At 41.5% G+C, this 576,716-nt stretch overlaps 2 protein-coding genes and 3 long non-coding RNA genes across 13 annotated transcripts; 3 read left to right on the forward strand and 2 right to left on the reverse strand.

Moving 5' to 3' along the window:
* The first annotated feature begins 16,471 nt into the window (after positions 1 to 16,471).
* Positions 16,472 to 189,361, forward strand: CYP7B1 (cytochrome P450 family 7 subfamily B member 1). 8 transcript variants are annotated; one of them, XM_089776244.1, is made up of 9 exons: positions 16,474 to 16,882; positions 25,942 to 26,060; positions 30,864 to 31,030; positions 161,053 to 161,189; positions 168,001 to 168,591; positions 169,035 to 169,241; positions 175,222 to 175,400; positions 180,267 to 187,659; positions 188,098 to 189,361. In XM_089776244.1, exons 5-8 carry the CDS (start codon positions 168,021 to 168,023, stop codon positions 180,561 to 180,563), a joined length of 1,254 nt encoding a protein of 417 aa, XP_089632370.1. In that variant the 5' UTR covers positions 16,474 to 16,882; positions 25,942 to 26,060; positions 30,864 to 31,030; positions 161,053 to 161,189; positions 168,001 to 168,020; the 3' UTR covers positions 180,564 to 187,659; positions 188,098 to 189,361. The 8 variants fall into 8 exon arrangements, with proteins under 8 accessions (XP_025035803.1, XP_025035801.1, XP_089632370.1 ...); XM_025180016.3 differs by lacking the exons at positions 25,942 to 26,060; positions 30,864 to 31,030 and adding an exon at positions 74,292 to 74,402 and having other exon boundaries at positions 16,473 to 16,882; XM_089776243.1 differs by lacking the exon at positions 25,942 to 26,060.
* A 6,822-nt stretch (positions 189,362 to 196,183) lies between these two features.
* Positions 196,184 to 198,799, reverse strand: BHLHE22 (basic helix-loop-helix family member e22). The gene has a single exon (XM_075920618.2). It carries the CDS (start codon positions 198,262 to 198,264, stop codon positions 197,377 to 197,379), a length of 888 nt encoding a protein of 295 aa, XP_075776733.1. The 5' UTR covers positions 198,265 to 198,799; the 3' UTR covers positions 196,184 to 197,376.
* A 2,484-nt stretch (positions 198,800 to 201,283) lies between these two features.
* LOC142827053 (uncharacterized) lies at positions 201,284 to 279,997 on the forward strand. Of its 2 annotated transcripts, none has more exons than XR_012901426.2 (3): positions 201,284 to 201,704; positions 228,830 to 228,894; positions 279,912 to 279,997. It is a non-coding gene; the product is annotated as an uncharacterized LOC142827053 (long non-coding RNA). The 2 variants fall into 2 exon arrangements; XR_012901425.1 differs by lacking the exon at positions 279,912 to 279,997 and adding an exon at positions 239,998 to 240,130 and having other exon boundaries at positions 201,285 to 201,704.
* A 4,186-nt stretch (positions 279,998 to 284,183) lies between these two features.
* Positions 284,184 to 303,940, forward strand: LOC142827052 (uncharacterized). Its single transcript, XR_012901422.2, has 3 exons — positions 284,184 to 284,345; positions 302,230 to 302,342; positions 303,517 to 303,940. It is a non-coding gene; the product is annotated as an uncharacterized LOC142827052 (long non-coding RNA).
* LOC112544222 (uncharacterized) lies at positions 300,779 to 339,711 on the reverse strand. The gene is made up of 6 exons (XR_012901423.2): positions 339,435 to 339,711; positions 329,353 to 333,821; positions 324,159 to 324,226; positions 322,945 to 323,063; positions 321,627 to 321,781; positions 300,779 to 301,176 (listed from the first exon to the last, which is right to left on the reverse strand). It is a non-coding gene; the product is annotated as an uncharacterized LOC112544222 (long non-coding RNA).
* Positions 339,712 to 576,716: the final 237,005 nt, after the last annotated feature.

A 576,716-nucleotide genomic window follows, 5' to 3' on the forward strand; every position in this document is an offset into this window, starting at 1 on the left:
CAACTACTGTCTCTTTTCCTATGTAAATTAAGCATGGTGAAATCAAAACAGTAGAAGCCCCTTTTATATACAAATCGGCTTGGGGTGGCAAGTCAACAGGAAAGGAAGAACAGCATGAGGTCATTCTGACACTGGGAACAAACCAGTGACTTTGGGAAGATGTAAGCTGAGAGAAAAGGCCATCTTAGCATCCATCAGTGGACAGACATAAGGGCTTGAGCACTTGCAAGCTGGGAAGGATGGTGTTGTGAGCAACCAAGGGGGTTGAAATTTCAGGACTGGAATATAGATGAGATAAATGTTTAGGCAAAGATTTTTCACTTAGGCTGTGTCCAGACTCAGGGGTTTTTTCGAAAAAAGTAGCCTTTTTTCGAAAAAACCTCACCTGCGTCTAGACTGCAGCCGCGTTCTTTCGAAATTAAATCGAAAGAACGCGGCTTTTCTTTCGATGGCGGTAAACCTCATTTCACGAGGAAGAACGCCTTCTTTCGAAAGTTCCTCTTTCGAAAGAAGGCGTTCTTCAATGTAAATAGGGCTTCTTCGAAAGAGAGCATCCAGACTCACTGGATGCTTTCTTTCGAAAAAGCAAGCCGCTTTTTCGAAAGTTCAACATGCAGTCTAGACGCTCTCTTTCGAAAAAGGCTCTTTCGAAAGTATCTTTCGAAAGAGCCTCTTTCGAAAGAAGCCTGCAGTCTAGACATAGCCTTAGAAAGACAAGGGAAACCAGAATTTTATACTTCTGTGGAAGTCCGGACTGAAAGTCAGCAGTGGCTGGAACAAGAAAAAGTTTTATAAGACATCTATCTTGAACCAAGGCTACTATAGCTGAATTCTTGGATGCTAGAAGGCAAATTTTACTTTTATTTGCTTACAACAGTTTTATCTTTATTCCTTGTGCTTGAAGTCACTTAAAGCCTGTCTTTCTTTGTTAATGAACTTGTTTTACTTTTAATCTAAATCAATGGTCTTCAACCCTTTTATGACCAAGATCACTTTTTAAATTTTAGGTCAACTCAGGATCTACCCTGTCCCTTCCTTCCTCTCTCCATCACTGATGCTCCCCTCCCCTCTCACTTTCACTGGGCTGGGCCAGGGGATGCAAGGTCTGGGCCAGGGCTTAAGGGTTTGTGTAGAGGAGGGGGTCTGCAATGTTGAGATGCATGGGGGTGCTGGCTCTGGAAGGGGAATCAAGGCTGGGACAGGCCAGGAGAGAGTGTGAAGTGCAGACTCCGGATGGGAGGCACTTAGCACTGGTGATTCTTGGCCAGCAGTGCAGCAGGGCTCAGACAGGCTATCTGCCTGTCATGTCCTCATGCCAATCCCCGAAGCAGCTAACTGCAGGCTTGTCTCTGCTCCCTTTGTGGAGTGGGGGAAACAGCATGTCGCCATGCATTGCCTCTACCCCCAGCACTGTCCTCACAGCTCCCATTGACCAGGAACCAGCCAATGTGAACTGCTGGCATGGGAAGCTTACAGAGACAAGTGGTCCTCACCTCCTCCCCGGCCCAAGGGGACCACAGAGATGAGCCTGCACCTACCTGCTTCTAGGAGTGGAATGGAACTATGGCAGGCAGCCTGTCTGAGCCATGAAGTATTGCTGGACATTTAGAGGCCTGGAGATCATGATCAACTGGCTGAGGTGCCAAGACTGACCAGTCAATTGTGATCAATGGTGGGTGACTACGGATCTAAATCAACCCAGTGTGGTGTTGAAGTGATTGTTATCTCTAGTTAACACAACAAGCTGCTGTGCTTTTGTCTCTTTACAGGAGTTGTGGACTTATTACACCTCTGGATGTTCCAGGAGATGGCTAGACATTTCAGAGGCAGATGATTTGGGGGAAATTTGGGATTTGGGGTGTGTTAGGGTCTCCAGGAAGTAGTAACTAGAACTGATGGAGATCAGGATGGGTCTGTTGTGTTGTATGCACATAGGTGGCTGAGGTCAAAGTACTGAACTAGGTTAGGGTTAAGTCTCATTTAGGGATCTTAGTGCTTGTCTGCTGGCTGTTGGTGTCTATGCTGTGAGCCAGAGTAGCAGAGCATTAATGCACCTAGAATGACAAGATGTGCAGTGGCACAACTTCTCAACCCAAATTGTGACATGGTCATCTGAGTAAGAAAGAAGCAGAAAAATACCCACAGTGTATTAGTTCTGTACCTTTACGAACAAATCCTGTAAGATGCTGAGAAACCTCAAATACCATTGACTTCATTTATTACATAGTAACTCCACCCCTAAGCCACTTTCTGAACTGTACATTAAAATTTCAGAATTTGCAAAGTTATGATGCTCCACTTCTGTATTTCACAGGTGTATATATAATTTAAAATTTTGAAAAACCTGCAAATGAACATTTTAAATCATATGAAATTTTAAAGTGTCCAATAAAAACTATGTGACAAGGGAGATCCAAACTATTGCTATCAGAATAATTATCAGATCAATAAACAAGGTTCATAAAGCCACATTAAATAGAATTTCTCTCCTCCACATTAACTCTTTACAGAAGTGTTTTAAATAGTTATTCACTGAGGATGTCTCTAGACTACAGGGATTTTTTGAAAAAAAAAAGGCCTTTTTTTTAAAAAATCTTTACCTGCATCTAGACTACTGCCACGTTCTTTCGAAATTAAATTGAAAGAATGTAGCAATTTTTTCGACTGCAGAAAACCTCGTTTTACGAGGAATAATGCCTTTTTTCAAAGTGCTCTTTCGGAAAAAGGCGCTATGTAATGCAAACTGTGCTTTTTCGAAAGAGAGCATCCAGACTGCCTGGGTGCTCTCTTTCGAAAAAGCAGCTTGCTTTTTCGAAAGTACTGATTGTAGACTAGATGCTCTTTTTTGAAAGAGGCTTTTCTAAAGTATCTAGATGTAGCCTGAGGGTATATCTACACAGCAGTGTTATTTCAGAATAATTGACATTCTGAAAGTCTACACTACAAGCCTTTATTTTGAAATAATGTTGAGATGGAAGACTTCTTACTCTCACTCTTGTAACCCTCATTTTATGAGGAGTAAGGGAAGTTGAAGGAAGAGTGTTCTTCCTTCGACTTCCTGCTGAGTTGACAGCGCTAAAAGCCAAATTAAGCTATTTCAACTTAAGCTACCCAATTGACATAGCTGAAGTTGTGTAGCTTAATTTGATGTTAGCCATGCTGTGTAGATGTACCCTAACAAAATATTGCTAGATTATGAGCAAATTAACAACATATGATTCATTTTATGGAAGAAATGAACTGGCATAGAAATACAACTGCTGGTGACCCTGCCAACAATTCAAGATCATAAACCATGAGGATCGTTACAGAAAACAGAGCTGACAGCATCCTCAGAGTGTTATTTTATGTTTTCTGAATGTATGAAGAAATACACCCAAACCTTCAGATGCATTCAGCTGAGTTTTCTGTAATGATCCTCATGGTTTATGATCTTGAATTGTTGGCAGGGTCACCAGTAGTTTTGTTTCTAATTATTTTCCACTAATGCAAAAACACAGAGTGTCACTATTTTTAACATTTTCTTTGCACTCTGATCAATCTTGTTTGAAATTTTCTTCACCCATTTCTCCTAGCTTCCTGTTTCCAAGATATTTCCCAATACTCAGTATACTACTGATCTTATTCTATAAGGGTACATCTACACTAGCTCATTAGTTCGAGCTAGGTAGGGTAATTAGGGCAAGCGGAGTTGCAAATGAAGCCCGGGATTTAAATATCCCGGGCTTCATTTGCGTGTTCCCGGGCGCTGCCATTTTTAAATCCCCCTTAGTCCGAACTCCGTGCCTGTGGCTGCACGCGACATGGAGTAGGTAGTTTGAAATGAAGATCCTAATTCGAACTACCGTTACTCCTCATGGAATGAGGAGCAATGGTAGTTCGAACTAACGAGCTAGTGTACACATACCCTCAGAGCTCTTTTTTGTTTGTTACACTCTCATTTTTCTCTCTTTCTACTGTCCACTTGTCCTGTAATTGCTAATATTCCAGACATGATTTATCTAGCTTTTTCTGGAGTTTAGTACTTATTTCCTTTTAAAAAGTCTAATAATGATTGTATTTACACATGGCCAAAAAATTGTGTGTGAAATCCTATCCTCATCAAAGTTAATATTAATTTTGCCTGTGACTACAATAGGCCAGAATTTTACCTTCATTATATACACAAAGATGGATTTTCGTGCTTTAGCTTCTACTTTCTAAGAATTTCTCCCACAAAGTAGCTTTGGTCCCAGGCTTATCTATAATTTGTTTTGCTTGTTTTTTGTTTTAATTCTGTAACAATGACTTATTTCAATCAGATAACTGTTCAGTGTAGGGACTTTCTTGTGGATTTTCTAGTTATAAATCAGGCTGCCACACTCCTTACTCAATTACTCATCTGAGTTATTTTATATGGAACAAGATCTCCAGGATCTGGAGTTTCCCTCTTAATTAGGTTAACAGTATCAACTCTTAGGTGTTAGGATATCTACTTACTGTCTCTTTTGTGCTTTTTTGTTTTGTTTTGTTTTTTGTTTCCTTCAGTCACCTTTCCTCTAACACTTATTATAGCTGTGTTCAGTACTTGGGAGAAAAGAAACTGTCCAGATGTTGTTTATGTGTACATCTGACACTTAATGAGTTAATACATGCTATTTGTTGTACAGTAGTAGAAACAGATTCTTTAGTTATTCAAAATATTTGTTGCTACTGTTGTTAACAAAGAATGAAATAACTATTATTCCCAAGGCACATCCAAGAAACAAAACAAACAACCCACCAACAAAAAACAAAAAACACCACATCACATCACACACACACAGATAAAAGAACATGTTAAAGCTAAAAAATTCAAGCATGAAAAAGCTGGAAAAGCCAGAATTAAGGTTGTAAATGAAGTCCCCTTGTATATATGCTTTATGATATAGCTACATTACATCATCATATGCTCCCCCCCCCCCCCGCCCCCCGGACTCCTACTTACCTCATTCAATGCTCAGGAAGGACAGTGCTCACATTATAAGCAACTATGCAATTTTCATTTTCTCATGATTGTTCAATGTGTGGCCTATTTAATGCAAACTATTTAAACCCTGTTCTGCATACAGAATTATTAATTTTTCCTGAGCATTTATATCATGCTCATCACTTAAGTATCTGGGAGCCTCAGACCTGATTTTTCATAGCACTTAGCTTTACATAGCACTTTATACATTCCAAGCACAGCACACGTTGACTTCAGTTCCAGCAAGGAGTGCTGGTTACTGCTGAAAATCAGACCCACAGAATTCAGGTTAGGCACCCATGAAATGAGGAAGACACATTTATTGACAACCAAGGCTGACCTTACCATGAGGCAAACTGAGGTGGCTACCTCAGGTGCCAGACCGTGGGGGGGCACCACTGGGACAGAGTGTAGAAAATTGTGTCTGCTGCTTGTGCATATGTATTCTCTGCTCTAGATTCACAGAGATGGTGGAGTGCCATGAGAGGAGTAGAACAGGAAGAAGGCAGAATTGAAACCTTTCAATGTTTTGGCCCAAGCAAGGGGGCATAGAGGCGTCATTTGAGCTCCCCGTCTCAGGTGCCAAAATGTTGTGGGCGGCCCTGTTGACAACCTGTTAAAAGTTTGATTTGTCTCTTGTTGCCCAGCACACCCAGGAATGTTATTACAAAAGCAAGGACAGAATCCTTTTCATAGGTACCAGAAGCACAGCAAGGCCAAGCAACTAAACATCTAGAAAATCTATTGACATGTGCAAATTTGTTGGTTTGTTTTACTATACAGTAGTAAAACCACATATGACTGTAAGCCTGAACAGTGATGAAAAAAGAAAGTAGAGGGCAGACAGGAAGTCTCAATGTAAACAATTTAAATGGCTGTACTGGGCCTGTTTATTTTATAATTATTACTACATGGGTGAGCATTCACATCACATTTCCAATAAGTATCTGGTCCAAGCAGGGGAACCTATTGATCCAACCCGTGGAGCAAATTCGGTGATGAATCCTGGTCACGTGCCACTTGAGGCACATAATGCATACACTAAGAAGTCTACATAGCTTAACACTTAAAGAGAAATACCGATACACCTGAATACTTTCAGCGACATCAACAAACTTCAGAAACAAAACTCCAGTGAGAGTGGATAAAATTTTATCTTCAGAGACTAGAATCTTGTGGATTGACTGTAAAGGATATGTGCTTACTCACCCATCATGTAGATGGTGATAGCTGGTAAAAAGATTTCATGGAAAAAAGTAAATTGAGGAACTACGCTCAGACTCAAGAGGCGCTTAACTAGTTTTCTCAGCACTAGATTTATATTTCAGAGATCAGAAGGGTAGCCATAAATACATGAAACATCATGATGGCAGCCAGCTGTAGCTTTAGAGAAGGTATTTTGAACTCTGATTTAGAGAAAGAGGAAATTACTTGAGAACATTACATTTTGAACACAATACAGAGGCTTATACTTTGGTCGCGAACTAGATCATGCAGTTTTTAGTAAAACAAGCACTTGAAGTGAATGGGTGTTTTTCTTGAGTGAGGAATTAGTTTTTAAAAACCTAAAAATATTGAGATTTGACTCCTAGATCTTAACACATGGTTTGATAGGAAGGATAGTGGTAAAGTGGAATAGCATGTGTTCCTTCAGAAGTAAAGGCCAAGGGAGAATCTAGGGAATAAGAAGGATTGATCTAAAAGTCTAGTCCACAAAACTAGGAAAAATAGAGGAGGGAATCTTACTATATGTTTTAGAAATGTGCGTCCGTCTGTTTGTCCATCTAGGAGTCCATTTGTTCAAGAACTCCTTCTAAACGGTAAGAGCTAGGGCCACCGCATTTGGTATTCAGCTTTCTATTATCGTAACTTAAAGCTAGGTAAGGATTTGGTTGCACCAAGGCAATGGGATGTGTAGCCATGGAGAGGTGCTTCTCACCTGGCCCCAAGCTGCCGTGGTGAGAGAGGACTGGAGTTGTCCTATCTTCCTGGGGCAGCCTGCATCTAAACCACTCACTCCATCCCCATTCCAGAGCAATTATTTCAATGGAAAAAAAACTTATATGAGTTAAGGACCTGAGTTATGCTGGGTAAATATTCTAGAGTCCAATGAATATTTGGTTTCTTAACTGAATCTGCCTAAAATGTAAGATAAACCATATATATAAGGTCCCCACCTATTAAACTTTGTCCTCCACTAATCCATTTTATCCTAATGCTTGACATTTTGTCACAGGTGGAAATGGCATGATGTATCAACCTAGTATGAGGATGTAACCCCAAAGATATTTAAGGGAATGTTTAAAATCCTACAGACCTTCAGGATGCAGGACAGTACTATCATATACACATCATCAAAATTTGGATCGCTTATAACACTAACTATAAAGGAGACTCATATGGAGATCCTGGACTTTTCCTAGATCAGTTCAGTACTCCCTATAACAAACCCAGCTGGAAGATGCTACATTCTTATTGTGTCCTATGGCACCAAAGTGATGTGGCAATAGAGACAGTTCCCCCACCCCACTCGCCATTTAAATGACGAGCAAGTTTGGCACTTGCCCAACCTGCTGGCAAAGGTGAAAATTAAAGACTGCCCTTTAATATCCTCTTATAGCTACCCACAATGCAAGTGATAGCATAAGCAAGGAAAGCAGCTGTCCTAGTACTCCTATTCTCTTTCAATGCAGGAAGGCAGAAGTAGAGGATGAGTATAACCCTTGACTTTATCCACCAGTGTGTCATCTGCATAGCCAATGTGACATGGAGAAGTAATCTGCACCTAGTTAAATGTTGGCACAGATTACTTCCCTTATAGTTCAAGGGGAGAAGCAGGGACTGAATTATGACTTCTGGAGTCACAATTAATTCTCTGGTCTACCCCTAGAACAGCAAAGGACAGACTGTATTATTACAATCTAGCTAAGCATTTGGGATATTTGTAGCTTTGCCTATTTATTTTTATCTTTTATTATCTATCTGGATTCTTATACTTGCAGGAGATTGTGAGTGCCATTTGAAGCTCATTGCCATAAATTTCCCTAATTTCTTCCCACTATACCTGGGTTCAAAAGAGAATTAGGTAAGTGCCAACAGTGGCTATTATCCAAGATGGTCAGGGACAGTACCCCATACTCCAGGTATTTCTAAATCTGGGAATGCGAGAAGCTGGGATAGGATGACAGGAGGATGGATCATTCACAAATTGCTCTGTTCTGTTCATTTCCTCTGAAGCATCTGGCACTGGCAACTATCAGGAGACAGGAGTAGGTGGACCATTGCTCAGATCCAATATAGGGTGTTCTTCTGTACTCCCTTTTTCTCCTCTTTCATATATTTATTTATTCATATATCTGTCTTTCTCTCTCTCACACACACTCGTGTGTGTGCACACACACACTCCTGTGAACACTGGAAATTGTTACAGTGCTTCTTGGAAACCTATCATAGTCACAATTTTATCATAAAAGCAACACAGAAGATTAAAATCTGATAGATACTGCTCATAAAAGTTTCATGATTTTATTGCACAGTCAAGTGCTTGGTTGAAAAAAGAACATCACATGTAATAAAAATAAGTGTAAAATGGTTGAAATTGTTTCATTTATTGTTTCATTTTAAAAAAGGTATTAAATGAGCAATATTTGAAGTAGCAAAAAATCAAACTACTTTAAACAGCAGATGAACAGTAATATGATTTTGTAACCCTCACAGAGAAGATATTTATCATTTGTAAATCAGTGATTATAAGTTTCCCTGATTTAACTGAACTGATATAAAATAATATTAAAATGACACAAAACGTTCTATGATACCAATGCAAAAAACATAATTAGTGCTGTGTAAATCCATCTAAACTGATCATAGATGTATGCAATGTTCCTTGATAAGAAGATATGTCAGTTACTCATTTCACTTATTCCATATAGTGGGAGATACACTGCTGCCTCATTGTCTCAAAATTTCATTTTGCCAAAGTGCGGCCAGTAGAATTTCCCTGAGCCTCTTCTCCCACATCCAGCCTGGCAACTTGCAGCCCCTAAGCTACCACCCTCCTCCGCCCATGCCATGAGAGCAACTTCCCTGGAGCCCCTGCTTCCCCTGCCCTTATCTTACCTTCCCTGCTGGCAAGCCTGAAACCCTCAGTTTATGAATCCAGATCATCCTGTTTCCCAGACCCAGTTTATCCCTGTTGCCAAGAAGAGTTGCTACTGTGGTTTCAGCAGTTGGTGGCAGATGAGGGCCCAACTGCCAGAACTGGACCCATGAAGTGGGATCTGGTTGGAATGTGGCTATGATGATGGGCTTAAGTGGTGGCCAGGCCACCAATGTGCTCTCTTTCTCTGCTGTGTTCAGAGTGAACTTCAGAAGTTTTCAGGTTTTAAACAATGTATGTATGTGGGTGGGCGAGTGGGGCTTTGAACCTCCTACTTAATGGCACTTTGTGCCTCCTACTTAATTTCCAATGTCTATGATCTATTTCTCCATAGCAGTATTTAACTGACTTAACTAGGAGAGCCTTCTTTCTCTTCTTGCAAGCCCCTGCCTCATTCACTATATCCTGTGACATTCTATACCTTAAAGGTGTGTCCTGTAAAGCCCATATGCCTAATTTTTTATATAATTGCAGACTTATATACATACCTATAAAGCAAACCTTGTAAGGTATCAGGAAAAGCTATGATCTGCAAAAGTAATTTCTCTAAGGCTTCATCTTCACTGCAAGTTTTTTTTTGCAAAAAACATGTTAAGGGACTCATTAGCATGAGTTGTGACCTCATTAGCATATTTTCTGCCATTTCTTTTTGTGCAAGGGGTTTTTCCGCAAAAAAGAAGCAATGTGGATGGGTTTTTTTTCCCGTTAGCATATTTTCTGCCAAAAAAGCTGCAGTGAAGATGTAGCCTAACTGTATATGTATATCATCAAAGCATATGAAGTTATGTGAATGTTTTATATGGTTGTCACTAAAACATACTATAAGTCAGGAAATCAGCCAAATGTTACCTTCCCATAGTCAATAGCAAAGAGCGTAATCCATGCCCAGACAGGATACCAACAGCTATTGTCCAGCAAAGAAGCTACAACTCAATGACTCACCTGCATGAGACCACACTAGGGGAATTGCTCAACTTTGTATGGGGACTCAGCAATGCCCATCAAACATTCCTGGACTTGTATTCTCCAGGCACATGGCACTGAAGGTGTAAGAGACCCCAGGAGCCCCTTGATTGGCCTTTGTCCTGCCCCCAACCTATTCTGGAAGCAACAATGACACTCAGAAGACTGAAGACTCTAACAGAGGAGTCTGGCATATGTTTAAGGGAAAAACCTGTATATTAAGGACTACAATATCCAGTGAGGTGAGAACAACTGATTAGGCTCTTGTCCTTCTGCTTTTAATCAGATAGTTTCTTCTTTTCCAGGCCCAGTGGAGGTAGGATTGAGGGCTGTCTCTAGACTGGCAAGTTTTTCCGGAAAATCATCTGCTTTTGTGGAAAAACTTGCCAGCTGTCTACACTGGCCGCTTGAATTTCCGCAAAAGCACTGATGATCTCATGTAAGATTGTCAGTGCTTTTCCGGAAATACTACGCTGCTCCCATTCCGGCAAAAGTCTTTTTCCGAAAAACTTTTGCGCAAAAGGGACAGTGTAGACAGCAGAGAGTTGTTTTCCGCAAAAAAGCCCCGATCACGAAAATGGCAATCAGGGCTTTTTTGCGGAAAACCGCGTCTACATTGGCCACGGACGCTTTTCTGCAAAAAGTGCTTTTGTGGAAAAGCATCCTGCCAATCTAGACGTGCTTTTCTGAAAATGCTTTTAACGGAAAACTTTTCCGTTAAAAGCATTTTCGGAAAATCACGCCAGTGTAGACATAGCCTCACTGTTTTGTATTCCCAGACCAGACATGGCTTGCAGTATTCCAGAATTGCAACTGTAGGGTAAGTCCTGATCTGCCCTGGTCTGGACCATGCCCAGTGCAAATGTACTGGGGGATTTAGTTTCAAAGCTCTAGCAAGTCTGTACTAAGCATGTGTAAACTGAAATTTTTAAGTGTGGAAAATTGCCAGATTTGGGCACAAGGCACATTCCTGGCATAAAGCCCATTCCCTGTCAAATTTCAAGTCCCTGCTGAGATGCTAGAGGTTCTCTAGAAAATGTCACCAGAATTATTTAACATGGGCAAAACAATGTATTTTTCCCCAGCTTCATTCTCAAAAACAGCTGGACTGTTTTGGCTGAAATTTCTAAGTAAATTCAGCTTGAGACAAACAACTGAGATAAAGAATGTCTGGCCAAACAGTCGACATTTGACAAAGCTATAGATAAATGAAAACAGTCTTATTATGAGAAATGTTCAGGCAACTTTAACTATAGGCAATGCTATCTCACTGATATATTATTGATATGGACCTGATTGTCTGTATACCACATAACAAGGGTCCTTACACTTTAATTCCAGTGCACAAGGAGACCAGCCGGTGGAGTAGTGGCTACTCCATGTACTACACTGAGTATGGGCAATGGATATTTGAGGGAGGGGACAAAAAGGCAAATGTGAATGGTAAGCAGATAGACGACTGGCTGGTGAGTGGGCGGGAGAGATCCTACGGGGAGAGGGGAAAGAGATATGAGCAGAGTGTGGGGAGGTCTCAGAGGAAGAGAGGCAACAGGTGGGTAGGGGGGCTTTGGAGAAGGGGATGAGCAGGGGGAGGCCTTAGGGTGAGGCCATGGTCTGGGTGCACCCAAACTAAAGAGTTATATGCCACCCATAGCATATAACATATGTCACCCATGCTATCTGCAGTGACATTGATTACTATATTTAATTAAAATATTCCACAGATTAATCACCCTGTGAAAAGTTACATACTATAGAGATTATGGTACATTATGTACTAAGTTGATTTTAAATATTCTACAGTCTCATAAGACAAAAAATATGATCAATATCATTTTACAACATTGGCAATAGGAAATATACACACCGTATGCATTGTGAATGGAAGCATATGTACAAAAGAGTCACAGTTTAAACAGGAGAAATTTAACTGAACATCTATTTATTTATCTTATGCTGCTCCCTGACATGATATAAGAACACTTACATATAATATTACATTTATATAAGTGACTTTCAACCTGAAGGATTTAAAAATATTTTATAAAGTATATATATGGACAAATCTCTTCATTGTATTGTTTTCTAGGGATCTGTTCTGTATTCAGTGGAGTTTTAGTATTTATTTAAGACCCAATCCTACTGCACTTTCCTAGCATACGTTAGCACTACCAACAATTTAGGTGATGTCAACACTACTATATGAAAGTGGAATTGTATTAGTAATCTTTAATAATCTTTTACTATCGTGAGGACAGGAGTGGCTGGTGCTTGAGGGAGGAGGGGATACAAGGAGGTCCATCCAGAGGGACAGGGTGGGTCATCAGGGACATAGTGGGGGTGGTGAACCTCACGAGTGCTACTACGAGTCATCTGTGAGTATTCCCAGTTGTCTACATTTCATGATTATGATGAATTAGGAGCTCTATAATAGTCTCATGACATCCTGTACCTAAAACAAAAGAGTTTGCAGGTCTTGAAAGAATGTTTTTAGAGTAAGTTCAAATACTGCTGAGTCTTACACTGAAAGAAACATGATTATCTAAAATTATATGATGGGAAAATGCATTTATTCTGCAAAAGCATCAAATAATCAGACTTCACAAAGAAAAAGAAGAGGAAAGCTGGGGAGGAGTTCAGAGGATCAGAGTTCAGGGTTTCATTTCGGCCTCCCCAGTATAGCTGCTTCAGTTTTATTGGGCAACTCTGACGCACTTTCGAGGTCAGGGGGGTTAAGTTTCTTGCGAATTCACCTGTCCAAGTAGTGTGTCAATGGCTACATCAACACTGGCATGATTTTCTGGACATGCTTTTAACGGAAAAGTTTTCCGTTAAAAGCATTTTCAGAAAAGTGCGTCTAGATTGGCAGGACGCTTTTCCGCAAAAGCACTTTTTGCGGAAAAGCGTCCATGGCCAATCTAGACGAGCTTTTCCGCAAAAAAGCCCCGATCGCCATTTTCGCGATCGGGGCTTTTTTGCGGAAAACAACTCTCTGCTGTCTACACTGGCCCTTTTGCGCAAAAGTTTTTCGGAAAAAGACTTTTGCCCGAACTGGAGCAGCATAGTATTTCCGCAAAAGCACTGACAATCTTACATGAGATCATCAGAGCTTTTGCGGAAATTCAAGCGGCCAGTGTAGACAGCTGGCAAGTTTTTCCGCAAAAGCAGATGATTTTCCGGAAAAACTTGCCAGTCTAGACACAGCCAATATGTACATCTCTGGTGCTACATGAATAATTGTAACAGTGCTTTTTATGTGAAACTTCCATCCAGTAGGAATTGAGATGGCTCATTTTGTGTATAGCCACCAAACAGCAATTAGGTATGTCTACACTACCCCGCTAGTTCGAACTAGCGGGGTAATGTATGCATACCGAACGTGCTAATGAAGCCCGGGATTTGAATTTCCCGGGCTTCATTAGCATAAAGCCGGCTCCGCCATTTTTAAAAGCCGGCTTGTTCGAACCCCGTGCCGCGCGGCTACACGCGGCACGGGCTAGATAGTTCGAACTACGTAGTTGTTCCGAACTATCTGTACGCCTCACGGAACAACTACGTAGTTCGAACTATCTAGCCCGTGCCGCGTGTAGCCGCGCGGCACGGGGTTCGAACAAGCCGGCTTTTAAAAATGGCGGAGCCGGCTTTATGCTAATGAAGCCCGGGAAATTCAAATCCCGGGCTTCATTAGCACGTTCGGTATGCATACATTACCCCGCTAGTTCGAACTAGCGGGGTAGTGTAGACATACCCTCTGATAGTAACAATATAACCAGTGCCTTAGAGTTAAAAGAATCTGTGCTATTAGGCATTTTGTAAGGTTTGATTGTGTAAAGTTCTGGGCACTGTTGTCCAATGAAATTTGATGGCACTTGGCATCTAGTAGTATCAAACCCTTGGTACTGCAAAAATAAGACCTGATTTGTGTTTTATTCTGGCTAGTAAATAAGAACAAAGTTAATAATTACAAAACACTGTTGTAACCCTCTTTATTGCCTAACCCATGTCCAGTAATCTGTCCCATGTTTGGTATTTCAAATCACGTCTTACTTTAGCTTTTATAGGCTATGTGCACAGTTACCCAGCGCTGCCTGGGTCATTAAGGAGGGGCTCAGGGCAGGGGGCTGGAGGTGTGTGTGGGGGTGCTGGACTCAGGCTTGAGGGATGAGGAAGGGCTCAGGGTACGGGGGTGGAGGTGCAGGAGTCAGGGCAGGGGGGTGGGAAGTGTGTGGGGACTCAGGAAAGAGGGTGGGAGGTGCAGGAGGTTGGCCAATCACTTAGGGGGAGGTTAGTGACATCCTGGGGCTGGCCAGGATGATGGGAGCATGGTGCCTTGACAATAGATCTTCAGGGCTGGCCAGGGCAAGTGGGGCCATGTTGCCCGGCTTGCGGCTCACCAGCACAGGAACTTTATCCGTGTATGGTGGCCAGCAACATCCATAGCCTCACCCCCACCTTGCCACTCTTTTACTGGTGCATCCACCCCCCCTGTGGTCATTCTGCAGCATAACTGTGCTGCTAACAGACCCCTCCCTCTGTGTTTTTTGAGAAACAATCACATTCCAGGCACATCCCATTGTCCTGGCACAACCAAATCCTGACCTTGCTTTAAATTAGGATAAGAGAAAGCTCATACCAAATTTGGTGCTCCTAGCTCTTGCCTTTTAGAAGGACTTCTGAGCAAACAGACTCATAGACAGACAGGCACATAGGGCACTTTTAGAAACATAATAGATTAAAAATTGTATGTAGATTATGAATTCTCCCAGTAAGGTTGTTGCACAATACTGGAGTTTTACAACAGAGATCATTTGTGCAATGAAGGGCATGTAATAGTCTGTAATGTCTTTCAATACAGTGCTTTTCAGTGCTGATTTGCTGCATTCACCGTGGATTAGCTCAACGCCACAATGAGCTAATGATTCTTGTAAATCTAAGATTTCCAAAAGAATAATTTAAAGTCCAGACTCCGGTAGAAAAAAGCAGAAGAGGAAGAAAGTTTAAACTCTGATTCTCAGGATGACAGGAAAACATCAGTTTTTCTTTCAGTAAGAAGGTTGGCCTGATCCTTGCACATCATAGTATTGCTTTCTGTCCCTTGACTTTGGTGGGATTACAACCAATTATGGACATCCCCTTGGATTGAAGTGTTTTCCATAATATACAGACTGGGTGCGTCTAGATTGTCAAGATTAGCTGTCTACACTGGCCGCTTGACTTTGCGCAAGAGCACTGACTTTGTAATGTACAAAATCAGTGCTTCTTGCGCAAATACTTTCCCGTGCCCGCTCGGGAAAAAGCCCTCTTGCGCAGTGTAGACAGGGAAGAGGGCCAGTGTAGACAGGGAAGAACTGTTTTGCGCAAAAAAGCCCTGATAGCTAAAATAGTGATCGGGGCTTTCTTGCACAAAATTGTGTCTAGACTGGCCATGGATGCTTTTGTGCACAAGCACTTTTTGCACAAAAGCATCCGTGCCAATCTAGATGCTCTTTTGCGGAAATACTTTTAATGGAAAAACTTTTCCATTAAAAGTATTTCCGCAAAATCATGCCAGTCTAGACGCAGCCACTTTGTTTGGTTCAATGGCTCTCAACACCCCCACACAGGATACAAATTGCTCCAAATCCAGCTGGTTTAGCCTATTTTATGGGACTGAAAGATACCAATTTAAACTCCATCTAGCCTGTAATTGGGGCAGGGGTACACTACGGTCACCATGGAGGGGACAAATCCCAGAGGGGTGGCAGTGTTAGTCTGCACCTTTAAAAAAAAGCAGTGGTTCTGTGGCACCTTAGGCTGTGTCCAGACTCAGGGGTTTTTTCGAAAAAAGTAGCCTTTTTCCAAAAAAACTTCACCTGCGTCTAGACTGCAGCCACGTTCTTTCGAAATTAAATCGAAAGAACGCGGCTTTTCTTTCGACGGCGGTAAACCTAATTCCACGAGGAAGAACGCCTTTTTTCAAAAGTGCTCTTTCGAAAGAAGGCGTTCTTGAAAGCAAACAGGGCTTTTCAGAAAGAGAGCACCCAGACTCACTCGCTGCTTTCTTTCGAAAAAGCGGCTTGCTTTTTCGAAAGTTCCGCGTGCAGTCTAGACGCTCTCTTTCGAAAGAGGCTTGCAGTCTAGACATAGCCTCAGAGACTAATCCAAATATATGGACTCAGGAGCTTTCGTGGGGAAACCCCCCGCTTCATCAGCTGAGCAGGGACGTTCCTTTTAATTGTGGGTCACTCTTGGGTGGGCGGGTGATTTCTACAAGGTACATTCCCCAGCTCGCTGACTCAGCGCAGGGAACTTTTTAGGGCAGCAACGCATAGTTCACCCATTTCCCCTTCCTCGACACGTCTGTGCGGGGCCACTTCCCACTCCACCTCCTGCCCGGGCCTCCGGAGAACAAATAACTGCTCCCGGGGGCGGAGTGCAGCGCCTGCCCCCCTCCAGGTCTGTCTGCCTCTCCCGTGGGCAGCAGGCGGGACAATCCCGGCTGGGGGAGGGGAGGAGAGCGGGCGGTTCGCCCAGCGGGTAGCCGAAGTCCCATGCCAAACCCAGCCCCTGGCCGGGGGAGGATCGGGAGGGGAGCTGCAGGCAGGGATCTGCAACAGACACAAACTTTCCCCTCAGAGGGCGAAGCAGCTTTTGCAGCAGCGGCGGGAGCAGGAGACGCGCTCGCTCTTCCTTAGCATGGGCCCCTGGGAGCTGCAGCTCTGCACCTACGGCCTAGCCCTCGCCACAGCGCTGCTCCTCTGGGCGGCGTGCGCCTGCGGCTGGAGGAGGAGGAGGTAAGGGGGCGGGGAGGCAATGGCTGCGCAGTGTTTGGACGAGCCCGGAGGGCTGCTTTTCCCTGGCCGGCTTGGCGGAGGCTTTGTGCGAATGGGGGCAGGAGGGGGGGGGGCGAGGGGTAAGTACCCCCATTCCCCGCCGGGCGCTGGGGCAGCGGGACGGTGAGTAGAAAGGCGGCGGCTCGGCTCCCCAGCCCAGGTCACGAGCCGTTCTCCGCGCGCCCTGCAAGCGGAGCTGCAAGATGCTGAGTTGCTGCTTTGGGACTGCCCTGAGCCTGTCACGTACTCCGCATAGAGCCAGGGGCTTTCGGGGCGTCTTCAAAGGCACCTGTGAAATGCACAAGGTAAGTAACAAAGACTAGGGGCGCCTCTCACACTCCCAGAGTGACATGAACCTCTATTCCCCTCGTCCACTCGCAGGGATAACAGCAGCGACTGTTTTCTTAGCCGAGGATGTTGTCTGAAGATCCCATGTCCTGAGGCGAGGCAGCATCCAAATACAAGTTTGAAACTTGGCCCGTTTTTGAGATTTGCATATACCCCGTGATCTCTGCAGGGCTGGGAGAAGTTGGAAGCCTGTGATTTCCAAGTGAAGTGTTTGTGCAACATGCAGACACATGCATCGTGTACAAGAATGTGGTGGGCTGATGATTAACTCAAGAGGGATGATTTCTTGTGCTCTCAAATCAAAACCAGTGAGGATTTAAGATGTAATAGGTGTGCAGGGTCAGGCCTGTGGCATGTTTACATGTAAAGTTCAATTACTAGGTATGGGAGGAACACTTCATCATTCCCCGGGTAAGAAAAACTGAGTGTTGAATACCACACATAGTATCAAATAAACAACTTACACTTTTCCTGCCCTGTCACTGTCAGCTTAAGGTGAAGTTGTATGTCATTTTTTGATGGGGGGCACTCCAAGTTTTTGAAAAGTGGTCAGGAGTGCACTTTTCTGTGGAGGAGATGTGGGGTCTAGAATGGAGATTGAGTGCAGAAGGGCATATGGGGTAAGGGACTGGGTACAGGAGACTGTGTAAGGTCTAAGAGGAAATGTGGGTAAAGGAGAGGTTTGGGGAGTGGAGTCAGGGAGGGAGTATAGGTGTAGGAGAAGATTCTGGCCTGGGGAGAGGTGTAGGTAGGGATACAGAGTCTGGGAAGGAGTTGTGACCTGGGCTAGGGGGATGCAGAGGGTTTGAATGGTGATCTGGGGGAGAGATTTGGGCTGTGGGAGGGGCCGGGGTGCCAGAGGAAGGCTTTAGCTGGGAGGTGCTTACCCTAAGCATCTCCTGACCAGCAGCCCTGCAGCACTCCCAAGGCAGGTTGGGCTCCCTGTCTGCTGCAGCTCCAGACTGCTTGAAAATACAGGCTGCTCTCCCCATGTGACTCTCAGCTCCAGGAGTAGGGAAAGCTTGCTGCCCCAACCCCCAGGTGAAAGCTTGGTTTCTGGAACAGAAGTGTATGACTGTTGTGCTAAAAGAGAGTTACATTATAAATGAGACCTGGCAAATTCACTATCATGTCCAGCAAATCAAATGACTGTTTACTCAACTAAAATTCTATGAACTGAAACCAATATTCTTGACATTGAAAAGAACAAATAAAACATCATCCAGCTAGAATACTACAGATTTCTACATAGAGCTTTCATACTAGCACACTACCTGTCTACAATAAAATGTGCAAAACTAAGGCAAATGCACAGATTTTTTTTTATAAAAAAAAATGATGAGGAGAAACCAATCCATACTGAGAGGAAAGAGAAACATGGCGAAAATGGCATCAGACTATATAGCTGCTGACAAATAGACAAACCCAGTATGTAGCTCCAGCCCTTGGTAACACCTGTATAGCTTGTCATGGCTGTGAAGCCTTGTTGAATTAAATTATTGAACAATTATTCATATTTTGTGAACTCTTTTAATTTACCATTTTTATTTTTATTGCATTTCAGACCACATAAAAGGAGTTTAAATGTCCTAATGATTTAGAGAATTTTCTTTAATTCCTATGGATACGTCTACACAGCAGGGCTAATGTTGAATTAAGCTACGCAAGTTCTGCCACGTCAATTGCGTAGCTGAAGTCGAAATACCTTAAGTCGGCTTTTGGTGCTATCTATGCAGCAGGAAGTTGAAGGAAAAGCCTTTTTCCTTCGACTTCCCTTATTTTTCATGAAATGAGGGTTTCAGGAGTCGGAGAAAGAAGTCCTCCAACTTTACATTATTTTGAAATAAAGGTTTGTAATGTAGATGTGCACTATGTTATTTTGGAATATGTCAGTTATTCCAAAATAACGCTGCTCTGTAGGTGTACCTTATAAGTTTCATGAGGCGTTGCGAGGATGACTTTCTTTAGAAGCTGTTCAAAGGTGAGGGAAGCACTAGCTCTAGTTTGGCTTCAGCACATGCTAAGTGCTTTGGTTTGCTGGTTAGGTATGGCTTGCAGAATTGGGGTCCTTTATTTGGAGTGGCTTATTTAAAACAGCTGCAGTGTGTAAGATTTTGTTCTTAAGTATTACTGAATTTAATATTTTTGCTGTTTCTTGCATAGTGATATAAGTGTGCATTAATCATAATCAGGTTTCAGGATGAGGTAAAGGCAGCCTCTTTGCTAAATTACTTAAATACATTATTGCAAAGGATTGCAAAGGAAGGAGTTTCCCTTTTTATAAACATTTATTTGTTGAATTGTGGTAGTAGTAATAATAATAATAATAATAAAGAATAAAGAATACAAAGGAAAGGCTAATTTCTAACAATCTTTACCAAAGTTTAACATCAAGGATAGTGAAGAAACATAATTAAGAACAAAAGTTTTCTCGATTACTGCAAATATTATTTTGGGTTAAACTTCAGTATCTCTTATTGCATGAAGAATAAAGGCTGCTCTGGAGGGACTGGTAGCCAAAACTAGGCTTTAGAGTTAATACTCTGAGATGAATAAAAAAAAGTATATCCCATGTAACTTATGTGAACTTTACCATATAGCAATGCAAGTATTGCCATAAGGGAGTAGACCAATGGTCCTTCCAGTTCAACATCCAGTCTCTAATGATGGTCAGAACCAATGCTTCAAAGAACCCTGAAGTGGGGAATTATGGAATATATATACCTTAAGGCAGGGTGGGGAACCTAAGGCATGGGGGTCAGATGCAGCCAAGGGTGCCATTTCGGGAGGGTAATAGGGGCAGCAGCCGTGCATTCTGGGAGTGAGGGGAAAGAGCTCTCTTTACCACCCAGGTGTGAGAGGCATGCATGGACTGCAAGCATTTTCCCCTCACTCCCTTAGCGTCCGGGGAACGGGATGAAAAGGAAGTTGTGTCCCAGAGGGCACAGCTGTTGCCCCTCCCCCACACCCTCCTGAAATGGCTCCCTTGGATACAGTCCCTGGGTTGCCTGGATCTGGGCCCTGAGGCTTAGGGCCTACTCCAGCAGTTGGGAGCCTGCGCTGGCATGCTAGCCCCTCTGCCTCCTCCCTTTGGCCCCTGGCCCACAACTGATTTTTCTGTGGGTCAGCGGCCTCTACCCAAAAGTTCCCCACCCCTTCCCTAAGGGACATTTCTTACTACCCCCCTCAGTTACAGCTTGATTGTGCCCTGAATCATGCTTGTGTTCAAACTTCTTTCTCCTCATTAGTTCAGACTCCCTCACACACACACAAAAAAAAGACTAAAATCCTTCTCCAAGAGATTACCCTCCTGAGCCCAGACAGATACTTCTGAAAGGAAGATAGATTTCATCTTGGTCTCCAGAACATCTTGTCCTTCCTTGTGACAAGTTGTGAGCCTGTTAACAGCTTTCTTACCAAGTGAATAGTAGTTCACGAGATGTCATCAGCTTGTCTTTTTCACCACTCTGCTAATTTAGGCAATATGTTAAGGTAGTTTTCTGTTTGAGGAAACATTAGGAAGGACAAAGAGGATACCAGAAAATCTAACCTATGCTGTTATCTCTTTCACCTAAGAACTTGTTTTAGTGTGCTATGTGTTGCAAGGGCATTGAATGCATAAAAAACAACAAATAGTCCAGTAGCACCTTAAAGACTAACAAAACATGTAGATCTGTGGTCACCAACCCGTCGATCGCGAGGCCTCGACCAGTCGATCGCGAGGCGTTCGGGCACCCTCACCCCCCATTTTTCCTTCACCCCCAAGAAGCCCCACTACCTAACTCTGTTTTAGTGCCGGCTTCCCGCGGGGTGGACGGAAGTCCTGTCTGAAGCCCGTGTCACATCCGGGGGTTCCGGAAGTGCGCGGGCTGCTCCCCTCCCACAGCTCTGTTGTGTGCTGGGGGAAGGAGTATCGGCCCTGGGGGAGGAGTGCAGTGGCTTCCCTGCGCCGCCGGTGCTGGAGGGATGAGTCGAACGCAGGGGTTTCCCTGCGCCGCGGGAGCGGGGGTCGGCCCCGGGGTTTGGCCACGCTGCGGGAGAGGAGGGGGTTGGCTGGGCTGTGCCGCGGGAGGGGGATTTGGCCCCAAGGCAGGAGCCCGCAGGGGTTGGCCGCGCTGTGGGAGGGCAGGGGAGACAAGGGGAGGGGAGGGGAGGGGGGAGTTGGCCTGGCTTGGCAAGGCCGGGCCGCGCCGTGAGAGGGGGGTTTGGCTCCGGAGCAGGCGCCTGTGAGGGTTGGTCGTGCTGCGAAGGGGGGGGGTTAGCCCCGGGGCAGGCGCCCGCGGGAGTTTGGCCCTGCTGCGGGAGGGTGGGGTTTGCCCCGGTGCAGGCTCCAGCAGGGGTTTGCCCCCACCGCGGGAGGGAGGGGTTGGCCCTGGGGCAGGCATGTGCGGGGTTTCCCTGCGCTGCGGGGGGGGGGGGGGGAGTTGGGCCCGGAGGAGGCAGGTGCTGGCTTCCCTCTGGGGAAGGGGGGGGGGGGAGAATCCTGGGAGGAAGCAGATGCAGGGAACTCTCTGCTGCCACTGGCACCCCGCCCCCTGTCCGCTCTCCCCACTCCCCAAACCCCACTCCCCCATCCCCAGCTACAGAAATCTGTCCCCATGCCCATCCCCACTCCCCTGTCCCCAGCTACAGAGCTCTGTCCCCACTGGCATTCTGTCCCCTGCTGCAGAACCCTGTCCTCTGCCCTCCCAGCAGCCTGTTCCCTCTCCTCTGCCCCCAGCCGCAGAACTGTCCCCACAAAATGTATAATTATAAATGCTTCATTTTAGATTTAAATAGCATGAATAAAAAACAGACCATTTATTTCATAACTATTAACATGTGATTTTAATTTTATATATTGCATAATTTAAAAATAAACTTTATCAGAGTGTGTAAGTAAGGGTTGGGGATAGCAAATGATGGACAGGAGGAGAACAGAGAGGGTGGGGCTTCGAGGAAGGGGTGGGGCTTCAAGGAAGGAGCGGGGCAGTAGATCTTTGCCTGTTCTGATATTTAAAAAGTGATCTTGGGTGTAAAAAGGTTGGAGACCACTGATGTAGATGGTATCATGAGCTTTCATGGGCACAACCCCCTTCTTCAGATGATAGGAGTGTTAGAAGTCCAAATCCAAGAATAAATAAGGGAAGAAGGGAGGAGGGGGGGAGGGAGCGGAGGGAAAAAAAGAGAGGGGGAAAAAGGAAGGGAGGTAAGAAAAAAACCAAAGACCTGAAACAAGATTGCGATTTGCAGATCCATTAATGAGTGTCCAGGAAGATTAAGCAAAATGCAGGACAATGTAGCACTTTAAAGACTAACAAGATGGTTTATTAGATGATGAGCTTTCGTGGGCCAGACCCACTTCCTCAGATCAAATAGTGGAAGAAAGTAGTCACAACCATATATACCAAAGGAGAAGATTAAATCTTTAATTTTAATCTTTAATCTTTAACACTTTATCTTCCTGGTCACTCATTAATGCCAAGTTGCCATTTTGTTTCAGACCAATTCCACAAGCCTAATACACAGAGAAGGGTTGGAACTTAACTCCATTCACAAGTTTAATTCTTATGCAAATAGTATGAATCAAGATATGGCTCAGGCATTACCTCCACATCTTAATGACTTAAGCAGCCAAACAATGAAAGTGCTAATGGTTCTTATCAGACTCTTGTAACTGTTTAGTCTTTAAGGTGCTACTAGACTATTTGTTGTTTTTTAAAGTTTTTCCTGTTCCAGACTAACTTGGCTACCCCTCTGAAGCTATTGAATACATAGATATTTTCATGACCTGCGTATTAGTTTTGTCCTCTGCACTTTTTATTGTCTTAGCCATCTTCACCCTAAAATTAATAGGCTAATGACTAATTAACTCTGTTTTAAGCAGGGAAGAGAAACATTTTAATTATTAAAGTAACTACAAAATAATTTGTTGTTTTAGTGCTTGTATTATGTTTTTCAACAACCTAGATTCATTATTATGCTGAAAAATGGTAAGTAGTGGTTAAAATTTATTTATCTGCATTTTTCTTCTGTTAGAGCTCAGCAAGGGTTGGATGAAGGGAAATAAGCAAATACCTGATATTTTCAAGCTGTACAATCACAGTTCACTAGGTTTTCCGTTCTCAAGCAACTAGAAAAGGACTGTGGAGCTGTTATCTTGAGGATATTGCATAATGGTCTGTCTCAAACAGTTATTCAGGGCTGATTCTCAGTCTGCTCAAAAAAAGATCTGTGCCTAATGTATATCTAAGTTTATGTTTTTCATCCAGGTGTGGAGGATGGATTTTGGGCAAAAGTAAAATACATCTTAGTAAGTAACATACTTCACAAGAATCTATGATTTGCAATATTCTTTGCTTAAGGTACACTGCCACCTAGCAACAGTTATTTTTCCCCTCCAACTTAATTTGACCTATTTTCTGCTTAATTTCTACTTAGTCTTGTCATTATTAACCTCAAGAAGTCATCCACATATGTTTTACCAACTTTTGCACAGGAAATGTCAAGGAAACAAAATCTATTGTAGCAATTTTAGGGCAAATAAAATTACAAAGAATTATTAGCTTCTCACCGTTAAACATTTTTTTCGCTTACAAATCAATATTCTGATTTTGTCTTTCCAAAAATTTTATAAGAAACTCTGGCCATCTTTCTCCTTTAGGAAGTGCTAATGGAACTTTGTGTTGCTTTAATCTTTTATCACTTATAAGAGAAAATGAACAAAAGAAAAGGATAATTGTTGTAATTTATTAGTTCTGTACAAAATCAATTCAGCCTTAACTACGCAGCTGTGATTGGTGTCTCCATCCTATGTATAGCACACCATATATACAGCTTGTAGAATTTGTGGAGCAAATAAATGTCCCTACTCCAACATATTGGCATTCCTAAAGCATGAACTAGGATAAACATATGGTAAAGGATAGAATGCCTCATAGAATAGATTGGTCTTCATTAATTTTTTGAAGGAAGAGATGGAGAGTATTTGACAAACTAATTGGGTGACTGGTTGAAGTGTAAGGGATGGTATGGAAGAAGACACAGAGGAGAAAATCTTAATCCTGGAGGTCCTGGGCAGATACAGTGAGACAAATTAACCACCCCTTCTGAAGGCATAATGGTGGAAATGGTCATTTCAGCTTCTTCAGCTCTGGTGTCATGACTTGGTTGTTCATTGTCTGAGGCACCAGGAAGTGACATCTCCTGACATCTCCTGTTGTTCTCCTTCTTGGTATGGTCTACAAAGAATTGTCTTGCAGTTGGTCAAGGCATTGGAAGATCTAGATTTGCTGCTGGTTCTATCATATATATTCTGTATCATCTTAGGAAAGTCATTTAGTCTCTCTGTGCCTCAGATCCCCATCTGTAACACGAGGATAATACTTCTTTCCTACATGATGATTCATGTTCTGAATACTCACAATTGCAGGAATAGCCCCATGCTGTGTCTACATTGGCATCCCTTTCCGGAAAAGGGATGCTAATGAGACACTTCAGAATTGCAAATCCGCGGGGGATTTAAATATCCCCCGCGGCATTTGCATTTACATGGCTGCCGCTTTTTTCCGGCTCGGGGTTTTTGCTGGAGAAAAGCGCCAGTGTAGATGCGATTTTCCGGAAAATAGGCCCTTTTCCGGAAGATCCCTTATTCCTACTTGAAAGCACACACTTGAAATCGCATCTACACTGGCGCTTTTCTCCAGCAAAAACCCTGAGCCGGAAAAAAGCGGCAGCCATGTAAATGCAAATGCCGCTGGGGATATTTAAATCCCCCGCGGATTTGCAATTCCGAAGTGTCTCATTAGCATCCCTTTTCCGGAAAGGGATGCCAATGTAGACACAGCCCATATGTCCCACCTCTCATGGGAATGGGAGGACAAGAAGATGTGCATAATGGCAGATGCCTGACTCTGCATTATATTACAGTTAATTCATAATCATTTATTTCTGGGGAAAACCCATTATAGAGTTGGTATGATATGAGGTTTCCCCCCCAGAAATAAATGATTGTTTATAGTAAAACTGAATCAGGCTACATGATGTTAAGTACTTTACCTTGTGATATAGTTTAACTTCTTTTCCCCCCATGTGTGCGCACTGTTTCTTGATAAATATACTTTTTTTGACTAATAAATACCCCTTTGCACTTCTGGGAAATTTTTGGCTGACCGCAAGTCCTGCATTACAAACATCTCTGTTTTCTAAACCACATGGAGCTTGGCTTTATATATTCAGTTCCTTTCTCCACAAACTGGCTTTTTGAATGTTGCCAAGTTCTTCTGTTTTGTTTGGCATATGTCTGGAAAAAATAAAATCTTGGCTCCCTTTTAGAACATATCTTGTTTCTTCTTAACTGCTTGTACTTTCTCTCTTTTTGTAATTCAAATCAGAAAAAAATACTGTGGCTGTGCTTCTAACATTTCAATTTTGGTGCAGTTTTCTGAGCCATATTCTGATATTCTGAAAAATTGTCACTCTTTGTGGGCCTGATTATTGCCCACTGAATTTAATGGGACCATCTCCACTGGCTTCAGTGAACAGTAGATCAGGCCATGATCAAATGGTCAGTTCCACTCCTCTGCTTGGAACAAAGAAGACTAAAGTGGGGCTAAAAAGGGAACATAAAGATTGACACCCCCCCCCTTTGTTATATGCTCCTTCATTGTTGGTAACAAAATGCAACTTTGCAGGATCAGGTTTCTTGGGAGAAGCTGGATCCGTGAGCAGATATGCTGTCTACATGTGCTGTCCTGGGGATCTGTCAGAGATTCAAGTGAATATTTGTCAGAAGATGAGGGTATTCCTTGAGGTACTACCGTGTACTCCATGTCTATAGTCCCTCTCAAAGACATGTCTACATTACAGCTGAGAGTGCACTTCCCTTTACAGATAGACAAAGATGCTAGGTCTGCTCAAGCTGGCCCACTAAAAATATTAATTTAGCTGGGGATAGTATGGGAGCAACTTAGACTAGCTTTTTGAATACAAGCTTGCTTGGACTCCCCCCTGCCCTCTGAATGTAGTACTTGGGTGATTGGTCCAAGCTGCTGCTCTGCTACACTGCTATTTTTAGTGTAATAACTTGAATTGAGCTCTCAGTTGTAATGTAGACATAGTCATAGATAATCAGTGGCATGATGGCTTCTGAGAATGGGCCCGGCAGCACCACAGAGGGTCAACCCTGCTTTGTGCAGGTAGAAATCATGTTCCTTATGGAGTTTCAAGTCTGCATCTCCTGCCTTTGCGGTAGCTCACTAAATCCTGCCTCTCTTACATGAGCCGTCATCAAACCTTTCCTAAGTGACTGTTACAGAATTTTCTTGGGTCTCCTCTTTCCACCTTCAAGGTTTAGTAAAGGAGAGTGCAATGCAAAAAAAGTCTTATTAAATAAACATTGGGTAAAACTTTATCATTTTAATTGGTACTAAAAATACACAAAATAGGGAATGGAGATCTTTAAAATATCATATGCAAAAAATTGGGAAGCTGGAGTTAAGGTTGATAGTGCATTAGTTAATGGGTCAAAAGCTTTATTGTTAAAGCTTACTGAAATTTTGGGAACTAATTGTTTTTTATTGAAAACAAACTTTTGACCATAATTGGTTCACATTTGGCAAATAAAAAATTTGAACAAACTTTACTTTTCTAAATCTTCATTTAAAAATATCAAAAATGGTTATCAACAATTTTTCATTTACCAGAAACTCCAGGTTTTAGTAAATTAATATTGTCAGTGCTTTTTATAATTAATTTTAAATAGTGGAAAAATTTACAAAATACGATAAATGACTACTTTTCAACACCTTGAATGAGATTATGTTCACAATTTTTATTTTTTGTTATATGCTTTTGTAATATTAAATAATGATAATAATTATCACTAATAATAAGTAATAATACTATTTTATTATATATTTACAAGCTCTACTTGTAGTTAGTAAAAAAATATTATAATTAGAAACTCCTGAAATACAATTAAACCAAAACATAAATAGCATGGATAACTCTTAATTGCAACAGTCAAATACCTCAACTTCTGCCTATCTAGCAATGCTCTGAGGAAAACCACGATCTCTGAGGCAGCCTTATCTATCTGTCCTCACCTGTAGAATAATGGAGGACAAGTGGTGATTCTACCATCTGCCCTCATTTAATGTGTCTGGAGCTGTATTTTTTGCTAGGGATCCTACCAGTAGATGCCGAAGTAGAAATGCACTGAATTAGTATCTCCCCTGCTGTCTTCACTGTGCTCTTCCTGGTCAGTGCTGCCTATTTCTGAATTTCATTAGCTCCCTGAAGGCCCTGTCTGGTGGAGGTGTAGATTGTAAGCATAATGAATTGCTGTTCCTTCTCTGCAACAATTTCTCCACTACAAAGTACAGAACATCAGTAATCTTCTTGAAAACACCATCCTGGTCACTATGGATGTAGAAGTTCTTTACACCAACATTCCACATGAAGATGGACTACTGTTTGTCAGGAGCTCTATCCCTGATGGTGCCACTGCACACCTGGTTACAGAGCTCTATGACTTTGTCCTAACCCACAACTATTTCCAATTTGGGGACAATTTATATCTTCAAGTCAGCGGCACAGCCATTACAATATGCCAACATCTTTATGGCTGACCTCGAACAACGTTTCCTCAGCTCTCGCCCTGTCACACCTTTACTCTAATTATGCTACATTGATGACATTTTTATCATATGGACCCATAGGAAGGAGACCCTTGAAAAATTCCACAGGGATTGAACAACTTTCACCTCACCATCAACCTCAGCCTAGATAAGAGATCCACTTTCTTGACACCACAATATATTACATGACGGTCACATTTCCACCCCCTTATATTAGAAACTTACCAACTGTTACGCTTACCTACATGCCTCTAGCTTCTATCCAAGACATATTTCACAGTCAGTTGTTTACATCCAGGCCCTAAGATACAACTGGATTTGCTTCAGTCCCACAGACAGAGACAAACACCTACAAAATCTCTATCAGGCATTCTTAAAATTTAAATATCCGCCCAGAGAAATGGAAAAAAAAAACAGATTGAGAGAGCCAGATGAGTACCCAGGCATCAGATTCTTCAAATTAGGCCCAACAGAAAAACCAACAGGACACCACCTGTAGCCCCCAACTTAAACCCTGCTAGTGCATTATTAACAATCTTAAACCTATCCTGGAAAATGACTCCTCACTCTCACAGGCCTTGGGGGACAGGCCAGTCCTCACCTACAGATCACCTCCTAACCATAAACAAATTCTTTCCAGCAACCACGCAACACACCTCCATCATACTTATCCAGGAGCCCACCCCTGCAATCATCTCTGGTGCCAGCTCTGTCCACACATCTATACAAACGACATCATCACAGGACCTAACCACTTAAGCCACAACATCAGAGGCTCATATAACTGCACATCCACCAATGTGATCTATGCCATCAAGTGCCAGCAATGCCCCACTGCCATGTATATTAGCCAAACTGGACAGTCTCTATGACAAAGGATTAATGGACACAAATCAGATATTCAAAAAGGTAACTCTCAGAAACCTGTTGGAAAACATTTCCGTTTGCCTGGGCATTCACTAATGGGTTTAAAAGTGTCTGTATTATTTCAAAAGTCCCTTGGAGAGAGAAACTACAGAACTAGGTTTCATTTACAAGTTTGACACCTTGAATAAAGGTTTAAATAAAGACCTGTCTTGGATAGGCTGCTACTTTCCACATCCTAATTACATAAAATCCTAAGCACCGGGTACTTAGAATACGTATAGCCCACTCTATTAGCCTTATTTAGCATGGACACACTACTTGGCAACATTTTTTTTTTCTCCATTTTTTCCTTTCTCCTTCCCCATTCCCTCACTTTCTCTATTTGCAGCCTGGACCCCTTTACTCCATTCATCTGAAGAAGTCGGTTGCGCCCACGAAAGCTCATGATATCATTTACATTTTTTGTTAGTCTCTGAGGTGCTGCAGGACTATTTGTTGTTGTTTTTTTTCAATTCCAGATTAACATGGCTATCCCTCTGAAACTTTTCCACTGCATGTTAGATTGAAGCTAACTTCGCCAAGTAATTTTGCAGTTTGAATGCAAAAATGCAAGTCTTACATGTATTTTGAAGTCCTGGGGGTCAATCCTCCTGACTACACTGACGTCAATGACAAAAATCACATTAACTTAGTGGTTCAGTATTTCACTCCTGATTTTTCAGCTAGTTCCAAGCGGGGGACACAGTTTTGCACCCACAAATGATTGTATTAGTATTTTGATAGATGCCTAACTAATAACTGCACTAATTCGTTCTGGATGCAAAGAAAGGGCTTAGTAATTTGTGAATGCAGTTTCACTAATAAAATGGAATCCATGAATTCAATAGGCCCCTAAAATAGACATGTACTGGTTCAACTTGTAAGACAGATATAGAATAGCATCCATGAGAAGGCTTGATTTGGTTTCTGTGAGCTGGGAATATCTATGTTGAATTTCCAGTGGGCCTTGTATTGCTTCTGTACTCCTTCAAATAGTTGTGTTTGTATTCCGTATGATGGGAATTTTTGTTGTTGTTCTATTTGATTGGATTGTTTTTCCTTTTAAAAAAAAATCAGTTTCAGGGTTAGTTTTTAGTAGTGATGATATGTGAAGGCTGCTTTTCCAGGAAGCAAGTTTAATAGCTTTTGATGACTGAGTGTAATGGCCTATTACCACATACTGCATGCCTCTTCTTCTACGAACCTTCTTTTAGGAAAGTGGATATAAAAATATGGAGAAATTGAAGTGTATTGCCAACATTTCTAATTCAGGCATCATAGATGAGTCACAAGTGGGGTTTTGGTGACCTAAAATATCTTAATTATCATGAACAAATGGATCTGCAACATAGTAAAATGGGGCATAGGGATGAAATTTCTGGGCTGAGAGACTTATATTTGGGGTCAATATTAGTTTCCACAACAGTTTGTAACATGTTATGCTAATCTGATTGAACTAGGATGTAAATGTCCATATTATAGAGAGGAGCTTATTTTATAGTACATGACTGTACGAAAATGATGTATGTGTTTTTGAACAGCTAATGTCTTCAGAGTATGTATGACTTACACACAAGAATTCCTGGGCACTCAAGTGCAGCAAACTGGGTTCAGAATTAGAACTCATTTGAAGGTTCAAATGAAGATAATTGAGATAATGTCATAGTTTGTGACATATAATATTCTGGAGGGCTGGGTTAAGGTAACTGTCAATGCTCAGGAGTGTCAGAATTGTTAACAGTAGAGTTGGATAATTTCACACCAACAGCTGCATCCTCAGTAACTGGCTTGTGGTTAATAGAAAACTGTACTTTTGTTATTACCACTTCATCATCAAAACTAAGATTCACTTTCAAGGAAGATAATGAGTAGATTAGTCAGCATTTTTTATTTCTACACTCAGTAAAGATATAGTTTGTCCTACTCTGGGTAGTGGGAACTGTACTTACATGAGGCAAATACTCTGAAATTAGGCCAAGACTGTACGCTATATATAATACAATATGGAAAAAGCATGATTCTTTTGAACTGCCTTTGCCTCTGATGTTATTCTGTACAATGTATTTTAGGCTTTAACACCGACTTTGGTACTATCAAAATCCTAAGCAAAAGAAGTGCATCTCTCCTGTTTGGGCTGAGGGGATAACAACCCAAAAAAGAGTGCTGAGAATCTGCTGAACCTTCCCCTGCTGGCCACTGCTGTCCAATTTCTTGGTACAGTTTAAAGAAACAGGAGGTAAAGTCAACCTTTAGGTGTAAATGGGTACATCTTTGCTAAAGGGACTTAATTAAAAAAAAAAGATACTTTTGGATTCTACTATATGCTAACGGCCATATTCCATGTTCGCTTTCCCTCATCAAGTACATAAGCTTGGATCGATATGGGTTTTTTTATTCTCTCATTCTTTGTGTAAGGCAGAGCTCTTCTCTGTTTGTTTTTTGGGGATTTGCCAGTTTTTTAACTGAGGCCATGCAGAGAGAGATACTTAAGGTTGTGTGAGGATGAACCACTACCTCATTTTCATTTAGTGAAGACATTTAGAAATACTGCTTAGTTTATTTCATACAGTTTTTAGAGAATGCATGGGTTATTGTAAATAGCTCTGAGACTCCTGTTCAGGAGCCAGGAACAGTTGTGCTTTCTTGCCTTTGAGTAGTGCTTAACACTTATAGAAACTCAAATGTACAATTTACAGTAGGAACATGAATGTTAGATGATTTTAATCAAAATGAAAACTGCAGGAAGATTTTTTGCAATTGGAAATGTAAACCAAAAAAAAAGACAATGAACTGATTTGACGTGTCAGTTTGTTTCTATTACCATTCCATGTAAAAGGAATCTAATGCACTTCTTAGTGCTAGATTATTGGTGAAAGTAGTGCTCTTCAGGAATAAGATTTTAGTCATTGGCACTAAGGTTGGTGAATAAAAACTGCGTGCATGGCTGTGGTTCAAATCAGTGGTTTTCAAGCTTTTTTTCTCTGCGCCCGGTTGAAGAAAATTGTTGATGTCAGCAACACAACATAATTTGACTAGTGTGGGCTCTGGAGTGGGGCTGAGGACAACAGCTTCTCGATGTATGAGGGGGGCTCTGGCATTGGGGGAAGGATCAGGGCTGTGGCAGAAGGGGCTTACGGTCAGCAGAGCTGTGGGGGTGCCAAGGCAGGTTTCCTGCCTCTTCTAGCATCACAGACCATGCTGCCCCCAGTAGCAGCCAGCAGCAGATTCCCGCCAATGGGAGTGTGGAGCTAGTGCTCAGGGCAGGGACAGTGCATGAAGCCCTATGTGCTCACTCCCCTCCCCCCACACTTAGGAGTTTGGGCGCTGCTGGCTCCTTCTGGGGCACAGTGTAGTCTGCAGTGTCAGGACAGGCAGGTAGTCTGCCTTAGACCTCATCACCCTGCAGCAACAAGACCCAGTGCCTAACATTCCACGGCCCAGTACTGGGTTGCGACCCCTAGTTTGAAAACCAGTGATTTAAATGAATAGCTGCAACATTGTATATTGTGGGTAACTGGAAATCCTAATACTTGTTAATTGGTAATAACATTACTTTGGAATGGGTACCTCCTCAAACAATAGCTGTAGCAGTTCCCAAACCAGAATAGTGCCCTTAACTCTCAGCTGAAATATCTCAACCAGCCCTTTCCTCATGAGAAAGGCAGGCCAGGGACAAAAGGTCTTTAATGAGTGTTTGATAGCAGAATCCGTCCCATTGACCTGTGTCTGTCTTACTTCAGCCTTGTATTCAGGTAGAGGATGAGTTATAGCCTCAATAAGCACTAATACAACAGGGCTTCTTTTTCCATAAACTTGTGACAAATACCAAATTAATGCTAAGAGAGCAACAAGGTATTGGAATGCCTTCCCCATTCTTTTGGAGACCAGTGTGTCCTACACAGGGGAAGTATGGTAGTTGGAATTTCCCCTTCTAGGCCTAATAATAGAACTTGCTGCCTAGCTACTTCTACTTCTCACCCCCCAAGTAAAAATTTCTTTGCATTCTGAATTTCTCTAATATAATCTGAGTCTGTGTTTGTACAGTGCCTCGCATGACTTCCTATCCTTACTTAGGCCTTTGGATGCTACTGTAAGTCAAATGATAATGATATTGTACTATAGAGTTCATATGCTGTTAATTTTTTAAATTTTTACTGAAAAAAGTTATTTATCAATGATTGATTTTTCAGCAAGTTCCATATTTTACATCATCTTTTTTTCTATTAGCTGTTCAGAAGTGCTTTCTTTCTGTTCTATGAGTAAGTGACTCTCCTTTTTGAGATCTTTACTGTTCATCAAATTCACTGCAATATATGAGAACTGTCCTTATCATTCCCATATTTCTGCTCGGCAGATAGGCGGGTCTCATCAGTCTAGCCTGTGCTTCATTTCAGTGCTTTCTTGATAACCGCTTCTATCACTGAAACCTGTAAGGGGACTTTCTAAAGACACAATGACAATAAAAATTAAGTTCCTTTGTTGCTGACCCACCTGGCAATTCCACCAGGATCTTAACATATCTGTCAAAAGGTATGAGTGACTCATTAATGGTCATCATTTGTAATATCCCTCTGTTCCCATTTGGTCTTCTAATACCGGATGTCTCAGCTGTCCCATCAAATGAGAAAACAAAATGAAATTAGCAGATGTTTAGGCCAAGGAAGAGCCAGTGCAGAAGAATGAGTGGATGGGTTCATTTTGCAACTTTCTCCTCTTTCCTGCTGCAACCTCTTTTCTGCCTATTCTCCTTTCTTTTCCATATTCTCATATCTTCACTTTTGTTATTCCCTCTGTGCCTTAACAGCAGTTGGGCTCACAGGAGAGGAAGTGATGTTCCAAGAAGCTGTGATGTGGAGCTACATTTTTTTTTCTTAAAACAGCTCTGTGCAGGATTAGGGGAAGGAAAGGCGTGAGGAGAAACCTTCAACACCACAACTCTTGTGAAACCTTCCACTGCTGAGCAGCACCCAGCTGTACAACTCCCAATCTGTACCATCTCCCCCAATTAACCTGCTCACTTAACACCTCAGTTATCCACCCAGAGGTTTTTATTTGATCCTTACCTCACAGACTTTATCAGATACAAGGGATTATGGGGTTTGAGTAGTACTAACAAGAAACCACAAGTGAATATTGGACCACAAAAGAGGGATGTTGGGAACCTCTGGTTTAGTGTATCTAGCAGCATATGTTTGGGAGTGTGCTTCCATCATAGCTCAGTTTGTTCAAGAGCGGTGCATCTAGTTGTCCATACTCTTTTGGACCATATCATAATGGATCTGCTTTCAACAATTTTTTTCATATCTGCAAATATTTATGAATTGCTCTATGCTGGTACTAAAAAATAACGATTTTTGTTTTGTGAGGTTTATTTTTGTGTGGGGGGCAAGAATTAGTGCTTCCAGGTTCCCCATGATCACTTTTTAATCATTCTGAGTTCATTAAGATTAGCTTCAAAATCCCCCACCTTTTCTAGAAGACCTAACTATTGTATGGCTTCCACTCTTCCATCCTTTGCACCATTGATTTCTCCAATCGTGACCCACAATTCTTGACATCAGTTAAATCTTATTGAATAGCTGATCAGAGAAATTTTTAACAGTTTTAGACACTGATTTTTTTTCTCTGTTTAAGATTTCCTGGATCTTTTGGTGAGCTTCCTTGTCATTCACTCTTACGATTTCTTTGTTTATCACCAGTTTATGTGGGGAGCATACTTCTCCTGATTGCTACAAACTTATGTGGTTCTGGTAGAAATGACATTTCCTAATATTTAGGCCTCTTGCTTTCTTCATTTACATTTTAAAATGTGTTCATTGCTAAGAATGCCTCATCAGTCACTGCAGTATCACAGATACAGTATACAGGTAAAATCTTGGTCCATTTGAAATCTGTGGGAGTTTGGCCATATACTTCTGTGGGGCCAAAACTTTCCCCAAGATCCATGTTCTAGGTTTTATACAGAGAACTTGGAAAAATAATACAGTGCAATACTTACTTCTGAATATTGTTTTACTAGATATAGAAAAAGAAGGTGAACGAGAGATCTTTTATTAGATCACATTTTTATTTTACTAAACCTGTCAGTTTTATAAAACTTTGACAAATAACATATTTTTTTGTTTTGAATAAAGTTTTTTGGTTTTTCAAAAGAGACATGGGGAACTCCAGAGAGCATGAGTCTCTCTAGAGGTCACATGCCTTGAAAGAATAACAACATCTCTGGCTGCCCAGAACTTCAGAGTTCTACTATTCCTCAGCTTTAATAATACTTTTGTAATAGAAAGATATTTCATATTCATGGGAAAAAAAAGTATACAGGATTTAAAAATTCTACCACCACATATATTGAGAAGTTAAAAAACTTGCTTGCAAGTCATTGTCTTGTGGGTTTAGGTGTGAACAGAAAGAAAAATCTTGCATCTGACACTGACTCAATGTCTAGGGTTGCCAGGTGTATTGACCCAGACAGTCCGGTATTTGCGGGCTCCATCCGGTTTAAAAAAAAAAACACAGGAAATACCGGACATGCGAAATGTCCAGTATTTCCTGTTTTCATTGGATGGAAGCCCGACGGGGACAATTTTCCCCTGCCGTGTCTGGCAGGGGAGTAAGGAGTGTGGCAGAGTCATAGTGAAGGGAGGCAGAAGGGGGCACTTGCCGGGCACCACGCTAGAGGGGTGCCAGGCTGGGGTGGGAGCAGAGTGCATGCTGCTCTTGTCCATGTGACCAGCAGAGACCTGGGAGTTGGCCACGTGATGCCTCCCTCAACACCAGCCGTGGCCTACCCGCAGTTCTCGAAACCGCTCCTGCGATCCCCCCCCAAATGGCCCCCGCTCCCCGCCGGCTTCTTCCTGACCCCCGGCTTCCCTAGGGTTGCCAGATGAATCCCTCACCCCCCCCCCCCAAAACACCAGGGAAAAAATTCTGTTGAGGGAGGGGAAAAAAGGGGGGGGAGACCAAAGTTTTTGAGAGAGAGAGAGAGGAAAAAAAAAAGGACTCCAAGAGTTAAGCAAAAAAACCAAAACAACCCCAGCATTAAAACAGCATGGCCCCTTTCAGTCAGAGTAGGGATAGAAACAGGGAAGAGGTTGAGCACTAAGACCCAAGGAAGGCATTGCTTCCCCTTGATCTTTAGGCTTTTTGCTGGAGGCTATTTTGTTTTCTTGATCAAGCCAGAACGCAGCTTCCCTGCAGAACCAGGTAAGCAGGGAATCTGGGGGCAGTGGGAGGAGGCTGGACCCGGTTGCTGAGTGTGTCGTAGGGTTGCCAGGTGTCCGGTATTTTTGCCTCCTGGCACAGGAAAAAAACAGAAAATACCTGACATTTTAGATGTCTGGTATTTTCTGAATTTTTTTACCAGACAGGAGACAAAAATACTGGATTGTCCAGGTCAGTACCGGACACCTGGCAACCCTGGGTTTCCCTGTGCTTACTGTATTGGAGCTGCGGGGTTTTAAAAATGGTACCCAAGATGGTGGCCATCTTAAAGGGGAAGCCTCCTTTTTTTAAAAAAAATATTTTTTATTTTTTTGTATTTGTTCCACAATTCTGTCCTGGGGGGCTTTGTTTGTTTGTTTGTTTGTTTGTTTGTTTGACAACTTTGGTCTCCCCCTCAACAGAATTTTTTAAAATTCTCCTTAACATAATTTTTTTCCGGTGTTTTATTTTGGAGGGGAGTGTGACGGTATTTTTTGCTAAACCATCTGGCAACCCTCTCAATGTCACCATGAGAAAACTATTTCCACTGTCTGAATCTCATTTTCATCATCTGTAAAATGTGAGTTTATTTGCCTGCTTGATAGAGAAACTATTAACCCTACCTGAATATGTTTTTACAATGCTTTGTAAGACCTTGATCCATCTTAAGCAACTGCTTAATTTTAAGCTCTAGAATAGACTGAGTTCAGCCAGGCTACTCATCCATTTAAAGTTAAGCAGATGCTTAAGAGATTTGCCGGATCGTGTCATTTTTGTCAAAGCTAATGGGAACTTCTAATTTAATTATCCAATACAAGAAAATAGCAAAGTGTTATCTGATATTCTTTAGCAGTTACTAGTTCTTAAAAAAAAAGTCCAGTACTAATCTTATGGTATATATGATTTCCAGAACCTCCTCATTTTGGTTATAGTAAAGTTCTTCATCAAGTTTCTGAAGTGCTTGGATTTTATACTTTGTAATACACTTCCAGTTACATCCGATTTAGTGTGTTGATTTCACCTCTTCTTAGTGTGTAGTTGAAAAGTTTCCAGTAATTAGAGCTTAAAGTTCTATATGAGTACTGTGTATTTACCAGTAAAGAGAGACTGTGTAAACTAACCAGCTTGATTTCTCTTCAGAGACTGATTATAGAATGATTGATTATCAACGGTGGTAAGTTACCCTACCATACATCTCGTTATAAGCAAGTTTATTTTATTCTTAAGATAAAAAGCATTATAGACAAAACATTTAAAACAATAAAAGCACATGCTGATAAGCTCATAAGGTACCACCCCACCCGATGGGTTTCTTTGTGATTACAGATTCATCAGAGCTTCAGGTCAGAACAAACAACAGTCTTTCAAGGCCTCAGTAGACCAAATACTTCCAAACCTCTCTAAGGACTGGGACCCTCTATGAACCAGGTGACCAGTCCATTTGCTGGATCAGGAAGGCTGCTCAGAAACGGCTTAAAACCCAGACTTGTATCCAAAAGGCTTTTCTTTGTTTGTTGGTCTCTGAAGAATCCATACTGAACTAGTGGTGTATGTGTATCTCCCCTGAGGTGTACTGTGTACTCCATCTGATGGAGTAGATGAAAAACTGATGTCTGTTTACAAATAGCTCACTATTTGACTCTTATCTAATGTAAATAGTTTTTTCACTGATGTAACTCCATTAACTTGAATGGAGATAGTTCTGATTTGTACTGATGCGAGGGAGACTAGAATAATGCTCAAGGTATGTTTTACACCTAATTTTTAGATATTTTTTTAATTGAACATTAAAAGGAATATTTGTACTATTCCCTCATTCTGCACTGGTAGAGTTTCACAAAATGTCTTGGTAAACATATATAGGAATGCATGTATTCCTATTTCTTCTTTTGTCCAGTTGAAGCAATGGGCTTTCTGGAGTATTCCTGAATATCTGCTCTACTGGGACAGTAAATACGTACCATTACTTTACAATGGTTAGAACCTTTTTATCTATAGCTATGGCTTCTGTGATATAGTAAGAGTTAATTTTTTTCTTTTACTTTCTAGCCTGCTCTCAAACAAGACGACACCACCAGCTGGCTTCTTAGACTGGCTAGGCTAGTACAGGTTACAAACCAGAACATAGTCAAGCTTTCATAACTTTTGACAAATTGGTTGTGATTCATAAAGCATGTGATTTTTTTTCTGTGAAGTCATGGTGACAAAACCAATGACCTAATAATAAACTCCATGATGCTTGAGGAAAAGTTCATGTGACATTGTAATGACATGCTCCATCTTCCCAGATAACTGTTCTGCAAGAGGACTGATGTGTTAGCTTTGTCATTTTAGTTCATCCTGTTTCCCCGATCCACATTTTCTTACATAGGCATCACCCGAGAAGTTCTCCAGAAGACTTCTCATAGACACAACTCATACATGTTATTGTTAAATTGTTTATTTAATGGGTATAAAAGGCAATAAGAGGCAGCTCCATGAATACATAGGAGCTAGAGAAATATGAAGGAAAGCGTAGGCCCACTTGTTAGGACAGAAGAAGAGCTAATAATGGATGACATCAAGATGGCAGAAGTGTTTAATGCTTAATTTGCTTTAATCTTCACTATGAAGGCTAATTGTGACCAGATCCTTAACATAATATTAATAGCGGGTGGGAGGGAGGGGGGAAGAACAAAGCCTCATTAGGGAAAAAATAGGTTAAAGAATATTTAGATAAGTTAGATATATTCAAGTTGGCAGGGCCTGATGAAATTCAGCCTACAATACTGAAAAGTAGCTGAAGCAATCTTGGAAGCATTAGTGATTATCTTCAGGAAAGTAACAGAGAGGTAACCGTGTTAGTCTGATCATGGTAAAACAAAAAAAGCAGTCATGTAGCACTTTAAAGACTAACAAGATGGTTTATTAGGTGATGGGCTTTCGTGGGACAGACCCATTTCTTCAGATCATATTCTGAAAATGAATTGGCATGATAATGGTCGTGCCAATTCACTTTCAGAATATGATCTGAAGAAGTGGGTCTGCCCCACGAAAGCCCATCACCTAATAAATCATCTTGTTAGTCTTTAAAGTGCTACATAACTGCTTTTTTTGTTTTATCTTTAGGAACTCATGGAGGATGTGTAAGGTCCCCTAAGGGCTGAAAAAGGGAAAAATAGTACCTATCTTTAAAAATGGGTACAAAGAGGACCTGAGGAACCCAGTCAACCTAAATTATTGGAACAAATTATTAAATAACTTGTAAGCATCTACAACAGGGGTTTTCAAGCTGTGGGTCGCATCTTGTAAGGGCAAGCTGCTAGCTGGCTGTGACACGCTGTGTTTACCTGTGCCCCCACAGGTATGGGCAATTGCAGCTCCCATTGGCCCCAGATTGCCGTTCCTGCCAATGGGAGCTGCGGGAACCGGTGTCCCGGTTTACACCTCTTCCCACAGCTCCTATTGACTGAAAATGGCGATCCACAGGCAACAGGAACTGTGGAAGCACAGACAAACAAAGTGTCTCGCAGCTAGCTAGTGGCTTGCCCTCATAAGCCACAACTCAAAGTTTGAAAACCCCTGACCTAGAGGATAATTGGATGATAAGTAATAGTCATCATGGATTTGTCAAGAACAAATCACTCCAAGCTAAGCTAATTTCCTCCTTTGACAAGGTGACTGTCTTAACGAACAAGAGAGAAGCAGGAGACATGGTCTTTCTTGATTTTAATAAGGCTTTGAGCACATCCCCATGTGACAGTCTCCTAAGCAAACTAGGGAAATGCAGTCTAGATGAAATTGCTGTAAGGGTGGTGCATAAGTGGTGAATGACTGTACTCAAAAGAGTAGTTATCAATGATTCACTCTCAAGGTGGTAGTATGTATCTAGTGGGGTCCCACTGGGCTCAATGCTTTTTAATTTTTTCAATAATGATTATGATAGTGGAGTAGAAAATACGCTTATAAAATTTGCAGATGACACAAAGCTGGGAAGGGTTGCAAGCACTTTGAAGGACAGTGTTAGAATTCAAAAAGACCTTGAAAAATGGGAGAATTAGTTTGAATTCAACAAGGTGAAATCCAATAAAGACAAGCGCAAAGTGCTTAATTTAGGAAGGAAAAATCAAAAAGCATAAATACAAAATTGAGAATAACTGGCTAGGCACTAGAATTGCAGAAAGAATATGGGCTTGACAGTGGATCACAAATAAAAATGTGTCAACTATGTGATATAATTGCAAAAGGGCTAAAGGAGTGCTGTATGTAAAACATTATGAAAATGTAGTTCCCAAAAGAAGGATAAGATAAAATTGTAGTAAAGAAACTGGCTGAACCTTTACTTGGAATATATATATTGTTAAAAAAATCATGTAGACATTTTTTGAAAAGCTCCTCTTTCTTTACTACTATGAGAAACAGATTTTTTTTTCTTCTCAACAGAAAAGGCTACCAACTATTACTGATAGGCAGCCAGAGTGATGGAGAAATCCTCATCTTTCACTTTTTCTCTATACTTTGCTCTTTAACCGGTCCTCATTTTGTAGTATAACAATCTGAAATGTACTCCTTAAATCAGTTTGTAGTTTTACTTTCTAATCTAAACTTCAGATAAACTGCCCAGCTAAAAAATGAGAGGTGCTGCCAAATTGAAAGGTGGCTGCACAGTTCTAGCAGCTGAAATTCAGGCTGGAAAGTTGAAGTAGGATCTAATTTAAGGACTGAAATTTAGTTTCTTATACTTTAAAATTTGAAGATCTGGAGACCAAAGGGAGACTAGCTGAGGAGACAAGATGAAATAAAATGACTTGGGTTACTCCCAGACCCGTGTTTTATATGTGATGGGAACATATTGAACTATAAAGGCTCCATCAGGGAAGTTCATAAACAAGGCCCTAGAAATATATCTGTGAAAAAGTGTCACAAACAATGAAATAAGCCTTTTGCTGTGAAATCTATGCTCCCGCTTGCTGCTGGGAGCATTTCAGCCAGCGGGCTCCTAGTTGCAAGTCTTGCTGGGCTGGAAAAGGACAGGACTTGCCCTTCTCTTGCATGACAGCTCTCAAGAGGAGATCAGATTCATTTCTGAGTGCCTCCCCCTGCTGTAGGAAGCTCCAGTACAACACTTGAGGTTCCTGCAGCTGAAGACGGTTTAGGGAGGAGAGTCTGATCTCTCCCTGCTGCTGGAAGGGCCCTCAGCAACGGGATTCCCAGATGTGAGTGCCCACTGAGCTGGGGAGAAACAGGACTTGTCCTTCTTATCTAAGAGTAGGTTAGATAAATGTCTATCAGGGATGGTCTAGACAGTATTTGGTCCTGCCATGAGGGCAGGAGACTGGACTCTATGACCTCTCGAGGTCCCTTCCAGTCCTAGTATTCTGTGATTCTATGATTCCTCTGCAGGGCTAATGGGATGGAGGGAGGTCAGACTTACCTCTGGGGCCCCCCTGTGAAATTGCATATGTAAACATCTGAAAGGTGAAATTGACCAATTAAAAACCCTCTGGCCATGAAATTGATCAAAATGGAATGTGACTTTGTAGGGCCCAACTCATAAAAGGGAGAAAAGGAAGGAGCCTTAATTTCGGGCTGACTAGTGAGGAGGCAGGAGCTTGGTTTGGTGGTCTGCAGGCCTGAACCACAGCCTGTCCACCCAGCAGCCAGGAGAACAAGTTAAGCCCAACCCCAACCCCTGTGGGCAAAAAGGCAGCAGAACCTATTGAGAAATCCCAATTAAGGGAGATGGACAAGTTGAGGCTTGGAGTTCCTGGGTCAGGAGCATGCAGGAAAAAGGAGCCACTGTGAGGAGTGCTGTGGAGACAAAAAGCCTGGTTCTGATTTCACTTACAAAAGTTATAACCTTGCTTGTACCTCCATCAACTTCAGCTCCTCCATTGACTTAGCAAAGTAACTAGCATCAGGCCCAGCATGTAAATATCCTATGCCAGGAGTAAGCAAACTTTTTTGGCTTGAGGGCCACACCAGGGTGTGGAAATTGTATGGAAGAGCCATGCATGCTCACAAAATTGGGTTTGGGGTTGAAAAAGGGGTGAGGGCCCCATGAGGGGGTGAAAGGCTCTGCAGTGAGCTTGGGACTGAGGGGTTTGGAGGGAAGCAGGGGATTCCAGGCTGGGGCAAAGAGGTGAAGTGCAGGAGGGGGAACTTCCAGCTGGGGGTGTGGGCTCTGGGGTGAGGCTGGGGATAAGAGGCTTGGGATGCATGAGGAGTCTCCTTTTGGAGGGTGCAAAGGGGATCAGGGCTGAGACAGTGAATTGGGGGGCTCGGGTGCAGGCTTCAGGTGGGGCTTACCACAAGCAGCTCCTGGATGCAATGGCATGCAAACACCAGCCCCTATGCAGAGTCTCTGACAGGCAGCTCTGCAAGCTACCCTGTCTGCAAGCGTAACCACCACCAGGTGGATTTGAACCTGGGAAACTTAGTATAGGAACCTCTACCCGTTGAGCTAAAAGCCAGCTGGTTCTCAGCCCATGCTGTAGAGGTCTCTTGTTCTAATCTGTTGCTGTGGTCTAGGTGCCACTGCATGGGACAGTGAACCACACTAGGTGTGTGGGTTACACAGGCACCAACCCTGCAGCTGCCAGTGGGAACTGAGTGATGACACTTGAGGTGAGGTTAATGTGTAGAGCTCACTGGCTGCCCCTACCTGTAGGAGCCTGGGGGATGTGCTTCTGGAAACCACACAGAGCATGGTAAGTCTGTGATGCCATTCCACAGTGGGACCTTGTGGGCCAGATTAAAATGGCTGGTGAGCCAAATGTGGCCTATGGGCTATAGTTTGCCCCTCTCTGTTATATAGTATAGGGAACATCTTACTTTGCTTAAGCATGATTTCCTCTCTGGCTGGTTAAGGAAACTTTTCCTTAGTGAGGAGGAGTGATACTTACCTCAAAGCTGAGCAGAGTGTTGGTGTAGGAAGTGTGATGGAATCTTTAGGACTTTGTCAGGAGTGAAAATAAAGGACTTCTAAGGAGCAGGGAAAATAGAGGGTTGTTGACATGGTTAGTCTTCTTGTGCAGTGTTTCTCAGTCAGGGTACGTCTACACTACAGCGCTAGTTCGAACTAACTTAGTTCGAATTAGTTAATTCGAACTAAGCTAGTTCGAACTAACGCGTCTAGAACTAAAAACTAGTTCGAACTAGCGTTTTGCTAGTTCGAACTAGCAAGTCCACATTGAGTGGACTCTGAACAGGGCTTAAGGATGGCCGGAAGCAGTGCCGGCAGGGCATAAAAGGAGGACTTAGAGCATGGAGATGCTGTCTCAGGCTAGCCGAGGGCTGCGCTTAAAGGGTCCCGACCCCCACCCCGGACACACAGTTCTAAGGGGTGCCCCGCTTCCAAAGAAGTTCTGGCTTGGAGTGCCCTGAGTGCCCACACTGGGCACATCACACCACTCGGCCATCAGCCCGGCTGCACTTGCCGCAGGCTGCCATCTGGGGAGAGGGAGTAATTGGGGGGCTGCAGGAGAGCTTCCACCCCCAGAAGCCCGCAGAGCCAGCCCAGTCCTCCCCATCGGGGGCTCGTACCCCATTCCTCCCTCACCTCCTTCCACTTACCCTTCCCTAGCCCCTCTTCTTATTGATGTACAAAATAAAGATAACGTTTCTTCCAACATTGACTCTGTCTTTATTGAACAAAACTGGGGGACACTGGGAAAAGGAGGTGGGAGAGGGGAAGAGAAAGGCTGGGAGAGGGGAGGGCAACTAACATGATCAGGGGTTGGGAACAGGTCCCAGATGAAGAAAGGCTACAGAGACTGGGACTGTTCAGCTTAGAAAAGAGGAGACGGAGGGGGGACAGGATAGAGGTCTCTAAAAGCAGGGGTTGGGTGGAGAGGGTGCATTCAGAAAAGTTCTTCCTGAGTTCCCATAAAGAAGGACTAGAGGACACCAAAGGAAAGGAATGGGTAGCAGGCTTGAAACTAGTAAGAGAAAGTTGTTGTTCTTGACAAAGCAAATAGTTAACCTGTGGAACTCCTTGCTGCAGGAGGCTGTGAAGGCTAGAACTAGAACAGAGTTTAAAGGGAAGTGAGATAAAGTGATGGAGGTTGGGTCCATGGAGTCCTATTAGCCAGAGGGTAGGAGTGGTGTCCCTGCCCAAAGTTTGTGGAAGGCTGGAGAGGGATGGCACGAGACAAATGGCTTGGTCATTGTCTTCGGTCCATCCCCTCCAGGGTCCCTAGGGTTGGCCGCTGTTGGCAGACAGGCTACTGGGCTAGATGGACCTTTGGTCTGACCCAGTACGGCCATTGTAAGCTCAGGGCTCAGTGTCGGGGGTCTCAGTGGACCCCCTTGATTTTCATGCACACCTGGTCCTGGGTGGCCAGGCTGGCAGCTCTCCTGCCCTAGACAGCCACTTTCCTGTGCCTAGTGCGGAGATCGTGGACGAGGACCACGATGTCCGCACTAGCCCAGGAAGGTGCCCGCCTCTTGCGGTCCAGGGCAAGCTCCCGGGAGCCGCCAGCCTGGTCCCGGCAAGAGGGGGTGGGCTGGGGGGCATCGGGTGGGTGGCTCTGTGCCGTGCCAGGTGCAGGGTCTGCTAGCTGGGTGCTGGCAGGCTTGCACCTGGCACGGGCACCGTAGCCAGCCCGTGCCCCTTTAAGGGGTCCGGGGCCGGGAGGGGGGCATAGAGTTTCCCTGGTGTTGGCCAGAGTGGCCACCAGGGAAACCTGGGGAGGGCTAGCCTCCCACTAGTTCGAACTAAAGGGCTACACAGCCCTTAGTTCGAACTAGCTAGTTCGAACTAGGCGTTAGTCCTCGTAAAATGAGGTTTACCTAGTTCGAACTAAGCGCTCCGCTAGTTCGATTCAAATTCGAACTAGCGGAGCGCTAGTGTAGCACCTATTAAAGTTAGTTCGAACTAACGTCCGTTAGTTCGAACTAACTTTGTAGTGTAGACATACCCTCAGGGATCAGGGGCCCCTTGTTAGGCTGCTCCTCCAAACATGACCTGCATTAGATTTGCTGGGGCTCAGGACAGAAATCTGAAGCCCCAATGCATGGGGCTGAAGCCTGTGGCCCTGAGCCTTGCCACCCAGAGCTGAAGCCAAATCCTGAGCAACTTAGCTTTGCTCTTGCCCCAGTCCTGGCCTTTATATGTAGAAAACCAGTTGATGTGGCATAGTTGGACTGTAGTGTTTTTATAGCATGTTAGATAGCCTCAGAGAGAAAATGGTGCATCAAAATAAAAGGTTTCAATGCACAAATATTAAAGTAATTTGTTTTCAAAGGTATTTAAAATGGTTTGCTATAATTGCTGCCAAACTTATTCAAAATGAGTACAAATTTGGAACAAAAGTTTAGTAGAGCTTAGATTGTCATACCTTCTTTTTCTCATAATTCTTTTTGCTGGACATATATTACTGTAAGATATAAATAAATCTAGTGTGTGAGCCCCATAACATCTAAATAAATTAGATTAGTTTATTACTCCTTATTCCAGCTTGCTACTTCTTCAGTTTACTATTTTCTCTATGGACATGCCACTTCATGGTTCTCTTTCTGTGTTCTACCATGCACAACACATGATGGTGGGAACAATATGGTGCAAAACGTGTCCTTGACCTCAAGCTTTTATGAAACGCCATAAGTTATAAACCATTATTTCTTCCTCTCCCAGCTCCCTTTAAGGAGTAGCATTGCTTGATGGGGTGGCTGGACTTTTTTTTCCTCTGGTATAGGAACATTTTTCTCTCTACATTCATTGCTTGTTACCTGTATATCGACAGAGTTAGAAAGGATGTCTTAAGGACAACCTTCCGAAGGTTGATTTAATAACCTGGCCAATCCGCAAGGGATGGTACTTAAGGTAACGACCCTCTACTCCGTATCTAATCACCGGAGAATGTCAAATCATAGCTTATAAGGCGCGTAAAATAAAACGTAAGTCTGTTTTAAAACTGAAAACCACAGGACTATATTGTTACAAATAAACTTAACAAAACAATACCTCAAATGAACACACACAAGGGGGCAGTCCCCTTTATACAAAAACCTAAAGGATAAGAAGGGGAAGTCCCCTCAAACCCTTGAATACTACCAGAGTCTACGACGATGGTGGAGCTGCGGAAGCTGGTGACCTCAAGCCTTTGGCTGATTTGGAGCCTCGGGCGAGGAACGACCAGGCGATCCCTCGTCGGGCGATTCGAGACCGGATAGTCCCACGAAGGCAGGAATTGGGAACGACGACCGGCGATTCGTCTTCCACAAATCGTTCTCTCGTCAGCCCTTTTCACGCTCTTCGGTAGCGTCTCGAACCGGCGATGGTAGACCCTGTACTACACTAACCTTATCCTAAAGACAAAACCCTATCTAGATCCCGACGCGCCCGCCGGACAAACTCGATGACGGCCGATATGCATCCACCGACGCAGCCTGCCGGACAAACACGATGACGGTATCTAATCTATCTAAGGTACTAATCTAACTAAACCTAATCTAAGAAAGAGGAGGTCTGACCTTCCGTTAGCCTACCTCTAAAAGGGACTAAATTAGTTTAAAGGTGGGAATCATGACCTTCCGTCATATAACCCGATGAGGAGAACTAGAACACCATAAAGATGTCCGGTATCACAAGGATACCTAGTACCATTAAGATACTAAGAGATGCTGTACAGGACAAATACCATTGAGGTATTCTTTCTAGAAAAGAGCCCAGGCTAGGATGCTCTAACCCGACGAACCCACGACGCTGCAGGCCCCAGCTAGGTCCGGGAACCAGCACGAACTGACGTTCGGTCACAACTTATATAAGGGAGGTTCATACATATTCATTAACCAGATGGTTTAAATTGATTGGATATAACAAAGATGCTCTTGCAGCGTGGTATGATTTTATTGGCTGATATGAATGCTCATGCATATTCATACTTATGCAAAGTTAACTGTCAGGTAGCTTAAGGTTTAAACTCAAACATTCTACCTGCACATTTGATGCCATACTCAACTGTAAAAGCAACTCTGCAAAGTTCTAAATACAAAATGGAGTTTTGGACTCCATCTTGGAAAACCACAATTTAAACAGTTTCTCCTTCATTAATGGTCTTTACAAACATTTCTTATAATTTGCAATTCCTCCCAGCATTGACAAAAGTACACAGTGCTAGATTATATCACTTGGATTCATTACAAGTAGTAGGCCTTAAAATTTACACAGTTCTTTCTCTGTTCAGCATTACTGCCTTACAGCTAAAATGTCATCATTGTTGTGTAAGTATTAATCTGTATCGTATACATAATCTGTGATGTATCTGACTTTATGGAAGGGAAAACAAGAAAGTGCAACTATAAAATGTAATTACCATTCAAATAAACTACTGTGTGTTTATTTAGCTAGCATTCTTTATTGCTATGTTTTTGACTTTGTTAGAAATTAGAGGGAATTTTTTTGGTGGAACTAATATAACCCTAAATTTCAAAACATTGCATCGTATTCCTCATTGACTCTTATGCATGGCTAGAACCCCACAATACTGAATGAAATCAGTGGAAGTTTCAACAGTTGCGAAATCAAGGCAAGAAGAGATGAACAACTAAATGAGGATTTAAGTAGCGGAGAAGTTGAAACATTGGCACACATGCACAATTGTACAAGAGATAGTGGTACATTTTCAGACAAGGAACATGTGGAAGAAAAAAGTTCAAAGCTGACAAGGATACAAATATTAGAAACTCCGAGGGAAAATAGGAGGTCTGAGTCTAGAGAGAGGAGATAAACACAGTTCTTTCAGTAGGGTATTTTTATACAACTTTGTGTCTACTTGATTAAGGTGGAGGAGATGGATAGGAAAGAATCATAAGGTTTAAAAAATATATACAACATAAAATGCCTAAAGTGGGTAGTTATTAAGGGTAAATCGAGCAATTGCAGTAGTAGATATCATACCATCCAATGTGTGAAACAAGTGTTATTCCAGTCCTGGTAGCATAATACAGAATTTAGAAGCATAGACTTATGCTTTCCATCTTAGGATGCTAAATGCTTTTCCAGATGTGACAGATGACCAAGGAAGAATAATATCTAATGGTGGTGGTGGTGATATAATTATTCATTTAATTATATGTTATACTTGCTGGCTCACTAAATGTATTTTGGAATACCTCACTTTTGTACATCACAAATACTGTACGCAAAGTGCTTGGGTTGCATTGAGGCTTGCTAGTATTTATGATGTCACATTCTAAGATATATTGAACCAGGAAGTAGCAAGAAGATTTCCCAGAAAGAAAAGAGAATTTTGAAAATATTAATTAAATCAGTTTCCTGTGCTAAATATCCCCTGTAGCCTGGTTGGTTGGGGAATTCTGCACAAAAAATCTGTGTCTAACTCGGTTTTCAGTTTCACTTGGCAGTTCACCTTTAAAATGTTCACTTTTCCCATGTCAAAAGAGAACAACACTCCTCTCTATCTTGAGAGTGAATGTGTCATAGCCCTTTAATTAAATATCCAACACACTGCTTCATTCTGTTAAAGTCATGTAACCCGAAATAGTGAAAAATAAACGAAAAATTATTCTTCATGTGCAAAATGACTACATACTTCTTTTCTTAAAGAAAGCAATGGGCTGTGACCTTCATAAGGCTAAAAATAATAGAGATATTGATCTACCTGCCCAACAAAGAACCATTAAATGTGACTGTCATGGCCCCCATGCTTTATACAAATTAACATATGAATATGCATAGCTAGAAGATGCTGTAGGCAAAATGCATCATGTGACACATCATTTTTAAAGTTACAATCTGCTGAATATGTATATTCTATTTCTGTGAAATTATTATTCTTGTATGTGAAATTAGAAATATGAAGTGTAAACCTGTTTTATTAATAAAGCCATTAGTGAATCTTAAGGAAGCTTATTGGCCTGGTGCTCAAGACAGTGATTTGTAAATGTGAGCAGGGGAATGGTTCAGCTATTGTGAGGAACTTTCCTGGCTTCTATACTACTCTGGTGAAATGGACCAGTGAAAGGATCTGAATCCCTGCTCCCACTTCTTTTACCCAAAGGCCTCCCTGATTCTGAGGGCTCCCCTTCCACTTTCCTGAGTAGCTGAGTCCTCAAAATCCCAACAAGGCTGTGCCCAGGTTTTCTGGGGCTTAATCTCCGACCTTGTAGTCACTTGGGGCAGGAGCTAGGGTGTCCCCACTCCGGGGTGCTCTCTTCACACTGGATGCTTTCTTGACCCAGTATCATTACATACGGTTCAAAGCAAATACAATGTATTAAACAGCAACTGATTAAAAAAAAGAATAAGGAAAAATGAGAGGTGTTAAATGAGAACACACAGCCCTGCTCTGTAGCACGGGGACATCACAAACAGCAGTTTGCAGAGTGTAAGGACAGTTCACAGTCTGTTCCTTATAGTTCCCGGGGTGCTCTCTCAGGCTCTAGCTGTGCTGCAGGGGGGGACTGTAGGTTGGACAAGCTTGCTCTGGCAGTGACCACATGACTTCAGGCTCTAAGTGGCAGGATCCCTCTCCCAGTTGGAGTTACAATCCCTCTCCAAGTCTGACCTGCAAGGCCTCTTGGCTGGTGGCTTCTCCCTGTCCAGAGGTTCTTTCCTGCCTTTGCTGGTCCCAGCTGCTCACCACACCCAGCTGCAGACTATGTTGCTTTGCCAGCTTCCAGCTCCTTGTATTGCTCCTCTGACCCCTTTGGCTCTGGTCACTATAGGTCTGCCTCTCGGGGCAGTTTGCATTCCTTGGGCTGTATGTGTCTGGCTCTGTCACTGCAGGTCTGCTTCTTAGCACAGGGTCTGCACTCTGTGGGCTGTATGGGTCTCTGGCTCTTGTCACTGCAGGTCTGTTCCTCAGTACAGCCTGGACCCCTTGCTACTCTTCTTAGCTCTCTTCGTCTTTGACTCAGACCTAGAAAATCCCAGCACACACGGAGGATGGGACCTGGCCTCCTAATTCCCCCATTGGCCTGTCCAACCTGTCAATCAGCCTGGGGTCTATCAGTCTCAAGGCCCTGATTTCATAGAATCATAGAATCATAGAATAATAGGACTGGAAGGGACCTCGAGAGGTCATCGAGTCCAGCCCCCCGCCCTCAAGGCAGGATCAAGCTCCGTCTACACCATCCCTGACAGATGTCTATCTAACCTGTTCTTAAATATCTCCAGAGAGGGAGATTCCACCACCTCCCTTGGCAATTTATTCCAATATTTGACCACCCTGACAGTTAGGAATTTTTTCCTAATGTCCAATCTAAACCTCCCCTGCTGCACTTTAAGCCCATTACTCCTTGTCCTGTCCTCAGAAACCAAGAGGAACAAATTTTCTCCTTCCTCCTTGTGACACCCTTTTAGATATTTGAAAACCGCTATCATGTCCCCCCTTAATCTTCTTTTTTCCAAACTAAACAAGCCCAGTTCATGAAGCCTGGCTTCATAGGTCATGTTCTCTAAACCTTTAATCATTCTTGTCGCTCTTCTCTGTACCCTTTCCAATTTCTCCACATCTTTCTTGAAATGTGGCGCCCAGAACTGGACACAGTACTCCAGCTGAGGCCTAACTAGTGCAGAGTAGAGCGGCAGAATGACTTCACGAGTCTTGCTTACAACACACCTGTTGATACAACCTAGAATCATATTTGCTTTTTTTGCAACAGCATCACACTGTTGGCTCATATTCAACTTGTGGTCCACTATGACCCCTAGATCCCTTTCCGCCATGCTCCTTCCTAGACAGTCGCTTCCCATCTTGTATGTATGGAACTGATTGTTCCTTCCTAAGTGGAGCACTTTGCATTTCTCCTTATTAAACCTCATCCTGTTTACCTCTGACCATTTCTCTAACTTGCTAAGGTCATTTTGAATTATGTCCCTATCCTCCAAAGAAGTTGCAACCCCACCCAGTTTGGTATCATCTGCAAACTTAATAAGCGTACTCTCTATCCCAATATCTACATCATTGATGAAGATATTGAACAGTACGGGTCCCAAAACAGACCCTTGAGGAACTCCACTTGTTATCCCTTTCCAGCAGGATTTAGAACCGTTAACAACAACTCTCTGACTACGGTTATCCAGCCAATTATGCACCCACCTTATCGTGGCCCTATCTAAGTTATATTTGCCTAGTTTATCAATAAGAATATCATGCGAGACCGTATCAAATGCCTTACTAAAGTCTAGGTATATGACATCCACTGCTTCTCCCTTATCCACAAGGCTTGTTATCTTATCAAAGAAAGCTATCAGATTAGTTTGGCATGACTTGTTCTTCATGGACCCTTCCCCTTTTGGTATGGGGAGCTGACCAACCAAAAACTCCCACTGAGTTTTAATAAGGGGCTAACAGTCCCCTTACATAAATGGGTGTGTTGTTCCTGTATGCCTAAACCGCAGGGGGGGCGGGGAGTGCACAGCACCCTTACCTCAAAATAAGGCACTATTCCAAAACATCCCTTATCCCTCATGCAATGTGGTTTACAGAGATGTTGGAATAGCGAGTCTGTTATATTTCGATATAACGGACTTGCTCTTATGATATAGAATAGAATAGATCCAGAATACATCTCCATAGTGTAGATGTAGCCTAGTTTGCCCTAGAAAGACATGTGACGATGCCACCTAGCCCTGGAGTCCATCCGGAATCTGGTATTTTTCCATGGGGACTGGGTGATAAAGGATTCCCGCCATAGGGAAAATCTATTTAAGGGATGGAAAGCAATCAGTCTTTTGTCTTCAGCTGGCCTTTAAAATGGCCTGCCCACCCTAAGAGGATAAACGTGAAGAAACCTGAAATCAAAAAACTCTAAAAACACAAGGAGCTGTAGACTGAGGCGAGAGGAAAAAAAATTAACTCTGTCTTGAAGCATTTTACCTGAAACAAGGACAAGATGAATAATATACTTTGAAACAGAGGTGAGGAGCCCTGTGGTACCTTATAGACTAACTGAAGTAAGTCTCGCCACTTTTGCAGATTCAGACTAACACAGTGTTAGTCTTTCAGTGCTTGTCTGAAAGAGTAGTACTTTGCCAGTTTTTGAACAATTTGTCCAGTAAAGTGGGTACCTCTATCACTGGAGATCACAAGGTGTATTCCCCATGATGGTTTACCCACGTTGTGGGCTTGGCAGACAGGGCAAGCTAAACAGTAATCTTTGGCTGCTTGGGAGAATTTGGGAGCAAACCAATTTTGTTTTAGGGTTGCTACCATCCCCCCTTTGCCAACGTGCGACAATCCATGGAGCACGGAGGCAAGGTGAGGTAGCAAGACCACTGGGGCAACAATGCGGCTGTCAGAACTGCACCACAAGTGGTCTGGGTGCAAGGTGTACCCTGCCAGTTTCCACTCCTGCTTTCCCGATTCTGGGGCTTGGTCTCGCAGGAGGGCCAGTTCTGACAGAGATGGCAAAGGAACTGGCGGTGGTGGGAGAGAAGGGGACAATGCTTCAGCCCGAGGAGGACATAGGGCGGCTGCCTTAGCAGCCCGATCAGCCATGTCATTTCCTAATGCAACTTCATTAGAGGAAGAGGAATGAGCTTCACACTTAACAATAGCAAGAGTCGAAGGTAAAAAACTGCATCAAGTAAAGCAGCTACATAAGGTCCATTCTTTCTACAGTGGCTAGGGGAAGTAAGGAAACCTCATTGTTTCCAAAGCATACCAAAATCATGAACTGCGCCAAAGGCATACCAGGAGTCAGTGTAGATAGTAGCAGATGCTCCTGCAGCAATAGGACAAGCCCTTGTGAGAGCCATTAATTCCGCTACCTGTGCAGAAGAAACAGCAGATAAAGGGGGAGATTCTACTACATCCCAGACAGTACAACCTGCATAGCCTGCTACTAAAACTCCACTAGAATTATAAAAGCAAGAACCATTTGTGTAAAGCACAAAGTTAAGATTATTCAAAGGACTTAAATTATTCTTTCATTAAAACAATATTGTACACACAACAATGTTTGAAATACATATATCAAAATCAAGACCCACAAGACAAATCTGGACAGAACACAAACTTATGTCATGACACAGAACCATGTTTTTTTCTTCAGTTAATTTTCAGCTGATATTAGCGCTTTTTGATGATCTGAAAGACAAAGAAAACACTTGTACTCTCATTGGGGTGGTCTGTTATAACTTAAAATACTGCCTAAGATCTGTTAGGGGAACCGGTTACAGCTAGTGCTTTACCACTTCTATGGGCGAGTGAGTTGCAACTTTCTGAGAACAAGGGCGCTTCATCGGTACTCGTGACCTTCCACTCCCTCGAATTACCTCAGAGATGCTAGCCCTCTCCAACAGTGGCATGCCTCAGTTTCCCTCTTGTACTGCAGACGAGGCTTTTTTTTATTAATGTGAAGCTTCAAATGATTTACTGCCATAGAAACTTTTTCTTAGGACACGGTGCTTGCTAGTTACTATTTTAGTAAGCAAAAAGGTTTTCTTTTCCTGAAAAGAATCACATGCAATGTTACAGACTTACTTATGGGGGACAGTGTCCCCCCCCCCTTCCAGAACAGATAGGCAGTTTGCAGACACACACAACCTTGGATCTGAAAGCAAGCCAAAAGTGCTATCAACTCAGCCTTGAACAGAAACACGGTGAAGTTTCTGGGCTTGGATTTTTTTAAACAATAATTAGCTTCCTTGGAAGACACATTTAACCCTTAGGGTGCAGGTTTTACAAATTTACAATGTATAGATTCTATTCGTTTATGCGGTTAACCAATTAAGTTTCAGTAGACTTCCTTATTTTTCCTTTAATAGATTTAACAAAGTGTCTGTAGCCAAATGTTTAACTTGACTGTTTCTTTGCTGAGATGACCAAAAGAGACAAGAAACAAGGAGTCATTTCTTAAAGCAGTTTTTTTTCCTTACACGTTACTATATTGCTTAATTTTTTTTCTCCCTTAGGATTTGGAGGAACACTTCCCTTAAACTGTTAAACTTATTTTAAACTTGGTGTTTTGCTTTGAATTGGGCAGGTTTGTTACAGGAGTCCGTGTTTTTTAAAGGGAAGAGCTAATTCTTTTCAGTTATTTTTCATGTTTCCTCTTTATCTGTGTATGCGTTATAAAGAGGGGTAGAGGGGTGGAGATGTGCCAAATTTCCCCCCCAATCTTGGTTGATACGGGTGTGCCAACTGAGAAATCTCTTTTTTTTTCCTTCCACTTCTTGTGCATTATTTTGGCACAGAGGCGCTGCAGCAACTTTTAAGTTACATATCTTACTGCAGGGAGGATTTTTGCTTTTCTGAGCTTTACTTTTATCCCTCAGGGCTTTAATTTTTTCCTCTTTTCCAATTTGTTAAATGCTTACAGGTCCTTGGACCATTATGCACATACATGTAGTACACAGGGGTGCCTTTTGGCAGAGTGGGGGGGTGTTTAGACTAACCCCCACCTAAGCTAACTTTACACACTCCAAAGAAAGAGTCTGCCGGGTCTAGAGTGTCAGACCTTAGCAGCTCATGAAATAAGGGGAGTCGTCACTCCCTCACATATTCGTTGAGTCTCGAGGTTCAGCTGACACCCCCCTCCCCCCTTTGCATTCAGAGCTTCCTCGTGGGAGAGCCCTGGTGCAGCTGTGATCAGCTCAAGTCTCAGAGTTATGCAGCGGCATTCATTCTTCACTCATTACATTCATGCTCATTTTCCACACACACAACATTTTTTTCTCCTTTTTCATATTTTTCCTACAGTTTCCACATTTAAATGCATCTTTCTTTATTGTCTAATTCCCATGGGTTTCTATTAAGTGGCACTGCCCTAAGACACCCAGCACTTAATATCAGACTTCATTAGGATCCTATACCAGAAGGCACTTATCATAAAGGCACTGGAATTCCTGTAGACTGACCTACCCCCATTTTCTGCGCGCGCTTAAACAGATTCTGTAAGGCACTGAACCAAAAGTCTACCTGCTTACACTATTTTCTTCTGCGAGTCACCGAATTAAGAATTCACCTGCTCGCACTGATCCCCCCCCCCTTTTTGGTTGCGAGGCACTGGACTCAAAGCCCACCTGGCTTGCAGGGGTTTCCGGCACCTGCCCCAGCCCAGCAGAACACTACGTTCTGGCGCCTGGAGACAGCCTGGCAGAATGGGGAAATACTATGGCCTGGGGTTAGCCTCAGAGGTCAGTACTACGTCTGCAAATAAGAGAGAGAGACAACAAAGCTTTCCCACAGTTCCGTGTGCCGAGAGAGAATGATGGCACCACACCAGCTTTTAGCGTCCGAACACAGAGGGTCCAGCGCACGGCTGCCTCACTAGAGACACCAGTGTGCCCTTTTGGAACTGTGACACATAAGACGGGCCTAGTAGACAAAGACAGACACAGACAGACAAAAATGTTAGCCGCTCCACAAAATTGAATTCCGTAGCTTCCCTTACCCTAATGGCCGGCTGTCACTCCAAATCCCAAGCCCTTGCCAGGAGATTTCATAACAGGTATCCCCTTACCTTCTATTGAGCGCTCATGAGGGGTTTGGAAGTGAAGTGCCGGTCCGTCCATATGGGCAAGTGGCGCATTAGGAATCTCGGTGGAACCTCCAAATTGTTGAAGCAAAAGCCTCACTCAGTTTACGTGGCTAAACAGACAGTTTTATTGGCCAATAAAAGCAAAGTGAGCCAAACGTGGTCCTAGCAAAGCCGGGCCCAGTAAGTCTGGCTAAAACAATCAATTCTAGTATTTTATACCCTTAACCAAACAAGTCTGACGTCAGGGCAAGAAATCAAAGCGAACTTCAAAGAGGAATTTCTATCAGCAGAGAAAGAAACAGGTTTAGAGGGAGTTTGAGCTTCAGCTCAAAATAGTTCATTAGCACATCCTTCTGGCCTCTCCCCACCTCGGTGAAGGCCAGTTCACTCCCTCTAGTATATGTGAAGACACAAGAAACTGAAATGGCTTTTGTTATACAGAATGGCTTCTAGCTAACTATGAAATAGTTTCTACAATGGCTACCCCTCTGATACTTTGAAACAGTTTCTCTTACTGTGTTTCTTAGTGTGTTAGGCTTAATTGGTGTGTTTTTTTATTTTTGCTTAGTAACTTACTTTGATCTGTTTGTTTTCTCTTGCAACCACTTAAATTCTACTTTTTATACTTAATAAAAACACTTATTTATTATCAAACCCAGTGTAATTAATTGTTACATGGGGGGCACATCTCCCTTTCATGGACAGCGAGCAAATATTAGGAGTTTTCTATGTTTAAAACTTTTTATACAGAGTAAGACAGATTTATTTGGGATTTTGATCCCCTTTTGGGTTGACTTCTTGGGTAATTTCAAAGCCTTGTAGCTGAGCCCTTCCAGAGCTGAGTTGAGCTCTGCTTGAGAGCTGTTATCCCAACTCTGCCTAGGCTGAGGGAGACCAGATCTTCTGGCCAAGCAGCACAGGTTGGGGGGGAGAGGGGCGAGAGGGCAGGTAGGTGGACTCAGTGGCATAAGCAGTCTCATCAGGGGGAACTCTGTGATCCAACCCATCACCGTGACTATCTGAATTAATTCCAGACAGTTTGATACATCTGCCATTTTAACTACCCACTCTAAAGCATGAGATTCACCCAGTCCTGCAGGCCAAAACAGGGGCCTCTGCCACTTGAGTTCTGTGAGATACTTATCCACATGATGGCACAGGCAAAATTGTTGCATAAGGGAACTTTGTATCACTGTGCTATGGGGAAGACAACAGAGAAACTTTGTGTCAGTTCCAGGGGTGGCCCCTAGACTACTAGCTGCCAGCAACTGCGGCCCCTAGACTACTAGCTGCCAGCAACTGGTGCCCTAGGCAAGCCAGGCAATCAGTGCCTCCACCTCCAAACCCCTCAATGATATTGTGCCACCATTTGGCACCCCCATTTAACTTGGCACCCTAGGGGACCGCCTAGATCAGAATATGGATGGGCCGCCTCTGCCCAGTTCTGTTTAGATTGCCATGGAGAAATAGGGCCCAATTCATGCAATCCAGGCACTGTAGTTCACCTCTCTAAAGGCCCCTTACTCTGTTCCTAGGGCAGTCTTGGGGAGGCAAGCCTCAGCCCTGCCCATTCCTCCCAGGACCCTGCTCCTTCTGAGCCCAACAGATCCCAGCTTCTCCTGTTATGGGCTCTGCCGCTGCCCAAGGCTGGTGCCTCCTTCCTTGCCGTGCAGCTGCACTGCCCCAATACCCCTGGAGCAGCTGGACAGCTACCAGAACACTGACTGGGCAGCTGTTCCATGGGCCCAGTCTTTCCAGCTGCTATCATATCGACTACACAGCTTGTAGATAAGCCGGAGAAAAGCGCCAGTCTGGACGCAATCCTCCGGAAAATAAGCTCTTTTCCGGAGGATCTCTTATTCCTACTTTCAAGTAGGAATAAGAGATCCTCCGGAATAGGGCTTTATTCTGGAGGATCGCGCCAGTCTGGACGCTTTTCTCCGGCTTATCTACAAGCTGGAAAAAAGCGGCGGCCATGAAAATGCAAATGCCGCGGGGGATATTTAAATCCCCCGCACATTTGCCTTTTCCAAAGTTCTACATTTGCATCCCTATTTCGTAATAGGCGGCCAGTGTAGACGTAGCCTAGGTGTGTGGGTTACACTTGCATTACACCACCATGCCTGTTCCCATGCTATAGCCCCATTATAGCCTGAAGTGATAATGGCAGGGGAAGAAGCCACTTGACGGGGGCCCGCCATTACTCCATTTTGGGCATGCTAGAGCTTCCTGGCTCCCCCAGTCATGGCTTTCTGATATTAAGTGAGCTGCGGTTTATCCCAGAAGAGTAGACTCAGCTCTCACCTATCCTCAGTGCTATAGTGGCAGCCAGGGTTGCACATGCATGAACAGTTCTCTACTGTGATGGTGTTAGTAGTTTGGGTCAGAGTTAATGTGAATGGTTCTTCACCTCTCAGATGTTATTTTGGGCTTTCTGCAGACACTCCAGTGCCAGTTACAGAAGGGTCATGTTTTCAAACATTTCACAACCTGGAGCACTAGTTTTTTAAAAATTTAAAGGTGAGATTCTTATATCATCACTGGACTCCAGAAGCCAGAGCCCTGCACTCAAGCCTGTAATGCATATACCTTGATCTGGAACTTTTGAAGAAGGGGATGCTTGACTTGTGCTTATGTGATTGTAATGAGAATGGGCGAGGGGTATGGATCACATGGGATATGTCTAGACAGCCCTGCTATTTTGGGACACTTCAGGTATCCTGAAACAGCTATTCTGCGTCTTTTAAGCAAGCCTCTTATTTCAAAATATAATGGGCTCGCTATTCCGATGTCCCTATAAACCTCATTCCACAAGGATTTAAGGGACGTTTCGGAATAGCGGTTTATTTCTAAATTTGGCTCTGTATAAACAGTGCCAGATTATGAAATAAGCTATTTCAAAATTGACTTGAAATAAGCTACGCAGTGTGCGTAACTCAAATTGTGTAGCTTATGTCAAGATAAGGGTGCAGTGTAGACACACCCTTGTTGATTATCTGTTCTGTTCATTCCCTCTGGGGCACCTGTCTTTGACCAGTGTCAGAAGACAGGATACTGGGCTAGATAGACTATTGGTCTGACCTAGTATGGCTGTTCTTATGTTCACTGAAATTTCCCAAAGGGGTGGTGTCTGTGATTACTGTTCCAACCCAAAAGCAGGAATAGTAAATTCAAAGGCACTGTCCCCAGATTGGTGGTAGATTTCATCATTGTCAGTTCTCTACAGGCCTGCCAACAGGGACAGACAAATAGGGCAGTTACCCTGGGGGCCAGCGATTCAAATGTGCCTGGGGCTACTGGCCACCACCACTGCTCCTAAGGCAGTGCCTGGAACCCCATGTCCTTTAAATCGTCATGGCTGCATGACACCTCTTGCTCCATACAGCTCTGAGGGCTGGGACAGGCCCAGCACCATGCTCTGGGCATCGCTGAAAGCTGCCTACCGCTGAACCCTTTCCTTTTACCAGAGGCCCTGCCCCTTCTGTGAGTGTGAAGATGGGCCTATTTCCCCTTGCCCAGAGGCCCGCGGAAGCTGTGAGCTCCACTGGTTTCCTATGGAGTTTCCTGCACAAAACCCAATTATTCTTCCTTTGTCCAGGGACAGTTTAATATGCACTATTGCAGGGCTTAGTGAAAGGAGTGCTAAATAGTGAGTGAGAAAGAAAGTGTTATATTCAATTCTAATTCCTCCCAAGATATTATCTCTTGTTTTTGTAATGTTTTATTTCAAATGGGCTCAACATACTTACCTTTTCCAATTGTCTCCTTCTACTATAATAGTTACAGAATGTGTGCCTATGTCTTCATTCTTATATAGAAGTATAACATTTTTAAATATACATATGTATTTAAAACTAGTCCTCTTTCACTTGTCAGTGTGTTGTGCCATATGGTGCTGAGCAGCATGCCAGATGATAAAAGTATTTCTAGAACATATGATATCATCAGTCAATTCAAGAAGGGTGAAGCTTCTTGACCAAAGCATTTGTTGCTTTGATACATTTTCACATGTGTAAAGTGTATATTTTGAAATGATGAAATATGTCCAAGAGGTCTCTTGTCTGATACTATTTCTAAAATATTTATTTTGAGCATTTGTTTTTCAAAAATGTAAAAATTTGAAATATGTTAAAGGAATTCATTATAAATGAGCAATTCTTTTCATAGCAAAAATGATCAATTTCCCTCTCTGAGATATATAACTAGTTAGAGTTTTTGAAGTAGGGGCTGAGCCATCAATGTGATATTCTTCCATGCATCTCTTCTGCACTGGAGAGGTCTGTCTGATCAGGACATGCTTTGGCCCACTATGAATAGTCATCTACACAGCTTTGGAATAAGATCACTTTAAGCAGCAGTGGGCAGTCTGTGGCTCCTGGACCCTCTGTCTGCCTCCCTCTCCTATACGTGTCTTGCATCCTGGAGCATTGGAGTGCCACATTTCCGACTCCTTCGCCTCCCTCCCAGCACTTTCCACGCTCTGTCCCCACTTTCCCACTTCTTCCCTTCCTCCCTCTTAGGGCAAGAATGCTGCAAATCAACTGGTCAAGCTCTGGGAGGGAGGCGGAGGAGCAGTAACAGAGTGTGTAGTATAAAGTCACAGTAAGAGACAGTCTCTGCACTGAAGCTTATTGTTTGAATTAACAGAGTTAATGAGTTACATGTGTGTTAACAAAAATGAACAAAAAACAAAATTTAGAAGAACCTTGCCCTCCCTTAACTGTTCATATTTCTGAGTCTCGTGGAACTATAACCTCACTAGTACTCCGTTCATCCATAATCCTGCTGTTTCTCCCACAAAAACATTAGAATGATCATACTGGGTTAGACCAATAGTCCATCTAGCCCAGTATCCTGTCTCCTGACAATGGTCAATGCCAGGTGCCCCAAGGGGAATGAACAGAACAGATACATATCCAATAATCCATCCCTGTTTCTCATTCTCAGCTTCGGGGAAGCAGGCCACTTCAGAGCATGTTTCTGCATCCCTGTAAATCCTGGCTAATAGCCGTTGATAGACCTATCCTCCATGAATGTATCTAGTTCTTTCTTGAACTATGTTACAGTTTTGGCCTTCAGCATCCTCTGGAAAGGAGTTCCACAGGTTCATTGTGATTGAGTGAAGAAGTACCTCCTTTTGTTTGTTTTAAATTGCTGCCTATTAATTTCATTCGGTAACGCCTAGTTCTTGTGCAAGGCCCAAGTGTAATTTTTTTGGGTCTGGTACAAACTTGTAACAAGGACCCTCTCCCACATACATACCACAATTTGCAGCCTGGGCTAGGCCCCAAGAGCCTCTGGGCCCCAGTACAGTAATCATTAGGAAAGGGAAAAATAACATATGATATCCTTTCCCCACATGTGAGGGCCCTGTGCTTCTGTTATGTGGGTAAATAATACTTCCTTATTTATCCACACCAGTCATGATTTTTATTGACCTCTATCAATCCCCCTTCTTATCATCTCTTTTCTAAGATTAACAGTCTCAGTCCTCTTAATGTCATAGACTCATAGACTTTAAGATCAGAAGGGACCATTATGATCATCTAGTCTGACCCCCTGCACAGTGCAGGCCACAGAATCTCACCCACCCACTCCTGGAATAATCTTCTCACCTTTATCTCAGATATTGAAGTCTTCAAATAGTTTAAAGACCCCAAGATGCAGAGAATCCTCCAGCTGTGATCTGTGCCCCATGCTACAGAGGAAGGTGAAAAAATCTCTCTTCATGTGAAAGCTGTTCCATACCCCTAATAATTTTTGTTGCCCTTTTCTGTACCTTTTACATTCCACTATATATTTTTGACATGGAGTAAGGTGATGAGATCATAACAGTAAAATATCAGGATACACTGGGCGCCATCAGCCCTGCTCATACTCTGTCCCCGCTGCGCCCCCCATTCCTTCTCACTCTCTGACTGCTGCTGGCTTGCTGTATCCCTCCTCCTTTTCCCTCCTGCCACTAACCTCTTCTCACCCCTCGCTGCCCACTTCCTCACTCCCTTGCCAGACACCTTTCTGTACCCCACAAGAAGACCCACCCCCACTACTGGCTTACTGCTTGCCTCAAACTCTCCACCCCACCGGCTGACTAGCCACTTGCCATGAATATTGGTACAAATGGTATCCTGATAGTACATCAGTTGGGATATGAGACAAAGGGTTAAATACGGGGACATCTGGGGTGACCAGATCAACATGCAGGAATGAAGGTGTGGGTACACCATGAATTTATATAGTAGCAATATTATATTTTCTGTCTTGTTATTTATCCTTTTCTTAATGATTCCCACCTCTCTGTTAGCTACTTATCTGTAGAGATCTAGGGTGGATAGGACATTAATTTTTAATTTAAAAATTGGTGGGTGTGAATTAAACACACCCGTCAAAAGAAACAAACTTTTTTCCCCCTTTGTCTACAACATAAAGGGAAGAAAAGAGTGGCTGTGGGTGATAAACCTTTATAAAACCATGAACATGATGAAAATGCTCTCATAACTTAACATCTATGTAGCAGTGTGAATGGTGCAACTATAATGAAAAAGATCTAGTTTATGCTTTCAGTCCATAACTGGCTATTGCTATTCTCTTTTGCATTTAATGACCCTTCATAAGAGTCTCATTCAACCCATGAACCGATCAGCAATTTGTTTTTACAGGTTAATATTCTTACAAATGATTTTCTAATAGAATATCCTCATCAGAGGACAGATTTATTATTCCTCCTCCTCCTCCTCTTCTGATTTGTCTTTTTGAATCCTAACTACATATATAATTTACCTCTTCTATAGTGAACTCTTCATATGAAGGAGGCTGCTTTGCCTTGTGGTTAAATTCTTTAGCTGCTTGAGGGTTGACCAATGTTACCTCACCCCATGTATGTTTTAAGAACTAATTATTATTTATTTGTTCTTATGGGTTTAATGTAGAACAGAAGAGTTAAGACAAAGACCTCATTGGACTAAGTAGTTTTCAGCGAACTTCTTCGTCCTTTGTGAATAGATGTATGAATGAAATATTTTTGGCTAGTGATATTTACCATGGCTTTTATCTATTTGTAGTTGAGTGCAAAGGGATATTTCAAGTCCTCAGCCATCACTGCTGTCATAAAAATTAGAAGATGATCCTCAGATCACTTCTTCTTTTCCAAAGCATAACACAGTTTTTACATTTCAAGAGTTGATAATATGGAAGGGATATGTAATGTATGCAGATTTTTCAAATGCAAAGTCAGACATCCATCCAGCACTCTGTCCACCTGTCCCATAAATTAAAAATCATAATATGAATCATCACTAACGTATGGACTATCAGTAGGGAACATAATCTCTGTTTTCTTGTTGTCCATCTGTATTTTGGATTCAGTTGGCAATGTCCAGTGATGGATTAAGACTAAATTGAGTACAGATCCAACTTTACTAGATCCCTAATACATCAGAATTTACTTCTTCTCCTTGTTAGAGTACATGAGGCACCCGACTCTATGCTCTGCCAATATTGCTTCCTCGTTTCCTTGATTCTAAGATTCAAACTTTGAGTGTTCATGGGCCTCCTTCTGACTCAGGGCCCAAGATCATGAATCCTGCCACAGGATGCAATTCATCCCTCCTTTTAAACTTGTGAATAGTTCCACTGAAGTCTTTACTATAACTCGACTCTATGTGCTTTAAAGTTAGGCATGTGTTCAAGTACTTGGATGCATTAGGGCTTTAATCCACTCTCATGTGCATCAGCAATACCATATTTAAGCATTTTTTTTTGTAGTGGCTGGTAATTTACTTAAAGGAGTGGTGAGTCCTACTAGTCTTACAGAATGTTAACTTTAGAATTGAATCATGGCCAGGGTAATATAAGCAAGTGAAGGAAACAAATGGCTATGCACTGTGGGGGTCACTGTAGCATTTAAAGTTAAAACTTCATATGCAAACAAGGGAAGAATGTAGATATGTAGGTTGTAATACCAATGCTTTATAATACCTTACATTTATCTAGCTCCTTATATCTGATGGTTGTATCACTGTTTTCAAATATTAATTTGGGATCAGTGAGTATTATTGTTTCTACCTCTCAGAGAAGGAAATTAAGGCACAGATATATACATATATTTTTAATATTTCTTAATGGAGCCAAGTAAAGGGAGAGTCATATTTTAACCAAGTTCCCTGACATTTGTATTGATTGTGTAGATAGGAATTTGTTTCTTGGCCAAAGTTAGAGTGAAGGCTATGGCAGAGTCAGGAATTCAAAATCCATGCCTTCTGACTGAGGGTATGTCTACACTACCCCGCTAGTTCGAACTAGCGGGGTAATGTATGCATACCGCACTTGCTAATGAAGCCCGGGATTTGAATTTCCCGGGCTTCATTAGCATAAGCGGGGAGCCGCCATTTTTAAATCCCCGCTGCTTCGAACCCCGTGTAGCGCGGCTACACGGGGCTCGAACTAGGTAGTTCGGACTAGGGTGCCTATTCCGAACTACCGGTACACCTCGTTTCACGAGGAGTAACGGTAGTTCGGAATAGGACCCTAGTCCGAACTACCTAGTTCGAGCCCCGTGTAGCCGCGCTACACGGGGTTCGAAGCAGCGGGGATTTAAAAATGGCGGCTCCCCGCTTATGCTAATGAAGCCCGGGAAATTCAAATCCCGGGCTTCATTAGCAAGTGCGGTATGCATACATTACCCCGCTAGTTCGAACTAGCGGGGTAGTGTAGACATACCCTGAGTCTTGTGTTTTAACAACAAGACAATTCTATAAATGTATACTAATAAGACAGGATGAAAGTAGATTAATTGCTGACTTAATTACATTGGCGATATCCATCTGTAACCAAACAAAAACTATAAAAGTAGAAACTCTTTACATTTTATAAAATACTAGAGATTTTATGTGGTGTTTCTCAGGTCCTTGCATGAAATAATTCTTGTTTTTCTTAATTTAAATCATTGTTCTGGGGTACGGCTGCAGATGAGAGGTTCAGAACGCAGGCTGTCCCAGGGAGAGAGGACAACCCCAGCCCTCTCTCACTGCAGCAGCTTGGAGCCAGATGAAAAGTGACTGTTTATGTCTGTTGCAGCGGGCACAGCTTGAGAAGGGGTGCATGTCCACCGTTTAGGGGACAAACAGATATACAAATAGAGACAAACTCTCTCAAATATATAGTAGATATATACTCTGTTTCTCCACTGCTGCCTCTTGCTACCCCAGTGGGGTTATAGCTGTCCAGGTCCCCATCTATGGCCACTTGCTGCCCCCCGTGGTCATTATAACTGTCTCTACTAGAAGATCCCTCCCTTTCCATTTTATGAGAAACAATCATATTCCAGGCACATCCCATTGTCCTGTCATAACCAAACCTTATCTTGGTTTAACTTACGGTAAGAGGAAGTTTCATTCAAAATTTTGGTGGTCCTAGTTCTTACCATTTAGGCAGGGGCAGATGACCATTTTGCGGTGCCCAGGGCAGCCCAATTTCACGGGGCCCGCCTTTGCTACGGCGCATGTACAGTGGTGCCACGGCGCATGCATAGAGCTTCTTGAAGCGCGGGGCCCGGGGCGGCCGCCCCGCTCGCCCTGCCCTATATCCACCCTTGCACTTAGGAGTAGTTCTTGAACAGAGGGACACACCAACAGATGGACAGACAGACAGACACAAACTCTCTCAAATATATAACAGATCAAATAATTGAAGGATTTTGACCCATTTGCACAAATATGTAGCAGCCTATTTTTGTTGTAAAGCATTAGAAATAAGAACACAAAGCAAGAAACAAAAAGTGTAGTTTGTTAGATTGTTATTGTTTAAATACTTCTATTAGTCTTTTTACCCCACTAGAAATATTTTCATAGGAATTCTTTGTTTTCATTTTAACTGAGGAATGATAACTAGATAAGACAAGGCATAGAACTAGGAAAAAGTTTAAGAGAATGTGTTCTATAACCCTCAGCATATGCATCAAGCATGAGAAACCACATTTTCAGAAGGTAGAGAGACTTGTCAGCACAGAGAGTTAGTACATTTATCACAAGTGTTAGTGCAGTTTGGGTAATTGTGCAAACAGATGAGTAGTTAAGCATCTAATTATCCATTCTGAAGAGTTGTTATCCTGGTTGTGTGCACAGTTACTGTAAACCTGCCTGAAGATATCATTGCAGCTGAGCATACATAAGCATACACAGATGTCTACCTCTCTTAAGAAAATGAATCTCATAATGTCAGTATATGAAGGTCTTCCTTACAAGATTTTAAGAAAAATAACAAATGGTTTGGTAGCACTTTATAGACTAACAAAACAAGTTAGTCTTAACAGAATGCAAATCGTTTCAGAATACCGAAGCAAAGAAGCAAAATAAAAAAATGAGAAATTTTAACATGAAAATATAATGTATAATATTAAAATAAAGTCATCATGATAGATAAGTTATGATAACAGGAAGCAGTATCCAGAATTTAGTGACCCTAACTCTTACCATTTAGGAAGAGTTATTAAATAAACAGACAGATAAACTCTCTCGAATACACAGTAGACAAGGTCAGTCTAAAGACATTTTCATGTTAGTCAGATACATGTTCTAGACCCAACCACTAATACAATTTTCATACTTAAATAGACCTTATAGCACCCAGTATGTTCTGTCACCTTAGTTGTTTTATTTTTTTCCATGTCTCTGAGGTTTGATTGCTGCAGACCTGAATAATCTAGATAGTCTGAAACTCCTGCATCTTGGAGTGCTGTACTTGTATGTCAGTCACCCATTAGTGGTATTTGCCATGTAAGGGATCCCAGATGCTTCAGTGATGTATGTGTTTAAAATCCATGGATTAGCTGGGAGAGAGTTAATTTAAAATGATGTAGAATCATAGAATAATAGGACTGGAAGGGACCTCGAGAGGTCATCGAGTCCAGCCCCCCGCCCTCAAGGCAGGACCAAGCTCCGTCTACACCATCCCTGACAGATGTCTATTTTTTCTATGTAGTCTTCCAAATGTACTCCGAAGTATGTGATTTTGTTTTGAGGATACTCGGTTCCTGACATTAGCTAGGAAAGGTTTGCTGTCTCCCCCTCCCCCCCTTTTAGTAAGCTGTAATAAGATGCTTTAATTTTGTAGCCATCATTGGGTCTCATTACAGTACAGGCATTAGGCAGTCATCTAGCATCAGCATTACATGCCTCCATAATTGTTGCTATTTAAAATTATCATGAGAACAAATATCTATATCCCAGCAGGAAGGAAAGGGCAACCTATCCCACATGGCTTATTAAAATATTTGTCATTATCTACTTTGTTGCTTTTCTTCCAGATTATTTACAGAACTATAGCGTGACAGGATTTATCAAAAATTTAGACAAACTGTACTCTAAGAAGTTAGCAAAATAAACTACACTTAAACCTCAGTAATCTGGGAGTCCCTACTGCAGGAACAGCCATGGTTCAATTCCTGGTATGGGGAGGAGGAAGCAGCTGTGTGCCCTGTTGCTCCTCTCTCCACAATTTGGAGGGAACAACAGTTCAGTGAAGCACTTCTCTGGAGGCTTTTTTCCCACCACATCAGTAGCAATGAGGAGCAGTACCTGGGGGCGATGGGAAGTGCAGAGCCATGTACTTTTCAAAATGTTTTTATTTTCACCTTAAAAAAATTATTCGTGGTCTGGAGAATTTCATAATCCAACACAGCCTATTTCCAAAGGTTGCCAGATTAAAGAGGTTCAAGTCAATTTCATTTTCAGAATTTATATTCATTTTCCTTTCAGAACTAAATCAGTCATAATAGTGATAATTTTTTTTTTTTTTTAGTATCCTGTATTTAAATTCACTCCAGAGTTTTTGAAGGCACTAATCTTTGTCTATGCTTCAGTGTCAAATCCTGATGAAACTGAGAGGCATCTCAAAACAAGTTAAAAAAGGAGCCCATACTATGATGCTCCATTCAGGACTTAATTTGACTGAGAATCTGCACTGTTTGATGACAGTATCAGTATACTGGAAACGAAGATTCCATTTACAGTGGGTTTTCAAAAGCATTCAGAGTCGATCTAATTGACTTCTGTTAAAGTCAGTTGTAGAAAGAGCTTTAATGGAACAGAGCCACATTAAACGCTTTTCAAAATCCCACTTTTAGGCCCTTGCACTTTTAGGCATGGAGGCTATGCAGGGTTTCTTCTGGCACAGAAGAAACAATGGAAAGAATTGTAACTTGGAAAGCCCATTCTCCCCTAAATTTGTACAGTGAAATTATGGCTCCATTGAAGTCAATGATAACACTTCTCTTGGCTTTAATAGAGCTGGAATTTCACCCCTTAGTGAACATTTTACTATCCCTTTGGGTGTTCTGGCCAACTCACTGTAGTGTGTGCGCCTGGTCCACTCTGCAGGCTGGTAAGTGGTTAGTAGGACCATGACTCCTCCTTGTGTTTGGGGAATTTTGGGTCTCTGGAGTTGCTAGCAGAGCCATCCCATTCATAGGATGGCTTGGGGAGGCTGCTCTGGGCTCCAGACTTTGGAGGAGCCTCATGTGGCTGCCTCAACCATTCTATGGCAGGGCCCAGGGCAACCTTGGAGATTAACTTGAGACCTGGCATGGGGCAGTAGCAGGAGTCATCCCTGCACACACACCACAGTGGTGGGAGGAGAAGAGACCTGGCAGACTGCTCCTCTCCACCCCCACCTTACCCTAGCATCTCTTCCAGCCCATGGCACTCTGCTTCACCTCCACAGCAAGAAGCAGAGCACTCCAGCCCCATACTGCTCTGCTCGTTACCAACATGGTGAAGCAGAGCATAGTGGGCAGGGAGAGGGCAGTAGGGGGTGGGGTTGGTGCAGAGCAGGTTGCTCTGGCTCCCTCCGCTGTGGTAAGTGTGAGAGGAAGGGCTGATCCTTGCTGTCACTCTGCATCAGGTTCCCCAGTAATTCCCTGATTCATGTTGCTTGGGGGAGGGGGCTTTGGGCAAAGAGGTGGAACAGAGGTGGGGTGGGGCCTGTGGCATTGTTCTGGGACATTGGGAGGTTGCCTCAGCCCCTCTCCACCCCTACGGGGCAGCCCTGGTTGCTAGTAAGGCATAGTCCTCATATCCTCCCTCCCTTTTGTACATATCCTTTGTGTGTGGTGGGGTGGGAGAAAGGCTGCCTGTGCCTTTCTCACAAAACTACTTGGATATGCTTAAGATGAACACAATGTCCTCATAAGCACGGGAACTTCATTTCTTTGTGTTTTTTCTCAGCACTAATCATGCTAACATCACATGCATGTTTTGAATTGGATGAAAAAATATCCTTGGAATCTTCGTTTCCAGTATATTTTGGAACAACACACTTCTGTTTTTGTAAACTCTTGTTTAGATGAAAATATTTCTGTGTGACACTCTGAAATATATTGCCTTTTGATTTGTAACAGCCACTATAAACAAAAGAAACTTTCACATTAACAGTCCTGGGCAGGCAATCAGATTTTTGAACTCTGGAACACACCAGTCTTTTTCCCAATGGACCAGCATAGCAAGGAATGATTTGGAAACATACAAGTACAAGGGCCTGTGAAATGTTTTGGGGATCCAACAAGTAAGTTACTAGAAATCTCATTTGAAGATTAATCGTGTGACAATACAAATGTCAAATATTACATATTTTCCAATCTGAGACCCTCTTTAAAAAATAGTACAAAATAAATATTGTGAAGATATTTTTTTACCTGGTCAGCAGAGAGAAGACCTATTTTATTTCTGCCTGCTATTTCTGTGTGCTAGGAAGACTTGTTCTAGCTCCAGATTTGAAAACTTTGAAAAGTCTATTTTGTCATATTACAGTGATATAGATCAGTAGTTATAATTTAAAAAGACATTGTCAACCCCTTTGAGGAGCTAAATGTCTATTTTAAAGCAATTGGAGGATGAGTTATGACTGCAGGTATTTAATTTCTGTTTAGACTGTAAAAATGCAGCATAAAAACCCTGAAATACTGCTGCTACTGAGTGCTAGAGAAGAATCATCTCTCTGCTGAATTCTGTGAGGTGCAATAGTTCTTCCTGATGTGAACTCCTGTGCTACTAATGGGTAAAATTACATTCTTAAAAGTCATGATTGTTTTTGAAGATTTGGATCTCCAGTCAATATATATAGTAATTATTAAAAAGTGCGATAAAATGTAAAGGAGATTCAGCAATGTTTCTTTTAATCTTTACCTGCTTGTCTCAGTAACTGAAACAGTGTTTGTAAGTTAGTTGGACAGAATACCTAACAGGTTCTGAATACAGAATAAAATCAATGTCATGTCTGATTAACTCAGTAGGAGAAACTGAAGTGGATTTAAGGGAGCATTATTCTGAACTTCCTCATTTCCTCTCTCCCCCAACTATATTTTAGCATTGAAACAAAATGCTGACATAACCCCTCCAGGAAACTCCACTCATTTCATGTAAACATATTACCAGAAGTTCTTGGGCTAAAGTAAATGATTTTGTAAGGGACTTGAAGTGAGATTTGTTCTTTTTTGCTACTTGAAGAATATTAACAGTAGAAATGGAGTTCTCATTTATGTAACTGTTACTCATGTCGGTAAGTCCTTACGTGAGTAGCCATCATGAGTTTGACTTCAGTGGAACTACTCGTCTAAGTAACTGCTCACTGCCAGGGGTAGGAGAAACATAATATAATCCTTGTAGTGCGCTGCTTGATAGGTTTATATGTCATATTTTCCTTACTTTATTTGGTTTACCTCCACATCTCAAGGTTCATGTCCAAAATTTAATTTAAAATCCTCCAGTATTTTACATCTTTAGAAGAAGCCAAAGGACTTCAAAATCTATAGTTTCTACCCCCCATCCCATCCCATCCCATCCCATCCCATCCCATCCTACCTTTTGAAGCAAGCTGTTGAGAAAAGAGATGTGTTGTACTATACTGTAAAATTCAACAGACTCTAGCTGGGTTGGGTCATTAGAGGAAGCAGATTTTTGAAATGTGGACTTTGAGAATACCTGACCACCAGCTCCAGATTTTTAGACGTAGGGATTCTTAGTTAAAATGCTTCAGCTGTCCTCAGCTGCAACAATGGCTCTTTTGGGGTACTCTAGACTGCGGTGCTCTCTTGGGGTATCGGAGGTATCCCGAAATAGCTATTCTGCATCTTTTGAACCAGCCTGTTATTTTGAAATAGATTTTGAAATAACTCACTATTCTGAGGATTAAGGGATGTTTCAGAATACCAGTTTTGAAACAAACTATTTTAAAATTAGATCAAAAATAAGATAATGCAATTTGTGTAGCTCAAATTGCGTATCTTATTTCGACCTATGGGTGCAGTGTAGATGCACCTTGGATATAGATCATGGCTCAAATAGCTATGACTAAGCTATATAGATCTTTATAGTTTGAAATAAACTCCTTAAATAGCATTTGGAAATGAATTTGGTGATCATAACTGTTCCCTGAGATGTTCAATATTATGTTTCCTGTCAGTGATATGGTTAGTTTACCAGAAGCCGAATTATGCATCACCTGTGTTGTCTTAGTTCTTGTCAAATGTTGTTGCATGTTACATTGTAGTAATTCATTATAGAAATCGCATAGAATCACATGGAGAGAGGTCCATATTTTATTTGTTTATGTATGTATATGAAGTTTTGTAAGAAGTTCAGTGAAGAGACTCAAATGATAATAATTATAAATATTTTTAATCAAACCTGACCTTGATGTTATTGGTATCGTGTGTGTTTATGGTACTAAATTAGTTGTAATATTATCAGCTTATATCTTTATGCTAGTTATCATAGCCAGGTGGAACAGCTATCCATAGGATATACTTCAGTCTAAATCCTACACTTAACCTCTGAGTAGCTGAATTCTAAACTTCCTATTATGTTGATTTTGCACAACATAATTCACTGATGAATTTTGATGCTTTGGGTCTGTTGGATTTCATAGCATTTCACTGGAGATGAGTAAAACCTAAAACTGTACAATATATTATTCTCTTGTTTTACTAAAATTTTTTGGCACTATAGAAAACATTTGTAACCATAGTGGTTCTCAAAAAAAGTAAATGTTTTTGTAAATAATGTGACGCTTTTCATCTGGCCAGCAAATAATTCACAAGTATTTATGTGAAACATTCCAGAAATGAACTTTTTGATCCCAAATATATGCCACTGACTTATTGTAGTTATAGTTTGTGCAGTGTAAATTTAGGGTAACTGTATGCCATCATCAGCTTGAAATCTAGTAAATTTAAAAAATAAATTTGAAGTGATTTTAGGAATTATCCCTGCCTCTGTGTCATCCTTGCAAATTTTTGTAATTTTACAGTTCTATTTTCCTCCTTTAAGTGCTTTTCTCATCCCTCTTGTGTTGTAAGAGCCCCACAAACAACAGGGGAGAAATCTGCTTACCAGGGAGAACACTGAAACTGAGTTCCTGTTAGTGCTGCCAAATGCACACAGTAAACAAAATGAAAAGCAAGAGAAACATTTATACTTTTCTAATCTGTTTACAAACATAGTAATCTTAACTCTTATTGGTAATTTAAATTTATTTATTAGCATTATGGTAGTGCCTAAAAGTCTCACGTAGACCAGGGCCTCATGGTGATACATGCATATTACAAACACATGTTAAAGACAGTTCCATCCCCAAAAATTTACCATTCAGATTAGGGATGTTATCAAATGTTAGCAGTTACACAACTATTTAATAGTCTTTGGGGGCAGGGCTGGCATTCTTGAGGAGCCCCCTGCCACTGCATACTGCTGCCTCTCTATCAGGGTGGCAAGCGGGAGCCATCCGTGAGGGGAGTCCATTGAAAACCCCACTCCCCATGCAGACTGGCTTCGTCTGCCACCCTGTGCTGCTGCCTCTGATACAGAGGCAGCAGCGTTAGATGGCAGCAACTCCTGTCTGTGGGGACCCAAGCTCCCTATGAACATAGGTTGCTCCAGCTTCAGGCCTGCCGCAGACAGAGGCTGCTTTGTGGCAGCGGCCCCTGCCTCCCCCCTCCCATGCTGCTGCCTTTGAAAGAGGCAGCAATGCAGGGTTGGAGGGCAGGCAACTCCTATTAATTTGTTTTACAATAGCACTCCAAACCTGAGTTAGGATCAGGGTTCTGAGGAGTAGCATCTATATAAATAACAGATACAGTTCCTGTTTCAGGGCCTGATTCAAAGTGTGTTGAATGAAGTTAATGAAAAAGCTTTTACTAACTTCAGAGAACTTTGGTTCAGACCTTGAAAGAGCTGACTAATTTATGGAATTGCACAAATATATGCAACAAATTAGTGGAAGGAAGGAAGATGCACCACACTAATAAAATCACACAGTTACATAAATTATGTAGATGCATAGTTTTGGTAGTTCCACAATCATTTGAAGGATTTTGGGAGTACTTTTGATTGTTTTTGTATTTAACATAAAGAAATATATTAAATCAGTATCCATGCCTTCCCTTAACTAAGCCGTGATTAATTGGCTGACTTCTTGTAGGTATCACAGGAGAAACAGGCATTAATGAGGGATTTGAAGAAAGAGACAGGATGACTTAGGCTAGGTCTACACTACAGCTTTTTCCAATTTTTTTTTCAGAAGAGGCTTTTCCAAAATTTGGCCAAAATTTGGCCAATCTACACTGGGCCAAATTTCAGAAAATCCCCCTCTTTCGGAAGATCCCTTCTTCCTTATGGAATGAGGAAGACAGGGCTTCTGAAAGAGTGTGATTGCACTTCTGCAAAAAAAAAAAAAAAAAAAGGCGGAAGAGCAAACACATTCCCTGGATGTAGCTGAGTTTTTCCAGGATACCTCTCCCTCTTTCTTTTTTCTGGGCACATGCTCAGCAATTATGCAATTACAAATATAGTCAGCTGATTAAATTGCACATGCTCTGCCTCAAGCTCCTTATTTCCACATTGAGGTTTGTGGCTAGAGGATATGCATAGCATAGTCATACTCTTTCGTGGTGATAGAGACTAAGGTTTTGTCTACACTACGTTATGTCAATATAATTTAGGTCGCTTGGAATGTGAATAAGCCACTTCCCTCCCCCAAGTGATATAAGTTACAATGATCTAAGTGCTGGTGTGCACAATGCTGTGTTGGCAGGAGAACTTCTCTTGCTGACATAGCTACATCTTCTTGGAGAAGTGGTTTTATTATGCTAAAAGGAAAGCTCTCCCCCATCTTCATCAGATTCGCTACAGTGGTGCAGCTGTATCAGTGAGGCTGCTTTCTTGTAATGCTTCTTGTGTAGACTAGCCCTTAGCCATCGCAAAGCAATGCTTAGTGCAATACATAGCACAGAATCCCTATTTGTGGGCTCTCCACATGTTCACCTGTCTCCATTGCACAGCAGAACCTCAATAGTCTTACGCTTTTAGGCCCTTATGCACTTTGGGTGTAGGAAGGAGAAGGATTTGATTGATTGAAAATAGGCATTCACAAATTCAGTATGACCAGGACTTTTCATGCCTTTTCTAATGTGGTTTTATGAAAACATTTTATCTGTAGCATTAAAAAAACAAAATAAAAACATCAAATACAAATTCACATGCAATAATAGTAGGTTAGGAACAGGTTTAATCCACAGCAGAAACTGGAAAGTTCAAGGTTGAGGCTAGTTTTCAGTTATTAACTTTCCTCTTTTGTGTCTAGGTATTCCATTACATATGCTATGTGAGAACACCCACTGCTTGGCATTTCCCATAGTGGAATATCCATGGTATAGACTAGAGTGCATTAAAGAAGTTTCATCCTTCCCTCTGAATTTCCAATCTGTAGTTTGTTTAAATCAGATCCCTGCTGTTATGAAAAGTATGAAATTTAGTGTGTGAGGATATTTGAATTAATAGGATTTTTAAGTGTATTTTTAATTTTTATCATCACAGAATGCTCCATTATCAAATAGATGATAACATGTCCTGAATCGTTGACTCTGGGGCTTTCACTAAACTACCCATGAATGCTGAAACCATCTGTTTTTCTGGACGTTTGTCAGGGTGAGTGTGGCAGAGGCAGCTGTTTGAAAAGGGACGCTTTGGATGATGAACCAGCCCATTGTTTCTAAGCAATTCACTTGCATTCAGAGGCTCTACCCAAGCGTACTATAGAGCAATCAAAATCAAACTATTGTTTGTACCAATCATATTGATCTGAAAAGAAGGTGGTGGGATGACCCCATTGTAGATGCAAATAGTTATTTAGAGCAGCTGTATGCTGGCCAATATGTACCACAGTAGGAAACACACTTGGAAGCTAGAGGGCTCTCTGCACCCTATTAGGGGAAAAAGAAGAGACTATGCCAGATTGAACTTTAGAGCAAAAGTGAAGACACGGGTCTGTTGATATTGCTAGTAAGCTGCTTTTACAAAAATTGTTGACATTAACATGATGGTGGCAAAGTTATTAATCAGTTACAACTGACTGGTTTTGCTATATGAAAACTATAACCTAACAGAGTTCATAGGCAAAATCAATACTAAAACTACAGCAGTTAAAACACATTGCATAGACTTCAAATGTCAATTGGTCTACAAAAGTTAACCAGTCTGATTTATTTGGTTTATTAAGAATAATTCATGCATAAATTTAAAATTTTCATAATTTATGATGCAAATATAGCAATTGAATCAAAACATACTGTTGTGTTCATTTCTGTGTTAAAAATAACTGCATTATCTATGCAGAACGTAGAGGAAAGGATAATCTTTAGTGCATGTAATGAAGATTATTGCTTTTAGTTTGGAGTAACTGAGAAAACTACACTTCATCCATTAACATTTTAAGCTTTTTAGTTGTCCTTGTCACTTCATTGCATGCATGCTAATATCTCCTTGTATAAAATTTAATCTGTTGAACTAAATGAAGGAATTAGTATCTGAAAGACATCTTTCATTAGGCAATTAACGAATCTTTCTAACAAATCTACAAAAGCATATGTGTTTATATTTAATAAATGTTTGTATGATCAGCCAATTACTGCACATATCTACATCTTTTATTTATTTTAATAGTATAAAATATAAACTTAAGTGTTATTGCAGCTTCACTTTTAGTGAATTTCCTCTGATTAGTGGATTTATGTTTACAGGCTTATTGTCTTTCACAATTATTGTATGGGTCCTGAGGAAATACAGTTATAATTCCCTGACAGACTTTTTTCTGTATCTCCATAAAATTCACAGACAGAGATTATTAGGTTTCACAATACAGCATGAAAATACATTTTCAAATGTTTTCTTTTCTTGTAGGAAAATAATCATTCTTTGTAGCTCGGTTTTGCATTACTCTTCCTTTTCTTACACATCAGCTTAAACCATTTTCTATCAATTTGTGCTTGCTTTTATTTCTGTCCTTCAGCATAAGTGGAAAGTTTTGATGTAAAAAAATAGTAGCTTCTGTTGCAATCAAAGTCTGCCCCATTACTGACTAGCATGCTCCCAGTTTTGGAGGAGTTAAGTTGATCAATACTGTTCTATTCACAGCAGATATGAATGCTTTTTTGTTTTCCTTCACTCTCATCTCACATGGTTCAGTCTACATCAGACCATTTCATCAGGGGTGTAGATGCTAGCTAGTTGGATGATAACTATCTCATGGATTCATTTTAATACTTTTGAGATGGTTCAAATATTTGAAAAACATCAAGCCTCTTGGATACTGTCAGATATTTTCCCTTTATTAAGTATTAAAGGATATGATTCTTTAGAAACTTTTTTATAAGCTGATAAGTACACACCTATAGAGAAGAGTCCTATAGAAAAGAAAGTAAAGAATATAAAGGCTGCAGAGAAATAAAAAGAGAAAAAAGGAAAAACAAAGTCATTCCAAAACAGAACATTATTCTACACACACAGTTCTCTTCCTGGGGAGAGGATGAGAGAGAGAAGGAACCACAGATGACAAACGTTAGTTACATCACTCTTAAAAGGTGATGCTGCATCATTACTGCACTCTTAAAAGGTGTTTGGATACTGCAGTGATGAGGTAGCATAAAACCTAAATAGAGAAGTCTGGCCAGTAGAACTTAGCCTTCTTTGTGCTCACAATCAGCAACATTAAGGAAGATAATAGCACATAATATTTGACTCTTTTTTTATTCGTCAAAAACATATTTTAAAAAAATCTATTTGTTGACTGTTTTATAGCACAGTCTTTTTAATCTTAAAACTGTTTATGAGTTTGACAGCTAGGATGAAGGCTTGAAAGATTTATCAGTCACCTGCTAGCTGGAGGGTTAAGCCTATTAGCAAGAGGTAGATACACAAGTCAAGGGCAGAGGCTCCCACCAGCAAGGTCCGGGGATGATGAGAAGTCACAACTCCTGCCAATATCAGCAGATGGGAAGAGGGAGGATACTGGGATTCTACCAGCTTGCTGTCCCTGAATCCTGCTTAGGGCTCCTTCATTTGTACCAGCCTCTGTCTAGCACTTGCCTTACTAGTGTCTGCAGATATTGATCAGGATCAGGTTCCCACTGTGTTGTGAGCTATACACACATGGGCTATGTCTACACTGGCGTGATCTTGCGCCAGAGCTATGCAAATGAGGCTAAGTGTGGAATATCGCGGAGCCTCATTTGCATACATAATGAGCCGCCATTTTGTGGAAGAGGCTCTTGCGCAAGAAGGAGCTGTCTACACTGCCCCTTCTTACACAAGAAAACCCTCTTGCGCAATGCCGTTACGCTGATTATTTTCAGGATTAACGGCATTGCGCAAGAGGGTTTTTCTTCAAGAATATACTAAAGGCTAAGCTAACACCAGGTTTATCTGAAGCAGTTCATGGATTCACTTATCCCTATAGGCCTTTTTAATTTAAATTACTTAAGCAGAAATCATATAAAGGCATTTTGATGCCACAGTGACTAAATACTTCATTCACTCATTAGTTTCTCTCTTTTCTTATATGATCACCTTTCTTTAAAGGATTCCCTGAAATTTAGGTTATTGTAACAATGTAGAATGCTTCTTATCAGACAAGTCTTGCTTCTTAGATGAAAGTTGAATTGAACTCATTTAACATCTCTGTCAGCTTTTTACGATAGTAGCATACAGAGGAACATCGGTATGTGGGTTCAGAGCTAGCTAAGTGTTGTGGATCCCTAATAACCCAGCTCTGCAGTGTGCTGCAGTTCATCTCTATACTTCTCTATTTGAGCTGGTAACTGGGTGTCTCCAAATCCAGCATCCAGTTTATAATTTATGCAGGTGGCTGTATCAAAGGCAGCTGCCAGCCAGAATATGGGAAGAACTTTAATAGTGTATTTGTATGCTTGGTTGTCTGTGTCTTCACTAGTAAACAATAGTAATAAAACATATAGCACTTCATCAGTAGGTATCAGAATATTCACTGTCTGTCATTGTCTTATCCTCATGGCACATCTGTGAGATATTATCATTTCCATTTTACAGATGCGGAGCCAAGGCACAGAGAAGCAAATTGGCGTATACACAGTAAATCTATGGCAGAAAAGAGTATTAAGCACAGATATTTAAAATCATAGGCCAGTTCCTTTACCATAGATCATTTATCCTCCCAAGGTATCTTGAGTTAGCTATCTCATTCTAAAATCCTAGTGGAGACAAAAGACCAGGATAATTATACTTCAATATAGCTAGTGTTTACCTTGGACAACTATACTGAGATAAAATCTCCCCATGCCTTATCTCCACTAGGCTTTTGCAACAAGATACCTATCTCAAATTAGATATCTTACTGGAAAAAACAAATACATAAAAGAAAAAACTCATTTCCCCCTCATAATGAACACAAGCCCTTTAAAGGGTTTGAGCCATTTCCCCTTTTTAGTTGGTTTTTGATCTCCCACCCCCTCACATGCTCCCCCACAAAAAAGCAAAGTAAAATTTTGAAAAATGGGACCGAATTTAACAGAGCAGACAATAAGCTAGGCATATTATAGAAAATTTAAGCCAAACAGGACCAAGTACAAAATTGTCAAATTTTAGGCATCTAAAGATAGGTATTTAAATCTGCAGGTAACCCCTCTCCTCCCCCTCCATTTTTTTTCTGTTTGCCTGGATTTCAGAGTTCATGAGTTCACAGATCCCACGGTCTTCATTGAGAGTAACAGCTATCTATGAAGCCTATTATTACTTCAAATTAGTACCTAAGGCAGGGGTGGGCAAATTGCAAAGTTAGTCCCTGGCGCACCCCAGCCTCTATATTTTCTTGTGCCTCTACAGGTATTGGGTGATTATAGCTCTCATTGGCTGCACATTGATGTTTGCGGCCATTGGGAGCTGCAGGAAGTGGTGAGCTGTTTCCGACTCCATTTGGCTGCAAACAGTGATACAAAGTCAATGAGAGTTGCGATCGCCTTATACTGAAGGTGCAGGTAAATAGAGTGGAAGCAGCCCGCCAAGGACTGACCCTGGCAGTCCGTCATTTTTTATTGCTGATTCCAACCTTGTCTTGTCTATAAGAACGCATTGTTTGCTGTAAGCTGAGATATACATATAGCCTGCAGTGCACTAAGAGTCTGTGAATCCTGTTGCCACACAGAGTTCCATAGTGTGCTTTTTTCTACCTCGGTTTTTGAAACAGGATTAGATTAATTGATAACATTGAGATGCATCAGATGTATCCATTTCAGGGGATAGGAAGAGGTTAAAGCACACCAGCAACTTTTAGTGAGTGGCAGCAGGGTCCACAAAGACCTTCAGTGAGTGGCAGGATAGATTTCTATCCCAGCATGGAGCAAGTGTTTGTATAGACCAGTCCTTAGTTTTAAAATTTATATGGTCACCTAACTTCTAGGCACAAAAATTTTGAAAAATTAGGCTTAACAATCTACTTTGGTAGAGCAATTATTTTAACAGCTGATTCCATATATTTGTATTTTCATTGTTGGCAATTCTCATTGTAGTATCATGAATATCATGCTATTGGTTGTTTGCAAAAGCCCTAAGAGTACATCTGCACTGTGCAGCTATTTCAAAATAAGTTATTCTGGAATAGTTATTCCGAAATAGCTTATTTCAAAATAGTATGTTTACACTGCAAGGAAGCCTCAAAATTAGTCCGAGGCAGGCTTCCCTAATGTTGACATGCTATATCAGTTTAGAGCCCTACGAGGCACAGGGGAGGAATAACTTAGAATGGTCCCGGTGAGGGACTATTTCGAAATAGCTATTTCAGAAGAGGCATTATTCCTCGTAGAATGAGGTTTACAGATTTCAGAATAAGCTGTCCATTATTTCAAATTTATTTCAAAATAATAGAATAGCTGTGTAGACGTTCACATTGTTATTTCAAAATAACACTAGTTATCTTGAAATAACAATAAAGTGTAGATGCACCCTAAATTCTAAAGTTAGGGGGTTGCATAGGAATATCACTGTTAATTTAAAAGTACCCTAAAATGATTTTGTCGCATATATGAAGAAAATGAGTGACAATCCCTCCCCCAAAAAAGACTGAGAAACCAAAAGGTAATAAAATTAATTCAAATTTGATAATTTAAAAAATATCTCATGATCTGTAAGCCAATATGATGATGGGGGAAGAGCTAGGAATTGCTGAGTCATGATTTTTGAAGATGTGGGATTGGTAAACCTTGGTGATTTTTGGAGTGCATGGGACATTGTCCTCCCAATCTGCAAACCTAGGGCTGGTGAAAAATATGGCCCCCACTGTGTGTGTGGCCCCATTGGTTTGACTGGAGCTGCCTCCAAATATAGAGTCAAATTACAACTATGTTGGCAGTACTGCATTTTAAATGTTGGTAAAGCATTTAGAGTTCAGGATGGCCACAATGGGAGAGATTTTAAATAACTGAACATAAATAATTAGATTTAGCCCAGCAGTAGATATTTCACTATAGAAATGGTCATTAGTACTGTGTTTTAAGATCTGTTCGTTGTGGGAATGATGTTTAGGCTACAACTAGTATTTTATTGACCCTCTAGTGGTTGGTATGTGGATCTTTGTAAGAAGACAATCATATGAATGACTCAGTGAAATGCTGGAAGAAAGCGCTTGTTCAGGATTCCTGGAAAAATAAATGTAATCATAAATCATAGAAGTTAGTGTATAGAAGTGCGTTTGTGACAGCAGTAGGATTTAGTTTAACTCAGATCAGATACAATATTAATTTAATACTATATCTGCTTTAAATGTTCTCTCTATATAAGGCTTTTAATTGAAGTTTAAGTTGATAGCTATGTGAAGTTGCTGATCAGAGCCAAAAATATGATAGAGATAAAAAGAATATTGTAGCATTCAAGCCTGTGTTTACAGTAGTGTGACATATGGCCTTTATGTATTGTTCACTGGAGCAGAGGTTGGAAGAATTAAAGCAGAGACAACAGAAATTCTGTACACAGGGAATTTTTGCTCCAAGTCTTGTGCAGGTATGATGGAATTTCTGTGGAGATTTCTTTTGTTTCTTTGTCATTTGTCTATATTAATGTCAGATACAAGGAGAAGCAAGTGTTCATTAGCTTATTACACTGAAACTCTTTGCTGTTGCTTCTTGAAGGTAAATTTTCTGGCTGCCATTTCCCATGAACACTGTGATATTTTGAAGCTGGAGGGAGTTTACCCCTTTGCATCAGGCTAGTACAAAGGCCTTTATGCTACTTGCATCCTATTTAATTTTGCTTGTGTTAATTTTGATGTTTATCTTACATTTGGTGGTGTTATTTTAAATCTAAGAAACAGAGCTTTCAGTTGGGTCTGGACTTCAACTAAAATGCCATCTAGATTTGGAAATAACAGCAATTAATATTTTATTTAAAATATATATTCTGACTGCTTTAACTTAAGATTTTGTAAGTCGGGAAGGTAAGTGATTGTATTTCCATAAAACTCAGAATAGGTGGCAGTAGTGGGATATCTTCTGAACATATTGAAAAGTAGTCAGATTAAAAATCATGGTTTTTTCAACAAAAATATAAACAATGCTTGTTTTAGTCCAGATATCCCTCCTTGAATTTTGATCTTCTCCATTGCTGGAAGGTAAGCCAAGTCAGACCTTATGCTTGTGGATGTTATAAAAGGAAATCTTAATGGAAGCTATGTTACAGAAAGTTGCCTTGTGCAGTAGTTTATCGTGTAGCAGTCTTATTTCTGAGACAGTTCTGAACCTGTTTATAAGCCTGGCAGTAAGCTGCATTGTGCTCATTTTGCACAGTTAGCATTGTGCTGCTAAATTCTCCACTGGTGTAAGCCATTGGAATTGGCCTCTTTTATATTAATGTTAAATTTGTCCCATGTGCTTTTTCATGAAGATTTAAAATAGCTTACGACCATTAAAGGTCCCACATAGATTTCTGCAAAAAAAGGCTGTTCACCCCAGTGTACTCATCGAATGCCAGTTTGACTGCCTATGTGCACAGATCACTAGTTTCAGGAAATATCCTTCCCCCACTGTTTAAAGTTCTCCCATGTGGATTTAATTTAATGTAATGTTTTTTCATTTCCTGTCCTAAACTATGTGTGGTATAAGTGTGAGGGATGGAAACAACTTCTGTGTTTCTCATATTTGTTGGTGCCTATACATTGTTAAAACTACTCTAAGGTTTCAGATATAGTTCATTTAGGAGAAAGAAAGAGCTTGAAACATAGGCCTGGAGTAAGGCTTGAGCCCTGAACCAAAGTGAGCAAGAGTTATATTATGAAGCACTGTCAAAAGCAGGTGTTTGCCTGCAAGTCAGTGTGTGGGACACATACTTTGCACTAGTACTGCTTGCACTGTCAAACACATGGTACATTTTAATATGTTCCACGAGGAATGTATAAGGACACCCTGACCTAGCACATGGTAATAGTTTAACAGAAGTGATAAATGGTTATATTTTGCCTGAAACATCAGGAGTGAAATCAAAATAACAGGTGGTGAATAAAAATACGTTGTCTAAAATATCACGAGGAAAGTACAAGGGGCGGTGACAAACATGTCATGAAACGCATAACATGACACATAAGGTGTGTATCACAGTTTGTTTGTCTCAGTCTATAAATATTGGGATACCTTGCCTTAATTCTTTGCCCAGCCAAGGGGACAGTGAAACATCCCACTGACTGAGCTGGGTCCATTGTACTGAGCATATGTGTGTGAGCTTAACTGTAGTCAGCTGGTCTGGAGAAACTAGAACCATGCTGCTTTAACAATAAACCTGACTCAGATGCCTTCATACCTTATCTAATTCTATGGTCTTCAAGGGGCTCTCTCGAAGTCTGCTGTGCTGTCTACCTGAGCAGAGCTAGTGTAACACATATGATTAGCTGCTTCAGTATGTGCATTCATAGAAGTATTCCCTCTTCTTGATGTGGATGCTCAGTGACCATCAGTATGAAGTGGAAACTTTGTACTGTACCCCCAATTTAAAGCTAAAGATTGTCTCATTTGTTTTCACATGTGTAAATGCCCTCATTCGAGCAATGAATGAGGGAATCAAAGCATAATGACAGCAGTAAAAGAAGGCTAATTTAACTGAGTTTATGCATGGAATAAATATGATATGTTATAAATTACAAATCAGTATCCAGAATCTTAAAATGCTGTAGGTCAAATAACACTCATCTGTTATCCTCTTCTTTTGGAGGGGTGATTTCCTTCTTCCACCCCCTCACACATATTACCATTGTCTAAAAGCCAATTTCTTTCCAATGATGAACTAGAAGGGATTTTTCTCTGGCTATGTCTACACTGCACTGCTCTTCTGGAAAAAGCTACACAAATTGCGAACCACAATTTGCATAGCTTTTTCTGCTTATTTTTTTGGAAGAGACTTTTCTGACATTTGGCCATCTACCCTGGGCCAAATATTGGGAAAAAAACCCTTTTTCAGAACATCCCTTCTTCCTTGTAAAATGGGGTTTACAGGAATGCCAAAAAAGCACATCTGCTCTTCCAAATTTTTTTTCAGACGAACAGACACATACCCTGGACACAGCAGTTTTTCCAGGATACGTCTGCTATCCCGGAAAAACTCTGCAGTGTAGACATAGCCTCTATGTATATTCAGTAGCTCAGATTTCTCATTTGAAGGTGTTCATTGGCTGGTTTATTTGCCTTTTTGGATTGGCTTTAAGCAGCTATTGTAGCACAGTGCATCTCAGTGGGTCCTGCAGGTCACTAGACTGTCTTGCTTTGATTAGCAAATGGGATATATAACAACAGAAGCATCATCCCTGTGTAATCTTTATTATGGTGAATTTGCTTCTAAATTTAGATAATGCAGATAATTTATTCCCATAAATGTTAATGTAATTTCTTGTTTTTGAATGAGCATCTGTGGTATGTGGGGAAAAGGAGTGTTCCAAATTAAAACAAGTCAGTGTAAGTTCAGTGGGGTTGGAGGAGAACAAAATTTCTCCCCCAGATTCTGTGTTCAGAAAGCAATTTCCAGCACAGATTTCCCTCTTCTGGTACACTGAGTTTTGCAGGCACCTATCCACATTATGGAAACTTCCCTTAAGATTCATAGGCAGTACAGTAGATGACCAGTTTTTGGGTACAGTGTCTTCATGCAGACGGCTCTGAGCTGCTATCAGAGTCTCTAAACTATTCAGATGTTTATACTACTAATGTATTGGAGTACTCAAAATTTATGAGGTAACCACACCCGCCCTCTCACAATTGAATGGTTTTTAGGAACAATTGCCCAGTGAGTGAATGTTGCAGAGGTTTTCTTCCCTTGGGGCTCTACCTGAACAATTCTCCCTTCTCCCTTCTTTTTCCCACCTGCCTGTTCTTCCCCCCCCCCCCTAAGTTAGACCTCAAAGGAAAATTTCTTAAAAAGAGATAGCTAATTCAGTTTAGCTGAACAATTTTTCAATACCTTACAATCCGAGACAAGAATGATAACAGGGAAAACACAGTGATAGGTGAACTAGCATATTAATTATTAAAATACAAATATAATGGAAAGACACTGCATTTGAAAGGAAAAGCTGGAAAGAAATCTTACTTTTTTTAGAGCCCTGCTTTTGTTCAGCCTTGATTATAGAGTTACCTATTTGTGAATCATATGAGAAAGTTAAATGAGGGTTAAATCCAGTGGGTTTATTTGAAAGCTTACTGTTGGTCCTAGTGGGAAGATTCCAAAGCTAACAGTTATACAGATTCATTGCAAAGCAGAATAGATCCATGTTCTTCTAGATGAGATAAAACCCCGGAGAAATCACAAGTCTATAGGAAAAAGCCCTCCATTGCTGTGTGGGACAGAGCTTGGCCAGAGTTTGTGTTAAGCCGTGCCTCATGCTGGCATCTCTCTGAGTTAGCATCTTGTTCTTTAGAATCTCAGCTTATAAAAAATAAGTTTCTAGCTGTTGAAGCTAGAAAGTAAACTTCAGTAATTTGAAGTGAGTGTAACTGATGCAGGGATACCTGTATACGTGTACATCTCATCTGGAACAACATTTCTGATGTGTATGAACAGTTCCATTTATCTCACAGTGCTATGAACCCCATGTCCAATGGTGATCATTTAAATGTAAGCATAAACTGTTTCCTTCCTCATGCAAAAAGAATAGAGACGATCACTTAGCTGCACAGTTGACTATGAGTTACTCGCATTTTGGTGACTCTCATACATGGTTGAATGGCATTTGGGTGAATTCAGTCACAATTTCTACCCCAGCCAAGGAGCCAAGCCCAAGGAGCCCATATGACTGTGTGTATTCCTATGTTCACCTGTTTCACAAAATTACAGGGATTCTGTACAAACTGTGCCCTGTGAGATATCATTTGAAAATTCATAATGTTCTGATAATTATTGTCTTGGTAAACATGTGGCAACAATGTATGCTAAGTTTTAAGAGTGTAGAGTATCATATTACTGTACTGAGACATATTCCAAGTTTATAAAAGCGGACCTAGTTCCTTGAAGATAGAAGACAAATTAATACCTCAGCTAGGGTATGTCTACACTACAAAGTTAGTTCGAACTAATGGACGTTAGTTCGAACTAACTTCCATAGGCGCTACACTAGCGCTCCGTTAGTTCGAATTTAATTCGAACAAACGGATCGCTTAGTTCGAACTAGGAAAACCTCATTTTACGAGGACTAAGCCTAGTTCAAACTTCCTAGTTCGAATTAAGGGGTGTGTAGCCCCTTAATTCGAACTAGTGGGAAACTCTTCTGCCCCCCTCCCGGCCCCAGACCCCTTAAAGGGGCACGGACTGGCTACGGTGCCCGTGCCAGGTGCAAGCCTGCCAGCACCCAGCCAGCAGACCCTGCACCTGACAGGGATTGAGCCACCCACCCGATGCCCCCCAGCCCTCCCCCTCTTCCCGGGACCAGGCTGGTGGCTTCCGGGAGCTTGCCCGGGACCGCAAGAGGCGGGCGCCCGCCTGGGCTAGTGCAGACATCGTGGACCTCTTTCACGATCTCCGCACTAGGCACAGGAAAGTGGCCGTCTAGGGCAGGAGAGCTGCCAGCCTGGCCACCCAGGAGCAGGTGTGCAAGAGAATCAAGGGGGTCCAGTGAGACCCCCGACCCTGAGCCCTGAGCTTACAATGTCCATCCTGGGTCAGACCAAAGGTCTATCTAGCCCAGTAGCCTGTCTGCCGACAGCGGCCAGCCCTAGGGACCCTAGAGGGGATGGACCGAAGACAGTGACCAAGCCATTTGTCTCGTGCCATCCATCTCCAGCCTTCCACAAACCTTGGGCAGGGACACCACTCCTACCCCCTGGCTAATACCACTCCATGGACCCAGCCTCCATGACTTGATCTCACTTCCCTTTAAACTCTGTTCTAGTTCTAGCCTTCACAGCCTCCTGCAGCAAGGAGTTCCACAGGTTGACTCTTTGCTTTGTGAAGAAGAACTTTCTGTTACTAGTTTGAAGCCTGCTACCCGTTCCTTTCCTTTGGTGTCCTCTAGTCCTTCTTTATGGGAACTAATGAAGAACTTTTCTGTATGCACCCTCTCCACCCCACTCATGCTTTTAGAGACCTCTATCCTGTCCCCCCTCCGTCTCCTCTTTTCTAAGCTGAAAAGTCCCAGTCTCTTTAGCCTCTCTTCATATGGGACCTGTTTCCAACCCCAGATCATTTTAGTTGCCCTCCCCTCTCCCAGCCTCTCTCTTCCCCTCTCCCACCTCCTTTTCCCAGTCTCCCCCAGTTTTGTTCAATAAAGACAGATTCCATTTTGGAAGACACATTTTCTTTATTTTGTACATCAAGAAGAGGGGCTAGGGAAGGGTAAGTGGAAGGAGGTGAGGGAGGAATGGGGTACGCGTCCCCGATGGGGAGGACTGGGCTGGCTCTGTGGGCTTCTGGGGGTGGAAGCTCTCCTGCAGCCCCCCAATTGCCCCCTCTCCCCAGATGGCAGCCTGCGGTAAGTGCAGCCGGGCTGATGGCCGAGTGCTGTGGTGTACCCAGTGTGGGTACTCCGGGCAATCCAAGCCAGGACTGCTTTGCAAGCGGGGCACCCCTGAGAACTGTCTGTCCGGGGTGAGGGTCGGGACCCTTTAAGCACAGCCCTCGGCTAGCCTGAGACAGCATCTCCACGCTCTAAGTCCTCCTCTGATGCCCTGCCGGCACTGCTTCCGGCCATCCTTAAGCCCGGTTCAGGGTCCACTTAATGTGGACATGCTAGTTCGAATTAGCAAAACGCTAATTCGAACTAGTTTTTTAGTCTGGATCCGTTAGTTTGAATTAGCTTAGTTCAAATTAACTAATTCGAACTAAATTAGTTCGAATTAACGTTGTAGTGTAGACATACCCCTAGGTATCAACAAAATGAAATGGACTATCACCTAGTTAAGTGACCATCCTTTTGCAGGAAAAAGGGTGTGAGCAAGAATAAAGATCTTTTGAATTTCCAGCTGCCTCTTTAATATCTCCCTAGACTTTTTGTTTCCTGAACCCCAGCTGGAGATGATTCTCAAACAAGAGGAATAGTATAAAAATGGGGAACCTTAGTGCCTCTCTTCCTTAACTTCTACTCACGGTAGGCACATCACCTGAAGAATAAAGAAAAGAGCTTGGGAATGGAGGAAATATCCTGTTTGAAAGAGTAAGACTGCTCGAACAAGTGATGAGAGAGATTTTCACTTTGAATTTGCTTAGCTTGAGAAGTTAGGTATTAGTTTGCATTTTATTATTTTTTGTAACCAATTCTGATTTTTATGCCTCATTACTTGCAATTGTTAAAATCTTTCAGTGGGGAAGGGAAGGGAGGGGAGTGTTCCTTGTTATGTAATTAATGAGTGACAGGTTATAGCATTCATACAATATAGCTGGGAGTGACTTAACATGCTTGAGGCTGTAAGAACAGGCCAGGAATGGTTGTTCTCATAGCGAACCAGAGTAAGAGGCACCACTGACTGGAGAACTGAAGGGGCACAGCTGTTCAATAGTCCAGATTGTAGCCTGGGGAAAGTCACAGTATAGGCATACAGAAGTCCTACCGAGATGACACCAAGTTCAGGGAGGGAACTGAGTCATCAGAATATGCTGTCATGTTCTGAATATCTGCACAAGCACAGTGAATAGCATCTTATTTGGTAAGTCACATGGTCAGAGATTATTTGTCGATGGAACTTGGAAGAATGTTATATCTTTTTTTATTCCTTTCTCTAACTCCTAAGAGGAAAGAGGAAGGCCACGATCCTGGTACACTATTCAGTAAGGGTATGTCTACACTGCATTCCTCTTTTGAGAGAGGAATGCAAATGCAGCTGAGTGAAATTGCAAATGAAGCACAGATTTGAATTTCCCGTGCTTCATTTGCATAATCATGTCTGGCCGCTATTTCGAAATACCCTATTTTGAAATAAAAAATGCTGTGTAGACACAGTTATTTTGAAAGAAACCCCTTCTTTCGAAATAACCCTTACTCCTAAAAAAAATGAGGTTTAATGGTTATTTCAAAAGAAGGTTTTTTTTTTTTTTTTTTCAAAATAACCATGTCTACACAGTGTTTTTTTATTTCAAAATAGCTGCCAGATGTGATTATGCAAATGAAGCGCGGGAAATTCAAATCCGTGCTTCATTTGCAATTTTGCTTGGCTGCATTTGCATTCCTCTCCCGAAAGAGGAATGTAGTGTAGACATACCCTAAGGCCCCCATCAGCAGGAGCAATGCGTTTGTGTGCTCCCTTTGTTCCTTTCTTTATAATGTATTTCAAATTCAGGTTCAGTGATGCCTATTGACATAGAATCTAGTTTCCTGCCTGTCTTTTCCATGACTACATGCTGGTCTCATTACTAGAAAATATTTATTTGGAGTCCAGGGGGTATCAAAAACCTCCACCTTTGACTACTGGCCAGTTTCAACCTGTTCACTTGCTTTTTTAAATATCTAATAATAAAAGCCGAGAGCAGTGTCAAGCAGTCTCCATGTGCATCAGTGGTCGAAATATGCGCTGCCATTCATAGTAACTCATGTGTGACTAAACAGTGGATTGTTCATTTAGGGCAGTGGTTCTCAAACTTTTTTGCTCATGGCCTACCCCCTCAATGTAGACCTTTCTGTGAACCACCAGCCAAACATTCATGATGACAAAATGCAGGAGGGTGTAGAGGAAGAAGTGGGGGCCTGGGTGCAAGATTGGGTACAGGATCAGGCTGGAGGGTGGAGGTCTGGCTGGCAGATTGGGTGCAAGAGTGAGATGGGGGGTAAGGGAGAGAGAGTGTGTGTGAGTGAAGACAATGGAGGTGCATGAGAGACATGGGGGCACTTACCTGGCTCTGGGAGCAGCAGGAGGCATAGGCACCATCCCTTGCTGCTCCCATTGGCTGTGATTCCAGCCAATGGGAGCAGCGAGATCAGCTTCCAGGCAAGCTGTTTCCTGCTCTGTTGATCCCCCAGACGGAGGAAGAGGGAGGAGCAGTAGGCAGAGCCACTTCCTTCCCTCACAAGCTGGATCTGGCCTGCAAGATTCGCCCTCACTTGTAGCAGGAAACTGGCACTGGTGTTCTAACGTCGGGGCAGGGGGAGTGTAGAGCTGGCACGCCAGTGCAGGCTTCCTACTGCAGTGGCGGACAAGCCCGGAGGTCACAGCCCACCTGCAAGACATTCGCAAACCACCAGTGGTCTGCGGATCACACTTTAAGAACCATTGATTTAGGGCAAAAGCTTGATCCATTGCTCCTCAGCAGGCAGTTTTTGGATTTTCTTTTGAGGCAACAGAATTAGCTCCTTGAGGAAGGTGGGACTGTGTATCTCTCTGGAGCAACATCTGTGACTGATGTTTTTGGATGGTCTCTGAAGGGGGTCATATCTAGTCCATCTCAAAGGGAGATGGGAATAAAGAAGGAAAAGTCTGAAGGATGGTAGGAGTGAAGGGGCATTCTGATCTGGAAGTGGGACTCAGAGAAAGTATGGGTCAATTTTCAATTGAAAAATAGCAAGTCAACTTTATCTTAATTGATTGACATTTATACATTTATTTCTTTAATGCATGATTGGAAATATTTTAAAGCGATTAACAATACACTTTGCTGTAAAAACTTTTCAATAGCTTTGTCACAAACATGCAGTTTGCTAAGTTTCTGTTTCAGAATATTGAATTATGTCCTACAAGCTTTATAGTCTGTAGGAAAGAGCCCCCTCCACTTTTTTCTTAAAGCTTTGCTTTGTAAATGTTTTTCAAAACAGTTTCACAACTAAAGAAGCTGGGACATTTAAATTTACTTTAAAGACCACTGGTTCAGGGGTAATGCATGTATGGTTTATTAATCAAATGTATGTAGCTGAAAGAAGCCAACTACAATTCACATACAATTGAGATTTTACCCTATTTTAACGTTATTTTAATGAGCTACAGATTTGAATGTGGGCTTTGTTCATCTGTTGCTTCCACTCAATTGCAGTTTCACCCTAAGAAGACACGAGACAGATTGATCAGGCTTCCAGTCATTGTGAGACTTAAATGAAGTGAACGGGGCCTTATGTTTCAAAACCAAATGAGAGGATTATAGGGGAAAAAAGGCAGCTCCTAAGTTATCTGTCTGTTTTTCTTAAATTTGATTAAGCTACTTGCCACTAACACGTTTGGTTTTACTGTAAATACAGACTAGAAATAAATTTTTTATGACTACAGGCATCAATCAGCAAGTGACACCGTGAATAATTAGCACTTAGAAACACTTGTTTGCATTGGAAATTTTCTTTTGATTGCCATTTCTTAAAACACATTCGGATAATAGAACTGTACAAATTTTCTTCAAGGTCTAATTGGGATGTGTCTTCTTGCCAGCAACTACAGTAATAGTATGAGCAAACTTTCCAAATTAACTGATTATTTTTAAGTGCTGATTAGTGGGGTTTTTTTTTTGTGAAAGTAGGAAAATATTTGGAATGAGATTTGGTCAGTAAATTGTATTCATTGTGATTTATGCAGTGTGTGTTTATTTTAAACCCTGGAGTCCAACTTTGTGTTATATAGAAAATCTGTGTAAACTTGTGAAAAGTAAATTTGCTAAAAGATCACTTATCTTTGCCTAATACGGAGAAGATTATAATCACACATCTTTGTAATGTAGCGGTGAAGCCTGTGAAGACTATACAACCAAGTATTTGGTAATTCTTATTCAGATCAGCCTCTGTTTGGATTAAGATTGTACAATGCGGAGTGTTAATCTCAGTGGACTAAAATTCAAATAAAACTGAAGAAAGCCCTTAGCTGCATTGCTAAACTCTCTAGTCCAGTGTTTCTCAACAACCAGTCCATGGACTGGCACCGGTCCCTGAAGTCTCCCTGACACAGTTTAGGAGGGTAGCAAGCCAGTTCCTGCTATAAAAAATGCTAAGAAACACTATTCTGGGCCATACTTCCCACTGTGGGCTTATTTTAGCCATAAAGCATCTAAATGGCTTGAGCCTTCTTGTAGATAGAGAAGTGTTGTGAGGTTGCAAAGCATCCTAATGTTGATAAAGATGTATTCTCTATGATGTTTTGACTTTCTATTTAGCAACTTACAATAAGGCCTATTAAAATTTGCTATTCTGACATGTAATATCTTTGTTCTTTTTAAACCTGGAGGCTGTGTCTAGACTGGCCACTTTTTCCGGAAAATCATCCGCTTTTCTGGAAAAACTTGCCAGCTGTTTACACTGGCCGCTTGAATTTCTGCAAAAGCATTGATTTCCTACTGTAAGAAAATCAGTGCTTTTTGCGGAAATACTATGCTGCTCCCATTCGGGCAAAAGTCCCTTTTGCGCAAAAGTTTTGTGCAAAAGGGCCAGTGTAGACAGCTGAGATTTGTTTTGCGCAAAAAAGCCCCAATCGCGAAAATGGCGATCGGGGCTTTTTTGCGCAAAAGCGCGTCTAGATTGGCCAGGGAAGCTTTTCTGCAAAAAGTGCTTTTGCGGAAAAGCGTCCGTGCCAATCTAGACGCTCTTTTCCGAAAATGCTTTTAACTGAAAACTTTTCCGTTAAAAGCATTTGTGGAAAATCATGCCAGTCTAGACGTAGCCGGAATGTAGAATTTGATACGAGAACTGAAGTAGCAAAATGATTTGCCATTTCCAACCTTAAGCCTTCATTGCTTGCATACTCAGAACTTCCCTGCACTTGGATGGTGACTTTAGGTAGGAAAGTAATGTATGACACTACATTTATAGATTTTGTTGGACTGAGTAGTTTGTAAAATGTCATCTCATGTGGCTGTTTAAACTGAGAGTTTAAATATCTAAATAAGCAGTGGGTATTTTTAATATGGATATTTGTAGCAGAAAGCAAGTTTTAGAATTGAAGTCTATATGTGAAATGCTGTAAAATGAATAATAATGGTCTTTGAATACAAAACATACATTTAAAGCACTGTACACACATTAATTCTCACAAGATCCTTATAAAGTAGATACGTTTTAGTATATCCATTTTACAAATGGGTAAGCTGTGACAGAGATGTTAAGGGGCTGATTTTCAGATCTGGTGAGCTTCCCTGGCATTTATTATCTTCACTTAGAGTTGTGTGTATTTGTGTGAAAATCAAGCCCTAAATCACTTGCCTAAGTCCATACAGTCAGTCAATAGCAGAGCCATGATTAGAATTTGGAGGTGTTAGATGCCGAACACTTAACTTACTCATTTAGAGCATATGCTATCTTATTGTCTTATTTAGACAATGGCTATTAACGTTAAAAACATGCTCATTCTCATTCAAGTTTGTTAAAGAAAATGGAATTGCAACCAAACACTGAGTTGTCTTGCCAAAAATTTAGAGCAATGTTATTTCATAGTGTATATTTTATCAATAGTGTGACACACACAAAGCAACATGTCTTGCTGGTTTTGGTGGTGGGCACTAGGCACTGGAAGACCTGTTTCTTTACCATCCTTTTTTGTGGTTTTATGTAAACTTTAAAGGCCAGGTCCAACTTTTGTGCCTGTCTGTTCATGAATGCACACTTCCATGTCCCCCACTGAAGTCAATGGCAATAATGTGATTTTATCCAAAGACAGAATTTGGCCCTAAAAATTAATTGGGACATTTCTTTATAATGTTACACAAATTTCAGTTCATGATATCTATTTTTTCTCAGGTACATAACAATATATTTGCATTACTTGTGTGCCAATATAATTTAGAAAGAAGGCGTTAATAGCAAATATTTAAATAGATTTTACTAACATAAGCAGTCACTGTTTCATCTGCAGTGTGAAACATGGAAGGATGTGTAAAGACAAAAGCATGTGGTATAATGAAATTTCATAAAGCATTTTGCTTTGTTTGTTTTTACAGTGGCAGGGTGTTCTGCAGCAGAAGCAGTGGGTATTTCTGTATAGAATCACTGTGTTAAACAAATTTATCTTGACATTCAGTATATGTACGTTAACTGAGAATATAGTTCATTTCATTTAGTGTTCAGTCATCTAAAATCAAAGCATTTAGAATATTATTACTTAGCTTTGATAATATATGGTAGATTATTCATTGATAGACATGCTCTGTTTAAACTAAAGTTTCTATGTAGTTCAGGTTACCAACTGTGTTTGTTAAATTATTATTGCCCTCATAATAAGTTCAAGGTGAGGTTTTCTGGCAGTAAGCTGCAAGTCAGTTTTCATAATAAACACTTTAGGAAAGCTATCTTGACATCAGTAGCTTATGCAGTCTTTCATCTATAATGTAAATGACTACACCTGCTTTATTTTTTATCTCTATTCATTATTTAATGGATATTAATTTAACTTCTCTGTAAATACATGTGAAAAGAGGACAATTGTTTGTTCAATAAAGACCACAAAAGTTTAAGAAACAAACAAAATTAACAACAATAAAGATACAAAAGAGATTACATTAAAATAATACACAGAAAGGTCTAAGAAGAATCATTATGAGGTTCACAGATACCGTGTTTCAATCAGGCACAATAAGGGCTGAATTCCTATTATGTTTCTCAAGCCTACAAAAAGACATGGGAAGGAACCAAAAGTTTAAGTCAAATAAAAAGCACTGAAGCCAAGAACGCATGAATGTATAGCTGGGTAATGGACCTTTCATCTCCTAAATAAAAACAGTTACATTCAATTGGAGCTGAAGTTTCCCCCTTTGAAAAAGTTTAATTTAATGAGTTTCCATTTTATGCGTGGGCTGCTCTTTAATCGATGCTGCTCCATTGAAGTTTTACCCAGTGAAGACACAAGACAGATTGTCCAAGCTTGCGGCTATTGTTAGGAGTTGATGAAGTGTATGGGCCCTTATGGTTGATAACAGAAGTAGATGGTCAAAGCCAATAAATAAAACTTTAACTCTGATTGTGTTGGGTGCTTTATGCTGAAAAGCATTCTATTAGCATGAATCTTTGGTTTTGAAGGACTTGTGAACCCAAAGGCAGCTCATAGCTCTGTCACACAAACTAAGTCAGTCAGACAAGCAGCAATCTGTCCTATCTGATAAACCCAGATTTGTCTTTAAAATTCTAGACTTCACTTCAGGAGTCAGCATTGTTAATATCTTGACAGACCATTAACTTCCTAATACATGTATCTGCTGCACTATTGATTTATCATAAAAATGTGGTGCTTAAAGAAGTTAAATTGTACTATCCTTGATGGTGTCTTAATGATATAACTACTAGAATGAGCAATTTAGTAATTGTAATCCTGTTAGTATTTGGAGAAAATTAGTAAAATATTTTTAGTGACAGCACTTATATGAGTCACAAGTGCAAAGGACCCATTTAAAAACTGGATGCATTCTCATAACAAGAAATCATAATATTAACCTAATTTTTCAGTGACAGATGAGGTTTAATCAGTAGATACAGCAACGCTAGAGTTAGTCTGACTCACTTGTCACTTAAATTGAATAGATCACTAGGAAGAGCCGAGAAAGTATAAATGCAGATAAGGTATTCTATATGTTTAATAAAGTACTGTTATCTCACTGATTTTTATTATGTAGTAAATCAAGTCCTTAAATATCTGCTTTACTCCCAGTTATTTTGTGCCACAATAGTTGCAGCTTGATTGCAGCAGTTAGTTGCTGCCCTGCACTGTGGGGTGGCATGCAGCTGTGCTGGAAGACATACAGCCTAAGGGAAGCATTCACCACACATCCTGGAGTTCCCTAGCTCATGTGAGACAGGGTGTACAACAGTCCAAGAGCTGTCCCTAAGGATGGTGCAGTATGTGATGTTTTCTGTTTCTGCCTCCTCAGTGAAATGCAGGGGATGTAAATGTGTCTGTGGCTATGTCTAGACTGCAAGCTTCTTTTGGAAGAAACTTTTCCAGAAGAGAGAGTCCGGAAAAGCTTATTTCAAAAGAGCATCCACACACCAAAAGCGCAAGGAAAAAGTGATGTGCTTTTTCGAAAGATAGTGCCCACATTGATTGGATGCTATCTCGTAAATTGTGATTAGTATGGACAGAGTGGCCCCTATGTTATTTCCTGGGGTATGTCTAGACTGCATCCCTCTGTTGGCAGAGGGATGCAGATTAGGCAGGTTGACATTGCCATGCCTAATTTGCATAAAAATGTCCACTGTGTTTGCCGACTCAGCACTTTGTTTTTTGTTTGTTTCTTTGTTTCTTTGTAAAATGCACAAATTTCTCTGTGTTTATGTTAGAGATAACAGGTTGGAGAAGTGTGCCTTGTACTTGGCGTGAAAGCCGGTAAGGTTTGTGATGGTCCATAAATTCTGGGGGAGCTGATTCCAAGGTCTCAGACCAGTCCCAGAGAAAGCTGCCCCCTGCATAAATGGGATTTATTCTTAAATTGAAAATGTAAGTAAAGTAAGACTCAACTCGGTAATGGTGGGTGAAACATTTACTAGTACAATCATTGTGTAGTGACAATGTTTGAGATAAGTACTCCAAGATCAGAATAGCACAGTAGGGCTACCTGAAAAAATGAGGAAGAACAGCTCTTGCGCAAGAGGGGGTTTTGTGCAAAAAGGAGCCATCTACACAGCTCCTTTTTGCGCAAAAGCCTCTTGTGCAAAAACGGCCCCTAATTAATTATGGAAATGAAGCACAGCAATATTCTACTCCGTGCTTAATTTGCATAAGAAGGGTGCAGTATAGACGTAGCCTAGGTTATTAACTGGTGTTGCACTGGGCAACCTGAGTGCCTCTTTACTTGCTGATGTTGGTGGAAACAAATATTTTTTTCCATTAACAGAGTTAAACTATCTGCTTTCAGTACAGGTGGGCTAGTGAGGACAGATGATTTAAGGAAAATGAGGATTAGGGTTCAACTGATTGATTTTTTCAGTGTATGTTTTCCTAATAACCTTCTCTGCCTGTCCCAACCTCCCTCCCCCTACAGTCCTAACAAGTGCTCCTTCACAGGAAGTAGCTCTAATATGGAGAAGCACAGACTCATCTTATCTCTCTCCCTTCTCCCTACAGTACATATAGCCACAAAACCTAGAAAGCATGTGGAGAGGAATTTTTTTTATACACACAAATCACACATTAGTATGAATGGAAAATATCTATTTGTTTATTATTTCACTCCTTGTTTGTTGAATACTAATACAGGAAATCCTTGCCATTCGCAGTGGATGCATTCCTGCATCCATTGCCAATGATGAAATTCACGAATACTGGGAGCCATGGTTCCTGGTTGAGGTCCTTTGACTGCCGTGGATACAGACCCTAGCATAGAATAACCAGCATTTAAAAATGCCCCCATAGGTTGTAGGGGTGCAAATAACTACAACCATTGCTCTCCAGCTAAGCTGCAGCACACCAGTGTGTCTCCCAAACGGATGGTGCTAACATATGAAGGGAATGTTGCCAGGGCTTCCAGGGAATGCAGTGACTCAGAGCATCCTTCATGCACTCTCTCCTTGTGGGACACCAATGGAGATCTCAAAGAACAATGATTAAAGAAGACTTCCCCAAGTAAAAGTTTCAAAGTAGAGTGCTGGAAACTGCCTAGCCTCCCCCAGGGATGAATTAACTCCTGAGTATGGTGGCTCCCTGGCACAGGGATGTGCAGTTTACACCTTCCTAGGAGAGAAATCTGTTTGTAAATTGAGAGAACAGGCTCTTCTCACTCTCCTCTTCTCAGCTCCCATGTGTGAGGGTCCTATGTGATAGCTTCCTGTAGCTGAATAAAATTTAAAAACAACAAATAGTCTTGCAGCACCTTAGAGACTTATAAAAATGTAGATGGTATCATGAGCTTTTGTGGGCACAACCCACTTCTTCAGATGAATGGAGTTAAGGGTTCAGGGGACAAATAAATAGCAGAGAAAGAGAGGGGATGTGGGGGGGGGGAGAAGGAAATATATATCTATATTAGAGTGTCCATTGTAAATAAGACTGATAGAGTGGGTTCTAAGTACTCTAAGTATCCAGTGCTTGTCTTTTTATGACATTTTGGCCATCTAGTTAAGGTCTTTGTTTAAACCTCTATTGCAGGTGTCAAACTTGTAACTGAAATCAAGTTCTGCAGCTTCTCTCTCCAGCTGGTATTTGAAATTGCCTTGTTATAATATTGTCATTTTAAGATCCATTAATGAGTGCCCAGGCAAGTTAAAACGTTCCCCAACAGATATACTCATATTCAGGATCTATTGCCCCAGGGGTTTAAGAATCACTCAATGTCACCTGATAATGGTTCACTGGTGTAACAGGAAATCGTGACAGGCCTAACAAACTCACTATACCCAATAGTAATAGAGATGTAGCCGTGTTAATCTGGTCTTGCTGAAACAAAAGACAGGACTATACAGCACTTTAAAGACTAACAAGATGGTTTATTAGGTGATGAGCTTTCGTGGGCCAGTCCCACTTCCTCAGATCAAGTTGTGGAAGAAAATTGGCATGACCATATATACCAAAGGGATACAATAAAAAAAAAGTGAACACATATGTATCCCTTTGGTATATATGGTCGTGCCAATTTTCTTCCACAATATGATCTGAGGAAGTGGGTCTGGCCCACAAAAGCTCATCACCTAATAAACCATCTTGTTAGTCTTTAAAGTGCTGCATAGTCCTGTCTTTTGTTTCACTATACCCAATTCATTGCTTTCATAGTTGTTGTCCAAGGAGGGTCAATTGGGTATCGAATAAAAACGTGATCTCACGCTGTTTCCCATAATCATTGCAAAATGTATATGTGGATGATATTTAAGGACTTGTGTATATGTACTAAAACATGTTTTAAAATCTGTGTTGGAGGCAAAGCTGACAAACAGGTTTTGGGTTAGACAAAGGATATTGATTCACCCTGTCTCTCTTGTAGATTAAGCACTTTTGGCTAACACAATGAAAGCACCATTTACTGACAAGTGACCAATGTGATGGGAAGTCAACAGGAGACAAGATACTAGAGAATAAACTCTGGGGAGACATCCTCATGCTAGGGACAAAAGAGTGAACTTTGGGAGTATAAGAAGAAGGCAAAAGGGCAGGTGCTTTTACATTCAGGAAAGGGAAATCCCAGCCATATTGCATGTAAATATGAGGAGATTGCTTCAGATGAAATAAGCTGTTTTAGACAAAGATTTCTGAATGGGACACATCCGGCCTACCTAATTAGCTTTGTTAACAAGGGTCCTAGAATTGACAGGTAACTGTTTTTGCTGGTGTATATATCTTGTATTTTGTATTTCCACTCATCATCCAATACCTTTGTTAGTCTCTAAGGTGCCACAGGACTACTCTTTGTTTTTAAAGCTACAGACTAACATAGCTACCCCTCTGAGACTTCTCACCTGTTACAATTAAGTTTAGAGCATGTTATACTTCTTGTTTTATATGTTGTAGCTACTTCTATTTTCATCATTATCCTTGTTCACTAGTCTTAAAACTTAATCTTTGGTAATACATTTATGATTGTTTTCACTATAAATATATCTCAGTGCTATGATGTTATATTGTAGCTAATCCTCTGTTGAATTAAACAAGATGGTGTGTACACTGTTCTTTGAGAATGACTTATCTGGTAATTTCTTTGAGTAATCAGTGGTTCAGGATTGGACAATGCTTGGGAACTCTCAGATGACTCGGGAGGTGGCATGTGCCTTTCCCTAACTGGCACAGAGAGAGTGAGGTCTATGAATAACTGGAAGGCAGTGCTTTTGTAGCCAGAGATGATTGATTTTAATTAGCTGAGTGCAACAGACACAGACAAGCATGATTCTGTAGGGGCAGGTAAAGGAAGCATCACAGCCCCTGTAAGCTCCCCTTTGATGAAGTACAGAGCACACCAGCCCACCTTATTAAGATGCCTCTCTATGTGGCCAGAGAAGTGAGGTTCCATATTCTGTTTCTGGGTGTCATTCTAGGGCCTTCTGCCCCTTTAGGCAGTTCTGCATAGTTCTTTGCCATGGAATCTGGTTTTGGCCTTAAAACCAATCACAACCCTAACTTGCTACAATCTGTTTCTTCAGTGATTTTCTTTAAACTGAGTAGGAATCATAGAGCTTGGATGCAGCTCTAAGAGATGGAATAAGGAGGCTGTGTTATGCAGTTGTCTATCAGTCCTTTGAATGAGCTGATTTAATAAAATAAAGTAAGTTATTAGAATAGAATTAGATAATAAGAAATGTACCTGCTAAGTAATGGGTGGGCAATAATTTTTTGATGGGAGGGCCACGCCTAGATTTTGGAAAGTGGTTGAGGGCTGCACTCTTCGTGATATTAATGGAGGAGGTGTGGGGTCTGGGGTGGAGGTTGGGTGCAGATGGGAGCTTGGGGTAAGGGACTGAGGTGCAAGAGGAAGACTGGAGTTTGGGAGGGAGTTTGGGTGAAGGAGGTGGTTGTGACCTAGGACAGGGGGCTGGAGTGCAGGGGTTTGGAATGTGACCTAGGGTAGAAATAGATTATGATCTGGGGCAGGAGATTGGGGTGCCAGATCTGGGAGGGGGCATGGGTGCAAGATGGGGACAGAGGGTTTGGGTATGTTGAGTGGGCAGGTAGAGGGATGGGGCAGGGAGGGTCTGGGTTGCCAGAGGCAGGCTGTGTCCAGGAGACTTACCAACCAGCAGACAAACCAGCCTGCCTGCCTGCCTGCAGAGCTAAAGCTTGCAGAGCTTAAAACATTTCCCAAGCAACCAGCCTGCTTGCCTGGTCATGTGCGTCAGTAAATAACTGAATCGAGGAGAGGGGGCATAGTTCTTCTTGGCTGCCTGTTATTCAAACAAGCAGCTCCCATTGGCCAATGGGATTGGGCTGGTGGTGGGGCGGTCCCTGGAGCTTCCCCACTGCCCTCCAGTTTTGAAACAGAAACTGAGCCCAGTAGTTTCTGCATGGCATGTGGGACTGCAGGCCAAGCAGGGAAGCCTGCCTGGGACTCCCTGCTGCCTCCATGGGCCAGATTCAGTGGCTTGGTGGGCCGGATCTGGCCTGCTGGCCATATTTTGCCCAGGACTGTGCAAAATGAAGGGAAACTCTTATTGGCTGCATGTAAACAAGTCTGTAGCTGTAGGTCCTGTTCATCACTCTCCAGCAGACACATGAGGACCCTGGAGAAGACATCATCCCTGACTGCAAAGTTTGGTGGCTATAGGCATTCCTTTAGCACTCAATATGATTTCAACCCACTGCAACTTTTAAAAATGTAATTTAATTTGAGCTATTATGCAGTCAAAACCAATGCCAGTTCACAAATCTTAGGTTTGCATTTTTTCTTGTCTAGACATTTTGCCATCTAAATTTCATTACTACTTCTGTTCTATGTATATTAGATATTTGGAGAGCATCCAGTTACCTCCTCTAGATTTTCAACTTTGCAAAATGCCATTTGTATTTAGAAGTGTAATTATTACGAGTTCAATCCTGCAGACATTATTTAGTCACAACCTCATTCCCTTCAAGATTGGGCTCTGTATGCTTGCAAACTGTACTTATTCACATTTCTTGTTTTAATAAGGTGTAAATATTTATTTTGTAATGAACTGGCTGGCTGGTGTATGTATGTACCATTGCCATCTACTGGAGAGTATCAGAAGTCTCAGTTTGTCATATGCACTGTATTGCAAACATGAAGTATAGGCTTGCTGTTAGCTCATATGGTAGGACCCTGTGATTTTGGATGAGGTGGATCTGTGTTGCTACTTGATGGTTGACTAGAAATGCTGATGTGGTGTGCAGCATAGTGACAACTATGAAGTTCCAGGTGGCCCCAAGCTTGTTGAAATATCTAAAAGACACCGTGCTGGTAGGGGGAAATTAACCCCTCCTTGTGCAGTGCCTGAGGAATTAAGCTTTATGTGTTTATGTATTAGGCTGAAATCTGCCTCCCCAGGCTCTGTATGGCTACTCTTCCAGTCAGAAAGACACTTCTACCTTTCACACCCAGGACTGCATGAACTTGGAGTGCTAGAGTGTAGGAGCACCCTCTGACTTAAAGTGGTTTCCATTATATACAGAGCGTACAGTTTCGTTCAAGGGTTCTCAGCATGCCCAGTATTAAAATTGTTCCAATACCACTATTCGCATTTCTTTGGGAGGAGCCGTGGGGGATGGTTCACACGGGATGTGTCCCTTTTCCAGCTCACTCCTCCCTCCACACTAGCATATTTGGTGCTATTGTGGGGCACACTTCTGCAGTATGCAGGAACATAGATGGTGGCCACTTACTTACGTTGCTATACTATGCCTTGGGTGGGCCTCCTTTACCAATGTGAATTTCACTTATCATCATTCCTAGATCTGAACTTTAAAATTAAAGTATTAAATGACTAATTTTAATTCATTGGACTATACAGGCATCCTGCTAGGAAAACAATATTTGACAAGGAAATCTGGTGTTATGTTGACCCTTTTGCTAGAAGGTAACATTCCAATTTTATTTGCATGATAAACTGACTGATTTGAAAATATGTTGTTTACTTTCCTATATTAAAAACTCACTATTGCCAGATATGGGTCAGAAAGGTAAGACATACTCTTTTGTACTCAAGCGGTGGAGTAATGAGGACATCTGTTTTCATATGGTACTTGACACACAGTACCAGAAATTTGATGTCATGCTGTCCAAACTTGTACATCATTGCAGAATAGCATTAGATTTGCTGATTGATTCTGACAAGTCACTGACAGTTTTTGAGGTGAAACACATACATGACAAAGGGCAAGCAGAGGCTGCATATGTCAGCTGGAACACTCTCTTGTTGACTTGAAGGGGTGAAATTACTGACAGTCTGTCTTTATATGCCCCAATTGCTGTTTAGCTCCTCATGTCTACCAAAAGGGTACACCTTTTCATCTTAAATAGTTACTGTGGTAGGGCCTTTGATTATTATCTGGAGAGAAGTTGAGTGCTGTAGAACAAATTCTTTTGGTATATTAATTATTGTGCCCCATAGTTTTAAAAGATATATTGAGTAATGTGTTCATAGTGATTCATTCAATTCTTATTTCATTTATGATATTGTGTTTACAATATGAAATTAGTTTGTTTCTTTTGCTTCTGCCGCATGTATCCTCAAAATATCAGCAAGTTCCTGATTTCCCACCAGAAACAATCTATACCATTATATTAACACTGAGTGTTAAATCTCAGTTCTTGGCGGCAAAGGCCTAAGTGAGTTTCAGTATTATTTTGTGTTAGTAAAATAAGGAAAAATTTCACATCTGTGATTATTTAAATAGCATTACAATTCCTGAAACAATGTAGAATTCACTCAGGTGCTCCTGTCAGTGAGGTCAAATGCATTATTTGTTTTCATTTTTTCCTGCCACATGCTAGCAAAAGACCAAGTGCTGTGCTAGAATGCAAGAGATTGTTGTTAAAATTTGTTTTGTCAAAATGTAGGTCTGCATTTATTAAAACAACTTGTATTCTGCTGTTTCTTTCTTTCAGGGATGTTAAACCATTTTTACCTAGATCCTGCCACCCAGCCGGCTGCCCAGCCCACCACCCAACCCCTCTCTGTCTGTGGGTTCCCAATGCCTAGCCTGCCAGCCTCACCTCAACCATGGCTGCTCTGGCCTGGCGTGGCTTGCCATGACTGGTGTTAACTGGTTAACTGGTAAGCCTCATGCTTAACAATAGGATTATCAGTTAACTGGTTAATATCCTTGATATCTTTCACTGTGTTCACTTTCCACTATGATTGGTTATGATATGAGGATCTACAGTAAATGGAGCACATGGTATGTGTAATACACACGGGGGTATGTCTACACTAGCTCATTAATTCAAGCTAGGTAGGGTAATTAGGGCAACCGGAGTGGCAAATGAAGCCTGGGATTTAAACATCCCGGGCTTCATTTGAATGTTCCCGGGCACCGCCATTTTAAAATCCCCCTTAGTCCGAACTCCGTGCCCGCAGCTACACGCGGCATGGAGTAGGTAGTCGTATTTAGAGATCCTAATTTCAAACTACCATTACTCCTCATTCCACGGAGTTCGGACTAAGGGGGATTTAAAAATGGCGGCGCTCGGGAACATGCAAATGAAGCCTGGGATATTTAAATCCCGGGCTTCATTTGCAACTCTGGTTGCCCTAATTACCTTACCTAGCTCGAACTAACAAGCTAGTGTAGACATACCCTAAGAGAGTAAATTAAATGTAAGTAGCAAGTGTGCAGAAACAAAGATATAGGGGCCAATTTCCCAAGGACTTTATAGTTCCCATTTAGGTACCTTCTGCCTAGTTAGATTTTCAGAATGTGTCTTCTCATTGAGTACTGGTCTTTTTTAAGAATCTGACCTTGTCTTAGTGGGAGCTGCTGGGTATTGAGTATTTAAGAAAAATCTGGGCTTATGTAGTTGCCTTAATGGGATCTGAGATCTTTGTAAAGTCTGGGCCAACTGTGGGTACTGAGCTCTTGAAAATGTGCCCTATGATGACATGACATGATGTTTCTCTTCATTTTGTTTGATATTTTGTTAGAGTGTTAGTAGAAATGGCCAAGTTAGATGAGGGCCACAAGTTATGCCACTCCTTCACTTTCCATCCTTCTGATGAAAAAATTGTAACACTTGCAAATGTGTAAGGAAAAAGGAAATTGAAACATATGATTGATTTTAAAATCCTGAAGGAAATTTTAAAATCAATGTGATGAATAGCTGGTAGTCAGTGAAAAGACTCCAAGATAAGAATAATACAGGTTGAATCTTTCTAGTCCAGCACCCTCAGACCAGAGAATTTGCCAAGCCCCGGGAAGTCAATATTGTCTAGCAGCATTACCAATACTTCCACTGCTTACTGGGCTCTTAGAAGACATTTAGGGGTAAATTAGAGCTAAATAACAGCACAGAACACTGAGAGCCAGGGCTGGTGGTTGCAAACAAACTTTATGGGACCTCGGGAAACTTGGCCACCACCATGATAAGTGGACATGCGGATAACTAAAATCATGCCAGACTATAGATGTTGCTGGACCAGAGAGTGCCGGACAAGAGAGGTTTAACCTTTATGTTGTTCAAATTTGCCTTGTACATATAGGTTTAGGGTTGCCAGGTGTCCGGTTTTGAACCAGACAGTCCATATTTGAGCTTTCTGTTTGGGAAACAAATTGAGAAAATATAAATGAGAAAATATAAATGTCCGGTATTCTCTTAGGCCATGTCTACACTATAGGGAAGATCGAAGCTTCTGAGGTCAATTTTCCGGGGTTCAAATTAGCGGCTGTAATGAAGACACACTAATTCAAACTGAGAGAGTGCCCCCCCTCAGCACCATTTGTCCTGCTCAGGCAGAGTAAGGGAAGACAAAGGAAAAGTGTGCTTCTGTCAACCTCCTGCTATGTGGATGGTGCCAAAACATGATTTAAGATATTTTGACTTCAGCTACATAATTAACATAGTTGGAGTTGTGTATCTTAAGTTGACTCTCCCCATTACTGTAGACTAGCCCTTAGAAACTAACGAAAACATATGTATAATGTCCTGAGCTTTTGTGGGCAAAACATACTTCTTCAGATAAGATGAAGATGAGTCTATGCAGCATTAGCAACCAACCTTCCTGGAAAGAAATCATATACAGTGGAAAGAGACAAGCTTCCCAGCTTTCACTAGATAGAATAAGTTTAAAGTTTAAAGAAATTATCTCTGTCTTAACAGAAAATATGAAATGTAGATGGCATTTGGAAACCAAAGGCATCTTATTTAACAGACAATCTGAGCTACCAAAGTGCACAGATAATGGTGGTTAATGTAATAGTTTTGTTGCTGTTTTAATTGCAATAATTAGGAGAGTCATACATATACCTACATATGTTGCTTTTTGCTGCTTGCACTTCAAGGTTTAACTGGCTGAGTTCAAATTTGCAATGTGGGCAGCCTGAGTGAATCTGTAGATGCACCTTTTGCATTTGTTGACTTGAAACAGATACACGTTTGTATTTGCTGTTTTGGGTTCTGGGTACCTTTGGGCACAATTTGCTTTTACCAGCTATATTTGTTTGTTTTGTTCTTGTAATGTTCAGGCATTACAGAGAAAAGTGCAAGAATCTGGTTTCCATTTCAGAACAGATCTCTCATGAATTTCATATAGATACCCACAGACAAGACCACAGCGAATAGGCATAACAGAGTGAAGGAATACTTGCATGCATATTGGTGGGGGTACAAATCAATCTATCCATTGATTTGTTGTGGAATTGTACATATTCATTCTATCATAGCACATATTATAGATACAATCACTTACTCGTATGAAATTTCTGGAGCAATTAGAATGAGTGTGAGTTAAAGATGATATTGCAGCTTAATTTCTTCATTATACATCTTTGCTTTTAAAGTTTTTAGTAGAGACTTAATGGACTTTAATTTCTCATTGTGTTTTTTGGCTGTATTTAAGCAATTCTTCTATGAGAATATACTAACTTATGACCAGAGTCTGCCTTTGGGTATTACCATGGATTTCAATGAGAGTTGCAGTTGCACATATGTAGATGAAGGCAGAATTTGACTTTCAATTGTTCAACTTAACTATACTGCTCATTATGTCGACCTGTGTTCTTAGTGCTTCTGGTTCGAGTTGTATCAAAATATTGTTTTGGAGAGTTAAGACAAAACATGGGATAATTCCAAGCCCATTCCTGTAAGTGTGTAGCTTTTTCCTGAGGAGGTTCAGGTAACCTAAAAACAGGGTGAACTTTATTAAATGAGAAGTTGAACACTGAAGGATGAATAAAGCAATCATCTGGTGGCAATAAACATCTGTATGTTATTTCAATCTATACAACATAAAATAGGCCAGTTTTTTTCAATATAACATTTATTTTATCTCTGGGGTATGTACTAATCATGAAAGACAGCACAAATACTGAAAACGCCTGCTATCAGCCTCAAAAACTAGGGAGATATTAATACAAAAGCATCAACTGAGCTGAGCTGTCACAATAATACGTGAGGAGAGAGTCAGTTTCTTAGGACTCAAACCATGTGATAATACTTTAAAGCTCACTCAGACCTTAGATAAATACTCCCAGGGAATATTTTACAGCCATGGTGTATTCCCCTGAAAGTAGGCACCATAATGGAAATTCTGGCAGACTTTCAGTTATATCATCATTAGCAGGCATCTGTATAATTATTCACAATGACAGGTTGTAATACCTACAGCAGTCTTTCCCATGGCAGCATGCTTCTGCAGTCTTTGTCTTAACCTGTAATATAAACACTCTTGATGGGTCTTGTTTATTTGTTTGTTTGTATAGGTATCATTCCTGCCTGTCAACTTAAAATTCATGAGGCAAATTTAGGCCACTTCTGCGTACAAAGGGAAATGGAGAGCCACGTAGGATACTGCTATTAGAGTTGCTCCAGGTTCCCTCAGAAGCCGCTGAATGGGCATCCCACAGGTCATCTGACACTACTTAGGGGCATTGCAGGGTATCTTTAGGGGGGGTGCTTTTTGTCAACGGAACCCATAACTGCTTGGTGTGGTGCTCTGTCCCCCTCTAGTGGCACCTAGCCCACCTAGAGATTGAGTCTGCTACAGCCTTGATTAAGTGGCATGTACTTTTTTAGCTCATGCAGTAGAGGCTTAGGCACTAAACTTCAAAGATCCCAGGTTCAGTTTTGCCTGCTGATGACCACAGTCTGAATTTGGTCCAGTATTTTGGATTGTCTTATTTTTATTCCGTATTAATTGGCTTCATGCCTATGTTATATACCTGTATTATGTAACTGAAATCTAACATGCACCATATATTGCATTTTATAGTGATAATTACTAATTCAGATTATGCTAGAATTTTTATAGGCCTTGTTTATGACACCAACTGTTACGTACTGAACTTCACATGTATTTGTCCTGTTCAGACTATTGATGTTATCTTGACTGATAGCCTGTTAAGGCGTATCTTAATTATAGTGTCTGAATATTACTAGGCTTAATATATTGGCAAAAATAAAATAGCTCATTTTCCCCACTACTGTAATGTGCAAAAAAAGAAATTGTTTTCTATCAGGATCTGGATAGCATTGCAAGCTATTGTGGAAACAAAAACTAATATACTGTAACATTATAAAACCATTACAGCATATTCATTATACTGTTTTTAGTGTGGCGAGACTATTCCAGAATTAAGTTAATTGTAAGAAAACTGCTCTTGAGCTTGCCAGCTTGTTTTCTATACTGAGATCCAGATTGCAAAAACTTGCTGATTTATACCCTTTTGTATCCAAATGTTTTATAGTAATAAATGATTTGTAGGTTCACCTATGATTTTTGAATGTGTTATTTTAAGATGTTCTCATTCACAGAATCAATTTCATTAGTGTACCAGGGAAAATATAGCAATATTTCCCTTGAAAGAATATCCCAATTACTTTTTTGCCTCAGAACAATTTTTGAGAGGCCTGACAGGTTTAGGGGAGAAGGAAATATGCTGTGATAAGCCATAAGGAGATTCAAGACAGGTAAAGGTATGAGATTATGATAGACAGAAGTACCCAAGGATATAAAATGTAGTTATTCGTGAAAGTTCAGAATTTATATAATCTCTCTAGAATTCTTATTTCTGGAGTAATACATTACTTAGAGGTAAGATTTAGTCCTTTGCATGGGCATCATGAGTCATAAGTATTATATCCTATGATAAACGTATTCATCCTGTTATAAAAAGAAAGAAAAAGTAACACCAAAAGGAGTTATGCTTTGTTTATTTTCCAGAAACAAGCCAAGAGCATTAACATCATGTAAACCTTAATTTCCTCTAAGCAGTAGTTCATTTCAGAGAGTGACAGGTAAAGAGATTGGCATCAGGCAGGCAGCTTTTTCTTGGCACCTGACATTGTTCTTAGTTCCACAAGTCATCCCTTCACACAGGGCATTGCATTTACAGTTGATCTACAGTGATTTGTTACATGAGTACTGTAGGCATGTGTACAGGAATCTGGGCAGTGGATTTATAGAGTGTAGAGTAAAACCATTTCTAATGAGTGATCAAGTGAGGCACAATGGTCATACGATGCACATGCCGTGATTTCAAAAATGCTTGGAAGTCTGTGGTACAGCAATTACTCTAAGCAGTGTTGAAGCTAAGGGTTCAAAATATTGTATTGTTACTACAATTGAGTTTTGTCAACAGTTCTGTTGAAACCTCTACATTCAGGGGGATTATAACTATGGCAATGAAAACCCCTTTGAAGTAAAATGTAGTATATCCCTCATCTACAATCAGTTAAGGTGTTTTGCATTTTAAAGGCAGCAAAGAAAAACTTAATAAAATAATCTTAGTAGATATTTATTCTGTGCTGGGCAGATGCTTGATGAGTTTTTTTAAATAAATCTATTTTAATATACATAAAAATACTTAAAATGTAGCTCTGTGCATAAATTGAGATCTTATAAAGCCGTTGGTTTAGTCTTTGCATCTCACAAAGTGGCAGGAACTCTCCCTTAACCTCTTATAAAGATCCCCAGGGGACCTTTTTCCCCAGGCTTAGGTATCCCTGCCATTTCACAGCAATAAACTTCATGATGTTTATCAGTACACAGCTGATTTAGCCACAGAGGCATGTGCAGCAAATTGCTCTTTAACTACTTACTTTGAGCCTGATCCAAAGCTTGGTGAAGCCAATGGAAAGACTCCCTTTGACTCTAGCAGACTTTGAATTGTGCTTTTTAGGAGTGCAGTGAAAAGATTGTACTGTACATGCTCAGTACATTTATTTCCCAAGGCTCATCCTGTTGAATCAAAGCTGGTTTTCTCTGGAGCAAGCGAAGGTATTTCTTCTCAGTAAGAGGCATTTTCCAAATATGAGCTTTAAAACCTCATCCGTTTTTGCTGTAGAACTGTCCAAAACAAGCATGAGTATTTTTTTGCATTATGATATTTTTTCAGGTCACTCCTCTTCCTCCTCAATTATAGCTGATATGGTGATTTTCTAACTTTTAAAAACATTAATATTCAGGAACAGACTACATATGGGAGATTTCAGCAGGCTGGTGAAAGTTGTGAGCAATTGAAATCAGTAAAAGTAAAAACAGTTATGACAGCTTAAAATAGAGACTGAAGCTTCTAAAGAAATAATTATTACCAGAGGTGAAAGTAAACAGTTGTGCCCTGGTGCATAGCTCTGGCAAGAACTGGCTGAGCTGTGGCAAAAGCCAGCAGGGAGCTATTTTAAAGAGCTGGCAGGGACCTGAGTTGCGATAGGACAGTACCTGTAGGAAATTTAAGTTCCTTTCACCCCTGATTATTACTAATAATTTTCCAGTTTATTCTATTCAGACCCTAACTCAAAACATAGCCGTACCATCCTATCTGTGTATGCAGTTTAATTTAAATTGATTGATTATACCTTGCCTGACTTTAAAGATTGCAAATTAAGTTTTACTTTCAACAAAGGGAAAGAGGAGTCAGGGGGGTGATGCTGAAACTGTGAGAGTCCCAGTTTAGATAACTTTTATTGCCTGAGATGGGAAAGTATCTCTTTGATGCTTTAGACAGAAAAATTGATGACGTTTCATGTAAAGCATATAATGTATGGTACAAAAATTTGAGAGCAGTCATTATGTTTAATGTTTCCAAACCTCTCAATGTTCGACTAATAGAGTTAAAAAAGAGTGTAAAGTCAATAAGCAAGGATCTGAGAGAGAGAGAATATATTAGGCAGCTATTTTAGCTTGTGAGTTCCACACCAATGCTGCTTGTTATTTCATTAAATTGGTAGCCAAGGGAATAGCCAACAATATAATGGCCTATAACTCATTTAGGAGGAGTCTAGGGGCTAAATTCTTGGACATACACACATGCCTCTTGTTGATGTGATGTAATAAAGCCAACTGTCTCTGAAGTCACTGTAGTATTCATGTACTACAGTGTACATCTAGTGATTTTTGGCCCACTGTGAGAGATGTCCCCTTAGATACACTTTTCCCATTCCACTTCCCGTACAAATTGGATATCTCCTCTGAGAGACACTTGATCAAATAATTGAAGAATCAGATGTGTTCAGTCATGGCTTATCCCATCCAAAGAAGGATGGTAGAAATTTTATGTTCATAAATGTTTTACTAGCAAAATTTGAGCAAGCCACTGTTCACTTGTGAATGCAAGTCAAAATCAAATCCTGGGTATTTTCGGGATGAATATTTCACACAAGTCTATCAGGGTACAGCTAGACTACGTTCTTTTTTTCAAAAGGAGATATGCAAATTTGGCGCTAATTTGCCTGTCTTCTTCCGATCACTTTTTCTAAAGCGCTTTTTTTTCTAAAGTGAAAGCAATTTAGACGAGGGTTTTTTTCCCCGAAAGATCCCCCCTTTTTCAAAAGAACCCTGTACACCTAATTTTTTAAGGAAGAAGGGTTCTTTCAAAAAAGGGGGGGTTCTTCCCAAAAAACCCTATATAAACTGCTTTTGTTTAAAAAAAATGCTTTCGAAAAGTAATCGGAACAAGATATGCAAATTAGCACTGAATTTGCATATCTCCTTTTGAAAAAAGAACAGTCTAGATGAACCCTTAGTGAGTTTAAGAAGCACCTTTATGAAAACTAAAACTATAAAACTAACTGCCACAGGCCATTGTGCAGTTCCCCTGCATAATTATCACTTCCTTATTTGATTAAAGGTGGAAATGTAGCCGTGTTAGTCTGGTGCAGCTGAAACAAAACAGGACTGTGTAGCATTTAAAAGACTAACAAGATGGTTTAATAGGTGATGAGCTTTCGTGGGCCAGATCCACTTCCTCAGATCAAATAGTGGAAGAAAATTGTCAAAACCATATATACCAAAGGATACAAAAAAAAAAAAAGGAACACATATGAAAAGGACAAATCAAATTTCAGAATAGAAGGAGGATGGAAGGGGGGGGGGAGGTAAATGCCTGTGAGCTAATGATATTAGAGGTGATAATTGCATATTGTAATGGGTAAGATAATTAGCGTCTTTATTCAAATTTAAGTGTAAAGTGTCGAATTTAAGCATGAATGACAGTTCAGAGGATTCTCTTTGAAGTGAAGTCTTAAAAGGTCTTTGAAGCAGGATGCAGGTAATCAAGTCGTTGAGACAATGTCCTTTCTGGTTGAAATGGCAAGAAACTGTTTTTTCTTTGTGATCCTGTCTGATATCTGTTTTGTGGGCATTGATCCTTTGGCGAAGTGTCTGAGACGTTTGTCCAATGTACGTAGCAGATGGACACTTTCGGCACATGATTGCATAAATGATATTTCTGGATGCGCTGGAATATGTGTTCTTGTGTTCTTGATCTTATAACTCACTTGGTTGGGTCCAGTAATGGTATCAGCAGAGTGAATATGTGGACAAAGCTGGCAACGGGGTTTGTTACAAGACCAGAAACTTCAGGATCTCTACCAAGCATTTATAAACCTCAACTACGCACCCAGAGAAATAAAAAAGCAAATTGAAAGAGCCAGACGAATACCTAGAAACCAACTACTTCAAGACAGACCCAAGAAAACCAACAATAGAACACCACTTGTCATCACCTACAACCCCCAACTTAAACCTGTCCAACACATTATCAATAAACTACAGCCTATACTGGAACAGGATACCATACTCCAAGAGGCTCTGGGAGACAGACCCATAGTCTCCTAGGGTATGTCTACACTACCCCGCTAGTTCGAACTAGCGGGGTAATGTAGGCATACCGCACTTGCAAATGAAGCCCGGGATTTGAATTTCCCGGGCTTCATTTGCATAAGCGGGGAGCCGCCATTTTTAAAACTGTGGAATGAGGTGTACCGGTAGTTCGGAATAGGAAGCCTAGTCCAAACTACCTAGTTCGAGCCCCGTGTAGCCACGCACGGGGTTCAAACCAGCGGGGTTTTAAAAATGGCGGCTCCCCGCTTATGCAAATGAAGCCCGGGAAATTCAAATCCCGGGCTTCATTTGCAAGTGCGGTATGCCTACATTACCCCGCTAGTTTGAACTAGCGGGGTAGTGTAGACATACCCCTATAGACAACCACCTAACCTCAAGATGATTCTTACCAACAACCACAGGACATACCACACTAATACCAACCCTGGTACCTTCCCTTGCAACAAACCCTGTTGCCAGCTTTGCTACTTCCAAATGTATTTGAGAAGATAGACATCACTGAGCTAGATTCCCCGCCCCCTCAAATAACTGTGTGTGAAACATAATATAGTTCTGACTGTTTTTGGTGTTATTGCATTGAATAGGTGACATAGGTGGCACCCTGCTAGCCACAGGCAAATTGTAATCTGTCAGATACACAAGGCCCTAAAGATGTCAGAGCAGCTGAACAGAAAGGGTCATATATCTCATTTTAAAGCTTTATGCCCCCAGCTTGTCTGGATCCAGCCCCTGAGGCTCAGGCCCCATGTGCATTGGGGAGCTTGTTCTGGCACTCCAGCCCTCCTGCTGCCAGACCAAGGGTACTAGAGCACTCAAAATATTCTAAGCTGGGCCTCCGTAGACTCTGTGTGTAAAAGGAATGTAGGGAGTGTCTCTCTCCTTCTCATGTTGGTGAGGGGTGTTTGTATGTAGTCCTCAATTGATTTTTCTGTGGGTCAGTGGCCCCCACCCCTGCTTTATGCAGTAGTTTCAAATCCTTGCTCCTCTGAGGATTTGTATGTTGAAAAGATACAGCTCATGACACAGCAACAAAGAGAGAAGGACTAGGTGGCCTCTATCCCTTACACTAGATACCTCATCTCTTTCCTTGGTGTTTCAAAGTTCTTGATAAGAGTGACACGTCATACAGTTTTTCACCTGTCTTACATGTTGAAACTACTTAATGGATACATTTGAACTTCCAGTTGACTGCTGATAAAGCATTGTTCCTCTCAAAACTCATGCCATTGGACCTAGTGTAAGCTGAGTTTAGGCCACACATAGCACTTGTCCTGATATCTTGAACCTTTTTCTGATGTTCCACGTACTTATTCTCCAACCTTTCCAAATGCAGTTTATAGGTACACTTCTTATAACATGTGAGGCCACTGTGCATTGTGTTTAAGCAGGCCTTTTGCAATGGCATTCTCCAAGATTCAGCTACTAGTTGGTGTTCTTTGTCTCCCCATAGATGCCTGGGGTCTCTCATGCAGGGCCACTGCTGAATAGAAAAGAGGTGAGGCTGACAAAATCTAGTCAGTATCTTTCCACCTTTCCATTACTCTGGGTCCTTCCTTAACAGCAAATTGGCGTTCTCTAAAGCCAGTTTCCATTGTGGAGAGCCAGTCCGTTGTGGTCCATCTCCCCTACTGCCTACAGGATGGGTCCACATCACCTTTTCAGTCTGGGTCTGGCTGGGTTACATGGGTGGCCCGACTATCTGTCACTCCTCTGACATCACTCGCAGGCCTAGCTCCAGGGATAGGTCCTGATATCCCTAGACGGGGCATGATTTGCTTGGTCATTTTGGAGCTTTCATGAAGGTCTTAAGGTAACGTGGAACCTCCTCCAGACTTGTTCCTATAGGCATCAGGCACTGTAGCTATGGAATTTTTCAGAACACACGGGCCCCTCCACCACAATAAGGTAACAATCCTTGGAGGAGTAGCTACACCATTTATTGTCTATTCATATGTAAAGACCAACAAGTTAAATGTTGTTGTTCTGAAGAAGCAAGCTATTATGAAAACCATGTGTCAGAGCACACAAGCCTCATCCTTAGGCATTTATTGTTTCAGATGAGCATTGCGGTCATGAGTAGCCGGCATGTAAAGGAAGAAACACAGCTTGTTAGGTATTCTGGGCAAGCTCACAGAGGATTGTGAAAATAAGGAATGAGGCTGAGGCCCAGATCCTCCAAAGTATTTGGGCACCAAATCCTTTTAAATTTGAAGTAATGGGGAGTTAGCTATCTAAACTGAGGATCTGAGCCCAAATTCTTGAATTGGGCTGTGTGTTTAATAGGGAGCCAGAAGAGTGAGCAGCATTCAGGGATGATGTGCTCTGTATAACCTGCTGTTTTCTGCATCAGATACAGATATAGAGAATCAAATAAACATGTTAATCTCAAAGGGACAGTGTTAATGCTGATATCCATAGGAACCAAGTACATTTTGTTTTCAGAGAGGTGGACCAGGAACAGAAGTCTTAACTATGTCTTAACTTGGATGCTATGCCAGACATCCAGGCTATGTCTAGACGGCAAGCCTCTTTTGAAAGAGGATTTTTCGAAAGATACTTTTGAAAAAAGCTTCTTTCGAAAAAGAGCATCTAGACTACAATCAGTACCTTTGAAAAAGCAAGCTGCTTTTTTGAAAGAGAGCACCCAGGCAGTCTGGATGCTCTCTTTCAAAAAAGCACAGTTTGCATTACATAGCACCTTTTTCCAAAAGAACACTTTCGAAAAAAGGCGTTATTCCTTGTGAAATGAGGAGTACCGCCATCGAAAGAAAAGCCTTGTTTTTTCGATTTAATTTCGAAAGAACACAGCTGTAGTCTAGATGCAGGTGCAGTTTTTCAGAAAAAGCTACTTTTTTTCGAAAAAAACCCTGCAGGCTAAACACAGTCCCAGAGAGGAGCTATCCAAAGACAGATTTAAACTAATTTGGAGTAAAATAGGGGATTGGGGCTTTATAAGTGGGTTGGTGAGTAAATGCATCACTTCTAGCCACTAGCCTCAGTCAAACTAATCTTCAGATTGCACGTTAATGTGAACTAGGTCAGAGGTGGGCAACAATTTTTGATGGGAAACCACTCCAAGAATTTAGTAAGTGGTCAAAGGCTGCACTCTTTCAGGGGTTGTACCATTTGACGGGAGAATTGCTAATATAGTTCCTATTTTTAAGAAAGGGAAAAAAAGTGACCCGGGTAACTACAGGCCGGTTAGTTTGACATCTGTAGTATGCAAGGTCTTGGAAAAAATTTTGAAGGAGAAAGTAGTTAGGGACATTGAGATTAATGGCAATTGGGACAAATTACAACATGGTTTTACAAAAGGTAGATCATGCCAAACCAACCAGATCTCCTTCTTTGAGAAAGTAAGGGTATGTCTACACTAGCCCCCTAGTTCGAACTAGGGAGGCTAATGTAGGCAATCGAAGTTGCAAAAGAAGCCCGGGATTTAAATATCCCAGGCTTTATTTGCATCTTCCCGTCCGGGTGCCATTTTTAAATCCCCTTAGTCCGAACTAGCTGCCCACGGCTACACGCGGCAGTCAAACGTTAAGTCCTTAGTTCGAGTTAACTGTTACACCTCGTTCCACATTCCACGAGGTGTAACAGTTAACTTGAACTAAGGACTTAGTTCGAGTTAACATTTGACTGCCGTGTGTAGCCGTGGGCAGTTAGTTCGGACTAAGGGGATTTAAAAATGGCGCCAGGATGGGAAGATGCAAATAAAGCCCGGGATATTTAAATCCCGGGCTTCATTTGCAACTTCAAATGCCTACATTAGCCTCCCTGGTTCGAACTAGGGGGCTAGTGTAGACATACCCTGACAGATATTTTAGATAAAGGAAATACAGTGGATCTAATCTACCTCGATTTTAGTAAGGCATTTGATACAGTACCACATGGGGAATTATTGGTTAAATTGAAAAAGATGGGAATCAATACAAAAATTGAGAGGTGGATAAGCAACTGGGGAGACTACAGCGGGTCATACTGAAAGGTGAACTGTCAGGTTGGAATGAGGTTACTAGTGGAGTTCCTGAGGGATCAGTTTTGGGACCAGTCTTATTTAATCTTTTTATTACTGACCTCGGCACCAAAAGTGGGTGTGTGCTAATAAAGTTTGTGGATGACACAAAGTTGGGAGGTATTGCCAATTCAGTAAAGGATTGGGATATCATGCAGGAAAATCTGGATGATCTTGTAAATTGGAGTAATAGCAATAGGATGAAATTTAATAGTGAGAAATGTAAGGTTATGCATTTAGGGATTAATAACAAGAAATTTAGTTATAAGCTGGGGGCACATCAGTTGGAAGTGACGGAAGAGGAGAAGGACCTTGGAGTCCTGGTTGATCACAGGATGACTATGAGCCGCCAATGTGACATGGCCGTGAAAAAGGCTAATACGGTCTTGGGATGCGTTAGGCGAGGTATTTCCAGTAGAGATAAGAAGGTGTTAGTGCCGATATACAAGGCATTGGTGAGGCCTCATTTGTAATACTGTGTGCAGTTCTGGTCTCCCATGTTTAAGAAGGATGAATTCAACTGGAACAGGTACAAAGAAGGGCCATTAGGATGATTCGAGGAATGGAAAACCCGTCTTATGAAAGGAGACTCAAGGAGCTTGGCTTGTTTACCTTAACCAAAAGAAGGCTGAGGGGAGACATGATTGCTCTCTTTAAATATATTAGAGGGATAAATATTAGGGAGGGAGAGGAATTATTTAATCTCAATATCAATGTGGACACAAGAAAAAATGGATATAAACTGGCTAGTTTAGACTCGAAATTAGACGAAGGTTTCTAACTATTAGAGGAGTGAAGTTCTGGAACAGCCTTCCAGGGGAAGTAGTGGGGGCAAAAGACCTACCTGGCTTTAAGATTAGGCTAGAGGGGCTTATGAAGGGGATGGTTTGATGGGATAACATGATCTTGGCAACTAATTGACCTTTCACTATCGGTGGTAAATAGGCCAATGGAGGGATGATAGGAGTTACAATAGAGAACTTTCTGGGTGTCTGACTGGTGAGTCTTGCCCACATGCTCAGGATTCAGCTGATCGCCATATTTGGGGTCAGGAAAGCATTTTCCTCCAGAGTAGATTGGCTGAGGCCCTGGAGGTTTTTCGCCTTCCTCTGTAGCATGGGGCACGGATCACTTGCTGGAAGATTCTCTGCATCTTGAGGTCTTTAAACCATCATTTGAGGACTATATCTGAGATATAGGATTATTTCAAGAGTGGGTGGGTGAGATTGTGCAGGGGGTCAGACTAGATTATCATAATGGTCCCTTCTGACCTTAAAGTTTATGAGTCTATATTAATGGAGGAGGTACAGGATCTGAGATGGAGGTTGAATGCAGAAAGGAGATTGGGGTACAGGCAGAGCCGACCCAAGATACGGGCCAGCCAGGCTACCGCCCGGAGTGCCCCATTGTAGGGGGCGCCGCGTGGGGCTGCCGAGCCGGGCGGGGGCGGCACCGCACATGCTCCATGTGCCCGGGGGCGGGGCCATGCATGTGCCGGGGGTAGGGGGTGCTGCCCGCCGAGGGGCGGGGCCGTGCATGCGTTGCACTCCCAGGGTCGGCGCAGCGCTCCCAGGGCCCGGGACACGTGAATGGCTCGGGCCGGTCCTGAGTACAGGAGGGGGTGTGGATTTGGGAGGGAGTTTGGGTGAAGGGGGGGTTGTGATCTGGGGCAGGAGATTGGGGTACAGGGTTTGGGGAGGGGTATGGGTGGAGGAGGGGGAGCAGAAGGTTTGTGTTACATGGGGTGGGAACTGAAGGTTGGGGGGAAGGGAGGGGTTGGGGTGATAGAAGCAGGCTGGCACCAGGAGATGCTTACCTGGGTGACTCCTGGCCAGAAGCCCAGCAGGCCAGCCAGCTATGGGGCCATGTGCATCTATGAATAGCTGCAAACCCAAGGGGAGGGCAGGGAAGGATGCTTTGTATGCTGCCTGTTCTTCAAATGTGCTGTACTTTGAATAATCCTAAAGTGGGTGGTATAATCTTGGTATAGTATTGTGCACAGATGAAACTACTACAGTTTTCATTAGTTTTATTTTGTGTGTTTGTTTTTTGGAAGGGAGAGGAATCTGCACACGAATCTTTCAAATGGAAATGATCTAATTTCAGAATGTGAGCTATATTGCTGAGATTGGATATGAAACTAATTAATTGTCACCGTTAATTAGGGCTTTTTCTACTACATTCATTTTTGTACCAATTTAAATATATTGGTTTAGTAAGTTATGGTGAAATTGGTGCCATTTCTAGTGGGGATGAAGTTGTACCTCTGCTATAAATAAAAGCTACTAGTATCTTGGGATAGCTTATTTCAGTGTGTTACCTGTGGCTGGCTACTTCCCATAAATAGCAAAGATGGTTGTGTTTACAAATCTAGCTTTGAAACTCCATCTACTTGCTGAATGTACACGTTTTAGACCAATTTAAAACTAATATTATTATGTAAATAACTAATGTAAACAGACATTTATATTAATCATGGTAAGAAAGCACAAATCAGCAAAGACTTAAGCATGTGATTAACTTTAAGCATGTTTTTGCTTTGTCTTTAAAGCTGTAACACAATTAACTCAGGACTGTTAAGCAGGAATTTTTGTGGGAGGGGGTGAGCTGTGGGAGGGGCTGATGGCCGCTCCCCCATAATCCAGCCCCACCCCTGACCTCACCTCTGGGTGAGGAAGGGGGGAATCAGCTCCAGCCTTCCCCGGATGGCCAGAGCACGGGGGAGGGAGGCCGGAGCAGCATGCCTCCCTGCTTTCCCCCACCGACTGGAGCATGAGGGAGGGAGGCTGGCAATATGCTTCCCTGCTTTCCTGTGGTCAGCCAGAGCATGGGGGAGAGATGCTGGGGCAATGTGCCACCCCTGGCTTCTCTAGATCGGCCAGAATCTGCCCATGGTGGACCATGAAGGACCTTTGCACCCTCCTGTGTATGGGCTTGTAACCTGTAAAGCTAATTCTCTACTGTGCTGATGAGACCAAATAAAAAGGAATATGGGACCTTAACAGCCTATATCACATCTGATAATTAAAGAACATGGGTGATGTCTTCTACATGAGTGAATAGAGTCAGTTAGTCATATGAGTAGTCCTGTTTGCTTCAATAGTAAACAATACTCAGCTGTAAAAGGCTTCAGGAGAAAGTAGTTGGTGAGGAGGTACCAATTTGCAATTTCTCAAATGATTGATATGTGAGGACGGTTAATGCACGTTTTGAACATTGTAATCGGTAAAGAGTCACCCAGGATATGTAACACTGCTTAGGGTTATTGTGTGAAGGCTTGTCTCAGATTTCAGATTATTTGCATGTTTATGTTTTTTGTGTTTACTTCAGATACATATTTTACATAATATTATAGCCTGGCATCCTTACACTAGCTTAGAGCTTCTCTTTAAAATGTCCTTGACTTTGAAAAAGTATATAGCCAGAACAGGCATGTTCTTGGCTTCAGTTTAATTTGCCTTAGTCTATTCTCAGACAAGACTGTTAGAAAGGAGGATTCCAGTGATTTCCAGTTAGTAAATTTGTACAATGGGAAATTCCTTTGTGTACAGGAGCTCTTGAAAAATAATATAGAAGAAATATTAGACAGTAATAAGGCCTCCAGTCCAATGAGATCCCCATTTTGAATTGGGCTTTTGGGTACTACTGCAGTAACAAATAATAAATAACTACTGATAATAATTGAGTATGAATAACAATATTAATTTGAACATCGTTAGATCTGACTAAGTGATGTGTTGCCATTATTTTAATGAGGGCCTCTTACAATACACTTAGGCTCTGATAACACTGTATACCAAGGGAGCACATGGTCATAAAGAGGAGCAACAAGGGACTGTGGAATCTACTTCTTTAATTTACCATTTAAACAGAATATTTTCTCAGAACAAGAGACAGATATTGTGCTGAATACAGGTTGAACCTCTAAAATTCATGACTCTCTTTGGTCTGGCAACATCTGTGATCCAGAGCACTGCCCTGATTGGGCTGGAGGCAGTGGGGCTAGCTGTGGCCGGGTGATAGAGAGTGCATCCCCATCTGGGCCAGCAGCCAGTAGTACAGCCCTGGCCAGGGCCAGTGTGGTTGGGAGCACAGTCTTGGCAGGGCTGGAAGCAGTAGGGCTGGCGGTAGGGAGCATAGCACCCACCAGGAGCAGAGCCAAGTAGCTGGGGCTGGCACTGGGGAGCAAGGCCAATAGCCAAGGAGAGAAACTCTGACCTCCCCTGGTCTGGCATACTCTGTGGTTGAATGCCAGACCAGGGAGGTCTCATCTGTATTAGAAAAGGAGCCTCACACCTGTCCCGTTTTGCCCAGGAAGTTTATAGAATATGTGTCTTTTGGGCTTGAAGACAATGTCTGGAACTGTGTCACTATTCTGTGTTATGGAAGAAGAACAGAACTGGAAGCATCTATAGATTGGCTCCACCTGTACATATTTTTTAAAGTCCAAGATCCAAAACACCTATGTCTGAGGACTTTTTAGAACATTTATTCCCTCTCTCTTTGTTCCCTCCAAGATGACCACTGCTGGATCCTCAGTCATTATCTCTCTTGGATAGATACCTGCATCTCTCTCCTAGCTGGCAGGAATTTTTCCGTGTGACATAGTTTCCTGACTACACACAGATGTGTAATTGCCTGCAGTTACAAGTTACCACACAGCTCTTTATAAGCAAGCAATTTATTCTATGGCGAAAGCATTGTAGTGAAAACATTAAAATAGTAAAATAACCTACACACACATGTTAAAGAGCTTACCTAAGGTCACTCCAGCTCCAGCCTCAGATCGGTGTCAGCTGTGTTTTCCCTATGGTTATAAGTTCATAACTGTCTCAGATTCAGAACCAGAACTACCATGAGTACTTCAGTCTTTCCTTCATAGGGCTTGGACCTTTAATCTTGGCCTCATGTAACAGGGGATCAGCAGACAGTGACTCACTCCTCAGGGTAGCTACAAAAAGCTGGGGTTTTTTTTGTTTGGTTTTTTTGGCATAACTGCAAGTGGGGAATTTGCATTTACCTCTCCCTAGATATTGCCCAGAAAAAAAATACTTAACACTTTTTGTTCCAATTGTCCAGTCTTGTTGGGCACATTGTTCAATACAGATTTTTTTTAATGACAAATCTCACATCTACCACTTCTCCCCCTTGAGAGGTTACATACAGGTCAACCCACAACTATTCATTTAATTTGGTCTTTTAAGGATGTTGCAAAAAATTGCCATATCTGTCTTGCAATTTTGTTCCAAAAATAATCAGATTGGGTTATTTCCTTTGCTACATTGGAACAGAATCTGAAAATAGAAAGGGGGTCTCTCTCTATATATATTGCATACAAAAAACTATATGGCGTAAGTAACTTAGCTTACAAAGTCAAGTTCTTGAAAGTTAGAAAATGCCCAAATTTGGTTTGTTTATGCAGCCTTAATAAGGCTCCCTTGTGCATATGGACTATGACACAATTTAAAATAGGTGATGACGTTTTTGTTTTTTGCACAGAATCTCTCCTTCATGAACAGGGTGGCTAGTGCTCAGGGAATGAGGCAGCTGCTCAATATTCCATTATATCTTCATCATTCAGTATGTGCCCTGTGCCTTATTTGCTGCAACATTTCCAACCCATACTGAATACAGAATTATTCATTTCCTCATGGTGTTGTTTTTGGTGATTATCAGTATAACATCTGAGAGTCTAACAAACATTAATTAATCTTCAGAATTCCCCTGCAAAACATTATTATCCCCATTTTAAAAGTGGGAGAGCTGAGACAAAGGCAGTGACACACTCGAAGCTATAAAGAAGGGGCAGAGCCAAGTTTAGAGAAGAGAACCTCCTGGCTCCCGATCCTGTGCTCATTCTTCCAGACTACACTGCTTTACTACCAGAACTGACAGATAGCCAAGTGTAGCTTCAGTGACAATGGAGCACTCACTTTTTTTCTAAAGAGTTGGGCCCTCAGTGTCTCAAACTGAACATCCAGAAGATGAAGTGCACACAGTTAGAGGCTACCATACCTGTCAATATTTTGATTTAAGTGATTTGCCCAGGATCATACAGGAAATCTGTGATAGAGGTTGGGATAGAACAGCTTTTCTGTTTGGCATTTACCTGCCTCAGCCAGCCTTTCTCCTGTGGTTCCATGGCTCATTCCCTCATTCGCAAACCTTCCAGCTTCTGAAGCAATTTTGGCTGCAGTCTTACGGACAACAGCCCATGCACTCTGCAGCCTTAATTAATGCCCTGAAGACTGTTATTCCCAAACACTGAATAAGGCAGACACCCTGTGGAAAATAATAGGGTGGAAAATAATAATGTAACTAACGGCTGCACCAGAAAAAGTACATGAGGAAGTTGAATTAAGGTTACATGAACAATCTCAATTTTGACATAAATAACTTTATTTTTACTTAGATTTTTATTTCAGTGATTTTCCAGTTTACTAAAAATAAAAAATCATTTATTTAATTAATTTCCCAGTTTTCAAATCCTATTATATACCATTGCAACAGTCTCCTCCACAGATATCATCATCAGTATTTGAACTCTGGACATTCATCATGACAGTACGGACAGCTGTTTCCTGAGTTAGAGGACTAACAGCATAGTTAGCAGTGGAAGGAAGCTTTTGTCCTCTACGCAATAGTTACTGAAGGAGTATGCATAACATGATGGAACAGTACTTTATTTAACCTCAGACTGAAGAATCAGATCTATGGAAAGGTATGTAGTTAGGCCCATTGATCAATACTTCCTTAACGATTCTGGAGTTCATGTGCTACAAAGAGTAGGCTGTGCAGAGGCACTCGTTGAAGAAGTATGCCTCTTCGTGTGTTTAAGCAGCATTTCCTTTTTAACATGAGAATGTCCATACTGGGTCAGACAAAAAGGCCCAATATCCCATCTTCCAATAGTGGCCAATGCCAGGTGCTTCCAAGAGACTAAACAGAACAGGTAATAATCAAGCAATCGATCCCCTGTCACCCATTCACAGCTTTTGACAAACAGAGGCTACGAACACCATACTTTTGTGCATCCTGGCCACTAACCGTTGATGGGCCTATTTTCCATTAACTTATCTAGTTCCTTTTTGACCCATGTTATAGACTTGGTCTTCACAACATCTTGTGGCAATTAGTTTCCCCAATTGACGGGTGTATTGTGTGAAGAAATGCTTGTATGAAGAAGTGCTTCCCTTTTTTTGTTTAAACCTGCTGCCTATTAATTTCATTTGGTGACCCCTAGTTCTTGTATTAGGAGAAGAATTAGGATTAATTAGGATTAATTAAAAAAATGAGGAGTAACGTTAGTTCGGACTAAGGGCTTTAGTCCAAACTAATGCATCCCGGCGCGCACTTCCTGGTTCGAATCAGCTGTGATTCGAACTAGCGCGCTGGTGAGATCATGTTAATGAAGCGTGGGATATTTAAATCCCCGCTTCATTAACTACTTTGGTCGTCTCCATTTGCATCCCTAGTCCGAATTCGGGATGCAGTGTAGACGTACTCTAGGTGCTACAGGACTAATCGTTGTTTGTTTAGCCATAGTGATGGTTTTAATTCTGTTACTGTTTTGTTTTGTTTTTTAATTTGGGGGTATGCATTTAGTCTGAGTCTCTGTTATAGTGTTTTAAAGAAGTTTCCATACAGCTTCCAGGCATTTTACTTTTGTGACAGTTTCTTTTAATCTCCATTTAATTAGCTTCCTAATTTTTTATTTATCACTTCTTTTTTAAGTTAAATGCTACTGAGGTGCATTTCTGTGGTATTTCCCCTACAAGGATTTTATATTTAATTACATGATGGTTGCTATTAGTGAATGGTTCAGTTATATTTACCTCTTGGATCAAATCCTGTGAGCCATTTAGGATTAAATAAAAAATTGCCTCTCCTCTTGTGAGTTTCAAAACTAACTACTCCAAGAAGCACTTATTAACAGTGTCTGTAAATTTTATCTCTGCATCCTAGCCTGATGCCAGATGCACTCAGACAATATGGAGATAGTTGAAGTCCTCTGTTATTATTGAGTTTTCAGGTTTTGTAGCCTTTCTCATCTCACTGAACATTTCAATCACCATCACCATTCTTCTCAGGTGGTTGATAATATATTTTTACCGCTATATTCTTATTATTCAAGCCTGGAATTTCTATCCATAAAGATTTGATGGTACTGTTTGATTCATTTAAGATTTTTATTATATTTGACTCTATGCTTTGACATATCAAGAAAGACCTACTCTATCATATTTTTTTTATTTTGCACTCTGGTATTATGATGTCCCATTGATTATAATCATCAAGCTGCTCTGATGCCCATTATATCAATATCTTCATTTAAGACCAGGCACTTAAGTTCACCTGTTTCAATATTTAAACTTCTAGCATTTTTATATAAGAACTTTTAAAATTTGTTAATATTTAGTTGTCTGCCTTCATGTGATGTAATTGAATTTGAATCTTTTTCATTTGACTGTTTCTCCTCAGTTCTTACCTGTACTTTATTGACTTCTACCCTCTACTTTTTAAATAAATCCTTCCTTAAGAATGTCTCTATCTGAATCATGTGCACCCCCTCACCTATCAGCTTTTCCAGAGCCCTAGTCTAAAAACTGAAATTTAGGTTTGGGTTGAGTCCATCCTTCCTGTATAGGCTCCTCCTTTCCCTAAAGGTTTCCCAATTCCTAATAAACCTGAATCCCTCCTCTGAACACCATCGTTTGGTCCATGCTTTGAGACCCTGCAATTCTGTTTGTCTATCTGGTTCTGCATATGGGACTGGACACATTTGTTGGTGCAATTACTGCTGTTATGTGCCAAACTGGTTTGAAAACCTGTCTTGTGTGCATGTGTCCATGGTATTTTTATACCCTCTATGAAATGTATTGCTATTAATGTTATGTTTTAAATCTTCTATGACTCTACCTAGTTTTAATTTAACAAGGAAAATCAAAGATCTATTTCCTGAATGTATTGCTTAACACAGTTTTTACTTTGACTTTACCCTGGCAAAACTCACAAATTTCAGTGGGAGTTTTGCCTTGCACCGATTTTATCCATTTGAACAATTGGGTGTAACATTATGTGAAACACAGTTAATGTTTCTGAAGGCTTGCCATGGTCCCAACAGAGAATCTGAGATAATGTTATCTGAGAGATCATGTTAGGAAACAAGTAGCAAAATGTCACATACTGTGAGAAGGCCAAACACCATAGAACTCCAATGCTGGACTCTCTCATCTAGCAGTTGAGTTCCAAATAGAAAGCAGTGAGGACTATACTGTGGTGTCATGTAAATGTTAGTAAAGTGAAAAGGAAAGCCACATGCCAAAAAATACTGCAACTTCCTCTTGCATTTTGTATAAGTAATTTTCCAGGCTGTTGTCTTCTGTCATATGCGATATTCTGAAACATTTAAATATAATAAATATTACTGTTGAATTATATTTGGAGCTATGTGAAACTTCCATAATGAAACTCCCAGCCAGATAAAAATGCTTGTTTTCAGGTTTGTATATAATCTCACTCTTAGTCCAGGTTTGCCAAATATGTCAAATAGGTTCCTGAACTTGTCAATAAAACTGGGCTGAGTGCCAACAAATATGGTGATGACTTCAGGTAGAAAGAAACACACAACTCCTATGATTTTGCAGGTATGCTATCCAAAATCAGGCAAAACTGAGCGGTTTCATGTGAGTTTTGATTTGAAATTGTGGCTGTCTTTGAACCTGAAAGTCAAAGTGCAAATTATATGAATAGATACAGGTTGAAACTAGGGATGTTAAAATGTGTTTATGTAATTGTGTGACTGCTGAAAACTTCAGAGGTTACATGTGCAGGGGCAGGCGACTCCTGGCTCCTTGCATGCACCAGCTCTCCCTTCGCTCCCCCTACTCTCCCGCGTGTAGCCCCTGAAATTTTGTATCAGAGGCAGCAGTGCAGGGATGGGGGCAGGCAGCTCTCAGAACCCAGTATGCATTAGGACTAGTTTAAAAGCTGGCTCCATGCATGCACCGCCTCCACTAATACAGAGGCAACAACACGGGAGGGGGGGCTATGTGTAACCATGTATGTTAACTCATTGGTTAACCATGTAAACCATTACACTTTCACATCCCTAGCTGAAAAAGGAACAAAGGTTACCACCAACTCCTGTGCATGGAAATCACTGAGTGTTGCACAGATCTGCCTACATAATATATGTGGATTACTTATTAAATGAGGAATGTTATCAATATAATGAATCATAACAGCTAGTTCAGACGGGTGACACTGAGAGTAAGCAGGTGAAATCAATGTGTAAAGGTGCATCAGAGTCAATTTACAGGAGCATGTAGAGAACACACTGTAGCATCCATACAGAATAATCAATGCCAAGTTGACTACTCTGAGGAGCCTCCAGTGAAACATCTACATTCAGTCTTCACGAATCCAGTGCCCTCTGAAGTGGGGACAGATCCCTAAGGGTGGGTCTGTATGAGAAGAGTGAATAAACCATTTAGTGGATTTGTGCATCCCAGTTTCCCTCAGGGAGTATAAGTAGTATCCCCGAGTGCTAGATTTTTGCCTCTAGATCTCCTGGTTAGTTGAGAGGTATGTAATACTTCATAGATTCAACCAGTTGCCTCTTGGCTACAAATCCTGAGGAGAGTTATGAGTGGAATACTCAAATACCATGTTTTTGATCCTTTCAGTTGACTATTGGATATGAGTAACTGGTGAATAGGAACCTCTGACTTGTGTTCAAATTTGACCCCATGTGAGGATCCTTTATCATAGGTGAGTTACACATGGATATCTATCCCCCACTACAGAGATTTCCACCAGTGCACATAGTATTCTACTTTTCCATGCTGCTACAGTGCAGGTCTGGGATCAAACCATAAATAAACTGCATATCTTTTGATTGCATAATGATTGCTGCATTATGAATTTATTTCCACGTTTTACTGTAGAATGTTTTTTAAACACTCAATGCTCATAAAGATATAGTGAATAAGCTTTGGGTTTTAAAAAAGGAAACAAAAAAAAATAAATTAGTGAAGAAATGGACAGAGTTGTTTATAACAGTAGGGGTCTAGTTGTTAAAGTTATGTAATAAAAATAGGACCATACCCAGTTTGCATGTGTATTTTTTCCCAATAGGAACCTTCTTTTGTTTTGGTAAAAGTTAACTTGTTTGAAAATATATTAGGAAGGGGAACAGAAATCTTTTTTCTCCAGAGGGCTGAATTCTATTGTGAGATATGATAGACAAAGCTGGCATCGCTTTTACAAGATATGTAAAGCCCTGTCTCCAGACATTGTGACATTGCTACAGACAGAGTTTGTCATCCATAAATTTACAGCTTATTCCAGTCTATTCATAAATTGACTAAAATTTTTTTGAAAGAAAAAAATATATATAGGTGTATAAAATACCCACTTACAGGTTGTGTTCTATTTAGTCCTTGATTGAAACGTATTGCTCCTCAGTATCTTTTAGCTATGAAAATTATAATATGGAACAGAGATTAGAATGAAATTATCATGGCTAGAAGGCATTTACTCAGTGGTGGCAGCCACATAAACCTGGGCCCTGAGAATGATGATAATACATTAGGTTCTGCATGCCCGATATTATTGCTGTACATTATGTATGTTTCATTTATACTATTTCGCACACACCAGCAACGCTGACAGATAGGTAATTACTCTCTGCGCCAATGAACACTTATCAGCACCGCCGCTGTTTATTGCTGGAATGAAGTGCGCTTGTCAGTCAAGGTCACTTGTTTGTGTGTCCTTTTTAATAGTTCTTTCACAGTTGTTGAACTTTGCCTACAGTTCTTATGGCAGGGTTTCTGGAGGTTATTTTACTACATAATGTGTTGCTTGTGTTATCAAAGTCTCTTGTATTTATCACTTTAATTGATAAACAACCATGTTGCAGGAAGCAGAACTGAAGATGTGAAAAAGCATATTTTGCTAGTCAGCTGATCCCAGCAGGTATTCAGTAATGAATGACCTCAAGAAGAAGCATTCAGCTTCTTAGACCTTTTTAGATTATGACATGCCGCTAGCATTAGCTAGTGAAATTTCTTGTTATAAAGATAAATCTTAATTTAATGGTGGTGAATACTAACACAATTTTCAAACTGCCATAGGGTTAACATTTGTGCTCTAGGCAGATTATTTGCCATTTCTGAATGGAGCTTTTGTTTTGTTTTGTTTTCATCCTTAGTATGTTTGTGATAGAAAAAACCCACTTTATTTGACTTCAGATCTCTAATGTTTGCTTTCTAACTGTGAACTGTAAGAAACTCTCACCAAAAAACCCTCATTATTCTGGGAAAGAGTATTATTTTTGTGCTACCTCAATGGTTCTTTTTCAAAACAAAAAAATTATTCAAAAATAAAAGTGAAGTCAAAACCATTGTGACAAACCTAATTTCATCAGTTACAAAGGAAAAGAAAATATTCAAGCTCCCCCCCCCCCCCCCCCCCGCCACTGGAGCTTTACTAGAAAAAAATAGAATAACCTCTAGGATGTAATAATTTATCCAGTCAAGATAACAGTAGCTATTTCCTTAAGCCTGTAATCAGCCTGAGTTTGTGTGTTGTGAGATTTATACTGCAGTTGCTTATTACCAAAGAAACAGTTAAAAAGGATTTATGTAGTGTATGTTATGTGTGTCTGGAATTTTTGTATATTTGTCTAACTTCTTGGCTCTGGTATCTCTTCATTCCTTTTTAGCAGAGGGCATTATTCTGAAGTGGAGACTGAACATGCACCTACAATTAAATGCAAATTTTATACAGGCATTAAAGCAGAATCACATTCATTCATTAAATCAAATGATGCTTTTATTTAGAAAAATATATCAGCACATGGCAACAGCGCATGCTGCTTATAAATAACTATGGTGATCTGGTTGTGCAAAAGTATATAATTTCATTATTAAAGGATTTCAACTACTGACAAGGTGCATGGTGTCCATGAATGTTTCAGTTAATTTGATTACATCCATAGAAAAAGAATTTCACTAACATTGGAAGCAGTGGGTTTCATATTTTATGGTGCAGTTTTAATGCATTATGATCCTGAGCTCAAACTTGAAAGTGCTGATTTGCTGGATGGATTTAATATTTCTGATAAATGGATGCAGATTTGAACAAATCGGTTAATTTCTGAATCTAGTTTACTATGCTTCCACATTTTCAAACCACTTCCTTTTCTTAGTTCTTAGTTACCAGAGTGCTACAAAGAAAGGGTTTTGATCTCATGTAGATAGCATAGCATTAATTACCCTGACACTAATTAAACTGCATCAAACAAATACCACCGTGTTCCTCAGGGGGACAACAGAAGGCAGTTTAAAATAATTACTGGAGCTTCATGCATGTGTGAAGTTTTCATTACTCCTAGGACCTAGCAAAAGAGATTTGATATCATTAAATTCCCCCCCTTTAGTGTTTGCAAAAAAATGACTAAAATTTCCTTAGAGCATATTGATGTCTGAATAGTAGTGATTTCAATTCTTGCAAATAGTAACTTTTCTTTAAAAATTATGTCTGTGAAACAGGAACAGGTGTTCCAGTCCACATTCTGGTATGATTATGTATTAGCTTATGTTTGTCAGACCATTTCATTAACCACCCACTGCTATCACATATACATATACTTTGTTCTTTCTGAACCATGAAATGAAATGCATATATCTTCACTAATGCTTGCTATCAGTGTAAATGAGAAAAGGAGGCTTATTACCAATCACTGCTGCTGTGAAGCACACACCTCTGTACAGTTACAGGTAATAAACATCTTTTTGTAAGTAGGAAGCAAGATATATTGAGTTCTGCCTACAATAAAAAACAGAGATCTCTTCTACCAAACTTCAGTATTAATGGATTATAATTCCCATGCATATTTACACATTCAACAGGATATCCGAAAGCATGTTTCCAATTTCTGAACCAGAAGGTGTTTAGTCCTTTTCATGCTCATTTATATCTTGCAAATGTTTTGAAGCTAACACAACTTTTCTGGCCAACGGTTAATGGACCAGTTTCTCAGATGAAAATTAGAGCATATTTGCGCCATTGAGCAAGTGCTAATTTCTGGACCAGTGGCCACTATTGTCAGGGTCTACAGCCTGCAGCATCAGCTTTATGGTCTCTTTTAAGCAGTGGGTGTCAGAGTGGACTAGTGCAAAGGAGTCAATCACTGGCAAAAAAAGAATGACTTCAGGGAAAATAAATGGGAAAACTTGTAGCTACTAGAATTTATAAAATATACAAATGCCATAGTTTTGTATTGCATATTTTGTTACAAGTCAAACATTATCTTTTGCATGCCCAGATTTTTGGTTTTCAGTTTCCCAGGCCAGTATAAGCTACATCATATATTGTATAACCTCACTTACGTTATTTCTGTGCATGGTCTCAACAAACTTGCTTAGAGTTTAGCATCATTGTCAATCACATATAATGAAAGGCATTCATGATAGAAAGCCGGGGGGAGGGACATTCCTAGATATATGCAGGTCATAATTTTTCTATATTTATATTTAATAATACTTATCATGTATGCAAAGCCATATATCATAAAGCATTTATTTTATGTCTTATTGGGAGAACAGTTTAGAAGAATTGTCTATACTGAATATTTCCAGGGTTATTGTTCTGTTTTGTTTTATTTTGTTTTTCAGTTACAATAATGCCTGATATTACTAAGCTAGTTAAGAAATATAGCATTGAATTATTATAGTGCAACTGTCACACTAAGCAGAAATGGATCAAAACTGATTGTAGAGGAAATGCAAAATTAATCCAGTTGTAGGGATTCTGCAAGTTCAAGTAACACACAGAGAAGAGTACTTTTATTCCTTTTGAAGCCAGATGGTTTGTCCTATTTTAAGCTGATAGAAACTTCATACATTTATTTTGGATGTCATTGGTTTTAACTGCCAGACAGTATCTACTGTTAGAACTTTCCTTATTCCTAGATGATTTCAAGTGTATTTTTGGCACATTTGGAAGATCATACTGTACACTAAGTTAATTTTTCCTTACACTTAGCTCATACTTGAAAAAAGTGTTTATATAATAATAAAAAACTCCAAACCCTCTAAAATGAACAGTTCTTTTTTTCCTTCTTTTGACATGATGTTGACAGAAGTCGCTTTGATGTAGTTTAGAGTCATGAATTTTCTATCTGTTCTGTTTTTCCTGGGGCTCCATCTATTCAGACATCCTGAACTGTCATTTTGCAACACTTTGTGAAGTGCTTGACAGATAGCGGTTTTGACAAGTGCTGGACATCAGCAGCAATTCAGAATAAGCAGTGTATATTTCTCCAGGTAAAGTGACAAAATGTCTAAAATCGTAAGAAGAACTGTACAGTCTTCAATCACATTTAATGTTACAAAACAAGACTTTTTCTGCTTTCTGTGTTTGTTCTATGCATTATGTAGTAGTTCATACTTGAATATCCATCAGAATTTTGTTTGGAAATCTTTTTCCTTGTAGATATCTCAATAAAAACTATTTTACTGTAGTGAAAGCTGAAAAGGCTTGATGACATATTTATTATCCAGAAATGTATAGTACAACTATTTTCATGTAATTGTGGTTTCTAGTGTTTCTCAGGAAAGGTGTTTGTTTGACCTGAGCAATATGTATGTGATTCATTATCCTTGATTTTTAAAATTATATTTGATGTCACCAATTGATCATGCAAAAAGTCTACTTTACAGAAACCTCCATTACTGGTAGATACCTATCCATTAGTCATTCTGTTTGCTTCTACATGTATCAATTTCTTTTCTAATGACAATCTATGTTATGTCACATATATGCACAATTAGAATCTATATTTACATTGTGTAGTATATTGAAAATGTAAAACATTTCATATAATTATTTTGCATCTGTATTCACTCAAGAAACAGCTGTTGAAAGTTGAGGGGGATGCAAAATGGCACAGCCTGAAGATGTTCTTGTTCATTCAACTAACTCCATTTTGATGTGATACCTACTGGCAGGGTTGTGTGGTGAATTCAAGTTCTTTGACAGCCATCAGCCCCACTGACCAGTAGTTTCAGGTTTTGTAGTTAGGGGAGAGATGAGAAAAAATATTTCCATAATTTAGATTTTTTTTCAGCTGCTGGATCGAAAGCTCCTGCCAACAACTATCTAAATCAACACCATGCCAACATGTTCTGTAGTCCGAAGGTCACTCAAACATCTGGCCCCACAGTCTTGTTCTTTAAGGTTTGTCACTGGGCAGCATCTGTTTATAGATTCTTTCTCGACCTCCCTTTGATCACTTTGACAGCAAAAAGAAGTTTCCATCACCCTTGATGTGTTAAGATAAAAATATCAGAAACATAGACCATTGTAAAACTGGTGTGATTTCATAGAATGTTATATCTGTGCTTTTAGTTTCCCAACTTGAACATTTTTCTTGACTGAGTAAGATGGTATTCTCTGCTGGTGAGATGAAAAAAATTATATATATTGTCAAAGTGGATAAGTGCAGAGGGGATGTGAAAATGACTAAGCTAAGCAGGTCTTGCCCAGTTGAGCTTTGTCAGCATTTAAAAAAAAATTGGAAAATGAGTACAGCATGCATGTTCAGCCTTTGTTTATTTTCAGTACCGTGTTATCTAACACTCTCTCTTCCCCCTTCTCTCTCGCCGCCTGCCTCTTATAACTGCATAAAGAGACACTAGCACTTCCTGAAAGTTAGTTTCTGCTGTGGCATATTTAGCCATTTCCCTTATTATGTATATAATGTGAAAGTGGAAAGTGCACCACTGAAAGTTTACATATTTCCTTCAGTAACTTCTGTAAACTTACTGAGGGTATGTCTACACTACCAACCTAGTTCGAACTAGGGTGGTAATGTAGGCAACCAGAGTTGCAAATATAGCCTGGGATTTGAATTTCCCGGGCTTCATTTGCATAAAGCCGTGCGCCGCCATTTTTAAATGTCCGCTAGTGCGGACTCCGTGCCGCGCGGCTACACGCAGCACGAACTAGGTAGTTCGGAATAGGCTTCCTAGTGAAACAAGGAGTAACGGTAGTTCGGCCTAGGAAGCCTAGTCCAAACTACCTAGTCGGTGCCACGTGTAGCCGCGCGGCACGGAGTCCGCACTAGTGGACATTTAAAACTGGCGGCACCCGGCTTTATAAAAATGAAGCCCGGGAAATTCAAATCCCGGGCTTCATTTGCAACGCTGGTTGCCTACATTACCACCCTAGTTCGAACTAGGGTGGTAGTGTAGACATACCCCAAGAGATCTACTGCCTCTAATGAATGAGGAATGTTATCACACCTTGTTTTAAGGCTCTTTTTACCAGGAATAGAGCAGAATCAAAATTCTGGATCTGTACATCCCTTCCTTACTCGTATAACATGGAACTACCAGATTTCTCAAAATTCTTGAGGGCTAGACTGTACACTCATCCAAATTGGAGTGGTGAGGAAGATATTGGAGGCACCATGCTATAATCTTAGATTTGAGTGAGGGCCACTGACCTTTACCTGTTTGAAGAAATGTGATTTAGAACTAGTCAAGTTATAGTATCAGTGTGAAAAATCACAGATAACACAACTATTATGTGTGTTTAGGCTTTATGAAAGGAGCTGAATTGACAGTTCTGGAGAAGAAGTCCTTGTATTTATCCACAGTGCCGGTCCAAAACAGGCCTCAGCCACTCAAGGTTCTTCATCTTCAAGGACTTGAGTCTTGGGACCTTCTTCTGGAGCTGTTCACAAAGTGGCCAGCTTTGATGGTGGCTTTAGGATATGAACACCTTTGTCCACTAGGGGTACGTCTAGACTACATGCCTCTGTCGACGGAGGCATGTAGATTAGCCAGATTGGCAGAGGGAAATGAAGCCACGATTAAAATAATCGCGGCTTCATTTAAATTTAAATGGCTGCCCCGCTCTGCCGATCAGCTGTTTGTCGGCAGATCGGGGCAGTCTGGACGCGCCGTGTCGACAAAGAAGCCTTTCTTGATCGGCACAGGTAAACCTGGTTTCACGAGGCATACCTGTGCCGATCAAGAAAGGCTTCTTTGTCGACGCGGCGCGTCCAGACTGCCCCGATCTGCCGACAAACAGCTGATCGGCAGAGCGGGGCAGCCATTTAAATTTAAATGAAGCCACGATTATTTTAATCGCGGCTTCATTTCCCTCTGCCGATCTGGCTAATCTACATGCCTCCGTCGACGGAGACATGTAGTCTAGACACACCCTAGGAGATGGACTGATTCCACAACTCACTTCTCACAGGCAATTCAACAGCCAATTGATGGCAAACACTTCTGACCTTTGATACTGTCCTTAGCTGGATTTGACCCACTGAACAGATATTAAAGACTATATTCAGCCACTGAGCTGTCCAGTTTCATCCATTCATCTTTTAACAATTAGTGTGATGTGTAGAGCTCCTGATATACCCGGAGGTGTTAGGTGTTGCTTTATACATGGAGTCAGAATGCAAACAAGTTAACATTGATCAGTCAGCTTTGGCTCAATTAATTCCTCATGAACTGCTTGCAGTACACTTTGCATGTCAAAAGCATTTTGATTCCATATATTTTTTCATGGTTAATACAGATGTTGTAATATGTTGTAAAGCCATTGGGTTGAATCAACATATGAACCAGTAGAGGGAGCAGGCAACACAGAAAGACAATACTGCAGCAAGATGCAAGACATTTTAAAGATCACTGGGACACTTACTTTTTAAAACTTATTTTTTGAAAATAGACTTTGTAGCACTTCTATTATTGAAACATCAGATGGAGACTTTAGACAGAAAACTCTGTACTGCTATAAGCTTGATTTTCAGGTGTTTGGTCATAAGTAACAATAAACTTTGATCTGCATATCAGTAAAACTACCACACAAGTTAACATGGATGGTGATCTCTGTTCTAGAGACACCTAGGATTGCAATAATAGATGTTGCATGTAGGGCTGTGAAGAACTAGTCGACGTGCTAGTCAACTAGTTGCTTCCCCCTCCCCTTGATGCCTCTATCAGAAAGAGGCAGCAAGGGGGGGAAAGAGGAGGAGGTACTTCAAAGCGGCAGTGCCTCTTGAAGCTTGGGACCAGATCCTGAGCTCCACGCAGCGCTGCTGCTTTGAAACGCCACACACAGTCCGGGGCCAGTTGGGGTGTCCCTAGGCTTCATGTGGTGTTTCAAAGCAGCAGCCCTCATGGAGCCCAGGGTCAACTTTGAAATGCTGAGGGAAAGCTGGCATAAGGCTGCACATGGCATTTCAAAGCGACAGCACTGCGTGGACCCGAGGATCAGCTGGAGTCCCCAGCTGATCCCTGGCTCAAGGCTGTGCTTTTACCTTTAAAGTGTAGCAACAGCCCTAGGTGGAATCGCCCTATCAACTAATCGAATAGTCGATGCAAAATGCATCGACTATTCAATTAATAAATTAGTCGCTATTTAACATCCTTAGTTCCATATCATAACTTAGTTTCAGTGATAGAAATGTTGGGAGGGGAAGTTGGCAAAGCATTAACCAGAGTTTCTGGTCTGTCTTTTACAAACAGCAAATTCACTCAAGATTTAAAAAAAATAACATAATTGACCATGAAATATAAGGAGCTGGAAAAAGAAAGAACTGTGCAAGTCCTAATCCGTGTATAGGAATCAGATACGGGAACTGCACATTTTAAATTATGTAAAAACCTAGTTCTCGGTTCATCTCCCACTTACTCTACTACAGTTCAAGAGTAATTTTATTTATGTTCACCAAAATTCATGCTGGTGTAAAGTCAGTGCAAGTGAGAGGAGACCCAGACACTTTATTCTCAATATTTTTTTTTCCACCTGGGCTTTATCATTTTCATGTAAAACAAGAAATCATCCTATCTGTCATTAACTGTGACACCAGTTCTTCTGCTATTTCCCCCATTGTCTCTTGTGCTGAAACTCTTGTCCATACCTGATTATCTCTTTTGAGCATGGTAATCTTCCCCTTTCTAGTTTCCTGTCAGCTCTCCTCCAGAGATCCACCATTCTTCTCCAAAAAGCCTCTGATAAATTTGTTACCCTCCACTTCACAGAGAAAGAGAGTGGTAAGCACATGCATGTGTAAACACACATACACTTACTATCTCTCTGCATAAAATTCAAGCTTCTTGTCTTCTCACCTACAAGACTATATAATTTTGTCTCTTACATGAATCTCTTCTGTAATTTCTCCCTATACTTTTTTCTCCTTTCTGTGTTCTTCACAAACCTCTTACCTCATTTCTTTCTTTTTTCCCCCCATTCTGAGTTTATGCCTTCTGTCCCTTCTTTATATGGAATTATCTCCCTCTCCTCACTTACATTGGATGGTGATTGACCAAGCATTACTGAAGAGGGAGCTCCTGCAGAAATTCTAGTTGAATTAAAATCTGATCTATAAATAGATTCAGCCAGAATTACTGCTGAGGTGTTGGTGAAGTACACACTTGATTAACACCCTCCACAACTCAGTTTTGTTAGTCACTGTGGAGGAATTGGTGGGATTATGGCTGCCTGCTTTATGAAGGCTCATGAACTATATCAAGCTGGCCTCTCTGAAGGGGAACAGGGATGTATTAGAGGCCTGCATCCTCTTCAGGCCCACTTGACTTACCTGTGTAGGACTAATCATAAACTAGCAGTTTTTTACATTCATGGTATTAACTGTTCACATTTGTGGTCTTTGAGGTAGAGCAAAAATATCTGATCTACTAGAACATATCAGCTGGCTCTTTATAACAAGATGCTGCTATTGTTAGGACTCTTGAATTGAGAAACCCCTAACAACAAATCTTTGACAGAGTGTAAGGCAGAGGTGATGAGCATTGCTCTTTTTCAATGATGAAACATCTCACTGATGATCTCTTAGGATGAAGAGCCTGTTCAGAAGCAGGTTGGGATACTTTATACAAATAAATGACTGAACTCTGAATGGTGTATAAAATGGCATGTCTCTGATTATTGAGGCTGAAAGTATTCTGTCATATTCCTCACACTAAAAACCAACCCTGCAACCATTTGTGCCACATGTAGTTAAAAATCATTCAAGGCTTTTGAAATTGCTGTGATTACCTCATTAACATCCATTTTCTATTTGCTTTCTTAATTGTATCATTAATTTTCTTAGTTTTTCAATATTTACTTTTGGTTCAGAGGATAATGTTGTATTGTGTCTAAAAGCGTCATTTCAACTAATTGTGTGAATATTGCAACCAGCTAACCTGATTGGCAGAAAGGTGATGCCCTGGGACATTACTTCCCACACATTAGACTGAAATAAACAAAAGTATTCTCTTCATCACTACAATGAAGGAAATGACTTAGCTTACAAAGATTTCCAAAGCAGTCCTGGAGGTTTGAATGCACTTCCATAGGAATGAATGGAAGACAGTTCTCCTAAACTGCATTTAAAGTTTCAGCTTTAGATTTTAGGTTTTCATTTTAAGTTTTACTTTATGTAGATTCATATGGCATTAATTTTTAGCTAAAATATGTACATGTGCCAGTTGGTGAGTCGTTGCTGGAGATGTTTTTAAACAAGCCTACACAAACAGGAATGAGAAATTAACAACACTCTGCTCGTGCCTTCCATGTTCACTCCTATATCTTCAGTACAGTATCAATTGTTGTGCAACTTCAAACTGAACAATGTACTTAATAGGGTCTTCATTAGTAATAGACACCATTATTTTTCAAATTTAGTCTTATTTCAAAAAACAATTTAAACTCAGGGAATAATTAACATAAAACCTAAATACTTAGTGTAAATCAAGTGTAAAAATGTAATAAGAAAAGCAAAAAAAGATTTTGAGGAACAGCTAGCCAAAAACACAAAAAGAAATAACAAAATGTTTTTTAAGTACATTAGAAGCAGGAAGCCTGCTAAAAAACCTGTGGGTCCCCTAAATGATCGAGCTATAAAAGGAGCAATCAAGGACGATTAAAGCCATTGCGGAGAAACTAAATGATTTCTTTGCTTCAGTCTTCACGGCTGAGGACGTTGGGGAGATTCCCGAATCTGCACCGTCCTTTGTGGGTGATGAATCTGAGGAACTGTCCCGGATTGAAGTGTCATTAGAGGAGGTTTTGGAACAAATAGAAAAACTTAATGTTAACAAATCTCCGGGACCGGATGACATTCATCCAAGGGTTCTAAAAGAACTCAAATGGGAAATTGCTGAGCTATTATCTGTGGTTTGTAACCTATCCTTTAAATCGGCTTCCATACCTAATGACTGGAAGGTAGCCAACGTGACATCAATATTTAAAAAGGGCTCTAGAGGAGATCCTGGCAATTACAGACCGGTAAGTCTAACTTCAGTACCGGGCAAATTAGTCGAAACAATAGTAAAGAATAAAATTGTGAAGCATGTAGAAGAACATAATTTGTTGGACAAAAGTCAACAAAGGCAAATAGGATGCTAGGAATTATTAGGAAAGGGATAGAAAATAAGATCCAGAATATCTTACTGCCCCTGTATAAAACTATGGTACGCCCACATCTTGAATACTGTGTACAGATGTGGTTTCCTCACCTCAAAAAAGATATTTTGGCCTTGGAAAGGGTTCAGAAAAGGGCAACTAAAATGGTTAGGGGTTTGGAACGGGTCCCATATGAGGAGAGGTTAAAGCGACTGGGACTTTTCAGTTTAGAAAAGAGGAGACTGAGGGGGGATATGATAGAGGTATATAAAATCATGAGTGGTGTGGAGAGGGCCGATAAAGAAAAGTTATTTATTAGTTCCCTAAATAGAAGAACTAGAGGATACCAAATGAAATTAATGGGGAGCAGGTTTAAAACTAATAAAAGAAAGTTCTTCTTCACACAGCGTGTAGTCAACCTGTAGAACTCCTTGCCAGAGGAGGCTGTGAAGGCTAGGACTATAATAGAGTTTAAAGAGAAGCTAGATAATTTCATGGAGGTTAGGTCCATAAAAGGCTATTAGCCAGGGGATAAAATGGTGTCCTTGGCCTCTGTTTGTCAGAGGCTGGAGAGGGATGGCAGGAGACAAATCGCTTGATCATTGTCTTCAGTCCACCCTCTCTGGGGCACCTGGTGCTGGCCACTGTCGGTAGACAGGATACTGGGCTAGATGGACCTTTGGTCTAACCCAGTACGGCCGTTCTTATGTTCTTATGTTCTAAAAATGCAAATTTATAAGCAAATAAATAGGGAATATTGTTGCTAGTAACTGTAGAAAGTGAACACTGAATTACCTTAAGATGTATTCCTGTATATTCATGGGAACAACTGTAAATTCTAACCAATTAAATATATGGTTATAATTTAGCTGAGGCATTTTGCTGATATTACAGATGGCAGTAGAAACTCAGGATTAAATTACTCATTTTCTATTCAATTAGACTTCTCTGTGTTTATAATACAAAGAGAAAATTAACATTTAAAATTGCATCATTTTTAATGTAAAAGTGATAATTTGCAAGGAGGAAGTTCATTGTTCGCATGATGTAGAGAGAGAGTTTAGAGAAAATTGCAGGAGCTAAATTAACTCTGTCTCTGTGTAAAAATGTATATGCATATCTGTCTAGTGTTGTGCATGTGATAGTGTGCACATTCAAAAAGAAAAGCTTATAAAATAATCAGAAGCATATGGAAGTAATTAGAAGAAGAAAAGAAAAATAAGCTATATTTCAAGTACAAATGAAGATACTTTCAAATATATTTGTGATAGAAGTTAAAGGGGAAAATGTTCTGCCTAAAATACAGATGTGGAAAAGTACCAGTCTAGTCTATATGGGTATGTCTACACTACAGCGTTATTTTGAAATATCTTATTTCAAAATAGTTAATTCGAAATAAGTTATTTTGAAATAAGGCATCCACACACAAAATGCATTTCGAAATAGCGTTTTGCTATTTCAAAATAGTGCATCCACACTGAGTGGACACTGAATCGCATTTAAGGCTGGCCGGAACCAGTTCCGGCAGGACACCAGGTCAGGACTTACTGTGTGGGGCTGCTGCCTGAAGCTATCTGAGGTCTGTGCTTAAAGGGACCCTCCCCAACCCCCCAAGACAGCCAGTTCTCAGGTTTCCCTGCTTGCTTACCTACCTCAGTGAGGGACAGCAAAGCTTTTTGTCTCTGCGTGCTCTGGTTGCCCTCACTTGGGACACCACAGCACTCTGCAATATAGAGCCAGAGCTGCCCCATGGCACTCTGGTGCTTCTCTTGGACACGTTGCTGCGAGCCTGGCTGCACTTTCTGCAGGCTGCCATCTGGGAGGTCCATAGAGGGGCTGTCAGTATCCAGGAGGTCCTGTGGGAGAGCTTCCACCCTAAGGAGCACTAAGAGCCTCTCTGGTGTGCCCCACTGGGGGCTTGTGCCTCATTCCTCCCTCACCTCCTTCCACTTACCCCTCCCTAACCCCCCTTCCTGATGTCAAATAAAATACATGTATTTTCATGAACACAAACTCTCTTTATTTAACAAAAATGCTATTTTGAAATACATTTTGTGTGTAGACGCGTTATTTCGAAGTAAGATATTTTGACAAAACTATTTTGAAATAAGATATTTTGAAATAACACTGTATGTAGACATACCCTATGAGGTTAACTTTTGTTCATCAGTGTAGTATCCGAGTACTATCCAGTAGTGCATTAAGAGTCTCTGGGCTGCCCCATTGCAGTAAGAGGGCATTGGTTCCCGTAACAGTTACTGGCAAAGTGGCATGAGCTTGGTGTTAGGGTTAAAGATAGTTGTGAGAACATTGGACTGTTGGATGTTCTGTTAACCCATAATCTTCCCAATGGTGCTCTGGCGAGAGGGCCGAGTCACGGGAAGAGAGACCACCACAGTGACAGAGCTACTGTCAGCAGGGGACACCAGGCTGAAAGATAGCTGCTACACAATGCCTGGTCTCAAGGAGGTACCCCTTCACTCTCCCACACAGGTTAGCCTCACCTTATTATAGAATTCCACTGAGCCAGAAGAGCGGAATTGTCAGCCTTTGTCTTCATCTCAGAGCCTTAGGTCATCGTTTATATATCGCGGGCCCAGGCCATTGAGCATCTTGCAGATAAGGACTGAGATTTTGAACATGACTTGATATTTTGTGGGAAGCCAATGTAGAGAGAACAGGACAGGTTTCACATTTTAGCAGTATCCCATGTTTGTGAGAGGTACTATGGTAGTAGCAATATGCTAAGTACAAGGCAGTATTGAAAAATGGCAGATTTATTCCTCAGCTACTTTCCCATTTTTGTGCCATTTGAAGCTTGAGCTTCATTTTAATAGAATTTTCTGTCGTGCTCCTCACTATATTATTGGAGCGTCTTGCCTACATTAATTAACTTGCTTTCACAACAACTCTGTGAGATAGGAAAGTATGTTGATGGTAGATTGTTATAGTTTTATTGTAGTAGTAGTTATAAATACTGGGCAGCTAGAAATAGCTTTCTAAAGTTCTTTTGGAGGAGAAACTGGAGTCTTGCCTCTTTCAGGCTCATTTGTTTTTCTAGAGACTGCTGGCAATGCTAAAACTGAGCAGAGTACCCAGATAATCTCTATACATTTTAATCATGTGTCATTGCATTTCAGAATGATGCCTTAAACCCATGGTGTCCAATACGCTAGCCACTAGACATGTGTCTATTTGGCCGGTTGAGTGTGGCTAGTTCACTATAGCAGTAGCTACTGTAGAACTGGTTAGACCAGGCCTTAAACCCTGATCCTCCGTAGGTTTCCATGTGTATCAACTCTTGCATATCTTCCAATGGGTCCTCACAAAGCTATTTTCCTTTTGAAGGACTGACGTCTTTAGGGTTCCAAATGATGAATGCGTCCAAATCTACCAATGGCTTGGGGTTAATGTGTGAAATAATTGACAAGATGGTGAATGAATACTGCTGTTCTCTTATAAACTAGAATCATAGGAAGGTAGAGTCTGTTTCACAACAACTTAATAGACTTCAAGTGCAGGCAACAGACTTTGAATGTAATCCCTTGGAATGATTAATTTGGGATTTTTATAGGAGTGAAAGATACTAAGGCACTGAGGAGGAAAGCTGTCAGAGTATAGCACTAATGTCTGGACTTTCACCCTGCAGAACACAGAAAATGACAATCTGGCTGTCTCTTGGGTTTTTGTTTTGATTTTTTTTAATCCAATTGGCTATTTGAAGTTTTGGGTTCTGCTGTTTCTTCTAATATACTACCAATGGCCTCGACGTAGCCCTTTTCCTGCCAAAATAATTTGTGCCATCAGCAATTATTTTAATGGTTCTTGTAGTTTGCAATACAGTAGAAGTCAACAAAATACTAGATAAAATAGAATGATTAAATACAATATACTTAGACTTTCAAAAACCTTTAATATAATCCTTAACAGAAGGCTGTTAAGAGGACTCAAAGGTCACTGAGTGAAAGGTGATGATCTGTCATGCAGAAGAAACTATTTGAGATGAAAGCCAATTAGGATTTAACTGAAATGTTTTAAAGAAAGGATATCTATTTACATAAACAATAAGAATATCATCCATAGCTACACTAGTGAGGGTACAACTCAGCAACAGCTATCAAAGAGCAAATTGAAAATGGAGATGCCAAAGGTTTGCAATCATAGAAGATTAAGGTTGGCCGAGACCTCAGGAGGTCCTCTAGTCCAACCCTCTGCTCAAAGCAGGACCAACCCCAATTAAAGTCCAGAATGGCACTTTTTCTTTCATCATTTATACTGTCCTCTCGAGGCATCTACTTTTCTAATTAGGTACTTATGTGACATCTCGCCCGTCATTCATCCCAGATTGTGAATATAACCTATACTAATGAAGTATAACTCTTTGTTCTTTTTTAATGGCAGTAGATAGGTGGCTGAATTTCTGACTGCCTGGGAGCTATTGGACCTACAGCTAGATCCTGACTGTTCAACACACCATTGTTGGACTTCAGTGAAGCTATTACAGTTTTACATGAGCCAGTATCTGGCTCAAGTCCATTAGCCACACACAATAGCAGACTCATGCTTTTCAGTCCAGAGGCCCAGATTCACTCCTTGCACGTGACTAGGGCCCTACCAAATACACGGTCCATTTTGGTCAATTTCATGGTCATAGTATGTGTAAAATATACATTTCATTTTTCAAATATTTAAATCTGAAATGTCATGCTGTTTTAGCTGTAGGGATCCTGACCCAAATAGGATTCCAAAATCTACACATAGATGGAAAAGATTAGAGGACTGTTTGGTAGGGAGGTCATAGTATTGCCACCCTTACTTCTGCACTGCTGTAGCAGGGTGCTGGTGCAAGAGTCCCCAATTAGTCGTGTACTCCCACCCCCAGTCAAGAAGAATAGATTGGGGCTAGTGGAAAAGCCTGATGCATGCCTGAAGATTGGCAACACCTGCTGGCCTGAGGAGCCAGAGGCTGCAATGGCTGGGAGGAAGCCAGAATGCAGGGAGAAGTCAGGCAGGGAGAGGGCTGGTAACTGGCTGCCTGGGAGTGGAGAAAAACCCTGTAAAGTCTGTATCTAGCTGGACACTGGGGAGTAATAAAGGACTTGAATGTTGCACTATAATGAAGCTTTCCAAGCCATATTTGGGAGGGCAAGTGGGCCCCAGGAAAGGGGGGGCTGGTTGTGCACCATATTACAGTTGCTTCAAGAGCTGGGCAGCCAGAGAGCAGCAAGAGCATCCTAAACCTAGTCAACGAACATCACAAACCTGAAATATAAATATGCATTGTTTACATATAGGCCCTGAACGTGCAAATGATTACTGGGATGTATTAGTTAATGTATTTAACCATTTCCAGGAGTCGGGGTCTTAAATTATGCAGTATTTATATTTGTTACTAGAATGTTAAGTCCACAAAATTATCGTGTAAGTGTCCTGCATTATTTAATACCACTGAGCGCCCTTTCTGACGTTCTTAATGCTGTGAGTCATTCAGCTTCTGGGCATTAGTTAGCTTGTTACACAGATGATTTCCTTCATAATTGTGGACAGTTTTGCTGCCTTGCTTTTCTCTTTTCCTTGGTAAACAGCACTACTTTAGTAGTGTTAATGGAGTTGCCTGTTGCTATTACACATTTAGCTAGCTGAGGCTGCAGTTGCATTTCTTACTGCCATGCACTCAGTTATGATAGGCAGTCCATTAACTACTTCACTAATATAAGCTAATTGTCCATGCAGTTACTGGGCCACATCCAAAGAGATGCAGCACCCTTGCTGCTTTGAAGTTCATTGACTTCACCAGGAGTGGAGAGGGGAGTTTGTGCATATTTATATAATTTTCCCCCTTTCTATTGTAGCAGGAAGAGGCATTTTTCTTCCAGGTATTTCACTCCATATTTCTGAAAATGTTTGATGAATTAGAGTCTAAATTTAGGAATTATTATGACTTTGGGTCTCATTTATTTCTCGTGTGAAGTTGTAGTTGAGCATTCTGTGGCTCTTCTGGCTGGCAACTACGAGATGGAAGCTATACAGTTCTTCTGAATCATCCAACAGCCTTACACAATTATAGGTCATTTGTAAGTAGACAAATATAAAGGCTTTGGGGTATTTGACCTATAGTCTATCAACTGAACAAGCCAATGTATTTGACATCATAGTTCCATCTTCACTTTTCCTTCCGATCTAATTGGTATTGCAGCGGGATCATGGTGATGTTATGTATATTGTTGTAACTTTGATTTTCAAAATGCTCCCTGATTCAAGAATTCTGGTTTTGCAGTTTAAAAACAAAACAATATTAGAGATATGAATTAGGGATGTAAATTAACCTTAATGAGCGAGGCTTATTAGCTCTGGTTAATTGGTAGGGACTGGAACAGCTCCCTGCTCACCCCAGGTAAGGGGGCTGCTCCAGCTTGACAGGGCCCATCTCAGGCAGCTGACTGGAGCAGGCCTTGTCTGTGGCTGGCCAGGCCACCACACCGCAGGTTACACACTAGCTCACCAGGAGCCAGTTTTGGTGCAGGCTGGAACAGCTGAATAAAGGTGCAGTATAAAGTAGGGATGTTAAAATGCATTTAATTTTGTAAACATGTAACCACTGGAAAATTCAGCATTTATACATGGGGGAGCAAGTGGGAGCTGGTGCTTGTGGGGACCCAGCTTTTAAGCCAGCTCCCCATGAGCACCAGCTCCTGCCTGATCTTCCCCCACCTCCTGCACTGCTGTCTCTTTAGCAGAGGCAGTTCTGCGGGAGCCGGCACATGCAGGGGAGCTTAAAAGCCAGGTCCCCTAGCGCACCAGCTCCCACTTGCTCCCCTCTGCTCTTGCATTGTTGCCTCTGTGGGAGGCAGCTGCCCAGGGTGGGGGAGGTAGCTCCTTGGAAGCTAGTCCGGGGCGGGAGGGAGAGGATGGAGCTGGCTTTTAAGGCAGCTCCCCGCATGTACTGGCTTCCATCTGCCCTTCCTACTGCTGCCTCTGATACAGAAGCCTAGGCTTATCAGTTAATTGTGTTAATGGCACATGTTCAGATCCCTAGTATAAAGCTTATATATTACATTTTTATTTCTTTTTTCCATCCCTAAGCAAGATAGACATACATTTTTTGTTACCAAATCCACTAGTTACCCCTCAAAGCTGTTGCTGTCACTCAGAGGGTTAGGAGGGAGAGCACTGTCCACGCTGAGAAACAGAGATACTTTTCTTCTGACTAACATGGAAATAAAATACACTTGAAAAGAGACACATATTGTAAAGTAGAGCAAAAACAAATTTCATAAAGGAAAATGAAAGGGTCATGCCAAGAAACCATCTAATCAAGGTGCAGTCAGAGGAAATGATAACTAAAATTCTGGCTTTCAATGGAATGTAAAATACTGGTGGCAATAGGAGCACAGGATACAATTTAATAAATGGGATTCTTTCTTTAAAAACAATTAAATGTAATAAAGATTATGGCATTGCAAAAAGGGAGAAACGGGTTAAGTGTGCAGAGTATAAAATGAAGAGCATTAAATGAAAGAAAAATGTCAAATGAAAAAAGGAAGAGAAAACAGAATAATATGTAATGACTGCCTGAATGTTAAAGAATACATGTTGTTACTTGATGCTCTCTGCACACTAACAAGTCAGACTTTTGGCATATGACTTCCAATATATGTTTTCCCCTGTTGAGCAGAAAGCTTTCTCTGTGAATAATGAGGCTAATAAATCAATCTAACCCATCACTTAAAAACAACATGTTTCTAACTCTTATGGGTGTGGAGATAACTGTTTGAATATGAGCCATTGTAGTGCTGTCTTTCCGAATCTGTAGTTTGAAAACTCCAGTTGCCTCTGTGACGTATCATCATTTTCCCAAGAAATGGAAGACTGAAATGCATAAGACTGAATCACCCCAGTTGCTCTATACTGATGTTTGAGGGAATCTATGGGCAGCGGCAGAAGGCAGCACATGAGCTATACACAAGACACAAATAACAGGAGGCCCAGAGAAAGATGGGTGTAAATTCTTCATTGCTGTAGTCAGGAGACTGAAATATGTAATTTGGGACCTGAGATCATGGGATGGTTATAAGATCCCTCTATGCTGAGCAGCCGCCCAGCCACACAGCTGCTTATCAAGCCCTGCACAGGGACTTAAGGTGGCCCCACAGAGCACCACCACTGCTCACAGGCCACAGGACAGCCATACTTACCTGTACTCACCTTGTTGCATTGGGGGACCAATCCAGAGAAGGTTCTGTAAGGAATCCCATTTGACAGCCCCCTCCCTTTCTCAAGCTGGAGTTGAATGCCTTGGACCTCAGCTAAAATGTGCTCCTTGGTCATCTTCAGACCCAGGGGATGGACCCTGGAGGATGTGACATTACACATAAATGTCAAGGAGCTCAGAGCAGTTCACTTGGCCTGTGAGTCTACCTGCCACTCCTGTCAGGCAAGGTGATGCGAGTCTGGACAGTCAACATGGCTTCAATGTTCTACATCAACAGGCAAGGAGGAGCATGCTCATCAGCCCTCTGCCAAGAGGCACACCATCATTCAGAGTTTGGCATCAGCCAGGACATTCATCTGGAAGCTGGTCACCTCCTTAGCATCAGGAATGCCCCAGCAAACCACCTCAACAGGGATTTCTGCTCTCACGATGAGTGTACCCATTGGGAGGAGGTCCAGCACACCATTCTGGGAAGCAGGAAGCTATCCACAAAACTGGCCAACCTGGCCAAATGGATGAGGTTTTCCCACTGGGTTTCAGAGCACAGCATCTCTCTATTGTATTCTTTGATGCAGTCCATCTTAAGCTGCTTAATGCAGCTCAGGAACTACAATCTAGTGCATTCTTCTAACAGAGCTCACCTTCCAGCCATCTCTGTGTGCCACCAGCTGATACAGGATCAGACAATGTTTTCTCATTACATGACAGTTAGATTCCTGAGGGGCCTCGAGAGACTTTATCCTCACGGATAGCTTCCTGTTCCACAGTGAGACTTTAACCTGATCTACTGCAGGCTCACTGGGCTACTCTTTGAGCCACTGGGTTCCTGCTCCCTATCCAACTTAACAAAGAAGGTTGCTTTCCTACTTCCAGTAATGTCAGCAAGACAAGTCTCTGAGATCAAGGCCTTAACCTCAGAATTGCCTTACGTGGTCTTTTACAAGAACAAGGTCCAGCTGCAGCCCCATTTAGCCTTCCTGCCAAAAGAGGTGTCTTCCTTCCATGTGAATCAGGATATATTCCTGTGTTCAGTGCCAAACAACACAACATGGCGAAGGAGAGGCATCTGCATGCCCTGGACATCCATTTTACTTGGAGTGTGCCAAACCTTTCCACAGATAGACCCAGCTCTTCATTGCTACAGTGGATAGGGTAAAGGGCCTCCCAGTTTCCTTGCAGAAGACCTCCAATTGGATCACATCTTGCATGAGGCCCTGCTATGAGCTAGCAAAGGTCCCACATTGCCAATTGTGTGAGCTCATTTGGCTAGAGGGAAAGCATTTTTGAGACCTTCCTGACACACAGCCGGTTCTAGGACATCAGTAGAGCTGTGACATGGTCCTCTGTCTACATGCTCATGTTTTACTATGCCGTCATTCAGCAGGCTAGAAATAATGCTGTGTTTGGCAGAGCTCTGTTACAGTTTACACAACCATGGACTTCTACCCATCTCCACAAGTATTGCTTGGAGTCACCTAATATGGAATGGATATGAGCAAACACTCGAGAAAAAAACAGTTACCTGTTCCATACCTGTATTCTTCTAGATGTGTGATTCATGTCCATTCCATGACCCACCCTCTTTCCCCAGCAAAACTTCCAGCAAAAAGGAACTCAGAATGTGGAAAGTGGACAGCACCCCTTATTCTGAACTAGGTGGACACCACTTCAGAGGGTACTAGACACTACTCAGGGAAAAATTTCTGCCACTGGTGCAAGTGACAAGCACACACTCCTAATGTGGAATGAACATAAGCAACACATCTCAAAAAATACCGGTTGAGGAACAGGTAACTGAGACTATGTCTAGACTACAGAGTTTTTCCGGGATACCAGAGGTATCCCGGAAAAACTCTGCTGTGTCCAGGGAACGCATCTGCTCTTCTGACATTTTTTGCAGAAGAGCAGATGTGCTGTTTCAGAAGCCCTGTTTTCCTCATGCCATGAGGAAGAATGGCTCTTCTGAAAGAGGAGGTGTTTCTAAAATTTGGCCCAGTGTAGATGGGCCAAATTTCGGAAAAGCCTCTTCTGACAACACTATTGGAAAAAGGTACGCAAATTGTGGAGTGCAATTTGCGTACCTTTTGTCCAAAAAAAAGCATCAGTCTAGAAATAGCCTGACTTTTGTCACTGTTTCTATGTGGTAATCAGGGAGCATAGATGAATTTGCTGAGACCCGTGATGGAAAACTACATATTGTTGACACTGTAGTTCATGTTTTACAACCTCTTCTAATTGTTTCATGTAATAGTTTATAAGACTGGGAATAAAAAGATTGAATAGTATTGGACCCAGCAACTGAACTGAAGTCAATAGAGCTATGCTGATCTGTATTAGCAGAGTATCTGGCCTTGAAGAGTACTTGGTTATGAAAAGCAATGATGCAACACCACTCTCAAGATTCTTTCTGAAAGAAGTGAGCAGAATCAATTGAAAGCAATTCCAGCTACCATTGGTAGGACCTTCTGTTGCAGTACAGGGTACTTCATGATCAGTGGTATCAAATAATCTAGTAGTTTAGACAAAGACTATGTCAATTGGCTTTTAATACATTTTAAACCATTGAAACTGGCATTTTTGTGATAGTGAAATTTCAAGTCTTACTGTTGGGTTCTAAAAATTGAAGATCTGATGTTGTTGACGGTGGATTGCCACCATCTTTGCCATGATGTTTTTACTTAAAACAGGGGCTAAAGCATCAATATGCACAAATAAGAATCTCCTAGGATGAACCATTATTACAAGCCCTCATTATCAGGAGAGCTGAGGAACCCGTATCTCAGAAGGAGATGGTATTCAGATCACAGAAGAGACATGTTCATTAAATCATACTTAATATCTCAGCTAGTGCTGAAATCATATTCAGACTGTCTTCATCTGCATACCAGAGTCTACTCGGCATGTATCTGATTAAAGAGCATAGTGATGGACTCATATCCTTATATGTAAGCATTCCCTGAGGACTGACAATTCAGGGGATACTTATAGGGATGTAAGTGACTAGTCAACAGTCCGATAAGCATAAACTTATTGGATAGTCAAGAAGTCACTCAGCTAGTCACTTAAATACCCCCTCCTTGTTGCCTCTATCAGAAAGAGGCAGCAAGGTGGGAACAGGAGCCAGTGGTAGAGAGATCCTGCTTAAAAACTGGTTCTCCCCAACACCGTCTCCACAGGGAGGCAGGGGAGGCAGAGGCATCCTTGCTGCTACACCTCTCCCTTTGAAATGTACAAGACCTGCCCATGACTCTTGTACATTTCAAAGGGAGAGGCGCTGGGGTTCTGATTACTGCATCTCTCCCTTTGAAATGTACAAGAGCCTCCACAGCTCTTGTACATTTCCAGGGGAGAGGCACAGTAGAATAGCAAGCGCCCCCTTATCAACTAATTTCCATCGACTGCTCAATTAGTTGATTAATCAAAATTTAACATCCCTAGAGGCTAACTATTTGCTTTAGTTTGAGGAGAGTCACATCATAAACATGTATTTCAGTTAGATATAGTAGAGATGATTCTTGCATTGCTTGTTTTCAATGCTAGGAATTAATATTTAATGTAATATCTTCCTTTATCTCATTGTATATGCACATGTGCCTTTTTTATGAATAAGGTTGAACCTGTTTTAATTTATCCATGATATATTTTATCTCAGGTTTTTCAGTTAAAATTCCCATATTTTTGTTTCAGCATAACAATAGTCGTGCTTCTTGCCTTTTACATTAGAACAAAAGCACTTGGATGTCAGTTTATAGATTGACTTAACTAGCTTTGTCTCTTAATTAGAAAAGAGAATAAAGCTGCATAGAGATGTCAATAAAATGACAGATGTATCATTAACAGAAGGCTACATTGGATCAGTACTATGCAAATGCTTGCAATGGAAATGTTAGGAATAGATACTAATATCTTTAAATTCTTATTACCATATTGTAACATACTTTTTAATTGAAAAATTATAAAACTAAAGGTACACAGTATAACATATGAACAGAACAGTTGTTAGTACTGGAGAACACCAACATTTTACATGAAGAGAAGCTTATATATGAAGTATTTTTAATTAACTGGAAGGTTAATTAACACGTCATCAGAGTGAAATGAGGAGTAACAGTAGTTCGGACTAGGAAGCCTAATCTGAACTACCTAGTCCGTGCCGCATGTAGCCGCGGGCACGGAGACCGCACTAGCGGACATTTAAAAATGGTGGCGCCCAGCTTTGTGCAAATGAAGACTGGGAAATTCAAATCCCGGGCTTCATTTGCAACTCTGGTTGCCTACATTACCACCCTAGTTCGAACTAGGGTGGTAGTGTAGACATACCCTTACATCCCTAATCCTTTCCCCTCAAAGAAACTCCTCAACATATAGATTGTTCCAGCAAGATGAGAATTTAGATGCATCCACACCTTTGTACAAATGTAATACCAGTAATTGTGTAAACATTAAGGTTTGTGTGCATAAAAATATGTTTTTGTAAATTAAGAGCAATGACCATTAAGAGCGTTGGATGGGAGTTGACTGAATAGTTGAATGAAAGAACCATGCTTTTTTGGCTGGGGAGGGGAGAGAAAGAGGTCAAACTGCTGCAGAAGGGGATAAGGAGTGACACAGCTTCATCCCTTGGAACTGGATGGGTAAAAGGTGAAGCCCCCTTTCACGTGGAGTAAGCTGTGGCAGCACCCACCCTCCCTCTGCATCAGATGGTGAAATACCAGGTTTGGTCAAGACCGGCTGTAGTTATTGCATTAGCTGCACCTTTTTAAGGGAGCTGGAAAGGAATTTTTCCTTTATCAGCAAATTAGCCTCAGTGGATTTGGGTTTTTTTCACCTTCCCCATATCCGGTTTGGTGAGGGCTTTTTTGACACGTGGCATGAAGGGAATTAAGCTATATGTTGCAACTCATTATGTAAGTGTGGGGTGGATGTCCAATGCATGTACTCCATAGAGAAGAGATACAGTGACTGTATAAATAGCTTGGTAAAGGACTTAAAAAGGACATGTTGGTTAAAGGAATAAAATGAGTGGGAGTGGGGGCGGGGGCTGGGCCTGGGGACTCCTGTGATTGGTGTGGCAGGGAGCCAACCTCTCTTTCTTTTAGCCTACATTAGCCCTCCTATGAAGGAGGGGTAGATGGTAAGGTCCCAAGAATTTAGACTGTGGGGACCTGGGTAGAAAAAGAGGGATGGTAACATTTTTATCATTTTTTACTATTTGATTTATAATGAAAAGTTAACTCTTTTTAGTGGATTTCAGATTCTTCGTGTAAACATCACTTCACCCACCTCTGGCATTCAGCCACTTAAATGGAACATGGAAGCCACTTTAAAGGTGCCCAGAAGAGTTGATTGAAAAATGTTGACTTTTTTTATTAACATGTCAGTATTTAGCCAGTCCACTGCCCAGCAGCATTAAGCAGTATGTTAGGGACAGGAAATAGAGGCTACTTTGCCCACTTAAACTGAGGGAGGTTGACAAAATGTCATTTTGAGAAATGGATCAGAGTCAGAAAATTTGAATTAGGAAATAGATTGCTGACCCCTGCAATAGAGCCTACTTTTAAGTATCTGGAAAAGATCAGCTAAAGGAATACGTTTTTCAATCATCAAATCTATTTTTATGGGACTACTCAAAGAAATTTTTCACCTTGTGCAGTAATGAAGGTTCTTCGAGATGTGGCCACCTACAGGTGCTTCACAACCCCACCTTCCTTCCCTCTACTTCAGAATTCTTGTTAATGACTTTGTGGTAGGGAAGGAACTGAGGGGGGTAAGCCTGTGTTTGCTAATTAGCCTCATGGTGGGGCCTGAGGAGAGACATTCCAAGTGTGGGCCTAGCAAACACTGCTTCCAAAGTTCTTCAATCAGCAACATAGGGACACAAGCACGCTTACAATAGCGCACCTATAGAGGCACACATCTTGAGAAACTATTGTTTTTGCAGAAGGTGAGTAATTTCTTCTCTCTGGTAACCAGAACATAGAAGGTGTGTGATATCTTATGGGGTTGTCCCCATCAGCAGCACTAAAGGTAAATTGTTATGTCATACCTAATATCACGTTATTTAATTTTGCTGCAGACTAATCTACCCTCACCAGTTGTTGTGAAACTTTTTATAAATTCTCCAGATTCCTTAAGGGAATCTTCTGCTGCCAATGAGGCTAGGCCAAGGGGGTTTTGGCAGTGCTGTGGTGGAGTATGTGTTTTTTTAAAGCTGCCAAAATGATTTCCCAGGGTACAGTTTGCATGGAGGGTCAGGTCCAACCCAACAGGTGGATAATGTCCCATCTGGACATATCAAATATAGAATTTGAAAAAGTCAACTCATGGACAGCTACCACTGCTCACTAATGGAAATTTTGAAAGAGAAAGGGGTGAAGTGGGGGATTATATGGCTAATATTATCTCTTTCTCTACCTATCTGGTTGTATAGTACTTGAGGAGCTCCTAAAAGAGAGAGAGATGGTGCTTGGGATCTTATGGAAGGATTGCCAGATCCTGAAGTTTCCTTGGTAATTTGGAATTATGTGTTTGGGTACACTTGAATCTCCATAATCCAGGTGTCTCTAAACTGTGAACAGCTATGGTTCAGAGGAAGAATTAGCTTTGCATGTTGCCATTCCCCCTCCTCCCAGCCTGGGAAATGGCAGTGCAGCAGCACACTTCCACTGTAGCATCAGGGGGCAGTTTCTGGGATAGAGATATAAGCGAATAGTAGACTGCCTGATAAGCCTAGGTTTATCGGGTAGTTGCGTTATCTACCCAACTATTTGCATTTCCCCACCCACCCTTTCTGCCTCCGATACAGAGGCAGCAAGAGGGGGAACAGGAGCCGAAGGTGGGGGCAGCTGACTTTTAAGCCAGCTCCCCCCAGCACCATATCCATGGTGCCACCTCCCCACCCCTGCACTGTTGCCTCTTATCAGAGGCAGCAGCGATGGGGGAAGGGGGTTAACCGAGCTAATCCGCATTCCGCGGACTTAGGCTGCTGCTAGAGCAGCCTGTTTTCGTGGCCAGCCCAGCTCAGTCCCAACTCGTGCCAGGTCTGGGAGCTACCCCTGCTGCAGGCTCTATATTTTAAATGTAGTAAGAGCTGGCCCGAGTAGGGGTAGCTCCCAGACCTGGCGCTAGCCAGGACTGAGCGTCTTCCCTTATCAACTAATCGTGTAGTCGATAGAAATTGTATTGACTATTGATTAGTCAATTACCCACCTCTTAACATCCTTAGCCCAGAAGCAGTGTGGGATGCAAAGCCATCCCCTTCGCACTCAAATCCCACAGCACCTTCCCTTGTCTGGCAAAATCTTCAAACCAGCATATCCTGTTTCCCAGGGTCACGAGATTAAAGTTGAAATGTATTAGGAAAGAAAATAAATCTGCGAAGGAAAGAAGTAAGGAACCTATTATGATGAACTCCTCCAATTAATACTGCTATGACTTGCAGAGCACTGTGGGAAAGATTCTCAACTTATGTAACTCGGTTTCAGTCAACAGAGCAATACCAATTTACTCCCTCAGAGGATCTGGCCCTGTACATACACTGTCAAAATCTTTCTTATCTAGCAATGAGTGAATTAGAATCAGTCATAGTACCAATGACTATAATTTCTAAGTGTTATTAGGTAAATATTATGAAGTAGGGCTGTTAGAGAAATGTCCATTAAAACTGTTTCTCAACAGAAAATTGAGGCAAATCATTTTCCAGAAAGAATCACTGGAAAATTTTGTCTTGGTGTAAAAAATATATATGCTTCAGCTGAAAATTTACAGTTTTTAGGAAGTGTCCAAAATTTTCCAAACCAAATTTTAATTAAACAAATTTCATTTTGTCAACGTTTTCCACTGAAGAAAGAAACATTTTTCCTGTCCACTCTGGAATCTACTGTCATACATTTTTCTTTAAGCTTACATAAACCATCCTCCGTTTAGAGTACCAGAAGAGTCTGTTCACTTCTCATTCATGTGTCTGCTTATTGACTCTTGGGTAGAAAAGGGTACTGTACTTATTTTAGACCTAAGGCTAAGATTTTTCAGAGATATTTTTAGTAAAAATCACGGACAAGTTATGGGCAATACTCAACAATTCATGGAAGCCCATGGCCTGTCCCTGACTTTCACTAAAAATATCCCTAACATAATGGGGAGGGAGGCAGATTCAGCACCCATTGCTGCTGGGACTCCGGGGTCCCCCCATTGCTGTGGTGAGTGGGAACTCCAGACTCCTCTCCATGGCGGCTGAGCAGCTCTGGTGATTCAAAGTAAAAGCTTGCTGTGACCAATAGGACAACTTCCTGCAATATCTTCAGAGACCATATTGTATTAAGTGTCTGAAATGTTAATGGAACATTGTGGGCCAGAGATTTTATGTGCTTCACTGAGGAAAATTACCACAGCTCCTTCAGTAAGTGGTAAGGGAATAATTAAAGCACATCATGTTATTACACCTCTAGAGGAGGATTGCATGTTCTTTTTCAAATTGAACTCTTCAGAGAGCAAAAGACAAAAGAAATTATTTTTGGATAAATAGCCTGAGTTTAAACTGACTCAGGCCTTTGTACTGGTTCCTGATGTAAAGACAGATGTGAACTCTCGTAACAACTGGGAATATCCAACTGAGGGATTTGAAGGACTGACACTTAGCAGAACCCTTGGCTGGAGTTAGGGCTGACCTCTGATAAAGTCTGTTTTTTTGTTGGTAGTGGTGGTGGCTTTTGTTTTTGTTTAAGTATGTGAGCAGGTTCTTTTCTTGTGTTATATGCTTTCACAGTAATGCTTTTCCCTTCTAAATAAAGGTGCTTGCTTAGAAAGAGCTGTGTGGTAATTTGTAATTGTTGGCAGTACATTGGTCATAGCCCTCTGACAGAAAGCAAAGCACAGACGCTGGCACTTTAGGCAGACTGGCTTGCTGGGGATATCACAGGGTAAATCATAAACTTTACAGTCAGAAAGAAGTGAGATGCTGATCTCCTCCCAGGAGAGGTGTTGGGTGGGAGCCAGAAACCTTTAAGTTGGTGCCCTCATGAACCACAGAGGGGAAAATATGGGTCAGTTACCTTGAAACTGTGATATTGCCATACTAAAGCTCTCATCTATTCAGTTTCTCAATTAATAATTTTTAATTCAGTATGGGTTTAGCATGGGAAATTCCTGGCTACATGAAATCATCAAGATAAATAATTTAGTGGGCTATTTTAAAGGAAGCCTTAAGAACACTTAATTGTATAAGCCTTAAGAACATTTGCAATTTTGCATACTATATCAGCATTTTTAAAAAAATTAAAACTCTTGTATTGGAGCGAAGTCTTATCTATATGCATCTTGTATTTATACCAGTCATCTCAGGTAGCAAGTAACCTGAGTGCCTACGAGAGTCAAATGTTTGTCATAGTTCCGTTGGATACATGATTTATAGGTTTGGGGCTGGGTTATTGCTGGTGGTGATGGTGCTTTTGTGTATTTCTAAAAACTCAACTATCATCCCTAGTTAGAATGTTAAAAAAATAGACGTACCAGATATCTGTTCCAGTAAGACACTTTTTTCTGTAATTTCCTAGCTAATATGTGAAATAAAACCATCGTTGGGAGCCAGAAAACTAATTGCTGGTAATGTAGGCACTTTTGAGACATATGAACAAATAATTTCAAGACAATAATATTTTTTCTATCCATTTACTTATGGAGTACCTAACATTATGGAATCCAGATATGAATATGGTAGGGTTCTGTAACTGCTAAATCAAAAGAGCAGTCAGTTAAAATACATAGATGTGCTAGCCCCACACTGTCCTAAATGTCCTGTGTTCTCTTTTTCCTAATGCAATAAGACACTACAGGCACCACATTTATGAGAATTACCTTTCTGGGGAATGAAGCCTGTGGCCTCATTTTTCACGTCTCAGTCAAAGTATTCATAAGCCCCCAGAAACACACTGCCTGTCGTGTCTTGTTGTTTAAATATTATGATAGAGCCTATGAATAACCAAACACTGTTTTGACATGTTCATAATAGCTTTTGTTTTACATCTGTACCAATGCATAGCCTTTTCTAAAAATTCAGCATCGCTTGCCTTTTACTTTGTTGTTACAGTTAATACTTTGATCGAAGTACTAGAACAGAGAATTGACATCTCTACCAAAAAATCAAATTGAACTTGAAATGAGTAACTTTACATTTTTGGCAATGATGTTTTGCAAAATGAAAAGGTCTTTCTCCATGACAGAAATATTATTAGGTCTTTATCAGATACTTATTTTCCTTCAATGAAAGTTGTTCAGAAGTATTCAGCTAAATCACTGGTAGCCCACAGAGTGACACTTTCATGTGGAACTTTTTTCAGTTGTTGTTTGTGCAGTGGATGTTGTGTTAACACCAGATGTCAATCACACAGAACCAGTAGATTTGCAAGATTATAGGACAGGAAAAAAGATGAAGGTTAAACACAGGGCACAATAGAGATTACTTATGGTAATGAATTGTATAATTTTTCTAGACAGATCTGGATTAATGTTTATCCCAGGCAAGAGATTACTATATGTCTGATTCTGGTTGTAAACACATATTATTAAACAGAAGGTTTATGTTCATGAAATACAACTATGAGTGTTACCACACTTATGATTTATTATGTGCAAAGAGAAAAATTAACCTGTTCATCTGCTATACCAATAGATACACTGTGGATTTTTGCATAAATTGGAGATGAATTGTAGGCATCTGCTGTCTTTTAGAAAACAAATAACTCCTGAAATGGCAAAATTTCTTCTCTCAGTTACAGCCAAGGAATAGCCTTATACATTTTATAAGGAAAAATAACTTTTTCATACTGGAGATGTCTACTGGCAACATATAATAATACTACAAACTTTTGGATCTATTTTTTTTCAGTGAAAAAGTCTGTTCATTTTCACAGAATATAATGAACAATGTCCCAAATTAGATTTCCCAAATAATTCCATTATATTAATGGTAAGAAAATAATAATTTAAAGATTTGGCACTTTACATTTTTTTAATTAATTTGTATTTTTATTGAATTTTAGCTGTACTGCACATCTTTTGCTTTTCAAGTCCATTATCAGCCTCTGTTTTATAGACTCTGCTGGTGATCATGACTGCAACAAAAGTGTGATCTTCACATTTTTTTAAATAATGTGTTACCTTAGTAGTTTAATAATCACAGAGCATTCAATTATTGAATTTTTTTGGTGACCAAAGCGGACAGGAATCTGTTAAAGATAGTCAACAAATTCAAACACTTTTCTGCTTGCATTGAATAGATACAATAACAATTTTGTAATCTGGTAATGAGGAACTATATTGACTTTCAAATAAAAATCATTTTTATAAACTCTGTATACTGTTTACAAACAGCATATGATAGCTAAAAAACTTTGTATTAGTGCTGTTTTAAATTCCCTCTCCTTTAAATAATTGTTGATAGTATTAATAGCATGGTTTTCACTCCCACTCATAACTAGTCCAATTATAGATTACAATAAATGTTTCTCATGTTTTATTTTAAAACTTCACTTTGATATGTGATAAACTTTACTTGCCTGATTAGTCCAGTTGATTTCAGTGATACTTCTCAGATAAGTAAAGTTACCTAGGAACACAGGTCACAAGATGATGATCCCTTAAAAAGCTATAATAGGAATGTTGTAAAGGTCTGAGAATTAAACTATTATAACAATTAGGCTAAATCTGACTTGTCATGTACATTATAATGCAGAAATCACATCAGTGCTAGTACGTAGCTCTGAAATCTTGAATACAACTTGGTTTTACTGATAAACTGCAATCTAAACAGTTCAAAATAAGGTTTTGGGTTTTTTAAAAAAAAAAAAAAAGTCAGAGCAAAGTACTTTTATTCTCTAAATGCCGAGAAGAAAGTGTTTAAAACCATTGATATTTCTTATATATGTACATTAACAGCTCATTTCAATCAACCTAACTTTGGCCTTTGTAATATTTTATAATGGCTGAAAAAAGTGAAGTATGAGTTAAGAGAAGGAAGGAAGAAAGGAATGTTTCTAGAGGCTTGTTTTATGGCTCTTCCAACTAGTCTTAAAACCAGCCTATCATTTCTAGTCAATATGCACTCTCAGATATATACCTGAAATCTTTATTGCAGATGAGAATGGTGTAGGAAGCCCAAATCAGGTATATTATACTGCTTTAAAGTTTGTGCAGTGAAGCATTATATTTTGGAAGCAATAAATATATATAGTGCTCTCTATTCCCTTTACTGTGTGGTGGCAGACATCTATAAGTCATTAAAGTGACCTCCATCTTCTTAAGATAAGTAAAGGTAAAAATGAAGACTCATTTCAGTTATCAGTCTACTATGGGTCGTAAGTTGAACTAACGTTATATTTTCCTCTGAAATACGCATAGCCTTGACACAGTGTTTAACAGTGTTAAGCTTATTGCTGCTGAGCTAAACATGTCTGAAGCAAACGATGACCCTCACGTCTTTGTGATAGTAAAATGTCTCCCTGATGTGATCCCACAGACTTGGAGCATTAAGTTAATTTTCCCCTGGATTTCTGAGCTGCGTCCTTTTTACCCCGCGGAAACCTTGTGAGGAATACAGCTTTTGACCGAATGACAGAGCATGGAGGGTGAAATTAGATGCATTAAATTAAAATATGACAAAAAGCCTATCTAAATATTTGTCACAATGTTACTTATGCGGAGTAAGGTCCAACCCAGGAAGTGAAAGCAGGCTATTGCTGGAACTTAATAGTCTGAAAAAATTGGTAAACCATCCAGATTCCTTACAAGCTTTGAGAGGATAATTGAGGGAATGGTATAAGATGTCATAGTTGCAGGTTTGGTGATCTCTTTGTCTAATCTCAGATTAGTTCTTCCTGTTTTTATTTTAAATAGAATTAACCATTAAAAAGTTCTCTTTCTCCATGACCATTTTTGTGCCACTTGAACAAATAATGCTGGTATTATCCACTAGAGTTTGCATGATGTGTTTATTTGGGTAAGTAAAGTATAAAAGAGAAATACCCTGCAACTATCCCTCCACCCCAGTCATAGTATCCAATGAATATTTTTAGGCTGCAAAAATATTTTCCAGTTCGTAGGATAGCACTTATAAAAGAAAAAGATATTATCCGAAGCTACTGTATAAATAATTTTTTAGGAACTGGAGTGTGTTCAGTGTATATTAAATGTAGGAAGAGATTAAGTCATTTGGTTTATTTATTTAATGTGCATTCATCAAAACAAGAAGTTTTATTTTTTTTAAAAGAGCTGAATACCAATATGGCACATTTACCTTTTCTTTTTGATTTTCTGTGACTGGTTGAACCTCTGAAATCCTGCATTCTCTGGTCTGGCAATATCTGTGGTGCAGTAATACTCCAGATATTGCTGAACAAGAGAGCCTAGCTGGGAGCAGGGGCTGGCCAGACATGTATGTGGAGTTCCCTGGCCTGGGCTAGTGCTCAGACTGAGGCTGATGGCTGGGATGGAAGCCTTGACCTCTCCTAGTCTGGCAAATTCCCTGGCTTGAGACCAGTCAGGTCCCAAGCGTGTCAGACTAGGGAGGTCCAAACTGTGTAACAGTTTAAGGAAAAATAGGAGACTACGATAGGGTTAACCCAGCTACACAAAAATCCATGCTATGTATGACAGTAGTAAAGCTTGTGATCCCTTGATCTTTGATTAGATCCAAGCTAGTAAATATCTTGTGATTAATCTGAATGAGTTGTTCTGCATGTAGTATAAGTCACCTTCGCAGATGGATTGTAGAATCACTTGTTTGTGAATATTTGTGTTCATCCTTTCTAAAATAGTCTTTCTGTGTATATGCAAATCATATTCAAGAAACTAAAAATCAGTAATAAGAGAGGAAGCTTGCAGTTATGACTAGAACAGTAGGTTAGCATTAAAAAAGGGAAAAGAGTTATAACTTAAAATGTCACTTTACTATTGTGGACATATAAAGTGATACACAGTTGTGCTTCTCATAAGTTACTGTACATAATTATATGGTAAAGCAGTTATTTGCCTGAATGTCTATTTACAGGTAGAAGAACTGTAGATACACACATACTAAACTATCAATAATTTAGTCCTTATTTTTTATTTTTTTTTAAATGCTTAGTTTGGATTCTAGCCTTTTGGGGTATAGATCAGAGTTTAAAGTATCTGTATTACCCTTTTCTATGATCTGTTGGCCTCCTAATTACTTAAATCCTTTATAATTGCTTTCTGATAAAGTTTATATTCACATGCAATGTGAACATGCAATGTGAGAGAGCTCTTGCCATGAAACTTTCATTGCACATATCTAAAGATTTTGTATGGAATGTAGATTTCCATAGTTCACATATATATAACATTATGAGGTTGATAGGAGGATATTGTGCTGGGTAGTAAAAGCACCACAATTTCTGTCTTATTTCTCAGAATCGCTACAGTGAGCCTTCTCTGCACAGAGGTGTATGATGAGATTTAACCTGCCAACATAGATGAAGAACTTTCTCTACAGTACATTTTATATTGAAAGAATATAAGAGAGAGAGTGTAAATGTAATCAAGTATATATGAGTTGCTATCATAGCAAAATTAATCCCCTTTTCTCTAATGTTAACAGGAGGACTGGGGAACCCCCATTAATAAATGGTTGGATTCCTTTCATTGGGAAGGCCTTGACTTTTAAGAAAGATGCTTTCAACTTCTTGATAGCTCAGCAACGAAAATTTGGAGATGTTTTCACTGTACACATTGCTGGTGAGAAGCATTTTACTATTTCTCTTGAATTTTTGGTCAATTAAATTGACATTTTTATATTTTATTTAGAATTTTATTTGTTTAAAAGTCTTTATACTCACTGTAGTTCTAAGTTTTAGAGCCACATGACCAACAAAAATGTCTTTGGAAATGAAATATTTCAATATATATTATATATAATAAAAACTATAATGTGTATTTGCATATTCATGTCTATCTATCTACTTCTACACACATCCATATACAATGTGAGTGTTTATATATATGCATACATTATGCCAGCACACACAATATAGGTAGATAGGCTATTTACTGTAGATTGTGTTCTCTATAGAAATGAGAACTACTATCATCTTGACACTGCACAGGAAAACCTTAGATCAAATTTAGAAAACACTCATAAAAATTGTATAGAATATATTTTTACACAGTTCTGCATCTGGGTTGACAGGAGCACTCGGATGTGAGTGACACATTGACTCATTGATAAAATCAGGATTAGAACATGGAAACTTCCTGTCTAAGATACAATGGCATAATAATAGCTTCTAAGAGAATTATCTGATGAAGTAACTTCTATGCTTTATATTTTCTTAATTTTTGGCATAATTCTGCCCTGTTTTACAAAAATCACCTTGATTTAATTTGGAAACTTTGGGATACAGGAATCAGGGTGGCCCCTAATGCTTTTTTTGTGACTTTAAAAATATGTAGGTAGATGGACTCAATTATTTAATAATTTCTTTTCTTCTCTAACTTCTTTGATCCTAGTTCAAATTACCAGTTTTATAATGAATTAACATTGCTATAATGAATAAATTGGGGGCGGGGGAGTTAATCTACCAATCTCATATTGTTTCAGACCAAAATGTGAACTTAAATGGAGTCTGCTCTATGATCTCCCAGCAGCAGGGAAGGTTTCTCTAGATAGATAGATAGATAGATAGATAGATAGATAGATAGATAGATAGATAGATAGATAGATTTTAAAATTTTAAATAAAATAACCAAACCACTTTCAACCAATTTCAAGTTTTCAGATTATAAACAGGATGCTCATTTTTAAAAATGTTTATCCCTGTAACCAAAAATTGATTAATTTTTAGATGTGCATCTTTACTAGTAGTTAGTTTTATTATCATAATTCATTCATTTTGTTGTTTTGAAACATACAATAAATTCTTTAATTTAGAAAGTGACTACAGCACATGCACAAAAATTACTTTTAGTGAAATGCAAACTGTACTATTGTTAATATATGCTCATAGTCTATAAAATAATGGCTCCTTCTGAATGCAGATTAATAATAACTCAAAGTAAGTCAGCCTTAATGAATATACCAATACAATTGGGTACAGATGCACTTCAGAACTTTTGTGTAAATGGGACATTTCTTTCTCCCTTTTTTATATTTTAATATAAGAAAAAGGTTTATGATTTGTTAAAGTAAATCTGTGACTGAGACTTAAATTAACAAATACATCAGTGAGATGGAAAAAAAATCTGCTTTTAATCTTTCTTTTTATCCCTAGATATTGTACAGTGGAATTAATTGATCAGTGCATTATGTGCTTAAAGTAGTAAGACCAATGAAGTGAGTTATGCAACTAAATTTGTCTTTATTTTGGAATATCCCAAGTTTTGTAAATTTATGTCACACCCATAATATTACTTTAACCTCATTTTCTATAATTCAGTATTGGAAATGTTGAATGCTGAGAGTTCACTAAAAAGATAAGTCTCATATTGATGGGAAGGTTGTTTCATTTTGCTTTGTTTTTTTAAAGCTTAGTACTTCATATCATAATCTTAGATACTGAGACACACCGGATTTCATGATGTCTCAGTGATTTGACAAAGATGATGTTTGTGTGTGCAAACAGAACTTCCCCTGTTGTATATGGACTATCATTACTTTACCCCCCTGATGGGTGAATAAAGGTCTTGTCAAAAAATTGTATCAATATATATTGTTCTAATTATCAGTTTTCAAAGTAGTTCATTTGGAAAATGTGGTACGATGCTTGGAGTTTCTGGCATTGCCCCGTACCGGTAATGCGATTTCACTGATTGTACTTTCCCATGTGATGAGCAAATGATTGTCATTCCGAAAAGTCGCAAGGGACATGGATGTCATCTTAATAAAGAAATTAAAAAGCACATCTTTCTATGAGAAACAATGTAAATTCCTGACCTGTCGCAGAAAATAGTTCTCTAATTGGTTTTGTGTGGTGGTGCAGCAGAATCGTTTTCCCCAAACGTCATCCTGGCGAAGCACTACTGTACATCATTGTCAACAGTTCAACAAAATCTTCCTAATAAGAGGACGATTACATAAATGTGATAGTCTTTAAAAAAAATAGTTGTTTCTATATGATAGTACTTTGAAACCCAACCTTTTTACTTAATAAGGCTCAAGAACAAAAAAGACAGCCAACTAGGTAAGAACTTTAAGTCCCTCGAAAAGTCTTTTCATTGTTTTTCATGATACGTCTTCGTCTACTTATACTGATATGTGATTAGGAACCATATTGGATGTTGTAGGAGTATATTTTTACTAACCAATCTCAATTTTAAAAAAGACAATCTACATCTTATACTTGTTATACTAAGTGTGTCTAGCCTTTTTAATAGTACTTGTAGTACATTTTAAAAAATAATATACATAAATGCCATTAATAATCTTTCAATCCAAAAATAGATGAAAAGTAATTTATCTTAACTATTTAAGCACTGAAGACTATTGCAAACATTATTTTAATAACTTGCACCATTATATACCATATGGAATGCTTGTCATTTATAATTAGCATTTAAAAGGGCCCAGCATGCATTATTAGAATAATTTCTTAGCTATCATACAAATACAGATTTCTGTTCTAGGATTCACCAGCAGTTGACAATTTTCATATCTTTTACATCAGTCTTTTGTTCTGAGGAGATGGTGAAAGCTGAACAGAGATGTCTTAGGCATTCTCTGTAGTGGCTGTAATAAAAGCTGAAGGATTGGAAAGAGAAATAAGTCCTGTTCAGAGATGGATAACGAATTTGAGGACTTTTACAGGAACACATTAAATATTCAGCTATTTTTACTTGTTTTTATGCTGTTAAATAGAAGAGTTGACTCAGTTTAAGCTAGAAGGAATTTGAGCATTACTTTACTGTATAGATATGTCTTCTCAAAAGGTCGTGAAAAAGGATTTTTAGAGTCCACAAATACTATTGAACAGCTGCCAAGGACTTTTAAATTGTCACAGTAGATTCAGAATAAATTGATCCAATATTTAAAGCCCACTATTTAAAGAGTGTGTGATCGTTTTAGCGAAGTTGGGAAGTAGCTCCTATAGCTCAGATGGAAGCTGTGGTGAACACAAACATTTTGGTTTCTTTGTCCGGTTCACTTCTAAGAGGTAGCTCTTGAGGGTAACTGAAGTTGAAGGGTATTTGGGGGGCATGTCTATTAAAGTGCTGAATAATTATTTGAATAATTATATAGGAAGGCCTATATTTAGTGCCTATTACTACTAATACGTAGACATTGCCCTGTAGAAATGAGAACGGAGCCAAATGTGGAAAATTAAATTATTTAAAATGTAAAAAAGAGAGAAAAAAACTTAACTACCCCATTCAGAAGGGTTTTTTTCCAATTCTAATATTGTTTACATTAACTAGTAGAAATCAGCAAGCTTTGGTGATTGGTTTCACCAAATGCTGCTGAGGGCTTGTGTGTAGACAGACAGGATGTTAGTACATTATTATACTAGGTAATTGACAATACGTTGCAAACAAAAGGTGGATCAGGTTATGTCTTTTTACGGACGTTAATCCAGTTTAAGTTATTACTTCACCTACTTTGTGTGGGACCAACAAAGCTTTGACACTGCATACAAATATGTTACAGTTTGCAGAACATGCTGTTAAACAGATATAGCCATGTACTTCTGTGTGCAGGTAAGACTGAAATCATTAAAGGTTCCAGTTGCTAGTCACACTTCAACAGTATTTTAGCCAGAACCGGTGATCTGTAGGTTTTGGTCTTTATTTAGAAAAAGAAATACTATCTTAGATTTTGGGTGTAGGTTCTACTGGAAATACCTCAACAATTTGCACAAATTTTTGAAAACAAGCAAATTTTACCTTTTTTATATATGGGTTAAATATCACTCATTAGAATTTTGTAAATATTATAACAGAGTTTTTTAGTCATGTATTTATAGAATTTGTTGACCTTTTGGCAGTGATGTGGATGAATTTGACTTTGTAAAAATATAATTTATTTTAGCTTTTTTTTTATCAACTGGAAAATGATGTATCTTATAGAAATGTTAATCTGTAGAACACCCTTAATCATAGAAAATTCTGAGTAAAGTTTTTTCTTTACAAAAGTTTGTAATTACACTAACATTGAGTGAATGTTGTTTTAAGTTTATGTATTAAAATGATGTTGTTTGTTTGAGGAATCATTTGCTTAAAATCATGTTACTTATTTAAAAAAAAATATCAGAATTGATGTGCGTTTTGCTAAATGTCTGAATAAAGATCACAAAGAAACTTGTATTTTGCATGTGATATAAGCAGATGGTGCACAGATGGTTTAAATTAATATTAATTAAAAATCTTAACTTAAATTGTTTACCCTGTAAACTCAAAGTTGGAAAGCTAGCTAACATATTTAGGGTTAATAGTGCTCCAGTCTACTTATTAAAAATCATTCCAAAGGTTTTTATTTCCAGCCCTTGGTCTGAAAGATAGTGGCCTCAGTGTAAGGGCCTTCAGAAAGAAAAGGTATAACAGCTGGAGTGGGGAGAGTACTTGAAGGTTGACAACACTCAGATCTCCAACAAAGATCTTGGGCTAGTTAAAAGGTTAAAAGAAGCACTTTGAGAATGAAAGTGCATTCATGGCTGGCAGTCTAGTAAAGGAGATCTTTTTTTCTACTAGTTGGAGTCAAGTCAAGAAGCCTTAGTTCTGCTCCTGATTCTGCTACCAGCCTGTCATAGTTATTTTTAGTAAAAGCCAGAAAGTAACTCTAAGATCCTAATGCCACATTGTTTAATTAGTAAATTACATTATAGTAAAACAAAGAGAAACTTAAAGACACTCGGAAGTGTTTCTTTGACAAGACCTTAGACTCAATTCTGCCTTGATATGTGCTTTGTGTAACCCCCCTTGATTTCAACAGAAATGTAAAAGTCCGATATGTACTTATAATTACCACACCATACTATATGTATCCGCAGTGAGAACATGAAACAACTATGGAATTTCACTAAATGGTACCGAGGGGTAATTGCTGACTTTTTAAATAATGGCTAATTTATGTAAACAGAGTCACATTCTGTCCTCTGTTACACATGCGCAGCTCCCATTAAAGTCAAAAGGAGTTTCACTCATTCAGCAGACAAAAATTAGGCCTCACAACCTTGTAAAATTTGTTCCTTTTCTTCTTTGATAGTGTTGATATTTCACAGAACATGTACAAGACTCACAAATCCTTACTGTGAATTTGAACTTAACGTGGGCCCAGCTATATTAATTTCAGATTTAATTTTACTTTGGGAGGTGTGTTTTCTTTTCATCCCTGACAAACTACCAGTAGTTTGATTTACAGGATATGCTTTACTAATACTTGATCTTCAGGAAGAAAGAAGCTACAAAATTAACTTTTAAATAAACCCTAAAAAATCTCACAAACAAATAAAAAGAACATTTTTAAAAGAAGTAGAAATTAATGCCAATTCTCTCTCTAATGTTGCTATCAGCTCAGCACTATCTCTTTTGATTACATATGTAAGAAAGGTTGATATGTTGTTAGTGCATTCTGAGGTGATTTTTTGGGGGTTCTCTTTTGGGGGGGATTAGTTTAGAGTCAAGATAAAATAGCATACTCCACAAAATACTTTTCCATTGTTTTGAAATGATGGTATATTGCACAGCAAACTATTTTCCTAAATAAACCACAAGTTTATAATTTATTGCTACTATAATAAAGCTGCATCATTCTGATAATCTTAAGGCAGTAAAATATGGAAGAAGAAAGTATTTTGGTTGACATGTTTTCTTTGGGTTATGGGAAACAATGCAGGCCCTGATCCTGCAATGGGTCTTCATGCAGGTGGCCCCCGGGGCTCATGATAGCCCCCATTGATTTCAGTGGATTCTGTAGGATCATAGAAATGTAGATCATCAAGTCCAGAGTCCATCTAGTACAGCCCATTATGTTGAGGCAGGACCAAGTATATCCCATAAAGTATGCAGAGCTCATTGTATAATTGAAGCCTTGGTTGTTGCAACTAACCTGGTCTAACTAATTTAGTCTCTTCTGCTTGCTGATATGTTAGCATATTTTCCACTTCATCCCCTCTCATACTACTAATGTATTGCCCTTTCATATGGAATGATTTGTTTGGAAAAATTTGTTTAATTTTGCAATTAAAAGATATCTAACAATGTTTAGTTTTCAGTGCTTTTGGAAAACATAATGAAGCTATATTGTATTTTTCATGAATTATGCTAGTTTAGTATATGATTCCAAAGTACCATGATAAGTCACCCAGCACTGTTATCAAAACAATAACTTGATCTACACTTGACCTCTCATTTTAGTCTACTACAAAAACAAGGTTTCTGGCTTATGTATATAGTAATTTCTCTCTTTAAAACTAAGTTTGAAACTTTCTATGTGCTTCTCACATGAAACACTAGAAGAAGAAATGGTTTAAATTGATAGCGAATATTATTATGCTACCATATTAATGGTAGTATCACAAAAGAACTAATCTGTATTTGTGCTTCTTTTTCTTCTGTTCAGGTAGATATATTACCTTTATCATGGACCCATTCCAGTATGTTTATGTGATCAGAAATAGCAAGCAACTGGATTTTTTTGAATTTGCTAATAAAATGGCATCAAAAAGTTTTAGCTATCCCTCTTTGTTAGATTTCCCAAACCTTAAGGAAAGAATACAACGAAATTACAAATACCTGCAAGGCGAAGCTTTAGGCATAATTTCAGACCACATGATGAAAAATCTCCAGCATATATTTGAATGGAAATACTCTCAAGCAACAGATTGGAAAACAGAAAAAATGTACAAGTTCTGCAGCTTTCTAATGTTTGAAGCCAGTTTTATAACACTATATGGAAGAGATCCTGCTGCAGATGGCTACAATGTTATTAGTGAAATCAGAGACAAATTTACCAAGTTTGATGCCAACTTTCCCTATTTAGTTGCAAACATACCAATTCAGTTGCTAGGAGCTACCAAGAAGGTTCGGAAGGAGCTTATACATCATTTTTTACCTTGGAACATGGCAAAATGGATGGGAGGGTCAGAAGTGATACAAGACAGAAAAGATATATTAGAGAAATATGAGCTGCTCCAAGATTCTGACAAAGCAGGTAGGAAACTTATGAATGATTGCTTGTCTAAAATAAAATAATTTACTATAGACCTTTGAAATAAAAAGGCAAAATGGCGACCTTGAAATTTTTTATGTTCTTTCTAATTGGCTAATGATAAAATGTTTTACTCTGAAACAACCATCTATGATAATTGATTTTTTTTTGGCTGAGGTGGTAAAACAAGATACTTAATGGTGATAATGAGAGAGATTATAACTGAGCTGCATTTACTTCCCTTCTTCCTTCCCTCCCCCCCCCACCATTACATTTCAAACTATTCTCATTAAGCAGAAAATTAGACTTCAGAAGCCTATTGGTCCTCATTAGCATTCACTGATCCTTGGCTGGGTCTGTGTCCTAACATCTTTTAATTAGCACACTGCAAATCTAATCAGTGTAATAAACGCTATTAATCTTCCTTTTCACTTATTTTCTCCCAGCACATCATTTTGCCTTCCTTTGGGCCTCTGTGGGAAACACGATTCCAGCTACATTCTGGGCCACATATTATGTTCTACGGCACCCAGAAGCTCTTGCAGCGGTGCGTGACGAAATTGACCATTTGCTACAGTCAACAGGTCAAAAGAAAGGGTCTGGATATAACATCCACCTCACCAGAGAACAATTGGACAACCTGGTCTACCTAGGTAATTTATTTTTATCTGTTGTGAAGAAAAGAGGGTATCTTTCTGCAAACTCCGTTTATCACTCATTTCTGTTTACTGAGAAGGTGGAGGACACAGCTGCTTAATTGACATAATAACACCCATTTACATCAATTATAAATTATGTAGTTTATAGCTGTAGATACTCTCGTTGCATGTAAACATTAAAGCCTAGGTAATTAACTATGCAAAGTATGCAAAAGGCTAAATCGAAGCTTTGCAATTATTTGAAAAAAAGTTTATATGCCTATTAAGTTGTTTGATTCTGAGCATCTGCCGAAGTGCTAATGCATTTCAGATACCTCTGTAGTGTGTTGCCAAGAAGGGCCTTCTCTTGAACTGAATAATAGTAGTTAGGAAACTCAATTTGTGCTCAAAATGTAATTTACTATTTCCAAAAACAGTTTTATTCTTTCAGTCCTTTAAAAAAAAAACTGGTTTCTGTTTGTTTTATTTTAAAGCAGGTGTATGATTCCTAAGCAAACACAAACAGAAAACATCAGTGCAAATGTGAACCAATATTTTTAATAATAACTATGAATGACACTTTGAAATTATATGGAGAATCTTAGCGGATAGATAAGAAATTTCTGAGTTTTTTGCGTCACTGATACAAAAGTGAACCTTGTTGGTAGACCTAGAAAGTTGTTTCCATCCAGTGCCTGCATTGCATTTGTAATGAGTTGATGGTCTCACTTCATTTCCTAATGCACAAACATCTGATCACAAAAGCTAATGAGGTTGATATTCAGAAGGACAAATGTCAGTCAGGCATGTAACTCTTAGGCCTCTGAAAATTTCCACCATCTCCTTTGACATAATGCTCCTTTGTCACTAGTTGGTTATAGAATGGACGACCTCTGAAGAACAACATAGAGACCGAGGTTCCATTGACAATAATAGACTCACTTACATTTGAAGCTGAGCATGTGCTTTTCTACCTCTTGTTGCAAAAATCTCTGAGGCAGAATCTGGTTTTCCACCTAAATTGCTTTTCCACCTCTTGAGAAAATCCCTTCAGATTAACATTGAGACATGTTAGCAGAGCAGCATGGGAAAAAATTTCTTTTTTTTACTCAAACTGTACTTGTTTTGCAAATAATAAAAGCCTCTTTTCTCCAGCACTGTCTTAACTGGCAAGTGTCACAAACTTCTCAAAACTGAGTTGATCATCATAGAACAAATGTAAAACTTGGTTTGTTTTTAATCCATCTTTTTGGTACAGACTGATCCTGTGACCATACTATATATTAATTTACAAAGTTGGCTTCATTCCAACGTCACTGAACTATGTTAGTGAAGATATACGTTTATACATTGATAAAGAACTTTATTTATGTAGAGGAGATGGACAGTGTTACTCTGTAAGAATGTCTATGACTTTCCAAGCATTTAATCTGCTTGATTGGGAACTTGAGTACAACTACTTCATACCAAAGTTAATAGTTGCATGGAAAAAGTTCCCAATGAAAGAATGAAAAAAATTAAATTAGGTCAAAAAAACAACTTATTGTGTGTTTGGAGGATGAGACTGGATGGTCTAGTGAAAAAACAGGCCGATTGTATGAAGGAAAATTAAGAGGATAAGTATGTTGGGCTAGGTGGCCTTTTCCTGGACTTAAAATGTATGTCGTATTGTATATTGTTTAGCTTTTTAAAAACTAAACAGTGTTCACTGGGGCTGAGGTTTCTTGAAGTAACTATTTCATTATTTGTATCCAGTGCTGTTATCAAATAAATGTAAGTACCTGACTAAAACCATCTGAGGCAAAATGTATAATGAACAGTTAAAAAACATTAAATATATCATCCAGATTGATGATCCCTGAAACCTTACAGTATGTTAGTACCACTGAATTTTTTCTATTTGGGTGCGAGTGAGGGCACCAGATTTTGCCTCAGAGATTTTTGTAACAAGGTTGTTAAAAATTTTTATCAGAATAAGTTGAATGTTGTATGAATAGAAACCGCTTTCAGTTCTTCTTGCACCTCAGTCATAAAGAAATAGACGCTGTCCCACAAAACAATAAAAAGAGTGACGTCCACATACAGCTGGGTGCATTAAATAAATGCTTGAATGAAAAGTGTCCCTAGGCTAGTCATATATATGGGAAGAATGTGGGGCTGAGACAGCACTGCTTGCGCACCCAAAATTCTCAGCTGCTACGCTAACAGTTTTGAGTACATAAAGAAAGCAGGATCAAGCCCCATCTGTACATTTAAAGAATTCTAACCATAGCATCTGAGAACAAGCTTGATTCTTCAGAATATGGAGAAAGGTCATCTAGACTTGTCAAAAGAAACATTGTCTTTGTTGTGGACACATTTTCTAGTCTAGGGAGCGGTATGGACTGACTTAGGTACTTCTGAATCCTTCATTTAGCTGTTTGTGTCACCAAATCACAGGCCTAATTTTTTCCAGGTATTTCTGGAATAGCACAGTTTCCTCTTTTTCTCCTAATTTCTCCAGGAACCAGAATGTGCTTATTTGTGTATGCAGAGTAAAATACATTACTAGTCATTATGACTCACAATGGAGCTCTAATATAGTAAACAATACACACGAATGGCACTGAACACACATTTTGTTCCAGCATGTTTTCTTTATTTAATTTTATAATTTTACATTAATTCATATTGTGAAATATTCTTGCCCCAGGACATTGCTGAATTCCAGATATTTGTTTCTAAAGGAGCATTGCTTGAAAAATAATTGTATGTATATGAAAAGGTAGAAAAATTAAAAGTAGCCATATACAGGAGCCATATCTGCAAATCAAGTGTTAGGCATAAAAAAGGTTACTGGGATTTGAAAAAATAAATATATTCCCTAGCATGTGTTGGTCAGTGCAGCTCAGTTCTTAGTAAGCCTCAGATATACTTGTTTCAGATATTATAATTTATGTTAGTTCACTGTAGTGCATGATGTAAATTATCACCAAAAATATTTGCATACTCAATAGCTATTTTTCTATAATACACTCTAATAATTATATTGCCCTATTACCTGCTAAATGTTGGTATAAAATTAACAATCCATTATGCACAATAAGTTTTATAAAACATTTACAGATAGAGATCATGTTTAATTAAAATTAACTTGCATATGAAAGCCAAATGTACTAATGATTCGCAATGACCTTTTATTACCTGCAGTCCCTTGTTTTGGCTGCATGATTGACAGCTTGCTGTTTGGCTACCATGTTGCATTTCAGCTGACAAGACTTTTCATTTTAACTCAATTTGCCTGCCTATCACAAGCTGGTGGCAGGCCAGGCTCAAGTCACCCAGCTTTGCCTCAGCAGCTTGCTCTATTTCTCATTAGTACGCATTTATTCAGTGGAAATTGGAAGACAAATGCTTGAAGGCATGTGAACTAAGTATAGCAAATTAGGTTTAAAGACTGAATATTTATAAGTATATTGAAACAGGTTTTTTTTTTAATCTAGACTGAATTGAGAGCTGAGTGCTAGCTTTGGTATAAGAGAAATGAAGACAGAAGTAGGCGGGTTCTAAAAATAACAATACTATGAGATATCTCTCTCTTTATAAGAAATATGTAAAATTGCTCTGACAATACCTTATCAACTAACAGCCTGGTTTCCTCTTTAGATAGCACTTGTATAACAAAGTTTAGCATCTTGTGTGTGTAAGAAGAGAAAAAAATGAGGGTCATGTTCATTTGCTGCTTGGTTATCCCTTGGTATGCTTTAAATTGCCTTGTTTGTTCGGCACTAGCACAGAAACAGATGTTGCTCTACCGTGCTGGATAATTTACTGTACCTCATGGTGCAGAATGGAAGGTCTCCCAAGCTACCCAGCTGGTCTGTCTGCAACACTGGCTGGTGTCTGCTGAACTATGACAACTGCAAGTGAAGGCTGCAGTTTTATTGTGCAGTTGTCATTCTTCTCAATGTATAGCTCCAGCATTCATACAGGGTTTGTGGAAGGCTGAGTGTCTATTTTTTAATGTTAGACTGCAAACCCATATAAGCTCCATTCTCCTTTGGTGATCATAATGTGACTCATTACTTTTGTCATCTAATGATTATCGGCATGATCGCTCAGAGCTGCAGCCAAGCTCGCCTTCCACACATAACTGGTACTGGAAGGTAAAACAGATTTGTCATTTACGATCTGACCGCTAAGCCACACTTTGTGCTCCATTATTGTGATTAACTTCTGCATAAGATATGCTTGCCCAATTGTCATTTGTGATACCGCAGTGGGCACAGACTGCCATGCATCCTGGGAGAATGTCAGCCAATAGGATGTGACTGTGTAGCTCATGTTGTTAAATGTAAACCTGCTATTTCACAGCAGCAGGTCCATAATTATTTTGCTTCTCTTTTTTTTCTTACTTGTTTGATTTCTGGGGTGAACCATGTTGCTGCATATGTCAGCTACCATTTTCAAACTGTAGACTAAAATGGTGTTATCGGCTTCATTTTCCAAGGCTGGAGACTGCAGAAGAGTGGAGGGTGGACCTTTTCTTTGTACCGTGTAAAGTTTTGTTGCCAGTGCGCTGCCAGTTGAAATCTATCGTGTCAGCTGCCTTGTGGCTATCCGCAGTAGAGGCCATATTCTGGAACCAGAGTTCTTTTCTGGCTTCGTCACCAACAAGCCGATTTGACTCTGCCTGATTATAGTAACGAAGGCAGTCCAAAAGAATATGCACAGACTCACTGTGCGTCACATTGAATCACAGCGCTGGCCACACAAAGCTGACCGCAGCCTCATTTCTTTAGACAAATGCACGCTTAAGGAAAAACCTCCTGCGAGAAAGCATCCAAGGCCGCTTTATTTGCTATGCATGCTACACCAGATTTAATTTTTAGTGAAAGAACGTTTGTTGTTATCATTTTCAGATGTATCTATGCTGTGTAGATACTGCCTGTAATAAACTAACCTTTGGGTGCAGGGATTGTGGTGCCATGCTGAACACTTTGTGGGGAGTTATTTTATAATACAAAGCATTAATACAGTCACAAATGTATTATCATGTGAAACTGAAACTCTATTTTAGGCTATTTTTCACACTGATGATTAGAAGAAATCAAGTCACATATTACAGCACCCATACATGCTGGTGGAAAAATAGTCAGTTTTGATTACAAAGTGAGAGATGCAGCCTTAGACAGGAGCTACACGCTGATATGCATGCTATCAGAATGATTTATGCAAATTATGCATATTATTCCCAAAGGAATTCCTCCTCAAACTGCCAGGATAAATTGCCGGAAATTAGCCATAAAATCTGTCGTGCTAGGAGCAAAAGGTGAAGGCCACTGGGAAAGCAAGGACATTCAGCTTCTGGAGCCTTCTAGGCTAGGATGATGTTAGAAATCTTGTTTGCCATAATACTGAGAAGAAGGTTTTTCCTCAGGAGTCAATAAAAGTATTTTTTTTCTTTTAAAATTGCTAGGCAAAATATTTATAATTATTCTGCAAATAACCAACATTACAATTTGGCGGCATATCTGGTTTCACATTTTTTTTAAATCTCAAAATACTCCTAAATGATTGCATGATTAATGAAGTAAATGATTTTTCTAGCAGTGTTTCTGTTACAACCCACAGCTTTTGAAAGGCAAGCCTAATAGTCCTTTCAGTGCTTTGACTGGTATTTGCTCCAAAATACATGTAAATGCATCTCTTTCAATTGTGGTGTTTTCAGCATGATGCCTAAATAATGGCTTTCCATCCAAAATTTTCTATTGCCTAAAGCTTGCAAGATTCCACAGAACCATCAGTGAGAATTAATCTAAAGGTTCAGAATTCAGCAGCTTTTTCCTAGCCCCTCCGGGATAGTTTATTACCTCCTCATAGTGTCTAGTATGGTTGTTGTTGGGCTTTTTTTAGCCTGCCCTACTGAACTTGTAGAGATCCAGCAGCTGTAGCCATGCATAACTTCCAATCATCTTCCATATTTTAATGCTCCCTCCCCTTTGTTTAAATGCAGAGAGTGCTTTAAATGAGAGTTTACGCATGTGCTCATCTTCTATGAACATTCGGATCAGCCAGGAGGATTATATTCTCAAGCTTGAAGGAAATCGGGAAGTCAGTTTGAGGAAAGGAGACTGGATAGCTCTTTACCCTCAAATTTTGCACATGGACCCTGAGGTCTATGAAGATCCTAAGGTAAAACATTCAGCTGGTGCTACTCATTGTACTTTAGGCACATTGCAGCAGCAGTGCTTTTTGTGATCGTTATATATATTTTTACTGCTGTTCCTTCTTGTGGAACAAATCTTCTTGCTTTCAGATGTATTTTCTCGGGCCCGGTAGGTCAAAGGATTCATGGCCTGAAGAGAGAAATATGGTGATGAGACTGACTGCTACTGCTTTCAAAGGAATTGACAATTGCACGTTAACTGCCATAAACTGTAGACCAAATGTGGGTTTTGTTTGGCAGTGGATCATTTGATACCCAAGGAGGGCTGAATAATAGAAGATGCTTTAAATAGCAAATAGTGTGAGCCATTTAGCTAAGTGCCCCCCAAAGCACCATTGATTCTCCAAAGAAGTGTCTTACTTGAGCCGTATGTTTTTCCCCTCTCTTCATAGGGATTCACCTCTTTCTGGTCAATTAGTATGATGTTGTGAACTTGAGATTATAAAGCTGTTGCTCTGTGATGAAGCTCTGAGGGTAATTGTGTCATCTCCTTATATTTTTTTCTGATGCTAGCGTTAATGAATATCAAAGACGGGAAATTAATCCACCCTGGCTCAGTCTTAATACGACTTCAGAAGTTCATCACCTGCATGCAAATTAGCCATACTCATCCATAGATTTTACTGTTGTTGCTAGTCTGATGTGCTGTACAGAAAGTAAGATTTTACAAAGTGAGACCAGTCAATGCCACCTGTATCTTACAGAGATGGCAGTTTAAAAATAAATCATTTCTCCTCACCTGCCCCATCATTTTCTAAGCCAGGGATTGTTTATCAATCCTTAAAACACTTAAGATAATTGCAGATATATTCCAAGTCATAGTTCAGCTTCAGGAGGGAAACTAGATTTGTTTACACATTTTTATGCCATCGCTTAGATAAAACGCAACCAGTTTTAGAAGTGCTGCTTCCTGAAGTTTTGCTTCCAGAAGAATTTAAAAATAATAATGTGTTCATCAAGTTTCAGGAAAAGGGACAGATTCTGACATCCTTGTTCAAATATTATTCTGCTCTACAAGTAGTCCTATTGAAGTCAATGGGACTAATTTTGAAGTGTAAAGTGCTACTCAACATAAGCAAGGATGCTGAGAGGCTAGCCAGAAGTAGAAATGGAAGTGCTGCTACAGATATAAACACAATATCTATTTTTTTAGTTAAAAAAAAATCTGTCTGTACATATACAAAAAAGGAAAATTCTGTGTATAAAATTAGTAGCTGAGCATTTCTTGAAGTCTTCCTTAATAAGTAATTGTCAGAATGTGTTGTGTCTCCATAGATGGAGTGAATTTTCTCAATATCAGATCTGTTCAGCCTTCAAGATATCACTTTAGTTCATATACTTTATCGTTTTGATGGTGAATGAGTTATCAGTATTTTGCAGAGCACATTGATTTCAAAACAGAGACTCTCTCAAAGGTGGGGGAAATAACTTCTGTTGTGTTCTTGAATTTGTAGTGTGCACATCTATTGAATATGAGATGCAGACTGAATTTTATGGAAGAGCAATCTTGGTTTGATCCAATATTTTGGGATTATATTGGGTGAGGAAAAAATGCTGGGGAAACAGGTAGCATAGTATCAGCAATTCACCTCTGCAGAATTTAAATATTAAATTTAGGCCAAAGATTAAATTAATGTCTTATTGTTAGGTATCATAGTACACAAGAGTACATAAGAACAGCCATGCTAGGTCAGACCAAGTAGGGAGTGAACAGAACAGGTAATCATCATGTGATCCCTCTCCTGTCATCCATTTCCAGCCTCTGACAAATGGAGGGTAGGGATATACCATTCCTACCCATTCTGGCTAATAGCCATTGATTAACCTAACCTCCATGAATGTATCTAGTTCTTTTTTGAACCCTGTTAAAGTCCTGGTCTTCACAATATCCTCTGGCAAGGAGTTCCACAGGTTGACTGTGCACTGTGTGAAGAAAAACTTCCTTTTGTTTGTTTTAAACCTGCTACCTATTAATTTCTTTGGTGACCCCTAGTTCTTATATTATGGGAACTAGTAAATAACTTTTCTTTATTCACTTTTTCCACATCAGTCATGATTTTATAGATCTCTATTATATCCCCCCTTAGTCTTCTCTTTTATAAGCTGAAAAGTACCAGTTCTTTTTTTTAACTGTTAGTGACCTCTTTCCTCACTCCTCAAAGCCTAAGTAAATGAACAGCAATATTAAATCAGGCTTCCATAATGTAGTCAAGTGACCCTCTGATGTCTACATAAATTAGCCTAAACTTCAGTGAGTGATATGGTGACCCTGTAAATCCTGAACAATAGAAAATCAATATAGGAAGTCCTGTATAGCTCTCAAACTGAGCAATATGTATTCTGTGATAAAGATGGATTTAAATTCAGAGGGTATGTCTACACTACCCCGCTAGTTCGAACTAGCGGGGCAATGTATGCATACCGCACTTGCTAATGAAGCCCGGGATTTGAATTTCCCGGGCTTCATTAGCATAAGCGGGGAGCCGCCATTTTTAAATCCCCGCTGCTTCGAACCCCGTGTAGCGCGGCTACACGGGGCTCGAACTAGGTAGTTCGGACTAGGGTGCCTATTCCGAACTACCGGTACACCTCGTTTCACGAGGAGTAACGGTAGTTCGGAATAGGACCCTAGTCCGAACTACCTAGTTTGAGCCCCGTGTAGCCGCGCTACACGGGGTTCGAAGCAGCGGGGATTTAAAAATGGCGGCTCCCCGCTTATGCTAATGAAGCCCGGGAAATTCAAATCCCGGGCTTCATTAGCAAGTGCGGTATGCATACATTACCCCGCTAGTTCGAACTAGCGGGGTAGTGTAGACATACCCAGATATATTAATTTGCTCAGTTTCCATCATGATTAAAATTAATGCTATCAAGTCTCACAGACGTTCAGCTGGAATTTTACCTCTTGTTTCCGACTTCTGGGTTTTTAGATCGGAAACGAGGTAAAATTCCAGCTGAAGGTCTGTGAAACTTGAAGTGGTCTCTCTTAACATAAGAACATAAGAACAGAAGAACGGCCGTACTGGGTCAGACCAAAAGTCCATCTAGCCCAGTATCCTGTCTGCTGACAGTTGCCAGCACCGGGTGCCCCAGAAAGGGTGGATCTAAGACAATGATCAAGCGATTTGTCTCCTGCCATCTCTCTCCAGCCTCTGACAAACAGAGGCCAAGGACACCATTTTATCCCCTGGCTAATAGCCTTTTATGGACCTAACCTCCATGAAATTATCTAGCTTCTCTTTAAAATCTATTATAGTCCTAGCCTTCACAGCCTCCTCTGGCAAGGAGTTCCACAGGTTGACTACACGCTTTTATTAAAATTAATATATTGCAGTGTCTTTGTATTTCTGTCTAAGAGATAATCAGTCCACTTTTTCCTCTGGGGTATGGCACCACCAAGAACCAGCCTGGCAAACTTTCTATGACTTTTTTACTGTCATATGAGATGGTTTCTGTCTGAATTGCTTGTTCACGTGTAACTTTCAAAAGCCTGTGCTAAGTTAGATGTGTGTTAATGAGCAACTGTAGGCAGAAAGTGCTTTGCTGTTTTCTTACAAAACATACATGACCATTTTAAGTGGTTTAATTTACCGTGGACTGAGCTAGGATTGCCATATCTTCATTTACAAACCCCAGTTAGTCCTAAATGATGACCCTGATATTAAAGAGCTTCGAAAAGGTGCAAAATTATGGGACCTAAGATAATAGCTAAGTACTCTAGTAAATTCTAGAGTACTCACGCTAGAAAAACACTTCCTACTATGGTCATGTATTCTCATGTGGCCTGCTTTGCACACATCTTCCATAGCAAAGCATTGAAAGTCAGGTGTGAACAAGTGAGACAGATAGAAACTAGCTTCAACCAACAGGAAAACTGATTGTAAGTTATCCAGGCTAGTACCTGAACAATCCACACTGGGAGAGGGTAAGTGGTGGTTCCAGTAGATCAATTTTCTCCTTTCCAGAAAGAGCAAAATCAGTATACCAATGGGATTTTGCTAACTTTTCATACACTCATCGAATCAGAAACAAAGGATTGGAAAAGACCTTGAGAGGTCATCTGTCTAGTCCCCTGCTCTCGTGGCAGGACTAAATATTACCTATTATTATTATTATTATTATTTATTATCTTAATGTATTTAGCCACCTAGGTGTGCAGGATGCTTCACAAACAGAAATTGTCCTCTTTCTGAGGATCGTTGTCCCTACCTAAAAATTAGAACAAATACAGTAAAATAAATAAATAAATCCTGCACTGGAATGGGCATACATTGTCTTTTCTCCTTTCTGGTCATCTGTTGGGAATGGGACCCCATAATGACCTACTGTGAAACTGCCATAGCAACTAGCACTCTGTCTAAAAGAGGCGGCACACCTTTTCCAACAACCCAGACAATAGCCCCTGCCACTTAGGCTTTCAATACCTTTTAGCAGTTTAAAGCGCAGCCGCGGCAGTGCTTTAAACTGAACGTGGGGCCACAGCAGGAGCACTGGGAGAGAAATCACCCAGTGCTCTATGTAAATTGCCTCTGCAAGGGGAGTACCTTACTGTGCTGGAAGTGTGACTGTAAGACAACTTGTTGTAACTTGCTGCGCTGGGAGGGGTGTTACAGTGCTGCAGAGTGCCAGTGTAGACTTGGCCTTAATGTGCAGTGAAGTTATTTGAGGGTAGATAAAACTCATTTTAAGTGAACAGAGTAAAAAGAGGAAGCTGTCAGTTATTTGCCTTAGCTCTTAACTTATTTCAGGGTCTAGAAGCACCCTCTGTCTTGCAAATGAAATCACTCTTGTAAGTGCTCTGTTAATTGTCCCCATCTCTCTTCTATTTTCAGGAGTATAAGTTTGATCGTTTTATAGAAAATGGCAAGAAGAAAAACACCTTCTACAAAGGGGGAAGAAAACTGAAATACTTTCTGATGCCTTTTGGCTCTGGAATCAGCATGTGTCCTGGCAGGTTCTTTGCAATGAATGAAATAAAGCTGTTTCTGATTGTACTCTTGGCTCACTTTGACATAGAACTAGTGGAAAAGAAGCCCATAGGACTCGACAACAGTCGTTTCGGCCTTGGTATCCTCTTTCCAGACTCTGATATTGTCTTTCGTTACAAGATAAGGTCTCTAGAAGAGTAAGTTGCCTGATGCAGATTTCCCACTAATCTCACTTTTTTTTTTTTTTTTTTGCTGTTTTCTTTGTAGAGATGTTTGCTTTTCCTGTTTTGCTTTCATCTCTCTCCTATTGTGTATGTTTTAAGTGAAAAAAGAATAATGCTAATGCCTTAGGATTGGAGGATCACCCTCACATATACAAAAGCGGGAATGGCAGAAAATTGGGCAAGAAGTGGGGGCATGGAAGAAAGCAGCAGCTCTGAGACATTCACCTTGCACAGTATCCTGAGCCAACGGAAAGAATTACCTTCCACACTACATCCTCTCTGCTGAGGACGGAGTATTGCAATTGGAATAGCCAGTTGCCACATGACTTTGTAATCCACATTAACTCAATGTGGGCCTCTGTCCCCCTCTAGAGAGACTTTTGTCTAGAGAGACTTTTGTCTCCTCTGCTGCCCTTGTCTTACCATGTCTTTTCCTTTAAAACAACTCATAGAGGCACAGAGTTTTAGATGGAAAAGTCTTAGGTTCAATCCCACAGACAGTTGACCAGTCTGGAGGTGCCATTACACTTGCTCAAGGAAACATGACATCCAAGGATGAAGAAGTCCTACACAGCAGGGTGCAAGGGCAGCCTCACTAGAGAAAGACAATATTTTTTATTCCCACCATCCCCAAGCCTCTCTGCCCTCGGCACAGCATTCACTAGAAACTGCATAAAATCTGTCTGGGTGGTTTCCTGAGGCCACCTTTCTTCTCTGGTAGTTTTACTTGAGGAAGGCCCCAGGTGATCTTTGATGACCCCAAAATTGATGATGAGTATTCCATTGACCCCTCTTCCCTTCAGGCATCCTTGCACTAAAGAAAGGCCTCGGAGAAAAATACTAGGCTGTGTCTACACTGGCATGAATTTCCGGAACTGCTTAAAACGGAATACTATTCCGTTTTAAGTTTTTCCGGAAAAGGAGCATCTACATTGGCAGGCTTCTTTTCCGGAAAAGCCCTTTTTCCGGAAAAGCATCTGTGGCCAATGTCGTCATTTTCGCAATCAGGGCTTTTTTCCGGAAAAGACTACTGGGCTGTCTACACTGGCCCTTTTCCGGAACAGTGTTCCGGAATAAGGACTTATGCCCAAGCGGGAGCAGAATAGTTTTTCCGGAATAGCGGCTGATTTTGTACAGTACAGCGCCGTTGCTTTTCCGGAAATTCAAGGGCCAGTGTAGACAGCTCGCAGCTTATTCCAGAAAAGTGGCTGATTTTCCGGAATAAGTGGCCCAGTGTAGACACAGCCCTAGTGTTTTTGTTTAGGAGACATATCCAATGAAGTGCTGGATGAGGATCTTGGGAGCTTCTGGAAGTCCCTGCTTAAATTATACCGCCAAATGGAAAGGAGAATGAATTGCTATAAATAGAGCTAACATTTTTTTAAATTCCCATGGAGGTTTTCTCCTTGGGCCTTTTTCCTCTCTCCCTCTCCACCAGAAAAAAATTAAGTAACTGCCATGCCATTTCAAATTACACAGATTTAACACTGTTCTACGTTATCAATATATTCTATCTATTTTTAGAAACAAAAATATAAACAATTCCATCAAATGCATTTACTGGTAAATTGTTCACTTAATGATGCTGCCCCTGTCTTGGTTATGGCTATTTTCTTGTCAACGGAAAAACAAATGAATAGGTCCTTCTGTCTTCCCCCTCCCTGAGAGATCCACCTTCTAATACATGGGGCTTAGCACAGGGGGATATGATGTGTAGGAGTGTTGTGTTTATTGTCTTGGCAGCATTTCACTGGCTTTAGAGTGCATTTTGAAATTCAACAGTTTGTTAACATTGTGCCATGACTCAGTAACCTGAATTTACTAATGTTACAGGGCCTGATTCAAGCTCTGTGAAAGACAACAAGAAGCTTTTGACGACTTGAATAGGGTTTGAATCAGGCCCATACTTCCTACTGATTTATCTGAGCCACAATACTACATTATGTCATGTTTAATGTGAGACACTCTGAAAGAACACCATCCTATAAAAAATGAGACCTCTGTTTTGCCTACTCGCATAACCATTAACATTTTGGATGATTATAACTGAAAGAAATTAGAGAATAGTTTGTCTTGTTTACTGTGTACATTTGACAGCACTTTGTGTTTGCCAGTTCTTCCTGTTGTTTTTCTTACAACCAGAAAAGAAGAAATTTGTCAAAAACTAGAAAAATATTATTGTAAACCCACAAGATTGATAGGTGGATTCAAAGACAAAAATAGCATCTAAAACTACATTTAAGCTTTAACTTGTTTTTTGAAAAGATGACTAATTTTCAAGTTGATGGTGTCTTTTAATCTGTGTTGAGAACTAGAAAACTATGCCTACAAATTGTGAAATAGTCTGCATCTCTGGTTTCTGTTTAAAATAACTCTGTAACTCGCATTTCTGGTGCTTCAAAAGACAGTTAAAGTGCTAAGAATTTGAGTAAAACTGTGTGCTTAAGACAATTTTAGAAATCTAACAAAACTGTGGCCTAAGTAATGTTCTGCTACTTAAAGAATATTTATAATTGTACAAGAAGCTAACAACTTTAGCTTCACACATATCCTACAGACTCTGGAAATTGTCCCCATATCAGTTGCACGCAGTTTCTTACTGGTGCTACGTTCCTCCTTAACATACAAACTTCCTCTTTTGGGGTCAAATCCTGAGCCGACTTTGTGCCCTCAGCCTTTATGTGGTAACCCTATACAAACATATAAATTAGCCGTGGACTCACTTAGGGAGAGCTGACAGCTAGTTGTACATGACACACAAGGGTTCTGCTTCATAAGTAAGCTCCTCATTCCCCTTTTCTCTGTCGTCAGCTGGAGACAGGGCCAGGGACACAGAGGACACTTCAGGGATTGATGGGGACTCTTCCCCATCCATTTCCAGCTTGCCAAGATGATGGTTTTAGGGAGACAATCTTCAGCCCAGTAGGTCTTGCACTGTCTTCTTCAAAAAAGCTCTTTTTCAATCTGTCAGCCAAGGGAGGGCAGTCTCTGGACTACATAGGGTTGAAAGAGATCTCAGGAGGTCATTGAGTCCAAACTCCTGCCCAAAGCAGGACCAACCCTAACTAAATCATCCCAGCCAGGGCTTTGTCAAGCCAGGGCTTCAAAACCTATAGAGAAGGAGATTCTATCACCTCCCTAGGTAACCTGTTGCAGTGCTTCACCACCCTCCTAGTGAAATAGTTTTTTTCTAATATCCAATGTAGACCTCCCACACTGTAACATGAGACCATTGCTCCTTGTTTTGCCATCTGTCACTACTGAGAGAAGTCTCTCTCCATCCTCTTTGGAACCCTCCTTTAGGTAGTTAAAGGCTTCTATCAAATCCTCCATCATTCTTTGGCAGACTAAATAAGCCCAAATCCCTCAGTCTCTTCTTGTAGGTCATGTGCAACAGCCCCCTAATCATGGGTGTCGGGTCCCAAACCGCCAGGCATAGCTCCACCCACACTTCACCCCCATAACGCCTGCTATAGGAATTCTGGGGTGGAGTATTGCTACCCCCAGCACCCGCCCCTCCCAGTGCTCTGAGGTAGGGGAGGGCAGGCCTGGCCACGTGGCACACCCTCCTCCCTCCCCCTGTGGTCCGGGGCTAGAGAGCCTGGGCCAGGCCATGCGGCACAGCACACCCTGCCTCTTCGTTCCACAGCGCTCAAGAGGCTGAGCTGGGTTTGGTTGAGCCGTGCTGCACGGTGTACCTTCCACCAAGGTTGGGGAGGCTGCAGCCAGTGTGCGCCCACTTCCTTCTCCTTCCCTCCCCTCCCCATGGTTGGAAGGGGGGAGCAGGCGCATGGCATGTCGTTCAGCCTCCCAGGAATGGGGAAGGGGCAGGGCCTAGCAGAAAGGACATGGCTGGAGGTCTTGCCTCCCCCAGCCCTACCTTCAACAACTGCCCATGCCCCTAATCATTTCTGTTGCCCTCTGCTGGACTTTCTCCAGTGCATCCACATCTTTTCTATAATGAGGGGCCCAGAATTGGACACAGTACTCTAGATGTGGCCTCACCAGTGCCAAATAAAGGGGAATAGTCACTTCCCTGGTTCTGCTGACAGTGCTCCTACTAATTCACCCTAATATGCCATTAGCCTTCTTGGCTACAAGAGCACATTTTTGACTCATATCCAGCTTCTCATCCCAGGTCCTTTTCTGATGAACTGCTGCTTAGCCAGTCGGTCCCCAGCCTGTCGTGTAGCATACCCTGCTGAGTCTCTTCCTGGTTGTCCAGTCTCCCAAATGCTAGGATGTGACACTGTAAATGAACAATGCCTGCCCTGAAGATGTGCTCTGGCATACAGTTATCATTTATACAAGTTAGACTAGAAAGAGTTTGGAGAGACATGTCAGCATTTAGATGCTAGTTTGGGGAACCTTTGTATTTGTCTCTGTAGTTGCAAAGATAATTTGTTTCAAGGCTACATTAGCTACATGGGTGTGAGCCAAGACAAAATTTGTCCCATAAACATTTGTGAGCACTCTCTTGAGTTGTAATTATTGACACATGTGGAGTCAATGAACCCAAAAGAAATTGTGGGAAGCTACCTCAGTGTTTTTGAGCAAGTCATTTAGAACTAAATACTCAAGCCTTCATTCCTTTTTAGTGCCTCCTTTTTAAAGTGCCCTATATTGACAGCAGCCAAGTGTTAGTGTTGATAGGTGCTGGCACCCACAAACTCTGCTTGACCTCAGTGGAATTTGTAGCTGCTCTGAGAAATCTGAAAAGTAGGCCAAAGGTGTCTGCACCCAATTGAGCACCAAAGTTAGTGAACTTTTTTTTAAGTAAGTCTTGATCTCCGTGTGCCTCAGTCTTCCTCATCTTCAAAATCAGGAAAATCTTATCCTTCTTTGTAGAACACTTGCAGACAAATGGATGAAAAGTGTTATGTAAATACTACAGAGTCTTATTATTTGTTGTCTATGCGTGAGGCCATTTAATTATTCACATAAAATATATACCCCATATCAATATCACTAGAAAGACTTTCTGGATTGACACATCTAAGCTCCCAGGCCTCTGAGAAGAAAATTGTTTTTGTGAGATATATTAGATGAACATTTTCTCTTCATATGTAATATCAATAATAACTACGGTATTGGAGTATACTTATGTTAAATGGGCTTTGCAGTTGATTAAATGCCTGAACTTTACTTCAGTATTTAATCAACTGCAAAAGCTGTTTATTGCTTGTATACCCTAGCTCAATAGAATAACATTTGTTTTTATATACAGCCTTTCATATTCAGGTTAGTTACTAGTGTAGTGACTCTGTGGGCAAACACCACAGCTATTATATATGGAGTCATACCTCGCAATCCAGCTTGGACGTTCAAACCTGTTTTACTGAGAGCGCGAAAATGTTGACATCATTACAATGTTGACTATAGATATTATTGCTTAAATGTAAGCAGTAAAATGTCTCATGACATAGTTATGATAAATCTTTCATTGGCATTCCATTTTGAAACAAATGTGAAGCAACTGTGAAAATAAAAGTAGGTATTTGTTTTAAACATAAGACCTTCTTTGACTCATACTGTGCTTTTAGGATTTTGAATTAGAGTATAACATGCTGCAGCATAATTTAATAGAACGTGCTGGGGCAGTGCCAAAAGTGAATAAAAAACATTACTACTTTCAGATTAATCACGGATCAGTCGGTATAAATATCTATTCAGAAATAAAACAACAGAGTATGTGCAGAGTATGTGCAGACAGGTAAATAAAAACCTATATCCCCCAACTGTTCTTTCCAATGTCACGTCACAAGTAAGAGGTTGAGATCCAGTTCTCCAAGGTGCTGAGCACCCTCTACATAGTTACTCACTTTAATAGGCGTAGAGAATGCTCTGCATCTCATAGGAATGAACACTTGATTGGAGGTAAAAATGGCCATCGCTTTTGTTAAATAACCAAACTTAAGCCAGGTCAAGAACGTCCCAGCCAAATAGATTTCAGGTCTGCACAGGCTGTATCAAGAATCTAGACAATGTCTTGGTTTGCACCCAAGCAAGATGTCTAACACTGATTGTCCAGAGCTGGCATCCCCTAATGAGAACCCACCGTGGGACTTTCTATCCATGGCTAGCAATGGTGCAATCTAGTACAGGCAGTCCCCGAGTTACGCGGATCCGACTTATGTCGGATCCGCAGATACCAAGGGGGATTTTCTCACCCCGGAGGACTGGAGCGGAGGGACGCCTGGTCCTGCCGCCCGCCTCCTCCGGGGCGAGAAAAGCTGCTCCCCGTCTCCCTGGTCTGCTGCGGGAGCCAGCAGACCAGGGAGACGGGGAGCAAAGCGGCGCAGGACCCGGGGCCGGACCCACGGCCGCTTCCAGATCAGCTGGAAGCGCCGCGGGTCTGGCCCCGGGTCCTGTGCCGCTTTGCTCAGCGTCTCTCTGGTCTGCAGACCAGGGAGACGCTGAGCAAAGCTGCGCAGGACCTGGGGCCGGACCCGCGGCGCTTCCAGCTGATCTGGAAGCGCCGTGGGTCCGGTCCAGGTCCTCCACGGCTTTGCTCAGCGTCTCCCTGGTCTGTAGACCAGGGAGACGCTGAGCAAAGCCGTGCAGGACCCGGCCGGACCCAGCACTTCCAGCTGATCTGGAAGCGCCGCGGGTCCGGCCCGGGTCCTCCACCGCTTTGCTCCGCGTCTCTCTGGTCTGCTGGGGGGGACGCAGCTAGTGCCCGCCTCAGCAGACCAGGGAGATGTGGAGCAAAGCCCGGGGCCTGTGGTAGAGCAGGTGGGGCACTGCCGGTGGGGCACTTCCTGGAATCAGCTGCTGATCAGTTTCAGCAGCAGCTGACTTGGGGACGCCTGGGGTTCTTAAGTTGAATCTGTATGTAAGTCAGAACTGGTGTCCAGATTCAGCGGCTGAATCTGGATGCCAGTTCCGACTTCCATACAGATTCAACTTAAGAACAAACCTACAGTCCCTATCTTGTACGTAACCCGGGGACTGCCTGTATTGTTAGCCCTTCTCATAAGAGTGCCTCACGTATTCCAATCCATTGCAAAGAGCAAACCTCATCTTGCATATGTTAAGAGGGTTAAGCCCTGCTAAGAAGTGTGTGAGGGTATGTCTACACTACCCCGCTAGTTCGAACTAGCGGGGTAATGTATGCATACCGCACTTGCTAATGAAGCCCGGGATTTGAATTTCCCAGGCTTCATTAGCATAAGCGGGGAGCCGCCATTTTTAAATCCCCGCTGCTTCGAACCCCGTGCAGCGCGGCTACACGGGGCTCAAACTAGGTAGTTCGGACTAGGGTGCCTATTCCGAACTACCGGTACACCTCGTTTCACGAGGAGGAGTAACGGTAGTTCGGAATAGGAACCTACTCCGAACTACCTAGTTCGAGCCCGGTGTAGCCGCGCTGCACGGGGTTCGAAGCAGCGGGGATTTAAAAATGGCGGCTCCCCGCTTATGCTAATGAAGCCCGGGAAATTCAAATCCCGGGCTTCATTAGCAAGTGTGGTATGCATACATTACCCCGCTAGTTCGAACTAGCGGGGTAGTGTAGACATACCCTGAGAGAGTTGAGGAGAGGGGGCATTTCATTCAGCTGTTCCTTCGGATCATGCTTTGTTAGGAAGACTGACTGGACATAGAACTATGGAATCCCAGGGCTGGAATAGACCTCAGGAGTCCAGCCCCCAGTGAATGGTTTCATACTGACTGTGACCATAGATGCATAGGCTGTACATAAATGACCAGATATTTAATTGTGTACAGTGTGAAACTACCATTAACCCTTCTTTTTAGAAGTCATGATTTCTGCTCTCTTTTCCACCCTACTTATTACTTTCCTGAAAGGCCTTGCAATATCATGAACATGTCCCCCAAAGATCTAGTAGGACTGGATTGGCCTCTTCTTTACATATGTCCAGCAGGAGGTTGGGAGCTATTCTTGTGCCACTCAAGCCACTGGAATCTCAGTTTTTCTCCCTTTTATGTTAGAAAGGTGCAGAGCCTGATCCTTTTAAAAAGTGAAACTGCTAATCAGTACCAGCCCCTTGCAGGAAATACCTGCCCATGGTTGTGCCAACTGTCAAAACCGACTGTCCCATGGGCTAGCACTTGACCTTTTTAAAGATAAAATGAAAGTTGAGTTCCAGCACAGCCACTTGTAGGATCTGCTGGAAGACTCAGTCTGACTTCAGAAGTTAAAAAAAAATTATATGTTAAGTGACCTCCTTGAGAATCACTGTAAACACTAACATGTGAGCCTTATTTGTATGTATTGTTAGTCTGTTCTTTTTTTTGTTCAGTACTGAGCAACCTTATAAGCAAATACACTGTCCTGTTTGAAAGGACTAGAGTGCTTCCATGTATGAGTATATGAATTATGTGTAACTATTTGCATATTAGATTTGGCTACATTGCCATGTCGCTAGCAATGTGCTCTGATGTACTAAAAATGATAACATAAGAAATGTGCTATTGTATTACACTACTCTCAGAATTTCTTTTTTGCTAGTAATTACTGATCTTTTTATTTCATTGGTAGGGACAGAAATTATGTTTTATTTTAGTATTGTTGAAAATGTTGATTTTTAAAAGTTTGTAAATTGTTTTAATGCCATAAATGGGCATGTTGGAGATAGATTAGGATCTCCTATAATAGTTAATGTCTATCATTAAGGCACTTAGATTGTATAAAGTACATCTGTGAATTTCTGAGAAGAAAAGTGAAACATCATGTACTTTACTAATCTGACCTTTATGTGAGTTTTGTATTTTAAAGATGCAATAAAATTGAAAGTATGTTTGCATATTGAATGACTTTCCTTGTCCATCCCCTCGCCCCCACACACACACCTGAACATAATATTCTTTATGCAAGATCACAGCTCTTACTTTCATTTTAAAAATATTGATTTTTAAAGGGAAAAAGGTGAGTCAATGTTAGATTATGATGACAGTGCATTTGTTAAAATACTCAGTCCAGTTAATCTTGCCAGGTTTGAACCATCCCTGAAATGACAGTAAAGGAAGAAGATATTTCTGTAATGCTTAGAGCAAACTTCCAAGGTAGTGCAAGAGGGTACAATCCACTGTTAAAGCCATTTCTAATGTGGTCCCCAGTCTTTGACTTCTATATACCTCAGAGTAGACCAAGATGCATGACAAATTAAGGAAAACAATGTAAAATGTTCCAACCTTAACAGGTCATGAATAAAAACTTTAAAAAATGAAATGTGATAGTTGATGTACATTTTGCAACACATGCCCTCATACTAGGAATCTTAGCTTTTTAAAGAGTCATTTTAATTATTGGAATTCTTCTAATAGCTCTCTTATATGAAAGTCAAACATTGACTAGGGCATTGTCTTTTGATTCTTAATGCATAAATATTTTTATCAGTTAGGTATGCTAGTAAGGTTTCTTTCTTTCTTTTTCTAAGTGAAATTTAGGGAAAAGCAAAGTTCCATAGCTTTGCTGTATTTAACAAGTAAGTCTGCATAACCTAATGTTTTCAAAACATTTACCTAGCTTTGTAAAGAAAAAAGGCAATATTGGTTGGGACTTTGCTAAATGAATATTTCTGAGTGAAGTGAAGTATCCTCACCATTCCAGAAGCCAGCTGTGAGTGGAAAGACTAATTGCTGATCGTACTGTATTTTATCTACTATTGGCCTTGACACAATATACTTAAAGTTATTTCAATTTATGATATTTTAAAATTACTCAGCATACCAGTTTTACACTCGATATATGCTCAATTCATATGAATAAAGTTATTTTTCACTGCGACAATAGAGAAGCTTAAGGTTAAGAAGAAAATGAGTAAAACTGAAGTATTTTTCTGCCAGCACTTTTATTCTGCTTATCTACAATTTGTGTTTATAAGGACTCTAGTGCCAATTTAAGAAAATAGTAGAATTACCAGTAAAAGTATCACTTCTAAAAAAGTTGGATTCTTTAAAGAAAAATATATATTTACATATACAGTACAATTAACAAGTAGCAAGAAACTTTTATTGCATCTATAGAAGAATTCTCCACTCAAGTATGTATTTTTCATTTGCAAGAACTGAATTAAATGTTGAATGCAATGTGATCTTTATCAGCTAATCCTAAAACAGTTCTGCGTATTAAATTGCTCTTGCTATACAGCATGTTTTAGTGTAACCTCGACTTTATGATTATTTATAGTAATAGAAATACTCTTGCTTCCAAACATTACTGTACAACAAAATAAAAAGTTCAAACAAATTTATGATTCACCCATATTAATAAACTATTCCTGTGAAAATTTAATAGAAGTTTTAATAATGGTTTGCTGTAATTTTTATTAGTTAACCTACATTGTTCACAATACACGTAATTTTCTTACATAAACAGTAATGATTGAGAGTACAGCAGAGTTGAGAAAGTACAAGTCAAGAGACACAGTAAGTGTATATAGTGTAAATCAGTGATAATTTATTTTTGATCAGTTAGTCTCACTTAATGCATCTTTTCTCAAATAGTTTAGTTGTTAATATCATTCTGTAAAGAAAGTCTTTCCAGTTCTATTCTGTTGCTTTGTACTTTCTCAAAACCATCTAATTCACTTTTCGGTATGTAAATATTTGTTGGTGACTTTCTAAAAATGAAATATTTACAACAATGTAACTAGAGCCTCAAAAGGAGAAATGTGTAACTGTACCTCATTTAAGTGTCAAGATATTAAAGACTTGTACATGAAAAGTGGTTGAGCATTGATTGAGCAATAGATTAGAAGATTATCCTAGGAAGAGGAATTCTATGAAAGGCAGAAGCACTGATTGCCTCCCGATGTCTCGATTTTGCAAGGGAACACTTTTTTACTTTTAATGCAGCAACATACTTTAAAACTGTACTCTAAGAGCAGGGCTACATGCCCATGAACACCACTAATTTTAATTAAGATTTTTCAATGCCCAAATTAAGCATTACACTTGTTATCTGAATAGATTTAAATGCAGTAAGAGGAGCAGTAATTTGCACTCACTTATTTCCGTTTGTGAGTTATGATTTACTACTTCCTGGAATTAAAATATTACACATCTCCAATGACTTTTTAGTCATCTGACTTCCGAATGAGAGAGAGAGACCAGACAGTCCTAAAAACACCGCCTTCTTCAGTAACTGAGTGGGATAAAATGAATGAGGTATCTTAATTAGCCAGTCTGCCAGCGCGTTGTGTCTGAATTCCTGGACCTCAATGTGTATATTGATATAAAAGAAAAGCAGATAACCATAAAACACGCTAATTGGAGATTAGGAAACGTTTGCAAAATATGAAGATTTGTTTTAAAAAATAGCGGTGAACTTTCTTCTGAAACTTCTTACACCAAATAATAGCTGCTTTCATAACCACTGCTACCGTTCTAAAGGGCGCTGAAGAGGTTAATTTATGATTGTCTAGCAGTTTGAGTGTCATGTTTCAGTTTTGCCGCTATTTGTAATGTATTTCTGTTCTATTTTAACCTGTGATCATTACATAAGGAGATGGTGATTGTATCTAAAATGCATCATCTTGCTATAGCTTTCAACGTTTCACAGATCGCCGTTCTTATGGGTGCATATATGAATTTAAAAATCCAGCAATAAAAAATGCTTAAAACAGACCAGAAATTTGTTTCACAGTTTATGACCTTCCAGTCAGGTTGAAAAGACAAGGGCGAGTCCGGGCTTTGGAAACGTTGAACTCGAGAAGTCTGCGTGCGGGCAGCCCGGGCAAACCAGAGCGAAGCCAGGAGAAAGCACTTCCATGAGCACGTGGAAACGGAGCTGATTATTCTGTGGAGCCAAGGGGCTGGGCTGTAGTAGCCCTACGGGCTTTTGCTCATTTAACAAACGTATCGCAGTGGGTTTTTTCCGCAGCAGCTTTGACTCCGCTACTAAGCCAAGCGAGCGACCCAAGCGCAGCCCTGAGACCTGAGCCGCTTAACCCTGGCTACACCAGACTGGCCGAGAAGCGGTGTTTCCTAGACGAGGGGCGAGCCCGTACAGAAATCCCCAGGAACTTTGCTAGACTCGAGCACCCTGGGGTCTGTGGGAAGGAGGTCGGCAGGATCGGGCCAAGCGAAGATCCAGAGGAAGGAAATACCCGGGGGGGGGGGGTAAATATTCTCCCTCCAGCTTCTGCCTCTGTCTTGCCTGGCCCGGCCCGGATGGGCGTGAAGGGGGAAGTACCGTGAAACAACCTTCCCGCTTGTCTGCACTAGCAAACCAAACGCCAGCAGGCAGGAGCTGGAAACCCCCTCCCCCCTCCACCGCTAGAGGCGGAGAGGGAGGCCCAGCGGGGCATTTCCAGCGGCCCGCTAGAGAGGAGGAGGAGAATGAGCCCGGGAGCTCCCGTCCCAGGACCCGAGCAAGAGGGCTGCGAGCCGGGGCGGGCTGTAGAGCGGTGCCGCTACGGGAGCGAAGCTCCAGCGTGAAAAGCGAAGCAGCTTCGCTTCCCCGCGGCCAGCTGCTCAGTTAGCGAGTGTTTCTGTGCAGCGGGCGACCGTGCTGTGAAAGGGGGAGCGACAGCCCCTCCATGCAGCCGCCCCCAGGGCCGGGCCTTGCTGCCTGTCACTACCCCGCCGGCAGCGACTCGCTCTGCTGACAAGCCCGCGGTTACTCGGCCCTGAGGGCAGCGGGCGACACGAAAGCGCCCCAGGAGCCAGGCGGCAGGACGCGCAATAGCGGCCCCTGTAGTTCCTCGACATGCCACTTTCCAAACAAACCCCGCGCTCCTCGCGGCAAACTTTCCCGCCACGTGGCTCCTGCGCCTTGACGGCTGCTTTTTAATCAACACGCGCACTTATTTATGCGGCTGGCGGGTCTATTGCGCGATTTAATTACGTGGAGAAGCAGCGCCGCCCCCCCCTCCCCCCGTCCTTAAATCACATTTTCATTAAAAGGCTTTAATAAGGAAACTCGCTTGCCCGCTCTTCATTATCCCTTCCCCCGCCCGCTCACCCCTCCAGGGGGCCACCTCCTCCCTCCAGCCCGGCCGGCACCGCTCCTCCTTATTTGTCAAAGTCCAGAAGGCGTGTTCGCCCCTTGCCTGGCGGTGATTGGTTGCCATAGCGTCTGCCGCGGGAATGCGCCCCGAGCGGGCCAGGCGCGCTTACACCGGGCGTTCAATGTAGCGCGCGATTAGCTCGACCCTAAGTCAGCGCGCTGGGACCGTCCATGTCACTGGCGCCGGGAGGAGATGCCTGTCTGCGCAGCCGAAGCGAGGGCTGGCTTGGGGCAAGGCCGGGCGGGCCGTGGGGATGGAAGAAAAGCTCTGCCCGGGCAGAGTCGCTCCGGGGACGTGATCCCCACCTCCGCCGTGTCGGTGCCTCCGCAGGAGGGCCGCAATGGGAACAGCTGCAAAGCCCAGCGTTGGTGGACAGCACCTACTTGCGCGCAGTTAGGGAGCGCTAGCGGCCTGCGAGGCTCCGAGCATGCTTAGAGCGCCCTAGCCCCGGCGCTTGCACGGCCCATTTCAGACCACTTCAGTGAGCGCCTGGCAAGAGTCCCTCCTTTTGGGGGGGGTGGGAAGCCGCTACTTGCTAGCAAACCTCTGGGCTCTCCTCAGGCACTTCATCATCTCAAGTGTCCCAGGGCTGGAGCTCCGACTCAGTTAAAGACAGGAGCCAAGATCCCTGCAGCGCAGGCTGTTTAAGGGGGGGAGGGGAGGGAGGAGTTCAGCTGTTTCCCAGCCTAGGAGGGGCTGGGTTTGAATGGAAGCAGAGGAACAAGCCAGACTGATTGAAAAAAGTTTGGTCCCACCCCGAGTGCTCTGATTGATAAACCACCTCCCAGCTTTCCCTGGCAAAGATCCGCAGGGCATTTCGGAGTTAGTAAAACAGCAGGGATATCTCCTTTGCCATCCCAGAAAGTGTTCCGCAGTGCTAGTTCTAGCAAGCTTGAAAGCCAGCCGCCATACGCCGGGAGTAGGTCAAGGAAGGCGCCTTTGCAATGAGAAATATGAAGCAGTAAGTCTTGAAGCAAATGCGTCTTGCCCTGTTAATATGCAAACACACACACACACACAGTGAGGCGGGTGGCTGTGGTTAATTCCTAATCAGAATGATGGACAGCAGAGACAGAACAATACAAACTAATGGCTGTGGTACTGATCACTTTACCCCTTGATTAAAGACACCCAATTATGGCGCAGAACAGTGTCGTAATTATGTTCCTTAATCACATCCAGGAGGTTTAATTGCCTTAACGATGTGTTTCATTAAATGAATTTAGGTATTATAGGCGACAGTTTTCATACACAGTTGTTTTCAAATTAACATAATATTAGACATCGTCATGGAAATTGTTTTAATAATCATAATTAGGCGCACCCGGCCTTTGTCTGGGAAATGCTGAGAGACGGCTCGCCCGGCGCCTGGGGGCCGAGCCGCCCACCCTGCTTGGGCTGCCTTCCCACGGCTCCGTGGCACTTTACAGTTATGGTTCCTGAAAAGTTACCGGGTCTGATTAATCCCTTTGCTGGGAAGTGGAGCGGAAAATATTTATCCCTTTCTACCGCGCTGGGTTCCATGTAGGGCTCAGCCCACCTCCAGCCAGGCACTAGAGCAAACTGTATGCGGTGGGCACATAGAAACCACCCCCACGGAAACCTCGCCGGAGTTATGGGCTCCACAGGCCCAGCGCCGCCCTCCCTGGAGACCTCCGCCCAGCCTGCGCACTTGTGAAACGCTCACACCCCAGCGCCGCGCAAGTTCCGCACTTGGGTTGGTTTGTATTTACAAGCGAGCCTGTCCGGGAGCTCGAGGAAGTGCAGCAAGGACCAAACGGCCAGACCAAAGCTCTATCCAGACCAGCATGCTGTCTGCTGACAGGGGCCAAAAACGTCTATAGCCAACTTTGCTCCCCCTCCCCCGTGCAAGTAATTGTGGGCTGTTACTCCTGTTCGGACTGCCATCCATGTGTGAACACAGCAAAATCCCTCACAGCTCCCCTCTGATCCAGCCTGAGGTACCATGCGGAGGCGAGGGACATGGAACTCGCCGTCAGTTATCCTACAAGCAAACTTAGGGGCCCTGCTGGGGTCTCACTCCTGCTCTGCTGGGGTCTCACTCCTGCTGTCAGGTCTCGTTCCTGCGATGAGTCAACTCATCGAACAGGTGATTCACAAAACAGCTGTGTCAAGAGCTGGCATGCCACGGGCCCCGCACCACTCTACTGTCGTTTGAGGCAGGCACCCAGCAGGGTACAAAGCACAGCATAATAAATACATTGTTGAAAATAGTTTAATAAAGACTCTTTCCGACACAAATGCACATACAAACGTTCGTATATTGCTGGCAGAAGCTGATTGACCTATTTAACGTATCATTCTTTACACATCCATGACCTGCCAACAGACCCATCATGGCTCCTATTTTGCCATCCAACCTGACAGTCCGAATTTGTATTATCTGGAGTAGTGGAAAATAGCAGGGCTTGTTTCTGAAGGGGGGGGGGGGGGGAAGAGAAAAAAAAATCTTGATTTGCAAGTAGCAGAGAGACAGCCAGCCAACCAACCATGCAAACCTCAGTCTGAAAGCTCACTTTGGGTAAATAGAGCCACTTTTCGCTCTTCTCTTATTTTCCTTTAAAAAAAAAATCTAAGTTCAGACTTTCTGTAAATCAGACTAGAGTATTTCAATTTAAGTAGTCATCCATCGATTAAATTTACACCCACAAGGAGAGAAATTAAATTACACCTCTGAGAAAACGTGAGCTTCTCATATTTCCCCCTCGCCTAATAGGGCTATTGCTCTGATGTCTCGTAAAAGTAAAAAGCGATCACCCTTTACAATGCAAATAATTCCCTCCCCCCTTAAAAAGTCAGTTAATTCAGAATTAAGAATACACATCTCCTGTAATTTTTGGACTGAAGCAATTTATTAAAGCTCAATTTAAATACAGGGATGATGCAACTTAAAATCCAGTTGACCTTTCATAAACCTATGCAGCTTCGATACAGCAATAGTTCCATGTATACGAGGTTGGCAAAGAAACCCTTTTGAACACTTGGCACACAGTTTAAGTTAAATCCATAAAAAAAAAAACAATCTTAGAAGCATCTTTTTAAAAAAAAAACTGCACATCAGACCCGTGACCTTAACACATGATAAATATTGTTGGCGTGGAAGGGTCCTTGAAAGAATAACAAATAAATATCATGTCCCGTTTACACAGCATTGCAACGTGGAAAGAAACAAGGTGCACATAAATATTTGTTTTAAAAATGCAATACTTTCAGCCACACGGAGTAGGGTGCTTTTTCCTTTCTGAATCACTCTCGCCAAAACTTCGCGCATTTTCACAGAATCAAAGTTCAGAGACAATAAAAAATACAAGTGAGTCTTTCATCGCAATGGTCCAGTCTCTTGGTTTCGTTTAAATAAGAAGTTCTGCCATTCAAGTTGGGTTGTCGCCTGGCTCAGCAGCGAAACATTGGTTGCAAACGCCCCTTCGGAAGAGGCTGCCGGGCCGCCAGCCCCTGAGCCCCCGCCCCACAGCCGAGATCTGGTTTTCCCCCTTACGCGGGAACTAAACACATCAGCTGGGCAGGGGGGCTTCCCTTTTCTCCCCCAGCTGCTACTTCGCAGCCTCTGTGTCCACACACACACGCGCGCGTTCATACACACAAATTGCGATTTTTTACTTCGCTGAGGTCTTGGTTGCGATCAAGTCACCACTTCCACGAGGAAAGCCCCCCAGCCCACCCCCGGCCCATTCCCCCTAAAGAAACCCCCCAGCCGCTCAAGAAGCACGCGAGGAGGCGGGTTTCGCCCAAGTCTTGACCCCGAGGGCCCCTGGCCGGGTGGGAGCGCGGACTTTAAGGCTTCTCCGTGCACTGTTTGCAGAGGCTGGAGGAGACGCTGTTGAAGAGGGCGCACTTCTCCGGGCAGGAGCCGGCCGGGGGCAGGCCGGCGCTGAAGGGGTAGCCGGCCGCCTGCTCGTAGGCGCCCAGCGCGGGGTGCAAGGCAGCCGCCGCGGCCGCGGCCGCCGCCGCCGAGCTGGGCAGGGAGGCGGCGGAGATGGCCTGGCCCTGGTTGAGATAAGCCACCAGGCGCCGCATCTCCTCCAGGGCCTGCGCCTGCATGAGGATGTAGTTCTTGGCCAGCAGCAGCGTGGCGATCTTGGAGAGCTTGCGCACCGAGGGGCTGTGCGCGTAGGGGATCACCGCCCGCAGCTCGTCCAGCGCGTCGTTCAGGTCGTGCATCCGCCGCCGCTCCCGCGCGTTGATGTTGAGCCGCAGCGCCTTCTGCTCCTTCGACTTCTTGCCGCCGCCCAGGCCCGGGCCGCCGCCGGCCCCGCCGCCCTCGGCCGCCTTCAGGCCGCCCCCCAGGCCGGGCGAGGCGGCGCGCGGGTCCCCCCCGCGCAGCACCAGCTCGCAGCGCCCGTCGCTGTCGTCGTCGGGGCTCTGCTCGCCGCCGCTGCTCTCCGCCACCGAGCTGCGGCTCGTGCTCTCGCCGTACTTGCCGCACACCGAGCCGGCCGGCAGCGAGAGGGGCTCGCCCGCGCCCAGCGCCGCCCCGGGCTGCAGTAGCCCCTCCGCCTCGCCCGGCTCGAAGCAGCCGAGCGGCGAGGGCTGGCGCTCGCGCGGGTGGGTCAGGTCGAGCCCCGGGGGCGCGCGGAAAGCGGCCTCCATCCTCTTGGCCGAGGCGCCCAGGCTCTTGTGGAACAAGCCGTCCTCGGCGGCCAGGCTCAGCGCCCGCTCCATGCCGCCCGGCTCCTCCTCCGCCGCCGCCTCCTGCCCCTCGGCGCTGCCCCGCGCGCGCCGCTGCAGCCGCCGCCGCCGCCGCCGCTCCTGCCCGCCAGCCGGCTCTCAGCGGGGGCTGCGCTCGGGCATGGCGAGCCGCGAGCAGCCCCCTCGTCCGCCGCCTGGCTCGGCTTCCCCTGCCAGCGCTTCCCGGCCCCAGCAGCCGGGGGAGGCTTTTACCTCATTAGCGCGCCGAGGAGGTTATTATGAGGCAGGCTCGCCTGTTGGGACAGAGCTTGCCACCCAATCAGGTGAACGTTTTAATTAATCGGATTAAAGCGGCAACAAACAAGCCCCGGCGCGCGCTGGCCCTGAGTCGGGCGCGTTTCATTGCCCGGCTCTGAAGACAGGCAGCAGCAAGAGCTTTATAAAAGGCGCCTGCTCCATTCTTCTCCCCGCCATCTGTAGGCGCAGCTCAGCGCATATGTTTGCAAGGCGCGGGGTCCTGTGAGGAGCCCGACAACTGCCTCTAGCCTGACATGTGTGGCGACTTTCACTCCTCAATGAGCACGCTAAAAGCCCCGCTCCCAGCCGGACGTGGGCTCGGCCTCCCTCCCTCAGCGCATGACACTGCGCAAGGGCCCCCTGCCCGCCCAGCGGTGCCAAGCAGACTTCCGCGAACTTCGCCACGGGGAGGCGAGGACACACTCCACCCCTCTTCTCGTGAACTTACTTCTCTGGCCCAGGGGAAGGGGATCGCGAGGGATAACGCAAGCCAGGCTGCTCCTCGCTCCCTCGCCAGCAAAGCTCACCTGGGCTCCAGACAAGACTATCTCTTTCAAAACAACTCGAGAACAAACTGCAAGGTGCTGCTTTTGGCCCCCCCCATCAACTTTCCCCCTCCCCCCCGCCAGATTTGCTACTTCAGAGTAACCACGGTTCAATAACAAATAAAAGCACCAGCTTTAAAATAAACTATTTGCGGGGGGGGGGGGGGGGCGGTGGCCGGGAAATAACAGTAATTCATAATCAACTTTTCGATTTTTTTCTTGTCATACAGGCACTTGGAAAGGACGATCCTGGGTCACTCACTAAATGTGTGGTAGTTTGTGCCTCTGCATGTATCTGATCAACTTGAGATTATGTAATTCATTAATATGAGCCGTCATGCATTTATCTTTCCTGGGCTTCCGCTAAAACTCATCCCCTAAAGGGCCACTTTTCTTACAGTCAGGGTCTCACACGAAAGTGTAAACACAAGGACTTGTCTAAACCGTGTCCTGCTGATCCTCTAATAATAGAAGCAAGCAGCCCTTTGTGGTTTTATTGTAATCGTATTGAAAGCACATGGCATTTAGTGGCAAGGTTTTCATTCTTACGACATCAGTAAAAACAATATTTCCCAACACCGCCAGCGAATCATTCGGATGTGGCAGAATCACTGAAGGCTATGAAATTTTTGGTTTCTCTGGTTTCATTAAAAACCTTTTAATTGTGTCGTTCCGAGTTGGCCCCAGGTGTTGGACTCTTTTCATTACATTTTGCTCTAATGTGATGAAATTCTAATTCTCTCCTTACCATATGGTTAAATTTGCCCACTGAGAATTAGTTGAAAAAGGAGAAATAATCTATTAATCTCTGTAATAGATTCACAAATGAGGTTCGCCACAGAACCTGGTTTGGAATGGTAATAGCAGAACAGTTGGGCGCCTTGTTTCAGGAAAGAAAGGACCAGGCTACAACAACAGAGACGTCTGAATTTTCACCTGTAAAGAATAAAAAGCCAAGCTGCAGATTTTCAAAGTGATTGACTGAGATTTCATCTAGCAAGGACGTGGCTCCAGTACAGCCTTCAGTCACCTGGTGTCTTTATATTTAAAAAGAATAAATAAACCCAGCCCCACACTCCACTCAGTCCCCTCTCCTCAGTGTAACATTTAGCTTGTGCCTGGTTGAAACCCAAGATACATATTCAGATCCACAATTTCTTTCTTATAGCCACTTCTCTTAACCTCTAGCAGTATTAATCCAAACAGATCTTTGATTTCCCTGACCTGAGGAAGAGCTACAAAGCTTGTCTCTTTCCCCCAGAGGAAGTTGGTCCAATAAAAGACATTATCTCACCCACCTTGTCTCTCCATAAATTCAAAAGCATTTCAGGTTTATTGTTTTCCTATTAGCAACTTCATTTTCACTGGGCTCATAAACAAAGAGCTTTATAATCACAAACGGGTATTATCTGTTTAATATCAACTTGTAAAACTCATTTGATCACTTAAGGATGACGAATACTATTCTTGTAATTTGATGGTTTAAGGAGAACATTTTACTGCTCCCAGTTTATTTCTTCGGAGAGAGGTTTCTTGCGAAATCTCTCCGGATGATAGATGGCTTCATTAATCCTGCCTTTCCCTTTGGCTTGAAACTTTGCGGATGGTGATTTCACCTGCTCTGCAAGCAGTTTGGAAGCGGAAAGATTGAAGGGCTCTGGTGTTGCTACAGCGTTTAAAGCCATTTCAGCAGCAGCAGAGTCCTGGTCACACAACAAGGGGAGGGTTATCGGAGTGATTCATGCTCTGTCACGCTCTGGACAGGTGCAACACGCCACAATGGGCAGGTGCACCTGGTGTAAGGCCACGTTATGCGCAGTGATGTTGAATACACCTAGGTTTGTAATTTCCGAGTGGGCCATAACTGTCTGGACCATTTTCTGCCATCATTCGGGCTGCCAGTGCTCGCCTGATTAAACACAGTATCTATCTACCTATCTACCTATCTATCATCTTCCTTTGTTTCCTTTCCTTCCTCTGCCTACTGTAGCTCTGTTTCTGATATGTATCCACCACCTTTCGGTTCATTCACCCCTCATCTCCCATATTTAAGCGTTCAAACGCTCTATCAAGCTTCAGCTTATATTTACTACCCCTCCCAAGCCCCCATCTTCTTCCAGTGGCATTTGCTGCGAGCCATCCCTGGCCCACACTCCTCCAGGCTCCCTGCAGAAAATGGCTGTTTAATAGTCACCAGTAACTTTGGTTTGGAAGCAGGCAGAAGAATTTATAGAAGCTTTAAATGCGGGGCTTATAAAAAAATACCCGAGGAATGGTCTTTGAGGTTTATGCACTCGTAAACTTGTGCTGATTGCTTCTGGGAAGTTGTCAGGCATTTAACACTGCATTTATCTTACGGGGCAATGAAAACACATCTGCCCAGTGTCTCGTTACCTGGTTTAATTGTGACACAGCCCTATGTCACTGACTAGCCCTCCAGCTCCCTCATTATTTCGGTAGCAAGCAGCCGGGAGCAGAGGCGCAGAAGGGAAGGAGACGAAAGACCCTAACAAATCAAACTACTTCGCCATTATGCCCAGGCAGCATAAACTGCGGGGGAACTTTCCTAGACTGCGGGGCGGTGCTGCAATTTGCGAGAGTGGGGAAAGAATTATGCCCCCTTCATTTCAGGTAGGGAGCGTGCGTTCGGCGAGTGTATGTCTATGAACTCCGGCAGGCTGAAGTTTGCCTGGCTGGCAGCACAGCGTCTCTGCCAGGCAGCTCACCCCAAACATGAAGCTGCGGCGCCCTTTAATGAACCAGCCCTAACACAAGAAACGCTCTAAGTGTTAATGGCCTCGGAGACTCCACAGGAAACACCCGTTATTACTGAAAAAGGGAACGCAGGTTTAGACGCACTGGAGTATGAAACTAACTAGATCTACACCCAATGATCAGTTTTTAAAGCCCGTGGTCCTACATTTCGGGCGTGGGAAGGGGGAATGAGAAAGCCCCGCCACTAAACAGGTCGCCAAGCAGCGCGTCAAGTTGTGGATTCCGTTTGCGATACAACTCTCAAGAAAGGCAGACTTGCCCATTTGTATCTAGACAGACCCAGAAGTTTAATGAGAGCGGGGCGTATTTTATAAAGAGTAAGACAGTTTCATTACAGCTGGAGGGAATACAGTAACTCCCCAGAGCCTTGAGAAATAGTCAGCACTTCTCTAGGGCCAGAAGAATAACTCTCCGACCAAACTAATATTAACGCTTCTTTCAAGTTGCCTCCCCTCTGACCGTACTGAAGACTTCATCTGGGTGGCCCCACATTTGCATTTGACACAGAACCTACATGGAAGCAAAGCCGAAGAGCAAGTTTAAATATTTAGTTGTAACCCTTCCCACCCCCAGGATACAGCATTGTCTTCTTTTCCAGCGTTTGTTCCCTTCTCGAGATGCTTGTAGGAGCGTCTTGTCAATATCGAGTAAACGTTGTATTGACTCCGTCAGTCAAGTCGGGAGTAAAATAATGATTCCAAAAAACTACCAGGTTGCATCAGCTTCTCCTACAAATTCTTCTCCTGGGAGTGTGTGCATCTGTCTGAAAATGACACTGCTGTACCTGAGCGTGCGGTCCCTGACAAAGCACACAACTCTGGGTTGTGTCCCGACAAGTGGGGTAGAGACCTGCGTGTTGTCAAGAGCGCAGAGGGTAAACTCTCCTGACAACATCATCCCACCCTCTGAAATGTCCGCACCTGCCTGGTAGCTAAAAGCCAACTTTACAGGGGAGTATCTTCGGTTAGAATTGGGCCCTACAATCCCCCCAAAGGAATGTCATGCGTTTCATGGGACTTGCTTATGGTTTAGCGGCTTACAAAACTCCCAACAACTCAGACAGCAAGTATTCTAATAGAAGGACAAGAACAGACTAGAAGTTTTGCTACTAGAGGGGAAAAGTCCTATTTTGTGACTCAGCTCTACCTCTTTACTTACCTCGATCTCCCCTTCCTCCCCCCCAGCTGGAGCTAAGCAAACACTGGCCAAACCACTCCTTTTACAATTAAAGCGATACAACTAGCTGTTCATTTAGCAGCTTCAAGGCGCAACAGGAGGGTTATCAAAGAAACCACAGAGAAGGAAGCTTCCCCACTCAGACTGAGAATCCTTTTTGAAAGTCAGGGGTCATGGCTCACCGCCCGAGACTTTGAAAAGTGGTGTTAAAGCACCTTGGGTATTCAAAGTTTCCGCGCCCGTTGTAGAGAAAGAGGGGGGGGGGGACGCTCAAAAGGGTCTTCTTAAAGAGCTGATAAGGCGTGTGTATTTCTGCTGGGTATCCCCTGCGCTGCGGAATGGGATTTGTAGACGGATACAGCTACTTATTTATTACTGCTTGTAATTAATTACTTGTAATTACTGCTGTTAGTTTCACTGCAAATGCTCCGCCGAAAAGACACTGTCCTAAAGGACATTTCTCCCCACAATGTTAGTTTTTCCACTCGAAGACGATCAGAATCTTCTGCGCAGACTACAGATAACGGAGGTAGTGTCGAGACCAAATAAACTGGGATTAGTAAAATAACGAGCATTTTTGTGTGCTTGATACTTAACCTTTACAACACAAATACCTAATCTCTTTTAGCTGTGCACTAATAACAACTGTGCAGCGGGGAAGGCTGGGAATTTATTTCCTTACATTTGGGACGGAAAAAAATGTCCTCACATTACACTAGCGTTTTTAGTTTATAAACAGAAAACACTAGTGTAATGTGGTGGCATTGTTTTTAAAATGCAACGGTACTTAATAATACTTCACTCTGGCATGGTTGGATGTAGGGAAGAAATATTCTGTGTCCTTTATTCACTAAATAGCAATTACTTCTTCCGTAATGGTCTGGTTTGACTCACACCGCAGACCTTCCCCTCATAAAGTTGTGGGATGCTGCAGGTTTTCTTTCGCTTCTGTTTACATTTTAAAAGAAACTCTGAAGAAGAACACAGTAGTCTAGTAAAGAGTTTGAGTCTGCGATTTAAAATCTACAGCACCATCTCCTGGCAAATGGGAGAATAGTTTTATTTAAAGCAAGTAATTCAGTTGAGGGTATTCCATAGGAAATTCATGAAGTTGAAATAAAGATGACTAGTGTTGATCTGCAACTATTGAGAATTTAGTTAAATAACTTCTTTCTACAGAAGGACTCTAAGATTTTTCTTTGGTATGGATACTGGAAACATTACTACTTCTGTTTTACATGAAACATTGAAGGGTTTTTTTTTTTTGGATGAATGGATATTATTGAAAGACAATCACAAGCCTTTCCAGAGATTTTACAGAAATATAATATGTATAATATATATAAAATGTAAAAGATACCTTACATGGAGAAAGATGATACCACTGCTTTTGTGACAGCATACAAACACCTTATATATGCGGTGCAATAAACCTCTCCAGTCTTTTGGGTGAGATTTTCTAGCCAGACTAAAATAATTAGTAGCCAGATCCAACTGAAATTCAGTAAACTTTATTGTCCTTTTGAGTAATTAAAGATATTCCCACCTTCATTCATGTGATGCATATTCAGTAGTTCAATAGTGATAAATTATGTCTTTTTCCAAAATACATTAAAAAAAAAGAGAAAATCCTATTTAATCCATATAGTCTACTACCCTTTAAATAACTGCTGATTGAACTTCCATTAGCAGACTGTTCCACCCTGTGATTGATCTTACAGTTAGGATATTTTTCTTGATATTCAGCCTAAATTGTGCTTTGCCTAATTCCATCCACTTCCTCCTATCTTACTTGTAGCGTCTTTAAGACTCGGGCAATTAATTCCTCAACCTCCTTCTTGTCTGATCCTTTTATACACATGTGGGGCAGACCCTCAGCTGATGTAAATTAGTATAGGTCCATTGAAATCAATAGACAATGACAGTTCACCCATTTGACAATTTGCCCTATCGTCTGTTTTCAAGATCTCACTATTGGACATAATCCCATTCCTGTATTTCAGACATGACTCTTACTGAGAGTGGAGAGTTTCCAGGGTAAGAAATGAGCGATTGGTCCTTTATAGTCTTTTTGTGGCCAGGTTACATATATTTAGTTTTTAAATATTTAATTGCAAGTCAACTCATTTAATATTTGTAATTCTTTTCTTAAGCTCTCTCCAGTTGGCAACCCCTAGAAGCAATATTTTAAATGCCTTCTCATCTGTGCAGTACCTAAAGAGGAGGACTTCCCTTATACATGGTGTCTGTAATACACCATAATCTCCTATCTAATTTTACAGAAACCCCTACATCCCTATGTATATCCTGATGTGTGCATAAGCATAACTGTATAATACATCTACTTTAGTCTCCTCAGACACCATTTTGTAATTCTATCTTCATGTGCAAGGTGTTGGCCTCTTTATATAATCCATGCTGCTAACTGGCCACGATTCTACTCTCTCTTAAGAGGTGAAAGAATTGTTTTCCCTTTTAATACTATTTCCACTAATTTACCACAGATTGAAATCAGATTTATCAGAGGGTATGTAACAGAATCATTCTTTCTCTTCTTTCCTTTTTTAAAAGATCAGTCATGCTCCCTTCTTAAATCTTTCAGACACCTTAGTTCTTTGTGAATGTTTAAAAATAATTGTTTGTGGTTAAGTAAGTTCATTCAATAATTCCTTTTCCACCACGGAATACTCCTCATCCAGACTTGCTCAGTTTTCTGTATTACATTGTTTCCAGCATCTTCTTACCTATTTTTTATCAACAATTATAATAACTACCAGGTCTCTATTCCTAGTTGTTTTTACCCCCTTTCTTTATTTTTCTAGAAAATGCAATTCAGTAGTTCTGCTATTTTGAAATCATAATATCATTAATCTTCCTCATAGATCTATTTTTCTTTAGTAATTCTCCCTTACTCTTTACATTTGCTATAATTAAAAGCTGATTTAAAATATATCTTAAATAGGAAAGCCAGTCACTGAACTGAAAAATTCACAAATGAATCCTAGGGACTCAGTTATACTCTATAAATAAGGCAATTTTATATGTTTAATAACTTCCCGTGGGCATAAAAGTGTGTTGAAGAAATACAGTTCTCTAAAAGAGACACAATCCATATATTTAACAAAGAAGATATAGTTCTGTGTTTTAAGGTTACTTTTGACATTTCAATTATTTGTGAATTTAAATTGTAGATCATTTCTCCTTTATATCACCCCAACCACCAGACTAAGTAACAAAAAGAACAATGGTTATTCCTCGGATGACTTTACTAAATTCATACTTTCATCTCGCGGTAGATGTTGTTTTTCAGGCACACTCAGATGTCTGATTGTCAGCTTTATATCCCAGGAAGTATTCCCAGCAATTCAGGCACAGTAAAGTATCTATCTCTAGCAAGTCTCTCTGCACTATATAACTTTTATAGTTATTATAAAAAGTAATTTATTGAAAAAACTTAAACCTTTTCCAACTCAACTGACTTTTGATTTAAATGTATGTGCTCCTGGTTATGGTAATCAGTTGTGCTGGATGCTTTTTGCAGAATTAGGTTTGCTGTTTATATCACAAACTTTAGATGACATGAGAGTAACATCCTCTAAAAGATAGCATGTTTGTGGAAACAGAGACCTCTCAACCCATGTTTCACTGTTACACTGCCTGAAATTACACTTAATACAAAGTATGGGAACTTTTCCTTGCTGTATTTCATGTTTTTCACTTGTGTGCTGTTTCAGTTTGCGTTCACTGTAGTATAAAGACTGGAACCCAGTAAACCTGACTACCTGCAGACTGGACCAAAATAAATGTCACATGACAGTAATGGGTTGGTAACGTTCATTATTTGGCATAATCTTTTTTCCTTCTCTGTTATCATTTTCAAATTTTATTTTTATACACAGCATATCCCATATGGGCCTGTTTCACTGAGAGGTGGAATGACGGAGTTAACCCTTATTCTCTTCAAATGTGTCACAAGATCTTTACATTATAGCAGAATCACAACAAAGAGAAAAGCTCCTTATAACAGTGCCCGGCCTTTTTAATACTGCACTAATGTGTAGTGTCCTTTTTAAGCTAAACTGTTGAGGGTTGAACTTATTCCATACTCCAGAGTGTTGCCAACTAAGCCCCCAGTCTTACAGCTGGTTCTGGATGGTCATAGCCCTGCTGGTGACAATCAAAAGACATCACACTGTTCCTTCTTCCTCTCTGGAACAATCTCCACAAACAGTCATGCTGCCACACTGTGGTGACCTCTCAATGATAGGATATTATATCTCGGTGTAATTTTGAGCAGCCGTTGGACTGCTGTAAGTTGCGATGGGGGGTGAATTGGCTCCTTGACTAACCCCAGGATAAAAATAACTAAGAGTTGGTGTACTGACCCCTGCCCTATCCCTTGCTCACCAAGTGCATCATGGACTGACCTGATGAGTAAGACTAAATAATGTATGTGATAAAATGCAACACCTGACTTTCCGCAGAAACTGATATTTTTCCATTTGTTGTCAAGCGTTTGTGTAACAAAGCCACAGTTCTTTCCCTCCCCTCAGCACACTGTATTTCAGTTACCAAATACCTTTCGCACAACTTCCTTTGTGAGAATAAGAAACAGTGAGCAGAAAATGCCTGAGGGCTGACAAAAGCATTTAAGATTCCATAGTTCTTAACCAGGCTGTCACAGAGACTTACCAATGCCCTCCCTGCAATATTTATTTGACTGCTCCTGTGGAAGGAGGGAGGGGGAGGGCTGGGTGGATTCACGGATGGAATCCAGGAATCATGTAAAGTTCAAGGGAGTACTAACATCTAAGATAATTATTTCTAACTGAAGGCCCCCCCACCCCCCTACCCCCTCCAGATGATCCTATTTGGACAATGGATTTCTTGGCTGGGTTTGAGATATATAAAGTACATTTCAGACAAATGTTGCTGCTTGAATCAGGGTTGGATATTGTACTCTGCCGGCTTAAAAGTATGTGTAGAAGGCAGCATTCAAATAACAATCTGTGTGCCGCTGATGACAGGGTAGAGAGCCTCTTCCCATTCCTGCTCCCTTATATATACACACACCTGCATAGCAGCAAGGCAAGGTATAGGAGAAGAAGGGGCTGATTAATGTATTAGTTAGTATGCATTTGCCAATTGTGCCCTACAGGTCTCACACAACCCTGGACCTGTAGGGTTCCTAAGGGTTGTCACTCTCCAATCCTTCACCCAATGGCTTACTAGTATTAGCTGGGACCAGAGCACCTTGAACCTCAGCTCAGATAAATGGCTCCAGTCCTGGGTCCCCATTGGTGGAACACTGGAACTCTTGATTGGCCTGCTCCCCTATTCAAGCCAGAAGGAAGAAATGGAAGTCATCTGTATTATGGGTCTCCATTCTACTTTGCACTGCTCACCCAGTGTCACCAGTTCTTGGTTCCTGACCTTAGTTTACTGACTCAGCCTGGTTCCTGGCATCTGACTTCTAGCTCCTGACCTCTTTATCCCAAATGTTGGTTTGTGTGGGGACGTGGCCCCCGAGCCTATATCCACACTAAGCCTTGCTGCCTATGTCTTGGTCTTGACAAAACCGGAAAAGTGTACAGACAGTCCCCGGGTTACGTACAAGATAGGGACTGTAGGTTTGTTCTTAAGTTGAATTTGTATGTAAGTCGGAACTGGTACATATTGTAGGGGAAACTCTAGCCAAACATTTCTCCAGAGCTTAGTTTTATTCTCCCACACCTCACTTCCCTCAGTCCTTTATTCTCAAGCTGAGGTGTCTGCTGAGAAAAGCCGCTCTGTGTCTCCCTGGTCTGCTGGGGGGGGGGCGGGCGGGGAGAGGCTAGCTTCGCGTCTCCCTGGTCTGCTGGGGGGAAGCAGCTAGTGTGGGGTTGCCTCACCCCGTTTGTAAGTAGGGATCCGATGTAAGTCGGATCCATGTGACCCGGGGACTGCCTGTATATTTAGGATCCAGCCCTTGCAGTCCCGCTGTTTTAAGTGCAGATACTCAGCCCCTCCAGGTGTGGCCCTGCATTTTTGGAGTGTGTGAGGTCACACTGTGTGAACGAGGCTATTTTGCTCTATATAAAACATTCTTCATGTGGACCTTGCACGTACAATACCACAGCATCATTCTGGCCTGTTCTGGCCTCTCTATATCAGCTGGAGCCCCTGTATCAGATGGATGTAAACTGCTTCGTTCTAAGGGCCCAAACTCCCCACTGTGTCCCCACTTGTGAGGTTTCCATAGCATTGATTCTGAGCAGAGGATCTGGATCCACAACAAGATGTAGGCATTGCAGCACTGAGCTTTTAGGCACCTTGAAAACCATTGGAATCCACAGACCCATGTGTGGGTTAGGCACCAGAGCTCCTATACTGTGCATGGGAAGAAACGGGCATCTGAGAATGGGATCCACAAAAGCCACCATTCAAGGCAAGGGCAGGGAGGAAGCTGCCAAAACTAGCCAAGAGCAGATGCCAATGAGAGGGGTGTGTCCTAAGCTCTGCCCCAGCACTGCCTTCCAAATTCATCACCTAACTTTGGCTTAGAGAGAGGCATCTGTCTTTGGGGACCACAGCAAGGAACCCCTTTCTCAGAGTCATGCACCTAAGCTGCTTTTGCCAAGAGCAGTAGCAGTGCATATGTGACTCCACACATAACAGCTAGTCTCCCTTACATCTCTGAGCCCAGTGGTTGGAGCACTCACCTGGGATGGGGGAAACCCCTTTTCAACTCTCCCTCCCCCTGATGTGGGAAAGAAATTTGAAGAGGCATTTCCCACCTCTCAGGTAAGCGTCCTACCTCTCTGACCAGTACAGCCACACACTCGGTCACTGGCCCAATGCAAATTTAATTATTTTTGCAAAGTGGAACAGCTTCAACGGGAGAGATTCCCACATCAGAAGAGCCCACTGGATAGGGCCCTGTCCAGAGAGGTGGGAAACCCCTCTGCACCTCTCACCTCATTGTGGAAAGGCAAGAATTGAACCAGCATCCCCCCAGCCCTCTGACACACACAATTGCCTAGTACTCCAGCCAGACTTAGTAGGTCAGGACCAACGAGAGATCACAGAAGGAGCTACTAGTCATTGCTGTTGTGGGCAGCACTTTCAGCAGTGATTGGTCTCCCATGGTGGGTGGTGCATTAACTCTGCTAAGGCTGCCTGGTGGGGTGGGAGAACAGACTACCTGCAGCTCTGCAGATTTGGGTTTAAGTGTCACAGATCCTCCTGCTATTTCTATATGTGTTCATCACAGTGAGGCTACACTCAGTGGCTTTTGAGTGATGGGAATAAGGTCACAGGATTTGCCGCCAAGGTCCCCTGCAAAATGGAGGCTCTAGGGTGGGAGTTGTAATCTACTCCAGCTTGCCTGTGGGATGGTTTTGCTCCCACTTCATGGTGTGCTAGTGAAGGATTCCTCTCTCTCTAACGCCCACAGAGATGAGTTACTCATGCTAAGTACCCAGGACAAGTTTTGTGGTAAAGTGCAGAGAACTACAATGAACTGGGAAATCACATTGAACCACACCACGTAGACAGCTCCTTATCCAGCAACAAGCGGCTGTTACTGGACGAGCCCCATGCATGTGTAGGGTTGTGTGGCAATCACAGAAGGAAGATGAGTTGAAAGGCTACTCCAGAGCAAACAGGTCAAGCAGAGACTGACCCCCATCCCCTACATGCCTGGACTATCTCAATTACACTCACAAGAGGGGACCTGGTTACAATGTGGTTGCTTCCTGAAATCATCACAAGACAGGGTTTTTGAAAATGCTCAGCTTTGGATCATCAGTGCTCCCACTGAAGATGGTGGGAGCAGAGCTAGGCTAATGGGGGCACTTTTGAAAGTCCTGCCCATAGGGTTCTTCCAATTTGTTCTGTAGATGTGAGTTTAAATGTGTTCGGTACCTAACATTTTGGCCACTGACATTGCCAGAATAGATGCTTGACAGGGAATCATAGAATACAAGAACTGGGAGGGACCTCGAGAGGTCATCAAGTCCAGTCTCCTGCCCTCACAGCAGGACCATGCACCATCTCTATCATCCCTGATAGATGTCTATCCAACCTGCTCTTAAATATCTCCAGTGATGGAGATTCCACAGTCTTCCTAGACAATTTATTCCAGTGTTTAACCACCCTGGCAGTCAGCAAGTTTTTCCTAATGTCCAACCTAAATCTCCCTTGCTGCAGTTTAAGCCCATTACTTCTTGTCCTAGAGGAGCTATTTCTTACTATACTGTACATTGTATGCCACTGGACATCTCTTGTCCCAGAAAATCATTCCCCCTAGATAAAGGCCTCTGAGATTTTACTACTGGTGTTTGAACTAACTGTGTGTACACAGACGAGTCTCTAGTATTTCACCAGCTATTGAAGGAAGTACTTTGCTCCTAACTTATAAGAAACATTCCTTTGTCCAAGCTGTCAAGCCACAAGGGCAGGGCCCAACAGGGTTGTGGATTCACTTCAAGACAGAGTCGATTAGGGATAGATAGTTGCTTTTATTAATCTCACTACGTCACTACTATTACAGGCTTAATACTGTCAAATGGTTGCACAGCTACTGCGAAGTAATACAAATCTCACTACAGGCAAAACAATGCATATAAAAGTAACAGGCACTTAGAAATGCTTACGCCCTTTCAGGTCTGCAGGGAGTCCCATTCCAGTTACCTTGCACCCAACTGCAGCGAATGTGGCTCCAGCTAGGGGAATTCAGGGCACCCTTCGAGGTCTATGTCTCTGTTGAGACTCAATAGGCACGGGCTTGCTACACTAGTTATACTACAGTTGTTTACTGGGTGTGCGCGTTCCTGGCTCAACGCCATTCTTATCACTCTTATGGGCTGAGACCGAGGTCAAACTTGTTTACTGCTCAGTAGTTTCCCAGCTCAAAGCACGGGTTAGAGCTGATAAAGCCCAGCTGCTGTTTGGGCTTGCAGCGTCGCACACTATGCTAAGCTGGGTACAGCAGGGATGGAAACTTCCATCCTAGGCCTGCTAAGCTGCAGAACCCACGTATGATTTTCATGTGACACAAGCTACTTAGTGCTTTTTCTCCTACAACCTCCTCTGTGTCTGTGGGTGGGTATGCACATTATGCCACACAGCATGTGTACCATTTCATCCTTATAATTTTTGCATGTGTATACACACACGTGTACTTCATTTACATTCTTAGGCCACTTTTGGGGGGCTTTCAGTCTCTACATGTGTAATTGCTGGCTCATGGCCAAAGTTTCAAGGAAAGCACTATGGGAACAGTCACTTACATGGGTGTGCTGAACCAGTGAAAACCTGCATGTACACCCTATACTTGTGAAAATGTGGATTGACACATGAAATCTGCATTGCCAGTTAAATAACTGCCATTCATAGGTTCACAGATTTTAAGGTCAGAAGGGGGCTATTATGATAATCTAGTGTGACCTGCTGCGTAATTCAGATCTGAGAAGTTTATCCAGTAATTCTGGAAGCTTCTGGTTGAGCTAGAGCTTATCTTATAGAAAGACATGCAGTCTTTATTTAAAGGCTACAGCTGATGGAGAATCCACCTCAGTCCTTGGTAAATTGTTCCAATGGTTAATTGCCCTTACTTAAAATCGCCCCCAACTTCTAATCTGAATTTGTCTAGCTTCAGCCACTGGAACTTGTTATACGTTATATGCTAGATTAAATAGCTCTCTACTGTCAGAAAACTTTTCACCATGTAAGTATTTATAGGTGATGATCACCATAACCTTTCCTTGGATAAGCTAGAATAAGCCCACAGTAAGGCAGGTATTTCAGATCTTGAACGATTAGTGTAACTATTTTTGGATCCCTTCCCAATTTGTTAACATCCATTTTAAAGTACAGACACCAGAACTGGACACCATATTCCAATAATGAATGCTATATAGACTAGTAATTACCCCTTCCCTGTTTCTATGCTGTATCCCTCTCTATCCATCCAAGAATCATACTAGCGCTGTTAAGGTCTGTCCATGATTACGGCAGTGTGGAGAAGATGGATACTGAATACAGGTATGACTGGCAGTGTAGACGGTGAGGCACAGTCTAGGCGAGTAGAGTGGTGGTGATGCCCTACAGGCCTGAACATGGCTCTCTACTGCCCTAGCCATGCCTCCCACGCCTACACTGCTATCTGAGCACTGTAGTGTCCCATTGCCAGACCGTCCCCCCCCAGAATGAAAGGCTTGGGCAGGAAAGGCATCAAGAAAAGGCCCCAGCAGCAGAGAACAGCTCTCACAGGTCACCCACAATGCCTTTCACTGCTGTTTATGGTTATACCCTGACAAGTATGGACATGGAGTTCTTTCAGTGTGGCATGTGTAGCTACATGAGTAGTGGCTGTACTTACCATCACACAGTAAGTGTAGACAGAGCCTTAGTCACTGCATCCACTGGGAGCCTATGTCCCCTTCCTTATTCATCATGACCCCTAAGCAGAGGCAGTGAATACCAGAGGTATCCTGAAATAGCTATTCCAGGTCTTTTGAGCGCACCCATGTTTTTGAAATATAACAGGATTGCTGCTCCAATGTTGATATAGTAGACTGGTGCGGAGCTAGTCTACAGAAACTAAGCCACTTCGCACTGGACAGGAAAAGATGGAAGGAAATAGTGAGGGAGGCATCGGACACCAATGGGCATTGAGCCAATGGTTGTTGATGATGATGAGGATGATGTTCTAATATCCCTGTAAACCTCATTCCATGAGGAGTAAGGGATGTTTCGGAATAGTTATTTATTTAGAAATAAGTGCTGTGTAGACAGCACCAAATTTTGAAATAAGCCATTTTGAAATTAACTTGAAATAAGCTATGCAATTTGCATAGCTCAATTTGCGTAGCTTATTTCGAGCTGTGGGTACAGTGTAGATGCACCCCAAGGAAAGGAGGAGTTATTATTTCAAAATAACCAGCCCGATATTTCAAAATAATGGGCTTAGTAGTGTGGACGCTCTGCTTGATATTTCAAAATAAGGGAAATTATTGCAGAATGACTCTATAGTATAGACCAGGCTAAGTGGTGATCACCTTTGTGCTGCTTCTCTGCAGATCGGTGAATTACACATGCAATTCCAAAGGGAGAAAAGTGGAGGACAGAGGGAGTAATGGGATAGAGAGAAAATGGTTCTGCTTTTGAACACCCATATGAATCACCATTGTCTGATTTGAAATGAAATAAAAGCATTGTTCCACTTCATTAAGAAAACTGGAAAGTTCCGTGAGAAAAAAATGGTTTTGTTTTGTTTGAAATGTTGCATGGAAAACACTTGCCATTTCTTGGACCAGCTTCACTGTACCGTGTTTGCTTTCACAAATCAGGAACTCCCATACATATCTACTTGTATATGCAAACAGCCATTTGTGTAGCTCATCCCCAGCACGTAAATGCAGGTACATGTGCACTCACCTCTGTGATACGAAATTGGCTACTGTTTTTAAGGAATAATGTGACCTAAATTAGCTGTTTATTGGCAGTCTCAGCAGAGAGACAAAGGAAAGAACTACAGGTTTTATGACACTGCATTGCTCAAATGGGGCGGCTTCTTTGGAAGTTCTAAGTTACTAGATTTGATGAAGTACACCAATGGGGGTCCGTTTTTTTGTAAAACGAATGTAGGTCAGGTGGCCACAGTCAGGAAATGAAGTTCCTCTCTTACCAGTCCTCCCCTGCATCTTATTATTGCATACAGTGTAAGAAAACTCACATTGCCAGTGACTATGCTGTAGATGTAGGTGGATAAATAGACTTTTTCCTCTTCAGACATCCTCTTATTTTTTTAAAAGTACTAAATTCACTTGTGATAGAAATTATTTAATTTAAAATGTTAGAAAAAAAGGCAGGAAATATATATCCATGAGAGAGTGGTCATTTTGGTGTCTGTGAGAGAGAAGAATTCTATAATCACACATTACAGACCCTACTATGTTTAAAAGAAAACCAATGAGGTATTGTCTTTAGCTGCCCATGAAATTCAAAGCGAGGTTAGACCCTTTGTCCTCATTTCCAAACATTGTGGTTGTTTGTTTTGGGGTTTTTTTTTGTCAGCAACTTAAGAGTCATGGATTTTATAGCTTTGATTTCTGTACGTTGTGGTTCCTTTTTTTGGAAAGGAACAGTTGACAATCTAGTTTATATGCAGCATGCATAGCACATAAATAGTGTTCAAATTAAATTCTGCACCAGCTGTACATAGCCAATATATGTGGCTTGCAAATGTTGCTGACTGCAAATGGTGCATATTTTGATTTTCAGTTGATATCTAAAACTGTGAATTATCTTTTTTAATATATTTTGTTTTGCTTTCAATTGCTTCATTACATTTATATTAAACAAAATAAATACAACTGTCTGATCATTACAACCTAGGTTTCTTTAGTTTAGGTAAAGGTTAGCTTCAGAGTAGATGTTTAAAGTTTGTAAATTACAATTAGAAGTAAAGCTAATAACATTTTATTACTACTAACCCTAATTTTCCAAGATAACTTGAAGCTGCCTAAATATAGGCCCAATCTTGCTCTTATTAAAGCCTATGGGAAAATTCATAGAGAGTTCGGTGTGTCTTTATTACAATAAGGTTTGGTCATCTAGGATTAGATTTTCGGGTACACTCATACACCTGGCATTTATTTAAGATTAACAAAAACTCCCACAAATCTCATCCACCACCTGATGAACTTAGAAGGACTTTTCAGATGTGGACTCTATTGGCTTTTTTCAGTGTTCTGGTCAGGAATGCGGAAAAGAGCTATCTAAAAAAAGTGTAAGTAATCTGATAACACAAGTATAGCGTAGCATTGTGCACTGTTGCTTTGGCATTTTTCTCTAGCTAGATTTTTGATATTACAAACAAAGAGGGTTGGTTTGGTTTTTGCCTTTTTCTTTTGAGGTAGCTTGTGGACAAAGATAGCACCTAAGTGAGGTTCATAGAAGTGTGGTGGTGACTTGTTCACCATTGTGACTTTCCTGATTTTCTTTCTCCTGTCCATTTCTAATGTTAATTGTTGGAGGAAATTTACTTAGTGTAAATGAGGATATTGTCTGGTTCTTGCATTCCTTTCTCATGCAGCGTTTCCATTGGTTTCAGTGTAAGTCATATGCTTGAATTTACATGCAGGATTGGTATATTGTTCCATCAATGTATCAGTGTTGCAGCTGCATCAGGGCATCAAAGTTAAGATTATAATAATCAGGATTTACTATTTACTGTTTCTTAATTTCTCACTGAGGTTGGGAAATGGCCTCCCTCACTAGCAGTTTCACAAAGAGGTCACTTGTCCAGAAAAACAGTGGTAGTTAGGAAAAGACGTGAACATTTCAGGAGTAATTGAAAGGATATACATTTTCAATATAATTTACCAGTTATACATGGTGGCTGCGTCTAGACTGGCATGATTTTCCACAAATGCTTTTAATGGAAAAGTTTTTCCATTAAAAGCATTTGTGGAAAAGAGTGTCTAGATTGGCACGGATGCTTTTGTACAAAAAGTGCTTTTGCGCAAAAGCATCCGTGGCCAATATAGACGCGGTTTTGCGCAAGAAAGCTTTGGTGGCCATTTTTGCCATCAGGGCTTTTTGCGCAAAACAGTTCTTACCTGTCTACACTGGCCCTCTTGCGCAAAAGCATTTGCGCAAGAGGGCTTTTTCCCAAGCAGGAGCGTCAGTGTATTTGCGCAAGAACACTGACAATCATACATTAGATCATCAGTGTTCTTGCGCAAATTCAAGTGGCCGGTGTAAACAGCTGGCAAGTTTTTTGTGCAAAAGCATCTGCTTTTGCGCAAAAACTTGCCAGTCTAGACACACCCGATGTGTTATAAAATCCCTCTTTAAAACTTACTCCTGTCTCCAAAGCCTTTCAATCACAACAGAGATGGAAAAAATAAGGGGATAACTGCATTAGCAAGAGATGGGTCTCTTTCTCTCACTCTGTGTATCTGAACTTTCTGGTCTCTCTTTTGAAGACTGATTCTGACTGGTGGTTCTCCAAAAGCTCCCACTGATGGGAACTCCTGCATCAAAGAGTTAGTAGAAAACTCTTTGATACACTGTGCATAATGCTGACACTATTGAAAAGAAGAAGGTGGTAAAGGAAAGTGGCAATAATACAATACCCTCCAACAACTGTGAAAATGAACACAGGACTCATGGCAGTTTATTCTTGACACTCTTAAAAGCACAGAAGGAGAGGAGCTTCCAAGGAATGCTGTTTCAATGTTTTATCTTCTAGAGATTTCACTTTAAGAGAAAAATATTTCTTTGGTTTCTGTTTCTTTTAGTCAGCATTTTTATTGAAGATTTCCAGTCATAGACACGTGATTTATTAAAAACCCCACATCAACAGCCTCTTCTTAAAAATAGTATGAAGAAGCAAGGAATTACCATACAGACTCTCTACATTCATGGAAAAACCCAAACCAAAAAAACCCCACTGTCAAGATAGAGAGGGTTTTCAAGATCAAGATGTTCAATGACACTGAAAGATGACAATTTGAAAATTGTTAAAAAGAAAACCTACAATAGAACACCACTTGTCATCACCTACAGCCCCCAACTTAAACCTGTCCAACACATTATCAATAAATTACAGCCTATACTGGAACAGGATACTAAACTCCAAGAAGCTCTGGGAGACAGACCCATAGTCTCCTATAGACAACCACCTAACCTCAAGATGATTCTTACCAACAACCACAGGACATACCACACTAATACCAACCCTGGTACTTTCCCTTGCAACAAACCCTGTTGCCAGCTTTGTCCACATATTCACTCTGCTGATACCATTATTGGGCCTAACCAAGGGTATGTCTACACTACCACCCTAGTTCGAACTAGGGTGGTTAATGTAGGCAACCGGAGTTGCAAATGAAGCCCGGGATTTGAATTTCCTGGGCTTCATTTGCATGTTGCCGGGCGCCGCCATTTTTAAATGTCCGCTAGTTCGGACTCCGTGCCCGCGGCTACACGCGGCACGAACTAGGTAGTTCGGATTAGGCTTCCTATTCCGAACTACCGTTACTCCTCGTGGAACGAGGTGTACAGATAGTTCAGAATAGGAAGCCTAGTCCGAACTACCTAGTTCGTGCCGCGTGTAGCCACGGGCACGGAGTCCGAACTAGCGGACATTTAAAAATGGCGGTGCCCGGCAACATGCAAATGAAGCCCGGGAAATTCAAATCCCGGGCTTCATTTGCAACTCCGGTTGCCTACATTAACCACCCTAGTTCGAACTAGGGTGGTAGTGTAGACATACTCCAAGTGAGTTATAAGACCAAGAATACATATTCCTGCGCATCCAGAAGTATAATTTATATTATCATGTGCCGAAAGTGTCCGTCTGCTATGTACATTGGACAAACGTCTCAGACACTTCGCCAAAGGATTAATGCCCACAAAACAGATATTAGACAGGATCACAAAGAAAAAACAGTTTCTTGCCATTTCAACCAGAAAGGACACTGTCTCAACGACCTAATTACCTGCATCCTACTCCAGAAGACTTTCAAATCTGCACTTGAAAGGGAATCCTCTGAACTGTCATTCATGCTAAAATTCGACACTCTTCGTGGGGGGCTCAACAAAGACACCAACTACCTTACCCATTACAAAGATAGCTTCCCCAATTATCACCTCTAATACCATTAGCTCACATTTACCTTTCTCCCCCTATCATTAACTCATAGACATTTACCTCCCCCCCCTCGCATCCCTCTTCTGTTCTGAAATGTGATTTGTCCTTTTCATATGTGTTCACTTTTTTTTAATTGTATCCTTTGGTATATATGGTTGTGACTATTTTCTTCCACTATTTGATCTGAGGAAGTGGGTCTGGCCCATGAAAGCTCATCACCTATTAAACCATCTTGTTAGTCTTTAAAGTGCTACATAATCCTGTATTTTGTTTCAGCTACACCAGACTAACACAGCTACATTTCTATCCCTGTGGAATTAGATAGTGTTCATTGTCACAGGATGCTGTTAAAGCCAGGAATATGGCAAGATTCAAAGAGGGTATGGCTGATTATGGCTAACATGAATGTTAATGCTAACAAAAAGAGATAAAACCTTATGTTACTGATTTTAAATCACAATCTCTAGCTAGTTGTAATTAGTATGAGACCTTTATGGGGATCAAATTACCTACATCTGCCTGCTGTGGGATTCTTGCTGTTTTCTCGGAATGCTCTGGTGTTGGCCACTGTCAGACTGTGTCCCAGACTAGATGGATCAGGGGTTGAATCCAGGATGACAGTTCTGTGTTTGTAAATTACAAATATAACCCAGTGCTCAGTGAGTGTTACAGGTCTCCCCACTCCCCAGAGCATATGGGTTTTTACAGCTCCTTATACAGAGCCTCGGCTTCATAACTAGAGCTGTAGCAGGCCATTCTCTTAACTCTAGAGATTCCCAGATAAGTTGCTCTTTCTTTCTCCTACATGGTCTAAGAGCACAGTTATCAACCTAAGACTGAATCTAACCTTTCCCAAAGTTAAGGATTGTTTGCTTGCAGGATTTTGTTCAAAACTATTTCTACTCTAAACATCTTGGCCAAATTCATAATTATTGAAGTCAGTAGAGCCAAGAATTAATTTGGCCCCAGAGACCAAATAGCTATCTTAAAATTAATCTGAATCCTCACAGGAGAAAGCCATTTTGAAACTTAGACATACAGCATTGGATGGTATTGTTCTTATGCTGGTCTTTCACACAATAAACAGTTATATTATTATAGTAGCAATAATCAGCACTCCTATAAAATCTTCCCTGCATGAGCTTCAAAGTGCTCCACAGACATTAATTGATTAAATCTCACAACCTCCCTAGGAGGTAGCTAGGGAAGATTTATTACCCCATGTTAAAGACGAGGAAGTTTGCTAGGTCTGGCAGCTTGTTATTCACCACTTGGCTGGTTTGTTAAACACCTTTCTAGGGTTCATGCTTTTGTTCCCCAAATTCACAAAGCTCCCACTGACATTTTGGCTGATTTTAGCGCAATCTTTCAACTTTACCGGAAACAAAATTTAAGCCACCCTTACAAGTGTAGCAGTCCTACAAGGTCTCTGGCCAGCACGGCAGACATGAAAGAATATTTAGTTGGAGCTGGTAATAAAATGGCTTCATGTTGTCTTATTCTAATGTTTTATTTTAAATGGAGATAGAAACTCTGGAATACACAAGGTGCAACTAAAAAAGTGTTATTTGAGATGGGTTCTTAGCTACAGTATTTACTATTGCTATTGCTATTATTATTACTATTACTGTGGCCCTTAGGACTCTTGTTGTGGACCAGGACCCCATCATAGTAAGTACTGACCAAACATAGAACAAAATGTATGTGCCTACCCCCACGGTAAGACAGTCTCTAGGGGGATGCGGGCCTGGGAAAACTCCCCCAGGTCATGTCATTTATGATGTACATGGAGAAATCTGACTTTTAAACATGTAATTTTGCTTCATACAGGAGCATCAATTGCTGTGATAAGAGAAGCATAGAGACTGTGGAACGGGGAAACCCCATATTCTGTTTTCTAACATACTAGGAAGTTCAAACTAGGGTGGCAGTGTAGACATACCCTAAGGCAGAGAATTATTAACAGGAAAGGGGAAAAGAAACAGAAGATGAAACTGAAACACAAAGCCATATTCTCACCTCTATTAACACTTTAAAGTAGTAAGAATGTGGCAGTCTTCTCTGCCAAATCCATTGGTGTTCCACAGATATGTAAGTAATGTTCCTGTCTTCTAGCACATGCAACAGTCACTGTGCAGTGAGAGTTTATGCCAACCCACCACTCGGAGCCAACTGAAGGGCTTCCTCCCTGCACCTGGGCCACTGGACTCCCAGCTCCTTGACCAGCCCTGGGGTTGCTTGGGCTCCACTGCCCCAAGGCTGCCAGACTCAGCCACTCCTGGATGTCGGGTTTCTGCTGCTCTAGGTCTTTGTGACTCCGCTGTCCCAGGGCCTGGTGGAGCTGCACGGCCAGCCATGGGCTGCCAGCACTCCATAGCCCCCAGCTTTCTCCAAGGCACCAGGACTCTGCTGCCCTGAGCGGGGGCGCCCTGGTCTAGGGTTTCTCTTGTCCAGCAACATCCATAGTCTTGCCGGATGACAGAAGTTGCCGGACCAGAGAGTCACAGACCAGAGAGGTCCAAACTATAGATTAGTGGAAAAAATGTAGAACTAGTGTTTTATGCCTCTTTTAATCTCCAATGATCCTGCTTGGGAAACTCTGAGGTTGCAATCAAAGCCCAATGCTGATTCCACTGAAATTAACAAGAAAACTTCCATCCATTCAAAATGATTGGTGCAGGAGTGGAAGGCAAGTGTGTTGTCAACATGAATTGTAAACAACATGAGAAGTAAACAAAGCCATATATAAGTCCTTCTGCAGGTGGTGGTAGATGGGCTCTGTGGTAGGGTTTTGGCTCTTCCTTGTCAATGGTAGTAGCAAATTTCACAGATGAGGGCCCTTCATGTAGGCTACGTCTAGACTGCATGCTTCTTTTGGAAGGTGCTTTTCCAAAAGAGATCTTCTGAAAAAACTTCTTGCGCACGAGTGTGTCCACACTAGCCAAGCCCATTGAAAAAGCGATCTGCTTTTTTGAAAGAGAGCATCCAGACTGATTGAACATTATCTTGCATAAAAGGAACCACTTCAGGCAGGGCTTTAGGTCACCAGTTGCTTCCAGTGCTCTGCCAGGGACTTGGCCATGCACCCAAAAATATCGGCATTCTGACACTTGGAGGGGAGATCCTGCAATGTCTCCTCCTCATCCCACAGCTCGAGGAGAGGACAGGATCTCTGCTCTGGACCAGGAGGGTGCCTGCCACTTGGTACCCTGGGTGGGTCCTGGGACCCCTGGGGCTGCTTCCTGTGAGGGCCAGGTATTCTAGGGGGGCTTGAGGCTGGGCAATGGGTGTCAATACCTGTGGCAGGGAGAGCTGTGTGGTCAGGGTGCTGCTCTCAGGCCAGCTTCCTGCCACAAAGCTTGTTCAGGGTGCTTGCAGCTTTAAGAGGGGTCAAGAGACAGGAACTATAGAGTTGTGATTACTTTGGATGGAATGGCCACTAGGGCACCTGTGTTATTTCCTGGAGGTCTCTTCTTTCGAAAGAAAATCCTCTTCCCCGTCCATACATGCCTTTTCGGAAAAAGGCTTCTTCCTCATAGAAAGAGGATTACCAATGCCAGAAAAAGCCCTCTGTTCTTTCGATTTTCTTTCGAAAGAATGTGATTGCAGTGTGGATGGAATTGAAGTTTTTTTCAGAAAAAACATCTGTTTTTCTGAAAAAACTCTGTTGTGTAGCCATACCCCTAGAAGGCCCTGCCCAGTTCTTCTGAATTTCACTTCAGCCACCTCTAGCATCAGTGTCTGACTGCAGCTACATAAAATAAAGTTGTTTTGTGAGATAAGTAGAACCTTCCCTGCTAAGAGTGCTAATATAAAGGACCATGACCTTGAAACTGATCTGGAAATGGATGGGGAGCCAGAACAGGATATAAAATAACTGCGTAATGTGCTCCAGTCACTCTGCCAAATCTAGAGAGCAGAATACTGCACGATAAATGCACCTAATTCTGTTTTCACTTCAGTGTAAATCAGAGGTAACTCCACTGACATCACTGGACTCATGCTAGTGTAAAATTGGAGCAAGGGAGAAGAGAAACAGGCCCACCTCCATTTACATTGTATTCCTCTCAGTGGTTTTAGTGTCAGTTCAGAACAGAGCTCTCCCAGCTGATGGTAAATTGTGGCCACTAACTATAATCAGAAAGTTTAAATAAAGCAATAATGCATTTTTTCCACTAAGCACGTGATAAAGTAAGTGATTTTATAACTGATTTTATTACTTAAAGTTCAAACATTATTTTTACTAGTCTTTGTCTGATATAAATTAAGATGAAAGAAGTTGGACAATGGAAAAGCAGAGTACTGCAGAATGCTTCAGGGATCACGTCTTTAAGGGTTATTAAGCACAATTTGTTTTTGTCAGAGTCCAATTTATCTGTATTTTAGCAAATCCTAGGAATTTGAGTTCTGACATCTTGTATAGACTTATTAATTATTCATTCTTGAGAGTCTGTACTTGTTTGACCTTAAGGATGATGGGCTATTTACCTCACAGAAGATCCAGCTCCATTCTTCATGTTTCAAAAGAGTAGACCTTCTTTTTCTCCAAAGATAAGAATATGCTGAGGTCCGCTCATGGCATAAGAGAGAGCTGACCACAACAAGCTTTTAGCACTCTGCAAAGATGTCATTTCAGGAGTCTGCAAATATTGCTGCATCTGCACTTCTAGGGAGAACTTAGGGACTCATTCTGTCCCATTTCCATTAGCTGACATTCATGTTATGCAGAGGGCCAGCACAGGATCTATGCATTGCCTATGTCCTCCTGTAGTCCTCAGAAATGGGACCTAAGGGGGATTTAAAGCACTACACAGGGATTGTGAGAATTGTTTGAGCAGTGTATGAATTTCAGCCAGTAACAGTAGACTGTAACCCTCGCATTATGATCTGACCTTACTGAAGCAACTCCTGGTAAACTCTGTGTGATATGAATTTGCTCCCTTTCCTGAAATCTAAGGACTTGAGAATGTGGCCCCCAGACTGGAAAATCCCATTTCCCAGATAAAATTAACAATTTAAAACAGGCCAGAGCATTATTTATAAAAGAAAAGTTATCTGTTGTTTATGTGGTGGTGGTAAGGAAAAGTAAAGTAGCTTCCAGGTTTCTCTCCTCTATTCTTTGGCCTCAGGTATGAACACACAGCCCTTACCGACTTCTACAGTCTATGCATCAGAACTCTGACTGGTAGAAATCAACATAATTCCACTGAAATTAATGGAGCTATGCCAAATTATAGTAGATCACATTCTTTCTCCATTGACAGGAGGTCACATAATCAGTCTGCCTCAGATATGAAAATGCAACTTCTACTGACTTTAGTCAGAAATATAGTCATTTACAATGAGTATTCCAAGCCCATTCTACTGGGAGGTTGCTCAGTCAGACCTAGTCTACACTATACTTTCTCTCCATCGATCTAACCTACACAACTTTAACTACAGGAATAGCTTAAGGTGACATACTTACCGTGATGTTGTTCATGTGGTAAAGTCAGCAGGGCCTGTCTCCTATTGAGTCTGGCTACTCTTCTTGACCTGGTGGAGTTTCAGAGTCAATGGGAGAGTGCTAGAATGTTGTTTTATCATGTCTAAGCGGACACAACAAATCAACTGCCGGTGGATGAATCACTGCAGCATTGATCCACCATCTAGTGTAGAGAAACCCTCAGAAACAACTTTCAATACGACAAGACTCCTGAAGATAACAGAGAAACTGCATAGAACAAGAAGAAAGCAAGGTGAATGACCTGGAAAAATGTGTATTAGTTGTTCTCTCTCTCTCTCTCTCTCTCTCTTCTTCTTCTTCTTCTTCTTCTGTTCTCTCTCTCTCTCTCTCTTCTTCTTCTTCTTCTTCTTCTTCTTCTTCTTCTTCCCAAATGAATCATTTGGCTTTAAATTTTAAAGCTTTAATCACTGAGTAATTCCAGAGGGAAAAGATTCTGTTTGCAGCCTCCAGTACTAATTTGTTTGAGAAAAGAAGGAAAAGTAATTACCAAGTTACATACAATGGTGTGGCACTTGGCTAAGGAGCAGTAAACAATGGAGTAATGAAGCTCCTATGGTTTTCAGTAGGTGCTGAGCCTGGCCCCTGATGTTTAACTAGAAATGAGCATGCAAGCAGGAGGCACAGGAAGAAAAGTAAGAACATGAAAAGCAATGTTGCAATGTTTGTTGAGGTATCACTTGGAGGGCTGCTGGGCAGAGTGATGTGATGTGATACCTGAGAGTGACAAAGGGACAAGAGACACCACAGAACAAAACAGTAACCAAGGGTGATATATAAGATGGTTACTGTTTTGTTCCCTGCGGTGTCTCTAGTCCTACACAGGAGATCATAAGGAGTTCCATGCTTTGGCTCTGGATTGCAGAGCAATCCATCGCGACACAGCTGCTACTCCTATGGGCTAGAGTGGTGTCTACACAGCTTCTATACCACTTCCCTAGTTTGTTAGGGCAATTGAATCTACATACATTCCTTCCTTGTGAGCCTGCTCCTAGCTAACAGCAGCACTTCCTTCTCTGCTTGCTTATTGGGGCCTGGAGACCCTCTTCACCTCCTGCATGCCAAATACTTCATTAGGACCTCCTTCAGATCCCCAATAGAAATTTGTAATGGTGTGAAAAACCTAACAGTGACTTTCAGCATAAAGGGGAATTTCACTGGACAGAGTAACATGAATCAGTTCTTATCATGGGCAAGCTCTGTACCTCCATTACCATGAGTACAATGAGAATGATAGTAACCCCCTTTGTAAAAGTTTTACAGATGAACATTTCTCTGGATGAGCAAGGTATTATATTATTAGAAGTAGTAGCAGCAGCAGCAGGATTCTGGTTGTGCCCGAATATGTTAGGAGCAGTACAGATATACAAGAAGAAAGACACAATCGTTGTCCTGAGGAATTTGAAGCTATAACCCTGAGTTGGAATTTGTCATCTCCTCTTGAAACTCTGGACTGAACCTCTAGGGGTACAACAACGACTATGAGAATCCTCGTGTACCATTTCCCAGGATGCCTGGAATTGGGGCCAGGACTAAATGGATTAAAATTATTGTTGAAGCCAATGAAATGGACAAGCAGTTTGCTGGGCCAGTGATGAGCCAGGGCTGCTTCCTCCCCACCTATAAGTGGGAGGGAAAATACTGACTCAGAGATAAGGAGGAAGAGATCAGGGTTAGTTTCCATTTTGAGCTAAAAGAGAAACAGAACAGCTCCGGGAATCGCAAATTAACTCCCCTCCCTACACAGGAGATCTTTGAACTACTGTGGGATCCAGTGAGGCAGGCAGCACCAACTCTGTAGAGATCAGTGTCCAAAGTGGAAGAGATCCGATCTGGTACCTGCCACCAAGAGCCATCTGACACAGCCTTGGACTCCAGGGGAGGACTCAGCCCCACCTAGGGGTAAAGGCACAATAACAGGACCCATTTTTTTAAAAGCTGTCTAATGTTCACAGCACTGGAATACTGGCCTATGGACAGAACTTAATTTGCTGATGAATGTACCATGGGGTTGGAAAGAGTTGTGAGTCTTGGGAGGCTGGGAAATCTTTGATTTGTTGATATTGATTACTTGTTAATTAGACCTAATCTTGTCTTTTCCCAGAGCCTATATTTCTGCTCCCAGTAAAGTCCCCTTTGGTTATATTGTAATTTTTGGATGTGTCATTTCTGTGCTGGGCTTTGTGTTGAGGTCCTTTATTGTTTCTTGTGTTCTGTGTTTTATATTCCTTGCCAACAGTGGCAGCACCCTTCATTTCCATAAGGATCCTGAGCTGCCAACTGCCCTTCTGTTCCAGGCACCGTGAGGAGTCACCTTGGGTGGAGGCACTTCTTGTCCCAAAAAAAAGAACCTGGGACCTAATCCATACAAGAATTGGGGAGAAGCTACTCCAAGCATCAGAGAGGAGACTTGAGCCACATTTTGAGGAAGGGACTACGTGGTCTGTAAAAACAGAGAGACGGAGAAGTGGGCAATGGATACAGTATGCAAGCATCATGGTCAGGATGATGTTTGGATTGTGTCTTTTTGGTTCCATTAAAAAAAAAGTTGCCGAGGAGCTATCCCAGATTGCCCCTTTATTTAGCCACTGTTGGTTCCTATTTTATTCTGTTAATTTTTATTCTGCTCTTTTTATTGCCAACTGGATTTTAGTCTGTGTCCATTACACTTTTAACAATGAAAAGTTGCCTCAGCACTTTTAAACATCTGCCTGTTTAATAAATCTTTGTAAAATCATCTCCCTCCATTACTCCGTATTCCTGGCTATCCGTGAATCCTAGTTGTCCTTGCCATGGTAGATGTGCCTCCTTCCACCCTAATTCTCCATGGCAGTGGGTGGGACCAAAACCAGAACAAATTAAGAACTGCCAATCAGACGGGCCCCATGTTAGGGAAAGATTATTTATTTTAGTGGCATACAGGACCACAGACTTTGTCCCAAAGAGCTTGCAATCTAAGCAGTGGCGGCCCTAGACCAGCTGCCAGCAACTGATGCCCTAGGTGAACCATGCAATCGGTGCCCCCAACTCCAAATGCCTCAATGATATCTCGCTTGAACTTGGCGCCCCATTCAACTTGGCGCCCTAGGTGACCACCTAGTTTGCCTATACGGACAGGCCGCCCCTGAATCTAAGGTACTCATCCTGCAGAGACTTATGAACATGCTTTAGTTACACACACTGTAAATAGTCCCAGTAGAGACAACTGCTTTTGCCCTGCACTGAGCAGCACTGTAGTCAATGGAGCTCTTCCCAGGCACAGGCCCAACAACGTGAATCAAGATTGGAGCCTAAGAAAATATGACACATCATAACTTTCCCTTTCTCTGAAATGAAAACAATACCAAATATTAATGTCCTCCTATGGAAGCCATTAAGTTTTAAAACCACAGCTGGCGATTGGAGACTCTGCTGCCTTGAATGGCCATGCGTGTTTTAGAAATGGAATATTCAATACATATGTGAACAATAATCTATCCCATGAGCCTGGTGAAGTACTGAGCTGTTGTAAGTACTTCTTACTAGGGGACAGACTGAGCTAGGCTGCAACTGACCCATCTTCAACTGACCGACACATTCCTCACAGTACCAGTGAGCAACAGCCCTGAGGTGGCTGAGTTTGCACACACTGGGCATGGTTTTGAGGCAAAGTAACTGGGGCAACTCACCTGGAGCAGCTGCTAGATTTGTTGAAAGGAAGAGAGTGTTGTTGCAGTGTTTCTGTAGTAATTGTGGCCACCTGGTATGTGGTAGGAAAGCAGCTGTTTGTATTGTGACTGTTCATTGTTTTTCTGGTCCCTGCCTGGGAGGTCCCATGTGAGTATCTGCATTGCTCCCAGTTAGTGATTTTCTGCTTTATTCATTCCTGACATGTGGGTTTGCTTGTATTATTGTAGGAGCTATGTCTATCCATACCTCTGAGTACCTAAGTTATACTGTGTCAGTTCCATGGATTCTTCAAAATACAGTCTCTTTTTAGAGACAGCTGATTTCTAGCAGTCCAAGCTGCTCTGGTTTGTTTAGTCTATTTTTCTGCACTTAACAAGAACCCATTCCTTGCAGACCTCAAACTCCCAGGGTATGTCTACACTACCCCCCTAGTTCGAACTAGGGGGGGTAATGTAGTCATACGGAGTTGCAAATGAAGCCCGGGATTTGAATTTCCCGGGCTTCATTTGCATATTTTTAAATGCCGGCTAGTTTGGACTGCATGCCGCGCGGCTACATGCGGCACGAACTAGCTATACACCTCGTTCCACGAGGCGTACAGCTAGTTCGGATTAGGAAGCCTAATCCCAACTAGCTAGTTCATGCCGCATGTAGCCGCGCGACACGCAGTCCGAACTAGCCGGCATTTAAAAATGGCGCCGGCCGGCTTTATGCAAATGAAGCCCGGGAAATTCAAATCCCGGGCTTCATTTGCAACTCTGTATGACTACATTACCCCCCCTAGTTTGAACTAGGGCTGTGTCCAGACTCCATGCCTCCGTCGACGGAGGCATGTAGTGTAGACATACCCCCATTTACTCCAAGCTGACTCCAGCTTAACAGGAGACTCCTGGAGGCTGCTAGGATCTGTCCATATGCAGGCACCCAACCCTGCTCTTCTGAGTAGCATAGAAGGGTTGTGCTGATGTTAATTTCTTTTTCTTATAGTGGGGTCTTCCACATTTGACTGAGCTACCGGCTCCTGGAGGCTGCTAGTATCTGCCCATATGCAGGTAAATGAGAATTTAGTGCGGTGAGCAGGTCTGGGTTTAATGTGAGTCATGTTCATTATACCATTTTTTATTTTACCAGGCCAATATAACAGGTCATTGTTCAGGTGTCTGCTGATGCCTCACTGAAATTAGACATTGGCTTGATAAGAGAGGAGCTTTACTTTTTATGAATTCTGATTTATGAAAATGCTTGCTACCAAGAAACTGCTAACAGTTGCACTCTTAGGGTATGTCTAGACTGCATGCCTCTGCCGACAGAGGCATGTAGATTAGGCTACCTGACATAGTCAATGAAGCAGGGATTTAAATAATCCACGCTTCATTAAAATAAACATGGCCGCCGTGCTGTGCCGACGAACAGCTGATCCTGCACAGTGCGGCAGTCTAGATGCAGATCTGTTGGCTGGGGAAGCCTTTGCCGACGATCCCTTATGCCTCGTGAAATGAGGTTTACAGGATCGGTCGGCAAAGGTTTCCTCAGCTGACAGATCCGCGTCTAGACTGCCGCGCTGTGCCGGATCAGCTGATCGTCGGCACAGCATGGCGGCCATGTTTATTTTAATGAAGCGGAGATTATTTAAATCCCCACTTCATTGACTATGTTGGGTAGCCTAATCTACATGCCTCTGTCGGCAGAGGCATGTAGTCTAGACATACCCTCATTGATGTCTGTTTTTGGCAGGAAACAAAAGAAAAAAGCCAAAGCTGCCTCCAATATGTAAGGATGATGGTTCATGGTAGTGTGGTAACTAAGGGGACCAATCCTGTGCTCTTTGAATTCCAGGAGAGCAGAACCAGGCCCCAAATCATATAACTGAGCATATTTCATAATATTACTTCCAAAATAGACCTAACAGTAAAAGTGATACAGATGTCTCTGCCCTTTCGCTCTATTTGTATTTTAATGCTGAACATTATATTTACATTAATCAGCAAGGGCTGCTTAAACTTAACTTTCCCTACATCTTGTGTATGCTGTGCAAAGTGGCTGTAAAATGCTACCACATCAGAAAGGTTGAGAACCACTGGCTTAGGGGATGTGGTGGAGCACCATTGTGCTCTTGCGCTCGCTGGTCTCTGAAACCGTCCTTTGGCACTGTAGGCAGCAGGTGCAACTTGGAGTTTGTAATGCTGCTCTGCATTGTGCTTTTGGACCAGACTGGCCAGTGGCTGGCAGGAGTTGCAGAAGTGGCCAGATGTAGCTCAAGATGCAACAGGACTAACACCCCAATTCTTCTTGGACTTGGGCTTTCCATCTTGCAGCACTGTTCCTAGGAAATGTTATATTTAGATGTGCATAGGGAGCCACTATTGCAGTTTTTCCTTTTAAAAAAAGTGTAGCAGAGTGAATCAATAGATCAAGAACAGGACTAAAAGCTGAGGGACCTGAATTTCTGTTCCTTGCATATTGTCCTTGCTAGCAAAATGGGGATAGTGATTCTCAATTACTTTTGCTAAAGTGATCTGAGATCTTATATAACACTTTGCATCAAACCAAATCTATTATTATTTATTATCTCCCCACAAAACCTGCCTTAGTATTGGCAATCTTGAGTATTAAACCATGAGTCAGGTTGTAGAATATCATGAGACTGGTTTAAAACTTTAAATAATAATAAGCTCTGGGTTCTGTTTTTGAACAAGTAAGCTTTTGTTCTTAAGCTCTGCTACCATAAAGGCTAGAAATATATGTAACCCTTCCCCTCACAATTCCCCCTGCAGCTCTAATGTGATAATATGACTCCAAGAGCTGAAGTTTTAATAGAAAAAAAAATTTCATAGGATTCAGAGTAAAGCTGAGAATACGGGGTAGAGTTGACAAAGCTATTAGCTAATATCATTTTTATTTTTTTGAAATTCCAGAAATAGAAGTATAGTTTCAGATTACTGTCATTTATAAAATACTAATCTGGAAGCTTTGTCACAAAACTGAATAGCATTGACATAATATAAAAGAACACAATGATATTCTCAAGAATGTGTCATGTTCAATAGTGAAAGCTGTGTGAGGTCTGACAAAGATTAAGTATATATTAGTTTCTGGCGGCATTGTATAGTAAGTACTAAATAAATATTAAGTGCTCTAACTTTTTATACTTTTAATTATTGCTAGTAATAAATTATGAAATAATATGATAGCATATCATCATTAAAAAAAGGGAAAATTTTCCATTTTTTTCAAATAATATTTTCCAAACTGCAGTTTTATAGAGCACTTTATGAAGAGCTTGCTGGCCTCTAGAGTTGGTCAAAATATGAGAGTGAGGATTTTGTGGATAATTTTGAAACTTTTAATTTTTTGTTGTGAAGTGCTAGAAAATAGGCCCAATTTGTGTTTAATGACTATTTGATGCAACTTTTGGAAAAAAAGGAATGACATTTTTCAATAAAAATATTGACAGTTTAAAGCAACAATAAAATCCCTGAACAGTTTTTGAAATTGGGGGATTTTTGGTCAAAAATGGCCTAACTTCTTGTAGCTTTACTGGTCATATATTATATTTTCTTGTTGGAGCAGGAAACATTACCTTAAAGAGAATTAAGAATACATAATCCTTCCCTAGTATTTCTCTGCAATGTGTATAAATTGCTATAGTTTCTACAGGGATATTATGAATCACATATAAGTAGCTATTCCATACAATTGCTATTGGGACAAGAGGTCCTCCGTGAAAAAAAGGTACTCCATCGGGAAAAATCCTTTAAGATATGGATTACACCGTGGAAATATTTCAGATGCCAGACATGGAAAATGTACCTTTTAACATTTTCTTCCCCGGTCATCACTGTAACCGTATGACTTTCCGTTACCCAATGAGTCCCTCTCTTGGCTACATATGACCCTGGGCTTCTGGCTGCAACTTGTTCGCTGCTTAATGCTTCCTCCTCTTCTGCAGTGGTGAATGAGGTGGGACTGGAGTACTGTCCATACTTCAACACATGATGTAGAGACTTCTCTGTGTTAATACTGAGTGCCAGTGCTAATGCTCTGGCTCACTGAACTTTCAACATCCTCCAGGATTGACCCAATGTTCCTATTGAAACTTACCTAAAATCAGTACTTTAAGTGAAACGCTTTTCCCACTAAAATGATTAGGTGTCAGTTTTTCCCCTGTTACTATTCACTTCATTCTGCTATTTAGCCAATAAGGCTAAACCTCATCAACAACAAAACAACAGTGTAGTGGTGCTAACATAAGGTAGTATGCATGCTGTACCACCTGCTGCCACCAGAAGTCCCCATGTAGATTTGGTCTGCTTTAAGGTTTGGAGAATGGAGCACCCCTCCATGTCAGTGGGAGTTCCAGGTGGGATTGGAGTTGTAGGACATAGGCTGAAAGTAGCAGAAGGAAATGCTGGGAAAATAGAGTTTTGTAGGGTTAATAAGCACTGGCCAATCAGGGCATAATAAAATGCTGTCTGTACATACTCCCTGCAACTTCTCATCCTTGAAGTCCAAGGGCTACAGCTGGTAGAGAAAATGCAGTCTTCTGTGGGGCTAATCTGAATGTAGGTCTCTCTTCTCCTACTCCTAGAGGGGGTTTCAAGGAAGAAGGACTGGGCTTCTGTAATTAGTAGTGAGGGGAGAGGGTCTGGTTCAGAGCCTGGGGATGAGTTTTCTGAGACCAGAGATGCATGAGTGACTGGAAGGGATGTTCTGAGCATAGTTGCATCAGGGTTCAGAGTCCGGTGGCAGTTTTGAGCTGTTGAGAGGGTAGGTACCAAAAGTGGAGTTTTTTGGCACAAAACAAAGGAGAATGTGCGCAGGGGTCTGCGCATATGCATGCAGGAGTATGAAGTAGATTGATTAGTTAGTGGGCCTGAGTCTATTTCTGACTTTGACATTAGCTTACTTTATGATCCTAAGATAATTGTCTTAACCTTTCCTTTCCTCAGTTTTCCCATCTGTAAAATGTGGATGGTGATATCATTAAAAGTGGTTTGAGATCCTTGGATAAAAAGTGCAATATAAATGCATGGTACTATTATATCCACACTACTATGGATTTCATTTAGCTACTGCAGAGAAATCATATTAAATAGCTAATTTGAAAGCCTTTTCATAAATCTGAATGTCATTGGGGTGCGTCTATGCAGCAGGGCTTAACTCAAAATAAGCTACTCAGATTGAGCTATGTCATTTGCGTAGCTTATTTCGAAATTGGGAGCATCTTCACAGCACTTATTTCAAAATACAGCACTCTTCCTCCGACTTCCCTTACTCTTCATACAATGAGTGTTACAGGAGTCGGAGTAAGAAGGCCTCTGCTTGACAGTATTTCAACATTAATTCAAAATAACTGGCTGCTGTGTAGATGTGGACTACGTTATTTCGAAATAACTCTAGTTATTTTGAAATAATGTTGCTGTGTAGACGTACCCTGACAGAATAAGAATGAAGGGATTTTTTTTCTGCAGGGTGCATCATGTTAGCTGAAGAAAGATGTCTACAGTCTGATATAAGAATTAGTTTAGATGTGTAGTAATACTAAGTCATTTTGATGTAGTTATTGAACAGAAGCAAAAAGCATTTATATTTGTATTCCCCTAATGTATTTTCTCTAGAATGTGAAACGCACATTTGTGTTGTGGCTTTGGAGATGTAGGTGACTCAGAAATTGTTTTTGTTGGTCAAAGTTGATGAGCTATATGAGAGAGATTTGTCCTAGAGGACAGCAAAAAGATTTGCCACTGTAAGAGTTATTACTGTGAATGTAAAATGGAGTAACATCTGGGAGATGAATGAAATGTCCTTGGTCAGCTTCCTCTTTTCTTTCTCTGATTAAACACAGCGGAGGAAAAAAACCCCCACTATCCTTTCAAAACATGTTGCATTAATTTTAGTGTAGTCTTTATTTAACATATACAACTGTTGTTAATATTCACCTACACTTTTCCACTTGATTCTACTATTTAATAGTGTATCACAGAGCAACTCCTTTGGATTTAAAGGTTAAAGGGCAAAGCAATTCCTTTTTGAATAGGTGAATTGTGATTCAGATTTCTGTGTTTAGATATATAATTGTTATGGCATTACATTATCATATTGACTGAAACACAATGTTTATAAGTAGAATGAACACATGAATAATGGTATATAGCTGTTGGCCCGTATGCTGATACATTCACTGCTGCCATATACATGCAATCTACTTATGGTTAAGGTTGCCAGGCCAAGTAATTGCCAGAATGGAGTGCTAAGCAAGCAGTCCCTGTATCAAAGAATCTGACCTTGTGAAGATAATGAGACAAGGAGAATTCAGAACAGATGAAAGCCAAGAGCACCTACTTTATCTACTGACAGCCAGGGAACACCTTCATGCTCAATCAGTTCCTGCTAATGAGACAAGATGGGGCAAGATGGTAAAACAGCAGTAACAGGCAAACTTTTTTTCAGCTTAATGATCTATAACTTAGTTAGATAAAAATTGTCTTTTAAACCAGACAGTAACATAAGTATGAACAGAGAAACACAAATAGTGTACCTAATATATTTTGGTTTTGTTTATATGAGGATTAATGGTATAGATCAGTATTTAGCAGATTATGAAGATCCAGCATTTTTGTAGATTATATCTTCTGATCATAATTCTTGTTTAGGCAGTTTAACATGTTTACAGTGTAGCCAGTAAACTGTTCAAGTCACATTGTTTTTATAAATGTGTCACCTACCATTTTAGAACTACCCAGGAATTATAATATGTACATGACCGTTTCAGCCAGTCATATCCATAGTCTTTCTAGACTATATTTAGTTAAGTCATTGATAAAATGCTGCATTTATTCTATAGATAGCATAGGTATGTGGGTTAGCACTGCCTGTTCTCTGTCTGTAGCCTTCAATCTGTGCTCACAACTTCAGGCTAAATGATTGTTTAGCCTAAAAATAACTACTGATGCTGACTATAGATGGTGGGCTGTGTCCCCTGGGTAGGGAAGGGATGTAAACTCCATGTCCTTCCTTGTCCTTCTTTAGGCTCTTACTTTCATGCACAGTGTATTGTTTATTTAAAAAAACACACACACAAACCCACCTGAGAAATACTGTTTTCAATCTCCAGAGGCTTTTTCCTACTTCAGTCAGCAAGGAGAAAAGAGGACACCTACTTCTCCTGAGAAGGTCTTGGGCCCACCTTCTTGTTTCCTATATGACTCACTCTATAATCTTTCCAGGTTGTTGCTTTATTAGGTCATAGTGTCCAGTGATGTCTGTATAAGGGCCAACACCCAAATGAAGCTGCTAATACCTCTGGGCAAAATTTTGCTCTGATAGTTTCAGTTTCTTCACCAGTGTAAGCCCAGAGATGAGTAGATTATAAGGACAGAAGGAGCCATTGTGATCACATAGCCTATCCTACTGTAGTGTTGGCCATAGAATTTCACTCAGGGTATGTCTATACTACAGAGTTTTGTTGGGAAAAACATTTTTCTGACAAAACTTGAGGAACGTCCACACTGCTATTGTGTTCTTCTGCAAGAAAATCGAAAGAACAGCGGGGGTTTTCCAGCATTGGTAATCCTCATTCTACGAGGAAGAAGCCTTTTTGCGAAAGACCTCTTTAACAAAAAGGTGTGCATAGATGGGGAAGAGGGAGTTCTTTTGGAAGAAGAGGAAAAAGCACAGGTGCACTGGTGCCCATTCCATCCATATCAATCACAGCTTACATGTGAGAGAGTGCCCATTCAGTCTGGATACTCTCTTTCAAAAAAGATCGCTTTTTGGATCCACTTTGTAGTATGGACACTCTCTTTCAGAAGAAGTTTTTTTGGAGGATCTCTTCTGAAAAAAGGTTCTTCCAAAAGAAGTCTGTAGTCTAGACATAACCTCAGTAACTTCCGTATCAAGCCTAATGACCCACGACTGAGCTACACCATATTTTTGTAGATATCTTTTTTTTTAATTTAACAACTGATTGTTAGAGGCTACATAGGCTTGGTTCTTTCTTAACCAGAGGGGAAAATGGTGGTTTCTCCAAATCTATTTGTGGTGCTAAAATAAAAACACTTGCAGTAGGTTTGTGCTGATCTGTGATGCACCCTCTCCTTTCTTGCATAGTTTAATAAGCAATGAAATTGACAGTGTTCATATTTAACCTCAATGGCAACACCTCATTGAGATATATGGGTGGATCACATCTCTTGAAGCTATCATTCTAGACCACAGCTGGTTGAAAAACTTTTGAATTTTGAAATATTTTGGTGAGGTGGGAGGAAAAGTAGATGATTAATTTTTCCAAAAAATATCTGTTTTTTTAAAAATCAGCTTTATTCAAGACTTGCTAAACATTGCTGCATTGGTTACAGTTGGTTAATATACTCAAAGTTTTCTTCTTGTCTCTAACAGAAAGAGATTTAACTTAAAATTAAAGATGAGTTCCCAGAACACAAAATGGCTGTTTGGGAGATGTACTGGTACACCTTGCAGCCTCATAAGGGCCCAGTATGATTCCTGTTTATAGGTTATAAGCAAGTCTCCTCTTAAACTTCAGTTTGATAAATGAAGCAGACTTAACTCCTTAAGTGTCTCATTATAAGGGAGCATTTTGGACCATGAATTGTTTTCATCATTCTTTCCCAAATCTTCTCACTTCAGAAAATATGTTGGAAACTGCAGGATTCCAGAGCCAGACACACAGTAATGATCTCCCCAATTTCACCCATCTAGATTTTACACCTCCTTACCTCTCTGTGTTCTGCATTTACACATCCAAGCATTGTGTTAGGGTACGTGTGTGTTTGTGTTTTCCTATGGCATTGGACTAGGAGCTCCTCTTCAGCCGAATGTATACAATGACCATAAGTTCTTCTTTAGGGACTTTGTTTTTTGGGATCTAGTTCTCTATCCTGTAAGCTCATCCCATATCTTTGTTCCTTTTATGTATTAATAGGGTATTTGTTAATTGTACCCCCTCTACCAGGAAATCCAGATCAGTCTGTGTCAGGGTATGTCTACACTACCACCCTAGTTCGAACTAGGGTGGTACGAGGAGTACAGGTAGTTTGGAATAGGAAGCCTAGTCCGAACTACCTAGTTCGTGCCATGTGTAGCTGCGGGGCACAGAGTCCGAACTAGCGGACATTTAAAAATGACGGCGCCCGGCAACATGCAAATGAAGCCCGGGAAATTCAAATCCCGGGCTTCATTTGCAACTCCGGTTGACTACATTATCACCCTAGTTCGAACTAGGGTGGTAGTGTAGACATACCCTCAGTGACTTCCCCTCATCGTTATTTGCAGATGGCACAAAGATAAGTGGGACAGTAAATTGTATAAGAAATTAATTGTGTATATTCTTTTATATTACTGATTAAAAATATTGAGGTATAGTGGGCTGAGAACTGATCATTAATTGAAGGATTCCACGATTCCAAGTTAATTGAAGGATTCCACGATTAACCCCCCACTTACTGATGATTTCCTGTGAACAGTTACATTTTGAACCCTGTCCATTGGCAAGTATAGTGTTTGTCGTCATGGTTTTCTATTATGATTATTTTTTAATCAGAATGTTGTGTGGTATGAAGTCAAACATTTAACAGAAGTGTAATAATATTATGGCAAAACAGTCATTTTTATCAGCCAGATTTACAATCTTGTCGAAGAATGATTTTTTTTTTATATAAGATCTGTTTTTCATGAAACCATGTTGATTTGCATTAATTATATGCTGGCCCTTTAATTCTTTGTTATGATATTCTGTTATTTTCCCCAGAATTGATATCAGGCTAACCAGCCTGTAAGAACCCAGGTTCATTCCATTAATCCTTTAAAAACATTTAAATAGCTTAAACTAGTCCATTAATTTTACAAGTTACATGGGATTTACATCAGTGTAATAGAGAACAGAATTTGGTTTGTTGCTTTGTCTTCTCCCAGACTCAGTACATCTCTATACTCTAGGAAAGTAACATTTTTGGCAATGAGTGATGAAATCCTGTAGTCCTCCCTTCAAATTGCCTTGCTAAATTAAATAGAATTGAACACTAGTGTGGCCTGGTATCTAAGCTCAAGAGTGGACTCCCTCCAGAAGATATGGGCTCCAGTCCTAGATCTTCTATTGCTTTACTGGGTGATGTAGAGCCAATTGCTTTAGTTCCGTTTGGCTCAGTTCCCTCCTGCCTTCCCTCCTACCTGTCCCCTCCCCCCCCCCCCCGCTTCCATGATAATTATAGTCCCCTAATTTTGTAACAAAGGTTTGAAATCTAGTGACGACAAGAGCTGTATGAAAGGTGGATGCATGAGGGATGTTTCGACTAATTTGCCCGGTACTGAAGTTAGACTTACCCACATCTTGAATACTGTGTACAGATGTGGTCTCCTCACCTCAAAAAAGATATTTTGGCCTTGGAAAGGGTTCAGAAAAGGGCAACTAAAATGATTAGGAGTTTGGAACGGGTCCCATATGAGGAGAGGTTAAAGCGACTGGGACTCTTCAGTTTAGAAAAGAGGAGACTGAGGGGGGATATGATAGAGGTCTATATCAGCCCTCTCCACACCACTCATGATTTTAAAGAAAAGTTATGTATTAGTTCCCATAATAGAAGAACTAGAGGACACCAAATGAAATTAATGGGTAGCAGGTTTAAAACTAATAAAAGGAAGTTCTTCTTCACACAGCGTGTTGTCAACCTGTGGAACTCCTTGCCAGAGGAGGCAGTGAAGGCTAGGACTATAATAGAGTTTAAAGAGAAGCTGGATAAATTCATGGAGGTTAGGTCCATAAAAGGCTATTAGCCAGGGGATAAAATGGTGTCCTTGGCCTCTGTTTGTCAGAGGCTGGAGAGGGATGGCAGGAGACAAATCGCTTGATCATTGTCTTTGGTCAACCCTCTCTGGGGTACCTGGTGGTGGCCACTGTCGGTAGACAGGATACTGGGCTAGATGGACCTTTGGTCTGACCCAGTACGGCCGTTCTTATGTTCTTATGTTCCTCCAGTTCTGCCACCCTGTCCTCCAAAGCCCAAACTCGGTCTCTGAGGGTCAGGAGCTCCTTGCCACGGGTGCACACATATGCCACCCGCCCACAGGGCAGGTAATCATACATGTTACACTCAACGCAATAAACAGGATAGCCCCCACTCTGCTGCTGGGCTTCTGTCTCCATTTTTCTAATGAATAAGTTTAAGTATAAACTGGGATTCTTTTTAAACCTCTGGAGTATAGACTATTCTAAGAGTTATGTTTTAAAGAAGGTCAGAAGTCACTAGTGCCCTCTAAACTCCCTCTCCAAACTCTCCTGTTAGCTGTTCCTGGTCGCTGAGTCACAGGCTTATATAGCTCTGGTAGCCCCTCCCCCTGACTGAGGCTCAGCCAATTAACAGAGGCTTCTAGATTTCAAACCTTTTAGGAGCTCCTTCAAACAAACAAAGCAAACAAACAAACAAACACAAGCTCAGCACACTGCAAATAACTCCCCCACACACAAACACACACTCCAGATAGCCACTTACCACAAGGGTCCTGTTTTTACTCCTCCACTGGTGGAGAAGATAATGAAAGTCCCAGAACATCTACTGCTACATGAAACGAGACAAACAAAAAAAAGTAGCAAGAAAATATAACACATCCTTGAAGTTTGAATTCTCTTTTATCCATCTGGATGAGTATCTGTTGCCTCTGTGTGTGATGTAATTTCTTTATATTTTGATTTACTATGTGATTCTTTTCTAATGAGTAGAATGTAGGATTGGGTGTTTACTTACACAGCACAGACTTTCAGATTTTAGATTTTAAAAAATTGAAATCACAATATGGCGTTCAAAGTTTTAAAATTAATATGCATTTTAAACAATATTATTAACATTGTGTTTTACTCATTTTTATACATTATAAATTGCATTTTCCTTGTTTTAAATACCACATTTCTTTCAACTTTTTTTAAGTTTAGATCTACTAAAACTCATCACTTTCAAAGATCTTGTAGCATTTCTTTTAGCGAATATTGTTAGGGATTTCTATTATTACAACTGCTTATGTTAAAATGAAAAGGATATGTACATTGTCTACAAGTATGTAATCTTTTCCCTCAAGAAGTGTTACTAGTGAGCCACAGTGCCTATTGCAAATGAGAGATTAATTCTTCATTTTCTTTTGTGTGACAGTTTCCACTAGGAAGCCCCAGGAGGATTACCAAAGGATCGTTTACAGTGGGGGTTCTCACTCTCTGGGTCCCTGGGGAACCAGGCCAGCCCACCTCACTATTTCTCCAGGTGCCAGTCTTCATGTGGGAGTTAGGTAGGCCTGAATTGATAAGAGTCTGGGTCCCTCTTACCAATGCCGCTTATTAGTCCTGGCCCCAATGCCAGTGTGTGGTAGCACAATTGTTACGTCAGTTGAGCCCACTCCAAGTTGGGCTGCACTTAGGTTATTAGCCCAAGCACAAGAGGAACAGCTGGAGCTAAGGAGTCCAAGCCTATGCTCTGGGGGAGCAGCAATTAGACTCTAAGCCCAAGCTCTGGGTTCAGAGCAGGGCAGCACCAACATCAACTGCTGCCGTTACTCAAAGGGAACTGTAATTACTTCCACAGCCCAGGTTTTTGGTTCAGAGCAGGGCAGCACAGAAAATTAGCTCTTGGCTCACATCCCACTGGGGAGGGATGGAGCAGGCCACCACACAGGAGGTGGATGGCTGGGGGGGGGGGGGGGGGATGCAGATCCACCCACTTCAGTGTGTCCTCACCCAGGGCCCTAATAAGGCAGAGGGGCCTGTGGCTGAGCAGCAGGGTGCCAGGCCACAACACACTGACTCACCCTGTCAGTGTTGCTTCCACACAGGTCTTCACTACTCCTGAACCACTTCCACACTCCCCCTCCAAGTATGCCTGTTGGTCCAGAGAGGTAAGCTGATCACTGGAAGCCTCCAGTAGCTGCTCATCATGGGTTGTATCAGTTAGTGGTCTGGGCTGGTGCTTCCTCTGGGGTCAGGTCAGCCAGATGTCTGGGCCAGTCTGCTTCCTGTGGGCCCACTGCAACCTCCCAGCATGTGAGCTCAGGGGAAATGTTTTTCCCCTCTGGTGGCCGGGCCCCAATGAGCTTCTGTTCACCCCTTTATGTTTTTGATCCTGCCGCTTAGCTTCAGGGAGGTGGGGTGAGAGTTCTGGGGCCATTAATCCAGGTGTAAGGACACACTCCTCCTCTGCCAGCTCACCTCACTACACAGGTGCACAAGTGGGCCCTAAGGGGAAAAAGTTTGAGACTCCCCATCCTAACTGACCATGCCATTGCTTATATTAAAGTTAGATTTCTGTGTAAAACAGGTTTTCTAGAAAGTTGAGAAACCTAGTGCCTGACTTGAAAGTACCGCTATCAGGGGAAAGTGGGCCAAATAAAATTAGTTTTGATCTCTAAATACATTAGAAAAATGTATTTACTGAGTGGCTGTGTGATTAGCTCTCCCAATCATTTGAAGCTCTCCGGTTCATGATTTAGATTAAGATCTAGATTATTTGTAATGGCTGTCATGGGTCATGGAAAAGTCCCAGAGGCAAAATTAGTTCTATCTCCAATCTACAGTGACCACCAGATCCCTTTCTGCAGTACTCCTTCCTAGGCAGTCATTTCCTATTTTGTACGTATGTACGGTTAAGTGGAGTACATTACATTTGTCTGTGCTGAATTTTATCCTATTTATTTCAGATCATTTCTCCATGATATCCAGGTCCTTTTGAATTTTAATCATATCTTCCAAAGCACTGGAAACCCCTGTCAGCTTGGTATCATCTGCAAATTTTATAACTGTACTCTCCATACCATTATCTAAATCACTGATAATGAGTATCAGACCCAGAACGGATCCCGGAGGGACTCCATTTATTATATGCCCTTGCAACATGACTTGAGCCACACTACTCTCTGGGAGTGGTATTCCAACTAGTTATGCATCTACCTTATAGAAACTCCATCTTGGTTGTATTTCCCTAGTTTGTTTATGAGACGGTCATGTGAGACAGTATCAAAAGCCTTACTAAAGTCAAGATAATACACCTACCCCTTTCACCTATCCTAAAGGCTTGTTACCCTGTCAAAGAAAGCTATTAGGTTGATTTGCCACTATTTGTTTTTGACAAATCCATGGTGACTGTTACTTATCACCTTATTGTCTTCTAGATGCTTGCAAATTGATTGCTTAATTATTTGCTCCATTGTCTTTCCAGGTAAAGACGTTAAGCTGACTGGGTCTGTAATTCTCTGCATTGTCCTTATTTCCCTTTTTATAGATTAGTACTAAATTTGCTCTTTTCTAGTCTTCTGGAATCTTTTCTGTCTTCCATGACTTCTCAGAGAAAATCACTAGTGGCTCAGATATATCATCAGTCAACTCCTTGAGTATTCTAGGATATATTTTATCAGGTGTCTCGCAGATACGTAATTTGTCTAATTAATTTTAACTTGTTCTTTCCCTTTTCCTTCAGATCCTTAATGGGTCTATACAAAATAACTGCTCTCACTCTTGGTCTGTTCTTGTTCCATATAAACTGTAACAACATCTTCTGTATTCTACTAGAGTTTTATCTGGGATAACCACAGATGGATTTTTAAATAAGGAAACTATCCTTGGCAAAATATTCATTTTGACTGTGGCTATTTTTTTTCATCAAGAGATTGCACATTTCTTGCAGCATTACAGGTCCATTTACTGAAGTACTGGTTTGGCATTTAACTCTCAGTGCTCTTGTAGGGTTGTACTGAAATTTTAATTCTTAAGTATCTTCTAAAATGTATTGACCATTTGTACCCAAATATTTTCTAGAGCAGTGACTTTTCAGAAAATGTATAGCTAACATTTCAGAACCAGCATAATTTACTTTAAATCCAGATGCTTTCCCAAGGTCTTTAGAGACTAATTTGAGGGAAGTGTTTGGTTTTGATAAAAATATTTCATCTTCTGCATATTGCTGCTTTTTTGTTTGTGCCTGCAAGTTTCATTGCTGCAGTGGATCCATTGTTCCTTATCCTTGTGTAGGAGTCTCCATAGCTGATGCAGTATAATGGAGAACATGAGCACCTGTACCTAGTCCCTTTAAAGGGAACCTTAACCCCATTAACTCACATGGTTGTTTTGGGGATCAGGGGAAGGGCAGATAGTTCTTTAAATAGCTGGGGGCCAATGTCTATATAGAATAGGACTTGAAATAGAAAGTTCTACTCTGTTCTGTCAGGCTTTCTGTGCATCTCGTGATAACAAGAGAATTGGATCTTTTTTTGAATTGGCATTATGGATGATTCCAAGTGTTCTTCAGATATTGTCTGACATTTATCTATCCTCAATGAATTCAGTTTGATTTGGATTTATAATAAGCCAAGAGCATCGACTGCAATTAGCTACATAGTATTTTTGCTAAAATCATAGTCATCATTCAACAAAGATATGGGCCCATGGGAACTGCAAACTATAAGGTTGCTGCCATCTTTAGGGAGAACAACCACAGTAGCTTCTTTCATAGGTTGTGGAAGTTCCTCCCCTAACAGACTGGCAATGCCACCTGTCTCTAATTGGGCGGGGCAGTCCCAAAATGTACATTTCAAGTTGCAGGCTGAATGACTATGGGACAGCATTTGTCCTGGATTTCCTTTGGCATCACTCTGCACCTCCCCAAGGCTCCGGGGCGGCCCTAGCTTCTTCCAAGTGGTGGTGGGGAGGCTGAGGTTGGCCTTAGCTCCCTACTTGCTCCACCTCCTGTTCCTCCTGAGGCCTTGCCTCTGGCTAGGCCGGAATCTTGAATACTGGTTTAGAGCCATCCAGGGAGCCCAGGCTGCTATGGAGAATCCTGGACCCTCCACCTGCCAGAGGCAGCATGCCCTGCAGGTGAGGCCATAAGCTGCTCTTGGGCACACAGACCTTCTGCCTATGGCAGGTGCACAGTCCAAGGCTCCCCAGGCAGGACTGGTTTCCTTGGAAGGTTCTCACTACTGCCCAGCTCCAGCTTCTGGCCTGGCTGGGTAGTGGGGCCTCCGAGGGAAGAGTGGGGGTGCGGCTATGGAATGGGTGGGGATTCCTTTTTGCATTTTGAAAAGATGGTCACCATGAATGGCACTGAAGGTGCCTCTTGAAGGACCCATTAAAACCTTCATAAACATCATCTTTAGTTCTTCTCACTGTTCATACTTGCTATTTCCTCTTGGAGTTCTCTGATTTCTCAGCTAAAGTTTCTTTATCAATTGCTTTCATCTTTTGCAAGCCTGCTACTTCCAGATATTTTTTGAATAATTTCAGCATTTGGAATATCTGTGATATAAAAAAAAATCTGTACAATAAGCAGCAAAAGAAGCACACGATTTATATTTTGCTGACTGTTCTTAATTGATGGAACAATACATTAATCTTGAATCTAGTTAAGCTTTTGAACCAATAGCCAATCACTTTTATTTCCTTTTTACAGAAAACATCTGCTTTGTATACCTCAAGGCATTTTTAGTGATCTCTCATTTCAACTTATTCATTATTTTTGAACCGATCTTTTTGTTATTGGTTTGCAACCTAGCTCCTGTTCTAGTTTCTGTTTTTTCTGTATGGAAAGCTACAAATGGGGACTTTCTTATAGACCAGAAGATTTCAGTGAGAAATGCTGAAATGCCCATTTGTTGGGAGACTCTTTATACTCCTTATTCTAGCCGTGGCTCATGAACCTTACATGGGAAACCTGGACAGCAGTAATGAAATGACATGAGATGAACAGCTGGATGACAGTGGAAAGTGGTTTTGGTAAATTAAAGGTGTGCTGATGATACCTTTATGACAGTTAGACCTCACTTAAATTATTACCATGGTCAACATAGCCACATCTTTTATGTTTCATAATCTTTGTGGAGCGACGGGTAAAAGGCTTGTTCAGAAGTGGAGTGTTGAAGCAGATCGCTTGGCTACTGATTTTGAGCAGTCAGATACCAGGGATATCAGAGAGGCGTGGGAGGTGGAGGAACTCGAATCCGAGAGGCTTTGTGGCCACACTCTGAAAATGAAAACTAGTAATGTATATCTCTGATTGGTGCTGCAATGTTACATTACATGTAGTTTTCCTAGGAAGCAATGGTGACATTTTTTGGCTCTGCATTCTAGTAAGCAAATGATTAAACTGCCTGTATATGTACTGATATTGCCTGCTATCTCAATCTGTAGGAAGCAAAGATGAATTACCATTCAAAAATTCTACTTTTTATTGTTCAAGAAACAACTCTCTCTCTCTCTCTCTCTCTCTCTCTCTCTTTCACACACACACACACACACACACACACACACACACACACACACACACACACACTCCTGGACATAGTAAACTCATCTAGACCACTTTTCTCTAGTTTGTTTATGAGGCTATCGTATGGGACGGTGTCAAAAAGCTTACTGAAATCTAAGTGATTCATATCTATTACTTCCTCTTCTATCCCCCAGGCTAGTTACCCTGTCAAAGAAGGAAATTAAATTGGGTTGGCATGGTCTGTTTCTGACAATTACTATTTGTTATGACCCTATTATCTCCTATGTGTTTGCAAACTGTTTGATAATTTGTTCTACTATCCCTCTGGAAACTGAAGTTTGGGTGAGTAGTGTATAATTTCAAAGATCCTCCTTTTCCACTTTTTTAAAGATAGGTACAGGTTGAACCTCTCTAGTCCGGCACCTTTGGGACCTGACTGGTGCCGAACCAGAGAATTTGACAGACCATGGGAGGTCAATATTGTCTAGCAGCTTTACTAACACTTACACTGCTTACTGAGCTTTTAGAAGACATTTAGGGGATAAATTAGGGAACGTCTACACTGCATCCCTAGTTCAGACTAGAGATACAAATGGAGATGACTGAAGTAGTTAACGAAGTGGGGATTTAAATAACCCGCGCTTCATTAACATGATCTCACCGGCGCGCTAGTTCGAATCACAGCTGATTCGAACCAGGAAGTGTGCGCCGGGATGCGTTAGTGTGGACTAAAGCCCTTAGTCCGAACTAACGTTACTCCTCATTTTTTGGTTGTCTCCATTTGCATCCCTGAACTAGGGATGCAGTGTAGACGTACCCTTAGATATAAATAACAGCACAGAAGACTGAGAGCCAGGACTGGTGGCTATGAACACACTTTATGGGACTACAGGAAACTCGGCCATGCCCATGATAAGTGGATGTTGTGGGATGAGAGAGTGATGGACTAGAGAGGTTCAACATGTACTATGTTTGCCTTTCTCCAGTCCTTGGACACCTCCCCTGTCCCCCAGGAGTTCTTGAATATAATTGCTTATGGTTCTAAGATAGCTTCAGCTAGTTTCTCAAGTATACTAGGGGGAATTTCATGGGACTTTGCTGACTTGAACACATCTAATTTATCAAAATATTATTTATCCTGTTCTTTCCATATTCTGTCTTGTTTTGTTTTTATATTGTTTTAAACCTCTGATCACAATTAACTTTTTGTAGTGAAAACTAAAGCAAAATAGACATTAAACACCTCCCCCTTCTTGATGTTATCTGTTATCTCTCCTCTGCTTAGTAGACCTATGCTTTCCGTCATCTTTCTATTGCTCCTGATGTATTTATGGACCCTCTTCCTATTGTTTTTATGGTCACTGCATTTTCTCCTATTTTATTTATTAATATCTATCATCCCATGCATTTATAGGGCTCCAATCATCATGATAACGTAGCCTAATTAATATTGGGTCAATTAAAATTTTGAAATAAAAGAAGCAAATACACCATATGAAGCATGAAGAAAGAGCTGACCGATCAGGCAATTGCCTGGAATTTTATATTTCACAGTTATTTGAAATATTGGGCAAAGAAATATATCTCGCATCTCTCATTCTAAATATGATTGCTTCGATCTTATGTGTGTTCCATCTAGGAGAAAATGCCTGTCATGGTCCTATTAACACTGACAATCATTTCTTTGTTTAGGCTCCAATGCTAGAAAAAAAGGAGAGTGCTAGCTCTCCTTTGGCCATGAAGTTCTTGCCCACAGAGTTTGAAGATTGGTATATTTGCATTGTTGATTTGTTAAATCTCATCCATATTTTAAATGTAAAGACAATTGGTGGTATTTACAGTGTAGAAGGATTTTCCTTTCATTTGTTTCTAATGTGTTTTTAAGGGTGACACAAAACAATCTCCCAGCCTCTCCGCTGCTGTGTAATACACAATATATCTAGTAGGCTTTGATTTCCACTCCTCTCCCATTAGAGGAATAGTAAATGTGTCTCTTAAAAAGCATTAGGATCATTACCATCAAATCTCTTTGGATAGATTCAAAGGTCAGACAGGACCACTGCAATCATCTAATTTGACCTGCTGTAGAACAAAGGGCATAAAACTCCCCACAAATAATACCTGTTTGAGCAAGAGCGCCTTTTTTTTTTACCAACCGGCTGACTGACCAACCAACCAACTAATCATTTTTTATTTAAAAATTGCCAAAGATGGATAATTATTTTGGAGAAGTTCTGTGGCCTCTATTATACAGGAGGCTACACTGGATGATCACAATGGTTGCTTCTGGCCTCTGAATCAAAGGATACAGGGATATCTGGGTAATATTTAATGGCCTGCAATATGTGGGAGGTGAGACTAGATTATCTAATGATCTCTTCTGGCCTTGGACCCTGTGAAACCAAGTCCTCCATAACTACTGGTAATTTTTTCCCCAGTGGTGAATGATGCTCACATTTAAAAGTGTATGCTTTATTTCCAGTCTGAATTTGTCTAGTTTCAACTTCCAATCCTTGGATCTCATTGTACTTGTGTCTACTAGATGGAAGAGCCCATTGTCAAATACAGTAGAACCTTACCGTTATAAAGACCACTGGAAAGGAGGTTGCTCTTAATGCTGAAAAAAATTCCATGTTTATTCTTTCAAACATTTATAACTGAACCTTGACTTAAAAAGGCTTTGAGACATTACTATGTGGAAGAAAAATGCATCTTTTAACCATCATAATTTAAATTAATCAAGCACAGAAATAGTTTCCTTACCTTAGCAATTTTTAAATCAAACTTTCCCTTTATATTTTTAGTAGTTTCTGTTTAACACAGTACTGTACTGCATTTTCTTGTCTCTGCTGTTGTCTGATGTGTAATTCCAGTTCCAATGAGGGGTGTGGTTGATGCATCAGTTCATAACTCTGAGGTTCTATAGTAAGTACTTAATGGGTAATCAGTATGCAGCATGGCATTTGAGACCATTTGGGTAGCAGAAGTTTTCATTGTGTAAACTGCTCCTGCACATCTAGAATAAACATCAAATGCAATTGGTATGTTGGGTTTGCACTTTTCTGCCAACATACATATATTCGGAGGCCTGGAGATAGTGAGCAGCTAGATGCTAGTGTCCCAAAGTAGCAATGTTTGTAGGTAACAAAGCAAAAATGTCCAAAGATCTAGAAGAACCAATATTTGAAGGTGCCAAAGCTCAGAGTGGTGGCTGAAACAGTCATTCCTGCTTGTAAGCATCAGCACAGCTGAGTTTCAAGACCCCTCCCTGTTCTGAGGAAATGTCATGTCAGTTCCTCTTACTTGTACTGAGCTGGAGAAAGGTCCACAGATCTCTCCCTTGTTGTTTGTGGTTCCAGACCTGCTATCTGTTGTCCAGGTACTGTGGGTTAAGATAATTGTAAGGAAGCATCTTAATACACTCTGCTGTTTGACCTACAAAGAAGCCCTGTAAGGAGGAGACAGGGACCACATACGAGAAATTTGAGACTAGGTAAAGGACCGTTGCCACTGGTGCCCATTCCTGTGGTGATGTTCTGCATTGCAGCTCTGCTCTGCGGTCAGCAAAAAGCTGGGAGCCAATATTTCCCATTGCCTTGTGATATGAAGGGAAAGGTTCCTTAAAACACCTCAGGGGTGAAATCACTCAGTGATCTGGAGGCAGATAATTTCTGGCAGGGTACTGTGCCAATCACATTCACATACCACAGGAAACCTGTCAATTGAGGGCTTGGTGATGAGGCACTGAGGGAGCAGAGTTCAGACTCATGACAGTTTGATGATGAACTGACAGCTCTGAAAGAGACACACAGGGTAATTGTTAGGTTCAAATATCAATAGAAGTAAGTAGGAAAAAATGACATAAGTCTGAGTGTGGCACCAACTGCCATACAGAGCACACCATCAACTTTCCTTTTCTGCCTCTCTTCCTAAAAACTTTTTAAATTGACAGAATTTGAGGCAGAGAAATCTGATTCCTGAGGGTAAACCCCAGGGAAATCTGAGTTTATCAGCTCTAGGCTGATCTTAAATGACAGCCGAAGGAGCAGCAGTCCCTAAGTGATGTGCTACAGGGAGGGTAGAAAAGAAACTGAGAACCACCCATTTATGCTGCTACCCATTCAATTGGGGCACAGCAACCTGCTTAGGTGTATCCATGGTGGGACAGCAGCCCACTCCTTACAACTTCTTAGCTGTGGGAGTTCTGGTCATGACCTGGGAGCGTGAACACAAGTGTGGCCATCGCTTACACTGGATTTTTTAAAACCAGAAATAGGCAGGTGTGAGTACAGAATAATTAATCATTTTCAGAGTTGACAGGGTATATGAAATTGTGTTTAAAATATTAGATATGTAAAAAGGAACAAGCAATCTTCTCTTAATTGTAACCATGGTTCTTCCTTTTCTCTGCCCTTTCTTTGGGCCACATTTGTTATTTGTAACACTGGGCCAGGTCCCCTGCTAGGTAAATCAGCAGAGTTCAGTTGACTTCAATAGAACGACACCAACTGAGCATTGGGCAAAAGAGGTCTTAACTGCTGGCTCTATCTCCCGATGGGCCAATCTCAGCACTCTCAAGGAGCCACACTTGTCTTCAGTGGAGCTTGGATCAGAGGCCTGCCTTCATGGACCTCATTGCAGGGTCTGGGTTTTACATTGAAAGCCCTGTCGGACCAGGGCCATTTCTCTGTTACATTTCTGTAAAGTCCCTAGCACGCTTCACCAGGGGTGGGGGTGGGATACTGGTACTGGGCTGTGTAGGGTACCAGCACTGGTAGGATAGGCCTGGCTGTTGCTACTTGGGTAGTGCCTGAAGTGTGCTAGAGACTTCAGTGAGGAAAGGGGTTGCCAACTCCCTCAGACCGGACACCACTTACTGTAAAAGCGACGAGGAGTCCTGTGGCACCTTATAGACTAACAGGACTCCTCGTCGCTTTTGCAGATTCAGACTAACACGGCTACCCCTCTGATACTTGACACTTACTGTAGTGACATCCAGACTGTTTGGTCTGAGAGACTTGGAAGCCTGGAGCAGGGTTGGGAGGGAGGCATGGGCCGGAGGAGCAGCAGGCAGCTGTGCAGCAAGCTGGAGAGAAGAGGTGCTTTTAAGGGGAATATGCTGCTTCTCTCTAGCTACCCACTGTGTGGCTGCCCCCTGCTCAGTCCTCCTGCCTGTGAGGATTGCCTGCCTCCGCCTCATGAGTGGGAGCTGGGTGCTGAGCCCTGGGTGCTGAGCCCTGGAGTTCAAGGTGGTCAGACCAGTGCTGAACTGGGGGTGGGCAGCCTGGGGATGAGAGTGGCCGGAGCCCGTAGGCAGCACACAGCTGTATAAGACACCATGAAACTTGGGACAATTTGGTGTCCCAGATTCCATGGTGTCCTATGCAGCTGTGTTTTTCCTGTTGGTAGGGATGGATTTTAATCCCAACTCTTCCAACCTTCACAGTTAGGTTTGGGTTTGGATTTGTTTTAGTAAGAGAGTGAAGACTGATCCTTAACTTTACTCTTCAGATCTGCAATCCTGGTTCAGGCAGCCATGCTAATGTGTATGTTCGATTTATTTTTCCTTGACTTGTTGGTTGTAGGGATAGAGCACAAAAATTACAGCACGCAGCACTGTCTGTTAGGAATGTGCCAGATCGCTGGGGCAATTGATCATTTGAATTTTACTGCCATCTAAAAATAGAAGTAGGCATAATTATGATGTAGTGATCAACCCATACAGAGGTGTAGTTCTCAAAACTTGAAGTGAGAAGTAGATGTAGAAATCCCCTCAACAAATGACATGATTTGTATACAGCTCTTCACTCATCCTCCTTTGACAATTTACTATCACCACTACTCCACAGCTGCAACTGTATTTATCTTGTTGTTAAGAACACATGATGATCAAGAACTTTGGAAGTGATAGCCTTTTGTATTCAAGAAATCTGCATGCTTTGTCTTACCCAAAGAGCACTTAATCACTATATCTGGTTGTCAAAGGATGCATCTACATAGGAACTAAAGACCCACAGCTCTGCTGGCCTGGTCGGTTGACTTGGGTTTAGACTCTGACTTGAGACTGAAAATCACTGTGTAGATGTTTGGGCTTGAGCTGGAGCTAGATAACCAGATAGTAAGTGTGAAAAATCAGGAGTGGGTGGTGTGGGTAATAGGCACCTATATGACAAAGCCTCAAATATCAGGAATATCACTTTAAAATCAGGACATCTGGTCACTCTAACTGGAGCCCAAACATCTACACGGGAATGGGTAAAAAGTGGCCCCAGGCCAGATGCGGTTCACCAGGGTTCACCTCTGGTGGGCTGCCAGATCTTTATATATCTGAACATCTGTGGGTCTGGCTGCTCACAGCTCCCATTGGCCACGGTTCACTGTTCCTGGCCAATGGGAGATGTGGAAAGTGGTGTGAGCCAGCCCATGGCTTCCGACAGATCCCATTGGCCTGGAATGGTGAACCGTGGCCAACAGGAGCTGCGAGTGGCTGTACTTGTGGACATTCAGGTAAGCATCTGGTGGCCTGCCAGCAGCAAACCCTGGCAAACTGCACCTGGCCATTGAGCTGCTTATTGCCCACCCCTCATCTAGTGAATGTCTCAGCTGCCAAACCTCATGAGCCTGACTCAGCTCACCTGGGCCAGCTATGTCTTTTTCATCCCTGAGGAGACTTGCCCATACACTTTTCAGTACAGCACTCACTTGCATGATGTAGTCAGCAGCTCTAAGGGATACTTGAAACAGAGACTCAGTTGTATAGTCCTGGAATGCGACAGTGCTAAGCTCTGTGGTATGCCTTTAAAAAAATGTCTGCAAAGGACTATTTCTCTTTTAAGAGAGGTGTTCTAAGAAGATTCAGCCTGACAGCAGTGCAAAATAGAAGATTCAGTTTTCATTGCATCTCAGTGACTTTCATCTACAACTTGCACATCTCACAAGCAAAATGGGTCACTCTTCTAACTGCCACTCCTGAAAATTCAACCTTCCGTTTGTGGCTTTTCATTGGCCTGTCTTTGTGATAAGATCCAAGTACCTCATAAGGTTTTAACGTATTCATCCTTACAACGCCCCTGTGACTTAGGGTAATATTTTTATCCCCATTTTACAGGTGGGAACCTTAAGCCGAAAAAGAGAAGTGACTTGCCCAAAGTGACACACGAAATCTGTGGCAAGAACTGAGCCCAGTTTTCCCAAGCTTGTGCCCTAATAATCCTGCCTTGGGGCAAGCCTATGTTCTGTTTCACATTAGTAACGAAGAATCTGCAAGCAGAATGTAGTTAGCTATTATGTTAACAATGCATGTGAAAGAATAGAATTCACCTCACTCTTCCATTGCTGTATTAATTCTACTGATGTCTCTAAGGTTCTTTGCTTCTTTCTTTGTTTATATTATTTTCTTTTCCTAGTTAGCTTGTGGCCTTCTACTAAGATCTGAATTTGGCTACTAGGACCAGGCTCTGATACAGAGTATTTGCTCATGCCCTGTGCTTGTTTATACCTTGGTGTCCTACAAGGATTTTGGATAGCATCTTTCTAGAGTACCTTAGTGAAATATGTGTCATCCTTTCAGAAGCAGGCCACCAGTCACATGAAGGTCATTTGAACCTGTCAATATGGTAGTAGGTCTGCTGGAAGCAGATTCCTTTGACGTTAGCCTCTTTGTTAGAATTAAATCAATTTCTGGCAAGTCTAATTGTTTGGACTTTCATCTCTAATTTGCTGATGTTGGCTGGCAGAAGCTGGAATTACTGACAGGGCAAGGTCAATATAGACCATTGGTTCTTAACCTCTTCAGCACTGTTACCCCTTAAACTTAACCAATAAACCAAAGTTACCCTACCCCTTTTTTAAATGTCAATAGACAAAAAGAAAATTACAATTAATCATTTTTATTGTATTTCATTTTCTCATATATTATATTGAACACCTATTGTATTTTAAACTTCTTATATATTAGGTTCGTTATTCAGAAAATGAAAACACATCACAAATAGCATTTCTCTGATGAAATTCTCAGTGTGAAGGTTGATACTGCTTCTGCTTGACTAGCTTAGAGATACAAGGCTTTGTCACAGTTAATGCACATCTCAAGACATGACTAAGATCCAATCTATTCCTTGCCTTCGTTTTAATGTTGACCATTGTAGAAAAGCCGACCTCACAGTGATACGTAGTGGCAAGTGGGATTAGAAGTTGGGTATGTCTACACTACAGCGCTAATTCAAATTAGTTTAGTTTGAATTAGTTAATTCGAACTAAGCTAATTCGAACTAACGGATCCAGACTAAAAAACTAGTTCGAATTAGCGTTTTGCTAATTTGAACTAGCATGTCCACATTAAGTGGACCCTGAACCGGGGTTAAGGATGGCCGGAATCAGTGCCAGCAGAGCATCAGATGAGGACTTAGAGCGTGGAGCTGCTGCCTCAGGCTAGCCGAGGGCTGTGCTTAAAGGGACCCGATCTCCACCCCGGACAGACAGTTCTCAGGGGTGCCCCGCTTGCAAAGCAGTCCTGGCTTGGAGTGCCCTGAGTGCCCACACTGGGCACATCACAGCACTCGGCCATCAGACCGGCTGCACTTGCCGCCGGCTGCCATCTGGGGAGAGGGGGCAATTGGGGGGCTGCAGGAGAGCTTCCACCCCCAGAAGCCCGCAGAGCCAGCCCAGTCCTCTCCATCGGGGGCTTGTACCCCATTCCTCCCTCACCTCCTTCCACTTACCCTTCCATAGCCCCCCTTCCTGATGTACAAAATAAAGAAAATGTGAGGTCAAAAATAGAATCTCTCTTTATTGAACAAAACTCGGGGAGACTGGGAAAAGGAGGTGGGAGAGGGGAAGAGAGAGGGTGGAAGAGGGGAGGGCAACTAAAATGATCAGAGGTTTGGAACAGGTCCCATATGAAGAGAGACTAAAGAGACTGGGACTTTTCAGTTTAGAAAAGAGGAGACTGAAGGGGGATAGGATAGAGGTCTATAAGAGCATGAGTGGGGTGGAGAGGGTGCATAAAGAAAAGTTCTTCATTAGTTCCCATAATAGGAGGACTAGAGGACACCAAATGAAATGAATAGGTAACAGGCTTCAAACTAGTAACAGAAAGTTGTTCTTCACAAAGCAAAGAGTCAACCTGTGGAACTCCTTGCTGCAGGAGGCTGTGAAGGCTAGAACTAGAACAGAGTTTAAAGAGAAGTGAGATAAAGTCATGGAGGTTGGGTCCATGGATTGGTATTAGCCAGGGGGTAGGAGTGGTGTCCCTGCCCAAAGTTTGTGGAAGGCTGGAGAGGGATGGCACGAGACAAATGGCTTGGTCACTGTCTTCGGTCCATCCCCTCCAGTGTCCCTAGGGTTGGCCGTTGTCGGCAGACAGGCTACTGGGCTAGATGGACCTTTGGTCTGACCCAGTACGGCCATTCTAAGCTCAGGGCTCAGGGTCTGGGGTCTCAGTGGACCACCTTGATTTTCATGCACACCTGTTCCTGGGTTGCCAGGCTGGCAGATCTCCTGCCCGACGGCCACTTTCCTGTGCCTAGTGCGGAGGTCGTGGACGAGGTCCACGATGTTCGCACTAGCCCAGGCGGGTGCCCGCCTCTTGCGGTCCTGGGCAAGCTCCCGGGAGCCGCCAGCCTGGTCCCGGGAAGAGGGGGAGGGCTGGGGGGCATCGGGTGGCTGGCTCGAGCCGTGCCAGGTGCAGGGTCTGCTGGCTGGGTGCTGGCAGGCTTGCACCTGGCACGGGCACCGTAGCCAGCCCATGCCCCTTTAAGGAATCCGGGGCCGGGAGGGGGGCAATAGAGTTTCCCTGGTGTTGGACAGAGTGGCCACCAGGGAAAGCTGGGGAGGGCTAGCTTCCCACTAGTTCGAACTAAGGGGCTACACACCCCTTAATTCGAACTAGTAAGTTTGAACTAGGCTTAGTCCTTGTACAATGAGGTTTACCTAGTTCGAACTAAGCGCTCCGTTAGTTCGAATTAAGTTCGAACTAACGGAACGCTAGTGTAGCGCCTATCAAAGTTAATTCGAACTAACGTCCGTTAGTTCTAATTAACTTTGTAGTGTAGACATACTCTTAGAGAGCACTGTCAGAGAGAATCGGATATTCTAAACCAGCTTTTCACCAAAAAGTTGCCAGATCAGAATCCTGAAAATCTGCTTTCAATGTGTTATCTTCTTGCAGGCCAAGGAATTCTGCTTTCACTTGGATATCCTTGTCTTTAATTACTTTTTCTTCCACTGTAAATTATCTTACGATCCATGCATTCATGTGATGCTGTTCTATAGCCGAGGAGTATCCACTGATAGAGTTTATTACTGACAGTAAGTATCCTATGATATAATTAGCAAATGAACATTTCTGCTTGGTTGCCTCAAGCAGAGTTGCCAATTCTAACCACATGGGTATATCTTCAGCTTCAACCCTATGTTGGTAAAGCTGGAACTTACTGAGGAAGCTAGCAACCTTGTCTTGAGCTGTGAGAATATTCACCATATTTCCTTGTAGTGAGAAGTTTAGCTTATTAATTTCAGTAAAAAAAATCTGCAAAGTATGTCAATTTTTAGAATGAATGTATGGTCTGTTATTTCCCCCAAATAATTCTTGCTCTTTAGCAGATCTCTCTCTTTCAAAGAACATTGATATTTCTTCTCTTAGTTGCAACACTCGATTTAAGACTTTTCTGTGCAATAACCAGCAAACTTCTGTATTAAGCAGAAGTGCACTAAATTCAGCACCAGCCTCTTCTCATCATATTTTAAACATTCTGGAATTTGTGGCACACTCTTCAGTATGATTAACAATTTTAACAACTGCACATAACACTTTGCTAAGATATGATGGTAGTATCTTCACAGCCAAAGTGTATCTGTGAAGTACTCAGTGGGTGAATGTGGCAAGAGGGGTGACCTGCTTTATGTGAGCCTTAAACCCAGGATGAATTCCCATCATTGATGGTGTTCTATCAGTGCACATACCAACTAATTTTGTCCATTGTATCCCTTTATCGATGAGAAATTCTGCAACGTTCTAAACACATCTTCCCCATGTGCAGTAGTGGACAGTGATTCAGAGAATAGGAATTCCTCCTTTACAAAGTCACCTTTTATGTACCAAGCCTACACAAGTAATTGTTCACAGAAGGCGACATCTGCTGATTCAGCCAACTGAAGTGCAAAGTTAGGGACTAGCTTTCATCTCTGCATCTCCTTGATCCAAAATGTCTTTGCTTGTCTCAGAAATGTGCCCTTTCACCGTGCAATTTGAAAGTGATATCTGATCCACCTTTTTCTCATGTTGCTTCCCAAGAACAAGACTCGTTGTTTCAACCAAACATGGTTTGATGAGATCCTCTCTGACTGCATTAGATTTTTTTACATTCAGCAATTCAGAGAGCTATATGATAGGATGCTTCAAGAACAGCTTCATTTTTCTTTGCAAACTGACCCATTGAATCCATCAATCGAAATCCTGGAGTCCCACCCCCAGGGGCCACTTCACCATGGATGGCAGTGGAAACTGGCCAAGGGGAGCGGACCCAAGATTCCGCAACAACAGATGCTACCCCCAGAAGATGCACCACAGCCAGGCCTGGCCTTGGGGAGAGGAGGGAGGGAGGCCAGGCAGCTGAGGGCAGAGGCAGGCGGCAGGACGCAGAGTGACACAGGAAAATGTTGCGTGTGTGTGTATATATATAATTTAAAATATTTTTACCCCGCCTCTCTATTTAAAATATTTGAGGTGGTTTACAAACATTTTTTAAGACGCAATACAAATATATATATAAAAATTGAAAATATGAGATCCCAGAGGGACATAAAACTTGCTAAAAACATCTCGAGAGGAGGAACACACACATACAGACTCAAACACCAATAAAAGCTTAAGTAAAAAGGGTGGCTTTAGCCTAATGCCAAACCAATGCTAACGTTGGCACCATGCGAATTTCCTGAGGAAGAGAATTCCACAGCTTGAGAGCAAAAGCTGAGAAAGCCCTGTTACGTGTATATGTTAATCTTATCTCCATAAGTGGGGGAACACTGAGCAGAGCCTCTCCAGCTGACCTCAATCCCTGGGCATGTTTACATGGGAGAAGACAGTCCTTCAGATACCCCGGACCCAACCTATTTAGGGCTTTATAGGTCATAACTAAAACCTTAAATTGTGCCCAGAAACATACTGGATGCCAATGCAGCTGCCGGAGCACGGGCATAATGTACTCCGTATAACGAGTATTAGTTAAGACTCGAGCAGCCACTTTCTGGACCTGTTGAAGTTTCCAAAGGCGCTTCAGAGGCAGTCCCACATAAAGAGCATTACAGTAATCCAGTCGGGATGTAACAAGAGCATGGATCACTGTAGCCAAGTCATGCTTGTTCAGGAAGGGTCACAGCTGGCAGCTCAGCTGAAGCTGCCCAAAAGCACTACTGGCCACCGAATATACATTTCACTACCAAGGCTGAATTGAAAATGATCTTTCATTGGGATTGCCATTGGTTTTATAGGAGCTGACCAGTAACAGGATTGAACATGTCTCTGCAAGTCAGATCAAGTTGTGCTGCAATTCACACTGTTACTGCATGACTCATACTACATCACCTTGCAAGGAACAATAATAAAATATTGTTGAATAAAGTAAATTAAAGAATGTACTGATGTGGCCGTTACTTTGTGTTCAATTTAATAATATAATTAGTAAATAATTTTCTGCGCTTATATTACACTATCAGAAATGTGTATAGCTGACCAACTCATTACCCCCTGAAATATGCCAAATTACCCCTTGAGGGGTAATTACCCCAAGGTTAAGAACCACTGATAGAGACTTTGACATTTTTCAGAAAAGCCTCTTCTGTTGGTGACTGCTTAATCAAGGTTCTAGAAAGTGCGTACTGTAAGGAGTGTTTTCCCTGGCATATAGTCAATATTGAAAGAAAATTGCATCAGCTGAAGTTGAAATCTTTGAATCCTAGGTGGATGGTCTTTCAGCGTCTCTGAAACCAATAATGCCAAGGTGGTCTTTTTTATGTATTTCAATTCAGACTAAACCAGCACTGAACCATTCACAGGCCCAAGTGACTACTAGAGTGTTCTTTTCCATTTGAGCAATACTGCTGCATGGTTTCTGTGAAGGTTCTTGACATGAATTAAACTGGTCTCTGGTTTCCCTCCAGCTGCTTTTGTGTGAGCTCTGTTCCTAAACCAAGGGAAGAGACATCTGTGGCTACAGTATACAAACTATGGTGCCAAACAGTAGGGATGGCTGTAGTTTTTATTAAGTAAGTTTTGTTTGTGGACTACCACTCGTCTTCATTTTTGTGACATTTAAGGAGATCACTTGAGGACTTTTTTTTTTAGATGAGACAAACTTGGTAAGAATTTCCCAAAATTATTTGTCATGCCTAGGAATCTTCTTACTGCAAAAAACATCTCTGAGTTATGTAAAATTAGTAATGCCTTCAGTTTGCTTGAATCTAGCTGAATTCCCTGCTTGCTAATTATGTATCCTAGAAATTTTGTCTGCTCCTTTCTAAATTCACTTTTCTCATTCAGAATGAGGCTGGCTTGTTGGAAGAATCTCAGAACTGCATATAGTTGCTCATTATGTTCATCTTTATCTCTGCTACATGCCAACAAAATATCTACATGACAAAGGATGCCAGGCAAACCTGACATGAAAGATTCTCTTTTGGAAATGTTCCGATGCTGAAAGCATGCCAAATAGGAGACAACTGAAACATTTAAATGGAGGGTGATGAATGCAGTTAATAGTATAGATTCTTTAGCGAGGGGGATTTATGAGAAGATTCCTGTAAAAGACCTTGGATTCTGAAAACTGAAGTAATGTCCTCACAAACTCTGGGAAGCATCTATTTTTCCTCTGTACCTGCTTTAATGAAGGATTAGGAGGTTCTGAAGTTCTGAAGCATGCCCACTATACTTTATAAAAATTGGGTTATGAATATACATAACTCAAAGATGCTTTAGGCTACATTCATCATATGACATATCATTTTTGAAGTTACAATCTGCCAAATGTGTATATTTTATCTCTGCATGTATCGTTCTGCTATGTGAAGTTAGAAATAAAAAGTGAATCTGTTTATAATTCTAAATGAGGGTCATGTGCTAATGAGGGTCATGACTGATACCCTGGAAACATAATGGCTCGGTACTCAAGATAACAATCTGTAAATGGTTTTGTTTTTCCGGTAAGCCCAAATTGTACTTGGTCCTAGAAAGACATGTGACCATGCCACCTGGTGCTGGAATCCATCTTAACTCTGGTATTTTTCCATGGTGATGCAGAGTATAAAACAAAGATTTCCCACCCTGGGGAAAGTCTATTTAAGTAATGGAAAGCAATCCGCCTTTTGTCTTCATGTGGCCTTTGAAATGGCCTCCTCATCCCAAGAAGATAAAGATGAAGAAAACTGAAAATAAAGAACTCTAAGGACACAGGGAGCTATAAACCTAGGCTAGATAAAAATATCAACTCTGTCTTGAAGGATTTTACCGGAAATAAGGAAAGGTTGAGGAATATAGTTTGCAACAATTTCTTTTAGGCATAGTGTACACTTGTGACGGGGCGGACAGGCCCCGCACTAACGAGCAGGAGATAGCTCAGGCCCAGCTGGCAGAGAAGGCCCCGCCCCTCCGACCCTGCTGGGCATGCTCCCAACAGCGGCCGGGTATAAAGGCAGGAGGAGCCCAGCAGGCGGAGAGGCCCCAGGGAGAAGGAGGAGACCAGGCTGGACCGGAGTTCTTGCAGTTGCTGGGTCCAGAGTCGTCGCCCGCGCTGAACCGGGACACGGAGAAAGCAGCCGCCGGCCCAGAGTGGCAGGAGCGCGCCCTCAACCCCGACAGGTACTGCCTGAGAGGCGAAGGGGCCCGGGGGGAACCAGGGCGTGGTAGGAAGCAGCCCAGGGCAAGGGACACAAAGTTTGGCTCGGCGTGTATCGGCCGGATCCCCCGCCAAGCCGGCAGGAGCCATAGACCCTGCCTAAAGGGCCCTGGGCTGGGACCCGGTGGAGAGGGAGGGCCCGGGTCCCCCTACCACCCATTTTCCCCTTCCCTGGACAAACAAACCCCGGGCCAGGGGAGGCTTCGCAGAGCAACTAGGCCTCTGCTACCGTATATGCCCTGATAGAAGGGCCGAGACTTTTGTGGTGGGACTTTGCTACCGTATATGCCCTGATAGAAGGGCCGAGACTGTGGTGTTGGGACTTTGTTACCATATATGCCCTGATAGAAGGGCCGAGACTTTCGTGTTGAGACTCTGCTACCGTGCATACCCTAATAGAAGGGCCGGGGCCTGGGCCTAGGGACTCTGGAGTACCGTATAGGCCCGGTCGGAGGGGGCCGAGCCCCTGGACGGGGGCGTACCCCTTGACAACATGGTGGAGAATGTGGGTATGCCACCCCTGAACCTAGGGGAGGAACGGTGGGGTGAATGCCCCAACCGGGCGGAGAGCGAAACGGAGGTGGTGAGATGGATAGAAAAGGCGGCTGAGAGGCAGAGGGGGCAACTCCTGCAGCTGAGCCGGGCGTTGCAGCAGTGGGTAGCGCAACAACTGGAGCAACAAGGGCAGCTGCTCCAGGAGCTAAAGGAAGGGTTACTAGCCTCCCAGGCGCGGAGGCTGCAGGCGGAGACAACCGAGGACAGTGGATACGCCCAGGTACCGACTGTAGGGCACAGGGCCCGGGAAAATGGGCCGGCAAAGGCCGTAGTGGAGGTACGGGTAGAAGGGACTCTCGTCAGAGCCCTGATAGACTCCGGGTGTAGCCAGACCATGGTACAGGAGAGCCTGGTAAAGAGCCCCGAACCCGCAGGGGGGCCAGTCCTGCTACAGTGTGTGCACGGGGATATAAAGGCCTACCCGACGGCCTGGGTGAGGGTTGCGGATGCCTGCGAGGAGAGGATTTGTCGGGTAGGGTTGGCCCCACAGCTGGCGTATCCGGTAATATTGGGGCGAGATTGGCCTGGTCTCCGCAGGTTGGTCCAAGAGTGGGCCCAGCAGGACCCTCCCGAAACCGGAAGAAGGCCTCGCACAGGGACGGTGGTGGCCCAAGGTGAGAACCCCGAACCCGAGGACGAACCGGGAGTTAGGGCCGGGACGTCGGGCTCAGCAGAAACCCCAACCCCGCCCATAGAGGAGGGAGAGACGGAGTGGCTAGACGCCCGGGGAGACTTTATGCGAGACCAGAGAGAGGACTTAACGTTGAGCCGAGCCTGGGAACAAATCCAGGAGGCTGAGGACAAAGAGTTCGGAGGCGAACGGGGTCAGCAAGGACCGAGGTTTGAGGTCCGGAACGACAGGCTTTACCGAGTGGCCCTAGACCCGCAGACGGGCGAGGAATCCGTGCAGCTCCTCGTCCCCGCCAGGTACCGAAAGGGGGTACTGCGATTGGGCCATGCCAGTCCCTGGGCAGGACATCTGGGCCGTGAGAAAACGCTGCAGCGGGTGGCCCAGAGGTTCTTTTGGCCCGGGATCCATCGGGAGGTGAGGGAGTTCTGCGAATCCTGCCCCGAATGTCAGCGCACCAACCCAAAGGGGGTACCCAAGGCCCCCCTGGTGGCTCTACCAGTGGTAGGGGTCCCCTTTGAGCGGATCGGGTTGGACTTGGTGGGGCCCCTCGAGAAGGCTAGCTCGGGGTGCCAATATATCCTCGTTATAGTGGACTATGCCACCCGGTATCCCGAGGCAGTGCCCTTACGGAACACCACCGCCGCTACTATAGCCGCGGAACTCCTGGAGGTATTCTCTAGAGTGGGAATACCGAAAGAGATACTGACTGATCAGGGCACCAATGTCTCGTCCAAACTGATGGCCGAGCTGTGCCGGTTGTTAAACATCCACGCACTACGGACGACCGTATACCATCCCCAAACAGACGGACTGGTGGAACGTTTTAATCGGACATTGAAATCAATGCTCCGCAAATTTGTAGAAGAGGACCCCCGGGGGTGGGACAAGATGTTGCCAGCCTTACTCTTCGCGGTGCGGGAGGTACCGCAGGCCTCTACGGGGTTCTCCCCTTTTGAACTCCTATATGGGCGACAACCTCGGGGGATCCTTGACCTCCTGAGAGAGGATTGGGAGGGGCAGGAGTCCCGGGTGATGGGAACGGTCCCCTACGTGCTGCAATTGAGGGAGCGCTTGCAGAAGTTAGGCGAGTTCGCTCGAACTAACCTTTTACAGGCTCAAGAAACTCAAGCCAGATACTACGACCGAGGGACAAAACTACGGACGTTTGAGCCGGGCGACCGGGTGCTCCTACTTTTACCCTTGCAAGAGTCCAAGTTACTAGCCAAATGGCAGGGGCCGTTTGAGGTGGTACGCCGAGTGGGGCCTGTCGATTACGAGGTGAGGTTAACGGGGAGGAAAAAGGGACTACAGATATACCATGTAAACTTACTAAAAAAATGGAAAGTGCAGGAAGGACTCGTGATCAATCCCTCCCCACCTGATGAAGACTTGGGGCCTTCGGCCGCCGACCCACCCCCGGATCAACCAACCACTCTGGGGGAAGAACTGAGCCCGGGCCAAAAAGACGAGCTATCCCGCTTGGTCCAGAAATACGCCCACGTCTTATCTTCCCAGCCAGGCCGGACCAGAGGGATAAGCCATCATATAAGCACCCTACCAGGACAACGGGTTCGGGACCAACACCGTCCGCTACCTCGGAAGATGTGGGGGCTGGTGGAAAGAGAACTCCAGGCGATGCTGGAGATGGGAGTGATTGAGGAATCTCGCAGCGAGTGGCGCAGCCCCATCGTGCTGGTCCCAAAACCCGACGGGACGATGCGCTTCTGTATTGATTTCCGGAAGGTCAATGCCATCTCAAGATTTGATGCTTACCCCATGCCACGCGTGGATGAGTTACTCGAGAGGCTGGGAAAAGCTCGGTACCTCTCCACCCTAGACCTAACCAAGGGTTATTGGCAAATCCCGTTGACCCCGACCTCCAAGGAAAAGACTGCCTTCCCCACCCCGTTCGGGCTGTACCAGTTCATCACAATGCCCTTCGGCCTCCACGGGGCGGCCGCCACCTTCCAGCGTTTAGTAGACCGGTTATTACGCCCTCACCAGCTATACGCCACCGCGTACATAGATGATATAGTCATCTACAGCCAAACGTGGCCGGAGCACCTTCAACATCTGGAAGCAGTATTAAAAGCCCTCGAGGACGCGAACCTCACGGCAAACCCCGGGAAATGCCACTTGGGACGAAGGGAGGTGACTTATCTGGGATACACGGTGGGGAGGGGGACGTTGAGACCCTTAGTCGACAAGGTACAAGCCCTCCAGGAGTGGAAGAGGCCGACAACGAAGAAGCAGATTCGGCAATTTCTGGGACTGGCAGGGTACTACCGCCGATTCATACCTGACTTCTCAACATTGGCGACACCACTGTCAGACCTGACTCGGAATTCCATGCCGACAAAGGTACAATGGACACCAGAATGTGAAGAGGCTTTCCACACATTGAAACAACGACTAGTAAAAGAACCCGTGTTGTTCCCCCCAGACTTTGCTAAAGACTTTATCCTCCAGACGGACGCCTCTGAGAGAGGACTAGGAGCCGTGCTAGCCCAAGAAGTGGACGGCGAAGAGCATCCGGTGCTCTATATGAGCCGGAAGCTTTTTCCCCGGGAGCAGAGATATTCCACGATTGAAAAAGAGGCGCTGGCCGTAAAGTGGGCCACAGATGCACTCCGGTATTACCTGTTAGGTAGCCACTTCCGACTGGTCACGGACCACGCCCCTCTGAGATGGCTACATAGTATGAAAGACACGAATCCTCGGATAATGCGATGGTATTTGTCACTGCAACCATATGATTTTGAAGTGGCCCACCGCCCGGGTAAGACTCATATGAATGCCGATTTCTTTTCCCGATTAGGAGAAGAAGAAACCTGGGCAAAACAGACGGTAACTACCCATTTAAGGGGGGAGGTGTGTGACGGGGCGGACAGGCCCCGCACTAACGAGCAGGAGATAGCTCAGGCCCAGCTGGCAGAGAAGGCCCCGCCCCTCCGACCCTGCTGGGCATGCTCCCAACAGCGGCCGGGTATAAAGGCAGGAGGAGCCCAGCAGGCGGAGAGGCCCCAGGGAGAAGGAGGAGACCAGGCTGGACCGGACCGCTTGCAGTCGCTGGGTCCAGAGTCGTCGCCCGCGCTGAACCGGGACACGGAGAAAGCAGCCGCCGGCCCAGAGTGGCAGGAGCGCGCCCTCAACCCCGACAGGTACTGCCTGAGAGGCGAAGGGGCCCGGGGGGAACCAGGGCGTGGTAGGAAGCAGCCCAGGGCAAGGGACACAAAGTTTGGCTCGGCGTGTATCGGCCGGATCCCCCGCCAAGCCGGCAGGAGCCATAGACCCTGCCTAAAGGGCCCTGGGCTGGGACCCGGTGGAGAGGGAGGGCCCGGGTCCCCCTACCACCCATTTTCCCCTTCCCTGGACAAACAAACCCCGGGCCAGGGGAGGCTTCGCAGAGCAACTAGGCCTCTGCTACCGTATATGCCCTGATAGAAGGGCCGAGACTTTTGTGGTGGGACTTTGCTACCGTATATGCCCTGATAGAAGGGCCGAGACTTTTGTGGTGGGACTTTGCTACCGTATATGCCCTGATAGAAGGGCCGAGACTGTGGTGTTGGGACTTTGTTACCATATATGCCCTGATAGAAGGGCCGAGACTTTCGTGTTGAGACTCTGCTACCGTGCATACCCTAATAGAAGGGCCGGGGCCTGGGCCTAGGGACTCTGGAGTACCGTATAGGCCCGGTCGGAGGGGGCCGAGCCCCTGGACGGGGGCGTACCCCTTGACAACACTGCAGGGTTTTTGTGCAAGAAGCCTTTTGCGGAAGAGATCTTCTTCAAAAACTTCTTGCGCAAAAGGCATCCACACCTCAAAAGCACATGGCAAAAGCAATGTGCTTTTGCACACGACAGCATCCACACTGCATGGACACTCTTGTGCAAGAAAGTTCTGATTACCATTCACAATCAGAACTTTTTGTGATAGGCTCTTTTTGCACAAGAAACCCCTGTTGAGCGTCCACACACACCTTTTTACGCAAGAACTCTTGCAGAAAAAGCAGTTATGCCTCATAGAAGGTGTGACGGACCGGGCCGTGTCTGGGCACAGCTAAGGGCGTCCGCTCAGGGCGAATTGCTCAAATCCGGGGCTCTTTACAGTCCCCCTGACTGGCGACCTCTCCAAACAGGCCACAAACCAGTCTCACAGAGCGCTTCAGCAGCCTGCCTGAAGCCTCCCGAGCAAAACCCCTCTGACACCCCAGCAATATCCGTGCCCCAGATGGCCCCGGGCCGATACACGGGTGGGGGGTCCTAGCACCCAATCCCACCTACCCCGAACAAGTTCTGTCCGGTTCCAAGAAACCAGCCACAGATCCCTGGTCAATTTACCCTCTGGACCTTACCCACAAATCACGCTGGGCCAATCCTTTAGAATCTATATCTAAAGGTTTATTATTACAAGAAAGAAAAGCATGAGAGTAAGGTTATTAAAGTACAGTACGTTACATGCACCGAATCTCCCAGTTCTCGATGCAGGCTCTAGCAGAGATGTTGCAGCTGCTGGTTTAAAAGTTCTTATTGCACATCCTACGATCAGGATGGGTTCACAGGTCTTCCGGGCTCTTCAATCCCTGCAGTGCTGCCTCTGGGATGAAGTGCTGAGCTGAGAACAAAATGGCATCGACCACATGGCCTCTTTATACTCCTTCCTGGCCTCTTCTTGTATGTAGCAAGTCACCTGGTCAGAGGCCAATCTCTATGTTTCCTGCTGGCTGCCCTCAGGTGACAAATCCCATTCTTTGGGTGTGTCCATAGCCTATTGAGAGCCATTGTTCCACAGGGCTTTGCTACTCAGCCTGTCCATAGCCATGCTTAACCACATTCACAGAAATATTCAGCTTCCACACAGATTACAGATTCCTACCTACACACACAGACATTATACACTCACATAAATAGCGTACATAAGATCAACAAACAATAATCTCCCATTCAATACCCCACATGGCTCCCCCCACACCAATTTCTGGGGCCAACACCCCCACCTAGGGGTGCAGCAGCGATCTGGCTGCTTCCCTCCAATTCAGCAACGTGACAGAAGGAGGTATACCTACCCTGCAAAAAGCCCTCTGTTCTGTTGACTAGATTTTCTTGCACAAAAACGCACTTGAGGTGTGGATGCTTTGCAGGTTATTGAGCAAAAAACAACTGTTTTTACACAAAAGCCTTGTAGTATAGACATAGCCTTAGAGGCTATGTCTACTCTATGGGGTTTTTCTGCCGTGTCCAGGGAACATATCTGCTCTTCCGCTTTATTTTTGTGGAAGAGCAGACACACTCTTTCGGAAGCCTTGTCTTCCTCCTTCCATGAGGAAGAAGGGCTCTTCTGAAAGAGGATTTTCTGAAATTTGGCCCAGTGTAGATGGGCCAAATTTTGGAAAAGCCTCTTCTGACAAAACTATCAGAAAAAGGTATTCAAATTGCAGAGCACAATTTGTGTACCTTTTTCCCAACAGATCAGTATTAGAGCACCCAGTGGGACCTTTGTGATGCAACCCATGACTCACACAAATACGGATTTTGCCGTTGGGTTTTGGTACTACAATTGTCCCTGCACACCAGACAGACGGTTCTTCTATCTAGAAAATACCTCCCATATTTTCAGTTCTTTTAAATTGTTCTTTGACTTTCTCTAACAAGGGTGTAGAAATGCAGTGTGGGGCTTTGAAACCAAAGGAAGTTTCTAATGGCACCAGTTTTATTCAGTAATTTCCTGATTGCTTACCTAGCCCAGTGAACACATATGGATACATCTGTACAGTTTACTTTGTCTGACATTAATCCATGCCAATTTCTCTACTAGACATGATTCTTGTATTACTGGCAAACCTATTAGGGGAGCTGCAAGTCCTTGTGTTATGTACATTATTTCATGAAGAACTTTCTGTCATTTCTCCAGTTTCCCAAGAAGCTGGCCACAAACATCCAGTACAATGTTTGTGATCATGTGTAAAATTTTATTTTGGCCTTTGCATATTTCCAGCCCACAACTGAGTATAATCTTGTTGTATTTGATATTCTAGTGAAGCTGTCCCAGTATTAATCTTCAATTTAAGGTTTAAATTGCTTAGATTGTTGCCTTTCCATTGCTTTCCAAGTGACAGCAAACGTCACTGTGGTGTCATTAATAACAACTTCTTCATTCAACATTCATGTTCATATTTTATGTGTTGAGTGACCAGTGAACAGTGAGGCATGGACACCAAAAGGGAAATCCTGGTCCTTACTGAAGTAATGAGAATTATTCCGTTGACTTCAGTGGGGAGCGAAAACAACCTCCTATGCAGAAGTGCAGTGAGCGTGTTATGTGCCTGGGGGCAAAGGCAAAATTTGTGCCCCACCCCCACCACGCAGCAGGGTCCCGAACCTAGCGCATGGCTGAGCCCTACCCTGAGAGGAGGGGGGAGGAGCTTATACCGCATCTTCTCTCTCCCCCTCCAGTTTGGGGCTGGGCCCCCACATACCAGTGAAGATAGAGGAGGGTTGGACTGGGGGCAGAGAGGCAGCAGAGGAGGAGCAGGTGAGCCAAGGGATGATGGGGGAGTGGAAGGGGACTAAATTGGTGCCCCCCCCCAGTATGGTGCCCAGGGGCAACTGCCTCTCTGCCCCTCCCTCACTATGCCACTGCTCCTATGCAGAATTTCCTTGTTTTACTAAGTCTTCTGTACTATGCTTCATCCTCTTTGTGAACTGCAGAACCAAGAACTTCATGATTTTCACTGAACTCCATAGTATGAGTCACTTTTTAAGAAGTGTTGACCTCTACTTCAAACACATTTTCTCTCAACTAGAACATGTGGAATGAGATTAATTCAGAATAACTTTTATCCTGAAGAAAGCAGATTTAACCATTTCCATTTAGAAATGCTCCAAAATTATTTATTTTTCTAATTGGAAAGAACCAGCTGAAATGGGAGAAAGGTTAGTTTTTGTTTGGCAATAAGTTGAAAGTCAAACAAAAAATGTTATTCTCTTCCTTCTGTGGCTTTCAGACATCATCTCTTCGGGTATGTCTACACTACAGCACTAATTTCAACTAACTTAATTCGAATTAGTTAATTCAAACTAAGCTAATTTGAACTAGTGCATCTAGACCTAAAAACTAGTTCGAATTAGCGTTTTGCTAATTCGAACTAGCATGTCCACATTGAGTGGACCCTGAACCGAGGTTAAGGATGGCCGGAAGCAGTGCCGGCAGTTGCATCAGATTAGGACTTAAAGCGTGGAGCTGCTGTCTCAGGCTAGCCGAGGGCTGTGCTTAAAGGGTCCCAACCTCCACCCCGGACAGACAGTTCTCAGGGTGGGAGAGGGGAGGGCAACTAAAATGATCAGGGGTTTGGAACAGGTCCCATATGAAGAGAGGCTAAAGAGACTGGGACTTTTCAGCTTAGAAAAGAGGAGACGGAGGAGGGATATGATAGAGGTCTATAAAAGCATGAGTGGTGTGGAGAGGGTGCATACGGAAAAGTTCTTCATTAGTTCCCATAATAGAAGGACTAGAGGACACCAAATGAAATGAATGGGTAGCAGGCTTCAAACTAATAACAGAAAGTTCTTCTTCACAAAGCAAATAGTCAACCTGTGGAACTCCTTGCTGCAGGAGGCTGTGAAGGCTAGAACTAGAACAGAATTTAAAGAGAAGTTAGATAAATTCATGGAGGCTGGGTCCATGGAGTGCTATTAGCCAGGGGATAGAAATGGTGTCCCTGGCCTCTGTTTTGGAAGGCTGGAGATGGATGGCACGAGACAAATGGCTTGGTCATTGTCTTCGGTCCATCCCCTCCGGGGTAGCTGGTGTTGGCCGCTGTCGGCAGACAGGCTACTGGGCTAGATGGACCTTTGGTCTGACCCAGTACGGCCATTCTAAGCTCAGGGCTCAGGGTCAGGGGTCTCACTGGACCACCTTGATTTTCATGGACACCTGCTCCTGAGTGGCCAAGCTGGCAGCTATCCTGCCCTAGACGGCCACTTTCCTGTGCCTAGTGTGGAGGTCGTGGATGAGGTCCACGATGTCCACACTAGACCAGGCGGGCGCCCGCCTCTTGCAGCCCCGGGCAGGCTCGTGGGAGCCGCCAGCCTGGTCCCGGGAAGAGGCAGAGGGCTGGGTGGCAGTGGGTGGCTGGCTTGTGCTGTGTTAGGTGCAGGGTCTGCTGGCTGGGTGCTGGCAGGCTTGCACCTGGCACGGGCACCGTAGCCAGCCTGTGCCCCTTTAAGGGGTCCAGGGCCAGGAGGGGGGCAGACAAGTTTCCCTGGTGTTGGCCAGAGTGGCCACCAGGGCAAGCTGGGAAGGGCTAGCCTCCCACTAGTTCGAATTAAGTGGCTACACAGCCCTTAATTCGAACTAGTTAATTCAAACTAGGCATTAGTCCTCGTAGAATGAGGTTTACCTAGTTCAAATTAAGCGCTCCGCTAGTTTGAATTAAGTTCGAACTAGCAGTTTGCATGTGTAGCGCCTATCAAAGTTAATTCGAACTAACTTTTGTTAGTTCGAATTAACTTTGTAGTGTAGACATACCCTTCCTGTGTATTTTCCAGACTTGATAGATCATCAGAATGACATATAACATCTGCTTATGTCTTGCACATCCTGTTAACTTGCAGATGTACCCAAGGAGAATGTATCCTCCTAAAGGTGGGTAAAGCTTGAGAAATTGAAATACCTGGGCTGAAAATTTTAAATTATATACATTGTTTAAAAAAAACAAAACTATAACTATTTTTCTTTCTAATTATGTACTTTGGAGTTTCTTGGAATGAATGGATATGCTTCTGGCCACAGAGTTAATACCATTTATTACTTCCTCTACCCCTTAGAATAAGTGATTTCTAACCTCTACTCCTTTTAATTGAAACTACAAACAAGATGAGCACTGAGGTCACAACAAATCTCTATCCACTTAATGAGAGTAACTTCAGTACTAGAGATATTGAATCATGATAGAACTATTAGTAGGTCATATTCTGTCAAGATGAATGATTGGTTCATATCAGCCATCTTCCTCCACAATTATAAGAATGCATACAAGAAACTGTTTCCAATGTGAATAAAATTAATCTTTTATTACTCAGCATAACACATGCTATTGATTTGTTATAGGCACCACTCCTGAACATGAATCCACTAGCACAGACACCTGCAAGTATGCAAAGTCCTTTTAAGTCAAGGGGACTCTCCACAAGGGGAGGGCTTTATCCTGTTGGTGCTGTAGGACAGGGATTCTTAGTCTTTTTCTTTCTGAGCCCCCCCTTCCCCACATACTATAAAAACTTCATGGCCCAGCTGTTTCATAGCAACTGCTTTTCTGAATATAAAAGCCAGGGCCAGCATTAAGGGGTAGTGAGCAGAACAGTTGACCGAGGCCACATGTTATAGGAAACGTTACAAAGCTAAGATGCTTGGGCTTGGACTTCAGCCCTGTGTGATGGTACTTGGAGCCCCAGGCTTCAGTCCTGTGCAGTGAGGCTATGGCTTTCTGCCCTGGGCCCAAGTGAGTCTAATGTTGGTCATGCTTGGTGAACCTCCTCAAACCAATTCTTGGACCCCTGTTTGAGAACTACTGATCTAGGCCATGATATATCATTACACATTTGTCAAAAATATTGAGATTTAAAACCCAGACTTTTTTTTTGGTAGCCAAAAATGTTGTTCTGATGACCCAAGCTAGTACCCAAAAATTCTGGGTAGTGGCTTCACTACTCATAATATTTCTTTATGCAATTGTTGCTTTGTACGTATAACTGCTACTCTCCTATTATATCTCGGCAAATCTCAAAAAATTCAGATAGGTATCCGAAAGATCATCCAGGTTGGAGCTGATCAAATATTCACTGCCTGGTAATATTTGTTGAAACTTAGCCTTTTTCTCTATTCATGAGCTGTTTGCAAATTGATCTCAATTCCTACTGTATATGCTGTTCATAAATAGTCATTCAATAGTTTGTACAAATTCCAGTGTTTTTCCAAACTCTTCATTTTGACTGATTATTTATATGGTAGGATTGATCACCTAAATTACAAGGTATTGTTTGTACCCCCTGATTGGATTATTGTAATTTTCAAGTGGGAGAATAACAAAATTAGGCAGGCTGCTATAACAAACGTTCAGAAAGATAGTTCAAATTGTAATTAATGAAAATAGCATATCTCAGACAATGTTTTTCTAGCTCCAGCTTCCACCCAGTGGATTGTGTTACATCTTACTCAGATAGATGGAAGAGCCTATTCTCCCCATTGAAACACATATTTGACTCTTCAGTTTAGCAGACAAAGGTATAACAAGATCAAATGGCTAGAAGTAGAAACTAAAATTCAGACTGGAAATTCTGTGTAAATTTTTAAAAGTGAAGGTAATTAACCATTGGAACAATTTACCAAGAGTCATGATAGAGTCTCCATTGTTAGCAATTTTAAAATCAAGATTGGCTGTTTCTAAAAGATAAGTTCCAGGACAATATATGCTCTAGGCCACGGTCTCCAACATTTTTAACCACAAGATCACTTTTTCAATTTAAGTACAATGTAAGATCTACCTTAAACCCAAATACCCTTGCCCTGCTTCCTTCATGCCCCTTCTTTGAGGCCCTGTCCCTGCTCCACCCTTCTCCAAGGCCTCACCTTTCTCACTCCATCCCTCTTCCTCCCCCACCATTATTCACTGTCACCAGGCTGGGGTAGGGATTGGGATGCAGTTTCTGGTTTTGGCCCAAGGGATTTGGGATGTGGGAGGGACTCGAGGCTTAGCCTAGGTTGGCGGATTGGAGTCCAGGAGGGCTTTTGGAGTGCAAACTCTGGGAAGGAGTTTGGGTGCAGGGGGACTCACCTCTGGGGCAGGAGGCTGGGTGTAAGAGGAGGTTCAGGAAGCAGGCGCTGGCTGGCCACTGTTTAACTTAGATGGCTTCTGGGTGGTGGAGCAGTGGGGTTAAGGCAGGCTTACTCCTGCCTTGGCTCTACACCACTCCTGAAAGCAGCTGGCATGTACAGCAATGGCTCCACAGTGCCATGTGCTTCCCCCTCATCTACAGGCACTGAGCCCACAGCTTCTACTGGCCATGGCTCCCCATTATTGATCCATGGGAACTGCAGGAGTGGTGTCTGCAGGCAAGGACAGCATGTGGAGACCCCCTGTTCTGCCTTTCTCAGGGACTGCAGGGACATGCCAGCCACTTCCAGGAACAGCACTTACCACAGGGATAATTACTGCAGCCACGACAGGTTTGGCATTTTAGAAATCAATACTCAAAGAATTAAAATTAAGCATAAAAGAGAAATGAAAATGATGAACTGCACACACCCGTCAAAAACCAAAACTAACCCACTTTGCAAGCTGTGACAGAAGTAACGATCCCTCCACCCCCATATGTGTTGGGTCGGGAGAGAAGAGTGAAGGACAGTGGGTGTTTGTGAGAGTGAAAGAGACACACACAGTGTTGTGAGAGTGACAGAGATTTGCATTGCCAAGCTCCCTCCATCCCCTTCTCTGAGTGAAGATAGGGTACAGAAATGGGGGGAAGACAGACACTCTGACATCAGCACCCACTCTTCTCCCTCTCACAGCCTGCAAAGCAAGCAGGAGACTCCAGGGGAGCAGCTCCAAGGCAGAGGGCAGGAGCAGCATGACAGTGGGTGGAAGAGCAACTGAAGTGCCAGTGCTTGATAGCTTCCCAGCCAAACCAGTCAGGATCACTCGAGAGAGGCTCCAAGATCTACTGGTAGATCCCGATCTACTGGTTGGTGACCACTGCACTAGGGGAAAGCCTATGCAGGGCCAGATTATCCAATAGGCACAGTACCCAGGGCCTACGAAAAAGTCTAGAGCCTATAAAAATCATAATTGACTAAAAAATAAGAAAAGAAAACTGCTGAATCAAACTTAATAATTTGCTATCTTAAGTCAACAAACAACATACAGGTGCAATGTTATATGATACCTGATGTTCTAAGTACCTTCAGTGTATGTTCAATGCTTTGTGTTACCCACTGGGATGCTTTGGGATTCAACCTATCTCCAAAAGGGGTAGTGTCATCGCCTGTCCTAAAACTCTGGGGCTACGTCTACATTGGCACCCCTTTCGGAAAAGGGATGCTAATGTAGCACGTTGGAATAGGCAAATCCGTGGGGGATTTAAATATCCCCCGCGGCATTTGCATTAACATGGCTGCCGCTTTTTTCCGGCTTGGGGAAAAGCCGGAGAAAAGCGCCAGTCTAGACGTTATTCTCCGGAAAATAAAGCCTTTTCCGGAGGAAATAAGAATAAGTAGGAATAAGAAATCCTCCGGAAAAGGCTTTATTTTCCGGAGAATAGCGTCTAGACTGGCGCTTTTCTCCGGCTTTTCCCCAAGCCGGAAAAAAGCGGCAGCCATGTTAATGCAAATGCCGCGGGGGATATTTAAATCCCCCGCGGATTTGCCTATTCCAACGTGCTACATTAGCATCCCTTTTCCGAAAGGGGTGCCAATGTAGACGTAGCCTGGGTTTCTTAAATGCTATGCTGCTGTGGCTCCCAGCCCTGGCACCAACAGACAAACATGCAGGCATACCCCAACAAACAACATACAGGTGCAATGTTATACGTTACAGAAGCTTAAATTGTTGAATGAAGGAATGAAGGAAGGACAGCTGTTACATCAGGGGTGGGCAAATACCGGCCCACAGGCTGGTTCTGATCCATCAGGGTTAGTCCCTGGTGGGCTGCCACTGCTATGTTTATTTGCACCTCCGCAGATATCAGGCGATCACAGCTCTTTTTGGCCATGGATCACTGTTTGTGGGCAATGGGAGTGGTGGGAAGCAGCATGGACTGGGACACCACTTCCTGCTGTTCCCATTGGCTATGCACAGCAAGTCACATCCAATGAAAGCTGGTATTTGCCCACCCCGGTGTACCAGCTTCTGGATAGAATGAGATAACTGAAACAGCAAGACTCATCACCCAAATACAGGCCACATGCAGTGCTGATCAGAAATCAAAGCTACATAGAATGCAAATGCAAGAGGGACCTTAGTATTGTTGGTAGGGATTTTTTTGTTTGTTTGTTTTGTGTGTGCATGAAGACCAGCCTAGGAAGCCTAGGAACATGAGAACATAGGAGTAGACATACTCCTAAGATAAAGCCAAGAGCTAAGTGTTGTCTGAAAGAGTCTTAGAAATGTGAGCAAAGAAACTGACTCCTGCTGTTTGATTTTCACCATGATCAGGGAAAAACATAGCTTGATGTACATTCTTTGTAAATAGACAGGCTTGTTACAGAACTGAAACCATCCAATGCCACTCCTGATGGAAACAACCCACAAGATCCTGAATATTGGCTAAGGGGACCAAAGGGATAAAAATATTTTAGTATTCTGCTTCCGGACCTGGCTAAAATCAAGAATTGCAGAAGAACCCAGAGATGATAAATAAAGTTAATTAAATGGTTTTTGAATCTCCCAAGATCTTTAAGTTCTTGGCAAAGATTCCCATATTTGTTGTTTTATCTCCCCCAGTTCACCCACCTTTGCATAACACTATCAAACTGACTTAAATCCCATGGCATCCAAAGGAAACAAGTGTATAATATAACAACTCTACTCTGACTTAAAATTGTTCTTCAAGTCTCAGGCAGTCAACCCATTTTCCTTTGATTTTTGTCTTTAACAAAAAAAGAGCTTCATTTCAGGCTCATATAGGGAGTGGATAGAGGTGGGGGTGTCTCCTGATTAAGCTATTAGAAGTCACTAGCAATCCGTAGAGAACTTGAGAAAAAGCTGTAGAGATTTTGTTTTACAAATTCTCCAGAACATTGATTTCACATCCTGTTCTTTAAAATGTGTTCCCTTTTGTGGTGGTAATTATTGAGGATGTGAGTGAAACAGAGTTTGAATCATTTAAGACCTCGACATCCATGAATAATGCTCAGCCGAAGACTATTCCTAAGCTGCAGATTTATGCAGTAATTCAAATAATGAAGTCCTGTTGTGCTTCAAGAAAATAAATATTAAAGTTAACAGCTTGTACTGTGTTTAGATGAAGAGGGAGGATAGTCAATGAAGACTAAACTTCTCTTAGTCCAGTTAGGAGACTGTTATTACCCAAAACTGGTGCAATAGTATTATTTAAATAGATTTAGGCTTTTCAGCTTTCATTGGAGTTTAAGCCAATCATTACCATAGTAACAAGTTATTTGTGGAATTAATATGACAAAAGTGTCTTCTGCCCAGTAGTCTTGCTTATGATAGTTTCAGAACTTGCCTAGAACACAGAGCATATTTTGAGACCTAAATCTTGTGCACCTTAGGTAGGGTGACCAGATATCCTGTTTTTAAAGGGACATAAGCCCTCCTGCAGGTGTGCCTATTATTAGAATATATAGGACGGTTGGACTATTTTTTTAAGTCTCTGCTCTCCCATCAGTACTGGTGGGTCCTGCTGCTGACTAGATCCTTGCTCACCAGCTGTCCACCCACTAGCAGTCCAGGGGGATCCAGTGACTGATAAAATTGAGTGCAAAGCTGGTGGTTGGGCACAGTGGCAGTGTGCAGGGCCAGCCGGTTCCTCCGTGCAGTCCCTGCTGTGTGACTCCTCTTGGCCAGCAGCCCTTTCCTCCCTGTCCCATTTCCAGACAGCACAGACTACTTGCTGTGATGGTTGGTGAGTGTGGGCTGGTGGTGGCCAGCTAGATCTTGCATGATCTAAAAATAAAAAAGGAGTCATATAAAAAATGGAAAATAGGACAAATTACAAAGGATGAGTATACGCAAACAACACAGGAATGCAGGGGCAAGATTAGAAAGGCAAAGGCGCAAAATGAGTTCAACTATGTACAGGAATAAAGGGAAACAAGAAGACTTTTTATAAATACATTGGAAGCAAGAGGAAGACCAAGGACAAGGTAGGCCCACTGGTCAGTGAGGAGGGAGAAACAGTAATAGGAAACTTGGAAAGGGCAGAGATGCTTATTGACTTCTTTGTTTCGGTCTTCACCGAGAAGTCTGAAGGAATGCCTAACATGGTGAATGCTAGTGGGAAGTAGGTAGGTTTAGAAGATAAAATAAAAAAAGAACAAGTTAAAAATCACCTAGAAAAGTTAGATGCCTGCAAGTCACCAGGGCCTGATTAAATGCATCATATAATATTCAAGGAGCTGATAGAGGAGGTATCTGAACCTCTAGCTATCATCTTTGAAAAATCATGGGAGACAGGAGAGATTTTAGAAGGCTGGGAAAGGGCAAATATAGTGCCCATTTATAAAAAGGGAAATAAGAACAACCCAGGAAACTACAGACCATTTAACTTCTGAGCCAGGGAAGATAATGGAGCAAGTAATTAAGGAAATCATCTGTAAACACTTGGAAGGTGGCAAGGTGATAGGGAACAGCCAACATGGATTTGTAAAGAACAAATCATGTCAAACCCATCTGATTGCTTTCTTTGATAGGATAACGAGTCTTGTGGATAAGGGAGAAGCGGTGGATATGGTATACCTAGACTTTAGTAAGGCCTTTGATACGGTCTTGCATGATATTCTTATCAATAAACTAGGCAAATACGACATAGATGGGGCTACTATAAGGTGGGTGCATAACTGGCTGGATAACCGTACTCAGAGAGTCGTTATTAATGGTTCACAATCCTGCTGGAAAGGTATAACAAGTGGGGTCCTACAGGGATCTGTTTTGGGATCGGCTCTGTTCAATATCTTCATCAACAATTTAGATATTGGCATAGAAAGTACACTTATTGGCTACGTCTAGACTGGCATGATTTTCTGCAAATGCTTTTAACAGAAAAGTTTTTCCGTTAAAAGCATTTGCGGAAAAGAGCGTCTAGATTGGCACAGACAATTTTCCGCAAAAGCACTTTTTGTGGAAAGCGTCCATGCCAATCTAAACACGATTTTGCACAAGAAGGCCCTGATCACCATTTTCACCATCGGGGCTTTTTTGCGCAAAACAGTTTTCAGCTGTCTACACTGGCCCTTTTGCCCAAAAGCATTTCTGGAAAAGGCCTTTTGCCAGAACGGGAGCAGCATTGTATTTGCACAAGAAGCACTGATTTCAGACAGTAGAAAGCCAGTGCTTTTGCACAAAATCAAGTGGCCAGTGTAGACAGCTGGCAAGTTTTTCCGCAAAAGCGGAAAAGCTTGTCAGTCTAGACACAGCCATTAAGTTTGCAGATGATACCAAGCTGGGAGGGGTTGCGACTGCTCTGGAGGGTAGGGTCATAATTCAAAATGATCTGGACAAATTGGAGAAATGGCTTGAGGTAAACAGGATGAGGTTTAAGAAAGACAAATGCAAAGTTCTCCACTTAGGAAGGAACAATCAGTTTCACACATACAGAATGGGAATGGGAAGCGACTGTCTAGGAAGGAGTACAGCAGAAAGGGATCTAGGGGTTATAGTGGACCACAAGCTAAATATGAGTCAACAGTGTGATGCTGTTGCAAAAAAAGCAAACATGATTCTGGAATGCATTAACAAGTATGTTGTGAGCAAGACATGAGAAGTCATTCTTCCGTTCTACTCTGCGTTGGTTAGGCCTCAGTTGGAGTATTGTGTCCAGTTCTGGGCACCACATTTCAAGAAAGATGTGGAGAAATTGGAGAGGGTCCAGAGAAGAGCAGCAAGAATGATTAAAGGTCTAGAGAACATGACCTATGAAGGAAGGCTGAAAGAATTGGGTTTGTTTAGTTTAGAAAAGAAAAGATTGAGGGGGGACATGATAGCAGTTTTCAGGTATCTAAAAGGATGTCATAAGGAGGAAGGAGAAAACTTGTTCATCTTGGCTTCTGAGGATAGAACAAGAAGCAATGGGCTTAAAGTGCAGCAAGGGAGGTTTAGGTTGGATATTAGGAAAAAGTTCCTAACTGTCAGGGTAGTCAAACACTGGAATAAATTGCCCAGGGAGGTTGTGGAATCTCCATCTGTGGAGATATTTAAGAGTAGGTTAGATAAACGTCTATCGGGATGGTCTAGACAGTATTTGTTCCTGCCATGAGGGCAGAGGACTAGACTCAATGACCTCTCAAGGTCCCTTCCAGTCCTAGTATTCTATGATTCGTAAAAGAAAGAAAAGGTTGAGAGTAAGGTTGTTAAGGAGAATACATCACATACATCAGTCACCAAGTTCTTGATGCAGGCTTTTAGCAGAGATGCTACAAACTACCACCTTAAAAGTCTCTGGTTCACATCCTGTATCAGGTTGAGTCAGCAATCCTTCCCAGCTCTCTGTCCCTAGCAAGGCTGCATCTGGAATCAGGAGCAAGATTGAAGACAAGATGGAGATAGCCTCATGGGATTTTTATATTCCTGGTGTCTCCCAAACTGGATATAGTCACATGATCAAGTGTCTCACATGCAAGTAGCCATTATGCACTGACTGGTCTGCAGGCTTCCAGACTCATTCCTCAGGTCACTCTGAGAGAAAAGGGCTTTATTCCGTAGGATCGCGCCAGTCTAGACGCTTTTTTCCGGCTTTTCCCCAAGCCGGAAAAAAAGCGGCGGCCATGTTTATTTAAATCCCGCGGGGGATATTTAAATCCCCCGCGGATTTCTCTATTCCCAAGTTCAAAATTAGCATGCCCCTTCCAAAGAAGGGGCCAGTGTAGACGTAGCCCATGAGGGAAAATTAAATGTCAATTATTTTGCAGGATGGAAACCCATTTCCTCCTTCCTTCTCGTTATGAAAATAACCCTGAAAGGAAGCAAAGAAGCAGAGCTTCTTGGACACAGAGCGTGCTGGAGTATAACTTTAAGGTTTCTGGGCAAGGAAACATTTGCTATTGTTTATGTCAACTGTGTTCAGGGAAACAGGACTTTGTGTGTGTTCTTATATGTTTTAGAGAGTTTGTTTGATAAAGAACTCCTCCAAATCCGTAAGAACAAGGACCACCAAATTTAGGATGCACCTTCATATCATGACTTAAAGCAAGGTAAGGGTTCGGTTGTGCCAGAAAAATGGGATGTGCCTGGAATGGGATTGCTTCTCATAAAACCAAACAGAAAAGTGACCGAATCACCAAATCAAGTATGTTCCTCAAAACTGACATAACTGAGTGAATGTTGAAAGAGACTGAACCAAGATGAACCAGAAAAATAGGATTGCTTCTCAACAAACCTTACAGAAAAGAGATAAAATGGAGAAGTTTGAAGTACAGTAGTGCTCTAGGTTTGAAAACTAGAAGACAATGTTATTGAAAAACATATTGACTATAGACCTTTTTTGTTAAAACATAGCAAATGATAAGTGTATAAGGAGAAAGAAAAATACACTTGATGGAATTCCCATTTTAAAAAATACTGTAAAAATTACATGGACAAATTTTAACACTTTTTAAAAAGAAATCTGAAATAAAATCTTCATAAAAATAACACTGTATTTTTTAAAAAATACAATCATTTAAATAAAACATGTACATTTTCTAAAATAAATCCCTTCATTGAGTTAAGGACCTGAACAACACAAGATAAATCTGCTAGTTATAAACAAATAAGGTTACATCAAGTACTTACCTGACTCCATATCATCCATTGTTCATCCTAATGAGTAAAACCTTGCAAAACTACAAATATTGGCTAACTGCTAAGGCCAAAAGGGGCAACATATGATATGTACTGACACATTATGAAAGAGAGCAAGAAAGGAAAATGAGATTTCAATATGGATGATAAAATTGGGAGTATTAAAATATATTATTTCAGTATTGGCTACTATGCTACACTAATACATTATTATATATTTGATTATACCTGTAGATCAACTATGGAAAATGGGGATCCAGGAAGAAGAATGTACCACATGATTTTGAATGTTTTTGTCCATAAAATCAAATGATGGTAAATGCTGTACATCTCTAACTATGACTTACAGATGAGCATCCCCTGTATCTGTATTGTACTTTTCACTGTGCATAGTATTTTATATATTGGACATGTTCTACCTTCTAAGCCAGGGGTGGGCAAATACTCACCTGTGGGCCAGATCCAGTCCTTTAGAGTTAGCCACTGGTGGGACCCACCACTATATGTACCTGCAACTTCTCAGGTAAGGCCAACCACAGCTCCCATTGGCCGCAGATCATCATTCCTGACCAATCAGAATGGTGGGAAGCAGTTTCTCAGTCCACACTGCTTCCCACTGCTCCCATTGGCTGGGAATCGTGATTTGCAGCTAACAGGAGCTGCAATTGTCCATACCTGTGGAGATACAGGTAAATATAGTGGCAGAGGCCTACCAGGGGCTAACCCTGGAGAACTGCTGCCATTGTATTGCCCACCCTTGTTCCAAGCAGAAAGATTCCTGTATTTCTTTGCCCCAGATGGCTGCATTTATTCACAAGCTATTTTTTATTTCCATTCTTCTATTTTCTGTGATTTATATACCAGGACTGAAATCTGATCCTGCAAGTTACTGAACACCTCTTTCTTGGTTCAGAATACACCACACAATTTATAGAAGCCAATAGGATTTGAGGTCTCTTAGGATTTGAAGGATTGGGCCTTGGTATTAAAATGAAGAATATTCTTGGTAGACTGCATTTCACTGCTTACTTTAAGGTAATTGATGCTCTGCCCTTCTAATTTCTCTTGGACTGATTTCAAGGTATAACTTGATTTTTATTGGTAATTCTTACTTTAATTTATTTAATTCTCCACTGATTTTTTAAATTAAGTTCTCTTTAAGCTTCTGGGTGGTTTTAAAAATAGGGAAGAAATAACTTATTTGCTAGTCACTTTTTCTCAGATTCCCAAATATATTGATCATAAAAAAACATGTTTAAACGTCATTGTGGAAAGTATTAAGTGCCAACAGTGTACTTGGAGCTCTCCAGTACACAAAAATGTGAAGGCCGTCCCTGCCCTTAAGTTCTTATATCAAATACAAGTGATTTTTATTGTCGATGATTAGTTTAAAATAAATGTTAAATACCTTGATTTCTTACATCTCAGTTCTAGTACAGTTGATTGAAGCCCTAGTTTTTCTTATTCCTAATGTGTTAATAATGTAGCTTTAGAATACATTTGAAGAGTGACAGATTAAAAAAAATATATCTTCCACTTTATTGAACTGAGAAAGTCATCCAGGTATCCGTCTTGTTTACTATAGCCTCAGATTTAAAGACTGCAATACCTAATGCCTACCACTAAGTGTCAGACACTGAATAGTCTTTTGACATACATAGTTGTACCTTTTCATGGCTTCCTTTTTCCTATTGCAATCGTCCAAAGAAAAAAATTAAATCAGGTACAAAAGGAATTTCCATAACATGAGAGAGAGACAAAGAGAGAGAAAGATGCAATGAAATATCAGTTTCATGACCACAAGTCTAAAGCATGCTAAAAAACACACTTTAAAAACAAAAATGGTCCTGTAGCACCTTAGGGTGTGTCTACACAGCACAGTTGTTTAGAAATAACTGATGTTATTTTGAAATAATAATGTGAGTGTCTATACAACAATTCCGTTATTTCAAAATAAATTTGAAATAACGGACGGCTTATTCCAACTTCTATAAACCTCATTCCACAAGGAATAATGCCTATTCCAAAACAGCTATTTTGAAATAGCTGTAGTATGGAAGCTCTACTGCTGCTATTTCGAAATAGCTCCTCCCCAGGGCCATTCAAACTAATTACTCACCAGTGCCTCCTGGGGCTCTAAATTGAGGTAGCATATTCACATTAGGAAAGCCTGCCTCAGACTAATTTTGAGGCTTCCCTGTAGTGTAGATGTGCTATTTCAGAATAAGCTATTTTGGAGTATTTTTTCCATAATAGTTTATTTCAAAGTAAGTGTACAGTGTAGACGGACCCTCAGAGACGAACCAAAAATATACAGATAGTATCATGAGCTTTTGTGAGCCAAACCCACTTCCTCAGATGACAAAAATGGGGCAAGAGGCAGAGCTTCTAATAAAAAGCAGAAAAAGAGGGAAGAGGGGGAGGGGAAAACCTCTCAATTAAAGTGCCCATGCTGAATGAGGCTAATAGGGAGGGCTGTAAGTGCCCAATACTTAAATTTTGATGTCATTAGGGTGTTGAATATAATGACCCATCCAGTTGATATCTTTGTTCAAGCCATGAGAGAAAGTGTCAAATTTGCATATGAAGGCCAGTTGCTCAGATTCTCTCTCTAATTGATTCCTGAAATTACTTTGAAAGAGAAGAGCCACCTTTAAATCCATTAGGAGTTCCCACAGAAGTTAAAATGTTCTCCAACAGATTTCTCTTTGTTACCATTTTGAATATCTGATTTGTGTCCATTGATCCTTTGTTGTGGAGACAGTCCAGTTTGGCTAATACACATGGCAGAGGGCCATTATATTCGACACCCAGATGACATCAAAAGCTAAGTTTCAGGCACTTACAGCCCACTCTATTATCCTTATTTAGTATGGACACTTTGACAGATTTTTTCCCCTCCCCTCTTTTTCTGCTTTTTATTTGAAGCTTTGTGCCTCTTACTCCATCCACATTTGTCATCTGAAGAAGTGGTTTGTGCCCACAAAAGCTCATCTATATATTTACTATACTATCTATTTTTTTATTTAGTCTCTCAGGGCATGTCTACATTAGGAAATTATTCTGAAATAAACTTTTCAAAACAATAACTCCCCAAATAATGATTTTGAAATAGCGTGTCCACACTATAGGGAAGCCGCGAAATTAGTCTGAGGCAGGCTCCCTTAATGTGGGTGTGCTATCTCGACTTAGAGCTCCAGGAAGCATTAAGGAGTAATTACGTTGAATGATTCTGGGAAGTACTTATTTCAAAATAGCAGCAATGGAGTGTCCATACTACTGCTTTTTTGAAATAAGTGTTATTCCTTGTGGAAAGCAGAAGTTGTTTTGAAATAACTAGCCCCTTCTTTCGAAATAATGGATTTGATAGTGTTGACGCTCCACTTGTTATTTTGAAATAATGGGAGAAATAATTTAGACCAGGGCTCAGGTACTACAGGACTATTGTTATTTTAAAGTTTTATTTAAACTAACATGGCTTCCTGTCTGAGACCACTAAAGCATGCTGTTACTTTGCTCTTATCTTTTTTAAATGGATTTTGACCTGGTTTTTAAAAATAAACATTTAAGAATCCCGATCCCACTGTGAAATCAATGCCAAAATTTCTATGGACTTCATGGAGGGGCAGGATCTCACCCATGCATACAACTTTGCTGTGAGAGAAAACTGACTGATTTACTGTTGTAAATATACAGAAAATATTGTGTCTATTTTCTCTCTCTCCCCCTCTCTGTCTGTGTATAGACTATAAACACATACATGATTATTGTGTATTAGAGGCATCACATGTGACATTTCGTGGAATGCTGTGCATAGGTCTGGTCATTTCATCTTCAAATAAATAAATAAATACAATTAAATAAAGGTGTCCAAACACAGATAATGCAAATGGCTTGAGGCATCTGAGGCTGACTAGTTTAGTTTAAAGACAAAGCAAATAAAAGGCAAATAAAAGGAGAGGCATTGATAGGGGGCTGCCAGATGGGTGCTAAGCACCCACCATATTTTTTTCCATGGTTGGGTTACTCCAGCCTGGAGTCACTGCCTATGACTGCTGCTGTTGGAAACTGAGTCCAAGCCCTGCAGGACACATGCACACTGAAGTACGGTTGCCCTCCCTCCGCCCCCTCCCCCAGAACAAGGGGCCCAGAGTAGTCACTGTGATTCACCATACTCAAGGAATGGCTCTGGGTAGGGGAAACACTATTTACTGGAACATCAAGTGATGCTGCAGTTGGATTTTAGCTTGAAACCTCTGATGCTTTGACCAGGATATTTTTCAAACTGTCCTCTGAACACACCTTGAGCTCTGGGTGGCCCTCTGGCTCAAGAAACTTAATTCAAAGGGGAAAATCAGCAGGATTCAGGAGTGAAACCTCCATCAAGAGTTCAGCAAGTTCAGACCAGGAAGTTATCCCATTGAGTTACCTGGTTGCTAGGGAAACTCCCCCCTCCTCCCCCCAGCCTCTTTGTGATGTCAGGTTGGTGAAGGACCCATAGCCGGGGCAAGCTGAAGTGCACAGGAGAGGAAAAGGGGACATGTTGGGGCTGCCTGCCTCTCCTTGTGAGATGAAATTTTAAGCAATACTTTCAAAAACATTCCTCTTTATAGCTGGACATTAAACTCTCCTCCTTGTGACAGTGGAAGGAAGGCTGAAGCATGGAAGGTGAGATAGTCTTATTGCAAGAAAGAATATTTTCAGCTGTGCTTTGAAGCAAGTTTAAGGGGACAGTAAGAGCTAGTTTGTGCTTTAGAAAAAATTCAGGTCGGTGAGAGTGAAAAATAAAGAGAAGGGTAAAGTATAGAACATGGTTTTTTCTTGGGCTTTGGGGGGTGTGGGGAGAAGAAGGAATCTGTTTCCTCCTTGTTCTTTTCATTTAATCTACAGCAAAAAGTTGGTGAAACTGCTCCCCCATAAAAATGAGATGTAATCACTTTCCTTTATTTCTTTGCACTTTTATCACCATTAACAGGAGGTTTGGGCTCTGCTGAATCTGCATCCAAATGTCACAGCCCTTTGTCTGGGAGACGTTTCTCTGCTTCTGACAAAGGGCTTAGTTTGCCCTGGGCATTTTAGTCTGCTTGTTAAGTTGGCTCTCTGTATCTTCACTTGGGATGTAAAATCCCATGTAAATGGTTAACTGATTAAATGTGATGTTTAACTGGTTAAGGGGAGGGAGGAGGGAGCAAGGAGGCTGGTGCACCCTTATCCCTCACTAATTAACCAGAACCAGTAAGCATCACCTATTAAGGGTGATGCTTACTAGTTAACCTTTCACATCCCTAATCTTCACACTGAAATTTTGGAAATAATTAACATGCCCGGGAGCTCCTGAGGTGTAAAGATAAAACTCTTGAGTTTTACTAATTTACTAATATGCAGCAAGTAAAGCACAGAGCTTTTCTTGTCTCAAGAGGTCTAAGATTAAAGATTCCCATAGAACACGCTGCAGTTTCTTGTTTCAAGAAACAGTCCAGTTTTGCATCTGTCTTTATTTTACCTTCCAAACAGTGTCAAGTGTTTTCCATTCCCCTGCTCCTCCCCCCCCCAAACACACACACTTTCTCTTAAAAAATAATTACAGACAATGGGTAGTTTTCATTTTTTTAAAAATGTTTGAACCTAGAATAGGCTTTTACTGGTTGGTACTGTAGAAACCATTTCATATTTAGCTAGAAGCCATTCTGTATAACAAAAGCCATTTCAGTTTCTTGTGTCTGCACGTATACTAGGGGGAATGAACTGGCCTTCACCGAGGTGGGGAGAGGCCAGAAGGATGCGCTGTTGGAATGTGTTAATGAACTATTTTGAGCTGAAGCTCGAACTCCCTCTAAACCTGTTTCTTTCTTTGCTGATAATAATTCCTCTTTGAAGTTCGCTTTGATTTCTTGCCCTGATGTCAGACTTGTTTGGTTAAGGGTATAAAATACTAGGATTGATTGTATTAGCAAGCCTCACTGGGCCCGGCTCTGCTGGGACCACGTTTGGCTCACTTTGCTTTTATTGGCCAATAAAACTGTCTGTTTAGCCGCGTAAACTGAGTGAGGCTTTTGCTTCGACAGTACAGTGGGCTGTCCTTGTAATAATAGTCCGACTGTCAAAGCCAGCAAAACCCAGACTTTGTGCTGGCCCCAGTTATGTAATCTAGATAACTGTGACAAAGGGGTCAGTCACATGGCAGGGGCCACTAATACTAGTCGCTGATTGCAGTGTAATTTTTAGGCTTGCTAGGTATCCAGTTTTTTACTGGAACGTCCAATCAAAAAGGGAAACTGGCAGCACTGGTCAGCTCCACTGACCAGGCCGTTAAAAGTCTGGTTGGCTGGAGCTGGCAGGCTTCCTCTTTATCTACACATGGATCCCATCAAGTGGCCAAATGTCCCTTAGCTCATAGATGGAAGGATGGCCATGAGGGCTCCATGCACTATCCCCACCCCAGTGCTGGCTTTTCAGCTCCCATTGGTTGACTAGCTGGGAATCCTAGCTAATCGGAGCTGCAGGGGTAGCGCTTGTGGGCAGAGGTAGGGTGCAGCACTACCTGGCCACCCATGTGCCTACGATCTGAGAGATGTGTTGCTGCTTGTGAGGAGCCACTGGAGTTGAGCATCATCCAGAGCCTCTACCCTGCACCCCCAGAGCCCATGTTCCTTCCCATACTCCTTCCCATAGGTAAGGGTGTTTGGCTTTGTGAGATTAGAAAGTTGGCAATGCTAGTAATGTTACAAAACAGAACTGGCCCAAGCCCCCAAGAAATCTGGAAAAACTGACCACCATCCCGGACAAGGAAATACTTCCCCAGTCTCTGTATAACAATCAAATTCTTTATAAGGGTGAAGGAACTCAGCATAATTTAGGAAAAACATCACAGCAAGCATTTAAAAGTGTACAAACCATCAGTGAACACTAACTTCATAATATATTGGGCACTGTGCTTTGCCTTAGTGTCCCACTTTGTAGTGTGAAAGTCCAACAGGGGAAATGTCTCTTTAACATGCCAGTCCCCTTTCCCTCTTTTGCACTCCACTCATAGTTGGCTAATGTCAGCAAAATCCCAGTCCCATGTTCACCTCCCACCCCTGAAGGAGGGAGGGTACATCAAGCAGTGCATGTGCTGTTCACCACTGTTGTATCTGCTCACTGCTGCCTTTTCTGTTGTTCATCATCACCTCTGCCTCTAGCTTCAACCAGGTTGTGGAGAACCTTGCTGCTACTGTACCTCTGTGTTGCCTTTTACCACAGCATGGTCCCCATGCCCGATCTAAAGGTTCACCTCTCTAAATCAGCTTGTCTGCAATTTCAGCTGCAGTGATTAGTGAGCAGAAACAGGAACTCTGAATTGAGTCTGATCAGCTGTTTTGATCACTGGTAACAAGCATAAAATAGCATTTAAGACTCTGTTCACGGAGTCTACACAACCAGAGAGGAACATCTGTCACCATCCACTCTGATTTTCACTTGGATTGGCATCATTACCTCCTGCTGAGTGAGTGAGGTTAAATTTAGGGTGACCCTTTCAATTAAGGCATGTCAAATGCAGTGCTGCTAGTTTTTAGTTATATAGTAAGGATATTAACATTTCATTATCCCCTTGTCCAAGCCTAACATGAATTTTAACCCAAAAGAGCTAAAATTGATGCCTTTGGCAAGGCAAGTTGTCTGTCTGATCATATAAACAAAGTGGGTGACGATGCAAATACAATCTGGTCCTGTGGTCTTTTCCCCCATTTCCTCAATATAGAGGAGGAAGAACTAATTCTGACCTTGCTTCACCATTTGTACTAATTTGGCACTCAATGTAAGGCAATTTACACATGAACTCACCTATTTGCTTATTGGTACTCATCTCAAAATCTCATGCTTCTGGTGCAGAAAAGAAGCTTCATTCTCTCAACGTCAGACAGACCTTGGCTTTCTATCTGCCCAGGACAAACTAGACAACAAGGCTATTTATTGTTCTAGGTGAATGATTGCAAGGACTAGCTTTATTGGCCCAGTAGGTCTTTGGATGCATCATTCAGTGTTATCAGTTGACATATTCTGCTCCCAGACAGGGTGAGGATCTAGTCTGTGAGAGCACAAGGTACTCTTAGAGATGCATTAATCCTGGACATATGTAAGGTGGCTACTTGGAGACCTGTCCACACCTTTACAAAGTCTATTGCAGCCTTCTTCAGCAGATGCAGCTGTGGATCAACAGCATGGGTTTGTTTTATTTAGACAAGAGAAGACTGAGGGGACACAATAGCAGTTTTCAAGAACCTAAAAGGGTGTTACAAGGAGGAGGGAGAAAAACTGTTCTCCTTGACCTCTAATGATAGGACAAGAAGCAATAGGTTTAAAATGCAGCAAGGGAGGTTTAGGTTGGACATTAGGAAAAACTGTCAGGGTGGTTAAACGTTGGAATAAATTGCCTAGGGAGGTTGTGGAATCTCCATCATTGGAGATATTTAAGAGCAGGATGGATAGACATTTATCTAGTTCGAACTAGGGTGGCTAATGTAGTCATTCTAACTTGCAAATGAAGCCCGGGATTAAAATATCCCAGGCTTTATTTGCATGTTCCCGGGCGCCGCCATTTTTAAATGCCCGGTAGTTCGAACTCCGTGTCCGCGGCTACACACAGCATGGGCTAGGTTGTTCGAACTAAAGCCCCTAATTCAGACTACCGTTACTCCTCATTACAGGAGGAGTAACGGTAGTCCGAATTAGGGGCTTTAGTTCGAACTACCTAGCCCATGCTGTGTGTAGCCACGGGCACGGAGTTCGAACTACCGGGCATTTAAAAATGGCGGTGCCCGGGAACATGCAAATAAAGCCTGGGATATTTTAATCCCGGGCTTCATTTGCAAGTTAGAATGACTACATTAGCCAACCTAGTTCGAACTAGGGTGGTTAGTGTAGACATACCCAGAGGGAACTGGAGAGATATCAGTCTGTGTCACCTTTTATGCCCTCGATTTGGAGCATGAGGTAAGCAACTGCAATGTGCAGACAAACAGACCCTTCTTATCAGAGGCAGCCCTAGACTGGCTGCCAGCAACTGGTGCCCTAAGTGTACCATGTAATCGGCACCCCCCACCTCCAAACCCCTCAATGATTTGGCGCCCCATTTAACTTGGTGCCCTAGGTAACCACCTAGTTCGCCTATATGGACGGGCTGCCCCTGCTTCTTGTTATAAATCTCTGGTCTCAGGCATGTGCATAGCATGTGTATTCATGTGTTGAATATAGATAGCAACCACATATCTTGAAGAACCTCCAGTTACAGATAAGTAACCTCCATTACGCTGGTCAACTAAAATTAATGAGACCATTTGCAGAGTAAAGTGATACTGTAAGTGACAGAGTATGATTTTGGTTATTAATTCAGAACCTGACATGTCCATTTTCTTTTCAATCCACTGTGCAGACTCAGGTGCAATCCAGAGGATGTAAGTTAAGTATAAAAGTAACTTAGCTATGAATTTAGGTGGTCTATAGACATCGGCAGACTTTTCCTGTTATTCCAAACTGTTATAATCAATCTGTAACATGTTGTTTAAGTATTGTTAACCGTGAGTTTTTTGTAGTCAAAAGCAGCTGAATTGATATGCTCAAATATTATCAAAGAAATTGCACGTTTGGGCAGAGACAAAAGATGAAAATTTTCCCTTGAAAGGGAAAAGCTAAAGAATTCACAGTGAAAACAGTTATCAGTGAAAACAGAGAATTAGAATGGAAAATGGGGGATATGCAGCCTTGAGCCTGGTGTTTTCGATTGGTGTACTCTAAAATGTATTTCCTGGTAAAAATTAAATATGCATTTTGCAAAGATTAGAACTAGAGTGCTTCCATAATTCTGAATTACTGTATTTCTGGTGGGAGAGTGTCATAGACATGAGCATCTCTAAAGCACACATATATCTTGCCTGAAGTGGATATGAGGAGAGATTAAAAAGACTTGGACTTTTCAGCTTAGAAAAAGAGGAGACTAAGGGGGGATGTGATAGAGGTCTATAAAATCATGACTGGTGTAGAAAAAGTGAATAAGGAAAAGTTATTTACTTATTCCCACAATATAAGAACTAGGGGTCACCAAATGAAATTAATAGGCAGCAGGTTTAAAACCAACAAAAGGAAGATTTTCTTCACTCAGTTCATAATCAACCTGTGGAACTCCTTGCCAGAGGATGTTGTGAAGACTAGGACTTTAACAGGGTTCAAAAAAAGAGTTCAATAGATTCATGGAGGTTAGGTCCATCAACAGGTATTAGCCAGGATAGGTAGGAATGGTGTCCCTAGCCTCTGTTTATCTGGAAGTGGATGACAGGAGAGGGATCACGTGATGATTACCTGATGTGTTCCCTCCCTCTGGAGCATCTGGCATTGGCTACTGTCGGCAGACAGGATATTGGGCTAGATGGACCTTTGGTTTGACCCAGTACAGCCATTCTTATGTTCTTATGTAACTGAAGATAATTTTAAAATTATTAGTAGTCTGAAAGCTGCTAGATTTCATCCAGTTACTATGAAAAAAAAGTGAGGTTTAATGGAAATCATCATAGGTTTTAAGCCTAAAGATCACTCAGTTAACAAATAAACAGAACACTCAAAATTAAAAGTGAGGGACCTTTAGTTAATTGTCTGAAAGTAGCAAACATCTTGAAGAAATAAGCTCCCTATCAAATGTCCATGTGACACTTGTTCAGTTGAAATAATTAGTTCTGTGTTATGTTGTAACTTGTAAGTAAAACCTTAACCTCAGTAGATGGCATTTATGACATCCATCATCTGGATTTACACTTTGGGCTCATCTAGACTAGGCTAGAGTGTTGAGAGAGGATATGCAAATTCTGCGGGATTCTTCCTCAAAAAATGAGGTTATACGGCTTTTCGACCGGGGGTGGGAGAGGAGGTCTCCAAAAAGGCCGCGTCTAAACTACTTTCGCTTTCGAAAGTGAGATCGGAAGAAGATCTCTTTGGAAGAAGTCCTCTTTCAACACTCTAGCGTAGTCTAGATGAGCCCATAAATACTAGAAGAATTACTCTTAACTGGTAAATTAATTGTCTGCTTGAGGTACAATGATGGAAAATATGTAGCAAAGGAAACTCCAGGAGTTTGGTGTCAGAAATTTGTCATACTCAATCCCTATGGAATATTTGTGTACGGATGTACATACCAGGAGAGGATACATGATGATGGTATGGTTTGGAGTGGAGGATTTATCTGCATAAGTCTGGGATGGCTGTGTTATTCACAAGTACTTGTTTCTTATGAAACAACTGATTTTTACAATTCTGCTGCTTAGGTATAGACCTTGGTTATACTTTTGGTCATACCTTTGTCATCTCTTCTACATTGCACACATTTGGATCTGTTTCAGATAAGAGTGAAAGTAGCTTAAATTGTTTACAGGTACTGTTCTATTGCTCCTGCCCCAGGGAGTTTAAGGGAGAGGGCTGGGGGGCATGATATCACAGTACCTGTAAGAAATGTAAGTGTGGAGTGGAGTGCAGGGGGCTCAGGGCAAGGGTTTAGTGTAAGTGTGAGAGGACTCAGTGCAAGAAGTGGGGATGTGGTAGGTTTAGGAGTTAGGACTCGGTGTGGTGGGGTTCAGGAGTCAGTGTTGGGAGGGTAAGGAGAGGATCAGGGCACAGGGTTGAGGTGGTAGAGTGCAGGAATCAGGGCAGGGGGCTGGAGCCATGGGGGGCTCAGAGTAGGAGGTTGAATTGTGTGGCGGGAGTGCAGGTGGCAAAGGTGCCCTTTAGGGAGGATAGGCCCCCTCCATGCCTACCGACAGTGCTTGTGACTTGCTGTTCCCCTTCCATCACTGTCAGGGAGCGAGAGGGAAGTGCACAGCATGGGTCACTCACTCCTCTGTCCCCTCCCTGCACTAGGCATGTGGGGGAGGAATGCAGGAACTCTGAGTGCTTTTCTCTCACTCCCTGACAGGTGCAGAAGGGGAACAGCAAGCAACAAGCAGCATTGGTAGGAAGGGGGGAGGCTTCAGTCCCTCTTCCCTCCCTACTGGACACCTGGGGGACCGGCTCAGGCTGTGTCATTGACAGCCAGCCCCTTTTACCTGCCTGCTGCTTAGCATGGCAGCCTGCAAGACAAACCTGGTAGCCCAGCGGGAAGCGCCCCAGCCAGCTCTTACTAGAACAGCGCAGTGGGATGCACCACCTTAGTTGTGCTTCTGGGTTCAGATTTGTTTATGTGTTTTTCAAAATAAGATTTCTGTGTACTTGCATTCCTTGTTAGTTCCATGGGCTGTGTCCAGACTCAGGGGTTTTTTCAAAAAAAGTAGCCTTTTTTTGAAAAAACTTCACCTGCGTCTAGACTGCAGCCGCGTTCTTTCGAAATTAAATAGAAAGAACAAGGCTTTTCTTTCGACGGCGGTAAACCTAATTCCACGAGGAAGAACGCCTTTTTTTGAAAGTGCTCTTTCGAAAAAAGGCGTTCTTGAAAGCATACAGGGCTTTTTAGAAAGAGAGCATCCAGACTCACTTGCTGCTTTCTTTTGAAAAAGCGGCTTGCTTTTTCGAAAGTTCCGCGTGCAGTCTAGACGCTCTCTTTCAAAAGAGGCTTTTTCGAAAGATACTTTCGAAAAAGCCTCTTTCGAAAGAGGCTTGCAGTCTAGACATAGCCATGGTTACTAATTTAAGGGAACTAGGTGCATAGTGATTCTGGCATCAGTTAATTCCCAGTTCCATCAATGATTTATATACAAAGGGAGCCTTTTCCCTCTACTCTCTCTCTAACCTCAGAGACAAGAGCTGGGAGTGTGATGTAGCAACAGCAGGCCCCAGTGATTAGAGGAGTAGTGGGGATAAGGACCCTGGAATATTACCTCTCCACAGTGAAAGATCTCCCTGCTTGGGTTAATGTTGGAAGGGAAAAGAGAAGTGAAATGTGAGATGCTGCTGTAACACCTACTACAGCGTGATGGGACATGAGTCCCCAGGCAGAAAGGTTTAAAAGCCTCCAATTTAAAATGTCTTTTTGGTTTGTGGCATACTCTTCCCTCTGAGATCTTTTTAAAAGTGGGTTGTGTAGTTGTACATAAGGGCACGTTGTTAGCTCACAATTTGCTTGTTATGGGGTATAACCACCACACTAGTTCTGAAAGCTCAATTAACCCACCTACTGGCACCTGCTAACTAGGTCAGTTAACAGGCCCACATGGAAAGAGGTCAAGGTTCCTTGGAAGGATGGAGAAAGTTCAGTTGGAGAGAGAGAGACTCAGAAGAGAGGCATTTGAGAGCACCAGTTCTCTGAGAACAGAAGAGAAGTGGGAATGGGAGTTAGCAACTGTGGTCCTCAAAACAGGGCAAGACCCCAGGAAGAGTTCCCTGGGGTATTGTCATGGCCAGCTGAGGAAATGGGAAGCTTGTGAAGGACTAAAATTCAAGCTCAAGAAAGGAGCAAGTGATATAAGTTTGCTCTTTTGGTTTGGGACCTGTTGGAGAATTCCAGGGGAGATCCTGTGAGCTGGAGCCCAGAAGAAAGGAAGAACCCTTGAGGCCTCGAAAAGCGTGAGTGCGCATTTACACAGCACACTTACCCTGAAATAAGCTACACAATTTGCATAACTTATTTCAAGGCTATTTCAAAAGAGCTTATTTTGAAATTTGGCGCTATCTACACAGTGCCAGATTTTGAAATAAATTGCTATTCCAACAAGTCTCTTAACCCTCATGGAACGAGAGTTACAGGGATGCTGGAATATCATGCCCATTATTTCGAAATATATTTTGAAATACCGGGCGCGTTTAGAGATACAGAATTGCTATTTTGGGATACTTCCAAAATAGCCCTGTGGACTAGACATAGCCTGAGAGGAGCACAGGTACATGGTGTGCCCAGCAAAGGGCTAATGGGAAAGGATAGGCTCAGACAGGAAGAAAACTAGGAAACAAGCAGGGCCTTGACATGACATGACAGACTTTTCCTGCCTATTGCAGGGTACGTGGGCTGGAAACCAGAGAAGCAGGGTGTGAGGGGGGAGGAGGAAAGGACTGTGTTCCTCTGTAGTCAGTGAAAAGGTGGTGCAAAGACCCTGAAGATCAGGGCTGGAAGGACTACTGAGTCAGGACTCGGGCCATAGACTCAGCTGGATGCCATGGGACTATTGGTTGTTGGAGGTTTAGTGTCCCTGCAATACAAGGGATTTCAAAGTGACCAGACTGGGAGGGCTGAGTCACAGAAAAAGCTAGACCATTGCAGGGCCAGAATGAGTGTCAGTACGCAAGGAAAGTTTGAGGGGTCAAGCAGGCCAGTGAGTCATTCTTCTACAGTACATGTGGAGAGTGCAGTCATAGCAACAAAAGGTATATAGGCTAGAGAAGCCTCAATGTACAGTACCAATTAATAACCATGGTTTATAGATGGAGTAAGAAAAGGAGACAGAACCTGCTTCCTCAGCTTCTTGTAGTGAGCCCCCTGTGAGCTGAGTTAAATTAACTTCCTTTGTAAGCTTAGCTAGAAGACTCTAGATCTTTATCTCATTTACACTAAGACCCCTTTATACTAACAGAGAGGTTTTAAATGGCCAATAGTGTAAATGAGAATCAGGCCCTCTAGTCATACGTCCCTGAAAACTCCTTCAGATATGCTGTGGTAAGTGGGGCAGTATCATTGTCAAACAAGAATTTGGGTAAATGTGCCTTTGGAACTTTTGGGGAGAGGAAGCGAGACCATCTGCTTTACTTGTCACAATTCTTGTTTGTTTAAGACATGTATTGCCAGAAATGTGGAAAGATGGTGTACAACGACAAGTGAGAGAGTAATTTTCACACTGGACTTATCAGAAGCATGTGTTGCCCATCTGTGTAATTCTCATTTTATGCAAATTTAGGAAATATAGACTTACTGTCCCAGGGTAGTTCTGAACATAAGGTAGTGGAACGCCCCATCATACCATATCACCAGAAGGCCTTCCTTTGGCTGTGTAATATGCCAGTAAAGAATGCTGCTTTCCTGAAGATATACATTATAATAAGTGTTTATATTTGGGACCAAAGTAAGATGCTTTTTCAGAGCACCATCAAACACTTCAAATCTATGCTTATGTTTTACTAGAAGTGCAACCGGATGCCAGAGTTCTTTTGAGCCACTCTAACAGTTGATATAGCCCTACATAGAGCTGCACACTGGTTCCTGTTAATTCATTGTGGTAGATGGTTTGCTAACTTCCCCCTCAATATAAAAGAAGTGGGAATGACTTTGTCAGAGAATATGGGCATATGAGTCTTTTGAGAAAATGGCCAAGTCTCTTGGAGAAGGTTTGGGTTGGAGTTCATGCTGTCTTTTACCTTGTTAATAAAGTCAGGCTCCAGGGAGGGATGAGTTTGGGCTTTTACACAGTGTTTTCTCTTTTACACAGCAGGATGAAAATGCTACTGGTTTGCAGAAATTTTCCCTGGTGATGTCTGCCATCGGTATTTTGGCTTAAGAAGTAATTATTAGAGGGAAGTGAAAAGTTGCCAACACATTGTTTTCGGTTAACTTTGTCATTTCCCTATTCAGGTCTTGTCTGTGTACTGCAAATAGATTTTTAAAAAAATCATTGCATCTATTATTTGTTCATAAACTTGCCCAACAAATAATTGTTAATCTATATCATTTCCCAGCAGGTCACTGCAAATTTAGCTGTGTAACTTAAAGTGTCCTGTGTGTGAATAATCAGTCTCCTTTGACTACCTTAAGGCTTACGTGCTGCAATGTTTGTGGGAATGAGAAAGACAAAAGGTTCCAAATGTATTGAAACTAAGGACTTGTCTGCACTGGTACATTTTGTTGCAAAAAACTGCTTTTTGGTGAGAGTTAATTGTGAGAGTGTTTGCACTGCAATGTGACTTCTGTTGGGAAAAACACCCAGTTTTGGTGACGACAAACTTTCACCCCGTGAGAGACTTTTGTATTTTCCCCTCCCTTTATTATCAGCAAAGAGCCAGTGTGGGCTCTGCTGTTTGTTTTGTCCAGAGAACTGGCTTCTGCCAGTACCCCACAATACTTATCCTGATGAATACTGAGTGTTTTGTGATCTCTGCTGTCCTGCAGGCATGCACCCCTTCCCTTTCAAAGCTTCAGGAAGGATCTGACAATTGAGTAAGCTACTCTATTGGGGAATAAAGGGCAAATCATTAGAATGCTTCTGTTCTGCCCTACTAGGAACACAGCAGCAGGTAGTCTGCTGCTGCAGGGGGAAGGCTGGAGAGACTGCTGTGCTGCTTTGACATTCTTCAGCACATTGAGCTCGCAGAGATGCAACGGAATCCCAAGAAGCACAGGCCTTCCCACAACACTGCACTGTGGGATACCTACCCATATTGCTTTGCTCTATCTGTGGACAGGTACTAGCAATGTGGCCATGAAATGTCAACAATGGGAGGAAGAAAAACCGTTTTGATCAGATTTCACTTTTGGTGGCTTTTGCATTAAGGATGTTAAGTGACGATTAATTTACTAGTGGAGTAGTCAATGGAATTTCCATTGACTACTTGACTAATCAATAGGCACTTCCGCAGTCCTCCTTTGAAATGTACAAGAGCCCCCGCTGGGGCTTTGGTACATTTCAAAGGAGAAATGTGGAACTCCGCATGCAGCTCAGGGCCAGTGGGAAGTTCCACTGACTCTGGGCAGCACATGGCGTACCAGCTTTGAAATATACAAGCGTCCCCAGTGGCAGCAAGGAGGGGGAATTAGTCCTTAACATCCCTATTTTGCATATCAACAACACTTTTGTCACCCAACCTTCCCAGTGTGCGCATAGCCTGAGATGTACTTTGGAACTGGGAACAAACATTCACAGAAATTTATAATCCCAGCTTTCCCTGTTGTGTAAAAGACTTTGAGGAGCTCCCTTTTGTGCTTTTGAAAATCTTCCCTTGGAGGGGAGGTGTCAGGAAGAGACAGAGGGTGGCGTTTTGGGGAAGAGGTGGAGTGGGGGCAGGGCCTGAGGCAAAGTGAGGGATCAAGCACCCCTGGGAAATCAGGAATTCAGTGCCTCTCGTATGAGTACAAGACAACAGAGCTGTACTTAGCATGCCTTGATTGAGAGGAAAAACTTAAAAAACAACAAATAGTTTAGTAGCACCTTAAAGATCAATAAAACATGTAGATAGTATCATGAGCTTTCGTGGGCACAACCCACTTCTTCAGATGACCAGAGTGTTGGAAGAAGAATGGTCATCTGAAGAAGTGGGTTGTGCCCACAAAAGCTCATGATACCATCTACATGTTTTGTTAGTCTTTAAGGTGCTATTTGTTGTTTTTATAGTTTTTCGTGTTATAGACTAACTCGGCTACCCCTCTGAAGCTTTTGATTGAGAGGGTCACCCTACACTGAAGCTCACTTATTAAACAGCAGTAGGGACAATAAATCCCAGTGAAAGATGGGGTGTGTGTTTATGGTCCTACCTGATGACCACACAGAGTCTACCCTGAGTCCTACATCCCATGTGGCTCTCCCCTCTCTAGTGTTTAAAATGGAGCTGACTGGACACATTTGAGAGTCTTTGTTTCTATTCATCAATTACTAGAGCTGAAAACACGGATGAGTAGGTCTAGTAGTGACTTAAGCCTTAGACCTGGTGACAATATGGCAGTAAAAGACCACAAAGAGGTAGTAGCACAAAGATTCTTCACTGCTCACTGAAATCAGTAAGAGCTGGGCTAAGTTGCAGAACCCAAGAATATGGACCACAGACATGGCAGTGACTGACAGCAGAGATGAGTGGTGACAGAGGTAGCAAACCTAACACAGCAGCGAGCCAGTGCAGAGGCAGCCATGGAGGCATAGCTCCATAATCTCCCAATGCTTTCCCAGTGTGAGAGATGGTCCCATCTGAATGTATTTTTGAACACTGGATCTTTGCAGATTAAGAACACCCAACTTAGAAGGAAAGGAGAGTGGTGTGTTAAAAGGAGTATTTATTCATTGGACTTTCACACTGCAAGATGGGAAACTGAATCAAAGGACACTGCCCCCAAGGTACTGTGAGGTGTTTGCTTTTGGATCAAGGTTGTGGGGTTTTCCCAAATGAATGTTGCATTCTATTCCTCTTTTAATAAAGGCTTTCTTTTGTTATGCACAGGCTCAGTGCGGGTAAGCGAGGATGTATCACCCCTTAGGGGTGCCCAGCAGGCATGACTGGTTATCCCACTATTACTGAGCAGAGGCTTGAGCTGGATCTGTTTTGTACTGTTAAGAGGAACCCCTAGGGTACGTCTACACTTGCTGCCTAGTTCGAACGAGGGATGCAAATGTAGCCGACCGAAATTGCTAATGAAATGGGGATTTAAATATCCTACGCTTCATTAGCATAATCTCGCCCGCTATTCCACTCGCCAGCTGATTCGAACCAGAAAGCGCGCTCCAGAATCGTTAGTTCAAATTTAAATCCCCGCTTCATTAGCAATTTGAGTTGGCTACATTTGCATCTCTAGTTCGAACTAGGCAGCAAGTGTAGACGTACCCCTAGATATTGAACCCAAGCATTTTGAGGGGGGGCTCATCTCTATAGTGGATTCAGTTGAGCCCACATAGAATGCCTCAGGTATCCCTGTTATTAGAAGAGAGTTCTTAGGGTCAATATTAATTCATTCCCTTGCACTAAACCTCTAATACAGGGGTCTCAAATTCCCATCCTAGGGGCCATCCCCATCTACAGCAATTGCACAATCTAGCCCAGTCCCAACAGGCTGGAGAAGCTTGTCCCTTACCATTCCCTAAATATTTCCCTTTCCTGCCACCACTTTGGCCTCTCTCCCCATGGCACCCCATTCCCTGAGGATGTGGACTCAAGGATTATCAGGGGGACCTGGCACAGCATAGCAGCAGCAGGCAGGCCCCATCACACTCCCTGAGGTGGCAGGAGCCACAGGGAAGCAGTGCACACTGGGCGGGTGCACTCGCTCCACTAAGATTTGCTTCTGTCACCATGGGCTCCTGTCACCATAGGGAGTGCGGTGGGGGCCCAACTGCTCCGCCACGCTACACCAAGCCCCTGGTAATCCTCAAGATCGTGTCCTTGGGGGATGGGGTTCCATGAGGAGAGAGGCAGTGGTGGTGCGGCTGGGGCTTCGGGAATGGTAAGACACAGGCCCCCCTGCTGTGTTGGGACTCCTGGGTTGGATTGTGCAATTGCTCCAGCCGGGATCGGCCAATAGGCTGGGAGTTTGAGACCTCTCTTCTAATATGTATGCTTCCATCATACACACTGCAGTTTCCTAAAAATATAACAAAATGATTCCCCAAATTAATGGTTTATCAAGATGTGCTTGTGAGTTGAACTGACCCAGGCATCCCAGATCAGCCCTCCAAAATACAAGGCTTCTGCCAGGTGGAGCCAGCAGAAACAAGGGTTGGGCCCAATATATAAGGCCCTCTTTATAATACAAAACAGACTCCCAGTGTGACCTCAGTTAAGTGTGGTTCTGTGCCTCAGTTTTCATCTGTAAATTAGAAAGAATAGCACTCCACCACCTCATAAGGTTGTTGTGAAGATAAACTCACTAAAGACTCTGTGATGCTCAGATACTACAGTAATTAGAGCCATAAAAGCACGCTAGATAGCATGCAAGCAAGTAAATAAAAATAACTAATGGGGCAGTGAAGCATATTTTGCATAAAGGGAATATGTAATGTGCCTGGTGGAAGTAACATCTCTGCATACCGGGTTCCCAGAGATTTTCTATTATCTATTGGTGTGAAACATATGAAATGCAACCACACCAAATAAAATGCTATTTTCTATAGCATCTCATGTATTTCCAGTTTCCTAAAGTGCTTCCCTAAGTAATGATAGAAATGTAGCCGTGTTAGTCTGGTGTAGCTGGAACCAAAAACAGGACTATGTAGCACTTTAAAGACTAACAAGATGGTTTGTTAGGTGATAAGCTTTCGTGGGCCAGACCCACTTCCTCAGATCAAATAGTGGAAGAAGTGGGTCTGGCCCACGAAAGCTCATCACCTAATAAACCATCTTGTTAGTTTTAAAGTGCTACATAGTCCTGTTTTTTGTTCCTAAGTAATGGTAATGATGTCTATATGCAAATGTGTCAGTCATTCTGCACTCAGAAATAGCTTTAAAAAAAAAAGCCTTGGATATTCAAACTTCTGTTAGGAGTCTGTGAACTAGGAACATGGTTTAGTTCTTTGGGTCTGCTCTGTACTCTTTTCACATAAGAATGGCCATACTGAGTTAGACCAAAGGTCCATGTAGCCCAGTATCTTGTCTTCTGACAGTGGCCAATGCCAGGTGCTCCAGAGGGAATAAACAAAACAAGTAATAATCAAGTGATCCATGCAGTCCCTGTTGCCCATTCCCAGACTTATTAATCTCTCCTTATATGGCAGCCATTCCATACCACTAATCATTTTTGGAGCACTTGTCTGAATTTTTTCCAATGCCAATATATCATTTTTGAGATGAGTCAACCACATCTGTACACTGTATTTAAGATGTGGACATACCATGGATTTATATAGAAGCAATAAATATTCTCTGTCTTATTCTCCCTTTTTAATGATTCCTAACCTTCTGTTTGTTTTTTTGACTGCCACTGCACATTGAGTGGATGTTTTCAGAGAAGTATCCACAGTGACTCCAAGATCTCTCTCTTTTGAGTAGTAGCAACTAATTTAGGCGCCATCATTTTGTGTGTGTAGTTAGAATTATGTTTTCCAATGTGCGTTACTTTGCATTTAGCAACATTAAAATTCATTTGGTATTTTGTTGTCCAATCATTTAGTTTTGGAAGTAACTGGTGAGAATTACTTCACAAAGTACATGGGGAAGAGCTGTGCAAAGAACCAACTTCCGTTTCAGGTTGACCTGATCATGAATGGGAGCTGTAAAGGAGAGCCTGACTTACCTGGAAAATGAGGAAAGGGTTAAACTAACCTTAAGCTATTCTGTTCCTGAGGGAGGAGGCTGGGCATTAAGCCAATGAAATGCAGATAAAGAATTTCAAACTGGGGGAAGCAGTCTCCTCTGTCTGAGAGAGGGAAATCTTCTCCAGGCACAGAGGAAAGAAATGAACTGCCCCCAAAACAGATCTCCTGGATTCATCAGAATGTGCGAGTAGGAAAAAATTTAGGTAATCTGTCAGGTTTATTGTTTTTCTTGTTTGGCATTGGGAAATTATGTCTGAGCTGGTTACATGCCTTTTGTTTTTCTCTCTTGTACCCATGAATCAATCTCAGGAGAATCCCTGAGTTTTGTTTCAATTCATGGCTTTTTAATACCAAATTATTTACTATGCTTGCAATAATAGTCTTGTTTTAATAATAAAAGTATTTCCTCTTTGTTGTTGTTGTTGTTCTGTTAACTGGTATTGGTTGTTCTTTTGTGTCCTTAAACTTAAATGCTTGGCTGCAGACACGTTACCAGAGAAAGCACAGGTTCATTATTCTCTGCAACAGTGTTCTTGCTTCTTTTTTCTCAACTTCTTGGGGAAAGGAGGTTGAGGGTTTTGCTCTTAGGGAAGAGATTCCAAGTGATTTCTTTCCTGGAAAAAAGGGGGTACAATTTGTATGCTTGGTGGTGGCAATACTGAATGGATTTCAGGGGAAACTGAAATCAGGAAAACTTTTTTTTTTGGGGGGGGGGGGAAGGTGGGAACTGCAGAGATAGGATCTGATAGTGGTTTTATTCTACTAACCGGCCCCCCTTACCTACACTCGAAATACCAGGTTGGGGAATTCAGCTGTGACAGACCCAAACTGAAAAGTTCTTGGATTTTCTGTCAAACCAAAAAGGTAGCTGTGGTGCTGGCAGACCTCTTTTTTTCCAAAACAATTTGGAAAAATTTACAAAATGTTCTGGTTGACCCAAATCTACATTTTTCAGAGGAAAAATTTTCCGATGAAAACATTCATGAGATCTAATAATGGAATTTTTGAATTGTAGCTCAATAGTAGCCAGAAATCTTCTGAAATAACTTGGCTTTCCTCTGAAATTCTAATCATGCAGCAGAATTCATATTACTAGGAGACAGAAGTAGAATTCAGTGTATTGGCATTTAACAACTGGCATTTATCTACATTCTCTGGTTGCATGTTTTAATCAAAAAATCCTCTATGTACAAGACCTTAAAATATCTTTGCTTCCTTTTGCAAGGATATAGATAGGTCCCATAACCATCTACCCCACACCTGAAATATGAAAACTATATACTACAACAACTCTAGAATTCTTACACATTGCTTGAGGTAGGTAACAGCTTTCACACTAGAAGTACTTTAATTTGAGCACTTAAAAACAAAACAAAAAAATTTCCAACATATTGCTGTCATGAAAAAATTCCATGTGTGCCGGGGGAAAAAAAAACAACAGCAGCATATGGTTGGGTGAGGTGTGACCAAACTGAACATGTTTATCACATTTTAAACTTTTCTTTTTACAGACTTATTTTTTTCCCCCAAAAGTGTTCTGGGACAAAACCTGGAATCATCTAAAATTCTGCATTTACAGAAATGTGACTCTGGTGTGGGTAACTGCAAAGTTCCTCTTGTATAAACTACAGCTTAAAATAAGAGACTGACATTTCATCTTTACACAGAGATCATGCACAAAAGAAACCAAAAGGACAAATGGTAAAGAGAGAGGCAAGCTGTCCCAGAGCTGTGCTTTTGGATGGAAATGGTGCTGAGCTCAGAAAATAGGTGAACAAAGGTACTTGAACTTTTTGTGATTACTGCTGAGAGAGCAGGTATCAGAGCCACTTACATGACAGAACCAATTTAAAATAGACTAGCATGGGAGAACTGTGTTTCATAGTGAAAAGTAGCCTCTGGTTTTGCAAGCATAGTTTGGCCTGCAGTTAACTGTGGATGCAAATGCTGGAATGTCTGGCCTAAATGTTCACAAGTGACTAGTGATTATGGATGCTTCTGTTTTTGAGTGCCTAACCTGAGCTGGTCTGATTTTCAGATAATGTTCAGAACACCAATATCAGAACCCATATGGTATCCTTCCAGAGATATCTAAAAACTGAAGCACACAAAATTGCTAGTCACTTATGAAAATGTAGGCCTCTGTGTCTAGCTACATGACTTATGTTTACACATCCACACTTCAACACTGGAGGTTGGGTGAAAACTCTTTAATTTTAAAAAAATGTCTGGACAAACACGAGACAGAATGCCAGATCGCTCAGTAACTTCTAGGTGGCACCAGTAGCATCATCTCTTATTAGAGTTAGGACTGGGATATGGGCACTTGTGGATAGTGATTGGTGCACTCCGGAGCAAAACTGAAATCAGGAATTGAAGCTGAATGTTTGAACTGGCTGGGTTCCCTGGACAGGGGGCAAGGCTTGGTCCAAAGCAGGAGCAGGAGCAATCTCAGCCATGTGCTTTGAGCAGACACTGAACTGCTGCTGCTAAGCGAGCCACTTTACTGACTCTCCCATGTAGCCAATCAGGCTGGCTATGGTCGGCAGGTTGCCTGGAGATTGGCTCTGCTGCAGGCCCGTTTCTACGGTTTCTGATAACTTTTGTCAAACATTCACCCTTTGGGTTGCAGTTCTCCATGCTGGGGGGGTCTACCACAGTCTGACTTTTGGAAACGTTCATCCAAAGCGATTCTACCACTTCCAAGAATGAGCTTAGAGAAAAATACCTTGTTTTGCCAGTGTCACGTTATTGGATTTTAAAGGTCATTGCTGCACCCATGGGGGGGAGGGGTGCCCCCAAAGTCTATACAAAGAGGGCCATGTGGGGTGTCACATGAAAGCTTGTGTTCTACTGATTCTGTATATGCTATTCATGTACTTGTGTGATATCTTTATGTGAAGTTATAAATATGTACTCTGTGTTGATGCTGGAAAATTCTCTGTCTGAGGCAGAACAATGTGCCAGGAATGTTTGTTCAACGGCTATGCTGATGAGCGAGGCTCCAGGGACAATAGATCTCTAAATGACAAAGACACACCTGGGGAATGAATATGGATGCCTGCAGACCAGCCAGAAGAATGATTGCTGGCTTGGGACACAAAGATAGACCACTGACCATGTGACCTGCGACAGCTTGGAAGATGCCAGGAGAAGTATATAAGTGCCATGTGGCACCCTCCAGCCTTGCAAGGAACAATGAGCCAGGAAGAACCATGGACCCGTCCTGACATAGGATGTACACCAGAGACTTTTAAGATAGCAGTTTATAACATCTCTGCTAAAAGCCTGTATCAAGAACTGGGAGACTCGATGCATGTAATGTATTCTCCTTAACATTACTCTCATGCTTTTCTTTCTTTTATTAATAAACCTTTAGATTTTAGATTATAAAGGATTGGCTCAGCATGATCTTGTGGGTAAGATCCAGAGTGTAAATTGACCTGGGAACTGTGGCTGGTTTCTTGGGACCAGAAGAACCCGTTCGGGGTAGGTGAGATTGGGGTCTGATTGGGGCACAGGAAGAGCTGGAGTGTCAGAGGGGTTTTGCTCGTGAGGCTTCTGGCTGGCCAGATTGGCAACTGAAGTGCTCGGTGTGACTGGTTTGTGGCCTGTTTGGAAAAGTCTTCAGTCTGGGGCTGTAAGGAGCCCCGAGTTTGAGCAATTTACCCTCAGCAGACACCCTCAGCTGTGCCCCGACCCGGCCCAGTCTGTCACAGCCAGGTTTTAAAAAAATCTGGTGACCTTTTATTTGAGAATTCTAGAGTCCCTGTGCTTTGGAGCAAGGACTTGGAGCATGGCCTTTATGTCAATGGTCAATCTTTTGCCCTCTCTCTGTGAAAATCCAGCCAAATATGACCAAGTTATAAGCCTTTGAAAAATCACAGTTAGCATATGCTTAACAGAGACTTACTAGAGTGTGGCTCAATTTCCTGAAGAAGCTTTTCATGCTGAGCATGCTCAATACCAGGCAGCATAGACTGACCAGGACTTTCCCAGCAGCTGTGGATGAGAACTGGGCACCAGAATGGAAAGCAACGAGCTTCAACCTGGGCGCCTCCCTTCAAGCTCTTTGCAGGTTCCTACCAGAGTGATCAGGGAAGGCTTGGACGAGAAATCTGAGGATTGGAAATGGCTAGATGAGAATGGAACTAGGATGAGTGGCTAGTACGAAAGGGTCGTATTAAAGGGGATGTGGCATAAGGGATCAAGTTGTAGGGGAACAAGCAGAGGAGTCTGTGCTCCCTAGCACATACTTTGCTCCAGAACCTGTAACAAAATCTAAGATTTTTGAGTCTCAGAATCCCTTTGCTGTCAGTAAAGATTTATAAAACTCAGTAGCAAAGATTGTGTGTGCCCTTCTAGCAGGAGTCCACCAAGAGGATAACAACCTGGTGTCAGTTACTCAGAACAAATAACAGAGCTCTGTGTGATGGATATAAAGGTTCTAATGCAGCTGATGATCCACACGGGTGTAAACATGATGCCACAGGATGGCCCTTTTTTCAATTTGCTTTTAAATACCTAGGAATTCACCGCTCTTCTCCCTCTTCCTCCACAACAAACTCCAAACACCATGCTCCTCCACACACACACACACACACACACACACATACAGTGTTAAAAGACTATTACTAAGTTTGCAAAGTCAAGTAGGAAGATCTAGAATAGTTAGGAAAAAGTTAGGAAATCTAGAATAACATGTGATCATGCCATAAAGGACTGTATCATAATATGTATGCACAAGGACAGCTTAAGGTTGCACAAGCAACTTTCCTTCTAGCATTGCCCAAATGTTTAGTGCTTGCATTTGGAACAGCCGTGCTCTTTTAACATAGCTGTTTTGTGTGCAATTCAAATATAAGCTAGTAAAACTCGCTGTGCACGGAAGTAAAGAGATGTGAACAGAACCTCTTGCATCCTTATATGGTCACTTGAATAGTTTGGGATATGGATGTGTAATGGTTTCAGTCTGGCATTTGGCTCAGGATTCTGAATGGATTGCAATTCACTCTTTTTCAAGCTGTTCTATACAGCTGCTAAGAAGTACCAAAGATGTCCCTTGAGCCTTCCCAGTGCCCAATCCTAGCCCAGCAACCTGTCAGACAGCCCAATCCCAGGCTGCCAACCATGATTGGGAGGAGGGGAAAGTGCTTTTATTACTCTGTTTTCCTATATTGAGCATGCAGAAAGGGATTCCTAGGCAGATGATTCAAGGGAAAACAGCTGCTGTGTTCTTGATTCTCTAGGTCTTTTTAATTTTGCCTACTGTCCTCAACATCTTACTGCTCCCAGATGCATACTGCATGCTGGCATTTAGACAAATAGCAAATATTATTTTATAAAGCTTCATTGGGAACAACTGGAAAATATGGCGAGTTTTGTTTTCTGGGAGAGCCAGGTGGAAGGTTGTTGAATATGTGAGATCATGGTCTAATCTGCCTTGATATCTACTACAAACAGGCCACCAATGATGGGTTAAGGGGGTAGCTGCCCCAGGGCCTAGTGATTGTGGCAGCAGCTGTAGCGAGCACCAGGCCTTTTAAATTTCCACTGGAGTGCTGCACGCTGTTTTCCAGGCAGTGCTGAGGGCTGGTGGAAAGAGGTGGGCTGCCCCCTGGCCCTGCCTCTTCCAACCAAGGCCCTACCGCTTCCAAGAGCATGGAGCTGTCCCCCACCTTGCCCACAGGCCTGGCACAGCTGTCGGTTCCTGGACCACAAGCCCTTGTGAAAAAAAGTCTTCCATTTGCTTTATTGCCCTGATCCCTAAATCTAGCAGTAGGACTCAATGTGTCCAACTCTCATGCTATTTGATATTTGCCTTAGTCCCAATCCCAGGAGTCATGTGCTTAGGCAAGACTCTGACTTCATTTTTAAACAAAGGTATCTCACCTTAATGGCTGGAGAGAAAAGCTGGAAAATGTGAATCCTACAGCTCAAGATACAGAGAATAAACAAACAGGGTGTGTCTAGACTACAGGGTTTTGTCGACAAAAGTGGACTTTTGTCGGCAAAACTATACCTGCGTCCATACTGCCTTTGAGTTATGTCGACATAACGTCAACAAAACTCAGCAGTTTTGTCGACGTATGTAAACCTCATTCTACGAGGAATAATGCCTTTCATCGACAGAGTTCTGTCGATAGAAGGCATTATTGTATCTACACTGTCCTTTGCATCCACACTGTTATGTCGACAAAGCGGCTTGCTTTGTCAACAGAACTGGATGTAGTCTAGATGCTCTATGTTGACATAAGTTTGTCGACAGATTCTGTCAACAAAACTTATGTTGACGTAAGCCTGTAGTCTAGACATACCCACAGAGCCCACAATGTATTTTTTAAATCTCATCTTAAGCCAATTTCATGATCTTTTCGGGGCTCAATTCATGATTTTTGAGCATTTTTGACTGGCATTACTGGGACTGCTGTGTCCAGTGGCAGCTATAGGGCAGGGTGAGTGGGGCGGCCGCCCCGGGCCCCGCGCTTCAAGAAGCCCCGCACATGCGCCATGGCACCACAGCACATGCGCCGTGTCAAAGTGGGGGCCCCGTGAAATTGGGCTGCCCTGGGCCCCGCAAAATCCTCCTCTGCCCCTGGCTGTGTCTTATACCTCTTGCATGTAACAAAACTGCTGAGCTGTCCCCGACGGCAATAGAATGATAGCAGATATCTTGTATAGTAGGGTTTCTTCCTGGAGAAACTGAGCAGTACATCTATAGCTATGGTTAACTGCTATAGTTCTGCTGGTACAGTCCCCTATTTACACAAGTCTTTCTGCACACAACACCTCCATCAGATCTGGCTGGTGCTTGAGTACTGATAGTAATTATACAAATGTTCTGAGCTTGGTTCTTTATAGTTCTCCCATGATTTTAATGTGGCTACTAATTAGGTCTGGTTATTTGGACTGTGTGCTAGATCTTTTCTCTCCTTCTGCCTCCTTATCCTTTCCTGCCCTTCTGTAGAGCCTATTAAAAAGGAGGATGCCTGGCTGTATTTGGAAGAAATGGGGGTTGTTATTTTTTTCAGGTTTTGCCAATTTCTGTGAAGTTTCCTGGATTCCCCAGTTGTGTGTGTGTCTCTCCTGCATGTCTTCTTCTTGCCTTGCAGGTGCATTGCACACCATGACGTTCGTGGCTGTTCAAACTCTGGGAGAGCAGGGAAGGAGAGGGGATGGAGTGCGAATCAGGAGTTTTGTGTGCTCCAAAAGTTCAGCAAGGAGGGGGAGGAGCAGGTAAGTGTGAAGCTCTGGTGGCCCAATTCATGAGAAGCACACGAGGGCGGGGGCGCAAACAGAAGGTCTGTAGGCCACAGGTGGGACCCCAGGAGGCTGTGGATTGCTGCAGCTCTCTGAACTGACAGAGGACCACTCACGTGGCCCACTCCCTATTTTTGGTTGCCCATCGCTGCTTTACAGAGTGGGGTTTATTCACTACTTATACAGAGGTAAGTCCTGGTCAGTTTCCTTCCCAGTTCCAGAGGCTACAAACCTCCTCCCATAGCCGGGCTCTACTTCAGACTATCTCCCTTGCACTCTCCTGAATACAAGTCCCTCCTGCTCCCCCAAGGAGAGCTAGAATATAGGGCTTGTCTTCACCTCGTAGAATTGGTGCCAATGCAGTGGTGCTGACTTACCACGTGCGGTGAAGATAGATGGGAGAGCATCTCCCACTGACATAGTGTGGCACTGTCTCCGCTTTAAGTTGATGTAAGTTACATCGCTGGGGGGTAAGGGGGTTTCACACCCCTGAGTAATGTCCCTTACTTCAACTTAAGTGGTACTATAGACAAGTTCCTAGACTTTAGCCCAGCTGTAGTGCCAAATGCAATTTCCCCCCCTACCACAGCTGGCTTTTTTTTCCCAATCAGTTTTTCTGGCCTCAGGTTGGGGCATGGTTCAGCTGGGTGTAATTTCAAAAAACCACTGCTGTCTTCTCCCTATGACTCAGGGTCCTGCAGGAGCCTCTTTAGTCCTGCAGCTTCAGTGGACATCTACCCTCCAGCAAGATGAAACAGGAGGAGGCAACATTTATACGGACCCCTTTTGTATTGGCTGGGTGAGAGGGGAGATTTGTCCCACCCTCTCAGTAAAGCCCCTGGTTTGAATGTGAATTGGACATATTGCTCACCAATGCCAGCAAATGCCTATCTCCCAAATACCTTTCCTACCCTTGGTGAGATCACTATTCACCCACCTTCCCCTTCTCATTCTCAGAAATACTGGTGTGCAGCAGCCTTGACTTTAAAGGAGTTTTGACCATTCATACAGAAAGTCAGTTTAGCCCTGTGACTGCAACTCTAATGTAGCCTAGAGCACAATCCCACAGAGCTGGGGTAAAAAAATAATCAAACCCTGACAGTTAGTGATTCTATGAGCTCCTAACAGAGGGCAGCTGTGCATTTATGAATGTGAATTAGCAATCCTGGTAGTCTGAGGTAACATTTCAAGCCCTCCCAAACAGGTAAAAGGATTTTTTAACAAAAATATTAGGGACAGATCTGGCTCCTGATTCCACAGGTGGCCTTTAGTGGCAGCACTGGTGTGGTTCAGCTGTGCCAGAGGAAGTACAGTTGTGGAGTAGAAGGAGAGAAAGTGACTATGCAGGACTGCTCAACCTGTAAATGGAGCCCTGCTCTTCACAACCTCCCTGCAGTGAGGTAGGGTGGCGTCAAGGGCTGAACGATCATTAAGTACATACTCTGATACCCCAGCATGGTGAGGGATGGGGGAGAATTTCAACATCTTCCTTACCTCAGACTTTTTCCCTGCCCCACATCTGTGGACAGACATTGGACAGAGTATTTGTCCTCTAGTGAGTTAGATTGGAATGCTAGGTTACATTAACAGAGGAGATTTAGATGTACACAGGGCCTACAAAGTATTTGAAATCTGAGCACCGATTGGAAATAATGACGGGAACGACTACAGTAGATAGCAAGTCATTCTGAAAGACTGTTGTGCAAGATCCTTTTCAGAATAGATTTTAGGGGTTTAGGGTTTGAAATGGTCACTAGATGGCACCATTCAGCTAGGTTGTCCAAGGGAAGTCTCAAAATACAGTGCTGAAGAATGTGTATAATTTCCCCTCTTCTTAAAAACCCAAACAAACCACTAACAGCAAACCTCTGACCCTCTTCTTTGTCATTACCTGTGAGATGCAGCCCTATCTTTTAAAGACATTTGTTTGCTAGAACAGTGACATGTATAACTTCCACAGAATCAAAACTGCATATGGAAAAAAACCAAACTTAACTTCCACATGGCATATGTAATGTTATGGCTGCATATTTTGATATCTGTTCAAAACTGCACCTGCAAACTGCTTTTTGTTTAGCTGGGACAGAAAACATTTATTTTGCTAAAATCAGTGTTCTCTTGGTATTGTATAATTATAAGCCATATGTATCCTCATGTTACAGATGAGTTCTAAATCTGATATTACAGGAAGATTATCACTGCATAAGTTATCCATATTTATGCTCTTTCTTAATGTAATACTTACTGTTTCCCAAATATAATGTTTTCCCCATTGTGTAGTGATTCAGGAAACTTTTTGTAGGAAATCTAATTGTGTTCTGTTCTGTGTTACACAATTTAGGCCCTGATCCAGTAACTGAATGCATACAGATAGATTTTCTCCACTTGAGACCTCCTATGGGATAGCAGAGTCACCTAAAAAGGATGATCTATTGCCTCTAAACATTTGTGCCACTACAGGCAGTCCCCGGGTTACGTACAAGATAGGGACTGTAGGTTTGTTCTTAAGTTGAATCTGTATCTAAGTCGGAACTGGTGTCCAGATTCAGCCGCTGCTGAAACTGATCAGTTTCAACAGCGGCTGAATCTGGACGCCAGTTCTGACTTACATACAGATTCAACTTAAGAACCCCAGGCATCCCCAAGTCAGCTGCTGCTGAAACTGATCAGCGGCTGATTCCAGGAAGCCCGGGGCAGGGGCTTCCTGTAGTCAGCCACTGGTCAGTTTCAGCAGCGGCTGACTTGGGGACGCCTGGGGCAGAGCAGCTGGGGTGCTGCCGGGTTGGTCCAGTAGCGCCGCCGCTCCCCGGCGCTACTGGACCAACCGGCAGCGCCCCAGCTGCTGTACCACAGGCCTCCGGAGCAAAGCCGCAGAGCACGGGGGGAGCGGGACAGTCCAGACGCGCCGTGGCTGTCCTGCTGCCCTCGGGCTCTGTGGCCTTGCTCTGCTTTGCTCCCCATCTCCCTGGTCTGCCGACCAGGGGGACGGGGAGCAAAGCCGCGGAACACGCGGGCAGCGGACAGCCCAGATGCATCTGGGCTGTCCGCTGCCCGCGTGCTCCGCCGCTTTGCTTCCTCTCCCTGGTCTGCTGGAGACCAGGGAGACGGGCCCCGTTCGTAACTGCGGATCTGACGTAAGTCGGATCCGCATAACTCGGGGACTGCCTGTATTTCATTTAAGGGCAGTGTTCCCAAAGATTTTTCCCTAAAGGAAAAAGAAACAGTTGTGCTCTCTGCACATCCATTATGTTATGGTTAAAGGCCCAGCCACCTTACCCTACTTCTATGTAAAGTATGTATTTTGCTCACCATTTCTCATTACCCAGCTTGTCCTTTACACCCTGGAACTTGGGGTATAGATAGTCATAGTATATTTTCTTTCCATTGTTACCTTCTCTGAGCAGTAAATTAGTTAAGAATGCTGAAATTGTCATTATTGGCATCTGATTTAGCACCCAGTGAAATGAATTGGGGCGAGTCTCACCTTAGAGCTATCTATTCTAGCCATTCTAGAGGTTCTGTGCAAACTGACAGATATTTCCACATCAGTACAGTTCTGCCATGTTTTGCAGCTTGTTTCTTTGCAATCTAAACTGCATGCACTTTCTCTTAAAGTTGTATGCTGCCTTTCTTTAAAAACAAAAGCAGGGACTCTATGGGTATGTCTACACTGCCACTCTAGTTTGAACTAGGGTGGCTAATGTAGGCATTCGAACTTGCAAATGAAGCCCGGGATTTAAATATACTGGACCTTATTTGCATGTTCCCGGGCGCCGTCGTTTTTAAATGCCCCGTAGTTCGAACTCCCTGCCCGTGGCTACATGTGGCAAGGACTAGGTAGTTCGAATTAAAGCTCCAAATTCGAACTACTGTTACCCCTCATTGCGGCAAGGACTAGACAGTTCGAACTAGGCTGGCAGTGTAGACATACCCTAACTGAATGAAGCAGTAGGGTTAAGGCAAGTTTATTCCTTCCTTCGTCCTGCACCACTCCTGAAAGCAGCTGGCATGTACAGCAACGGCTCCAAGGTGCCATGTGCTTCCCTCTCATCTACAGGTACTGAGCTCACAGCTTCTACTGGCCAAGACTCCCCGTTATTGATCAATGGGAGCTGCAGGAGTCGTGTCTGCAGGCCAGGACAGTATGTGGAGACTATCTGCTCTGCTTTTCTCAGGGGCTACAGGAACATGCCAGACATATCCAGGAGCAGCAATTACCACAGGGATAATTAATCCAGCCACAACAGGTTAGTTATTTTAGAGCTCACTACTCGAAGAATTACATTTAAGTGTAAGAGAGAAATGAAAATGATGAAATGCACAGACCTGTCAAAACTCAAAAATAACCCACTTTGCAAGCAGTAAAAGCAGTAAGAACAACAAACCCCCACGTATGTGTTGGGTTGGGAGATGAGAGCGAAGGACAGTAGTGGGTGTTTGTGAGAATGACAGAGACACACACAGTGTGTGAGAGTGACAGAAAGTTGCATTGCAAAGCTCCCGCCACCCCCTTCTCTCTGTGCGGAGAGAGGGTACAAAAGTGGGAAGAGCAGGGACACCTGACATCAGCGCCCCTGTCTTCTCCCTCCCACACTCTGCACAGCAAGCAGGAGGCTCCCAGGGGAGCAGCTCCAAGGCAGAGGGCAGGAGCAGCAGGACAGTGGGTGGAGAGACAACTGAAGTTCCAGTGCTTGATAGCTTCCTGGCCAAACCAGTCAGGATCAGCTGTCAGAGGCTCCAAGATCTACCAGTACAATCTACTGGTTGGTGACTACTGCTGTAAGGTACAAATATTAGCTGAGTAGTCATCAAACACTCAACTCTAAAAGCTCCCCCTTTCATATAAAAATACACACACAAAAACCTGTTAAAAGAATATTTAAGTTGCAAATTCAAGTACCAGAGTCCATATATGCTAGATTTATGGTGGCCTGTGCAACTTTAATTTCCCCATCTCCTGGTATCTAGCCTAGGTGTTGAATGAGATACGGCTCCTATGAAAAATGTGATAAGGTAATAGATCTGCTATTGACAACTAAGACTAGAGAGTGGGATGCATACGTGGCCCTCCTTTGTCTCAGTGGACTGCAAGATTGAAATCCAGTGGTGGGCAGCCTGCAGGCCGCATGCAACCCATTGGGGTTCCACCTGTGGACAGCCTGCACACTTCCTCTCTGTCCCCTTCCCCCAAGCCTCTCATGCACTGGGGTACTGCACCCTTGTACTTACCTACTGTTCCGCCTCCATCCCAGAGCTTGCAGAGCACCATGAATCTGCTGATTTGCACCCCATCCCCATTCCTTACTCTCTCTCATAGATTTGCCACATTCAAGCTCTGGGAGGGAGGGAGGGAGGGGAAGGAGCAGGGATGGAGAGTGATTCAGGTGGTTTGTGGTACTCTGAAAGTGCAGGGAGGGAGGGAGGGAGGAAGAGTAAGTGACTGTGGATCTCCAGGGCCCTAGTGCACAAGAGGCTGGAGGAAGGTGGCAGAACAGAAAGGGGGTGCGCAGGGTGCAGGTGGAACCAGTATGGGCCGCATGCAGCCTGAGGGCTTCAAGCTGCCCACCACTGTAAGATTACATTAACATGCACATACACACAGGAGCTAAATTAATGTGCACTGGCAACTGTCAGGCTGGCATTCACATACATGTCTTTTTCAACCTAGACAATGTTATTTTAATTTAGCGGGTTGTGTGTGAAATTTCCTGGTAATTGTTTAAAGAAAACCACGTCTAAAATGTGCAACTGTAACAACTCCCTTTGACTTCTGTCGGACTACATACGTGTGTGCTTCAACAGGCGCACGAAGGGGGGCTAAAAATCTGATTATTTTGTAAAAAATGTATTGTGGCCAATGACAAAAAATATTTGTATTATCAACATTAAATCAAATGTTTAGGCAGCAGGACACTTCAAGATAACCCAGCAAACCCTGAAAGCAGACAGCACCAAATTTCAAAATAAGATTTATTGACAGTACCAACTTTCAAAATAAGACACTATTCCGATAAATCCCGTAACCCTCATGGAATGAGAGTTACAGGGACAACAGAATAGTATGCCCACTATTTCGGGAAATAGCAGAAGTGTTTAAAGATGCGGTGTTGCTATTGGGGGATACTTCCGGTATCCCAAAAAAGCACCACAGTCTAGACATACCCCCAGTCTGAGAAATACAAGCTTCTTCCACAAGGAACACTTCTTAAAAAAAAATATTTTGATCTCAAAAAATTAACATCTCATCACACAGTTAGAGCAAGATTCTGCCAAGATTCTCCATCCCAAAACTGAGTAATATTGAGTTCAATAGGACTATTCCGGAAGTAAAGAGATATTTAATGTGAGTCAGGGTGAGAAAAGGTCATGGGTTAATTTCAGGAACGCTTATTTTAAATGTGTATAGTCCAATGTGATTTAAACAATAAATTATTATTAATCTTAATCTTAATAATCTCTTTAAAAGAATTTCAGGAACATTTTATAGTTCATGCCAGATGTGTCAACTGGCTGGCTAATTTCAAACACTTGTATAATTGAAATGTAATAGCTTTCTGCTAACTCACCATACTGTTTATGGTTATGAATAACAAAATTTTTATTTTCTTAAGTATGTGCATAATCTGAAATACCCACTCCCAGCCGCAGAAAATAAGCAGTTCCATAAATGAATGTGTTTTAATTACCTGAAACACATCCATCAGCATTCTGATTTATTTATTTTATTTAAACAAAGAAGAGGATTTGATTCCCCTGGAGATACTGTATGTATGTATTGCAAATGGAAGTTTCAAAAAATAAGATTAAGAAAATTGGTTTGTCTAGCTTCAGCTTCCAGACTCTGGATTGGGTTATACCATTCACTGCTAGACAAAAGAGGTAAATATAAAATATTTGAGCCCATTGTAGGTACTTACAGACTGCAATCAAGTCACAACTTAACCTGCACTCTCTGTTAAATTACACAGATTGAGCTCCTTGAGTCTATCACTATAAGGGATGTTTCCTAATCCGTTAATCATTGTCCTGGCTCTTCCCTGAACCCTCTTCAATTTATCAACAACCTTCTTGAATTGTGGATGCCAGATATGGATACAATATTCCAGCAGCAGTCACACCACTGTCAAAACCAGAGGAAAAAAATCACCTCTCTCCTACTCGGCATTCCCTTCCTTCATACACCCACGGATCACATTTGTCCTTTTAGCCACTGCATCACACTGGGAGCTCAAGTTCATCTGATTATCTACATGGCTGTTCCTTGCTTGTATGTAAGTTATTGTGATGCTTTTTGGAAAACTAATCAAAACTTCTTACCTGTCACTTTTTACACCCACATTCCTATTATGATAGAGGTCATCTGTCTGAGCAGTGCTTCTAAAGCAACGATGTTATGCCAACAATATCACAATGTTTTTCAGCACAGATGCACTAATCGTGGAAGTACAATCAACTGATTGCAGATCATTTGGAAATGATCTCTGAAAACTAGGAAATAGGTAAAGAACAGACTAATTAGCATAACAGCAACGGATTATCCATATCAGTTGTGGATATAAGCATATGCCCTGTAGCAGGTTTCTAGTTCTAAAATGTTGAGAAATAGTGGTGATCTGAGATTACCATTCAGAACTTAGCTACTGACTGATTCAGAAAGATTTCTACTGGTATGTAACAATGCAGTGGAATGTGAGCCTCCTGGTCCAGGCAGATGGACTCAGAAGGCCTGAACAAGCATGCTGTAAATAGTCCCGAGAGTCCAATTTACAGCCCAAGCTGCAAAGTTCACAGTGTCGCTCTTAATAAACTGGTTCATGCCTTGCTAGGGGGTCCCATCTACCCATGATGCTGGGGTATATCCCTCGCTCAGTCTGGCTTGTAAACTTGCTGGCAATTACACTGCACAATGTCAGCCAGGTGTTCAGAACCTTAATTTGAAATGGATTATAACAAAGATGGATTAAATATTATCTCTGGCATTTCCTCCAATGCCACTAGATGAAAGAGAGGATATATAAGAACAGTCAAAAGAGAATTAAATTCTGCTTTACTATGTGTGGAGATAGTTTTTTTTTTTAAGAGGACACTATTGTTTAAAATCTCATTATTTTCAAAATATTCATTAAGAGTGCTGGGCCTGCCCCTACTGTCCTGCCTGTTTTGTTTTGTTTTGTTTTTGGAGGGGGGAAATATGATCAACTCTGTAAATAGTTTTTTCTTTCCTTTTCTCTATTAGTTTGTAAATTCTCCCCCAAACAAAACCACCACTGGGAAAAGGGCGAAACTGACTAATGTACAGCAAAAATAAAAAGTGAAAAAAGAAGGAATGTATTTATTTACTTGTGATCTCTCTCATCTTGCAGCAAGAGTGGGAGGTGAAAATAACAACACCCCCTACCCCCGACTTCTGTTTTTAAGATGTGTCCCTTTAATTTCTAGTAAAGCAGCTGGCATATGTTAGGAGCTTCATCCAGAACTACAAACTCTCTCACGTGACTATACACTCATAAGTGTACATTTGGGATTGTAGTTAACAGCTAGATGCTGTTTGGGTTTTTACTTTTCGAGGGTAGGGGAGAACCTATGGGCATATCAAGAGGATTGTACTCTCCAGTCTCACACACTGTATCCCACTGTAATTCCGTTGACTTCAATAATTGCTCATTTATACAAGCGTGTCTGTTCTTTAGAAAACTAAGCAAGGGTTAGGCAACTGGTAGACTGGAGCCAATACTTCTCATGCTAACCAGCAGCTGTCCTTTTGCTTCCTTCTGCCCACTTTACCAACCTGCTATGCCTCATCTTATATCTAATCTAAGATCTTTTGGGCAGGAGCTATTTCCTTGTTATGTATTTGCACAGTATCTAGAAGAATGGAGCACTGGCCGCTAGTTGCTCTCACAGTGTCACTAATAATGTGTAAGGGTGAGGAATCGGGTCCATAAAGTCTTTCACAATAGTTATTTTTTTCTTTTGAAGAGAAAATGTTATAGTGATTCAGATTCACGGCACTGAATAATGTGCTATAGAGACTCATATAATGAACTGTTTTGTTCAATATGTCAAACTTACTTTATTTAATAAAATTAAATCCCATTATACAAGACCATACAGACAAGACCCAATTAAAACAGAGTCCCTACAGGCTCATGCCTAAGGCCTTTGCTTCTGATGTCACATGATCTGACAATCTCTGCTTTCTTTTAATGAAAGTAGCTAGCCCTCACACTTGTGAAGAAAGGCTCAGAAATGTAACCTGAGTGTAATCAACACAGTGGGTCTGCCTGAGCCTACAGCCAGCATGGAACACTCAGAGCTGTGAATTACCCAGGAGTCTCAATGGGAATGGTCATGCCAAGACACTCTGCTCCTTGAGGCCCTTTTAAGGGTTCCCGGGTGAGAGTGGAATTAGAGGTGGGAGATGCTGCTTTCCCCATCTCTCTAGGACAGGAAGGGAGCCTCCTGCCACTACCCCTCTGACTGGGGCACAGGGCCACTGGGGTTGTGTTGTGTGCGGAGCCTAGGGACCTGGATTGCCTGCATCTGGCCCTGCATACATGTCTGCCTTCTGTCCCCAATTATGCCTGTGTGATTCCATTGAACTCAAGTGGTGTTCAGTGGATGTAATTAAGAACAGAATTTGGTCTTCATTGTAACGATAGCTTTGTGTTATAATTTGTTTTAACTTGTGGTGTGACAGAATTCTCTGTTTAGACTGATGCCTAAACAGGCTTTTATTCATGCTTCATGTATTAGTGAATGTACCAGTAGCAGTAATTCACTTATTAAAGGTAGCATATTCACAAATTGAACCTTAAATGAACAGTGTCAGCTGTGAACCAGTGTATGAACCTCTGCCTTTCTCCATTGCTGGGTAGGGGAGTTGTACTAGCTAGAGTAATATGCATCCAGTACTACAGAAACAACTGCCTCATTCATGTGAAATTATTTTATGCATGTTAAAGAAAGTATGAAACTGTCTTGCTTAGCATGTTTCAAGGGGAAAGTACTATAAAACCATTTGTGGCATTGCAGACATTGATCTAATTTTGCTGGTATCATCACTGACTAAGTACATTTCCTTAGGGTGTGTGAATTTGCTAAACATTACCCTAGCAACACCAGAAATAATAGTAAAAGCAACAACAAAGGTAACCGCAACAATACAATACCCAGTGTTCGCAACAGCATGTTTCTTTAGTTCACTTTTGATGTTGCAAGAGATTGCGGAGGTCCCCATTCCCAGGAATTTTCTTGTGAAAGCTTTTCACTTTTCTCTGTCTGAGACAAGCAGGAGATCATAGAGGGCTTGGTGACAATGACAATCCATAGTATTTTATGTCTGAGTGCTGCCCCACTCTCATAAGAGCATAGAAGTCCAAATCGAGTCTTTATTTTTACTTGCCCACTAAAGCCAAATAAGAGCCTTAAACCCAGATAGTTATTTGCTGCAGGAAACACCTAACCTGCAGATCATTACTGATATTGTAAGCTACCAAAATATAGTCATTACCTTTTTGCACAGTAAGCAGAGCTGGCGAAATTTGTGATTTGTGAAGAAAGTACCCAATGACTTTAGCCCGCCTTTTCCTGATCATGAAGCATTTGTGACAGGAAATGTATACCCAAGAATGACCATACTGGATCAGAGCAAAGGTCCATTTAGCCCAGGATTCTGTCTTCCAATAGTGGCCAATGCCAGATGCCCCCGAGGGAGTGAACAGAACAGGGAATCATCAAATGATCTGTCTGCTATCATCCATTTCCAGCCTCTGACAAACAGAGGCTAGGGACACCATTCCTACCCATCCTGGCCAATAGCCATTGATGGACCTAACCTCCATGAATTTGTATGTGCAAACTACTGTTTTTAGATGACGGGGTTCATTTTGACTTTTTGTGGTGTGCGACTGGTCGTGTGGTCTCGGTGCCACAACTGGGATGAGGAGAGTGGATAAAGCAATTCAGGGTGAGAGCAAGGAGCAAAGCTGTTCTTTGTATGCTCCTTCCAACTCTAGGATGGCTATGTGCTGAGCCAATAGCTCTCTATGGAACTTACAGCAATCTGAAGGCTGCTGTAAATTGTCAGTTGCCAACAACCCTAAGAAATTGAGCCAGCTATTGCAGAGGAACAGGACATATGGCAGCACCAGCTATGGCCCCTTCTCTCTTCCATTTACCCCTTCAGGGGCATCTGGGAGCATTTGTATGGGAGATGGCTCTATAGCAGCGAAAGATTCCCTATTGTAGAGTGATCCTTCCTTGGCTGGTTGAGCTAGCGCCAGGATTAAGATTTGCTGCTAGTGTAGTGTGGACAAAGTGGAATGAGGATTTAGGCCTACAATGTTTGTACTGTTCTCTAATGTGACTTTAAAGCTTTTTACATAGGAGCCTGGGAAGTGGTGAATAGAGTTTAATGAACACTCCACCTTCGCAAAAGAATACACTTGCTCGGCTGCAGCTCCCAGAATGGAGAACAGTATTTCCCAAACATTTGTGTGAACAAAAAGCCATTCATCACATCATATACAAAGGGCTACAAAGATGTCTGGGTCCAGCAGTGATTTAAGCTGCAAATAAATGTTTGTTGCTATGGCTATGATTTTCTGCTTATGAGATAAGACCAGGATTTTCAAAAGTAAAATTTTCATTTTGGGTGTTCGATGTGAGAACCTTTAAAAATGGGTCTGGTTTTCTGAAACTCAAGCTCCTTACAGGCATCTCAAACTGTACCCAGACTCTCTAGTCCCATTTGGAAGTTCTGCCCCTGGTATTTTCTTAGCAGTAAAATCAATACACAAAACAATTGGAAGGCAGAAGTTCACTTTGAGCACTTCATCAAATATAATAATTACTTTTGATAAATATTGCCTTAAAATCTTAGGCCCTAATTCAAGACAATATTTTTAAGCAGATGTTTAAATGCTTTCCTGGACAGGGATGTTTTCCAGAACTGGAGCTTTAGCAAAGTAACTGGGATACAATTAAAGGAAAAACAAAAAGAACTGTGGGACTCAATGTACCAGGGTTGAGTAGATCAAATAATGGAGGAGTCAGATCAGGACTGAAAGTTGTGTGAAAACTGGTGCAGGGAGGACTATCTACAATACATTTGAGAAAGTTTGTGTGTCTCTGTCCATCTGTCTGACTGGGTGTCTGTCTGTTCAAGAATTCCTCCTAAATGGTAAGAGCCAAGAGCACCAAATTTGGTATGCAGCTTCCTCGTATCCTAACTTAAAGCAATGTAAAGGTGTGGTTGTGTCAGGAATAGGATTGTTTCTCATAAAATGGAAAGAGAGGGGTCTGCTAGCAGGGACAGTTATACTGTACAATGACCACAGGGTGGGCAGCAAGGGGCCAGAGATGGTGACTGGGAAAGCTATATCCCTATCCAGGCAGCAGGGGACAAGGGTGGAGAAAGGAACAGCTATTTAGTATATATTTGAGAGAGTTTGTCTGTCCCTCTGTTCCCTGACTGGGGAACATGCAGATGCCCACTGCAGTTGCAGTAGCCATGGGCAGGCACTTCTCATCCGGCCCCACGCTGCTGTGGTGAGAGAGGGTTGGGGTAGTCTTCTCTCCAAGGGGCAGTCTGCATTCTGAACTTCTCATCTCCAGCCCCACCAGGGTGTGTCTACACAGCAAAGTTATTCCAAAATAATTTCAAAATAACAGATGGCTTATTGCAAATTCTTTAAACCTCATTTTACAAATAATGCCTATTCTGAAATAGCTATTTTGAAATAAGGCGTGTGTAGAAGCTCCACTTCTGCTATTTGGAAATAGCCCCTTACCAGGGCCATTCTAAGTTATTCCTCCTGGGGCTCTCAATTGAGATAGCACATCTACATTAGGGAAGCCTGCCAAGCACTAATTTTGAGGCTTCCCTGCAGTGTAGCAATTTTGAAATAAACTATTCCAGAATAGCGAATTCCAAAATAACAGTGCAGAGTAGACGTAGTCCCACAGAACAATAATTTAAAGAAGGAAAACAAAAAATATTTCAGTTAAGGATCCAAGTAACGCTGGATAAATCCTCTAGTATTTAAATATTTTGGCAGTATACAGGATTTTTCAGAAAGTATGTCATTTTGTTTCAGGAACCTATGATTTTAGTAGCTATATTATACTATGTCACATATTATATGAAACAGAAATAAGTATATTTAGTCAAGACACGACACAACAGCCAGATGAAATGAAAAAGTATGAACCGTCATGAAAAGTTGCTTACCTTGTACATTTTTCCAGCACTCTGCTGGATACATTTCTACTTTTCTTCCCATTTTCAACTGTGTTAAGCTACACTAATAATGCCATAAAAGTGAAAAGCAGCAGGCTAACCAATTTGTTCCTCCAACAATCTGAGGACTGTAGGAGATTGCATGGTAATAAGCACTAAATAAAAATATCATTTTAAATAGACTGCTGCAAAGATGAGTGTTCTTCCCATTGAGTATTTTCCAATTATAGCCCTCCTGGTCCCTAGAGTTCTTCTTAGAAGCTCTTTAATAGCTCTGATCCCTACAGAGCTCCAAAGAGCCATACTTGCTCTTGCAGAATTTAGGAAATATGCAGCTTTAGATAATTGACTATAATCAGGCTATGCCAATGAAGCAGCTTCTACTGTAGGAAGCTTTTGCTTTATATATATATATATATATATATATATATATATACACACACACACACAGAGAGAGAGAGAGAGATTCTATGGATGGTGGAAAGTTGTACACAAAGGCATAGGCATTAGAAATGGAAAAGGTCTGTTTGCAACTTCATCTGCCATTGCAAAATACTATACCTGGGTACTTTGTCCACTTAGGTTTTGGTTAATTCAAATGATGCAGTTTCTGTAATCACCCACCATAATGATTTTTCAAATCCTGAATGATTTCCAATCCAGATGCCTTGCTTTTCAGATTAACAGAGCTAAATTGTATAGTCGACTCACTTAACCTGTAGGTAGAATGAATGTTTCATGCTACTTTGCTTTTTAACTGACCAGTGTTGATTGGTGTCTGCTGGAGTCCCTAACAGTGGTTCCCAAACTTTTCGGCATCGAGCCCCCTTTTTGATTTTTGAGAAATCCCCATGTCCCCTGCCCCCCAAAAGGACCAGAAGCACTTGTTAAAAATGAACCAGAAGCATTTGTTAAAAAGGAAGGTCAACTTCAGCAGAATAGGCAATAGGAGTAGTCCCCAGCTTCTTGTGGGTGACACAAAACACTCAATGTGTAATACACACACTCTCCTGTACAGGGGAGGGGAACCTTTTCTCAGTGAGGGGCCACTGAGCCACAGAAAAATCAGCCTGGGACTACATACAAGCAAAAAACCAAATCAAAACAATAAACCCCCCTCACCACTCACCTGTTCCCAAGATGGGAAGAAAAAACCCCACCGCACACTCACACTTAACTCAGCATGTGCCATGCTCCAGCCCCACAGGGGGTGCCAATGTTCAGGGCTTCTGGCTCATGCCGTGGAGGCTTACCACAGTCTGGATCAATTAAGATGGGGTGGATTCAGCTCACAGTCCCTAGGTTCCCCACCTCTGTGATAGCTGATCACTAGCATCTGAAGTCCATAGGCTTTCAAACACAAGCACAGGCCACAGCCACAAGTCATCAGCTCTGATTATCTTTTATGCAAAGCAGCCACTGAAAGGGACAAATACAGTAGACTTAACAAATCAGCCCTCTACCTAGCTAATCTGCATGATTTTGTTTGAAATGACTAGCTAGTAATGGAGTCCTGAGACAATACATTTGGCAGATGGGTCCTTCCTTGTTGCAGTGGCTGGGGAGGAGTGTGCAAGTTTTATCTTGCAAGCCCTACTACAGCGAGGGGTGGTACATGAATGAGGGCTGCCCCATTCGTATATAAAAATAATGGGACAGTCCGGAGACCTCCATGCTGAGATAATTTAATGGGGTTTATGTTCCTTTCCTAATGTTCTGCTGTTTTAAGGACTTCCATACATAAAATATTGGATGACAGTGTTCTCATGGTTCCTTTAAATACTTAGTGTGCAGCCCATTAGAGCATGAGAAGGCTTTAACCAAAGTAAGATGTCATCTTTTCTTACAACTCTTGATTGTCATCTTATATTTTACTCACCAGATTTTGTTGCATCATTTTAAATGTTTACTGATAGGGACATTTCTTAAAATGAAGAGCTGACCTTTTTGGTTCATTTATTGGTCCTTCTACAGGAAGCTATAATTCCCATTGTTGAACTAGGAGAAAAATAATTAAAGAATCCCTTTTATTCACCTTGAACAGTGCTCAGAATGCTTGGTGTTTTTTTCAGACTGCAACCTATTATTGTGGTATTTGCCAGGAAATAGACCTAAGTTTGATTTCCAATCCAGATATCTTGCTTTTCAGATTAACAGAGCTGAATTGTGTAGTCAACTCACTTAACCTGTAGGTAGAATGAATGTTTCATGCCACTTTGCTTTTTAACTGACCAGTGTTGATTGGTGTCTGCTGGAGTTCCTAACACAATGGTTCCCAAACTTTTCGGCATCAAGCCTTCTTTTTGATTTTTGAGAAATCCTCCTGCCTCCTGCCCCCCAAAAGGAACTGACCAAGACCGAAAAACATTTGTGGTCCCTTTAATTCCCAGGACCAGTGTAAAAAAAAAGGTGCCGGTACTCCAAGGGAAAAGTTGTTGACCCCCCCCCCCAAAAGTTGTTCTTTTAAGAGCAGAGCAGGCATTGCCCTTCTAAGGCCGCTATTTTGAAGTTTGCCTAGGACACTCCATCCTCCCCCCACCTGAGCCAGCCCGAGCTGCACATGTTCCGGTGGACGCCTAAGCCAAGAAAAACAGAAAATACCGGACATTTCACATGGTATTTTCTGATTTTTTTTACCAGACAGACCAGGCTCTTTCTTGGGGGAAGGGATTGATGGGAGGATGCTGGGTCACCTCATGCCCCCCTTGGAATTTCTTCTCACACTCCCAGGGGAGCACATCCCCCCAGTTTGGGAACCTATTCCCTAACCTGTCATACTCAGCCAAATATACTGTGGCTTTGAGTGGAGAGAATTTCTTGAATTCATAAAATATTAGCCATGGATATACTTCATGGATCCAAACCTCAGAATATGAGAGAGACATTTCCAGGGGCTCTTGTACAGCACAATTTTGCATTACACTAATTTATGTGTGTGTGTGTAACACACATGCCAGTTTAATATTTAGAAGACAATCTTTCAGTGCACATTTGACAATTCAGGAAAGCTAATTTTCCACTTTCATTTCATAGGTTGTTTTGGAAGAAGTGCTTAAGGAAACAATGTAGCAAGTTATAGCTTTGTAACTTTACCTCATCATCAGTTCATCAGCCCCTCATAATTTTCTTTCTGTTCATTGGATCTGTAACTTTATGTTCCTCTAAACAGTAGGAAAAAAACCATCTTTAACCAATGTCTCATTTCACTCCTCTGCTCAAACTATCATTCTTCATTGTCAGGTTTGTAGTTTATAAATGAAAAGTGACTTCAGGCACCAGTCAGTTTTGACACTGACTGCAATAAAGCCTTCATTTCACCTACTCTCTTCTTTTTTTGGGTCTGCAAACCTGTTTGCTTTCATCTCTGAAATATCTAATTAACACTATCTCAGTGATACTTCTAAAGTGGTCCATGTTTTCATCTTCTGTGATCTTGACCACTGCAATTCCCTTCATTAAATCTCTGTAAGTTTCAACTGTTCAGATTTCAATATCATCTCAGTAGCAGCTGGTCTGTTATGCAGAAATGGAAGCAAGAATTTGTTTCCCCATCCTCTAAAATCTCCCCTGGAATCTTAATCCAAGCATACAAGCTCTTTACCTCCCCACCTTTCTGACCTAATCTCTTTTTACATTTGCCATCACATCCAAATGTATCAAATACCAAATTTCTTTCTACACTGTCTTTAATACAGAAAAATATTTTATAGTACTTTATTTTGACATATGTGAGTAGGTCATAATTTCCTCCAATGCATTCACTTGATTTTTTAAAAAACTTTCTGGATTGATCAGGAACAATTCTTTGTATGCATTAATCATCTATTCATTTGAACGACATTGGTTACCACCCAGATAGAATTGTTTCATCTCCCTAACTGGATAAATGCTCAAAGCATTTCCAGAATGAACACTTACAAGTCAAAATGTGTATGTGTGTTTTAATAAATTTCTGGGCCCAGAACTTTTAGGTTTTTGCTTTCAGAAAACATTAAAACTCAATTGCGCAAATGTAAGTGATGAGCAGATAACTCAAGCAAATTATATTTAAAAATTCAAGAAAATAGTCTCAACTGTTTTGCAGTTGTGCTCCTGCTGCGCTGAGTATTCTCTTGCTGTCCTGCCTTTCTCCTCCACCTTAAACATCTGAAATAGCTTGTTGCTTCCTTTTCATCTAATTCAGTCACTTTCACTCCCCCTCTCTTTTCACTGGCCCATAATTTCTAGCTCTCCATAGTATATCTCATTTCAATATTAATCTCTTTCTCTCTCACATGATTTCTTTCCAATAAAACCACCAAATTCTGCTCTTCTAAACTCACAACAAGCTAGGGTTTTCCTTGCACCTTGGAAAATACAGCCCTTCATCTCTGCTTTTTCATATTCATAATATGAGCTACATATTCACAATATGAGCAAGAGCATATATTCTACTGGGCCTGTGGAATTGGCTGTAAAACTACTGGTGTAAACAAAGCTAAACAATTTCTAGTTGTCTGTTTTCCTTCCAAAATGTTCTTAGCTTCAAGTTGTGCAACACTGACCTCTGCCCAAAGTTTGAGGAAAAATAACTAAGGTATATTTGACAAGAAACTTGGACAGTATATAATTTTCATGGAAGATTAATACCTTGGTTGGAAAAAACGGATGAAGGTGTATTACACTATGTGATATACAATTTTCAAATAACAGGCAGTGATGTTTAGGATTCATATATATTTTGGTATATGTGTATATACCTAGTCTGTGTGTTTGGTGTATATGAGTGAGCACCAGAGAGAGAAAGGGATCAGCCTTGGAGCAACTGGGATTTTTGTAGACATACAAAAATTAAAAGTCTATAGACTTATAGTTAAATATGAAGGTACTGAATGTTCATGTGAAGCTACTATAATTATATGTGTTGTTAGCTAATATAAACTATGTAAATGAGCATTAATTCTTTGAAATAACAAGGGAACAGACTGTCTTTGAATCTTCTGTTTTCTCCTCTTTAAAACTGGGAAATTTTAGATGTGAAAAAATCCTGGTATTGATGATTTGTGTGAGGTTAATTTGCTCATAAGAAAATTCCAAAAGTTAAGATTATTCCATCAATGTTTACTATGGTACACTGCACATGTTTTATTTTCCTGTGACCGTACTGTAGTAATCCTGTTACTGATGCATACTAAATGCACACACATGCAGAGTGTGTAATATGGCTGAGTTAATACTGCCAGAGCAAAATGGGTTTTAAATATAGCTGGTCAGAAAATTTTTGATAACTCATGTTTCACCAAAACAGTCTAATGGAAACTAATCCTGAAACACAGTGAGTTTCAGCAAATCTTCTGATTAGAAACATTGAGGGTGAGGTTGAAATTGTCAATGTCCAGTTTTGACACTTTTAAACTAGAAAGCTATTTTTTAACTCAAATTTTTTGTTTTGTTTTTAAATGTATACCAGAAAGTTGGAAAATATGAAAAAATCAAAATCCAAACCAAAATCTTTCAAAACAACCAAAAGAAAACTTTAAGTTACTTCAGCTGAAAAACTGGGTTTTCAAGTAAAAAAAATTGATTTTGACTTTTTGCTTGTATCTGGAATGTAAAAATCTTTTGCTATCTTCACAGTTTTCACAGGATGGGAAACCCATCTCCCGTGTATTTCTTGTTTTGTGTGATTTTGTTCAAAACCTTAAAATTACATTAATGCAGTCTTTTGTTTATGAAGATTATTTTTGCGGGGTTCCATTGAATTGGCTGTACTCGGCTATAAAGTCATCCATATATAATGAGAAAGTAAGTTTCCGTCCCAGCAGTTCTTTATGTTTAAGTAACTTTATGCCTATGAACTGCCCCCATTTAACTCCATAGGACCAAGCATGTACATAATTGCTTTGGGGATGTCAGTCATGACTGAGGAAAGCATCAACACTCAAGACAACACGTAAGCACATGCTTACATTGAAATCATTTGGATTTAAGAGCATGCTTCACTTTCAGCATGTACTTACATGCTTTCCTGAATCAGAACCTAAGACAAGGGAGCAAAATATTTATTCTGCTGTGAATTGTTTTTAATACTTTTTTTATGTATATCACGTGCAGGTATCAGTTTTGCATATTCAAAGCCAGCATTTGTGCTCACAAGATGGATAGATGTACTCAAACTGCATTTATAAATGTGGGCTTTTTCATATGTTAAACGAAAGGGGCTGTGTGCAAAAACTGATGCAACTGCATGTTTGGAGACCAGTTAAAAACTGTTAGATTTTATGCTGAGAACACTAACACTTCCTGCTTGTAACCCAAAAGGCCTAAGATTCAGGTTCTTGGGCAACTTTTCCTGGACATGGAAATATTTCTGATTTTTCAGCTTTTGCATGTCTTAGGTGAAGCTTAGTAGAATGTCTACTATTTAACCTTAGCTTGAAATGCAGACAGTAGGGAGACCTATGTAAAGCTATTCATGATGTGTTTTGTCTTTTTTAAATGCAAACTATTTGATCTGGTGATAGTGGGATATTGTACACAATGCAGGGTGGGGAAACTTTAAATCTTTTAAAATTGTTATTTAAAAAATTATTTTAATTACTAAGGGCCAAATCCTGATATATTTGCTTTTCACCTAATTCAGACTAATTTCCATAGAATTCAATAAGCATCATTTAACTGAAGATGAAATCCTGACCCTAGTGAAGTCAGTGAGAGTCTTGCTATCTGCTGCAATAGGGCCAGGATTTCTCCCAATGTATGTGAGTATCTTAAGTCTCACTTAAGTAAACATGGTAAAAATGTAAAGATTACATTTTTAACTGTCTACTATATATATGTTCCCCTGAGTTTACATTCTCAGCTTCCACTGATATTAAAGTATGGACTGAATGCAGGTGGAGTTTGTGATCCAAAGAAACCAACCTACTGCACAAAATTATTTACTATGTTTGGAGGGAGAGGGGGAGAAGGGAAGCATACCTTGTGGGTGACAGCTATTTTGTAGTGAACGGAACATTCTTTTAAAATGACTTAATGGATCTCTTGCACTTTGAATACTTCTAATATTGTAACTAATTATAGAACTTGGAAGGATATAAAATGCCCTTTAATAGTAATGTGTTGTATTATTGGTGTGGTGAGTTCTGGATAACACCCTCAGGAGGAACATACATTTGGAGAACAGTGCAGAAAGCTTTTTTGCTCAAGCCTTCTGCACGGGGATGTACACTAACAATAGAGCAAAGTGTCATCATCAAAGGCAAAAGGACCTTCATGCTCTAATTATTTTCTCTTGTTAAAATAACTGCAAAGTAATCTTCAGAGAAGTGTGGCAGTTGTAACTGCTGAGGGAGAACTACCCTAGCACAATCCTTCCCATGCAATTCTTACTTGTCCGTTTCCAAATTCATCACTCCATTCGCTAGAGATTGTGGGAAATGTATAATTGGTTTACTCATTATGAATAAAATAGTTAATTTGATACTTTCTAGTACAGAAGACTAATGTTAAACTAGGCCCTAGCAAGTATACTTTTAAGGTTAAATAAGATTAAGTATTTTCATATAAAAGCTTAGTTTGCATTAAAGTATCATTTAACCATTTCATATTGACACAATTTAATAAATCAAATTTTATTTCTAAAATATTTATTATAAACTAGCCCCTTAAATCAGTGTGAACAAGAAATGAACTTTCATTACATCAGTAGTGATATAATTACTGCATTGTGTTCCTTTATTTGAAAATTATTCAAGTGTATGTATGATCCTATTATTATTTAGTAAGTCACAATATTCAAGTAATACAGCTGAAGAAATATACTAGCTCCTATGGAACATTGGGGAGGTGTAACAAGCTACTCCTTCCCCATTATCCAACTGTGCTATTTCTAGAGCACTTCGCTTGTTTTTAAAAAACAAGGAAACCTGTCAGATATTTAATTTTTAAAACAATATATGGTGGTAGCACAGTATTATGTGGCAGCAAATTGACAGCAGAAGAGCTGAATAATGCAACGGAAGCGGTGAGGTCTGCCTATAGCAAGGATCGGGAAATGAATCTCTTGCCATTCCTTTGCTAATTCTTGTTTGTTGGACATTTCTTTTATTTTGGGTGGTACTTTAATTGTAAAAACCATAGGCACTCGCTAGTCTTTGGTAGTTGAAAGTTGTGCTTTGTTTCCCCTCTCCTTTTCTTCCACCCTTTGAAATCCGAGTAGCCTATTCCTTAGGATTTCGCAGGATTAAAATAAACTCAAGAGGGCAAATTCTGTGGGAGAGTTTTCTTTGATCTTCCTTCCACTTACCTGTGTCACTTCAGATGTCTCACATTCATAAGGTCAGCACTGGAACTCTCTCCTGACTTGGCTACCCGGGGAATATCTTGCCTTCCGCCTGTTTTACTCTTTTTCAGCTCTCGGGCAAAGTCCCAAGCTCCTGGGTGATTCACGAGGGCTTCGTACTGGGGCCGCAGACCAAAGATTCTAGAATTTAGAACTCCGCAACACCTGAAGTCGCCATCCCTCTTTGTGACTTCAAAACAATTGAGGGAAATCCTCGGGTTCCGTGCAGCCGAGTTCTCATTCAGTCCTTTAAATTGCAAAATACTGAATAGATTAGTCTAAGTATTAGGTTAACTCTGTAATGTTTAGTTTCGGTTTTTTTTCCCTAGACGCCATCGAACACATTTGTAAATCGACGTTCTTCCTCTTTTGGCCAGTAGAGGGTGCCGTGACCTAGTTAACTAACCTACGCCGTGTACCGAATTAGTTTAGTAGCTTTCTGCTCTGCTTAGCTAGAGTGAAATAAGAAAACATGCGACTGCCTACGTTTTCCCAATGGTGCGGCCTGGCTTTATTTCAAACAAAGTAGGAGCGTTTCCCGGGGCAAGTCTGTCCTCCAAGAAGCTTTAACTGGAACCAAGCACAAATCTAAATGCTCCTGACTGCAGAGGGGGCTCCAAGCCAAATCTCTCTGCTCCCTCCCCGAGATGCCGGGATTGAGTTGGGTAAGACATTATGCTGCCCTGTGTAAAAACTGCTCCGAGCAGAACTTTTGACTCCATTTTTGAAAGAGGAAGGTGGTAAATATTAAAGTCGGAGTCTATTTTCATAAGGGAGAATTTCTCGGAACGCCTAAGGATTCAAAATACCTCCAGACCGGGAATTATCGAGCCTTTAATAGAATCTGTCTTTATCATTTCGCTAAATCACAGCACGTTGTCCAATTCTAGTCGCTATCGTTTAGAAACTATCAGGCTTCCGTTTGTCTAATAAAACATTAGAATGTATTGTAACTGACTCCTTAGTTAGACATTTCATTTATGCCCTATTTTGTATCCTACAATACGCATTTAGTAAACTATACGACTTCTATGTAGCCTTAGAGACGGAAACCAATTAATTTAATACTTCAGCGCTAGGCTCTTACATTGTTTTACGAGCCAACTTATACATTTAAAATCGATGCCTGATCAGCGTTCTAACTTGCTTTGGAATTTCATAGACTGAACAGAAGAGTATATGTGCTCAGATAGACATATGCAATCATGTGTAAGCCCGGAGGGTTATTTTATCGCTTCCGAGGATTACATTTTTTCTTAAATACTGGACAGTTGTTAATGACTTATGTTTAGTATTCGTCGCAGAGATTCGAGGCATTAGCAGTCCGAGCTTTTAAAAAAGGGGAGGACGGAATAGGCACAGAATTAAAACGTCCAGTTCTTTAAGGGGAGAAATAATCTCGGGCAGCTCGCAGGAAAGGCAGCGTTGGTCCCTCTGCGGCAGGAAGCCCTAGCAGAACTCAGCTGTGAAATGTTTCGGGGAGGGAGGTCATTGTTCTCACTTGCGGTGAATGCAGTGGATCCGAGCTGCAGTCGTCACCCAAGCCAAACTCCCACTGCAGCCAAGGGAGTATTCGCATGAGTGAGGACTGCGGGATCAGGGCTCCCCTTCGAACTGTTCTGCCTCCAAAGACATTAGAACCGCTCCCTGTGTCTGGTTTTGTTATGGTTAACCCGAAATGCCCAGTGGCTGTGTTGGCCTATTGATGAATGAAGTGTTGGAATGTATTAGAATTCAGCTAAGCTGTAAAGAGACTAATATGCCAGAGTTAAAGGCCTCTACCGAAGACAGCTGCTGCTTTCTATATCCATTGAAGTCATTGACTTCAACGGCGGCAGGACCGAGGCCTGAGCCATAGGGAAAAAGCAGTTTTCACCTCCTCTGCAAAAAATATCAGTGTTAGGGGTGTGACCTGATAGCCTAGCCAATGACTAAATGTGCAGTGGATAGTTATCACCAGGGCCATTAGCAGCAGCCTGTGCCCACGCCCTCGGCCCCCTGCAATGCTAATGTTCAGACAGGCAGTGTGTAGGCGTTAATACGCTTTCCTGGCCCTATTGAGTATCATTATGTCCTATACATTCTTGAGCCCTCCCTACCTGCAGTCGTTTTGCAGCCCCTCCATCTCTTATTTTAGTGTTACTTTCTCTCCCAGCCCCCACCTTTGCAATGGCATAGTTGAAAGACAGGCCCTTTGGGAGCGGCTGGGGTACTCTGGGAAACGGCACGAAATCAATAGAGTCTGGCGCTGCCACGTTGCATTTTTGTGGACAGATGCATCCTGCCTCCTATTTTCTGCGTGCCAATCAATGTGGGCCTGATCCCAGTCATTTGGGGCGGGAGGAGCGGTTAGAGGGCTATCGGTTGAGCTGTCGGAAAGGGTACTACACTAATCCTGCTTTACAAAATTCAGGTTTTAAACGCTAGGTTTAGATGGGCACGCCCGGTCTCTTTTCTCACGGCTACCCATCAGTAACAGCCCGGACCCCATATGAATGACACACACTCATGGCTGCAATCTTAAAATGATGGGTAGTGGGAGGAGGAAAATAGAGTAGCCCTGCTCCAATCCCATTTTTTTTCTGGTTCAAGTATCCGGATCGGGATCGCAAAGCGCGAGCTGGCCTAGCCCGGCTCCCGCTTCGAATGTGTTTTCCTGATGCGAATTAGCGGCAGGAAGAACCGGAGCCTTGCGGTTCCGAGCTGGAGAATAAAGCACAAGAGCTTCCTTCAGGACCATGGACAGCGGACGGCCCCGGCCGCTGCCGATGGGACCTGAGCAGAGTCTGCCTCCCCCTTTGTTCCTCCGCAGGCGTAGGCCCGGCTAAACAAAGACACACAGCGAGAGTTACAGCCCGAGCTCTGGTTTCTCCCCCTAGCTCCTGCACTCACGCGTCTAACCGCCTTCCTCTCCCGCGTAGGACACGGCCACCCCAAGCACCTCAACGGAAACCAGATTCTCCGGCCTTTCGCTCTTCCCTCGCTGGGAAACCTTCTCGTGCCGGCCCTGGTACGTTTAGAAAGGTTTGGCTTCTTACATTCCTTCTGCTTCCCCTTCCTTGGCTTGCAAGGCCAGTCAGCTGGGATAGTGTCAAAAAGCCCCAGGAGGAGACAAAACACCAATCGGGCATTCCTAGGCTAGTGCTAGGCTGGCGGGTAGGAGGGTGCAGCAGACCCAATCCCAGAGCTCTAGACCAGGTCTGTTTCAATGACTTCTGGCGCCTCAGCCCAGAGAAACAAAATCTACTGCTACTTCTACCCCTGTTGCTGCATCGCCTCTAACAAACAGCACAGCCTGCTCCTGACAACCGCCACTAGCCCACGCTAAGCCAGCCGCTGCCTTCCTTTCCTCTCCAAAGGACTGAGCCGCTCCAGCGGCGCGACCCGCTTTAGCCTAGAGTTTCTTAGGTGAGTGAGCGCAGCTTTCTATTGCCCCTGGCTCCCAGCCTGTTTCTATTTTACTGTGGCTTGTTCGACGGTCAGATCTTCGACGCAGTCTTCAGGCTCCGCTCTTGGCATTCACCGCGTGCCTTAATTGTATGACATTAAATCAAGGTCCGCTGTGAACACGGAGAGGCAGAGCCCCGCATCTCCTACTCCGGACATCAACATCGCAAGTGAGCTGTGCCAGGAAGGTGAATTCTCCTCCCCCACCCACTCGTCCTCCAGGCCTAGACTGAAGGTTAGTCCCGGCCGAGATGCCCGGCTAGCCCATCTGTTATTTCCCAGGGCCGAGAGCCTGTGCAGTGTGTATATCTCGTCCGCCCGAGCGTTTCCTTGTCGCTTCGAAAAGAGACACGGGGTTTGCTCTACTTTTTGTTTTCTCAAATAGCTTCAAATGTAGGTGGGACTAGGGCTCGCCCCCCGCCCCCATCAAACGCTGGCTTTGGCATTTTGTGCGTCTCCAGCAGGCTTTCGGAGGGAGCGGGCTGAAAAATGAAAGGGCAGGACGTGTCATCTTTCTTTGGAAAGCGGAGAAAATTAACTCGGTCGCACCTGCCCGTTCCCGAGGGGCTACGGACAGCCCAGCTGGCCTGCCTAGAGTTACAGTGCAGCGGAAGGAACGCAACCTACGCTCTCTGCATGCCCTTTGAACCGTTTATACGGGCATCCACTCCAGACTGAGTCGGACGGCATCCCTGAGCCAAGGAGGGCTGCTCTGCAAAGCGGATTACCCAGCCTGAATGCGAGCTGCGCCCTAAAACTGGGTTGACCTCTACTGGTGGCCTCTGAAGTTTAGCTTCAGGGAGAGGGGGAGAGAGAAGGCAGGGGGCTAGTGCGGTAGCCGAGCTCGGTTCCACGCTGGCCAACGGAAATGGGTGGGTCCAGGAGTTGGGTTTCCCAAGGACTTCACTTGCACCCGAGCTTCTGTGCGTAGGGGACGTGAGAACGCGGCTCCTGCCCCGGCCACCGTACATCCGGAGTGTGATCCCCTAGAAAACAGACAAAGCAAGCGAATTAGAAGGGCTGGAGGGGGAGTGAATAGCGCCAGGGCTCGCACGCAAAGCGCGGGCTAATGTATGCAAATGACAAAGGAGAAGAGGGGAGGCAGATCAGGAGAAGTGTGGGGAGGGGGATGCACAGAATTGGGAGAAATAATCGGAGAAATTGAGTTGCCTGAGCTGTCCCTTCGACCACGGAGAAGCGCTAATGCAGGACCGGAGTTTCCCCCAGAGCCGGAGCCAGGAGCAGGCTGAGGGAACCGGAGTTTCTAGGTGAGCAAAGCGGATTTGCCAGTCGGCGACACCGTTCTAGCCAGAGAGGGTATCTCCGCAGCTCCCAAGCGGGCATCCAAAAAAATCCCCCAAAGCAAAGAGGCAACAAAAGCTTCCCCCCCCCCACACACACATACACTCCCCTCCGCTGATTCCCCTCCCCCACCTTAGGTGCGTTCACGAGACAAGAGCCGGGCTCGAAATCCGTCCGGGAAAGCCAAGCGCTCCCCGTCCACCGCCCTGAACCGGCCAAACCAGCCAAACAAAAAGAAAGGTGCAAACCTGCAGCCTACAGCGCAAGCCGGAGCCCGCAGCGAACCCCGGGCGAGACTCCTCTTCGGTGCTGGGTGCTTTTGGAGGGGGGGGGGGGCGCGGTCTGGTCTTTCCCCCTCGCTCGCTGATCCCGAATTAGGGATTAATGGCTCTCCAGCCAAACAAATAAGGCATCTGCCTTCAGTACAAGAGGATTACACGGGGCTGCTGACGTCACCAGCCAGGCAGATGTTGGCTCCCAAAGTCCTGCTCATCTCCCCGTGTCCTTGAAACCGGAGCCAAGCCGGCAGGAGCTCAGCCCTGAACTGCTCAGACCCTCCGCCGAGCCCCACCAGCCAGCTCTTTTTCGCCGGCGAGCTCTGCCCGTTCGGAGGCTGAGGTGAAAGGTCGAGCCCAGTGCAGCTCCCCCGGATTCCCTATCGCCTTAATCCGCACACTGACAGCAGCAAAGTGGCTCCTAATCCCAGCCTCACCCCATTCAACCCTTCCCCAGGAAATAGCTGGAAGTCAGTGAGAGCTCCCTCTCTGCAGCGCCGCTTCGGTCTATTTCACTCCCAGTGCTTCTAGTGGCAGTCACTCGGGTTTGACAACAGGATCCGCTACCTCACGAGAGTCTATGCCTGAGCCACTGCCAGCCACCGTTTCGCCACAGCCTGCAACGTAGTTATGATCCGGAGTCAGTCTCCAAAGACCCCCTGTATTCCAGGCACACGATACCCGTGTTCTCCAGCGGACTGATTAATCAGAGCGAAACAGACGCTGTCCTAAATAACAGTGAGCTGAAATCCAGACCCACAAGTGAAACCAGTATGACCTGACCCCTAGATCTTTTCAAACACTCAGGCTTTGAGCAAATCTAAGTGGGTCATATAAAATACTCTGCCTTCATATTATTAGAAGAGTCTTTTTAATGGTTTGATGTGGCTATGACATATAGAGAGAGCCTATTCAAGAAATTGGAAGTGGGGCATTGATAGATGTATATCAAGTAGATCCGTTTCGATATTAAAAACAAAGCAAAAACCTCAATTCCAAATAGCCAGGGTCCTCTATTGGCCTCGCCCCAATTGATGTGTACTGAAAACAAAATCGAATTTTATATTTAAATGACCCAAAGGGAAAGTGTACTACAAATCTTGAAGGTCGAGATAAGGCCTTTACATCCCTAATTCGCCATTTCTAAACTCAGATATATTTAAACTTCTGGAGTTCGGGGGAAGAGCTTTCTATGCATGTTTCTGCACTGAATGGCTTGGAAGGATTTAAAGGGTTTGAAAAGGCAGCTCAAATAAAGGCATGATCAAAACAAAAAGGAAATTTGCCTTAGAGCCACGGCTGGAGATTTGCTATGGAATAAAAGTCGATGACTCATCATCTCAGTCTCTCTGCATCAAACAATTGTTTCGATAATTTCTGTACCGCAAGAAGGCAAAAATAAATGTTATGATATAATGGAGTGGGGTGAGGAGAGCAGCCCTTCAATATCTAGACTATTTTTAAAGACCTGTTTTATAGATCTGTTCTATATTATCCTTGTCTGTCAAAGTGGCATTTAATTTTTCCAATTGTGGAACTTGGTCACTGATAAAATCAATTTAATTTAAACCAATGTCACTCAGGTGACGTTAGAATTGCATTGTAGATTTCTTGTTGTCTCTGCGTGCAAGAAAAAGCACACAAATGGACAGTGGGTTGTCTTTTTTTACTTCTGTAACAAGTAATAAAGGGTGGAAGTTTTAGAAATACTAGTCCAATCGAAGGCGGATTGCAATGCAGCAAAATTAGAAATGCCACTTCCTTCATCTTTTGCTTTTGAAACTTTTACTGTTACAAGAAATAGAAAACATGTATTGAGAAAGATAGAACAGCTAGTTTTCTTATTAATTTTAAGTGAGTGTATTTTGAATGTTGCCCTATGGTCGCTTTATTCTATATTTTCTAGCGCGATAATCCTTTCCCAGTTTAGTTTAATATCCGTTCGCTGTCCATGGTTTTGATCTGCATGATGGGAGATGAATGCTAAATTTTTAAAAGAATTTAAATCGCTGTGTATTTTGCACAAACCCAATAATGTTGTAGTTATTGTAAAATGGCAAAATAAACTGCAAGTTTCTCCCTGGCACTTATTAAAAGAAGTCTACTTGTTTTCCAATTCAGTATACTGAACATAGGTGGGGGGTTGCGTTTATTTATAGTTTATTGTTTTAATAGCTGACAGATGTCCGATAATTCGAAATCATAATGAAATGGTAACTACTAAGTACGATACTCTTAAAAAGCAGGGCTCTTTAACCATTTCTTTAAACGGATTAACGTGGAAATGAAGAAGTGATTTTCAACTATGTTTCAGGGAGCGAACATACATAACTTAATTGAAGCTATTGGAAAACCACAAATTCTTTATATTTTATAGCGGACATAAAATATGCACACATCTAAAGTGCTACTCAGAGACTTTCAATCGGCATATAAAAAGTTCTTTTCCTGTTTTTAAAAAAATGGATTACAATGACAGGCTTTTAAAGCTCACATTAGTTGCAAGACACACTAATAGCAAGAAAATAATTGCTCTTCCGCCTTTTGCTGGTTGATTTTTTTTAACCTGTCTGATTATTCAGTGTCCTGGCTTACCGTATAAAGATCATTACACCAAACAAAACACTCCCCTCCAAAAGGGAAGACGTATAAAACACCGCCCGCGATTTCGAATTGCTTTTGTCCGACGAAACTCGCCTGTAAACGCGCCTGCTTTTCCCAGTTCAGTGCCAATGGCTACCAATTGCTCACTCCGAAGCAAATGGGTGAAGTCTCAAACGCGAGGCGCGGGCGGCGGGGTAAAATGCCGTGCTGCCGCCATTCACACTTCCTAGGGTAGGTGGCTTCTTTCAAAGGAGCCTCGGAGTATTTAGGATTTGGGGGGGGGGGAACCCTTGTACCGGAAGAAAATGGCCTAAACACAATAGGACTCGCCATTTTCTCCTTCCAAAGCACAAAGCGGCTCCGCGGCTCCAGCACCACACAAAGGGAGCACGGACCGGCTGAATTCTCTTACATTTTCCCCCCGCGGATCCTCCCTGCCCGATCCGGTTTCCCAGGCGCGCTCACACAGAAAAAGCGATTAAATTGGGGTGGGGGGGAGTGAAGGGGGTGTATTGATCTCAGGCTATTTAAATCAAATCCTGCCAGAACAAGTCCGGCAAACACAAGGGGGGCTCGCAAAACGGGAAAGCGATTTTGATCCCGGAATTCCTTCAAGCTGGGTGGACTCCGACCCCCACGTTGCCAGAGCACGACCACGTTGCCTTAAAAAAATCCCCCCCACCCCCACCCCGGGCCAGAAAAGCCCTTCCAACACAGTTGCAAACAGATCTAGCAAATCCCCCCTAAAACTGCGAGGCGACCTGACATTCCACGGTGTTAAGCTACCACAGGCTCAGCCTGTACCGGGTGGTCCGCTCCCAAGCGCCCAGGGAAGCTGGGGGCTTTCCTTTACACGGCGGGCTCCGCCACGTCCAAAGCAGCAGACCCCTAAAAAGTGGGGAGAACAGAACAAAAGCACCCCCGGCAGCATCGCCCTAAAACTGCAGCAGGAGGTTGGTACTTACAGCCGGCGCTACAGTGAGTAATCCTCATCCCAGCCAGGCTTTGCTTTAGTACTGGCTTGCTCCTATCCTCCATGGTGAAGAACGGAGGAAAACACAGATCTGCCGGCTGGCAGTAAATGGGCTTATTTCATTGTTTAAATGCGGGAAAGAGACACGAGGCTGCGTCTCTTCTAATAGTTTCTGCTTGGGAGTCAGCAGCTCTCAGCTCAGTAAAGCAAGACTCTGTGTGTGTCTCCCCCGCCTTCTCTCTCTCCCCCCCCCCCTACTTTTTTTTTCTAAAGAGGGCAGGTCGCTCCCTGAATCCCAATGAGTTAAATCAGTCACTTTCCTTCTCATGCATCAGCAGCCTCTTTAACAACCCCAGGGCTGCGGGCACAAAAGAGCATTTAGCTGCCTCCAATTTGTGTAGCAGGCCTGTCCTTAATTTGTTTTTGGAGTATAATTAAATCATGTATTTCGCCCCATGTAAAAATATATACATATATACACCACGTCCCCAACTTTGGCGATTGAACCACTAATTGTAACCTTTTTTTCATACATTCCTGAACTTGCACTCCTGCATCGCGCGCCTGCAAAGCCTGCTCCAGTAAATGGAGGAGCTGCGTTTCTCAGCTGCACCCTGACTCTTGCAAAGGTCAGATCTGTGCAACCACAATCACTGGCCAGTGTAGCCAGCCTGGTGGCAAGCACATCTCTGGGAAAGGGTGGCAAACCGGTCCAAATAAAGCTTTTATCTTAACTAGACAGGGTGGCATAGACAATTGCACTCAAAGAGAAGGGAGGGATTGGGGGAAAGGGACTCACACATCCGACTGTGATTTTAGGTGGGTTTCATTCTCTCGCTCAGTCGATAACTATTCGTTTGGGCCAGTCATGCTATTGATTGCTTCTTCTACAGCTATATGCACCCATCTAACTGCGCTGGAGGCTGAGGACTCCAGTGCTGGCAGGTCCTGTCATAAATAAAATAAGATGCTAAAGAGCTTCAGCTGTAGTCCTGGGCGTCGAGAAGCTCAAATCAATAGAGAGTCATTTACATCCTGGGTGCTCTCGCTCTTGGACCCCGACCCTCGCACGTCATGCACTAGCGAGCCAACGTGGTCTGCCTGTGCCACTCGCTGTGGGCGATCGCAAACCGGGTCCTCCTGCACACTGACTACCAGGGCCAGAGAGCAGCCTTCGGGGGCGACCCCACCGTTTCGGTTATATAAAAAGTTTTCCTCGTGCGCTTTCTTGACACCCTTGCCATCTCCTAATTCCAGCTGCACTTGCTCAAACGGGTCGTAAGCCGACTCTAGAGGAGATTAAGGAGCCAGAGATAGCTGCGTTTAGGCTTACGGAAAGGAAATGAAGGGATCTCATAATCCACCAGCTCCCCTCAAGTCCTCCACCCCTTCTGTAGTTTTCGGTTTCAATCAGACTTTATATTACCTGTTAGTGTTTTAAATACCTGGGCTCGTTTGCGGAAGGGGGGTAGGAACAGACTGATGGAAGATTGCTCCCCCCCTTTGATAAATTCACTGGCACAGAAGAAGGCGACTTTGCAAAAACAGCCCGTGCTATCCCCTTGCTTGCCTGCCGCGCCCCAAACACCCACTGCCTGAGAAGGGCCCTGCGGCCTGCAAGCTTCCATAGCCCTCTTCTCTAGCCCACAGATTGCTTCAAGAATCCTCCCTGGACGGAGCTGGCACAGCATCCATCCCCGAGCGACCGGAGTGGGATCTTCCCTTTCCCCACCCGAGCGATAAGATCAGAAATGGAAGGTTATTTGCGCACAATAACAACACAACACGCTTTCGAACGTGTGGACAGAGGACCGTGAATGCGGCGTTTAAATCGCTTACACCCGCCTGTAAACAACTGGGCTTTACTGCACCGAGACGAAAATGAAATCACTGGGGTACTTTCCACGGTTAGCTTTCAACCAAGGAAAGAGCATCCTCTTGTGCTTAAAAGGATGCGACCGATCTATAAAGAAATGAAACGTGTATCTAAACAAGTCTGTTACGTTGATTCCAGTTTGGTCCGTGGAAGCTCTGTAGAATAAATATCATGCAGTTGCAAAAAATATGTTTAGAGACTCTAAATCTCTCTCCTTATCTAGCAGCTCAAATACACCCTGACGGGGTTTAAATGGATAGTTGTAACCTAGACTGCCTAAACCGTGTTTTATTTTGTATGAATTCTTAATTTTAATGTGCCTTCTTTTTTGTTCTGTTTCCCACGGGAATAAATCAGGGTCATCTAAAAGGCCATGGTAATATACTATACTATAAGGGCCTGCATTTGGGGGGGAGGGGAGGGAAGGCTAGACATCCTTTGCAAAATTTTTATTGTGTAGAGTGCACATCTTAGTCCTAGCAAATCTGGCAGCATGTTGAATCAAATGCCTTGGAAGGAGCTCCATCGATACAGGCTCTGCATATAGCTGGCATTAATTATTAAGGTTCATTTCCTGACGCAGGGCTCTGTTTTCCTTAGCAAGCTTATCACCTGACACGACGCAGACCACTCTGTTTGCTCAAAGCTTATGAAAATGTAACTCCGCTCATTTGCAAGAAAGTTGTTGCTAATTAGTTGATAATAAACTTCTCTGGACAGGGCACAAAAGTCTTTTTAAAAGTGCAAGGTGTTCTTTGTTATGGCATCACAAGGGGGATTAGCATATCAATGCAAAAAGGGGAACAATGGGCTAGGGCGCTCCTCCCCCACCCCCTTTAACATTTGAAGTGCCTCTAGTAGTCAGGAAAGTGAAAAGCTGAGGTGCAGTCAGGTTGAGAAAACCTTCCCCCTCCCCCGCGTGTGTCACACCCGATGCTAATGCAGTTGGAGGTCTCCCCGTGCAATTTTGCGCCTGCCCATGTTAGATTTGATGGGAGATGGGCAAATGGGGACTGAAGACTGACCTGAGCCCAGTAGATTAATGTCACTTGGAACCCAAGCCTGCTTTGAAAACAAGCCTCAAGCAGGTGTGTAAGGCCTACTGCATTCGAACCATTGGACCACCTGGCAGCCCACATCCAGCCCCAATGGTTTTATGAGCTCTCGCTCTCTGAATGCAGCTAATAAATCGGAAGACTTTGGCCCTTCAGGGTTTTCTCTCAGGCTGGAGTTTTACTGCTGAAGCGCTTGCAATTGGATATTTTACAGGGCAAACGCCATCGACCTAATTCTGAGACCCGATCTCTTAAATCAAGCCCAGGCTGTTGTTCCCCTCTGTCTTTATGGTGTTAAAGGGTCATCCTGGCATCCTCTCACCCCCTTTTTATTCCAATCCAGGCGTGTCTAGATCGTTGCAGGGATGCGACAACCTCCTGCCAAAGCAACGGGGCATTGAGAAATTGTTCAGCCAGTAGGAAAGTCATGGCATTTCCCCTCATTCTTAGCTATTTAGCAGAAATCCCTTCATCCCCCCAAACAAGCCCCGCGCTACCAGAATCTCCCAGCCCCTTGGTCAGGGAGCGAAGTAGAGGTTCTGCCATAGTAGGAATTAATAATAAACACTTTAACAGGTCATTAACTCCCCAACTCTGAAGCCCCGGATCCAGCTAGTTGTTCTCCTGCCCATTGGCTTGTCCGTCTGATTTACCCACGTAGACAAAGCGCAGCGTGTGCGATGGGTTCGCGTTAGAAATGGGGCCTGGTGGGCCGGGCAGGGAAGCACGAAAAGCACACGGATGCCTTTCTGGGTGTCAGGCTGTGAACTCCTGCGCTGGCAGGCGGGAATGGGAGGGAGACAAAAGCTAGGTTTGCCTAATCAAAGCGGCCACCCCCCGAGCCGCTCTCCAGCGGGTGCCCCTGTGAGGAGCGGCCGCTAGCGCGCAGCTATTTTTAGGGACTGCAGCGCTGCGCCCTACACACTGAAGGACAGAGAGTTGCCCCAAATAAAGGAAGCCCCCGTGTTCCCAGCAGTGTTATTGGGGATCGGGAGCATACCCGTGCCCTTTGCGCGCACAACAGCCGCAAATCAGTAAGTGCGGGCACGTAAAGGAAGGGTTCGGGTCTCTGGTTCAGTTTCGAAACTCCTGAGAACTGGGAATAAACCCCCAAATCGTCGGCGTTGACGTCAGATCCCTCTGCACAGCCCTCAAGACAAACCTCCAGGCCGGGGTTTCCCTCGCTGCAAAGCATCCGCGAGGCAAGTGAAAGGAGCTTGGCTTGCCCCATTGTTATTTGGCAAACAATGGGAGCTCCGGGCGACTGGAAGGCTGCGCGCATGAATGGGGAAGCCGCAGGCTGTGTGCGGGTCAGTGCTTGGGGTCTCCGTCCTAAAGCCCCTTTCTCAGCTTGCCACAAGAAAGGAGCGCCAGGGTTAGGCTTTGTTGGGTCACCGGCCATCTTCTATTATCCACCCTGCCGCAACAAAAAGCCCCCTTATTAATCAGGGCTGGCCAGAGGCCCCTTTGGAAACAAGGCGAGGGGGTGGGAGAAAAAAGCAGGCAGAGGAACCCTGAACAGACCCTCCCGAAGCCAGGCACTTTTCAGCTGGCCAATGTGGTGTCCGCCCCCCTTTCCTCCCGTGCCCTCACAAAGTTTTAAATCAAGCCCCAGAGGACTGGGCTTCACCCCTCCCTCCGCCGTTCCTTCTGGCTCCGAAGAGGATGGAGACTTTCTGGCTTGAGGTCAGGTTGCCAAGGCCTGAGCTTGCAGGGCTAGGATGGCTGATTGCTCTGGGAAGAGGAGCCAGGTTCCCATGTGGGCCTCAAGTCCGTTGATGGCGCAAAAGAGGTTTGCTTGTGGCGCGCTGCTGCGCTGGGGAGCTGATGGATGTGGTGTCAGGCCAGGCGCGGGGTGAGCGCTTGTTCCAAAATGGTAGGAGAGGGAGTCAAATGTGCCCCCGATGAACGCTGCTGAGAGCAATTCTCAGGCTGGGGGTGCCTGCCCCTGAGGGCTAGAGCCGTGTGTGGCAAAGGGCTAAGATGGGGAGTTTTGCGGAGCTCACGGGTTTAAGAGGGCAACGTTTATTCCTAGGTGTAAACAAGAATTCCGAGGTAATGGTGTGCTGAGTGATCTTAAAGGCAGCATGAACACCTCCTAAGGGGGTATTTAATTCCAGGGGAGAGGGGCGGGATTTTCTCTTTACTCATTTCTGACAATTTTGCAAGATTAATTTAATTATTGTCAAGCAAGCCAGGGGCTGTGTGTAGCGAACCATGCTCATAATACACACGCTAACATCTATCTTCACAGAGATGTAACCCACGAAAACGGAATCGAGTAACTTTGTATACATAAATTTAGTTTGGCTGGTATAAAATGACCATTGTTGGGTGGAGAACTTATCTGGAAAATCCTATCTAGGCAGTAGGGTTTTTGTTTAAGTGAACAGACTTATCTAAGTAAACAAACTAATTTATACGAGTTTAAGTTTAGCAAATGAATGGGAAAAGTTGATATTGACTCCCCTATTAGCTCAGAAAAAGAAACTGTTCTCTTAGAGAGAAGGTTAAAGTGAACACAGTAGCTAGATTCTACTGTATATGGCTGCTGACTATAGCGTGTGTGAATGTTTGGTTCCTTTTCTTTTCATCCCATGAAGTAGGTTTTGCCCAGGAAAGCTCATGATACTATATATATATATTTGTTAGTCTCTAGTAGTAACAGGACTACTCATTGTTTTTAAAGTTATAAACTAACACAGCTATCCCCTCTGAGTCTATAAATTTGATTCTTTATGGCATGAAGGCTGCAACATTCTGAACTGTAGAACTCCTAAGTAAGGGCTTTGTTGTTGAAAACAAGAATAAAGAATGCTTTGATACCTAGCCCTCACTGTTATTTACTATAGTTTACATTGCAAATACAAGACTGCGTTTTACTTAAGTGCTTACAGTATTCTGGGTAACCATATTTCTCAGAGAAAATGGGACACCCCCTGCCACTCACCTGAGCCCCCCCCTGCTGTTGCTACTTACTAGAACCCTGTGGGGGTGGAGGGAGCATGCATGCCATCATGCCGATTTCTTCCTCCACCCCAGCCTTACTTTCCCCCCTGAGGAGGGCTGGCATCTCTGCTCACCCCCGCCACACTGTCCTCCACTCTTTGACAAAAGTGGCCATTTGTCCTGTTTGCTCTTGCCAACTGATCAAGTCAGCAAGAGCAACTGGGCCAAAAGCCATCTTTTGTTAAAAAATGCCAGGTTAGGGGATAAAAAAAGGGACTGTTCTGGCCAAAACAGGATGTATGGTCACCTTAAATAGTCTCCCTTTTCTCTCCCTGTCCCAGTCCCTAGCTCAAATATTGTGTTACTCAGATTTTGCAGAGCTTGACGTTCCAGCAAAGGAGTAATCAAGTGTTACCTAAATTATTTAAAGCCTGGGATTAAAGGCCTTAGTGCTGAATGCTGACAAGCTTTCAAACGTAGACTGGGGAAAGTTTTGTATTATTTCCTGTATGTATACACTTTGGAAATAATTTGGGAAAATGCAGTGAATGTATGCACAGAGAGAATGAATAATTCTTTTACAAGTTGTTCTCCAAAGGAATTAACAAGATGATTCAAAATACAGTGGAACCCTATTACATTGTGGGAGTATTGTGGGATCTTCAGTGTTGCTCTTAACTGCTAGATTCCTTTCACAGGTGCTCTTTAGAACTTTGGTTGGGTTCTGCACACAGAGCATGCATGTGTTCAACGCATTTGTTTCAACTGTTAATTGTCTTTACATGTTGCAGCCTGTTCTTACATAGCTTGCTGTCCCTAAATTTCCATTGACTTCAGGGGCCTGTGCATTGCAAGTGAGTGGTGATACTTAACAATTTATGCTTGCCATTTAATATACAGAACTTTAAAACAGCTAAACTAATTCCATTTCCATATCTGGGCATATGATTACTTAGCTGTGTCATTTTTTTTCAGTAGGTTTCCTTGTGAATTATTTCTACATTGATGGGTTATTTGTACTACTATAATAAACAATGCAGGGAAGAAATCTTTAAAAGAAATGGCATATTTTATTGTACTCTGCTATATTGTATAGAAAAACAGACACAATATTTCAAAAAGTGTTTTCTGTTGATAATTCTTTGCATGGCATCATAATGATATCCCCTCACACCAGGGACACCATTTCAGATTTTAGTAGAGTGGGAGAGCTTTAACCATGATTCTATTTCATCGGCTACTGAGGCAACTGAAAAACTTAGAAATTAACTGGCAGGAACAAGTGTTCCCAATTCTTATACAAAGAAAAAATATATAAAACATGTCTATTAAAGTTAATAGTTAATTTCTTCCAGAAATGTTTAAAAGTAAATACAATTTCTGAAAAACAAACAACATTCCCGATATGAGCTAAAACTATGGCTAACACCATGGTTTCATCTTGGCAAAATTGTCAATGGCCTTATTGATATCCAGATGTTGTGAAATTCATGTTCACAAACTAAAATTACCGAGTCACTTTGTGGATCTTAAGTCCAGGGCCGTAACAAGGGCAAGGCGAGTGAGGCACTTGCCTCAGGCGCATAGCTGAGGGGGCGCAGAAAAGCAGCTACAACACTATCTTCATTGGTGCCATACTCCACATCAGTACCCCTGCCTGGCCGAGGATGGTCTTGCCTCAGGTGCCAAATTAGCTAGTTATGACTCTGCTTAAGTCCTTCACTCTCTTGAACACAGAGAAGTATCTCTCATTTAATGCTGTAGAAACTGGAAGGTTAACACAATATCTACAATAGATATCAAAGAATGGTAACCTGTTGGTAAGTCACTAAGAACATTCTAGAATTTTGAAATCAAAGTCATTTTTTTGTGTGCAATATGATTCTTGGCAACTTCTGCATTCAGACTGTCAAAGTTGGTGCCTATTGATTCATAGTGATCTGCAATTATTTTACATTTCTCATAATCAAGAACATTTTCATTCTTTGGCTATGTCTACACCAGGAAACTATTTCAAAATAACTAAATTCAACTTAACTCATGATGTAACAAAATCGTAATAGCATGTCCCCACTATAAGGAAGCCTCAAAATTAGTCCAAGGCAGGCTCCATTAATTTGGATGCCCTAACTTGACTTAGAACCTTGGGAAGCACTGGGGAGTAATTACTTTGAATGACTCTGGGGAGTAGTTATTTTGAAATAGCAGCACTGGAGCATCCATACTAATGCTGTTTTGAAATAACTATTTCAAAATTAGCATTATTTCTGGAGGAAAGTAGGAGTACAGATTTCAAAATAAGGGTCCCATTACTTTGAAAGAACAGGCTTGGTAGAGTGGATGCCTTGCTTCTAAATTCAACCTAAGGGTTCGTATTTTGAAATAAACCCCTAATGTAGATCAAGGCTTTGGGTCACAAGCAGTTAATGCAGAAAGCAAACTGGAGTTGGAGATAAATCGTCTATCAAGCTCTGCAAGAAATCTGTCCAGAACAGGATAGTAGAAATCAGATTTTATAGATTTTTGAATGCTCCTAGGAACATCCTGTATAGTTGGCTGACCCAGTGTACTAAAAACAAAACACAACGCCAGCCTGGGGGTTATTTTTTTAGGTTATTTTTGTCATTGTTGTATTGTTGTGCTCAGCAGTTATGGCTACCTGACCTGAAATAGCAATTTCAAATTCCTTAGCAATGATTTCAGCTTCATCACATAGCTCCTTACATTTGCTTTCTTATGTTTTCATTTCTTGAAGAGCAGCAATATTGCTTGCTACTAATTCCATGGCACTTGGTAGATTCAGATTTTCATTTTGTAGTACTTCTCAAGCGCAATTCAAAATCTTGAATATTCTTTCCAAACCCAAGAACCTCAGCAGAAAGGAATAGGACTTTACACTTTTCATCAAGCCTTTTGCAGTGCTGATGGGCCAAAGCCACCAGCACTCTGAACTGGACTGGCTTTCAGTGTTTCTAGTATTGTGAGGTATCTTGCATGCAGTTTTTGGACAACAGCGTATGCAAAAATTATGAATAAATACAAAGGGCTGGAAGGTTTCTAGTGTGTTGCTCTAAGGCAGAGTTTCTCAAAGTGGGCTGTGGGCCTTCTTTGGAAAAGCTGCTAATGGGCTGCTTCACTTTGTTTAACTAAAGGCTCTGCAACCACAGAACCTTACAGCTCCCATTGGCTCCAATTTCTGTTTCTAGCCAATGGGAGCTGCGGGAAGCAGTGGCCTAGGTCATGCCTCTTCCCACATCTCTCCTTAGCTGGAAATGGTGCACCAGAGCCAATGAGAACCGTGAGGCTCTGTGGCTATAGAGCTTTTAGATGAACAAAGCAAAGCAGCCTGTTAGCAGCTTTCCCAATGCAGGCTTGTGGCCCACTTTGAGAAGCACTGCTCTAAAGATTTGAGAGTATAAACATCACCTCCATGAAATTCACTGAAGGTACTGAAGTTTGAGACCTGCCACCTTCAGAAACATTCAAGAATAAGTAAACAGGAGCTAAGATGACTTATCAGTGGGAAGAGGAGGAGGACATACAGCACAGCAGACACACAACTATAAAATGACCGGCTGCTTAGGACAGCATTTGTTTATACCTGCATGTGTACAGACCAGCAGCTCTGTAAAAGGTGTTCTGAGAAAAAAATCCGAGAATTAAACAAAAATGCAATTACAACCCTGTTGAGGAATCACCATTTGCATGTAACAGTCTTATGAGCCCTACCTGCTATCCTGCCTCAAAGACCATTGTAGTCAACAGAAATACTCTCACAGACAAGTGGGACTAAATAGAAGAATAAATGGCTACTGGGGGGGTATTGCCATTCCCCCCAGAATTGGACATCTGAAAAAAAATGGGAAGGTTTTAAGTGCAATTGAAGCAATGTTTGTGGTGTGACAACTCAGGTTGTTTCTTGACATCAGGGAAAGATCCCAGATGGTCATTCTTTATGTCTGCTGCTCTTGCAATAAAGCACCAAAATATTCAAAGCTGGGCTAATTTGAATGTGCATGGGGAAGCACCCTCCTCTGCTTGCTCCTCCCAGCCTTTGGAACATAGCAACCTGTGAGGATGAGGGTAGATCATGATGAAATCTGCAGCCATCATCTTCTGAGCTTCCTTCTCCACTCACCAGTCCCTGAGCCAGCTTGTCTCAATGAATGTGAAAAAAGTGCTGCAGAAGCTCCCAGCCCTGCTTACTGGATCTGCCAGATATACCTCTAGTCTGCATTTTGATTGGTAGAGCAAAGAATAGCCAGCCCAGGAGAGAAAAGTGAACTAGCTTTTCAGCCAGTGTGGTTGAGTGGGGCAGGTGTGGAGAACCTGGAGCGGAACAGCAGCACAGGCAGCTTTTGGCTGGCTGGTGAGGGGAGACAACTAAGCCAAGGGAGGCAAGCAAGCCATCTGACTGCTCACCTTTGTGTTTTGCATTTGCTGCTGAAGTTCTGTTCTTGCCAAGAATGGAACCAGTATCCCAGAAGCTCTGATTCTAACCCAGCTGCTTAGGAGCCAAGCAGCAGTTTGCATGGGATGGGGCCTTTGTTTTGCTTTATGAGCCTGCGAGGAGTAAACAAAGAAAGCTGCCTGCATTCTTCTCCTTCCTGGCTAGTGGGGAGGCAGGAGAATGTGTCCTGCTACAGTAGAAAACTTAGGGAGGGTTACAACCCAGGGGGAAGATTTGGGAGAGCAGGAGGGTCCATAGCTGTGCATACCAGGATGCAGCTTGCTTTCCTTCCTGTTCCCTTGATAATAAAAGAGCGAGGGGAAAGTACTTGGATTCTGTGCATGCCTCTCACTCCTGGCTGGTGAAGGGAGGGGGCAGAGGAGTAATGCACTTAATTCAAGCACTTTCCCCTTGCTCCCTTATTGTCAGGGGAATGGGATGAAAAGCAAGCTGGGTCCCAGTGCTCACGGCTGCTGCCCTCCTGTTCTCTTGAAACTCCGCCCTTGGCTGCAGCACCTCTGACTCCCCAAATGGCAACCTTGTCTCAAACGTACCAGTTAAAGCTAACATTCATGCAAATTAGGAAAGACTTTCTGTGTGTGCTGAAGGAGAAAAGGCACATGTCAGTGTTAGATTTAGTTCAATGTTAACTTTAGTAAAGACAACGAGAAGTCCGCTGGCACCTGAGGGTATGTCTACACTACAGAGAAGATTGAAGCTGCCGCTGTAATCTTCCAGGGTTTGAATGAGCGGATCTAGTGAAGACACACTAATTTGAACTGAAAGAGGCACTCCAGTTGATGCTCGAAGTCCTGCTTCCATGAGGAGTAAGGGAAGTTGAAAGGAGAGTGTTCTCCCTTTGATTTCCTTCAGTGTGGGCAGCACCAAAAGCTGAGTTAAGGTACTTCGACTTCAGCTACACAATTAACATAGCTGAAGTTGTGTATCTTAATTCAACTTTATCCCATAGTGTAGACAAACCCTTAGAGACTAACAAATATATTGTATTTCCTGTGTATAAGGGTATATTTCCTAACTTTCCTGGGTAAAACCTAACTTCATCAGATGAGTTGGCATGGAAATTATAGAATCTAGAGAGTATATATAACAGCAAAAACAGTTACCTGCCAATTGTAGGACTTGTGTTAATGACTCTAATTGAGTCAGGCTGGATGTGTCCCATTCATAGCTTTTGATGTATAAATGTGAATAAGAAAGGCAAGGGAAATAGCCTTTGTAGTGTGTTAACCAGTTAATATCTTTATTCAAGCCCAAGCTGATAGTGTTGAATTTCTAAATGAATTCTAAGTTCAGCAGTCTCCCTCTGTAATTGGGTGATAAAATTCCTTTGTAGAAGAATGGCTACTTTTAAATCCATTATTGAATGTCCAGAGAGGTTAAAGTATTCCCCTACAGGTTTATGTGTGTCACCATTCCTAATATCTGATTTGTGTCCATTAATCCTGTATTGGAGAGACTATCCGGTTTGACCAAGATACATGTCAGAGGGGCATTGTTGGCATATATCACCTTAGAGGATGTGAAGTTGTATGAGCCCCTGATGTTGTGGGTTATGTGGTTAGATCCTGTGATGGTGTTGCTTGTATAGATATGTGGACAGAGTTGGCCACTGGATTTGTTGCAGTTGTACGTAGGTAGCTTTAGTAAAGGTAATTCACTTTTGAATTACACTGAGCCCATTATTTTATGTTATCAATACTGTTTATATTTTACATGAATTAAATAGATTATTTTATTAGGCCAGATTCTGTTAGTCAGATGCTGTTCAGCATGTATAAGAATATGTGAATAGTTCCATTAAAATCTGTGGCAATACCCACAGAAAAGAGGGCATGTACACTACAATAATGAACCTGTGACTGTGGCCAGGTGACTCAGGGTAGTAGGGCTTGGCTGAAGTTTAGATAAATAGACTTGGTCTTGGAGTCCAGTCTCTGCAATGCTGTGAGCTGGGAGACTCTCAGGGCCTGTGCTGCAGCCCAAGCCCAAACTTCTGCACTGAAGTGTCTAGCCCTGCAGCCTGCACCCCAGGAGCTTGAGTCAATTGACCTTGGTTCTGAGACTCAGTGCTGTGGTTGCTTCATGGCTGACCTGCTGGACTTTAAGGGTACGTCTAGACTACATGCCTCTGTCGCCAGGCATAGGAAAATGAAGCGGCGATTTAAATAATCGCCGCTTCATTTAAATTTACATGGCTGCCGCGCTGAGCCGACAAACAGCTGTTTGTCGGCTCAGCGCGGTAGTCTGGACGCGCAGGGGTCGACATCAAAGGCATTTGTCGACCACCCAGGTAAACCTCATCCCAGGAGGCATACCTGGGTGGTCGACAAATACCTTTGATGTCGACCCCCGCGCGTCCAGACTACCCGCTGAGCCGACAAACAGCTGTTTGTCGGCTCAGCGCGGCAGCCATGTAAATTTAAATGAAGCGGCGATTATTTAAATCGCCGCTTCATTTTCCTATGTCTGGTAGCCTAATCTACATGCCTCTGGTGACAGAGGCATGAAGTCTAGACGTACCCTAAGATACTACTAGACATAAGTAAAGGCAGAAAAATTTGGCCCACAGAATGAATGAAACTATTTGAAGAGCAAGCTACTACCCAGTGTGAGGAAGAGTGGTAGAACCCATCCCTTATACAATGAAGTATCCGGTGCTTTAAAATATTTTTAACATATTCTGTACCTAGCAACATGTGCTTAGCTTTTATGTAGCATTTTTAATTAATAGATCTCATAATGCTTTATAAAGGGAGGAAAGCATCAATATATCCATTTTACAAATGGGAAAACTGAGGCATGAGGAAATGAATTGCCTAAGCTTACCTGGGAGGCCAATGATAGAACCAGGAATAGAATCCATCTTTTCTGAATACTCATGTGGACTGGCTTATCACATAGACCACACTGCCTCATGTATTTGCTAGAAAATCCACCCCCTGAAATCTAACGCAGAAAGCTATGTTTATTCAAAGTTAAGAGCACCATGTTAATATCATACAGGAAATGCAAAATAAAGTTTCAACAATTATTTTTTACTAACCCCTATTGTATGCCAGGTTTGGATTTTGCAGAGGATTTTACTTACATTGATTTCAGTGGAAGTGAGGAGACTAAATATCTTTTGTGAATCTCAGGTTTCTCTTCATCTGTGTCTAGACTGGCAAGTTTTTCCGCAAAATCATCTGCTTTTGCGGAAAAACTTGCCAGCTGTCTACACTGGCCGCTTGAATTTCCAGAAAAGCACTGACGATCTCATGTAAGATCGTCAGTGCTTTTCCGGAAATACTATGCTGCTCCAGTTCAGGCAAAAGTCTTTTTCCAAAAGACTTTTGCGCAAAAGGGCCAGTGTAGACAGCACAGTAGTGTTTTTCGCAAAAAAGCCCCGATCGTGAAAATGGAGATCGGGGCTTTTTTGCAGAAAACCGCGTCTAGATTGGCCACCGACGCTTTCCGCAAAAAGTGCTTTTGCGAAAAAGCATCCTGCCAATCTAGACGTGCTTTTCCAAAAATGCTTTTAACGGAAAACTTTTCCGTTAAAAGCATTTTTGGAAAATCATGCCAGTGTAGACGTAGCCTTCCTGTAATAGAGCATTCTAGTCCTTTAAGGGCAAGCATAGCTCAGCATGCCTTTTACAGGGCTTCAGACCCTTTAAGATGAAGATTGTGGTACTTGTAATTTTGATGGGGTGGTGGTGGTGGTCACAGGATGGATCACATGACTAGCCTGAGTGCTAGGCATGTTGGGAGAAGAGATAAGAAATAAAAGCAAACCCTTTGGCTGTGTCTACATTGGCACCCCTTTCCGGAAAAGGGATGCTAATGTAGACTTCGGAATTGCAAATTCTGAGGGGGATTTAAATATCCCCCGCGGCATTTGCATTTACATGGCTGCCGCTTTTTTCCGGCTTGGGGATAAGCTGGAGAAAAGCGCCAGTCTAGACGTGATTCTCCGGAAAATAAGCCTACTTGAAAGCAGGAATAAGAGATCCTCCAGAAAAGGGCTTATTTTCTGGAGAATCACGTCTAGACTGGCGCTTTTCTCCGGCTTATCCCCAAGCCGGAAAAAAGCGGCAGCCATGTAAATGCAAATGCCGCGGGGGATATTTAAATCCCCCGCGGAACTTGCAATTCCGAAGTCTACATTAGCATCCCTTTTCCGGAAAGGGGTGCCAATGTAGACACAGCCTTTTGGTTCATCTGCTACTGAGTGAGCAAAGCAAGCAAGTGCATGTTTGCTAGCTAAAGCTGACAACTGTGTCCTATTAAGGGAGCCTGACTGGAGCAACATGCAGAAGCCAGTATTGCAAACTTCATGCATTCAAAAATCATGAATCTGGGACCTCCAAATTTAAATATCATGAGATTTTTTTTTTAAATAATGCCTCGAGTTTTATTTATTTGCTTTTTTGTTTTGTTTTGCTTGGGAGCCTTTAGGATGCATCTCTTTCATATTTTCAAGACTCTTTGCCCATGACCACCAAGGCTAGAAGCTACTTAACACAAAAAAGCTGAGATTTTTATGTAAATCTCTTGATTGCAGTAGCTGGGACTTCAAGGAAAACTTCAAATACTGAAAAACGAATGGTGTAAGTAAGTGGTGGTAACACTATGTTGGGGAAGAAAGGGCCAGAAATCAAATGGAGAGATTATATATTCATGTGGCCAGCAGGGATTAAAGGATGACAATTTACAACTCCTTTCTTAGAGGACTGCTGAAGCCTATGGGAAAGGTATGGATTGGAGTGCGTTTCTGGTGGAAGTAGTGCATTTGTCTATCAGCTAAGCAGCCCCAAGAAGGGAAAGTTTTATTTTGCAGCTCTAATTGAGTGGTGTGTAATTGCTACACGGGCTCAGCTTGTCGGTGGTGGGGACTGAGTCATGGGCTGTGCACCTGATGAGTGAGCAGATAAGCACCACTAGACTGAGGAGAATAAGCCCCTGGGCCTAATTCAGCTGCAAAGTAAGGAAGACTAACTCCTCCAAGTCACTGGAGCAGCACGAACTTGAATCAGGGTTGAATTTACCCAGCTTAGATTACTGTTATGAGAGTGTGCTATAGCTGTATATGTGTAAACAGTTAGCTAATCAACATGGAGCCAGTAGATGGTGCTGAAGAAAATGCTGTATTGTTCATAGACATTTTAGAGCTCATAAAAGTTGTTGTGCATGTTAAATAGCTTCTGATATGAGGCTTTTCACAATGAGATTTTATTAACAGCCAGGCTGCAGTCAGGTCAGCAGGAGGAATGTGTATGTGATGTCAAAAAAAGGGGTGGAGTCAAGGCAGGCTCTCCTATAGCTACTGAGAATATTACCCTAGGTGACTTAATTATTTCTGCCTTTTTTATTACCCTTCCAAGGCAGAGAAAAGCACAGCTTCATCCTACTGGGCTGTAACTCTGGTCAAAACAAGGGATTAGGTTTTGTTTTGTAGGGTTTTTTTACCATAGGATTTTATTTTCACTACTTTTCTTTTCACTTGCTTTTTTTCTTTAATCAAAACCTACTTGAAGGGTTTTATTCAGACTTTGAAATGAAAATCACCTTCATGCTGAGACCAAGTATCTCAGCCCAAAGATGAATGTTTTAGAAAGTTAAGAGTTTATGAAAATGGGTTGACAATGGAAACTGTTTTGCATCCTTAATTATAGTGGGTGTGATCAGTGTCTGCCTTTCCATCTGTTTAATCTATTGTCGAACTGGAAATATTCAATCTAAATTACTTCATTTTGTGAATTTGTAAAATCAGCTAACATTAATTTAATTTCTAGCAATTATTTCTAGTAACTGCCAATTGGCACCACTTGCCTGCAGAGGTGAAAATAACTGAATGTTATGTGCAGCCATGCTCTCTCACAATAAAATAAAAAAAGTGCTAGAACAAACGCTTTTATTATTGATTGTAGAGGCAGCTATATGTGAGTATATAAGTATGTATAGCAAACTGTATTTAGTGTACAGCTTGTAATTTCTTCTCCCCATTCTGCCCATGGCTGGTCCATCTCCAGCAGGATTTTGTCCAACATTCCATTCCAAACTCCTGAGAAGATGCAAACAGCCACCCTGTATTTTAAAGTGTCAGTCTGTCAGAGAAATGTTTCCTTCTTGCTCCCCAAATGTATCATTCCCATTCCCACCCTCCAGTTACAGTAGAATGAAGTCCACACTGGCCAATATTGAGCCATGGACCAGTGATAAATTTTGGTCTAATATCTTGCCACTTTGAGGAACTAGAAGTAGGAACTTTATACCATTGGAGGGAAGATAATTCCCATTTCAGATGGTCTATACAGTACTCACTTGTTAGATCTATCTTTAGAATATCCTGAGGCAATGAACTTGTAAATCATGGCAATTTTATTTATAGAAAATCTATTTTACATATTTTTGAATAAATATAAACTCATTACTCATGATTTGCTTCTCTCTGGGTTCTGTGTAGTTGTCTGCTTCATAAGTGCCACCTATTTTTACCCGTAGAAGGATACAGAATATAGTCCCCCAACCCCGCCCCCAAAAAGAAAAACTAACAAATATTTGTTTTATTTATTAGGCAAGTGGGCTATACAGAGTATGTAATGTGATATCATAAAGGCTTTATTAGTGCCCATTTGTATAATTGCTCTTGATTTCACTACTAGAGCAGGGTAAAATTATTTGGTCAAAAGTTCTGACCAAAAAAAAGCAGATTTGAATTGATCAAAACAATTAGTAATTTTTTTTGGCAAACTAAAATGAAAAATTTAAAAAGTTTTAATAAACTAAACAAATTAAAAGAATTAAAATGGTTAGTTCCGGGTTCACCAACACATGACAATTGACACAAAACATTTTTTTTCTTTACATTTTGGTTCACAGAAAGTTTCCTTCTGTAATTGGATGGACCAGGCACAGCCAAAGGGTATGTCTTACACAGCAGCATTATTTGGGAATAAATTTGAGATGGAGGACTTCTTACTTGGACTCCTGTAACCCTCATTTCACGAGAAGTAAGGGAAGTTGAAGGAAGAGTGTTCTTCCTTCAACTTCCTGCTCTGTAGAGAGCACCAAAAGCTGAATTAAGCTACTTTGACTTCAGCTATGCAATTAACATAGCTGAAGTTGCATATCTTAATTTGACTTTTGCCCTGCATTGTGGATGTGCCCAAGGAGTCTGCACGTTCCAAAACCTCAAGCTTTTCTTTTAACAAACTGGAGTTCTTAGGAGCCTTACTTTGAAAACCAGCACTGCAGATTTGGTGATATTTACTACATGTAGTTTACTGGTTACCATTAGAACATAGACAACTGTCTATTTCATTCTTGTATGTAATTTCATTACATGACAAAAAATGATAGAAACAACTGTATAGGGCCAGTCTGACTGCAAGCGGGCAGTGTAGCTACCATTTTTACACAGTCTAGCATTGCACATATAAATGAAGATATGCAGTGATATTACATCTCATTTAACCAAAACTCAAAGTTAACTGCGATTTGGTAATAGTTCTGGAAGCTGTATGGAGACTTTGATCTTACACAGCTCTCCCCACGCCCCCTTAACAGATGGCCAGTTTTCCCCTTCATATCAAACACCACTTCTCTGAAAATTTCTAGATCTTGCATAAACAGGGCTGTTCTCTCTCTCTCTATATATATATCCATCTTTGCAGCAGAGAAGGCTGCTACAAGCAGTTTTGGGATCCTCTGCTGAGACATTAGACCGCAGGTCCCAAGGCCAGTTCAGTCAAGCAAATAGCAACAGGAAAGGTTAGGAGAAGAATGCCTGAACCAGTGGGTCTAATTTTAAAACAGTTATTGTCATGAGAATAATAAAAAACCTAGAAGAGCATAAATTTCATGGCTTTGTAGGGTCACCCAGACTTTTTATCAGCCCTGAGGTACTCCCTATACCTTTACAAATATTAATCTCTCTGCTTGGTGTCATTTTCCCACTTCTGAGATCGTTGTCCAGCCCGTGGTTTGCCAGCTTTCCTTTTGACCCCATCTTACACTTAAAGGTATGGGTGGTTTTTAAAAAAAAACGTTCAGAGTGTAGGGAGAGAGTTCAGTTTAGATTTGTGAGCTGAAGCTTTGACACTAGTTCTTTGCCCAATGCTAGAAACACAATATGCCACATTTAAAAGTCAGAAACGCTCCCCACAAAAAGCTATTTAAAGAAAAAAATAATTTCTACATGTGCCCTTACTACCTGCTTCTGATATTCCTTCTTCCATTGAAAAGCAGCAGCTTCTTTCTATTGCCTGTCTTTAATAAACAAGCTCATTCTGCTGGCCATTGCGGTCTCCCATATTTGTCATTAAATATTATTTATATTTTACGTCTAGGAGCCCCAGGCATGGACCTAGCCCTTGGTCTAAATATTGTACAAACATGTATTTCCCCTCCATCTTGCTCCATTTCTTCTTTCTCTCAGTACTGCTTTGCTCTCCAAAGTCACATTTCTCTGCTCCCCTTGTTCCGATCTATATTGTCTTTTCAGGCCTCTCACCCCTCTCATTCTTCCATATATTTGAGTACATATAGCATTTTACAAATATTAACTAATGAATAGTCCAAACGCCATTCTAAGACAGGTGAGTGTTCTTCCTCTTCTACAGTTTGTGGTAAAATGAGGAAGAGATGTTGATGGACTTGACTTTTGTAAAAGGAATTGGTATCAGGGCTAAGGTAAGAGTTCACACACACCCTACTCCCATATCTGTGGTTAGATTGCTGGACCATGCTGTTTCTTTATTACTAAGCTCCTCTATCCAGACCCATAGGCTACATCTAGATTGGCATGATTCTCCGCAAATGCTTTTAAAGGAAAAGTTTTTCCGTTAAAAGCATTTGCGGAAAAGAGCGTCTAGATTGGCACAGACGCTTTTCCGCAAAAGCACTTTTTGTGGAAAAGTGTCCATGCCAATCTAGATGCGGTTTTGTGTAAGAAAGCCCCGATCACCATTTTCGCCATCGTAGCTTTTTTGCGCAAAACAGTTTTTAGCTGTCTACACTGGCCCTCTTGCGCAAAAAACATTTCTGGAAAAGGGCTTTTACCCGAACAGGAACATCAAAGCATTTGCGCAAGAAACACTGATTTCGGACAGTAGAACGTCAATGCTTTTGCGCAAAATCAAGCGTCCAGTGTAGACAGCTGGCAAGTTTTTGCACAAAAGCAGATGCTTTTGAGGAAAAACTTGCCAGTCTAGATGCAGCCATGATGATTGTGAGGTTGATAGGCAATATGCCAGAAATGAGTACACACCATCAGTGGCAGCAAGGGTACTCACTTGCACAGTCCTATGAATTGATTTGTAATCCCCCAAAGTCAAGAGGATAGATATTTCACAGATCACAAAGGCCTCTGAAATTTCAGGTGGAGGTTGGGGGGGGGGGGGGGGGGGTGGAATCAGTGACAAGCTTTCAGTTGCAACATCTGTTTACATTTTGGTGGTTCTTTCTGCCACAAAAAGGGCTAAAGACTATTTTTTTTCTTTAAAAGGCCGGCCAAGATGTGCATTCACTGGGTCTCAAATCAGAGGGGTGTGTAGTTATGGGTCCCCCAAAACAGCTCTGATCACACCATTCTTGTCAGCACTCCTTCAGATTTTCACTGTTCCAATATGTATGGTCTATATTGGCTTTAGACTGAAAATTTGCCAGGGATCATCTTCTACATTATTTGGCAGGGCTGTGTAGACATAGCAAGTTCTATATATGAAAATACTGATGTCAAAATTTAACAAAATTGCTGACACTGGTTAGTGACTGGATAAGTCAGCATTACCCCTTGAGCAACACTATGCTGACTTTTTTCAGTGTAATGCAATATGTATATTTTTCTTCCAATAGTCAATTGTAGCAAACGTGGTCCATTCAGTTATTAAATTGCCTGTATTCAATGAGTTTGCCCTGCAGCTTTAAGAATTCAACTAGCAAAATTATAACCCTCTCTCATATGAAGGAAACTGACAAGTTATGGGCTAGTATAATACCAAATTTCCCATGTTTTGGTCTGAGGCACACATTTTAAGGAGTCATCATTGATAAGGATTTAGCCCTGACTTGGGCTCTATGGCAAACAGCGCACACTATGAAGAATATCCTGAAAAAGAGCAATGTTCTGATGCAAGGGTTTGCACTCTTTATTAAAGGAACCCCAATATTTATTCCTTTAGTTTAAAGTGTGTTCTGACAAAATAGGCTGGATCCATTAAAAGCCTGCTTCCTCATTCCTTGTGCATGGCACAACTCACAGGATCAGGCCTTCTGTACATACAAGATGTTTATTTTTATGTGTGAAAACTATTGTTGATTTGTAAGCTGCACGTAAGTGCAAGATCCTTGTCTAATTCTTTCTTCCTTGAGGTACCTATCATACCTTATAGTTCGGTTTAAATAATAATCCTGTTGACTTGAATGGGAAGTGGTTAATAGAAAGAAGGAAGTAAAATGCCAGAAAAGGAAATTAGGCACTCCACTTCATATTAGCAAGCTTAATTTTGGATAGCCTGCATGTATCTATTTCCATTTATTGCTGTCCTGGGGCAAATCCACTTGTTTGATTTCATGCACGTAAGCACACTGATGGGTACTAAGTGGGTGAGTAAAGCATGAAGCATTAGTCTCCATATAATATTAATATGTCATTGCATTGCAAGTTATTTCAAGATCAAGCTTTAATTATTATTTGCATTAAAAACATGTCCAAGAGCCCAAACTGAAATCAGTGCTTCATTGTGTAGAAATCGTGTATAAACATAGAATTAAAGACAGCCTGTGTCCCCAGTTTAGAATCTTAAGTAGACAGGGTGTGAGGAGAAACAGAAGCTTCCCCTAGGTCAAGGGCCAGCTCAGTGGTAGAAGAGAATGGAATCTAGGTCTCCCGAATCCCAGTTGTGACACATGTTCACGTTCAAAGACCTAAAGAAACACATGTAATTCTGAAGGTTAAATCTGAAGACTTGTATACAGAAAGCTGGCAGAGTTCATGACACATTGTGGGCTATGACCAGCAGGTTGGTCAATATGCATGTGTAAAATACAGCATTCTGCAGTAATACAATGATTCTACAGTGGCCACAGTTATGCTGTATAGTTCAAATGTATCAATGCAGTACCAATGAATAAGATGCTGTTACTAACCAAACCATTCTAGAGTGCTATGATCGGATATATGTAATGTTATATAACCACCTCTAGACTACAATGCTTTTGTGTTGTCCAGTTTTATTATTGGAATTAAACTTATTTATTGCCATAATAAAGTTAATAATGGGAGGAAACTTCCATATCTTTGGTACCACACTGTGGTAGCCCCTGATAAATGTTGACTTGTAAATGTCAATCACCACAAGTGCTTATCAGAGTTAGGCCTCCCTGAAAATGGTGGGGAGAGCAGAGGGAACAGTAGTCCCAAGGCCCAGCATGTAGCAATGATGGCATCTGGAGACCCAGGCCCTTTAAATCACTGTCAGAGCACTAGGCTGTGGGCTCAGGCAGCACTAAGGGTTGGGGCAGGGCATGCTGTGCTCTAGCAATGCTGAGCCCTACCTCTTCTGCCCTCAACTGTACCCCTTCTGGGAGCACTGATCAGGGCCACCCTGGGTGAATTTTGGTACCTGCCTTCCATTGCCTCTGGTCCCCCATGGGCTCCCTAAGCTCCACACCCTTCCCCAATTCCTGCACCTCCCTTCTGTACCCCTAAACCCTGAGTTGAGTCCCCTTCTCTCCTGTCCCCTGCATCTCCCTCTTGTGCCCATAGCCCTGCATCCCATGTGGGGCACTGGCCTACCTGGATTCACAAAGCAGCTGGCATTGCTACTCCTTCGCCTCTAGCAGGCCAGGGAATGCACAAGGAAAGGGAGGAGAGCATGGCTGCTGATGCCTCAGCACAGCCCAGGTGGGGAAGTGACCTGAATGCAGGGAGCCCTGGTATTGTCTGATGGGTGGACGTGGGGAGAGGTAGAAAGAGAGCAGGCATACCTGAGTATGCATGCTCTGTCTCTTTAAGAGAGAACTCAGGGTCAGGAACTTGAAGGCTTGTGTTCAGACAAGCAACAGGGAGCAGCTTGTCCTCAGAGAGGCAGCAGCAGCACACAGATCCTCCGTGTCCCATCTCCCCAGCTTGGAAGAGTTGTGAGGGGTGACTCCACATTAGTTTCTCCACCACAGCAGACAGGACAACGGTCGCAGTCCAGAGTGGTTGAGGGGGCGGGAGGGGCAACTCCAGGGAGGAACAGAAGGGACAGGAACAGCAGCAGCTGCACACATGGAGCAGGGAGAAAAGGAGTAACCTGGCTTGGCATCTGGTCTTCCAACTGTCCCCGTAACGTGTGTCTCCCAACCCCCAGCACTGCTACCTGACTGCCACCTTCATCAGCCCAGCTGCTTTTGGCAGGCAGGGAATCCAGCTCCTCCTCACAGCACCCCCTTAGGTGAGTCATCCTGGGTAAGGGCCCTAATGGCTCACCCCAAAGGTTGGCCCTGATGCTCACATATAAAGATCTATTTGGGGCAAATATACAGCATTGTATGAGGAGCAACAGTTAAATCGAGGGAAGGGTTTCCGATTGAACTACCACGTCTACACGCGACAAGTTAAATCGGGCTACCAGCATTTGAAAATGGTGACTGGCCGCGAATATGCTAATGAAGCGCGGGACATTTAATGCTTCATTTGCCTCCCTACTTCGAAGTAGGGGGCAAGTGTAGACATACCCATAGAGATTTTTGAGGCAAAAATGTTGTGTCAAATTGTGTGTTTTCTCCGTTGGTTTCCTCTCTTTTTGCTCACTTTATCTTATACAAAAGTAATTATCCTAAGATTCTCCTCATTATTTCCCTTGGACAACAAAGCCTTCTGATGCTTTCACCAAACACACAAAAACAGGGCTTTGATTTTTAATCATTACCCCTAGGGTTCTGTGAAACCCTACTTCTCCCTGTAGTCTAATTGAGATCAGAATAATAATCATATCGAACATGCCCTACATCTGCATTAAATATACTATGCATGAGATATTGTGGTGATATTAATATACTCAGCCATAGTTGACTCTCTGATTGCCAAGTTCCTAGTGAGCTGCCTTAGAGCAGGTTTGTCATCTTACAGTAACTTTTTTCCCAGCATGCCTTTCTAGGGCTGGTCCTTTAAATTTTGCAGAGACCAACAATTGGTGTCATAAAGACGTGTCTGGGCTGTCCGCTGCCCGCGTGCTCCGCGGCTTTTCTCTGCTTTGCTCCCCGTCCCCCATGTCTGCAGACCAGGGGAACGGGGAGCAAAGCGGCGGAACACACGGGCAGCATTTTGTTACCAGCTGCTGCCTTTTCCTCTGTTCCAGCTGGTAAGCATTCTTATCTTTGGTTGTATTTCTCCCACTGGGATTGGTTTTTCTTATTCTTGAGATATGGTAACTTCTCATAATGCATAAGTACCATTTGGCATACAATTAAGTATTTTCTTAGTGATTTCCCTTTAAAGCAAGTGGTATCTCTCTTATTTAGGAGCCATAAGTGTTGCATAGAACTGCACAGACAAATGAAAGGCAATCCCTTTTCTAAAGCATTTGTAATTTCATGTCAGACTCGAGGGCCATTGGGGAGTTTTCCTTTCCTAAGGACCACAGAATTCGGTCTTCAGTCTCAATCATAACATAAGAAGAAACAATGGAAGAAAAGCATGAATTGATGAAGGGAAGGTGAGACAACACGGCTCAAACTTTCTATATTGAGTGGAGTAAAACTGTAACTGAGAACAATTGGAGTGTGGCTTGCTTAGGGACTGCTGAGTTAACTAGCAGGGAATTGTTTTCATTCTTGTCTTGTTGAAAAGGTTGTTTTGTCCTTACATTAAATAGATTTGTTCTTAAACCCTGTCCCTGAAACTGATACTGTGTCAGAGGATCCCATGGATTTCAGGTGTGCTCCAAAATGGAGACAGCCAGTCGATCTTTGCAGGATGGAGGTCTTTAGTAGTAAACATTTTTCATTGTAGGGATCGTGGTAAACATTCCTTCCACTTTTTTCCACCCACATGCAGATATTTTCCATCCATATATGGAATACATTTTTACACGTACCAATACATATGCTAATGTGCACCACTAGTAGAAACAAAAAGCCTAGTTGTGGGCTCTCTGCTAATCAGCTGGGGTGCATTTGAAACTCTCCAGAGTGACTGCACAAGTGCACAGCTTACAGACTGCACAGCAAACACGGGTCGTGACTACTACCAAGGCCTTGTTCCCGTAATCTTACAATAAGATCTTCACAGGTAGACCCCTGCACCTGTTTACGTTAGTGGCTTCTCTCCAGGCACGTGGCCTGTCTTTATGAATCTGCAGACTCAATGGTTGAGTTTTCATAACACATAGCACAGTGGGGCCCTGACCCTGTTGAGGACAGTTGGATGCTGCTGTAATACAAATGTTTACAATATTTTAGTTTAATTTTTGGAAGATTATTACTGTTTATAGAGAGTTTATTTTAAAGTTTATGCTGGCCCTTGGGGATAAGATTGGAGTGGAATTTTGGGTGTCCAAAGTGAATACATTGGCCCTGACTTTCAGAGGTTCTGAGTACCCACAATATCAACTGAAATCACAGGGTGTTGCAGGTGTTAATCATGTCTGAAAATTGAGTGCATGGCCTTTTCTCCTCTGTCTGTGTCTCTTCATTTTGGAGTCCTGTGCCCTGGCCTAGTGGACCAATGGGTGAGTCAGGCACTATGTTGTATGTGTAGAGGGGGTTTGCTTGCCTAGTAGGGATGTGAAGGACTATTCAATTAGTCGACTCTCCGATAAGCAAATACTTATCGGATTGTCAACAGGCTAGTCGACTAGTTGCTGCTTCTATCAAAAAGAGCAGCAAGGTGGGGGGGAAAGAGGTTGGGGTACTTCAATGAGGCAGCACCACATGGAGCCTGGGGACAGACTTTGAGCTCAATGCAGTGCTGCTGCTTTGAAATGCAGTGTGCAGCCCAGAGCCAGCTGGGGTGTCCCCAGGCTGTGCACGGTGTTTCAAAGTGGCAGTGCCACATGGAGCCTGGGGTCATCTGAGAAGTCCCCAGCTGACCCTGGGCTCTGTGTGGCATTTCTGCTTTGAAATGCCACACAGAGCCTGATGCTTGGCTCCCTGCAGTGTTTCAAAGCAGCAGCACTGCATGGAGCCTGGGGTCATCTGGGGACTCCCTAGCTGACCCTGGGCTCCACGTGGCACTTTTGCCTTTGAAGTGTAGCAACAGCTCAAGGTCACACAAGAAGTTTGTGGAAGAGATGGGAACTGAACTTTGGACTCCAAGGGTATGTCTACACTACCACCCTAGTTCAAACTAGGGTGGTAATGTAGGCAACCGGAGTTGCAAATGAAGCCCGGGATTTGAATTTCCTGGGCTTCATTTGCATATTGCTGGGCGCCACCATTTTTAAATGTCTGCTAGGGTGGTAGTGTAGACATACCCCAAGGATATTATCCTAACCACTGGACAAAAGCACTTTTTTACCTCATGGACAAAACACTGTGAAGGATCCTAGACTAAGCTAAGACCAGGAAGCACCAGAAAGCTGAGTGCCTTGATGACCTAGAAGGATTGCATAGATTTGAAGTTTAGATTTGGTTGTTTTTCTTTTTGCCTCTTTGATGCTTGGCTGAAGCGAGGCATCACTGATCTAGTATTTTTCTTTCTTGTTGGAGCTGGCTGAGAAACCAGAGTGGTGTTTGTACCTGAGCCAGAGAAAGAAATACTTTACATGGAGAAGCATGTTCATTGGAAAGGACATGGTGCCATGTTGCATCTTCCGTTTTCTCCATTTTATTTTCTACATAAGGCTATGAGCATAGAACACACTGGATAATAGAAGATTATTGTGAGGCAACTCTTTGTCACAGAAGAAGAGACGTGATAAGCTAAGGAAAAGGTAGAAGAGATGAAAGGGCAAGTGACAATATACTTAAAGACAATGGTTCTTGACCTTTTTTCTCTGATGCTCCCCAGCATTCTATAAAAACTCCATGGCCCACCTGTGCTACAACTATTTTTTGAATATAAAAGCCAGGGCCAGCATTCAGGTTAGCAATCAGGGCAGGTTAGCAACCTCTGCAAAGCTATCTTGCTCAGGTTTTGCCTTTAACCCCAAGTGGCAGAGCTCAATGCCCCGGGCTTCAAATCCCTGTAGTAGGGCTTCAGGTCTCTGGCTAGGTCTACACTAGATTTTTTTTTTTAAAAAAAAAACAGCCTTTTTCCGAAAAAACTCGAGTTGTGTCCACACTGCAATTGCATTCTTTTGGAAAAAAATTGAAAGAACAGAGGGGTTTTTCCAACATTGGTAAACCTCTTTCCACGAGCAAGAAGCCTTTCTGTGAAAGCTCTTTTGGAAAAAGGCATGTGTGGACGGGGAAGAACGAGTTCTTTCGAAAGAAGAGGAAAAAGCCAGGTGCACTGGTGGCCACTCGGTCCATAGTAATCACAGCTTAAATGCGAGATAGCGTCCACACTGAATGGATGCTATCTTTCAGGAAAGCAGATTGCTTTTTCAATGTGCTTTGGCAGTGTGGCCTTTGTCTTTCAGAAGAAGTTTTTTCAGAAGATCTCTTCCGGAAAATATTCTTCCGAAAGAAGCCTGCAGTCTAGACGTAGCCTCAGTCTTGAGCCCAGTGATTCTAATGCTGGTCCTGCATGGTGGACCATCTGAAATGGGTTTGTGGTCCTATTTGGAGGTTCTGGATCCCTGGTGGAGAACCTCTGGTTTAAAAAAAATTGTTCAGTTTATAAAAATGTGTTTCACTGAGGCTACATCTACATTGGCATCCCTTTCCGGAAAAGAGATGCTAATGTGATGAGTCGGAATTGCAAATCCGCGGGGGAATTTAAATATCCACCATGGCATTTGCATTTACATGGCTGCCGCTTTTTTCTGGCTTGGGGATAAGCTGGAGAAAAGCGCCAGTCTAGACGTGATTCTCCGGAAAATAAGCCCTTTTCTGGAGGATTTCTTATATTTGAAAGTAGGAATAAGAAATCCTCCGGAAAAGGGCTTATTTTCTGGAGAATCGCGTCTATACTGGCGCTTTTCTCTGGCTTATCCCCAAGCCGGAAAAAAGCGGCAGCCATGTAAATGCAAATGCCGCGGGGGATATTTGAATCCCCCGTGGATTTGCAATTCCGAAGTGTCTAATCTGCATCCCTTTTCCGGAAAAGGGGTGCAGTGTAGACACATCCTGAGTCTTTTCAATTCATGATTTAGCTATGACTTGACTGTTTCCAGTAAAACAGAATGTAAAAATGTTCTGGCCCTCGGGGGAATATAGGAGGAATGATTCCCAATTTCAGGACCTGACATTCTGTTATCTGTATCCAAAAGCACACATGGCAGTTCGGTGCTTAACTCCTGTTGACTTTTGGTGGGAGTTAGGTGTCAAACTGCTCCGTAGGAAACTTCTCCCATGTTCTTCATTTTGGTTCTGAGACATTGACAAGTATGTGAGACAGCATCCATCCCCCATGTTTGGGGAAGTTTCTGGAGATGTGTAGGCAGGTCAGCTTCTTCACTGGCAGAAGATTATGTCATCTTTTATGTTTAGTGAATTTCTACTGGCTTCTGTATTTATATTTTTTTAAAGGAGATGCCCTGGCATTTCCTGGTTAACATGCACTGGGTTGAATTTAAATATAGTTTCCTTCTTCTTAAATACAAAATACATTTTTTCCCTAGATGGTTGCATATTGCAAACACCAAAATAATTTCCCTCGGTTCCTTTACAGAGAAAATGGCATGCTACCATAGTAGATGTAAAAATTAATGTTAGTTTATTGACTGAAATCTTCAGTGGTGACCAGACATCTGGGTCCAATTAATCTGTCATATAACTCCATTGATGTCACTCTAGCAGGAATGATGTCTTTGTTCATTAGTTCAGATGATATCCAGAGAAAGGAAGGGTTTTTTTCTCATAAAAATCAGGTTCTGTTTATTGAATCTGGACCATATTTTCCTTTATGCTGTTACAAAACCACGGAAATCCACTTCCTTATGAAGGAGGTAGGGTTAGAGTTTAAAGTATGTTTAATTTAAAATAAAAGTTGGGCTGGAGCTGGCATTCATGTCTCCCACTTACAAGGACTATGTTGCAGGGGTTCCTGGGAGGTCCATGTAGAAAGTGGGAGACACAGGCAAAATACCAGGAGCCTCTAGGAGAGGCATAAGGATCTTGCACAAAAGGGTTTTATTATGCAAAACGGAAGCAGCTACACTGTTTCTTTTTGCGCAAAAAGCATCCGCAGAAAATATGCTAATGACATCATGACTCATGCTAATGAGTCCATCGTTAGCATACTCACTGCTGCAAAAACTTGTAGTGTAGACATAGCCTATATAGTGTGTGTGTGTGGGAGTGGAAGGGGAATCATCTGCATGAGCTCTTCATTCCTAAGCTCTGCTACTTGCACCAGTGGAATGCGTAACTTGGAGAGGCAGATTGAGTTTTGTACACCAGCGGAACATCTCTGTTGTAGGTAGGTCAGTGAAGTTCTCAGAGACTTGTGTGACCTAGGCGGTTGTGTAACTTATCATACAAAAGAGCCTCTTGCTCTGTTTGATGGTATATACATTGTATACTATACAGCCATTCAAACCACTCTCTGAGCATTGTTGACAAAGTTACCTTTCCAACTCACATTTCCTTGGCAGTTACAATGAAAGCAGATCCATGGAGCCGTTCCCACCTTTTTGTTACAGGAGAAGTTCTGCCCTTAGTGACATTTGTGAGCATGTTACACTTGGTGCAGTGCATGCATTAGGACACTTCTCTGGACATCTCTTTTGTATTATTAATTATTACTTATTTATTCTATTTGTATTGTGAATGACGAGCTGTTTCTTAGTCAGTGTGTGTATATGTAATCAAACCTTGTCTTAGCCCCATTCACACTCTAAAAATTGTCAGCATTATTGGAGTAGCATGGTGGCAGGATCTGGCCCATTGCTTTGGTATGTTTAAATCATTGGCTTAATCCTAATGGCAAAAGCCACAAGGTTGCTTGTTGTTTAAGTATACCATAGATGCATCTGGGGGACATTTCTGGAAGGGACTTTTAGTAAAATTAATTAAAGCCAGCCATACAAAATCCAACTGACTCAGTGAACATGAAGCTTTCTCTAGTGTCTATAACAAATTGTATTGACTACTATAGAATCTTAGCTCCTATTTTAAAAGTCCCTATGACTGTAAAAAAAACCTTGTAAAGGAGAGGAGAGTGATGTGAAGTCAGAGAGGTAACTGATGCTGTTTTGGCCAAAGCTGATATGGGAACAGCTACTGCTGTTACAGTAATTGGCTAGTAGAGCATCGTTTTGTCTTAGTTCAGGAGCAGAGAGAATGCAGGAACAGATACAACAGTCCTCATGGAGACCTTTTGGCTCCTCCTATCCCTGCCGGTGGGAAAAGGGGAATGAAGACCAGGTTCCCTTTCAGTGGCAGATGTTTATTACCTCCTGATCCCAGTCTGGCTAATGTTCAGAACACTTTTGCTCTGTCTTCTGCAACCTACATCTATGATTGGTCAGTTATCCCTTCTGCTCCTCTCCAAGTTGTGATGAACCCATTCAGAGAGGTCATACCATGTGTTCACCTTGGATTACTGCTCTGACCCATTTTCAGAATTTGAGGGCTGGTGCAGGAATGGGGTGGTGAAGGATCAGAGGAGGTATTGTGGTAGTTGTTACTGTGAACCCACAGTACGGGGCAGCAGGCTTACTTGCCACCCCAGGCAGTGACTTTCTGATGTAAGTTCAAAATCATGAAATTAAAAAGAAAAATCAGGTTTTGAAAGTGACCCCAAGCAGACTTCTTGTAAGCACTTATTTGCAACTAACAACTCTCAATTAGCGCTTGGGCTATACATTCCAATTTATATAAATCCCTAATGATAGTATAAATTACTAATGAAAGTGCTAAATCTGAGGGCCAGCATCTAATTTCATTTTCACTGGAATTAATCTAAGTAACTGTATTGACACAGATTGACACAGGTCTAACTGATGTCAGAACTGAATCTTCAGACTGGTACGTTAGAGAACATAGATACTAAACTGAGGAATAGAACTTTCAGATTTAGTTTCTGTTAGCAACAATGTCTTAAGTACAACTGTGTGGGGACATTTAAATGAATTGGTCAGAGTAAAACCATTTTAAAGGAAGCAAGTAGCCTTCAGTCTTTCAGCCACAGGTGGTTTAGGTGAATATCAGAAATGTGAACCTTAAAAAGTCTTTATTTCACATCAGAAAATCTGATATTTATTTCATAATAAATGTTAAATCTTTTATATTTATTCTTAACTATTTTTTTAAAAAAAGTCTTAGATCCTTAAAAATAATAAGGAATTTAGACGTCATAAATGTTGGAATTTGAAATAATGTATGCACATTTCCCCACTACCTCATTTTTATGTGTCTCTAATCTGACATCATATTAAAAGTTTTTTCCAGCAAAAACCCTTATAAAACAATTAGGCTGCGTCTAGATTGGCATGATTTTCCAGAAATGCTTTTAACGGAAAAGTTTTCCGTTAAACGCATTTTCGGAACAGAACATCTAGATTGGCATGGACGCTTTTCCGCAAAAGCACTTTTTGCGGAAAAGCGTCCGTGCCAATCTAGACGCGCTTTTCCGTAAAAAAGCCCGATCGCCATTTTTGTGATTGGGGCTTTTTTGCGGAAAACAAATCTGAGCTGTCTACACTGACCCTTTTGCACAAAAGCTTTGCGCAAAAGGGACTTTTGCCTGAACGGAAGCAGAATAGTATTTCCGCAAGAAGCACTGATTTCTTACAGTAGAAAGTCAGTGCTTTTGCGGAAATTCAAGTGGCCAGTGTAGACAGTTGGCAAGTTTTTCCGGAAAAGCGGCTGATTTTCTGGCAAAACTGGCCAGTTTAGACACAGCCTTACTGTATTCAAATTTTAAACCATTCAAAAGTTTGCCAATACTTTCTCTTTGGATTTGAGTTGCATTGTCCAACTATATCTGATTAGAAGCAGATCAGTACTCGGAAAGCCCAGACCCTGATTTAGAAAATCATCCTAATACTGGAAAATGTTAAAACATGTGCTTAACTGCTGTCCATTGGGGTCTTTGAAGTCAACAGTAAGAAGCCCTACTGATTTAACTGATGTTAAATTGGACCCTAAAATGATATTTTAGTATGATGGGCCTGATCCTGTCAGATGCTGAGTGGCTCCTGAGCACTCACTTTCCATTGTATCTGGTGGTGTCCTTATTCAAGCCAAACTACCCCTGAAGTCAATAAGCTTTTCGTATGACTTAAGGACTACATGATGCAGCCATGTACAAGTTTTTACAACAGATACAAAAGGTGGAATGTTATAGGTAAGACTTGTATTTATAGTCTAGAATATTAATAAAATAAGGATTACAGCTGTATTTGTTGGATGTGCAAGTAACTTTTCTTAATGAGTTCATTTAACTCTGTTAAAACATATTCAAAGTGTTTCTTGCACAGTTTGTATTGTAATTAATTGAAAATATTAAAGGATATTAATTGGCTGATAAATTATAAAGCTGAAAATGTTATATCTTCAAGAAAACCAAAATATAAGGTAGTATCATTTCATAACTGAGGGAATCATAATTTTCCATTTTTTATTATTCCTCATAAGTTAGGTCAGTTCCTAACACAAATTTTCCAATCACAGAAAAGAAGAGATTATTAAATACTGATTCAATTAGAGTAATAACTATTTTACAACATGAAATGACGACAACTTTTTACAAACTCGTTTTAAAGCTACATGACATGATGTAACTTAATGTGTTAACATTTTATCACAACTAGTTTTACAAAATGTTACATAATATGTATTATGTATCACTGCATCTGCTTATGGTCATTAGCAGCAAGCAAGATTTAACACAGACAGCTGTAGTAGCTTTACTGCTACATTGTCATGATCTCAGCTGAAAAAGTAAAATATACATTTTCTAAAATTTTGCATTTTTGTAACAAAGAAGCAAAGAACTTGATCTGTGATGGACAATATGCATTTTAAGTCTAATATTAAGTTTTAAGCTAAGAATTTCACTTTAAATTTAGCAGTTTTACTTAGTCCTGCAAGACACTGAGTTCCTACACCTAAAACAGTATGAATTGTAGGTGGTCAGTGTCTTGCATCTTATAGTATCAAATTTTACAGTCCATGAGATAATATTGGGTTTGTGATTAAAACACTGACACCTTACTGAAACAAGTATTCTTGTGTGAACTGGGACTGCGTGTGTAAAAATTTGTGGGATTGAGCTCTCAGTTTTTTGATTGGGTGATTTAGCCTTTCCTATTAGTAGACCTTAATAAATACATCAAACTTCCTTCTTCATCAGAAAGCATAAATGCAATGTCATAAAGTGGGCAAATGAAAAGATACAATTAAGCATTCAGAATTTGACATGATATTCCTGAACTTTAGAAAATGGCATTTTTCATTATATAAAACCAAAATTGTCACATTGATAACAATGCAACTTATATAAAACAGAAAATAAGATGCAACCAAATGGAAAGTATGTTAGCAACTTATTGTGTTTGCAATAACTATCTCAGTTTGGTAGTATGCTAAAATCACCAATTTTGGGTGGAAGTATAACACAGTTTACAGGCAGGTTACTAGATAATGTCTAAATAAAAGTGAAGAGTGATAGAAGATTTTAATTCTAGTTTCTTCAGGGAATTTGTTAATTTTTTTTCTTTATCTAGTGTGCACTATTATGCCCATAAAATCATTGATTGAACAAAGTATAAGTTGCCATTAAAAATGTGGCATAATTAGTAAATAGAAAAAATCCAAAAACCAAAACAATAAAAAAGCTTTTATAGTACAGTGTTTATAAAAATCAATTATAATTGACTTTTCAGGTGCTGAAACAATGAGCAACATTCTTGATAACTGATAATTTAAAAAATGAATGTACAGTCATAGCTCATGAAACACTTGGAAACAAAATCAGTTATTTCACTGTGAATGCTTAAAAAAAAAAGTATTTCCCCCCGTCAGTAAAAACACACTTAAATCTGTATAACATTTTTAAGTCTTCCAGCTGGAGGTTTTATAGTTAACCAAAAATGTGCATATACCATTGATAAATAGTTGAGAAAAGACCTGTGGTGATGGATTTTAACATAAATCCTAAAAGCAGGGGGATAGCCTGGCTTTAGTTCCCTCAAGGTCACTGTCTTAGTGGAAACGTGTTTCTGAGTACAATGAGAGTACCCTGGCAGCCTAAAGTTGTAATATATTTACTGTCTTTTGATGTGCCTTGTTTAGCATTTGCTTAACACATTTATTCAAATAAGGCAGGGCATTTGTTTATCCCTTATCAAATGAAGTGGGACAGTTCTAGGACAAGAATAGACAATATCATCAGCAGCACCTGAGGACCTTCTCATTTTAAGATATCAGTTAGAAAGAAAAGAATGGACAACCAAGATCTATTCTGACATAATTAATCTCTAGCCAACTTGTTTGGGTAACTATCACTTGGTTGTTTAATATTTGATTACACTTATGTACTGTAAGAAACAAAACCAAAAAACCCTCAGGAACATTTCAAACCTATGTGGGAATGTAATGACAGGCACATCAGATTTTAATTCAAGTGCTTTAACGAGCTAAACTGTAGAACTATTTAACTTGACCTATGATTGTTCTGATTACCTTGAATAAGCAACTATTCAAGGTGTACATTCCAAGATTACTGTAAAATTCTCTCTCTCTCTCTCTCTCTCTCTCTCTCACACACACACACACACACACACACACACACACACACACACACACACACAGTAAACACTGGCTGCTCTCTCCTTCTCCTCCTAATCTATAGATCCACCCATCCTGTGCTCAATACTGTGGTAATAGACATGCATCTGACGAAGTGGGTCTTTGCCCACGAAAGCTTATGCTCCTACACTTCAGTTAGTCTATAAGGTGCCACAGGACTCCTCGTTGCTTTTGCAGATTCAGACTAACACGGCTACCCCTCTGATACTGTGGTAATGTACACCTGAGGAAAAGTTACATAAAACTGTCAAAATAGTCTTAATCACACTTGGTTCTTCCTCACTTGTCCAAGCATCATTTCTCCTTTCAACAACAGCTTTAACTGCAAAGAGCCCAAATCTGCTGTTGATAAGTACATGACATGCTCCTGTTACCTCACTGAGAGTCACATAGCTGTATCTCAGGGCAGGATTGGGTATCTAAGTCTATAATTGCTTATTGACACTGACCCAGTTTTGTGCCAAATGTATCCAAAGTTGTTTCCTGCAACATATCTGGTTTGTGTTTACATGAAAATTGGTTCTGAAGTAAGGCAATGTAATGTAAAATCAGGTATTTGTTTCTGAATAAAAAAAGAGTACACAAATAGAAATTATTCACTAACCCTATAGCAATAAGTGTTCTCACATAAACACGCAAATCTCAGGAGAGCATCAGAGGAAAAGATGTCTTAAAAATTATGGTGATTTAATTTTATTTTGCCCTAGAATGACATTCTCCCGAGTATTTGTGAAAATGAAGATGAATATGCAGGGATACATTTGGTTGATTTTGCGCCAGATGGCCAGTTGCAGAGGCTGAACTAAGCTGAATGGATTGATTCGTTTTTGCCATATTGCATGCTGGCGTTTACCAGAGTCCACATCATTCAAATACTAACATTTTTGGTGTTTTTTCATTTTCTCAGGATGACCTCTGCTTTCATAATATTTTTTTACTTCCTTAATCCTAAAGAAAATAACTCATTTCCTCACCAAATGATTGATTTTTGTTTATAGTCATTAAAAAAGCATTAATAACAGAGGTATTGATCACTTATGATAAAGAGAAAAGAAAGAAAATACAGAAGACACAATGTGCATTCTAATATATTTCCCAGGAACTGTGAATCTTTGCTGATGACTGCAGTTGAGTGCAAATTATGCACATGAGCACAGAAATACACTCTGTGTTAAAATGGAGTTCATAAAATGCAATGGTAAAATGAAACATACACTTTTTGCCTATTGGGCTATAGAACCAGTCTCCTAAGATTTCTGCATCATAATCTTCATGGAAAATTTATAAAGAATGTGATAATGATGAAATAACTAGGGTTCTATGGAAATGAGCCCAGAAGTTTATGGAAATTAACTTTTCTATATGTTTTATAAGCCATGATATAGAACTCTCTAATCAAGAATAATACCTGCTATAGTAAAGTAATGCGTTAATGTTTATAGCATAGAGTGTATGAATATATGTCTAAAAGTATATTTCTTCTATAGAACTCTATTTTTTTCAAACCATTTTATCAAGGCTATTTTTTTCTATTATTTCCATATGTTTTTGGAGTCATTTTGGTGGGACCCCATTGGTTTAATTCTTATTGATGATAGGCAAACTAACAAAAACAACCCCTCCAAATTCCCACAGCTAATGTAACAATATGCTAGAATGTAATAGAGAACAGCGTTCTTGCTAATTAATTTTATACTACTTCTCTGCAATAGTTTGTTTTAATAATTGTATGGCAAAATATTCGTGAGTAAAATCTTTCTCTATTCCATAAGAGAAAGATATATGTATATATAACTGTACTTCAAAAGAACATTTGCAGTCATTTTCAGAGGAATTATTCTTTCCACTTGGTACCCAATAGTAATCTTAAGTAAAATATTAGAAGCTACCATATCATTTTTAAATAGAACTCCCCATTGATTTTACACCTTAGAAATTGATGGCATGATGGGATCAAGTGAGAGCAAAAAGTAATGAGATTTATGTTGAAGGCTTTTTGTTTTAAGGAAAGAACCATCAATTGATTACCAAGAGAAATACGAATAAAAATAATAGCCAGAAACAATCATACAGGAGGAAATCGTGTCACTCTTGAAGCCAACAAAAGTTTTGGCATTGATTTCAATGGTACTAAGATTTCATCTACAGGGCCATAGTTTGGTGCTAGTGGGAGTTTGGTGAGTGAGTGCTAGTAATGTAGGGTTGGGCCCATGGATAGGATTAACTCTATGATCAATAATATGTTTGTAAAGTGTACATAATGTTTTGTGGGCATCAGATGGCAGTAGGAATCCTCCCACTCCCCCAATTCCCTCTAACAAAATGACTGTAGAGATATTCCACAAAGCTGCTGAAGCTCATTGGTTGTGGCTGTACTAAGCCACATGACTCCGCATACCAGGCACCTATGTGGAGAAGGACGATCCTCCAGTCTCTACTCGTTTGCCCATGTTCTTCTCCTATGCATTTTCTGGGGGACCATGGGAATTTTGTCCACTCCCCTTTCACAGCAGAGTCATACCAGTTTATTTGCTGTGGGGCCCAGTGCAGAAGAACAGTTGTATTTCCACCTACATATTAATTTGCAAAACATTTTCTCCAGTTCTCTCTCAAAACCCCACAATCACAGCAACCCAATATTCACAAGCAAACCATGGTGGATACCTGATGGGTGGACAATTGTGAGAAAGGAAGGGGACTTAATAGTAATTTCAAACATCTAATAAAATGCAGTTACAAAGTCAATAGACAAATATTAAAGAAATAATTAAAATACTGCCAACTAGACATTATGAACATGAGCTTTTTCTCCAGGTTCTTAAAAAGTTATTTTACCAAGGCTATGCTTAGACTACGTAGAATTTTCAAAAGAGGATCTCCTTCCAATCTCACTTTCAAAAGATCCGAAAGTAGTCTGCATGCAGGATTTTTTGGGAAAACCCTCCTTTAAAAAAAAAACCCTGCTCTTCCTTAAAAAAGGTTTACGTAATTTTTTTGAAAAAGGTTTTTTTTTTCCAAAAAACTCCCCAGCATCCAGACTACTTTCACTCTCAAAAGCTCCTCTTTTAAAAGTGAGATGGAAAGAAGATATGCAAATTAAATGGTGGAATTTGCATATCCTCTTTCGAAAAAACGCATAGTTTAGACGTACCCCAAATGGCCCAAAGAAAAAGAATGGTACACTGATGTATGCTTAAGGTTTGCCCCAGTTTCATTCTCCCCAAAATCTTATATTCTGCAATGAGTGGCCTTTTCTTAACAATTCCCAGTGTATCTTGATTACCTTTAGAGGCTCTATAAATCAAACAGAGCAGTTAAAAACTCAGGCTGTAAGACTGAAAGGGATTAAAAAAAGTGAACCTATGGTACTTTATTGGCCTGGGCCCTCACATTAACTTGATCTGATTCTGTAATGACTATGAATAGAATAGGGCTTACAGTCCTCCTTAATAACACCCCATGCTTTTTATTCTGTAAAGAGCTTTCCTATTCATGTGGCCTCTTTTTTTCAGATTTACAGATTTGTAGCAAGAAGAAATGTGTGTGTGTTTTCTGGCACTCCAGGGGCGAAAGCTACCTAATGTGCACGTCAAGTATACTAGAAAGTAGAAGATACAAAGTAGACACTTATTTGTTTTATAAAAGATACTTTAAAACCAAGTCCCATTCAAGTTTTCTCTTAAGAAAAGGAAAAAGGCAAAAATATAAGGAATTATTATTTTCAAAATGTCATGGAACAATATCATATAAATTCCTTTGTAGTTATGCCATTTACAGGGCAAGAAATGAACTCTATTTTCTCCTATAGATTTTGTTTTCACATGGATTCAGAAACCCAGCATGGTACTGTAACTTAGGCAAATGATACATTAAAAAATGATCATGTGTAACGATATATGATACTATAATTAATAATCAGTATTTTTTTTCTGAATTCAGAAAAACGGCTGCAGCCCTCTGATAAGGTACATTGCAAGAATAAAATCAAGCCTGAGCATTAATAATTGTAATTTGGTGCGATCGAAAAAAATGACACAATCATTTGGTTCTTTGAAATGAGCTGAAGAATTTGAGGTGGCCATTGGATTAAAAATGAAGATTTTAGTGTGTGCTATGCTAAGAATGGTGTAGAACCTAGAAAAAACCTAAACCCATTTTGCATTCAGACATCATGAATAGCATCAAGAGAACCTTGTCTGAGTAAGGACTGCAGAATCAGATCCAAAGACATTTTGGCTTGGAAATTGAAAAAGTCTTTCGGAAGCAAATGCAGGTTTTAGCAGGGGGCGTTAAATTGAGAAACTGGAAAAACAAATATTCACATTTCTAATCAATTCATATGTTTACATTTTTTCTCTGAACACAGTATTGGTACTTTCACCATAACAGCAATCTTTTTTTATAATCTCTGCTTGTATAATTTTAGTTTTGGGGCAATCACTCAATGGGGGAAAAAGCAAGAATGCGTTTAAGATTTTATTTTCGTTTTCTGCATTGCTTTTTATAACAAGGAACGAAATATGTGGACGATGTTTTTAAAAGGTTAAACATTCAATAATACATTTATTAGTATGTGAAGAGGGATGCTATAATTTTATTTTTACTTAACTCTTCTGTTTACAATTAATACACTGAGAATATGACATTTGACAATGAAGCATTATTTTAAAATCTTTTATCATAATTTCTTAGCCTTCAGAAAGGAGGCATCATTATGAGTCAATTCAATTGTTCTGTCACAAACACTCCCTTGCTATTTATTGCTTTTTTCCCAAGGTTATGAAAAATTATTCTATACTCTGCTTTTAAGGAGTAAGAATTTAGGTTCAAGCAACCCAGGAAATTGCCCCCAAAATGCTTTCTGTTGATAGGCTATATGAAAACGCACTTGCATTAAAAATATCATTATCTGTATCTATAGATAAATTGGCAGTTATATATCGATAGACATATATATAAGAATATATGAAACCTATTTTAGCTGTTTTGTCTTAATCACTAATTCTATTAAGTGATCACTAAATAAAAGTAAATTTTAAAAACATACAAAATAAAACCCACAAAGGGCCACAATATAATCTCAACAGAACATTTATTTAATGTGAAATGACATTATATAGTTTTTCTTTAATCTCTTTCCTTGCTTACCTATTGATAAGGTCTGGTTGGGCAATTGATTACTTTGAGCCCCACTAGGTTTTAATGGCAAAACTACCATTGTCTCCAGAATTAGTCCTTTTAAAAAAAATCATTATATTTTGCAAGAGGCTGAGTTAAAAAATGTAAGATTGGGCAGCCTTTCCCTTTACTGCTTCATGTGAGGTGTTTTACTTTTAGAATTAAAAAAAAGTTGGAAACAGTAGGGCAGTTTTGATCTAGACTATTAAAAAGAATCAGAACTGAAAATAGATTCACATCATCTTCTTTTTGGGTTCCCAGTATATGGGAGAGGGAGGGAGAGAGAAAGTAATGGTTGAATTTCCTCTCCTGGTGGGCCTTTCAACCCTTTAGTTTCTGTTCTTACCATCAATGTGTGAATATCGTTGTTATAAGATTTTTTGTTAAAAGGAATTTCCTATGAAAGCCCACAAAAGCAGCCTACAATCTGATTAGGCTTCTTCCATAAAATTTTTGATATGCTTAGGTCAGTAACACACCTCTGTTCAACTGACTTAATTTGAGTAGGCTGTGTATGTGAATGAGAGAGGGCATTCTGATCATTAGGGCTACAGAAGATTTCTGTGAAATTCGAAAGGGCAACAACGATAATAATGGGAATAATGTTATTAGAAGGGCCAAAAGAGCTTGGCATATCTTTAGGGTTATAATTGGCAGGTACCTATTCTTCAGCCAAGCCTGGAAGGAACTACATCTGGATATTGATGGGAAAAGTGCTGTCTAATGAAATATGTAGCAGTCATTAGTCTCCTTTTGGATATTGTGTCTTTCAAGCAGTGGCAGTATTGTCTGATATCTAATGCACACAACTTGAAATTAACTTATATTCTTAGTTCTAGCCCGGAGTGGGGAACTTCATGCCCGGGATTGGATGTGGCCTCTGGCTTGCATGGATACTGCCCACGAGGCCCACTCCCCTGGTGACCCACAGAAAAATCAGTTGGGAGCCACACACAAGTTAAAAAAAAAACCCCAAACAACAAAACCCTCACTGACAAGGCCTCTGAAAAGGAGAAAGACACTTCCTACTTTCCCCTCATACACAAGAGGCTAGGGGGGCCCAAGCAAGTAGATTTTGTGTGCTCCAGACCCCCCGTCCAGCCCCACACCATAGAGCTGGAGCACACATAATCTACTAGCCTGGCCTCCCTACACTCTGGTGTGTGAGGGAAATGTAGGAAGAACTGGTTTTTTTTGTGGGTCAGTGGCCCCCAACCCAAGAAAGGTTCCCCACCTCTTCTAGTCCAATAGTTTACTGTTTGAATTAAAGAAAAATCACTTTACACCATAGTTCACCCATCTGTAAAATGGGTATAGTAAAACCTGCTAAAGATTTTTAGGGGTGTAAAGGTTTTTTTTAAAATCCCCCTAGGCAACTACCTGCATCCTTAGATGCCTAAAAAGTGCTACAAATCTGGCTTTAGGTCTTTCTGTGCCTCATCTGTAAAAGGGGTTATATTATTGCAAATTGGTTAATTATAAGTATTTTTTGAGCTCTGTAAGAAAGAAATTTGCTTATGTGATGTATTTTTTGTGTTTATATATTTACTAATGCTGTTTAACAATGTGTCATGGTGGAGGCAACACAGTCATAACCTGCAGCCCCAAACTGGAACTTTCAAAATGTTTTTCCTTAAAAAAAGGTTCCGAACTTTTGCTAACTTTAACTCTTTTAATACATGGCAATGTGGAAGTATATGTGGTATTCCCAAAGGAATGGATAGGTGGTGTCACAGCAGACACAATCTAACAATTGTTTTTATGTCAAGCATAAGTATTGTTGCTGTTCCATTTGCCTGTCTGTTTGCTGGTTTTAGTTTTGACCCATATTAGAATACCCACAACATCTATTTTTTTTTCTTTGTACTTTTTATGAGCAAAGTGGCTTGAAAGGGGTAATTAAAAAAACCATACAAAATAAAAACCACAACAGACCACAATACAATAAAGCCACTCTCTGAAAATTGGAAAGAATACTAAGGAGACAACAAAAATGCAAGCAAGAAAGAGGGACTGATTCTAAATATTACAGTTCTTAATCACATAACAAAACAGAGGGTTTTTGTTTTATTTTTATCTTTTAGTAGTAATAGAAGTCACAGGATAGAACCCAGTGGACACTCTAAAGCATACTGTAAAATTTGTATAGTACAGCCAGGGAAAATGACAAATCCCCTCTCTAATTGTGGTAAAAATCAAACTATTAATACAATGATAAGCCTCGGTGAGTGACATAGTTCTCTTTCTATAATGAAGATACTTCTAATAGAAATTATATTTAAAGATAATGGTTAGCATCAGATGTAACTATTTTATATATTGTTGTTTCTCCTGTTTATCAACCGTGATCCTAAGAATACAAATAGACCTCTCAAGATGGGAACATTTTTCTGGCTTTATATATCTATTTTCTGTCTCTCTTTCTGATTCATAAGCTTATAATTGGAGAGCAAAGTTTCATGATTTTTATTTGTGATTCTCTAAAATATGGATTCTGCCTTCAGAAAGTGAGTATATCAGATTTGTTTTTTCTAGGTGAACAAAGGACTCATTTTTTTTCTACCTGATTTTTACAACATGAAGCAACATTCAAATATTTTATATCTAGGACTTGTTTAGGGAATTGCCGTGTCTCTCAAAATATTTTCCTGAAATATTATGTACAAGCCATAAAAATATTGTATTGGAGCAGGTTCCTATGATAATACCAATATAATGTTATCAGATTAGGCAAAAATTACATTGGAGAAAACCGATTTTATGAATTTATTCAGTATCAGTCCCATAACATTTATGAGCTTTCCCTTTCCAAATGAACTGATAGTCTCATTAGAAAAGAGAGATTTACACACACACACACACACATTACACTTGTATATGGATAGGAACAAATAATAATTAAATATTTATTTTTTCAAAATTGTTGTATCTCTTTGTTTTTTAAAAAAAAGGAGCTTTGGAGGTTTGTTTTTATTTTTTGTTTTGTTGTTGTTTTCTTCTAGCCCATGTGTAACAAACTGTGAATCTACTAAAGACTTTCCCTTCAGCTATAGCTTTGTTATCTTCTAAGTAATTTTATAGGTAACTGCAGTTCACACAATGTTCTAAGGGTCAGATTCAGCATTTTTGTAAATATGCGCTCGTACTGTATATCCTATTTTCTGGCATCTTTCTGCTGATCATTAGGATCCAGATATTGCCCTCCATACTCAGGCTTTGACACTTAAAGCTTTGGTTGAGTTTAATGGGTGTTCTGCTCGAGAAAGCACTTCATCCAGATACTTATCAAGACATGTTTCTATACTGGGGGGAAAAGGCATATTTCCAGATACCCTATTACAAAGAAAGGGCTGATATGTGTGACCCTGTGTTTACAAAGTCAATTGTATATTACCATGGAGAACAACTTTTCCTTCTGTTTGGCTATCTATATGACACTATCAAGTAGCTTATACACCTGCTTTATTAGAAGTGTGCAATCTACTAGAGGATAGTTTTCAAATAGGGCAGACAATTACAAAAAAAGTGTGTGTGTGGGAGGGCAGTTAAATTAATGAGCTGTCCATTGTTTGTAACTGATTTTAAAAAGGAGACCAATTTGCCTTATCTGTTGCTTATACAAGGCCTTTCATCTACCTTTTACAACCACCACAAGTGAAATACTTCAATCTTTTAACACTACGCATATAGTTAATGACTTATAATAAACTGAACATTTCCAAAGGACTAACATGCCCCAAATGATGCTATCTTATTATTATTATTTATTTAAAGTTCAGTTATGTAGATTTTTAAAGAAATAAAGGGTTGAGGCTCTGACTTTGACCTGACAAAGATATTAAGGAGTAAAATTTAATTATCATAATAATTGTTGTTTTCCATAAAAGGGGAATATGAATGAGGTCCAGTCTATGAACTTTTAAAGCAGTGGTTCTCAAACTTTTCGGCATCACGCCCCCTTTTTGATTTTTGAAATACCCTCATGCCCCTCCCCCCCAAAAATAGCAGCAAAAATTGTTGAGGAAGAAAAAAAGTAACTGATCGGGGCAGCAAAACTTGATGGGGGGGGGGAAGGGGAGAAGGCTGGGTCACCTTACTTCCCCTCCCCTCCTCACCCCGGAATTTCTTCACCCCCTCCAGTTTGGGAATCCATGTTTTAAAGCTCTTAAATTGTATTCTATTAATCTGCTCGTTCTCCCATGTGCAAAGCCTATGTCTGTGGGATTGCTAGGATGGTAAATATGAGCCTAGTCCAGCTCTGTTTCTAGGCAAGAAGGGTGTTTGGTTGGGTCCTGCCTACTTTTTTGGTTTTCTTTTTAAAGTTCTTGTGGGGCTATGGAATAAAAGGATTATAAGAAGATGTAGGATGTGCACTAAAATTCAAACCCAAGGTTAGGGCCATATTCTGACATCACTCCTTGTGCATAGCTCTCACTGACATCAGTTGGGTATGGTGGTTGATGATAGTGTGTAGAGCTGTGTGTATGGTCTGTTACAAGAATATTTTGTTACACCTCATTTTAGAGAACAGAAGGAATATGGATACAGGGAAATATCAGAAGATTTTCTCCTAGCTCTAGCTCTTGTCATCTCTCCTGTGTTAGTCCAATGAAAGCCTTCCTGCCCATACACAGATTTAATGATTGAACGGAATGCAAGTTCTATTTCTGAAATTCAAATGATTTGTCTCCTGGCGCATCCTTAGATACAAACTGTGTGCCTACGACAAATAAGGATAAATTCCATTCATATAAAAAGTTAATGGAGCACCACCCCAGAATTCTTTTCCTTCAGAGGCAAAATATGTCACACACTACTTGCATGCACCTCTTCCTTGTTCAAGGTGAATCTTTTTTTTTTTCTTATAATTTCAAATATTCTTATTTACTAATTTTAGAAAATCTGAACTTTCCCTGCAGATAAATTGATATGTTCAAAAATGCAATTTGCCACCAGACAAGTGGGTGGCAAGTTAACATAAACACCAAAGCCAGAACGTTCAAACACAAGAATCTAAAGTTGTATACCTAAGGGCATGTCTACACTGCGATGTTATTTAAAAATAACTCTCCTTATTTCAAGGTAACAAGGCGAGTGTCGAGACTGCCAAGCTTGTAATTTTGAAATAATAACTCCTGCTTGTGAAGAGAAATAGCTTATTTCAAAATAATTATTTCAGAAGTTATTTTTTCAAAATCATGTATTTTGAAATAACTCCCTACTGTAGACATAACCTTTGAAACTTTACTTTCCCATTGAAATTATGAAAGGTGTAGAAAGGTGCACATCCGCAAATCAATAATTTAGCTAGCTATATGAAAATGTTTGATTCAATGTTTGGATCAAAAGTTTAACTGCACCTGAAGAAATTCTTTGAATCAACAGTCATGAAAATGGCAATATGTTGCTAATTCAGGTACATTTGAAAATGCACCTTCTGTTCTAATCAGCATGAGCAGGATAGCCATTTAAGATGGGATCTCTCCACTGTATTTGGCAAAATAATTAAAAAGAGTTTGCAGCAAAATTGTCCATATTCAGAAATCAGTTTTGTTGTAATTTCACTTGAAAAATCTCACGGTATCTATAGCATGCAGTTTCATGGCTAATCAAATTTTCCATCTCTTGAATATTCAACAAAATGTGGCATTTTTATAACAATCATGCAAAAATGTTAATTTGGAATGTTTTTACCAGAAAAACAATGTAATCTATAAAACAATTTTATCTATAATCTATAAAATGAGGCTATTTTCTCTGAAAAAAGTGCTTGAAACTTGTGTTTACCTTAGCAAAATTTCCCATTAAAAAAGGCCTGTTTTCAATTTCATAATTAAATCACTTGCATTTTGAATAGTTTTTCATTTCATTACACATTCTTTGCCCGCCCCAATTATGAAGCTTTCTATATGCCCACACAATGCTCAATTGCCCTTACTCTCAGTGCAGGAGGCCTGATCTTGCAACCTACAGCTCAACTGAATAATCCTAATAAAATAAAATTACTCACCTGAGTAACAGCAGCAGCATCGAGCTTTAAACATGTAACAAAATAAAATGCAGTAAGAGAAAACCTGGAATTTGCGCATTATTTCAATTTGTTTGGTTACTATTAACAACTCATAGTAAATGTATGCAGCAGCCATAACATTTCTTATATGAGTTCATCTGTCTGCTGCAAAAGGTAAGATCTGACTTTTGGCATCAAACTGTTAAACACAAAATAGTAACTGAAAGATTCAGTCCTTATTTGAATTCATTAAAAATAGCACTGTATGTTAACAGGGTCTATTTGGAAAACATTTGCTTATTCCAGTTACTCTCTGTTTTCAATAACCCAGTAAAATATGCCAAAACATACAGTTTTAAAAGGTGCATTGATTTGGTGTTTGTCTTTAAAAGAAAAAAAGAAAAGAAACGAAAACATTTAAAATGTTTGACAAGGATATAGACTTATGTAGGTCTGAGTTCTCTCTGTCTTCTGCTGTCCTTTAGTAATCATAAACAGGGCGATGGGCCTAAGGCTTTAGCATTCGGAACAGCACAACATGTTCATGTTGAGCACCAGGTTAGGGACTTGTTTTGCGATGATCACCCTTCCTGATTTGAAGATTGCATGACAAGACACTATTAAAGCAAGGGCAAAGAATTCAATTTCTGGATGTCATTTTTCTTGGCCTGTTTTCAAAAATAGGTCACTATATGCTATCTGGATTTGTATAATATAGCGGCACCTGCTAGCATTACTGTAGTTAAGGGTCTATCTATGTTTTCTGTATAAAACCCTATTTGGGAGGATTTACAGACTGCAGCTTGGCTATAGACATAAACCCCTGTCTAAATGGTGGCACGCTGGGTGTTTCCCAAGGAGCACATTTTTATTTTCAAGTCTTTCGATCAAAATATGTTCAGCCATGAGAGTAAAATATGAAAGTGCAATTTCAGCTACAATTTGATAGTATCTAAGAGAAAGGGCATATTAGGTTGTGCCATTTAGGTATCTTTAATTAAAAAGAAACCTAAAATGGCTGAATTTTCAATGCAGAGGAATAATTTATTAAAATTGGTTATTGTTTACATAAATTTTAATTATACAAATCAATATCAATACATTTCCTTTATACTACTGATAGATATGTTTAACTAAGCTCTGTCAGGGTCGAAAATGGACTGTTTCTAAAAGGAAGTAAATCATAAGATAGATCTACATTGGTTTGTGCTATAAATGTGTTTATAAATAACATCTAAAATGGCAATTCTCCAGTCTATAGAAGATCTGAAGTAACCAGCATTGCTGTATGGGTTAAATATTGTGCATGTACAGTCTTACATGACAGAACCAACATAGGTTAAATACCTGTCTGTGCTCTTAAATGACTGACCACAGTATTTCCAAGATAGCTGCTAAGTAGTGTTTCATCATCAGGCATACTTCCATGAAATCTTTCCCTTTTATTTTGAATATAGTGACAAGCAAATGTGGGGAAAAACCCAAGCCTAAACAAAGAAAACCAACACCTTGAAACAAAGGTAATGAAATTTCAAAGAAATACATTCAAATAATGTTAAGGGATTGCCTTAAAACCTGCAGATGCAAGGAAATTCAGAGTTAATGCTGCGTTAACTCATTTTGAAGCCAGCCCCGTTGTGCCTGTTTATTGCAGGGATCTTCAGACACAAAGTGGTCAGACAAATACTCACCATATATGCCGCAATACTACAGCATGATGGGATGAGTTAAGGATGGAATTTTAAGATGGCTTGTTCTTTTGGGACTTGGGTCAGCATTATCTAATGCAGTTTGTGCATGTAATTCAATGTAGCAGAAAGAGCTGGGAATACAATGAGGAGACTGCGTTTTACATGGCAGGTTAATTTCTGTTTTGCCCAAATCTTTTGTCATGTGAAGGTTCCTACTTGTATAATTATTTTTATCCAGTTCTTGGGATAAACGAGTGAGCCAAAATCTCCAATCCCCTCCAAAGCCAACAGTTTGTGACATAGATGGGTTTAGACTTAATTTTAATGGAAGTGAAACATAGTTGATAGAGGCAAATTAAAACCATATAATTTTGTAATCTTAGTTTAGCTATAATTGCCGCAATAAAACAGTGGAAAGAATAATTGTGGAACATATGTTTGTGAGTGACATTATCTAGGTGACTTCCCCTTTACGGCAATGTGCTGTCCTATTTGTCTCCCCCTCCCTATGTATTGGAATGACAAACCTGGGAGCCTGGAGTTAATGCTGATTGCAGCAGCTGCTTACACATGGAGTCTCCATAGCAACTGTGGAGGTTGCCACGCAACCATATTCTTTTAGGGACAGTGAAAATGCCCAAAGGCTTACTAAAAATACATGGGGAAAAATCTTAAATGTTCTTACTATTTTTAATGGTTCTAAGGAACTTGTGCTACCAGTTGAAAGAAGAGGTGAAGCAAATAAAAACCCAGCCCTGACCTTTTAAAAATAGCTTGCCATTGCTTAAATCTCAAGCTTTATTCACAAAGATGACTTCAGATCGATTGTAAATTGCTATAGTTTATGCTAGGCAGTCCTTGCAGACTGCAAGATGCAGTGCTGTGCTATTGGTATTCCTTTGGGGTTAAAGGTCACCTGAGAGTCATCAATGCAATATTGATCAATGGGGCTGAAAAATGCACATGTTTACACCTTCTCACTACTCAGGGCTGCATACCAAAGCTTAGGCAGACTCTTGCAGCTTCTGAGCATGCTACAGAACAAACCATTTTATCAGCAAATGTGACATCACTTCTGTCAGCTCAGCTGTTTCTGCAGTTTTCTATAAATAGCTAGATAAAAAATTGAAGGCTGCTTGCAGAGAATTTAGCTAACCAGTCTTCTAATCACAAGCGTACAACACTGGATATGATTTTTATCCTACCAATATCATGCTGCAAATTTTGGCTATTAGTTATTCAGGATGTAAACTTTGACTCAATAAGTTGATAGCATATATGACATGTAGACTGCGGTCTGCAGTTCAATCACCATTCTGCATATATTCAAAAGTTAATATCTGATTCTTAAAAAGTAAAAATAGAAGAAAAGACTGACATTGCCATAATAAACATGCTCGTCCTTCCCTCATACTTACACAGTATGCTTGATCCTTCAGTATGGACCCAGTTCTACAGCCATTGCATACAAAGAGTAATAATTACTCAAGCTAGCAGCCCTACTTTGGAGCACTTGCATGAATTAAGCAAGGCATATTCACACAAGTAAGGGCTGTAGGACTGGTCTTTTTGGTTGTAATAACAGAGATGAGTGTTTGAGGGAAGTAATTAGAAAAGCACACAAAGGGGTTGTTAATAAGCATGCTTTTTGTTTTTCTTTTATTCCAATTTTGCCTCTCTCAATTGCTTAATTGCCCAAAGTAAACAACATATGAGACATATGATTAGTAGAGGACCTCTTGCTTTTGAATACTTTTCTGTACTCCGATTTTTTAAATGGACATTTATTAGAAAAGAGAGAATTTAAAAACCTGCAGAGAAAAATGCACATTTGGCAAATTTTCATACCTTTTGCCCTGGCCACACCAGGGAGTTATTTTGAAATAACTCCCCTTATTTAAAAAAAACAAGAACGTCCACACTGGTGGACTGGTAATAATGGGCTGGTTATTTCAAAATAATAACTCCTGTTTTCCACAAGGAATAACACTTATTTCAAAATAATTATTTCAAAATAGCAGTAGTGTGGACCACTCCACTGCTGTTATTTTGAAATAACTACTCCCCAGAGTCATTCAAAGTAATTACTCTCCAGTACTTCCTGGGGTGCTAAGTTGAGGTAGCGCATTCACATTAAGGAAGCCTGCCTTGCACTAATTTCGAGCCTTCCCTGTAGTGTGGACACTTTCTTTTGAAATAGTTATTTCTGGAGTTATTATTTCAAAATAATTTATTTTGATATAATTTCCTAGTGTAGATCTGCCCTTTGTGATTATGAGAGCTCTCATGGAAAGCAAAAAACTCATGAATATAACTAAAAGCAAAGGGCCTGGATTCAAGCAAGTGCACCTAATAGATCCAAAAATCAAAGCTGGCTGATTGCTGTTCATGTATATAGCCTACAGTGTGCTACATTCCCAATGCCCAAACAAGCCAAGGGTGTAGAAAAGAGAAGCTTTCATACATTACAAAGACTCTGGCTATCTTTACAGTTTTCTTATCAATGCAACGCTGTTTTTTTGGATGGATCCTGAATGATGCTGACTGAGCAGTCCAACAGCCCCCCTTCCACAAATTTTAGCCAGAGTTGTGACTGATTGGCACCAGTTAGGATCAAGGTATGCGGTTTTATAAAAGTGTATGTAATTCATTTTAAAAAAATAAATTGGGGAAGGGGAGACAAAAACTGTAGGTTTACTCTTTTTTCCAGTTATTCATAGTTCACTTTAATGGGTAAAATTCTATGTAGGAGATTAGATTAAATGATCATAATAGTTCCTCTTGGCCTCAATGTGTATGCTCCTTAAAACACAGAAACTGTGTGTGTATTGCAAAATATAGATGAGCTATTTTGGTGTGTGCTGCCCTAGAAGATAGTCTTTGTACAGAAATGTATCCTATATGAATATTTTAGTGAATAAGGAGGCAAAATTCAGCCTAAGTGACCTAAAACAAAAGCTGCAATTTTTTTGCTTTATCCTTTTCAGATAGGAAATGCTCATGATCAGATAGTGAGGGCAAACCTTGCTTAGCTTACTTAGGTGATCAGGCTCTGAACCTGGGACCCTGTGGAGGGATGGAATAACCAAAAATAAAACAGTCATTACTAGTCACCACGGACATGAACTTCAAATAAGCTAAGTAATTGAACTTTGTAAACTGCCATATCTGATTTATTGCAGGAAAACAAATAAATCAGACACTGGGCAAAATTCCCAGTCACTTCACTGGGAGCAAAACTCATGTATCCAGGGGCAAATTTTTTCCTATTTCGTTGGCAGAAGTGTTAGAACATTAGTACTGTAGAATTAACATAGAGAATTATTAAACTAGCTTGTCTTTTTATGAGTGAATTTTGTTGCAAACTGGGTTTCTTAATAATCATTCTGTAAAACAGAGGTGGAAGGTCTCCTTTTACAATAAAGTGACAGGAATGATGCTCTCACTCTGCAGTGCTGTTAAATTATGCAATTGCACTTTGCACTTTTTCCTTTGAGCTAACACCAACATTCTAAAAACAAACATTATAAAAGTGTATTAGGTTTCCTTTGATAAGTCAAATTAACTTGATCTTTTTTTCAAAAAAATCATGTTGCATGACAGATAAGGCAACATGAAACAGTGGCCGGGGGTAGGAGCGCCCTCCATTCTGAAGGTTGGCATAGTCTCTTTGCATTAGACAATTCAGCTAGTGCATAATGAATATTTTAAAGGTAGGCATTTGTTTTGAGTGTCTTTACTTGATCTTAAACCATAGCCATCTGTGGGCAACAATCGTGACTCTTTTAAAAGTCTCATACTGAAAATATGAGTGGAGTATTTGAATCTGAGACTCAAGTGTCTTGAGCCTGCTCTCGTTGTGGTCAATGAAAGCTTGTCCCATTGATTTCAGTAGAAGCAGGATCAAGCCCAGACAGCTGTGTCCTACTACATGTGCTCTGCCCCTCATCAGGCAAAATGCCATTTGACTTCATGTTAGGATTCAATTTCCTGTCATCCTCTATATGACCTACTTTTATGTAGGGGACAAAGTTCTAGGGTTTTTTTTTTTCATTCTTGCAGAGGTGCCCAAGGAAATAGGATTCCCTTGCCACTGCCATCTTGATCTCCATCCCCACAGATACACCTCATGAGGCAGTTGGTAGTTCAGCATCCAAAAAAAAAAAAAAGTCCCCAAAGATGTGTGGAATGCCTGTGCCAAACACTGGTTCCCAGCTCTCCTCATCCTGGAGCCTTCTCTCAATGGTGGGGAGCTGCCCCAAGTGGTGGTGGTGATGACCACATTAGTAAATGCATGCAGACAAAGTGACCAGATTAGCATTTACTTACCATTTCCTAGGTTTACTGGGAGAGAATGCAACAAAGAGCTGTCCCCCTTTGCCCCCAGGAATCATGGCAGGGACCATTGGAGGTTTGCCACCTTCATTCTCAATGGGGGAAGAAAGGATGTGGCCTTTACAGTCCATGTGATCTGATGAATTGTATCTTAATAGTGCATGCTGATATTCAGAGCATGGGAGGATTAGTTTTGCCTGAATCCGCTATATCTACTCATTGTTTTTACTTAATCTTTATTTAAAAAATTCAACCCAGATTGTTCCCATGAGTACGTCTACACAGCAGTCTTATTTCAGAATTACTGACGTTATTCCGAAATAACAAAGAGCGTGTCTACACTACAAGCCTTTTTTTTTTTAAATAATGGCAAGCTGGAGGACTTTTTACTCTGACTCCTGTAACCCTCATTTTACAAAGACTAGGGACTTCCTGCTGTGTAGACAGCACCTAAAGCTGAGTTAAGCTATTTTGACTTAAGCTATGCAATTGATGTAGCTGAAGTTGTGTGGCTTAATTCGATTTTAGCCCTGCTGTGTAAACGTACCCCATATGACTAGCAACTGGTCATTAAAATCCTTCAACATAATATATTGACTGAATAGGAACAGGATCATGTTTGTAATCAGCAAACATGATGCTTCTTTTTGTATTTCTACTAACACAGCTCTCTCTATTAGTGTCAGCACACCATACATTAATAGAACAAAAATACCATCTAATACTGAGTAGCTGTTTTGCGTACATTTCCACTGTTTAAAAGAGTGCTTGTTCTATAGGGCAGAATTTAAAATGATCAGTTGCCTAAAGGTTAAAACTTTCCTTCCTTAATGAGAGGAACATTCCAAATATTTACGACTTTTTTGGGCGGGAGTAGGGTGTCAGTATGTCTCAGCTTTCCAGTGGGCATTATATTCTAACTTAAGAAACCAAACCAAACCACATACCTTTGTAAGCTTTCTCATGACAGTGAACCATTAAATCTCATGAGTAATGTAGAGAAAAGCTGGATCATCCATAGATTGCTCTTTACCCGGATGCACTGTCACTTGCAAGATTCTGAATAAAGAGACGCACCTGCTAGCTAGCTGATAACACTCTGGGGTCATTTCATTGAACAAACTGTCAGCCAGCAGGTATTCAAATGAAGCCACAGATGAATTCATGACCTGCACTACTGAGACTAAAAAGGTGTTAAAGCAGAAAGAGACTGTAGATAAATGCACATTCCTTTGTACCATAACAATACTTTTACATGTAAATCAGCTGAATAGGAGAGAATAGGGAAGAATGTGTTCCTCTGTATGGGAGAAACAAGTTAGATTGTTCAGCTGCACATTTGGCTATCAGCCAAAGCAGTCGTGTGCCATGCTTGTTTGCCTACCAGTGCTGCTTAGATTGGCAAATGCCCATGCAGTTTGAAGAGGGCAGACGTATGACTGGATGCCTGCCAATAAGTGTGTGGGACTGATGCCACTGCTGGACTCCATAGCCTGGTAGGAATGAAGAATACAAAGGCATTCAATAATCTGAATGTCCCTTTGCTTCAAGAGAGTTGTGCCAGGCAGCATTTAATGAGAGATTGCTTTGTTACAAAGTCCTCAACATCAAGTGGGCTGGTGAGCTCATTAACCTGACTGCCGCAAATGAAAAAGGCACACAGAAGACTCCCATGATAACATACTCAATGGTGTAAGAGCCCTTTTGCTTCCTTTATGGTGTTCCATTAGCAAGCAGCAGTGTAAACACCATAAAGCTAGCCAGTTTTCTGATTGTTCAACTAAAGTCTGTTTTCCCCTGGGGATTATACCACCAGTTGATGTAGGTTTTTTTTTTTCTTTTAACATTGTTATCTGTTACATAATGACCTTCTATGCAATGAAGGATTTCCAGGTTCTTCTCAGGAGCACAACTGCTATAAAGAAAACAACTAATGATTCAGCTCTTTGAAAGAAGACAATGATGTAGGGAAAAGACATGTATGTAGGGAAAAGACCACAACATGGAGCAATCCCAAGGGAAATGGAAATATGTTTATGCTTATATACAAGTTCAGCCACAACGTGTGAAAAGGGTACTTTGCTGCCTTTATATCAATCTACATAGGGCTTTGTTTTTGCCCCCAGGAAAATGCATTAGGTTTGCATGATTCCAGATCTAGTGCCTCCTATGTGTCCATTTGAAACATATTGGGTTGCTGATCTGAGAAAGAAAAAAAAAACCCGATGCAAGTTGCTAAGGAAATTCACATTTTGAAACATTCACCCATATTCTCTGCCATTTACATCAGTGGAGTTACATGAGCAGAGAATTTGGCTCATTACCTCCAAAAGATCAATTAAAACAAACAGAAACATTTCTTGATATAATTTTCTAGAATTATAAAGAATGCTCATCTCCATGTAAGTGCTGCAGCAAACAGCACAAGACTTTTTGACCAGGCAGACTGGATAGCTCTGCAAATTGTAAGGAGTTACAGATCCTCCGATTTCTCAGGAATGACTGAATTTAGCATAAGTTGATAGTAAAGACATTTGGTTACTATTTGATGACAGCTCAATGACTCAATCAAGTTCTATTACACAAGTAATCTACATAGCATAAAATAAGGAAACCTATTAGGCACTAATTAGTACCCCTTTTAGTAGAACTACAGTGGAATTACACAGTTGAAACGCGTTCTGGTCTTCTGTGCTCAGTAATAAGATTGTTTTCATTCTTTAACAAATTACAGAATTGCTTAAGTAATCTTTAAAGTGCTGCAACCACTCAGACCTGATTACAAGGTCAGGTTAAAGTCCCAAAGCAATGGATGTAGTACAAGCATCAGTAATCCAAAATAGGAAAGACAGAAGAAATTGCTTTAGAATGTGCAAGGTTCCGGTTACATTAGTTAGGCAAAAAGATTGTTGGAAAAATAATTGGTTAAAATGTTTTGTGTTTGTAACACCTCTGCAGTCCTAAATGTCCATGCACAAAAGCTATCACAGTCACTTTACAAGTACTGGTTTAATTGATTTATTGGAACATAGTACAATTAAGACTCTCTAGTCTGGCATTCTCGGGTCTGGCTTAATGTTAGTTAGTTGGATATTCACTTATCCTGGGTGTGGCCAAGTTTCCAGTGGGCCATGAAGTAGCTTATAGTCACCAGTCCTGGCTCTCAGTTTTCTGTGCTGTTATTTAGCTCCAATTTACCCCTAAATGTCTTTTAAGAGCCCTGTAAGCAGTGGAACTGTTGGTAACGTTGCTAGGCGATATTGACCTCTCGTGGTTCAGCAAATTCTCTGGTTCAGCACCATTCAGATCCTGAGGGTGCTGGACTAGAGAAGTTCAACCTGTATTTCACCAAGATGCAGCTGATCTGGCATAAAAATCTACAGTGGTTCTCCCAAGGAGGGAAGGAAGAATTGTAGCTGCAGTAGTTTAGCTGCACGTTTCATTTCTCAGTCAGTGCTCCACTGCATGAAGCATCTCATAAGAAAATTCTGCCTCTGGTAGCAAGTCCCTTGCCAGTACTTACTACAGGCAATAATAGCTTGCACCTGCTTATCAGCATTGATTATGAGCTACACTGTGGGCTCTCCTGCGGAGGATGAAGGCCCTGTCTAGGATTTGGGGGTGTCAAGGAAGAAATCTCTTAGTTTGCCTCTGTTGTAAAAGTTTTAGAAGATTCAGAAGTGAGCACTGTGTTGGGGGGAGGGAGGGAATCAGAGATGGAGAGCCAATACAAAGAGGTCCAGTACAGTAATCATGTTCTGGAGCCTTTTGAATCCCACACCTCTTCAGTAAAGTAGCTGAGCTCTGTCCTGGAGCAGGAGACACCAAAAGAAGTTGATCCATTATATTGACATTTGCCAGGAGGTGGTTGGGGTTCACATGATGATAGCGAGGACGATAATATTATGGAGCAGGATGAACTGCAGACAGAGGACATAGAGGCAAGGGGGAAGAAGCCAAAATATATGAGGAGAGTAGAGTGTGTTGTGCTTTCTTTGTCTGTAGTGTGTGTAGTCCTAGTTTTGTTGAATGTGATTTTATGGACTCGTGTTTACTTGAAGCCTGCAATTTTAAAGAACAGGGTCCCATAATTTTAAGTGAAATAGTAGAGGCAGCCTGATCAAAGGAGAAATACCCAGAAGATCCTACTTCCTCTGGATCACCCTCTACCACATCTGAACTTCAACAAAGTTGAAAATAAAAGAAATAAACATTTAAACAATTCAAAGGCAAGTAATTGTACTAAATTCTATGTGCACCACTCCTAAACTAAGCAATAAAAAGCTAATAGTGTAACAAGCACATCACTGTTGGCGAGCAGGGTAAGAGCAGATATTGAACACAGATAAAATTTAATCTTAGATTTAATCTTTCTCCGTTCTCCTGCTGTCATTACATCAATCTCTCTCCTTCAACTTTGCAAACAGATTATGCGGGAAAGCATCCTACCCACGTCCATTAAAAGTGACATGACTGCTTGACTATGCCAGGGTGGCCACTCTGATCATCACGTTAAAATAGCTTAGAATGTATCAGGGCAGCCTCCGCCTGAAAGGCACTCTTAAGGAAAGAGGAAATATTCACCACTGCAGGGTCTGCTTAGATTCTGCCATTACCTTGTCTGTTTCCTTGGCTGACCTTGCCTTCAACCTTCCAAAGGCATATTCAATCATTTTGACTCTCGCTGAGATGGTAGGTGAAGATGAGAATGTCTGTCTAGTGTAGTCTCTGTGAGACTGCATTAGTAAAGGAACAGAGGATAGACAGGATTGTTTAAGAATGGTTTTACACATAGAAGCTCCATTTCTATGATGTCTGCTGGAGAGAGTTCCCATTTTTATTCCTTCTCCTACCAACTTGAATCCCCCACACCCTATTCATCAGGTACTTTAACTGATTGGTCAATGTGATAACAAGGTGGAAATGGACTTCTGTGGCCCTCCAGCTTCACAAAGGAGTAGAGCATTGCCCTTTGGTATAATCCTGTGCAGCCTGTGATGGGGCAGGAATGGACAAATAGCTCCAACAGAGTCTGAGAAGCCCACTTATGTTCAAACTCTTCCTTAACACTAGAGATATGGCTAGTGCTGATTTAACACCACCTGTAGAACATTGGCCTATCCCACAAACTTGGCAACATCAAAGGTGTGCTGGTGAGGACTGTCCTGTAGCCAGTGTCCACAAAACATTATTCTCTTATTTGCAGTGAGTGGAGCTATTTTTTTAATGTGAGCTCCTGTTGTAATGCTGGGCCACACTCTGGACAGTATCAGTACAAAATGGGGAAAGGTTTTGTAGTAACCACAGATTACAGAATTGCATAATGTCAATATTGAGAAGATAGGTGGTATAGTATAAAAACAGTGGGCAAATTCAGAAAGTGGGTAAAATGTAAATTTTATGTCCTTCTATGCAGTGTATAGGGCCAAGTCCCATTTACTGCCTCCTCTCATTGCAATCTGAAGACCTTTATTCCTACTCCTAAATTCTATCATCTATGATTTCCTGATGCCCATGAACTTCTCATGCTATCCATTTTCTTAAGAAACTAGTTGCCAAAGTAAAGAGAAAGCAGCGCTCGTTTATGGCGTATTGCAGCTCATTTATGGTTGTGAGGAATGTAGGAATGCTTACAGAAAATTACCCCCGTCCCCAAGGCCTTCAGAACCAAAAATACTTTATTAAGTGGGGATAAACACCTAGAAATTAACCCAGATGTGTTCACACTAGCTGGGCAAGTTGGGGTAGGGTTTTCAGGAATCCTAGAATGCATTGGTACAAACATGGTTTACTCTGTGTGTGGGAACAAACTGAAGTTGTTCTGACAGAAACTTTGCTGCTGTTGGGATGCAGTGAATCGCTGCAAGGACAGAAAAGCAACCAACCATTTAATGAAATCCTTGTCCTTTCAACAGATGCTTTACTTAACATAGGATGCACTCTAAGGGGACACAAACTGGATTTTCTTTCTGCATGTGAAGTTTTGCTATATGAGATTAACCCTCACCCTACTACAGATTGGCTCTTCCTGGTCCGACACCCTCAGAACCTCATCAGACCTGGATGAAGGATTTTGCTGGACTAGAGGAGGTCATTTCTTCTCCCCCGGCTACCAGTTCCTTCAGCCCAGGCCTAGTCACTGGCCTCCTGGGCTGGTGCCACCCCCCATACTCCTTTGCCCTGCTGGCCCCACTGGGCATCCTGGCCAGAACGCACTAGCTGGGTCATGCTGGACCCCATTGGGCAGCCTAGCTAGGATACACCAGGCTTCTGGGCCCACTGGGCAGTGCAGCTGCAGCAAGCTGGGCTTTCGGCCCTGTTGGCAACTTGTCACTGGTAGCCCACTGTCCATCAGACTCCTAGGGCTCCCAACCATCAGCCTTCCACTGGGATTCTCTGGTCCTGGTACATCCATGGTCCGAGGACTGATGAGTACACCATCAGCGGTCGATTTAGTGGGTCCTTACTAGACCCACTAAATAGAAGCCCGGAAGATTGACCTCCGGAATGTTGATTTTTCGGGTAATATAGACAAGTCCTCAGTGTTTTTAACAAGTATGAAATGGAAGTAATTCTATATGCGTAATAAATATGGGCAAAGGCATGAGGACAGAGCAGTACTAGTAGGGTACGTCTAAACTACATGCCTCCGTCGACGGAGGCATGTAGATTAGCCAGATCGGCAGAGGGAAATGAAGCCGCGATTAAAATTATCGCGGCTTCATTTAAATTTAAATGGCTGCCCCGCTCTGCCGATCAGCTGTTTGTCGGCAGATCGGGACAGTCTGGATGCGACGCGCCGACAAAGAAGCCTTTCTTGATCGGCACAGGTAAACCTGGTTTCACGAGGCATACCTGTGCCTATCAAGAAAGGCTTCTTTGTCGGCGCGTCGCGTCCAGACTGCCCCGATCTGCCGACAAACAGCTGATCGGCAGAGCGGGGCAGCCATTTAAATTTAAATGAAGCCGCGATTATTTTAATCGCGGCTTCATTTCCCTCTGCCGATCTGGCTAATCTACATGCCTCCGTCGACGGAGGCATGTAGTTTAGACACACCCGTAGTGGTGGTAGCTCCTTTTACAAGTGGGCAATCAGATTTTTAAATGTTTACATTTATTTAATAGCTAATAAAGTGTGAAGGTATTTTAATATTTATGTATCTTTTTCTGAACAGTAAATTTCCAGAGTTTTAATTCTTAACATTTTAACTGCAATGTTTCTTGGTGTTATATTTAATTAATGTAAACTAGACATCTTTCATCTAAAAAGAAAAGACATTGCCTCTTATGTTTCACAACTGTGAAATGTACACCTTGGAATTTTTGTCACATAGACTGAGATTCTCTAAGCGGCATCTCATAACTCAGGGGAAATAGGGCACTCCTGTTCCGTATTTCATTTGTGGAAGGGGAAAATGACTCTTTGGAGCCCAAAACACTGTTTTTTCATAGCTTCTTTGGTAATACGGGAGGAGAGAAAATTCTTCTCCCTTATAACTCTAATCCCATGGCATCTTGGGGCACCCACTTCCTGTGGGGATAGGAGAGAAAAGACACCACATGGTACTTCCATTACTTGACCGTCAGGAGAGAGAGAAAGGGAACCTGTATCCATTGTTCTGAGTGATCCTTCCCTTGCCTCAGCAAAAAGAGTGAGTGAGAGAGAGAAAAGGGACTTCTGTGACCCTGCAGCTCTGTGCAGGCGGGATAAGGAGTCTGCTTGTGTCAGAGTGTGGAGAAGGCTAAGGATTCATACCGAAAATAAGTCTGAATCACACTACATTTGGGCTATGAAATTCTGTGCAAAAATTTTGCTGAGTCATGCTGGCAGAAGATGGGTCTTAACAGAGGGTGTGTCTAGACTACACCTCTTTTTTAAAAGATCCTGTAAACCTCATTTCACAAGGGATAAGGGATCTTTTGAAATAGGCTTTATTTTTCGAAAGATCAGCCTCTAGACTGCTGCTTTTCTCCAACAAAGCTCCGTGATGAAAAAAAGCGGTGGCCATTTTTATGCTAATGAAGCATAGGATATTTAAATCCCTGCTTCATTAGCAATTTCAATGTGCCTAATCTACATCTGTCTGTCGGCAGAGAGGTGTAGTCTAGACACACCCAGAGAGTCTGGAGGCAAATCCTAAAGAACAGACAAGCTTGTGAGGAAATTTTGACTGTGTGTTGGTTTTTGTATTTCTAATAAAGCCAGACTCCAGAAAAGGCGATGGGAGTGGATTATATATGCTAACTTCATGTCTGTGTTCTGTTGGGAAAGGAAAAAAAGCCACAGTTCATACTTATCTAGCATCCGCATACAAAGCTTCCATGCCATCAGGCCTTTATGTGTCTTCTGTTACTTTACTTCTCTGCTGCTGTTTTCTGCCCATTCTTACAACCAGTCATCCTAATGCAGTACTTTGGATACTCAGCTGTGTATTATAACAGGCTATATTAGGTTCATCCTAGCTATGTGGCTGCATGTCTTCTCCAAAATTTCCATTTCTAGACTTTATGAGGCTGCATTATTAAAAGATGCTGGAAACTCTCATGCTGGTTCCCAGCCAAATGGGACATCGTTAGCCCTGCAGCAATCTGTCTGAAGTCATGCCACCTCGATTAGCTCTGAGATCCAATTTGAGCAAGCAGAACTTGCAGCTTAACTTCACTGGGGGTGGAGCAACACTACAGGGTAACAATGGCAAAATCACATTTATGTCCAAGCTTCAAGCTTTGGCATTGGTCTTGGGTCCTATTGAGCTTTTTCTACTTCAGTGCCAGAAACTCTCGATACATATTTCATCCATATGGTTGTGGAGAAAATGAACATTCTAACTGTAGTAGAAAAAATGAGATGGATTGTGAAGAATTGCCCAAGACAGTCAGAGGCTGATCTCTGCCAGCAGAATTTGGTCAGTCACTTTTTTCTCCTATCAGACATAAGAAAGGCCAGTGTTGATAAATGAATTATCAGGTCAGTGCCAGAAGCAATAGCTCATTCTATTAAACAGCTTAGATCAAATTCTGCCCTCCCACTTGCTTCTGGATTAAGGATTGAACGAGTCATTGATATGCGCACACCATTCCCATCCTCTTGAATTGAAAATCTGCATGGAACAACAAGCTCACAACCTAAATTAATTTGGGGCTAAATCTTTCAGTCCTTAGTCAGATAAACTTGCCATCGACTTCAGTGGAATTTTGCCTGAGAAAGGACTGAATACAGCTCGCAAGATTTGGCCCTCTGTTGTTCATGCATATCTTAAAATACATGTATTTGTTCCCAAAACCAGATATTAAATATGTATTAGATCTATAAAGGATTAATTAATAATCAACATTCAGTTTTATAGACATTTATAAAATAGCTTGCTTATATAAAACTAACCCTAAAAGAAAAAAATCCATGTAAATAAAACACTTAAAACATGAATTCTTTTGCACTACACCAAACAGGAAATTACAGAAACAAATTGAACAGAATGAAGGAATTAGATTTTATTATAGCCAAGTTAGGAGAATTGGTCCATTCTATTCACATACATAATTTCCAACAAAAGACAGAACTATGTAGCACTTTAAAGACTAACAAGATGGTTTCTTAGGTTTATTCTTGTTAGTCTTTAAAGTGCTACATAGTTCTGTCTTTTGTTTCAGCTAGACCAGACTAACACGGCTGCATCTCTATCACTATTCATAATTTCCAGCACTCGCTCTTATTTTTTTTGATAGCCTGATACTGATCATTCTTGTCTGTCTCAAGCAACGTCCTACTTCAAGTAACTGAAAAACAGATTTTTAGTTTTCAAAAACTCTTCCACTTGCCAATTGTCACCAGATTTTGTGAATCTTGGTTGCCTGGGAAATATAGTGTTGCTCTGGTAACTAGAATTCAAATGACCACCAACTCTTCCATAGGCAGTCAGTTCCTGAGGTAAGGAACCATTCAATTATTACAGACCATAATAGTAGCTATGAGAGCACTTTGTCATGAACCTTATAACTTAGGTCAAAAAAACTAACAACCCCCAACTTTCACTAGTTTAAACCTTTCTCAAATGTCCTATCTTTGAAGCTTTCCATGCATGATCTCAGCTTAAAGGCAATTGTTTCTGCTGTTTGGAAAAAGTGTGAGAACATTCCATTCAGAGTGGAGCAACAAGGAGGGAGGAAATCGGAGGAGAAAGTAAGCAGGTGTGCCCTGGTGAGTAGCTCTGGCAAGAGCTGGCTGAGCTGTGGCAAAAGCCAGCAGGGAGCTATTTAAAGAGCTGGCAGGGACCTGGCTTGCAGTAAGACAGTATCTGTAAGAAACTTTAAGTTACTTTCACTGCCGAGGGAAATATATTTTTTCCTAATACAGTAAAACCTGTGTCATCTGGCACACTCGGGGATTAGGGCGTTCCGGTTATCTAAAAATTCTGGTTATCTGAGGGTCCTTTCAACCTAGGAAAAACCAATGGACAATAATAGTAAAATTCGAGTTTTTAATATTGGTAGTTTTGTAGCATGAGGCAGTTGGTCTCACATTTCTATTTTGAGTTAAAGATTATTAGTACTTCTTAAATAAAAAATTGTTAAGCCAGTCGTGGTAAACTAAGCCAGGCCTGTACGCCTGAAGATGTGACAGTATTGTGGCTGGGGGCAATGCCGGTTAACAAAGTTTTCTGGTTAACAGAGTTCTGAATAACAAAGGTTTCACTGTACTTTTTTGTACACAGAGGCCGATCCATAAAGTTTAACAAAATGTACAGTCTTGCTTTGCATTAACATAGGTTTTTGCATTTAATAGTCATTCATTTGCCATTAGTGTGTACTCACATAGGTTAAGATATCACATAATGAATATTCATTTTTACTGCAACGCAAGCTGCTGTAGCATGTATTCACTCTTTGTTCCCAATGTGATCATTGTGTTGTAAATGGGTCTACCTTATTCTGCCAGAGTTCTGTGGCCTAGTGTGGGGTGAAGAGGTTGAACATACATCAGACATGGAAAGCTGTAAATTCCTTCATAGGCTCTGCCACTGTCCTAAACGAGTACAGTGCCTAATTTCTATTTTAAGTAACATAATTGAGAAAAGTATTGGAGCTCACATTGACATCAGCGAAATTGTGGTAATATTGCTTTGCCCTTCCGTAGACACTTTCATCTGAAGTTCTCCAAGGGTGTTTCAAACAGTAATGGTGTGACACTTAATTCTCTCTTGGTGATGTGGTCACATGATAGTGAGGAAGAGGGGAGAAGTGAGACAATTTATACTCTGGCTAGAGCCATAAATGCAGACTGTAGGTATCTAGGTAACTAGTGTTACAGATGAAACCAGTTTCATGGCTAAATCATGTCTAACACAAAATACTCTCTCTAATCTATCTTTTCTTTAATAGAAGGGATTGAAATCTCCTTTGTTGTCCATTGATTCTACTGCAGTTATTGAAGGAAAAGCAACTGCTTTAGTGGCATCTAGTGACCTAGCTGTATTACTCATCTGCAGAACATTTTTTTTTTTTCAGAAAAATTTCTTGGACATACTTTTTAAACTCTGTGTTGCTTCTGGTGTGTCTGCACAACTGTGTTCTTTATAGAGATCCTCTAGTTAAAATAGCAAAAGGTTCAATAATTTCTAACTATTTTTGCATGGCCATAATGTTCCCCCAAATTTTCCTGGGGGCTATTGTTTTCTCCGCTTGGGTGCATCCAAAAGGAGAGCTATTTGGAAAGGTTGAGGAAAATCTGGATTTTTTTTTGTATTGTAAAAAGAACACATTTCACACTCTACTGAGTTGTCACACACTTTTGCACCGAACTCAATAAAGGCTGAACTTTGAAATTAACATGACATGTAAATAATCCTCATTTTGTAATGCACCCACATACAAGTTGTAAACAACTGAAAAATCACTTCTGAGCCCTTCAGTAGATATTTTAAAAGTAGCATAATAGAGCCTAGTGAATGCTTTGTTATCCCAGCCTTATTGAAACTATATCTGTTTGGCTGATGTAAACGGGTATAATTCTGTTGAAGTCTGGGGAGCTATAGCAGCTGAGAATCCTGCCCATCTCCAGCCAAACAAAAGTATCACAGGTGTGGTTTTCTCATCCACCACAGTGTGAGCTCTGCTTCCTCATCTCCTCCATTCACTTTAATGATATGTTAATGTCAAAGCATAAGTGGGACCATTTAGGTGTCAGCATTAAGCATGGGCAGTTTTTAATAATTTAAACATATGGAAATTAAATGAAAAAAAATACTATGCTAATGTGCAAAATGTGTGAGTGTGCTATACAAGCTATGCTTACCTAGGTCTGTATCCCTCAAGTGATGGTACACCAACTAGTGATTGATGAGTCTACGCAAGCTAGGCTAACAGAAGGGAGTCTTTTCAGCTCAGGCAGTAGCAGCTCCTGCATCAAGCTCTAGAGGTCCTAGGTTTGATAACCATCTTCCCACCTGCAGGTGTCAGTCTTACACATAAAAAAGCTAAGAACAATATTAAATGATCTAAAGCACTGCTAACTTGGTTATGCCTTGTATTTATCAAAGAGAAATATACCAAACAACATATTTAACAAGGAAAGTAGCAACTCAGGGGATTAAAATGCAGCACCATTATTGAGCACAAACTGTAATATTTATGTAACCCTAAGGTCAGATTGTGTCTGACTCTTGTGTTGGTTATACTAGAGGTAGGGAGGTGTATGGTTCTTCTTCTAAAAAGGGCCAGGCCTATATTGCTGTCCCTGTACACAGACACTGCAGGAAGCAATAAGAAGAGTTGTTTGTTCATACAATGGTAATACTCAACTCACGCCAGGTGTAATATCATTGACTTCTGTGGAATTGTTCCTGATTTACTCTTTTATGAAAACACAGCCAGACCAAGACAGTTTAGCTTAAATACATATTGATGTGAGGCAAAAATGCTCTGCAAAAAAGGAAACATCAACATGTATATTTCCCTTTGGATTGGAAAGCTACCAGAGGACATGTGAAGTTGGGTAGGTCAGCAGAAGCAATATAGCACTATACATATTTTTTTTCAGCATGTTGGTTTTAAAGTTGTGGTTACAAACAGATGAGGGATGGAGGCATGGGAGGAGAGGACAGCAAAAAAAGGACACAGAAGACAGAATACATTGGAAAGACAGTGCAAAAACTATCTAGAGAAATTTGAAGAGAAAAGGATTGGAACTCAAAGATCTATAAACCTATGCCTTGGACCAGAAGGTGTGACAAAGAATCATGTGGACCTTTAACTGTGCGTAAGTGGGAAAGGAAGTTGAGAAGTGAACTGATTACAAACAGATGCAGGATGCTTCTGATTACCAGCTAACTAGATTTCAGAGCTTTCATTAGGATTTTTTGTGGGCTGATCATAGGATAAAGTTAAAGTCTTTGCTAGACACCAAAGCCCTGCATTCAAGGGGGAAAGCATTAATATAGATAAAAATGAGTATCTGATTTTAATCATTTTCAGACATTTCTACCACACATAGGTTAAAAAAAAGGTTAATGAATAAATTAGGAGCCATATCTTTGTTCCAACAGCCTCATTTCAACAATATAATAAAAGGACAAAGGTCATAGCTTAAAGCATTGTAATGGAAATTCACAAATCTATATCCTGTCTTAAGCATAGAACTGTATTCTTAAAGATATTACTTGTCCCATTGTAGTAGTTATAATTTGAGCCTTGTGTCATTAACAAGCAAATAATTCATCCTCTACACTCCCATTCAGGAACCAATTTTTTAAAAAATCCCCAAAACAGTGAAGGAAAACTTGTTTTCAAGTTGTCTATATGGTATCACTGAATCTGGTGTATTCCTAGTCCAATGTTTGTATCAAGACACCTGATAAATTCTACAATTTAGACGTTTTCCCTTTGCTTTTTGAGGGGAAATAATATACACCATACTAACTGTGTGGAGATAATATGAAGTTTTGAATACCATTATAATTAATAGCTTCTGTCAATATGTTTAAATAGGGTCACATTTTGATTTATTATTCATTAAGTATCAAAAATGTCCTTGATGCTTTGCATAAAACCGCAGAGAATAACAGAGTCTCCTACCCCAAGAGTCTGGCAGTCTAAATGGACAAACTGCATAACACATGCTGAAAGAGCCAGAAATTGGTGCCACCACTAAATAAATACATACAATTAAATTAAAATATCTCTCTCCACAAATTATGGGAAGGATAACTTCTCATGTATAGAAGCTGAGCAGTTCTCTCTCTTCTCGGGGCAGACTCCCAATCAAAATCAGAGGCATTACTGTGCAAATAAATTGACACAAATATAGGATATGGCAAACTTGTGCCCAGGACATTTTAAACTCAGTCACAAGCATGAGATTAATAGGGTCCTTCGTTTTCAGTATTTCCTGATAGCTACTCTTCTGTTTTTTACCATTTCCACCTGAATTTTATAAGTTCCAGAACTTGCTGGATCTAGCTCCTTGTTCCAGGAGAAATGATGGTTTGGCAACATTGGTCAGCCAGATTACTGAGCCACCATTTCTCTTTCCTGACTGGGGCAATGGAGCCAAAGTTCTGGAATGACTTGAGCACAGGGGTTTCTACACTGCTGTCAATTACACCTCTCCCGGATACAAGGGTGCAGATGGCTATGAGAATTCAAATTAAAGGAAAGTTAGTGAATGGCTCCTCATGCTAAAATCGTTCAAAACCAAAACCTGCATCCACCTACCTTTCATAATAAAAGACAAGTTTTGAAATTTTAAAATAAAAAAAAACAGGTGAGTGATATTTACCCAGAAAAATGGCAGAGTGATTTTTTTGTGTTGATTTTCAACCATTTTAATAGTTTTGTAATAAACACTTATACATTTACACAAAATTGCAAATGACCCTCTCCTGCCCTTTTCCTAAAATGAAGGGCTTTAGGGAGTAAACATTGGCTTCCCTCACTCTCTGCCCTATAATTACTGCAGAAGTCTTGAATACTGGATGCTACAGCTGGGCTGAGTTTTACTTCATGAATAAATAAAATCTCCCCATAATATCAGAGTGTACATACCTGGTATAAGAATACAAAAACGTCTGTCAATTTCATAATAAAATACCCAACAAATGGTTCACCGAGGTACATGCGAGGCACATGAAGAACAGGAGTACAAGAAAGGACATGGAAGAGTGAGGATACTATTTTATTAAGAACTAGCCAATTAGCACATCATAAGACGGGATTTTCAGGTCTCTCTTCTACATCGGTCTTCTCTCCTGAGCCTCCAGTCTCTCGCTCCATCTTTCTCTCTCTCTCCTCCTCCTTCTACTGCCTCCCCCCCCACTCTCTCTCAGCTCTTCTCTGCTTCCTGACTCTCTCTGTCTCTCTCTTTCTCTTCTCCTCCCCATCCTGCCTCTCACTCGGGGGACCGCGGAGCCCAAACAGCCGCTTGCGCCACTTGTTCCCATGCGGCGGCCTGGCTGAGTGGTGCAGAAGTCAGCTGAGCACCATGGCGGGAGGCGAAGGGGGGCAGGGCGATGACGTTCATGGCCACGGGATGGTGTCTGACACCACTGTCACAACAGACGTTACCGCCCACCCCCCTTCTCCTCCCGCTGTGGCGCTCGGCTGACTTCTGCGCCGCTCAGCCTGGCTGCCGCGGGGGAGCAAGTGGAGCAAGCGGCCGTTTGGGCCCCACACTCCCTATGCAGCACGGGCCGCTTAGAGGGAACAGCAAGCATTTCAGCAACAGCGCCGCCCAGAGGGAACAGCCAGCATTTCAGCATTACAGAGACTCAGACACTGGGCTACTATATATATGATATTAAAAAAAAAAACCAAAGAATTGTTGACAGTTGCCAAACTTTGCACTCCAGAGACCTGCTTTGTGCTTCTCCAATCTCTTGATTGGAGAGGTGATTAAAGATGATTTAAAGGTGAGGACTTTCTGCTTCTTCATTTGAGACTGGAAGCATTTGCCATAATTTCCTTTGAGTTGCCAGATATGTTGCTGCCATTAGCACAATGAAGTGGCTAATAGCCAAGGGCCATGTGATCTGCTTCATATGAAGAAGTGAGATACTGGCTGCCACAGTGTCCTGCACTGAGCCGGTCTGTTTGTAGTTCTAGAGCCACAGTTCTCAAAATTCATTGCACTGTGACCCCTTTGTGACAGTAAATACCCCTGCACAACCCCAGTGCCCTGTGTTATACTAGGATCGGGTCCAGCATTAGAGGATGGCAAGTAGGGTAGTTGTGTGGGGCCCTGCAAAACTAAATTTATTGGACTTGGGCTTCAGCCCCACATGGCAGAGTTTGAGCTTCACTAAGGTCAGCATTAGACTTGCTGGGACCCATGACAGAAAGCCAAGGACTTGCTGTGTAGGTCCAAAGCTGAGGCCTACGCCCTCAGGCTTTAGCTTCAGCCATGCAAGTTGGAGCTCAGTCTTGGGTTTTCTGCCCTGGGCCCCAGTGAGACTAATGCTGGACCTAGCAATCCCATTAAAATGACCTCAGAACCCACTTTGGGGTAAAGACCCTAGTGACAGACCCACAGAGAGATGCAGGAATGATGGGGCTTGTGCATCTTCTTCCATTCACACACAGTCTCTCTCTCTTTCTCTCAAACATCCCGCACCAATGACAGGGTGAATCTTGTACCATCTCATGCTGCCTTTGCGAGGACCCTTCAAGCCACCTGCTCATAGAGCCTTTGCGATTCGGATAAGGAGTCTGGAATGATCCCGGGAGCCCCTGACTCCCTTGTGATAGGGTGCCAAGACTGAGAGGATGGAAGCTGAAGCTGGAAGTGAGATGCAATCAAGCAATCCATTGGGTCCAGCATAGAAGCCATGGGACCAGAGTTTTGCACAAGACAGGGAGGGCTGGAGAGTGAGGGAGAGCTCCAGGGGAGTGAAAGCTGGAAGGCCCAGGAAGCAATGGGCATTCCTACAGTGATATATCTTTACAAGACCTTCCTGCCCAAGACTCAAAAAACCCCACCCCAAAACAAAAAACCCTAAAGCTCCACCCTCCCCCTCCTGATCTGAGTCATTACTTGTGAAGATGTGGGGAATCTTTGTATTTTTCTTTTGTTTATAAATTCTATACTTTTGCATGGCTAGCCGGAAAGAGGGGAAGGGGGGGAAGGATTAAGTTTGGTCTTGGTGAAGGCTGAGACAAAGGTCTATTTGTGTCATTTAGCTGTCTGAGTGGATCGCATGGGTGATTAGCAAGGATCGGCAGAGGCCAACCCTTAGAAAGCTCACTCAACAGTTCATTAACACCTGGCAACCAAAGACCTACAAGGAGCTGGATCTCCCCATCTGGAAGCTAAGTGGAGACCCTAAGAACAAAGGACTGGGAGGTGTGAGGTGGGGAGATAAAAATTGGTTTCTGGAAGAAGCGGGGCACTCTTATCTGGGAACGGACTAAAGAAGGAAGCCAGACAGAGAGCCTGAAAATGGAGTTCACTGCAGCTTGGCTGGGGCTCTGTGCTGGCCAGAATGGACTATGCATTCTCTTTCATTTTTCTGTGCTAACCTAGGGACTTCTGAAGCTGTGTTGATTGTAGCTGTAAAAACAAGTTGTCTTATGGTACCTTAGGGTATGTCTACACTACCACCTTAGTTCGAACTAGGGTGGTTAATGTAGGCAACCGGAGTTGCAAATGAAGCCCGGGATTTGAATTTCCCGGGCTTCATTTGCATAAAGCCGGGCGTCGCCATTTTTAAATGTCCGCTAGTGCAGACTCCGTGCCGCGCAGCTACACGCGGCACGGACTAGGTAGTTCGGACTAGACTTCCTAGTCCGAACTACCATTACTCCTCGTGAAACATGAAACGTGAAACGAGGAGTAACGGTAGTTCGGACTAGGAAGCCTAGTCCGAACTACCTAGTCCGTGCCACGTGGCTACACGTGGCACGGAGTCTGCACTAGCGGACATTTAAAAATGGCGGCGCCCGGCTTTATGCAAATGAAGCCCAGGAAATTCAAATCCTGGGCTTCATTTGCAACTCCGGTTGCCTACATTACCACCCTAGTTTGAACTAGGGTGGTAGAGTAGACATATCCTTAGAGACTAACAAATATAGTATCATGAGCTTTCATGAGGGGTTTTCCCACGAAAGCTCATGGTACTCTCTCTATATTTTTGTTAGTCTCTAAAGTACCATTGTCTGTAAATACTGTATGAGGTGCATTGATCTGTCAGGAGCATACACGTCTCTGCCAGGAGTCTTTCTCGGCTGGCGTTGCTGAACAGAGAGTACAGTGTGAAGCAGGAGTGCCAAAGCCTCACAGGTTCTGTCTCAGGAGCTGGCGAAGCTGTGTGGCCTGCCCTGAAGGGAGAGTGAGAGGCCTTGGAGACCGACACACTAAAGGGGTTGTTTGGTGGGATAGCTCCAAAGTTTGGGGTGGAGCATTGGCCTGTGAATCGTAGACTCTGCTCCCACCCAGGTAAGCTCCTGATCTTTTGTTCTGTTACATATGCTCCAACCCTAACTCCTTTCTCAGTTACTAAAACCTTAGCCAGGTCCTGTAACCTGTCATCCTTAACACTTGCCAAACTATTTTACCTGTTGTCTTCCTATCCTGCTTCCCTCTAGTGACATAACAGAAATGCAGCACTGGGAATTCCAAACAGTAACTGTAGTCAATCCTGGGATAAATATATTCTAGGACTTGTATGTTCCGATTCAAAGGGTAACAGCTGGATCTGTCTTCCTCGTGTTTATACATTTTTCTTATTTTCAAAGCAAAGCAGATTTGGACCTTGTTAATAATTGGATGGCAAGAATTAGAGAATCTCTCCTTTTATAATCTACGTAGCAGATGAATGAGTAATATAGTGGGAATCAGACAAGCAATGCACTGGGTCCTATTGTAGGGTTAGTATTCAATTTGCCAATATACAGAATTCAAACCTTCTCAGAGATCACAACCAAAAGATCTGAAATTAAGTTATTTCATTTTTACCCAGAAAATCAGACATGTCTTATAATCTTAAGCCAAGAGAACATTGATAATGATTTGCACACATTTAGCACCTCTTCTCCAAAGGAACACAATATACGTTATACATTCAGCACAGCTCTGAGTGGGTAGCAGTATCTCATTAGACAGCTGGGGGCACCAGCGCCTATCACAACATTATTGTGTGTGGGATGGTGGATAGAAGAGAATGGGGAATATACCTATCTTTTTCCTAGAGGTGCCAGGAAAGCTTTAATGTCTGTATTTCTCTGTGTCTTTCTTCATGTGTTTTAAAGAGAGATCTCATCTGAAGACCCTCCCGGAGAAAACTGCATGGATAAAATATTGTGTCTGCTCATCACAGGGGTCTGTGTTCTGCTTGGCCTGTTCATTCCACAGAATCATAGGAATTAGAAATGGAAATCACCTTTTAGGTCATTTCCAGTCTGTCTCTCTCCCACTGATGGTTTGTTCACTACATTATATCATTCACTGCTTTGTCCAAGCCAGTTTTAAATAGCTCAGGGATGGGGCTGCCACCTCTTCCCTTGGGACTGTATTGCATAGTCTAATAGTTCTCACAATTAGGATGTTTCCCCCAATGTCGAGCATTTGTTTGTAAAGCACAGAATCCCCAGAATAATGTATGCGGTATAGAACATTCACATGGAGTATCTATTTGCGGTGTCATTCTTAGGGAAAAAATGGTGATTTTTAAAACAGTAACAATGATAATGAATGTACTAGTTATCAGCTATGACTGTGTTTATTTTGCTGCTCACTACAAAAATCATGACACATACAATATCATGGTAAGAGTTTGTTTCAGTATAAAAGCAATTTTACAAGAAGAGAATTGCATTTTTCCAAAACTCGCGATAACTGCAAATTGAGTAAAATTCTTCATACAAAATGAGGGTACTTCATACCATGAATCTATAATATATGCATGGCTAGTATGTTTCAGGCTCTTTTTAATCTAGGACTCTAACATGGCCTATTTAAATTTTTGCCAATCTTGTAGCAAGGATGTGAGTGAAATCTATCAAACCTGTGGTATATATCATCAGTTTTATTCTATAATTCTTGTGAAAATAAAGCAGTCCAGCTAGTCACAAAAAATCATAATTGCAATGTACATAAAGCCTGTCAAAGCTCCAATTTCCAATATTCTAATGAATATCAAAAGAGTCCAGCACTTCTGACTTTGACAAATTGCAGATGAGGTTTTATTCATTAAGAGGACTGCTAATGTTTATTTAAATGCAATTTACTGTTGCATTATTGATTAGCTACTGCAAAATTATCTTACAAGGAGCACGTGTAGCAAGAAGATTTCAGGTTGAGAAAGGATTTATCTAGGGAAGGCCTGTAGGCTTGATTTAGGCCCCAGGACATGAGAGTTTTAATTTATCTGGAAAGAAAGGCCTGGTGGAAGGTTTGCTTTGTTTGCATTTAGACAGCAGATGAAAGGGGTTTTGATGTTGAGCTGGGAGAAAATGGCTGCCACTCTTGTTATTCACACAGAGAATTGAGCAGAAAAAAAAATCTATTACAGGGGCAAGATAAAAAAAAATCCCCCCTCCCCCACCACAATCACTTTCAGAATCAGACTTTATGCTGCTTGTTATCGTCCATTGGAGAAATAATAAAGAACCGGTTGCCCATTATCTAAAATCTCTTTTTTTAAAAAAAAAATCCATACTGCATTTATTACTAAGCTTTCACTTCCTATTTTGGTGGCATACAACTCTAGCGACGTTGCTGTGTCTTAAGTACCTTAATTTAACCTCAAAGTGATGAATAATGCTGGACTTAAAATATTTTAATGAAAACTGAACAAGGAATATTTTCAAAGCTTCTCCCCATTTTTTAGAACCATCCTGACAGTGCATCTAGAAGCTGGTAGTCACCAGAAAGCCTGATATGCCAAAGAATGATACAATGATTTTGTTTGTTAGGCACTTCTACCTTAAGAGGGAAGGCAGTTGCGGAACTTGTTTGCTTTAGTCCACATCTGTTTTGTTTACAGGAATAAATTGGTTATGTAACCCACAACAAGCCCTATATTTCTATAGAGGCACTATTGTTGGCTAAGAGAGAACACACACGTGTATATACACACAGCAGCAACAGAGAAGATTTCACAAACATAGAGGAAATAAAAACTCCACAAGGGTCCAGTGAATGAAGCCTGTGGATGAAAAAAGTACCATTAGATGAAAGGGAGCCCAGTGAAAAGAATATATGCTAATAGAATAAATGGCTTTACATTTCCAACTTCAGAAAGCATGAGTTCAGTAGATCTACATGCTTCCTGAAAAAGTACCATGCAAGTACAGTGTATCAGGAGCAGAATGTCCTTTTTTAGATTCATTAAAAATTGGCAGTGCTTTTCATTTCAAATGATGATCAGGAAAACTTGGAAAGCTTTCAGCCAATCATAGCGAGGGTGAGTAATCCTCCTGAAATTAAATCTGAAACTCAAACATTACATGGACACCTTTCAACTTTCTCATTATTCCTTTAAACGACCTCTGTGGGCACCATTCTCGATTTTAAATGAGTTTAGAAAAATGTTCATTGTGAGGCTCAGTCCACAAATGAGTGACAGAAAGCAGAATTAAGTTTTCTTTGGGGATTTACACCTCTAGTGACTGTGATGATGACTAAGCATCTGTTCCAACACCCTGAAGGGTAATGATGTACCTCATGTTTCAGGTCTACCAGCATAGAATTTTTGGCATGAATTTATTTACAAAAAGTCAAAAGTCTTTGCTAGTACTTACTTTGGACTTGCAACACTACTCAATAGCTAGCTTCCCCCCTCCCAAGCCCATATGCTTCTCTCTGTTTTCTGTTTCTGTCTCTTGGGGTATGTCTACACTACACTACACAAGGTCGAATTAAAATACACAACTTTAGCTAAGTTAATTGCGTAGCTGAAGTCAAAGTAGCTTAACTTGACTTTTGGCGTTGTCCACCCCGCAAGGAGTTGAAGGGAGAACACTCTTCCTTCAACTTCCCTTACTTCTTGTGGAAGCCGGACTACCAGCATCGACCGGAGCACCTCTCTTAGTTTGAATTAGCTGTCTTAACTAGACCCACTAATTCAAACCCTGGAAGATTGACAGCGGCAGCTTCAATCATTCTCTATAGTGTAGACATACCTTTAGTTAATTCCTCTCCTCCTCTCAACTCTTTCTGGTCTCCTGCTTTACCTTCAGTTCCTGGTAGATTGTAAAATACATCTGATCATGTTGATGAAGAACATGAGCAATTAGGTTGAGATAAAAAAGCACAGCAGATGCTGAAATGTTGGGACCCACTCTCATATGCTTGTTGGCTTGTTAAAAGGCAGCAAAAATTTTGGGTCATATTATCAGTGGAGAGATCTGCCTAATATCAATGATATTATAGGGCCCCTTTCTTTCTAAGTGCAATATATTTAAACTACTAAATTCAAGGGGTGAAAAGAGATCAGATCATTATGCCAATGTGAAGTTTACCAAAAATGCTTTAAGCAAAACTTCACTTAATGAATCACTGGTCTTTCTCTTAGGATTGTCTTTCTAATTTCTCATGGTTTTTTGTTTTTATAGAAGAGCACTTTCTCAATGAAAACAAAATGTTATGGGAAATGATTCAGGTGTTTCTTCATTTCCACTCATCTCCCCAGCCCTTCTGTGTCCCTCAGGGTACGTCTACACTACAATGTTAATTCGAACTAACTTAGTTCGAATTAGTTAATTCTTAGTTCGAATTAAGTCTACTTGATCCTGCCCTAGTGCAGAGGCCTGGATTATATGACCTCTCAAGATCCCTTCTACCCCTGAGAGTCTATGATTCTGTAATACTGAAAATATCCTACTTCCTAATCATGAAAATATTTGCTTTGTCCAGCCCTGCTCTGAGAACTCCCAACATTTCATGAGCGGAACATTTGTCTGTGGGTATTGGAATTGAGAAATTTACTGGCAAATTACAATATTGTATCTTCCTGGGTCTGGCTCCTCAAAACAAATCTTGTTTATTAGATTTATTTTAGCATCCTTGTTCCAGAAATATGTATACAATTTTTAATATCCCCTCTTGAGCCAAAATAAGCGACCAATAAGGTGAAACACTGTATTTGATAAAGCTCGGCAAAAAATCAGCATCGGCAAAGGAATTCAAAAAAAATTATTGTAGGAATTCAGAAACCAATCTCTGCCCCCCAAATGTTGCATTACCTTATTCAATTTGGCCAATTAGTCAAACCTGGGACCCCAAAGTGAGGCATCCGCATCCATCAATAAGTGTTGTTTTCATAGGGGTTCAGCCAGTTTAATAGGATCTGCAGTGTCAGAAAATGGTACCAGTTTTGTTTAGGAGCCTAACTTTGGGCACCCAGATTTGATCATTTCAGCCTCCATATGCTAAGTGCAGAACAACCACACAACAAAAATTTCCTTCCCGACATGTCAGTACTAATTTAATAATAAAACAAGGGGAAAATGTGGATTCAACCACACTGCAACATGATGATAACATTGAATTAGGCCCTGTGTGTTAACAATATTCAGTCTGATTGTTGTGCTCAAAAAATCCTGATTGACACAAGCCACGGTGACCACCTGATATAGACTATCAACTTTAGGGTAATCTTCCCTGACGTTAAGCAACTGAAAGAACACTCCCAGCTAGAGGATGAACTTTAATGTGAAAAATGGTTTCTCAGCTTCATTTTCACCCCTTTGTCTGAAAAAGCACTCGTTTGTCTCAGAATATCCAAGCCTGACTTTGCTACTGTGGCCCAAGACACTTTTTCCATTGTTTGATGTTGCATGTGTTTTTTAGAGAGTACTCTCAAAGGAAAACATTTGAATGTTTGCCTTTTTTATTAATAGTTTCTGGAAACTGCAGAGTCTATCCACTTCCCATTTTTTTTATAAAAAGTGTTTCTGTAAACCATTCACTCAACCAGTTATTTGACTTGAAATGGCCTCCCCATGAAAATGCGAGCTTTAATATGTAGGCAGGGAATAGCAAAGCCCTGCTGGAGTCTTCCTTCCAAATTTTGGTGTAAATCCAGTGACTTCAGTGGAATTACACCAGGGATAAGCGTGGCCTTTTGTGCCTAGCAGGTATGCAGTAAATTTAATTTTGTGGCAAACTGAAGTCTATTACAGAAAAGCAGAGAGAACACCCATCTCAGCAGGGCCATCTCTCTTTTTTATGGAGTCTTTCTGTGTGTGTTGGAAGCTCTTGCAAGCTTTGTCTGCACCTGCCAATAAAAAGCAGTTCTTTGTTTGAGCACATTGCTGACAAATTAACCAACAAATACATTTCCAGTAGCTGGCCACAGCCATACCTTAAGAGGGAGAGACGGATGGACCTGTTTTACTGTACTTTCAGCTAGGTAGCCTGCTGCCTTACTCATGTTAAGAAATACTGCTAAGCCAGCAAACTCCTTTAAGAGTTTTTAATTATCTCACTGAAAGATGCTAGGGGGCAAAATAAAGAAAGTCTAATCTATTGCTTTAAAATTGCTTAGCTGGTGTTCCTAGTATAGCATTCTGTTTGCACTGTTCGATTTCAAGGTATTAATTTTAGATGTCCTGACTACACTATAAAGAAATATGGGGATTCTTGCCCAATGACTTAATGGTTGATATTTTGCCAGTAAGCCCTCTGCCTGACCCAGGACTGACACTATGTCCCTCACTGTCTTTCCAAAACTAATTATGCACATGCATTGAATTATTGTAGCAAATCAGCACTTGGTTGCATTTGGAATCTGTTCTTTCTGTGATTCTCAGTGTTTAATCTTTCCTTTAAAAGTGGCTTGTTGAATATATCCCAGCAAGATTCATACTGGTAGAATAAGGATTCATGCTGCCAGTTTAATATAAACTATATTTAAAGTGAAGAGCTATTTTGAGAAGTGACTCTAAAAAGTGCATTAAGAAATGGGTTTGGTAGCTCCATATTTCTCCTCTTGTTTTGTCTCCATACAAGATTTGCTCAGTTTACAAGAATAAAGCCAGCCCTAAAAACTACTGCAGAGATTTCAAAATCAAACTGTTCTTCTGATGCTTGCATTATCACAGGACCAGCTTCCCTTCCTTCAGTTTCACCTGTACAGCTCCTGTGACTGAAGGAAGATCCAGTGCAGGGGACATTAGTATAGGACATCTGTACTGAAAGCTATGACTTCTTGTGCATCCTCCAGATTTTGCCAGGTTGCGGGTAGCATTTCCATGGTGGAGGCCAATTCTACTCTCCTCTTGTAGTATAGTACAATGAAGGGAATCTCAGAAAAAGTCCTTTTTCATGACTTTCTATGCAAAATTGGACAATCTGACCTTGTAAGAGGACTTTGTCAGCCTGGAGCTAAAGAAATGTAGAAGAGCACCACCAGAATAGAGGTTTTGTTTAGATAGTATTTCACCAGCATCAGGGATTTTGCTATGTGATGGAGAAGTTTGCTGTGTGTCAGGACTGATCTGTGATCAAAGAAAGTAAGTGCAAAGTCAGACATATACTAGCAAAATAAACCTTGGTGTGATATCAGAAGTTGATTCCTTGATGGACTATTCCTCTGGTGGGAATCCAAAATTGGCTTTGAGTTGAGATTTTGGTGTTAAAACTTTTTCTGTGTGGCATAAAACACATTGGAAAGTGTTTATTAACATGAATAGCCAACTTATGAGGTTGTTTAAACTGCACATCAAACTTCATTGCACTGCAGGACACCTGTTGCCATGAAATTAAAAAGAAAAACCATATGGGAGAAAAAGGAGGTAGCTCTGAACTGGAGAGTCACTGCTGCTGCTGCTGCTAGAAAGCTACTGGCAGGTCTGGATTGCAAAAGGGGTTTTAGGGGTTGAAGACCTCTTAGTCCAGGGCCCTGGGAAGCAGCCACTAAAGCCCCTGTGTGCTGCAGCTGTGCCTGACTGGGAAGGGGCGAAGGAGATTGGCTCGCTACCATTCCTTGCCCTCCCAGGGTTGGAGCTACATGTGTCACTGCTTGCCTGCAGGCTCCACCCCCACCACACACACTGGAAGCTTAACCAATGGGAGTGGCAGTGGTGGTGTCTGCAAGTGTGAGGCTATGAGGAGCCAGGTGTTTCCCCACAGGAGCAGTGGCAGGTAAGTGCCCTGATGCCCTCTCCCATCCTGCACCCTCCCTCCCAGACCTCTCGCTCGAACCCCCACCTGCTCCTGCAACCTACATCTTGCCCAGACCCTGCATTCCCAGCCCACTCCAGCCCTGCACCTCCATCCCCATCCTGGACCCAACCTCCCACCCAGACCCCAGACCCTACTCTAGCACCCTGCTTTCTGCTCAGACCCCACACCCCTATCACCCTCCTGCACACAACCTCCCACAACACATCCCCTCCTGCATCCTCCCTCCCTCCCAGCCTCTGAACTCTCACCTTGTCCCTTGCAGTCCTCTCTCACACACTGAACCCCTCATATTTGGCCCCACCCCAGAGCCTAGGGACCCCCACAAAATCCTGGCCCCCAGAAGAGGTAATCCAGCCGTGGCTACAAGTATATACCACACAGGGAGGTGTTTGTGAAGGATGTGGTACATTTAACCCAATGATGCCTACAGCCTGATCCATTTGTGGTCACACTGGGGAATGTCCAAAATCCACCAGATACATTTGTATTTGAGATATTACACCCATGCATAATCAAAGTCTCTTATTACAGCCTGTGGACTAAAATTGTAACTTACGTTCATGCATTTCAGCAAGTGCCTCTTGAGTGTCAGCAACAAACAGTCCAGAGCAGAGTGTAGCTAAAGCACCTTTAATGGCCTTCAACTTGACCTAACCAGATCTTTTGAAAAAAATAAAAGCCACAAAGGCAGAAGAGGTCAAGTAAGAAGCAGGAAGGAGATGTTAAAGATTGGCATAGAGGAACAAGTGGAAACTAGAGAGGGTAAAAGAAGAGAGATGGGGAGGAGAAAATGACAAGATCCACATCCTTATAAACTTCTCGTCAACACAGGTAAATATTGAATCAAAGAGCTATCAATCACTGGATTGTGGTGACTACATTAACCACACAAGTTTGTTTCGATTTTCTCTGTATCACCATCAAAACTGACGCAATTCAGAGCTGCCACTTGTTTAATCCATATATATTCTACATCAGGCACCAAGCTGTGGTGTGACAAAGTTGAACAATCAAATTCATCACAATGTAAAATGGCGAGCATTGCAATTGGAAGATGAGATAGACAAGGAACCTCTCTGAATACTGTGTCCAATCCATTTTCGTTTTCCTTTTGGTAAACTGGGTGACTGTCTGGTATTTTGGTGACAACTTAAGCTGTGTCTACAGTACAAAGAAAAGTCAGAATAAAATATGCAAATTGCAAAATGCAATTTGCGTATCTTTTTCTGCTTTTCTTCATCTACACGGGGCCAAATGTAAGAAAAAAACCCTCTTTCAGAACATCCTTTCTTCCTTGTAAAATGAGGTTTTACAGGGATGCTGAAAAAAATGCATCTGCTTTTCCAAATTTTTTTTGAGAAAAGCAAATGCATTCCTTAGACACGGCAGAGCTTTTCCAGGATACGCTCTGTAGTCTAGACATACCCTTAGAGAATAATTTTAATGTCTTCCTATCAGACACAAGCCTGTGGTGGCCCTTTGCAAATCCGGAGGTTTGTGGACCAACCCAGTTTCCCTCCTCTGATCCTGGGAGCAGGACCAAGTGGGGAGTCAACACTCAGATTGGTGTCTCTGTCTTACGTTTCCATATTTGTCTGGTGTCACTCAGAAGATAAGACTGAGCCTGCAAATAAAAATGCTGTCCTCTGAAACTCTTACTCTTACTGATTAGTACTTTGCTTTGCAAGTGGTATCACTGGCACCACCATTCCTGGAATAGGTAGAACTCAAAGTGAGCAATGGTAGCTTACGAAAACCTAATATCTGAAAAATAGGAGTGGTAGGGAAATCACAATAACTAAAACATTCAATTATAGATTTATGGTTGGGAGGATGAAGGGAATGTAGTAGATTCAATATATTTGCATTTGAGCATTTGATAAAGAATCTAATGGAATTTTACTCTGATTTTAAATTGGCTTAGTTGCAAACTAGCTAATACAGTCATATAACAATTCCCATGAAAGTTATGTTGGTCACTGACGGAAACTTTTAAAGACTGCTACCTAATGGTTAGAGGACTGTATTGGAACTCAAGACACCTCTATTCAAGTCTTAGTCCTGACACTGATGGTCTGTGTCACTTTGAACAAATCCTTTCCCTGGAATATTTGTTCCTCAGTTTGGGCCTGATTCAGGGACCAGCTGGACTGGGCCCTTTCCTCATCTGTAAATTGGGTATAGTAGAACTTTATACTCTTATCTTTCAGGGTTATAGCGAGTCTTAAGATATGGCAATATTACAGTGCAGTGCCCTAAAGGGCAGCCATGGTGCTACAGCTATGCCATAGTAGCATAGATACTTTGTACATGATGGAAGGGCTTTTCCATCAATGTAGTTAATTTACCACCCAGCGGGGTGGTAACTGGTTTGATGGATGAATTCTTCCATCAACCTAGCTGTGCTTAGGTTAGGTCAACTTGTGTCTACAGCAGAGGTCAGGTCACAGAGAACACAACATTTTTCATAGGCCTGACCAATGTAACCAGTCTCAGAAGGGTAGCCATGTTAGACTATATCAGCAAAACCAACATGGAGTCCTATGACACCTTAAAGACTTACAGATTTATTTGGGCAGAAGCATTTATGGGTGTAGCCACCCTTTTTACCCATGCTTTTCTTGGTGTTTGATTTTATGTATGTGTGTCCCCCTTCTCTCGATGTGTCTTAGCAGGTATTATGCCCCTCCCTTGGGGTCTTTTATTTTACTTTAGAGAGAGAGAGAGAGAGAGAGAGAGAGAGAGAGAGAGAGAATTTTATAAGCTGCCTTGAATATTTTAAATAGAGAGGGGGGTAGTGGTTTTTACCCACAAAAGTTTCTGCCAAAATAAATCGGGTAGTCTTTCAGGTGACACAGGACTCCTCAATCTTACTAGGTGCACCTAAGTTTTAGATTTGGCTGGATTCAGTCATTTTGGAAGCACTTTTGGCTGGAAGGTGCTATAAGTGCTAAAGCAAAGGGTGATAAGCATGAGTGTATCCATTATGAGCAGATGTTACTGTTAATTCTCATCTTGTTTTGATATCTTAATGCTATGGAAAAGGTTGTAAAAAGCACATGCCTGACCTCTCTAGTTGATTCTAAATTGGAAGGTGTTCTGTCTAAAGACCGAAACATAGCACAGAGGGTGCTAGTGAGGTGAGAAATAGGGGCAAGAAGCAACAAAATGTGATTCAGGGGGAAGGCTGACCATCTCTGGAAAAGCGGTGCATTTGATGAGAAGGAATAACCTGGAATATACCTAAAGATGAGTAGAGCGAGCAAATCAGACAGAAATGCAGCAAAACTATCTAGGATCAGAAGCAATTGATTTCTGAGGAAAAAGTAAATGAGTTAAATGTGTGCTTTGGTTAAATTAAAACAGCCTGGAAACCTGGGAAGCAAATTCCGCTCCCACAGCCCCTGAGTGACTTGGGGGCACAACACAGCAGGAGACCCATTTGGACCACTTAGTGCACTCAGCTGCTGCTGCCCTTGCTGTGTGCCAAGTTCTTTCCACTAGGAGCTACTACTGCTGCCTCCTGCTGGGGTCAGTGTCTCACAACGGTTGGCTTCTTCACGTTTCTTCCCCTCTGAGTCCAGAGAGCTGAGAGAGGCAGCACTGCCAGGGCACAGTATCTGCACTCTGCTGGATTTAATATATCGCATGCGTGTGTGTGCATGCCTCTGCGCACATTGCTAAACTGGAATGGACTCCTGGAAGTATTGCAAGCCTCAGAGTTAGCAACATTTAAAACTATATTGGATAAAGCACTTAGAAAATGTACAATCTGACCACAGCAGGGTAATAAACCCAGATAACCTATCAAGTCTTTTCCATTTCTCGTGACTAAGAAAACACAGTGAGTGCAGGTTTAAAAACAGCAAGTGTTGCTGCCACCAGCAGTGAAATTATAAAAACCCTAACCACGCACTCCTATGAAATGAAGGTGATAATTGTTTATCATTGGCCCGTCATATAAATATAAATATACTTGGTGTACAGATCAGTTTGCCTTGCCCTTTTAATTATGAAGGATTGTTTCTACATCAGCACTGTATATATTAAGGTTGTTTTAAGATAGCTTGTAACATGGAGATAAGATAAATTATTATTGCAAATTGATGATTATGTAGTTAAGTAGAGTAATCTGAGAAAATGCAATCTACAGTATCTGATAAAGATTTGGAAACTTAATCCCTGGAAACTTTATCAAGTGCTAATTCTTTCATAACTGGGAGAGACACTGCTGACCAAGTTTCTGTTCATAAAGGAGTGGTGGGTTGGTTTTTTTTGCTCATTTCATGTAGATAAGTGGAACATTATGTAAAGACAATGAATTACTAGAAGCAACATTAGTCTTGCAGCTACATGCTTTTCATGGCTCACAAGTGCAGGTCTGTGAAATGGTCTGAGGTGAGTTGTATTGTAAAATAGCATATAGTCATGCAGATCTTTTAGACTTTCCTGTACTGTGCAACACAACTAACTAAATGTAAGTGAAGTGTAAGAGATGTGTGAAACATCAGAGATTTGGAGGTGATTGCAAACTAAAGAGAACCGTGAATGCGTTCGGACTAAATTAACAAATCTATTGTTTATTACCTCAGTGATATAGCATGCTGTGCAGTGTCTGTACTCATACAGTAATGATTAGCTAGTTGGATAACTTCCAGCCAGTACGATTATTAACACTATTTTGTGAATCTCAGTGTAAGGTTGATTTTCATGTCCTGTACAGTGCACACAGAAAACTTGTGTTAATCAATACAAATTATTCCCTACACAATAAAACTCAGTAGGGGTGCGGAGGGAAGGCTGCAAATGAGATGTTAATGCAAAGAGGATAAAGAATAAAAAATGTTCATATGTTGTATCCATAATGAATGTTGATTTTTTTTTAAAGGAAAGGCTTTGAAAGAGTGGGGGAAAGGCCAACTGGTTAAAACCTAGGCTTGGCAGTCTGGAAGTTCTGCTCTGTTCTCAGTTAGGCTGCTGATTTTATGATGTGACCTTGAGAATATTTGCTCACTTCACCGTGCCTCAATTTTCCCACCTGTGAAGTATTATCCTCTGGTACTTTGTGGTGCAGATCATCATTATACTTATTTTCACCTGCACCCATTCTTTTGTTGCACCATTCCATGCTGGAGATCAAGAGTGCAAAAGCCTGGTCATCAGGTGGGTGGATGGAGTAGGTAAGTTAAAGTCAGGAGAACTGAATTCTGCTTATGCTTTTCCACTGGCTTGTTCTTTAAGCTCTTGGGGATGTCAGTTATCTATTTGTTGTTCCCATGCATCTGTCTGTACAATTAATCTGATATCGACATCACGGGTGTGTTGAGAGACTTACAAATCCTTGTAAAGTGCTCTAAGATCCTTCAGTGAGACAGAAGTACTCAATATAAAATTTATATGAATGTGCCTGGAATTCTCCAATGGAAGGGGTCATAGCAGCTCTTAGACTTCCAGCTTATTTGGAGATTTGTCCTGAAAACACATCACTGGGCCCAGTGATCCTACCATGATTACACTGGGACTATTCCTGTTAGTAAGCACCATCACCTCAAGCTAGCAAAGCACTTAAACACGTGCTTAACTTTAAGCATATGAATAGACCCATTGAGGCCATTATGATCATTCACATGCTTAAGTAGTAAGTACCTTGCTGATCTGGGACCTCCAGGAGAGCTCTGAATTCTGAGCAGAAGCAGAATTGCGTCTATGGTTCCTAAATCTCTTTGGTATTTTTGAATAGCTAGCTTGAGGCAACTCCTTGCTCAGCCTGCTGGCTTTAGTAGATCCCATTTTTAGACAGATAATAACCCGCATCACCTCATGTATTATATAAGGACCCTGGCAGCCATGTTTGGGTCTGTGAATTCAACTCCGCAATAGGGCTCCTAAACATGCTGAGCCTAACTCCTCTTTTTGAATTTGAACCTGGATCTAGCCATATGACCTATATTTAGGACTGGAGTGAACTTTTCACAGGGCACAATATTTGCAATAAATGGAAGACTTGTTCTGTTTTCTGTTTCTAATGTTAAGTGTCTGAATAGTCTTAGAAAATACTTGGGCTTTTAAAATGTCCTTAGAGAGACTATTTTTCAGAGAATGTGCAGGAATGCTAACTCAGAGAGCAGTCCTTGGAATAGATAATTACCTCAGCTGAACAAATAACAAAGGCTTTATTACCCTGCCACACAGCACAGCTAGTAGGAGTTTACACATTCCTAATGTTAAATTACGAGTGAAGGGAATAACATAGAAAATACATAGATTATTATAATCCAATTCTTGTTTTCACTTTTCACATCATTTAGATAATGTTGGATGGGTGAATGAGGGAGGGAAATACATTCTGTGAATGTACATTTATTTTGTGATCTGCATTTAATATACCGAATAAAACAAGAAAAGACAGAAAATGGTGAAGAAAAATAATAAAAGAAAAATAACTGAACAAATGAATAAAGAAAAGTATATTTATAACTGGAAAATTTTAGAATACAGAGTCTCAAGAACAGAAAACTAAATTATAAAAATTAACCATAAAATGTTACCAAAATATATAAGCTAAAGCCAAAGTTTAGTATAAGGAATAAGCAAATACAGTATCTACAATGAGACTGATAATTATACAATAAATAAATAAATAAATAAATAAAAAACAAAGAGGAAATTAAAAATAGCAGTATGGGAAGAATCCAAACAAAAAGTTTAAATAGAGTAATTTAATGAATACTCAAGTATTGGCAATTATTTAACAATTGTTATCAGTTTAAGGTATTAGCAACAGGAGCTATGGATTATGAGGAAATAATCCATCTTGGATGATATAATCATAAACAAGGGCAAGGTGAGTATATCCATAACCAAGGTGGATTATTCCTGGGGTAAACTTCAACCTTATTAGGTATTCCTGTTAGAGTATCACTTTACAATGATAAAGAGTAATAAACTATAGGAATAAAATTAAAGCATGTGTAATCATCAAAGATGGAAATGAGGCACTTATTTTTAGCAGAGTAATTAACCACAGGAACATTTTACCAAGGGATATAGGGGATTCTCCATCAGTTGAAATATTTAAGTTAAAATTAGATGTGTTACTAACGTCACTTTTGTACCAGAATAAAATATCCATATAGGGAGTTATTTGGAATTGCTGTGACTGTTAGTTTCCCAGTGCAAATAAGGCTTAGGTGAGATCCCATGGACACTGTTAGACAAGAGTTTGAATTAGATGATCAGAGTGGTCCCTTCTGGCATGATATTTTGTGGGTTTATTAATCTCTTTCAGACATTTTGGTCACCACCCCTAACATCTAACTCTCTGATAGCTCGAATCTGCAGAATACGGGACAACTCCAGTGAGTTCAGTGCCTCCTGGCAGTTCTTTGGAGAGTTGATCTCAAAATACTATTTATGATCTTCTTCCCTGTCCTCATCCTCTGTGTACATTTGCAATATTTTATCAACTACTTACCCAAGAATCACTAGAACTAGCATAGAACTACCAAATGAGAGCTTAATCCTCATGTAAGTAGCCTTTGTGTGAGCAGTCTCATCTTATGTCCCATGACATAAGATGAGCGTTCTCATGAGTGTTCTATTTTTAGTATTTCCGAAATCCATATAAAGAGGGTTCAGTCCAGACTTCAGACCTCTAATAGACACTACAAAAGTAAAATTAAACAGCAGCTTGCTCCCCTGAGCTGCCCTGAATCTTCTACAAAACACACAACTCCTCTTTGCTAGGGATTTGCTCATAGCAGTGGATGGATCCCAGCTTCTGCCTCAGCCCTCATAAATGACATACCTTTTAGCATATCCTGAAGGCCAAGAGACATGGGCTCTTTCAGACTAGAGGTGGTGGAAAGAGATTGTTCCATAAGTGGGGGCTTTCTTCAAAGAGTGCCCACTTGTGATGATTTCTCATGGTGCCCAAGCCCATAAATCACTGTGTAATTTCCCCGTGTCAGTGAGAGCGAGACTTGCTAATACTAAACTGGGTGGCAACTCCTTGCAGGAAATGTGATCCTAGTTCCCAAGCCCCCTGAAAGACTGCTATACACAAGTACCTAGTCCCCGTCGGAGGATGCTCACAGAAGTGATCAAGTTTGCTATCTCTAAAGAGACCGTATACACACTAGCTTGTCTGAGTCAACTAAAAATTCTCCCTTTGCTTAATATTATATCACTGAGGTCTACTCAGGATACAACAAAGAGAAGTTTGGTACCAGAGATAGAGATTTAAGTGATCTAAAGCAAGGATAATGGATTCAGAAGTGGCTACAAAGGAAACAAAATTATAACACATTTCTAAGAGACTAGGCATAATTTGAGCAAGCTGCAGTCCTGTGGCTAAAACCGTTTTCTCGCCTTTATAGACCCTACTGATTTTTCAGTCAAGTCAGGATTCAGATTTTCTCCTTAGGTGCTATCAAGAGCCTTTTCACTAAATGGACAACAAAAGGTCTTTTTGCTTCTCCTTATATTTCCTAGACTTTATAGTCTATTTCCAGATGCAGGATGAACCTCTGGGGTTCAAATTCCAATGTCTTCCCATGATGATGTCACATCCTCCTGTTACATGAGTTCCTTGAGACACACCTCCTTGAGGCACATCTCCAGCTAGCCTGCTTTCTCTCGTAAATTCAGGCTGCTCTCACTTGAGTGCCTTCCCTGACTGCAGCTGTGGTGGTACATCATGAGGAAAGAGGTGATCTCTGATGTAGGGAGGCTATAAACCATTAGACCCCAAGAGAGTGAGTCACAGTAATCCATTCTGAGCCACCGTGCCTGGACACATCACCCTCAGAGAGGAACAGTCAGTGAGTCATTGCAAAAGAAGGTACATGTAGTGATTTCTGCTATTGGATTGAGTAGTGTCAGTGATGACCCTAAGTCTGCTTCCTCTTGGATATAAGGGGTAAATGCAGGGTGAGAAGATGGTATTCACCAAACTTTGAAGCATTTTCCTCTTCCAACTGGCATCACTTCTGTCATTCTTGGGTTCAGATTCAGCTTTCTGTCCTTCATTCAGGCACCCATCTTCATTATGCACTTGTATACCGAGGAAACTAGTACCCTCTGCAGCACTAGTTATGCAGGGAACTATGCGTCATTGGCAAATTGCCAATACTGCCCCTGTACTGTTTCACAACATCTCCACTGGTTGTACCTGGCTTTTCAATAAAAACAGTGACAGCACAGAGCCCCATGCAACTCTGCATATGGGATCTATGGGGCAGGGCCAGCAACTGCTCATCACAATTCTTAAGGATCATCTGTTGAAAAGGAATTGGTGCAGCAAGCATGGTGCCAGATCCTTGGCTTGTGGTAGGACGTGAGCAGCAGGTGGATCAACAGCAGCCACACTTCGTGCTCAGCTGTGTAAACCTGCATCACCTTTGTTTCCATAAGGACATTCTTGTCAGCTCTTTGCAGCCGGAGCTCTCTTTTTGTTCTGTGTTTGCACAGCACCTAGCACAAGAGTACAGGAGTAGGGCTCCTTCGTGCACGGATAATACACATAATGAGCAGCAATAATAAGAATCTGCTAAAGCAAGTGACTGGAACCAGCTCACAATCTGGTTGCTGATGTTGCCATGGCATGCGAGGCAAGATAGCAGTAAGTAGTAGGTGAGATCACTGGTGTTGGGTATAGTGTGGCTACCATGATTTCAGAGCATTTGGCACTGTGCCATCAAAAAGTGGAGTTTATTATGTTGCAAGGTATTCACCATTCACTCTGACCTGCCAAGGTTTTCTTCTTTTAGTCTTCCTGTTTGCAGTCTCAGGTGAAGTTCTGGCAAAGAATGTTAGCTGATTGCTTCTTCCTACAGAAGCATTTTTATCCTTGGGCCTCAGAGACTGTTGTGGTCAGCACAGAAGGTGGATAATTCCTCTCAGCAAGAGGTAGCTAGTCTGTGGTGGAGTATAGGCTTAGTAAATTTTTCACGGGTCAGAACTGCTCCTTTGGCTGGGGTCTGGAAGACATTATGACTTGGAGAAAGATCTTTTGATCTTGGTGTATTTCTGGTGCATGTGCCGGCAAATGAGATGCACAAGGCTTGAACCAGTAGATTGAAGATTCTACGTTGTCTCCTTCCCTCCAATTACCTTGCTGTTTTGCTCCCTCTTCATTCTTCCTACTGATATTTGTCTCTCACACCTTCCCTTACTCCACATCTCCCTGAGATCTCTGCTTTGACCATCGCATTAAGGAGATAGGTGTCTTCTTTGAAAAACTGTAGTTTTGTGTTGGTCCTAAGCATCACTCCATTGCAAGATCTGCTGCAAAATGCAGCCAGCATGCTCCTCCAAGGAAAGTCTGAGAACACTGGGGATTAGAATAGTGCCAAAGCCCAGTGCAGAATCACATAAAGTGCTAGAAAACTATTCCCTCCGGGATCACCAAGGAGTGGGGGCTGGGAAAGAATTTGAGGATACTTGGAAGGAATCAAAACCTTCAGGGAAAGGATCAAAATGGGGAAAAAAGAAAAGAAGTCCCCAAAAGCCTCAGTGGAGGTTGCTGGTATGAAGGGTTTGGAAGTTTGAGAGGAGGCTGTGAAGAGTAGGCATGCATTTACAATAGACTTTAGTAAAGGTCATGGGAATTTAGGAAGAAAAGAACAGATAGACAGATACAACATTAGACCAAATTATGTGTGTACATCATAATATTTATGCTAGTTGTAGCTTATATTAGACCATGTCCCTAGCAAATGTCTTGCTGGGATTTTTAACTTATGTCTTCCCTCACCTGCATATACATTATTATTTACATGGAAACATTTTTGTAGAAGGAGTAAAATCCTAAGAATTACTTTGTGGCTTCTTTACTTTTAAATGGTTCAAGGGATAAGGCTACTTTGAGAGGCAGTTATACAATACAGCAAAAGTTGTACAAGAGGCAACCCTTAATAGGAAACTCCTGTCTTGAGGCAATACCTTAGCAGTCCTAATGCAGGGAGCATACACCTTCTCATCTTTATTAGCAAACCGTTCCTGGCCTTTTGTCATTTTCTGGGTGGTTTCTTAAGACAGGTTTCTCTACACAGGAATTATTATAGGACTCAAAGTGTGCAAAGAGTTCCACACCAAAAATAAAAAAAGACACATGCTGTGCCCTGAAAAGCTTCTCATTTCCATTTTAGACCTGACTTAATGTGAGGGTTGCACAACAGAGTGGATGAACGGAGGAAGGACAGGGAGTAAGAGACTGTAGTAGCGGTGTGGGGCAATTTAGTCTGGCATATGGCCATCTTGATAGTTCTTCTCATTTCTCTATTTTTGTTTTTGTTTTGGATTCCTGCTTGATTCAGCCCATGCAGGCCCGGCCAAAGGGTTTGCAGGATCCAAGGAAGCACGCTGTGGTTGGCTGCGCCACACGGCCAGGAGGCTCCCAGTCAGGGCAGCGAGCAAGTGGTCAGGTGGGCGGGAGCTGGGCAGCACAGGGCCCTTAATGTGTGGGGCCCAAAGCAAATGCCTTGCTCACCTTGCCCAAATTTAACATTCTGTCCGAAGACATGGGCTGAGGACATCGGCAGGGCTCCTGAGGTAAGGAGGACATGGCCCCTGCTGCTCCAGGTGCTATTGTTGCTCTCTCTCCTTGAGCCATGCCCATTTAGTTTACCCCCTTGAACCAGCTTAAAGAATTCTTTTCCATCTAGCTGTTGAAACCCTTCCAACACTTTACTTGTACATGGATTGGCACATTCCCCTCCACCTATCAGTCCCCTGTTGGCCATGCTACAGTATACATATTCTGTTCTTTTAATCTTTCTCCATAATTAAATGAAAAGGCAATTTGACTGTAACCATAATAAACTCTTATTCTGCAGTTAAATATAAAATGAATGCTTTTTATATATTATAAATGATTAATAAAGAAGAAATGTTCCATTCCAAGCAGAAACGTCAGACAAATACTCGGAAGTCTCCCAGCACACTGGAGTGCAGAGAGGCAGTCTCTTCTGGAAGGGAGGACTGTGTTCCCTCTGCTGACACTTTGTTTCTTATTCATAGCCATTTTTCATACCTGCAAAACAGTTTGTGGACTCTGTTTGAAGGGGAGAGAGAGCACCAGTGAAAGGGAGGGAGGGTTGATGGGGCCACATTAGCTCATTAAAAACTAAAATACCATTTCTATTTTACATAATTTAACATGGCAAACTATTAAAAAAAATCAGGTGAAAACTACAACCCCTAGGCATGCGTTTAAAACATCCTCATTTAGATGCTAATTTTGATTCCTAGTGTATTGCTGGTTTAAAAAAAGCCATTAACAAAGGGGCAGATTACTTAAAAGGCATTATTAGGCAAATATGTATGAGTTTTCTGATACCAAGTGGCCTTTTTATGACTGAATACAGCTGCTAAATAGAGTGACATGGAGATATTTGTTTTAAAAGGAAAGAAAAAAATGCTAGATTCTTTAAAAAATGAAAAATAATAATTATGTAGAGTGTAAATCACATGGGTAAAAAGAAAAAAAACTTTAAAAACCAAGTAGTACCTTTTACATTAAATGTTTAGAAATAGTGTGGCACTGCAGGTGATGTATATTATCAGCTAAATTCTATGATGTATGTAACATTTATGCAATAGAAATGAACATTAAAATGCTGCTTTTTAATACTACTTCCATACCCTGCTCTGTGTGCCAATAAAATAACATTGACAGAAAAGTGAAATGAGGGAAATAAGAGGTGGCGAGAGGAAAAGCGCATTCTCTCCAGCTGAGACTGAACTCATGACTGGCAAAAATAAGGATATAATGATATTGCAATAAAAACTGTTCAGATAGAAAATATATAAGTACATGTATTCTGCTGTATAAATGAAATGAGTAATAGAGGAAGGGCAGATGGTTGTTTAACTACATCACAGTAAAAGAATAGCGAACTGGTCTTGACTGAGGGCTCTCTCTCACTGTGAATCAAATCTTCTTTAATAAGCAAAAGACCCAGGGAAGTTCCAACTTAGAGAAAAATAAATGTAAGCACAGAGATAGGTTTAACTCTCTCCTGGCACATTTGAATCATTTGTGCTTTCCTTTTTAAATACCCAATCAAGAACAAGGAGCCACAAACAGAAATGTGTCTTCATATTGTTCACTTAGGGTATGTCTAGACTACAGGCTTTTGTTGACAGAGGCTTTGTTGACAGATACTATCAACAAAGTCTCTGTCGAAAAAGAGCGTCTAGACTACAGCCAGTTCTGTCGACAAAGCAAGCTGCTTTTTTGACAGAGAGTGTAGATGCTCTCTTTTGAAAAAGCACAGTTTGGATGCAATAATGCCTTTTTTCAACAGAACTCTGTCGAAAAAGAGGTGTTATTCCTTGTAGTATGAGGTTTACCGCTGTTGACAAAACTGCCGCATTCTGTTGACTTACTGTCGACAGAACGCGGTGGTGGTGTAGACGCAGGTACAGTTTTGTCAAAAAAGTCCACTTTTGTCGACAAAACCCTGTAGTCTAGACACACCCATAGGGTGCACCTACACTGCAGGGGTTAACTTGAAATAAGCTACACAAATAGAGCTATGTTAATTGCATATCTTTTTTCGAAATAGCTTATTTTGAAATAGGGAGTGTCTACACAGCATTATTTCTAAATAGAGCACTCCTCCTCTGACTTCCCTTGTTCCTTGTATAATGAGGGTTACAGGAGTCGGAGTAGGAACTCCTCCAGCTTGACAATATTTTGACATTCTTTCAAAATAACTTACTGCTGTGAGACGCAGACTAAGTTTTTTCAGAATAGCACTAGTTATTTCAAAATAGTGTTGCAGTGTAGATGTACCCTTAGACTACTGTAGCACCTAAAGACCCCATCAAGACTGTATTCCCATTGTGATGGATATTGTACAGTCACAGGTGCCAAGACTCTCCCTAACCCAGATACGCCAGTCTTCTCTTTGCAGGATTTTGCCTGGACACCATGGGCTCGTCTACACTGGCCCCTTTTCCGGAAGGGGCATGTAAATTTCACCAGTCGTCGTAGGGAAATCCGCGGGGGATTTAAATATCCCCCGCGGCATTTAAATAAAAATGTCCGCCGCTTTTTTCCGGCTTTTAAAAAAGCCGGAAAAGAGCGTCTACACTGGCCCCGATCCTCCGGAAAAAGTGCCCTTTTCCGGAGGGTCTTATTCCTACTTCTTTCGGAGAGCCTTGTATACCTTGTTCTATGAGGAGGCTTTTCTGCCATTTGGCCCTGTCTACATGGGGCCCATGGGTAGAAAAGCCTCTTTTGGAAAAGCAATTGGAAAAAGCAACACAAATTGTGGAGTGAAATTTGCATAGCTTTTTCTGAAAAAAACCCTATAGAGTAGACCTAGCCACGGTGAATGAAGTAACATATTTTATTGGACCACATTCTGTTAGTGAAAGAGAGAATCTTTCAAGCTTTCAGTTATTGTCCAGTAAAAGATTGGACACCCATCTTGTCTTGAATATTGTAAGAGATGAGGTGAAATTCCCAATTAACACCTCATCAGTTATAACATAAAATAGAGGGCTTAGAGCAAGGGTGGAGAACCTTGTTTGAGTTGGTTGCTGCTGACCCACAGGAAAATCAGTCTGGCGATGCGCAGCGGGAGCTGGAGTGCCAGTGCAGGCTCCCTGATGTGAGGGGGAGGAGGAGCCCAGAGTCCTATGGGCTGGATCCAGGCAAGCTGGGGACCTCATCTGGCCCCTGGGCCTTAGCTTCCCCACACCTGGTTCAGGGGGTTACAAATGGTTGTAGTAAGTCATAAATCCAGTGTCTTAAGTGCATGCTCTTAGCATCTGCTAATTTATTAATTTAAACTCCCAAGTTCATCCTTTTAAGGTGCTGTGAAGTTTTCCTTTGAGGAGGAGAACTGAGAGGTTAGATATATATTGATTGCTCCGTAGAAAAATGTTCGCTCATGAATGACGAGGTGTTTTTGTCTTTTATCGTTTTTCGGTGTGAGCTTATTTGCGAGCATAGTGATGGTCTGGTTTAACCTCAGAGTTATTGTTTGTGCACATGATGAGGTACATGATATGCTGTGGAAGGTGTGCACAGGACCCATGCATCTTGAAAGTTGTGTTGTGGGGATCTTAATCATTACAGCAGTGCAGAGATGTCTCCGGTTACACCAGGCATGAATGTGGCCTATTGTTATGCAGGAGCAAGATAACAGCATTCAGCATCAGTTCATAGAGGTGGAAAGTGCTTCTTCGTGGCAGGTGTTGGATTAGTACGGACCGGTTCCCTCAAGCGGAGCACAGAGAGTAGTATTTTTTTTTTCTATTTCAGAGCTCATATGAATGGCAAGGGAAAGAGATCAACAGCTTGGTTGGGCTTGTGCCAGCCAGCAATAAAGACAAATCAAACAAGATGAATGAAAATTGAATTTTATCAGAGCTGCTAGTTCTGATGAGTGTTTTCTGTATGAGTTCACTATACAATAGTTAATAATTCTGTTGCCTTTCAGATTGCAGCTTTTAGTTCACCTCTCAGATAAGGGGCAAATCCTGGGCAGGAGGTCATTAATTTTTCCCTTCAGTCACCACCTCCTTAGAGCCACTAGAGTTAATAGGGCTGCATATTAATCAGAGTCTCAAGTTCTCTTTGTAGAAGGGCAGGAAGGAGGGGGGTCTCTGAATTTATGCCATTAACTTTAGGTGACAAATAAAGGCTGTTCTTCCTGCTGGGCTGTCACTTAGGGGATGCCTGGTTACAGCTGCACAGCTGATACATTGTTGTATTTTTATGTGACGGCAAAGCTGAGGAAAGGTTAAGGGGGGATGTGCTGTGCATAAGGCAGAATTGAACTGACTGCAATGAATATGCTCCTTGACTAGAACCAGTCTTCAAAAGTCAGTTATTCAAATTGCGCAATATACTGCTGTTACATCAATACCTTGGAAGCATGATCAGAAGCATTTCTGTGATTGAAACAGGACATTTTACAAGCTGTGATATTTTAGGCTCCCCAATCCTTTTAATAACCATAAAAACTCTCCTGCTTCACTTCCACAACTATATTCTTCTTTAAAATATTGTGGGCTAGATTGTGTTGGACCGGCACAAACCTATATTGGCATGGCTGCTAGTCCTAAGGAGATTCCTCAAGTGGATTGTGCCTCATAATGTTACAGCCCGCCCCCTCCAGCATGATGGATCAACTTCTCAGGCTGACATGGAGGTGGACCAGCTCCTGGTCCTACCTTCTTCCTGCCCCTCTGTCTCTTAGCTCACATGCTTCCTGCTGTTAGAAGGGAAAGTCAGAAGAACTAGAGATCAATGAGAAGTGAGATTTGGAAGGTTCTTTCAGCAGACAGGCACCTCCCACATCAGTTATTTACCTCAGACCAGCAGTCATTTCTCTCAGTTTGAGTTTCCTTATCTGACAGTCAAGGACTAAAACAGGGACTGAGGTGTTGACTTCTTTGATTTTTCATCCCAAAAGGCCACATTTTTCTAGATCAAGGTAAGCCAAACACTTGTATGTAGTTGGAAGGAGAAATATATAGATTCCTCTAAAATTGTTTTAAGAAGGAAAATCTTAGATAACTTAGAAATCACAGTATTTGTGTGCCACCCAACAACCCTCATGCAACAAATAACTTAAGCATGTGGTTTACAAGTAGTACTATCACAAACCAGGAGGGGATCCTCTTGTCAGACACATGTCAGGCTGTTGTTTTTGGTGACACATGCTGAGGCTGTGTGCTTTAAGTTTCCCCTGGGTTGAAGCAGACTCCAAGCACTGCCTTTTTCTTTGGTGTCTAGGCTCACTTCCTGAGCATAGATTCTCTCACTAGCAGAAAAATTACTTCTCGTGTCTTGCTTACATCATTCCTGTTAATACATCCCAGAACGATGTTGGTTGTTTTTTAATACAGGCAGCCCCTGACTTGCAATGCAATCGGTTTCTGGGGAAGTGTTGCAAGTCGGGGGCATCGTAATTTGAACCCTCATTTATGATAGGCGTTGTGCGCTGTTGTAAATGCAGGCCGAGGACGTAAGTCGGTTGTTTTTGGCCCCTTCTGCACTTACAAAAATGGTTATAAGTGAGGGAGGAGGTCACAACTCGGGCGGTCACATGTCGGGGTTTCGTGTAGTATTAAACTGTTCACACAGAGTTACCCTACGATCCACTTTGACTCCCTGATCTCTTTCTGCAGTACTCCTTCCTAGGCAGTCCTTTCCCATTTTGTATGTGAGCAACTGATTGTTCCTTCCTACGTGAGGTATTTTCCATTTGTCCTGATTGGATTTCAGCCTATTTATTTCAGACCATTTGCCCAGTTTGTCTAGATCAGTTTGGATTTTAATCCTATCCACCAAAACACTTACAACCTCTCCCAGCCTGGTATCATCTGTAAACTTTATACGTGCACTCTCTATGCCATAATCTAAATCATTGATGAAGATATTGAATGGAACCAGACCCAGAACTGATCCCTGAAAGAACCCATTTGATATGCCTTTACAGTTCCATTGATAACTACTTTCTGGGAATGGTTTTCCAACTTGTTATGCATCTACCTTATAGTAGCTCAATTTACATGGTATTTCCCTACCTTGTTTATAAGAAAGTCATGCAAGATAGTATCAAAACCCTCTACCATTGACCCCTATCCAGAAGTATGATGTAAGAATATCACAAGACAAGTATAAGGCATAAACATACTGAAAGTTCATAAAATCAAACTGGAATTCATATATGTATATAGTTCCGCTACAAGTGTCCATTTACTTCAGTCCTAAGTTGTGCTTACTTATAAATGTGCTCAGCTACACTGATGTACTGTTTGGGGCCTTTTTTTTACTGGGACAGTCTCCCCAGATTTCAGTGGCTTCATGCTTTCTTTTAATAAGGCTTAAAATAAAATCTTTTACATTAATGAATTATTTAATGTTAACAATTTTCCACCATGGTTTGAATTATGAACAGCATCAGAGTTTGAATTTCCTGACTTTGTGAATTGTCACAGCCTTATTATTAATTTATTAAGGGAAGTATCATTATTATACTGTTACTTATAGTTAGTAGCGGTAACATTTTTGAATTTCTATTATGCATTTCTTCACGATGTGCTAAGATTTTCCAATTTTTTTGTCAAACATTGTTATTGCAACTTTAACTGTCAATACATTTAGATACATTTATTTTCACCCACTTAAAAATAGCAGAATAAAATGCTGGCCTTAAAAATATAGCAGGATAAAAATAGTGAAACTTCATTTATTTTAACAGTTCTTAATTGTTGACTGGCGTTTTTTACTTAAGCAGAATATGTTAATTCTGATCAGTATTGTGAAACCTCATTAAGGCTGTGTCCAGACTCCATGCCTCCGTCGACGGAGGCATGTAGATTAGCCACATCGGAAGAGGGAAATGAAGCCGCGATTAAAATAATCGCGGCTTCATTTAAATTTAAATGGCTGCCCCGATCTGCCGATCAGCTGTTTGTCGGCAGATCGGGAGAGTCTGGACGCGATGCCCCGACAAAGAAGCCTTTCTTCATCGACACAGGTAAACCTGGTTTCACGAGGCTTACCTGTGTCGATGAAGAAAGGCTTCTTTGTTGGGGCATCGCGTCCAGACTCCCCCGATCTGCCGACAAACAGCTGATCGGCAGATCGGGGCAGCCATTTAAATTTAAATGAAGCCGCGATTATTTTAATCGCGGCTTCATTTCCCTCTTCCGATGTGGCTAATCTACATGCCTCCGTCGAAGGAGGCATGGAGTCTGGACACAGCCTAAATGTCTTCGTTGCAGTCTTTACCCTCATAATAAATCCCAGCAAAAACATTGCAATAATTTACTGTTCTTTTGGTACATTTTACTTAGAAAAAACATTTCACAGTGGCAGAAGGAGAGGTGGTTTTGCTAGAAAACCTCCCAGTCCTCAAATCATGGCGAATCCATTTTATTCAAGAAGGTCTGGTCATTTTTAGTGCAAGTGTTTAGGGCTTGACCGGTTAAATCAGCTGGTGGCTGATTCAAAATCCATTGGACTAAGTGAACATTCCAGCTCATTTCAGTGTGGGTGTGATCAGCCCTTCTAGGAGGTGCATAAACAGAAATAATATTGGATTTTTCCAGCTACACACCATGTAATAGTAAATGCTTTAATCTCTATAGCTAAGTACATGGGGATTTTTGTCTGGTTTGATTTTAAGCTTTGGTGATTCTTCAGTTAATCTTGCACTGCCCCAAAGTAAGTGCTAGCATCACTCTTCTTTCCTATTTGAAAATCCATTTTGCATTTGCTTTCCTCCATTCTTTCAGCACCTTCCAAGCATTTTTCAGAGGTAATTATTAGTGGTTCAGAAATGTAGAGACACATTGTTCAGGGATCAAGAAGCAATGGGCTTAAATTGCAACAAGGGAAGTTTAGATTGGACATTAGGAAAAACTTCCTAACAGTCAGGATGGTTAAGCACTGGAACAAATTGCCTGGGGGGGCAGGGAGTTGTGGAATCTCCATCACTGGAGATTTTTAAGAGCAGGTTGGACAAACACCTGTTAGAGATGGTCTAGAAAGTGCTTGGTCCTGTAATGAATGCAGGGGAAAGAACTTGATGACCTCTGAAGATTCCTTCCAGTACTATGATTCTGTGCCCTGGGTCTACACTAGGAAGTTATTTCGAAATAATCCTCCCCCCTCCCTTACGTTGAAATAATAAGTGGAGCATCCACGCAACCAAGCCCTTTCTTTCAAAGTAACAGGCTGGTTATTTCCAAATCTGTACTCCTGCTTTCCTCAGGTATAATGCTAATTTCAACTGTTATTTTGAAATAGCATTAGTATGGATGCTCCGCTGCTGCTAATTCGAAATAATTGGCCTCCAAAGGCATCTCACAGCTGCAGTTCTAACCACTTTTTAGCTATACCTGGCATCTTCACTGAGCCCCTTCTCTTGTGGAGCTTAAAACTCCACGCAGCAGGAAAAAGGCTTCTCGCATGTTGGAGAGCAGTGAGAGCCACGTGTGAGATAGCAACCTCTGAGGGAAACATGAAGACCCCAGTGCTCCCTCAGCATCTCCCATGTCTACCAGCACTCTTCCTGCTCTCTTGGCTGCTGCTGGCCAGGGATACAGTAAAGCTCTGATCTGGACTGATGAGGAGATCCTGAACCTCATCATGGTTTGGTGGGAAGAGGCCAACCTCCAGGATCTCCGCACCACAAAGAGGAATGCAGATGTCTACTGCAGGATTGCTGCCAGTTTGGCCAACAAAGGCCCCAAATGGACACTCAATTAGGTCCAGATGAAGATCAAAGAGCTCCAGCAGGCCTACCACAAGGCCAGGGAGCAGAGCAGATGCTCCAGGGCAGCACGACATACTTGCCACTACTTCAACCAGCTGGATGCCATCCTGGGAAAGGGGGGTTGATCACCTCCCCTCCCCCGGTGTCATGGATTCTGGCAAGAACATGCCCAGAGTCAGCTTCCAGGAGGGCAGGGTTGAGGAGGAGGAGGCCAGCCAGGACCTGCTCCTCACCCGATTGCCCCACCCCCGGATATCTCCTGGAAAGTCCTGCCTTATTTCAGTCTCTGTGGTGGGACGCTTTGCCATGACAAGCCACCACTAAGGAGTTTGGGGTCATGGAATCACCCAGCAGTGCTGCACATGGCACAGAGTCAGGCCCGTACTCTAGGCAGCATCCATTGGTCAAGTGCGGTGATACGGAGGAGACTGATCCCATGCAAAGAACCTGAAAGAGAGAGGAAGAGGAGGGGAACCCAGTAGCATTCCCTCTGGCAAGCAGCGTCTGCTGCTCACACACACACCTCCCCCAACTCCTCCCTTCCCTGCAGCAGGCAGGGATAGAAGTTGTCTCTCTGCAGGGCACTGCAAGTGCCAGACCCAGCATGTTCAGGACACAGGTGGAAAGCCGAGCGGCCCTGTCCCCTCTTCTCATCCGCAAGCTCCTGGCCTGGCTGGCCCCTTCCCATGCCTGCTTGTCCCCTGGCTGGGGGGGGGGGGTAGCAATGCTCCTCTGGGATGTCTAGGTAACAGATGGCCTTGCTCAAAGCACATTGCCATTGTCTGAACCGAGATCTTTGGTGTCCGATCAGAGATTAGGGCTAGGCCTCATACACAGTGTCTCCCGGGATGACTGCCCTTGAAACTTTTTTTCTTCACAGCTGGGACAGCTGCAGGGTTGTCATGTGCCCCACCTCCCACACCATCTGCATGACTCCATGGGATCCACAGGTGCAAAAGGAACTTTGAGGACCCGATGCAGGAGCAGATGGCCTGCCTGCAGTCCCTCATCCAGGGACTTGAGGAGGAGTGCGAGGAGTGGGCTGCTGACCAGGAGGAGTGCTGGGCTGACTGGGAGCAGAGGAAGACAGCCTGGAACCAGCTGGTGTACCATCACAAGGCCATGTGTTCCTTCCTCACCTTGATGATGGAGAGCATGGTGTCATGCATGGAGTGGGCTACCAACCACCTCTCTGCCCCCAATGGCTTCTCCTCGTAGCCCCCAATGGGGCCCCAGAACATGAGGCAGTGGGACCTTTTGGGCAGCCGAAGCCTTCCAACCACCCGGAGGTAGGCACCAGTCCCAGGGCCATCCCTGAGGCCTCCTTCCTTTTCCTTTGACATACCCCATTCCAGGTTATTTCCACAGTCCCTCCCCTATTGCATATCCCCCAATAAACAGTCCTGTTGTTTAAAAAAAGAAGGCTTTATTATTTGCTCTGCAGGAGAGGGGGAAGGTGGGAAAGGAGGACAGCGGAATGGAGAGGTAGGGGAGGAAAGACACACAAGGGAGAGGCATGGAGGAGAGTCTCACAACTAGCCTTGGATAAAATTCTCCCCCAAGGTCTCCCTGACGAACACAGCTCCTTGATCTGCTCTCCTGATAGTGCTGGTGTCTGGCTGCTCAAATGCTCTGGCCAGCCACTCAGCCTCTGCCCTCCCTCCTGGCAGAAAAGTCTCCACTTTGTTCTCACAAAGGTTGTGGATCACACAGCAGGCTGCCACCACAAAGAGAATGTTGTGTTAAGGTGGGTGAGGAGACTCCTGATCCTCCCCTTTAAATGGCCAAACGCACACTCCACCACCGTGCAGCACCAGCTCAGCCTGGCATTGAAGTGCTTTTTGGAAAGGTTTGGGTTCAAATGAACTCTTTCCCCCACATCATGTTGTAGTCTCTTTGGTCCCAATTCTGTCACCCTTCCTCTTAGGGTGTGTCTAGACTACATGCCTCCGTCGACGGAGGCATGTAGATTAGCCAGATCGGCAGAGGGAAATGAAGCCACGATTAAAATAATCGCGGCTTCATTTAAATTTAAATGGCTGCCCCGCTCTGCCGATCAGCTGTTTGTCGGCAGATCGGGGCAGTCTGGACGCGACGCGCCGACAAAGAAGCCTTTCTTGATCGGCACAGGTATGCCTCGTGAAACCAGGTTTACCTGTGCCGATCAAGAAAGGCTTCTTTGTCGGCGCATCGCGTCCAGACTGCCCCGATCTGCCGACAAACAGCTGATCAGCAGAGCGGGGCAGCCATTTAAATTTAAATGAAGCCGCGATTATTTTAATCGCGGCTTCATTTCCCTCTGCCGATCTGGCTAATCTACATGCCTCCGTCGACGGAGGCATGTAGTTTAGACGTACCCACAGAGAATAGAATCCTACTGGGTTACTTGTAGAATGGCCTTGATTCTGCAAGAAACTGCACATACATCTCTCTGTTGCCACACGGATAGGAAGGGAAGAGCGGAGAGCCTCCTGGAGAGAGGGAGAATTTTGAATTGTGATCAACTATGTGAAAGGGCAACCCTGCATGCTCTGCTCTATTGCCAACCAAACCACAGTCTGCAAATCCTTGGGGAAGGAAACATTTGCCCATTCCGCTTCTGGTTATTTGCATGTATAATGATCTACTTCTAAAGTTCTGATCCCATTTATATGAATCAAGTCTTAGTCTGAATCACTTTTTCCTGTCCACATGCAAAAATGAAAATCATCTGTCTGGTTGGCAAAGAAAATAAAAGAACTTTTAACTGGGTTCAAATTATGATTGGGTCCCCCCCAAAATTAAGTAAGTTCACAGAGCTTAGGACCATCAATTGCTGTTTGAAAAGCTGGTCAGGAACACACCCCCATGCTCTGAGTGTTCCTAAAGCTCTGAATGCCAGAAACTAGGACAGCATGACAGGGGATGGATCACTTGAATTCACAATGGAAAATGGGAACTACCTGCTTTCTAATGGAATAAATCTCCCATTTTTAGCCCTCAATGAGCTTCACAGTTTAGGTTAAAATTACCCCTTAAATCATTTATGAACTTAATATTGTCTATCCTGGGCATTGGGACAATTCTGGTGAAGAAATTCCACACTTGGGAAAGTAACCAGACAGTTTATTTTTTAATGGCACCTCACTGAAGATGCTTACAACTTTCGAATGGTAGGACTAGTCAAGGACAGAGATGGATTAATGGGCAGAATGAACCAGAGGCATGATTTATGTAACTGTATTAAAAGATGCAAGATAAGTGTAATTTATCACATGTCTATCACCACTGTCTATGCATTAATGTAATATTAAATTATTGTGGGAGGTTGGCTACCAAATAGCATGAGTGGGCATGTGGGACTGGGTGATCGAGGGGGCTAGAGGTAGTAGTGATAAAAGATATATTCTTTGATGAGGGTAAAGAATGATAATTGCAAAGGGACTGATAGGTAATGCAGAATAAGCAAATATTGCTTTGCATATTATCATGATTTATTGTTATTTCCTGATGTTAAACCTGCTTAAGGCATTTTGTACATTGGAACCAATTTTTGGAAAAATCCTATGCAGTTTTAAGAAGCCTTTGCATAATTGTTCATCTTCCTGTTGCACCCTCAAACTTTCATAACGGAAAATAATATAACAAGAGACTTGTATGTTTCCTGTGGTCTTTTTTTGTTGTTGATTAAATAATAATATAGAGTACAGAGAAGTGAGGCATTAGGGAGATCAAATAATATCCTTAAAGATGTCTTTTTTGGCCAGTCATTTGGCTGCAAGACTTCAGGAGGCCTGTTTTGAATTTTTTAGTACGTAACCAGATGTTATTTTCTGACTCTTAGAATAGTTCTTCAGATACATTTTCAGAGTCTCTTTGTTTGCACTATTTTGCTTTCTGTGAGAGTCCAGGCCACATATTCATGCTTTGATTAAGATACTAATGCTTTATTAAATTCTGAGCAAGGTCTATTATTGAATTCTGAGCAAATTCAGCAACAAAAATGTTCTACAGTTGCTTTGTGAAAGACTGGTGAAAGGTGTGTGTGAAGTGAGATATTTCTTGTCCTATGTCATCTATGCTGTTATGGGACAAATTATCTCCTTCATGGTTTATTCTCAAGAGTGGAAACACCAAAAAGGGAAAGAGAGCCTATTGCATTTCTCTGCAATTCCTTCCAGAGTAGGTGGGATTTATTCCCTCACTAAAGGGGTGTGGTTGTAGCAATGAATCGCAGCCTTCTAAACCCACGGTTCCCAGAAGGCCTATCACAAGCAAGAGAACCTTTCAGGAGGGTCCCATGCCTCTACACTGCCACCCTACACATTGGCTCCTGGACAAAGTAACTTCTGCAGGACACATGCAACCGGGGGGGAAGCAATGTAGATGAAAGTAGACTCTGTCTACAACCATTTGTGATGGGATGGCAGGAAAACAATGTTAAGCTGAGTCCTGAGGCTTTCTCCTCAGCCCACATCTGATAGCAGGGAGATTGCATAGACTCTGGGGAAATGCAAGCTACAGAAGCAAGTTTATCTCCACGTATGTGCCTTTAATGATGTGGTGCTTTTTATTTTTGTGTTTGAAGCCCTATAGCCAGTCAGAGGGCAAAATGGAACATTGGCTAGCTTTGGAAGATGTTGACTTGTGGCTTCTTTCATGTGTCAGATGCTATTTTACTCTTCTGCTAAATCGTTATTATTTTGTAAGAAAGCAATATCCATATATAGTGAAATTCTTCTCTCAGGCGGGCAAGTGAATCCGAGGTACAGGAGATGCCAGAAATAAAGGCTTCTCTTGTCTGCAAGGGTATGTCTACACTACCACCCTAGTTCGAATTAGGGTGGTAATGTAGGCATACCGCACTTGCAAATGAAGCCCGGGATTTGAATTTCCCGGGCTTCATTTGCATAAGCTGGCCGGCTCCATTTTTAAATGCCGGCTCGTTCGAACCCCATGCCGCACGGCTACATGCGGCACGGGCTAGATAGTTCGAACTAGCAAGCCATTCCTCACTATCTGTACACCTCGTTCCATGAGGCGTACAGATAGTGCGGAATGGCTTGCTAGTTCGAACTATCTAGCCCGTGCCGTGTGTAGCCGCGCAGCACGGGGTTCGAACGAGCCGGCATTTAAAAATGGCGCCGGCCGGCTTATGCAAATGAAGCCTGGGAAATTCAAATCCCGGGCTTCATTTGCAAGTGCGGTATGCCTACATTACCCCGCTAGTTCGAACTAGCGGGGTAGTGTAGACATACCCCAAGACACTTGTTATTCCTGCACTTCATTTTATGGCTCAGAGATTTTCACTGCAAAGTATTGCACTGCAAAATATTGCTAACCCAAAGCATTCAAGAAGCATGAGTTAGGTCCCCTGCCCCCCAGATCATGTGATTTTTCTAAACTAATTAATTAATTAATTAAAACATATTATTTACATCTTGGGTTTTGAGCCTTTAGGGAGAGAGCCTTTGAACCCACAAACTAAAAACTTACTTTTTAAAAAAGAAAAGCTGCGATTCTCACATAGTCACATGATTCCAGAAGCTGGGTCTGTAATAAAACCACCAAATATGAGGGAGGGTTGGCAAGAGTGCAAATAAGTTAGTATCAGATGTGGTGTGGACAGAAAGAGTGCTGGCCACTGTGCTGCCCTCGTTCATAAACTCCAGTCCAAATACCAGCTGAAAGGATGGGAAGCCCTGCAAGCAAAGCTCTACTGCTGCTGCTGCTGCTCCTACAGAGCGGGGGGTTGGGACTGGAGTTTTGGGGGGAATCTGTGCAGATTGCCCTGGTTTACAGGGAATTTCTGGGATTCGGGGGCTAGGTCCATAGTTCATTCTGCAAGGGACTAAATCTGAAATTTGGGAGAAATTTTGCAAGGGAAATCATCAGCGAGTTTGCCTCCCTCTTCGCTTTAGAGAAGATCTGACCAGATATCTTCTTCATGGTGAACTTTGGGACTTTCACTGCACAGCAGCAGTGTCGACAGAGGATATTACTGCACAGAAAATTGGTGCACTGCATATGGACACCCCAGCTTGCTGCACTCTAAGGGTATGTCTACACTACAGCGCTAATTCGAACGAACTTAGTTCGAATTAGTTAATTCGAACTAAGCTAATTCAAATTAGCGCAGCTAGACTTAAAAACTAGTTCGAATTAGCGTTTTGCTAATTCGAACTAGCATGTCCACACAGAGTGGACCCTGAACAGAGGTTAAGGATGGCCGGAAGCAGTGCCGTCAGGGCATCAGACGAGGACTTAGAGCGTGGAGCTGCTGTCTCAGGCTAGCCGAGAGCTGTGCTTAAAGGGACCCGACCCCCACCCCGGACAGACAGTTCTCAGGGTTCCTCGCTTGCAAAGCAGTCCTGGCTTCGAGTGCCCTGAGTGCCCACACGCGGAACATCACAGCACTCGGCCATCACCCCGGCTGCACTTGCCACAGACTGCCATCTGGGGGGAGAGGGCAATCGGGGGGCTGCAGGAGAACTTCCACCCCGAGAAGCCCGCAGAGCCAGCCCAGTCCTCCCCATCGGGGGCGCGTACCCCATTCCTCCCTCACCTCCTTCCACTTACCCCTCCATAGCCCCCCTTCCTGATGTACAAAATAAAGCAAACGTGTGTTCAAAAATAGAATCTCTCTTTATTGAACAAAACTCGGGTAGACTGGGAAAAAGAGGTGGGAGAGGGGAAGAGAGAGGCTGGGAGAGGGGAGGGCAACTAAAATGATCAGGGGATTGGAACAGGTCCCATATGAAGAGAAGCTAAAGAGACTGGGACTTTTCAGCTTAGAGAAGAGGAGACGGAGGGGGGATATGATAGAGGTCTATAAAAGCAAGAGTGGTGTGGAGAGGGTGCATAAAGAAAAGTTCTCCATTAGTTCCCATAATAGAAGGACTAGAGGACACCAAAGGAAAGGAATGGGTAGCAGGCTTCAAACTAGTAACAGAAAGTTGTTCTTCACAAAGCAAAGATTCAACCTGTGGAACTCCTTGCTGCAGGAGGCTGTGAAGGCTACAACTAGAACAGAGTTTAAAGAGAAGTGAGATCAAGTCATGGAGGTTGGGTCCATGGAGTGGTATTAGCCAGCGGGTAGAAATGGTGTCCCTGCCCAAAGTTTGTGGAAGGCTGTAGATGGATGGCACGAGACAAATGGCTTGGTCATTATCTTTCGTCCATCCCTTCCAGGGTCCCTAGTGTTGGCCGCTGTCGGCAGACAGGCTACTGGACTAGATGGACCTTTGGTCTGACCCAGTACAGCCATTCTAAGCTCAGGGCTCAGGGTCGGGGGTCTCAGTGGACCACCTTGATTTTCATGCAAACCTGCTCCTGGGTGGCCAAGCTGGCAGCTCTCCTGCCCTAGATGGCCACTTTCCTGTGCCTAGTGTGGAGTTCGTGGACGAGGTCCACGATGTCTGCACTAGACCAAGCGGGTGCCCGCCTTTTGCGGTCCTGGCCAGGCTCCTGAGAGCCGCCAGCCTGGTCCCGGGAAGAGGGGGAGGGCTGGGGGGCAGCGGGTGGCTGGCTCATGCCGTGCCAGGTGCAGGGTCTGCTGGGTGGGTGCTGGCAGGCTTGCACCTGGCATGGGCACCGTAGCCAGCCCGTGCCCCTTTAAGGGCTCCGGGGCCGGGAGGGGGGCATACGAGTTTCCCTGGTGGTGCCCAAAGTGGCCACCAGGGAAAGCAGGGGAGGGCTAGCCTCCCACTAGTTCGAATTAAGGGGCTACAAAGCCCTTAATTCGAACTAGTAAGTTCGAACTAGGCTTAGTCCTCGTAGAATGAGGTTTACCTAGTTTGAACTAAGCGCTCCGCTAGTTCGAATTAAGTTCGAACTAGCGGAGCACTAGTGTAGCGCCTATGAAAGTTAATTCGAACTAACATCCGTTAGTTCGAATTAACTTTGTAGTGTAGACATACCCTAACTGGCTGTATAGAGAAATCCTAAATTATAGTTCAGGGCTATTTGAACAATATCCCTTCATATTTCTGGGTTGCATACTATGAACTATGCTAGTCCTTACAAATAATACAGTCGTACGGTGACTGGCAGCTTGCAATTTTCATCTAGGATTACTTTTTTATTTTTATTCTGTAGTGTTTGTGAATTACATTTTGTATGGTGACAACATTTATGCTTTTATAGGAGCCCCAACACTTGCATTTCTTAATTTTTTAAAAATGCGGCCTGTGCAACATTATCATAGCATAAACAATTGCACCATTTTCTCGCATATACTCCAGTGATAGCTCAAAGACATAATAAGTAGTAGGTTTTCATCAGTAAAGTTCAAATATGATGAAGCAGAACACTAGGTTCTTATAGATCAGTAGATCAGCATTCAACCCTATGAGGAAAATGCTTTCAATTCATTATCTAAACAGTGAGTGTTTTCATATGATATTAACCTGCAGTGCGCAAAACATCCTCCTATAGGTTATAGGCTAGTGAGACTGCATAAGAGTGATTGGGCAGTGTTGTTCTGCAGAGGGGATAATGTTCGTGCTTATCCAGTAAGATTTAGAAATAATCTGACTCCAGTGTGAGTGCCTGCATTTATATTAACACACGGCTGATTTCTTCAGGTTGCAGACATCCCCTTGAAGAGATTTGTCATTGCTCCATGGAGTAGTCCAAAATATTGCTCTTGTCTTTTGATAAATATTTTTAAAACTGACATACACAGTAGACCTCCCCTCCCCTTTTCCAGCAATACAATGCGATCGATATGGAAATCAAAACAGTGATTTATTTGTGGGAAATATCAGGAAGGTCCGGTTCAATTTATGGTCTGAATTAGAGAGAAATACGTGTCAGAAAGAGACAGTAATAAAAATAGACCTCTAGAAAGAGAGCTCTTTAATTAATAATTGACATTTGATGACATGTTGCAATACTTAGGATCACTATTTACCTAGAGGAGTTTTCAGTATTAACCCATGACCTAATAAATCTGAGTAAGTTACTGTTTTGCTTAGAGGGCACAAAATACATTTTAGCCAATAAAACATTGATGAATCTTCATATGGACCATATCTTAGAAAACAGAATACAGGCAGTCCCCGGGTTACGTACAAGATAGGGACTGTAGGTTTGTTCTTAAGTTGAATCTGTATGTAAGTCGGAACTGGCGTCCAGATTCAGCTACTGCTGAAACTGACCGCCAGTTCTGACTTACATACAGATTCAACTTAAGAACCCCAAGCTTCCCCAAGTCAGCTGCTGCTGAAACTGATGAGCGCTGATTCCAGGAAGCCTGGGGCAGAGCAACTCTGCCTCGGGCTTCCTGTAGTCAGCGCTGGTCAGTTTCAGCAGCGGCTGACTTGGGGACGCCTGGGGCAGAGCAGCTGGGGTGCTGCTGGGTTGCTCCAGTAGCACCGCTCCTCGGCGCTACTGGACCAACCCAGCAGCACCCCAGCTGCTCTGCCCCAGGCGTCCTGATTCAGCCACTGCTGAAACTGACCAGCAGCGGCTGAATCAGGACCTGGGGCAGAGCAGCTGGGGTGCTGCTGGGTTGGTCCAGTAGTGCCCAGAGCGGGTGCTGCAGGACCAATCCGCAGCGCCCCAGCTGCTCTGCTCCAGGGTCCAAAACAAAAGCCTGGTCTGCTGGGGGGGGCACACTATCTGCGCCCCCCCCCCCCCAGCAGACCAGGGACACGGGGAGCAGAGCAGCAGCGGCAGCGGGGTGCTGCGCCTCTGAGGCTTTGCTCTGGCAAAGTCTCAGAGGCGCGGGACCCCCCCCCGCGGCTGCGGCTTCAGTCCCGGTGCCTGTGGTCTGCTGGGGATGGTCCCCAGAAGACCACAGGCACCGGGTCTCAAGCGGCAGCAGCGGCGGTTCCCGCGCTTCTGAGGCTTTGCTCTGGCAAAGCCTCAGAAGCGCGGGAACCCGCCCGGTGCCCCTGGTCTGCTGGAGACGGTCTCCAGCAGACCAGGGGCACCGGAGCAGCTTACGAACGAGGCTTTCTCGCCCCGGAGCTTGCAGGTAGCAATCCGCTACCTCGACCTCCGGGGCGAGAAAGCCCCGTTCGTAAGTGCGGATCTGACGTAAGTCGGATCCGCGTAAGTCGGGGACTGCCTGTATATAAGATCTAGGAATGAGCCAGCAGAAATGAAAATGACAGTAGTCTGTAGGTTATAATATGAATTGACTGAAAATTGCTCAGGATAAATAATGAATTACAGGGTTTACATATTTCTACTAGCCAAACACTCTATATGTAGGATCTGAGAGGCAGTGCCTGGCAGGAAGATTCTCACACTCTCAGATAGGCTCTTTGGCCTTATCTAAGCAAAGAACAGTGAGTACTACTATTGATGTCAACGAAATTACTTTTATACTTAAGTAGCTTGCCTGTACTGGAACCTTTGATGGTATCAAGAGAAAATGAGCAGAAGCCAAATACTGCTTGTCTTTGGCTATGTGTACACTGGGAAGGTTTAGAGAAGTGCTGTCAACATGCAAAAGTCACCATATGTGAAAACCAGTCAAACCTGTTTTTCTGCCACCTGTTGTCCATATTTCATGGCCTCATTGCTAGCACCCTGTCAACAGACAGAGAAAAGCAATGTGGGTAAGCATCCCACAATGCCTGTGGGAATTTGCATCACAGTGCTATGCATTTTGGGAACGTGAAAAAGGTCCTGCCAGCCACCTCTTTGCTTCCCACCTCCCTGGGCTTCTGGCCTACTACCATGTTATGTTCAATGTGCTTAATAGCAGAGGACAAAGACAGATGCGGACAGCAATGGTGAGAGGGGCACCAATGAAGTCTCATTGCATTGTGCTGTCATAGATCAGCTGTGCAACATAGGCCATCACTTTTGGGCTAGGGAAAGCAGCGCTGAATGGTAGGATCACATTGTCATGCAGGTGTGGGATGAAGAGCAGTGTCTACATAACTTTTGGATGGGTAAAGCAACCTTCCTGGAGCTATATGCTAGGCTGGCCCATGAACCGTGGTACAAGGATGCCTAAATGAGAGCTACTCTTTCGGTAGAGAAGTATGCTACAATTGCTTCGTGGAAGCAGGTGACTCCCAATTTCTACCATTCGGTTGTAAATCAGTTTGGAGGAGGGAAGTCTACTGTCAAGGCAGCACTTATGCAAATGTTCAGAGCAATATATCACATTTTGCTGTGTAAGGCTGTGATTCTGAGAAATGTGGATGACATAGTGGCTAATTTTGCTGACATGGGCCTTTCAAGCTGAGGCAGGACAGTCAATGGCACACACATTCCCATTCTAGCGCCACCTCACCTGGCCTCAGAGTACATCAGTCGTACGGAGTACTTCTCCATGGTACTTCAGGTACTTGTGAATCACGGTGGGCATTTCAGACATAAATGTGGGACAGGCTGGAAAGGCACGTGTTGCACACATCTTCAGAAACAGTTCAGAAAGCTGCATGCTGATACTTTCTTTCCAGATCACAAAATTACAGTAGGGGATGTGGAAATGTCCATAGTGATTGTTGACAATGCAATTTACCCCTTTATAGCCCTTGCTCATGAAGCCTTTCATGGAGCACCTGGACAGCAGCAAGGAACGGTTCAACAACAAGTTAAGCCAATACCACATGGTTGCTGAATGTGCCTTTGGCAGATTGAAAGCGAGATGGAGGTTGCCTGCAGCAGGCTGGACATTTTAGAGGGTCATATCCCCTATGTAGTGGTCGCATGCTGTTGCTTACCTAATTTGTGTGAGAGTAATTTGGCCACGGGTGGAACAATGAGACACAGTGCCTGGATGCACAGTTTGAACAGCCAGACACTCATGCTGTCATAGGAGCCCATAGGTCCTTGCATGCCCTATGCCTCCCTCCTGCAGCTCCTGAGCATCTTAGCACCCCAAGCTGCTACAGCCCTCCCTCCCCCGGCTGCACTAGAGCATCTTAGCACCTCAGCCCACAATGGCTCCCCTCCCCCAGCTGCATTACAGCTACTTTGTGCCCCATATGGTTGCCAACGGGACTGCCTCCCCTGCCTGCACAGCAATGCATCCTGCATCTGTCCCCTTGCTTCATGCTCCACGTCCAGTTGCTGAGAGTCCTCACAAACATCTGGATTTGAGAACAATTCCTCACTGCCTGGCATACTGGTTGCCTTTGAATTGACCCTAATCCTTTCATCCATTTCCACCTCTTCATCAATAACTTCTGTCTCCAAAACAAGTATTTCTGACTCTGTTCTATGGGAAGTATTCACATTCTCCTTGGATGCGGCTGTCCAGTCCCCACCCAGGATTGTGTCCAGTTCTTTATAAAACTGGCATGTTTGGGGTACAGCACCAGGACAGCTGTTTGCCTTCTTTCCCTTCCGGTACATCTACCAGAGTTCCTTTATTTTGGCTCTGTATTGCAGGGTGTCTCGCTCATATCCCTTCGCACACAGGGTTTGAGAAATGTGACTGTATGCGTTCCAGTTCTTGCGTGTCTCTTGCAGTTGTTATTGCACTGATTCTTCACCCCACGCACTGATAAGAGTTTTTTTGGTGACAAAACCTGCAAGTGTAGACAAGGCTAGTCTCACATATGAAGTCCTGTTGATCTCTCTTCTTGTGAATGATAGGAACAAAGATTCTGCTGCTGATCAACAATTATGTTTCAGCAGCAACTGCTCAAACCTGCTCCCTGCTATGGAAGGCAGGCTCCCGCACTGCACTTTCACATCTGGATGCTGCTTCCAAAATCACGTGTAACTGTTATGTTTATCTAGGGTCAAAAGGTTAAATAAAAGGTCTGTTCTTGCCTATATCTGGTATTACAAAAGAGAATTGTTAGTCCTCATTGCATACTCAAGATAGAACGGTTTGCAATAAACACTCAACTGCCAAAATGCCTGTAGCCACAAAATTCCTGTCGTGAATAGCTAGGGTGCACTGAAATAGTGGTGACAAGTGGTTTGTAAATCAAGCACTTTCATAACACTGTCTCAGAGCTTCAACAGAGCATACATATTTGAATCATTAAACACCTTTCATATTTCTTCTAACTCTCTTAAACCATACTTTCTTCCCTTAGCATTCCTAAATATGGTTTTGGCTATAAATCTTATTTTAGGTTTATGAAACATTTCTCAGTTACTGTTGCTGTTTTTCTGGATTTTTTGTTTTTTGGTCATAGACATATTGCTGTTTTGAGAAATTACAGTAGTTAGTCACATTTAGTCATGATTTACAGATAGATAGATAAGATTGCATATGACCGTATTATCTCAGCTCATATAGTGGAATTACATTCTTCCTTATCAAGGACAGATGTATGCATATGTTTTATGTGGTCTGCTTTAATTTTTTCAGTTACAAAGATTTATGTTTCTCAAATATCTTTCCAACACAACAAAGTGCAGCAGCAAACTATGACTCAGAATGTAAAATATTGTGAACTGTAAGTTTAAATAACATATAGGCATTGGTACAATTGCATGGGTCTTCTGTAAGACGTGTGTGTGTGTGTGTGTGTGTGTGTGTGAGTGAGAGAGAGAGAGAGAGAGAGAGAGAGAGAATATGAATGCAAGAGAGAAAGAAGGAAAGAGGGCTATACTTCTGTGAAAATAACAAGGCAAATCAATCCTGTTATTTTTCTAAAGCGTGAAAATCACAACCTTCTGATGTCACAAGTGCAGACATGCTATGCCGTTTTGGCACTTGTAGCACTAGAAAGATGTACGTTTTACACTTTGTAATCTGAACGTTGATGTGGGGGAACATCATTTCCTATGTGTTTTATCAGAGCTCTTGACAAAAATTAAATTTTACATATTTGTATTCGAAACTTAGATTGTGAAGTCTAGTGTTTTCATGGTTTTAAGGAAGCAGTTCTCAGATTCTGTACTGTTTTAGTAGTTCACATTTTTATTTAAAAGATCAAATTAGGATGACTTTTAGGTAGCTGCAATGAAAATGCTTTTCAAACCATGGTTTTACTGATACCAAGTCTATGGACATGTGTTTACAGATGACTCTAAAAGGGAAAATATTTTTAATAATTTACAAGTTACTATTTTATTTCATGTCAAGTACTGTCTCTACAGTAATTACTCGTTTAACACGTAACCGCTTAACACGTTTTTGCAATAGCACAATTTTTTTTAGGGAATGTTTTTTGAATAACACGACCATCCCAGAAATAACACGAAAATAATCAAGTGGCAGACTACTTTGTGCGGCGGTATAAGTTGGTGAAAACAGTGGTAATAGGCATGAGCGGATGAATACATGTGGTCACAGTGCTCCTCCACTCACTCACGTGTTTATCTTTGTGTTTTAACAAACCGTGGCGACTTGTGTTGCTAGTTATCTTGTGTTGCTACCTATCTAATGTTAACGTTGATGACCCAACACCAACAAAAAAATTGACTTTGCCACCACCCCCTGAAACGCAACTCCCACCTTTTCCATTATTTGTAATGGGAAATTTGGCCCCTGCATAGCACGTTTTCGCTTAGCTTGAACATTTTCAGGAAGTATCTATAGTGTTAAATGAGGAATTACTGTACTTTAGACTTAAGGAACCCTGGCCTTTTACTAGCTTTGCTTTCAGAACACTCATTAATATTCATTAATAAAATGTAAATGAAAAAGACTGTGGGCCAAATGCTGTCCTATGGAAGGAAGAAATGATTAAGCTAACATTTTCAGCAGATCTTTACATACTGCAAGGGCAACAGAACTGATGTTGAATTATGCCTTGTAGGGTTTTCACAGATTTGGGCTGTTAGCAGATCCACCTATGTGTGACATGTGCAAGGTACACATGATCTGCAATCAATTCAAAGGCTATGTCTACACAGCAATGTTATTTTGGAATAACTGACCTTATTCTGAAATAAAGTCCATGTCTACACATACTGTCAAAATAATGTTGAGCTGGAGAACTTCTTACTCTGACTCCTGTAACATTCATTGTATGAGAAGTAAGGGAATTTGGAGGAAGAGTGCTCTTTCTTGGACTTCCTGCTGTGTAGACAGCACCAAAATCCGAAATAAGATATTTCAACTTAAGTTACACAATTGTCATAGCTCAAGTTGCATAGTTTATCTTGGCTTTAGCTCTGCTGTGTGGACGTGCCCATAGTGAATCCCATCTCTGGGAGACTCAGACTAGATTAAAGCATTGTTTTTTGGCATTAAGGTGCTCCAGTATGGCTTTGCAAGACAGAACGGGCCCTTTGCTAATCTTGTTCTTCAAGATGCACTAATTTTTATCCTACCTGGATATTGATGTTTGTGCCTATATTCTAAAGATTCAATGGACAATCTAAGCCATGATTCCACAATGGCTACCTTGGCCTACATTTACCAAAAATGTCACATATAAAGGCATAATAAAGTCAAAAAGTACATACCATGCCATATACTACAAAAATGGCAATGAAACATGAAGAGGCGCACAATGTGTTGCACAGTATCTAAGACATTTGTACACACTTTGCTCATACAGCAGACAAGCGCCACTATCATTGTCAATATGATCACTGTTTCCATTTAATCAATGTGAGCTTGCATCTAAATGCTACATTACATATAACCATGCCTTTTGTATTCTACGATTCTGCAGCCACAGACTATGCCATAGAAGTCATCACTTAGGAGGGCTGAACGAAAGCAATCTGTGGCCTTATGCACATGCCACATTCTCATCCTGTCCCTCATGGTTCTGTTTTTCCTGACTCTGTCAGCAGGTCTCAGAGTTAAGACAAACAGGGAAGGTCACACCTCTTGGATTGGAGCTATTGTTTCACAGTGTCTACACTACAGACTCAGGTAGCCATTAGTTACACTCAGGTTACATTTTCATAGGTTTTTTGGGGGTGGGGGTGGGGGTTGCATATAGGTGGGATGGAATGACAATATATAATAATAGTTTGGGGAATAATTTTGTAAAATATGAATTATGATTGATCTTCGTATAATTTTAACTCTCTGTGTATTCTGAATCAGCTATTTGCTAGCAAAGTCTGGTCACTTATCTTACAAACCTTCACTGGAAACTGCTACAGGACAACGAAAAAAGTCATTAACAGTGAATGACTCTGTCCTGCTAGAACAATGAGCATGCTAAGGAAAAGGCCCAAATAAAGTGAACTGGTTCTTCCAGATGGTATGCAGGTGGTGAAATTGGAGCACAGGAAAATCCTGATCAGGAAAAGAGGAGGTAAAAAAAATAGGACTGGATCTGCTGTTAAGAAGGGACATAGTCTCTTAACAATAAAACCTTAGACCACTGTAGTTGAACAAGGTGGCTGTGTCTAGACTGGCCAGTTTTTCCGGAAAATCAGCCACTTTTCCAGAAAAACTTGCAAGCTGTCTACACTGGTCGCTTGAATTTCCACAAAAGCACTGACTTCCTACTCTAAGAAATCAGTGCTTTTTGCGGAAATACTTTGCTGCTCCCGTTCGGGCAAAAGTCTTTTTCCGAAAGACTTTTGCACAAAAGGGCCAGTGTAGACAGCAGAGATTTCTTTTCCGCAAAAAAGCCCCGATCATGAAAATGGCGATCAGGGCTTTTTTGTGGAAAAGCACGTCTAGATTGGCCACGGACGCTTTTCCACAAAAAGTGCTTTTGCGGAAAAGTGTCCTGCCAATCTAGAAGCTCTTTTCCGAAAATGCTTTTAACAGAAAACTTTTCCGTTAAAAGCATTTCCGGAAAATCATGCCAGTGTAGACGTAGCCGGTAAGAGGAGGAGACTGGAGAGAGACTCTGATCAAAACCAGACGACTCGGTAGAAGAGGGATGGGGAACCTCTGGCTTGGGGGCCAGATGAGGTCCTTGGCTTGCCTAGATCCAGTCCCTGTGGCTCAGGGCCCCTCAGCCATTGGGGAACCTGTGCTGGTGCCCCATCACGGGGCTGAAATACACAAAATCTATTTGGTGGGGCTCTCTGGGTTCTGAGAGGGGAATGTGGGGAGTGTCTTTCTCCTTCTCAGTTAGGGGGCCAGGTTGTTGGTTTGTTTTTCTGTTGTTTTTTATTTGTTTTTGGGTGGTTTTTTTGCTTTTTACTTGCTTTTTACTGGTGGCCACTCCATCCACAGTAATCACAGCTTAAATGCGAGATAGCGTCCATTCAGTGTGGATGTTATCTTTCAAAATAGCAGATTTCAAAGTGCTTTGGTAGTGTGGATGCTCCTTTCTGGAAGTTTTTTTGGAAGGTCTCTTCCAGAAAAGCTTCCTTGAATGATTTTTCTGTGGGTCTGTGGCCCCCAATGCAAAAAAGATTCCCTGCCCCTGCAGTAGGAGAAGGAGGAGGAAGGAAGGAGCTGGGTCTCCAAAAAGAACTGACCAAAACACAAAACCCTCCCAGGGTGGACCCTGAGAGAGAGGTTTGTGTGCAGGTTATATTATTTTTCTGTTAATTGTTGCCTTGTTTTTGAGTGAAGTGTGTGTATATTTAGAAATTTCTTTACAGAGTCTGTGGGTTATTTGCTTACATTGTCATGTAGCCTCCCCTGCTCCCCTTTTTAGCAAGGAACTGTAAACCAGGGTATCCACAACTTTGGTGCAACCCTCCAGGGATGCAACAGCTACTGGCAAGGCTTGGGAAAGAAAGCATCCAGACTGCATGGACACTCTATCGAAAGTAAGCACTGATTGGTATGCACAGGGTGGCCACCAGGACACCTGTGCTTTTTCCTCTTTCCTCTTTTTGTGCAAAACTCCCCTCTTCTCCTTCCACACACACCTTTTTGTGAAAGAACTCTTTTGTAAAAAGGCTTCTTCCTCATAGAAAGAGGAATACCAATTGTGCAAAAAAACCTCTGTTCTTTCGATTCTCTTGCGCAAAAATGCGCTTGAGATGTGGACACGCCGTGAGTTTTTGCGGGAAAATGGCCATTTTCCCACAAACTCTGTAATGTAGACATAGCCTAGATGTCATATTCATTACCTTACATCTCCTATTCCTTCAGATCACTTACCCTTCTTGTGTAGTTACCTCTTATGATGTGGGTTCCACTGCACCCTTCCTTTGTTCTACTCCTCCTGGTGACTTCTGATGGCTGGATTCTCATAGGAGTACCTGTTTCCAAGACTGGTAGGCTCTTGGCTGACCTGTTCTCTGCTTGCTTTCTCTGATTGTTGGCCATCTCTTCCCAGAAGCATCTCCATCCTTTCTGGCTACAACAGGTTTCCCTTCATTGGTAGTAAGGTCTTCAATCTCATCTATGCCTGTGCTGACCTGTTTTAATACCATGGAATGGGTTTTCCTTTCTGCCAAAAATGCTAACAAAGAGTCTGAAACAGAAGACACAGCCTTGTTTAATAGTGTCTTAGCTATTTTTACAGCTGGTTCCACCTAGTTCTGTTATTCTGGAAAAGCTGTAAAGCAGGTGTGATGATCAAACTCCCACTTGCATGCCAATTCCTTGGATTCTTCTAAGGCAAATTGGGGTCCCGTGTTGTGGAATACAGTGCCTGAATTGCTTGTCTCAAAAGGTGAGCCTTCAGTTTCCAGTCACTGACTTGCTTCTTGAATCAGGCCAGACATTATCCTCTGAAAAAATTGAGTAGTAACACACTGTAATCAGGTACTGCTTTTACATGAAGGTAAATCAGTTGGAACCCTCCTTTCCCCATGGCCAGCTCATGTGATCACAGTCTGTGTCTGCTGGTAGTGCTCACGCAATCAGAAAGTGTCACATCCTTCTATGAAGTAATACATTTGTGTATTCATTCTCCAATAAATACACTCTTGAGCCTTTCTAAGGCTGAGTCATGTATTTTGTGTGTGTGTGTGTGTGTGTGTGTGACATGCTTATATAATGAGGTGGGGACAACGGCTCTCGGTCTTGAAAAAATGATTCAATACTATGCCTTCAGCTCATCTGCAATATGATTAGTCTCTTGCCGGTACTTGGCTTCTGTCTTCTGACCACTGCTGGTATTGCTTTGTCTGCCTGTAGTTGGATGGCATTTTCTGTAAGCTCTTTGATTTTCTTCAGCTTCATTGTTGAAACTTGGAAATAGTGCAATGTGTTATTGGATTCAGTGTCCTGATCCTCTTCCTTCAGCTGATGTTGGGTATATATGTCTTTCTTTGGGTGTCAGCTCACACTAATTATCACCCTGGACAATATGTGATCTCTACCTGGTAGCCCTGGAAATGCAACACTATGCATTTCTGTTTCTTTTGGAATACCAAGAAGGGCTTTGCCGTGATTGTTTGTAGGGGTTAGTGATCTGATTGGACTATTGCTGGGTGGCTATGTGTGCACTGATGGAATCACTCCACTCCAGATACCACAGCAAAACACTTTATTGTTTGTACCCCTCTTTAGTCTCTGAGGCTATGTCTACACTACAGAATTTTTTTTCGGAAAAATGGCCATTTTCCCGAAGTAATCTTCACTTACATCCACACTGCAATCATATTCTTTTGAAAAAAAATTGAAAGAACAGAGGGGTTTTTCTGACATTGGTAAACCTCTTTCTATGAGGAAGAAGCCTTTTTCCGCACAAGCTCTTTCGGAAAAAAGATGTGTGTGCACGGTAAAGAGGGAGTTCTTTCGAAAGAAGAGGAAAGAGGAAAAAGCACAGGTGCCCTGGTGGCCTGGTGGCTACTCCAGCCATAGTAATCACAGCTTAAATGCGATATAGCGTCCATTCAGTGTGGATGCTATCTTTCGAAATAGCAGATTTCAATGTGCTTTGGTAGTGTGGATGCTCCCTTTTGGAAGTTTTTTTGGAAGGTCTCTTCCAGAAAAGCTTCCTCCAAAAGAAGCCTGCAGTCAATATGTAGCCCCACAGAGCTGCACTTGCATAAGTGACTGGCTACACTTGCAAAAGAGCTACACACAATCCTTTTTCTGATGCACCATGCTGGAGTGTCAGTGGCTGGTAGTGTTTCAGGACAGGGGCTTCAATTATCATTTGTTTCAGTCTCAACCAACATCCTGCCTAGTGAGCTGATGTAGGGTTTCTGGCACTGCAGCCCGGTGTGAACAGAACTTGGACACAAAATGTATCATGCCTTAGAAGCTCTGTACTCCCACATACACTGGAGCTAGCAAGTCTCTGACTGCCGTGTTCTTATTGGGATCCTCTTTCAGCCTCTCTGTTGAGAGCAGCTGTCCAACATATGTCACCTCCTGCTGTTTGAGTCATATTTTTTCTGGGCTGAGTTTTATGTTCTTGTACCTACCTCACTGTGGAAAAGCTTGTTGTCTCATGGTCTTTTTTTATTTTGATATCATTGATCCCTTCACTTATAGTTCTGTTATTTTCACCCTAGGAAAACCTTCTAGTGTTTGGGAGAGCCTTCTCTTGAATACCTCTAGGACTGGGCTTATGCAGCAATTTGTAGTGGCCAAATAGTATTGCGAAGGTTGTCAGCATGCTGGACTCTGTATCCAGACTTATGTGCCAAAATCCTTTCTGCATATCACAGACCATAACGATTTTGGCTTTGGAAAGTTGTAGCGAGATCATCAGTTGTGGGTAGTGCTGAGTGGCATCTTTCCTGTGCCTGGCCCAATGGCTTTAGGTCTCTGCAGATGTGTAATTTGCTGATAGCTTATTTCACACCACCAAGCTGTTTACCCAGGTTGCTTCTACCGGTACTATGCTGCCCTTCTTCTTTGGACTTTTCAGCTCTTTGTGTGATGGATTTACATAATGCTACTAGACTTTTGTCACTGCTGTATTCCCCAATAAAATAAAAAAATTGTTATATTGTCCCGTTGTTGTCTTTTTGCAAGGCAATGCCTGTATACAGCTGGGACCCCTCCTTCCACTAGGTCCATCACTGGGCTAGGTATATGAATGCAAGATCCAGGGCTCTGCAGACTGTCTTGCCAAGTTCTATGGCTCCCACTGCCAGCTGCTGCACTTCAGCAAACTCATGGCTCTAGCATAGTCCCCGGGCTTCATTGCAAAGAGGGAAGCAGAATGAATAATAAGTGGAACTTCATTAAACCTGTGGAATGCTCTGTCTGTGTGGCTGAGTTCCTTCCAGCCTCTCTCCCCAGTTTCCTGTTTCAGTGCAGGGCCACCAATAACAGGGAACATGACTCTCTGGCTTCAGTTTCCCTGCTAACTCTTGAAGATGTCAACTAGTAGCAGATTGACAATTGAACCCAATGGGCAACATAAAATCATCAAGAGGCTTCTGTCCTGATTGCATTATTCACTTTCAGCAAACTCCATGTTCCTTATAATCCTCCACTTAATTATGTATTTGAAGTTGCTGCAAAATTTTCACCAGATTGCTATAGAATTCAGGGAGTTTGATGCACAGTTTAGGCCACACCTGATTATAGTCCAGAAATGAAGTACTAATAAGTTGTATACATTGTAACTGTCCTGTTTTATGGAATAGAAGTCACTTAGGCAAAGGAGCGACCCAACTTGTATTTGGCAAAGATCAATCATCACATGGTGTGGTCTAGATGTTAGGGTATGTCTGCACTGCCACCCTAGTTCGAACTAAGGTGGCTAATGTAGGCATTCGAACTTGCAAATGAAGCCCAGGATTTAAATATCCCGGGCTTTATTTGCATGTTCCCGGGTGCCGCCATTTTTCAATGCCCCGTAGTTCAAACTACCTACCTGTAGCTACACGCGGCATGGACTAGGTAGTTTGAATTAAAGTTCCTAATTCAAACTACCATTAAAACTCCTTATTTCCATTTATATATGTGTAATTTCTATTTGTGCTCTCATATTGAATGTGCTGTTCTGGACTATAAATAGCATAGAGACACAGCTATACTTATTACATATAGCAATACTAACTTTATGCAAACAGTAGTAATCCATTCACTGGTTTACAGAGCCTAAGTCCTGCAATGAGTGTCAGAAATCCACATGATGTTTTTAAATGCTGAATTTTGCATTTCCATCCTTTAAATAGCTGCAAGGTGCTTTAAATATATATATACATTGGTAGTGTTCTGTTGGTAATACAGGATATAACAAATGATGCTCCAAAGAACAAGATATTCCAAAAAAGGCTGTATACTAGTATGTCTGAAGTTTATACTCTCTAAGGGTATGTCTACACTACAGTGCTAATTCGAACTAACTTAGTTCGAATTAGTTAATTCGAACTAAGCTAATTCGAACTAATGGATCCAGACTAAAAAACTAGTTTGAATTAGCGTTTTGCTAATTCGAACTAGCATGTCCACATTAAGTGGACCCTGAACCGGGGTTAAGATTGGCCGGAAGCAGTGCCGGCAGGGCATCAGATGAGGACTTAGAGTGTGGAGCTGCTGCCTCAGGCTAGCCGAGGGCTGTGCTTAAAGGGACCCGACCCCCACCCCGGACAGACAGTTCTCAGGGTTCCTCGCTTGCAAAGCAGTCCTGGCTTCGAGTGCCCTGAGTGCCCACACGCGGAACATCACAGCACTCGGCCATCAGACCGGCTGCACTTGCCGCAGGCTGCCATCTGAGGAGAGGGGGCAATTGGGGGGCTGCAGGAGAGCTTCCACCCCCAGAAGCCCACAGAGCCAGCCCAGTCCTCCCCATCGGGGGCTCGTACCCCATTCCTCCCTCACCTCCTTCCACTTACCCTTCCCTAGCCCCCCTTCCTGATGTACAAAATAAGGAACACGTGTGGTCAAAAATAGAATCTCTCTTTATTGAACAAAACTGGGGGAGACTGGGAAAAGGAGGTGGGAGAGGGGAAGAGAGAGGGTGGGAGAGGGGAGGGCAACTAAAATGATCAGAGGTTTGGAAGAGGTCCCATATGAAGAGAGGCTAAAGAGACTGGGACTTTTCAGTTTAGAAACGAGGATACTGAGGGGGGATATGATAGAGGTCTGTAAAAGCACGAGTGGTGTGGAGAGGGTGCATACAGAAAAGTTCTTCCTTAGTTCCCATAAAGAAGGACTAGAGGACACCAAAGGAAAGGAATGGGTAGCAGGCTTCAAACTAGTAACAGAAAGTTGTTCTTCACAAAGCAAAGAGTCAACCTGTGGAACTCCTTGCTGCAGGAGGCTGTGAAGGCTACAACTAGAACGGAGTTTAAAGAGAAGTGAGATCAAGTCATGGAGGTTGGGTCCATGGAGTGGTATTAGCCAGCGGGTAGAAATGGTGTCCCTGCCCAAAGTTTGTGGAAGGCTGGAGATGGATGGCACGAGACAAATGGCTTGGTCATTATCTTTGGTCCATCCCCTCCAGGGTCCCTAGTGTTGGCCGCTGTCGGCAGACAGGCTACTGGACTAGATGGACCTTTGGTCTGACCCAGTACAGCCATTCTAAGCTCAGGGCTCAGGGTCGGGGGTCTCAGTGGACCACCTTGATTTTCATGCAAACCTGCTCCTGGGTGGCCAAGCTGGCAGCTCTCCTGCCCTAGACGGCCACTTTCCTGTGCCTAGTGTGGAGTTCGTGGACGAGGTCCACGATGTCTGCACTAGACCAAGCGGGTGCCCGCCTTTTGCGGTCCTGGCCAGGCTCCTGAGAGCCGCCAGCCTGGTCCCGGGAAGAGGGGGAGGGCTGGGGGGCAGCGGGTGGCTGGCTCATGCCGTGCCAGGTGCAGGGTCTGCTGGGTGGGTGCTGGCAGGCTTGCACCTGGCATGGGCACCGTAGCCAGCCCGTGCCCCTTTAAGGGCTCCGGGGCCGGGAGGGGGGCATACGAGTTTCCCTGGTGGTGCCCAGAGTGGCCACCAGGGAAAGCTGGGGAGGGCTAGCCTCCCACTAGTTCGAATTAAGGGGCTACACACCCCTTAATTCGAACTAGTAAGTTAGAACTAGGCTTAGTCCTCGTAGAATGAGGTTTACCTAGTTCGAACTAAGCGCTCCGCTAGTTCGAATTAAGTTCGAACTAGCGGAGCGCTAGTGTAGCGCCTATCAAAGTTAATTCGAACTAAGGTCCGTTAGTTCGAATTAACTTTGTAGTGTAGACATACCCTCAATTAGCTAAATTGTCACTCATTCTGCAAATAGCAATAAGCATTTAAGTGTGTGGTTAAATCCAACCATTTTTTGATTAAACTACATACCTTTAGTGGGAGTTGGCCATAGCATTTTGGGGAAAGTCTTCACAACTTTACACTGCTCTTACTCAACATATAAGCAGACTCCTTGGGTCCTACTTTAATCATCATATTTGAAGTTGCTGCAATACTTTCATCAGCTTGCTATAGAAGTAATCCCACTTGGTAACTGCATGAGGTAATTCCGCATGGTTTTGGGAAGGGTGAGCAAAGGCATTTCTACACCTCAGACTTTTCTGACTCCTTAAAAGTCTAGGTGGGATAAGAGAATCTTTAAGTTCCCCTTTCTGCTGCATAAGCATATTCCACTTGTTTAGACTGGACACTATGAATAGATGCCAGAATATGTCTAAATGTTATATGGAATGTTTGGACTGTGGAGGTCTGTGTGTGTAGTCTGGTGGATTTTAGCACTCATATAGCACTTTACAAATTTTAGCTACTTCATCATCACAGACCATCATGATCATCTAGTCTGTCCTCTTTCATGTGGCAGACCACAGAACTTCACCCATCCATTTCTACAGCAGGCCCATATCCTCTGGGTGAGCTACTGAAGTCCTCAAATCTTGAGGCAAAGACTTCATGCTACAGAGAATCCACCATTTATACTAGTCTAAACCTGTAAGTGACCTGTGTCTTAAATAGCAGAAGAAAGCAAAAAGTCCTATTGTATTTGCCAATATAACCTGGGGGAAAATTCCTTCTTGACCCCAAATATGATAGTCATTAGACCTTGAGTGTTTGACCAAAACCAACCAGCCACACACATGGGAAAAAATTCTCTGTAATAACTCAGAGTCCTCCCCATCTAGACTCCCATCACCGGCTGTTAAGAATATTTTGCTGCTAGCTGTCATAGATCGGCTGCATGCCATTTAGGCAGCCCTATCATACATCTCCTCCATAAACTTATCAAACTCAGTCTTCCAACCGGTTCGGTATTTTGCCCCCACTGCTCCCATTTGGAGGCTATTCCAGACCTTTTTTCCTTTGATGGTTGGAAACCTTCATCTGATTTCAATCCTACATTTGTTGATGGCCAGTTTATATCCATTTTTTCTTGTGTCCACATTGGCATTTAACTTAAATAACTCCTCTCCCTCCTGGGTGTTTATTCCTCTGATGTATTTATAAGGAGCAATCATATCTCCCTTCAGCCTTCATTTGGGTAAGCTAAACAAGCTCTTTGAGTTTCTTCTTATAAGGAAAGTTTCCATTCCTTGAATCATCCTCATAGCTTTTCCCTGCACCTTTGCCACACTGAATTCATCTCTTTTAAACTGCACACACTATTCCTGATGAGGTCTCACCAGCGCCTTGTATAATGGCATTAACACTTTCCTTTCCCTACTGGAAATACCTCCCTTAGAACCGCATTAACCTTTTTTCATGGCCACATCACATCAGTGGCTCATAGTCCTTCTGTGACCAGACAATACACCCAAGTCTTTCTCTTCCTGTGTCATTTCCAGCTGAAAAGTCCCTTGCTAATAGCACAAATTCTTGTTGTTAGTCCCTAAATGCATGACCTTGCACTATTACATTTCACCCCATTTCTATTACTCTATTTGCCAAGGTTGTTCTGATCTTCTTGTACAATATTCTGGTCTTCCTCTCTATTGGTGATCCCTCCCAACTTTGTGTCATTTGCAAATTTTATTAGCACAGTCCCGCTTTTATGCCAAGAGCAATGATAAAAATGTTAAATCAGATGGGTCCCCTGAGGACTCAACTCATAACTCTACTTCCACCTGACAGTTCACCTTTTTGTAATCTTTCTTTAACTAGTCCCTTATCCAGCTCTCAAGTCTCATATTAATCCCCATCTTCACCAATGTAAGTAATTTCCCATTTGGAACTGTATCACATCCAGGTCTACTGCATCTCCCTTGTTTAACAAATCAGTTATCGTCTCAAAGAAGATCAGGTGGATGTGGCACGATATACCTTTTGTCAAAATGTGTTGCATTTTATCCCCGTTGCCATTTACCTTTGTATCTTTACTTTCTATATCAAAATTTGTTTCAAGACATTGTGTACAACTGAGATCAAATTGACAGGCCTGCAGTTTCTCAGATCACTTTTTTCCCCTTTTCTTAAAAATGGGACTTATATTAGCAATTATCCATTCTACCAGTTCTAATTTCTTTACAATCTACTGCATCATTAATATATGATGCTACTCCACTGTGTTTTCCTTTATTTTTGTTTTTCCTTAATAGCACATGTACCCTTTAATTCCTGTACCCTAGTCATGATTACTATTTACCATATTTCTCTTATCCTTATAATATCTAGTTTAAACTCTTGCACCTGTAGTTCTAGTTTCTCCATTTTGTTACACCAGCTCCTCATGTGACCTTTGGTTGGATAAGAGTTTACTTTCTTGCTTTTCTCCTGTGCCTTAAAATCCATCTCCCACAGAAAAGTAGCTGAAGCCCCACATTCAATCACAAGGATTCTCAACAAGGATTGCACCAGGTCAATCTCCCCTACAATCAAGTCCAAAAAGAACAACAAGAATGAACTTAACTTTTAAGTAGCAATTATATAAAATCTTATGATAGAGAAACATAATAAATAGTAATAATAATAATGTAATGTTTACAATGTAACATGGCTACTTTGAGTCAAATACATTATCTTACCCTTGTACTGAAACATAAAGAATGCAAATTAAATTTGAACAGGTTAGTCCCTACAGAAGATCAGAGAGAAGTAATTCAGAGTTCCTAAAGGCTTGGTTGAGTTCACCTGAGTCTCACAGTTTTTGATCACATAATCTATCTAGTCTGCTGAGTCAAAAGCAACCTCTTCCCTCCACTTGGTTGTAGAAATTTTCAGCTGGAATCTATGCAGACTGCTCTTAGCATAATAGAATCATACAATCACAGGGTTTGAAGAGATCTCAGAATCTCATTGAGCCCAACCCCCTGCCCAAAGCAGAACCAATCCCAACTAAATCAACCGAGTCAGGGCTTTGTCAAGCCGAGACTTAAAAACCTCTAGGGATGGAGATTCCACCACGTCCCTAAGTAACTTATTCCAGTGCTTCATCACCCTACTAGTAAAATAGTTTTTCCTAATATCCAACCTAGACCTCCCTCACTGCATCTTGAGACTATTACTTCCTCATTCTGTCACTACTGAGAACAGCCTCTCTCCATCCTCTTTGGAACCCTCCTTGAGGTAGTTAAACACTGCTATCAAATACCCTCTCACTCTTCTCTTCTGCAGACTAAATAAGCCCCAATCCTTAAGCCTCTCTTTGTAAGTCATGTGCTCCAGTCTCCTTTTTTTTTGTTGCCCTCTGCTGGACCCTCTCCAATGCGTCCACATCCTTTCTGTAATGGGGCCCCCAGAACTGGATGCAAGAGTCTAGATGTGGCCTCACCAGTACTGGATAAAGTAGAATAATCATTTATCTAGATCTGCAGGCAATGCTCCTCCTAACACACCCCAATATGCCATTAGCCTTCTCGGCTACAAGGGAACACGGTTGACTCATATCCAGCTTCTCATCCACTGTAATCCTTGGGTCTTTTTTTGTGGAACTGCTGCTTAGCCAATCAGATCCCACCTTGTATCAGTGCTTGGAATGCTTCTGTCCCAAGTGCAGGACTCCACTTGTCCTTGTTGAACCTCATCAGATTTCTTTTGGCCCAATCCTCCAATGTGTCCAATTTAGCTCTTCCCCTTCCTTTGCTGAAATCAGTCAGGGCATGTCTATACAGCAGTGTTATTTCGGAATAACGGACATTATTCCGAAATAACGTATTGTGTGTCTACACAGAAAACCCATATTTCTTACTCTGACTTCTGTAAACTTCGTTGTATGAGGAGTAAGGGAAATTGGAGGAAGAGTGTTCTGTTTTGAAATAAGTGCTGTGTAGATGTGCCCAAATTCAAAATAAGCCATTTCGACCTAAATTATGCAATTAGTGTAGCTCAAGTCGTGCAGCTTATTTTGAGTTTAGCCCTGCTATGTAGACAATGCCTTCAGTTAGCTAGTATGGTAACCAAGTTACCAACTGCTCAGGTAAGCAAATACATTTCAAAAAATTACAAGAAAAGAGAAAACTGAGAAGAGCAAAATACAAGTAACTCTTTCCCAATTATCATATTTAAATAAGAGAAAAGTTGGTGAATCATACTAGTAGAAACAATTTAATGAAAACAGTTTGACTGAAAAACAAACAACATTCAAATTATACTATTAAAATATAAGACATTATTTTTCCCTTTCATTTTCCCCTTTTTATAATTAACATGGCCAGAGCTTTCCTGTTGGAGAGTTAATAATAACTAGCTGTGAAATGCTTCAGAGCCAGGGAAAACAGGCAGCTTTCTGTTCCCGGGCTCAGCTTCTCCCAACCCAGCAGTCTCCCTTCAGACTTCTTCAGTACAATCTTGACTTTTCCCTTCAGCCTCCTCTCACCTTCCCTCCATCATCTGCTTGAATCTCCTTTGAAATGCAACCATAGTTTCCACCTGCTTTTCCAAACCTTGGATCTCAGCTCTCTCAGGTGGCACTTTGTACAAGTGAAACTCTTTTCAGGGTCACTACCCTTGCTGCCTCTGTGCCTGTTTTAGCCTTTCTGCCTAAAGTCCAGTCAAGGAAAAAGGAAAAAGGAAAAAAAAAGAAAGAAAATTAAAAAAAAACCTCGCACAACTAAAACAAAACCAGGCCACGCACCCTTCTCCCCCAAATCCCTCCAACAGAACTCTCATTCTTTGCAGCAGTGTTTACCACTTGCTAGATGACTACTTTCCTCTATAGAAACCCTAATGAAAGAAGCCACACCCCCAATCAGAGCTCTGCTTCTCACAGCACACTGACTGCCCTCTACCAGCCTCTGCAAAATGAACACACAGAGAAAAAAGGCAGAACAATAAAACAAAACTACACAACACACTCACAAACTCACTCACTGCCTGTAAGGAACAAAGACTTGTCTTTTCCCTTCTCCTCAGGATAAGAACTAGTTTCCCATCTGCAAAATGAGGATAATACTAAAGAAGGTTTGTGGTTTGATCAAGGCTATAGAAGCGGCGAGGAGTCCTGTGGCACCTTATAGACTAACTGAAGTGTAGGAGCATCTGACGAAGTGGGTCTTTGCTCCTACACTTCAGTTAGTCTATAAGGTGCCACAGGGCCCCTCGCCGCTTTTGCAGATTCAGACTAACATGGCTACCCCTCTGATACAAGGCTCTAGAGTTAGTCAATGTCAGGACTGTGGCTAATAATCTGGGGTACATCTATACTACAATGCTATTTTAGGATACTGGAGTATCCCAAAATAGCTATCCCGTGTCTTCACAGCAAGCCCATTATTTTGAGCTCACTATTCCAACGACCCTGTAAATCTCATTCTACCAGGAGTAAGGGATGTTTTGGAATAGCACTTTATTTCGCTATGTAGACAGTGCCAAATTACAACATAAGCTATTTCAAAATAGCATTGAAATACACTAGGCAATATGCATAGCTCAAATTGCACATCTTATTTCAAGTTACGGTGCAGTGTAGACTCACCCCCAGAGTCCCTCATGCACAACATCTCTCTGCTACTGAGTTCCACCTCTTTGCAGCCAAGGGTGACATTGACAGTTCAGAAGGGAACTGGCCTCGCTAGAGGCAGCCCTGGAGGCAGCCGACAGAAAGAAAGCTCTCAGCATTCATAATGTGTGACTCAGGAACCTCTTGGTGCCAATTAAAAGAGGGCACAGGGATGCTGTGGTTTGCAGGATCCTCTAGGGCTTATTTTTACGTGATAGTATGCTAAAGGGTATGTGACGTCTCTCCCAAAAGCTGGGAACACACTGGTCAGTTTTGTCACTGTGAAATGCATATATGGGTAATGTTTAAGTTAAATATCTACACTGGAAATTATGTTCTAAAACCCTTACAGTTAACAGCAGGTCACCCGGAGGTGGTAGATTCTGTTCAGGCAGGGAATAGGGAATGGTCAAGTGTGCATTGTGCACTGTGTATCTCGCAATGTAGCCTATCTGCATGCAGTGCCTGATGCTAATTTAAAGCTTGCCCGATAAATACGTGAAGGAGGCCACAAGAAAGAATATTCAGCAGGGGGTTTTATTCTGTTTATGAAGCAAGATCAAAGGACTATTTTGCAATCTGGGATTGCAAAGAGACACAGAGGAGCATCTTACTGAGCGGGTGAAAGGACAGTACGGCTTGTCTCACAAAGTGGCAGATCACAGTCATGCCTGACTGCAAGGTGCTGGAAGGATTTGGGGTGAAGCTTTTGCTCTGTATGACATGACCATATCTTGTTAGTTAAGCTTAGGTTCTAGAAAGTGTTTTAAGCATTTGTTTTCTATATAACCATTTGTTCCCATTGTTTCTACCTGCTTCTTCTTGAATCTCTGCTAAGTGCTGGATGTGCAGGGCAAAGTGGTGATCCTGAGGAGTAACTGGGGAGATGGTGTGTACTACTCCTTTGGGAAGAGCAGCTCGGGGAATTCTGTGAATGTATAATGGATGAGAGGCTGGACACTGCAGGAGAATGTTTGGAGTGGTTGGATGTTAGGGCGTGTCTATAGTTAACATGTAAAGAGAGAGTGGGTCTATAGAAGGCCTGCAAATCCATGCTTGTGTTGCCTGGAGCTGGTGGGGCTGAGGAGTCGACCCTCAGGTTTCTTGTGCTAAGAGCAAGTAGTAGTGAGGTTCCTCACAAGTCTGCATCCCCCTGGGAAGTTCATGTAATGCCGTCATGGGAACTTGCACTGTGGTAAAGTCTACCTACCAAATCAAGGTACTTGTGGGCATATTTTTCACAGAGCCCTAAGGCTAACCCTGGCTGGGTGTCATGAGTCTGAATAATCTGTGATCTTCAGGAACAACCAACACTACACTTTCAACCTAGAGATCAGGTGTGACATAGTGGGGGTGCTGTCCACTCTGTAACCAGGGGTTCACCTGTGATGTGATGTGTGATTCCCACTGACTCACCCATATGAGTATTGACCCAGACACCTACTCCCAGCATGAGCAGATAACGCTGCTCTTCCCGGGGGAGAGACAAGGGAAGGGAGGTGGAGACAAACACCTGTTTGGTGGGCAGAGTCTGGGAGCAAGGCAGTTTCTGGCTGGGAAACATGAAGGGAACAGACTAAGCTGAATACTAAGGATTGAGGGGGGCGATGGACTGCCTAACCCAAGGAGTCTGAGGCATCCTAGCCCTGACTCCTGTAACCACATCACAGGATATGCTATGCTGTATCCTGGAGAAGCAATAAACCCTCTCTATTCTACTGGCTGGCAGAGTCTGTTCTTGCTGCTACAGGGGTGCAGGGTAAGGGGCTCCTCGACGCGCCATCACATCAGGTTATGTAGTTTTACATCTGCAAATTTTAGAGACATAGGAATGCTAAGACTCTCCTTTATGCCTCTAAGTCCTAAAGTCAGGAGAAGAGATCAGCCATTGGATTCAGAGACCACAAAAGCTGGCTTTGCAGTCTCTTAAGAGATCCACTATTCCCAACATGAAAGATGGGCAAGGCCCTTTATACTTTATATGAAAACACTAAGGGTGTGTTTAGACTACAGCATTTTGTCGACAAAAGTGGACTTTTGTCAACAAAATTATTCGTGTGTCTACACCACCACCGAGTTCTGTCAACAGTAAGTCGACAGAATGTGGCCTGTCGGTCAGGATGACAATGCTCAAAGGAATACGCCAGTGGAATAAGAAATACAGGGAAGATGCTTAACTTATTCTACATTTTTGTGATACTGTATATTGTGCCAGTCTGAGAACAGTCCTAAATCCTAATGAATCTATTCACCTTCCAGTACTTCTGTGTAATTCCTTGTAATGTCCTTGAGACATAACTCTATAGAGAAGAGAATGCATACTTAAGATACATCTACACAGCAACATTATTTTGAAATAACTAGCATTCTTTTGAAATAATGTCCAAATATTGCCAAGCTGGAGGACTGCTTACTCTGACTCCTGTAACTCTCATTGTATGAGGAGTAAGGGAAGTTGGAGGACGAGTGCTCTATTTTGAAATAAGTGCTGTGTAGATTCTCCCGATTTCAAAATAAGCTACCCAATTGATGTAGCTCAATTTGTGTAGCTTATTTCGAGTTAAGCCCTGCAGTGTAGATGCACCCTAAGCTAATAAAAAAGGCTTTGCTAAGTAGGCCCTTGTCTACAATAGGGAGTTATTTTGAAATAACTCTCCTTATTTCAAAATAGTAAGCAGAGCGTCCACACTACCAAGCCCGTTATTTTGAAATAAGAGGCTGGTTATTTTGAAATAATAATTCCTGCTTTCTAGGAGGAATAACGCTTATTTCAAAATAGTTATTTTAAAATAATGGAAGTGTGGATGTTCCACTGCTACTATTTCAAAATAATTATTCCCCAGTCATTGAAAGTAATTACTCTCCAGTGCTTCATGGGGCTCTAAGTCAATGTAGCACATCCACATTAAGGGAGCCCGCCTTGGACTAATTTCGAGGCTTCCCCGTAGTGTGGACATGCTATTTCAAAATAGTTATTTCAGGAGTTATTTCAAAATAAGTTATTTTGAAATAATTTCCTAGTGTAGACATATCCTAGAAGAATACAGTGATGAACTGTTATAACAATTTTTCCCCATATATGAGAGCTACTTTCACACATAATGTGTTGTTTGAAGATAATGGGCATTTTGCCTGGGATCGTGTCTTGAGTGAGGATTTGGTCCTGTGTACATAAACATTGCATGTGTCAAGGACTGAATAAAGTACATAGGATTATTGCATTGTATTGATGGAAGGAAGGTTCCCATCATATATTCATTCATTCATTTGTTTCTGACAATGGCTGTTTCTCTGCTAAAAATCAGATGTTCAGATAGAAGCAAATGTTAGACATATGTTCATCCTTCATTGTCTAATCAGTAAGGTGCATAAGCTAAAGTGTAAAAATATTTCCCAGTAGCTGATTTTCCCAACATCTTAATTCCCTTCCCCAATATTGTAAGTGTGTTAGCTGCAATCCTCACATATTAGTGAAAAACCTATCATGTGATAGTACTGTATTTGCAAGCCTTAAGTGGTGCTTGACATCACTGTAAAAACAGTTTATCTTTGACTTCTGCAGTGAGATGTGGACTTCATTATATGAGTAACTATACAGACAGGCTAACATGGTTTTGTTAGGCTGAAGAAATGTTTTTATTCTTTTCAGAGTGCATTCTGCTTTTAAATAGTCTAGTGTAATGAAAGACTGTTAGCAATAAACCTTGGCAGTATACTGAATGTTCCTAACATCAAGATTTACAGTTTTAAATGAAGCATCCAAGTCACACAAAAAATCCCCTAGTTTAGCAAAACAGTTTTTTCTGTAGCTATTATGGAATACTCAAAAGAGCTATTAATAAAATGCCTTTGATTTGCAGCGTGTTTAGGCAAAGTAAAAAGCTGATTCTCTGCTGACAAACTTATTTTCTAGCTTTCCAAATGACTTTTTTTTTAAAAGGCAGCATGGAAATGATTACAAAAAAATTAGGAAGGATTATCTACCCAGGTCAACATATGCAAAAGCCCAAGGACTTGTTATGCATGAGGCCTACTGGCCATTTCAGAGAAGCCCTCAGTGTCACAGAACACAGCTGATGACAGATGGTCAGATTGTCCTTGCAAATTTTTCACCTTACCAGGCTATATGGAAATGACCTATAATCACTAGGGATACTCCAAATGTCCCTTGATAATTCATATAAATGGCCATAGTTTTTAATATGAAACACTTAGCAATAGTTTAATGATATCTTTACATCTAAAATTTGTATGACGTGCACATAAACAATACAAATATCTGGTAACATATTATAATAAATCTTTAACTTTTTAGTGAGGTGGAACAGTTTAGTACATGTGTCCGCTATGATGATAATATGCTCAGAAAAAATTAACAAGCATACAATAAATCAAAAAGGAACTGAATACATTTCATAATCTATATTAGGAAAATATATTCAGATCCCACCATTATCTCTCCAAATTTTGATCAAGTACTCTTATTCCATTAGCTCTGTGCAAGAGACTGAATTCTTTAATTTTGCATTACATTTTTTTTCAACGGCAAAACATTTTCTGTGAATTCAGGACCAAATGCCACTTGATTTGATTTATTCCCAACAACTTAAGGAGAATACTTGAAGAGCAAGATTCGTCCCTTTAAAAAGCTGGATATAGCTCAGGGTTGCAGCTGACATAAATCATTGAACAGTTAAGTCTCCCACCAGAGGACTAAGTGGCCTACTCAAAAGCAGAACATCAACTAGAAATCCAGATCTAGTCTTGGTGTGTTAAGTCTTGGTATGTTACCAGCCACTCTCCCCTTATGCCATCTTGTCAAATTCCTTTTAAATTTGCAGTTTTGAAAAGGGAGGAAGGGCATGTGGGAGGTGAAGATGAGATGGGGCCAGCTTTAAATCAGAATCTTCTCACTAAATCATGATGGGCAGCAGCCCTGAAAAGAGAAAAGCTTGTCTCAGTGGTGAAGCGGATCAAAGCACTGTGTCTGTGCTGTGGTGAGTGCTGTCCTGAGGGGTGATTTGCAGGCTACACTGGTATCCCTCTCTCTGTTCTTTACCCACAGGGCACTGGTTTCAATAGACTCTTGTTTAAAAGGTTGCCCCATATTGGTTATCAGGGTAAATGTTGAGATACTGTGATGAAGGGTGTGATAGAAAATAGACTGTTTTACTGGTGCTTTTATCTTGAGGAGATGGTGCTTCTGCTCAGTGCAAGCTGGTGCTACATTTTGTTTCACTTGAGCAATCGCTCCTACCTCTTAGCACATGCATTTGTGTGTGAGGCCTGCATCACGCTCTGATTGTATTAGCTTTGTTCATGTGATATGCTTTCCTGCCATGCCCTGTTCAGCTGTAGCTGGCCTACACTAGTACTTTTACTTTTGCTATCACACATTATGCCTGGGCTTATGTCCAGTTTATCAATGAGAGATCTGCGTGTGGAGTAAGTGGCTGATTTCATCATGTGATCGTGCGATGGTTAGGGGGCGAGAACTCATTTTCCAAGAGTTGAACTAAGATAATGGAGGGCCTTTTGCAGACTGCACATAGAGTCCTTCCATACCATTATGCATTGTATAGATTTCTCTCCTTGGGACAGCAGTGGCAGAGGCCATTTATGCAGGAGCTGTTTGCTGGTCTTGTGGCCTACACCTAGCCTGGGTGTCTCCCACCCCAAATCACCTTTCCCTGGCTTCACACTGCAGCAAGGTTTATTCCCATCCTATTGTGTAGAAGACTCTGCATAGGAAACCCTGGCTGTCACCTCCAATACTGAGTTACTACCAGGTGGCAGCATTGAGCGGCCTGCCATATAGAGTCCTCAGATGAGCTGATATTGGTGGCAGCCCCCGGTCAGTAACTTTTAGAGAGGAGATGCATGGGGCAAATCTCACTTCCTTGAGCTATTGTTTTAGGCTGTCTGCAGACTCAGGTTAACATAGAGTATGCTTGGCTCACATTTTCAAGCTTTTCTTCACTAACATAACCCCACCCCCCCGTTTTTGGTTAAATGAAAGCGAGGGTCTGATTTTTGTCATCAACTACAAGAGTTGGACCTGCAACACAGACTATAGTGACTGAATCTTAATCTGGCCCTGCGCTCAGACTAAACATTCAGAAAAACTTTGGGTTTTATTAGTTTCTTTTTTGGAAGAAAAAGTTATTTTTTACATTTTTCCAGCATGGGTTTTAATGAGAAAAGCTCTGCTGTCATTTCTTCACTGTCAGCACCAGCTACTGTAATTTGCTCATATAATATATTGTGGCCCAAAGGTATATTGCCAACCAACAGAACGATTTCATAACAAAAGAATCAATAGCTCATTAGTTTTGGATTCAGAATAGTTTGCATGTTACTTGGGAGATTTCATTACATTTAGGAGATTATTTGCAAATTAAAACAATCTTTGGATCAATCCGTTAAATTGTCAGCTAATCTTCTTAAATTGGACTTTGTTTCAAGCTCCATGTAAAAGGAATATTAATTTTCTTTTTGCAAAACATGTAGTAGAAGATTAAACAGGTTATCTAAGAGCTTGGATGATGTTGTTAATGTCTGAGTAGTTGTTCCTCCTGCTCTATATAAAAAAGTATCAACAGTGTGTTAGTGGTAAATATTAAGTCATTTTCTAAATGATTTGGTCAGGCAATTCCAACATGCTGTACTGTAGTAACTAGATTCCCTCAAGCAGTGTTGTATTGCTATTTCTGTTATCCAGTAGTTGCATTTGAAACAACTTTCTGGTCTAGTCTCTGATTGGAAAGAAATTGTGCAATGTGGAAATACAAGCTGTTAAGACACAGAAAAACTACATATATTTTTCAAGGTTGTTTTTCAAATGCATTTTAGAAAATGTCAATATTTGAAGGTTATTGATCTACTAAACAAACTTATAAATAAGGGCCTGATTCTGTAGCTCATCCATCCACAAGAAAGTAATTCTTATGAATGTTTGATTTTTATAGGCTACTTAGGTTAGAGGTTTGGGACACATATTTTTTTCAGTGGGCATCAAATGTACTGGTAATTAAGATGCCAGTCTTTCATTCCCACTGCTAGAGGTCACCAGTTGATTTCTCTTACTCCTCGTGATCCAGTAGGGTACTGGAGTCAATGGGAGCACCATCTGCAGTTAATTTAGTGGGTCTCTGCAGCCTCTTCCCAGTACACGGCTGGAAGAGGTGAGAATGTGCTCTGAGGAGTCTGCCTGGGGAAGAGATTCCTTTACCTTGACTATGGAATAACAGCTTCAAGGCTGCATTTTTCTCTCCTGCTTTCTACATTAACCTGGCAGCAGGAGGAATGGTTCTGCATACACAGGACCCAATGCTTCCCTAACAATCCACCTGCACCTATAACATTTTGCTTCAGAAGGTGCCCCATCTGCTATATGCACTGATTTACTGAATCATGCCCTCCTCTGCAGCTCACATAATGGAACCACACTGTTTCCTCTCTAGTCATGGCCTTCTATGCCTGCAAGGGAGGGAGAGGGGAGTTTTTGCTGCAGTGCAGCTATTCTGTTTACCTGCAGTAATTTTGGGAGCATAAAACCAGAGACTCGCTGAATATTTGAGTAGTAGTTCCTAAAGCAGCATTTTTCAGCATCGGCCCTTGCATAGCACATCCTACCTTCTAATGGGAAACAGCAGCTATCAGGTGTGGAAAATAAGCATCCCACGTGTGCAATTTGTGCCCTCATGGCTAAAAACCAGGACAATATCAGCATGACTTTTGGACGTATCACAAATGTGCAACAGTTGAAAGACCTGACCGCTACAAGCCAATATAATGGTATCTGTTTGCAGATTCCACTATGTTATTTGAATGCCATGAATTTCAACCTTTTCAGGCAAGAGAGTAATTTTTCCAGAAGCTTTTAATGTTCAAACAGTCCATGAGCCTGTTTTCTTACACTAACGTTGTTGCAGAAGTGGATGTACATTCTTTATGTCAAGTGCTTCCTTCCCTCTGAGGTTTAAGAAGGAACCTTTATATGGTTCAGGAGCATATGGTCTGACTCCTCTTTGTGTAGCAGAATGTTTAAATGAATTCTTAAGCTTGGCTCCACTGTGAATAGCAAAAGAAGCTGCCAAAGTTTTATGCCCATTTCTTGTTCATGTCAAACCCATGGATGCTTTATAGGGAAAGCTTGCTAGGCCATCGTCCAACCCTCCCACATTAGCTGGGCATGAGATAGGCACTAAAATCAAGAAACCCAGCTATGTGTATTTTATGCCATATTAGATGACATTATATCCAGCATGTCACCCATATCACATAGTCATCTTAAGAGAAATGAATGAGAGAATTGTCCATGATGCATCTGGATTTAAACAGGCACTGGAATCACACAGCTTACCAGAAGAGAGACTGGACAGTGATATGCATCTATTAGAATTTGCTTCCACTCATGGTTTATTTTTGATGTCTGCCTGGCTTCAGCACAGAAATTATCATAATATATTTCAATATCCATTGGATGAGAATGAAACTTTGGATCACATTCTAGTTTGGAAACCCTTGACTAAACTCATTCTACTCAATTTTCAGGGATAGGTATCTATTGCATAAAAATGCTTCTTTGATGGTAAGGTTTGCGATAAAACAATTGCTGATAGTTCTGCAGTAGCAATTTCCAACAAATATTCTATATTGTTTTTCAGCTGCCTACTGTAGAGGAAGAGTGGATTTTATTCTGGGGTTCTATCGCAAAGAGAGCTAAATAACAAATGGACTAAAGAGAATGGGAAAAAAGTTGGATTACAGATGACCCTATCAAATTAAGGTGGAGGGGAAAAAAAGAGGTTCAATGAAGAATGGATGAACTGGAAGGTCAAAGTTAGTGAAGAAATGAAGGCAATGGGCAGTAAAAAGAAAGAAAACTCTTTGAACAAACAGTCAGGAAGGCCTGTCAAAATTATCATAAGCTATTGTGATAACAGTGTGGTGAAGTGCATTGAAGAAACTTTTGAAAGACTTGTGCAGAAACATGTATTTGAGAATTTGAAGGTCCTAACCAGACATCCATTCTCACGGTGTCTGCCAGTTAAGGATAAAAATAGGGAATATAGACCTGGACATTAATGCAGAACATAAGTATTGACACGAGCATTTTTGTGAACTAATGGGCAGATCCCAATTAACTACAGCTTAACCCAAAAATGAATCCAGCAGCAAACAGGACAGTGACATGGGAGGAAGTGATGCTTGTGGTCAAATACTTACATAATGAGAGAGCACCTGTGTCAAACTACCTTTCAGACACTCTAGAGCACAAATCCTAACCACAGGGCAGACGGTCAAAAACCAGGGCACAAAGTTGGTTGTGAGTTTTACACTTAGATTTAATGAATCAATTATCAAGTGCCACATGGATACTCTAATCCATCTCACCTCCCAAGTAAGCCTATGTTTGTTATGAATAGTCCTTTACACCAGGAATTATGGCAGTATTCTGGGTATTACCAGTCCCAAAGTACCAGACATTTATCCCAGATCAGTTGCATCTTACTTCTCACATGAAAAGCAATGCACGTGGTGAATCCAATTATAAACTATCTAAACATAAGAACATAATACCGGCCATGTTGGGTCAAACCAAAGGCCCATCTAGCCCAATAGCCTACCTTCTGAGAGTAACCAATCCCAGATGCCCTGGAGGGAATGAACAGAAACAGCTAATCATCAAGTGATTCCTCTTCTGTCATCTATTTCCAGCTCCTGACAAATTGAGGATAGGGACACCATTCCTACCCATTCTGGCTAATAAGTATTGGTGGACCTACCCTCTATGAATTTATCTAGTTATTTTTTGAACCCCGTTGAAGTCCTGGTCTTCATGACATCCTCTGGCAAGGACTTCCATAGGTTGCCTCTGCACTGTGTGAAGAAAAACTTCCTTTTGTTTATTATAAACTTGCTACCTATTAATTTCATTTGGTGACCCCTAGTTCTTATATTATGGGAACAAGTAAATAACTTTTCCTTATTCACATTTTCCACACCAGTCATGATTTTATAGATTTCTATCATGTCCCCCTTAGTCTCTTTTTTTCTAAAATGCAAAGCCCCAGTCTTTTTAATCTCTCAATATATGTCACCCGTTCCAACTCCCTAATAATTTTTGTTGCCCTTTTCTCAACCTTTTCCAGTGCCAAGATACCTTTTGGAGATGAGGTGACCACATCTATATACAGTAGGCATGATATGGGCATTCCATAGATTTATATAGAGGCAATTAAATATTCTCTATCCCTTTCTTTATGATTTCTAACATTGTTTGTTTTTTTGACTGCCACTGCACATTGAGTGGATGTTTTCAGAGAACTATCCACGATGACTCCATGATCTCTCTCTTGAGTGGTTATAGCTAAATTAGTCTCCGTCATTTTATGTGTTGTTGGGATTATTTTTTTCCAATGTACATTACGTTGCACTCATCAACATTAAAATTCATTTGCCGTTTTGTTGCCCAATCCCTTACTTTGGTGAGGTCCTTTTGAAACTACTTACAGTCTGCTTTGTTCTTAATGATCTCGAGCAGTTTAGTATTATCTGCACATTTTGCCACCTCACTATTTACCCCTTTCTGCAGATCATTTATAAATAGGATAAATAGTATTGCTCCCAGCACGGACCCTTGAGGGACACCACTAGTTACCTCTCTCCATTCTGAAAACTTACTATTTAATCCTACCCTTTGTTTCCTGTCTTTAACCAGTTATCAGTCATGAGAGGACCTTCCTTCTTATCCCATGACAACTAACCTTACATAACAGTTTTTGGTCAGGAGCCTGGTCTAGAAATTTAAGTATATTATGTCCTCTGGATCCCCCTAGTCCATATGCTTATTGACCCCCTCAAAGAATCTAGTAGATTAGTATGGCAGGATTTCCCTTTACAGAATCCATGTTGACTTTTTCCCAACAAATTATGTTCATCTATGAACAAATTATGTTAATCATTTAAGATTACTTAAGTAGGAAAAGGAAACGAAAGTTATGTACAAGGTAAAGCAGGTAAACATACATACAAATGAGTGACAATCTTAAATTTCAAAAGGCAAAAGAAGCGTCAATAAGTAAGCTCTATATGTCCTTGAGGACTTTCCCAGTCTAAGCAGATAGGGATCCCTTGCTTATGTTTAAAAAACTTTGCCCCAGAGTCCAAGAAGCACAAGCATTCAATGAAGTCTAAACACTAAACACATTCTTATATAATGCCTGTTTTAACAGTAGGAGCAAACTAGCAAGCCAAATTGATTCCAACTATGTATTTGTCAGTGTTCAGTTGACACACAGGGATCCTGGCACAAGCTGCATCTGGCCTGCCAGCATCACATCTTGGTCTTGCCAATATTTAATCAGAACTAGTAAAAAGTGGAAGCTCAAAGTTGGTTCACAGGTTTCACTGAATAGTCTTTAATGTTTAGGAAACTGGTCACACTCCAGAAGACTGGAAAAGGGGTCTTATCCTTTCATTTGAAAATTAGAGAAATCAAGTTGCTTAAATAATAGGGAACTAATGCTTTTGTCCATCTTGGGGAAGATATTTATGATCATACTATTGAACTGACTGACACATTGTTTCAATACCATAAATAAGACAATGAGTGTGGTTTCCATACAGGTTGATTGATAAACCATGATATATATGATTTGTGGAATGTTACTGGAAAGTGACTAGAACACCAAAAGGAAGTTTACATCACATTTATAGACCTTGAAGCCATTTTTGACCTGGTGTATTGATCAGCACTATGGATACTGTTATGCCAACATGGGTGCCTGATGAGTTAGCATGCCTAGTGGAGGAATTGTATCACAGTATATTTAGCTGTGTGAGGGTCAGTTACAGACTAGTTTTCAGCAAAAGCAGAAGTACAGCAGGTATTCATTCACTCACCTACATTAATTATGTTCTGATGACACAGCTGAATGAGGCCAAAATAGAGAATGGGACATTTAAAGATTCACCTTTTGAAGAGTTTGAGAATGTGGATGAGAGTAGCTTACTTGGAGACCCACCTGATTACTGAAAATGCTGCAGAATCTATGGGACTTAAGATCAATGGTGATAAAACAAAAGCTATACATGCCCATTATAAAATGGAAATGAATGACCTGCCAACACTGCCTGTATGTAGCCAGCAATGACATTGAATGAGTAAGTAGTTTAATCTGTCTAGGCAGTTGGTTGACAGCAGGAGGCTTTATATCTGAAGACATCACATGTCAGATGGGTCTATACTATATATAGTATACACTGATCAAATTCATGGCCTTATTTAGGTCAGGGTAAGTTTTGCGGTAGACTTCAGTGGAGCCAGAACATCACTCCTAATATTTTACAATTACATAACCAGTTTTTATTAAAACACTAAAAACAAATAAAAAGCAAACAAAAACAATACCCTCTCAAATATATATATGATCACTCAGAAAGTTAACAAAGCATTTTCACGTTGGCACTCATTATATTTTCCAGTAAATAGAGTACATTTTAGTGTGCAGAACCAATATTAAAACTGCAGGACAGTGATATGATGTACTAAGTCTTTTTGACCATCTATGTGTTAGAAAAGTGAACTAAAATCTAGTTTATAAGACTACTCTGTCCGACAAAGACATTACAATTCCTCTTGATATGTTCATAATACAAATTATTAATTCAATAATCAAATAATAAAAGCAAGAATTGGAGGAATCTAACATTTTGTTTTCCAAAATCTGCATGCCCTGAAATAACATTAGCTGTTCTTCTATTTTTTAAATGTACTATGTTGTATGATAATCTGGGAGGCCTATGGCAGAGAGGTTGATTGCATTAGATATCCTGGAATTTATTATTGTCTTTACTGTATTGTCAGTGGCTAAAACAATTTGTTGTGTCTTAGAGGTGAAATTGTCTTTCAGTAGGTTTGTTTTATGCATAGTCTGCACAAAACTTCACAAATTCTACTGCTATTATTACTTAAATTGTGATAGCATCTAGAAACTGTATAAACACTAAGCTAAAAGAAGGCCTCTTCCCCAAGCAGCTTAAAAAATAAATAATAGTCTTGTCTTTTCCTTTATCACTATTCCATATAATGTTTCTTTATGCTTCATCTTATGCAGATATATCCTCTACCCAGAAATGTTACTTTTTCTAATGCCATGTCTACCTTACCACTGATGTCAGCAAAACATACATTGCTCAGAGGTGCGCAAAATACCACACCCGTGACTGATATAAATTACACCAGCATAAGTGGTAACTTATACAGGGCTATGTTAATGGAAGAGCTTCTGCCAATATTGCTATCACCACTCATTGGGGGTGGTTTGAGGATGATGGATGGCAGAGAGTGACTACTTGAGAGATCTTACAGGGGTGCAGTTGCAGTGGTATGGCTGTCCTGCTGTAAACTCTAAATGCTGACGTAGTCTAAATGCTGACATAGACATAGCCTAAATGCTGAGCTTGCAGTTTGTCAGCAGGTGATAACTGTCACTCAACACCTGACCTCCATTTCAAAAGCAAATGAGCATTTTTTAAAATGAGGTCTCAAACTTTGAGCCATAAAGTATTAGAATTATCTGTCCTGAGAACTTAGAGCTCTATCCTGCACACTTCCAGCTAAGATGAGTACCAGAGTTATAGTGGATATAAATCTGTGCCCGCTACTCAAATAATTCCTGGAATCCCTTAAGACCCCTCCCTCACACATTAGCTTGCTTAAGGTGTGCAAAATCCGTTTTTCCAAGAAGAGGAAGGTTTCCCTGTATCTCAGGGCTGAGGAGCATTTTTAATAATAGCCACAGTGACAATAATATCATTTGCAGCAATTGTAACTAGGAGCTGATTTACACTATCATGGTAAATTAATCTGAACAATGTAACTTCAGTTACATGAATAATGAAACTGAAGTTGATGTTGTTAGATCTACTTACTATGGTGGCTACACTGTACTGTGTCAACGTCTCCCATTGATTCCCCTTAGGCTTCTCAGGCAGGCGGAGTGTTTTCTCATCGCTTTAGTTTGTCTTCACCAGATCTGGTATATGACAATCGCTGAATCAATTACAGTGGTGCCAATCTATAGGCAAGTGTACACATACTCTAAGGGCAGGTATACACTAGAAAGGAAATTGAATCTAAGTTACATAATTTCATTTACATTAGGGCTGTGTCTACACTGGCACCCTTTTCCGTAAAAGGAATGCTAATGAGACACTTCGGAATTGCAAATTCCGCGGGGGATTTAAATATCAAGTCTTGCAAGTGGGAATAAGGGATCTTCCGGAAAAGGGCTTATTTTCCGCAAGATCCCGTCTAGACTGGCGCTTTTCTCCGGCAAAACCCCGAGCCGGAAAAAAGCGGCAGCCATGTTCATGCAAATGCCGCGGGGGATATTTAAATCCCCCGCGGAATTTGCAATTCCGAAGTGTCTCATTAGCATCCCTTTTACGGAAAAGGGTGCCAGTGTAGACACAGCCTACTAGTTTAACTCAAGTCAATGCAGATTGATCTACTTATCCCAGGGTTCATACTATGCTGGGTTGACAGGAGAAACTCTCCCATCAACTCCCCTTACTCATCTCATTTTGGTGGAGTACCAGAGTTGACATCCAAGTGATTATTGATCAATTTAGTGGGTCTTCCAAAGGCCAGCTAGCAAGGGATGTGAAGGATAACAAGAAAGGCTTCTACAGGCATGTTAGCAATAAGAGGGTGATCAGAGAGGGTGTGGGCCCCTTATTGGATGAGGGAGATAACCTAGTGACAGATGATGTGGGAAAAGCTGAAGTACTCAATGCTTTTTTTTGACTCTGTCTTCACAGACAAGGTCAGCTCCCAGACTAATGCACTAGGCAACGCAGTATGGGAAGGGGGTGGACAGCTCTTGGTGGGAAGGAACAGGTTAGGAACTATTTAGAAAAGCTAAACATACACAAATCTATGGGTCCGGATTTAATGCATCTGAGGGTACTGAGGGAGTCGGCAAATGTCATTGCGGAGCCTTTGGCCATTATCTTCGAAAATTTGTGGAGATCGGGAGAGATCCCGGATGACTGGAAAAAGGCAAATGTAGTGCCCATCTTTAAAAAGGGAAGGAGGACAATCCAGGGAACTACAGACCAGTCAACCTTACCTTAGTCCTAGGAAAAATCATGGAGGGGATCTTCAAGGAATCCATTCTGAAGCACTTGGAAGAGGGGAAGTTATTAGGAATATTTAACATGGATTCACAAAGGGAAAGTCATGCCTGACCAATTTAATTACCTTCTATGATGATTTAACTGGTTCTGTGGATATGGGAAAGTCAGGGGACGTGATATACCTTGACTTTGGCAAAGCTTTTGATACTGTCTCCCACAATATTCTTGCCAGCAAGTTGAGGGAGTATGGATTAGATAAATGGACTGTGAAATGGATAGAAAGCTGGCTAGATTGTCGGGCCCAATGGGTAAGTGATCTTTGGCTTGATGTCAGGTAGGCGGTCTGTTTCTAGTGGTGTGCCCCAATGATCGGTTCTAGGACTGGTTTTGTTCAACATCTTTATTAATGACCTGGATGAGCGGGATGCATTGCACCCTCAGCAAGTTTGCAGATGACACTAAGCTAGGGGAAGAGGTAAATATGCTGGAGGTCAGAGGTAGGATTCAGACTGACCTAGATAGATTAGAGGACTGGACCAAAAGAAACTTGATGAGGTTCAACAAGGACAAATGTAGAGTCCTGCACTTGGGATGGAAGAATCCCAAGTATTGTTACAGGCTGGGGACCGACGGGCTAAGTAGCAGTTCTGCAGAAAAGGACTGGGGATTACAGTGGATGAGAAGCTGGATATGAGTCAACAGTGTGCCCTTGTAGCCAAGAAGGCTAATGGCATATTAGGTTGCTTTAAGAGGAGCATTGCTAGCAGATCTAGAGAAGTGATTATCCCCTTTATTCAGCTCTGGTGAGGCTACATCTGGAGTATTGTGTCTAGTTCTGAGCCCCCCACTATAGAAAGGATGTGGATGCATTGGAAAGGGTCCAGTGGAGGGAAACCAAAATGATTAGGAGGCTGGAGCACATGACCTATGAGGGGAGGCTGAGGGATTTGGGTCTCTTTAGTCTGCAGAAGAGAAGAGTGAGGGGGGATTTGATAGCAGCCTTCTACTTCCTGAAAGGAGGTTCCAAAGAGGTTGGAGAAAGGCTGTTCACAGTAGTGACAGATGGCAGAACAAGGAGCGATGGTCTCAAGTTATAGTGGGAGAGTTCTAGGTTGGATATTAGGAAAAACTATTTCACTAGGAGGGTGGTGAAGTACTGGAATAGGTTACCTATGGAAGTGGTGGAATCTCCATCCCTAGAGGTTTTTTAGTCTCAGCTTGACAAAGCCCTGGCTGGGTTGATTTAGTTGGGATTGGTCCTGCCTTAGGCAGGGGGCTGGACTTGATGACCTCCTGAGGGCTCTTCCAGCTCTATGATTCTACGATTCTTGCTAAATCAATCTCTAGTGTATTGATTGTCTCAGCATCGATCCACCAAATAGAGGAGGCAAGCACTAAAGGGTGTGCCCCTGGCTACTAGAACTTGCTGCATGGTCTGCTCTGAAGTAGCCACCTTCTCCCCTGCTGTACTAATTATACCCTTAGCTAGTCCTGTTCTCTGACATAGAAAAAGCAAAATAAAACAAGGAAGAAAATCCCTAGCCCCAACCACCAAAAAAAGCAGGAATAGTCATGGAATGGCAAAATTCTTATTCCTTCCCCTTCAGAAAATGTAAAAGTAAAGAGTTCCTTCCCCAGAAAGAAGGAAAGATGGAATCAGCTTTATAACCCCTTCCAAGCTAATCTGCTCTGCTGTTCCTATCTCACGCTGAGTAGCTAGAGAAAGTGGGATAAATAAGACTTGTACAAAGATCTGACATCCAGGGCACTGGTAAGAAACTGGTATTCACTTCCAGGCCCTAGTCATATGATGTAAGTTGGCATTTGTGATGTTTTGGGGTCTTCCAAACCAGTAAGTAATTCTGTTATCACTGCCCTATAACTTAGGGGGACTCTGTGCTATGTAGCAATGAGTCAGTTCCCTAACACCATTTCCTGCACACCAGCACAAGGTTATACCCTGTCTCTCACTAGCCTGCTTACCCAGTGCAGAGTAACATGAACAGCCCTTCCAGGCCAGAGTCTCTCCAAATACATGCTCCCTGAGTTCCTAATAACCAGATGCTTACCCTATTCTCCTCTGATTTGTCACCCACAAAGGCATGAAACCAGCTCCTCCAGCTACCATATCTCATAGATGCTCCACACTGTTAACACACCAGAGACCTGCTTGTGGTAAAAATGAAATAGAAATATTAGTAGAAATATTCTAGTTTCCAAAATGAAATAATAAGGGAAAAACAAACTCAGACAAGTTACACAAAAAGTAAACATAAAGGTGCAACATCAGGCATTATGCTTTCATGCTAGATAAAACCCCCTTCTAATAAGAGTTATATATATGTCCTTACAACAGTTTCCCCATATGCTCCTAAGGTAAAGGGACCATCCATCTTTCCCTGTCTTGAGGCTGTCCCCCAACTATCCTCTTCAAGTCAAACCCCTTTCATTTAAATGTGTTTGCAGGTTTGTTCTTTGCCTCACTGGAGATAGTCCAAGTAGGAACTCCCTCCTTTCTTAGCTTTTGAAGCCTCTGGGATTCTTGTCAAATTCAAGCTGTCCCCATTTGCTTTGATGGTTCATTGTTGATTTTCTCCCCTTAGTCTGAACAATGACTAGGTACTTGCAACCAGTATCATCTGGTTGGGGAGGTAGCCCCTCCCTGCCTGATTGCTCCACTGGCCTTTTGTGTGGTGGTGCTGAACTTGTACCGCAGACACAATTTTTTTACATACAAATAATATATACGTTTTTAAGCACCACCTCTTGATATATCTCTGAAGGTCTAGTAAGTTCAGTGCAATACTAGCTTTCACAAAAGACGTTACTCAATACAGTAAATTGGTGTAGTGTTTAAGCAGTGAGTTTGGCTGCTTATGTTAAGGTTGGGGTAGGACATTAAACATTCTGTTCCCTCCTTGGAGTGTCTGGACTCTGATTTTTCACAGAGGTTATCAAAGTTTAATACCCCATCACAAACACCAGTGTCTGGTGTTACACAACAACTGGTGCCCCAGTGTAGACTGAGAAACTCCACACACAGCTCACAGGGAAGAAATAGGCCTGCTCACTAGAGACAGTCATGTGAGGAAATTAATCTGCCATTTATACCCTGTCTATACCGGGGGGGGGGGGGGGGGGGCAAGAAACCACCAAGCATTACTCTGAAGCCAAGACTAGGCACTGTAGGGAGAAGGGGGTGTGTGTACATCAAATCAGAGAATGTGGATAGAATCAAATCACAACCTCAGAGATGTACCAATTTCTTCCCTTTTGGGACCTGTGGACTGTTAGACCTAAGGTCATGCACAAGGGCAGCATCACTATGTTTGCCATACCAAGATTCACAAATTGTTGTCTGTTATTCTAAAAATGCATCATTGACTAAAAAGTGGCTTCTAGCAAATAGTTTGTTAGCAGGCAACTAGTTTAATCCACGGGTTTAAAATGTGTGTCAGCCATTGTTGAAAGGTTGGCACTCAATGACATGACCCCAACTAACTGGTGCTTATTATGGTAAGCAGTACCAGGAGTCTTATGGGTGAAATCATGGCCTCACTGGAGTCAGTGGTAACGCTCCTACCAGCCTCAATGGAACTGGGATTTGCCCCATAAATATAATGTGTGCAGCTCTACTGGGCAAACACATCAAGAAGCATTTGCAAGTTCCAATTTGAGACCTGGGTAATTATGATTTTCATGTTAGAAATAAAGAATTTGAACTTACACACCATTTCTTATTTCCCATATTGTGCAGTGGAAAGAAGCAGAAGAAGAAGGGACCTAGTGCAAACTCAGACAGGGAAGTAGAGTCATCTCCAGAAGAGTTTCTCCAGACGCAAGCTGGCAGTTTTCTTTCCCAAGGCAGCTATATTGGAGAGAAGGGAAAATGTACTGCTTGCTGCCTCTGTCTATCTACTTCTCTCTCTCCCTCTTCTCTATTTGGGAAAAAATCCCAGCCGTAATTGACTTCCCTTCACATCAACACCCTGATTAGCACCAACCATTCATGTTTCACCATCTACAGATATTACTTTTTCTACACCCCATATATATATTTCTAATGAAATATTAAAATAGAAAAGAAAATCTATAGCTTAGAAAGAAAGAAAAAGAGAGAGAAAGAAAGAAAGCAGAGATCAACCAGCTCCGAACTCCCCTTTCTCTCTTCATCCTCTGAATGTTTATGATCAATTGAGAGCATCTTATCTGTGATTTGATTACATAATAAGGTTGGTCTTTAATATCACATCACTGCTCTCCCTGGAAGGAAAAAGGGTGTGCATTGGTTTTAGATCTTTTATAATTACAGAGAAATATGCAACTAAGTCATGCAGACCTCACTGGATTCTCAAAGCTTTTCCATTTGATCCACCTTACTATTTTAAGAAGAAAGTGTTTGGAAATCAGCGTGCTTCCTTTTTTTTTTCATTGCCCTGATACTTTAATAATGCACATTGTGGTTCCATGATTAATACTATACCTGCCTGTCTAAGAGGTTATTAAAATATTTCAGAGGGTGTTTGCTCCAAGTGGTGCATACATGGATCTCTACTTAATGTTAATGTGACTATGCAGTTACACACACTGAATGAAGAAAAGGCTAAAAATATGTTATGAACTTATAGTTATGGTAGGGCTCATATCTTTCATGGTAAACTGATTGTAAATGGGTTGAAAATTTTCTTGGAATCTAACAGTAATAGCAAACTTAAAATATTGCCACTTGTGTGTGATAGGCAGATGTAATACCATTAAATTTTATGCCTAAATATTATTGCTGTTGCTGATTATATTATAAAGCTTCTATTAAAATGTCACTCTTGAAACTAGTTTCCATAATTCCAGTATGATAACTGGAATTTAACAAATAATTTTAATAAATTGTCTTAAACTGAAAATTGGCAAAGATGATATTTAAAACCTCCCCCAAAACAACTATTTCTAGAGGCAGCCATGAGCATGAATTAAACAAAGCAATATGGAAAAGGTCCTGAGCTGGCATTCTTTCCTTACTTCCTACTGCCAGTGCAAATTCAATGGAAGTTGGTGAACATACAAAATCTGCCACAACTTCCCCTGAATAAATACTCAAAAAGCTACGCTTTGGAAATGTCACTACCAATGACTGGTTGCACCTCCCATAGAAGCAGAAACATGGATTTTTAAAGAATTTTGTCTGTCCAGGCTCAACACAATACTGAAAGTTTTTACTTTTCCTATAAAACTGGCAAAGTTACATTTTTTGCATTTTTAAACCAACGGATTAAAGCCTTTACTGCTGTAGACATAAACAAATAAAGAGAGCTTGATTTTCAGAGGTGCTGAAAAGTCCAAAAAGCCAAAAGAGTTAATTAAAATGGACTTCTTGGATTGTTCAGGTAAAAATGATAATGTTGGAGTCTTGACTGTGTCTTTAAAATTGAGAAAGATCCTAAGAAGAATGAGAGGTGAGAATCAAGCAGCTAGAAAATATGTTTCTATACCCAGAGAGTTCTTATAACAAATGTTCTTATAAGCAGTGCTGACTGGGTTTGTATTTATTCCTTTTAATGGTGAAGTTAATTGCATTAAAACAGGACATGTAGCAGCCCCTATTGAAAACTGATATGCTGAGACAGACCCATGCATCTGAGCAGAATTCCACAGTGGTCAATAGGACTTTGTGGATGCACAGGTATTTGGTATTGGGATGGGCACCTAATAAGTTTGAACTAGGGTGGCAGTGTAGACATTCCCTGAGAAGACAAAAATATACTGATCACTCAGGCTTTTTGTATACGCATGAAATGACATAAGCCACTACTTTTGCAAGAGCTTTTATAAATGTATACCTATGTCACAGTACTGAACTCTCCTGTCCCTAATAGCCTGTTCAAAGGCATCTTTCATTGCATCCTGAACAGCAACTTTAGTAAGGAGGAAACAATATATGATCCTGGATTTCTAGCCCTTCTTCCTTCTTTTCGGAGCTATAGTGTGGACTAGTTATTCAAAAGGATTTCATATTTGGCTCTTTTAAAATGCCTTTCCTGGTTGGCTGCCAGTAAACCAACAAGGAATCTGCCTCTGGTAAGAACACTGAGGGTTTCATTGCTACTTTTCCCTTTAATCCGAGTCTGTGATTTATCCCTGGGAAGGGCACAGATTTGCACCCTGTGGAATGATTATTGTTGGCATTGCCAAAGGGGAAATTCCCTTCATGGAATGAGGTGCAATCTGTCACTGTGTAAGCCAGGAGGCTAGTAGGACCTGCTCTGGATCTGTGAAGGCAATTTTTGTCCAAAGAGAGCACTCTGGCTTAAAGAATCTTCTTAGGTTTTTATAGAACTTCTCTTATTATGGTATCTATGCACTAAAAAAAGGACAATCTCAGTATTGTAATAGCTTTCAGGAAAGATTTTCAACAGAAACTGGCAAGTTAGACTCATGGAGACAGTTTTGGATGTTTGCTTCAATTCAGCAGACTTCTAGTCCAGTCATGTCAGCATGAAGAGGATTATGTTATCTGAGCTGTAGTAAAGCAAGCGTGGTCTTTAAAACTAGCATTATGTTGTCCTACTAATTTATCATCAACTTTAACAGTTGGCTTTAGAAAGCTAGGAGTTACCCTAGCAGAATTCTCGTATTTTAAGCTTTTAGTAGTTCATGATCATCTTGTATGGGAATCTCAAATCAATATGGGGAATGAAGGATACAGAAGAAGTTTTACATTCATGTATTAGTTGAATCTCAAAATATAAAAATCATTCTTTAAAAGATATTCAGAATCACGCACTGTTTTTGTCTTTTATTTTACAATCTACTTTGAAATCCAGAAGCCATAAAGTTTTGTCTTGTCATAACCTATAAGTTATGGTGGCACAGTAATATTTTTTACTGTCCAGATAAAAAGGAAATTCCTGACTCAATCCTTGCCTGATGAAACAGTTAGTTGCCTGAGGTCTCAGAGGTTTCACTTCATTTAATATGAGAAAGTATAAAACTGACACACAAAAATTCCCTTGAGGGATCACTCATAATTGTTTAAAAAAAACTTTTCCCAAGTTTTTTGACCTAGCCAGACAGTGATTTCTATACACTGAGCATAGCTCCTCTAAACAAACTCTAGAGTTCTTTACAATCTTTATCCATGGCTGTTTTAGTTTTTCTTTAGTTTTGAGTTTTCAATATTAGACTGTTCCTCTACATACTGTATATCCTTTGTTGTTCATGACATGATCAAGTATTTCCAATGAGATTAAGAGTGTCCTGTGATTTCTCCAAGCGTTCCTGAGCATTCATTGGTAGTATTGTTAACAAGACTTTTCTAGTTTCCTTTCAATAAATCCATCCAAACATTTTAGCTGCTCACCAGGAAATTTATGATTGATTCTATTTGGTGAAAATAGCATCCCAAATTCATTGAAAGAGAATAATGTGATATGGTTTGCAAGGAGTTCTTTCAGTCACAGGCAACTGTACAACACAGATTTGCAACCTTTAATTACAGAGCCTATAAGCGTTTGCACTTAAAATGTTTAATTTCTTCAAGTATGCCTTCATTACAAGAAAAGAAGACGTTCATGCTGTGGTGATTGGTGTTACCAGATACAAAGTATTTGGAGCAATTACTAATATGTAATAACAAATGTGCTAGCAGTAATGATTTGTGTCAGGCACTGAGGTCACTATCAAAGTCTTTCCAACTGCGTTGAGCGTATCAGACCTGAGTGACAACAATCCCATGAAAGAGGAGAAAGATAGCAGAAAAATGTCTGGCAGAGGAAAGTTTATTGTATTAGCTCATTAAAGTGACGCTGTCAGAGGTTTGTAGACCCAAATTTGAGCTGCCTAATTTATCTTTCTGTCTAGTTACTGAGGATTTATAATCCTTTATACTCTGTATTTTTTAAAGTGAGTTGCTGCTGCTTTTACTTTGAAGTAAAGTAGTAATGTGAGCAACCTACTATTCTTGAGTAACAAACCACTGAGCTCATATATGCACATGAGGTGTGAAAGCGGCTAAGGAAAGATTTCATTTTCAGGCTTTCAAGGGACAGATATAAATGGAGAAGGGAAAAAGCGAGTTTGAAAAACAAAGAACGATAGCTTCAGTTTGTTTAAAATGAGGTGCTTAGACTGACAGATTCATTGTATGACCAACTCTCACAATTTTGTAATGAGTCTGTGCTCCAGGGATCATGTGATTGTCAGAAAATCAGGCTTCATTGGGGAAAAAAACCTCTCTCTCATGTAGGGTTGCCAGGTGTCCAGTTTTGAACCGGACAGTCTAGTATTTGACCTTTCTGTTCAGGAAACAAATTGAAAAAATATAAATGAGAAAATATAAATGTCCGGTATTTTCTAAATAAGATGTAATGTAGATTATGATGTAATGTCAAGTGTGTCTAGTATTTTTGATGGTTTCAACAAAAATACCAGACACACTTGACATTACATCACAATCTACATTACATCTTATTACTGTCATATACGGGTGAAGAGAAGTTGAAAAATGTGACCTACACACACTCCAAAAGGTTCAATCCCACCCCACCCCCCAAAAAAACCCTGAATGAAACAAGAGAGAGACCAATTTTTAAGCCCTCATGCTTTTAAGGCATTCTGGTTGATGCGGGGCCTTCTTTTGCCACACATGGTATTGGCAATACTACACTATGAGCATTTAGTCTTTTCTCCTGTATAACAGACACCACTGACCTCTTTACTCGGTAATTCCTGCAATAAAATGAAGCCTTTCTAATTACTCCAGGGACCCTAAATGAACTTAAATCCTTTGCAAAAACATGTAAAATTTATTATGAAGAATAATGTTTTTATGTAGAAGATAGTATTCTGCAATGCCAAAAAAGCAAGATGAGAGAGTATAAGTAGAAGGAAAGTAAGTGCACAGCAAGCTGGGGGTGCAAATCTCTACTGCTGTAGCCTACTAGGCCCTAATTTGTTATGTGGACCTTTCAATTGTACACCAGAAGTTTTATACACACACATGTGCACACACTCACTTGGAAATTTTGTATCCCCAAATCTCTGCCATGTGAACTAATGGAGTAAATAATAGCTAGAATAGGCTGTCATGCTCTAGTCTACATGGACTATTGTCAGTGGTGGATGGTACAGTGTGCCAGTGAATGTAATAAATATTGGCAGAGGAATGGTGAGATTCAGTAATCTTGACTGCATTGTAGGCTGTTGAAGAGAGTGTGCTTTAGAGGGGAACAGATTCAAGTCCAACTCTCCTCTGCTAGTTAGTCTCAATTTCCACAACTCAGACTTCTCATTCCCAATCTCCTTGCCCAGCATAGCCTCACCTCACCTCTCTGGATTCAGCATGTCCACCCCTCTCCTCCACTCAGAGTCTGCAACTTACTTCAGTGGAATGACTCTGGCTTTACACCAATGTAATGACACAATTTGGCCCTTAGAGCTTATAAACAGGAAATGGGATGCCGAAGAGGGTGTGAATTTACGGAAAATTAGACCCAGTGTAGCAGTGACACAAAGCTTTGGAGACGGTGGCTAAAACTAATAGACTGGGAAGGTAGGTTGCTCATATCAAGCTGCCAGAGGACATTAGCAATAGCATAAGTATGCTGCCACATGCAAGTAAGTAACACTTCCTGTGGCTTGCACTATAACTCTCAAATGGCACTGGCTACCGGGCATTCGCTGAGTGGTACTCAACACTACTTATGGAGTGCACGTATGATGTGCTCCAAAACCTGCAAATGTTGTTGTACAAGTGTCTTCTTGTATGTGTTGCTCTCTGAACACTGAGTTCCTTTGGGCACACAGCTTTCACATTTTGAATGGGCCCTTTGTATGCATGCGTATGTGCTTGTGAGAGAGATTCACTTTGAGATAGCACATTTATATTTTTGTGAGTGTTGCTCTAGACTAGGAGTTCTCAACCTTTTACTTTCTGACCTCCCCCAACCCCCAACATGCTATGAAAATTCCACAACCACCTCTGCCACCACCGTTTTTCTGCATATCCAGTACGTTGAAAGCCAGGGCCAGTGTTAGGGGATAGCAAGCAGTGCAATTGCCTGGGGCCTCATGCCACAATGGGACCTACAAAGTTAAGTTGCTTGGGCTTCAGCCCCAGGCAACGGGGCTCGGTTTTCTGCCCCGGGCCTCAGCCTTTCAAACTCTGGTTTATTTTGGCGAACACCCTGAAACCTGCTTGTGGCCCTCCAGGGCGGTTGCGGATTGTCAAATGAGTTGATTGTTTGCCCTCCTTCCCCCACACTGCAAGCCAGAACTCCGGCCTTGCCCCCTGCTCCTCCTCCTTCCCCGTTGAGACACTACCCACTGGCTAGCTCAGATGGATGCAGGAGCTGGGGTAGGGTGCGCATGGAACATAACCTGGTCATGCAAAGCAGGGCCCCCTGGCCCGTCTCCTTCCCCCTTCCCCCCCATGTGGAGCTGGTGCTACTCCTCTCTGCATGGAGCTGGGTCTGCCTCCCTCTCCCCCCCATCTGTGTCCTTTCTTCCTCCTTCCCACGCAGAGCAGGGCCTCCTCTCAAGCCCCTCTCCTTCCCTGCTCCCTCCTGTCAGAGTTGCCCCCCTTCTTCCTCCAACCTGGGCAAAGCTGCTCCTCCAGCCACTGTACTCCCACAGCTTTACATAGGGATATAGTGAAAGAGAAAGAGTGAATTTCCTACTGTCACACATAAACTTAGGGAACTCAAGAGTTCTGACTCCCAGTCACCAACACTTAACAGTAGATATTGTTTTAATAAAAACCTTCTTGTCTCGACTATTATAGTGTTTGGCACTTAGACAGCATTCTCTGGCACAGTGTCCTACTATGTGTACAGACAGCTGCAGCTATCCACACTCACTCACCTGAAACTATGGGCTCCAAAACTACCATAAAAAATTATCAGCAGGATAATTACTTCAAAACCAAACAATTTATTGGCAAAATGCCAACTTTAAAATCATCACATTTTTCGTGCATTGAACCATTTATTTTCATAAGAACATAAGGAACATATTTATTTCATTCACACTTATTTCTATGCTGCCTAGACAACTATGGAGAATTCTGGACCCTTTGCCTGTCCTGGGCCAGGAGCCAAGGTGCCTGAGAGCAGCCACCAGCCTGTCCCTCCCCTCCAGGGCACACCACCAAGGATTGTCCCTGCCCTCCAAAGCAGACCACCAAGGACAGGTGGAGAGTCCTGGGCTCCTCACAGCAGCCTAGACTCCCAAGGTAGTTCTTACTATAGTTTGGCTCTCTACCAGTCACGGAGGTAGGACTATGAGGGAGGGCGATGAGCTGGAGGAAGGGTGCCAAGGTGAAAGAGTGGGGTCCCCCAATGTTCTTTGTGACCAGGGCCTCAATAAGTCTTAATCCACCACTGCCCCCAGAGGGCTCCCAGCCCCTGATGAGAACTGCTGCTCTAGGGAACTGTGCTAGGATGAAGTTTCATCAGTATTATCAAGATGTTTGCTGTTGTGGTGTTTGTCTGCTCATGCCTCCACCTGTTGCTTTCATACCTTAGTAATGGCAAGACCTCATATGTTCTTAATACAGAAACTCTTCTCTGTACACTATTTGCTTTATTTTGTAGTGTCATATATTTTTTGTCCACTGCTAGCTGAAGTTGCCTGGAGAATGATCTGGACTTTGTAGTGTATTTCACCCTAGATTTACGCAAGTAGACTGAATTGGACTTTAGTCCTCAACACTTTTTGTGAGCCTAGTCTATAATATTTAGGTGAATGCCCTGCCTAAATTCTTATACAGTCACTGACAGTTAAGCAGGATGTGGCCTAAGATTTTGATACTGTTATGTAAAATTAAAAAGTCTTAAGTAAATTACATTTTGAAATGAATGTATTAATATTAAATATTATACTAAATATTAATATTATATATATATATATGTATAGTATGAAGTATATATGCCCTTGAGGAAAAATATCTCTACACATTTAGATCACAATAATCCAGTCACAGATTTATTGATGCTAAGCCTGATAAGCAATCTCACAAATTCTGGTGATGTTCCATGGTGTTAGAAGTTTGCATTTCAATCTCTGTGTCTTTTCCCTATTGGTTACACATCTGACTACATTCGAGAGATGAATATGTTATTCTTTCTAGCACCAATAGTGATTTACTGTGACTAAACTGGCTCCAGAATAATCTGTTTCTTAGAGTAGTATAGTTAGGAATATTTTTTAATACTAGCCAATCTTTGTGGGGAAGGAGAAGAGAATCCTCCATTTTGCAGAGTCTTCCCTTACACGTTGTGGTCCTCCTGTGGCCAGATGGCATTTCCGGTTTCAGGGCCAGTTGTGTTTAGAAAACATCAAAATGTTGCTTTTGTTCAGCTAAGGAATGAGATCAAAGCGTGGATTAGCAAAGTGCCGCTTGATGGTGACATTGCCACATAGCCAGTTAAACGTGTTTCTGCTGTAGTGAGACTCTTTTCTGGTAAAGAAGAGTATGTCCCAGAATCACTCTGGGCATGTACAATGAGTGCTTTGGCACACTTCACAATCACCTTTTCTTTGACAGGTGAAGAGTAGTGCACTGGACTCCTCAAATATGGTATAGAACCTAGTCTTAATCCGCAACTATGTTACCATTGGCCGAATCCCCTACAGTTGTGTAGTGCTGGCTATGGATAGGATCCAGCAAGGTTAATGTTTCAAACTGTATTAACTGCTGATTGGACTTCCCTTTGGAAATCTACACGGTCATCAGAGGATAATTCTGTGGAGCTGGCTATTCCATTCATCCACTTCCTTTCACCCTAAAATACAGCAGACCATTGACTCCAGAGTTTGTGCAGAGCAGTTTGGGTTAAACACCGCACAGTGGTGGAAAAATGATACCTCAGAGTATTCTTTCCCCATCTTCCACATGACCAAAATAGGATCTGCTAAGTAAAGTGCCCTCCACTCACACAGGTGTCTTAGAATACCAGTATCAGCCAGCCCCATTAGCCTTGTTGAATCACATTATGTGACTGGCAGCTTGCTCTTAAACTCTTAGGTCCGTCACTAAATCACATGACATTAACTGAGGAGGTTAAAATGTTCCTGTTACACTATCTTCTAGGTCTGGGTAGACAACTACTTGCTGATAATTATCTGCAATTGGCTGTTCACTGTTTGCTAACAAAACATTTGGGGTTCTCAGCAGCATTGTCTTGACATTTCAAGGATAGAGTGATATGACCTTATTTCCACTGACAAACTACTGATATATTGCAGACATCTTTTTATAGCTATCATACAATGGAAGGATAGGAGTAGTTTTTAGAACATACTGCTGGAATTAATTTACTTAAGAAGCCGTTCATGTACTTATGAGTCAAATTTTGTGTGGCAACCAGCAAGGGTGGCATCTGGTGAGAATTTGGGTGGTTTACATTAGAATCTTAACTTAAAATTTTGTGACTTACTAGGCTTAATTTTAGTTTTCTTCTTTTTACATTTTAAACATTCTATTAATGTTCTTATGTTCTTTAAGGCTTCGTCTACACTGCAGTGCTATTTCGGCATACCAGAGGTATCCCAAAATAGCTATTCTGCATCTTTTGAGCACACCTGTTATTTCAAAATATCATGGGCTCGCTATTCCAATGTCCCTTTAAACCTCATTCCACTGGGAACAAGGGACATTTCAGAATAGTGATTTATTTCTAAATAAGTTCTGTGTAGACAATTTACTTTTAAATTTGGTGCTATTTCAAAATTGACTTGAAAAAAGTTATTTAATTAGTGTAGGTCAAATTGCATAGCTTATTTTGAGCTACAGGTACAGCATAGACACCCACTAATAGGGCAATGTATTTTCAGCCATGTCTGTGTGTGTGTGTGTGAATTTTATTCCCAGCATCTTTAAAGAGTCTAGGGTGTCAAAGGAACATACTATATTAGGACAGAATTTAGGAAGCTGAATTTTACTGGATAATAGTTTTTGTCTTTGTTAACAAGGTCTGTATATGCTGCAGTTGTACTGTACAGCTTTCTCAGGACCTAAGTATGACATCAATTGAAATGATCATATATACTATTAAACCAGAGATGGGTTCCATCCAGCAACTGGCCTCTGATGATTCAAGAGAGCAGAGCTTCAACCAAAAGACAATGTTAAAACCACATATGGAATGTACCTGACATTGAAAATTGAATAGAATTCATAAGGCATTTGTGAAAGATGATGTTTTAGGGCTTTAGTGATAATCATCAATATGAATTCCAAAAGTGAAAGTGTGTCCATTGGAAGGTTTTTAAGCAGTATGGTTCCTTTCATCTTTATTTTGAAACTCATTATTTTCCAGGGAATGATTTTTTTTCTGACATGTAACTGAAATGTTGTGAGACTATGACAACAGCAGCCCGATGTTCTGGCAAAGTAGAAAAAGTGAACATGCCAGAATTAAAGCACAATGGCAAAGCAATTTTCTATTTTTTGTGTATGTAAAATGTAGGAACGGTGTTATCAAAAGGTAGAAGAATGGTCTTGTAGTTGAGAAAGAGGGATGGGAGTTGAAAAAGCTGGATTCTACTGCAGACAAAATTTGTGACCAAAGGCAAGTCACTCCACCTCTATTAGCTTATTTCTTGATCTGTAAAAAAAAAGGGTCAATAATAATCTGTATGGAAGATGTGCTAATAAATAATTGCAAATCGCACTGAAATTCTCAGATAGACATCTGCAGAGTCTGAGAATCTGGGATCTTCACTCAGATCCATCTGTACTACTAAATGCAAAGCTATGTGGGTTTGGTGTGATGTTATATTTTAAATCCATGAGTGTTCAGTTTAAAAAATATTAATAAGATTTTAAATTTGTTGTGAAATCCAAGCAAGTATTTCTCCCAGAATCCTGAAGATATTTCCCACAAGGGGCTTGGATGTTCGTGGGTATTTCTCTTGAATATTATGGTCCAGGTTTCCAGTGAATTCATGGAAAATAAGTGCACATTTGGATTCTGTTGTCACACGCACAGGAATATATTACTTTAACATGTACAAATATTCGGGTGCTGTGTGGACTAACCCCCTTTTTAGCTCCTGTGAAGGCAGGAGTTCAGGATGTCTACGTTTATGAGAATACAAACAGGAGCTGCCTTTCTTGTTCAGAACAAATATATCTTGCCCAGTGCGACAGACTGTATCCTGTGTTACACATTGTTGTAATAATCATTGTACAAATGATGCTTTGTGAGGTATCACTTGAACAGAGGAATTATGGAATGATCCATTCTCTGTTGTCCACTCTCAACATCTGGCAGTTTGAGATATAGAGACACCTAGAACACGACGCTGCATCCCTGACCATCTTGTCTAATAATCATTCATGGATCTATCCTCCACAAACTTATCCAGTTCTTTTTTTAATTCAGTTATGTTTTATGAGCATCACATCTTCCCATTGCAGTAAGTTCCCAGGTTAGTTGTATGTTGAGTGAAAAAGTAATTTCTCCTGTAGGTATTCCTTTGCTGCCTATTGATTTCATTAGGTGATCCCTATGTCACCGGCCAACAGAAGATCTGCCCCATCCAAGACTGTGAAGCTACTCTGCAGCAATAATGTGGTTATACATAGCTGAATATAGTCAACAAAGTATATTGGTGGATTACCAGTGTAATGGTGCAGGTGGAGAAAGTAGATGTATGACCTTTAGTTTGTCACTGTAGTCTTTGTAGTAGGACTGATGGGGATGATGAGTGAGAATGGAAGACAAGCTCAGTGGTGAAAACTGGAATGTAAATGAGAATGACTGCCCATCTTTTTGATTCATGGTTGATTATAGAGTAGACTGTAAGGATAGTTTTGAACATCTGACTATTATATGTTTGGCTATGTCTAGACTGCAAGCCTCTTCCGAAAGAGGCTCTTTCGAAAGATACTTTCGAAAGAGCCTCTTTCGAAAGAGAGCGTCTAGACTGCACGCGGAACTTTCGAAAGAGCAAGCCGCTTTTTCGAAAGAAAGCACCCAGTGAGTCTGGATGCTCTCTTTTGAAGAAGCCCTATTTACATTCAAGAACGCCTTCTTTCGAAAGAAGCACTTTCGAAAGAAGGCGTTCTTCCTCGTGAAATGAGGTTTACCGCCGTCGAAAGAAAAGCCACGTTCTTTCGATTTAATTTCAAAAGAACACGGCTGCAGTCTAGACGCAGGTGAAGTTTTTTCGGAAAAAGGCTACTTTTCCCAAAAAAAACCCTGAGTCTGGACACAGCCTTTGGTTTTGCCATGCTTTGGGACCCAATTCTCTGCTTGTTAACCACACTGAAGAAAACGAGTTAGCCAGCAGAGAATGTGACAAAGAATTTCATATTTCAGTAACATAAATAAAACATCCCAACGTCACATACAATAGTAACATATAATTCAACAGTACAACAATGATCAACTCATGATTTATCAAATGACACCTCACAAGGCATACGTTGTACAAATCATAATCAGGTATCAGGAGTGAATATGTGGGTGTAGGGTGTCATTTTTCGGTACAATGTGCCGCAATATGGTACTGGATCTTCAAGCATTCTTATTCTAGAAGGCTTCATTGTGTGGTACAAGTGGAACTCAAACTCATTGGTTATTAAGTTCTTCCAATTTATGAGTTCAGTAGAACTGTTTCAGCATGTTATATAAGCTGCTCAAAAGAAGGATTTCATGTTGGAAGAAATATCTTTTTGCATAGCTGTCTCCAGGATATTTCTTGACCTCAGAGTAATAAAAATATTAGGCTCCTACTTCTAATGCTTATAAGAACTAAACCAGATATTGAAATCTTTTAGGTTTGCCCTTCACCAGTGTAAATGTTTCCATATGTATTTCAATTTATGTTCTCCAGGCTTACCTCGGCATTTCTAACTTGTATGTATCTTGCTTGAAGACTTCTTTGATCCTAGTGCCGTGCACTGTCGTGGTATCTTTAGGATGAAATAGTTGTGTACAAACTCCATAAATGAACAATCTTTAAAAAAAATCTTGGTAAAAAAAGTGTATTAATATTATATTTCCTGTGCAACATGAGTGATTCTGCAGTTTCTTCTAAAAAAGAACAAGAAAAAATATTTTAATATCCAAAGGCAATTGTTCACATCATGAACTAATGGACTGCAAAATGTCATTTTAAAAATAAAAGATTTGTTTGAGTCAGAGGAATAATAAAACCATCTCTAAACAATTTCCTATATTTCTTTCTCCTTCAATTTAAAAGTCATTTGTTTTCTTTCAATTTAAAAAAAAAATCTTGATCTTGGGCTAAAACAGAGTAAATAACTAAATGACAGTCCATAGCATGCTTTTGGAATCAACTTTGTAATCCTGACAATAATGATTTAAGGGAAAAGACACCGGCAGACACTTAAATCTAGCACTGTTAATTGCATAACTGTAAGGGGAGGTCTGATTCAGAATAGACAATAAGTTGGTGATTTCTATCCATTTCACAGTGAACATATTACAAAAAAAAAGAAGCACCATTATTTGCTGTAATTGGCACCCATGTTGGCAGTCTCAGTCGGGCAGGAAAAATGAACTATCAACTCATTCTTGCAGGTGGTGCTTTTTAATAAAACCTGAGGCATCTTGGAAGGGTAGTGTGGGAAATCTGGCACTTCTGATGCCTTGCACTGGTCTTGTTCTGGGTATAAGCCTGCAACTTGAATGTTCAGGCTGAGACGGCCAATTTTCACCAGGAAATCTCAAAGCACTTTATGGAGGAGCACAGCATCATTCTCCGAGTATTACACGCAGGCAAACCAAGGCACAGGGAGTGAAGGGAGTTGTCTAACACAATCTAGCAAGTTTGAGGCAGAGCCAGGCATAGAAGCCATTTCCCAAATTCTATCTCTCGCCATTAGGCTATAGGGCTTTGTAAAACCAGATGTACTGAAGTTAACTTTATATTTTAAATTGGATAATAGACAATTGCAAGTAATAATGTCCACATAAAAGAGCGTCTGTGCATCTAATGCATGTGGGGCTGTGTGAATGGTAAGTTTGAAAGAAAAATTAATCTAACTATAATAAGAATGTAATATCCTCTGAAACCCAGTTGCAGGAGTCCATGATTTTAAAGACCTGTTAGCAATTGTTTGCATGGGCTACTTTTTTTTTTTTTTTTAACTAGAAAGCATTGCAGAGAGAGATCTGGGGCTAAGGTGGCAATGGCAGCAGTTTACCTTGATTGGAGGAGGCTTTGTTGGAACTGCAGGGCTGAAAAAGCTGACAAGGTATTTAATCTGGCTTTGTAATAATTGGAAATGACATAGCTTACTGACCTAGGATGTACATTTGGTTTTTATGGAGCTGCACCAAATCAGATCTTAAGGTGGAACCTCTGAATGGGTTTTTACAACACAAGACTATTTCTTGCTGCTTTAATTCCATGAGGTAGAGTAATTATCAGTATAAACTTAGTGCTAGAACCTGGTACATTTCTATCAGTGCCAGAATATACAAGATCATTTGTAAACAAAGGAGATCTGTGTAATTAAAATACATATACAGGCAATTTTAAATGTCGCAATGTTGGTACTCGTGTTAAGTAAAATGTCTCTACTGCAGCGTGTAAGGCTGCCAAGATTTTTTTTTCATTTGACAGGCTGTGCCAATATTTAAATTCAAATACTCCAAAACCCGGGGAGGAGGGGAAGACATTTTGAATGAAAACAGAGTGCAGCCTGTCCTCCATAACAGAGTGAAATGTGCTCTGGTAACTAAATGTGATAAGCTATCAGCTCTGAATGCACTACCATATTCATCTCTGGTGTTTATTCATATTATATTTCCTGTGCAATAAATCCAAGTTATTGTTAAAATGACATTGTTTGCATGGCCTGGGGTTCATTGACCTGGAAATAGATGTAAGAATAAACCTTTTCCCTAAGACTGACTGTAGTGAACACACACAGGCTGATATATTTTTTTAAAAGGTGCATTGGTAGAAATTTGAATGTAACTATAGCCGCTATACCTGCTGATTGTAGATAGCAGCCCTCTTTTTAAACATAATTAAATCCCTTTGTTATCAATTGTCTGCACCTGGAAGAACTAGCAGCAAGGCACAGCACTTACAGAGCTGAACCGATTGTGCTTATGCTCTAGAGAGCAAAGTTTGATTCCACCAATAGGTCAGGAATGGTCACAGTGGAAGCTTCAATTTGCTTTTAGGTCTTAATATGTCAGATGAGTGGGGTGTTTGAAACACCATTAGAAATGTCACTGGGAAGGAGATGAGAAATCCAAGAAAGGTTTTGATCAGCTGGGGCCTTCCCTAAGGGATCCAGGAGAAGCACATTAAAATGACGACTCTTAGTCTTCCTCCTCTATTGTTTGAAAAGGCCAGAGCATGACCCGCAAGGGCTGCCCAACTGGGCATTTGCCCATGAAACAAAAGAATGAAGCCAGAGCAAGAAAGTCAGCCAAAAGGAAATATAAAGAGGGTTTAGGTACTGTCTTCAGTGCTCAAACACTCTAAAATGCATGGTTGATAGGTCTGCCTACTGGCAAGGGTAATAATATTGTAATTATTCCATGTAAAGGTTATGATTCATAATAGGACTATGGAGTGGTTTTACTTTACATTTTCTTAATATTTAAAAATGCTGCTTTCTCTCCTTTCTTGTTGGTTGGTGCTGTTTTCAATTAAACAAAAGGGGCAAAATATGCAAACATTAATGCAATATTTGTGCAATTGCATCATCATTTTGATTAAAAAATCAGTAGCCCTCCAGGCACCATACAGTAGTCCTTACATCAAAAGGATAGGAAACTGAAATATAAAGGGTGAGGAGAGAACAGATCCTGGCCCTGATTCTCTTCTCACATATCCTATAAAAATCAGAAGTAATACCACTGATGTCAATGTAGTCTCTGGTGCACACGAGAGGAAAATCAGGTCCATTATGTTTCAAAATTCTTTGCCCATCTCTGGGTTTTGAAGTGAAAAGCCATCTAAAAGCTTTCAAAATTACATTCGCTCAAAATGCCCAATTGAACTATTGCTTGAAATGATATTTTCTTGTGTTCTTTGAAGCACTTAGTCAACCAAATCATTTGAAATATATTACTTATAGAGGCACTCAGCATCACCACTATAGCTAAGGGTCTGTTAACAGATCCATTATGAACCTGGTATTTGAGTGTTTTCCACAGTAACACAGCCATTTTAATTTGCTTTGGACTGATGCATGACACAAAAGTTCTCAGTCCATATATGTTTTTCCCAAAAAATGCATTTAAATCAGTTTAGCTGGGGTAGGGGGGTTAGTTGACAAAGTAGTATCTTAAACCAATCAGAATTGTTTATTAGATTCTTGTAGCTAAAAAAGGCCATCTAAGACTGATTTCAGCTGAATTAGTGTGTTGATACAATAATAATAATTAATAAACACTTACAAGACCTATTAAAGACTTCTAATATTGCAGACATATTTTTGCACCAATACTGAAATGAACATACACTCATTTGCACCAATAGCAGTATCCATTTAAAGTCTAACAACATGACTGTACCAACAAGTCAGATAGTTAGGCATCCAAATGGGTATAAATAGTATTTAAAGTTAAATTAACAAATAAGTCATAATTCCATAAAACACTTCTCATTTTCATGTACACATTAATTCATCTTTACAAAACTATGATTATGTCATTAAGTATAATTCCAGTTTTACAGATGGAGGGAGAGAGGTGGTGACTTTCCCAAGTTCTGCCAATAAAAGCCTGATCTTGCTCCATTGAAGTGATGGCAAAAATCCCATGTTCAGATCCTCAAAAGTATTTAGGTGCCTAATTCCAATTGATTTCAAGGGGAGTTAGGTGCCTAAATATTTGTGAGGATCCTGGCCCCATAGAGTATCATGCAAGTAGGGTTGGGGTCACAGTCAGTGGGTTGACTGGAATTAGAACTCCAGGGCCTGGCTTCTAGTCTTATCAGTTGACTGACCCATGTGGCCTCTCTGGGCTCTTTAATTCATCAGTTTTTCCTTGGATGTTCCCTTCTTAAGAAAGTAATTACAGTGTCCTTAATAAGCAGACTTTCGGCACATTATTGCATTAAGAGCATAAAAGCTTGACAAAAGGCTGGCCTTGCAATTGCTGCTGGAAAAGCAACATTTATGATATTGGGGTGAAAGAATGCTCCAGTCACACTGTAAATGGTCCTAAAATATGTGTACATGATACAATAGCTGAAGTGACTTGTGACACTGGCAATTGCTGTTTGTTGATGGTTTTTATCCCTCTCCTGTTTATTTGGTGCTCTCATTTAAAAACAAAAAAAGGAAATGATAAGAATAGGTCACTATTCTTCTTTGCACATGGTAGTTTTCTACTTTGGTATTCTTCCTGTCTGCATACAGCTTGCATTGATGTCAAATGTGCTACAAAATCTTTGTACCTTTGGATATATGAAAAATGACATGATGGTAATAATGGAGTAACTTCTTTCCTTTTGCTAGTTTAAGGTCAACATTCTCTACTCAGATCTGCATAGTAGCAAGTTTGGTAATCTGATTCTATACTTGGGGGAGGTACTGGCATGGAGTGTCATGACGTGTCAGGAAGACCTGTACAACAGTTGAGGCCGGATAGGTGGCTTTATCTAAGAATTTTATTTCTTTTGTCAATTTAGGTCAGACAATTAACTCTATCTTAACATAATTCTTTGTATTTGTTTTACTGAATTGATTTAAAGTTTGTTCAAACCAAATGTCAAACTTCTAAATATGGTGGCCAAAACCTACAATATGTACCAAAATGGATACAACCTACTGGATGTTACACAGCCTGTCCTGTATAGATCTTGACCAGTATACATCCAATATTCATTATGAGCATAGCTGGAAGCTCCGCCTAGCATTAACATTGCACAATACTTCTCCTGATATCAGTCCTGTACAACTACAGCGTTTCAGCAACTACAAAGGACCAAACATGGAAAAAATGTTTTGCTCACGTTAAAAAAATTCTGGTGACCTTTCCATTTGAGAAGTTCTATTGCCCCTAAATTTTGGTGCATGGACTTAAAATTCAGCAGAACAAAAGATGCCATTCTGCTGGGATATATCTTTTGTCACCCCCATGAAAACCAGCTCAATTTTAGCTTCTGAAAAAAAAAATCACAATTCATACATGCTTCTTAGATTTAAAGAAGCCAAATTCCTTAAAGACTGTCCACATGGGGCTCCAGCTCAGATCCAAACAGTCCTTTCCATGTCTGGGCTTTTGCTAAGGTTTGCTACCTCTGAGGAGGACATCTAGGATGACCTGAGTCCATAAAACTGGACAGATGGCAGTGGGTAGTTAGCTCCTGGACAGATTTCCCTGGACAAGTACCTCAAAGAGGAGATGAATCTGGTAAAACCTGAATCTCCTGGATGGGCTCAGGCAGCATAGAGGAGGAAGCTGCATGAATCAAATGCAGAGAGGACAAGAACTGGACCTGATGGGGGAATAGTTTGGGACTAGGAGCCAGGAAGCAGGATTGGAGTCTAGCAGGAATGGAGAAGGAAACCGGAATTTGGCTTAGGGAGTGCCTCTGGGACTCTATAGGCAAGAAAACTGAGTTTAGGATCTGGAGAGGGTAACAGGGAAAGACGTTGAGTCAGTAGATGGAGGGTGATTGACATCTTATGAGGAGTCAAAAGAGATTGTTGCTGTCTAGGCAAGGTGACTGAGAACCATTGGATCAAGGCAGAACAAAGTAATGGGCGAGTAGAAACAGATCTGAAAAGGAGCTGGTATGCAGGGAGACAAAATCTCTAAGATGCCTCATTGTTTTTAAAATTACAAACACTGCTGCCCCTCTGAGACAGTGAAAAGGAACAGTGAGAAGAGTGGGAACCTGAAACTGGATGAGGCAGAGAAACTGTGGGGATAGGAAATGTAGGTGTGTGTGGAGGAGATTGGAGGGCTGGGCAGGGTAGGGCAGGGCAGGGTAGACAGATCAATCAGATGAGGGCAAGGTGTGGGTAGTAGGAAGAACTGGCTATAGAAGAAGACTGAGGAAAAGTAGATGGGATTTTGGTGGGTAGAATTGATATGAATGGGCAACAAGACTGTGAGTGAGAGGAGGTGATTGGGATGAGAAACTCTGCAGTGAGAAACTAGCTAATGAAATGCCATTGTCAGAAATCTGTCCCTGGCATAACCCACATCACATGTCCAATGGCTTCCCACTGAGTGTATCTCTAACAGGAGTGACAAAGGGGAGGTATTTTAATCTTGCCCAAAACCATGAGTATTTAAGTATGGGTACAGGGTATTACCACATGCATATGACCAAACACTTGTGAAATGGCCTTTATTCATGTTCCAGAATAATTCATTTGGTCAATACCCATAAAATTTGTGGGAGTTTTTTCCACAGCAGTACTATAGCTTTCTTCTTTTAGCCTTCTCCCTTCCTGAAGCACACTTCTGGATGCCTTTTATGAAACTAGAGAAAACAAAAGTCTATATTTTGTGCCATGTTAATTCATCGCTGATGCTGTTCCCAATACCCCAGTCTGGTGACTGAATGTAAGTATGTGTACAACATGACCTGGAATTTTTCTCAGTGTTATAATGAGATATTGACTGTCTAGAAGAGTTTGCTAAAATATCATTTACCAAGAAACTATTCTCCAGAAGCAAATTGTTGTTGTGTTAGTTTTAGGCATCAGGATAACACTATTAAATATATTTTAAATAAGAGAAGATTAACAACAAATTATAGAGCCAAATTCTGCTCTGAATAAGTGTTTTTGCAGATATATCAGTCTTACTGAGAACTGAATTTGCCTTCCCAGAAGTTATTTTGGATTAACACTAGTATAAATGAGCCCAAGTTGGCCTATGTTTACTGAAAACCTTAAATAATGAATTAGAAGTGATCACTTCTATTTTTCTATTCATGCATTCTTAGAAATGCTCCTTTAATATGGCTACTAAATAAATAAAAATTAAGGTAACACAGAATACAGGGAGACAGACTCATAACAGTTAACTAGTGCGAATCCAGTATATTCTATTACCGACTCCAAGACAGTTACTCTGGATGTACACTTGTATAGGTGAGATCAGACTATAACACTCCGCGTGCATGCATGTGTATTACCTTTATGCAAAAGTGTGTCTTATCATTTATCAACCCTTAGTATATTTGCCCAAAGTATTTCTTTGATTGTGACCTTTAATATCATTTTTTTCAATTTGCTGTTTAGCAGCTGCCTTCAACATATTTCAAACAGAGCTATTTAATAGAGCCCATTATAATTTTCCAACCTCATCATAATCTATTTTTCTAACAGGGTCACCTTTAGCACATGAGGAGATGAATGTATTTTATTAACATTGATTCTTTTTATAAAGATGTTTAATTTGGAGTAGAAAGATGAAAGAAAAATTCTCTAAAATCTATAAGAAATACTTTAAAATCATACAGAAGATTGAATTTTTTTTAAAAAAATGAGGTATTCTTGGATAAAAACATGCCATATTGCTCAAAATGTCTCCTTTATTGAATAATATTTTGTGATCTTCCCATGACAAGTGCCTCTAAAAACATCTAATCTGTTGTGAGCTATGGCATATAACTGACAACAGCATAATATCTGTTTCTGCTGAAAAGGACATTTAAAATAGTTTCTTACATAATTTAAATATACTATATAGTAGATTCATTTTATGAAAAAAAAAGCAACTCAGAGTTCCACTGCTGGAGCTTTCTGTTAATCTTCTTCTATTGTTTTGTTTACATAGATTTATGAAATCCCAACATAATTATATTTGTTTGTATGTAGCACTGTAAACTACTTTGATATGAGGAGAAAGTAGTGTTTTTGCCTCTCATACATAAATGCATCAAACAGTTTATTTAGTTTCAACTCCATTTATTTAATCTGTTAGCCAACAATAAGAATATAAAAAAGCTGATCAACAAGACTTTTGTTTAGGCCAAACTAAAAAAAATATAGATTTTTTTTTAATCTGGTAGAAGGTTTATTCTGGTCTGCTCTGACAGAAGGTGATAGGTTTCTATCTCTTAGTCTAATTAATACCTTTAATCTTTTTTAATGGTTAAACAGTTTCCCTTTGGATGCAAGGCAGACTAGAGATAAAGGCACATAAGGCTGGAGGTTAATCCCTGTATTTTATTTCTTAATTTCTACCACAGGGATTCCCTTTCCATGGTTTGTGTTTACTTTTAAACACTCTTCAGATGCAGGGTGAAAGAGACAACAGACAATTTGATTAGGACTATCATTCAGGATTAGCCATACATGAAACTTTCTGGAACTTAATAAGGAATAATTGTTTGCTAAACAAATGGACTAATCTGATTCTATGTCTTTTCTTTTATTATGATGTCTAACAAATGAACAAGACTTTTATGAACATTGTTTTGCACAGATAGAACTGTGCCTAAAATAAATAAATTTACACACACACACACACACACACACACACACACAGCACGTGTATAAAACACAGCACCCCTTCTTTCCTAGCGCACCAACACACATACACATGTTTTAGTAGATCAAGAAATAGTACATACTGGTTTAGGAAAGTACTATACTTATTTTCGCTGGGTTTTACAGCAGTGTGACAGACTGGTCTTCCTCACATACAGAATCTAATGCCAATTTTATGTTAGTTTAAGTATGAAATTTTAAAAAGTCAGAAAACGCAAATGGCATTTTATGTGATATAATAGCAGCCTTAGAAATATTTGTGTTATAAGAAAAGGTTTGATTTAAGTAAACTTGGTCTATTTCAAAATGCTCTATATACAAATAAACAAATGTACCAGTAGAATAGAAAGAAGCCCACTGAAGAAAATGGGAGTTTTGCCACTGACTGCAAAGCAGGCCAAGATTTCACTGTTGTATCTTTTGAAAGAATAAAACCAAGCGATTATGTCTCAGTGGACTTTAACAAATGTGCTGAAGGCTGACAATTCTTTATAGGATGTGAAAATGATCACACAAAGAATTTGGTGATAAAAAATCACTTTTCCAGACTTTTCCATTTTGAATATTAATGTGTTGAAGTGATCTGTGGATGAGTGAGTATTCTGTAAATAAGATTAGAAGCTCTGATGTAACCCTTCAAACAGATTATGAGATTTAGGATTTGGGCTCAGACACATACATGTCCTCAATAGAAGACTTGAAAAAAAGTTTAGATGATGTTTTTATTTTTCTGTGCAGTATATGCATAGATCACATTTCAAATACTGTCCTCTTTCACACAGAGGTGCATATATATTAAATTAACTTGAAAAAAATGTCTTCCCTTTCTCACTGAACTTAGTTTGGAGCATTTTCTGAAAATAAGGGTTAGATTCTTTTTTTGGTGTTTGGTGAAGTGTACTTGAAAAAGTGCTATTGAATGGACCATTAAATTCTTTTGGGGTACGTCTTCACAGCAGGGCTAAAGCTGAATTAAACTAACCAATTTCAGCTTTGTCAATTGCGTAGTTTACGTCGAAATAGCCTAATTTGGCTTTTGGCACTGTCTACCCAGCAGGAAATTGAAGAAAGAACACTTTTCCTTCAATTTCCCTTATTCCTCATAAAATGAGAGTTACCATGAGTTGGAGTAAGAAGTCTTCCAGCTCAACGTTATTTTGAAATAAAGGCTTGTAGGGTTGACACGCACTTTGTTATTTTAGAATAACGCTGCTGTGTAGACATGCCCCAAGAGATCAGCTCATCAGATTTTTATGCTATCAGGAAAATGTCTCCTAACCACATGTAAATATACAATGGAAAAATAGGGCAAACTGATTAAAAAACAAAATTCCCTTGTCTTTCTATAGGGAAGAAATACAACAAAAGATTACAAATTGAGGTGCTTAAATTTGGATTTTTCTGTGGAAATAATCATTTGCTAACCAAAACCAGGGATCACACAGCAGAATCAAACAGCACACTTTTTAAAGAAAGTTCTTTTCCAAAAGCGTGAAATGATTAGCTCATCAGAAAATATTTTCATACGGGAAAAAGAGGAGGAGGAAGAGTATCCTTAGGCTGTGTCCAGACTCAAGGGTTTTTTCGAAAAAATTTCACTTGCATCTAGACTACAGCCGTGTTCTTTCGAAACTAAATCGAAAGAACGCGGCTTTTCTTTTGACGGCGGTAAACCTAATTCCACAAGGAAGAACGCCTTTTTCGACTGAGATCCGTCGAAAATAAGTGAGTGTGGACGCAGGGAGGCCATTTTTTCGAAAATAATGGCCTCCAGGAAGAAGCCCTGGTGGACAATCTGGGGCATGCCTTGCATGTCTCTGGTTCCTGTCTGCAGCCATTTGTTAAAGGGACAGGCACCCTCAGCCACTTGTGGCAGCAAAGCAGCCAGAGCACACGGCTGGTTAAGAGCAGCATGTCCCAGCCCCAAGACCCTCCTGGCCCTTCTAGAGAGCCTTCTGGGGACCCAACCATGAGCTCCAAACACCAGGCACCGGCATGGTCTGGGCCAGAGCTCAAGACCCTTCTCGAGCTCTGGGGAGAGGAGGAGGCCTTACAAGCCCTAAAAAGCAGGTGGCGAAATGCAGACATTTTTGGCCGCATGGCAGAGGCCCTGGCCCAGAGAGGACACTACCCCCACACCCAGGACCAGGTGCGCTCCAAAGTTAAGGAGCTGCGCCAAGGATATGTCAAGGCCAGGGAGGATAGCTCCCGTTCCAGGGCAGCCCCTCACTCCGGCCCCTATTATTCTAAGCTGGACCAGATCCTGCGTGGTGGTGAAGAACACACACCACGGCGTCTCGTCCAGTCTGGCTTGGCGGACCCTGTGGTGGACGCGCCAGAGCAGGACCCAGAGCAGTCTGGAGACTGGGACATGGTGCTAGAGGAGGACAGTGAAGAGACGGCGACCCTCACCCTGGAGCCAGTCACACAGACCACAGAGGCCTCCCAGGTGTCATCTGATGCTGGAGATGAAGCAGCAGGTGAGTGCAGTGAGGTTGTGTAACACCCGTGGGGGGGGCAGGTGGGTGCACAGTGGGTGATGCACAAGGGAAACCTATGATGCTCAGGCTGATGCCCAGGTCACACACGGTGTTACCTTCAGAATATCTGATTCCCCTGTCTCAAGGAGAGGGCATGCCCTTTTGGACAGCTGTTGCACACATGACTGATTGTGATAGAAATGTAGCCGTGTTAGTCTGATCTTAGGAAGTGGGTCTGGCCCACGAAAGCTCATCCCCTAATAAACCATCCTGTTAGTATTTTAAGTGCTACGTAGTCCAGTTTTTTATGACTGATTGTGTCTTCTTCTTTTCCTCCACAGCCGGACCAGCCGTGCAAGAGGGTCGCAGCACCCCAGCCCCACCTCCATCTCCATCTCGGGGACATGGGAGCCGCAGACACAGGCGTGTGTATGCGGACATCATGAGGCAGCATGTGGTGGCCGTGCAGGACCTCAACACCATCCTGCGAGAGAGGGCGGAGGCAGAGGATCGGTGGCATGACCGGCGGATGGAGGAGCTGGTCCAGCAGCGCACGTCCCTGTGTGCCACTCTCAGGGAGGTCTGCGGCTTGCCTGCTCCTGTGCCTGGTCCTGCTCCTCCAGCACCCCATGACCCCGCCCCACCAAGCCCCCCTTCCACAGCAGCATCCCTTTCCCCCCATGGATCTCCCTCTCCCCCAGCACTCCCAGTCCCCCAAGCCCCTCTCTCCTCCTGGCCCTCCTCTCCCCCAGGCCTCCCAGTCCCAAGAGCACCTACCCTCTGTTGTCCAGCCAACGGACAGTCGCCCCACCCGATCCCGTGGCCATGGTGGACCCCGAACACGAGGCCCAAGCAGGAGACTGAGAGCAGGCAAGCACCATGCAACCTGATCCCCTTCCCCCCTCCAGGTTTCAAGTCCCCTTCCCTTCTTCAGGTTTCAAGTCCCCTTCCCCCCTCCAGGTTTCAAGCACCCCCCTTACGCCAGTTAAATAACAATGATTGTGTTCAAGAAAATGTTTATTGTACATAGTTTGGCATGAAAGTATATTTTCTACATCAAAAATCAACAAAAGCTTTTTATGTTTGCAACAGTTATACTATTTTCCAGTGAGTGATATTTAAAAAAATAAACCTGAATTTATTCTTTTGAGACAAACCCTGGTGTTTATTATTTCTCCAAACAGGGTCAGGAGATGGGTTGCGGAGGGAAGCTTTTATTGGGCCAGGGCCCAGTCCCCAGGCAGAAGCCCCTCAGTAGAGTCAGTGGCCTCCACTTGAGAATTTCTCCCATAGGGCCTCCCATATGCAAACAGCAGACCGGTGAGCCTGGCGGATGGCAGCTGTCCTGGGCTGGGCAAAGTGCCTCTCCTGACCATCAGCACCTGTACCCCACCCTGGTAGGAAGGCCTCCCCTTTCCTCTCCACCAGGTTATGGAGAATGTAACACGCGGTCACCACCTCAGGGATGTTGCGCTCCCGCATGTCTAGCCGTGTGAGCAAGCACCGGAATCTCCCTTTTAAACGTCCAAATGCACATTACACCTGGTTGTGAGCCTGGTTAAGGTGAGCATTAAACTGCTCCTTGCTCGCATCCAGGTGGCCGGTGTAGGGCTTCATCAGCCACGGCATCAGGGGGTAGGCAGCATCAGCCACTATGCACACTGGCATGTGCACATCCCCAACTGCAAAGTCATGATGCGGGAAAAATGTTCCTGCCTGAAGCCTCCGGTAGAGGTACGAGTTCCTGAAGATGCGGGCATCATGTGCCCACCCTGACCACCCAACACAAATGTCAGAAAACTGGCCACGATGGTTGACCAGGGCCTGGAGGACCATAGAAAAGTAGCCCTTTCTGTTAATGAATTGAGCTGCTCGATGGGGCGGTGCACGGACTGGAATGTGTGTCCCATAGAGCGCTCCTCCACAATTCGGGAAGCCAAGGGCAGCAAAGCTGGCCATGACGTTGTCCAGATCTGCTAGACAGACGAGCCTGTTGAGCAGCTCAGAATTGATGGCCCTCACCACCTGCAGAAAAAGACAGACAACAAAATTTAAGAAGGGGTGCCTTATCTCTTAGGAGGAGAACCCACCACCCACCTTCCCTGTCAAACGCCCCGGGAATCCCCTCCTCTGAACTCCCCCCCCAACAATTCAGGGTGAGTGGGGGTATGTCTACACTACCCTCCTAGTTCGAACTAGGAGGGTAATGTAGGCATACCGCACTTACAAATGAAGACCGGGATTTGAATTTCCCGGGCTTCATTTGCATAAGCGGGGAGCCGCCATTTTTAAAACCCCGCTGGTTCGAACCCCGTGCAGCGCGGCTACACAGGGCACGAACTAGGTAGTTCGAACTAGGCTTCCTAGTTCGAACTACCGTTACTCCTCATTTCATGAACCAGCGGGGTTCGAACCAGCGGGGTTTTAAAAATGGCGGCTCCCCGCTTATGCAAATGAAGCCCGGGAAATTCAAATCCCGGGCTTCATTTGCAAGTGCGGTATGCCTACATTACCCCGCTAGTTCGAACTAGCGGGGTAGTGCAGACATACCCTGGAGGAGCTCCCTCCCACTCACACTCCACTTTGCCCTTCCTGACAGTCTCCCTTCCCCCCACCCCAAACTGTGACTGTCCCCAGACAATGACTTACCTCCATCAGGATGTATCCAACAGTAGACCTGCCCACTCCAAATTGGTGTCCCACGGAGCGGTAGCTGTCAGGGGTGGCCAGCTTCCAGAGGGCAATAGCGACCCTCTTTTCCAGGGGGATAGCAGGCCGCAGGTGGGTGTCTTGCTGTTGCAGAGCCGGGGCGAGCCAGGTACACAGCTCCTGGAAAGTGGTCTTTCACATCCGGAAGTTGCGTAGCCACTCTTGGTCATCCCAGAGCCCCATCACAAGCTGGTCCCACCAGTCAGAACTGGTGTCAAGCCTCCAAAAACGCCGGTCCACAAAAAAGTTTGGAGGCAAGGGCAGTGGGGCTGCATGACGGATGATCCCTTCGTACCTCTGGTCTCGGTCCAAATGGGAAAGTAGCCTCATGACTGTGTCATGCAGATGCAGCAACACTTGCAGTATGATGGCGTGGGGCCATCGCCTGCCAAGGGGCAGCTCTGGCTCCATGCCAAAATAACGGGTCTAAAACAGAAAAACCTCTACACAAAAAACCTACACAAATAACGGGTGTCCCAGGAAGCTGAGCACTCCAAACAAGCACTGCAATGCCTTTCTTACCTCCTAGAGGGACAGCAAAGGCAGCTGCAGGAGCAGGGCAACGGGTGTTCAGGGGCGTCCCTTTAACCACGCATCTCTGCAAAGGGCAGGCAGCAGCACCCAGAAGGAAATGCTGCCCCCATGCCCTGGCAGAAGCGGTTCCGGGTGGCTTTTACTTTCGAAAGAGCGTCCAGCAGTCAGGACACTCTGTTTCGAAAAAGCGGATCGATATTCCAATCCACGTATTGTAGTCTAGATGCTCTTTTTCGAAAGAGGCTTTTTCGAAAGTATCTTTCGAAAAAGCCTCTTTCGAAAGAGGCTTGCAGTCTAGACATAGCCTTAGAGAAAAATGTAGGGATTAGTTGCATCTTTTCCTCTCCTTCAGCGTTTTAGGAGGTATAGCAAATTCAAGTTTTGCGTACAGTCACCATACAGAAGTAGTCTAATAGTAAGAGAAGGGCCCTTGGAATCAGGGAATTCTGAGCGTCAGTACTGACTTGCATATCCTACTGTTTGCATATTAAATTAGGATGCATAATATATTCATGTAAGGAGTGATCTGAGGTCACCTTATTGAATTAAAACTTTGAAGTGCTTTGAGAGGTACCATGCAAGGGCTTAAACCTGCAAAGTGTGGACCAACTCTGGCCCCAGTCCAGCAAAGCACTTAACCATGTACTCAATTTTAAGCTCTTGAGTAGTTCTGCAGCAATCAGTTGACATTGCCCAGGAGCCATGGAGCTTGGCAGGCCATGTTTCCTACTCGGGGGGTGGTCAAGGAATAGGGCAGTTGATCTGGCAGAAAAACAGGGTGAAGGGAACCACTAAAACTGAACTGTCTCCAGGAACATTTAGGCTATGTCTACACTGGCAGGTTCTTGCGCAAGAACATCATGCGCAAGGGTTCTTGTGCAAGAACTCTTGTGCAAGAACACATCGACACTGCCATGTGCTTTTGTACAAGAGCATCCTTGGCAGTGTGGACATTCTCTTGCACAAGAAAGCTCTGATGGCCATTTTAGCCATAGGGCTTTCTTGTGCAAGAAACCCCTGCCGCGCGTCCACACTGCCCTCTTGCGCAAGAGGGCTTACGCTTGTTAGAAAAGAGCACAGCTCTTGCACAAGAAGCCCTCTCTTCCCATGCTTTACTGTAAATCTTCTTGTGCAAGAGTGGGTGAGCTGTGTGCGGAATGGCTGTTCTTGAGCAAGACACTGCCAGTGTAGACATAGCCCCAGATTTCAACAAATTGGCAAATTCCATGAAAAAGCATTTAGAAATTTCTCCAACCAGCTCTTCCTTAAAAATTCCACCAGTGGAATTTAGTAAAACCCTCAATAGCCTCCTGGGAAATCTGACTGTCAAAAGGCCTGATTCTGCAACCACAGTGAGGCTTAATGTGAAGCATTATCCCATTGATTGCTTGTACTCTGTCTGCATCCACCTGTTATTTATTTTCCTCTGCTTAGATTGCAAGCTTTCCTGGGCTGACACTGTCTCTTTGTTTAGTGTTTGTACAGGGGGCCCTGATCCATGACTGGGTCTCCTAGGTGCCACAGAAATACAAATAATTATTAATAAGTGGACCTAAATAAGGAGTTGAAAGGAAGAAAGCAGAATGGCTTTATAGGCTAGTTCATTATACTGTACATGGAATTTACCCTACAAAAAAATCCATTATAATTTTGGAGTGCATAAAGAGGAATATCATGTCATGTCTATACAGCTCTGCCCCTGGAATTTTTCAGTCAGTTCTGAATTATTATCATTATTATCAGAAGGATATTAACATGATATTGTTTAAGAGATTGTTAGAAGAAAAGCAATAAGAATAATTTGAGTTTTCTGATCTAATTGTGACCTTAGTGTCTCTTTTGTGGATTTTCCTGAAGAGGAATAGCTTAATACACTGATATGTATCTCCACACTTAAACACAGTTTCTATACACAGAATCATGAACTATTATTTGACTTCTACAATTTATCCTTTGTAAGAATGATTTTAATGGTTTCTGTCTTAACAGAAAATAAATTAAAAATTATTAGTCAACTGGAGGGCTGGGATTACTTATTGGGATAGGTAAAAAAAAACTAAAAATGAATAATTTAATTACATATTAGTTTACAATATTCAAAGTGTTGATTCTTCACCAGAAATTATTTAATGTGTTAGAATTAAGAGTAATGGGCTGGAATTAAGAGAAAAATTAACAGGTAAAGCTTGGTTTTGGAATCATTTTCCAAGAGAAATGGCAGAACCCAAGAACTTTGTAAAAATTGAATGTTGGACTGGAAAATTAACGGTAGGAAATGCTCCTGCCTTCAGGGGAATAAATGAGGTGACCTAATAAGGCTTTTGAATCTCTCATTTCTCTACTTCTTATCTGCCTACATGCTACAGTAAAGGAGCATTGTTTCATTGGACTGCTTTGGAACAATCTCCATTTCCCGTTTCCTATTCTCTCGGGAACTAAGCAGCTTCTTAAATCTGACTTCCCACCACAAAACCACAATTAGTATTTCTGATCTCAGATGCTTGAAAGTTAAGTGTCAGAAGCACACAAACTGGCCTAATAGGTATTGCTATATAGACAGTGCAGTGTAATCATGCCCGACTCTGAACTAAATTAGCAAATTAAAAATCAAACATGTTAATGTACTTAATGAGGCATGAAGAACAGAAAGGACCACAAAAATCAGAGGTTGCTTGTAAGTGCTTGTGTGGATTGATTGGCATAAACCACAAATATCCTGATAACGTGAAACAAGATAGGGCATAACATAGTTGTTCTTAAGCACACATCCACTGTTTATGTTCAATCATAAGGTATTTTTTTATATTGAAACAACTATGACATAACACAGTATTTTTTGAGATAATTATCATAGGGCTATCGAGTTTTAAACAGACAGCAGTTAATATACACTCAAAAAAATGTCCAGGTTTTCATCTCCTACAAAGCAAGTATGTATTCAAAGTGACTAATCTACATGGGGCTGAGGGGAGAAGAAAACAAAACTGGTTTGACTCTCTCTTATGAGGAATATTATCTTATTGCTATTTTTGCTCTGTTTTGCCTTTATCCTACTGTCTAAGTCACTCTATGCTGCAGTTGCATTATGCATAAAAATTAATGTTAACACTTGAATTTAGGCCAGGAGGCTCTTTTAAGTTCTGATAAGCACCATTTATGATTTTATTCAGGTGAACTATGCTGTGGTTTCACCACAGCCTGAAGATTCCTCAGTTGCCAAAAACATCATTTGTAACCTCCATTTCATTTTTTAATTTAGTTTGATAAATAGAACAATAGAAGACAGCTTTGAGTGACAACCTTCTCCTCTCCTCCCCCAAGCTATTTGTCAACTTTTTTTTAGCTTGTGTAGAATATCAGAATTCTGTATTGGACCTAACTTTGGGTTTTACCTGTTTCTTATTGAGCACAAATGACATCACTTTCCAGAGACAGGGTTCTTTTTTAAGTAATGTTAACACATGAATTTAAGCCAGGAGGCTCTTTTAAGTAGATTCAGCTCTATAATCACAAAGGTTATATACTCTTTTCCAGTCATAGAACCTAATCATTTTGGTTGCCCTCCTCTGGATCCTCTCCAATGCGTCCACATCCTTCCTATAGTGGGGGCCCCAGAATTGGACGCAATATTCCAGATGTGGCCTCATTAGTGCCGAATAAAGGGGAATAATCACTTTTCTAGATCTGCTGGCAATGCTCCTCCTAATGCAACCTAATATGCCATTAGCCTTCTTGGCTACAAGGGCACATTGTTGACTCATATCCAGCTTCTCATCCACTGTAATCCCCAGGTCCTTTTCTTCTGAACTGCTACCTAGCCATTCGGTCCCCAGCCTGTAACAATGCTTTGGATTCTTCCATCCCAAGTGCAGGACTCTGCACTTGCCCTTGTTCAACCTCATCTGATTTCTTTTGGGCCAGTCCTCTAACCTGTCTAGGTCACTCTGGTCCCTATCCCTGCCCTCCAACATATCTACCTCTCCCCTAGCTTAGTGTCATCTGCAAATTTGTTGGGGCTGCAATTCATCCTCTCATCCAGCTCATTAAGAAGATGTTGAATAAAACCAGCCCTAGAACCAATCCTTGGGGCACAGTCATATGATCCTTGGTTTCTTTCAATTTGTAATAATAATGCTATTATATTTACTCATAAGGCACAACAACCCACCCAGGTTAGTATTTCCCATAAGTCTCCAACTTTCCTTCTGAAGACAGCCTCTTGCATTGGAGGAGAGGATCCACCTGGCCACTCTTTTCCCATAATCAGATCAGAAAGAGGGAAGCAGTTGTGTCCAATTAAGTCCAGCTGTTTTTACCAGTCCTGGCTTTTCTTAAAAGGAGAGGAAGTATCTCTATCCCCAAAAGGCAACTGTTTAGATCCCCAAAGAGTCTGTAAACCCAGTTATATATATATATTTTATTTATATATTTCATAAAATGCCCTCATTTTCAAAAGTGAAAACAATAAACCTATTAATATTAGAGCAATTTGCAGAAATCCATTTAGTTTATTTCCTCTCTACTATCTCGGTCTCTCATTTAGGGAATAGCCTGAATAAGCATACAATACAATGTCCAGAAGATCAAGAGGCTTTTGGGTCTTATGGACCATTGTTGGCAATGAGTGTCAGAGTCAAAGAGCAAAAAAACACTTTGCCCCAGGTGCATAGTTTTGTAGAGACTTTTAGAGAGCATTTTAGCTAACAATCCTAACGATCCTGACAACAAATTAAGAGAGGGGCCATCTTTTAGGTTCAAACCATCTAAGGTTCAAACCATATAGAACTATGTAGAGCAAAATCAACAGATATGGATGATGTGGTAAGCAAAGTCACTTCGGAAGACATTAATATCTTCAGTATAACAGAATAAATCAGTAGCAATCAGTCGCCTATAAGTGCCAGGACCCCAACTATCACCATTGCTAACATGTATCTGCTGAGAATAACGTCATGGAAGTAAACGTCAGCTTCATAAGGTGAGGCACCTTCCGTGATACTCCCATTACCACTTGTCCCCTCAAGCTTTGTAATATCTTCTCTCCCCAAACACACATACACTTCTGCCTCTGCAAAGAGCCATCTTTGTAAATATATTTAAATATGCCCACTTTCACAAACATATTGCTGATACTGGGGAGAATTATGGATTCACCCAATGTGACTATTAAAAAGGCCAGGGAGTGATTTAATCAGTAAAAGAGATGTATGGAAAACACAGAAATGTTTATTTTTATGATCTAAGAAAAGTTAGGTGAACCAAAGCTTGCCTCCAAAGCTAGGCAGCACGGTGATGTGACAATGAACCTCACCACATAGGACACAACACTTCCTCACTGACAATTTTCAAAATTTGCAAGCACTGGAGTGTTTTTTGCTATGTTGAGTGGGAATGTGGGTGCCAGATTGTTATTGTTATTGTTTTAACACCAACATTCTGAAAACGGCCATGAATATTTAAACTATCAGTTTTGTTAAATGAAAAATTTCAATAACTATTTCAGTAACCATGATGAACATTGGGAGAAACCTCTAAAAAAAAGGTAGGAAATACTTGGCAAATATATTTGAAGAACTTGTCGCCCCCGAAAAAAATCATTTTTGAAAAGAGGCTATTTTTTGTCTAAAAGAGCTTTTTAGGTTGAAAATCTTCAACCTAGTTTCTATTCCCCAGCTTTGTAACTGAACTGCCATGTGGCCTGGAGCAAGTTCTAAAATATTGCTGTATATCAGCTCATCTGTTTAATAAAATGCCTGTACAGCACAGCTCACAAATAACATCACAGGACAAACTCTAGCCTTATTACTTCCTTTCACTATCCAGGTTATGGGTGTAGCTTTAGAGAGGAATGGGGGACAGCTTCCACCACCTTTAAGCTAGATTTTGGAGGGGAGGCAACATCATTCTGTTTTTCCTTAACCCACCTGGAAAGATGAAGAGAGGAGGAGAGAGCCACCTGGTGTCCTCAGCAGAGTTGTTTCTACTTCCCACCTACCAAATGATCTTTATACCATCAAGATACAATATTTGACCAATTTTAATTTGAAAGAATGAACCAAACAATGAAGATGCTAATGGTTCTTGATGTCTGTGTAGAATCCGGTGTTGGTCATCTTCCTTTTCAAGTGCAAACTAATGGGTCTTTCTGCCTCTTGTAACTATTTAGTCTTTATGGTGCTACTGGACTATTTGTTGTTTTTTAAGTCTTTCCTGTTACAGACTAACTTGGCTATCCCTCTAAAGCTTATCTACTCACTGTCTCTTTATTCTTCCTCCCCTCCATTTTTTTTCTTCTTCCTCCCTTCCCTTATTTATTCTTGGATCTGGATTTCCTACACTCCGGTCATCTGAAGAAGTGAGTTGTGCCCACAAAAGCTTATGATACCAGCTACATTTTTTGTTAGTCTTTAAGGTGCTACTAGACTATTTGTTGTTTTCTAAGTTTATCCTAAATAAGGGTTAAAGTGGTATGGAGCTTCTGAGTGATGGTGCTGCAGGAAACATACTACTTTTCCTAATCCTGCACCTTCTTCCCAGCCCCCTTTAGGCAGGCACTGTGGCTGTGTCTACACAAGGGATGCTAATGAGACACTTCGGAATTGCAAATGCCGTGGGGGATTTAAATATCCCCCACGGCATTTGCATGAACATGGCTGCCGCTTTTTTCCGGCTCGGGGTTTTGCCGGAGAAAAGCGCCAGTCTAGATGGGATCTTGCGGAAAAGGGTTTATTTTCCGCAAGATCCCGTCTAGACTGGCGCTTTTCTCCGGCAAAACCCCGAGCCAGAAAAAAGCAGCAGCCATGTTCATGCAAAGGCTGTGGGGGATATTTAAATCCCCCGCGGCATTTGCAATTCCAAAGTGTCGCATTAGCATCCCTTTTATGGAAAAGGGTGCCAATGTAGACACAGCCTGTGTGTAAGGAAAGTTATTCTGGCTGCCCCTTCACTGGTTTGTGGGGTCAGGATTCTTTGTGCCCTTCCCTTCCCCAATGTCTATGTAAAAGCCACCAACAATCTACCCCTTTATTTTTCTACTGTCTATTTGTATTGTAAGCCTTTTCAGGCTAAGATCAGTATAAGGGGACAGGGAAGAGGCAGAATCTCTCCTGCATGCTCTTGCCTGTCGTAGAGTGAAAGTAAAGGAAGGGATTTTACAACCTCTTCTAGAGCTCCTGGGAATATCTAGCCACATACCATCTCATTATGTGAAATTAATCTAAGAACATAAGAACAGCCATACGGGATCAAACCAAAGGTCTACTTAGCCCAGTATCTTGTCTTCCCACAGTGGTCAATGCCAGATGCCACAGAGGAAGAGAACAGAACAGAGAATCATCAAGCAATCCCGCTCCCAAAACCATTCCCAGTCTCTGTCAGAGCCTAGCGATACCATTCCTACCCATCCTGCCTAATAGCCATTGATGGACCTAACCTCCATGAATATATCTAGCTCTTTCTTGAAGCCTGTTAAAGTCTTGGTCTTCACAACCTCCTCTGGCAAGGAGTTCCACATGTTGACTGGGCGCTGAGTAAAGAAAAACTTCCTTTTTTTGTTTTGTTTTAAACCTGCTACCTATTAATTTCATTTGGTGACCCGTAGTTCTTATGTCATGTGAACATACAAATAACTTTTCCTTATTCACTTTTTCCACACCAGTCATGATTTTATAGACCTCTATCATGTTCCCTCTTAGTCTCCTCTTTTCTAAGCTTAAATGTCCCAGTCTTTTTAATCTCTTTTCATATGGGACCCATTCCAAAATCCTAATAATTTTTGTTGCCCTTTTCTGAACCTTTTCCAGTGCCAATAAATCTTTTTTGAGATGAGGTGACCACATCTGTATGCAATATTCAAGATGTGGGCATACCATGGTTTTATATAGAGGCAATAAGATATTCTCTGTCTTATTCTCTGACACTTTTTTAATGATTCCTAACATTTTGCTTGCTTTTTTGACTGCTGCTGCACATTGAGTGTATGTTTTCAGAGAACTATCCACAATGATTATAAGATCTCTCTCTTGAGTAGTTATAACTAAAATAGTCTCCATCATATTGTATATATAGTTGGGATTATTTTTCCAATGTACATTGTTTTATATTTATCAATGTGAAATTTCATTTGCCATTTTGTTTGCCAATCACTTAGTTTCATGAGATCTTTTTGAAGCTCTTGAAAGTCTGCTTTGGTCTTAAATATCTTGAGCAGTTTAGTATCATCTGCAGATTTTGCCACCTCACTGTTTACCCCTTTCTCCAGATGATTTATAAATAGATTGAATAGGATTGGTGCCAGGATAGTCCCTTGGGGGACACCACTAGTTACCTCTCTCCATTTTGAAAACTTGCCATTTATTCCTACTCTTTGTTTCCTGTCTTTTAAACAGTTAACAATCCCTGAGAAGACCTTCCCTCTTATCCCAGGACAACTTACTTTACTTAAGAGCCTTTGGTGAGGGATCTTTTTAAAGGCTTTCTGGAAATCTAAGTACACTATATCTACTGGATCCCCCTTGTCCACATTAATGGTGTGTGTTTAGATGTGTCTATACAAACTCACAGGTGTACAAATCGTAGGTCAGAGTATCTCATTGGGACAGACCCACTTTGGGGGCAGTTCTAAGCTCTCAAGGAGAGTTCAAGCAGAATTATGTTACATAATGAACATTTGCAAACAAGGCCTTCCCTCCTCTGTCTAATCAAAATTAAACATAAAACACCAGAGTGTGCATACTGCCTGCTTATACATGGAAAGGTACCTTTGCTGAATCAATTAAAATGTGCATAAGTACTGGAAATAGAAGTGCAACAGCTATTGAAAATTAATTTAGGGAGATTTTTTTTTTTTACTTTATTCTCATTTACCTAGAAAAATGGTTTCTTTTTCTGGTCACAGAGTAGACTACACACTAAAATAATTTTATAAATTTAGTTTAAAATATTTAATTTATTTGAAGACAATATTTTCCTGGCTAGGGCTAAGCTGCTTTTTTAATTTTATCAACTAGAAATAAATTAGAAATTCATGATCAGCTTTGCTTTCAGTCTATTCCCTTGATATACTCATGACAAAAATTAAGGCACTTTTGAAAATGAATCTGTGATATATTGGATGCAAGAAACAAAGCAACCATGTCTAGTTATAGGAAATAATGACTTTAGCATAAGACTGTAACTTGTGTATTTTTTACATATAGTTCATTTTATCACTAGCTGTTACCAGTATATTTTAAATATTTAATATAAACAGCATGTGGACATTGCAATATCTAAAAGATTTAGATTACTAATCTAGGTCTACATAAAGCTGCCAGCCAGAGCTAAAGCTTTCTAATTTATGTCATATGTGCACTTATATGCACAAACTCACTATTGTATGTTGCACATTGATGTAGTAACCAGTTGACCAAACTACAACAACAAAATGGGTCTCCACCTATTGTTTTGCAAAAAGAATTTAAGTAGTCAACTAATCTAAATAAGTGCTGCATTACAAAAAATCATGTCTTATGGGTCAGCTCTGCAGAAATGAAATAACTGGATTCTGAGAAATTGAACTAAGTATTGGGACAAAAATCCAGAGGTGTTTGCACCATTTTTGTTCTGGTCTTACTCATGCACACTGTCATGGAAGTGAAAGATTATTTTAAAAAAAAGGAGCAAAAAAGTCACAAAGTACAGATTGCCATAGAAACTTTAACTCTGAACCTCCTGGGTTTTGTTGTAGGGCCATTTCTGGCAAGTCTGGGGTCCCCTTCTGAACTTGCTCAAGTTGGCCCACAGATTGCAAGGCCCAGTCTTCGTTGGACAATGCCCCCAGCAACACGTTTTTAAAGTTCCTTGGGTTCTGCACAAGCCTATCACAACATGTGGTGTATCTCATACAGTGCATACAGTGTATCTCATACAATGCATAATATGACCCAACAACTACAGGAGTGAAATCAATCACTATGCTCTCAAACGAATTCACACAGAAAATTGGTTAAAAAAACCCAAAGACAACATATGAAAAGTGTTCACTCATGGGGAATAAAGCGATTACTTCATACATAACCTCTCAATCCTTATTCTCAAAGGAAACCTATACAACACCTTCCAAAGATAAACCTAGGAACTTGAATTCATAAGTCTGCTAGACACTAAAAATCATGGATTCCACAAACTCGCTGATCTTACGGCTCTTTATAACACTTTGTTACCTGCTAACTAAACTTCCTGTGTCCTATAACTCAGTGGTTCCCAGCCTTTTTTATACCGTGGACTGGCAAACCCATTCACAAACTTTTGGAAGACTGGAAACATTTTATCTGTACATTTACATATTCATTAACATTTATTTGAATATCTACATACTTATTATGTAAATAACAAATTTGCAAATAAAATGTTACCTGTCTGCCAAATTTACCCATTCACCCACTGACCCCATATTGTCACTGTACATCCCTCTACATCCAAGCCCCAAACTCTCTGACCCCATCCAGCCAACGCTGGTACTCTGTGTGTCTGTATTATTAAACCTGCCAAACTCATCATCTAATATTCCCTATATCCCACTAACCCCATTACCTCACAAGTCTGTCTTGCCAAGCCTGTCACCCCAGTGCCCAGCATCTGCTGCTGCCAACTTCCTTTTGTCATCCACCTCGGTCTTGCCTGGAGCCTGTCCTACATCCACTGTCAATACCAACCTTGGCACACTGTGCCCCAGTGACCCCTGACTTAGTTTGACAACTTCCCTGGATCCTTCTCCACCACTCCCAGTGCTCTCTGATCCTGTCCCACTAATCTTGGTGCCAGTTGCTCCAAAAACTCCATGACTGTCCTGTTGTGCCTAACCCTGATCCTGCCTCACTGACCCTACAGCTGCCTGTTACACACGCTCTGAGACCCCCAACCTTGGTCAGACACCCACATTTCTGCTTCTCCCCTCAGACAGAAGCACGTGCTGCACCACACCTGGCTCTATAACCACTGACCCACTGCAACACACCCCCTCTTGCCTTTTGACTTCTAACCCCTCCCCTCCCACAGCCCCATCCCTCCCCCTTTAACTGTTAGCCCCAACTCAGCCCCTTGCTCACCAGTTCCTAATTGACTTCACCTCTACACCTCTTGCCCTTTGAGCCTTTAACCTCTGACCCCTACAGTCCATGCCAACACCATTTGGCCCCTGCACAACCCAGAGCGAGGCTGCCTCCTCTAATGAGTGTGGCCGTTACTTCCACATGGGCAGTGCACATGCTCCCTCCTCTTTTGCACCCCCTCTGTACCCAAGTGTGAAAGAAATGAGGGAGGGAGCATGGAGCCCCAGCTGGGCTGCCATCTTACCTAGGTGGGAGGAGGAGGAGGGAGAGATTCTTCCTCTGCCTCCTTCTGCCACTGCATCAGCCTTAGCACCACCGCCAGGCAAAAAATCAGCCACCACAGCTGCCAGAGCTGGCAGCCAGCAATTCATGACCTGGCATTGGCAGTTGGGAACTGCTGCTATAACTGCAGATGTGTTAATTCCTCACTTCAGTTTTAATGGTCTCCTGCAGTGTATGCTAACCTTGTATGTCTAACAATCTAGTTAGCTATTTCCAAACCTGTGAAGCTTGTCTCTGCCACCAAGAAAAGCTGTCCAGATTAAATGTATTCCTTCGCCCACTTTCTTTCTCTCAATGCCTGGGACCAATAGGCTTCAATAACATTTCAACCACTCTCACACTTGCTTGTTGAGATGTTTATCATGTATGCTTGTGGGAGCTTCAGTTTTGTGAGTTAGCAGAACAGTGATGCGAGAAGGTAACATGTCCAGAACTTGTGTGTGTGTTTGGGTTGGGGTAAAATAGTAAAGAGGCTTCTTGTTATATAAGGGAAGAGGAAGGCTAGGGGAGGCAAGGAATGGAAAATTTGTATCATACCCAGTTCAAGTTGCATTAAAGGAAGGCACATTCTGACTCACTAGTGACAGGGCTATACTACCTATTAAATCACTTATGTCACTTAGGGATATAAAGAACAATGCCCCACGAGCGAAGCAAGTTACAACCTAAGTTCTGTCCACACTGATGCTATGTCAATGGGAGAGGCTGTTCTGCTGACATAGCTTCTGCATCTCACAGAGAGGAGTAATTATGACCATGGGAGAATGCGCTCCTGTTGGCATAGAATGTCTTCACCCCAGATGCGCTACAGTGGAGGAGCTGTGTCAGTGTAATGCTTCTCCTATAGACCTGCCCTAGGAGTAGCAAGTTACCATCTCTAAGCAGGACATACTCTACTTGTTTTAGCACCCACATATGAGCAGTAAACAAGTCCTGCTAGTATTTACAGGCCCTGTGAACTGGTGCCCCCTGCAGCTGTCAGCTTGGCCACTTTGTCTGCACTAGGGATGTTAAATATTGGTTAATTGAATAGTCAAGTAACCTCATGAAATTTTATCGGTTAGTCGACTATTCTATAGTCCCTGGGGGCAGAGCTGGCAGCCACTGGATCAGAGTCAGCAGCGCGGGGTGCCAGGTAGGAGCTGGTTCACAAGGGGAGCCAGGTTAAAAAACAGTTCACTTTGGGAACCAGCTGCCTGGCACCCTGTGCTGCTGCTTCTGAGAAAGAGGCAGCAGCGCGGGGTAGCCGTAGTCTCTGTCTAGTGGGGGGGTCTGAGCTCCTGGACCTGGCACATGCCAGAACTGATCTGGGCTGCCTGCCTGCCTGGCTCTTAATACACTTTAAATGTAGAGCCACAGTAGGGATAGCTCCCGGATCTGTCGCCAGGATTAAACCAGGCTGCTGGCCAGCCTGCTAAAAAATTTAGTGGCAGGGAGAGAGGGAGAGAGAAATAAGTGTAGTCTATAGCATTAACGTATACACTTTTCCTTATTGGTTAATCGACTATACTATTACATCCCTAGTCTGAACTGCATTTCCCACCCAGCTCTGATGAACTTAAAACTCACCTTTAACATGATATTCAAGTATTTTTAATTTTCATTTAATTGTGTTTAAAGTTGGTTCATCTGTCCTTGTTCTCTCAAGAAAAAAAAATACAATTTTGAAAGCAGAGTTTGAAAGCAGAGTTTGGGGGCTAACTTTTCCTCTGAACACAATGAGGCAGCTTATTATATAGGCAGCATCCATATGCCATTTCAATATTTGCACTACTGGAAGGCCAAAGATAATTTCTACGTTGTCAAGCAATGAGAAGTACCCATCATTCTTGTTCTGCAACAACATCCTCAGCTACCTATCTTTGCATCTACACACATGCTTTAAAAGTAGTAAAAGTAAATACTAAAATTAAATAAAGTGTATTAAAACTAGCAGCTGCATATTTGCATGCCTAATTGGTGGCTTGACTGAAGAGATGAAAAGAGAAAGAGGGTTAATGAGATGGAGAGCATTGTGATCATTTGAACTCCAGGAAGGTATGCACATAATACATTGATGAGTGCCATTAAGTACAGGATAGGTAGATTGTGACTGAGATACAGAGCAGCGCTTACTTTAAGTAAAGTAAGCATAGTAATTAGTCTATGCTCTATAGTGGATACAATAATTATAGTACTTATATCAGTATAGTGCTATATAAATATTAACTCTATGGTGTATTGTAAAAACATATAAGAACAAATTTTGGCCTTAGTTACATCCCAGGAAATTCCACTGAGGTCTTGGGGATATGAGTGAAGGCAGAATTGTTCCCCTAGAGAAGACTGGATTTATTTATTTTATATTATGCTTCAGTGAGAATAGTCATCTTCAGAGGAAAACTAGGTCACAACTTTATTAAATGTAATTCCAAAATTATCTAAGCATGCAGTAGTCCTTACAGCCTAGGTGGCCTTCAGTGTTTTAATGGACTAGACAAACACATTTGTAAATGCTTTGAATAAGACTATAAGGCCCTGTGGTTTTATTATGCTGAATTCTTCACCAGGCCTCCAGGACCATACATTTTGATTCCGGTGACAAATTATCACACTCTGCACTACTCACACCATATAATGTGTCTCCCTGCTCCCCCTATCTCCTGCCCATCAGACTATATCTACACTGCACTGTAAACCCAGCTTTGTGTGAGGGAATGTGGGGTCAAGGGCCTCCCCCCAGATTTCTAATTGGAGTTGCAGGGAAGAGGGAGAGGAGCTCTGCCCTGCTCCTGCTGCACCTGACTCTGGCAAGCTTGGCCCTGTCCCTGGGCAGGGGGGCAGGATCAGCCACTTCTCATGCCAGCTGTTCAGTGTCGCTGCTCTCTGCAGTGCAACAATTGCCTAAAACAGAGCCTGACTGGAGAGATAGCAGTGGGCCTCCTCTTGCCCAGGCCCGCCTGCCAGGACAGTTGCCAAGCGAGCCAGAACACTCTTTCCTTTTGGCACATTTTCAGCTCACTTGGCCCCTGTCACTGGCAGCCAGGTCTGGGTGGGGGATGGGCTGCCTCTGCCCACGCCAGCCTCTCTGTCAGGCAGCCATCAGGCTGCACAAAGCAGTAACCCTGAGCAGCCAGCTTCAGGCATGTGAGCAGCAGCTCTGTTCTGTTCCCCGCCCAGGCCCAGCTGCCAGGGAAGGAGGCCCAACATGGTGGGGAGGAAGCACAACAGAAGAAGAACAGAGCCCCCCTGCAGATGTGGGGTGGGGAGAATGGAATGGCCCTGGCCGTAGTGCTGCCTACCTTCTAATTGCACAAAACTAAACACCTCTGCCTCCTTTCTCAGAGAGCCGGTCTCTACTCTCTACATGTTGCTCACTGTCCCCCACCTTCACTCACTCTTTCACCAGGCTGGGGTGGAGGATTGGTGAATGAGTGGGGCTCCAGAGTTGGGCCAGAAATGAAGGGCTCAGGGTGTGTCAAGGGCTCCATCCTGGGACAGGGGAGTGGGATGGGAGGGATCAAAGACGAAGTTTGAGTGTGGGACAGGGCAGAGGGTTGGGGTGTAGATTCTAGGCAGCACTTACATCAGGCTGCCTGGAATCTGCACCACACTCCTGGGAAGTGGCTGGCATGCCCCTCTGGCTGCTAGGCAAAGGGACAAGGGGGCTGAGCACACTGCCTCTGCCCACAGTGCCACCCTTGCAGCTCCCATTGGCTGCTGTGCTGAGCTAATGGAAGCTGCAGAGCCTGCACCTGGAGTGGGGACAGCATGCAGAGCCCCTGAGATCACCCTATACCTAGAAAATGGAAGGACATGCCAGCTGCTTCCTGGGAGCCACACAGAGACAGTTAGGAATCCTGCCAGACTTGTGCTAACCAGACTTTAAAGACCAGTATGTGGTGCTAACTGAAACAAGTGTCCTTTTTTAATCAGGTGCCAGTCAAAAACTAGACACATGACAACCCTATCTGGCTGAGCAGAGGAGATATGTGGGGCAGTCACGTGTCCTCCCCTTTAGATAGTACCCTCTCAGAATGGGAAGGCATAAGTCACCTATGTTTGTGGGATCCAGGCATGTGGGTACAGTGTTTCCACTCTCACGATTGAGCATACACATAGGCTACGTCTAGACTGGCATGATTTTCCGCAAATGCTTTTAACGGAAAAGTTTTCCATTAAAAGCATTTTCGGAACAGAGCATCTAGATTGGCACAGACGCTTTTCCGCAAAAGCACTTTGTGCAGAAAAGCGTCCGTGACAATCTAGACGCTCTTTTCCGCAAAAAAGTCCCGATCGCCATTCTCGCTTTTTTGCACAAAACAAATCTCAGCTGTCTACATTGGCCCTTTTGCACAAAAGGACTTTTGCCCGAACGGGAGCAGCATAGTATTTCCGCAAGAACACTGACAATCGTACATGAGCTCATCAGTGCTTTTGCAGAAATTCAAGCAGCCAGTGTAGACAGCTGGCAAGATTTTCTGCAAAAGCAGCTTCTTTTGCGGAAAAACTTGCCAGTCTAGATGCAGTCATAGTATTATACATCTGGGTTTGCAGCTGCTGTACCTTGGGCTCACAGTCTTTCTAGCATGTCCACAGTGCTCTGCACAGATCTTCTGATTCAGTTCAGCAGTATGAGCTGGATTCACACTTGAAAATTACAGGGCCTGGATACCCCTAATTAGGTCATCGGACAGGGTCCTAAGTGTTTTCTGCCCTGAGTCACACTAATTTGAATGGAAATGGAAGGGGATCTCTGTTTCAGAACAGAGCCAGAGTCTGGGCTTCATGAAGTATAGACACATTCACTGTACTGTGGGAGTCAAATAGCAGCCTCTCTTTTAAATAAGTGTTTGAACCGTTCCACTCCCAGAACTGCAAGGGTTAACCCCAGAAGTCTTTCTTGAATGGACTTCATTACAGAATAAAAGTAATACAGAAAAAAAATCAAGTTTAAGGTAGATAAAAACATTAAATTTTTTATTTTCTGAAGGAAAGGTGCCAAGAGCAGCATAAAGAGATCAGGCCCAAAGCTAGTACATTTAATTAGTTTTGTACTACTTTTCATTTTACAGATGTTTTAATAAAACATATCTGATAATTATTTTTATGATAAGGGAAAAATACTGACAATACTTGACAACAAAGGAAAGATCAGAGCAAGCTAAAATATAAATAGCAGTACCTTTTCATCTCTAATGGATAAGAGTCCCTGTTACAGAGTACAATTTTCAAGTGTCTAATCCATTTAGTGGCCTATTTCCAAAGTTCTTAGGGTCCTAAGTTACATAAGGGCTTAAGACCACTTTTCAAAAGCACCTAGGTCATCCAGGATCTTTTGAAAATATTGCCCACAATGCCTATATATAGCCTCACTCTGTAAACACATATGCAGGGTGAGTAACTGCATGCAGGTGTGTAGTCTTATTGAGTTCAATCTATGTAGTTTAAGAGTAGATATTACATAACAGCATTAGGAACTTTTGCTCGAAGAACTGAATAGCTTTCTGTAGAAGTTCATGGGTTTTGTGATGTGTCTCAGTGAACAAAAATACTTTTTTCTCCTCCAATTATATATATTGTGACAAAGGTCTATGAAAACCTCAATGGGTCCTGCACTTCCTGGCAGATTTGCTTTCCTTAGAGGCTCACAGCAGTGCACAGTTTTAGGCAGAGTTGTTGACTCAAATCCCATGACTTGAACTTCAGTCCAACTTAAGTCTCCTAGGTGATGTTCTTGCACAAGAAGCTGCCAGTGTAGACATAGCCCTAGAGTGCTTCCCCATGCCTGCCTTCTCTCCAATTTAGCCTCCTACTTATGAGTGCCTTTTCTCCTACTCCCAGCAATACTCTTCTCCTTCCTCCCAGCTGCACACACCCTAGAATGCCCAAGCTTCTTTTATAGCCAGTCTAAACTGGTTTTCTTAATGACCCCCAGATGTCCTAATTGGCCTAGCTTGGCCTGACTCTGGCCTGGTCAATTAACCCCAGGTGTTCCACTGTCCCTGATTGCCTCTGTTGGTTCTAAACCAGCCCCTGCCTGTTACTCTGGGGGTAGGGATTTCTTCAGTTTGCTTAGCTATTGTCCCTCTATTACTTTTTTTTAAATATAGCCTTGTGTTCTAACCCTATCACAATTTTACTGTACTCTTCAATCCCATGCTTACAATCATTGATATTGTATGAATTGTAAAGTAATAGTATTTTAATAAATAAGCAGAATCAATTTGTAGCATTGTGCTAGGAAAGGGATTACCGTGTTCATTGACTCCTCAAACAGCAGGATTCTCTAGTACCAGTTGGTAATTCATATTAGATGCTTCTTTATATTTATTTCTATGGAACCAAATCAAATATGATTATGTAAAGAAAACCCCAAATGGGTGCTAGGCATTTGCACCCAGAAATACTTTGTCAATTTCTAATCTCTTGCTGAAAGGATTATATCTGCATAGTAACATAGGAAACAAACCATTTATTCCTATTATCTGTTTTGATATTAGGTGTTTTAGTACCCAAACTGCAACTTGTAAAATAATTTGTGCTAAAAAGGTCCAGGTACGTTCTGTGTTTGTCTTGATGATTAGTAGTATATTATATTAGTATACAGTACCATTATCCATCTTTAGTCTAAAAGTACTTGAGTTGGCTGCTGTCTATAATATTAGAATAGTGATGGACATATAGGGTAATGCAGTCCAAAGGCAGGGACTGCCTTCAGGCAATATAGAGATAAAACTGAATATTTACAATTTGCACAGCATGCTATTTCTGATGTTTCTAATTTGAGAATGGGTTTCTTTTGGGATAGGGCAGGGTGCAGTAATTTTGAATCATTCAGAACAGATGGACTAGCTAGCTACTGTTGCATGTCTTTATTTCCCATAGACTGGTTATTTTCTAGAACACTTTTCATAAGTCACACAGAAAGAAGATTGTGAAACAATTGTTTTAATTGTTTCTAGAAGAATTTTTTGTCACTTGAAACTTTTATTATCATTTGGAAATCTTATGATTGAAAAATGTGAATATTATTTGGCTGTTAATATTAAACTTCCAAATCCTGTATAATTTAGATTTAAAAAGCTTGCTAGTGCACAAACTTATTATTTTCTATCTACCTATGCTGTCATGTCAGCAACTAGTTGTCCTACGTGATGGCCTCCAAGAGTTTAAAAATAGAAATAATGATAATATCTGCCTCTTCGTTCCCAGGCTGTAGGAAAATGAGCTTGATTAATTGAGAACAAGAGAGAGGAATTGAGAGAGAGGCCATGTTGTGTATGAAGATATCCCTGACGGGTGGGAAGCTAACTTCAAAGATTAGGGTTTGAAAGTGGTGGCAACTGTGACCATTCTTGTCTCTTTAGCTGTGGGATTCACACCCATCCAGCCAGCCACTGTAAAACTTCTGTCTCCTGAACTTAAAAGCCTCCTCCTATTGATTGAGCACTTCATTGCTGCAGTAGAAGGCTGTACAGGTGAGAGATGCTGTTCATGTTTCCGGTAAAGGAGCTGTGGAACTGGGTGTCATCTGAGTATTACTGGCACCTCAGTCTATGTCATTTCTCCATCTGACTCAAAGGCTTCATATAAACATTGTAATAATATGACTGAGGGGACTGAGCTTTGTGCAGAGGGTTTTGGGAGAAGAGAAAAATTTGTTTATAACAATTCTTTCCACTTGGCCTTTGAGGAAATTCACCCTGCAGTTTTTTGGAGGTGTGACAGGAATATGTGGCAATCAGCAATGCTGTAGAGAGGTATATCATGGTGAGTGTGGATACACACCTATCTATAGACAAAAGGAGCCCATCTGCTAGACAGCTGGGCTATGTCTACACAGCAACATCATTTCAAAATAAGTAGCATTATTTTGAAATAACTTAGTCCACGTCTACACAGCAGGTAGTAATTTCGAAATAATGTCAAAATACTGTCAAGCTGGAGGACTTCTTACTCCGACTCCTATAACTCTGAGGCTGTGTCTACACTGGCACCCTTTTCCGTAAAAGGGATGCTAATGAGACACTTCGGAATTGCAAATTCCACGGGGGATTTAAATATCCCCGAGGCATTTGCATGAACGTGGCTGCCGCTTTTTTCCGGCTCGGGGTTTTGCCGGAGAAAAGCGCCAGTCTAGATGGGATCTTGCGGAAAATAAGCCCTTTTCCGGAAGATCCCTTATTCCTTGAAAGTAGGAATAAGGGATCTTCCGGAAAAGGGCTTATTTTCCGCAAGATCCCGTCTAGACTGGCGTTTTTCTCTGGCAAAACCCCGAGCCGGAAAAAAGCGGCAGCCACGTTCATGCAAATGCCTCGGGGATATTTAAATCCCCCGTGGAATTTGCAATTCCGAAGTGTCTCATTAGCATCCCTTTTACGGAAAAGGGTGCCAGTGTAGACACAGCCTGATTGTATGAGGTGTAAGGGAAGTTGGATCAAGAGTGCTCTATTTCAAAATAAGAGCTGTGTAGACATGTCCAATTTTGAAATAAGTTATGCAATTGGCGTAGATTAATTTGTCTAGCTTATTTTGAGATAAGCTCTGCTGTGTAGACACACCCCAAGTGCTTGTTTCAGATTCATGTCCTGGCCTGAAACTTGACAGAAGGATTCAGGATCCTGGCAGGTGAAAGATAACACTAGAAACCATTTTTTTTGTTAGCTCACTTAGGGTACATTTAGACAGCGGTGCTATATTAGCATTTTCTGCGTCTTAACCATTATTTCAAAGTGCAATCAACATAACAAATTTGCTATTCTGGAGACCCAGTAAACCTCATTCCTAGAGGATTAAGGGACTTGTACGAACAGCAGTCTATTTTGAAATTTGTCGCTGTGTAGACAGTCTATTTCAAAATTTGGCACTCTCTCAAAATAAGCTTGACATAAGCCTCATAATTTGCGTAGCTCAAATTGCGTGGCTTATTTCAAGCTAGCAGCACTGTGTAGACATACTGAGGCTGCATCTAGATTGGAATGATTTTCCGGAAATGCTTTTAACGGAAAAGTTTTCCGTTAAAAGCATTTTTGGAACAGAGCCTCTAGATTGGCACAGACGCTTTTCCGCAAAAACACTTTTTGTGGAAAAGCGTCCGTGCCAATCTAGACACGCTTTTCCGCAAAAAAGCCCCGATCGCCATTTTCATGATCGGGGCTTTTTTGCAGAAAACAAATCTCAGCTGTCTACACTGGCCCTTTTGTGCAAAAGCTTTGCGCAAAAGGGACTTTTGCCTGAATGGGAGCAGAATAGTATTTCTGCAAGAAGCACTGATTTCTTCCAGTAGGAAGTCAGTGCTTTTGCGGAAATTCAAGCGGCCAGTGTAGACAGCTGGCAAGTTTTTCCGGAAAAGCGGCTGATTTTCCAGAAAAACTGGCCAGTCTAGACACAGCCTTAGTGTGCTTAGAAAAAGGAAAAACTGTGTAGCACTTTAAAGACTCATCATCTATTAAACCATCTTGTTAGTCTTTAAAGTGCTGCATAGTTTTTTTCCTTTTGTTTTAGCAAGATCAGACTAACATGGCTACCTCTCTATTACTAGAAAAAGAAGGTTAGATATTAAGTAAATAAGATACATTAAAAGATTGTGAGGCGTTCAGATACTATGATAATGAGGATGTACAGGAACCATAGATAAAATAGAAAGAGGTAAAGTGGTCAACAGTTTGTGAGGTAGATCATTTACCTCAAAGCTTGTCTACAGTGTTCAAGAGAATAGGGTCTCATTGCCAATCAGGTCTGTTTTAGTTTAATGAACCAATGTTAACAAGCTTCATGTAGTGCCTTTTGCTATCTTTCAGTTGGGTAGCATTCATTAAAAAAGAACATATGTGAATTTTAACAGCATAAACAGAATTTGAAATAAAGAGCAACACCATAAACATTCTAGAAATCTTAGTGTTTTCTTTTTTAGAACATGATGTCAAAGCTCATTATACTTTGGGAATCTGTCTACCAACCCATAGCCTTTGATCCATCTGTTAAAATGTGGCCACAACATTTATTTAAGGAGGAAAAAAAACCATTAGATACATTATTCCATAGACATCTTGCCTAAAGAATTACATCATGGGTTAGTCCTGCTTCCACTGATCTCAATGGGCAATGTTCCTCTCCCCATCTGAAACCAAATCTTTCTCTATACAGCTAGGACTCTGCATGATGACTCCAGAACGGAGATGACATCCTATTTTACTGCTATTCTCAGCAGAGTTCAACCCTCAGGGCACTCAGCAAGAAACACTTCTAAACATTTACATGACTTGAATTTGCTTATCCTAGTGACCACCTTTCACGCAGATACCATTTAGATCTTTGTTCAATGTACAGCCTTTCCACCAGTATATGGGGTGGGCAGCTCAGTCAGAGCTCAAGTCTGCCTTTGATCCTTCTCTGACTGGCTTCCACTCTCTCTTCTTTCATCTTTTATGTCAGTTGACTCCCATTCACTGACTCTTCCACCACAGTTGGGAGCTAATGAGCTAACAATTGGCCCTCTCATACCAAGGAAAGGGAAAGTGGACAGCTGCTCCATTGGAGTTTCCTTCTCTGTAGTAAATTTATGATTTAATAATGTATTTTGTACCACTTCTCATCACCCCTGAGTTCATCTACCTCTATAACAATGAGGCACTAGAGTCTGTATTCATCAGCACTAATCCCAGTGCCCCTATCAACCACCTTAACCAACCAAAGGGAAAATAACTTCCATATCCTTACACCAAAGGCAAGCTCATTCTGTAGAACAAGTGACATATAAATACATAGATTATATATAATAGTACTTATGAAAGGTGCCAGACTTACAGCTCTGAAGACTGAAGTCCTCTGATTATCCATCACAAAGAAACAGTATAAGCAGCATTAGTGCAAGTTTACTTACACCATTACATCTATGTACCGTAAGACTAATCGAGAGGGACCACTTTTAGAAAGGTGGCTCATTGTCCATAAAGCAAACTGCTGAAGGGAGAAAGAGGCTCCAAAAGCCTGAGCATAGGTTTAAATTCATGAATAGGAGGGAGCAAGAGCCAATGGGAGTCAGAGAGCCCTATTCCTGCAATCCCCAGCATGTACTTCCCCTGCCCCTTCTGGGGTTGTCCACCCCTCTGCTGGTCTAAACAAGTCTCCCACCTGGGGAGCTTAATGGAAGATGTTTTAGGTCACAGTCCAACAACGCATTCTGCCTGGGTGAGCTTGTGTACTTCCCAGTTTTATGGAAGTTAGCATTGCTTACTGGGCACAGTCATTCACCTCCAATGCATAATGGAAGCCTTAGTGGCCCAAAACTGAATGGCTGAAAACATTTCTTCTATCTGCAAAATTAAATTTAACTTACTGTGGGGGGAAAAGGCCTCATTTGGCCATTATAGAGCTGGCTAGAACAATGTCTTGTTGTTGTTGTTGTTGTTTCCCCCAGCTATTTAAAAAAAAAAAGATATCTAATTCTTTTACTTTGTGATTTGCTGAAAAAAATGAAAATCATTATTGCATTTCATAGAATGGTAGTTTGTACAACTCTTTATTTCACTCAAAGAGAATTGTGATAAAGTAGAAATCTAAGCTTAAAACCTTTCCTGTTGTTTAGGTATATAATACTTTCTCCTGCTTTGCATATCTGGAACGAATGTGGCATTAAGTATACTCTAATTTTAAAGAATTTAATACATGCATAATCTGCTTTACAAGCAGAGATTAGATTTTGTTCATATAAAAATAAATCAGCAGGACAACGGAGAGAGCACAACTTACAGCATATTCATTTTAACAAAATAGGAAAAATCCTTTATTTTTTAACGTTCTTTTTAAAACACTGGTAGCCTGTATCTTAAAATGTACTGAGTATAGCTTTCATTGTAAAGCTCTAGTATACTCCATGACCTAAAATGAAAAATAGAGGCCCAATGGCTGATCCAGGTGTAAATATATAGTAGGTATAATATAAAACGTTTACTGTTTTTGATAGTTTATAAAGCATTGGAACTGTGTTGCAGTGCACTTCAGAGCTATAGAATTGCTTGCAATAAAACTTTAACCTTGCAGGATTTTTCAGAATTAATTGGTGATTTTGGGAGTGTGTGTATATGTTTTCAACTGAAGCCACCTTAAAGTGACCTGATATTCGTACCGTGTCGGAAAAGCTCAAGCCTCTTTAAAGAGTATCAGATTGGACATGTAACAATTGAGAACCCTGAAATCATTAGTCACTTTCAGTAATCTTGGTCCTTCAAGTTTCCAGAATTTCCTTTTATCATCTCTCATGGTGATCTCATTCAGTTCTAAAGCAGATGAGCAAAAATGGTTTGGCAAACATCTAATACCCTGTGCCCTATCTTTTTGGTGCATGATGTAAGTAATTCCCACTGAAATCAGTGAGGAATACTACCCTGCAAGAGAGGAATTGGGCCCTTAATTTTGCATAGGTTGGCAGTCATCCCTGGGATATCTTTCTAACCCTAAAACTTACAAGCATCACACCCCCACTGGAATAAAAAAAATCAACATTCCTGTCAATGAATGGCATTTTTCAGAGTGAGAGCGCCTCTTGCTACTACTTAAAAGGCTTTCAATTAGAGTATGAAGCTTTAACAGCATTCACCATTTTTATTTGCATGTCATTTCTCGTATCAAATTAACACATTATAAAAAGCTGTCAGAACAATTTTACACTGTTTTTGCCCAAATGACCTCCTATAGACCAGATCTTAGCCAAGGAACAATATCCCAGGCTTGATTAGGCTTTTGCTGATGGTCCTTCTAGACATTCCACATAAGATTGCCACAGATACAAAACCACAGTCACATTCCTTTCTGTAATATTTTCAACTTCTCAGGTGTCATGCAACTGTAGCTTACACCTGTAAAATGGGAGACTCCTAGTATATATCCTAATTCCCTCTTTTGGACCTAGATTATTCCCCTCAGATTTGCAAACAAAAGGGACCCCCAGGCATGCATAACTTTTCTGTCCTGCACAGAAGGTGTCTTGGCCACACCTTAGCCTCCATTCCTTCTGTTCTGTACTCCACAGAGTTTGCGATCAGTACTAGAGAAGTGGGCAGTGCCTGGGAGCAATTGAATTGGCATTGTCTTTTCTGTAGAGCTTGCAACCATTTGATTTGTGGGGCTAGCCTCAGCCTGGATGAGTCCCTGGATCTGAACTTTCAAAATCAGCTAAATGTTGACACCAAATGTAAAGTTTGAATCAAAGCCAAGGTAAGTGAAGAAGCACAGAGTACTTTCTAGGCAGTGTTAAATAACAGGTCCCTTTAAGATGTCTGTTCTATATATGATTTATACTGCAGCATAGTATCTGACTACCAGATCACTGCCACATACATAAGATATAAGGGATTTTCAAAGTGCCACAGCATTGTTACTATAAAGTGATAAACGGTGAAAGTTAACTTTCTTAAGAAGTCCTCAGACTATTACCTGTAGGAATTTACTTTGGCTATACTCAGCTGTGCAATAAAACATGGAAGAATAGAGGTAGGCTGAAGAAAATAGAAATAATTCTTGCTAGAAGCATGAGAAATACTTGCAGCAAAATTCTCTATATTTCAGTGTTTATTCAAGACAAAAATATGTCCATATTGCCCAACATTCAATGTGTCATGATTTTTTAACTCAAAATTGAACCGATGTTCTAGTGGAAAAAAATCTCATTTCTAACAAAAATGCACCTGCTCTGGGCAATAAATTACTTCAAAATTCAGAGTTTGATCTTTGAATTGTGTGGTTTTGATTGTAAAAAGGTCATTTAATCACATTTCATAAAGGGAAGTTTGGAGGAGTTTACAGTTACTCAAAATGAAATGATAAAACATTTTTCATGGTGGGAGCAGATTTTCATCAATTTTGAATAATTCTATTGCTTATCCTGATTTTATTGATTTTTCTCCCCCCCACATATATGTGTAGTTTCAAGGACAATCATAATATTTTTACGAGGGCACTTGACACATTAAATTCAAAAGATAGTCTGCCAGAATGTACAGTAGGAGAGTTATACCTACAAGTGTATACAGTAAGCCAATATTTCTAATGCTTACAAAAAGTGTGGCATTAAGAGGGAGAGAAATGAATGAATGTTTATTTTATCACATTGCACATTTGTTCATATATCATGCAATATGAGAGTTAGCACAGCAGTTCAACTCATGCATAAAATTAAACACATGCTTAAATGTTTTCCTGAATAGGGATGACATAAGCATGTGCTTAAAATAAAGTAGGTGCTTATGAGAACTTTGCTGAATCAGGGCCTGTATAATGCAGGCATGTTTTACTAACTGTATATTTAATCATATATAAGCAGAGAAGTGTTTATCTTCTCCAAGTAAAATTACAGGAGACAAATTAATACAGTAGTCCATGAGATCGGGCATCTCTTTGCCAAAGACTGCCATATACAAGTGTGTCAGGTGACAATTTTAAGAGGTATATAAATGTATTAGTTGCCTTGCTACTAACCATTGCCATGCCTCAGTCATATTTTTCATTCATTTCAGAAAGATTTTTTTAACACAGTAGAAAATAGTCCTGTGCAGTACCAGACATTCAACCTGCAATTATTTTGGGTCAGCTCCACAGGTTTAAAAGGCCAGTTGCCTAAATTTTAATCTCTTCTGTATTTTTAGATCATCTGTTTTTTCCAGGGGAACTATAAGTATATTCGTATTTTGCAGTTGAATTCATAACTGGACTGCAAAAAGTACATTAAACCTTCTTTATGCAGATTGCTTTATTTTTAGCCCTCACATTACCAAATCTATGCTATAGTTGATCCTTTACCTATGCAAACATATGTAGGGCTTACTCCTTAATAACATGTAATGTAAACACACATGTTTTCATATCAAATTAATATTAGAAGTTTGAAAAATTCTTTAACAAACACATTTGCTACTGTCTGTATTCATAAAAAGAATTCCTAAGGGAGGTTTGCTTTTTATTAAATGAAAGTAAATATTTTTAAAATATTTTTAAAAAAGAAAACAGTGTGTTAAAATTTATAAATTATATAGATGTTTTCTAGAATGAAACAATGACAATAATTTCGTTAGACTTAGTGTTCAAAACGTTTACTGTAAATTCTGGTAACCTCTATTTATGATAAGACTGAATAAGCAATTACTTAACTATTTATATTTTACATCAATTATAAAAAGCATTATTTTTTAAAAAATATTTAGTTTAATAAAGAAATGCCCTGTTTACAAATATTTTCCAAAGCCAGACCATTATTTATTTATTTGTTTGTTTGTTTCTTATAGCATTTTTTTCCTTCTACAAATTTGATCTTTTCACAAAATACAACATATTAAAGTTGTCACACTATCATACACAGGCAATCATAAATAATATTTTTTACTTTGAATCAAATGATGATGATTACTACAGCAGTATCAGTTCAAAATATTCTTGTAAAGCAAAATGCACACCTTCCAAATATCTGGAAGTGATAAGCTTCAACAAAAACATGCAGTACTTGAAACTGAACAATTGTAGCTTAGTTTTTTTTCCAACAAGGCTTTGGAATATCACATACATTCAGACACAGTCTAGTGAATCAGTTCTCTCAAAATAGAGTACTGAGGGATTTTTATCAAAGTACAACATAGTTTTTTCTTGTAAATACTAAATTATTAATCACTTTATTTTAACAACTATTTTAGGAAGTGTAAAGCTTCCATTTAAATAAAAGAAGGTCATAGCAATAGCATTGTGTGGACATATTTAGTGCAGGTAATGGATTTTTACTATAATTATTTTTATAGTAATATTTTACAAACATTAGTACTATACACATATAGACAAAATTCATATATATTATTTGGTCAAATGACATATGTAATTTTAACAGATATATTTTATAAATATTAGAAACCAAACTATGATACCTAAAAATGTTCTAAGGCTTTTTTACAAGATTTTTTTTCATACTACTATATTTGGTTTCATTGCAAAACAACATTTGCGTAATATCTACCATGAATTGTGCAGATAAACAAAATACACACAGAAAACTATTTACCCACAAAAATAATTTTCACTTGCAAAATCTCAACAGATTCTTCAGATCATCATTTGTTTTAAATGTCCTTTTAAAAACTCTATATACCAAAACATTAATTATTTATTTCTTAGTTACAAATGGATATTTTTATTTGTTATACCCTACTCTTAAACAAAATACATCCCTTGAATACACTACAATCCAAGTTTTTGTTTCAGAATAATGACTAAGACCTTTTTCTTTTTTAAACTAGCCACACAATATTGGCATTGCGTTAACTTTATAATCATTAGGAAACGATAGATTTGTTACACATAGTTAATACTTGCTTTACAGAAAATGTAAACCCCTAAAGCTACTTAATGAGAAAACAATCTTTTAAATGCAAATGGACTTAGAAAAAAATCTTGACTTAGATTTACTCTAAGTAGCATTTATAAAGCTATGGATAATTATTTTCAAAACATGTGATTAATAAGTGTCCATTTTCATACCATCATTGGTAATAGATGCAATCTCACTTAGGCACCCTGCCATTCTGTTTAATACAAGTGTATCCTAGTGTAAAAGGGAGCTTGTCATACTTATCTCTAATGGTGAGTGATTTCATTTACCCTTCATGAAGACACTTTGCACCCAATATTCTCCAATTCTACCATCTACATACAGATAAAGAAGCTAACAACAACATAGGTAGCACAATACATGAGCGTATAGACATATGGCATATAAAATATATATTATGTATAACTGTACAATTCTGATAACAAAATACACACATGAAGTGACATAGAGAGAAACAATGCAAAAGTTTTGCATTTAAGTAAAATACGCATTTTGACAGAGCAATACATTAAACAAGTGTACTTATGTCACCAAATATTGGTGGGGGGAGGGGAGTGGAGCTTGATTGTTGTCATTTTCGTGACCAGTTCAGTGTCTTAGAAAGCAGAAAATACTTGTCATTAAATCAGCTTTACAATTAATATTTGTAATATTTAATACACTTGATATATTTTCTTCCTTTATATACTTTGTTATTTTCAGGCCAGTGTACTGTTTGAAACTGACATGAATTGTTCTGATTCATGGTTTAGGAGGAATAGTTGATTAAACCCATGTCAACACTCTTGACCCAGCATGGAAACTAGAATCACAGATGATTTGCTTAACAATATTTCAAGGGGTATAGTTGCTTAATTTCTCTATTTTGTAAAATCTATTAATCCCCTGTAAAAACAATGTAAGTTAGGGTAGTTTACCTCAGTAATTGTCATCACGATTCTTTTTTGTCCTTGTCATTCCAGGATTATTTTGTTATGTAAAATGTTTTGGTTGAAAACTACCACTAACTTCTTCTCGTGTTTTTTTTTTGTTTTTGAATTCTTAAAAAAAGAACTAGTATTGTTAGCTGTTGCTGTAATAGAGTTAACATGTTCTTTCTGTGTTTAAGACCCACATCTGTACAATGTATCAGAGCTGCAGAGGAAAAACACCGCCAAGCTGTGCTGGGACCCTTTACATTTTTAAAGGGGGACAATCCTTCAAACCTAAGTTCACATGAGCAATCTTAACTCACCTAAGTAGTCCCATTGGCTTCCATAGGACTAGTTAGGGGAATAAGAGCTTGCAGGATTGGGTCCCTACATCTAAGTATTAAAAGATTTAATTTGATTGTTTAAAGACATGCTTTGAGGAAATTATTTTAAATGTTTAGTGTTCTACATTAGAGTTTGTTCTTACAGACAGTGAAAAAGCGTCAGATCCTTATCAGTACATTAGTTTTAAGTATTAAAATATTATATGTGATTTATATTACACTACCTGAAATTACAAGACAAACCAGTTGGAATAAAACAGACATAACAATAATTTAACATATAGTTCATGTGCACAAGAAAACAGATACATGCATTCTCTTTTACTATTAAGCCACAGTGAATCACCAAAGCCAATTTATAAATCTTTAATGAAATTTTACATCTTAAGGTGTACAATTTCATATAGCAGCGCCAGAAAAGGATGCAACTTTCATTATTGTAAGCTATGCATAACTAGAAAAAAACAAAAAAATGTTCATGGCATAACTAGATAAAGCTGAAATCTGCTGAAATTTTCTCATGTAAACTACATAATAGCACTTCAAATGGCCCCTTTCTGTCATCCACTGTAACCATCACATTCCCATTTCTGCTGCAGTCAGGTGAACTGTCAAAGAGCGATTACGGTTGGCTGCATAGAATTCCGAGGAAAATCAAATCTATATAATTTTCTTCCTTGGACAATAAATGGTTCTCTTGGTGTTTTTAGGTTTTCCTAAACCATTTTGGTAAAGAAATCATGAGTGTTTTCATTTGTATTTGTATTTTATTTTTAATTTATTTTTTCTGTACACTAAAATAAAGGGCTTTATTTGTGCTGAAACCTTTACTATGAATGTATAGCTCTTTGATGGATGCACATAGCATTTCTGTATCTGGGTAAGATTTTATTTACTTCTTTCTTTTATAATCTGTAATATAGCTTCAGTTATATTCTTAGAAACATTATGATGTCATGCAATAATCTGGTGTATGTTTGTTCACTATTATAAATGGACACACAGTGTATGATAGAACAAAATGTATGTACAACTGCAAAATTGCCCAGTTTACCATTCAGAACTAATAAGACCATACGCATATTATCTCTATATAGTCTTCCATGGCTGCTTAAGATACTACATGTTCAAAAATGAACACATTATTGTGATGTAACATTACATCTTCTGATAAGCCTTATCTCATAAATAAAAAAGATGTATACATGATGCATTTCTGAAAGGCTTTTCTTCAAAAACAAATATTTTGCTCCTTCTGGTGAGGTGTGTAGCTTAAGCCAAATGAGGATTTGATTATGTTTTTCATAAAGTTAATAATAAAATTGTGATAATAGAAAACCACAATGAAGACTCACTCTGCTTGTTTTGTATAAAATAAATTATTCTTATAAAGATCTTTGCTTATTTGAATCTTTTAAATAAAAGAATGTACATCACACACTGCAAGAATTTGCTTTCTAGATAGGCAGAGGAAGCCAGATTTCTTATATGCTAAGAAAGATGGCAGAAGACAATTTGCTCTTTATAATTTTTGAAAATATCTGGGTTTTTTTGTGAAATAAAGTTTTTTTGTTTTGTGGATATATTTGTGTCTGTTTAAATTCTGCACAATACCTTAAAAATTGTTGTCAAAAATTAGTAATTTGAATCATTGTCATGTTTACCTTCCAGTGAATTTCCTCATAGTTTGGAGCTTTAATGATTATATCCCTTCTAACCAGTCTATGTAAAACAGGGCGGTTCTTTAGTTTGGATCTATAGTATAGTGGAAACCGATCTGAAATCATTGGTATTTAATCTCTTAGAAGATAATTTTTTAATTCAACATAGCTGTTGGATTCCACATTCATATAAGCACATTTCTTTTCAATGGTATTACTAGTAAGCACATAACACCATAAATAGTCTAGCCTTTATAAAAAAAAAAGTAGAAGTGGTTCCTGCCCCAAAGAGCTTACATTAGTGATACAAACATCAATTGCAAAGCATTGTCAAAGAATTCATCAAAAACAAAAGCAGAGCACGGGGCAAATTATATGGCACTTAGTAAACAAATTTGTTTTTAATATCGACAATATCCTGTACTATAGAAGAAGAGGCTTTCAGTATATTAAGCTGCTTGTTCTTTCCGCTCTTTTACCCCATAGAGATATGCAGCATGCATATCTATGAGGATGCTTGATGTTTCTCACATAATATAGTTTAGAAAATACTGTTTGCAAGATTATTTGCTTCTGTGTTGTATTCATAAACAGGAGAATATAATTCATTTCTGCATATCTGCTAGACTGGACAAATCAAGGTGACAATCCATGGTTAGATCTGTCAGGCCTTTTGTCCTGCTGTTGCTGTGAATCAAAATACAATGGAAGCAAAGTGGAATATATAACTGTCCAGCTGCCTTGTTGTGACAGCGCAGTCCCGCTATTACAGTGTGTCAGCTCTTGTTTGTATACCGGTAGCCAATCCATAAGATGACAATGCAAATTGTGTGAAAACTCTTCTATAAGATAACAAATCCTGTCAGTGGGAGGGGAAGGATTCAGATTTGTGTTGAAAAACAATGGCATGTAAAAGCTTCTATTTTTGGTATAATGATTATTTTCCTATACAGGGCCCACTTTCTAACTATGTCATGCTTCTAAGAGACACAGACAGACTCTTGCACTTAAATCTATCACATGGTGTCTGTTTGCAGAGATGTGCATTCATGTTACTTTTAAGGCAGTTTATATTTCATTTTAGCATGCAATTAATCATCTTTACAGTGTTGGTGTGACTGGCAACAGCAGAGTGATTTAATTAAATCTGAAATTATTGTACAGTAAATATAGGCTTCCAACTAGCCAGTCCAAATTAAATGCTGAGGTCTATTTCTTACCCATCGTGTTTTCAATTTAAGTGTTCATCCAAAAGGTTACACTTCATGAATTGAAATCATTTTTGTGTTTTAACTGTTTGTTAAACTAAAATGCCATCTGTACAGAATCATGGGCATCTATTAGCTCTAGGAATATGTATGAACTATCTATATTTTTCATATTCCATATAATATTGGTGATTTTATGACTGATGTGCTATAAGCACCGTATTTCTTCTAATGCTTTTTCTCTTCTGGCATGTCAGCACTGAGCTGCTTTTGCAAAAAAAGTCTTTCCTCCATTTTGTTTCAGTCTGGTAATCAAGCAATTAGTTCACAAAATGGAGGTACTCTGCTTTGCTTTTTATACTGCATGTTACTTTGGATGATCTTTACCTGTAGGAAAGCAGCAGGCAGAACCGTTTGCTGTTGATCTTATTAAATGGTCCTCCAAAGAATATTCCCATGATGTCAAATAAATGACTATTGCTTAAGGGAAAACTTACAAGATTGAGATCTTTATGGGTTAGCACTAGAAGATCACGTACAGTGCATACAATACATGCAATCTGTGCACACGTTACATGAGAGAGCAAATGATTGCATTCCTTTTCTGAAAGCGATATACTTGGACATTGCTACTTTCATGCTTAAAAAGAAATGTTTTTTGTGTTACAGTTTTCCACATAGAATTCGCAACATGCCTAGCATGGCAAGGAAACAAAACAGAAATACAGCGTCCTTCCTATCATATATATATATATATATATATATATATATATATATATATATGATAGGAAGCATATATATAAATACAGCTTCTGAATACTGGGAAATTTGTCATCCGTTAAGTGCAGCTCAGGTCTTCTGCGTGAAAAGCAGAAGCTTTTTTTTTCTTCCTTCTTTTTTTTTATGCAGTGCTGCCATGTCTGCACTTTTTGAAATTGCATATTTATCAGGCTATGAATTATTTATGAAGTGGGAAAGGGGGGGGGGTGGGTAGTGGAAGGAAGAGTCAAGAACATATGCTTGGGAAGAGCAATGCCTTAAATGTACATAGACCAAAGTCTTTTGAAGGAGTATTCTATGTAACTACTTTTTTTTTTAATTTCAACTCCATGTTTCACTTTGTTTTGTAGCCTTCTGATTTTTTTGTTTGCTTGCTGGCTTTTTGGAGGGCGTGGCAAGGTATTTGTAGCTGGTGAAAAGTTGAAAGATTTTGCTGCTGAAATGAATCGAGCATTTCTTTGACTTCTGAAGGATAGGATGTTTAATAAATATTAATCCTTCAAATGTCAGGCTGCATTATTGTCAAGAAGGGGCTGACAGATTGAGGATTAATGAAATGTTTCATAAATTAGAAATGAAGCTATCAGCTGAATGGCCAAAGTACGGATCAAGAGTGGACCAGGCTTATGCTTTGGACCAGTTGAATATCCTATCTTTATCAAATCTTAGATCAACCTCCAGTTTGAAGAAATAATCCTGCTCTTCAATCACCAGGACCTGACATCTAGATCCTTTCTTCTTTGGGCTCTGTGTGTACGAAAATAGCAAGGTTGACTCATACACCAGATAATTTGATTAGACAGAGTCAGATCCAAATTCTTTTTTTTTCTTTTGTTTTGAAAAAGGAAAATTGGGGAGGGGAGCAGAAGCATTTTTGTTCAAACATCGTGATGTTGTTATTTTCCCACTATGAAAAATACGACATCACAGAAAGCTGAAGACATGGAGTTATAATGGTAAATTGGAAAAATGGTAGCTGCCTCTTCAAAAACACACACAGAATTTCCTACATAAATTATGTATTAAAGGAAGAATGTTTGAATAAAACAAGTAGCAGTAACTTAATAGAAGGTGACAGGATTTTTAGGAGAAGCTAATGTACGTCAAAAAATATTATAATATATCGCCTTTAATCAAACTCACAATCTCCAGTTCAAGGACTGAATGGAAAGCTGATTTTACTATATTTTCTAATTTATTAAAATAAAATCATTCTGGGTATATATTGCTTTCTGCAATTATTGGAGGGAAATTAATTTGAATTTGTATAACACTAGATCTTTTTGGTGTGGATGAGTCGAATAATTATCTGAGGTGCCATTCTTTCTATCAGCACAGAGATGCACAATATGAAACTGGGCTACCAGAGTGTATAAAAATGTTTAGCCTAATCACTCCCTAATGACAGCGACTTATGTCCTTAGTGCAGTCGATTTGTTTCCTGGGTTTTAAAAGTAGATTATTTCCATGGTGCAGGCTTAGTGTAAGCTGTTGAGAAACCACAAGCACTGCACTTCAGCCTGAGTTTGGGACGTTCGCCAAGGGTAATCTGATTAAAAGGGCATTTTTTACAACATAGTGGTGCTTTGAAAATTCTGTGCAGTCAGATAGAGTGGGGCCAAAAAACATTTTTTTTTTCAAGGCTAGCAATTTTGCCCAAGCAGAATTAAAAGCGCGATAAGCAGCATCACACGGAAGATTCTCTTTGACAGACTTGCAACTGGGTAAACAAAGCATCCTTAGAAACACATCTGTTACAGACCCACAAGCAAATTCATGATCTATTTAATGGAGCTTTTTTGCTTGTTTGCTCTGCCTTAAATCACATTCGATTACTACAAAGGTGTGAGGTTCTGAGGCCTTGCTTTATCTATAAGAACTCAGTGTTTCCCTTCATATAGTAGTTTTATCCTTCTGTGTGCTGACATTTATAAAAGCTCTGTTACGAAAGTGGTTATTTGCGGTGTGCTCAAAAAACAGTGTTGGGTTCTGTTTACCTGAGAAGTTTAGCAGATGTACAATGTTAAAAGTTAATTATACTATCTCAAATCTTGGATTTCTTATAAAAGATAGAACATAATACTCATTAAATATGTCATGTTTGCACACACAAGAATACACTCAAAAGAACTGTTCTTGGATCATTTGCCTTGTTAAACTATTTTCATATTCTTCTGAAATATCTAAACAGGGAAGACCAGAGAATAGATTCCTGTTCTTTGTCAACATTGTTGTAGACCTGGGAATGCCAAGTTCATCTTGGTCTCCACATGTACTAATATTAAAGGACAGTTTACACCACTATATTTGTGTACACTGCCTACTTCAAAATCACTGGGTTTAGTGAGTATTCTGTGCACCAGATCTAACTAGTACAAGACCCTCATGTGACAGGCAACATGTAATTTTTTCCTCAAAACTGGCTTTTTTTTATTTTGCTTAATAAAGATTGAATGAAAAGGCTCAGTCTCTTATCTTCTGCTACATCACAGGATGGCTTTGTAAAGGGGAGAATGTATAATGAATTAAACTACAACAAAATTTCAACTCTCATCTCTTAATTGTAACAAATAAAATAGGAGATCACTTGCAAGAAAATAAAAAGTGCAATGTATCATATTCATAAACTATAATGTTGCCCAAATAAATGCCAGGAATGGGATTACAATTATAATTATATTTCCTGCAAAACTGAATTATATTTCATTTATCTTTACTTCAGATAGATAGGTCAGAACATCTATCTCACTTCAGTGTGGTTAGTTAAGTAAGTCTGCTTGCTCTCCAGGAACATCTTACCATTTTTCTACCTATCGACTTTTCAAAGGTGAGACGATTCAGAGTAAAGCAGCCTATTCAAATCTCATAACTCTCCTCTGTAGTCTTACGTTTGGATATGTGAGTATAGACTGCACATGCACAGGCATGTATTCATATATAAACATGCATACACATTATGTAATTGCATGAAATGCCTCAATTTTCAGCAAAGCTCTTCATGATAGTGACAGTTTTCTGCTGAACAGGTCCCAAGTTTATGTCTGAGTGTGTGCATGTTTGACATATACACACACATGCATTAATTATGTTACAAGCGGTACAAATGAAAGAAGAATTGTTAGAAGCACTAAAGGCAAGAATAGACCCTAACACTAAATTGTGCAGGAGGGAGCCTCTAGTTAGATAAGAATCATCTTGGAGACCTATATAGGGGCTGGAATGTTTGGTGGGATCATTTTCTTTTATAATATTTATGGGTGTGTGTCTTCATCATCAATGAAAGCAGCATGAAGTGGTAACATCCAGTCTTTTCCAATCCTACTGACCAAGCAGCCTTCTCAAGCAGGAAAAACTGTTTCAGGATAGCTGTATTCCATCAATTTACTGTGTGTGACCATTTAAAAAAGACAGAAAAAAACCTATTTTGCCCTGGAGGAAGACTGAACCATGATGTCCTTGTCTCATGCTCCATATATGGTATGTTGTTGCTTAGATGTGGAAATGTAATACAGGCAGACTTGTTTACCATCACTGTATTTACCAAGTACCTGTAGTTGGAACAGCATTGCTTTCTAGAATAATGAATTTTGTTAATCAATTTTTATCGACAAAATCAGCACGATTTTTTTCTTGTATTTTAATTTTTCCTTTTAAGTTTGAATTTTGTGCCACTTACAATGATATATTCAAGTCAGAAAGATGACCTGCTGTTTGAGGGGAGGGAAGGAGAAACCATTTAAAAAGATGACTTGATAATCAAGTACATCTGTGATCCTGTATTACTTTCTAGAGCACAAAGACCCATAGAACGGCTCTCCCTTCCAAAGTAAAATGCCTATGATCCATAAGATGCTCCCATCCCTTTTTCTCTCACCCCAAAGAAGAAAGAAAGAAAATTATGCACCACCAGATCAGCTGCTCCGTTTCTTCTTTAAAAAGCTGAGGTTGTTGCTATTTAACATAAAACCTTGTGACCTCACTACTGTGGCTGATTTGAAACACCAAGCTATTTAATGATGCAAATTACAAACAGAGGGAAAACATCAGAAGAATCTGTCTGGAAATTAGCTTGTTTGACTGAAAATTAGCTGGCTTAATCGAACTTGCAGGATGTAGATTTTTCTATTCAGAAGCTTGGCTTGGGAGGTTTTTGGCCATTTCCATTATCTTAATGCTCTGTGGGACATTTGGAAGTGTTAAGAATTAAGGGACAAAATAATATGTGCAGTGTCTTGTTTATCTGATCTGCTTATATTTAGCCCTAAAATGTTCCAACAGGAGTTCCATATATTAGGCGATACTAAAGTGTATTCAGTTTAAATCCTTGGGCAAGTAGGCTGAGCAAATACGGTGGGCCCAAATTTGCACTTTGTTACACCAGTGGAGTGAATGGTGTTAGGCCAGTGTAACTGAAGGCAAAAATGTCCCCCCCTTTCAGATTGTGCCCCTCCCTTCCCTCAGTGTCATGCACAGAGGAGACCCCACACATAAATTTCTTCCTTTCTACAAGGAAGAGACAGCTCACCTCCCTGTGTGGTGCTGGTTTTTGCCTGTGGGTCTTGTAGCAATTTCTCTGCTATCCAGGGTTTACACTGAGGGAGGCGGAGGAGGCCAATATGGTGGAGTGGAGTAGAGTCTACTGAGGATATATGATAGTAGCTCCTGCTGATTGTTAGGGGACAAGCCTAAACATCAGCAGTACATGGAGTAATCTCCTGTACCCACCCACATGAACATGTATGAGCATCTTAATGGGGGATACTCAATGAGATTTCTTACTTCTAAGATCCCTCCTGTGCGTTCTGCCTCTGTAGGGAATAATGTGGGCCCCTGTCCTTTAAAACAAGAGGAAATCTATCCCCTCTCCTCCCAATTTCCTACAGCCCTGCTAACTCTAACTGCCATATAATAATTTCTTACTGGCCCCTGGTTGGAAGCAAGTGCCCATCCTACCTCATGGCCTATGAGTGCAACATGAGCCCTAGCTCTGATTTCTTCTGATCAACTACCTACAGACCTCCCCATACATGCAGCTCTTCTGACTGCTTCTTGGTGAGCTCAACATCCATTTCTTTGCTCCTCCTGCCTTTTCTGCAGCATACATATCTTGACACGTTCTCTTGTTCTATTCCCCTCACCTGAAATCAACAAACACAGAATATAACCACAACCATGCTCAACTTTTTCACTTGAGAGTCTCTTAGAACTATTTCACCAGGGCTTAACGTGTAAACTGCAGTTAAGTGAACAATCTGTAATGTGCTTTGGTTTATTTTAAGGAGCAAACAAACCTTACTATTTCTTGAAGTGGCCTCAGAAGGGGCTTAGGGCACAAGGGGGGAAAACCCAGTTGTTGTGCTGTTGGTGGGCTGCTGGAGTCAGAGGTACTGATCCATGGATATAGAGCATACTGACACTCAGAGTATGACCTGTATGCTTGGCTGTTGCAGTTCTGGTTGTGAGCCTCAGCAGCAGTGAGGCTAACAGCCTTGACAGGCCTCTTGGCATGGTAAGAGATGCCCTTCTAGACCTCTGTGGAAGGAGTGGGGCTGGGTCTAGGCAGCCCTTAGTGTCACGAGGAGAGCACCAAGCCGCTCCCCTCCCAGCTCTCGGTGCTGCACAGAGCATGCCACCTGGCATTCTGGCAGCAATTTAAATGGTCTGGGGCTCCGACTGCTGCCCCCCCCTTTGACCTCCCCTCTCAGCAGACTTTCACAGCAGCAGGGCATTTCCAACACTAAGGGTAACAAGGCAGTTGGTGAAATAACCACATTCTCGTCTGCATTGCACCCCCAGAACCTGACAGACAACATAATAGCCTTGACCTACACATCCAGTGTCTGTTAATTTCAACAGCTGTTCTGCCATGGAAAATAAAACATGGTAGCATAAAACATGGTACCGTCCATTAAAAACGTTGTTCTGCATGTCATCTGGACTATAGGACTGCTTTAAATATATCTCTGCAAATTCATCACCCGGACTTTCTACATAATGAGAACCTAATGAAGTTCATTTCAGTGCATTTGTAAGAACAGAAGATGTTTATGTGGTTTTGAGCTGAAAACTGGACTTACTGTGTAAAGGGAATGTTTAAGGGTTACTAATTATAATAGTAAAAATCCATTACAGGCTGAAGTAAAAAGGATGACTAAGTACAAGTAGTAAAGAGCTGGCTGAAAAAAACTCAGACACAGAGGCCAGAATGTTGTAACCTTATGCCTAAAACTGGATTCTTAAATCCATATTTAGGCAACTCAATAAAAATGATCCGAGTTTTGAAGGTGCTGAGCAGTTCTTTAACTCCGGTGGGATTTGTAGGCAGCTCTGAACATCAGATTTAGCAACTTAGCTTCAGGGACCTAGCTTTGAAAATGTAGGTCAAAGGACAAAATTTGTCCTCAGGGAAAAGCTCATGTTAAAGTCAATTGGAGGTTTGCTTAAGTAAGCATTGCAGGATTACACCCAAGTGACAACAAGTTTGCTATGCGCTTATAGAACTATTATATTTACAGAAAGCAAACACATTTTTTAAGAATGCTTAGGAAAGAGTCTCAAATATCACCAGAAATTAGTGCACAATTAAGAACCAAAGGGACATTTGTGCTAGTTAAGTAAACAACGTATCCAATTTCACACTGCAGATATTTTCATAAAAGTCTCAGTTTTTCCTAAACAGGCTGAGACTCTGAACTTCTCTATCAAAAAAACACCATTGCTCTCCCACTGATCTAACACTGCCGAGTTCCTGCCTTCATTTGATTCAGATACATACAGTATGTCCCAGAGCTAAAATATCCATAGCCAGAGTCATATTTACTATTACATCTAGAACCATATTGCAGATGGAGATTCACTCTTCAGAAATTTACATGTGCCAAGCCTTCTTTCCTGCCACGTAAACATGTATAAGGAAAGATATTTTACTGCTTTAATTCTACCATCTCAGCTGTTCTACCATTCCAGTGGCACAGGGCAGGAGCCATCAGAGAGAATAGGCGGATATTTTTTCATATTTCAAGTTTTATCAGTAAGTCTTTTGTCCTACAGGGAGAAATTTCTGCATGGGCACAGGAATCTACGTGTATGAGTTCTTGCAAACTTGAGGTGTTACGGCCTGGTCCTGTAAACTCTTACTACTCAGGATAGCCTCACAGATAATCCTGCAGAATCAGTGACTTGATGAGAATCTTTTTAAGCAGTTCTACTACTTTGCCACCCATTTTAGCTTGTGCCATATCATGATCACATTGGTTTCAGTGAAGCTAATCTAGTAAGCACTGTGCTTAGTAATAAAAGATTGAAGAGATTGAAGGATTCAGCTACAAGGGCCAAACTCTATTTTTTCTATACAGGGAGTGTTACTTGGGTGGCTGCTACAGTACTTGGCCCTTTTTGTATTTCCCCTGTGTAAGGACTAGAGGAATAGGCCCTAACTAACATTTTAGTGAAACACTCAGATAAAAGTCAACCTAGGGAACTCATTGCCAGACGATGTTGTAAAGGCCAAAAATATAACTGGGTTAAAAAAATTAGATATGTTTGTGGAATACAGGTCCAGTAGTAACTAAGCAAGATGGTGAAGGACACAGCCCTATGCTCTGAGTTCTTCAACTGCCAGAAGCTGGGAGTAGACAACATGGGATAGCTCATACAAAATTGCCCTGTTCTGTTCATTTCCTCTTTTTCATCTGGCTCTGGACACTTTCAAAAGACAAGAAACATGACTGGATGGACCATTGGTCTGACCCAGTATGTCCAGTCTGATGTTCTTCATTTCAAAATGTCGGTGTCCATAGAAAATTAGCAATTTATAAAACCATTTGTATTTGTAGTTTTATTGGCAATTTATAAAAACATTTGTAGATAATAACAGCATGTAATATGTTGGTTTAAAATACAATATAGAAATTCAGCGTATCCCTGTAAATATTTACCCGAATTTTAAACAAAGAATAAAAATAAGACATAAGTATATTAAAATTGGATAGTGAATTGTGGAAAATGCAAAGTGCTGACTTGTAGAATTTTATGGTGTAGTACAGTATTTACATCTGAAATTTGTTAAGTGTATCTACTATGGCTGGAGCTGTACAATAACTATGAATAATTTGTATTTGTAATTCAGTGCAGCTAAGCAAGCAAATAATCACTACCTGGTTATTCTTTTATAAATTGTTGAGAAATGTCTCCAGTGTTTAATCATCAGAAATCTTTTACATAAGTTCTTTTTAAATAATGTTATGTTTGCCACAGAAATATTATGTACATATATTTCCGAATTTTATTTTGCTATTAACTAATACACTGACCTAAATTTGGAATGAATAAAATAGGAGATTTTGAATACTGAAAATCCCTTTATACATCACACCGCAGGGAGTGCATGAGTTAATGATGAGCCCCAGATCAATGTGAAATAGTGAACTACACTAAAGACAACAAAAAAACTCCTGAGACATTAAAAAATCCTTTCAAAATAGTTGCTGAAATAAATGGCAACATTAGAGACGAGAAAACAAAAGCATAGTTGGTGAAAACTGTTTCTCCTAGGTAAACTTAAGTATTGACAGATCTGAATCAATAGAACCCAAGTTTTTTAAGAGAAGGTTCAGCATCAACTATGTATTGCATTTACTCATTCAGGTTTCATGTTTCGACATACAGGGATTACTTGACCACAGACATGGAGGGATAGAAAGAAATTTTGCTTTAGAGCATGATCAAATTTATTCTGAGAAATTGATTCAAACGTTGGGATTCTATCAATTTGGACATTAGGAGGAATTTTCACGGGAATGTTTGGGGCTTAAACCACTGAACTTTTACCAGCATCTTTGTGACATATGACCAAATCCTGCACAGAGTTTTGGAATAGTAGCACTAACTGTGCTCTTGGTATATAGTCCAGCCTCTGAATATACAGAAGGCAACTTAAAGGACCTCACTAAAAGGAAAACTGTGTGATTTTACTATCTACACTCCACACTGTGCAACTGGTATTGTAATTTTATCAGCAGGAGAATAGAATATCAAAGTGCTCTGTATTACTTGCTCTAACTTTATCTAAATATCACTTCTGGTATATCATAACATTTAAGGCTCTTTGGGGCAGGAACTGTTTTTTTTGTTCCGAGTTTGTCCTACCATGATGTGACCATAGTCCATCTCTAGGAAACAAGTGCTGCAGTAATATAATATAATATAATATAATATAATATAATATAATATAATATAATATAATATAATATAATATAATATATGTGCTCTTTTTCCCAACACAAATATAGCCCTATAATGTACTTAAAGCCCTGACATAGTTCACAATCTTTGCAGAAGGAAATTTACATAATTATATGCCATATATTCTAAACTTTAAAATATGTGCTTTTTTTCTGTATGTATAATGAATTAACAAATTATATACCCATTTCATTTTGATTTAATTAAATTGTCCTTGAAAAAGAACCATATTTAGTAAGGACTTTTTCAGTCCTTTTAAAAGTACATTTCAAACAGATTCAACTGATAAAACTGCTGATGGTTCCAGTTTTAAGAAAAGCCTTCTGTAAAGTACCAATCATAGAAATACTTAACCATGTGCATAACTTTACTCGTGTATAGCTAGTCACTTGAAGTTTATGGGACTAGTCAAATGAGTAAAGTTAAACATTTGCTGAAGGGTTGCTGGTTCAGGACCTAATCTGGCTAATATATTCTTCCCAGCGTCATTTATGAAACTAAGGGATTCCTTCAAACTCATACTTACATTCACAGGGAAAATCCAATGTCTATAAATTTAAAGATGTGAAAAAGGAGATTCCAAAAGGAAGGAGCAAGATGGTTTGGATTAAATACCCAATTTTTCATGTAAGTCAGACACTGACGTTTCTAAAACATTGTTAACTTCTACATTATTTTTCATTTTAGTATTTGTCTGGTTCCATCTGTGGCCTGGATATGAAAGTGATGCCATGAATACATCTGTAGACACTCTGCAAACCCTTATCGATGAGATTCTCTCTTGTGATCTATGGAATCATGGCCAAGCATAAAGGTTTACAACTCTGACTTTGTATTAATTTTTGCCTGAAGAGAAGCAGGATATACCAGCAGTTTCATAAGAAAGTCCAAGTTCCATGATGTTTCCAGCTCATTTTTGCAGGATTCTTTAAATACCAAAAATTTGCTTCTGAGTTTAACGAGACAATAATCTACAAACCTGCTGATGTTTGCCACTCCTCTAATTCAAGAAAAGGAAATGGTACTTCCCTGCCTCTTAAAATGTATTACTTCTCTATGCACCTACATGGTTTCCACTGAGACCATACAGAATGCAAATGCAAAATGCTTATGACCATGCTGCATACAGTAACAAGAATAGCCTTTCCATCACATTGTTTTTAAAGATACTTCACAATGGAATGCAACAGGTTCTAAAAATATTGCCCAATGTATACGAAGAAAGTTTTGATACTTTTGTCATGGCCATTTCCCCTCTAGTTTTTGTCTGTCCACCTCCATTTGGCAAAAGGAGAGTCACTGTAAACATTTTTGTTCTCTTCTCTTAATTGCATTTGTCGGACAAAGATCATCATGCTCTGATTTAGTGTTTTCAAATAAGTATGCCCTCTGGTGCAGCACTCTATTGAAAGACAACACAGCCCAGACAGGAGAGTTCAGCATGGCCACTAATAAAACACAAGTGCTGCTTTGTCAGGCCACGAGTGATTACTTGAACAAGTGCCAACCAAGAAACCAAACATTAGAGCTCAGCTCTTCAGACCCTCAAGACAAAGGGCCAATTGACTTTCCTCATTAGTTTTTGTGCCAAACATGTAAACACAGTTTCCTCTCTATCTTTGATGCTCAAAACATGCCAGCTTGTTAACATCTTGGGTGGTATGGTAGTTTGTGAGCCTAGAAAGGCTATTGTGTAGTGGTTGTTTTCGTCCTAATTGAAAAGATTGATTTATTCTATAAATGCCCTAAACCAGGATCTTTCTGGCAATTTAGAAATGCTGTCTTTGCTGTTATAGACTCTGATAAAGTGACCTGGAAAAACTAGAACACAAACTCTCCTGCACTCCTATGGAGGATGACATGAAAGTTTTATTTGAACTAGTATCCGCCTCTAGATTACTTTTATAAAATAAAAAGTTACCTTGAAGAAATAAGATGTTCTGTTGCTACCTCTAGTGAGTGATGAAACATAAATGATAATAACAATCATACGGTAAGCTTTTAAAGATTATTTTCCACTTCTGATTTTTTAAAATGCCCTTTATTTGGGGGGCTACTGACATTTAAACTTCCTTTCTCCCCCATGTCTGTCGCTGCTGTGCCTAGACAGATAATGGAAGTCAGTATATGAAAAACAATTCCAAACAATCTAAAAGTTTCAAGGAAGGTGCTGAATTTTAGTCAGCATTCAGTGAATATGTTTCTTCAAGCCACTTCCCTTTGCAAATATTTTGGCTGCTGGAAATCATATTTGAGTAAAACATTCAATGCATCTGAAACTGTTCAGCTCAAGAATCACTGTGCAAGATACTGAGCCTTATGAACTGGATTTCTTTTTGTTTGTGCAAATAAAATACCCTGCCCTATTAACTAAAAAGTCTGATCTTGATAAAACTAGCATTCTTTTCCTTTTGCACAAAATATTGAAGGACTTTTAGTTAATAAGGATGATTTTTAGAAATGAAAACTATTTTCATTTTCTGAAAGCTCGATGAAACTTACTTCATTAGCCAGCATCTTTTTATAAAGAAAAAGTTCACAAGACAACTTAAAGTTATCAAAAAATATATAAAAAAACCACACAACAGGGATGTGAATAAAAGTCTGTGAATCACCTATCAAAAATAACAAGTAATATAAGCAAATATATGTGCATGGAAAAAAGAAAAAAAATGCTGTAAGAATCACACACACACACATACACAAACACTGTTAATTCACCTTTTTAAATAAAGCAACTGGCATGTAGGGTGGTGTTATTTGCTGCTAGAACAGTGAGCACACTGTGCATAGCTGGAATGCAGTTTGTTGTTCAATTTGCTGACACTTAGTAATACATTTTTGGAGGATTTGCCCACAGTTGTTGATGGATCAGGGAAGACATTGGCCTAGCTCTGTTATTCTTTTACATTAAAGAAGCAGTGGGGCATTAGAAAGAGTGAGTGCTGGTTTGAAAACAGGAAAAATATGAGGGCTAAAAAAATATCTGATCAGAAAAGCCCAAGGTTTCCAGATTCCCTAGGTCTGGGGCAGCCTGATGGGCATGATACTTCAGATTTCGTACTCTCGGTCTCCCAGCTCTGAGTTCCAACCCATCTGGCAGGCTGCTGCAGAGTTAGTGGTATAGAAGTTTTTAGAGTCCCTGGCTTTTAGGGCAGCACTCGTCTCCTAGTCACATTGGCTTCAGACCTAAAAGGTTTAAGCAGGTTCCTTAGTAGCTCATGCCCTGGGCATGTCCTGGTTGGCAGTTGATGGTGCCGAGTTGCAGTTGGGCAAAAAATTCCATTCCTATTCAGCTTTAGATATCCACCATTACCTCAAAGTCCTTTTCAGAGTCTTTGTGTTCCAAAATATTATCTCCCATCTTGAAAGTGTGATCTTGCATTTGAACATCTTAAAATGTATTATTCAAACCAGCACTTTTGTTTGCCTCTCTTCCAGTTTTTGAGTAATCTGCAAATTATCCCAGCAGTGATTTTATGTTTTCTTGCAGACCATCAATCAACATACTAAATAGCATTGGACAAAAACAGATCCTCACATGACCCCACTAGAAATATCCATAGGATGATGATTCCCTATTTATAATTACTTTTTGGGATCTATCAAGTAACCAGTTGAAATCCATTTAATATGACTACGTGAATTTTTGTATAGAGTTATTTATTTTTAGCATGGGGACTGAAGTTATGTCTACACTGCAATGGGGAGTGTGAGTGCAACATGTGCAGATATACCTGGACTAGTTTTAGTCTGGCTACTGTGGATACAAACAGCACTGAAGTTATGGAAGTATAGCACAAACCTGTCTGGCGCCCTGGGTACTTACTCAGGAAGCTAGGTCACACTGAAGTCCATGCTCTGACAACTTTGCTGCTCTTGTGTCTTGACCACCTAGATTAAAGCTATCTAAGGAAAGTGCACACATGCTGCACTCACATCTTCTGAATACAGTGTGGACATACCTTATGCCAAAAGCCTTATGGAAGTCTAAGTATATTATGTCAATGCTGCTGCATTTGTAAACTCAGCGAAAATTTATCAATTTGCCCGACAAGACCCATTTTCCATAAAATCATGCTGACTGGCATTAATTACGCTACCTGTCATTAAGTTCTTTACTGATTTCATCTCAGATCAGCCTTTTCATGATTTTTCCCAAGATCAATCTCAGGCTATCATCCAATAGTTACCACTTCCCCTTTGTAAATACTGTACTAGTACAACATTAACTTTTCTCCAGCCCCTGAGACCTTTCCCAGTGTTCGAAGATTTGTTAAAAATCAACATTAGTGGTTCCAAGAGTTCCTCTGCCAATTCTTTTAATCATGTCTGAGGCAGGTGATACAGTCCCACATATTTTCCTACTCAGACTGTACCTTTATGCAACAATCTGGGCCAGAGAGCTTAGTGATACTGGGTCTGATTGCATTCCCCTTTACATTGTTTTCATTCTTGATTGGGCTGGAAATGTCATGCAGACCACCTGCCTCACAACAGTGAATTTACACCAGGGTTGAATTTGTGTCAACCTGTGTTGGGTCAAATGTTCCTTTTATTGTTTGTCTTTAAAATCATCTTCTCTCACTAGTTAGTTTTACTTAAAGAAATAGTTATTTCAAACTGTATTTCCAATGGACTTACATTTCTGATTACATGATGTTCAGGGTGAGTACATTAATAATGTTCAAAATGTGGTTTGCAGGCTTTCTGACAGCCCAACACTGTAGAATTTCAGCAGTCGAATCTGACCTGGTAGACCCTGCACGCAAATCCACTGAATCAATCATGCTGCACAAAGCAAAGCTTGCTATGGAATGTAACTGTGCTGAAGTGAAAATTGAAGTGTACAGTACAGGTCCTCTGCTACAGAGTTCATCATTGCAAATTCATGGGCTTACATTAGGCCACATAATTATAATGAAACTCACAATGTTATGATGTACAAGCCAACACCAATGCCTTGGGTTTTTTGTGTGTGTCAAATGGAAGCAGATGTATGCAGCAGAGTCATATTCTTTTACAACTACATACAGCAGACGTGAGTGTGGAGATGTGGCTACATTTGTATAACAAGCATCATTCTAGACATGTTGAGCTCTTTCTGCCAGGGTTCAGAGTTGTGCCAAAACAATGCACCTACAGCAAAGTGACAAATTACCCCTTTTCACCAATTTCAAATACATCACAGAGCAGAGAGAGAGAGCGAGTGCATGAAAAAAAATCACTTTTTGACCATTTTGTGATTGCAAATGATTGTTTTTCATCTTCTGCAAAGCAGGATGATTATGTCAGCAAGCAGATAAGACGAAGATTAAAGTTTTTTAAACAATACAACTTGGTGCATCATTCGATCTCAATCTGATCATCATGTGACATTGTCTCCAGAGTTCATTGTGAGGGGAGAGATTGAGAGATCCTTTTAGGAGCAGGTGGTGTCTCACATGTAGGCAGAAACAAAGTGCCTACCAAAATAACTGGCAATATGATTGAGAAACTGCACCAAAGCATAAAGACACAGATAATAATAGTAAAATAATGTTAATAATTAATACCATCTGCAGAGCTAAACAAAGCTTTACAAAGAAGAACAGTATACTTATCCACATTTTTAGATAAAGGAAAACTAAGGCACCAATTAAAAAAAACAACAAATGGTCTGGTAGCACTTTATAGACTAACAAAACATGTAGATGGTATCATGAGTTTTCATCTCCCCTACTCATAATTCCGGTCATCTGAAGAAGTAGGCTGTGCCCACGAGAGCTCATGATACCATCTATGGCTGTGTCTAGACTGGCCAGTTTTTCCGGAAAATCAGCTGCTTTTCCAGAAAAACTTGCCAGCTGTCTACACTGGCCACTTGAATTTCCGCAAAAGCACTGACTTCCTACTGTAAGAAATCAGTGCTTTTTGCGGAAATACTATGCTGCTCCTGTTTGGGCAAAACTTCTAGACGTAGCCTACTTGTTTTGTTAGTCTATAAAGTGCTACCAGACCATTTGTTGTTTTTTTCTGTAACAGACTAACTTGGCTACCCCCTGAAACTCAAGGCACCAATAGATTGTTTGCTTACCAAAGAGTGTGTCATAGGTAAGCTCCTCTTTTATTTGTAGTTCAAGACATGAATAAAGAGCATAGGACATTGATAATGCTCTTGATCCCAAATGAGCTAGAGCCAAAGGCTTTTGAAGTCAACAGAAAGACACCCATTGATCCCATGGCTGCCATGGCTTCTGAAGAAGCAAACCCCATTACTCTTGGAAAAATCATTAAAGGACTGGGACCACCTGAGCACAGAGGGCTTTGGTGCAAAGGAATAACCAAAATCAGGTAGTGAATATACTTAAATTGCAGCAAAGGAGGGTTAGGTAGGATATTAGGAAAAATTTCCTGTCAGGGTGGTTAAGCACTGGAATAAGTTGTCTAGGGAGGTTGTGGAATCTCCATCATTAGAGATATTTAAGAGTAGGTTAGATAGGCATCTGTCAGGGATGATCTGGATGGTACTTGGTCCTGCCATGAGGGCAGGGGACTGGACTTGATGACCTCTTGAGGTCCCTTCCAGTTCTAGTATTCTATGATTCTATGATGCAGTAGTATTTGAGAAAGAATGAGGCAATAGAGTCCTAAGGACACTGTTGAAATAGGCCTAGTAAAAGAGAGGCAAAAAGTGACTAAAATATGCACCCAGAAAAAAAAAGTCTACTGTAAATAGACAATGAATTACCTTTTGATAACCATCTTCTGGGCCCTCCATTACGGAGAGGATGTGGATGCATTGGAGAGGGTCCAGCGGAGGGCAACCAAAATGATTAGGGGGCTGGAGCACATGACCTGCAAGGAGAGGCTGAGGAATTTGGGCTTTTTTAGTCTGCAGAAGAGAAAAGTGAGGGGGGAGATTCCAAAGAAGATGGAGAGAGGCTGTTCTCATTAGTGACAGATGGCAGAACAAGGAGCAATGGTCTCAAGTTACAGTGGGGGAGGTCTAGGTTGGATATTAGGAAAAACTATTTCACTAGGAGGGTGGTGAAGCACTGGAATGGGTTACCTAGGGAAGTGGTAGAATCTGCATCCCTAGAGGTTTTTAAGTCCCCGCTTGATAAAGCCCTGGCTAGGATGATTTAGTTAGGGTTGGTCCTGCTTTGGGCAGGGTGTTTAACTCAATGACTTTCTGAGGTCTCTTTCAGTCCTATGATTCTATGATCATTCTAAATTGTAGTGATGCCTCTGGCTTTGCATCTGACTGCTGGTAAGTTCAATACTTTAGACTGATTCACATCATTGAGAAAAAAATCTGAATCTGCAGAATGTGGCATTTTTCGGTTGCCTGCATTTAATATCTAATGTGTGTAAATATCATATGCATTTTTATAATATGCCTTGCCTCTACCTATTATGTTATCTGTCCCAGCCAGAACAAATGGAGCTAACAATATGTGTTTTTCTCACCAATTTGACCATTATGCTTGTATGCTGTGTCTATCTCACCCTCTCTTTTTTCTTTCCTTATATTGAATGAACTTTTTAGGCCAAGGAGTATCTCTTACTACATTTGTACACACCTAACACAATGTGAGCCCAGTCTTGTTTGAGGCATTAAGCACAATTGCAGTACAAGTAACAACAAACAATAATATTAAATTTCCAGGCCAAACAAGCAATTTATTGGATCATCTTATAACTTCTAGTAAGCTGGAAGTTAGAGCAATACTGATATAGGAAATGTGAATCTGAAGTCAAACTTTTGAAATAGTGTCTTATGGATTTACACTTTCTCCTGGATAATACACAATTTTATTCTGTGTATGGATGACAAAAATTTCTGCTTTATTAAACACCTGGGGGTTGCAAGTTTCAAAACCAACTGCAGTACGTGTACAACGATGTGTCTTTCAATGATGGAGGTTACCTACATAGAGTGCTGATCTAATTAGTCATTTTACATATTAGATTATTTAATTTTGTTCTGTTGTGTATTCAGATTGCTTCTCAAAATATGTTAAGGATCCTGTGCACTGAAATTCTAGCATGGGTACTTGGCTCCCTACTTTTGTCCTTCTGCACTGATGGATTTTGGAATGAAAACTCCAATCTGTATTAATATGGGATCATTTATCTCTGCATTTTACACTCGAGCAGCAGCATTCTGATTATCTGCTGTGATGAAAAGTAAGCAGCCCTGCTCCTGCAGACTTAATTACTTACGGCAGGTCCCTTCCACTATGGGGTCAAAAGCGTTGTTAAAAAAACAAATTACTCACTAGATGGAAAAAGCATACATGTCACATTGCTCCAGCAAACCTCCTTAAGAGCCAAGGCACTAGTTGAAATGAATGGGAGTTAGACTCCTAAATACATTTGTGGAAAGGAGCCCAGGGCCTGCTGTACATGTTCTCATGCAGTGTTGTAACTATGCTGAGCCCAGATATTAGAGACAAGGTAGGTAAGGTAAAACCTTTTATTGGACCAACTTCTGTTCATAAGAGAAATATGCTTTCCATCTTACACAGAGCTCTTCTTCAGGTCTGGTTCTGTGTGAGCTTGAAAGCTTATTTCTCTCCCAGAACCAGAAGTTGGTCCAATAAAAGGTATTACCTCATCTACCTTGCCTCTCATACACGTCATCAGTCTCATGGGCCAGCAGTTGAGCATCAAGCTGAGCATTCGAAAAAGGAGACACTCCAAATCAGTCACTTTTGAAAAACTTGGCCTTGAAATAATTGTACACTACACATATCCACACATCATTTTAATCTATGCTCTGCAAAGTTTGCATGACTCTGTAGGAGCTGATGAATATATGGAGGAACCGTATGAAGAATAATTGGGGTTCAAATGGGAATCATGGGAGAGGGGAAAGTGACTCCAGCACTGGGAATGAGAGGGAGGTTGTCTGAGAAGGGCATTTCTGTAAGGTTTGCAAGATTTGGGGTCTTAGCATGGTTTGTAAAATCTGCAGGAATTCCTGTCAGAGACCAATTCTTACTCATCTTTTAAAATGTAAGGAAATTCACAGACCAATAAAAAATACCAACCCAAAAATGCTTTGTGAAGCCCTAATTACATAAGAACAACCATACAGGATCAAGCCAATGGTCCATGCTTTTTTTGTAAATCAAAGTTGTTAAACAAAACAAACAAACAAAAAAAGGGGGGGCTGTGCTAGGAACTGAAATGCAGTCACGGTCCCTTTAAGAGCCAAAATGCCAGTCTGGGAGCTGAAAAAAAGGCCACCGCATGTCATGAGAAGGCTTCCGTCAGGAAAACTAGTGCTGGTATGCACAGGGGAGATGCACTTCATTTATGATATGCTGGGAAAATAGGTGACGGTATGCCATTCCAGGCTGTACCGTCACAAAAAAAGCATTGCCAGTATCAGTCTGACACTAGTCAGTGCCAGGTGCTTCAGAGGGAATTAACAGAACAGGACAATTATCACATGAGCCATCTACAGTCACCCAGTTTCAGCTTCTGGCAGTCAGACACGTACGCGCACCCAAAGCATGAGGTTGCATTTCTGACTATCTTAACTAATAGCCACTGATGGACCTGTCCTCCATGAATTTATCCAATTTGTTTGAACCCAGTTATAGTTTTGGCATCACACCATCCCTTGGCAATGAGTTCCACAGGTTGATTGTGTGTTGTGCAAAGAAGTGCTTCCTTGTTCTTGTTTTAAGCCTGCTGCTTATTAATTTCATTGGGTGACTCCTGGTTCTTGTGTCACATGAAGGAACAAATAGCACTTCCTTATTGACTTTTTCCATGCCAGTCATGGTTTTATAGACCTCTATCATTTCCCCCCTTAGTCATACCCTTTCCATGCTGTTCCAGTAATTTTAATATTACGGTTAAAAAAATCTAAAACTTCAGCTGAAACACTCATGATAACGTAGTTTCCCCCAAATTAACTTCCCCTCCCATCCTGAAAAAAAGTTTGAAACCATAGTAATTACCAGGTATAACTCGGAAAGCAAAAAGTATGAAAATGCACATTTAAGGTCAGACAACCTTAGCTGTTCCATAGTAGCACACTGAGACTATTATGAATTGAAACAACCTTAACCCATGTGCACAGATTAGATAGACTGACTGCAGCTTTGTGGTTCCTGGGATGCCTCTGTGTGATAGAGAAGTTTATCCCCCAATTTCTAGGCCGTCTCTTAGCCCTGGTCTATACTAGGAAGTTATTTCAAAATAACTCCCCTTATTTCTAAATAACAAGCCTGCTATTTCAAAATCACAGGCTAGTTATTTTGAAATAAAAACTCCTGCTTTCCATGAGGAATAACACTTATTTCAAGATAGTTATTTTGAAATAGCAGTAGTGTGGGTGCTTAATTGCTGCTATTTCAAAATAACTGCTCCCCACAATCATTCAGAATAATTACTCCCCAGTGCTCTAAGTCAAGGCAGCACATCCACATTGAGGGAGCCTGCCTTGGACTACCCCTTCACTGGGAGCTTGCCTCAGACCTCCCTTAATCAAGACAGGACCACAGAGGTTCATGGACTACAGAGTCCAGGTATAAGGAGGTCGGGCCACAGGGCAGGAGTGGGGGGTGAGGGGTGGAACTCAGCCAGAAGCCCCATGTTGAGGGAGGGGCAGTGCAGCATGGAGTTCTGGCCCCTGCTTCAGGGAGGTAGCGGGGGACTGGTAGTGGCCGCAGAGCGCTGGCAGCCATGGAGCCTCGGTCCCAGCAGCCACAGAAAGTCGTGGTAGCCCCAGAGCCCTGGCAGCCCCAGCAGCCATGGAGCCACAGCTTCAGCAGCCACAGAGCTCCAGCCTGGGGAACCATGGATGGGCAGGCAGCAGCAGGGTGTGGCTGGAGTCCTAGCCAGGGGCCACACTGACCATGTTGGGAAGGACCTCCCCTCATTTGGCAAATCCCCTTTTTCAGAACCAGTCCAGTCCTGAGGGTGCCGGACAAGGGAGGTACAACCTGTAGTGTGGTCGCGCTATTTTGAAAAAGTTATTTCAGGCGTTATTATTTTGAAATAAGTTATTTCAAGATATTTTCCTAGTGTAGACATCCCCTTAGTGTTGGTTATTTTATTGGTAAATAAAGAGGAATTTTATCCTGGAATTTCCAATAAAACATTTTCTCTCTGAGAATGCTATGATATTCTCATGGCTTTTTAGTTGGTTGGCTTTCTGACTGAAATAAAGTGAGTTGTTTTTACAAACTTGATCTCAGCTGAAATTCTTTAGCTTTATAGCTATTCTTGCACATAATATAAATATATTAATCAGCATAACTACTGTTCTTCTTAACCATCGGAAGTCTGAATATACATAGTTATTAGAGCTTACAGAAAATATTTGAAACTGGAATTGCAAACACTATTAGAAATGCGTCCCTTTGTAAAGCAATGCCTATTGTTTTAACACAATGTAAAAGCATATAGTATAATATTTAGGAGATTTTTCCATTTACACGGGTTTGAAAAATGAATCTCAGAGTTAGTTTTTCCCTATCGAGTTATTTAATTGCTGGTAATAGAATTTTAAATTATAAATAAAATGCTGATCAATTTATATGAACAGAGATAACAGTATTCACTTGCACTATTTATGGCAATAGTATGCTTATCTAATTTTTAAGTCTCTGGGCAAAAGCAGCAATTGTTTTAAAAAATACATAAAAAGCAACAGTAAAAGAAAATGATGAAGTAGTTTAAGTGCATATGAGGAAAATGAGTCTATAAAATACATAGCTAACATTAAAAGATCGCTCGATACCATTTGGAATATGTCTGCTTGAATACACTTTACATAATTAACTGTAAGCAATGAAAATTGCTGAATCTTAAGCACAATTCAGTCCAGCACAGGTTTCTTAATGAGAGTATAGTATTTTGTGTGTGCATCTAAGATTATAGAAAACATTGTAAATTATAAATAAGAAAACACAAATAAAATGATCAGAATATATCTCAAAACAATCGAAAGGTTCACATGAAAATATGAGCATGAAAGAGAGTTAAGCAAGGATATTATCATGGAAGTAGCAGCAGAAGTTCCATGGTAAAGCCTGTTGTGACTAAAATCCATCAGTTTCATATTTACTTAATTTAGTCTTCAAATTTGGCACAACCATCCAATTATATATTTTCACTACAAATAAAATACAAAATATGTATTTTATTTGTAGTGAAATACTAACATTTTCCAATTATCTCCTTTCAAAATATTGTACAGTTTGCCTACAGCCACACCAAAAAAATTAAGGCAAAGAACTACATTCCGCACAAATGTCAAGAGCAAGTACTTTGGATATAGGTCACATGACATTGTACTATTAAGCACATAAAGGGCATGTCTACAGTAGGAAATTATTGCTAAATAACTTAATTTGCAATAATAACTCTCAAAATAACTTTTTTGAAATAGTGTGTCCACACTATAGGGAAGCTCCAAAATTAGTTTGAGACAGGCTCCATTAATGTGAATGTGTTACCTCGACTTAGAACCCCAGGAAGCACTAGGGAGTAATTACTCTGAATGACTGTGCGGAGTAGTTATGATGAAATAGTACCTGTGGAGCATCCACACTACTGCTATTTTGAAATTATTTCAAAATGAGCATTATTCCTCGTGGAAAGCAGGCATTATTATTTCAAAATAATCAGCCCCTTATTTCGAAAAAATGGGCTTGGTAGTGTGGACGTGCTGCATGTTATTTCAAAACAAGAGTAGCGTGGACCAGGGCAGAGAATTGTTCCCTATACTCAGAAATAACTGTGTCAAGTTGGCAGACCTGCCGTGATCTGTCAGCTGCATCTGTCTTCTGACACTGTTAGCCCATTTCCCAATTCATCAACTGTGCACTTAGCCACAGCAAGTCCCAGCACTAGCCTGGGGAAGTGGGATAGGCTTGTAGAAGAGATGGGGCTCTGAGAAGCATATGGGTGAGCAGGGACATGGAAGCAGTGGTATGTACAGTGAGCAGGGATTGGGGTAACAAGGATTGAGGTGGAATTATCAGGAGCCTGGGAGGACATAGCAAGACCTTGAAGGACACAGGCTTGAGGAAAATGCTAGTGCATGGAAGTAGGTAGGTCTGAGATTAGGGAAATCAAAGCTGTGCAGGGGCACTGGGAGAAATGGTGCACAGTACCTCTGAGCTAAGGCATTGTGCTTGAAGGTCTCTTCTGGCACTGCTGCCTCTGTTCCTTACTAAACGAAGGCAGCAGCACAGGGCCAACTTTACCCAGAGAAAAATGAAACTAAGGGTACAAAACCAAGCAAGCACACACTTCTCCTGGGCTTGCACAGGGGAAAGACTCCTCTGCCCCCAGTAGAATGCAGAGGCAGAGAGTGAGCCTTCCCAGCCATTATCCTGTGGCAGCACCTCCTGTCCTATGGGGCTGAGTCTAGCTCCCTACTCTGGGCCCTGCAACCTGCACATGAGGATGCAGTGCCACTGAGGTTTGGCCCCGTGGTGCTGTGCTCCTGTGCATCAGGACGCAATGCTCAGAGTGGGGTGCAAGCTCCCTCTCGCAGGAGAGGAGCCTCTGTGTCAGGGTGAGTGGGGACCAGGCTTGTTTTCAGGTCCCGGTCTTCCTCGCTCGGGCCTCCCCTTTGCACAAGGATGGGATTACTGTCATGGTGCCACGGCAGAGTGCCACAGCAGGTGATTGATGTGCTCTGGGCAATTTTTCACAGTGTGCTCACTGAACCGGGAGCCTGCATCTACCTCTGCTGCAGGGAGGGGCCCTTTTAAGTTCTGGGCTGAGAGACACTTGGCTCTTCTGGCACTGCTGCTCCAGCAACCCAGATTTTACAAAGGGAAGCTGGGCTCCTGATGCTTCCAAGTCCTTCTGGTGCTATGCTACAGTATTCTGTGCCCCAATCAGCTTCTGCTGCCCACTCCAGAAACTGCAGCAGTTCAGTGGTGCTGCATGGACGTACTCTGTAACATGCTGTGGGATGGAAGATGCTGTGTAAACAGACAATACGCATTCTCAGAATACTCTGTTCATTGAGACACACTAAAGCCCTGATCCTGCAAGCCATGAAAGTTCATCTCCTTGTATTAACGCAGAGCTCCATGGACTCCAGTGGGCTTTGCATGGTTCAGATGCAATGATCCCTCTATTTTTTTCCATCTGTGTGCAGGATAAATTTTGTTATGTGCACCAAGGTATGTGCAGCTGTGTACCACCAGGAGAAACACATGGTAGTGAGCACATGGGTACTCTGTTAATCAACTGAGAGTGCCTAAATCTCTCCCGGGTGGCCACCCAAATGCTCTACTTACAGGGGACAGTGGTCAGGTGTCTGCTTAAATTAATTTGATAGCAGGACCTGAAGCTAAATTGTGATGTCTGCTTTACTGGGACATCTGCCTGGTGAAGTGCCAGGACTTGCTCCCTAGTGCTGCTGCAGACCCTCTCCACTTGGCCTTTGTGAAACTGTTGACTTTGCATCATATCAAATCCTACTCATGCACATTTACACATTTATCTCCCGACATTATTTGAGATCTTAGGTAAAATAAGTCACGTTCGTTTAGACAAGAAACATTTCCTCGCTGTGATATGATCAGTGCAACAAACTGGTTAGTTGACTATTCTCATTTGTTTTTTCACACAATTCAAGGAGCAATGTGTCAAGCAGAAAATCTAAGGGCTTCTTCGTGATACAAACAATGTTTTTAACTGCTTTTAAAACTGTCTGTGTGGTTTGCAGATTTACAGACTAAACGATGATAGCAAGTGGTTTATTTCTAAAGACCAGACAACTGCAGACCCTTTGTGGAAAGGAAATAACTTTAGCTTATCCTCAGGGACTTGCTACATACTCCAGAAGGTTCATTAAATCAAGTTGCAATTATATCTGGTAATATTTACACTGTGACAATGGAGTTTCTTTTTACTTCTGTCTTTAAAAATGTTATTGAACCAATATGCACAGGAGGGATAGAGAAGATGCCTCCTGCAAGCACCACTGCTGTAATTGGGTATTGCTTTTTTAGTTTGTTCTAGTCATCTCTCTTCTCCTGAAGTGCTTTCTTGACCTCAACAAACTGAAAAACTGAAGACATCTGAACTGCTCATGTTTCCACACTTAATTAGGGTACGTCTAAACTACATGGCTCCGTCGACGGAGCCATGTAGATTTGTTGTTTTGGCAAAGTCAAATGAAGCCGCGATTTAAATGATCGCGGCTTCATTTACATTTACATGGCTGCCGCGCTGAGCCGACAAACAGCTGATCAGCTGTTTGTCCGCTCAGCGCGCTAGTCTGGACGCTCCCCTGCCGACATCAAAGCCCTTTGTCGGCAGCCCCGGTAAACCTCATCCCACGAGGAATAACAGGGTTGCCAACAAAGGGCTTTGATGTCGGCAGGGGAGCGTCCAGACTAGCGCGCTGAGTGGACAAACAGCTGATCAGCTGTTTGTCGGCTCAGCGCGGCAGCCATGTAAATTTAAATGAAGCTGCGATCATTTAAATCGCGGCTTCGTTTGACTTTGCCTATGTGTCTAATCTACATGCCTCTGATGACAGAGGCATGTAGTCTAGACACAGTCTTACAGAAGATTGTCCATTCTCTTAGCTGTTCCTTTTATCTTTCTGAACAAAATGAGACACCTCTCCCTCTTGCTAACTTTCCCAAATCCCTGCCCAGAATCTTTTCCTAGTCATTGCTCAAACTCTTCCTCCCTGTCACCGGAAGGCTGCATTTCCATTTCCCCTAGTATGCTCTTCTCTGCCTCTATGTCATTTTCTGTCTCAGCTGCCCAAGTATGCATTCATTTCTTGGTTCTGAGGAAATTTCTCTGTGGCCCTCTCTCATGTAAATTACTTTCAGAAAAGTATGCAGTACTACAGTATCTATAAAGCTGTCACAAAAACATATCTGTCGCAATTCATGAGAAATACTTAGTGATCACACAGTGTTGCTGAATCTCATTTTACCACAGGGATGTAATATTTGGCATTTTTCTTAAAGCCCCCGAGTCTGGAGTCAAGTGATTACATCAGAATCTCAGCTTTCATTTAAAAACAATTAACAACAACAGCATAAGTTTCTAGTTCTCATGGTTGCGAAGAAAATCTAGAAAACGTGACCCAATTGCCCCAGAAAGACTCAAAATATAGAAAACAAATGAAAAGCCTCCCAGAACGGTTGGCTTTTAGAATCTCGTGATTTGTGTGTATCTTTGTGCAGTTACACTGTCCCTCAATCATGCGACAATGAATGGCATGCGGAAAGAACCCAGGTCAAGAACATTAAGCAGAAGGAGAATCACAGAGAGAAGGAAAGCTGTGTGACTCACCAGCTATCAGTGCTGTGGCAAAGAGTCTGCATCCAAGCAGGGCATCTGGGTCTACTTTTAAATCTTCACCCTCTGTCCCCTGAATGATCAAATGGCAGCCAGGTCCCATTCATTCATGTCCATTAACAAAATAGAAATGTGAGCATTCATATAACATCTTCCCTGTAGTACGCTACATGTGCACTGTATTTACACTTTTGTAGGCTGGTTGTGCCAGCAAAAGTGATGTGGCCTTATCATTTTATTCCTTTTCATTTTAAAATGTACAGTGAGTGTGTTCAGACAGTAATCTCACAGCTCAGCAACATCTAATATTATAATTAAAAAAAAGTAGAATCATTTTATCTATAGTCTTTTCTTTATTACCCAGTTCTGTGATAAATAAATGAAACATGCTTTTAAAGGGGGTACTTGAATGAGTTCACAACAGGATTTTGTTTAAGGTTGTACTTAAAGGGCACAGAACCTATGCTAGATCAATTGATTGCTGAATTTCTAAAGGCTGTGGGGACCATTTTAAAAGTATTCTCACTAGGTCTTTAAGGAACATATGAAATAAACTAGCCTTTTGAAAAGATTAATTATTTTAAATCAATCAATGATAGGTAAAGTAAGTGTAGTATATGGTCAGTAGTGCACATTTGTACCAATGACTTTCTATTAATACACCTTGTTTTGAAAGTGCAATGAAAAACAGATATATTATGTAAATGTTTCCGAATATAGTTCTCAAACACTACATAGTGCATATAAACATATAAAATTATGTGGATGATTTGTCCAACTTATATATGCGACAAATTAAGTTTATCCTTGCAAGTAAGAGAATATAATATATGATATAAGCATTACTTTAAAAACACACATTGTTATGGCAATTTATATTTTTAATGTATATTTTTAAAGAAGGATTGTTAACATTTTCAGTATATTTTTACATTTTTCAGACCATTAGATAATAATATGGGAAATGCGTTAGAGTTGGTGATGAACCTTGTAGGATATCTATGTATTCCTTTAGAATGAATCTAAATAAAATGTCAATAGATCTTGAAAGCAAATAGAGGCAAATACTGATAAAGACAAAACCATGCATGTCAACAACAGTGTTAAAACCAATGTACTTAATTAAAAAAGTGAAGTCAATTAAAATCAAAACAACAGTGCAGCAAGTACAAATGCTGGAATAATCATTAGACCTTGCTGAATAATGGAGGAGTATAGAATTTTTTTAAGTGAAACAGCAGGGGTGATACATTACACAAAGCAACAGTCTACAACAATATGACAATTGAATTACTTCAGCCCCATTAGGCAGGTGCAGAAGAATAATTAACATGAATTTCTCCAATGGAAAGGGAAAAAATAAACTTTTTTATCTAATGCAAACTGTTATTTGCCCCTCCCCCGCAAAATGATGAGAAAATATGACAAGGAACCAAGTGATTAAAAACAGTGGCTTTAAGCCATTGTGGTGTGGTTGGGTAATTGTAAGGTAAAATATGCAGACAATGTATTTTCTAAAAGCCTGACAGTGTTAAAACAGGCCATGATGGCATCTTTTTAACTTTTTCTGTTATGTCTGTGTATAAGCTTTGATTGTTCAGATTAAAAACAAAATATAAAAGATGTGCTATAGGTTTTGATTTAGTAATCTCTTTCTGATATAAAGGCATCCAGTCGCGCCTCGGGAGCTATCTGATAAGAACATAAGAATGGCCGTACTGGGTCAGACCAAAGGTCCATCTAGCCCAGTATCCTGTCTACTGACAGTGGCCAGCACCAGGTGCCCCAGAGAGGGTGGACCGAAGACAATGATCAAGCGATTTGTCTCCTGCCATCCCTCTCCAGCCTCTGACAAACAGAGGCCAAGGACACCATTTTATCCCCTGGCGAATAGCCTTTTATGGACCTAACCTCCATGAAATTATCTAGCTTCTCTTTAAACTCTATTATAGTCAGATATCTATTTTTCCATTTCAAATTCAAAACAAACGGTGACCTCCAATTCCAATTTGTTCCCTAAAATGCCAAAAAATTGACAGAACTTCTCATTGCTTCTTGAAATGTAAGCAGATTCACGAGCTCCCATTCTTTCCTAAAGAATCGTCCCATTCTAGACATCTTCTGCTTAAAAAAAGAACAAAACAAAAAACCTTTTTCTTTACTTCCAGGGGTAATTGTTGATATAGAGAGACATGACTGTCTAGTTTAGGAGTAAAATCTGAGGCATTTGATTTTCTTTCAGATTAAAAAACTGGTAAAACTCTGGCCTTCATCTTGCAATGACCTCCCTATTTTAGTAATATACAAACGAGATCACATCTGCATCTGTAAGTAAATGTATTGTGAATCGGATCACACAGACTAGAGACCTGAACCTCCACCCAAAATTCCAACCAAATCCAAACCAAAATGAATTTTTAAAACATCAACCTGTAACATGCAGAATTTTGTCATTTACATACTTATTAACTTCTTTGGAAGTACAAGTGCCAAAACAACGAACACCACTTTTGTTCCAGGAATATCTAGCTCCTCTGAAGCCAGGAAATAGCACTGGAACCTCTGCTAAAAAATTCTGGTTTAGATCTGCTTCTGTGGGTTGGGTAAAATTACTGTGCTATTGCTTGTTATTTGACGCACCTTGCCCGTACAGAGATGCATGGCTGGGACCTGCCACCACTCTCCTAATTCTCAGAACCTCCTGACAAGTGGTGCCATGAACAGGAGTTAGGGAGGGGGAGGGATTCCTGTGGACAATCGCTGAGGTTCTAGGAACATCTTTGAACCCCTTCAACCTAGCATCCCTTCTGCCAGCTAGCCTGGCTCCAATAACTGATATAACACAAAAGAGGCCTATGGTGATCCTGGTATACAGGTGATGGCAAGACCAGCTTCTCAGCTTTCCAGGCAGGGCTGGAATTCATATTTAACATGTACAGCTATCCTGAGTACCAGAAGATGAGGATCCTATTGGTCAGCTGTGGAGAGATGCCCTAGTACAGGCCTTAGTTCAGGGGCTGCTGACCCACAAAAAATCAGTCAGGGGCCACACACAAGTGAGAAGCAAAAAACAAAACAAAAAACCCTCACTGATGTGGCCTCCATCTGAGAAGGAGAAAGACACTTCCCACATTCTCCTTGCACACCAGAGCCGAGGTAGGCCCAGCCTTGTAGATTTTATGTGCTCTAGTCCCACAGGGGAACAGTGGTGGAAAAGGGAGGGATGTGTGTCAGCACAGGCTCCCCAATGCTGAGGGGGGTCTCAAAGCCTCGGTGGACAAATCCAAGCAAGCCAAGGGCCACATCCAGCCTCTGGGTCTTAGGTGCCCCACTCTTGCCCCAGTGGAAGTGCTGACCAACAAAAATATGTTTAAATAACTGGATTGCATTGACGAACTGCTACCCCGCCCCACGAACAGATGAAAGAGTTTTCCGTGAGGGCCAAAAAACCTGCCAAGACCCTCAGAGACTTTGCCAATAGCTCCAAGTTATCCTCCACTCTACCAAAAAGAAGGGATCACTCGCCCAACCCCTGTCAGAAGAAGCCTGTGACCTGGCTGCTGTGCAGGCTCTGAGCTCAGCACTTCAAGGACGTTTAAGAAATGACTGGATGCAATTGGGTTGCAAATCTCTAAATACTGGAACCAGACAGAGGTCAGAATCTTTAGCAAGCGTTATGCAGACTCCCTTGCCCTGGTACCACTTACAATGAACAAACCTTCTTCCCATTCTCTCCGCATCAGGCTAGGTACATCCAGACTCTCTGTTATTTTTAAAGCCTGGACCCAGCCATTCCCGACATTTTTTGACAAAAGTGGGCATTTGTCCACATGTCCTCTTGCTGATTAGTCAGTTGGCAAGAGCAAATGGGACAATTGTCCACTTTTGCCAGAAAGGGTGTGAGGAACAGAGCAACATGCAGGGGGTTAGGAAGGCTGGACTTGGGCGAGCAATAATGTCAGTCTCCAGCCTCGTGGTGAGGGAGGTAGGCAAGGCAGGCTCAGGCAATTGGCTCAGGCCAGGGGACCAGGGGACAGGCAGAGCTTAGATAAGCCCTTGGTCCAGACCCACACTTGAGCTTTTCACCCTTCCCTGGGCCCTCTGACTTCCTCACTCTGCTGTAGCCTCAGGCTCCAGCCTCTTGCCCTACTGCTTCCTTTGTCTTCTCATCCAGTCTTCACAGGCCAGTGCCCTCTGCCCTGCTCTGTCATCTGTTCACTAGCTGTAACCATGACCGAGAGAGAGTTAGTTCTGTGTCCTTGATTTGGGTGGTACTCCTCTTCAAGCAATCAGGTTTGTGCAGAGATATTGGGATGGGCAGATGGGGAAATAGTGGAGACAGGAAGGGGACAGGAACCTGGGGGAGGATCTGTCTCATTAGTTTCACAATACTTCAGTCTCCCAAAAAGACAAGATTTTCAGTCATTTTAAGAGACTCAGGAAATAAAAAATATTCAAATATATCAGAGATGCACCAAGTTGCTTAATCTCTGACCACATTGGCTAATAGCCATTGATGGACATGCCCTCCATGAATATATCTAATTCTTTTTTTGACCCCTCTGACATTTTTGGTCTTCACAACATCCCCTGGCAATGAGTGCCACTGGTTAACTGTGCCTATGTGAAGTAGTGCTTCCTGATGTTTGTTTTATACATGCGACCTATGAATTTCTTGGGATGACCAATATGGTGGATGTGTTAAAAACCACTTACTGGATTGGATCCCATTGAAAATCTGGCTGGAGAACGAAATGGTGTGCCCATTTTATACCTTTTAGCCCAGTGGTTAGAACATTCATTCAGGAGAATCAGGTAAAATTCTTTTCTCTGGTTAGGAGGAGAAAAAATAAAGGCTTGCCTCCTCCTGTGAAAGTGCTTTAACCACTGGGCTATAGGTTATTCTGATGCAAGATCTCCCTCAGTCTCTCTTGTTGCAGTTCCACTATATTGAAATACTTAGTCAATAGGCCGGTGAGAGTGAGAGGAAGAGTGTTAGCATGAGACTGACTCTGTAGCATGGTAGTTAGGGCACCTATCTGGGACATGGGAGACCTAGGGTGTTGATCTAATGAGTTTTTAATTACTTGTAATACACAGTGGAATAGCTTTAACAGGAGAGATTGCTGAATATTGCAATAATTAGTAGAGACCTACAACATTAGAGAAGTTGCCTAGTATAACAAGATCCATTTAATGAAGCCATTCTTAATAAACCTGTTTACACTTTGCTTCTTTGGATTTAGACTAAGTCATTTAACAGAAGCTACTTTGCTCTCATCACTTTTAAAAATCATCATATGTATTTAGGAGGCTGAATCAGGATTTAAGAGTCTACAGTTAGGTGCCAAATTTTGAAACCCCGGTCAAAATATTTTTCAATGTTCATATTTTGAAAACTGGAAAAGCTAAACACTTTTTTCTAAACTTTCATTTATAACAATCTTAAGTGTTACTTTAATCAAAAGCAATATTTAAAAAAAAGACAACAGACAGGATATTTTTTAAATGGACCTTCTGCCTTTAACTTGGTTTCAGCATAGCTCTCTTCACATTTAGTTGAGTTTTATTCAGACTTTTTACCAGCTGCCAAAATCTTCTCCTTAGCATAATGAGATCTTGTGATCATGGATTACTATTTATTCAGCTGATGCGCTACATAATGTGTTTCAGTTTCAAACTTTGACCTCCAGCTTTACCTTTGCAGTGACACAAAGAAATGATTTCAGGGAGCTTACTGTAGTTTTCTGTGACAAATCCAGTGAAAACTAGTTTGCTTCTGTGATGCTGGTAACATTATCCCAAGGGAAAGAGGAAATTTTCTGCCAAGTTCTGGGGGGAAAAAGCAAATGTTGGCAGTTTTATTGTAGGCATGAAATCAATAATTAATCCTCGATGTTAAATTAAGCATTAATCTCTATGCTTAGTAATACTGAGCTGTATTGCACTGTCTTTATACCAGGCTGACTTTATGTACCAGCACATTCATGCAACTTTAAATTTATATCTAAAATAAATATCAGGTTCATATATTTAAACACAAAGTTCTAAGGGGTATATTGCACCATTTAGGCAAGAACCTAACAAAGTCATATGGTGACACAGCTCCTGGAGGCAGAATACCTCCTGGCTTTCCAAGACATGGGGGCTACGTCTACACTGGCCCCTTCTTCGGAAGGGGCATGCTAATTTTAAACTTGGGAACAGGGAAATCCGCGGGGGATTTAAATATCCCCCGCGGGATTTAAATAAACATGGCCGCCGCCTTTTTTCCGGCTTGGGGAAAAGCCGGAAAAAAGCGTCTAGACTGGCGCAATCCTCCGGAATAAAGCCCTTTTCCAGAGGATCTCTTATTCCTACCTGAAAGGGTACAATCTAGACGTGCCCTCAGAGGCTACATGCACATTATTACACCCTCTTGTGGAGTGCAGCTGATCCCATGTGGCTGGCCAGTTAATGCATATGGAGTACAATTAGAGATCCTGCTTACTCCCTTCAGAGCACTTCTCATCCTTGAGGAATCAGGACAAGCCCTGTACTTCTGCGATCTGCAGTGCAATAGGAGCTGTGATTGCAACTTGGGTAGGCATATCTGCTCTAGTTTTAATCACACATCCCAGTAACAGTGAAGGCCTGGTAGTACAGGTTTCAAAATGGGCTGTAAAAGTCCACCAAGAATCCTAGGTATGTACTCGTGTTGCTGAAACCCTTGCCACTGTGTGTCTTTACTGCTATTTTCAGCCATGATAGATGGATAGCAATGCAGGTACCGTTAGAGAGTGGAATCTGCAGAACTTCCTGGCCCTTACAGGTGGGCCCTAAAAGTAGGACTCTTTATACCAGTCTCCCTTCCTGCCCCCAACAGACTATATGTATTCATGTAAGGGGCAGGAAGAATCCAGGCATAAATGGGCAGCTCATTTAGGGTTTGATCCAAGTCCATGCAAGTTAATGGAGTCTTTCCATTTACTTAGTGGGGTTTGAATTAGGCCATGACAG

This window comes from Pelodiscus sinensis, chromosome 2, assembly GCF_052426305.1.
Source record: "Pelodiscus sinensis isolate ZL-2025 chromosome 2, ASM5242630v1, whole genome shotgun sequence".
Classification (NCBI taxonomy): domain Eukaryota; kingdom Metazoa; phylum Chordata; order Testudines; family Trionychidae; genus Pelodiscus; species Pelodiscus sinensis.

What these genes read in the sequence shown, in the direction of transcription:
- CYP7B1 (XM_006113647.3), top strand. Translation starts at nt 16,785, where the DNA reads ATGGGCCCCTGGGAGCTGCAGCTCTGCACCTACGGCCTAGCCCTCGCC. An exon ending in GGACAACCTGGTCTACCTAG is followed by an intron (nt 169,242 to 175,221) that starts GTAATTTATTTT and finishes GTTTAAATGCAG; the next exon opens with AGAGTGCTTTAAATGAGAGT. An exon ending in AGGTCTATGAAGATCCTAAG is followed by an intron (nt 175,401 to 180,266) that starts GTAAAACATTCA and finishes TTCTATTTTCAG; the next exon opens with GAGTATAAGTTTGATCGTTT.
- BHLHE22 (XM_075920618.2), bottom strand. Translation starts at nt 198,264, where the DNA reads ATGGAGCGGGCGCTGAGCCTGGCCGCCGAGGACGGCTTGTTCCACAAG.